This window comes from Xiphophorus couchianus, chromosome 16 (assembly GCF_001444195.1).
Source record: "Xiphophorus couchianus chromosome 16, X_couchianus-1.0, whole genome shotgun sequence".
Classification (NCBI taxonomy): Eukaryota; Metazoa; Chordata; class Actinopteri; order Cyprinodontiformes; family Poeciliidae; genus Xiphophorus; species Xiphophorus couchianus.
Genome location: NC_040243.1, coordinates 12,713,864 through 13,226,563, shown reverse-complemented (window position 1 = coordinate 13,226,563; position 512,700 = coordinate 12,713,864). Strand labels below are relative to the sequence as shown.

Below are 512,700 nucleotides of genomic sequence, written 5' to 3'. Positions count from 1 at the left end.
ATTTTGACTAATGTGTCAGAAAGCTTGGACACCACTGCCACAATGGCCATTTGCAAAAATACAGTATATAAAGAAGTCAGGAGTTTAGCAAGTGCTACATTTTACTAAATACTTTATTTGGATTAAAAAAAATAATAATTTCGGCACTGAAGGTAACAACTGAAAGAGTATCAGAAGCATTTTCTGGGAACAATTGGAACCATAGTTTTCTAATAAATACTGGCTCTTCAAATGAAGACATCTTGTAAAACCAGCTTTAATCAGCTTCCATCACCGGTAACTAAAAGCACCACATGTAAGTACTGATGTTCTTTTAGTTCATCCTTAGGCTCATAAAAACGAGTGAACTTGTGCATTTATTTGCATGTGTGTTGTGTGCATCTAGGATCATTGACTCCAGCCTAATCCCTTCCTGATGGCTTTTTCTTTAGACACAGATGGCGACTGGAGGCTCTTGACCTCTGACCTGTATCACTAAATCACATCAGTCGTTGGCTGCGACGGCCGCAGGGCCCCACGACTCCAGCAGGCAGATGGGCTGCTGCCGACATGCATGCACTTATCTGACACTCACAACCAGACAGAGACATAAACACTGCTGAACAATGTTCTTTTATGTGCCTGATTGTTCTCTGTGATTTTAGCTCTTTTACTCAGTCCACATCAGTCACAGTCTGCAGCTCTGCTCTGTTTTAACTCTTCTCTTTAAGCATTTTGCGGTCCTGTTTTGTGTCCTTTCTTGTCTCTGCTAAATAAAGCACAGACAATGAATGAAGGGAAACTGAAAAGTCCTAAGGAGGTAATTGCTGATTGAGAGGAAGAGTTCAAAATGATGAAGAGTGGAGGAATATGTTTCTCTCCCTAAACATTCCAGGATTTACATGAAAGATTGAATCAATATATAGGTTCTGCAGAAAATACTATCTATTTTCTTTAATTTTTATGAACATAAAGTACATAGAGGGTTGTGCTGTAAAAGCACATGCAACATGGAAAAGCTCTATTAATGTTTTCCAGTTTAAATAGCTTAAAACCAAAACCACATGTCATGACTGGTCATTTTTTCTTCATTCTTCTAAACCTTTTCTTTGTTCTTCAGTTGAGCACTTGAACAATAACAGACTTGCTTTAAATCAACCATGAGAACAAATCTGTTGAAAATGTTAAATGAGCAAATCATAAACGTTTGTTATTTATTTTCACACAAAACACTCACAGTCATAAATCAGTCAAACTGCTGGTGAAACAAACTTCTATTTTCCTTTATGTGTAATTATGGACTGAATATTATTTTTATGTTAATTTGATCACATTTGCAACACTTTAGGATTTTCTGGCAATCTTTTCATTATGCATTGTAGTTTCATTGTATTGTGAATCACATAGTGAATGTCTTATAGAATTGTATGATTTTCTCCCTTTTTAAATAACTTATATTGTAGTCTATGTAGGACGTCCAAACCCACAGATCTCTGCTATGGAATATTGTTCTGTAAAGTAAAATATATCATGTTTATCTATAAGAGAACAATTAAGATGTTTGATTTGCAATTATATTCATTAGATCCTTATTGGGAACATCTCAGATCTACGTTATCTGAGGTGAGAAGGTAAACAATACATGTTTCCAATTACCCTGGCCATTGCCTTCCTATGCAATTCTGCAAAAAAGGAAAAAGAAATTCTAATTTCTAGCAGTCTGGGCTTTCTTGCATTGACTTGGATTGTTTCAATCAGGTCAGTAAATGAACAGAAGTTGTGAACGAATTAGAATTGTAGTCTGCCTGTAGTTTTAACATTGCAAGTGGAGGAAATAAGCTAAGCTGTTCAGTCTGTGTTTGCCACACTTCAAAACTAACATTAACAGCTGCCTCGTTCGGATCAGCTCTTCCGAACGCTGATCCGAGGAGGATGAGGATGGTTGTTTACAGCACAAGCTTCTTAGCATTGAAGTGGTGCATTACATACATCATAGGCAAACATTAGCAATTGTGTAAAATTTAAAACTTCAACAGATTCTACGCCTCCATGAAGCAATCGTTTCTCAGCAGCTGAGAGCCCAGACCCTCTGTACGAAGGCAAACAGAGTAGGACAAGGGTCTGGTTTTTACCAGACTAATTTTCAATAGTCCCAGTGGAAATTTTCTCCATAATCTGATCGCTCTTAAACCTTGAAGCGGAATGCTCTTCTTCTTTTCTGCTCTGTGTTACCACCTGTTAACAGCAACACATTACAGCCAGTTTAACCCGAATAAGTCAAGATGACTTTTCCGTCTCCATAGTCCTTGAAAACATGCTTCGTCTTTATGTCGCATGACAGAAGGGCGCAGCTATGCAAAGCTGAATTGGACTTAACTTGTGATCTTTCCAGCATCACCTGCTGTCTCATAAATGCTGTCAAAGGTGCCACCTGGTGCATATTAATATTATAGCGGTCATAAATAAATGCCAACAGACGTTTAATAGGCATCAATTGGCGATTAAAAGGTATAATTCCACCAGATGTTTATGAAACACCTGGTGGCGTTAAACAAAGGCCAGGCGACATTTATTAGTAACTCCACCCTCTGATATTTGACAACCAGTGGTTTTGAATTGTTCTTATCCAATCAGTAGCGAGTTGAGCTGAAATCTTTCAAACCAAGCACTGAGTCTCACTATTATTCCAGCAAATCTTTACCTGAATTTTGCACATTTTTTGAGGTACAACTAATTTTGTGTCTATTAAGATAACCTGACCTTCAGTTATTGGGGTTTATTTGATAAGTCATGGTAATTTCATCATATTTATTTGATAAATTATTTGTTAACCAGCAGCATGTTTTAACCCTTGATATTTAACAACCCATAATTAAAGGTAATTTTTTTTTCTCCAGCTATTTTAAAAGCAGGCAGTAAAGAACAGGATGTTTATGTGCAGTTTAAGTCCCGCTATCAAATGATATCTTGCAACCTCGAAAAAAAAAAAAAAGAAAAGCCGCGAGCCGAAGTTGTTCACTCGGCTTAGAACAACTTGTTCACATGAGTAGCAGCTGAGCAGAGCAGGAACGTGGGCTCGGTTTCCTCACACCGACGTGCTGCCTGCCCACACTGCTCGGCTTTGGAAGTCCGCACTTTGTTGTCCTCTCAGCAGGCACCTGCATTCTTTGCATAGCTGTCTCAAAAGTTTCAAGAGCGGCTCACTATCTCTCTCTGTCTGCCGGCCTCCGTCTCTCTGCGGGTCTCCCTCTGCGCTTGGACCGCCGTTGCCTCGTTGCTAAGAGATGAAAAGGGCCAAGAACTGGGAAGATGGAGAGAGAAGAAGAGGCGGCCATACAAGAGGAGGATGAAAGAGGAGCGAGATCAGAGGGGAGGACAGGCCAGCAGGGGGGCAATGAAGTTTATTTGGCATACTTTGGATTTTTAAGGCTATTGTGTGATGCCAATATCCGCTCTTTGCTTTCTAGCTCTCAGTTCTAGGAAAAGAACTAAATCCTGCATCAAAAGAAAATCCTTCAAGGAGCCGGTAATTAATACTCTTGTCGTTTCAGCGCTAACTTTGTTGATCACATTTTTTATATAATGTAAACAAAATGATCAATTTGTATGAGTCTTAGTAAGAAAACATAACAGGATGTCTCGACCAGAACTTTTTGCCCCAGATTCTCATCCAAGCCTATTCTGATCATTCTCTTTCTAATCTGATGCATCTATAATAAAGTAAAAATAAATCTGTGCCACCAGCCTATTTAAATAAAACTTAGTAGGTTTGAAATGCAGAGAATTAACACACTACATCTACAGCTGGCAGTGTTTGAATACTGAACTGTTGTTTTTTTTTTTTTTTTGAAGGGCAAGGCTAAAACTAGCATGCCTGCTCTTTGTTTTGATAGGACTCGTCATTGATTAATCTAGTTATTCTTTTATGGAATAAAATGTGCGTGAAGTTCTCCTGTCTCAGAAGGACTTTGATTTTAAAAATGTTTTATCTGCACTTTTTGATGCAGCTACTAGGAGTTTAGTTTGCACCAACACATGTTTTGCAAAAGAAAGATTACTTTTTTGCGTTTACACCTTCCATTCACATGCAGGTGGATTCTTTGGGAGAATATCTACGCTTCTAGGAGCGATTTCTTTCAAGAATTTATTTCAGAAAATTATATTTCTCTTTCGGTTTCACAAACACCTCATGACTGAATAACCTGACCGATTCCCAAAACACTGCATGCAGTAATACACCACATAATAAACAGAACTTCTGCTGTATTTGTGTATTTTCTCTCCAACCTGCAGAATGCGCCGCGTGATGAGGAACATATTCTGTCTCTAGAGGAGAACAGATGTCATAGGCTGTCATTTTGAGAACAAATCCATAACAAACCACTACACCATGTTCCAGGTTTACAAAACACAAACACACACATATGAAATATATGAAATTTTAGCATTCCCACTTCTGTGTTTCTCTGTTTGCAGCCATTGTGTCTTGTTTATCTTTCCCTAATATCTCAAACATAGGAAAGCTCCACACATTGCTCTGATTTTATGTACAAAACAACCCTCATGACCCCAAGTGCTCTCCGTCTGTTTCCCCTCTGCTTTGCTTCAATTTCTCTCAAACCTTTTTTTTTTTTTTTTATTTAGATCCTTCGTGCTTTTGGCCAGTAAATGAACTCAGTTAAACATCCTGCGCCTTCATGTCATTGACTATGGCATCAGAGCAAAGAGATTTACTCGAAAGAGGCATTTGCTGTGTGTGGTTTTTTTTGTGCACTCCTTTATTCGGCCAATTTCATCCATCTGTGCAGCTGAGGAATATTCCCACAAAAACATCTTATTTGAGCAATGATGTCACTGCTGCTGGGTCAATTAAAGGATCAGTTAAACAGCGGCAAAATCTGTTTGAATATTAAAAATATAAAGGACAATAAGCAGAACCATAAACCAGATTTCTTTCAAATCAAGCACACAAATAAAGCTAGAGCTATGATATCCTTCAGATTATACCCCACTTCGCCTGATGAGGTCATTGCTAATCCAAAAGATAAAAGCGAAGCAGCGTGCGCTGCCCTGACTGGAGCACTTTTAAGTAAATCTCCAGAGCAATGTGGAGCAGGCACAGTAGACGCCCATGTTCAGATCCCAGTCCCTGATAAAGAGCCGACTGTATCAGCGGCGTGCCCACCCTGAATAAAGCCTCCATTGTTTCCTGCAGGTGTGTGTTTGTGCGTATCAGGGGCGCCTGGCAGGGAGGCAGGGAGCAAAGCAAGGAGGGTAAGTGAACACCTTGAGTCAGCATTTGGAGGGCAGGGGTCAGGACGACAGGTACGGCTGACTGGGGTGGGGCTGGAGGGATGGGGGGGCTTCAGGAAGCAGATGGAGATAATGGGAAGACATAGACAAATGCATTTTACTGGAATGTAAAGGTGGGTAGGATTTAAAAATTAATGAAATCATTGGAGCAAGACTTGAAATGATGTTTGGGATATTTTCCTGCTGGTAAAATCTGTTGTGGTCTTTGGGATTGTGCTTTTAATTAATTATATAGATAGCTACAATAGATTGTAGTTCAGAAAAGTCTAAACTATATGAACTGTAAGACAGTAAACTGGAACACACTACATCTGGATATTAATTTCCACTCTTACACTTTTTCACATTTTTAAGTAACTCCTTAGGAAATGAATTATTAAAAGCTCAAATTCTCAGCAGAGCCATAATCTCTTCCATCTTAGTTACCTCCACCTGAGTCTTTATGTGCCAAAACAAATATTAACACATTAGCTTGTCCAAATAATCTCACAAAGTTGTTTCTGTTTATGCCCAATTCCAAGGCAAAAACTGGTGAACCTATTTTGGCCTACTTCACTTTTAGTAATTTTTATTTGTCAAACTTTAATTTCCCAAATCATCAAGCTAATTTTTACTACTAAACAAAAATAACCAGAGTAAACACAAACTGCAGTTTTCAGGCAAATATTTAATCTCTCACTGTGCCACCTTTAGCAACTGCAAATCCAAAGCAATTTGGATTTTGCAACCACATTATGGCTGCAAAACCCTCTGAAAACCCTCCAATGTGGTTCAACTAATACATTTCTTCAAAGAATAGAGGGTCAAAAGTAACTTTGAGATCTTTTTGCTGCACTTTTTGTTACATTTTAATAATCTTTGTTGGGTTCTCCTGTAAAAAAATGTTTGGGATGTATTTAGGATCAGTCAGTCAGGTTTCTTCTACTCACATACAGCGCAAAAATATAAGAAATATTACGTACAAAAAGTAAAAATAAACATTTCTTATAGCGGTTGGAGAAGCACGCGCTTCTGGATTCCAAAAACAGACTGCAGGAAGCAAAAGGATGAAGAGGATATGTTTACAATTCCAGAGAGAAAATGAGGACCAAATATGTCTGTGTAAGCTACACCAAAATGTGCTGAAAGCTGGGTTGCTGAAACTCAGTAAGGGCTGGCTCATAATAGGAGCTGGTGGAAAGCAATGAGGGAGACTAATTTGAGAAGATGTGGGTAACGGTTATCCTACCCGGTCAAACAGGTCCGGCACACACGCAGGTGCTCGGATAAACGGACATGAAGCAGTGCACACACAGCTCATTATCATGTTTAGTGACATGGTAAAGCTTTCTTTGGCATCTCAGAAATAAATACAATTGGTTTTTTTGTTTTTTTTGCCCCCAATTCTGGGACTTTTAGTCTTCATCAAGTTTGAAGGTTTTTCTTCTGCATACATCCATTTGACCTCTAATGGCCATCTTTAAAATTTAAAGTGCAGTGTTTCCTCAAAGGATTGGCAGATTAAAGAAAAAGAAATTGGAAGTTGTGCCAAGCTCCAGTCACAGACAGGCCCTCGAGCTGCTGCGTTCTCACATTTCAGCGAGCAGGAATGGGCAAAGGTGAGACAAGAGGTAGATTCTCTACAAAGAGTTGTGTGTGTGCGCGTCTGTTCATTTAGTAATATAAGCCTTCCCTTCCACATAGCTCCAGGGAAAAGGACATTCTCTCTTGTTGTTTCCATTCCCCTGCATTCCTGCCTCCCCTTGACATGTGGCTCCAGAAGGGTGCAGCCGGAGACGAAGGGAGGAAGAGATGTGGCGGATCGGTCCATCCAGACTGAATACCTCGGCGTTGCCTTCTAGTAACTAATCCCATTGACAGAGACAGACACCTGCTCTCATATAAAGCCCTTCTACTCTTTTACATTTATGTAAAAGGTCCTTTATTATGGCGCCCCTGGAATGCCGGCACCCCGTAACATTTGCCTATGCTGCCAATGCCACAGGTAGGCCCTGCATGATCAACCCACACAAAGTTGTGAAGTGGAAGGACAATAAAACAGTTTTTAAAATCGCTCAAGAATAATAATCTAAAAAAGTGCTGCATGGTTATACTGTATATTAATCCATTTTAAATCAATTCTTTGTAAAAACATTTCTAAAAAACAACATGAAGTGTGTTGGTGTTGGAGGTGCATGCTGGTCTGAGTTGGCTGTCACCTTCCCGCCACGCAGTTCTGCTGTCAAGACTGAGAGCAAACTCTGGCTCCAGGAGAGAGAACAGCTCCTCACTACACTGTACGGTGACAAGGCACAGTAGCTTTCAGCCAACAGTTCGAGGTTGGAGGAGCTAAAAATATACAATAACAACAACAAAAAAAAGTCAAAAGTGACACATTGCTCAGGTGTTGTGAGTTAAGCCTTCTGGTGTGTGCAACCGATTCAGAAGTTTGAACGGAGCTCCTGAGGGAAGCTCGACATCAGCCCACATGTTCTGAATTACAATTTCACTCAAAGTATGTAGATACAGTAGAATTACAAATATATTCAAGTCACACTCTGTGCAGGCAGCGCATTTCTATAAAAGGGAAAGTCCGCTGTGATTGCTAAACACCGTGTTGAAATATTAAAAACACAACATGGCGAAAGCTTTTTGAAAACACTTGGTCATTTTGAATTTGATTCAAGCAGCACATGTGAAGAAGAAATATTGGAACTTGGAGATGTTTACAACCGAGTTGCATCATTTTCTTTCTTTTCATTTTTCTTACAACACACTCCGTTAGCAAACTGTAGAGACCAGAGGTTATGCTGTTGAAAGGGAAATGTTTCCACTTATTCCACTGCAAATGTTTTCAGAGGGGGTAAACCTCAGTCTCTTTTACTCCAGTGTAATACTAATGGCTAATTTCAGAAATGATGCAGCCTGTTTGATTATAGATACCATTATATATCGGTTTTCAGCACCGTTTATCGCACACATGCAGATAAAAGAAAGGGGGCTGAGTTAAATAAGTCTGTACTGCTTCCCACCTCAATTTCAAATAAATTATCTAAATATATATCATTTGTTTTGAATTGCAAATGTGAATAATAAATAAATAAAATACAACTAAAATGTTCATGATCTGAGCCAAAGATATTGGTTCCCAGACTCCTTATGAGAAACATTAAGTACATGAAAGTGGTAATTCTCTGTTTAGTTAGAGCAGAACAAACTATGTGTGATTCGTCTGCTTGCTGTTCTCATCTTTGCAAGCATTAATAAAGCACCTTTTTAATGAAAATCGCCAGTCTCTGCTTGGTAACTAAGAGTCGCAGTTAATTAGGGAAAATTTTTCTCAATTTACAACAAATGGACCAAAAAGTTAAGTTCTCTCCATTTATTTGACATCTGAAGCCAGTTGGTAACACTGTATTTTATTTAAAGGCATCAAAGTAAAGTGAACTGATCATAACCTGATGCTAGATTTTCCAGATTATCTGTTGTAATCTGGTTGTAACATGACAAAATAACTCCAGTCTAGTTCATATATTCTTTGAAAATGTTTTTATTTTTAAAATAAAAAAAAGTACATGAACCATTGCTTTTTCGCTTATTAGGAAAATCTACCATGAATATGTATAGTGGAGCATCTCGATCAACAGCAAAACATCATTAAACATCAGCAAGTTACCTAAAAACACTGAATGCTACTAAGGCATCTCCTTTAAATAGAAAATATTCATGAGGTAATACATTCAAAGGAGCATTTTAACACCAAAACAAAACATTTCCCTGCAGCATTACTATGCTTCACATGACACAAAGACAGCTCAGCTCAGATCAGCTCTTCTTTTAAAAGCTTTCCATTAACTGGTTCAGAACCTTATTGTGGCCAGAAGCTTCCAGGATTCTACAACTTTTCTCTCAAACACACATCAGAGTGTGACCACTTCCACTAAGCATTTAATCACACACACTTCAGGCAGCTTGGCGATCTGACAGCCCCATCAAGTCTTTCAAGAAGTAAGAGGATTGTTATTTGTGTGGTTTTTAACTTGCTTGTTGTGCCTTTGTGGGTGCGGTGGATTTGTGTGTGTCTGTAGCGTTGGCTAATTAAAACAGGACAAGTTGGACCTGAGTGAGGCGTCCCCGACATGATTAATTGTGACTGTCAGGGCCCTCAGCTGGGTGTCTCCCTGCTCAGGACCCAGACAAAGGATTACACAGACCTTCTGTAACCTCGGCTGGCTATTTTGTGTCCCTGGGTCTTGCATCAAAGCCCCAATGGGAGACATTAGCATTTTTAATGAGCGGGCCGCTCCCTGTGCTGACACATTAAGTCGGATCGCTTTCATTTGGGCCACAATAGAGACTGGAGAATGGAGGGGAGGCACTTCTGGAGAGGAGAGAGACATACAGGCGCATAAAACCAAACAACATCTTATGGCCTGAACAGTACAGAGTCCATGCATAAGCGCTAAAGAGTTTCCAAAGATACAGGAGAAATTCTGACTAATAGCAAATCATGGTCTAACACACAAGCATGAATTAAACATTGGTTGTTCATTTCAGCCCAGTTTTACTCATCAGACCAATACTGTCGTGTTAAAAATGACAAAAATCAGTTGATTGTTTCATTGAAGTGTTTTAGTAACCAGTATTCCCTTTGTCATAAAATCAAAATATGGTCACCGTACCATATGCACGTTCTAATTTGAACATTACTTCAGGAAATCTTAAACCAGCAACAATGCTGCCTATGCCATCAGATAAACACATTAAATGTTCGTCACATAAAAAAACTGACTTTATTGGCCACGTTTGTTTGAACTCAATAACAAGAAAAATCAGAGGAGGAAAACAACTGAACGCGAAGAAAGAAAGTAGGATAGAGGCAGCAGGTTCAGAGCTGAATCCAGTTTTGGAGCTTGATGATGCCGTTTTGCTTAGTGTGGTTCACATCAGAGAATCCTTGACTGCGTTGATTTAACCCAAAACTGCAGTTTTAAAGTTTGTGGTGCAGATTCACACCAAGAGACAGGATGACAGGATACCGTCTGTCTTGCAAGGTTTAATATCCCTTCAGAAGTTCATTATCTCGGTCAGACAGTTTGCATCTGCCCCAAACACAGGCCGCTCTATGAGCACTTGCCACATCTGGGACCTTTGAACCTTATCAACAGCTGAGTCCAGTAGAACAAGGACACCGTTTATTTGGATCTTTGTGAGCTTGCTCCGCTTCTCTTTGCTCGGTGTGTATCTGTCACACACACACACACACGTCCCCACGCACGAATACATCCCCCAGTTTTGCCTTTGAGGACGACGCACAGATAGGAACTTGTTTTGATGTGACCCATCAAAGCGGAGATCGGGGTGTGACAGGGGCATCCCCTGATGTTTCCTGTGCTCTCCCGCTGTCCGCCGAACAGACGCGCGGTCGGGAGCCGGGAGTGAGCCGCTGGAAATTTTTTACTCCACCGCCTGATGAGCACATCCAGGAGTTTTAAAACACAAATCAGGGAGATTGGATAAAATCTCAGTGCTTCACACAGGTGCAAAACAAAGCAAGCGTGTGTCAGATGTTTGTGTGTATGTGGTGGCCTTTCCAAAAACATTTGCACTTTTTTCTCTTGAAAGGAGATCGAATGAACCAAAGAGGCTGGAAATCATGTCAAACTCGTCCAACCTGCAAATGACAGATGAGATTAAGGAATGTCAAGAGGCCGCCAGCTGTTAGAGGTCAGAGTTTGTGTGGATTTTATTAAAATTTAATTATAAATCTAAGTTCAGACCACTTTTAGACCAGACAGCTTTGGTTGGTCTAAACCAAGATGAATATAAAAAGCAGACATTTTTTTGTAGAAAAAAGCTTTTAACTCAGTGTTTATTTTGCATCACCGTGTTTTTAAGCACTTTACACAGCACTGAGAGGTGGTATATTATATCAATAAAGTTTACTTGGATATACTGCACTTGTGTAAATCAGGATTGCGTATCGACTTAGCATTGACTCGTGTAACCGCGTTTGTTTTATTTTTATCACAAATGTAAAAGTAAATATTAAGTGGTAACAGTCTGGAGCTTGTTGTTGTCTGTAAGGAGTCAGACTACCAGTAGTTGGGTAACGCCAATATGGTGGCCAATCTGATTTCAGCACTGCTCACTGCCTCTTGGCCCCACCTCTCCATTTACAGGAATGTGCATCTGTACGTTCAAGACCTTAGCACCACTTATCCACCTTTAATATTTAATACTTTTCTCCATCTTGCCATTTTAAGGAGTCTGTTTTACTGTGGAAGATTTGAGTCACTGTCTTTCTTTGGCCTGATGGTTTATAGTCATCCTGCATGGACTTTATGTAATCAATGTGCAAACGTTCTTCCATCATCAAATTGAATATCCTCATGTGGTGCAATTTGATTTGCAGTCAGCAACAGAAATGTGTCACTGCTATACAACTTAAACCTTTGCTTATTATACATTTCCTCCAAGACTAATAAGGAAGAGGTTTTTATTTGCCAAAGGTCAAAGTTGAAAAACAGTTTGGACTAGAATTCAATAGTTATTTAATTTAGTTTCTTAGTTAAAAACATCAAAATGAGCAGCTATGGTTTGCTATGGCAGCAGTGGTAATGGGCAGCATAATGGGAACTTTAACTATTCGAGCTAAAGTGGTGAAATAACTGCAGAGTCCACAGCTGCAGTTCAAAGCCTATCAGTGTTTGAATCTTAACAAGAAGGGAGGAGGGGGGCAAGAGACCCCTGTGCATAGGGAGAGAGGGCAGAGCCAGGCTTAGATCTTCAACCTCTGCACACACAAACACGCATAAATTCACATTCACAGACATCAAAAACACAAACATTAAAGGGCACGCAGACAATCACATCAAGACACACAGAGAGGAGAGCCACAAGAGTGCCTGCACACAAACATTCAAAAAGCAAACAAGCTCATGTGCAGACATCAAGAAACCACCAAACACACACACACACACACACACACACACGCCCGCACGCACACACAGAGGCACGGTGTGAGTCCTGTGTCCCCGGCTGGCCAGCTGTGGGAGGTCACACAGACGTGACAGTTCTGCTATCAGGCCAGCATTAAGGCCTGCCGCTTTAAACACAGCCTTTTGAAGTCACACCAAAGTCAGACACTAGGATCTCTCATCTCCCATCTCCCTTTTAACACCGCAGTGCCGACATTTCATTCTGCCCTCCTTTTCATGCTGCCAGCTTTGAATTCTGCCTTTTAAAATACTAATTTTAACTTCTTCAAGGTTGGAAAAAACAGGCAGAGGCACACTGTTAAGATTCTTCTTCTTTTTTTTTTTCTTCAGATGAGTAACGAGCAATCAAAGGTAGTCAAGGTTCACCAAAGTAACGCCGAGTCTGTGATGCTGGATGTCAGGAGGCTGATAAATGGAGTGTCGTGTTCCTCTAGCTTTGATCTGCAGCTTATTCTGATGTTTGAATTGTTGAACGAAATGATTGAGGTGCACCTTGATTTGTTCGTTCAGCTTCTCGCTGGCTAAAATATGAGGAGAATAAAAATCTAATCTTACATGCAGCTACAGGTACAAGCATCAAAATTCCTGTCAACATGGAGATTTTCTTCTACTTCATTTACAAATCTGCATCTTTTTGGATGTTTTCTATAAATAGATATTTTTGAAATCTTGTTTTGGTGTGTTCATGTCCTTTGCACTCACTCACCCTCTGTTCCTATATCTGTTGACTATGCAGCGTTTCCCCTTTGTTACCATTCCTGGCACGGTTCTCTTTAAACTCGGGTTGTGTGTTGAAAAAGTTAGGACGTAAAATAAATCCTAAAATTATTTCAAAGAAAAAGAACATGCTAAATTTAGCCAAATCGCAAATTATTAGTTCACGTTCATTTGTAATCAAATTTTTATCTTGGCATGCAAAATTTGCTCAAAATTTATAATTAAATCAAGGTTCAAATATAAAAATGGATGGATGGAATTTTTTTTATCCATTGAAAGTATTTTTCACCAAATTGTCTATGAACAGAAACTTTTCCCAGGCACTGTGATGCCAAACATTTAGTAGTCTTGTTTCTAGTTTTATTTCTAACTTTTTTTGTTTGTGAACTTCTGTTCAGTCAGTTTAATAATCCAGAAGAGCAGTCCAGACCCTCCTTAACCAACCAGCTGATGTTACAGCTGCAGACTAACTTAATTAGAAACGCTGTTTTCCGATTTGCTGCTGAAATATAAAAAATTACAAGTAAATGTTCCAAGACAAGACAAAAACATGCAGCTTTTTCAGCAGGGGACATCCACTACAATCATATAATATGTCGGACTTGAATATCTTGCATCAAAGAACAGGATCTGAGTTTCATTTTGGAGCATTTCAACATAACTCAAAGCTAAGTGATGACGTGCCAAGATTGGGGTGCTAAGAAACAGGTTTTTTGGGGGGTTTTGGACCAGGCAACTTTTTATGAGGTGTAGTTACTAAACACTCACACTCCTCACAGCTCCGTCCTCTGTAGCTGACCGAGCCTTATTTTTCTGTTTACTCCGCTCAGTGTTTCGTAGTTGAGCAGATCAAACGCGGTGCTAAGCTGCGGGTTTGTTTACTCCGGCTCTGATCCACACCCAGCCACAGACGCACACACAAGCACTACAGCTCATTTTCCACATTTGGAGATTTTCTTTTTCATCTGGATCACAGATTTCTCCTCTCTCTTCCCTCTTAATCAATCTGACATTAGGTCACTCCTCCTGGCCTGTTTGCCTTGAAAAACATTTTATCCAAAAGATTTTCTTAGGATTTTTTTGTAAATTAATTTCATTCCTTTTCTTCTGCATCTGTTCGCTATTAGGTGTACTCCTGATGACTTATTTTCAATGCAATTCTCACATGTTGCATCAGATTCTCTCTAAATCTCTGTTTTGCAACATATTTACGACCCCCTGGAAGTGTCACGCAGAGAAATCTTCAGTGGTTCACACTTTTTCTTTTTTCAAGGAGAATCCAGATAGGCACGTCCTTACAGTTCATGTTTTGTAACCATCAATGTCCAGTGGGTAGTGGTGTCACAGTACAAATATTTGAGTGAAAAATATCCGGTACAACAGTAACAGTTCGGTGTGCGAATGTACCAAACAAATGCAGCAGTCTTTTATGTGCGACACAAGCAGAATTATGCATTTGTGTGGCAGCTTTAAATCAGAGGACCAAAACAGAGGAGACTCCATTAAACTCTGCAATTTGGGTACATTAAGGTTTTCCATGCAGCTACAGCAGGGAACTAAAGGTGGACCAAACCAAAACATCATATCAACATCTGCGTCTTTCAGCATCAACAAGGTATATGTACTGTAGCTCCCTCTGCACTCGACTAGAATTAATCAGCACCAAGCAACATCACCCTAAACATAAACATCAATGGTGCTGGAGAAAAAGAAAAAAAAAATTTGCTGAAGTCCAAATCCAGCTGAATGCAGCATCTGCTGGTTCAAAACGCTGCACAGTTTAAGAGATGAAGAAATACTCTGGTACTGTCATGACAAGCCCTGCTGACCAGAAGGGATTTCCCAACAACTGCACTTCTGTGGTGCATTCCAGTACATCATGTACACTGAAGTGCCTAACTATAAAAACAACACCAAAGTGATTTCAACCTTTATTGTTGTCAAATGTCTGCAAAGTTTTACTTTAAAAAAAACCAACACATTTTCCAACCATTTTCAAGTCATATTTTCCATCCATCATAAAGAATGGATGCTCCAAAGGATAGAAAACAGTAACTTTGAACAAAACTCTGAAGAATCAACATGACCAACACCTGCTGAAGTTTTGCTCTCTATTGACGCAGCCTGGATAATTGATCACCAAGCCTCTGTAGAAAGTACACTTTGCTTTTATGTATCTTTTTTTGCTTCATCCGACTTTATTTTTATACAAAAAAAAACTTCCTCCCATCATAGCCAAAACTGCCAGCATAATGTATAAATCTGGATTATCTTGTAACTTCTCCATTTTGTAAACCATCACTATCTAAAAACCTGAAACACATTTTTTACATTTTATTCTTGATTGTGCTGAAGTTGTTGTTTATACGATTCACTGCACATATTGTGAATTCATAGAGCCCAGAGGAATCATGTTAATATGCTCGCACACAGCTGCAACCAACATGAAACCTCATCTTGGATCATATGCATATCTTGGATATACATACAGACAAAAGATAAAGTAAAGACGTGAAAAAAAAAAAAGACCTATGCTTCCAACAGTTTAGTTCCTGCAGAAGAGCACGCAGCTAATGTGTGTTTATCTGTTTCTGGTTCACATCGAGGGAGCATTGAGGGCATCCATATAGGTTAATAATCATCGGGGTGTTTAGGTTGCGAATGCAAGTCAGAGCAAAGAGAAACCAGACCTACCATCGCTGCACGCTGAGCCCCAAACAAGAACCACATGTCCCCCCCCGTTTGGGCTTTTCCTCTCTCTCTACCCGTATTATTCACAAACCCTTCACCCTGGGAAAAAAACATGGAAGCTCAGAGATTGAAAAACACATGTGGTTAACCATAAAACTTCACATGCACTCTATATACCCCAACACCCAAACCCTCCCACCCCCGCCCCATATTTGCTCTAACGCACAAACATCGAGAAGAGAAGTCATACTTAAGAGGAGACACTGAAACAATGGGACAAGAGGAAGGAACATCAGGCAGCAATCTAAGCCGTTTGAGGCCAGGAGTAAAAACAAAGATCATGGGGGGTCTGTGGAAGGGCAGTGGCGGCGGTAAGAAAGAAGGTGACTGCAGACTCCCAGAACAATGCCAGCCCATCCTGTGGCTGAGAGGGGCTGCCCCAGGCACAAAGCAAAATTTAAGCCAAGAGTAAACGACAAAGTAGGACAATGACGTGCCCTCGATTTTTTACTAAAGATGTTTTTCCTTCACTTGCGTGTACGCATAGTTCCCCAGCAAACATCACACTTCCTATCTAATTCTCTTCCTATATCTGGGAAGATTAGGATGTTTAGGTGAGGTTTTCTGGAGGCACAGACAGATCAGTCCAAAAATATCAATACCACGTCGATATTGTCAGATTGATACTTTAGTTTCAAATTCCATCTTGAAATTTTAGTTTATTTTTGTAATGTCCTCTCAACTCTACCTTAAAAAGGCTTTGCTTTGATTTGCTCTCAAATGATACGTTTTTTGCACTTTGTTCATCTAGAAAGTAATGCACACAAATTTGTTACATCTCTCTGTAATTTCGATTAAGATCTTAATATGGTATGAAAGTATTTTGTAGATTCTTATAAACTTCATCCAAATCCTGTCATAGGTTTTTACAAAAATAATTCCACCACAAAATCACCAAAAAGTCAGAGGTTTGATGATATATAAAGTAGCGGTGGGGCTTGATTAAAAATTTTAATTGAGTTATAATGATCGTTATTAATGAACTAATAGCAATTTTAAAAAAACTGTGTATTGGCAAAATAAGCAATTTTTTTGATTCAAAACCCCTTTGTGCTTTTAATTTATTTAATAAACAGAGATAATATACATATATTAATTGTTTTACTATTGTGTTATGACATTTAGGTTGTTCGGCTTTAAAATTATGTTTTCGCTACATTTCAGCTTTATTGCATTTTACACAGTTAACCCGATAGGAAATGTTTTACACGGTCTATCTTCAGCACGAGTTTCACACAGGACGATCATTGTTGGCGCACAGCCTCTAACCTCCATTTCCTGTGTAAATAATCTTTGGTTTCTGTGTGAATAACCTCCCAAAGGGAGTGTGAGAACGGTTTAAAAGTTCATAAAGTCTCTTTCTCTGAACTACTATGGCGTTTTTTTTTTCTGTTTCGCAGTTGTTTCAAGACAGCCGAAGCCTGATTTGATCTCGTCTTCTCTGGGATTAGCCGTTAGCTTCAGCCTCAGGGAAAGGCTAATCTGGATTTTTGCTAAATAACGATGCCAAGGGAGTTATATGCTGCAGGTACATGCTAAAGAGCTCAGCTACCAAACCAAGAAAAGTTAAATCCAGCAACCTCCAATACCTCGCCTCCTCTTCCTCTCGCAAACGGCAAGAAATAAGACAGAATTTAATAAAATCAACTCATTACAGACTTACCTTGCATCTCCACTGACTTTCCTTTCCTCTGCTGCAGAACAATCCCAAGAGTGACAACTGTGTGGACCCTGCAAAACTCCCACCACCGTGAATAAAGACTATTTAGAGTACTATCTTTAAATTTGTGTTTGGTAAGCAAAAAACAATTTTTAAACTCTAATCCCTTTTTAAATTTTGTTCTAATAAACCAAATATTATGTAACTGGACGCATTGTCAACCGACACTTGCAGCTTTTTAATGTGGCCTCATCTTAAACTTCTTCTTCTTCTTCTTTAGATTTTAACGGCAGCTTGCATCCAATTATGTTGCACTACTGCCCTCTATTGACTCCTACTACCTACTCCTCAAAGACTCTTAAAAATCCCAGTGTCTTTTAAAAAACGAAAAATCTTCTTTTTCCCCTCAATATTATTCAGCTGATCGATCACCTTGTCAAATTTCAATTCCCTACTAACACCTAGTTCTGTTTTTAATAATCTTCTGTGACTTTCGTATTTCCTACATTTAATCAAAACATGTTCCACTGTTTCTACTTCATCACACCATCTACATAAACCAGTAAGGTGTTTCCCCATCTTAAAAAGAGTTCCGTTTAGGAAACTATGCCCAGTTCGTATTCTATTTATAATTATCTCTTCCCTCCTGTTTAATCCTCTGATCCTTTCTACATCGACTGTTTTTTGTATTCTAAATAAATGTCTTCCTTTAATTTCATTTACCCACCTATCTTCCCATATCTTCTTGCATTCTTTCCAAATTATACTTTTGCCTTCAGATTTAGATAACTTTATTTGCATAACAATATCATCTTGTTTAATTGTCTCCTTCGCCAGCTTGTCTGCTCTTTCATTCCCCATAATACCTACATGAGCAGGAGTCCAGAATAATACAACATTTTTATTTTGTTCACAGATCCTATGATGAACCGCCATAATCTCATATAAAATATTTTGATGATTTTTTGTACGTCCCTTTCCGATACTCGTCAACGCAGATAGAGAGTCACTACAAACTATTATTTTATTCCTATTAGTTTCCTCCACCCATTCTAAAGCTACTAAAATAGCACCTAGTTCTACCGCAAACACACTCAAATAATCAGATGTTCTTTTTGAAATACTAATCTTTAATTCAGGAATCACTATGGCTATACTGGTTGCTTCACTTTTAGGGTCTTTCGACCCATCCGTATAAATTTGCAAATATTCAATATATTTATTCTGCATGTGATTATAAAATTCTTGGCAAGTATCTAATGTTTTCCTTTTCCTAATATTTGTTAGAGTTCTGTCTACATTAATATATTTCCAAGTCCATGTCGGTCTCAAAGGCCACAATACAGTTGGACTAAATTCCTTATAATATACATTAAAAATTTTCGCTCTATTATCCCCAACCCACCCAAAACTATCCATTTGTTTCTTTCCTCTTTCCCAACACTCTCCTAATAATTTCTTAACCGGGTGATCTGCATTATGTCCCTTTAAACTTATCCAATAATTTACCATTAGCTGCTGTCTTCTAATGCATAATGGCATTTCTCCCGACTCTACTTGTAATGCACATATAGGTGTTGATTTAACTGCCCCTAAACATATTCTCAGTGCTCGGGCTTGAATAACATCTAACTTTTTTAACCTAGTTTTAGCTGCTGATCCATACACCACACTCCCATAATCTATTCTTGATCTAATTAGAGACACATATATATTTCTAAGGGAATCGAAATTCGCACCCCATGTCAACCCAGCTAAACACCTCATAATGTTTAGAACCTTTTTAGTCTTCTCCATAATATGTTCTATGTGATTTCCCCAAGTTAGTTTCTTATCAAAAACTACTCCCAAAAAACGAAACCAATCAACCCTTTCTAACTCTTTCCCATATAAACACAACTTCTTATCAACCCCTATTTTTTTATTTGTGAAAAACATTACTTTTGTCTTTTCAATTGAAAATTTAAAGCCCCACTCTACTCCCCACTTACTCACTTTATCTATACCTTCCTGTATTTTAACAATAAGATGGTCCACATTTCTTCCCTTTTTCCATAATGCTCCATCATCAGCAAAAAGTGACTTACCAAAACCAATGGATATTTCTTTAAAAATATCGTTGATCATAACTGAAAATAATGTCGGACTTACCACACTTCCTTGAGGGGTTCCATTTTCTATTTTACATATTTCCGAAAACTGACATCCTATTTTAACTTGAATATTTCTATCCCTTAAAAAATCCCATAACCAATTAAACATATTACCTCCTATACCTATCTGATGTAATTTAATCATTAACCCTTCCCTCCATAACATATCATATGCTTTCTCCACATCAAAAAACACAGCAACAACAGTTTCTTTATTAATCTGAGCTTTTCTAATAACATCCTCTAAACATAAAATAGGATCCATTGTTCCTCTCCCTCTACGAAAACCACTCTGATACGGAGCAATTAAATGGTTTGACTCCAAATAATGTGTCAATCTCTCATTCACCATCCTTTCCATCAGTTTACACAGATTAGATGTTAAAGCTATTGGTCTGTAATTTACAGGGTTACTCTGATCTTTCCCAGGTTTCTTCAACGGAATAATAATAGCTTCTTTCCACTTACAAGGCAGTCTCCCCTCCTTCCAAATCTTATTGAATAAAATTAATAATTTATTTAAAACTTCCTCACTTACATGTTTTAACATAATATAACACACCTCATCCTTACCTGGAGCACTATTCCTAGTTCTATCCAAAGCTCTTTTTAGCTCTCCAATAGAGAAAGGATAATTCATCAGATCATTATTATTCTTCTTTCTTCTTAAGATTCCATCGTATTCCTTTTTAGTTCTCTCCCTTCCCTCCATTTCATTACCTAATAAATTTCTACCACTATGTATCTCCACAAATGTTCTCACTAACATATCAGCCTTTTCCTTGTCAGTTACAGCTACTATATCATTTTTATTTAGTATAGGATAACTCCATTCCCTTCTATCTCCTCCCATTTTTTTGATCATCCCCCAAACATCCCCTAGTTTTGTACTACTGCCAATTGTGTCACAGAAACCTCTCCAGTATTCTCTTTTTGTGCTCCTTATTGTTCTCCTGACTTTAGCTTGTGACTTTTTATATTCAATTAAATGTTGAAAATTATGAGACCTTTTAACCAATTTAAATGCTTTATTTCTTTCTCTAACTGCTTTCCTACACTCTTCATTCCACCATGGAACCAACTTTCTCCTATTTTTCCCTGATGTTTTTGGAATAGCCTCCTCTGCAGCAACTAAAATACCCTGACTAATCACTCGGTTCATACTTTCAATACTGTGATCATTTTGAACATTTAAAATTTTCCTATCACATAGGTTATAAAATACCTCCCAATTTGCTTTCTCAAATATCCACTTCCCTCCTATCATTTCAGGCCTATGCACCTGGCCCATCCTTATTTTGCTGATTATAATGTAGTGATCACTACCAAATGACTTATTTTTAACTTGCCAATCACATAGTGGAGCTAAACAGCTAGAAACAAATGTCAGATCTAGTACAGATTCCTTACCTGAATTTATATCAATTCTTGTCTTCTTTCCATTATTCAAGCAAACCAAATTATTACTATCTAGAAATTCTTCTAAAATGTTCCCATTATAATCTACTTTTCCACTACCCCATAATGAATGATATGCATTAAAATCTCCACACCAAATAACATTTCCTTTCATATCCATCTCTTCAAGTTTACTTACCTCAAGCTTTTTACAAGGATTGTAAAAATTTAAAACCAACAGTACCTTCTCTTCCACCCATATTTCAGTTGCAACATACTCCAAATCTCCTTTTCTTCCAATAACTTTATACGGAATACCTTCTTTAATCAGAGAAAGACACCCTCCCCCATTTCCTTCTTCTCTATCATATCTAACTGCAATATATCCATCCAATTTGAAATCCAAAAAAGGCCTCAGCCAAGTTTCCTGTATACAAATTACATCAGGTTTTTCTTTTAATTCGTAAACAAACTGTTTAAAATCTTGCCCATTTGACAGAAGACTCCTCGCATTCCATTGCAATATTGAGACTATCCTTCTTGACTTGCCTGACTACACAGTTCTCCCCTTATGTCCTCCCACCGAATATTCTTTAAGTCTAAACTATGGCATGCTGCCTTTACAATAATCTGAATCCTTTCCGTTTTTGATTTCACATCCGATGTTGCATTTATAACTCCTGCAATAAAAGTCACCATTTTCTTTTTTTCCTCTTCAATTTTCTTTTCAACCATTATCATAATTTTTGAAATTACTTGCTTTTCTCCTGATAGAGATTTCTCAGTTTGTTTCTCTTTCTCAACTACTTTACACGCTTCTGCATATGTTACTTTCTGCGTAACTTTTGTTTTCTGTATCACTGATTGTCGTTTCATTACCTCGCATCCCCAAAAAGCGACACTATGCTCTCCTCCACAACTACAGCACTTTGGTTTAACTCCAACTCCACATTTACCATAGTCATGGTCTCCAGAACAACGGGCACATCTCTTTTTACCTTTACATATTTTTGCAATATGGCCAAATTCCTGACAGTTGAAGCACCTCACTGGTTTGGGCACATATTCCCTGACACTAAATCTTATCAAGCCAAAGAAAACCTCCCTTGGCATTTCTTTTGTTTCAAACTCCAGCAACACAGTTTCTGTTTCAATCTTCTCTGTACCCCTTTTCATTCTCCGTGCTCCTTTTACTTCCTTGTTTCTTTCTTTCAGATTCTCAATTAATTCCTTCATATCAACACTTAACGGCACTCCTGTTATGATTCCTTTGCTTTCATTATTTCTTTTTTCACCCACTTTAACAACTGCTCTAATTTTGACTTTACATACCCATCCAAGCTTTTTTGCCTTTTCAACCTGACCTTCAGAATTACAGCCAATCAAAAGATTTCCGTCTCTCAGTACTTTAGCATGTTTAATTTCCCCAACATGTGTCTTAAGTGCTTTTGTTAGTTTAAGTGGATCAATCTTCTTGACTCCTTCTCCTTCATCAAATCTTATTATAATGTTCAGATTTTGTCTTTTTTGTGCTTCTTTTCCTTCCTCAATTCCTTCATTATCAGTGTCTTCAGTGCTGTCCTCATTTCCTTTTTTTCTCTTTCTTTCAGCAGCTCGCTGCTTCTTTCCACCCTTTCCCACCAATTCCCACTCTTTATCTTCATTCCGACCACTCCTTCCTTCCTCGTCACTGCACTCCATACTATTACAGTCACTTCTTTCCAAATCCAACGTCGTCATGTTCCGAATTAAGTCGCATTTCCCTCATCTTAAACATCTGAACTATCCCTTTAAAATCACAGCTGCACCGCATGAAGACCATTAGATTTCTGACCCTGAAACCTTCATTGTGTTCATTTCTCAAAGTGACAGAAAGATAGAAATCTCCACGAAGGTTTGTGATTGTGAATTAAAGTACAAGGCTTGTATCTGACAGAAGCTCTTTGAGGAAAAACTAATTATCTGGAAGGTTAATTTACAGATTTTGTCACATGTATCAGTAATATCTGACCAGCTGTTTGTCTGCTCTAAATATGACTGATTCAACGCTTGGATCTGAGCTAAATGACTTTTACAGCCTCTTGAAAAGTGAACTTTTTAACATTTGGTCACCAGCATCTGTGGATTTTAAAGTGAAGTTGATAGAGAACCAATCTGGTCTTTTTTTTTTTTTGAGTCCTTATATTACCTGTCTTATTCTAGGAGCAGGTCTCTTTATGTCCCTGCCAGCTTCGCACATCTATGACTGAAGTTTTTGTCTATTCATCTATGCAAAGCAGCTCCAACTCTTCACTTTCCTTGTTACAACTCCTCAATTTGATTTTGGTTTGGACTTTGAGCCATTGTCTCTGCGGCTGCAGCCTCCCACAGCTTTTCTTCCAGGATTGTCCTGTATTTAGCTCCATCCATCAACTCAGACCAAATTCTCTTTGGCTACAGAAGAAAAGCATCCCCTTAGCATGATGATGCCAGCACCATGTTTCAATGTGAAGGTCGAGTGTCCAGGGTGATTTAGAGAGTTTGTTTTTTTGTTGTTTTTTTTTCCAACAAATACCTCTTTGGGCAAAAAGTTACATTTTCTACTCATTTCTTTTCCACATTTCCTGTGTGTGTGCTATTTGTTCACTAATGTTTAGATGTTATCCAATTACACTTGGAGAACTGTTTTAATAATTAGGTAAGCCCTGCAGGTGTTAGATTTTATTTAGGTGTACTAGATAAAGGTGGCTGATTTGAAGTTGTAAAGACATGAAAATATTACTTGTTCCTTCCACTTTGTGTGAAAAATCCCAATAAAAGACATTGACCCTACAGATGTAACATGACGCTTCCTATCGGTCTGTAAAAACCTCCAGCTCTAATGTACAGCAGATTTTTATATATATATATATATATATATATATATATATATATATATACATATATATTCTGGTTTATCTGCGAATGTTTAACCTTGGAGTTTGCCGTCGATTAGAGTGCGGTATCGAACTGAAATCACGTGACCTGGTCATATGGCGCTGCTGGAACCAGCTTCGTCAGTGGCGCCTGACCAGGATCCAGTCGAGGCCCCCTGGTTGACCACAGTCCTGCGGCTGTCTGGGTCGGTGCCTCGTGTGGAACAACTTGCACTGTCGGTCCAGGTTCTAAATGAAGGGCTGCGGGACCCAAAATTGGGGGTCTCGCTTTCTCATATCCATCCATAGTGGGATGGCTGAAGTGCATTTAAATGAACCTGAGGTTTGTGGTGGCAGACAGTGAGCAGATTTTTCCCAGGGTCTCTGTACTCAGCTGTTCTTTGACTTATTTAGAAATTTTCTGGTTTTTTTTGCAAGGTTTCACAACATTTGCCCCAAATCTTAACAAATGTGGGAAATGAAAAGCACATGGATATGAACAAGGTCCATTCAGCCCTCCACTTTTGTTTTATGCTTCGTTTTTCATTTCCTTTATCTGGGTTGATTTGGGAAGAGGGGCAGGCGGCGGGGTGTGGGGGCTTTGGATAAGATCAGAAGAAGTTGATTTACGAGTTTGGATCGCAGATGTCCAGGAAACCTGTGAATATTTAGACACACTGCGTCCATGCCAATACTGATAAGTTTGACTGTGGCGTAACAGTTGAAAGGATCTGGATCATTCAGCTTACAGAAATAATCTGGTAAAGTTCATGATCAAACCTTTAAGTGCCCTTAAATCTTCATACCTCTCTCTCTCTCTCTCTCTCTATATATATATATATAAATAGCGGCGTAAAGTTTACCTAACCCTGGGCTTTCTTCAAAAAGATGACCCCATCTAAAATAGCTCTCTGCACAAAAATGGGTTCAAAAGGCCCCTGACAGCGGCGCGCTGCTGAATGAGAGCTTCTAAAGATGATAAAGGATGGCCTTCAAGTGTATGCACTGACCTTTCCTGATGAAAGGAGTCCAAAATGCTATTTTAACAATATCATGATGCCCTTTCAATATGAAAGGCAGCATAAGCAACTCTCTCAACCAATGAAAGTTGAAAGGACGCCCAGCGACGGCGGAACGAGGTGTGCAAGAGGTGTGTGAAGATAAGAGACAGCAGGTGTGTGAACCTATAAAGCCCAACTTATGAATGACTGTGTAAAGTTTTTTTTAGAGGACGTAGCTTCTGCTTGATTCACGTCAGTCCTAAGTGAATGATTTGAAATTCATCAGCCTCAATTGAAAGAGGTTCCAGAAACGGAACGTCCAGTTCAGAGATTTTTGGTGTTGCTGTTCCTGGGAAAAGTCAACTAGTTTACAAGTTTTCATGGGTTTTCTGGGATGTATTTACACTTTTTAAAATAGTATTTCTTTTTATTTATGATAGAATGAATGAAGAAGAGTTTTTCTTAGGGCAGGTTGCATGTCTTCAATTGCTGTAAATTGGCCAGTGACTGAAATTGGTCAGTTCTTCAACTGGTTTTTTAAAACTATTATAAATAGTAGTATTAGTATTGTAATTTACACCTTCGACATTATGCGTTTCTTCTGGATGCCGTATGAGGTGAATGTGCACCTGGAAAACTTTCTGAAACAGGTAAAGACTCCGGATGTATCGCTTAAACCTTGGAAAACATCCAGATGTCTATTTGATAAATTTGCCACTTCTTCTGTCACTTTTTTGCAAATGTCTGATTTTACAATTTCAATAAACTTCTGATTTTTTTTTTCTGCAAATTTCAAAATTTTCAGAAATATCTTCATTTTACTATAAATTTACAACTTAATCATGAAAAACTAAGTTAATTCAAATTTAAAATCTGGAAAGACAAAATTCTAGTTTTTCCCTGTAAATGAGAGATTCTCTATTTGAAATTTACATCCTTTTTTCTTCTTTCTACACGGGCGCTAATACTCAGAATAAACATTTATTACTTTCACGTGTTTGACTAAAAACTTCTACCGATGTCAAGATGCCTTTGGCACATTTTGTTCTTTTATTGTCGTTTGTTACACTTTTCTGTTTCGTTAAAACAAGATGACATTTTATAAAATCCACATTTCCAAGCTTAGTAGATTAAACCAAAAATTGGTATTGGCCGTCTAAAGTGCAATCGGTGCATTTATTTCTAAATGCCTCCTGGGAAGATTTCTATTGTTATTAGAAACCCAGTGAAACCACTTTTCACATTTCTATCTTAGACTTTCACAGAACGGCTGGACTAAACTGCCACCAGACTATTTACTATTTAAATCACTTCTTTGGTATGACGAATTTTATTTTGGAGCACCGCCGCAAAGGGGGTAGATCTAAAAAGGCACTAAATGCAATCGACATCACAACTAATTTCGTTTTGTTTATCTTATAAAATTTTAAGTTTGTTGTAATGTGAAAGAAATCAAGGAGCATGGGGATTTTAACAAGACACTGCAGTGGACGCCATGTTGCTGATAAAAAAGGTTCATTCCTTCTTTTACTTTTTGTTTTTTTAAACCAAGTAAACCCAACATTCCTACACCTACAGGTGATCCATGTAATCTTAATACCTGTGTCTTCTCCTCTCCTATTGGCTCCTTTTACATCCTTAAACTGAGTGTACCAAGCCGTCTCTGATGAAGTAACGTCTGCTGGATGTTTTCCTCCGTTTCCCCTCCGTTACACTGACCTGTTAATGTCAAAACCAAGACGCCGCATTTATTCTTCAACCATCCCTAATCGCTACGCTGCTGATTGTTTTAGGGGGAAGAAGAAAAAAAGTTAAAGTGGATTAAAAACAACGTCTGTATTGAAACATAAAATGTTGAGTTCATCAAACAGCAGACTGACTTTATTACCCATTTACCCAACAAGGGTCTGGGAAAGAAAATTGAGTTAAATCCCCTTCCTTCATGGTACATAAAGAGCCACAGGAGGCCGAACGTTTAACCATGTAAATAGCCGAGTGAAATGTACTCATGACAAACTGTATAATTACCAAACGTCTCATTAACACACACTTAACTCCCTCCACCCCTTTCCTCGCACCATAAAAACACACAGAGGCTCTAGTGGCCAAATTAATGCTGCATGTTTTAATTTCCAGCAGAGAGCGCGTTAAGAGCTGATAATGGATGTAAATCTATCGGAAATTTCTCACAGGACGAGACGAGTTGCACTCTGCGCGGCGGGTGCGCAAGGAAACACAAACACACAGGAGGCAGCTTGCTAATTTGAAAAATAGAGCATTTTAATAAAGGCTACATCTCTTTATAATTACAATAATTAAAGTACCGAGGCATCTTTTTAAACGGTAGCTTTATGGAACGCATAATTTACAGTTTACACGTGGAGCTGGAGAAGCCATGGAAAATATCAGAAAACACAGGACGTCGGGATGAAACGGGGGTACTAAAAATAAAAACGGCATAAAAAATATCTTTTTCTCCAAACATGAAAGGCCCCTTGTAAAAACCAAGGGAGTAAACGGACCCTGAAAACTGGGTAAAAACATGGCAACAACCCATGTATGCACAGTTACTGTACACTCGATGAAAACAGCATGAACATCATCTTCATCTGCAGCTCAAAGTGCAGAACACACACACACGCACGCCCACACACACACTGAGATAACATTGATAACATTGGTGTAAACACATTTTCAGGGGGGAGCTCGAGGACCCGTTTCCTCTACATATGTAGGCTGTCTGTGCGATGCCTGCGCCACGGAAACAAAAGGCACTAAGACGTGACTGATCAAGGCGAGCTGGGCAGAGTCCCAAAGCAGGGAATTAAACATTAATAGCATCTTTGCTTTTTTTTCGTGTGTTTTTTTTCCATATAGGAGCCCTTCAGAGCAGATGGGGAACACATCCACAAATAGCACTGCAGCAGTAAATATGTGATCAAACTCTGAGTCGACGCTCCGGCAGAAAAAAAAAAAAAAAAATTAAACAAAATGACAAAAGGAAGAGAAAGCTTTCCTTTTGCTCTGAAGGGAGGAATCTTGGAGTTTTCCAATCCAAGCGATTTGTCTCTGGGATATTTGCAATAAATAGTAATAGATATCTATACAATGTACAATGTATATCTGCAGATACATACTAGTAATGTGCTAGTGAGTGCTTGTGGTCAGCACAGGCGGGGTTCCAGGTGGGCTCTCAGTCTCACGGTAAACCCACCGGCCCACGTCGCTGACAAGTGGTCGTTCTCCTCCAGTCTCTAGAAACTTCAGCAACACACAGTCCAGGTTCCCCCTCCGTCCCAGCCGGGTCCTTTAATTGTCCCGTAACATCCGTGTCTTCTTCTCTGGCCTTTCGCCAGCCCTCCTTCCATCACCCCACCTCCGTTCCTTCAGTCTCAGCTTAGTGACGGGTCAGTAATCCCCGGCGGTTCCGAGTCAGTCCATCCGCTCCACCTTCCCCAGGATCTTCCCCTCGTACGTGGGCAGCAAGAAGCCGTCATCCGACACTTCCTCGAACACGGCGCCGCACTCAAACTCGTCGCTGGCTTTTTTGAAGTAGTACCTGCAGAAGCAGAACAACACAGAGCTCAGCTATTGTTCATATTTTTACCATTGAATGTCAATTTTTGAACCATAATTCGATCTGGACCTGCCTCGACTCAAACGTAAAGTACCAACTATCCTTGAGCCTCGTCACATTTCGATGTAAAGAGTTTTCAGGATGTTTTCAACCAGACTAAAGTTGCAACATTTGTTACATTTTCACCCGGTGCGGTTCACTTTCACACTGCACCGTGTCAGATGAACCAAAACCTGTGCACCCACTTCGCCTGTGGTGGCGCTACACCAAGAACCATTGAAGGAAACAACACAAAAACCTCTGAACATGACATTCGCAAAACTTCCTTCTTCAAAAAATATAAACAAGAATGGAGTGACATCTCATTGTAGGATTTCTCATTTTCTCTTTGACAAAACACCATGACTCATTTCTCCCTCGCGACACTTGTGCTTGTTTTGGTTATATTTACCCAGAATGCCTTGCACTACAGTACATTTCCCACTTTTGGAGCGGTCTACGGTCTGCTTGTCGTTCACAAGCGCACTCAAACCACACAAGGGTCGACTACAACCAAACCGAGACCGAGGTTTTTAGCCGCTTTTTTTGGTCCGCAGCGTTCGACTGCGCATTCACACCTCGACCCTCCTCAAACAAACCAGAGTCCATGCTGGTTTTTTAATATACATATTAAAAAGAAGTTTGTTAAATCTGTCACCATGTTGTGACACTATTTACTATGGCCGATAATCAGTGAAAATAAAGGAGCTTCTTCTTGTGGTCCTATTGCTCAGTCAGAAACAACCAATCAGGAAACAGATTGGAGTTTAATGCAGATGTTTCTGTTCCTCCATCACACAGTATCATAAGTCTGTGGCTGCAACCAGACAAAATGAGAGGACTGCTGTCCCCTCCTCCTTCTCCTGCCCGGTTTATTCCCACAGCGATAAAAAGATTTTTAATAAAAGTGAACCAGGATGACATGTTGATGTCTCAGCTGGCAACTTTATGAATGCAAGTAAAAGAAAGAAAGAAAAATAAAAACACAAGCAAGGAGGAGCTTCTCTTCAGCCATGACTTCACCACAGGATAATGACGCAACACACACCCCCCCCCACCAAAAAAAACACACACACACCTCCCAAGCCCTTATTTAAGAGGAAGAGAGAACAGCAGGGGTGGGTTGGTTGGAGGGATATGGGAATCCACTCATTAACTATGTAATGGAAAAACAGCTCAATTTGCCCCATATGTGGGGGTCTCTGGAATGTACGCGAGGTTTAGGAACATGCGATGCGTACAGGAGAGCGGGAGCCCACGTGGTGCAATTAGCACGAGGGTGGTCGCTAATACATTTTTTTTTTTTTTTTAAAGTAGTTCAGGAAGACTTGAAGCAAATGAAGAAGGAAAAGAGAAGAAGCAAAACCACGCCGACCGTTTTGGAGAAGTCTACGGCGATTCCTCCCGCTCTTTAAATACAAGAAGTCTTCAAAAGAGCTGTGATGTTTTTTCGCTAGGAGAGACAGAATTTCCACTGGAACATGTTTTATGTGGCTAGATCCGCGCCGCCTGCACCCCCCCCCCCCCCTCTCTCTTTCCAGTTTGCTCTGACATCTGGCACCAATATCGTCTGGCAGGGCCAAGCAGTACTGTTCTTTGTTGAACCGCTGCCATGTTGAAATGACCCAACTCCACACATTCTCTGGCTGCTGTTAAAGCACCGCGCAGCTCGCCTTCCAAAAAATGAAGAAGAAGAAAGGGGGGTTAGAGGGGAAAGTAAAAAAAAAGGTGGATGGTATGACACAGGAACTGAGACGGCGAGCCAAAGAGGAAAAGAAGACGAGCGAAGGAGCCGACAGATGTGAAGAGCCGGGAGTTTGTCACATCTGTTGATCCAAAAAAAAAAAGGAGAACGGAACGCCGTTCACATCTGGACAGGAAGAACTTTCTTTCCTCTCGGTTTCATACCTGTAATTACAAACACAACACCGTGGCCGTGCCTATCCTCAGCACCGTTAATGGTCTAAACACTAAAATGTTTGATCTTTTTTCCCTTTAATAATCGCTGGATAAAACCAATCAAAGTTTTAAAAAACTAAATAAAAATCTCTTTCTGAAAGTGCACGGTGAGGCGGTGGGCACTCGACGGGGCCTTGTGAAGCGAGCGGACCTGGCATTTAACTATCTGCCTCGCCAAAATATCCATAAAATGATTACAACATGTGTAAACACCGTGTGCATTCAACCCAGCACACACACACACACACACACACACACACACACACACACACACACACACACACACACACACACACACACCCACACACGGGCAGCGGGAGGAGGGGAGAAAAAGGAAAAAGAAAGAGAGGCCCTGATAGCATCAGTGAAGAATTTGCACACTGGCCATTTGTGTGAGTCTTTGTTGGTTGAAATGAAAGAGGCCGAGGCTTCAAAGCCGTGTGTATTAAGTGTGCCTTAGCATGGAAATCAATACCAGATGGGACCCAAATCGCTGCAGTTCAAACTCTCCCACTAACCCCTGCGCCGCCCGCCCGCTTGTCTTTCCCTTTTCTGTTGCTCAAAAAGCCAGCCACACACACACACAACACACAAACACAGAAACAAAAACACAGACAGCAGGACTCATCACAGAAATATATTCAGATATTTAGAGGTTAGCTGCTTTATCCAACAGGGTGCAGCTTAATGGAAAAACAGTCATTCCTCTGAACCTTTTTCGCATTTTGACGTTTTTAAACCACAAACCTCAGGGCTCTTTCAAAGGGGTTTTTTGTAACAGAGCAACATACGAAGTGCTACGACCCGCCATCCCAGTACTGAGACACGGTGGCGGCAGCATTAAGCTATGGGGATGCTTTTCTTCAGCAGGGACAGAGAAGTTCAAGAAGATGGAAGGAGAGAAAACTGGGGACAAAAACTGTTCTATATTATTTCTTTTTATATTTTCTAACAACCGAGTGAACCAGCGATGCTAACAGACGTCGAGGTTGCTGCGAGGATCCTCAACACCATTTTTCTTTTGAATTTCACAAACTTCTCTGTCTCTTCTCAGCTTTGTACAACAGTGAAGGCGACTTTTTCTACTGGGACTAACAGCAGACCGTTGACTGCTGCCACCTAGTAACTGGAGGCTTGTTTAATAATGCTAAGGTCCTTCAGACACCTCACCGCAATATTTGAGAACTGTGTTAGAGGCTCAAAATAAAGAAGAAAAGGAAACCCTTCCACCAGAACAAGAAGCTAAAATGGTGGTAGCAACATCATGCTGTGGGAATTAATTGCTTCTGAGACCTACAATGGTAGTTTAGAAGAAAGTAACCTTTTAGACTGGCATATTCAAAGTTCAGACCTAAATCCAAATGAGAATCTGTGATAATAAGCGATATATTCAGGCAGTAAAACACCCTGAAGTTTGTGGCTTTAACATGAAACTAATCTGAAAAAGCTCGGCGGTGTGAATACTTTTGCTTCTAACTCTTTAACTCTCTAACGCCGGCTTTGGTTTGTTGCGTCTCCAGCTCACCTGTAGTTGCCCTTTTTACGGAGCTGCTCCTTGAAGTGACCCAGGGTGAGGCTGTGGCTCTTCATGGTGCGGCGGTACGGGATCTCCTCGCCGCAGAAGAAGTACGTCACCACCATCTCCCCGCTGCATGCCGCGTGGCCGCCCAAGACCTTCTTACATCTGCCGGGACACAAAAACGGAGACGGAGAGCGTGAGAGAGACGACACGGAGACAGGTGGTACAGTAACACCACGACAAAACTCATCCAGATGCTGACTATGCAAGCCTGGAAATATGAGGGATGCCAGCGAGTGTGGGAGTCAGAGTCATATGTGTGTGTGTTATCAATTCTCCTTCAGCTGGGTCCAAGGCTTTGTAGGCAGACTTCAGAGAAGCTCTCTCTGAACTACACCAGCTCACTGAAGGACAGCCAATAATAACGATACGAATAGATCTCCATGAAGAGGAAGAGCCAGTCCGGTGGTACCGTGGCAACAGCCTCCAGCACACACATGACACTGATGTACACATTAAGACTGAAAATGTGTGTGTGTGTTGTTCTGTTTATGGTGCGGGTGTCAAGTAGGAAAAGTTAAAAGGGTTTATGTACGCTGGAAGTTGGATGTTAAAGCTCAGAGCAGGAGGAAGAGGAGGAGGAAGAGGAGCAGAGAGGAGGAGAGGAGAGTGAGGCCTCGTACTCTTCTGATTGGAGGAGACCCGGGCAGGTGGAGATGAGGCCAGGGGGACCGAGAGGGGCAGGACTGGGGAGGGCTGACCCCCCTGCGTGGACTGTGACTTGGTGGGTCTTCTCTCGTTGAAGGCTGGCCAAAGAATGCCTGAATAAAAAAGAAAAAATAAGTATTGGTGGTGAGAAAATGTCTTGTTAAAAGTGAAATAATGTGCCTTTTTAAATTTTATTTATTTATTTTTTATTTTGTTTAAGTAGAACCAGAACCTTTTTTAATCAAAACAAAAAATCTTGCTGAAAAGTTACTTGTACGTTAGCTTTGTCATATTTCAAGTGCAGTAAGATATTTAGAGTAAAAACTAGACCAAACATAGTTGGTAAGGTGTTTTTGTGGGGCAGAGCAGCTCCTCTGGGGTCCGTACCTCTGTTTGGGGGTCTTGGTGGAAACCTCCTCCAGTCTGCGGCAGGCCTCCTCCAGCTGGGACAGGGTGTTGGGAGGGGGTAGGGGCGGCATAGCAGGGTCTTGGATGAAGGGCTGAGCCGGTTGGTGGCTTCGCAGGTGGCCGCAGCTTCCTCCGCCGCCCCAGGTGTGCGTCTGTGTTGATGAGCCTCCAAATTTCTTGGCGCTCTGGTTACTGCAGGACAGAGAGGGAAATGTTTACCGACCGAACAACGAAAAACGACGTGCTTTCAGACTTGCTACGCCTGCTCACCTGTGTCGGCTCTGCCGTTTGCTCTCCAGGATCCACTGGCGAATGTTCTCGGTGGGGTCGGTTGTGTCTGTGGGCAGCTGTGAGATCCCACAGTCGTCCATGCAGCCGTCTGTGACCCCCTCTTCGGCCCCCGAGCGACACACGCGTCTCGATAGGGAGCTGGAGCGCCTGGGAGACGGAAAGATTCCAGTCAGATCTTAAGCTAGCTACATTTCCATTGAGCATAAAACTGCGCAAATTGGAATTACAAAAATAAATTTGCTTAATAGAAGCACAAGATTTTTTTAAAAAACATACGCTTTTGATAAAAAGTTTTTCGGCTATATTGAAATTTTTTGCAAAACCGCAATGGAAACACTTTTATAACATAATGAGAAAAATGACATCTTGTAGTAACAACAACAACTGAATGTTACTACTGGTGGAAAAGCCAAAGAAGATGACAGGAAGTGGTAGGAGGATCACAGAAGAGAATGGTTTTTAATGACTTATTGCTTGAACAAACTTATTCACATGTGATAACTGAATTTAACAGAAACACTGCAATTACAAAACTGTTTTTGACATTAGCGGAATATGAAAGTTTTTCATCACATTTGTAATGGATTCACAGCTAGAGAAAATCTAAGATAATCAGACTGCAATAGCATTGGAGAGAAAGATTTTGAGAAGGTAATAAGAAGGTTGAGCAATTTAATCATGCTCAGACTCACCCCATGCTGCTATCGGTGGAGACGGAGCCACACATCTCTCTGCCCAGACTGCGGCTGCGTGGGTAAGCCTGGCAGGACTGACAGCGGCCGGCGGCAGAGCAGACGCCCTGCACCCTGAGGGCCGCCTCCCGTTCAATCTGCTCCTTGGACTTTGGACTGGCGTGGTGATGGATGTAGTGGTGGTGGATGTGCTTGGTGCTCTGCCTACTCAACAGGGTTCTGCTGGAGCCCAGGCTCAGAGCGAAAGCCCCTGAGTCCGGACTCGACACAGGAGAAGCGGACGACCCGGCCCTGGGTTTGCCTCCGCAGGTGTACGGTCGGTTCTCCGGGGAGCTGGAGCGAGGCGAGTGCTGGACGACGGTGGGCGACTGGCAGCCGGGGGTCTTGAGGACCCGAGACAAGTGCTCATCCAGAATGGCCTGGGGGTCTTCGTCGGAGGAGCCTGACAGGAGGGCCAGAGGATGCGGAGAGAGCTGCGGAGCGCTAACAGAGATCTCTGAATCCTCTCTTTCCTCCTCCTGGGAGACAAAAGCAAGAAAAAGATGAATTCACAGAAACACGAAAGGGGAAAAAAATGAAGTCCAGAAAGGAGAAGTCAAACCTCCTGAATCTGCTGCAGCCGCTCCTCCAGAGAGTTGAAGGTGTCCTGCTTCCTCTTCAAGTTCTCCAGGCGGGAGATCAGCTGGGCTGCGAACTGCGCCGGCTCCAGGGGCACCACCTCCTTTGGAGGACGGGTCGTACGCTTTAGGGGAAAGAAAGTGGATACATTAGCTTGTGTTTGATTCCCAATCAAGGTAACCTAACTCCACAGCTTCCACATCGTAAAGCAGGTAACTGAATATTTCAGTAAAAACATTCACAATATTTCCTTTAAGAACGGTGAGCAGCTGAAAATTTAAAGATGATCATCAAGAAAATTTTTGTTTTGCATTAAATTGTCAATATCCCCAATGCATCCTTTTGGTGTCAGATCACACATAATTGGACAAAAAGTAATTGTATTTGCTGACAATGTTTTCATTTTTCATCATGGTTGTCATGGAAAATTTATTTGAATGTTTTTGGTGTCAAATCACATCCTACATATTTTGAACCATAGAAATCACTGTAATTTTGTTCATCTTCTGTTTCCCCTTCCTGGAGATTTTTCAAAATGGCCACCAGAGTTATAAAGGTGAAAATATATTTGCACTAAAATCAGCAGCAGCTTTTGCCAGAGATGGCCACAGCTAACCAAAACATTAAATTCACTAACCACTAATTCGCTAAACAAGAATCGTAACTAAGCTAATGCTAAACTTTTATACCCATTAAAAATTAGCAGAAGCTAACGCTAAACAGTTTATATGAGAAACAGAACCTGTAGGGTTGAGCATCCAAATCTTTATGCTTGTATCCACACTTTAAATATTCTTACAGTAATATGCTGCACTAACACTCAATTTAAACAACCAGCGTTAATAACCAGCCTGCTAACTGGCCCCCAAGGCTTATTTTAGAGGGCGGCGGAACCCGGCCTCAGCTGGTTCCCTCTGTCATCATCAGCAGGCCTCCAAAGTCAGCTCACTTCAAAGACTTCCTCGTCAAATATCAAACACTCAGTAGGGGTGGTGGAAGGACGGATGGAGGAATAGACTGATGGGAAGCAGTGGCTTTACATCTAGGAATAAAAGCCATGCATCAACAGGGGGTGAAAGAGAACTCCGGGGAGGATAGGATGAGGGATGGGAAAAAAAAGGAGTAATGGGAGAAGTTGGGATGCAGATATGTGCGCTTTCAGGTTCAAATAAAAAAAGACAGAAGAACTGAGAGGAAGAGATAAAGGTACTAAAACACGGGGTGGGAGATCAGAAAGGTTGAGGAAATTTATTCCCCCACCTCGTCACACACTGGGCACCTTTGAGCTACGGTGTTGTGACAGTGAGCAGCTGAACACATCTTACAATATTTGCATTTTTTTCTTTCTGCATCGAGGCTTTCTTGATTGTTCCTCCATATTTTTATACTTTTCCTATCTCTTTGTAGTCAGAATAAACAGGGACGGGGGGCTGACTGATGGTGCTGGGAGCTGATGCATTATGGGAATGGCAACCATCTAAAAAAAATAAAGAGGAAGTCAGATGGGAAACAAAAATAAGAACAAAGGCAAGAAGAGCAGCCCCATCTAATCTGTGCAGCTTTTTTTTTTTTTTAAAAAAACCCCTCAAACTTCCTGCTTCTTTCTTTTTTATAGATCATAAGTTTATGGTCACGTTTAGAGTACCTTACAAAAGTATTCACACCCTTTAACCTTTATCACAACATAATTACCAGATTTAAACACATTTTATTTAGGATTTACAACCTATATCTAAACTGATGATAAGAAAACCAGCTCAAAGGTGAAATGTGACTCTGGAGGAGAAGCGGAGATCCAGAGCTCAGGTGGGACAATCAGCTGACAGACACTCCACAATGATGGGCAGCTAATGCAGAAAGGAAACCATAAGAAGAAATTTGGAGCCAACTGAAGTAAGAAAACCTGCAAAACACTTCTGACTGTCCATCGTCCAGCTGGACAAGGACCCTAAGAGATACAACGGAAGGGTACCTCATAATTCAACGTTATTTTGTGTTGGTCTATCATGTTAAATCCAAATAAAACATGTTTTAAGTTTGCGTTTTTAAAGTGACAAAGTTTCAGGAATACTTCTGCAAGGTATTGCTTTTATCAAGTTTGGTTAAACCTGCTCCCCTCCAGCCTCCTATTCTTTTCTCTTCCCAAAAACCTTAAGCTAGCATCTCTCCCCTGACCTGCTGAGAGCTCACATGACGTGCTCAGACTCTTCCCTCAGATCCTTCACTTTTATGTGAGATGGGGGTGTGTGTGGGGGGAGGTTTAGGGTCTGTTTGTGCTTGGATGGGGAAGGAAAAGGGGGCCATCTCAGTTGGAAGTTGTCACTTCCCCGTGCGTTTGCTTCATTCATCTGCAGATCAAAGCGCCGCGTTCGTGCGCGTCACTGCGAGCGTGCTTGTGTTTTTGTTGGGGAACCGGGCTGATTCCAGGGCCCCTGGGATAAGGCGGCAGAGATCTTCCTCATCTCTTCCTTATTCTCCATATTTACAGCATCGGCGGGGAAGAAGAAGAGGTAGAAGGGAAAAAAAGCGAGCGCTGGGGCGATAAACAGCTTAGAGACCTCCTTCCTTCCCCCTACAGACTTCAAGGTACCCTAATGGGGGGTGTAGGTGACACCAAAGGTAGGCAGAGGGCTTGTGTTTGGATGTGTGTGTGTGAGTGGGAGGCAGGGTCTTTGACGCCACTTCTTCAGATCTTTGCTGGTGTTGTTGAATCGAGAATGCCAAATACAGTTTGCACAGCACTATTCATAGAAGCGAGAGAGACCCGGAACGGAGGGTGGTATGGAAATTACACTGTGGGACCCGGGCTCAAAAAGACTTCAGAGTGTGTGTGTGTGTGCTTGTGTACTTACAGGGAAAGCAGGCAGAGAGACTTGGCTGTTCATCCTCATGTTTCGTTGCATCTCTCTCTGTAGCTGCTTCTTGGAGCCCAGTTTATATGGAGGGATGCCATCTCTGAGGGGGGAGGAGGGAGGAGACATCACAAAGGTCAATTACCCAATCAGATACATCATTAAAGACCGCTTGTTAGCCAAAAGGACGGATCAAATGAACTTCAAGGAAAAAAAAAATTCTAATTTATTAATTCCTCTTTCAGGCTTAATCCAAGGTTAACCGAGTCAGTGTTCTGGTCTATATGTGTGGGTGTTTGTTGGAGGCGTGTGGGTTTCATCTTCAAACTGAGATAGTACCAGGGACGTTTTATTTGCCCCAGAAATGACACTCATTGTCCCCAAAACATTTTTCAAGACCAAACTCCATCCTTTTCCAGACTCTAATGAACAGGAATCCCCCGTCCATTTTTAAGCTATAAATATGAATGAATGAATGTTCACCAACTTTTTACTACAGTTATTTCTTTACACTAGAAGAGCCACAGACAAGAAGGAGTGAAACAGAAAGAAAGAGCTGGATGGATTGATCCAGTTCTTGGACAATGAAACAGGAAATAAAGTCTGAAGTTACGTTCAATTCAATGTTTCCATTTTGTTGTTCCATGTTTATCTAGTCTGTAGAGTGATATTGTGTTCTGACACTTTGTAAATGTTTCTTCCCCAGTAACTGAAGTAAAGTCAAGGTTACAGCTGCTTTTCCCGACTCCTTACACCTTTCACAGAGTTAGCAGATACAGGTTGAATCTGAATTTCTGCCTGGTACAGAGCTGACTTTAGCTCAGTACGCCTGTGTTAAACAACAGCTCCCCAACCAATCTGAGTAGCACTTTTCTACTCTCGCTTTAAAACACCACATTCATGCGCATGAGCAAACCCCCCCACTTCCCTCCTCCACCCCAACCCCGTCTCCAAACACACTCCCAATCTTCATTTGGCAAGCTTTGCCGCAGCCAGCCTCTGATCTCGGCACATCAAAAGGCTGGTTTGTAAGATAAGGTAATGTTTGAAGTCTGCGCAGCTGCATTCCCCAGCGTCCAAGCAAATCCATAAATAAGATATAAGCAAAAAAAAAAAATCCAACCCCCCTCCTTCTCGCTCTATCACCGCGCACTTTCTCTTCCCAACCGAGCGCCTCCTCCCCCGTTACCATTTTTCCTCATTTTCTATTTGTCCCCGCTGCCTTTATCTGTAAATGCGATTCAAATGTTTATGGGTCTTTATAGCTGTGACCTACTGAGAGGCAGATATTGTGATCAAGGCCAGAGTGGGCAGGAAATGAGACGGGGAAGTTGGTGTCCCCGCGGCTCGGCCTTTCAAACTGTGCTGGGCAAAGTACAGCAGAGCAGGACCGTATGTCCCTCTGACTGCTGTAAAAAAAAAAAAAAAGGCTTTACAGCTGCCGCCTTTCTGCTCCAGCCAACCCCAGGGTTTGAACTGAGTATCAGCGCTTTAAGCTCATCAGTATCTTTAGCTTCGTCATGGTTGATCTGGACGTTTCACCAGCATCATCCTGGCAGATATGAACTAAGGGTGAACTCTGGACAGAGATTCTTCGACTTTCTGTCCCAAAGAAAGACGAGCCCCTCGTCAGGTGAAGGTCATGTGATCACGCTGTGTAAACGAGGCCCACGGCACGTAGCTGGATGAGTTCATACGACATGCGGGCAGCCACGTTCATGAATGATTACCGATTAGCCACTTTTTGGATCAGAGAACCCAAAGAAGGCTGATGATTAACGAGGTTGGAAATAGGGCTGGGCATTTATCGCATCGTTTGTCATTTATCGTGATAAATTCCTCGCCATGATAAGAATTTTGATTTATTGTTGTCATAATGGATTCCAATTAAGGAAGGTGTTTAAAAACCACCAAAAACGTCCGAATTGTCTAGATGGTTAATTTTTGTGTTTTCTCCACATATATATTGCAAATACGAAAATATGATTAAATGCAGTTAATATGAGAACCTTAGTGATACAAATCACACTTTTTTATGTGATCCATATCCTACAGAAGCTTATTAGAAGCTCCACAAACACTCAAGAGCAGTGTTTGTGGCGCTATGATACCTTCAGTTGCCTAAAGAAATAGTAGCAAATAGTTCTTATCATCAGTTATTATCACAATAGTATCACAAAATATTGTGATAAAACTTGAAGTCCACATCGATTCAGATCTTTGAACAAACATTACAAATTGGCTGGTGAACAGAATCTGTTTCAGCTTGAAAACACTCTATGGCGTGAATGTAAGTGAGGGAAGAAGACTTATCGTTAGCTATTTTTAGTATCTGTGAGGTGTTTCAAAATGAAGGCAGAGAAAAGCACAGAGATGACTGCAGATATTTAAAAGGAAGCTATATTTCCTACAGAGGGAGAGAATAAAGCAGGATAACAACAGGAAGGCCACTGGCGTCTAGCAAATTACGTCTGGAACAAGCTGGGTTTGGAAATGTTTGCGATCTCAACATCTCTGGGACAACCTGCTACATCATGCTAACAGCACTAATTACTAATATCAGATGCTGTCTTTTAATACAGCAGCTCTTGAAGATGAATCGATTTTTTCAAATCTGTTTTGAACCTTTACAAAAAACTGGTGATCGAAAAGCTAACTGACCTGTGACCTGAGTCATTTCTACACTGAAACAGCTGAGAAGCATCAACAACTTAAGCTCCGATAGACATTTGAGGATATTTTGAACAACACCAAACATAAGAAACATAAGAAAACACCAAACACAAGATTTTAGCAGGAAATACAGATAAATTAGTCAGAATATATATTTATATTAAGCAACACAATGGAGATATTTCTGAAATGCTTTACTAATCAACAGGTGTTGAAAACTTTAGTTTAGGAATTTTTTAGGACCTTGCTGTAACTGGACTCTAGTAACCGACCTATTCCTGTTTGTCAGAGATGTTTCTTGCACTACTGGTGAATTTGGGATCCAGAACAACTCGATGAGGATCATTATCGACCCAAATTAACTCCTGTGTTTTATCAGGTGTTTCCCTACAACTAACTTGTCCAGTTTGGTTCTCAGCAGGTTGCTTGACCAGGGTTTCTGCAGAGTTCAAACTCAAATTTAAGTCCTCTTAAAACCTTGGTAAGACCATTGTGAATGAAATTACCCCCTTGTAGTAGTCCCAAGCTTTTTTGCACAAAATGAGCATTATGGTTTGGCAAAAGATGTGAACTAGTGGCAAAGACCAACCTTGTCCATCCAATTAGCTAGCTAGCTAGCTATTAGGGCTATATTAGCAGCTATATTAGCCGCCTCAAGTCAGAAAACAGAATGAAAACTCAAATGTTTGCTTCACAGAAACGTTCTATGAGAAAGAAAAAAAAACTACATAGATCAAATAGCCCTGAGAAAATGTAAGACCTGTGGTTAGCTTACCTAATGCCAACTTACATTATTATAAATGAATTTAAGGCATTATAAGGCCTTCATTTTAGATACAAGTATTTAAAGGTTTTTATGGATGCGCGGACACCCTGTTGACATACGAGTCATTTGATGTGTTCTGGACACACATGTGTGTGCACGTATGTATGTCTGATTAACATTCACTCACACACTGCCGTCAGTCACAGACATGGCGTCGTCAGTCAAGGCGTCGCTGGAAACCTCGCTGTCGTTGGTGCTGCTGACAGGGGCGAAGGCGCCTGCATGGTAGGGGTTGATCTGCTCACCTCTCTTGTAGGATCTGGGCAACAACAGATTAATATTAATATCACTCCAACAGGCTGACTGAGGTTCTTAAATCAAAAGAGGCTGGGTCTTTTTTTTTTTTGTAGGAGAGCTGAAATAAACGCATGGATATAAGAGCGGCAAACATAACGAACAGATGTGACAGGCCAGTGTGGGGCCTGGCAAACTTTGTGGGAAAACTTCTTAAATGTCCCACAGTTTCTATTTCCACTCCGCTCATCCACCCTCACTCTTTCCCCCAGCGTGCATGCCCCGCTGTGTTTGCATTCTTGCCATGGTACAGGAGAAGGAAAGCGGGTTGGAGGGGGGAGCAGATGGGGAGTAGCACAAAATGTTTCGGCTGGAAGCATGGGAGTGTGTCACAGAAGGAAAGAAAGGGGAGAAAAGGGAAGAAGGGGAGGGTCTCGGTGCGGAGGCAAAGAGACACAGCATGACTAAAGCTGCAGCCCCCCCACCCACCTCCCTCCAGCTCCAGACTGACCTTCAGAGGGGCTCGCAAAGAGTCAGGTATTTAGCACAGCTGGCCCAGCATTCTTCCCTCCCTGCCTCTCTTTCACCCCCTCATTTATCCTTTCTCCTCCCCCCCTTTCATGAGCTGCAACCGTCCTCCCTCTCTCCTCCTCCCTCCCTCCATCCTTCCTTTCCGCTCCAAAAGCAGGCCTTGTAGTCCCCGTCCCTTGGTTTTCAAAAGGAAGAAAAGATAAAAGTAAAGAAGGCCGAGGGAGTGGAGGAGGAGGGGGTGAACGGCAGCAAAGGAGGGAATCTGAGGAGAACTGACACAAACAAGAAGAGGGGGAGCAAAAGTGACGGAGGGGAGGAGGAGGAGGTCTTGAATCTGTACTGTAGCTGCTGCCATTAAGGGTTTGTTTTCGCTTTTAAGAGAACTTGAGTCGGAAGAGACGAGGAGAAAAAGGGCGGCGCAGGTTCTGGCTCCATTCGCTGGTTAGGCGCAGCCCAGGTACTGAAATCAAGCTACACAAAAGTTCTCCCAGCTGTGCGGAGCTTAAACTGAAGCTGAGCACTGCTAGTTAGCTGGCTGCAATATAGCAGCTACACTTTTTTTGTTTAGAGAGTCACATTTGACCTTTAGCAGCTAGCTTGTCTATTTAACCACTCAATGTGAGACTTGTATTAGCCTATATACAACAGAATACGTTACCAATATTGCCATAAATTTAAATTGATTATAATTATGTAGCGTTCCCACCTGTTGCTGCACACTCTGTCAGCCATTGCAGCTTCATTTTGCTGTTAAGACAAATTCAGCAGTTTTGAAATCTTTCCAGCCACAAATCAAATGATAGTCATGATGTTGAAACTTAAAGGAGTACCATTCATCCTTGTTATTAAAGAAATACTGTTTTAAAACTACAGTTTGAATGAGATGAGTGATTTATCTGTTAGGCAGCAGACTGCAGGCTAGTCACATTCCCGCTCTGCTTGTCTGCAGCAGATTTGATGAAAGAAAGTCGCTAGATTCCTTTAATACACACATTGTTTTAGTAGCTGGGAGGCTAAGGCTCATAGGGAGTGGTAGAGACAATATGTGGTGGTAAGGAGAAAGGATACTGTCTGGAAAATGACAGTTAATTATGTTATTACATTTAATAACAATGGTATGAAACCTGAATACTTTCCTGAAGCTGCACACCTTAATCAAAATAAGACCTAGAAAAAACAATCATAACTATAACAACAAACATTAGAAATACTTTCAAGTCTGACCTGCTGATTACAATTTTATACGGTCTGTAGCACATGAAAAAAAACTTTGACTCAACTAAAGTGAATCAAAGATGGTCACTGAAGCTATAGACTGATGACGGTGAAACGTCTGAGTTTCGATGCATCAGTGAATAAGAAAAACAATATTTTGAGATTTCACCAATCTGACTCTCAATCAGAGCAAAGTAATGAGAACATGGTTGATTCTCATCTCCACACGATTGTTTGGTGGAATAGTTTTCATTTTCCGTTTGAAATAATAGCAATTAAATTGACTCATTAAGTTTTCGTGTTACTGGTATTGGTGAAACAATAACTGAATTCAGCAACAGACCAGGATATTGGAAATACTTGCAAACACCCTGCAGTTTTTTTTCCTCCCAGGCCCTAACTTAAAACAAACAGAGTAGGATAGAGCAAAGAAAACACATAAATGAAACTACCCTCACATCAAAGTGACATCTGAAGAGCCGCCGTAGATTTTTTATCTCCGCCTGAAGGCTTTTGACAGAGGTGGTACAAGAGGAGACATAGCACAGCAATGTCATCATCTATTATTTGCTGGCTGGGGCCAGAGCCAGCCCCTGCTCTGTGAACTTTTCCTCTGGAAGACGATCCGTCACTCTGCGGAACCATTTCAAAGCTCCGGAAATCCAGGCGAGCGCCAGCAGAGGGCTGCTGCTGGAGACTTTTGGAAAGGGGGGGAAGATGGGCAGAGAGTTTTCTGCAAACTTAGGAGGAGGGGAAAAGCTGTGTTGTACCTCTCTTAGAGTAAACCTTTGCTCTAGAGTGTGAAAACAGGATGCAAAAGGGAAAAAAATGGTGCAGCAGACATACCTGTACCCCTTCTCCATCATCTCCTCTGCTCTCTGCGTAATGGGGACCCTCTGCCCCTTCAGTCCCAGCAGGGCTTTGGCTCTTAAGTCACAGCTCCACTCCTCTTCCTCGTTGAGCGTGGGCAGGTATCCACATACAACTTTCAGGCTGCCCAAAGAGCCTGGGCTGACGTGGCTCGGGTTCTCCCCGCCGGTCCGAACATACTCTAGATAAATGTCAGAGGTCAGGAACATCTGGTAAGCGTTCTCCTCCATGTCGATCTGGATCTCCGTCTGCGCCTGGTCGAACATGGCAGAGTCGATATGCTGCCTCTTGATGTTATCCCGAATGAAGGTTTTGGTGGGCGGCTTCAGCTGCTTGGCCACCACGCTGTTGTTCTCGATGTAGCGCTTGTAGATCGCCTTGGCGACCCGCTGCGTTTTGGTGTCCTTCAGGTCCATCTGCCGGAAGCCGTTGCAGGCGAACCAGAAGTCCAAGGCGTCCGCGCTCTTCTCCCGCTCCAGGAACGTCCGGAACAGAACGGCGCCATCCTGGTCTCCGAGCAGGGAGTGCAGGGACTTCGTCCAGCGGGAGAGCGGCGAGTCCGGCGAGGCGCTGCCCTCCGGCTCTCCGAGACCATCCTCGTTCCTCCGCGCCGAGGAGCCCGGAGAGCCGGCGAGCAGAGCGGATTTGGGGGCTTCGAGGGGTTTCATCACTGCGGCTTTGCTGGGGTAGCGTGGAGCATCGCCCTCCTCCCCTGGCACCGGGGGTCGAGGGGCATCTTCGCGGAAACTACTACTGGCGATATGGTCCATAAGCGGCCGGCTCATGTCTCCGAAAGCAGCAGGAGATAGAGCAAGAGAGAGCGCTGATCGCCTCCTCTGAGCTCCTACTGTAATCTCCTCACTCTCTTGTGTCAGCGGGGGGGGCTTCTCTCAGGCTGCCCGTCTTCTTTCTGAAACACAAAGTATTGATCTAATCACAACCAGATCCGCCCCGACTTCAAAGAGACAGAGGAACGCAGGATTTTGCTGGATTTTACAGGGGGAAAAAAAGAAGAAGAAAAAAGAAGGGGAAAAAAACCGCTGCAGCAGCATTACATAAAGCGGAGTTTCTCTCATCTAACCCGAAAGCAATGGGACTTCCACAGAAATAGAAGAAATAAGGAATCGAGTGATTTAAAGAATGCACTGGATTCACTTCAACGAGACCTTCAAATGGGCAAGCGCTACGCACAGACGTGTCTTCTTGCCCTCCCTGTCACTTTCTAGTTTCTCATTCCCAGGACTCTCCCCATCTCATCTGGGGCGACCAAAATGAAGCCTCCCTCTCTCCAGTACCTGTAGGACATCGATCAACCCAAAGAGATGAGAAAACGTGACCAAAATAGTGAACTGGGAGTTCAACTCCCCCTGGCTTTAGGGCGAAAACACTCAAATATTACTTACACCTGAGATTCCTGACCACTCTGTGGTAAATCATTTGAGTTACTTTAATCCGAACATTAAAAAAAACAAAACACCCTTTCAGTTTCTCTAATGGAGAAAATTACAGAAAAGTCCCAAGAACATCAAAGTCTCTGATCTTGTGGGGGAGGAATTACTCAACAAGACTCGGGTCGGCTACTTCTTAAGAAATCTTCTCACGAATATTTAAGTCTTAAACCAAGCCTTTTCGAAAATAGAGGAAAGCGAGTGGCACAGACGCGAACCTGCGCATCGTTTGAGTGTCTAAACTGGGGGAAAGTGGCCAATTTCCCCCCTGAACGTTACTTCAAAGGCACATCAAAGGGAACTCCAATGGGGGCGAGTTTGAGGAGGCACGCAGTCCTCCAACTTACCATCGATCCACGAGTTCGTTTCCCCCTCAAATTAAACTCCACAAAAAGCGCTTATAATCCACATTGCTGGCGTCCAAACACGGTTAGGAACATAGAAGTGCAGTAAAAAAAAGGGGGGGGGAAACATATGTTTTTCTCTATTCCTTCTTTCTTCTTTTCCTCCTCCCTGGCGCCTTCAGGTTGCCATGCCGCACCGTAGGTCTCTCCTGTAGGCGACTCCAACACCAACTGAACCGAGAGGCTGGAGCAGCGCACTTCAAAGTGAGGAACCGACTGCCTGGTCCTGGCAGCTGCATAAAAAACAATCGCAGCTTTCTTCCTCCGGAATAAAAAAAGCAAAGGCAAATATCCAACACTCTTAGGTATATCTCACTCATGCGATGTGAGGGATACTTTAACGATTGTTCGGGTTATTTGGTGAGGCGTAAACTCTTTTTTTACAATATCTTCCCAGATCGCGAAGTTGCAGCTCCAGCAGAGGACCTTATCAAAGACAAGCAATCTTGAGCCAACTCCCTGAGGGCTTGGAGCGTCAGAAGTAACTGATCTGCCGCCTCAACAGCATTGTCGTTACAATCCCTCTATTGCCACATATACTTTAAAGACACTGAGTTTGTTTCTTCAGAAACTCTCACAGATCTTATGAAATTCAAATAAACCCCACGTACAGTCGTGGAGGTGAGTATTAATACAGAGGTCAGGGTTCCTGAACAGCCAAGTTAGGTCTTCTTTATTCATTTCGGGTATGTAATGAAAAAGTAGCAATCCAAGATTAAATTAAAAAAATACATTTTAATCTGCTTGCGACATTCTTTTGACAAGACAGAATCACATTAGTGTCCTTGCAGCGAGAATAAAAGATCTACTCATCATTTCAAATGTTCTCTGTAATCAAGCTGAAAAAACATTGTGATAATAATAAATGGCATGATCACTTTACATCTCATTCATTATCCAGGTTATTGAGCAGCATGCTGAATAACCATAACAGCAAGAGCGGTTATTACTCCACAGCTCCCACCAGTGGCAGCATGCAGACACGGCAGATGAGACATCTGCTCAGCAAAGGAAAAGTTTTCAGAACGCAGGGCCGCAACTACATATTTTTGAGGTGGATGCGAACATCATCATTGTAGGCTAGCTTAAGCTAACCTGAATATTTACAACTCTCTTGCTGATACACGGACATTTCTTACCTTCTGTCTTTGAACCACTTTGAAAAGCTTTTCTTCGTCTCTCCAACATCTTTATCCTTCCCCCTCTTCCGTTTTCTGTTTTGGGCCCCGGAGTTTTTTCTGCGCCCCATCTTTAGCTCCCTGTTGTTGAGGCATTACTACAAATTTAAAAGAAAACAAAACGCGCCTCAGCCGCTGCCCAAGCTGCCTGTATGGGAGGGGGGCGCCTAATCAGTGCTGTTCCTCTGTTATTGATCATTTCATACACAAACAGCTGTTAAGTACATAAAATGCTGACTATATAAAAAATAAATTCCCCACATCGTTTTTGCGCCCCCTCTAGTGCAGCGCCCCTATGCGTTGCATACACTGCATAGCCACCTTTTGCGCCACTGTCAGAACGCTATGGCAAGCTGTTTTAACATTTATTCAATTCCTCTGTAAAGTGAAAGTTTCTTAAAGTAATACATTTTTTTGTGACACTAGTTGAACAGACACCAACTCGAGATACTTTTGTCAAGTAACATCTCTGGAAAGTTTTCAAAATAGATACAGCAATGTTTTTGCTTTTTTCCACTCACATTTAAATGCTTAGACCACCAAACAAATTGTCACATGGAACAAATACAACTAGAGTAAATACAAAATGCAATTCGGAAATAATTATTTAACTGATTAAGATAAAAACATTTTCCAAATCAACCTGGTCCTAAGTGATAAAGTAATTATTCCCTCTTGCTAAATTGTGAATTACCCACATTTCTGGAATGCTAAGTAAAATTTCCACTAGACACATACAGTCCTGATCAATGCCTGAACCACAGAATCAATGCATTTATTCAACAGAAGGTGTCTGACAACATGAAGTAGTGTAAAAACTCTCAAAAACCAACTAATCTTTCCTCAAGCAAATGAAACTCAAAAACACATGTGAAATAAAGTTCACCACATCATAAAGGGTTACAAAGCCATTTCTAAGGCAAACAAACTTGAAACAGAGAGCCAGCATTCACAACTGAAGACGTCATGAAACAGTGGTGAACCTTTCCAGGAGGTCAAAGTTACTCCAACACGCATCAACGACTTATCCTGGAGTTCACAAAATACCCATTTAAAAATGAGACCGAACCAAAAAACCATTGATGGGAGAGTTACAAAATGAAAAACACTTGACAGTCTCACATTTATCAAAAAGCGTCTTGGTGATCACCAAACAGCTGAGAAATTATTCAGTGGACTGATGAGATGAAACTGAAACCTTTTGGCAGGTCGGCATTGAGTTCCAAAAGCAACAATATAATTCTGACATTCAAACACGATGGTGGTAATGTGATGATCTGAGGTTGCTTTGCTACTTCATGCCTAAAAACAAAATTCTGAATTTCTTGTGAAAGCAAAATTACGGTTTTGGAATGATCTAATCAAAGCCTGAACTTAAATATGATTAGCATTCTATGGGACGATCTAAACAGGCCATTAAAGCTGGAAATCTCTTCGATGCGGCAGAATCAAAACAAAGTTCCCAAAGAGAAGTTCACTAAAGTGATTTAAAAGACTCCTTTCTACAGTAATACTGATCCAGTCAAAGTCATGCTAGTGGGTTAAAAATGAAAGCAGCTGGAGTTTTAGAGGAACAAGTACAAAAACTTTGATTGCTGAGTACATCTTGGGTTTCTTTCATATACAACAGCCAAAAAAACTCATATGCCCCACAAATTTTCCAACTATAAAAATTAAAGCTTTCCACCCTCATATTTTGTTTTTAGTCAGTTATTCATTTGAGCATCTGGATCAGCAAAGATGATCTCTGTTTCAAACCTCTAATACTCTGAGACTTGTCAAATATAGATTGGATTTTTCTGCATGAAATACAGAATATTTGAAGGTGAGCTTGGAACCTGCTACTACTTTAGTTTCTTAGTAATCAAAAGAATAAAGAAGGGTCAGCACTTTGTTTGGCATCTCATTTGTCAGTTTAAATATTACAAATTAGACCCATAAAACATAAACTTTTCCAAAATGTCTTCAGAAGGAGACAGTAGTGAGACAGTGTGGTCTGTATCCTGTACCAAGTATTATTTCTTCTAGTGTCCTGGATCTGTTTCTTATAAATCACAAGGCCTACTTTATAATGTGTTTGCTTTAGCTCTCATCTGTTTGCTCCTGAATATAAAAAAATAAACATAAAGTATTAAAAAGTGTTGGGTTGGATTGGAGGTTCCAACCCAGTTCAACTTAGAACCACATGGTCTTTTATCTTCATAAAAACAAACTTGTAGAGGAAAATCTCAATATTGAAGGTATAGACTAAATGCTCAAATGATTGCCATACAAATGGTATTTCATCTAAGCAGCACATGATTCACTCCTCTCAGTAGCTCTGATCTGTTCATAACTTCAACTGCTGATAATATTGAAAGAGAAAAATCTCTCAATGGTCTCAGGGATCCCACAAACATCCACTAAGTGACCACTAACTAACACACACTAAGGATGTGTGTTATCAATGATAGTGGCATTTATTGACCAGCATCAACAGCGTTTTGGTTGGATCTGTGCAGCTTTTAAAGGGCCACCACAGGGGAGCCTTTGTTTCGCCATGACTGGATACATTCTTAAAAGAGCGTCAGTAGGTGCTTCTGGTCCTTTCTAGTCTCAGTAGACACAGATCCGAATACTACAGTACAAAGACAGCAAACGCTTTGATCAACCCATTTGTTAAAGGTGCTGTGAAACTTTCTCCCTTGATGCCTACCTTCCCATCAAGGATAATAAAAGGGAAATTTCTCTTGCAGAGGGCAACGGTGATGCTGGGATTACTCATCGTTCAAAGGGCACTTCATTGCCTTCAAACTCTCTCTGTTCTCATTCTGAACAAAAAATAAAAAAGCCAAACATCAAACTTACTGTCCCAAGTTAAAGAGCAACAGCTTGTGGTATTTGAGCTTCAGCAGGCGCTTCCACCGACCATCAAGAGTTTGTAGAAAAGCTTGTCTGATCAGAAAATATAAAACATCAGTCTGGCGTGGAATAAAAGAAGAGCTGTGTGACCCGCAGATGAGAGAAACTAGCCTACACAAACTAAGTTTATCTCATAAAAACTATCTGCACATCCAGCTAATATTCGGAGTCCTGTTCAGACAATGTCAGCCTTTGTTAACTTTGAAGGGCCCAGGCTGACCTCTGACAGTAAACACACCAGGGTGAAAACCATCTCCATGGTGATGGCGGGGACCCCCTGCCAGTACCTGGGGCCAGTCGGGCCCTCATGTCCTGCCTTGTCAGCTCCCCGCACGGTTCCTGGGAGGTCCCCACGGGTCAGGTCCTCCCTGCTGCCCCTCAGGAGCTGACCCCAGGTCTGTGCCCGGCCTGGGACCTGGGTTGTCCTTGGTTTCTTCCCCTATAAAAAGACGTTTGAAAAGAGTGCTTCAAGGAGAGAGGTTATGGGATGTTACTCTCCGTTTATAGGGAGATTTTATTACAGGGACAGGTCAAGCTCTGACTTCCTACAAATAGACAGAGAAGGGGACATATAAATCACAAGTAGGCGAGTCTTTTCTTGTGTGCATCAAAGAGTGCCTTGTAAAAACATTCATCCTCCCTCAACATTTTCACATTTTATCACATTACAAATACAGAGTTTAATGTAAGGTTTTAGGATCAAAGAAAGTAGTGCATAACTGAGAAGTGAAAGTTTGTTCTTACAAAAAAAGTCTGAAAAATGTATGAAATGCTTCATAGAAAGACCTTCTGACAAGGGCCGGATCTACAAGGATGTGGATCCCTGGGCTGCAGGCAGTTTTGGTGCCCTATACACTGAGGAAAATTATTTTACTAATGAAAATTACAGTACATTAATAGCAATCTTATATATCAGCAGGCATGAATTGATGCATGCTAGCAATGAATTGATGCATGCTAGGTTTAGTTTGTCCCTTAGCCAATAACTCCATCTTTCCCAAAAAAATCAACCACAATGTTATAATTTTTCAAATACTTGAATATTTTATATATTCATAAAAATCCCAAAACATTAATAAATCTCACTTAATTTGGGCCTATTAGTTTTATATGAAGTGCAATTTTTACAAAACATCCCTTCATTAAAAAAACAAAGCAAAAAAAAAAACACCTTTGGGACCCCAAAAGCTTAGGGTGCAGTTAACCCTTTCTAAAGTCTGACCCAGCTTCTGAGCACAGCTACGGGCTTTTGGGACCTATCTAAAGCAATTCAAGGGCTGACATGTGTGTTTTATTTGGAAAACAGCTCTAGATCGGGCCACAAAATCCTGGTTAGTTTTAGATCTGGACTTTGACTGGGTCATTCTAACACATGAATTTGCTCATAGTCACCCTTCCAGATAGAGTGAGTGACTATGAGCCTCCTGACTGATTCTCTGTTCAATGCCCTCCTAAGAGTAAGGTGGATACCATGACTTGATAGATGTGCTGTTGTTCCACACTAGTTTGTTTTGTAGATAATGGATTGAGCAGATCTCTGTGAAATGTAAAAAAATTGGAATATTGCTTTATATTCTGCATTAAACTTCTCCACAACTTCCTCTCTGGCCCGTTGGCTGTGTTCCTTGGTCTTCACGATAGTGGCTACTTAATTTTTTCCAGGAGCATCTACTAATATATCACATAAAATACATGACCGTGAGTCACAAGTGGCCTACACCTTCACTGAAAGACATATCAGATTACAAACAATCAGATAGCTTTGACGGGCGGAGGTTTTTACAACTAAGTAGCCTCCAACCTGTCGCTAGTGCTGCCGGCCGCCTCAGCGGTAGCCATAAACACTCCCCTCGGCATGCCGTCCTCTCTGTGCTGCAGCTCTGTGATCAGTAACTCGCTCTCAATTACAGTATTGTGTGCTGTTCCTTTTCGGCTTGGGGGTTAAACTCTTCGCAGCAACCCCTTTGAAGTGCTCATCCCTTTATCTCGAGCCAGCGCCAAGAATTTGGGGGAGGACAATGGAAAATGAAACCAAGAGGGAAGCTTATGGCAATTATCAACCAGAGCCATGAGGAGGAAGTCAGCTTGCTCATAGAGAAGATAAAGAAAGAGTAGGAGTCTGCCAGTGCAGGACAGGGGGTTACTGTTTCAAGTTTGTTTGGTGTGTACACACCCCGGGAGACAATCGACTGCTGAGAGAGAGGAAATGGAAGACTACCTCTTCAAAGTGAGTAACAACAGGGGGGACAAAAGGCTCTAAAGCTGATGAGAGGAGCTGTGATGGTGATGGTGATGGTGGTAGTGATGGCGCAATGGGTCGACTTAAGCCAGGACCAAACGTTGGCATGAGAAATATGGGGCGAGAAGAGAGGGAGAAGTGCTGTTGTCAGCAGAATCAAATAGTACGCAGCGGGTTGGGGAAGATACAATTAAAGTGTGGAGTTAAGACAGGCTTTGAAGTCGGACATGGTGCATAATAGCCTTAAAAGTTAAGGAAGGGCAACAATTCGCAAGTATGTTATGGGGGCTGTTTTGAAATAGGAAGAAGTGGGGAATAAAAGCCAGTGGTGCAGGGGGTTTGTTTTCGAAAGGGTTCAGTTTGAGGGGAATGAAGTTGGATTTCAGGCGCCAATTGGCCCCAGAAGAATGTTTTCTCTTTCTTTTTTTGGTCAAACATGAAAGCAGTGAGAGCGAGCAGCAGCCGGCGCCTCACCTGTAAATTCTGATAATGGGGGATGAGAGTGTGAAAGATGGAAGAAGACGAAGATAAACGTGTCAAAGAGAGTGGAATTGGAAGGGAGACAGGTGAAAGAGAATGAGACATGAAAAAGGAAAGGAATTGGTAGGGAAATAAGGCAGAGAAGAAATACAAGGCAGCAGCAGAAGAAGGGGGGGGGTGGTGGTGGGGTGTTGGTGGGTGTTGAAGGTTATTTATTGGTTTTTTCCCCTTGTTTTAATCCTATTTTGCGCTTGACTTTTAAGTCTACCAATGTATAGAAACAATGTCGGATGCACTGTTTAATCCCGTTTGGGCCATGAAGCTCACTCCACACTGACAGTAATGACTTTTATTTCCTCTGCCGCTCGCAGTCAAGCACCATGCAGGCACTTCACAGGCCAGACGCCCCAGTTCTGCCATGATTGACAGGACGGCAATTTGTCTCTGAATCAGTCTTAACCTGGACTCCTTCACTCATCCTTAATCTATCACCGTAACCCCGTTGGCCTTCTTCCTAACCCCCTCGTTCCAACTAGGAAAGGTGATTAACTCGCTTGCCCACACATCAGAGGCCAGATTTGTATCTTTTTTTATACTTCCTGTTGCCCCATGCACTTAACAAGTCTGGCCTTTAAAGAAGAAAGACAGAAGAAGTCCCATGTAAAGTTACACATAGAGAAGATAAAGACGATACCTTTGAGGAAGGAGACACAGGAAACATGCAGAAGAGTGTTTTCAGGTCCAATGAGAACAAATCATTTTGGGCTGGATGCTATGTGTTGAGGGGAAACGTAGCACTGCAACACATCATGGAAGGATCGGAAGCAAAAGAAGTATTTATCTTAGGAGTGCCCAGATTGTGGCTCTAGGGAACCATTTGTGACCCTTGAAAGAATTTTGCGAAACTCTTAATTGAAAAATGGACCAAATTTGGCCCAATAGCACAGCCGATAGTCCGGTAGACTCGGTTCAATTGGGGACCAACATGTATACCTCTGAAGAACAAATGAGCGCAACATCCTTCTTCACAAAATGTGAACAAAATGGAGTGGTGTGAGATCTTAGCAGTTGTAGGATTTCTTTTTTGTCTTTGGTAAAAGAAAACAAGCTATTTCTCCCTCATCTTGTATGTTATTGCTGTGTAGGTAAAAAGAAAATTGAAAAAAAAAAACTGCATTAAAAAAAATTATATAACTTTTTGTTGCCTACAAGATAAAATCCCCAGTTATATAACTTTATTAAATGAGCAATACTGCATCCAGCATCAAAGTAGGCAGGCAGGAAAAAACAAAATAGACCAAACCAATCATGAAGGATCTGATTGTTTCGGCATCCACTACAAAAACTTTGGACAGCACTGATGTACATATTTTTCCATGTTATATGTTAGCCTATAACATAAGACACCAATACAAGTAATTGCAATATGATAAAAAAGAATTTGACCATACTTTTGCGAGATCTTGTGCAAACACTTTCCCTAAATATCTTCATCGTGTCACTGACCTCATGTCGAAAATCAGCAGACATTTTTCACTTGTTTACATAACTTATGCTGTATTTGCATTTTAAACTGAAAGCAAGCTTCTCTTCAATCTAAATGCAAAACAGCAAGACTATGTGGGAGTCCACAGCATCGGCAATGGACACATTTGGTGGCTCAGCGCGGCTCGGTGAGGTGGCACTGAAGGTGTCTGATCAAACTGAGGTTTCAGAGAGGCCGAGGTTAACTGCATCAGCTTTAAAGGTCTGGCTAAGAACAGACAGACAGAAGCATTTTCAGCTTTCATTAAGATGGATGGATGGATGGATGTCCCTGTGGTCTGCGTATCCACAGCCACATTAAAAGCAGACACTGAGTAAGATAAATAAAAAAGACATAGACAGAGGGTCAGAGATGCAGACAAACCTCCCACACTGTCTTAAACGCCTCTGTCCCTCTGCTCAGCCCACATCATCTGATGGCGGATTTCTGCCACAATCACAAAAACACAACCTGCTGCGCCTTCTTCACAGAGTCTGTATAGCCTCTAACCCACTTGTCCTCAGATCACTCAAAGCCATTGCTGTTTCATAGCCCCTGTTGTGTTTGAGTGACAGCACTGGGAAAAGAGAGAGAGGGGAAAAGAACGCCTCATAAATACCATGTCAACAAAGAGAGAGACAACACAGAAACGGAGAAAGCGTGAAGGAAGACGACACAAACACAGGAATGTGTAGCGGGTGCTGTGTGTGAAGTGTTGGCAATAAACAGGTTTTAAATATGCAAGCAGTGTTGCTGCAGCCAAGCACGGGCTTCCTGGGGTCTGACTCAGAACAAAAGCTCTATAAAAAGATCCAGCGGCACGCAAGCTCGAGCAAACGATGACTTTGTCAATCATCTGCTGATGTACAGTCAATCCCAGGAGCCTGTCACGGGACTGAGGTGCACATATCCACACGTCACATGTTTAAACCTTACAAGAGGAGCGGAGAAGCAGCAGAGATTGCTCTAAAAAAAAAAAGAAAAGAAACTCGCCATGCTCTGCATATTCATGTATTTCCTCAAATAATCTCTACGAGAAAGACAATCAATGAAACTCTGGTTTAAATGTTTCAGAAAAACGTCATCTATCATCCAAACACACTTACGACTCAAATTCATGCATGACTTTAAATTTTCTGAAATAAAAAATGATCCAGCACCACAACTTGAAACTAACCTCTAGAGCTTTGCAGAATTATCCCTTAAACTTTTGTTGTGCTAAAACCACAAACCTTAGTGAGCTAAGAACAAGAAAAATGCGATGTGGATTTGTATTCCGCTCCCTGTGTTCTGAAACCCCCAAATAAAATCCATGGTAACCAGTGCCCACATGTATTTAAAGGAGTTAATCTGCGTGTAATTTATTCTCAACATAAATCCAGCTGTTCCAGAGAATACCAGAGAACAAGAAGCATCATAAAATCTAAGGAACTCAATAGATAGGTCAGGGACAAAACTATGGAGAAATTTAAAGAAAGTTTAGGACATTAAACATTGTTCCAAGCATCAAAGATCTCACTAAGAACTTTTTAAACTAAATACATGGCAATCCCAGAAGAAAACCAGTTAGAGGCTGAAAAAAATTCACAAACATACAAACAGAGCTGCTAGACAATGATCTGGATCAAAGGATATGTCTTTTTCAGAACGGCCCAGTCAATGTCCGGGCCTAAATCCAATTCAGAATTTGAAACTAGAAGAGCCAAGTACGAATATTTACACAGTTACATTTACTTAAGTAACTTTTTGTAAAAAAAAACAACAAAAAACTTTTAGGAGTAGTTTTAATCCACCATACATTTTACTTTTACTTGAGTAAAATGTCACGAGTAGCTACACTGAACGAAGAACAAGCTTATTTTAAACAAAAACTACATGAGACACAAACTCTTGCCTACAGTTTATGTCAAAGTGAGCCCTCTTGTTCATGAAACAGCTTTGCTCTTTTAATGTTATTTTCTATCTGCTAGACATTTTGTGCCGTTAGGAGACCAAGAAGATGATGCATTTATACCTTACTTAAGAATGGGTTTCATAAAAATTATTTGGAAGAATGTTTCTTCAGTCTGTGTTTGTTACTTACATATTATTACATTATTTTGGTCTTTAAATTCACATAAATCTATATTTTTGTATATCAGATCACATCATTTTCAAATAATAAATCAGATCTTAAGATGAGTTAATTAGTACTTGCGTATCATTTTTTACCAAAAACTGTTCACTTCTTATTTCTTGAACGGTCTCTTGGACATGTTAAAGTAGTGCTACTCTTTCTTGAGTCCATGGTTTGAGTTCTCTGCAGATACAGATCAACCTGAATCTTCATAGATGCCATCCATCTAATCTAGCTGAGCTTGAAAGAAGATTGGGCAAAATTTCTGTCTCCCAGATGTGGCAGCCGGCAGAGATGTACCACATGTACCTTTTGTTTTTTGATCCATCACATAAAATACCAATACAGTACATTACGGTTGTAGCTGTAATGTAACACCATGTGAAAAAGTTTCGACAGGCGCCGTTAAATTTTGGCACCATGAAAAGTGAGAGAACAGTAGATGAGTGTAGACCTTTGGACCTCGCTGACGGCCTTTGGACAACAGTCCGCTGTCTGATGTGGAGATAACAGAGAGGAAGCGAAGGCTTTGATCCTTAATGGGGCCGTGGCGGCTCCGTGGAAATGACATTCAAGGCTTGTATTTACACAAGCACAATTATGTTGGTAATTTTGGCAGTAGACAATCAATTAGAGTGAAACTATGTCACAGATTAAAGGAGAGGTTATGACTGAATCCTGTTTGGGTGTCAATGAGCAAAGCAGGAGTCTGCCTAATAAGCCAAAGAAAACAGTTTTAGATCTCCGGTACCAGCAGCTGTAAACCTTTCATGGATCTGAAAGTTTGTAACAAAGTGTTCGTCTCGTCTGCTGATGGCGCAGTAGACAGGCAGTTAGCACAAGGCGCTCTTTACTACTGAGCCACACTAGTTTTGATTAAAAATGGGAAGTCTTTTCAAATATTTGATTTCTCAGACCACATCTTTACTTAAACTCAGTGATCTTTGACATTTAAACCCTTATAATATTTCTGATTTAACTCTCTTGACCTTATGGTGTTACTACCATTAAGGAATAACCTTTTCCAAACGTTCTGGTGCATAGAGCCCAGAGGACAAATCTGCTGCCGTTGATACTGAAGATCATATTTATTTTTCGGCATCAAAGGCAACGTTTTATCAAGAACTAGGGCCTTTTTTGTTTATTTGTGGGTCAATTCAGATTATTTTGGTAAATTTTAACTTAAGAAAAAACCATGATGATCAAACTCTATCTGCCTCCTTTCAAAAATCTTTGGGACACACTGCATGGTTTAGTAAAAAAAGAAAAAGAAAACTTTTCTACATTTTGTCATGTTAAAGCTACAAACATTTTAGACTTATAAAGTGACACAGAGCAGCACAGGTGAAAGAATGTGTTCATGTCAATTGAACCCAAAATTAAGCTATTTTGGTCATGATGCACATCTCTGGTGGGGGTGGGGAGGCTACCACTGGAGATATAATTGAACACAGTGTGGGCAGCATTATGCTGTGGGCATGCTTTTATTTAGCAGAGATAAGGAAACTGGACAGAGTTGATGGAATTTACAATGTCTTGGCAATCTGGCAGGAAACCACGCTAGTAGCTTCAGTGCAAAGCGATTAGAGACCAACACTGATGACTGTGGCTGCAGCACAGCAAAATGAGAAAAAGTTCAAGTGGAATGAATAACGCTGCACGACACTGTACCTGTGCAAAAGGACAGCCCCCATATTTTTGTGTCTCTGATCAAAATCTGGACAAAGGGAAGAAGAGTTAATGATGCATCCCATTCCTCCCTTCTTCAGACAAAGTCCACAGCAGAACCTCTCTGGTTTTGCAACTTGTTAAAACAACCAGGTGTGATTGAGGCTTTTACTCGCAGCACAGCACGGACAAAAGGCGGTACATATAAGAAAACATTGCATGCATGCCATTAGATGTATATAAATGAGCATGCAGCTTGGATGTAACGCTGCAATAGTAATGACTCCTCTGCACCTTCTGCAGAAACAACAGAGTCTACAAAGCCTTTGCCCTGAATGACTAAACTCCAGCTTCTCAGATGTTGGTCTGACAGACTTCTCTCTCTCTCTCTTCGTCTCTCTTTCTGTGCTTTTCTTCTATTCTTCTTCTCTCTGCATGGGCAGCAGAAATCAGCACATCAAATAAATACGGAGAGGGGAAACATGTTTGCTTTGGAGACGGCAGAGCAGGTCACGGACAATGGGAACACGTAAAGTGTGGGCGTGAAAAGAAAGCAATTCCAATGCAAATAAGTGTGGAGGCCTCTGAAATCAAAACTGATCCAGGGATGTAATAACATCTTTAAATTTTATTCAAGGGAGGGAAAATAAATATTGGGATGCTTCGAAAATGATCAGTATTCAAGCCCCTGCATTCCTTGTCGACATTATCCACAACCTGATAGGAGATTATTATAATGCTCCATCATATGCGCCTGTTATTAAAAACCTATAAATTCCTGGCGCTTCTGGAGGAGGCTGAGAGATTTAACGTGTGAATCTCTGAGTGGGATGGCGGATAAAACACAAAGCGTTGGCTGAAACAGAAACATCAAGGCCTGTGGCTGCAGCCTTAACCTGAGGTCCAAACAATCTACTTACAGCGCACGTTATCCGAACCGACCACAAACCCCTGGCTGCTCTCCGCTCTCCAAACCAGGGTTTGGCCAGAGACACGGTGTCAAATAATGACGGAGGGGGGCGATGGGAATTCAAGGACTCTTGCTCTAGCCTAATCTTGGTTAAAGTACACACTGTGGTCAATGAGAACAGCAAAACTTACTCGGATGGAGGGACTGATTAAAGACGACGAAAAAAACCACCAAGGAATGGGGCAAAGACAGTCAAAATAAAACAAAACAAGGAGAGACAAAGTCTTTTATTACAAATGATGAATTTATAAAAATATGAACATTTTCATGAGAAAGTCAGGCAACTGATAAAAAGACACAGAAATGAACACTTTAGCTGGATGAGGACATCAAAATGCTACATTTAATCAATGTTAAACTAAAATGAGGTAAACAAACTTCAGAATGACCGGTCCGGTGGAGTGAAGGATGAGAGGGAACTACAATGCTCACTTCTGTTGGCCGGCATCGTCCTTCATGTCCTGGAGTGTCTGAGCTTCATGCTGTTACCTGTGAAAAAAAGAGAATATAAAAGAAGCATTACTGCTGAAGAAGATGATGAATGATGATGATGAATTTATAAAATATAAAAGAAGCATTACTGCTGAAGAAGATCAAAATGGAAACAAATGCCTCAGAATTAGCAAAGTAACACGTTTTCTTCTTCTTACTTTGACAGCACACACCCAAACGAACCGAAAGAACACAATGACTTGCAAAAGGATTTGAACAACTTGAAATGTTTTTGCCTTTTATCATGTTACAACCACAAACTTCAGTGCGATTGATTTGTTTTATTTCTTTTGCGACAGAGGAGCACATAATTATGAAGTGGGGAGGGAAATGAAGCCTGGTGTTTTACAAATGGCCAAAGACTGTTCGGGTCAGATGAGACCAACATGGAAGTTTTCAATGCCAGTCACAATGAGTGGCACAAAACCAACAGTGGATATCTCTCTCATTATGAGCGAAGCAGCATCATGCTGTGGGGATGATTTCATTTGTTAAAATCCGTGTGACCTGTGTGCCGCCATAAAAGAAAAGTACTCAGGTTTAAAAGGTGGTGCCAAAAACAATTCTTATGTTCCCTATTTGGAAAAGTAATTAACGAAACCTTTAGGATATCAGATGCATTTTTTTGGCTAGTGTTAATACAATTGAATTTTTTTTCTGTTTTCTTCTTTTATGAACATACTGGTATCATCTCCTCTTATGATGCTGTGGTGAAGTACAGCGTGTGTTCAGCAAGATCCAGCTAGCAAGGCGACTTTGGCAAGATGGTGTGTATCCTCATATTAGACCTTCTTACCTCTTAGATGCATCATCAGGAAACAAAGTCCTTCTTATAGAAAAGAGTGAAACACAGAATAATCTAAGATACTTTACAAATCTATACACAAAGCTGTAAACAAGCACTCTATACCTCCTGTTGCGGCAGGCATCCAGGTCTTCCTGCAGCAAAGTGGCCGTCTTCTGGAGAAAGCCGACCTACAGCACACACACACACACACACACACACACACACACACACACGATGTAAAACATGGTGCAGCGAAATGGTGCTGGAAATAACTGTGGGTGTAAACAGAAAGGAGGAAGCAGGAGACCGGTTGGTGTGAGCTAGGTTGTGCTTTTGGCTGGTGTTGGGTAGCGCAACAGAGGAGAGTGAAAGAAAAGGCTGCTTGTTAAGTCCAAGGGTCAAGACAGCCGGGGCCGAGGGGTCAGGAGATCAGGGCAGCAGGGTTAAGGCACACTGGGACAACAGGGCACATTATGGGCCAGAGTTTGGACGCTGTGAGTGGAGGCAGTGCAGCTCTTTTGTTTGGCTACAAATTGTAAGTTTATTTATGAAGTGCTGCTTTTGGCTGGAGTGAAAATAAACCCCCATCTACATTTACTTGGCATCCAGCGCCTGGCAGAATAATCACAGCTCCAGAAGAATCCGTATTGTTCTGGGACTAGCGTACTGGAGCCGAGGGTGCATTCCTTTCTGTGGGGGAGACCTCAGCTCCAATTCTAGCGTTTCATTTAAAATATATGCAAAACTCTACCAAAATGTGGTTTCAATCCTCATGAGGCACAAAAAAAAAAAACCTCTCCGTACCTGTTTTTTTTTTCTCCCTCTATTCAAAAACAATCCATGTTAATGTGTAAGAACCCGAAACGCTGTCAATGAGACGAGAGGCCGCTCTGGTCACGGATTACATTTTATAAACATTTCTGATCACAGTGCTGTGGTCTGTGTGCTGAAATGAGATCCAGGGAGATGTATTTAAACAAGGGAGGGTTGAACATGAGCCCTTTTTACCCTGAAAGCTCTTATTAACAAAATTATTTACAGTGTAAACACCGAGAAGGGGTCCGCAGGTTAAACTAGCTCAGTGCTCTAAAAAAAATAACTATAGAAAAGGGCGAGATTTCACTTCATTTATAGCTCTGTGCAAATACTTGGGTTATCTCCAAATCCCTCTATGTGATAAAAAAAAAATATTCAGGTAGTTTTATTCCCAGTTTATCTCTCCATTACATACAAAGTGTTAACTATTTGGTCCCAACATTCCTCCATTTTGGACCAATAACCATTGCCATAGCTTAATTCCTCATGCTGGTCTAATGTTTTGTTGAATTGTTTTGATTAATGATCACAATAACATGAAATAAATTAAACTATCATCAGATACATTTATATTACACCTACATTTTAATTAATTGTGGTTCAAATCCATATTTTTTCAGTCAACCTACAGAAAAACTTACGTCACACTCTAAACACATCATGGAGTAAATGTTTGATTCTCTATTCATAGATGATTATGATGCGGTTTGAAAACAAAAGTTAAATTGTTTATGTCAGCATCACTGCGAACTTTGTAAACGCTTTTTACCATTTTTTATTTTTAAAATGTAGTGTGAATGAACACTTCACAGTCCTTTCTAGCTGATCTCTGATCTGTACAAGCGGTGCTGCAGAGTTTATAGAGGGATTTCATAACTCTACCTGATGACATTAAAACACCAGCAGTGTTTAAGAACTGAGCTGGAGCTTGTGTTAAAGTATTCAGCAGACAATTGCAGCTTTATACGACACATTTACCTACTTTACTACCCACTGACTGGTGATGAAATAAACAGCAGGGAGACAAGAGATGGTGAGCTTGAGTTAATCTGACTTTATTTTTTTTACAGATTTTTGTCTGTAAGACAAATTTTAGACAGATTTCTTTAGGCATTGCATGTCTCATATTTGACTTTATTGAACAGTAGTTTGACAGGACAGAGGAGAGAGGAGGACATGATGCGCCTGCTCAGCGAACGGAGCCACTCAGCGCTTCAACTCTGGAGTTTTAAACTTGACAGAAGGACGACATTAAACTGAATCTTTAGCGACTAGAAAACATTTAACAAAACTCATTTTGTTCTCACTTCTTTAGTTTAATCTAACTCATATTGTTATAGAAGCAACATATAGAAGCACCGGGTCAAGAAGAGAGCTGGATCCATAGCGATGGATTCCAGCCACCCGGGCCACAGACTGTTTGTGCCGCTGCCATCAGGCAAGCGGTACAGGAATATACGGACTACAACAAATAGACTGAGAAACAGTTTCTTCCCCACAGCCGTCAGAGCCATTACTCCCTGCCGCCCCCCCCTCCCACACATATCATAACCTCGCAGTCACACATACATATCCCCCACCCCCACACAGCCATATTGTTCTGCACTTTGCACTGTCACATTATCTGTACTTTGCCATAATTGGACCTGCTGCTACTTCTTTGGTGTGGTTGAGTGCCTTTAGTTAATTTAGTTGTATATATTGTTATTATTATTATTGTGTGTTTTCTTATTTATACTGTATATATTTGACCTTTTGCACGGGAGCTGCAATGGAAATTTTGTTGAATTCTGTTCAATGACAATAAATGCTATCTATCTATCTAAGCCGTTGTCATCAAGAGGGCGGGGGAGTCCACACAAGTGGCCAAATATTTGATTAGAGATATTTCCTGCCAAGTTCGTGCTGGATTTTCGCCCCCCTTTTTTCTTAAAATGATTCTGCTAAACTGTTATAAGTGAACTTTTAGGGGCCAGACACATATTCCTTAATCCTCACATATCTACAATCCTGATTTATTAAAGCCCACACTAACCAAACAATATGATGAGAGAAAAATAACCGAAAGGGCTTCCAGAAAGCCTGGAGATCAAGACTATCTTAAATAACTACAAGAAACTGTAGTGCACTGGCAAACAAGAAAATAAAAGTTGCAGAGCTTAAAACTTCAGCACAGTACTTTACGTTTCATAAATTTATAATGTATGAATTTATTAGACAGACAAATTATTTTGCAGACAAATCCAGTTTCCAGCAAAGAAAGAACATACTGCTAACACAAATAACAGGATGTACTGATAGGTAAAGTTTTCTTTTAAACACCATTAAAGAACATCTTTAAAAATATGGGAAAAACAACAAGCTATAAATTAGGGCACGCTGTGCACATATAATGATTCTGTAATCAAGCAGAAATAGAAAAAAACATGGACCTGTCACCCAGTGAAAATATTTAGGGAATAAAAACTAGAGAAACAAAGGCTTCAAGATATTGAGGGGCTAAACTTCTAAAATAAAAAAAGTAGAATAAATGAATAAAAACTTTTAAACTTAAAGCAACTGATCTCCACCAAAGTGCTGTTGCTAGAGAAAGTGATGCAATGTGTGAAAGCAGACATTAAAAAAGCAGAATGCCCATTAAAATAATAATAATAATAAAAAAAAAATCATTCCTGTATTTTAACTTCTATTTATTTTCACCAAAAGTTCTCACCTGAGCTTTCAGGGAGGTGATGGTGTCCTCCAGCTCCTTCCTGAGATCCGCCGGCATCAGACCTTTGATCTTCTCCTCATACTGTTGATGCACCATTGTCACCTGGGAAGACAGATCCTGTTAGATCAAACGCCTTCAAATCCAAGACCAACACGATCACAGGGTGATCGACAGATGCAGCCGAACAAGGGCATCTCAGTAACTTAGAATATCCCTGAAAAGTTCAGTCATCTCAGCAATTCAGTTCCTAAAGTGAAGCTCAGATTTTATAGATTTATCACACATTGACTGATGTGTCAATGTGTGACACATCAGTCAATTCATTAAAAAAATGGATGCTTTTTTTAAGCATTAATTTTGGTAAAATTATATGATTATGGTTTACAGCTCATGGAGACATCATAATAATATATAAAAATAAATAAAAATGGTTTTCAATTCAACATGTCAGCCTACTGAAAGATATGTCAGTATGCTGTGCAGTGTACACACAATTCTTGATTGGGGGTTTGAATGGATTTGCTTTGTAATCCTCTTAATTCTCTGTTTTGAATTTCAGTTTTTCCTTCCACTTAACCTTCCATTAGTATGCTGGTAAAAGCCTACTTTGTGTTCTGTAGGAAAAACATTTTCGTGGACTGTTTGCAGGACAACTACAAGGTCAGTAATCTCCTTTGTGATTGTGCGGAACATAATACTGGCATGTCATAGCATTTCTGCTTTTAAAACAAAAAACAAATTAATCAGTCTTAAGGAATATAAACATTTTTCAAAAACGATTACGTTTGTCTTTGCTGCAAAACATAATCCTTAAAATTTGCAGAAATAAACAGATTATACATTTATCATTGCGTGTCATATCTATAAAAGTCTCCGTTTTTGAACCGAATCCCTGAAGCACAAAACATTTTGACGATATTCTACTTTACGGAGATGCATCTGTACATCATTAATCTGAGAATGTACCTGCTGAGTAAGTGTTTCTGCATGTCTTTGACTCTGAGGCACTGTAAGCCAAGTAGCAGCTGACACACACACACACACACACACATACACACACGCACACGCACACTGTGTGAGGGTATCCCCTCTTTATTCATGCCTCAGAGTTCCCTCGCTTTTCACAGCTCCTTCACATCTCCACAGGGGGTCCAGGGGCGTTGTTGGCATGACTTGGCTCTGCACGACACCCCCTTACTGGTTGTTGGCCACTACAGCTGTATCCGACACAAAGCACTGACGGGGGTTTGGAAGAGGATGGATCGCATTAAACACAGCAGCAGCTCAATAGCCAGTGAGATATCTCCACTGGGGAGGACGGGAGGAAGTCTGTCTGGGGCTAAATTACACTCTGCTAAACCAGAGTCTGATTATAGAAGTTGAAAAGGGTTTGGTTAGTGCAACCCCCACTTTTTACCCGCAAACACACATGAATGGAAGCGCTCGTATACGCGCTGCAGACATGCGAGCACAAACTGAGCTTTTTACGGTACTGTAAAAAGAGTTTATGGCATTCAGAAGAGCCGCTGAATCAATTAATTCAGAGCTCGATGAGCGCTTTAGCAGAGCTCAAAGCGTCAACGGGAGTGGGGACGCAACAGTTTTCATCCGCATATTTCAAGGTGTAACCAGGGGGAGAGTCTGTGTGTGGCAGAGTCAGAGTCCAGCCAAAGTCCAATCTGCTCTTTCAAGTGAAGAGAGCGTGAACGAAGTGATGGGGGAGGGTTTAAAGACGAAGAGGAAGAAAAAGAAAAAAAGATCTGCTCCCCTAAAATAATCTTCCTGTTGTGGATTTAACTGATTGTTCTGGCGTTGGCTAATTAATCTTCCTGGGCACAATGAAAAGGATTGGGGAAGCACTTCAAAGCAACCCTCAGCATAAATGATCCCTACATGCGGCAGCTCACTTTGTCTCGGCACAGTGTGCAGCAGATTAGTCTGGCACAACTTCGCCAATTTCTCCAGCCTCCTTCCAAACCTATTCATTTGAAAGTGTTGGAGCAATTACAGTGGGTTAGGAATCCATCAGTTTAGAAAAATATGTTATTTTCCCCCTGTTGTGTGAGAATGGGGTTGAGGACAGTTTAAGAAGTGACCTTTTTAAACAGGTTGCAAAAAGCCCCACAAAAACAGAACAGGTTGTAGAAGCTTTAATTTCAATGTCCTGAAGACGTCTATCTCTATCTATAGCAGCTTCTGTAGTCATAACAGAACGGGAGGCCAAGACAAAACACACTTCGCTGCTTCAGACTGAAGCAATAAACAATGGTTGAATAAACACATCCCTTACCAACCGCTCGGAATACAAGTCTCAGATTCTTCAAAAGCCAAGCTCCTTAGTTTTGCATTCTTGATTCGTGTATGGTGGTGCCGCCGCCGCGGCAATGAGAGGTCCGCTCGAGCTAAATTATAAGCTCTCTTGTGGCAACGCTGTCTCCATCGTCTGTCCCATACATACGTTGGAAGGGGAGAGCCTACAGGAGCATATTCTGAAAAACGTCAACAGAGCTGCAGGGGAAACTGGTAACCTTGTATTACCTTGCAAATATATTCGGACACCTTGTTTTCTCTCCTTTTCTCACTTTACGACAACTGTGTTTAATGTATTTTACTAGCACATAAAGGATTTCTAAAGGATGCATAGTTTTATAAAAAAAATAAAAAAAAGTAACTCCAACATCAATATGCTTTGGTCTAAACCATTCCATTAAAGCTCAGGCTGTATATTTAGGGCTGTTGTCCTGCTAGAAGCTGAACCTCCAACAGCTTTTCTTCCTGTTCTTGTTGCCTTCATTTTTCCATCAGCTCTGACTAGCTTGCCTGTTCCTGCAGAAGAAATATCCCTACAGCATGATGGTTACACTTCCATGTTTCACATGTTTCACTACAAAGTACAGTGTTAGGTAACCTAGAGTTTTCTACATAGGTGAAGAGAGGAATTTAGGTCTTCCTCTATACTACCCCTGCATGGCTTGTTTTTTTTCTTGTCACTTTTGCCTCCTTCAGAGTTACTATGGTTCTGTTGGTTACTTCTCTGATTAAAGTCCTTGTTCACAGTCAGCTTAGGTGAGTGCCCAGGTCTTCGTAGGTGTGTAGTTGGGTCATACTAGGCAGGTTACAATTTGACAAATTGATCAATATTCACGATGCTGTTTGTTGTTTATTACTGCTAAAATCCTGAGGCAGACAGCTCTATTGAAATTAAATGTTTTTAGTTTTTATTTAGGGGAATCAAAGTGAACAGAGTTGAGTATAAATGCACACCACATTAAGATTAAAAAATAAATAAATAGAAATAAAACAAGGAAAATTGAGCATCCTTTTACTTCTTTCTGTTAGTCAATCACATAAAATCTCAATAAAACACATTAAAGGTTTGCCAAGACCTCTCACATGTTTGGTTATTGACAAAGTCCATCTATCTCAGAGTGTGTGGATGGAAGCAGCAGTCTTTATCATAACAATATCTCTGTTGTTTAAACCTGACTGTAGCTAACACACACAGAGACTTCGCCGTTTCTCTCGGTGGAGTTAGAAATGCAAAACAGAAGCATCCGACTCCCCAAAAGACGACAGACTTGTTTTCTTAAAGACATTGTTCCTCCAGCTTTGGATTCTGTTCCAAGGGTCCTCCCTCTGCATCTTTCCTCTTCTTTCATGAAAACACACAGTTTTTTTCTCCCCTCTCCCTTTCAACTTCTTCTTCTTTTTTTTTTTTTTACAGCAAAGGCATGTTTGTTTTCCCGACAGGCAGAAAGAGACATGTGATGACATCTGAGGGGGGGGGGAAAGGCTTCTCACCAATTGGAGAAAAAGTGAGATGTCTTTGAACAACGCTGCTGATCAAACCCGTCACTAGGACTTGGTCACTGACAGACTCCAGATGTGAGCAGAAAGGAAAGAAAGGAGAAAAGGACAAGGGAGGGAGACACTGCAAACAACAAAAAAAAGTGTGCCACTATTTCAGCTTGTAATGAAAGACGACTTTGAATTTCTAAAGACACATCAGGTTTGATCTGTTCAGATCCCTTTTTAAAAATGGGGTGCTGTTTGTTCCTGATGAGGTGCCGATTTGAATACTGCGAGGAGCGGCAGTCATTTCCCCCTCCCAGTCATCTTAAAATGACAACATTTCATCTATATATAGTCCTCAGATTGTGGTTTTGACTTTCTCTCATGTTTAGCGCCGTCACATGGCATGGCTTCTGACAGCTGCCAGCAGAAAGGAACAAGCCCTAAACACTTTCAACATTCAAATGAAGTTTGTCACATCGCTGAAGAGGCTTGATGAATGCTAATGAAGCTGGTGTGTGTGCATGAAACAAATAGTGTGTGTGTGTGTAAGGTGTAGAGGGGGGGGGGGGGGGGGATTTTTTTTTATATCATCTATTGTTCCCAGGTGACAAAACCCTTGTCAGGAACAAGAGGATACATCAAAAATGCCAATGTTCGCAAAGTTTGCACCTCCACATCCAGAGTTGGAAGTCAGTGAGTTCATGAAAGAGCGATTTGGAATCAAAAACGCTTTGTTACGAGATGAAGGGGGGGAAACTGCTTTGAATGAACCAGAAATCTCTGTGGAGTTTATTGAAGCTACAGTAAGACAGGGATCCTACTCATTATGAAGGCAAAAATTCCTGACTTTTCCAGACTCAACTTCCCAGAGTTCCCAGTGGTTTACATTCATCTTAAAGTATTAAATACAAAAATCCACTTTCGAATTATGTCTGGTACTCATACAGGCAGCAGGCTTAAATATGGAAAGTGGACAAGGAGGAACAAGGGTAGAAATAAGGAAACAAGGAAATATTAAGGTAGGACAAAAGAAAGAAAGGACACAAGGAAGGAAATAAAGGTAAGAAAAAAAGAAAGGGCATAAAAAAGGACACAAGAAATGAAGGAACAAAGAACAGATTGAAGGAGGTTAGGATACAATAAAGGAAAGAAAGAGGACAGGACACAAGCAAGAAAAGGAGAAAAAGAAAAAGAAGGAACAAAGGAAATAGATTGTGAAGCTTTGAGACATGTGAGGGAAGGAAGAAGGGAAGGAAGAAGGCAACACTAAGACAACAGAACAGAGAAGAAAATATCCAAATCCAGACCTTTCCAGACTGTAGCTAGAAACTAACTGATGGCAAGTGATGTGATAGTCAATTATTTGTATATTTACTAAAAACTACATGACTTTACATTTTCAACCACCTAATTGTCATGATGACCTCATGAACCCATTGACTTACATGTAAATACTTTAAGGGTGACAGTTCAGGGGTTTAATCAAAGTAAGCAAATGTGGTGGAAACCAGTGCTAAACTTTTACAGTTTGCTGTGTCTAGCCTGTCATTCATAGGAAGAGCTGCTCTCTACAGGCCACCATCTTGAAGGAGAGCAGAACCACGCATTGAGCTGATGAGATGCCGTTTTGGAGGCGAGGGCCCCTGTGAGTGCGCGGCCAGCAACATCTGTGTGAAGTCTGGGCAGGAAAGCTGCTTCAGCATGTGAGAGATCGGATTACAAAAGATACAAGAAACATCTTGGCAGATAAACAAGAGCAACATGTGAGTGAGGAGGAAAAGGCGAATCGGTGTGGCCTCAACTATTAATGTGCATGAACCGCAGAGGGCACAACTACCAACTGAGAAACATATACAGTAAGAGAGATTAGCACCAAACACACACCAAGCAATGTGATTCAGACGTGCTTGCTCAAAGCCTTTTCTCCATTTATCTCTTAGCAGAATGTCAGGGGGAGAAAATCTGTTCAACGTGTTCAAGTCTGTGAATCATGAGCTGCTGAGAACCTAAAATGGGAACCAAAAGGCTTTGTCATATTCATCGTGTTGTTTACTCTTCCTCTGCTTCAACATGCTTTTAACATACAGGTGTTAGCACCAAAATGAAAGAAAAACAAGAAATTCCCGTCTCCTGTATTTTACCCGACTCAATTTGTTGAAGGGGCAGTATTATGTAAAGTCGACTTTTTTGAGTCAACTTTTTTTATATTGATGTTATAATGTTATTCCCTCATCAAAAACATACCTGGAGTGTTACCTTGATTATTTCAGACATGTTTGAGAAAACCTTTAATCTCCCATGGCAACCATTCAGCTCTGTTAAATGCCTGGGTGGACCAAGCCCCGCCTTTGAGGCGCAGCTCCTCCTTGGAGCTGCAGTATCAGAGTTTCCACCTTACAGAGCAGACATCACCCACAACTCCCTCACTCAGTTCCTTCAGACTAGCCAGTAGCAATTAGCAAACACCTGGTGGAACTGCAAATCCGCTGAGCTCATTATATGAGCTACTTCTCAGTGCAATGTTGATACAAATGTATTAAAAAGTTAATAGAGAGACAAGGTTGCTGAAATGTGCAAGAACAATAAACCTGATTGATTTATTGATGTTGTGTTGACTTCCTGAAGACAGAGTATTGGAAAAAGCAAAAGTCAAATTCCTTTTAAGTGACATATGCAGCATTTTTATAACAATTGAAAGTCCATGATTGTGCTATAAAACCCTTCTATATGGCTGGAAAACACATATTACTGTTCCTTTAAAAAAATTAAAAAACAACTCTTTAGACTGCAATCTGGATTTGTGATAGGCTGAAAAGAACTTACAGAACTTAATCATACTTCATCATTTCAGGCTTGGTCCAATATGGCTGATTTTGTTTAATTTCTCTCCAATAACAATAATAAAAAACAATCAGATTAACAAAAAAAGGATGAGTTAAAGAACATCTTAAGCCCATTGCATGTGAAATATGTTAAAAATAATGTGAATTTCTTATTCATAACGCACTACCTTGTGTGTCACATAAAATTGTATGAAATTATACTAGATTACACTGTTTTAAAAAGTTTAAAAGAAGGTACTAATTGCTTTGCGAGGCACTGTATGCAATAATTTAATTAAAATAAGACCACCTTGCAATAAAGAGCAAGCAGAATCCCCTGCAGCGCAGCAAGGTGTGGATCAGTGACAAGTGGCTCCTGAAAACCGGTGACCCCCATCGACTCAATTTATGACGGCCCGACGGGGAGACGTGTGACGAGTGTGTGAAGTGTGTGCAAGGGTCAGTGGGCGGATCAGACGGAACACAGGAGAACGAATGCCTTTGGTGTACATACCGCGGTACAAAGACCAACCTCCTGCGTGAGCACAGTCATTAGTTCTTTCTTCTCTGTGTGTGTCAAGGTCAAAACATAGTCTGATTACAGGGCATTCTCCACAGCCACGGGGTGTGTGCGCGTGTGTGTGCGCACCAGAGCTTCCCTTTTGAACACAGGCAGCGGTGGCCCTAGGCGCTGACTCTGGAGGCCAGATCTCAAGGAATTTGGGAAATGTGCAAGGGAGCATATCACTGACTCTGAACAGGAGAAGGAGAGACGGTAGGTGGAAGGGGGCAGAGGAGGAAAGGAGGCCAAGAACATTTTGTGTTTATTTTGCAACCCCCTGGAGGAGGACTGAGTCAGAATAGTAAATCAGAAAGGAGGAGATTGCAACATGAAGTGATAAAGCAGCAAAAGTAGGTGTTGTGGGACAGGATTTCACGAAGGCATGATCAAGAAGAACATAATGGTTGTGATGCAAAAGGCTGAAGGTGAAGTTGGAAAAAAAAGTGATGCAATGATGACAGGAAGCTGCAAATTGTGCAGCAGAAAACAATGGGAAAGAAGAGATTGAGGGAAAAGGACAAACAAGTTCATTACCCTCTCTTCTGTCTCCAGCTCCTTGTTGAGCAGCTTCTTCTCGGCACTGTGCAGCTGTCTCCGCAGAGTCTCCAGCTTTTCCTGCAGAGCCTGGGGACAATAAGGGGCGTTCAAGTCGGCTGACAGACGCAAACCGATAAACAGTTCTGCCTGGTTTAACATGTAAGTGACGCAAACTGGTAGACAGTTTGATTTGAGCTGAGAGGAGAAGGCACGATGCAGCTAAATGAGAGGCCACAAGAGAATCACAAAATATGCAGATGAGACAGAAAACCAGAGCAGGAACAGGGGATGCAGAATTTCTGTTTTTGCATGTGAAGTGAGAAAGCCGTGACATCAATCACGGAAGAACTTTTTCCACAAAGTAGGAGCATGGGATAAAATGCTTCGCACAGAAAATGGTCAGATTGTCATACGTAGAAGATTTTGACAAAATAAAAACAAGCTCAGAGCGCATTTTCAAACAGGTCAGCTCTGATATTAAGGAGTGGTTTCTGAGTGCAACACCGAACCAGATCTTTTCAGCACACTTCATCTTTGATTACCGGTAGTCTGCATGGAAAACGGAGGGAGTGACGCAGGTGTGAACGCATGCAGAACAGCACAGCAGAGAGTTTACACTTCCACACAAACACAGACCTCCGTCAAGTGTGTGAGGCTCTGGCAACAATCAATATCCGAGGCGTCACCCCCACCGGAGCTGAGTGAGTGAGCCAGGTGTTGGCTTGTTGACTCTCTGAGCAGGAGGAAACACAGTCCAGGTGATAGGCATGACCACCTGATCTGCGGCCCACTCAACTGACATAAATCACACAGACTACAAAGCTTTAGGGCAAGAATGAGAATCTGAGTAGCACCTCCGAGATGCACTGAGAGGTAAACAGCTGAAACTTTAGTCAGGCGTGTTATTATATGCAGTCAAACAAACAGGAGCTGAGTCTGGTGGAAAAATTCCCCTGACCTATTTACTCAGTATTTGTCAGATGTAAGGACAAAATATATCAATTTATCTAGATATCAAATTGTTCATTTTACAAGGTTTTTGGGGGGCAAACATAAAGTCTATACCTCCATAACATCAAGTTATGACAGGATTCGATTCTTACCTTAATAAACCATTATGTCTACAATGTGAAATTGTGCTCCTATTTAAAACAGAGGCTCCTGAAAAACATTCAGTCCCAATTTCGATCATTATTTAGTTTTCTGAACCTTGACCTCTTAAGTGGTTTAGCTGTAATGTTGATCTGGGGTAAGAAACATCTTAAAGGGGCAGTATTATATATTTTCCAGGCTTAGAGTGCCATTTTGTATCGCAAACAAGTAACTATGTTACATTCAGTCATTACAAAAATACTGTACTTATCAAACATAACTTAAAAAGAAAAATGACTTCACAGTTTGATGAATTAAATCTGGTCACTGTCTCTTTAAGAAGCTCTGACTCTTTCCAAGTAAACATGGAAAAGGCGGTGCTCAGTGAGAGCAAGTGTTTAAGCATCCCCGAATGGCTGCCATGGGACACTCAAGGATTTCTCAAGTATAGATGAAACTCCAAGTATATTGTCGTGGAAAAAAAACTATTTCTAAGCACTGTTCAGGTAAAATCACTCAATCAGGTTTATTCATGTGTAACACTTAGTACTTATCTGGTAAGGCACCTGTAACAAAGGAATCGGTGACTATGAATCTTTACAATTAAATAGCGCATCAGAACTAGGTTCAACTCAGGAGGAGCGAGGGAAACAATGTGTTGAACAAAACACATTTATTACACATTTTGACAATAATGAAACAGAACAAAATAGTCAATGTTTCCTTTTGGTAGTCCTAAGTCAAGTCAGTCGAGTTCAAAAGTTTTTCCTTTCTTTTTTTTTAGTTCAATTCAGTTTTCAGATCTGAATGTTATATGGTAGCTACCCGGGTAGCGTTAGTATGTGCAATCCCACCGATCAAGTGGAACAGAAGAAGGTTCTTCTTTGACGTTGTAGTGGACAAAATCTCAATCTGCTCTTTTGGATCCTGGCTCGCCGTTCTTCACACGATGTCTCTCAACACAAAAAAAACAACCTGCATATAGCAGAAATGTATTTTACTATTTTGTGATACACCATTCTAAGTCATTTCAGTGAAAGTTTATCTTTCACTCCATGTAAATAAAATAATTTACAGCTGCGATAACCAATTTTGTCTTTTAGCTCAACAAAACATCACAACATAATATTCACTGAATTGACATATCTTTTTCTAGCATTCTTCAATTCCGTACAGTGGAATAAATAACTCACTGTCACTAGATACCTCATCAGTATCAGTATTCCAAGAAGAAAAAAAAAGGCGCAATATTAACAGAATAGCCTTTCAGAGTTAGCCGTAAGCATTGCTAATTTTCATACAAAACATACATTCTTAATCATAAACAAGTATCTCCGATTGTTTTTTTTTCCTTTCAACATTGAACTGTAAAATGAAATCACAATATAACTTTTAATACATAACAGCAAAATATTAGCTTGTGGCTAATCGATAGCTAACGAAGAAAATTATAGCACAGAACTCACCGGAGATTCGCATCAAAAAACAAATAAATGTAATATCAAAAACAAAGTTCTCCCGGGTCCGGTTACACAAGAATCGAAAAATCAACCATAGATGAAAACTAGCTCTTGAAAATATTGAAAATAACACAGAGTTTTGTCAATAAAATGACCACAAAACGTTTCTTCCAGTTTCTTCTTCTGGTTATTCTAGTCCATATTCTGCGGCATATCAATGTAGTTTTAGACTACTTGAAACCATTTACTGCCACCTATCGACAATGTAGTGTACTACAGGCTATAATTCATATTTGTTAAATTAACATGGGTTACATCCCTCCCTCCCTGACATGGCATGCATCCTCGCATGACAGGAATCTATTCAAATGGCAGTCAGATCTCCGAAAACTGGGGGAGTAACTGAATCTAATGCTTGAGTGACAATCATGTCAAGACTGCTTAGAATAGAATGCATCACTAGGGATAGTGGATTTCCTAGAGTCTTGTACATCAATCGGCTTGGTTCTAACCTATTTCTCTCTGATCGTCTTACTTCGGACATAACGTTCTCTCCCTCTTTCTCTTCAAGGTTCATTTTTTGCATTCTTGCTTCATCGTCAACATCAACATTGTCATTTTCCTCCACATCCACCTTTTCAGTGTTCATTTGCACATCCAGTGCTGTATCCCTACTCTGAACTTCAATCTCAGAATGTGGATTGTCATTTACAGGTTGAATGTTAGCTTCCAAATCCTGCTTTCCTTCAAGTGGGTGAATTTCAGCCTCAGGACAGTCATTCATTTGATCCGCGGCAGTTTCCTCAAGTTGTAACCCAACAGGTTCAGCTGGAGTTTGCCCTTTCCTTGATTCAGCTTGTACTGGTGCGAAAACATCTGCGTAAGGATTCAAACTCGAGCAGCCAAGTTTGGGATTGTGGTCTGCTGAACCCTGATTATTGGAGATGGGAACTTCATGCACCGTAGTGAAAGGCGAGTAAGTGACTTCTTCGTGAATCACTGGCCAAAAATCACGACATGAACCATCATCACCATCTGCCAGGTGTATTTCTCCATCTTCTGACAATGATGGACCCTGAATTGGAGCTAACCTGAGCTTGTCCACATCATCTTGAGACGAGGAATCTCCCAGTACAGAGGATGACAGAAACCCACAAGGCAAAAGCATGTCTCGATGGAGAGTTTTCTCAGGACCATCAGAGTTGAGGGGAACAACAACATACACAGGTGAGTCATTGACATGCTTCACAATTTTGTATATAGCTTGGCTCCACTTATCAGCAAGTTTGTGCTTTCCATGGATCCCTACATTTTGTATAAGCACACGATCCCCTTCTTCCAAAATGGACTCTCTAACTTTGAGGTCATATCTGACCTTATTGCGCTGAGCAGTTTTGTGACTGTGCTCCACAGCAAGTTTGTAACTTTCTTGTAGAGTTTCTTTAAGTCTCGTCACATATTCATTGTGAGTGACTGTGTCTTTTCCTTGACGAATTAATCCAAATGCCACATCGATCGGTAGGTTGGGCTGCCTCCCGAACATAAGCTGATAAGGAGAATACCCAGTTGTGTCGTTTTTAGTGCAATTGTAAGCATGGACTAATGGCTGCACATGTTCACGCCATTTGACCTTGTCATCTTCTTGAAGAGTCCCCAGCATCCCTAGTAGAGTGCGGTTGAACCTCTCTACGGGGTTTCCACGTGGGTGGTATGGGGTTGTTCTCGTCTTTTTTATGCCCAACATCTGGCACAGACTTTTAATGACCGCTGATTCAAAATTGCGACCTTGGTCACTATGCAGTCGTTCTGGTAGACCATAATATACAATGAACTTGTCCCACAAAGCTTTTGCTATGGTTTTCTCTTTCTGATCAGGAGTAGGCACTGCAACAGAGAACTTTGTGAAATGGTCTGTGATTACTAGTATGCTCTTTGTCCCTCGACTATCAGGTTCAAGAGACAGGTAGTCCATACACACTAGCTCAAGTGGCCTGCTTGTTTTGATGTTAACAAGCTGTGCTGTTTTCTCAGCTCTGGCTTTGCGGCGCACACATCTTTCACACTGTCTGATCTTCTGTTCAACATCTAGCCACATTCTTGGCCAATAGAACCGGGATTGCAAGAGATCCATAGTCCTTTCAATTCCCAAATGACCAACATCATTGTGGAGACTTTCAAATGCAGTCTGTCTGTATCTCTCAGGGAGAACCAGCTGGAAAATGGATTGACCCTGATACATGCGCTTCCGGTACAGAACATTGTCAATTAAGGACAACTGATCTTGAACTTTCAGCATTAGCTGGACTTGCCTTTCTTCTTTCTGTCTCAGTCTGTAGGAGAGACGTTTTCCTGTACTGACAAGATCTATGACTCTGCTGATAGCAAAATCTTCTCTCTGCTCTGCTGCCCAGTCTTGCTGTGACATCTTTGGAAGAGTACTAGATCCTGTGATATCAGCATCAATGAATTCAGCTGGAATTGCATGTGCATCAATTGCTAAACACTCCACCGTAACAGGTAAGTTGCTGTTCACTTGATGTTTCTCACATACAGCCTGCACAGCCTCTACAGGAAAGGATATGATGTCTTCATCTCTTCTAAACTTGTCAATGAACTGCTTAATCCTTTCGTCTTCAGCAGCTGCACTGTCATCAACTTCTTTAAGGACATGTGGACGCCTTGATAGTCCATCAGCATCCTGATTTCTTCTACCAGCACGGTACTGAAGGTTGAAAGTGAAGTTGGATAAGGCAGCAAGCCACCGATGCCCTGTTGCATCAAGTTTTGCAGATGTCAAAACATAAGTCAACGGGTTGTTGTCCGTCATGACAGTGAAGTCAACACCGTGTAAATAATCAGCAAACTTGTCAGTAATTGCCCACTTTAATGCTAGAAACTCTAGTTTGTGGGTGGGGTACCTTCTTTCACAGTTTGACAGCCCTCTGCTGGCATATGCGATGACCCTCAACCGACCTCCATCTTCTTGATACAAAGCAGCACCAAGGCCATGTAAACTAGCATCTGTGTGTAGAATATATGGCTTACATGGATTAGCAAATCCAAGTATTGGTGCAGTTGTTAGCTTTTGTATTAGGGTGTCAAATGCCTCATCACATAGAGAGGTCCACTTTTCATTAAAGGGTCGGTTCCAGCCACAGTCTGACTTTAGTCTGTTATGTTTTGGTTTTCTAACAGGACCTACGCCAGCTGTTAAGTCATTTAGAGGTTTTGCAATCTTTGCATAATCCTTAATGAATCTACAGTAGTACCCTGTAAACCCCAGAAAAGATTTTAGCTCAGATATGTTGAGGGGTTTGGGCCACGTAATGAGTGCCGAAATCTTATCAGGGTCAGTTTGTACTCCCTCTTCTGACACTATATGCCCTAAATATCTCACTGACTTTTGGAAAAAATGACATTTCTCTGGAGACAGTTTGAGGCTAAACTCCTTCAGCCTATTCAAGACTTTCAAAAGTCTTTGCTCATGCTCCTCAAGGCTATCAGAGAAGACTATGAGATCATCCAAAAAAACTAAGACCTCTTTGAGGTTCATGGAGGCCATACATTTCTCCATCAGGCGTTGAAATGTACTTGGAGCATTAGTCACTCCTTGTGGCATCCTGTTGAACTCCCAAAAACCCATAGGTGTGACAAAGGCAGTCTTATGTTTATCATCCTCATCAACTTCCACTTGGTAGTAGCCTGACTTTAAATCCATTACAGAAAACCACTTGGATCCTGTGAGTGTAGCAAATGCCTCTTCTATGTTTGGCAGGGCATAGGCATCCTTAATAGTTTGGCTGTTCAACTTCCTATAGTCCACACAAAGGCGGATCTGTCCATTTTTTTTCTTCACGACCACAATTGGTGAAGCAAATGGGCTTTCAGACTCCCTGATAATGTTGCTGTCGTACAGTTGTTTTAAATGGAGGCGCACAGCTTCATAATCAGATGGATGAATGGGTCGTGGTCTGTGCTTAAAAGGTGTTGGATCAGAAAGTCGAATCTTATGTTTCACTGCAGTTGTGTGTCCAAAATCAAGTTCTCCTCTGGCAAAAACTTCAGGGATGGAATTAAGAGTATTTGAAATTCTAGTTTTCCATTCCTCGGAGAGTGGAGAATCAGCAAAGTCAAACTGAATGTGTTCACTTTGAGTCACTTCATAAGCAGTACAACATGTGGCAATACTGCCTATTTGTCCTTCAGGTTCTTCTTCCCCTTTATTGTTAGAGGTAGGAACAGGAGAGGAGACTGACAAAGGGAAAGAGACTTTTGCCAAGACTTGATGAGCGGGAACAACTATGTCATGGTTAGTCTCATTTTTCAGAAGGATGGGGACTTTAAATGAAGTCTGTCGTGGACTTGACATGATGTAACTGCAGAGTATCACACCGCTTGGTAAACCTCGTTGGCTGACTGGCTCTACTAAGAGTATAGCGCCTTGCTCTGCAGGGACATTTCTCACACGACCATCTAATGTAAGTTTTTTTCCTGCTGGGAGGATGATCTTATTTTTTCCTTGTGTCTTGACAGACCTCACATAGTTTTTCTGTCTTGTCTTTTTCTTGTAGATGGCATGAAGTTGCCTAATGAGGGGAACATGAGTACAGTCCTCAGGGATATTCATATGCTCACTGAAGTCTTCATACAAAATATCCAGAGCATTTGTTCCAATCAGGACTGGAATTTCTGAATTGGCTCTGTTGTCCGGAACAATTAGAGCTAGGACTTTGACCAGTTTCTCCTCACCTGTGAAACTCTGAGGGAAAGTGATGTCGATCTCAATATACCCCAGATAAGGAACAATTTGACCCGCAGCTCCTTCTACTTCGAGGAGGTTATCCAAGGAGAAGAGGGGATATGAAGACAAGTGAGTCTCCTGGAAGGATTTGGAGATGGTGGTAACTTGCGACCCAGAATCAATAAGGCAGGTGTGCTTTATTTCTCCAATCGATAAATCCACAGCAGCTCTTGAGCCAACTAATCCACCTGGCAGCTGGGCTTGGCGGTTCCCACCATGTTGACAGTTATTTTGACAATGTTCTTTGGGGGTGGGACTCTTTGGAATATTTCTGGTTCCAGTATGTCCCATTACTGGAACCTGTTCCAGTTTAACGACTGACTGGTGTGCTTACTCTTCCATTCTTATTGTTTAGCCTTCAGTTCTTTGTATTTCTGATCAACAGCAGCTTTGTTAATGGGGTTTTCACAGTTCCTTGCTATGTGCCCATCTTCGCCACACCTAAAACAGAACCAAGCTTTAGGCTGAGGTCTTTCTGAAAACTGCCGTGCAACTTGCTGAACTTGGCTTTCTGCTGTTGGCAGTTCGTGGTTTTCTTCAGCAGCCTTCTGGTTTTTTTTTTTCTGCTTTTTGGAGGGTTTTGTGGAGAGCTGTAATTGCAACCCAACCACCTGTTTCCTCAACTTCTCAGTCTCAGAGATGTATGTCTGTAAAACTTCAGAACCGGGTTCAGGACAAGGAGGTGTCAGGTCATGAAGTGAGTTGACATTTGCAATGGGCTTTGCCTTGGAAGACCCAAAATGGCGATGCATTCTGTCGAGCTTAGAGGATCGCTTATCTTCTTCGGTGCGTATCTGCAACAGGAGTTCAGCAAAGTCATGCATAGCTTCTTTGTTTATTTCTAATTGCAAGATCAAATTGGGATCCCAACATCCTCTTTTAAATTGTTTCAAGAGGTGACGATTTGCATCTGCTGCATTCACACCATTTCTTTTAATAGCAGTGCTTAAAAGACCCTGTAGCCTCTGTAGATATTCAGATGCCTTCTCACCTGGATTTTGGTTTGTGCTCAGGAACTTAGCAAATATTTCCTCACCATCCTCCACAAGGCCGTAAGCAGCATCAAGCAGTTTTACATATTCTCTTGGGTGCGCTGAGTAACCAAGTTGTTTCACGACGTCAGATGCTGGGGGGAGCAAACTTTCCAGTATTTTTCTCCGGGTCACATCGTCTGAAGTGCCATCATTAAACAGTAGCTCAACATGCAGGCCCCATGTTTCATAATCTGCTTCGCCTGGAGGTTTTGGTACTCTTCCTGAGAATGGCCGTAGCCATTTTGACTGGCTCTGAGAGGGGGCAGCGTCATTCCTTATAACATGTTCCACCACAATTCGCTGAATTTCAGGTGGGTTAGTTACATCGCTGGTCAGTTTTGGAGGTTTTGTCTCAACCCTTTTTTTAGCCACGTCAGTCTGAAAACTGTTTGATTTAGGGGGTGGAGGAGAAGGGCAGTTTTCATTGAGCACAAGAATGGGCTTTGTGCGTTTTATTAGAGGAGTGGCACTGTGATCAGAAGAACTGTCATCTGTGTCGTCACTCGACTCGTTCAGAGGTAGATCATGGCTCAAATTCTGATCGGATTCAGTTATGCTAAGGCAAGTTGCATACCACTTCACATCTGGGTCGGCAACATTCTCTACTTCGCCTGGGAAATGTGACCCAATATTAGTCAGGGATGTTTGTGAGCCAAACTCTACAATGACAGATTCTCCCCCTTCCCCTTCTGTGTTCTGCACTCTGAGGATTCTGGCTACTGCTCCATATTTTCTGAAGGAAGCCCTAATGTCACGGTTAGAATCTGTTTCAGTGACACCATTTACACTGATGGCTCTCGTTACATCAATCCCATAATACTGGACCAGATCCATTTTTTGGGGGGTATTTTAGACTTACAAAAATATGGTTTCGATAGTAATTTACATCTGACAAAACAAAACACCTAAAAGTACTTCACATTACATAGTATCTTCCCTTTTCAACTGCTCCTCCTGGCTGGGCTCGCCACTTTGTAACACTTAGTACTTATCTGGTAAGGCACCTGTAACAAAGGAATCGGTGACTATGAATCTTTACAATTAAATAGCGCATCAGAACTAGGTTCAACTCAGGAGGAGCGAGGGAAACAATGTGTTGAACAAAACACATTTATTACACATTTTGACAATAATGAAACAGAACAAAATAGTCAATGTTTCCTTTTGGTAGTCCTAAGTCAAGTCAGTCGAGTTCAAAAGTTTTTCCTTTCTTTTTTTTTAGTTCAATTCAGTTTTCAGATCTGAATGTTATATGGTAGCTACCCGGGTAGCGTTAGTATGTGCAATCCCACCGATCAAGTGGAACAGAAGAAGGTTCTTCTTTGACGTTGTAGTGGACAAAATCTCAATCTGCTCTTTTGGATCCTGGCTCGCCGTTCTTCACACGATGTCTCTCAACACAAAAAAAAACAACCTGCATATAGCAGAAATGTATTTTACTATTTTGTGATACACCATTCTAAGTCATTTCAGTGAAAGTTTATCTTTCACTCCATGTAAATAAAATAATTTACAGCTGCGATAACCAATTTTGTCTTTTAGCTCAACAAAACATCACAACATAATATTCACTGAATTGACATATCTTTTTCTAGCATTCTTCAATTCCGTACAGTGGAATAAATAACTCACTGTCACTAGATACCTCATCAGTATCAGTATTCCAAGAAGAAAAAAAAAGGCGCAATATTAACAGAATAGCCTTTCAGAGTTAGCCGTAAGCATTGCTAATTTTCATACAAAACATACATTCTTAATCATAAACAAGTATCTCCGATTGTTTTTTTTTCCTTTCAACATTGAACTGTAAAATGAAATCACAATATAACTTTTAATACATAACAGCAAAATATTAGCTTGTGGCTAATCGATAGCTAACGAAGAAAATTATAGCACAGAACTCACCGGAGATTCGCATCAAAAAACAAATAAAAAAATATTGAAAATAACACAGAGTTTTGTCAATAAAATGACCACAAAACGTTTCTTCCAGTTTCTTCTTCTGGTTATTCTAGTCCATATTCTGCGGCATATCAATGTAGTTTTAGACTACTTGAAACCATTTACTGCCACCTATCGACAATGTAGTGTACTACAGGCTATAATTCATATTTGTTAAATTAACATGGGTTACACATGAATTGAGCACAACTCAGAGAGCTTGTAGGACAATCAATAATGAAGCAAGTCTAGAACGGAAAGCTCTGCCAGGCAGAGACAATACATAAGTTTTGTCTCTGTGTTGTTATCCCTTCATACAAAAGGGATAACGGATCCAAAGCATGGGAAACGACTGGTTCCCATGCAGCTAGGACAAACAACGTCCAACCTTGTACATGTAACCCAAATAGCTTATCTTGGTGGGACAGGAACTTAGAATAAACATACAACAATACAACTAGCAGGTGTGACCTTATTGTAATTTTTCCACATCATATATTTATGAAGAGGGAATAGCAAAATAAGATGATATAAAGCCCAAGTCCACCCATTTACTAGAAGATTATTGGTTTGACATGGAAGTACAGAGTTGCAGGTGAACTGACCCGAGTAGACCCCTGTGTTTTTATTAAAATACTGTATTGTCTTGAAATAAGTTTTGTTTTTGAGCAATGCAAAAGTTAAATTGTGTAAGAAAACTAATTTATTCTGTAGGCAGTGTTTATAAGCGATGAAGATGACAAAAATCAACCCTCCCCCCCTTTCTGAACCCACGCCTGATTTCCCGCACCGTGACGCAGGATGTCTGGTCCACTTCTTCTGGGAAGGATGGCTAAACAGAGGGCTTCACATGTGATGTACGCTTTCTTGTGGCATCTGAATAAGACGTGCTCAGAACACATCGGAGTTCACAAGTTCAACATTTCTCACATCATTAGCAGTATCATATGGGACGATTCTGCTGAACAACAGCAGCGCTTTGTGACTCAGAAGAAAAAAAGCGGCTTTGGAGTTATTTAGTCATTACTGGTGTCAGACAGGATGGAGGGATGATGTTACACACTGCCAACAACAGGCAGCTCACTGAGTTTAATAGACATAGGCAGCATTACAGGAAAACAACACATTTCTGAAGTCACAAACATCTGCCCTGAGTTTGACTTTAATCAAGAAGAATCACTCTGCCACACATCTAAAGCGACATGACAGTGGGTTAACAAATTAAGGCTTCGATGAGTTTAATTCATGAGTTTCGATTTTGCTGGAGACTAATAAGGGGTGAAAACATACAGGTTCATACAACTGTTAATTCAAAAGGAAACAGGATCAGCATATTTTGAGTGATTTCGCACCACAAACTCAACTCAGTTTCTTTGTTCTTGTAGGCCTTTAAGGGAAAAATTGTCTGTATGTTGATAACAGTGAAACTTTTCACAAGATATTTTGCTCAAATAAAACCACTCTTGGTTTTACACCTTCGATCGAGTCCTCAAGGACGCGTGTAGACTGGTACAAATAATAACGTTTACGTTTACAAGACTTTGCGTTAAAAGTTAGCTTTGAGTGTAGGTGAGAAGCTTATATACACTCATCCTAAGAACATATGAATATCCTAAGGGCAGGAGAAAACGGCAACAAGTAGCTTTCTCTTCTGATCTAGCATGTGTTGTGCTGTAAAGGTGAAGAGGGAATAGCAAAATAAGATGATATAAAGCCCAAGCCCACCCACTTACTAGAAGATTATTGGTTTGATATGGAAGTAAAGAGTGGCAGGTGAACTGCCACTCGGCTTCTTGTGTGTTGGACAAGTAGCCGATCAGCAATCTGGCATTTATTAACCATAGAGAAAAGGATGATTGTAAGCAAGCCAGGAAGAGGAGTAAATTGTTTTCTTTATGAAGGGACGAAGGCAGAAGACGTGTGACAGGAATGAAAAACAGATTAAGGCATGGCAGAGAAAGTTATATGGAAGTCTGAAATTACAAAACAAGCCGTAGGAAAATAAAGAGACATGTGACTGAATCAGAAGGGGAACGAAAGTTTAGAAAGGTGAAAATGAGAAGCATCAAGAATTTGAGGAGAGAAAAAAATAGCGGGAGACGAAGGGGAAAGAGAAAAAGCATGTGGCTGGCTTGCAGAGGTTGGGTCAGCGGCGTACTCCTGCCTTGCAGTTTCACAGTCGGGAGGCTTGAAGGTCTCGCTCTCTTTCTCTCTCCCCTGCCTCTCCATCAACAATTGGGCCTCAGCCTCTCTTTCATTCCAAACTTTCACCTCAAAAGGAGCAGCGGGGCACACGTGCACACAAGCACTGACAAACACTGCTTAGAGGGATTCATGCAGGTATAGGCACGCATCAATATTAACAGCACAAGTTCTAAAAATGCGAGCGCCGCGCTCAGTCAAATCAGTGCATGGTTATTGTGCGGCGTGCGCACACACACACGCACACAGACGCAGCAATGCCTGAGTCATTCTTTCCTGGGTGGTCCTCCTGCACAGATAAGGCAAGCATGTTTCCCCAGGGTGAATCGAAAGCAACAGAGGGCAGGAGAAAACGGCAAAAGAAGAAAGAAGGGAGGGAACGATGGGAGGAGGAAAAAAGGCCAGGGGCCTCTTTAAACTTGCTGTTTTGTTAGGAGCCGAGCTGCTCTTCATGTGCGGCGGGGGCCTTTCTATTTGCAGCGTGCTGTCAGAGGTTTCTCCCAAAGTCTGGATTAAAGAGATCCTCTAATGACACTGAGGCTGGACGACTTCAGACAGCAGCAAAAACCTCACATTGCACCGCCTCCAGCCAAGGACACACACGTACACACACACAGAAAAGCAAAGGATGAGGCAGATACACACAGACATACATATACAAAGCTGAAGAGCCCACACAGACACCAGCTTCAGTAGAACAAGGCTTTGTGTGCACATATGGCTACTGATCTAATAGTAAATAATAAAAGAGGTGCTAACCTCAAGGAGAGATGGATGGTCAGAGAGATGAGCACAGTCTCTCTTTTATCCGCACTTTTATCAAAGGATTGTGGGGAAAGGTAAAGAAGAAAGAAGCAGTAGGAGGAGGAGGTGGAAGAGAAAGAGTAGGAGGAGGAGGAGAGGTCTCCCTCATGAGGTGTTTGAGAAGAGAAACTTTTGCTTTTGCTTTGCTGTCTTGTCTGCCTGTGTGTAGTAATAAAAACATGTAGTTTAGCAAGTCGACCAGGACAGCCCCTCTGAAATGTAACTCAGATATTGGTGTGAATTGACTTGCCTTTGCAGCTCTTTGATGCTTTACAGCAGTTTTCCTGCTCACGAGTCGAGTGAGAAGGTACGCTGCGACGGCACCTGGAACCTTCCCGAACCGCGAAACGCCAAACACACGCATGGCACAGCTACGGAGGCGTCTTTGGGAGTGCTGATGAAAGTGCTGAGACAAATGCGGCGCTAATGAAGACATGCTGCAAATGAGTTATGCCCACAGGGGGAACATTCTGTACTCTAACTTTCAGCTGCTGCGAGCTACGGTAGAAAGAGAATAGGAAACAACTAGAAAATATGTGCCATATGCCTGTTGTGTTTTCCTGCTTATTTGTGTGTCGGCACTTATGAATATATTCTGTTTATCAAATGGTATAATGCTAAACAACTGTTAAGTTCAGCTCAAGTTTCAAACATAACTGCATGTTTAAAAACTCCAGGTTGGTGACTAATTCCTGTTTTTTGTTCGCCAGAAGATGAAGGCCTCCATGAGCTGTTCCACTTCCCACGTTCCCTTGTAGCGTCCTGGAATGTAATCCCTCCCTTATTTCCTCCCTCTCTGATATGAGGATCAAACACTCCACAGAGCCGGAAAAGTAATCAATCAGCTGACGATACAATGCACACGTGTTGAGTTGCACGCACATGCAAAACATTTGCAGAGAATAATTTTGCATATGGGAAAAATGGACTGAGATTAGGGATACTGATTAAATATCTATTGGCTGATTGATCAGTTCAACTAAATTATTCAAAGTAAGTGAGCATGACTAAATGTTTTCAGTTCTCTATACTTCAAAATCTAGTCCAGAGAGAGAAAGAGGCCACATTGCGCAGCTCTGCAGATAAACAAAAATGAATATAGAAGTGGCGTAGCATGATGAGCCTGGTTATTACAGTTGGAGTTAGATCCTTACCTAATAAGCTATTTCCACAACTTCATAAAATTCAATAAGTTTTACTACAGATAGAAAACGTTAGGTGCTGTAATACATTCACCTTCCTGTTAATCTTTCCTGCAATAAATGTGTGAGAAATTTCTAGAAGTTTCTCACACCTCATTTGTTTGAGTCTTTTCTTCTTTGTAGCGACTTTCACAGTAAAGAGAGGTTTTGTCAGGAGAAGACTGTATTAATTATTTATGACAAATTTTTGTTTTCAAACAGCTGATCGTCGATCTGGAAGATCAAGTTTAAAATCGTCCAATTCTAATCACCGCTAGGTTTGTTCATCGCTCTGTTGTATTCACATTTTGCTTTCATTACAGTGTTCAATTTTTCGAGATGCCAAATTTGATCAATTTGCTGCAGTTTCACAAAAAAAAAAAAGCATGTTACCTGAATATTGAAAACCATATTTCAGGAGTTAGGTGGTCATTGTTGTGTCTGACTCTCCACTTTTCAAGATGCAGCCAACATTTTCAACAAATCTGTACTGCAGGCAGTCCCAGCTGAACAACATGTACTCTGTGTCTGTAAGGCTACAATGAACCTGTAAGTGATGCGGGATGAGGTTGTCTGCTGAAATAACCAAGCACCTCTTGGGAGTAGACATTACCTTGGGTGATGTGTCTTCAAAATATCAACACATGGCTCCGATGTACCTTCTTACCATCACAGAAGCTGACTTTTACACCTTTCACTGTCTCAACTTTTGCACATGCAAACTGATGAGCAGTTTCTCTAAAGCACCCTGGACTGATTTTTTTCCGAAAACAAAACATGCTTTTTTTCTGTCCATTCTAGAAGAAGACACACCAAAAGAGCATTGTAAAGTTTCTGTACATGTTCAGGTTACAGATCTGGATGAACTGCTGTGAACCACAAGAAATTTCCAAAGTAGCTCCGGCCATGTGGTTTTAATGATCACAGAAAGATAACATTGTATGTCTTCTGCAATATTGCCTTGGGAATAAATTATGCTAATTAATACCTTTTATTAAAGAGGGAGGCTCCACCTTGGAGCTGCAGTCTGGTCACTTTATTGCCCTTAAATCATCACAATGAATTGAACCACATGCATCTTCATATCCTCTATAATACATAAAGTACTGTTTTGATATCATATTTTGCAAGGTCATGATATATATGTAGACAAAATCTGTCAAACGCAGGGTAAACATGTGCAAAACCACTAACCTCTCTAGCATTTTCTGCTGTAGTCCACATTAAATGAAGGACATTTTCCATGACATACAAACACACAAGGCTTCACTAATATGGTGAAGTTCGCATAACAGCACTAAATATAAATTCACACTGTCACACATTTGTGCTCATTCACAAAAGCAAAACAAGAACAAAGCCACAGAAACACAGATGGCTGAGAAACTTTAGTAAACAAGCGCTCGGCTCAAGGTTGACGCAAAGATCTGGCGGTTGTTTTGAAGGACGTGGATGCACACTGGAACGGTGGGGGGAGCGGACAAATGAACGCTTGCGTACACAAAATGTTTGAAGCAGCTCTTTGCCTCTGCAGCAGGGAGGATCCAGCACACCTGTTCTTGATCCAGTGCTGCCATTCCTTCCCACAGGCAAAGTCATCCTTTCAACCCTCTCAGAAACTAATGCATATATAACTACACAACTACAGACGAACTGCAGCTGCTACAACTAGCCACTGCTAAAGTGCGCATGTTTGTGTGGCTCAATGTGTGCGCACAGGACCTCCTGTTAATATTACGCATGCACAAAAGCCCAGCAACTAGTTCACAAAGACTACATCGACTGAGTTTGACAAAGACCACACTGTGTAGTGCACAAGCAACAGCACACCTTATATATTCCCTCTCATCCTCAAACACAGGGAGACAATGGTCACTGTTGCATTATGTAACGTGTCTACTGTCATTTCACCCAGAGGACCAGGACCTTCTCTTTGACTCGTTGCAGAAGTTGCTGCTGGATGTGCTGGGATCAAAAGTCTGTCTTCCTATGTGGGTGTGTGACACAGACTGTGTGAAGGTGTATGCTCAAGAATGCAACAGTGCCCAGAAAAGGGCACTAACTCAAAGGCCTGTTGTGTGAAAGACATAGACAGATAAAGACTTGAGGACCTGAGTTAGGAGAAAACTGGGGAGGCTGCATGTGGGCCCACAAAGACTGGGCTATAGGTGGGAGCGTGTGAATATGTTTGCGTGCGTGCATGGAAAAGATTCAGCAGGTAGAAAGACAGGAAGCACTGCTGTGGGGAGCAGGAACAGCAGTGCTGATCAAAGCCCAGGCGGGTGACACTATGGGTGGAGTGCCATTGTTTATTCACCAGCCACCTCTTCCTTTTGGCAGGGCGAGGTGAGTGCGTGTGCTTGTGAATGTGAGTGCAGAAACAGAGTTTGAGACAGAAAGAGTTCGGAGATACAGAGTTGGAAAGATAGGGTGTGCCAGAGAAAAGACACAAGGTGTTTGTGTGTGTACCTTACTCTTGGCAGGCTAATGTCAGCTTCAGTTCAGTGAGGTATGGCGTATGCACACTCATACTCTATATGCATGAATAAGTAGAAAGGCTATCTGTGAAGATAGTCATTAAAACCTGAAACATGTTATCAAAGAACCAGCATATAAACTTTTTCTTTATCAGATGAAGAGAAAAAAACATGTGGGGACACCAGTTACTGAAATCAGACAACAATTAAAACTGCCAACCAAACAGGATGTATCTTGTTGAGTACACTTTACAATCTAGGCAGCATCTACTACATGGGCCAAAACACATTATCAGGGAGGGTATTTATCCCACATAATGGCCCTAGTAAAGAAATGGTACTTTGGTTTTAATAGATGGAGAGTGCTTAGCATTTTGGATTCATTTGTTTCAGCAGGATAATGATCAGTCATTTTGTGTTTATTTCAACGCTTTCTGTCGCAGGACACCGTGTATAAATGTTGTATTTGCAATTAAGAAAAAGGATTCCAGCTGCACACAACTGAAAGTTAACATGTTGACAGGACAGACGTCAATTGTGGATGCTGTGTTTTTGTCTTTCTCACGTGAATAAAAACACGGTTTAAGATTACGGATATACACAAAATGTGCCCTTTTGATGGCCCCACCAAAACATTGACTTTGTTGTCCTTTTGCCAACAAAGCCAACACTGGATTTGGCAGACCAATCTGCACCCAAGCTTTAACATTATGATCCAGATCTAGCATCTGGAAATTGTTCCCATGGATGAATCAGACTTGTGCAGCTCCACAATTCTCTTCTTGAGATCTTGGCTGATTTCTTTTGCCTTTCCAATTGTGTTAAACAGCAGTGTGTTTGAGGTGTGGCCTTAAAATACATCCACAGGTGTGCCTCTAATTCAAATGTGTCAGTTAACCAATCAGAGGTTTCACATGAAAAGCCTTCACTTGATCAGCTGAGCTCTCCCTCCTTGTTAAAAGAGAAAGTAATCATTTTATATGGAAACTTTTGAATTCACAGAAAAAAATGTTTTCACTAGGTTTCCTGGGGTTTAACATATGGAAATAATTTAGGTAATTCTAACTAACCTAGAACAAGATAAGTTTGGTCTCATTTAACTTCAGAGAGAGAGAAAAAAAGATGCATGTGCCTTTTTATTTGGTGTATGTAAATATCTAGTTTCAACTGTATGTGCATATTTTTGTTACTGTATTCCCAACAGAATTCCAGAGGAATATTCTATATGATCATAATACTTATGAATGAACAGACCATTCAAAAATGTAATAGACTGTAAGACAAGAAAACCGTTGCAATAACTATAAAAATAAATGTGTTCCTCCTGTAATAACATTACGCATACAAAAAACTAAGATAATGAGCATACTTAACTTTACTGCCGATTAACTAAAAAGGGCTTTAATGATGCGCAAAGGTCTGTGCAGCTAACACCCACATTTAGGAGGTCCAGGAGCAGCAGAGCCACAGAAGGAGCTAAATTCAGGCTAGAAACGACAGAATGGGGCTGCTAAAGAGAGGGGGAAAAAAGGACATCTGATCCAGTGCAGCATGCATTCAGAGCAACTGTTTCGGGATTATCCCAATTCAAATGTGCGGCTAACTTTGATGTTATTTTCTTCCCCTGCTATTGTCTGAAGCCCCTCGCTCTCTTCATAATCCGAGGCCTTTGAAGTGAGCAGCGTGGAAACAATGTCAGCAGGCGACACACTAACTCCGATGGCCCACTGACAGCTCTCCGCCGCTCCTTTCTTTCCCCACCTTTTGTCTCAACTTCTACACTTCCTCTATCCTTTCATTGCTCTTTCCCCCCTGTCTTTAGTCTCAAACGCTGTTTGTCACCTCGCCTCTTTCCTTTAGCTCTTGATGCTTTAAATCTTTCTGTAACTTCCTTATTTTCTCTCTTTATTACCTGTTAGGTTATATCAACCCCCTCTCTCCCACCACACATATGTCTGGGCTTCACTAAATTATTCAAGCATTAATTGGAATCTCATTAGCTGGTGTTTAACACAAGGGGATCGTTATAATGAAGACACAGATAATGAAAGCTGTTGTCTGCTCACAACACTGATGCCAAGAGAAATGTAACAGCTCATGACAGAAAGGACAAAATGTGTGTGTTGCGTCAGTGTAGACTATAAGCAATAAGAGTGTGAACTAGAAAATTTCTGAAGAAATTTAGCCGGGGCCTGCCAAGGCGTGCCCGTCGGTTTGGGCCCGGCGTTGTCATGCTAGAAATTAGCATCGATGCTAAAGAACGCTGCAATGTAATCAGTAGCATGTGGAGAATCACAAGAACGTTAAGTAAGGTGGACGTGTACCATTCAGTATGATTTAAAATTTTTGTCAAGGCTTTTATTTTGAAATTTTTGTAAAACTTCATTTCAAAGGGCCAAACTAATACCATGTGTAACATTGCTTTGGCTGAAAAAGTCAAATAAAGCCAAAAAGAGCAACTACATGATGTAAAAATATTCAAGGCTTTTATTTTGAAATTTTTAGTTAAGCTTCATTTCAAAGGTCCAAACTAATCCCATGTATAACAGTCATTGGGTTAAATCAGTTATATAATGCTCAACAGAGCAATTACCTGATGTAAAAATATTCAAGGCTTTTATTTTGAAATTATTATTATGCTATATTTTAAAGTTCCGAACTAATCCCATGTGTAATAGTGCTTTGGATGAAAAAGTCAAATAAAGCCAAAAAGAGCAATTACATAATGTAAAAATATTCAAAGCTTTTATTTTGAAATTTTTGTTAAGCTTCATTTCAAAGGGCCAACCTAATCCCATGTATAACAGTCATTGGATAAAATCAGTTATACAATGCTCAAAAGAGCAATAATCTCATGTAAAAATTCTCAAGGCTTTTATTTTGAAATTTTCATTATGCTTCATTTCAAAGGGCCAAACTAATACCATGTGTAACAGTGCTTTGGATGAAAAAGGTTCCTGCCATTGCTTTGCATGGCAGGCCCCAACAATGACGTTGATTTTCTGTGCTGTTTTAGAATTGTAGTCTGCATGTAATTCCTGCAATGGCAGTGGAGGAAGTGAAAAAAGCTGTTCAGTGTACGTTGGTCAAGCTTCCAAATACTGAACTAACATCAACTGCCATCTTGTTTGGCTCAGCACTTCTCTTTTCAAATTGGAGGATGCTAGCTTACAGAGCAGACAATTTCAGGTAAGCTTCATAGCGTCGAACTGGCGCACTACATATGTCATGGCCAAATGTTAGCAATTGCATAAAATTTTAAACTTCCACTATTTCAGCAAGTAATCGTTTCTCAATAGCTAGACTCAAATGATCAAGTTATTTGCAGGACACTGGAGAAGTTGTCTACATACTATAGAGATAATTTAGTCATTTGGTGTATTTAGAAGGACGTGGGACAAATCTAAAAGTGCCTTCAAGGACTAGAGTTGCCCACCTCTACCATAAGGGTTTTTTTTAAATGGAGAAAAAACTTATTAGGATGTTCAAAACCTAAGACCACCTGGACCTCAATATACTGACACACCACAATGCTTTTGTTTGCTGATATTTTCCAGTGAATTCCAATTTGGTAAAGTTTGCATCAGTCTGCACAGATAGGGGTCAGCCAGCCTACCTAGTTAGCCCTGGTGTGAAGGATAAAGAAAAATATCTGCAAATATGAGAAAAAGCAATAAAACTGACCTTAGTGAGCAGTCTACCAAACACAATGGGAGTTGATTAGTGATACAATTGCAAGCATGTGTTACAGCCAATAAAAATCAGGGTAGAAGACAGAAATATCAAAAGACGAAAACAACATCGGCAGCCAGCTGACTGTCATCTACATTTTTCTTACCTTTTCCTCCTCATCCTTTTTTCCTCTCAACATTTTCACAATAAATCGGTGGATTACTGCCATCAACTGGTATGTCTGGTAATCCCTTCAAGTGTCAGAATCACAAGAATTTGCTCAACAGTACAATGTGTTCAGTTGGCCTTAGTTGGCGTGGCAAACAATGTAACTCGTGCAACCGCTCATCTCATTTCCCAAGTGTGTAATCCTCAATCTAAGTATTGCAACACAAACATCTGCTGAAAGTGTCAAGCATGGTGATGGCAGAAAACTAAGAGTTTTGCAGCCGGAGGTACTGGTACATAGTATAAAGTGGGTGCAATGATAAAAACTGTGAGTTACAGACCAAAACGAGTATGTGCTGAGTGTTATGCAGGAAACTGGTGAACCCAATATGCCCCAGCAGAATTTAATTGAGCATAATGGAAAGGCTTTCAAACTAACAGTATGATAGGAATATATATCTTGATGATGTACCCCGGCTTGGGTTTGGCTCACTGCAAAGTAAAATCACTGTTGCCTGGCAAATAAAATACTGATAAATTGGTTTCTAACTGCATAGCAACAATGCTGCAACTGGCTCAAAAGCATCTTACCTCCAAATACCTCATCTTTAAATAATAAAAAAAAAGCCATATGGCTGAAATTTGAACCCAAGTTTACAAATGTTTCAGAACACACAAATCAAAACAGGCTTCTGGAATGGCATCGATCTGAATGTTTTCCAAAAAGCCAGGGAAGCCAGAGGTCTCTATAGTTATTGGCATTTATGTTTATGATGAGGCCATGTAAACGTCTGACCAGAACAGCTGTTTGTAATTTTAAAAAAAACTGAATAGGGTGTCTATATAGTTTTTTGACTGTCATCAATTAAATAAAGTTACAGAAGCTACACTAATTACATCTAAACAAATTTTTTAATTTGAAAATCTGTCAAATTTGTGATTTTATACTTCAACACGCAATTGCCTCTGGCTGTCACAGAATAATGCTTTTCTGATGAATCCTTTGCATTTATACATACTTAGATTAAAACAGAAGCTTTCCCTATGTGTGGTATATGGTAGTTACTTTCTGTTATGGAGTAAAATGAAAGGTTGTGGAAAAAAAGTAAACTCTGGACAAGGAGCAAAGATTTAAGAGTCGGCTCACAAACCTGCCTTCTTCCTGTACAAGGCAGCTGCGGCCACAAACAGACTAAGTTGTGTTTGGAAACATGTACTGATCCCAGACCAGACACAACAACTCTTTATTTAGGGAGCCACACCCAATCAACTGCCAGTGCAACTGTCTTCCAGCCTGCTTTATGCACAATAAAGGACCTTATGTCCAAAAACTAATTTGGTTGCTGCTTTGTCTATACATTTTAAAAGGTGAATTAGGTTGTATTTTAAGACATAAACAATCACAGCCTATAAGACTGAAGTCCGACTGTGAAGTTAAACTGTAAAACAGAGTGACAATGATGATCAAAGCATGGCATGCAGCAGGGGGATATATAACGTTCACTCAGACACTTAAAGACACTCTGGAGTTTGAAACTAGCCATAAAAATGACAAAGCACATGCAAACAGTGAGTGGGCTTTAACAAAAGAACAGCGACCCGTGTCTACTCTATTAAAGTCAAACCCAGACAGGACTTTTTTCTTACAGAATGAAGTTTGCAGACAACCCCCTACTTGACACAGTTGAGGGTAAATGTCCACAGCTGTATATATGAAAACACAAGAAACAACACCTAGAAGGTGTCAACTTGGGTTACGAGAAAGCTGACTTGCAGAACTATTCAGATTTATGTTAATGAAACCATTCACACAATGATAATATATTCTTTTAAAAGATTATGGACGTTTCTGATGAGCTGATAAATTTATTTAGCTTAAAACAACAAAGAGAAGAAGCACACAGCTACACTTTGCACTTTTTATTTGATAAATTTAGGGATGCTCTGATGCAACCCTAAACCCAAACAGAACAAATATCAGTATTACTTGATGAAATTCCAACCCCAATACCTGCTGTTGCACAATTAGCTAGCCATGAAGTCAGTTGCATTTTGCATGTGTCTGGCTTGAAAAGCTGCATTTCACATTATTTTTCTGCTTAAAAACCTGTTTCGCAAAAATATTGTTTTGTCTAACAATAGCTTTTTTTTTTCAAAATTCACAATTATTTTCACAGTTAGGGAAATATAGAAAAAGCTACAGACCGAAAAATGAGGAAGAACATGATGACAAGAAGGAAGGACATGATGAAGGAAGGAATCGAGTAAGGGATTAAGACACAGAAACAAAGTGAGAAAGAAGAGACGGGAGAAAAGAAGAATACAATAAAGGACAAAAACAGGGAAGAGAAAAATGGCATAAGAAATTAGAAAATGAAGATGAAAGGAGAAAAAGAAATGAGGAAAGAAAGAAACAAAACTACAAAAAAGAGAAGGATACAAGAAAGGAAAGACACATGAAGGATGCATTGAAGTACAGAAGAAAGAAAGGACACTATGGAGGACAGAAGAAAAGAAAGAAAGGCATGAGAAAGAGAAAAAGAGATGAAAAATCAAGTAAAAGTCAGAAGGGAAAGAAGGAAGGAAGGGCACAGGGAATAAATAAATGAAGCGAGATACATGAAGGACAACTCAGAAATGACAAAGATAGAGAAAATGAGTGAAAAATTCAGGAAAGAAAGAAAGAAAGGAAAAGAAAGGCATATGGGATAAAACAAAGAGTTCAGTAAAAAATGAAGACAGGCAGAAAGAGGAGAAAGGAAAAGGTAGACACAGGAAAGGATTTAAGGAAGGATACAAACAAGAAACGGTGGAGGGAATGTCATGAATTTAATTAATTAATGTAGTATCAGATTAGGGCTCAGTCTCTGCAAATGTCCAAAAATGGTACTTAATCCGTATTATGTCATGCTGCCCCAGGGCAGTTGTGAATATAATCCAGTAACTTGCATCATCAGTATGAGAATGTGTGTGGCAATGGAAATGACTGATTTTATTGTAAAGCATCTTTGTTTTGAGAGTTGAAAAGCACTATCTAAATCTGATGTCATTTCATTTCATTAGTAAGAAAATATCCTGATTGAGATATCTCAAGTTCAGACACTACTGCGAAGAAGTTACCAGCACAAACCTTGTTGGCCTGCTCGGCATCGTGGGTAATTGCCTGTCTCTCTTCGTCCCACCGAGCATTGACCTCCTTCAGCTGCTTCTCCATCGCCTGCTTCAGGCGAACAGCCTCTTCTTTAGAGTCACATACCGACGTCTGCAGCTCTGCAATCAGCTGGCAAAAAAGGGGGAGAACAAAAAAACGTCATGATTTTACTTGGGACTCCACAAACCTGAACGAAGGAGTCAACGTTGAACTAGTCAGGCAGCTCTCATAACAAACATTTCACTTTAAAAACAGAATCTGAATGGCGAGCAGTCACCTTGAAAGGCAGCTTTTTTCTTACCGATTTCATGTCTTTTTAGAGACAAGACAGGAGACAAAGAATAGAAAGAGAAAAGGGGAAAGAGAGTTAAAAAAACAACAACTTCCTTCTCGTAAGAGCTCGTCGACTTTGTGTTGGTGAACTTGTGGTGCACGCTAAGATGAAAAGGAAGTGGCTCGTCTTTGAAAATCTCCCGTCCAAATTAACATTCTATTTAAGCCGCAGTTCGGGAGAAGATGAGGAAAGACAAGAGTGGGTGAAAGAAAGAGGAGAATGGGGGAAGAGGAGGGGAACTCTGCGGTGGTTCTGGAGCTAGCTCTGGGCTAGACGGATAATTGTTTACCATGTTCACACATCGGGGGACTAGGCCTGCTGGAATCTGTTGGCTGTGTGGGAGTATGGCAGGTAAGCCTCTACAGGTCACTCACAGAGAGATGGAGATGATGAGGGTGGAGCAACGGTGAAATGTAAATTAATATTACTGTATGAAACCACATTAAAGCAACAAATAGCACAATATAATGGTAGCAACATTTCTCGACTCAGGAATTATTATTAGTATAATTATTATCATCCTTGCGGCTGTGGGTCTTCCAATCCCAGGCACAAGTGGCCCTCTTAACAGAGCCCCAGTAAACTCAAGAAATACAAAAATTTGTTATAGAATTAGCTCACAGATACTAATATTGTTAAAGACCTTGCATTGTTCTTCAAAAATAAAAAATAAAAATAATTAGCTATATTTGCACATGAATTTTCAGCTCTCGTCCACTGGGCCCCCCTCCAACTCCCTCTGTGGACGGTCAGGGATAAAGTAATGGTCTCTCATCCAATACCACCCACTATAACCTCATCATTAAGCAGCGAGAAAGAGTGCAGCCCTGTTTAGTTCACAGGTCACCCAGGAGGAGCACTCTCAGTGAGGTGCTTAACACACACGGCTGAATCTGAGAGACGTTAATTAGGTAAGTCTGTGTGTGTGTACGAATGAGCAAAAAGGGGAGACAAAAGTGAAAAGACAAAATATGCATGAGAGATGGTTGTGTGCGCTCAAGCACGTAACATATACTGCTGTATCTACTGTGTCTTTATTCCCCCTAGGATAATGTACGGTATGGTATGCTTTTAATTGGGCTATTAGCCATGCAGCTGAGCTCATGAGCAATGCCCCCCTGTCAGTCACTATGGGGTTAACAACTGGGGTTATCCTTTGAGTTTCAAAGACGTCTTGTTTACATTTGACTGAGTTGTCCCAAGGGGAGGGCTGAAAAACCTCAAGGCTCCACCTTTACATTTTAAAACAAAGCTGATGAAGCGCTAAAAAACACTCTGAATTAATCAAGCGTCTTAGTATTATTGCAAAAACCATGCGTCTTATCACTATTCTCTTCACAGCATGCTTCAAATCTTTCACACAAAGACTTTTCTTTAATATCACAGCGTGTTTGTTAAACATGTGCCAGCTTTTTGCTCCCAAAACAGAGGATTAATCACTTATTGCTCGTCTGCGGTGGCACACTTCGTCACCGAAGCGGCCAAACATGACTGAACTTTCACACAGCATTCGACTTCTTTTGAAGTCGAGCATTGTGTAACTTAATAAGCTACCGTTCTTTCACAACATCTGCTTGTCAACCTGGCTTTCAACTTGGAGCTTTTGCCAGCCAACCCAAAATGTGTGTGCGTGTTTGTGTGTACAGGTAGGGGAGTAGAGGAGGGATTTACAGGTGGGAAGAAAAAAAAAAAAACAACAACACCCACCCCCTTTGAATCCTCTCTTTGAGGAACAAGGTGCAATTATGGTCAAATGATTGTAATATTTTACCTCGACATAATCAAGACGAAAACCTTTTTCTTCTGTTGTGTAAACAGTACTTAAGGGTGTTTTAGATCTTTAAGCTGGCGAAGGGAAAAGTGCTTGAACTTCCCAAAGCATTTTTGCTGAATGGAAAATTTTTTAAAGGAAGCAATAGTTCTCCTTGGAGAGAAGAATTACCCTGAACTTAAATGGGCTGAGGTGACATGTCCTAATGGCAAACACATGGCTCCAAAAAACAAGTGCAGGTTCGGGTCGACAGGAGGGGAATAAAGGTGAAGGAGATGCAGTAAACGGGGATCAGAGGACAAGGAACACTATAAAAATATAAGAAAGAGAGAAAAAGACTTAAACAGATGTTTGGGGTGATCAAGTATGGAGGCTCTGGCGATATAAAGAAAGCACTGCAAAATGTTGCAGGAATAAGGCGGCTACAGCAACCTGAGCCACCACAGCCCTGGGCTAGAACGTGGAGAACTGGGATGCTCTTGTTTTCTCCAATGTGGTTTCAATAATATCAGAGGCTGAAGGTAGTAAAGGATTCAAATGGTCAAGTTTTTGTGAGTTTTGGATACAGTTTTTCTACTGCTTTCTTTCACCAACACACAAAACACTACATGACACAAACTGGGATGCATACATCTTTTACACTTGGAGAAGTCATCTACTGGTGACTAGAACTGGATGATTTTCAACTTCATCTGCCCTGACTGACAGTGTGGATGTTACTGAAGAAAGAAGATGTTTTTTTTTTCTCAGCAAAGTGTTTAAAAATAACAGAAACACAAAAAACTGTAAGTAGCTTTTTAAAAGATCACTGTAATTTCTATATTTTCATCTCAGTTGAGCTGGTAATCTAGATTCTTGAGGGCATCCACACGGAAAATGATGTCATGCTAGCTAGCAATGCTAACCACACAGTGACATTGGTGCCCTCATGCTTCCCTGTAAAAAAGTTCAACCCATATATGTTTTTTGTGCACAGTCTTTTCCATTCAATAAGTTTATCCATTATTGTTTGCCTTTTGATCATGCTAGACAAAAAGAGCAGAAACCTTTTATTTGACCTCTCAACTGGTCATATAGCAACTGAGTGGATATGAGGTCTTGTCTGATGCTAAATTGGTCAAATCAAATTTGGATTCTGTGAGTGAATTCTGTTGGTCAGAAATTAGCATTGCAGATAGAACTCAGATAGGGTCTACGTAGATCAGAACACATAAAACGTATAAATGAGCATCTCAATGAATGAGTAATTTCTCAGACACAAAATTAGCTACAACCACAATCAGAGCCAAGCAACACTCATTGAGTCATTTAGGATAAAAGGGTCTCCATCATCAAGTGAGCTACACCAAAAACCCCGTCTTAGCTAGCAGTATGAGAGAACAAATGGGCTGTACCTGTTCTGATGAATCTTCCAGGAGTAAAATTCACTTGCAAATAAAGTTAAATTATATCCTGAAACATTGTGTAGCTCACTTTAGCCTGTTGAATTCCCAGGTATCCTGAAGTGTGGATACTTTAAATAAAGCAACTTGGAAGAATATTTGAAATATATCATCATCACTGTTTAGGTCTAGGCAGTAACAATGCCACAAAGGAATGTTTGCAGAGAAATATTTGTTAGTCGTTCCAAGTGTCAGGAATTCATTCTTTGCATGCCAAGAGTATATTTAGCCCGTTGGATGAGGCCTCACTGCACTTCATTCTAGCAGCGTTAATAGTGTGCAAGATGCTAATGGTCACAGAGAGACTATGAACTATCGTCATGACAGACGAGAAACAAAGGAGTGAGGAAAATCGGGCCTACATAGTGCTATATTTACCAAGAAAATCTCCATTATGTGAATTTCTGATAGTCTGCCCCCTGCTTGTAAGAAGATGAATAAACTGAAAACCAACAATTTATTTACCCATTAATGTGTGTAAAGAATAATTATATTTATGAAAAAATATCTCAGTTTTCTACTTAATTCTTTAATGAAAATTTGCTATAACTTAAGCTACTTTTGTAGGTGTGTGGATCTTTTTTTTTTTTTTTAACTTTTGAACATTTTGCTTTTTCTTGAGGCCAGAGGGGAAAATGCTGCAGGTAAAAATTCCTCACCTTTCTCCCCCCTGCCCCCTATCAGTGAGTTCTGTGACAAAGTTGGGTGGAAAAGGGAAATATTAAATGAAAGAAGGGGCAGAATAAGGCGGGAGAAAAGAAACTGATTACCTGGGCAGACTTGGCAAGCTTTTGACTGTACTCCTTCTCAATCTGCTTCAACCTGCTGTTGGTCTGCAACAAGAAAGAAGAGAGAGACGGGTGTGAGAAAGAGATATGCAGACAGGTGGATGGAGGGACACAAAGAGACACAACTGAGAGGTGAAATTCAATCTTCTGTTAGGAAGTGCACAGAGGCACGTCACCCTCCCAACCAACCCTCTCTCTCACATACACACACACACGCACGCGCGCGCGCGCACACACACACACACACACACACACACACACACACACACACACACACACACACACACACACACACACACACACACACACACACACACACACAGTAGTGTTGACCTCTGTCTGTTGGCAGTGTGTCCCTGTGGCCCCTTGGCAGTGCTCCAGCCTTAACGCCTATGTGTGCCAGAAGGTAGTGATGGTCATGGTGCCCAGAGGGCACCAGTCCCTTTTGATCTCCAACCAACAATCCATCACTTAACAAGAAAGAGGGTGTTGGAGGGGTGAATTAAATGTTGCTGCCAATTAACCACTGAGGAGAAAAAGAAAGGGATGATCGAGAAAAGCTTCAGGACTCAACACAGTGAATTGATGTTAAGCGAGTGCTGATCTTCTGCCAACCATCAAGTTGTTTACAATGATCTAAGAAAAGAAGGTGTATCAATGTAGAATTGAGATTTACAACTCTTATTTAAAAGGGCAGACTTCATTACTGTCCTATTTCCTTTGCTTGTAGTTCATGTTAAGAGTAGATATTTCAATGTCCAAAATCAAGAAGAAAAAAAAAAAACGCATGAAAGAAACAAACAAGGCAGTAGGGAAAGTAGATAAGCTGCAGAAAAGGAATGTTATGCTTGGACCTCTAAATTAAAACGTCTAGGTGTAACACAACAGCAAAGCAAGAAGAAACAAGCAATAGGAAAGTCTTCAGTTTGAACTCGAGTTCATAAAGTGCAGAATGTCAGTCACTGAGACAATCCGTGAACAACAGTTTTGTAAAGACAGGACAGTCATAAAAAGTAAAAACCATGACCTTCTTTCTGAAACTTTATGCAAAAAAACCAAACACCTGTGGCCACTTCAGTTTGCCCTAGGTTGGTACATCCCCTAAAGCCACATTTATAATTGTTTCAAAAAGGACTCCAATGTTTTTTACACAATGAGATATTTAAGGTAAGAGTACTCACTTTGTCCATTTTTTATGTTTCTAATCAAGGCCATATACTGATACGATATATTCATGTTTTGTTAGAGAAACAATCAAATTGTTTTCATTTATAATATGTTATGCCTATAGATGGTGCATCAAAGGCTCTTTTTATACCAGTAAGATGTGTAATAAAACGGCTTATTATCAGCATTGAAAAACAAAGGCAAATACATCTTTTGATTTAGTTGTTAAATTATATAAAAAAGTTAACATTTCTTTAAATCACTAATAATTTATGGCTTTTTTCAATTTTAAGACAAACACTCTTTGTCATATCCTGAGAGTCCCTGACAGACAATTCATGAGCAAACACTGCTCCATTGAACACACCCCTCACAGCCATCAACACCTAAGCTGCGTTCGGCCTCTGCACCCAATCCAAACACTTCCTGACAAACACCGCCGTCCGCTCTGAACGGACACACCTGTCACCACGGATACACAGAGCCGTCACCAAGGACACGGACCTGTCTTCCTGCGCCAGGATTCTTTGAGTGGCGGCCCCGCTTGTCCCCAGAGGCCCTGCTGCACCTGATGAGAGCGGGGAGGACAAAGAAGGGTGTAGAAAAGAGGAGAAAAGGAACTGTGCATGTGGGAAAGAGGAGGTGCAAATGGGGCTCTTATTCCTTACATCTAATGTATTTGTTGTCTTCTTTGACTGTGGCAGCACTACAGCTTTACTGAATAAAATCAGGGTTGTCAGTTTGTAAGACAATTTTGCAGGACAATATTTCTTAACCGTTTCACTCAGACAGTAGCTTTGTTGTCTCGTTTACAGCAAAAAATAAGGCATAATGTGGATGAGGAGTCAAAGTTGTACCTCATCATCACCGCAGTTGGTTGTGAATTAATAAGATGTTTGCTGTACTGTAAATGACTTGGCTTCACATCTAAACACATTCACAGACACACTGCCATACTGACACGCAAACAGTCTCAGATGTTTCATAAAAACATAAAGAGGCAGCTACTAAACTATTCCCTTTACTTACAGACACCCAAGGGAAGGCAGCAGAAAGCACTGTACAACATCAAGCATTATAGAGCCGAGCCTTGAAATACACATTAAGAAATGGCTGAAAGTAGACTGAGATGTAGATGGAACATGTGAGGAAAATAAAAAAGGCCCCGCTGGACTGCGAAAAACAAAGCTAAATTAAAAGTCCAGCCATATGTGGTCTGTAAGAATTTTCAAAGAGTCTACCTGTGCCCTGCCAAAGGCATTTTTGTGCTGAAGGCACTTTGAGGCTGTATCAGGCTCTTCAATCGCCTCTTAATCCTAGCGGTGTGGAGTGCAGCTGCTTTGAAGTATGAGTGTGTGTACAGATACCTTGTGGATGTGTGTGCGTGTTAAAGAGAGTGGAAGTAGATCTGAAGGCAAGGCATGCACCGCTTACCAGAACTTAATTAATAATCTGCAGTGGGAGCCAGGCCAAACACACACACACGCACCCCCCGACAAAAGGACACTCAACACAAAGACTGGGACAGGAGTGGCAGAAGGCAGAGTGACAACTTTCTCTAACACGCTTAAAGACACACAAGTCACAGTTGCTCAAACACAGATAATGGACAAACAGAAAGCCTGACTTTGATCTATAGCCATTTAGAAATACATGCTTGCTCAAGGTGTGCATTCCAGGAACACTCCATTGAATCGCTGCTAAAAGCAGGGAAGAATTTTTCTGTAGTGTTGACTCTGGTGGTTGACTTCATGAAAAAACACATAGGCCTACACACACAAAAAAGTATATCTAGAAGAACTTTGCTTATACTTGGCTTTTTTTTTTTTTTTGCCAAATGTGTCTAATCTTTAATTTCTAATTGATTAGTTTTTACTGTGACTTAAAGATAAACTCTAAAAACATAAGAGGGTTATTTTCTTTAGTACAGAAAATTGTACTAAAGACCCCACACAGAGAGAATGTACGTGATGTGATCTCATTACAATCATTATGTGTGCAAGTCACTCCCAGAAAGTCTCCTTCACAATGATTATCTATATTGCGAGTATTAAATCACTAAAAAAAAAAGAGGTAAGGGAAACAAAAGTGCTGGCAGAGCAAAAGTTAATTTTTTCACACTTGTTCAAAAATGTAAGAAACTCAACCCTAAACTTAATCAGCATCCAAATTTTTTACATTTATTCATACATCCTTTATTGCTTTTTTACAATATGAAAGTGAGTTACAGATTAAAAAGACTTTTTGTATCAGGTCCAGAGGAAACCTGACATTAGCAGACATTCTGGCATGTAAACTATAAGGATGTCTCAGTCCAATCTCAGACACCTACAAACAATCAGAGCTCTAGATCAAACTCAACTAACAATCCGTCTTATTGGTCTACTGTCTGTCATTTTGGTTCCTCTGTACTTACAGCCATTTTTTTTTTTAGAAATTGTTAATTGTCTGGAAATTTTTATGTGTGCCACTTGCAAAATGGTATTCCAGGCAAGACATGGAATACAATACATCAAAATAAACTAAAAATAATTAAGCTGGCAGTTCAACAAACTGAATAAAAGTCAACAGGGGCAAAACATGACCCATATGTCAAGTAGGAGACACTGAAAACAAAGATAAAGTTATACTCGCTCTAGGTGACAAAAGCAGCTTTTTAATTGAGCTTATCTTGTGCTAGAACTGCAGAACCTATAAAGACTGGTTTTAAAGATTAACTCCATAATTACAACATTTTTATTGAACTGTGTGACCAGGAATTTGTACCAGTTTTCTGATCCTGTAAAGGTATTGAAATTTGATTTTTTTAAAAACGTTTGACAGATACATTATGCTTACTTATTATTGTTTATGTATTTCAAAAGGGACATTGCACATTAAAAATGTGTCACTGTTAATTATAAAGGCTATTTTTCATCTGTAGCCTCTCAAGGAAACATCAATATTAATACAATATTTTGAGTACGTCTTCATTTTTGCAATCTTTGTGACATATACAGAACAATTAACATTAACCATGTACAACATGGCATATTGAAGAATCACATGTGACTCAGTCACATGTGACTCAAACAGTCACTGTTGCACTCTTCAACATGGCATATTGAAGAACGCAACAGTATGAGGATGGAAAAAAAATATCTTGCTAACTCAAACTAGCTTCCACCTCCTTTCCAAAGGAGGTGGAAAGGATCTAAACTTCTAAGCAATCAACTCAAACAGTCACATATGTTAAATCCCTGTTGAGAACTAAAAGATAGAGACTTTTTCTGCAAAGATTTTGCTCTGCAGGTTTACAATCATGTAGCTACGCAGCATTCTGGAGCAGAGAACAGGCAAAACTGGTTCAATATTGTTCCTTGACATGTTATTATCAAGTGTGCCAATACCTGGGGCATTGTCTTAAGATAACAATAATACTAATTACTACAAGTTCAGATTGCTGATTAATAGGTTTCACTCTGTCAGTAATAAAACTATAGCTCAGGATCAATGCAATTTACTCTCCAGGAAACATGTTATCTTTTAACATGATCAAATTCAAAAAAGGGTGACGACTTTTTTGTGATATTAATAGTGTGAATCCATCAAATACATCTGTGCTTTTGTTACTGCATAAAGATCTAAAGCCAGCTAAATCCCGTTTCTCCAGGAAACGTTTAGTGGATTCCAGTATGTGAACATATTCGGCTGGGATTGTAAAAGGCTGACCCCTGTCACGAAACACCGATGGGTTATATGTATACACACCTGCATAATATACAAAGCTGATCACCAAGGTTAAAGGTCATTTTCACACCTGGAAACTCATGCTTCAATGCTGAATTTCTGCCAAACTATAAAATGTCTGCATATTCGTACATAATCCTTCCAATAACTCATAGAAATGTACCTTAAAAGTTCTTGATCGTTGCAGCTTTGCTGCCAAAGGTTCCGTAATTTCATTCGGTTTTATTTACAACCCAGTTTTATTCACAAAGTCAAAAAGGCCACAATGTGTCATAAAACGCACTCTTAATTGGTGTTGTTTCACCCTGGTTACAACAAGCTGCATGTTGTATACTAGAGATTTGATTTATGTTGTTAGTCTTTGTAAAACCATAAAAAAGTCAGGCTAAAAAAGGTAATTTTCTGTGCTCCACCAAACGTTTCCAGTGGCAGCTGTGTTTGTAAGCGCTGAAAATGGCTCTCTGTTCACCGCACACGTCTCTCGTAACGATTTGAGTTCAATCTGCTTGCGAGGAAGAGCTGGGGAGATGTTATTTACTCGTTTGTCTGTAATCATCGCCGTCTTTGCCCGTGCATCTTTCAGACTCTGTGCAAGTGAGGGGAGTTGGTGCTGTAATGACAAGAGGCTTTATTTTGCATTTCACAGTTTGCCATCAATGCCTGTCAGTAGTGATTTGCTTCATGCATGCTGCTCAGTGTCAGTGCTTCATCGTGAGTACAGAAATAATGCATCACGAACACAAGCAGGAGTACACGGATAAACATACATCAAATGCTCCAACACATAGCAAATGTTCAGTGATTATACAGTGATTTCCATCAGAGTGAAAGGAAGTGAAATCTAACCTGCACTACAAGGTCAAGGGAGAAAGTATGATAGATGCATTAAATGCTGCTGAATCAGATGTTTAAACACAAGCAGGTGGTCAGACATTTAAAAATATGTCACAGTCAGGCTTTCTGGTAAACCATATGCAGTATTTTTATTCAAACAGCCAATGAATGATGACTTGAGCCTGATGATATTCAGGGTATCTGGTTTTCAGAGCAGGTCGACCTCACTTTCTATCCATTTATATCCCCATCCCGGCTTTGATCAGTAACAGTCCTGATGTTCAGATGCAGGCTGCATTTGAGAGGAATTTGGAAGTCAACGCAAAAAAAAACAAAAAAAAAAAGCATCATGTCCCAGTTAAAACTCCACTTCAAACCAAAGTGTAATCTGTAGCGTGCAACATGATGGGAGCTGCCTGACGCCATGTCTTAATGCGATTGAGAAAGTGTGTCGCTTCCCTCCCTCCTCTTGGATGACTTCAAAAAGTGAGCAAGGGAGCTGTAATGTTTTTTTTTTTTGGGACAGCAGAGCTTTTACTCTGACTCTTTCATCTGCTGGCTGACTCACTCTCTACTTCTCCCTTTCTTTTTCTCTGCCATTGGGCTGTATTGGCGTGCCGAACAGACAAATAGGCTGACGTAGGTCTGAGCATGCGTACATGTACAAAAATGCACAACACAACATACATTTAGACATAAAGACCTAATAATATACATTTACGCCCCAAAATCAGATTCTGCGCTTTGCCTCCTCTGTTTTATTGTCTCACAGTAAGTCTGTCAGGGTAAGCTGAATGTGGGCCCTCTTTGATCATCCCCCAGCCAGTGTTTTTCTCCTCTTCGTCTAATCCATGACCGACTGAATAATATGATTTGGTGTATCTCCAAATGGCAGGGGACCAAACTATTAAGTCAGCTGTGGCAAAGACATACCTATGACGACAATGACAACAACCTCGTACCACCACCTTCTGGCTGAAGGAGTGAATGTCTCAGGGGGGTCAGGATCAAAGCTGAATGGATTAATTTGGATGTTAATGACATAAACATCACTTTAGTTTAAGATTCTGGATCCTGACTTGTCACTACAAAGACATGTTAGCATTTAAGACAATAAACTGTGTGACACAGATATATGTAAATGGGGTAGGCACAGTTTTAGAGACTTTGTGAGAAAGTCCATAGAAAGAGCTCTAGGAAACTTTTAGGTTTCTACATCACAAACCCTTTTTCAGTAAGTATGAGTTTTCTGGGGCCATAATGAAAATATTGTCAACACTTGTCAGTTTACACTTTTATAGGGAGTTTGGAGTAATTTTACAAATGTGTAAGAGTACCCACTGTAAACAATTATTGGTTATATTTTAATTCACTCAAGAGAAGCCAGGTTCTCACAGTTCTGTATGGCAGTAAAAACACAAGATCAAGAGTTCAGGCTAATTGTGTTCTGCAGGGATAAAGGTTCAGTGTAACATAATGCAATCAACTCTTAACGGTCCTGACCTTTATGTTTGATCCAGACCAAGTTACAGAGTATAAAACCAAAAGAAGCAAACAAAAGGAGGCTCTACTTCACAATAATGCCCACATTTGTGTTGTGTTTGTCAGATCAAAGTGAAATGAGCTGCTGGAGGCTCATAATGAGCAGGATTTACTTATAAAAATGCAAACACTTCTTTTGAGTGATGGCATAAAAATATGGGTGTATCATCTTTCAAGACTTTGTTGTGCCAAGCCGTATTTATTATTACAGTAATATCTTTGAGAATGAAATTTTATTTTTTAATTTATTCAGCACTGAATGAAGTGTGGTGAACATCATGTCCATGTTGGTCTTAAGATAAAGCTGGCATAAGGACACAAAGCCTTAAGATGTTGATGGCAATATAAAAATCCATTGAATTTTTTTTTAAGTGGAAGAATTTGGTTCGAATTCAGGATTTGGTGATACATTAGGTGTTCTACAACATTATCATAAAGCAAAGTGATATCAATCATCACATTACTGTGAAAGACAACAAACAAAAGAGGCAGTGATGAGCAAAGTTGTACCAAATATTTATTACATTTGGAGGAGAAAGTCACAGATTCCAACATCTTAATAGAACTGTTTGTTCTCATCTGAAAATCAGTACTCAAACTGTCTTGGGTGGTCTGATCAAACGTGTGCCGGTTTAAATATGCACAAAAACCCAAAATGGTCAAAGCACATTAAAATCCAATCTGTCAAACCGCATTAAAAGAAAGTGTCAGTGAGCTGTGGATGCACTCATGGAAAACTGTGTGAAAGCTGAGGCATCTCAGGTCACTTAGAACAAAAGTCATAAACAAACGGTTTCCCTGAAGCAAACAGCCAACAGGATGTTTTAAAATCTCTGTCCAAGTCGATAAACCAAGAGCTTGCTGCAATCCGCTCATCCAGCTTTTTATGGTTAAAAACTTTGTTCTTAGAAGTCAAATTCTAAAACAAATTTTTAGATATACGTCTTCCATACATATAACCTAAAAACAACTAGGTATTATGAACAGAAGACACACATGATTTAATCTAATGTTGAAACACACATTTAATCTGAAATAGATGTAAAAGTTTTATGTCTGCAGGAAGTTAACGGTAGAACAAAATCAAAATCACAAGCGGTGGTGAAAGTTTGTCAAATTTCTTAAAAAGCCCTCCCTGCCTGAAACTCAAAGCTCTTGTTCCACATATAGGATATGGTAACATGTGGAAGAAAACAAATCAGCTTCAAGGATGAAGCTTTTAAACTTTTCCTATTTAGAGTAAAAATGGTATGGGCCATGTCACAATGAGACTAAATTCTTCTTTCACATGAAAATGTTCCGAAGGGATACATCACAAAGGACACTAGTAAGCATTAAAGAGTTAAGGTCAAACTATACCACGGTTTTTTAAAAAAAAAGATGGCAACAGAACTGCTGTAATTCTGAGATGGCATCTCATTAGTGAGATTTAGCAACAGTAAGAACGGCTGGTTCTTCTCTGTTTTACATCAATTAGATCCAGTGTGAAACCAGAGTGTTATTACTCAAGGTTTTCATACCATTAAAATTTCATACCTGCCACAAGCCAACACATGTGAGACTGAGAAAGGAAGATTTGGTTACTCAAAGCCAAAAAAACAGCTTTGTCACTTGCTGACGTTTTGCCACCAGGTTTTTTTTTTTGTGAAATTCCCACAACGCCCTTGATCTCAAGTAAAATTAGGCACAGGCACATTTTCTCACATTTCAGGATAAATCAGAAACTGCTCTCGTGATTATTTCTGTCATCTGTCACTGAGCGCAATACTTACAAATATACAAGGCGACGTATAAGCAATTAAATTCCATGAAAATTGGGGGTCTTTTTAGGTAACTATTAGTGCGACACATGCACTCGATGAATACTCACAAGCACGCGGGCTTGCATTGACACGAACACACACAAAGTCATACGCAAACATCTCAGATTTTTTTTTCTTCCATATAATCTCCTCTGGCAGTTCAAAGAGCCATCCTCTCCAGACTAAAAGTAAATATGAACTCACGGTTCCAGACGTTATTCATTTCCTCAAACCTGAAGCCTCTTGATCTTTTGTCTCACATTATCTCACCTCTCCAGCGTGAACACAAATTGTACTGCTGTGTTGCACAAGGAAGTTTTAGGCTACCAGCAAAACTCTGAGACACTTACTGCAAACATCTACTCTCCTTAATATGCCACGGAAAGTATGCAAAGTGTGAATTTATACATTTATACAAGATGAGAATTGCTTCCAAACTGCCTAGCTCAGATTTGTGGTGAAGACCAGCTTCTGACAACCACCTGATGTTCTGAGCTTTGCCACAACTAAAAGAAGGTGGTGAGGATATAGGGGAAGACATAAAGATGAAGGGTGGAGGTGTGGAGCAGAGAAAGAAAGTTAGATAAGGAGGTGGTGTGGGTGAAAGGCAAGATTCTTGCTCACTGTAGCCTAGAGATGAGGCGTTTTTATCAGGCACAGAGGCAGTCTCACAGTCCCCTCATTGCAGTATGGGTGATTGAGAGGTCTGAGGTTGTGTGTACTCATTCTCACCCCAGAACATATGCGCACACACACTCGGATACACACCAACAAAGATAAACTTCAATAGTGTCGCAACTTTCCCTCAGCCTGCCTCCATCAGTTTTCCCTCTCTGCTTTCTTTCCGGCGCAGATCAAATGTGCAGGACTATCTCTCAGTCTGGTCTTATTTCCTCTGATTCTTCTGGTTCTCATTATTTCATTCCAGCAGCTTTGACAGTATACTCCCAATAAGATCCACCACAACATCCAGCCCTTTTCTCTCCACTGCCTATCCCTTAAACTTGCACGTCTTTGATGAGAATCCATTCATGGATTTAATGGATTTCTCTTGCTTTTTTTCCATCAAAATTTTGAAGATGTGTTTAGGAAAAAAGGAGGTGGGGGAAAGCTGCCCTGCTTCTACTTCTAAGAGGAAAGTGGACTGCATAGGACAGCATTTCTGTTGGCATCAAAAGACTGAGAAATTTTTAGCTTACAAAACAGGGCGTTCGAGTCAATATGGATCTGAGGCCCAACTGACTTCAGTCCTATGGGTGCAACGACAAAGTGAAATTTTTTCTTCGTTCATCTGAAGTCAAACTTGGAGAAAGATTAGAAAGTACAAAAGGCGGGGGGAATAAGATGGTCAAACCTTTGCAGAGGATTTTTTTTAGAAGCATCCTCTTTTAGTTGCCAAAAAAGGAGGGAGAACTCATTAATCTCACTTATAAAAAGTGAAACTAGCACACAGTTGGTAGCGGTATCAGTCAGAGTTCAACACACGCCTGCACTGCTTTGAATCCTCTCCAGATTGCTCGACAACTGTGGCTTGTTTTTCCTTACGCACACAAAAAGATGTAAGAGAAGGAGATAAACTGAGTGTTTGCAACAAAACAGCTTTCAAGCACCTAAAGAAGAAAAGCTGGAGGCACTGTTTTTAGGATTTCTACCACATCAGTACTCTCGGTTCTGTGTGCCATATGGAGCCAAAATGGCGCCTCAGTGTTTTGGAGGTGCATGCATTCCGGAGCTAATGCTGTGCAGCTGATGTGGGATGGTGTCTAATGAAAAACGCTCTCTTTGAGGGGCCCTGTGGAAGGATTAGGTTCTGATCAGCATTACCTTAGGTCAGTTCCTGCTGGACTAGCAAAAGATTACGAGTGATTTTGCAATGTGGGTTGAGTTACGAAGGTGGAAAGAGGAATAATAAAAAACAAAAAGAAAGAAAGATCTGAAGATATAGAATGGCTGGTTTAAGTGTCCACACCCTTTGTATTATTTCATATTTTATCTGGTAGCAACCATAAAGTTCAATGTTTTTATGAGTGAAACAAAAGAAAAACAATCCATGCTTTTCAATACTTTTAACTAATAAAAAAATCTATCTTCATATATCTTCATCTATCTTATAATGGTCCAAAATGAAATCCACTGCAACCAAGTCTCAACTCCTGTGTTTAATTTATTCTCAGGATGAATAAAGCTGTTCTTTCAAGACCCAGCTGAAAAGCAAAGAGCATCAGGGAGAGCAAAGATGCCCACCAGGCAGGTCAGGGATAAAGATAAGACGTTTAAAGCAGGATGGGTTTACACCAATAACCCCAGTTTTGGGAATCCCAAAGAGAACTGATCAATCCAAAAATAAATAGAAATGGACACAGGCAGCCACCTGAACTGACTGGCCAGGTAGAAAGAGCATTACAAAAACAAAGGTCACAGTTTGGACAAGTACGTGTGCAAGCCAGCGTAATAAAAGTACTTACAAGATTTCCAAAATTCTATAAAGCTAGTTTTCAGCTTGTGCAAATGTAAATGCAAACTGAAGAAGCATCAATAACAAATACAACAGTTGCAAAAAAAAGTCTATTAGTAATTAAGAATTTTTTTTTTCTTTTCATTTGATTTAAACATCTAAATAAGGTATATCATCGACACATTTTTTTCCTGAAAGCCTGTTGGAGGCACATCTTTCAGGAGAAGGTTGCATTCTGTCAACTCACCAGAAGGGGGGGACTAGTCTGGTTGCATAAAATATCATGTGGTGTTGCAGAAAATTAACTCAACAACTTTAATCTGTAGTTTTGAAGTAGAATGATTTACGATCATTTTACTTTTTTGGATCGACTAAATTGATCGAAAAAAAAAAAAAAAATCAACTTTAGCAGTGTGCCGTAATTGTTACCTCAATTGTTCATATGCACACAACAGACAAAGATTGGGAATTGTTGCATTGAGATTACTTGAAATGTACAGATTGGCCTTGTACACAGCTATAGAAGAAGTCTTGTGAAATGTCTGGTGCACATGCAACATAATTTTGCAGATGAGTGTGAATGGATGAACTTGCAAAACAGAATGTAAAATTACACACTTAGAGCATGTAGATAAAAATACTGTTAGCTACAGCTCAAAACAAACACACACACACACACATTTAAAAAAACAACATTTGCAATCACAAAGATCCACACTGTGTTGCTAGCTGTGTTGTAAATATTACATTTAAAACCTTTGATTTCTGAAACTTTGACTGAGAACAAGCTTAAAGTTGGGGAAATAGACTGAAAGAAGGACAAACATTTGCATAATGCACAGACATTAACACATGTAAACAATAATGTATAGAATCAAAGAGTAAGGTTTAGCACTTGAAGTGCAACATAGACATGGGATATTTCTACATGCTATGTCGTAGTGAAGGCAATCGTTTTGGGTTAAAGCTGTTGATCTCCCAGGTTCCTGCTGCAGTAGCAGAGTGATGTTAGAGGAAAATCTTAGTAGAATTTATCATATCTCCAGAATAGGACATCTTAATTTAGTCACATTCAATTGTTTTTTTCTGCTTAGTTGCCGTCTCTAGCTCCTTCAGATTCACATCAACCCTGACCAGTTTCTGTCTCTGCTGAAGAATCAAAACCCACAGCATGATGATACCAACATCATGCCTCTTCACCAAAGGATGGTGGGTTCAGAATTTTATAGGTTAGCCAAAACCTTTTATTTTTGACCTCATTTCAATAGAGTAACTTTCTCCACAATTTTGCCATGTCCCTTGCTTGGCTTTTGATAAACATCAAACAATATTTATTATGTTTTTCATAGCGGCAACAAATGACTAATAGGTAACCCTGTTGACAGGATTTTCAAACTGAGCTATGAATCCCTGCAGCTCCACCAAACTTACAATGGGCCACCTGTCTTCTTCTCTATTGGATGTTCCTCTTGACAAGTCTGTCACTTTAGCTGTAAAGACATTCTGTGGTAGGTTTGAATTTGTCCCACAGTCCTCTCATTTTCAGATGCTGGATTGAACATGAGATCTTCAAAACTTGGGATATAGTTTTATAACCTAAATCTGCCTAACCTAAAGTGTTTCTGCAACTAACTCCCTGATCTGTCTACTGTGTTTCTATGTCTTCATGACCCAATTTGTTCCCTAATGTTCTTCAACAAACCTCTAAAGCAAAGGTGGGTAACTCCAGTTTTCAAGGGCCAGTATCATTGAACTCCTCAATGTGTACTTGGTCAAACACACCTAATTAAAGTCGCAGAATAATCTGAGAATATAATCCTGTTATTATTTGATTCTGGTGTGTTGGAGCATGACCATATCTAAAAGTTGCAGGACAGTGGCAAGTTGCCATCCCATTTTCTAAAGCCTTTATTGAACAGCTGGATCTACACTGAGATTAAATCACACACAGGTGAACTCTATTGACCAATCAGACGTCTTGATAAGGAAACTGACTTCAATGAATTTTATTTGAGGACATGACCCCCAAAGCGGTTGAGCACAAATGAGTGACACCTCATTTTGTAAAAAAAAAAAAGAAAAAATCGACAATTTCCCTTACACTCCACAAACTACTTCCAATAAAACATACTGAGAACTTACAACAGAATTCACCCATATCTCATCCCCTATTTACCTTCTCCAGATTGGCGTCCATCTCCTGTTGGTGGCTCTTCTTCAGATCGTTGGCCATCCGTTCCATGTCGGAGCGCAGCTGCTGCATCGCCGCCTCCTTAGCGTGGGTCGCTTTTTGCCTCTCCTCCTCCTGAAGCAGCACCATCTCGGCCAGCTTTTGCTTGTGCTGCTCATGGGCCTGCTGGAGCTCATCATGTAGAGTTGACACTTGGGCCTCCAAATCAGAAACTGTCTGTAGATTGACATAAAAATGCATTGGGAGGAGGAAAAGTTATTAGACTTTGTATATTTTTTTCTACTCAGTAGGTTAGGAATGAAAATGCATAAAAGTTCTTAAATTTTTATGCATTTTGCAAGGTAGAAAGTCTTTCTGAACATTTAGTTGGTTTATTGATTTAAATGAAAGGGTAATGTCTAAGAATAGAGGTGGGCTGATGGAAAGAGATAATTGGATACAGTATCAGAGAGAAGGAGTCTCTGTGGAAATTCAAGCTTTTGTATTGTACTATGCATGGATGTGGGTGGTGGCCTCTGCAATGAACTCCTCACTTTAACTCCCCCCTTTCAAACCTCTCAGCTTTGACTTTTCTCAGTAGAGCACGTTTAATAGTGTTGCCAGTGAGAGTTAACATAACATAGCGGAAATGCTAATAAGCACAAGTGAGTGCAAAGACTGCAAAAATAAACTGCTCAAACGTGTGCAGCGGGAGCCAGATCTTTGCAGTTTGGAAAATGTCAAAAATAAAGATAAAAAAACCCCCAAAACATCATATGATTAGGAGGATGGAGACTGACTGTTTTGAAGGTGATGTGGCAGAGAAAACATTTGCAATGACAATATTTGTTCTTATAAGGAACATGGACCCTTAATATTTAGCTAGAGTATGTACTCAAAGTAATTGTACTACATCAGCGTAAATGTAGGATTCAGCAAGTCAAATTTAAGACTTTTTAAGGACTTTTAATGTCACCTTGAATGAAATTTAAGACAGAAAAATCTAAAAATAAATGTACAGGAAGGTTGGGCGATTCTGCTGTATTACAATCAGATATTTTTTCACAGAATGCACCTCGTATGGGTTGACAATAGAAATGAGTCATTGGTGAAAACAAACGTACAGCGAACTTGCTTATGTTATGATAGATATAGAAAAGCTAGCTAGCTAACAAGCAAGGGTTTACTAGCAGCTGGTTACTGGTAGTTGCAACCGCCTCGAGTCACAGAAAGCAATGAAGATGTCTGCGGATGACTTAAACTTTGGCCCGACAGTCCCGGGAACCCCCCCAAAAAACAACACATACAAGATTAAATAGTTCTGCCATGACCAAATCTAAGACTACCGAGCAACATATTTAGGGCAAAATTATATATTTCTAACAGATTTAAGACATTTCAAGGCCTTAATTTTAGATGCATAAATTTAAGGATGCACAGACAATCTGTGAAAATAGGCGCCTGGTCCTTAAAGGCATTCTAGGATGACTCCACCAATTAGAAGCAATAAGCAATAACTATTACAGTGACGTTTTGAGAGGTCTAAGATGAAGGACACTGTTTCACTCCAACATACCTGTATTGCACCTATTCCCCAGTTATTGCACATCCTCATTACTTTCCTTTGTTTCAGCATGTGCTCTGGCCTGCTGCCCGGTCCCCAGCCGCCAGAAAGGCCCGAGCATCCCAGGACAACACCGCGTTAAGGCTATCAGACAGCGTGTGTCTGAAGTGCTTTTTATTTAGGGGGCACTGAGGAGAAGCAAAAGGGACTTAAAAGGAGCGCCACATAAACAAGCAGAAGCTGTGGCTACCAGCTACACTCTTGTCTACACTGGTTCACGCACACAGATCTCCCCGCGTGTTCGTGGGCGTGCACATAAAGACGAATAGTCTCGAGCTGTCACACACACTCAGAATAACAAGCAGCAAATTCAAAGAAAACAAACATGAAATCGTGTCCCCTAAATTCTGTCTGATCGTTCGCAATTTTCTCTGCTCCGCTTTTGCAATCAAGGGCAAGAAGCAATACCATGTGAGCCCTGGGGTGCTTTTAATGCATAATTCTCTGTTTGACTAAAGTTGATACTATTTTTTTTTAAGTCTGTTAATAACTAAGTATATAATCATCCAGAGCAGTAATCTCAGCATTGACATATAGCAAACACATGAAAGACTTTGCTCTGGGTACAACAGCAATTTATAATAAATGCATTTATTTAGATTAAAAATATCACGTCATTGTCCAACCACGGACTTTAAAATGTTTTATTTAGATTCTATGGTGCAGACCAGCACGAAGTACTGTAATTATGATGGCTATACTAATAAAAATCTGAAAATGGTGGTGAGCATTTGTCTTCAGGAGGCCCTGAGTGAGTAGCCCCCAACAGATCAATCTTTTGTTCCATGGTCTACACGAGGTTAAAACTCTTCTCCATACCCCAAAGGAACAGGAAAGTCAACCGATTTGTAAAAACAACTCTTGCTGTAATTAAAATTTGCATCAACCTGTTTTGCACATCAACAAACTGAACGTTTTGCTAATTCGTCTTTGCAAAATAGCTCAGGCTCGGGTAGATTGGATGAAAAATGTTTTCAAATGTACATTTTCTAATCTTGGTACAGATCTGAACTTTTAATTTAGGTCTGGACTTTGACTGGGCCATTCTAACACATGGAAATGCTTTGATCTAAACCGTTCCTTATGTTTAGGTCATCCTAAGCAGCCTCAACTCTTTTGCAGTCTCTAGCAGGATTGTCCTGTATTTACTTAGCTTTTAACCCTGAATTGAGGAGAGCTCTGTGAGATGTTCAGGGTTCAAGACGTTTTCTAACCTAATAATTGTTTTAAACTTCTTCACAACATTATCACAGACCTGTTTGGTGTGTTCTTCATATTCATGATGACTTTTGTTCACTAATGTTCTCTGTGAAACGTCTGTACCCTTCAACCCTTTTTATTTGTTATATGAAAGCAAGTTGAAACACATCAGAGCACCAGCGTTCACTGAAGACTTCAGCTGTGATCAGAACTGGGACGATGGGGGAGAAACTGAAACAGAAGTCATCTGAACTCAAATATGAATTAACTTTTCTAAAGAAAGACATTGATAAACACCACAGACAAGTAGACTGAAAGAGCCTAACACAGGAAGCTTAATATTTATAAGACATTGCAGAGCGAGACCCAGCAACTTTAAATATGCCGTGTAGTCAGAACACATGACCTTCTGCATATGTGAAATAGTAAATTGTTACCAAGTAACAAAACAATTTCTATGCAAGAATGACAACACATCAGAGACCATTCCAGCCTAGGCTGTCCTTTTTATCTCAGCTTTGACACAGTCTGTCATCATCCTTTTCATTCGATGCGGTTTAATCGCGTCTCGGGATTGTAAACCTTGAAAAAAAAAAGAAAAGAAAGCAACAACAAGGGAAAAAAAACGTCATAATTTAGTTCAACACGACTGAGGCAAAAGAACTCAAATAAGTTCCTACTTTCTCCTCTGCTATTGAAGTCCAGATGGTGTGTATGATCCTTCAGAAGAGAAATAATTACTGGAGAAAATAACAGCCACCCAAGAGATTGAGGGGAAACGGGTGGGAAATAATATTAATGATAAGCTATGAATTCGAAAGAAAGAAGTTTCTGCAAGTTTCGATGATTTTTACTTAAAAACTTATTGTGACCTTCATGATCCTTAGGATTTGAATGCGACATATACATAAATTAATTTAAAATGCATTACATGTAAAGTAATAAGTTAAGTCTGTGCTCATCAGATCCAGCAGATGCATTCATTGATTTTTCATCGATGTTACCTACTGTAGCTGCAGTACCGTTGCAGGGCGAACACACCTTCTGCTTGGCACAGTGCTTTTTTTTTTTTTAGAAGATATAATTCTTTTAATAGGAGCTGGGGGGAGGAAAAGAAGGCTGATTGGCACATTGTGGACTGCTGGATGGTGGCCAGACGGCACTGGTTTGGGTAGTAATAATTTAAATGAATTATTATGCATGTGTTTTTGACTACTTCACATGCCACCGAAGTGTTACAGTTACTGACAACAAGTTTAATACTTTATTTTCTGAATTAAATCCTTTTCGAAAACCAATTATATTGTAAATATAACCAGGATTTCAGTAATAATCATTGCTACCTTTTTGGCTAACTAGTACGATTTAATCGAACGTCTTAATATTATGATACTGAAATCCGGTAAAAATCAACTGACACACAATTGTATCAAATGATATACATATTTTTTTTCAATAAAACATTGCATGTTTTATGCAAGCATTTAAAAAAAAAATCCATAATCAATGAAAGCTCTGCATCTTCATACTTGTGCGTAGTCATATTTAACTTTGATCTTCCACCGGAGGGCAGTCGACAAGAGAAGGGGTCGACACAAACAAGCTTTTCGGGGAAAGTAACAATTTTGCTTAAGATGTAAAAGTCATAGAAATAAGCATGTTAAAAATAATAAAGTTGGCATCATATGGCTAGAGTCCTATTATCAAGCCTAATCATGTTGCATAAAGTTTTCTGTGATAACTGAGCTGGTAAAGGATCAGTCCATTTTTATTCCCTAAACAAACTGCACAAGTGTCCAAACCCTGTGGGAAAGACATTGGAATTGCTTAAAAAAGGAACCACAACCAATGCTGCCAGTGCCTCCAGTGACATTTTGGAACAAGCAAATGAAGAAACATACAAATTATGAATGTAACCAACTGTAAATGTTGACCAAGAAGAGAAAACCTGGATGTATTTCAGACTTTTTATGAGTTTGTGAAAACCCCAGGAGGAGGTTGTCTCTCTTTTTTTTGAAGTAGAAATCATTTTTAATTTTAATTTGAAAAAGCTTTATGAATAAGCCAACTTATTGTTTGGGTGTTTGCCCTAACTGAAAAAACAAAAACAAAAACACAACAAAAAAACATGGAAAATATGAAATGGATTGGGGTTAAAATCAGGAGTCAGGAATGCATGCTGGTGTTGGATCACTGAAACAAATTAAGGCACCACTTCATCCTCTGGGGGGCATTAATCAGCTAACAGAAACACACATAGCTGGCTGCAGGCGGCGAGATATTGTATCATTACGGACTAATGACTGAAATCTCCTCATCACACTTTAGAAAAGTTTAAAACAAGGTGTTTACCACTGTTAGAGTCCATGTGGATACAAACTTAATTTTCTGAGCTAAGAAGAGGTCAATGACCATCAAAATTATAAACCGGAACCCTAAATTAAGTTCTGGACAATAAATAAGTAAGGATATATTTGTGTGTATTTAGCAGCATGCTAAATGATGTAGAAACCCCAAGCGAGCAACAGATGGGTGATGCAGCCTTTCTAATGAGTTGCAGCACAGTTTGCTGACTGACGCAGTCTGGTGGGATGAAGTCGTGTCCCTGTTCAAATTTTTTAGCTCTTCCCTCCAGCTGCTGCGACGACACATCCGCTCTTCTGCTCAAACACAAGCCGGGAGCCAGGAATGCTGTTCATTAGAGTCTTGCCACAACCAGGAGATGAGCAGCTATTACTCATCCTGGGAGAGAGTCACTGAAGTTGGCTGTTCTCCTTCTTTGCCAAGTTTAGACTTATTAAGCATGAAGACAAGCTGAGACTACAGCTTTGTCTATCTGAACCAGGGTAAAAATGATGCGAAACAACCCTTGCAATGTTTTAACTGGCTGAAAAACGCTCTGCATGCAAACACACTAAAAAATGTCTCCACCCAATCTGTAGTTGTCAGTGTCAGAGAAATTGCCATAGTATATTCCTTCTTTTCATGGCCTGAAACGTTGATTTTGACGCTCTGATTTTGACATTAGACAGCCGTCATATTGCTTCTTTAAACTGCTGAATGGGCGAACAACAGGAACTGAGAATATGAAATGAGGATTGGGGGAACTTTGTTTTCAGTCCACCATCCTCTCCAGCGTCGTCAGATGCCAAGATCTGTCAAGCCGTACGTCACTTTGACATGAGCGGAGCTGTGCGTTGTGAGCAGTCATGTCCTGTGGTGACGGCATCTCCAGAAATCACATTCTCACAAATGGGTCCTACTTTTACATGCTGTGAAAACAAAGCTTCTCAAGACTATCAGGTCATGAAACAAAACAATAATATTTTTTTAAATTACATTTTCAGAACGTCTATAGAAATATATTACTTTGGCACTTCTGGATGGCTTTTACCTATAAATTTGTTTGTTAATGCTTAGGTGTGTCAATCAGTTGTAGACGAATAGGGAGCGGCAAAGTATTTAATGCTTAAATGTTTTTTTCTGTTAAGGAATAATTTCTTGAAAAAAAAATTTTAAAAAATATAAAAATTTAATAAAAATTGTTTTTCTGTTTAACTCTTTTTTTTTACTTTCATCTAAAAAAGTGCAAACTAACTAATTATGAGCAATTTTAGCCAAAAGTGTCATCCCAAGTGGTTTTTCAAATTACTGTCTTCTAGCCAACGTCCAATAAATAAAAATTTTCCATGATGACAAATTTCATTTATCCACGAAGCCTGACGAGTCAAAAAACAATCCCAGTTGGGGGCTGGTTTATCAAATAGCTTCCTACAGAGCTCCAATCTATTCCCCAGGCTGGAGAGCGCCCAAAACCCAGTGGAGGGGTTTAGGCTGAAGACCTGCTGTTTTGGGGGTAAATCGTAAAAGAATAGCCCCCTCAATGTCTGATACGTCCATTGATTCAGACCAAGAATTCATACAGGTCATTGTGCAAGAAAATGCTGTAATAAGAGAATAAACTGCGCTTTCCGGAGAGAGACGACTTCCAGCGGTGAGAGGACAAAGCCCTGTAAAATAGATACACTTCACCTGCAGATCGGAAAGCTCACCAGGGCGTCTAAAAGTGTGGATTTAAAAATAAAAACACAATAAAGCTGGGTTGTATACATAACTGATAACTTTAATGTTTTAAATGTTCATAGTGGCTTCTAGAAACTTGCTTTGGTAATTAAACAATTAGAAACTAACATCAAAACTTAGATTTCTTGCGTTTCCTTAGTTTTGCCTCGTTTCCTTTAGTTTTCTCTGTATTTTTACCAAAGCTCGCCATCATTTATAAGTATTTTTCTGTTGGCACATCCATATTTAAAATTTGCGCATGAAATACGCAGCAATCAGAAAAATTATTCACACCCAGAGTAAGAACGTGCCTTGCTTCAAGTTAAAAAGTGTCTCAACCCGCTGTGCTTTTGAAACCCTAGGACAACGTCAATGGGCGAAAAGCGAAACGGTTATCCACGGGAGAGCGGCGGGTCAGCATGTGTTGATGTGTGTGTGTGTCTGCATCTGTGAAGGTTGATCTGTCGAGACCCCCTACCTGGGCATCATGCTTCCTCCACTCCTGGGCGTGCTGCTGGTGCTGTTGCAGGGTGGCCCTGGCCTGCCTCTCCAGGCTGCTCGCCTCCCGCTGGTGCTCCTGGACCAGGTTGTCCTTTTCCGCGCTGTGTTGCTGCTGTAGCCGCGTCCTCTCCTGCTCGTGCTGTGCGTGCTGCTCAGCCATCTGATTGGACAAGCAGGCAAAAAGAGACTTCATCAGCCAACACATGCGCTCCAAACCTTGTCGTCATGACAACTTGTCCATGTACGTTTTTCTTTATCTTCATCGTCCCGTTTCCACCAACACTTTCATCCAACCAGAGTGCCGGGCTAATTAAGCAAGATTAGAAGGGACGTGGTAGAAAAAAATTTTTTTTAAAAGAAAGCGGAAAGTTTTTGTGCATCCTCACATCGCCAGACACGAAAACATAATGTGACGAGGGTTGGGGGTCTGCTCCCCACACCCCCAACCCTCAAACCTCCCACTGCTAATTGTAGGGACTGGCCCTTAATGTCCAAGTCTCTCCCTTGTGGCTGGTCTCATTCGTCTCATTCTGAGGTCGGCATATGAAAGGGTCGCCGGTTTCTGCTATGTAAGAAAGCTGGTAGGGGTTAGCCATCTGGTGGCAGTAACCACCATGCCCCATGCTATGCGCTTGACAGAATGTGAAAATCGGCTTAGGCGAAGAATATGATGATTATTATAATCCGAAAAAGTACGAAAGTTTGAGAGGAAGACGCTTAATGATTCTTGACAGTCCCTCTGTGACAGTTTCAATTTCAAAGTTTAAAAGATAATATTTGTGTGGATATTTAAAGTTTATCCACCTTGAGGGTGAAATCCAACATTCAAGAGAAAATATTTATGAAAATATTATAAATGGAATAAATGGAATAGTTTAAACATAAATATCCCAAACATTTAAGTCTGGTAAAAATTTCAATCCATAACATCACAGTGTCATAGAGGAAAATGCTTCTAATGGGACCAAAAGCTTTAATTTTTCAGGGTTTAATCATCCTGTCAGTTGAAGCAAGTCCGTTTTCTAGCTGAGCTGTAAGAGGAGTCACCTGCTGGGATGTGAAGGCCGGGCCGGTGAAGCTCCCAAGCCTTTCCCAGACTCTGTTCCCACTCCCCTGTGGTGGAGTGAGGGAGAAGCAACCCCCACATCGTCCTGCCGCTCTGGTCCAGCCTGAGCCCTGAAAGGACAGCAGGGGCCCGTGGCCCACTAGCCTCCCTGCTTTGAAGCTAATCCGCACACATTGTGCATGACGGCACCCTACCTGGCCAACCAGAGGAGCAAAGATCGACAGTCTCTGTGCCCGATGTCTGCTCTGTACATGGCACTGGCTGTGAACACCAAGCACTACTCAGAGTGGGCGATGAATGAGGAAATATCTCCAGGAAGCTGGATTCCAACTTTAAAAAGTAGGGATGGCCATATAAATGCTCATTTAGGCGTCCAAAGATTTATTCTTCTGGTTTTGCTGCACAACGACTGTCAGAGGTTTGCATTCAATCATCTCAAAATTCTTTGCCCAAAATTGACAACTTAATAATCTCAAACACACACAGCAAAAAAATATTGAGCTTCTGGAGTGGCCCAGAATTCAGCCCTGTAGAAAATGTGTGGACTTTTGCTGAAAAGGAAGAGTCTGTGCCAGCGTACTAATTTAAATGGATTCTACCATTTTTGGCAACAAGGACTAGAATATTCAGCCAGAACTACACTAGAAGTAGAAACTTGTGCACTCAATTCTTTCTTTTTTGAAATCACCCAAGTTGACTTGTAAATCATAATGTCAATCGACCAAAAAAAGAACAGTTAAGACAAACAGCTAAAAACCAAAAACATTCAACTCATTACCCCAAAAAGGATTTTTATGCATTTTAGATTACCATTTCAAAACTCTATACAAACATTCATAATAAATTAATGTCAGACATGTGTTGTTGGCAGTGTTAGCACATAATACCTGCAGGATCAGAAATGAAAGAAAAAAGAAAGACAGGGCAGTGGGTAGAAGTGCACAGTTCGAAGGGAAGTACAACACACAGAAGGAACAAAAGGATCTAAAAAATTATGGAAAAAACAGAAGGAAGAAAAAAAAGAAAATAAATCAGGACAAGAAAGGAAACAGATAAGGAGGAGGTAGGGCACAAAATGAAGGGAGGGAAAGAGGAAGACGTAAAGAAGAAATTACAAATGATGCAATAAATTAACAAATGCAGGACACCAAGAAGATACGAAGGATAGAAGGAAGAGAAGACAAAAAGAGGGATAGAAGTCATAGCAAAAGGAAGAGCGGAAGTAAAGAAAAGGAGCATTAAAGAGTGAGGACAAAATTAAAGACAAATGCTCATAAATACTCAAAGAAGAAAAGAAGGAAGGAGAACATTTAGACAAAAAACATGAAATTAAGTCTGGAAATGCAAACGTTTTTCCTTACTTATCGTGACACAAAAAAAGGTGAAATCCAATTCCGGACTCTTCCAGAAAACAGCGACCCAGCCATGATGAGTTCACATAAACTTCTGAATGGCACTCTAGTTTTGCCAAACGTCCTGAGAGAAAGGTCAATACTAAGAGGTTTATTCCTTCAAATAAAATAAACACTATTAAAACATATATTATGCTTCGGAATTTTTTAAATCCAAAACTGGCTTAAAAATGAAGAAATAACAATGAAGCTAAAATATGAAGATGATCTTTTTTATGGTGCTACTGGTAATGTTGATACTATAGAAAACCCAACAGATAAAATGTATCACCTCTACTAACAACCCATTCAGACATGAAACACCTCCAAATCCATGCAGAATATGCTGCCTCACAGAAATCATTAGATTTATGTTGGAGGAACTCTATCAAACAATCTTTATCAATTGACAGAGATTGATAGACTTCATAACATGGGTGTTCTGGATAACAGAAATGGGCAACATTGATATAATGTGAAATCAACAATTAGAGGAGAGAAGCAAACAGAGAGCATTCCCTAAAAGGAGCCTGGATGTGACATTACGCATGAGATGCATGCAGTACAGGATGCTGCGGTTCTTAAAGGGACCAGCGTGGCAGTTTTCTAGGAAACAGTGAGTCAGTTAGGGCACAATTTGGAGCTCCAGAGAATTATGTGGTCCAAATTGAGATTGGACAGTGAGGTAAAAGGGCTACTTCTGCTCTGAAGAGGACAGACAAGACTGGTCTCGAGTGGAAAAATGGCTGGAGCTAAATTCTGAAATGGAAAAAAGGCAACCGTCTTCTCTTCATTGTAGGGTTTTTGATGGACAGAGAGTTCCAGAGAGAGTGAATAGAGACATGCTCTGTCTACTTATATACTTATACGTCTATAAACTAGATTTCTTCTTCATTTAATGCGCTAGTCTGACACATGAAGAGTAAAGCTGTAAAGCATTTCCCTTAAGTGTTAAGCTCTCGACTCCAAACCAGCTATAAGACCGCTCTGAATTTAAGCTAGATCTAGAAACCGTGCCTGACAGCGTGGAGGGTCAGCTGGCCAACAGCTCCCCTCTGATCTATTTCTCCACTTGCAAGTATCACTAAAGCCGCCCTGGAGGGAATTTGCTTCTCCGAACGGACTCCAACACCATGACCCCTTCAATCTTGTGACACCAATCTTTCTAGAGCGGAAGCAACAACACACACATGCAGGCCTGAGAGACTGGGAGCTCACAAAGAAAGTGTCAAAAATTGAACATGAAATAGCATCCATAAATAATAAAACAGTCTTCCTGTCCATTCAAACGCATTTCCATTGACTGATGTGAAAAACCTCTCATCAGACAGCTAAATCAATCGTCTGTGTTTTTATCTTATAGAGAAAAGCGTTCCAGATCACCACGTTTTGGCCATCCCAGCTTCACCTCCTCAGCAGACGATGATCATCATATAAATACAACTTGAAAATCATTACTTTGTTGCAGCAAATCAGAGTTTGGGGGAAACAATATTTACTTGTAGGCAACTTAACCTGCATTGTTTGATATCAGTTAAAATATGTTTATTTTCCACCAACTCTCCAGTGTTAAAAGATTATTGTTTTCTTCTTTTTCTAAGAAATGGTTAACGCAATTCAACACAGCTGTTCAGCCGTGGTGCATGTTAGTAAGGAAATGGTTTCCCCTCTCCTTGGAAGTAACACTGGCCTCATACCCCTTCATTCACATCAATCTACCGCAAATTACACGCAGCGTAAACTCCATCTAGCCAAAAAATGAGTTAGCATGCTTATTAACGCACAGGTTTGGTGCCAGTTTGGTGCTTGGGAAGCAATCACGCTCTGGATACGGAAGGGAAATGGAGACGTTACAGCAGTTAATGGCGCACCCTTATGGTGTGTCACATGTACATGTCAACATGGGGCAATGCAAGCCCATTATTATTGTTTCTTTTTAAACTTAACAATAATTGTGTTATGGAATGAGACAAGCAAATTCAAATGCAGCACTCTGTGCCGTTTATTGCAATTGCATAATCTCACATTCAAAAATTGAAACTTTAATTTGAGTCCATTTATTTAGTAATGAGAAAAAAACATGCAACAATTAACATTTTTCATGACAATGTAATAAAGGTGATTACTGAATCAGATGAACCGTTCCCATGTTAATTTGACACATTAACAAGCTGAAAAATCAAATGTTCTGGCAGAGATCTTCAGAATTTTAAAGTAAACTCTAATGGCATCTTTAAGAGTTCATGATGCTATCATCATTAGGGGCCGTTAGGAGAGATACAGGCCCACAGCATCACAGATCTTCCACTGTACTCAACAGCACACGTGGGGTTATTTTCCACACTTTTATTCTCTGTTTCACATCAAACCAGCCAGAACTATTTGTCTAATAAAAAAAATCTCTATTTGTGCTTCTATTTTTGTTTTGTTTTTCTTATTTCCCCTACCATCCCCTGCACTGAATGTGGAGGCAAGACAAACTCTAATCCTTATCCAGACATGTTCGTCAAGCCCCAATTTTTTCTGGCATTTTCAGCATGTACGTGAAAATGTCAAATCAGTCTCAAGTGTTCTTCATGGCTTAAATAATTAATTCAGCTCTGTGAAATAACATTCAATCCTATGGTTTAATTAAATATAATGTTTCTCCATCAGCCAGTGTGTTTTAAAATGTTATCTTGACTCTAAACTGAAAACGACCCAAAGAGATAAAATGACAAATGAACCATGCAGCCCGCATTAGTGTTCAAAAGGCCATGATAAAAATATTTTTTGGGTTGGAATCAAAGAGTAATGTAAAGCGTGTCCTTTAACATGAGAAATATCCGGCAGAACAGATAGGAAAGAGCAAAGTATTCCTAATAGATGTCAGCTCTGACGGGCTAAGCTTTCACTCACAACACGTTACTATTTGGAACAAAAGCAGGAAGAACACAGAGTTCCAGCCTCATACAAACCTGCTGCTCATATTTCTGTCTCAGTGCATCAAGCTGTAGAGAGAACTCCTTGGCCTGGCTCTCCCTTAGGGTTTTGGAGCGGATCAAGTCCTCCTCTACCTTCTCCATCTGGTGGTGAAACAAGAAGAAACAACAAGATGACAAACTTCAAGATTTTTTAAACCTGTGAGGATGAAATCCTCTACAATTCACAATATTGCAAAACATGTGACATTCACTTTGACTAATATGTAGCAGAGTTAAATAACATTTAAGTTCATTAATATTCATAAATTGCTTAATCTCATAACTCCATAAAAAATCTATGTGAATATTGAATCCTAACATTTCCTTATCCAGTCTGCATGTCACTCAAAAGATGAAGTTCTAAATCTTATTTCTTCAGACGTACTGAGAAAAAATGAAAAAAATTTTTTTTATAAAATGTCAACAACTAATCAACAACAGAATCAAGAATCTTAGTTATTGTTTTCTCAACTTGATTTAACACAAAAGAAACAAAAAAACTTAAAGATTAATAAAGAAAAACAAACTTGAACTAATTTGTACACCTATTATAAAATAGGGATGTTTTTAATAGAAAATATTCAGAAGACTACTATCTAAACAAATTAACAAGCTAAAAACGGCCAGGAGTCTCGATTTGGATCTAGCTAAACCTGCTGAGGAAGTTGTCAGGTTATTCTGAAGTTGAAAATCTTCAGAATGTTTCTGAAGCCTGAAAGCATTTTCTTTCCTAAATGTACCCTTAAAGTTTAAAGTTGGATATAAGAACTAGAATTAGGTCACAGAATCTCTCTTTTCAGTAACTGAGAAAATCAGCAAGCCTCTGATAGTTTTTAGGTTTCTATGCTTGGTGTTGTATTTTTGTTTAAAACTGTTTTTACTCAGTTTTAGATAACTGCTAGTGATTATTGATTCTATTGGTTCTGTTTATATGAAAACATATAAAGTTTTAATATGTTTAAATAAAAAAGGCGGCTCTGAAGACTTAAAACATCTTGTTACTTAGAACCATATAAGCTAATAATAGATCCTAGATTTTTAAAGCTTATTCCTTTTTAAAGTTTCGATAGTAATATTTAGATATGATTTTCATTTTCAATTTATTAAATTTTCACCTTTTTCTATAAAGTTAAGATTTGTTTCTGTTTTCTTAATCTTTTTTTCTATTTTTTAAGATATTAGCTAACTGTAGATCAGATTCATAATTTCACTGAGGTTCTCCATCAATCTGTACATCTTTTCAGTGAAATATTATTTTTTGCACTGTTTCTCAATGAATTCTAAATCATACTTCTTTCTAAAATGTAATAGTAATGTAGTATGTAGTAGTAAGGTTAAATGTTAAGGAGTAATCAGAGTGATTTATGAATAGTAATCTAGTTAAATGCAGTTTAATCCTGCTACAAATAATATTAACATATTCATTCAATGTGAAACAAATATAAGCTAATCCAAATATACTGTCAGATTGCAATCTTTGTGTATGAGGAGATATTAAACACAATCATCTCCTTTTTTCTTACCGTCCTCACAGCCAACTATTTTCGTTCTTTGTACAAGTGATGAAAAATAAAAACAGAAGCTGTAATTTACAGAAACATCTCAACGGTGCTGCTTGTAAGACCAACGAAATCCTGAATGTGTTCTTTATTAATCTGTTTAGAATCCTAAAACCTCTTTGAACTCTCCACGCAACACAGATTTCATTCTATACAGCAATGCTGCTGCTTCTTCTTCTTTTCAAACCAAAATAGGGCAGGATCTTCGCTTTAACTGCAGTCTGAATGGAAGAAGCTGATTTTTTTAAATAGAGAAAGAAAGGAGTGACGCAGATAATCCATTTAGATATCACACCATCTGTAAAAAGAGAAACGGCGAAAGACGATGAAAGGAATGACGAGAGGATGAGAAAATAGTAAAAAACTTCTTTTGAAGTACTTTCCACAACATTAAAGCCTTAGCAGGAAGATGCACAAGCAGGGAGGGGAGGCGGAAGAGGAGGAAAGAGCGAAAGGGGGAGAGAAGATGACAGGGATGCAGAGGAGACTGCTCTACGCTCCCACGGCTTTGATGTGGGCTGAGGATAAAGTCAGATTGAAGATCGGGATGCCAGGGGCTCAATGGGAAAAGAAGGAGCAAGCGTGAGGATGGAAGGATGAGAGCAGCAGAAGCAGGAGGAAGAAGGAAAAGTACTGCATTCAAGAGGAGAGGAAACCAAGACTCCCAGTTCAAATATTTAAAAATACTCATGTTGAGGCAATCCTATTGGGGAAAAAAAACTCCATCCAATAATATTTGTACCTAAAGTGGGGCAGGATTTTACAAAATAAGAGGAAAATAAAAGATGACATAATTAATTTCTTTAAATTAAGTCTCGGGGAAACAAAGGTTGTTTCATGTGCCAAGAAATTTCCGAGCATAAACTCGACTCCCACACAGTCTCTCATATTCCTACGCCCAGAGTGCCCCCAAACGCAACGATTAAGTGAAAAACTTCCCTAATCGGCAACTAAAACTTGCAAATCTCTTTAACACGGAACATTTAAAACATTTAGGACCGCACAAGAAATAGCGCGACTTGTTCAACAACAAGAACAACAAAAAAATGCCTATAGCAGTAGACAGCATCAGCAGTTGTACACTGAGTGCATATTGATTGGGAAACTTTTCCAATAAACAGCAGCCCACGCAACACCGACCTCTGATGGGAAGGCATCAGCCTGACTAATTAGCGTAACTGCTTATTGTGCGTGGTCCATTCCCTACTGGAACCCGAACACCCGGTGTCCTGCCCACTTCCAACCTGGGAGGTCATTAAGTGTTAGTGGAAAAATTCAAGTTTAATGAGAAGAATTTTATTTGATTTTATTTGTACAAGTTCACCAAACAAGAGCGAATGGCCCGAGGGTGATTATGTTTTGGCTCTTACATATAGATTGTTTGAGCGTAAAGCAGTTAAAAGGTGAAGAGAGTTTAATGATTTTACTGCAGAAATTTTTTTATATATAAACGCACAGAATGAAATAATTAAGCCAAAAAGAAGACTAAAAAAAATTCACTGGCTCAACTAGTGATGATGTGTGAAAACCCTTAAAATATATTCCGTTTTTATTGTATTAGCAATCCTAAAATTCCTAATCAGGTTAATTGCACGGTTTGTTCATTTTAATCAAAAACCATGTGGTTTTAACAAGCAGTGGGCTCAATTCAAAAACTGTTTTGGCAGCTAAATTATTGAATAATTATTGAATAATAATGAATAAGCTCTTCCATGTGAGCTCAGCAACAAAGACATACACACACACATACTGTATATTTATATATGCATATATACTGTATATACATACAGTATATATATAGTAAGATTGGTGACGTTAACTTTGGGGACGTCTGTGTTTGCTGCTGTTTGATGATGTTTTATACTGAGATGATATTTTAGGCTTGAATAGGTTAAAACAGGCGTTTTTCCACAATTTGCACAGAACAATAGTCTTTTCCTGCATCCAATCAGATTGGATTTTGAAGCAAAAATGAATCCCCTGTGGGAAAAGAGAAGCAGCTTTGTTGTCCATCTCTGTTGTCACGTGTGCGTCAGATTTATCGGCATATCAGAAACAAGTGAATACAAATGTTCTGCTCTGAACTTTTATATACAAAAAAAAGCAATTAATTTCATAAAAAATTTCTACGTAATTAATTAATCAAACTTAATGAATTTATTTTCATTCTTAAATCCAGAGATTAAGAAAATCTAAGTTTCCACAACCATTGATATCTTTCTGCATGCGTTTTAATGTGTTAAATGCTGTTTTGGCCTACTGGGCAGTACTTAGTTTCCTAAAGAGAGAAGAAAAGTGCTCTCTAGATTTTCCAAAGATTTGGGTTCTGTCATAGTGTGTCCTCTTCTCAACTCACCTCACTTACTTTCAATCCGAGTTGGTATGAGGATTGATTCAGCCACAAAGGTTAATTTTCTGTGTTACGATTTTTAGGTTTACTCTGTGCTTTTGATTACTCTTCTGGCAAAAGACCAACAGTTCATTATGCAATGCACATACTGTGACTGTTTCTGCTTATAAAACAGAAACAGTCCCACATCCTGCACTGTAAGCGGTTGATTTCCCATGTATTCATCCTTCGTTGTTCCAAACATTCCTGGCGAAAAGCCCACACCTAATCACATCTGAACAAATCCGAGTTATATTCGAGGGTGAGGATTATATTTATGTGTCCGACCTGGAGTTTCATGTCAGTGTAGACCTTCTCAGAGCTGAGCTCCACCTGCTTCTTGAACTGCTCCAGTGCCAAATCGGCCTGCTGGATCTGCTGTCTTTGGCTCTGTTTCGCCCTGTCCAGCTGGCTCTCCATCTCTCTTCAAAGCAAGCACAAGAACAAAGGAATGAATACACTTCACCCAGGCAAAGAATATCAGCTGCAGAAAAGAGGAGAGAGAAATGGTAAACTGAAGAATAGGCCGACTCCAGATCTCAAAAGTGTACAATCAATTATCATACATTTGAATGTGTTCCAATCGGCTGTTGTCTTTGCAGAGGGTAGCATCCACTTCTCATGTTAAGGAACTCTGAAAAAAACCTTAATTATGCAGTTAAATATGTAGAACGGGAGATTATTATTAATTTTTGATGGGCAATATAGTAATTAAATGTGTTAATATAAAACATCAAAGTGATGCGTTTTAGGAAATTTAGAGGCCATGATCACACTAAACATACACTGACTTTTTAGGTTTTTATGATAAGCTTTTACATAACATTCTGAAGAGGAAATCTCTTATCTAAACATAATCCCAATTACTGGCTCAACCTGCTTCCACTTCAGTACTTAGTCAATCCTGTTTAGGAAAACAGTCTATCATGACTCCCCTCTATCGTCTGGCATCGGGGAGAAATCTTACAGTCCATTTAGAACATAAAATCCTGAAGTTTCTTTCTTCTGTAAAGAGGAAAATGTTTTAATAATTTGTTTTCTCTAATAGAAATCTGAAAAGTGCTTCTGCATTAAACCCATTTGAGTCAACGCTCTGTAAAACCACCTGATGTTGAGTTTACAGCGGCAAGTCTTTTTGGAGCCCGTCTCCACCAGCTTTACACATCTAAAGACTGAAAATTGATATGATTTACCAAACTGGTGGAACTGAATTTAATTTAGTGGTGTCAAAATAAAAATTTCAAAGCTAAAAAGTCAAATTCCTTGTTGCACACAATCTTAACTGTAAATTTTCTTTATTTACATTATTTGTTTAATTTGAAGTTTTACATAAATTCAATGTAAACTTAACAGGCAATAAATGGATTCTAAATTATCTTACAATTCTGCGCTATAAATTTGTGTGTGTCCTCCATGCTGGTTCGTGATCATGGCTGCCAAATGTCAGGTCACAGAGGAGCAAGTAGAAGAGGATTGACAGGCATACTGAGGGGGACAGCACCGTACCAAGACCTGTCAGAGTGCAGCCAGCATGCCCAGCCTCGACATCATATACAGAAGCAACTGAACAGCTGTCAAGCTTAACAACACAGGAGTGTGTGTGTGGAGGACAGGGCGGATGTCGAGGCGGATGGATGACAGAGGTAGATATGAAGGTTGAAGGTAGATATGAAGGGGTTTATTTCTGTATCCATTCAAACAAACCCACCCTCCCTCCCACCACGGGTCGCGCAAGGCGAGTTTTTACTCTACCCCAGCTGACATCGGGGCAAATGGCAGAGTGCACCCTTGACTGATCAGTCAGTCACAGAGCTGAAATACTCACATCTAGACCTATAGGCAATTCCAGCCCTTCAATTAACCTAAATTTCTTCAAATATTGAACCTTTCTGCTGTGCTCCCAAAGTGCGGCTCCTTGCAAATTCATGCAAAGTGAAATGCATCAAATTAATGGTGGCGAAACATTTTTAGAAACCTGTAATCAACACGAACATCAAACAGTTTATGACTGTCACACATAAAGTGCAGGGTGAACTTGTGCATTCAGTCACACTTGGACAGTAAAAAAAAACACATCTACTGGATCATGCATGTCAGAAAATTATGCGTGGCCGATTAATTGGCCTACTTTGTATTTGAGATGTCCGCCACACCACTCCTGGAAAAACTTGCAAGCAAGCCTATTCAATCCAGTTTTACTAAAATAAAGCAACAGATATGATGCACGACCGGCTCCCTGGAGTTACAATCCTACAGATCCTCATTCTGATGCAAAAATATGTCAGCGTTACAGATAACACTGCATGACCAGTTTTGCATTCTTCCTTGTCTTTGTTTCATAGTGTGAAATAAAGAACAGGACCTAACATATGCTGGTTGTGTGTCGGTGCACTTTCTTCCCTATTCTTGTAAGTGAGGGCTCTAAAAAGGTGTGGATAATTATTCCCCCCTGGACAGTTGAACAACCGGGGAAGGAATCCTGACCAGTGGGGGATCCATTTAAACCCTTTAGAAGAACAGCTATTACAAAGGCAGGGTACGAAATTTCAAGTGTGTGTGTGTATTTTCATGGAATGTGTAAGGTACAGAGTGTATTCATATCCCTTAAATTTGTTCACTTTTTCAACATGTTATTGGGTTTTTAAATAATTTGTAATATATCAACAAAACGTAAATCAGAATCATAAAGTGAAAGGAAAATGTTAGACGGTTTTAACTTTTTTTCCCACTGTATGGAATCCAGTGCAAGGAATTCCAAACCTGATTGATTTAGAAAATTCAAAATTCCTCATGTGTGGTGGAGAAGTAACACTGCACATCAACCTGAACACACTGCCTCTACAGTGAAACATGGCAGTGGCAGCATCATGCTGTATGGACACTTTTCATCCACTAGGTGACCATCAATCCAAAAATGGATGGAGTTAAAAATAGAAGTACATTTCTTTGAAGCTGCAAAAGGTTTAAAATCAAAGATGAGGTTCATCTTCCAGCAGGACAGCCCTAAACATAAAGCCGAGGCTACAAGGGAATGGTTCAACCAAAGAATAGTGAACCCAGACCTGAAAGCCATTAAGAATTTGCAGAAAGACTTAAAAATTCATCCTCACTGCCACTCTCCATCCAATCTGACAGAGCTTGAGCTATTTTTGAACATACCCCAAGAGACTTGCAGTTGTAATTGTTGTGAAAGATGCGTCTTCAAAGGATTGACTTGAGGGGGCTGAAACCTTTAGAAGACTATATTGTAAAGTAAGACTGTGATTGTGATGGGAAAACATAGAAGACTTTAACGGGTGTGGATACTTTTGCAAGGTCCTGGAACATTCAAACTATGTAGGGACATGCAACGCTTTAGCTTTTATGTGTGCATAACCATTTGCAAATTTTCAGTTTTTAAAGAGAAGAATGTTTCCCAAAATTAAAAGCAATAAAGAAAACTAGAAGAGCAACAGCAGAATGCAAAGAACAAAACAGCCCAAGAACAAAAGCAGCGGATACAGAAAGGAATGTGCAGGGTTTCTCTCCTCTTTAAAGTGTTCTGTCTCCTAGTAATTTTGGTTTCTCTCATGTTGGACATCAAACAACAAAGAGGCTTTTTTTTTTTCCCGTTCCCAATTCTGTGTACTCTGTAATTATTAATCAAACTTGCTGCATGACTGCCTCTCGGACTCAGTCGAACACAAGAATTTGTGGAAAGAAGCTAAGAAGGAATAAGAAAGGAGAACAGAAAACGGAGAGCATGTCACAGAAATAGCTAACTTCCAAAGAAGAGCAAAAGGAAAAAAGGATTTGAACGTATGCTTCACTTGAGAGAGGAGAGAGAATTCATGAGGGTGTACGGGTGTGTGCATGTAGGCATGCACGGGCCTTTGTTCATGAGGCACGGTCCCAAACTCTCTCTGCGACTGACAATGCAACTCAAAGAAAGCACTACGGCTGTGTTGGAACTAGCTGCTGGGCTTACACCTCCAAGGATACAAGAGGAAAAAAGGAGGGAAAAATCCACCAGAGCTAACTTTTAAATGAAACTAACTGTATGAGGATGTAAAGGAGGTCAAGAATAACTGTGTGTGAGAATGTGTGTGGTCACTAGAGTGGCAGACAGCGTGTCACCATCAATAACAGAGCAGAGAGATGAGAAGAAGGAGGGAAAAAAAGGGAGTCAGGGTGGCCTGGCAAGGAGAAGTGGAGAAGCAAAGGAAAAGCAAAGGAGAGGGATGCCAGCGCCAGGGCGGCCTGTCGGCTTTAAATGGATATCTGGTCAGAAAAGTGGAAGGAGAAGAGGCTCAAATTAAAGATGTGCCTTCTCTAAAGAGGAAGTCTTCTCATCCCTCAATCCTCAGCGGCTGTTTTAAAGAAGGGGGGGAACGCAAGCGGTGGGAGGGGAGGACCGGGGGAGGGTTAGTAGTTTCTGCCATTCAGTCGCCCAGCCGACAGGGATGTGGTCGTTTTCCAGGCTGCTCTAACCACACAATGCCACATGCTGCCTTTGTTATTGTATGACACGTGGTTGATACACAGGGAAGTTATGCACACAGTCAGCAACAAACAAATACTTGTTTCCTATATGTTTTCACTTAAAATATCTAATAAGAACAAATGTCAAGAGTTCCCAGATCTTCATGGCTCTTTTAAAATAATAAAGACAAATGTTCACTATGGATTTATGGTACACATTTATACAGAATGTAGGATGTAGATATGAAAACTGTGAAAACTAGAAGTACTAAGTGAGGACAAAAAGAATAAATAAGGAATGTAAGAGATGGAAGAAGTGGACAAAGAAAGAAAAGAACTGTGTAATGAAGGAAGGACACAAGAATCAAGGTCAGACTGCAGGAACGAAAGGTTACAGGGAAGGAAAAACTTATTGACAAACAAAAGCAAAGGAAAGATAAGTAAAACAGAGGAAAATGTAGGAGAAAACTAAAGAAGGACACAAGAGAAGATGGAATACAATCAAGAATGGAACAAATGAAACATGGAAGAATGCAAGAACAAATAGGAGACAGAAAAGGGAAACATAGAAGGACACAAAAGAGGAAGGAAGGACAACACAAAGGGACTCATGGAAAAATATAATGAAAGACAAAAAAAACAGTCATAGGACATAAGAGAAGAGGGAAATATGGAGTAAAGGACATAAGGATGGAAGGAGGCTGTGAAGAGCAGATAAAAAGGTGGAGAAAGGAAACAGGGAGTTAGGATACTAGGAGGGAAGGAAATATTGAAAAAAGACAGAAGTAATGAGGAAAAACACTAGAAAGGATCTAACACATGGCACATTCAAGGCAAAGAAGGAGACAGGAAAGAAAAGGGTGAAAGGAAAGCATGAAGAAATGAAGGAAGCATGAGAAAAGAATAAAGGACACAAGAAATAAAGATGCAAAGAAGGTTGGAAGGACACAAAGGAAGAACACAAAACAGGCAGAGGAAAGGAGGGGAAGAAAGAATAGACAGAAGGAAATAAATAAATGGAAAGGGCTGACGGACAAACAGGCACACACAAGAAAGTATAGAGCAAAGCACACATTGAAAGAAAGAATGAAAGAGCCAAGGAGAAAAAGGAGGTAGGACACAAGTAATGCAGGAAATATGGATGGAATTGAACAAGAAATGAAGGAAGGACATATTTAGGAATGCTACAAAGGACATGTGGAGGGAAATTCAGGGACATAAAAAAAAGGAGAATGTATTGGAGACAAGAAATAAATGAAATATTGAAGGTAGAATAATAAGGAAGGACACAAGAAAAAATGAAGTAGGACAAAGAAAGGAAATAATTAAACAAAGAAATGGATGGAATCAGCATAAAGGGAAAGTGGTAAGATAAATGAGAGGAAGGAGGGACAGAAGGAAAAATGGAAGTACTGAGATGAAAACAAAGAACAAAGGAAGGGGATGCAAAAGGAAGGAAGGGAAAAAAGGACATAAGCAAAAAAGGTTAAGAAAGGAGAGCATGATATTAAAACAATAAAGTTTAGAAATGCAAATATTATCCAAATTCCGATTCTTTTTTCCTTTACAGACCGGGAAGATAGTGAAAAATGACTCCGTACCTTTACAATATTTACAGGAACCCCATAGATATGCAATTATTACATGAGTACACAATGAAGAACCTCATAGCTTATGCAAATGTTCTTTCTTTCCCATCTGAGCTGAGCGTTTAGGAATTGTATGGAGTAATGTGGGTGGAGCAGCACATGGAAACAACTGGCAAACAGACCTGTATGTAAGCTTCCATATGGACGCCTCTGGTCTGTAGAATCAAAAGAGCCAGAGTGCGTGCATACATTGAATGTGTGCGTGTGTGAATGTGTGTGTAAGTGCATGCAAGAGCCCCGCATCTGCGTTTGTGAGCTCATCCACACGGAATGATAACGAATCCACAGACACATCAAAGAGGCCCTGAAAAAAGAGGGAGAACATAAAAAGAGAGAAAATGCAAAACTGAAATATTCAGCGCCCTCTGAAGAAAAAATAAAACAGGCTTCGTTTTCATCCACATCCCCAGAGAAACAGAGAGAGGGAAAGACAGAGAGAGGGGGAGAGGAGGAAGAAAAAAAAGAGACTGAAACAAGCAGAGAATGAGAGACAGACCACAAATAAGTGAACACAAAAGAGAGACAACGCAAGGGCGAGAAAATATTAAAGGCAGAACGAGTTGAAAAGGCAGCGCAGAAAAGGAGAGCATCATTGAGCTGGATGGCTTTAAAGCTGCCAACAAATGTGGCCGGTTTGTTGAAAGCAGAGCACTGAAATAAAATGACTACAATGTGTAAGAAGAATGAGGTTCTTATTATCCTTCATCAAGAGAAATATCAGTGGGCACAAGTTGTCATCTGTGTGCTTGAATGGAGCGGTTTGCTAGTGTTCCTGCCAGGATTTCTTAAACTTAGTTTAAGCTATTTTTTAAGAACCATTCACGCTGAAAGCTAAAGTAAATAACAGCGAATTAAAAGAAACTGATACAAAATGTATTTTATTTTTCATAAGTCCCATGTTGAAGACTAACTTGGTGTGTTTTTTGTTTCCCTGTCTTGTCTGACAGCAAACTGACACGTGCAGACATCGCGTTAACTTCTGGGCACCTGACGTTTTATATATCAAACCTTTCTCCATCTACGAGCGCAGATATATTTAAGACCCAAGAAAATATGGTTTCAGACTGGATTCAAATGCAGGTCAAAAATAGCACATGTTGAAATCTGGGGGAGTTGCAGAGGGAGAAGGGGCTTTACTCAAACACTGGCGGATGTGACAGATGACATTTCAATTCATCTTTGGAAAGCGTCTCTTTAGGATCCGGCGCTCTGCCACAGAGACTGAAAATGAAACCAGTGTTTTACATTGTGAATGTTACCCAAAAAGGAGGGGGGAATAAGAGGAATCTTGACTACTTTATGCTGAATTCCTCCATCTTTCGGAAAGTCAAATTCAAGCACTTTTCATCCATTTTTAAGGTCACTTTTTGAAAGATTTTCCAGTGAAATTTTCAATTGATGATTTCAATTGCTAGTATCAAAACATAGTTCACGTTGGCATACAGTTAATTTATTTTAAACATTCAACCACAAACTTAAATTCTCACAATATAATGATTCACTACACATGGAGTGATGTAAGTTAAGCATTTGTCTCTGTCATTTTTGATAATTATATCTTGAATCTCATAAAAATGCAAAATTATGTTTTACTACTGAAACAAAAAGAGAAATAAAGGTTTTCCAATACGATACAATCTTGTATTGTTGGGGCTGTTATCTCTGGCAAAGACGCTTTTAGTGTTGTATGAAATCCTGCAACAGCAACAGAATACTGCAGTGACGATATCAGCAGCAGTAACTCATCATATTCCTCACTCCTCTCTCCCTCATCTGTCATTACAATGCTTCAGCCACTCTCTGTGACCTTCAGCAGCTTGGCTACTGCCATCTCTACCAGGATGAATCCATTGTTGGCATGCAGACGGGGAATTTGTGGGTCTTTTTATACTGCAGATGTCAGAATACATAGCATGCATTTATATTCAAGTGTATTTAATTCTATATACGCTTACATACAGAACAAGTAGAAATAGTCTACGTGTTTAAATATCATTGACACATAGCTGAACAGACATGCTTATGTAACAGTTATGGGTTTGATTATGTTTATGTTTAAATGGAATTCAGGTTTTTATTGGAAACACAGTTCCCAAGAAATATTACCAGGGGGACAGAAACCTATACTAAAACTTTCCCTCTTTTCTGTATTAAACCGTACATAATTGCCTTTTGTGACCATTTTTAGAAATATATATCATGAGCTGTTGGGAGATGAACAAGATAAATAAGAGTAGAAATATAAATGTCTGCCTTTACTGTCTTTTTTCCGTAATTATGTGGAAAATACCACATGCAAGACACAATCCTTTTTGCACTGAGTAGGATGAGCAGGAAACCTTTAAATGCCTGATTGGGTGTAATTAAGTAGACAAAGATCTACAATAAGGGAGCAACAATAAGATTTCCATTCCCAGAAAAAACAACTTTTAGAAGAAAGACTGAAATGTAAAATGCGTTAAAGTTAAGCTACGAGTTCCGTTATCATAAACAGGTATACGGATCACTGATAATTGTCATTTATTCATCAAAAATATCGCTGATAAAGGAGACTTTTCCCACCATAAAGCCCAGTGAAGGAACTCAGAAATTTCCTTTAGCAGTTTTCTGGTATTGAACTGATGTTTAACCCATCCCCAAAATCTCTTTTTATGCAGTTGCCAAGGGAAAAACTATTGAGCTCTGGATAACCTTTTTATTATTCAGGATCCATACCTCCACCTGCACCCGCACATGAACATTAACTGGGGTTGCTTAGATACTTCTGATCCCTGGCTGGACCAGAGCTTTGCTCGATTCTTGTTGGCATGCTGAGAACAATGAGTCCACTTCAAAGAGAAACACACACACATACACCCACCCACACAATCACAGGTGCATGATAAGTTTGCAAGTGGAAGATAATTGTTTTTCTTTATATGTGTTTTTTAAGAATTCTCAGTTCCTTCTGCCCATTTTAAAACAAACAGAAAATATTTCTATGAATAAGTATAAGGAAATAAGGACCCCAAGAATTAAGGAAGGAATTGAAGACAAGGAGGGAAGATGAACTTCCTGCTGAACTGACAGTTGTTCACACCACTCACCAGGAGGGAAGCAAAAAAGGACAAGGCTAAAACAGCTTCTTGTTCACAGATAGCTGAATCCCAGCCTATTAAAGGAAAGTTGATTGGAAGAAAAAAGGGTGCACAACCACTTTATAGAGATGCTGATATTTTCCCAGCAGGACTTGGCGCCTTACCTTCTATACCAAGTATCAGTACCTGGTTTAACGGTATGACTGAACTTGACTGAATTTACTTTAAGCGCAAAGAGAATCTACTGGTTATTTTCATCAGAACCAACAATGCAAACAAGCTGAATGCTGCTATTAAAATAACTTGGGATTTCCTTAATAATTCAGCAAAGAAACAGGTTAATTATCTCTATGTCATACTGTAATCATGTACAAACTTATAAAAGTGGCCATACTGAGTGCATATACTGTACACAAACATAGTCCTTAGTTGGTCAACATTTCTGTATTAAATGTCCTTTTTTGGTCCCATTCGAATTTCCGGGTTTTGAGATTTGCCTAGATGAAGGATTACACTTGGTAGACACAGTTTTGGATGAGGCCAACCTGGTGCCAAGTTGAAGGAAGGAAAATATGAAACATGAAAACAATGGAGAATTTGAAGAAGAATGGAACTAAAATGAATGCAGCTGTCATTCCCTATTTTTACCAGACAGGTGGCTTTCCGGAGTTGTGAAAACTGGGATTTTGAGGTCATTGTTGCAAAAAGTGGCAAGCTGCTCTCCCTCTTTATACACGACCTTCCCTCTCTCTGTGGTGCACCTCTCCATCTCTATGCTAATGCCCTGTAATGATCTAAGGCGCACCGAGGTGAAGGAAGTGGAGAAACTTCTTTGTTGTTGTTGTTGCCATAGTAACAAAGACTTGGCATAAATCTGATGCAGCAGTGCTTATTTGCACTGCAAGACAAGGTGCTGTTCTCGTCATAATAATGACATATATACATATAAAAAAACAGTGAACTGGTTGTGTTTATGAATTCAACAGCAGCATAGATGCAAGAGAAAACACATGCCACACAGTACCTGGCAGATAGAAAGCGTCTTGAGCGGCTCAATTTAATTTTATCATCCATCCTCATACTCACACACACCCGCACTAACATGCTCACACACACCTGCGTGCAGTCTTGCTTTGACTTTGAAGTTCCTCTGGATCGCCTTTAAAGGCCTTCAGTGTTGCCAGGGCAGCAGGCAGGTAGAAGACATCAGACTGCTTGGTGTGTGTGAGCGTGTGTGGGGGTGCGCGCGTGTCTCTGTGGAGGCCGAGTACTTAATTAGCAAAGAGCCCGGCGGGCCGGTTGCCGTTTCTCAGTGTTTAGCTCTAAACGAGGAAATGACTGGCTCGTTACTGATGCTAACAACGGGAGTAATTTATGCACCAACCGATCTGTCTGCTGTATTAAAGCTTTTTTTTTCTACTTTGCCTGTCGGCTTGACGGCGACAGGCAAACAATAGGCAGGCACAGCGACTAATGTCCTCTTGTTTTGTTCCTGCTGTATTCTAAATACAACAGCGCTAAAAAGTCATTCGTTAAACAGTGACGGAAACCCACAGAAACAGTGAAATTAGGTATCCCTTAAACCAACAGGTAATTTCATCACAAACAACAAGAAAGTGCTCAATTTATTAAGACATCGCAACTAAAACCTTCCTACGGTGGATGACGGTACGGTGCAGCACAGGCTGCACCGTGGGTTGAGCTGTTGTTGTGTTCAATTGTGCAGAACATATTCTAAGTTTGGCAGGGGAAGCGTAATCTGCTGCTGACAGAGGTACATAATTCTGAAGGGGTGAGGAGGATGTTCTGATTGGTTGGGAAGTTTAGTCTTTAGGCAAAGGGTTCATACAGTGCTAAGAAAAGTATTTGCACCCCTTTGAACTTGAATGACTATAGCCCAATTCTTAAATTGAAATACATTTTTTATGTATTTCAAAAGTGTGGAGCCCCTTTGAATTTGATATCCCTCAAAAATGTAAATGAAATTCCTTTGAAAAGTCAGCTAAATAATTCAATATTAGTGTAAATCCTGCTGTTCTGAGGAGGTTTGTTAGAGAACATTAATGAGCAAACAGCTAAGCATATATTGCAAAGAATGGGCAAATATTTCATGAGCAAAACTAAAGGAGGGATTTAGGTAAAGGTAATTTCATATTTATAGCACATTTTCAGCAACAAGGCAATACAAAGTGCTTTACAGGTATTAAAAGAAATTACAAACAAATTAACAAACCAAGATCATGGTATTTAAACTGTTCATTGTTTAACACAACTCATCATAAATGGCCTTGAATTAACTAATAGGAAAAAGGGTGATTTTATAATGCTACAGCGTTCTGTATATTAAAAAGCCTCGCTGCTCATCATGCACTCCAATGGCATTTTTAAGAATAATGACACTTCAGTGAAAATATGACACATAGTATAAAAACACAACAGCATCCAAATCCCAGATATTCTCTTTGAGGTAGTCACAAGAACTCACAGTTTTAAATGTGGTGGTTTAGCGTTCAGTAAAGGTTTCAAAAGACAAAAAAAGAAAAAAAAAGATAAGAAAGAAGAGACAGATTTGAATAGGGTAGGTCGCTAGTCCAACACTGGGACGTGCAGAACAAACAACCATACACACACAAATGCACACGCAAGAGGGCTGTAGCTTACCAGGTAACAAGAAGAAGCTGCATTTGACTCTCTTTATATTTCTATAACTTAAAACATAAGAAGCTATAAATGAAACAACTCTATCATTATAACCATAAACAAGTTTGCCTTGTATTTATTTCAAATGATAGCAATACAGCTAGGATTACTAGCTGGGTTTAATACAATCACTCATAAGTAAAGGTCTGATGTGAAACACTTTCAAAGCCCTCAGAAGTAGCAGTTCAACTCTGTTATATAAAAAGATCAAAGGATTGGCTTGTTAAAGCCATACTCCACCTTAAATCAAAATTCATACCCACTGTTCTCATGATCAAAGACTCAAGTCAAGAGATATAAACAACTCTCTAATAAAGGCAGAATTCAGAAAGTTAAGGCTAAAGTGTGTGATGTAACTCTGAAATAAATAGCATACTTCATGGACTTTATGCATGTTTCAGAAAACTTAACATGCTTTGGTGATGTTGGATTATGATACTAATGGTTAAATATCGCATTGGGCACACCCACAAACACACGCCCACATGCACATTAGCCAACTACTGTATTTCTCTGACTGCTTTGATTTCTGTCAGTCTATTGCTTAACGGTGTTCATGTTTTGACCACCCCAGTACATCAAAAATTCTTGTAAAACTTTTTTTTTGTTTTTAAGCATATTCGAATGCTGCAAATGCATCCCAATAAATATTACTAAAAAGTATAGTTATTTTGATTAGATCATTCAAAAAGTTAAACTCATACACATTCTCCCCACACAGAGTAATATATTTCTAATTTTGATTGGTTTAAATTCATTTTACTGATTTTGTTTGGTAAAAGAGTATTGTCTCCAAGCATTTGAAACAAAAATTAGGTGGAAGGAAAATGTGTGGTAGAACAAGATACACATTCAGGTCAACAGCCAGTACTACAGTGACGTGGGTTTCATTAACTCCAAAGCAGACTGACTGCCTCTGTACCACACTATATTGATAGATAATTGGTCCAAAAGGAAGTCCTACAAAGTATTGGTACAAGTTATGCTTCTGTGTTATATATCCTTCTTTTATTGGTCTTAGTATAATTAAAAATTTTTGAGAAAGTGAATTTAGGGTTTTAATTTACTGCGAGTCAGAATCATCTAAATGAACCAAAAAAAAAACATCTGAAATGAATCTTTTTTTTCTGGTAACATTCTTATTTATTAAGATGAACCTAAATTTTGCTAAAGTTTAGCATCGACTGTGTTACTTCCAAACATTTTTTTTTAATATAAGCAACAAATAACACTTTTTTTTTTTTTGCTGTACCTTAGTGCATCTTCTAGTTTGGCTATCTTCCTCTTGGCCTCAATTTTCTCCCTCTCAGCCTCACTGTGAACTGCCAACACCTGAAAGACAGAGAGAAAAAGTGGGACAGCGATAGAGGTTCAAACAAGTGCAAAAGCAAGACACCATCAAACATCACTCAGGAAATCCTCTGCTGCCTATGTGACCCTCTGCATAAGCTCTCGTCTCTTCTCCCTATCACCCCATCAAAAGTACCGTCTGGCTGCTCACAGCGTCTCACACTTTGGATCTATGGCAGCCATATGGGCTGTTCTAATAGCCAGATACTGAATCATGACAGCCCACACAGCACTCCAAAGAAGCTCAAATAAGAATCTTTACAGAAGAAACCAAAAAAAGTAAAATAAACTATTCTGTAACACTTTCCAAGTCGGAGTCCTGCAACCTGAGACAAGTTACAGGAAAGGCAGAAGAAATGCCGTCTGATTAAAGGAAAAGAATACGAAGCAGACATCAAAAACTAAACTTCTGAGAGGCCTAATTAAATATCTCCCTGACCCTGAATAAAGAGTACAAAGGCCTGCTAAGTTTTTGCAGGTGTATCAGTCAAAGGGCCCCACATATGCTGGTCTGCCACCAATACAAACTTTTCAGAAATGGCACTTTGAAGATGACCCAGGTGCAGCACAGACTTTAACCAAGAAGTCTGGCCTCCACTGGTCTGGTCCAGCTCAGAGTAATTAACAATGATCCACGGACTCCGCGCTTTATGGCTGCACTCTGACATTGAAGTGGGCTTCAAAAGTAGAAAGCACGGGCAATTAGGTGTAGGTCTGGGCACACTTAAGGGACAGTTTATCCCTCAGAAAATGCTGCATGTCGTTTTTTGCAATGCAATCTTTAAGACTTTACTTCCAATTTCGAACTATTTTATACTATACTTCGAACACTACTTGTAAATATAACCTCTATGCATATTCCTGTTTATCACAAAGCAGAGTGTATTCCTCCAGCTGAAGCCCCAGAAGAATTCAACAAACCCTTCATGTTTATAATTGTGACTGCAGAAGTGGAATTATAGCTGATCCCTCTTTAAAAACACTTACTGCCTATTTTATTAGCTCAAACACCAAATATATATAAAACCCCTTGCCTGTGATCAGTATTCAAGCATTATTTTCATACGATGACACTAAAGCAGTAGAGTGCAGTGAGGAAGATGGCCCAACCTTTTTCTCACAGCAAGCCTGCAGATCATCTTTCTCTTGCTGGAACTTCATCTCTTGATCCTGAAGGGAAGGCAAGTTTTAAATAACATGGTGCAACAGATAATCCAACATTAATGCTACACAGACAAAAGAAAAACTGTGTTGTGTTAAAGTTGATATTAAGCCCTCTAAAACCCTCGTTAAGCTTACTCTGACTTGTTGTTGTCTTCTATACTCGCTTTCCTGAAGCTGCTGCTTGAACTGAGCCACTGTTGTCTCCAAGATCTCTATCATCTCTGAAGCCTGCAAGACATGTTCTTTTTTTATGACAATGATCAGTGAGCCCTACATTTATAGAGAGGACATGCTGTGGTAATATAAACCTTAGCGGCAGACAGAGCGTGTTCCTGATGTAGGTGGCTCATGTCTGTCTCGTGTTTGGCCAGGAGATTCATCACTTTCTCCTCTTGTTGCTCGCTCTGCTGTTCTTTCTCCTTCTGCAGCATCATCATCCTGCACACATTCAAAAGCTTGGTTAAAACAACCTTGGCGAGTTATTTTTTAAAACATCAATTTGCTCCTTTTCAAAGAGTGAAACTAAACAGTGAGATGAGTCATTAACAACCCACTCTACTGCATTCTCCCTGAGAAAATCTGAATATGACTGAAGAAGACTTTCAAATAGAATATTTTATTAATACTGTTATAGAAAGCCTCATTAAAGCCATTAGTACTGCCGCCACAGTACCATGAGTTTATCCATACTACTTTATTTTATTGTGATTTTACAAGTTAGAAAAACACAAAGTTGTGCATAACTGTGAAGGTAAAGGAAAATGATACCAGACATAAACATACAGCCAGAGCAACAATGGTCATGTGTTAGAATGTCCTAGTCCAAATAAAAGCCAAAATCCAAATGGGAGTCTGTGAAAAATCTAAAAACTGCTGCACGAATGCTCCCCAGCCAATCCAATCAAGCTTGAGAAAAGTTGGAAAGAAGAACGTGAAAAAATTTCAGTCTCTAGATTCTAGATGTTTAAAACCTATAGAAGGTGGTTCTACATACCATGGTTATTTGCATTCACAAGTATTTACTGAAAGGGGCTGACTACAAAGGAGATTTTCAACAATTTTACACATCTTAAAAATCCCAATAAAACGCACAGAATTTTGGCGTGATGTTGCAAAATACCGTTTGTTTGTCTCTTGCAATTCAGCACCAAGCGACGCGATGTGGATCTCCAGCCGGGCCTTCTCCTGCGTCACCTTTCTGCGCAAGTCGTTGGCCTTCTCCAACTCCACTGACTGTTGCTTCACACGCAGCTCCAGCTCATGCATTATTTTTTCCTGGCCCACAAACATGCAAAAAAATCGAGTCAAGTCAAATATCACTTCAGCCAACAAGGGTGGCAGCATGAGATAATATGGAGATAAAGACGATCAGTCCACTCCCCAAATCAAACAGAAATCCAAACTCCTCCACTCTAAAGAAGGAATATTCCTCTTCCAAGAACCCTAAAAAAGTGATTAATATCATAAATTAAATTACTCATTTCTACATTAAGGGTTTTTTCCAGTCTTGATTAGGATTTAAATAAAGTCAGTCTTATGTAGCTGTTTCCAATAAAAAGAACTACTGTCCTTCAGCTTGCACGTGTGTTTCTACATACAGGTATGTAACAACATGGAATGTGGCGTGAGCCTGGCTGACAAAGGCGATGATGGGGCGCGGATAAGAGATGGAGCGTGCTAGCTGATCTACACGCTGACAGGGGCCGGCGATGACAGGAGGAGGGGCCGGCAGTGCCCCTCATAGGTTGGTGACAGAGATTCTTTTCTTTGTGTCAGTGCAGACGGGTGTTAAAAAGAGGAACAAGGGGCCTGTGTTGTGCTTTGGCCGCGTGCTGACACTTAGCTCCCTGGCAGTAGATGAGAGGAAGGCGCGTCTGCACACCGAGGCTTGACTGGGCGCACCTGGACACACTCGGCGAGAGCAAATTAAGTTCAGTAATTAGGTGTTTTAGAAGGAGAATTACTTGGTGTGAAGTGCAGGCCATGTAAGCTGCTTCAATCGCTCCCGCTGCCTTTCACAGATTTAGTGATACGGTCTTTGAAGTTTCAACAGAAAAAGCCATTTATAGTGATGGACATACCCTCACAGTTTTTGTATCAGAACTGAGGCCAACAACTGGAAGGCAGCCTGCATCAACAGTCATCTCCAGAGGTTTATCAGGCTGTGTGCATGAATGTATAATGCGGATCAAACTCCAGTGTCCAAGTAGGAGAAACAAACCAAAGGACCGCAGAGTACTGAAAAATAACAGCAGGTGTGAAACTACTGCTTAAAGTTGATTTCTGATGCAGGAATTAGCTGTAATACAGACTTTCAGAATGAATTCTGCTTAAAGGAAGAGGCACAGAAAACCTGCAGTGAATCTAGCAAAGAGAAAAGTATTGCTTTATATGGTCAGAGTCGACCAGCACAACACGCCTGCAAAGTTTTATTCAGCTTATTATATTAGGTGCTGTATTCATACATGTAGAACCTTTTCATATTTTACAATTTACAGCCACAATTTACAACTTCAATTCATATTTTTGGCCCTTTACTTGTAAAGTATAAGAAAAGAAAATAGGACAAAATATCTGAAAAGTGTGGCATGTCTGTATTTAGGTCCCCTCAGAATACTTTGTTTGTAGACCCATGTGTCGCTGCAGTTACAGACTCAGGTTTTTTGGAATATGTCTCAACTTGCTTTGTATATCTAGAAACCTTTATCCTTCTGCTCAAGGTCAGTTGGATTGGACAGAACGTATCTGTAAATAATCCTTTTGACGTCTTGCCTTATATACAACATATTCTAAATTAGATTTAGATCTGGGCTCTGATTGGATCATTCTAAAACCTGAATATGTTTTTGTCTAACTCACTCCACTATAGATCTGGCTGGATGTTTGATATGTTTTGTCCCATTAGAAGGTGAAACTCTGTCCACAGCATGAGCCAGATATCACTGTATTGCACTATGGGAATGCTGTATTCAAAATGACATGCAGTGTTTGTTTTCTGCCTATTAATTAATTTTGGCCACATTTGACCAGGAGAGAGAATCGGTTGACAGGACAACGGTTATCTTGCGCTGTATAAATCTGACCTTGTTGAAAGTGGAGCAAGAATAAAGCCAATATTGAAAGAAAGTCATAAAAAGTCCTGTTTGCGATTAGCCGCAAGCTAAGTAGGTGACACAGCAAACATGTGAAGGATGATGTTTTAACCTCCCACCCAAAGACAAACAGATCTGTTTGTCCTACATGCAAAATGCTATTTGTGTGGGGAAACGAACAGAGCAAATCACCCTGTACACCCCTCAAGAATAATGTGCAAAAATATCAGTCAAAAAATGTGCTGAATACAATATTTTATGCAGTTGGCACAAAGTATTGCTTCATTGGAGCCGCAATAAGGATGTAGCTTTTTATTCAAACATGTTGTAAACCATGCATCATTTTCCTTCCACTTCACCATATTTCCTGATGGTCTGTGACTTTAAATCCACACCGAATGCTTGTGGTTGCAATGTGACGAAATATGAAAAACTCCAATGAGTAAGAATAATCCTGCAAGGCGCTGTGTTTAGAAAGCTGTTCATCTCAAGAGTTGGATTAATATTGACTGTTTTGGTCATCATTAGTCATTACGTCTGAGAATTACAGCGGGTTTGAAGTTTCATCCACTAAACTGTTCCCTCTCGGAGACATCTAAATGGCCACCAGACGCCTAATTGTCCCGGACGCTAAAATCTGCCCCTAGGAGGGGCTGCAGCGAGTCAAAGTCCACTTTAATAATGCCATCCTCACTATGTCTGAAGATCAAGCCAACCACATGGCAGGAAGGCAACTAATTTTCAGTGACAAAGAGCTCTTTTTATTCTCTTGGATCTTGTCTGTCCTTAATTATTAAAAAAAGTGCCTTACCATGGGCTCCATCTAGTGTTTGATGCCTCTGAAATGTCGGCCTGTTGATAGATTAAGGCCAGAAGCGATGCATGTGCATGGCTGATATGTAAAGAAATCCCAGAATGCTGATAATATATATAACATGAAAAAGCGCTACAAAATACTTTTTAACAGCAGCTCAATTAACTGTCTTCCTGTGTTGATGAGCCCTACTAATAAAATGTGCACAATCCCATTTGACACCACAGTCTTTTTTATAACATCAAAGACCCAGCAGCTTTGGAAGGTGTGTGTGAATGTGAGTGCGCACATCTTTGAGGACGATCTTAGCACTGAGTAAGATTTAATATGGACTAAGATCAAAGACATTTAAAGAGATGACAGACATGCAATATTGCAGTCACTCCCACCCAGATGTTAAAGGATGCCTCCTTTCATTCAAGGCTTGGAATGAAGAAGCTGGATGTTTTATTATTAGATTTGTGACTGATGTATACATGTACAGCTAAACAAAGCCTGGGATTTAACCACTAATACTAAATCCTTGTCCTGTTCCTGTAGAAGTTGGGGTATTTAGTCTGAGAACAACTGTAGCTTTAAAAAACCTACATTCATAATTTTTGTGTCAGCTAAAAATAATGTCGATGGGTTACTGTAGTCAACTTCATGATCTCTGCAGTACTAAGCTAATACAGAGAAAATACATACCTCAGTAATAGTCATTTTATTCAAGTACCTCCTTTGGAGGTTTTCTGCTGTATATAATTTTAAGTGCAGCATTACCTCTGTTTAACAAAAAATACAAATAAAGGGCTATTTTTAATAAGAAAAGAACAAATATAAACTTCAGAAGATCAGGAGAGATGAGCTATAGTAATTCATCTTATCTACTGGTTAAATTTAATGGAACATTGCTGATTTAAAGTCGCCTAAGGTCATTTGAATGTGATCAAGAGTGCAAGAAAACGCATTGCATGTATGCTCTGTGGTGAAATTCCTATGCCACTTATTGACCTGCTGTTTGTATATTGCAGCCTTCAAATTCCTGTAGGCTGATTAACAAATAAATCAACAAAGCTGGCCTGCAGTGAGAAGCTGCTTTAGAAAACTTTGCCCCCTTTATAAATTAAGTCATCATTTGAAAGTTATTTTTATATGTATTCATATAAATTGTCTCTATGTGATACATTTTTATAGTCTTAAAGAGTTGAATGTGACCAAAGAGGCAAAATTAGAACTAATCTTCAACAGGACACGGACGCCTCAATGCACACTACATAGTTCTTACATTTAAAACCTTATAATATTCTATCGCTTCATTAAACATGTCTTTTATAATACGTACATTGGCCTGAGAACGAGTGTTGTGCTCGGACTCCATCTTAGCCAGCCTACGGTTGGTGTCGTCCAGCAGCTCCTGGATGTTTTCGGTGTGTTTCCTCTGCATTTCAAACTTCTCCTGCTCCATCTCTGCTACAGTTGCATGTAACTGAAAAGGCAGAGAAAAGCTACAGATTAGACAGTGATCTATTTTATTGGCACTGAGTTTAGATCAGTTGCCCCTGCAGACATAACTTATCCCAGAGAGACAATAAGGAACCGTTTGTTCCCACTATGGAGGGACTGCAAAGTATCTGTGAAAGTTCTCTGAAACTGGCACTGTTTTTCCTCCGACAATAATGAACACATTTAATATAATTTAATTCTGTGCCATGTAGTGTCACATCACATACATGAAATTGTATAAGTATTTGCTTCAGTATTGAAAAAACAGCAAGAGTGCCCTAAGGACATTCATACATATATACTGTATGTACATGCATACATGCATACATACATACATACATACAGTGTATATATATATATATATATATATATATATATATATATATATATATATTCCAGCAGAATTAATCTGAATGAAGATGGAGCCACATAATATGCAATCCTGGAAGGTTTGGAAAGACTTGAAATGTAAACAATGGCTGAAGTTCCACAAAAACCTACATCCTAAACATGAAAGTAGAACTATAATAGAATGGTTCAGATCAAAGCACATTCATGTGCTACTGTGGTCCAGTGAAATTAAGGTAAATCCAATGTAAAATCTGTGGCAAGACTTGAACATTGTTCAAGCGTATGCATCAGTATGAAGGAAAGTTTGACAGGGTTATATTGTGAATAAGAATGGAAAAAAACTGAAATGTGCAAAGCTGGTACAATTGTAATCCAAAAGACTGGCAGCTGTAATTGCATTGAAAGTACTGACTCAAAGGGACACATTAAAAACCTCTAATACTGTGAACTACTTTTCTCCTACTTCACAAATATTTGTGTTGTTCCAACACATGCAATCCCTTTAGATTACAAAATGTGAAAAGCTTAAGGGGATAAAGAAAATGGTAAATACTTCAGATAAAACTGCTGGAAGATTACCAAAAAGTATTATTCCTAATTATTCTTAACATTCTGCATATTTAAAGACAGTCAGCAACTCCGAAGAAATTAGTGAATCAACACTCTGACTGGACCTCTAAGCCTTCACTGAAAGCCCAAAGGAAGATAATCAGAAAGAAATGAATCTGTTTTCTCAACCAGTACAGCCTGGCTCCTTGCAGAGAGGTCTCCCGCTAACCCATAGTTTCCCTCTGGCTTGAGGCGGCTTATGCAGCGCAGGACTGCAGAGTATCCCACCTTCTTCTCCCACTCATTTTTTATAGAGTCAGCACTCTGATCGGAGAGCTTCTTCAGCTCCGCTATCTGCTTCTCTTTGCTCTCACAGATGATCTGGGATTCACGCAGAACACTTTGAACTGTGGGAGAGTTTGGACACAAACACACAAAAAGGGAATCAGGTCTTTCCTCTAAGGGATGAACGAGGGGGGGAGAAATCAAGGATGTAAACAGAAATCTACCTGAATGCATTGATTGTGTCAGTACATGAAATTAAATCAAATGTTTTTAGTTAACAGAAAACACAAAGGAAACAAAAGTAAGAAATGATAGCTAAACTATTGGTGAAAAAAGGCAAAAATGATTTGCTTAAACTGCACAGACTGAGCAGCACAGCTGGAGAACATCACTCTGCACCAGCATGATCTCCTGTGGGATAGTACCTTCCTAGGCTTTTTACTCTGAGTGTTCAGAGACACTACTGTAAACATCCTTCCAGTTAGCCCTGCAATCATGTCACCTCTCACCTTTCTTTTCAAGCTTACGGCTCATCTCCTCAGATTCCTTCTGCTTAACTCTGTACACACTCTTTATCTCTTCAATCTCCAGATTTTTGCGGTCCAGAATCTAAAGAGTGTGAGAAGAAAAGGACTGATATCAGCACCATACAGATACTGCTAGGATGAAAGTGTGTTTTTTTTTTTCTGTATACTATGTCATGGCCATATTGAAGTATGTTAAATCTTATAAGAGTTAAGACACATTAACTGACATCTTTGCAATGCAAAACTAAGAAATAATAATAATTATAATCCTTAAACAGAATATTCAGTATGTCAGTACCCAAACAGAGTTTTTGGCAAAACATTGCAACATATAAGAGAGATTTGGAACTGCTCAAATCAACATTTTCCATCTATTTTAGCCATTTACAAAGTCATGAATCTCTGGAAGACTTTCTAAATCTATAAATGCATGTCTTAGTGCAAACTGAAGTAAAGATAGAGAAAGCATTCATAATGATTCATCCCAAGTGATTAGCCACCTTGCATAAAAGAGACGGGGACAATTAAATGTAGGGTAACTTTCTCTAAATGCATGCATAATGCCGCTTTTAAATGTGGGAAAACTGGATCAGAAGAAAGAGGGACTATTTAAAAACGCATACATGCATTTGCATATGGTCTGGAAATTAGAATTACCCAACCAAACACTGACAAGAGTTGGGATGCCATCTCATAGGTTCACAAAGCAAATTGAGGTTTTTGACAATGAGTGCACATAGAGAAGTAAACCAAAGTATCTTAAAACTTTAAGATCAGACACACAAGTAAAGAGACTGTGCTTGTATTCTTGGCAATCAATAAATAGAAATACAGAAATTTCCTAAAATATAGAACCTTTTTTATTATTATTTGAAACTGAGCCACTTTTAAGAGAATACATATGGATATGAACTGTATAATCGGAAAATACTATATGAATTTCAATTCCTTAGGAGACCAAAGACAAACTGAGTAAAATAGCAGCTGAATGAACCACCTGCACCGAGGTGATGAGGTAAGTGCATCTGCTTGCTGCTGCCATCTGGGTGTCATTAGTTAAATCAGGCAATGAAGAGCTGCAGCTCCAGTAATGGAAATAAAGCAGAAAACTTTCCAAGCACTTATGCTCAGTTGCATTGCTTGTGCGTAGATATGCAAAGAAAAAAAGGCTTTCCCTTAACTTGTGCAATAATTTAGGGCTGGAATTCAAGTCTTTGGGAACTGTGGAATATTAAAATGACTTTTTAACAGCACAGATTAAATCCAAAAACAGGCTCCTCTTGCTGGGAATGGCAGAAAACCATAGGAGATGTTATTTTTGTCTGACTCTAGAAGCCCGTGACGCTCCTTATTAGCCAAGCCTGTCATCATCCCGGTGTGAATGGGATGGAGGAGATGAAAGGACGATTGGGTGCCTGGAGCAAAGTTCACCCAACATTTAGGGATAGCCAATTTTTTCCATTTCACCACCCCAAGAGATTTTTGTTTTTCTTTTTAGGGTGTAGAACAGAAGGCGGAGGCACAGGGTCAGGTTGAGGCAGAGTGCATTATTACCCTTTTTTGAGGTCTTTGGAAGACATCCTAATTCAAAGAGAATCCAATGAATTAAAGAGAGGACAGAGAACAGCAGAAGAAGAGAACAAATTTAGGATTACCAACTAAACTACAATGATCTGCCACAATATTATGATCAGAGCTGAGCTCAAACCTAAAAAAAGTCTAACTCAACCCAAACTCATAGACAGTGTGTCCGAGCCCAATTCAACCCAACTAATTAACTTTAATTAGAGGCCTGAGTCCGAAATAAACTTGACATATTATTTTAAACTGCTACCAGATTAAAAGACTTCCAGACCTCTGACTTTGAACTTTTCTGACTTGGTAGTGTAGCATTCCCTATTCTTTGCTTTTTGTTAATATCTTCCTGCTCCATTTTATCACTTGCTGTTCCGCAGAATGAGTCAAGTGCAAATCTTTTGGATGGCTGTCAAAGGAGGCATATTTAATAATCTGCAGAAGGAATCTTTGAAACACAGATACCCCCAAAAGAGACGCTGTCTCAATTTCTGTCTGTGAACCGACGGTGCTGCCCCACAGTCGGCCTCTAGCTGCTAGCAGAGCAGCTAACCGTTCCCTCGATGCTGCTGCCACAGCCACATGCTAACTATGGCTTCATAAATGCTGCAAAGGCTCAGCTTTTTCCATCCACTGGCCCCCTTCCTTTGGTAATTTGTTTGCAAATGTTTGTCCATTTGAGAGCATCTTGGTTCTTAAGCACTGCTCAAGTAAGGGTTGTGACTGGTTACAGATATACGAGTTAGAATTTTAAAAAATGTTTCTGAGTGTGTATTACATTGTGCTTTTTGCATTGTTTATGGTTAAAACTGTTCCAAATGGAGCAGGCCTAGAGCAAGCCAGAGCTGAGGCAATCAAAGCAAACTTTATTTCAATAAGCGGTTTGATCAACAATAGTCCAGTAACGTGAGCTGGTGCCAAATAAATAAATAAATAAATAAATGTTATACTTTTTATTCATTCAACCTTTTTCTCTAATCCAACATAATCTGTTTGAAAATGTTGGCAGGCTTTGGAAAATCTCAGGTAAGGCGAGATTCCACATTTTCTATGAAACACCCTTGGCGACAGATGTCTTAGGACTATTAGCTACACCAATCACAAATATAAGTTATAAAAACTTTTTTATAAGTTTTTATAAAACTTATAAAAAAGTTTTATATAGGACATCACTCTGTGACACACAGAGTGTGTGACACACAGAGTGATGTCACATCTCCCCATCTTATGCATAATTAATGGCCACTTCCACAGAAGAAATTAGAAAAAAAATTGTGCTGTTCTTCTTAAGTTGTGATTCTCAAAAAGGAATAGCATAAAATCCAAAAAGCTAAATAAGACTATACCATGGAGGTCAGCAGCCATAAAATTTCGATCAGAACATTTCTACCAGCAGTCCTTTGAATACTGAAAAAATAACCACCAATAAAAATGAGTACTCCTCACTTTCTATTGGACTTAAAGGTACTACTTAATCATCGTTGAACCAATATATGTAACAATCAATTTAAGATAACTTTCGGTCTACATTTACATAGGTAGAAAGCTCATCACAGAGTGTGGTGCCATACTGCTTATTGTGAAACATCTTATCGTCTTAAGTGAATGGTAAACTGTCTCCTTAAAAGCCTCAATGGCAGCAAAGGAAAGTCATGTAAGGACGAGATGTTAAATAATGTTAAATAAACCAGCTTTAGTGCTGCTTTCAACATCTGACAAGAAGCTTTGAAGAGATGAGACCAGTGAGATGATCAGAGAAGCATTCCTTTACTTTTGACTTGCCTTCTAATGGCTTTATGATGGCAACTGCAGATTAAAAGGTTGCACAGAAGATTTGCCTATCATGTTCAGATTCCAAACAGAAACTAAGGTTCTCAGTTTCCTCCGTTACAAAATTCTCTTGCAGATTTTGACTTGATTTAATAAACACTAAAACTGTGGGCAAATATAAACTATATTAAATTCAATGTTCCTTTCATTTAATATTAAAAGTAAAGCCTTTCATTTAAAAAATCCAAGATAAATATTAAAAAGAAACTGGTGACATAAACAGAAGTAAAGTTAGTTTGTCATGAGTTCGTGTTTTTCATTCTTGCCTTCTCAACATCTGCATCATGTCTCTGTTGCATTTTCAGTTTCTCCTCCTGGTGCTTGGCCTCCAACAGTTTGATCTTCATCTCAGTCTGAGAACAGATGAAACATCATGTCATGCAAAAGAAAACAACCCTCTCGTCACACCACGTCTGCTACTCTATAATTTAGCTGTAGTTTCCAAAAACTGAACGTGAAAACCACTGCAAATTGATCTATTCTCTGGCACTGGTTTGTTTTTGCAGAGACACTATAAGAGAGGCCAAAAAAGATACAATTATCATGAACCATCTTCCAAACATGAAACAATTCCCATTAAATTTGTGGAAATCATTCCAAAAATATTTACAAATACTTTAAATTTGCACATGTGCATCTCTAAATTGAAAATAAGCAAAACAACAAAAAACAAAAAGACAACTGTAATTAAGATGTTGGGTGACTGAAACTTAATAGCACAAAATGGCTGCGAAATATTAGCATAGCAGCCAAACTGATGACCGTTTTTATTCAAATGCACCATTTTAAGAAGGGATCAGCTTCAACATTGTGTTAGGAAATTTTAGACCATATCTTCAAGAACTAAGGAAGCACCTTGATTTAAAACCACGTATACCCTACGAACCAATCATAGATCACTAAGTAAAAGCCTTTTTCTCATATCATTTATTCATGGTATATAAAGAGGATTTAATCATTAATATTTACCTCAGGCATGTCCTGAGGGCCTTCGCTGTACACAACTTGAATCCAACTTGGGAAAGACTGACTTGAAAAAGTACCCCATAATCTTTGAACTGTATAAACTTCATAAAAACTTGTGTCAGAGAAGAAAACATGCATTAAACATAAAAACAAAGCATATCTAAGTGATCGTATTGTGTTAATTTAAAGGTTGTTCATTTTCTCTGTTGTGGTCTGTGGTCAGGGAGGCACTGAGTGAAATCTTGCCAAATTGAAATAAAAAAACGTCAAAGATCAACGCCTCTATTTGAAGCATGAAGGACAGTCTTTTGCAATAAAAATAATGATTTCTTGTGCGGACTAAAGTCAGATCTGAGAATGCTGTTGCATCAAACTCATGCTGCACCGCATTTTACACCCTTAAGTCAGAATTTCCAAGTTTCAAGCTTTGCACATGTGCTACTTACAGCTGCAGCAATAAAACAGTTTTATGCACTTCTGACAACTTGAATTTGTGTTAAACCAGTCACACACACAGTAATATAAGTCAACAAGAGAATATGTTCTTGAATTAGCAATGATAATAAGTTAGGTTAACTGCTACAGTTAGTAAATCCACTGGTTGTCCATCTTGAAGATATGGACATTTATCAGGTGTTCCTGTCATTACAGTACACCTGATAAAGATGGACATATATAAATTTATTCTGGAATTACAAGTAATTGTCCATACTTCATTTTCTTTATCCATTCATATCTAAAATTTAGGGGGGCACCGATTTATCGCCCGGCCAATTTATGGGCCAGCTGATTTATCGGTGCCAATTTCCTTAATTTTGGGAGATCAGTGATCGGTGGATTTTTATATGTGAAGCTGATCTTATCCACCGATCTTTGCAAACGTCTAAGAATCAACCACTGTCCTCTTTTGCTCTCTGTTGAAAAAGGTTTAACTGTTAGACCGGCCCACCAAGTTATGTCTACATGTTTACAATTAACAATAGTTACCCCACTATTGCCAACTCAACAATTTTCTTGCTATATTGAGCAACATTTCAGACAAAAATAAAATAGTATCGGCCAAAATTGATATCGGCAAGTTAAGCTCTTTAAAAGATCGGTAATCTGTGATCGGCCAAAAAACTGCAATCGGTGCACCCCAACTGAAATTGATACAGTTGCAATCAAATTTTATATATTTGAAGTTTCCAGGCTTAGCACGATCCCTGGTAACATATTTGTTTCCAAATCAGCAATAATGCATTTCAACTCTGAAGCAACACAATCACTAACAGATGCTAACAATACTAACAGAACTATGGGTGTTTTAATGAAACCATGACAATGTTTTTATTACCACAGCAAACTTATACGACCATTCAGCCTTTCTTGGATTTATTCTGAGTGGGAGCAAAACAATTTAGCAACTGAACATTTTCTTCAGTAAAAATGATTTAACTGCAATATTGTTTATGTGTCTATATATATATATATATATATATATAAACCTCTGCCAACCCCACTTGTAATATGACGAGGCTACAGTCTTAGATGCAAATATCCTGGGTTTGATTTCCGACCTTGAGACATTTACTGCATGTTTTCCTCTTACTTGACCCAACTTCCTGTCCAGCTACTTATCAATAAAGACAAAAAGTGTTAAAAGAAATTAAATAAAAGTAAAAGCCATTTGTGTTTACAAATGGAACACTCCATAACTTAGCAGACTGTTCATCTACAAAACAAATGACCAAATAAGAAGGCTTGTAAAGATTTACATTACATCTTTTTCTACCATTTGTATTATGTTCAACATTATCCGTTTATAATAAACTCTGGTACCTCACTAACTTACATACTTTTATTTGATCATTGAAAATCTTAGTTTTCCTCTTTTTTTGAACCTGCTGTCTTTAATTAGAGGATGTTTCTCTGCACAAACACACAGCACATGGAGGCACAAAAGAAACCTTTGACAGAAAAACTGTCTGGCTGTTTGCTTTGATGTCACCACTCATGTATAGTCTGTGTATCTTCTGGTACGTTAATCAAACCTGCAGCAGGGTGACAATGTTGCTCCTTTGAAAATGTGCTTGGGAGTGTGTGTGCGTGTGCGGGCGTGCGGGTGTGTGTGAGCGAGTCAGTGGTTAAAAACATCCCGAGGCTAAATCTTGTTTGTTCTAGTCATCAAAACCATTAAGCTGAAAAATTCCCAAAATGTCACTTGGCACAGGGAAAGCTCATTAGACCTTGTCTCTAAGATAAATATCAAAAGAAAACAACATGATTTAACTGCGGTATTGTTTATGTGTGTAAATAATGACAGAACACAATGAAGACATCAACAGCACACAACTAAATGTAGTCATGCTTCAGGACTAAAACAGTGGAACAAAACTAAAGAGCTCAGGTTTTCACTCTGAAGTCAGCAATTCCCTTCTCGTTTAGCGCTCTTTTAAAAATAAAAGTCCAACTAAAATGCAGAAATTGCCTTCTGGATGCCGCTCCTCATTATAGCACTTGAGCTACATTCACACTGCATCCTTGACAGAGCTCGTTTAAGTATTCTGTTCTTTCTTCTCCATCATTTTTCTTCATTTAATGCTATTTCTTGTGCAATTGAGAGGACCACAGGAGACTTGTCAGAGTAGAAAGAAAGAAGTCAAAAAGAAGTAAGAGAAAGACAGAGGAGCAGAAGGAGGGGGAGAGGGAGAGAGAGAGAGGAGTTGACTGAAAAGCACAATGTAAGGCAGAGACCTGATTCTAACGGTGCCTGAACAAAAAAAAAAAAAGGCTCATGTGGGGGTGTCACTTTCTTATCCTCTCTTCAAATGCTCTTTGGAGAAAGTTTGTCAAACTAGATCAGTGGTGTTTGAAACTTGTTTATAAAAGCGTCGGTGAAGGGAGGAGGAGGAGGAATGTCGTACACCTAAGGCTTCTGAGATGTCTTCAATCAACCCCGACTGGGTGGTACAGCTCCTTCCCTTTTCTCTTCTTCTGAGTTGAAGCGAGCGCTGTAAGATGCCATGTTTTTTGACACTTTGCTTTTGAGAGGATGAAAGCTAGGGAGGGAAGAAGAAGGGGTGAATGGGGGATCTGAGAGCGGGACTGCGAGCAGAAGACGGAATCGGTTTCTTTTTCCGTTCAATATCAGAATGCCAGGGGGCCGGGGGGTCAAGGCCTTTATTTCTAAAGTGGGGATACATTCACAAAATCATCTTCTGCTTATGGCTCACTAGGCCTTTTCTATAAAAAGTAAGGAATTTGGTTGAAGTATTTCTATGGATAGCCAAATGTTTCTTTCCACACTTTTTCCCCCTAACCCATAAAAATATGGACAAAAATGTTATCCATCTGTACGCGTTCCTCCAGTTTTCCTTTATTTATCTATTAATAATTCAACCATTATTCATCCCTTTGTCCTTCCATCCATTCATGTAACCTTTTACATCTATCTATTCATCCTTCTTTTCCTCTATCAGTCCATATCTGCTATTTTGAAACCATCAAGTCAACCATCCATCCTTGCAATTTCATATTAAAAGCTTGACCCATCTAGCTTTTATGGACTGAACTCTAGAAATTTGGGTTGTGAAAAGCATGAATTGATGACATGAAGAAAGCATAGCAACAGCTACGGACCATTTCCTAACCCTAACAGGATGTTATTTTATACCTTTCTGACCAAGTAAAAAGGCTGGACAAAGATTGTGGCTAAAATTTGTTCTCCTATAGTTTTTGACAAGAAGCATTCTGAACAAAAACAAGAATGCGCGTATGAAACCGAGAGACTTCCATTCCAATTCTCTAAACCCATAAAGTACTAAGGTAACAAGAACAGAGGAGATATGTTTGAAATAGTAACTTTATTATTATGAAATAGTAAATCCCTCATGGCTCCATGCCTCAAGCAGGATCTTGAAAGCCAGCTGCAGAACTAGTCCCCGCTAAAACTACTGAGACTCACAAGGTTACCCTTTTTTAGCTTTCAAAAGCGATCAGATAAGACAGGCCATGGCCCTCTAAATCACAGGCACAGAACTCAAGCTTCATCCCAGAAGACCCTTAGATTAGAGAGACTGCATCATTATGGCATCAGAAAGCAATCCCCAGTTGGGGGCTTGCGACCATTAGACCATGACTGCTTGACACACATCTACCAGGCTGTTGCCAACTTTCCCTGAGGTCAGGTGCCGAGGGAAAAGCTTCAAGATGGCATGTACACAGAAAGTCTAAAAGAAAGGCTGTGTGATTTAATCATTCTGTCAGTATCTTCTGTAATCTCTAGCCTTAGGCCTGCGCTGAGCTAAAACTGACTCATCAGTCACAGTTTAATTGAATTTCCAAATAAAGGCCCGGCCCTCTTAACACTAAGCACTTTCAGAGTGTGCTGTAGGATTAACGGGACTTTGGCGCTCCTGCAATACATCCTCCACAACTCACCTATAAGCTGTCACATATGTGTAAGAAAAGCTTACGGGGAAATGCTCTACCTCAAGGCATGTCTTGCACACATAGCCTCCCTCTAAAGGGCATAAACAGCAGTCAAGCTGTATCAACACTGAAGGTGTTTTAGTTCTCTTATTTTATTGAATCAAGCTGTTCATATCTAGCGGCTAAAGCTCCTACTCATGCTGTGGCCACTGACCACAATCTGATGCAGACGTTACAAAAAATAAAAAATAAATGTGTCAAACATCTCCCAACCTAAAAGGTTATTCACATCAGTAGAAAGTGTCATCATGTTGTTCTGTTTTTTAGTAGTATTCACCTCCTTGGATGTATTACCCTTGTATTGCTTTTACAAATCAAAGTTTGGCATTCTTGACAAAATCCAAAAAACATTTTTAATGTCAAAGTGAAAAGGGATTTCTACAAAATAATGACATAATGTTTAACATAAATTGAATGGTTGCATAAACATTCACCCCCTTTAAACTGACTGACCACATTCAACAGAGGTCTAGTCAAAAAGTAAGACTACAGTGTAGGAGACTGGAGAAGTGATATTATCACAATAGTTTATCAATTTAACAATGATTAGGCAAGAGGAATAAACTGAAACACAATGATGTTAAAAGAAATAGGTTTGTAATTGTTTGTTTATGGTTATGACATGAGGACAAAAACTCACAATGTGTGAGTGTGAAATGCAGGTACAAATAGGCAGACGGATAAGTCACCTCAAAATACCTCCATACACATAACTTCCTCTGTTCCAAATCTTCCCCTAAAAGGCACTGATTTAAGTTGATGAATATAATCTCTACAAGCATTAAAAGAGAAACAAAATCTCTCAAGCTTAAACATCACAAATCTGAACATCAAAGGGAAAAGGTCTGCCCTGTTTCTGCCTCATTCCCTCCCATTTCCAGTGTGTTCATCCTGATGTTTTTCATTAGCTCTTTGGAAAAGCTTGAAATTTTGGTTGCATTTTGCATCAATAGAAGTGAAACACCAGTTTCTACTTGAAAACGGTGGTCTGCTTGTATTGAAGGCTTTATCACACCAGTCCCATATTTTAGCTCTTTTGGAACCATAAAGAAGGGGTGTCCAAAGTGCAGTCCATGGACCAATTGCGGCTCAATGATTTTATCCAAAGCCCCAAACATAATTCTGTTATGGGACAAATCTGATCAGTAATCAATTTTTGTACTTTGTAGGATGAAATTTTTAGTCAGATAAAAAAAAAAAAAAACGTTGCTTGTTACAATGTTAGTGACACAACGAAATAATCTATGACATGCTACAGGAAAGCCAGGAACAAGTCACCAGAGCAGAAAGAGAGAAAAAAACCTCATACATTTCTGAGAAAATTGTGATTTTTTTTTTTTTTTTGCTAAATATACCAGCTGTTGTCATACTGAAACCACTTTGTGCTTTAAAAAGTAGTTTCTGAAGTTGTAAAATGGAAAAGATTGTATTTGAATACAGCTTGTTTACAGAGTAAATCTGAGCTGTTCCTCAACTCATGGTTGAGTAACATAGCTGTCTTTATTTTGGATATTCACATGTTTTTACTACTGGTTTCGGCAAACAGGATGAAAGTGTGAAAACAAGACACAGCTCATTTGCATCAGTAACACGTCACCCTATTCCACACTGGTAACGGGTCCTTGGAAAAACAAACCCTGGCCCAAGTTCGTTTACGGGTTCAGGCCAAATGCTCATCGAAATTTTTCCAAGAACTGCCGAACATAACCTTTGCTGTCAGAGTAAATGCAAAACCGCCAGCAAAATTAACAAGCTCACTTTTGTCTGCACACTATCCCAACTTATACCTGTTTAAGGTCAAGGCTGGGGGGTTTGGTTATTAAAAAGTAATTTAAATACACATATTCAAGTTATTACTGAGAAGATCAAATCAAAAAGTCGCCAGAAATTAAGTGATGTTTACTTTATAATTTTGGCCCTCATGGAAACATTTTGGACACCACTCACTCAAAGCATCATGACCCAAAACTTTTATAAAGGGCATGAAAGCAGTTCATAAGCTTCACAGCCAATTTGCAAAAGGATTGAAATACTGAATAGAATTACATTACACAGGTGTAAACCCACAAGTGTTGCATGCAATCAGTGTAAGGTAAACATTCCCATTACATTCATCAATATTGAGCCACTCAGGCAGTCTAAGATACAATCAAATGGCAGAAGTTGCTCTAATTTTTTTGTTTTCCAGTGGCTAAGATGCATCAGTGTACAGACACCATGCCTTGCTGTTCTAGGTTAAAGCACACACCGTGAACAATGCTCTGGGATGTAATGAACACCTCTTAACAATGTCCTGTGTGTCTATATATCCACGAACCCCTCCCCACACCTGCATCCATCAGAGTAGTCAAAGCGCCTGCAGCAGCCACTAAAAACCATAATGGTTACATACAAGTCATGCTCAGTTTTATATTTAACGCTGCGTTTAAGGTGCTTGGTAGAAGGAATGACTGGAGGTTTGGGAGAGTTGGGGAGGGTCAGACGGGACTTCAAAGCAAGCTTTCAGAATAGGATTTTCTGCTTAAATCCACATACGGAAAGAAAGAGAGTCATCAGAGGAAGCTGGCAATATTTCTGTCTTCTTAGGGAATTGGCCATTCCACCAGTATAAGCCATGTATTTTGGGTGTTTATAAATGACTGGGGTATCTTACACCTTAAAGCAGGCAGGTTTGGGTTTGACTTGTCAATGTGTTATTCTTGTTTCTATATAATCATATAAATATAAAGCATGCTACATAGAAAAAGGCAATGGAAGGAAATGTACAGAACCTTAACATATTTTGTCACATCTCTACCACATATTTTTCATTCATTCAAGTTTATTTGGTCACGGAAAACACTCTGGGCTATGCAATACTGTAACCACTGCTCTGAAAACTGATTCTAGCTATCAACTAAATTGAATACAAGTCTCTCTTTAGGCCTTCCTAATAAGTGCAGTGACCCTCACTTCTAAGATATCAATCAAAGGCAAGACAATAAAAACAAGTAACCAAAACTAAAAGAGCAGGGAGTCACAAACTTAAAATAATATTAAGCAAAAGACATTAAAGAAAAAACAACTCACCAACTTTCAACAAATGTCACAAATGGATGACAGACATATTAAAAGAAAAATGCTAAATGTACTTTGTTAGAGATTCAAAATTGTGAATTAAAAGGAAAACCATGTATAAAGTATTTTTATTCACCCTTCAGTCAACACTTTGTAGAACTCTGCAGCAATTACAGCTAAAAGTGTTTCGGGGTATGGCTTTACCAGATTTGCACATCTAAAAAGGGAAATGTTTTGCCTATTCTTCTTTAGAAAATTGGACAAAAACAGTCAGATTGGCTGAAGACAATCTGAGAACATCTATTTTATGGTCTTGCCTCATATTCTCATTTGATTTTCAGCGTGACCTAATGCCTTTAATACATGAATACATCTGTGTTTGGGGCTGTTGTCTGGAAAGTGGACCTCCACACCTCAGTCTTAAGTCTTTTGCAAACCTTAACAAGTCTTCTTTCAGGATATCCATCCCTGCTGAGGAAAAGTACATGACGATGCCGCCATGATGTACGTTAATACTTATTTGACACACCTAAGGCTTTTCTTTTCATTTCACTATATTTAAATCTATCCATCTTCTCAATAACTTTGACCAGGTTCCTTGCTCCTATTTCAGAAAAGCTTCTCTATAAAACATGACGCAGGCACCACATTTTACAGGGATATTCTGTTCAGAGAAATGTGTTGTAGTTTAACACAAAGCTCGGTTTCGTCCAGATGGCCAGAAAAGAGAAAGAAAGTTAATGTTTGGCTTCATCTCAACAGAGCACAACCTCCACATATTTACTTTTACCAAATAGAATTTATTTGGGCAACAATGACCTCTCTTTGCCACTCTTTCATAAAGAACAGATTATAAAAGTAGATTTTTAAATGGAGAGCTAATTCTTGAGGTTTGAGGTCATAATGTGACAAAACAAGAAAAAGTTGGGTTGGGCATTTTTCAGGTTTAACTATATTCAGCTGCGTACCTCTTTGCTTTGTAGACCATGATCAATGGCAAAGGTGCTATTCGTCTCAATGGTTGACTTTAAAATCTACAGAGACAAAAGGGAGAACACTGAGGTGATGAAAAGATAGAAGAGCTCAAAGACAACATTTAATTTTCCCCAAGCAACAAATAAACAACAAAGGACCCTTGACAACTTACTGGTGACAAGGGGCTGGGCTTCTCTCTCAAATACCTGGGGTTTTCAATCTGAAAAAGCAAACAGAAACACATTCAGAGTTCTCTTTCTCCTAAGCCTCTCCTAACAAAGCCCTAAAACGACCAGAATCTATCCCTGGCAGTGAGTTTGCCATAAACAATGTGGAAAGCACATCAAAGCCCAGTTTTGTGGCTGAAGTCTCTTCCGTCAACTCCTGTCTGTTTAGAGAGACAGAACCGTCGTGCAACTTCAAGGCTTTGTGTGTGTGGCCAGCTCTGTTTCCGCTCTCAGCTCCCCTTCTGCTGTCCCTTTTGTCAACACTGAAGACCGCTAATCTGTAAGCTATTCCCACTCTGTTTACCATCACATGGAGGCCAATGTGTATACATCCCTGCCAAACACTGACTCGGCATGCTCTTTGCTTACAGTATGAAGCAGAGAGGACTGAAAAGTGTAAGCAGGTTAACCACCTGAAAGTAAGCGGGTCACAGTCCATGTGACATTAGTGGCTTTACATCAATAAGGTTCGCTAACTGTGACACAAGCTGCAAAAATATCATCATACAGATATTCTTTCTGATGCTTTAGGGCCATCTGTGGGGGCTCACATCTAACATGGACATCACAGCCTTTCAAAGTAAGAACCTAAATCTCAAAATGACGGCAATGACTTCCAAGGCTAATCTCCAAAACAAAAAGACAGAGTGGGAACAGGAGAAAATAATGGGATTCAATTCAATGTTGTAAAAAAGGGGAATCGATGCATTAAGATGGCGCTACCCACACAAAGCTAATCCTGAATGAATGGGAGATGAGGGAACATGACCTGAGAGAATTTAGGGACTTGGGAGTTTAAAAAGCTGCAGCTATAGTGCCAGGATAAAGTCACAATCTGTTGCTTCAGGGTGAGAGATTCACAATAAAAGGAAAGCAGCTCTGCCTCACTGACATCTACTCAGCTTAAACCGGAACCATTTGGTTAAAATTATTACGGCCATACATGCACAAGATCTGCAAACAGCTCCACTGTGCGTGTTGTAAACAGTCAAACGCAGCTGGATCAGGCATGATGAAGGAAAAAAATATGTATTTTTACAAACTGATGCGTAGCATGAAACCTAAAATGGGGTTTCTTTTTATACCCACAAACAGCCAGTCATCAGGTTTGATTGAGCACGGGCCACAGGGCAAAGAGGACATGCAGACTAAATCATGTGGTGTTGTCTTGGCACAGTGTCACCCTAAACTTGGACTTCTTGTATACGTATGCCTCTGAATGTTTGTAAGGAAACAGACAGGGAATAATCACAAGGACTCAACATTGAAGCACATCTGCTGATATCAAACTAATTTCACCCTAAACTAAAGGAGATGCATAAAAAAAATACATTCTTTTTATATTTCTTTTAAACAGAACACTGATTTCACAGCTGTACGAGCTAACTCCTGTTTGAGATTAAATGATGCTCCAACAAAGAAACTAAACTGAAATTTGAAAGGGCAACTATGGTTCAGACATAAAAAATTAAAAACACTAAAAAGTACAAAATAAAAATAAATCAGTCTATTGTTTTTCCAAGCAAAAAATACCTTTTTAGATCCACTTTTGGAGCCAAACCTCTTCAAAATATAAAGGCACTACACTATGTATGGTTATTTGTGAGCATAATACAATAATAAAATAAAACTATCTATTTTTTTAAATTGGTAAGAAAATGTATTGTTTTGTTATGTTTTTTGCTTCTTATGTGTCCTTTGTCAGTGTGAAATGTCTCTTAATACAGTATCATCAGGCTGCTTCAAGAAATAAATCAAGAAACTCTCCAAAGTTTCCTCCTGAATTTGTACTTACAAAACTTACATACAACTGCAGCTTTTTTTCTCTGTCTAAAACAACATTTCAGACTTCCTTTTTTAACCACCACATATGCAGAATTAGCTTAAAGAGAAAACAACATGTCATTCTTTGAATGAAACATTCAGAGAGACATAAATTTATATATTTGAGGGGTATGACAGACAATGTTTCCAGGTTAATCTATTTTTTTAAGTAAAAACAGAGTGATTGTGTTGAAAAATTAGACTTCCGTCAATTTCTATTTACTGCAGCAATGCTTGAATTCAAGCTCACATACACTCAGGCACATAAGAGTAGCAATGCCAGTCAGAACAGGAGTACAAATTCCGTCATCTAATTCCATCATTTAACAGAAGTACAATTTTTGTCACAAGTAGCAATCTACTTATGACAAAAAACAAACTTTTATCACATATAGTCTCCAAGCAACTTCCTTTTGACCTCATTCTGACTTGATAAATCAACATAAACTTTTTGCTACGTTAAAGTTGGAGACTATCACTATTTCCATTTTGAGTGGCTTACATGTCACGCATTAAGAGTTTGATGTTTTGTTGTATGTAATGTCACAGTCTTCTACAACTTTTGCATATGGTTTCCATGATACACTAAACTGACTATATTCCATTAAAGTGGAAATGAATGGCAAACCAATATAGCCTGCTTCAGAACATCTAAATGAAAGTGAAAGATGTTCCAGATAGAGCGATGCTTGGCTCTGCTGAAATTTCGTAGGAGATGAGCACTTTGAAGCCGTGCATCCATAAAACTTGAGCAGGGTTTGTGCGTGTGTGTTTGTGTGTGAAGGAACATCTGTTGATTTGAAAGATGCAGGCTTGGGGGAGTGTTGCCAAGCAATGCTTCTTATCAGTGTTTCAACACAGTGGAAAGCAGAGCGGTGCAGTGAGCGGCTTCACGTCTGCAGACAGATCCCTGAGATTACCTCAGGACTGGATAGGGAGGAGAGGGGGGACTATAGAGTCCGAGATTCACGGACAGACAGACAAGAAGAGATCAGATAGAAACTGAGAAGGACTACAAAAAGTAGAGCTGTGGGGGTTCTGCAAAAATATCTGTGTGTAGGCAATGTAGGAGAAAGTTTGAGGCAACAGGAAGGCACAAAATGAGAGAAAAAGGGAGTTGGAGTCATGCAGGTGAGGAGAAGGAAAAATAAAACATATGAGGGCAGATTGCTTATCAAGCCCTGACCTAGAGCTCTGCAGACGGCAGAGATAAAACAGGTGCACTCATCTTCCACTGCACAGTTTACACAACCCTCACAACCTACAATAGCAGTGAAATGCCAAAAGGAGGAGACTTCAAGAGGACTCAAGTAAAAGGCTCTTTTCATTATTTACTCAAAAGCGTCCAGGCAGCAAGGCTAACTCAATATCACTGCACTACTGCGGTTAAGAGTGCTTCAGTCAGTCAGTGCTCTGCAGGCTGATAACGTACTGCTGAAAGCACTCAGTCAATAGCAATTACAGGGTCTGTATGATGGCCTCCACTTATTATGAAAGTGATCTGGCAAAATATACTTTATACTAAATGTGTTGCCTCGTGTATTTTATTGACCAAAAACAAATGTAAATAAACAAATATAAAATAAAATAAAAACTTACAATAAATTTTGATGAGTCTGGACGAGGATAATCATTTGAAAAACAACAAGAGGGCTGAAAGAAACAAAAGTAAAAGAAAAACTGAGGGTTGTCAGATAAGCAACTATCAGGACATCAACAGGTCTGATGAATGCTTCACAGCTACATTCAGTTCCTAACGCTGCAAACATTACTTCAGCTGAAATTAACCCAAGTCATGTTTTTGTACAGTTATTTGGAAAAAAAAGAGAAAACTGTAGAAAGCTTAATTATGGAACTTACCAATAAAAGTATGAGAAAACTAAAAGAGTGTAACTAAAATGTGTTATTTACAGAGTTCAATGTCAGCACACTGATAGAGATTTTAACTGCAGGTGCACCACCTCCATAAAACACCTTGTGATATGCCTGCAGCAGTCAGTTGAGATTTTATTGAGGAGACGGGGCTGGGTAAAAAGCTTATATTCACACATTGAAATGCACCATCAGCAGTGGGTTTAATCAGCTCCTATAACAAACTACACAAGGGAAAATTATGACATACATCGCTTGGTAATCCTCTGATCAATAAAATAATCTTGACGCAGAAAGTCCTTCTTCATTGAAGAGAATTCCAACAAGCTCCAATGAGTTTACTAAAACTTCTAACAAAAACGAATCTTATGTGGAACATGTCCTCAGATACCTAATTGATAAAGGGCTCATGAACAGTTTAAAATTGTAATAATGGTGTGCAGAATTACAGATTTTCTTTAACTGGACATCGAATGTGAACTTGTAGATAAGCTCAGTTTATTAGATTAGTTTTATTAGAACAGACTAGTCCAAGCTCTGTATCTTAAAAAAAAAATTCATGGGGGGAAAAAACTGTTTTAATTAATCTGTTCATTGATAGGATCTGGAATTTAATGTGAATTAAACCCCAGATCTGAAACTGGCATCGACATTGGCCTATTTGTCACTAGTACGCATAATGAACAAAAAGTAATTCTGATGAAAATAAAGGACAAAAATCTTTTTTGATTCCTAACAAAACTAGACATCTTTACTGACTTTCAGATGCTGGCACCATTAGCACTAACTGCAGGAGAATAAAATTAAATGTACTGGTTGAGTCTTGTACATCTTTTGAGTTTTTCTGAACCTCTGTCCCTGCAGTGAGCCCCAATAATCAAAATGCTGACGGCATGCCCAAGGACTCACCCCGAGGTTCCAGCTGTTAAGGCGAGTCTCCAACTCACTGTCGCCAGCAGACACATTTGCTTTTAGCATCCCATCCACCTGAGAAGAAAGAGACGGGGTAAATGATGGCAGGATCTTGATGGAAGTAAATAGTAGGGATTTAAACTAGAGGATGTTATTGAAACTACTTTGATTGGCATTTTAGCCTGAAGAAGCAAAAAGCACTGATGGAGCTTGTCACAGCCTGCTGACTTGATATAATGCCTCTAAAAAACAAATGGTTTTTATTCAAGTTTATAGGTTGATGGTAGAGTCTTGTGCTTTCCTTAAATACCAACAACACTGTATTTGTCTTATCTTTTCTGCTCAATCTATTCATTCTAACATCCAGTTCTCCAGATGTGCAGCAGCTCTACATAATATCTGTTCAACAATACATTCCAAGAGCTAAACTATCTTACATTGAAGATTTTTTCTGTCTTTTGTTACAGCTGGATTCCGGATCTCTATTATGCACTATAATTCAAATGGTTCCAGGGCTTTTGTTGATACAAGATCGGTTTACTCAAGTCAAGCTTGGGCAGCAGAAGTAGGAAGACGGGAAATATCTTATAAAACTGAAGGAGCAATAGGAAACTGAGAGATGTTGTTGAATGTGATTAGGATCTGATGGAGTGTGGACCTTGGGAGGACCTCTGCGGGACAGTGCTGGCGCAAAGAAACAGATGAATGGAATAGCTAAGGATTATGTGCCTCTTTTGATTGGAATGGCAATCCGACTTCCAAGCCTCAACCTCGGACAAACAGGATAAATGTTTCATTTCAACATATAGGAATGCTGGGAATGCAGTTCACTGGCTATTTAAACCAAAGTGTCCTAATCTGCGTAGGGCACAAGAAATTTAAAACATACATTTAAGAAGTTCCTAAACAATTTCTGGCTGCAGATATTAGACAATCACATCACTGACTTGGTCATGCATTTGTTAACAGTTCATTTTAAGAACAATACAGAATACATGCAAAGACATCAGAGCAACACTGAACTAATCAACAACAATAATGGTTTTTTAGGCTAGTTTACTCAACTCCCTGGTAATTGTGTTGATTAAAAAAAGTTCTAATATACTATTCTTATTAGGAGGCGCTCAGAGAGCATTGAAATTTAACTGCCAGAAAATCAGCTAATTCTTGAATGTAAAAAATACAAAAGAATTCAAGATTGTCACAGAAAAATTAACTTAGCTCATCCTAAACTTGCATAATACTGTCAATCCACACACTTGATCCCAATATACATGCACTATTCAGAATGGGAATGAATGAAAAGTGGTAAATATACTTAAGACACCTGATGGAACCTGAGAGCTAAATCTTCTTCGTCCCCTCACGTTAAAACCTACTAATGTATTCTATTCAAAGCAATTTTACAGCAAGGTACGCATCAAATAACACATTTTTTTAATGATAATTTGCATCTGGGAAAGTGATTATAAACTAACCATTCTTGAGTCTCGTCTTGGACTCAGCTTGAATGAACTAGAGGACATGGGTTCAGGAAGGACCTTTTCCTCGTACAGTCTCCTCCTGAAAGAGAAACATTAGAGGAATGCATGTGAAAAGAAAATAACCTACAGTCTGTGAGTGTATAGTCCTGCGGTCTGTTCCCCTTTGTATATGAATGGGCTTGCATCGGCAGCCTCCTTTGACATATGCGCACATCAACATCTGGCACTGGTTGCATGGTTTGTGGTCTGCAATCCATCCCATCTGAACAATAAATGTCCACACCATTCTTCACTCAGTTTCCATGCACAACACATGGTGAGCATGGCTAAGACTTAAACCATCCCCTTACAATCAGACACGTCAATGACTGTCTCTCATCATGTCTGTCATGTGTAAAAAAAAAAAAAAAAGTAAGCATCTTTACAGGAAATCTATGCTGATACACACACACCCACCCCCACACGCCTACCTACCCACACACGCGCTCACTCCCTTATATTACACAGACCCACATACTCTTACAAACCATCAGGGGCATAACTATGCTAACAATCTTATTAGACGCAGGCACATGAGATGTTATTAGTCCACTAACAATAACTGAGTGAATGAATGCGGATGCGGAGCCACAGTAAAAGAAAATTAAATAAAGATATTCTGTCATCTTATAAAGACATGGCTTCACTTTTTGTGGGTCAGAGAGAGATTGATTAGAACTCTATTAGAAGATCATTGGCTTTTCCTTCCTTGTATAGCCTATGTACATTTTTTAGTACAAGGACCACTGAATCTCATTATCAAACAAAAGAGTTGACCTGTGAGGGCACTTACTGTGAGGATTATACAAAACAAGACTTACATCTTAGAAGAGCTAATATTGATTAATATCATAATGCTTTAATTCATCCTCCATCTGTGGTAGTATGTTCACTATTAGACCTTGTGATCTAATAATGTACTACTAGACATGCTTTAAGCAAATTAAGAGCTAGTAGTAGTGCCTTGCAAAAGTATCTCTACTCCTCAAACCTTTTTAATTTGTTTAGCATGCAGATGTACTACACCTCTAAATAACTTGTGCCTTCCTGTTCCCTAAATATCTTAGAATAAATATGAAGTAATTCAAAGGACTGATAAAGAAAATTAGAGAATAAATACCATCATGTTGTAGAGATAATGAAAGCTTCAATCTGTAGATGTAAACGTCTAGTACAAAAAAACTTTCCAGGCCCAACTGCAAGGGGATACATACAAACACGCACCACACTTGTTATATTTTCATTTATATGAATTTTGAAAACTATGCATCCATTTCCTTACACTTCTCAACTACAAAATACCTCTGTTGGATTTCTTATAAAATCACAGAAAGAATAAAGGCTAGAATAAAGGTTTCTAGCTGTAATGTGACAAAATGTGGAAAGTTTCACATAGTGTATTTTTGAATGGTAATGTAAATACATGGACAGTGATGTTAGTGTAATAATTACATTATAGGCTTCTAGCAGTGCTGCATGGTGTGACCTAATTATCTGTTGTGCTACAACTTGTCAAAGGAACTCATAAAAAGCTAAAGTCATGCATATTTAGAAGACGCATTTCTAAAATAGCATCTCCTTTTATCTTGGTACATTAGGTTCTCCTTAACGTGTTATAATATAAATATTTATGTACATTGCAAATGTCTTTTTATTGTTCGTTTTGGCAAACGAGCCATTAAACAACTACTAAATATATCTACAGCTGTCTTAATATTAAAAAGATACATAAGGTGTAAGTCTTAATTTGCAACTTTTTGAAACATTTGTGGTGAAAGATATTCTGATATGTAATTGTAGATGAACAGCTTGGTACTTTGTAATCTATTTCTTTACATGTCCCAGATACAAATGACACCTCAAGAAACAAATTTATGTGGGTTTATAGGTGCAAATCATCAAACACTATGAAATGATTGTTTGAAATTGCCAGTTTTGCCTACGTTTTGGGAAAATATACATTTAAAGGAATATACATCAAAATATGAACTCACTAAAAATTCAGGAAGTAAACATTTCTGAATTTTTAATGATTTCACAAATTAGAAATTTTACACGTCAGGACATGATGAAAATGATTCATTGTTTTCCAGATTTACCAAGCGTTAAAAATAGATTCCGAACTTTCATTTTTCACTTCATAAAAATAAAGTCAAAATGGAGAAGCAGTGGTTGACAAACTTAGTACACCCTCACTGTGATAACAGAAAACCAGGGAGAAAAGCAACTCTTGCTGACCAGCAATCTGGAAAGAGGTTTATGGTCATTAATATAAAAAAAATAAAGTCCATTACAGTGAAGTTTATTCACGAATGGAAAACTGAGCATCTGAGAACAAGGTTTAAATGCTCTACTGGTTCTCCCAGTAGTCTGATAATGGAAAACCAAATTAGTCAGAAAATAAGTCAATTTCAATTTTAGTTTCAAGCATGTATGATGCCAAAGTGGGAAAAGTATTTGCACAGCACACAATGCAAATACTGCTGCAGTACTTGAAATGCCATTGTGTAAATTCTCTTGCACGGCCTCACGTCTCTGGATTAGTTATGAATAGTCATGAATGATCACCGCCATTTATTTTATATTGAGTTTGATGGCTTTGAATAGATATTTTTAAAATTAATAACCTAAATAAAAACTTGTTTGAGCCCCTGCTGTCATATGAACCACATATCTTCCCTCTGATCTCTGCTGTCTGACATTTGGCCTAATTATTTTAATATGAAGGACTCAAACTGGACCATGACACCTTATTGCCAACTTTGTAAGAACATGAGTTCAAATGAATAAGGTTTGCAGAGAGAAAAAAAAAAAAAATCAACAATGTAATTGTTGAAAACTAAACATCACATTTGCCAGCTTCCCTCTCTAGCTATTACATTTCACATCTGGCAAGTGTTCAAAGTGACTGGCAGAACATATCATGATTTATTATTTGAGAATTATGTGTATAAAAACTTTAGAGCGCAAAACCAATTTGGTTCAATGAGGAATATTAAATAAAACAGGCAAGGTACTGAGTGCTCACACAGTCTGTTTATCTCTCTGCATGTGCACACGTTCACACTCACACACATGAAGCTATGAAATTTGGATGGGGGGCCAAGCTTCACAATTTTAGGCCTCTAAGTCAACAGGTGGATGAGGATAATTGAATCAGATATGTCTGGAGTCTGAGGCCCACAGATCAAAGCAGTGGCAAGTCAGGCCAGAGCAACACACACACACACACAAGAGCATCCACCACCTAAACCCTGAGAAGCTGCAGCTTGGTTGATTAAAGCAACCTGACATCCAAGCCCCAGCCTGACCTCCAGGTGCAGAGCCAGCGGGCCCAGGGCTCAGCCTCAAGCACCCCCAGGAAAAGTCTGACCTTGGGATACAAACATCCCAATGTCCCAGCACACCCTCCTCTACAAACTAACACCGGGAAAGATCAGAGGAAGGACCGAAAGAGAGCAATGAGAGACTCTTATACCAAATTAAAAAACTAACTGCAAATAAAATGTAACTGTCAAAGTTATATAGAGAAAATAAAAGCTGAGGAGAATGAAGGGGGCAATAGGGCTGCCTAAGAGCTTTCTTATGTGGATGGAAAGCACACAGATGGAAGACAGACGTCAAGGAGAGAAAAAGAGAAAAACAAGAAAATGAAATGTGCATGGAAGCTCTAAAACAGAAACCACAGCAAATATGAAGTAATATTAAAATTTGACTTTTAATTTGACTTTTTCTCAAATTAAGAACAGAGTTTATATTTGACTGATCACAACAAGCACGAGAAGTTGGAGTGAATAAAATCATGAGGAAATCTTCTCAACCTGAGAACTTTTCTTCCAGATTCTTCTGAATGAAAGTGTGCTATGCACAATGAAATACCACCATCTTGTGGTTATATTTAGAGTAGCTTTAATAAAGTAATCCCTATGGTTTACACAAAATTCACACATTACAGCAGACCTAATTCTGAGAACCATGGAGTAACACCTGAAAACGTCCTAAAAGTTTAACTTTAAAAGACGGTTAAAATGAATCAAGCTGAAAAGTAGGTCTATCTCACAACTGACAGCTGGGGAGATCAAACATTGCCACATCATAGGGACACACTGTCATACCAGTCCATTGAGATCAATCATATCTAAATAGGACAAAAACATAAAAGGGCTCTTGGTGCTGTTAATTTTCTTTATCTGGATGTTTGTCTGTGATCTGAGAGTCTTTCATCGTCTTATCTCAACACTGTGGGACTCAGCAAACAGAAAAACAGGAAGAAGAATCTCAATGTCTCACCACAGATTTCGAAATAGCACCAATCTATTTTAGTCCACATGCCAAAACAAAATAAACACAGGCCCACATAAACCCCAGAAACTTTTCTGAATCGTGCTGGATCATAATTTTTAGAGCCTATATGTATTATGGCCTCATTAAGTATTCAAGCTGTTCAAGTCTATTTTTATTTTAAATTTTTTTTATGTAAAATATGTTATGAAAAGTTTGAAAATTAATCTTGAAAATTGTGGAATTTCAACATTAAAATGTGTGGGAACTCTGGTTGTCAGTGCAATCTTACAGGGCTTAGACGCCTCCACTCACCTGGAGAAAAAAAACTGATTCTGGTTACCACCCATTTCTCTGTGCATCATTACGTTCTAGTTATAAAAACGTTTAGATGAAAACATAAGAACATAAAACAATGCAAACAAAGTAATATAAAATAAAGCAAGTAGAATTTGAACATTTATGTAAAAACCTATTAAAGATTCATTTCTGTCTCTCTCTAAAGTCAAGTCGTTCCACAAGGAAACCTGTTTTAGCCACTGGCTTCATCTGGAATCTGGTTCTTTCAGTTCTTATCCATATCTCGTCCCTCGGGCTTAGGAGTAAGAGTTATGTCCAAAAATCAAGAAGAGAAATTTAGCATTTTCCATACGTGAGAAAAATCATCTTTGCAACCTGCTAAAGGTTTATTCAAATCCAGGAATGATGGACAACAAGCAGTAAAAAAGTTCAATCACAGGGCTGTTAGTACTTGGTAAGTTAACTCTAACATGTCTTTAGACTGTGAGAAAAAATGTTTAAATGCCACACAGTGAGGCCCCAGCAGGCCTTTTTATTGTCTATATCCATCTTCCTAAGAGGTGACAGCACTAAGTGCTGCTGCGCCTAATCGTAACGACATAATTCCACAGCCTCAACAGAAAACTTTGGATTAAATACGGCAGTGGTGGGCTTGTACTCCCTCTTATGTAGCGCCCTGGTGTATAATAATCTCTGCCTACTACAGTGCTCTCTTTTTATGATGCTAATGAGTATACGAAGCCACTGGGCCCCGATTTGCCTCTCCTTCCTAATTAAATTTGAAAAACCAAGAGCCATTGCTAACATCGCTTTGTGGAGCCCCTGGACTGCCTGCAGTCAGAGGAAATATCCCCGAGCATGTTAGCATGACTGATGACAAGTAAAGTAAGCTGCCTCACATCCAACACATTTAGTTTTAGACAGTAATCAATGAGACAAGCAAATTGAATTGAATTACTTAATTATTGGCATAGAACAAATACATGTTTTTAACATTTTAGATGTTAAAAGATAAATCACAGAAAAGATACTAAATATTAAACATCCTGATGATGTATTAAGCTTTATTCTTTGCCTTTTCTGCACTGTGGGGTTATAGCTCATGTTCAGCTGGTGGAGAAAAGCAACAGAACGATGGGTAGATTATATGAGAAGTTCCTTATTCTCTCATGCCGTTTTGAAGTGTTTTTCTTTGAAAATTCAGAATGGACAGCTCAAGCGGCCTGATGCAAGCACTTGGCAATGTCTTTAGCTTTTTAGATAGTGCTCCTGAGCAAAGACGACAGGCAATCAATCAGAAAAGCTATTTGTGTCTGTAGCTTCACAGCGCAGTTCAATGTCTTTAGACTGGTAGGAGAAGTTTTGAGTGGAAAGTTCCGACAGATGCCTTATCCATTAACGTAAATTTCTCCTGTGCCTGTCTCCCTAACAGACAAATAAAGCAGGTTTCCCTTCAACACCCTTTTAAACATTAACCTAATACTTTTCACAGCAGGGCTAAGGTATGTCTTAAAATACAAAATAAATACTACAGAGGACATAACAGTTGTAGTGCATAAACATTTTGAAAATTGATTTGCAAAGTAAACAGAAATTACAATTTCAAAATTTTGACTTCTATTATTCTGGCCAGCTTCTTAAGTAGCCAGTCCTTACACTTCCAGGATCAAAAGAGGGTAAAGTGCTGTTCACATCAGCTCTTTCCCACCACTGAGGCAGGTAATGATTTGTGTCTTATTCTTATGGTTATTTTATTGATTGGTATAAATTTTGTTAAACAGGATCTTGCAAGTAAACTAATCGTAGGAGAAAAAGGGTCTGCAACCTGTGACTCCGGAGCCTTAAGTTACTCTTTGGACCTCGTCATTTGTGTCCTTGGGCGAGAAACGTCACCCGCCTTGCCTGTTGGTGTTGCCCAGAAGAGCCAAAAGCACAAAATGGCAGCCTCACTTTTCTCAGACTGTCCCAGAGGAGCATCATTTCTCTACAGAATAATTAACATAGGCCAATAAGTCTAACTATATTATTAATAGATATTAGTTCTTGGTTTCTAAATGTTATCCACAGAAATTTTGCATGTTATTTGCATTTGAAGGTTTTCATCAACAGATTATGTTGGATTCTGGGAGTAAATCATTTGCGCTATTTTATTGGATTGTATTAATTGGAGATTTGTGGATGTAAAAAAAAAGTTGTTTGTTTTAAATGGCTTCATTCTGTTAATAACATAAGGTTTCACATGGTGAGTTAACCATTATTTTACATTTTCAAGTGGTTTGATAAAAGCATTTAGTGCATCTACATTCCAATACATCATTCCAAACTCAACAATGTTAGCTTTCCAATTATGTATAAGTATATGTACATAGAAAGGATGTCACAAAAATACAATACATTGTTATGTCACACCCATGGGACAAAACTGAACTAATATGGAGCTCCTTAAGAATATTTCCCCAGCAAATAATATGTTATGTTATTGTTCTGTCGTAAAACCAATATATCCCCAGCTACAACTGTATTTGAAATTGTATTTGATACAAGGCAATGCTTAAGTAAATAAATAAATAACCAGAGAGGACAAACAACAACATAGTGGCCAGCAGGCTGGCTGTGTGGCTCATGTAAAGAGCAGTTAGCTTCTAACTGACATATAAAGGTTTGTTTCAGACCTGTGACACTTTTATTGTCAGGCAAGACGCAGATTCCCATGATTGCTTCTGATTTGATTATCACAATCTAACAGAGTGAAAACCACTGCATAAAGAATTAATAGGAATGTGTGTGTTTGAATGAGAAACATCTTACAAAAGCGATTTGGGGCGGCATTATAATTCCAAAATGAATAATCATTGCTATATCAAGAAGAGCAGTAGCTCTATAACAAAGAACCTCTTGGCTTATGGTCAATGATAGTTTAAAGTAATTCCAAGTCCCATTTATTTACTCTTTGCATAAAAACAACATATTTGGCCAATCAGATGGACTAATTTTTTCACATGGTGTCTGAGAGGACAAAACTCATGGAGAGAATTGTGATGCAGACGGGAATATAAGCCATTTCTTTATTGCAAAACCCTTATGGCAATATTTCGCAATGATATTGCATAATGTTTCCCATTCATACAACTCTAGAATAAAATAGAATAGATAAGGTTATAAGGCTTTATATTAGGGAGAGAGTGTTTACTGTTTCAGAGATTAATAACTAAATCTGACTGACTCAAATTAATAAATATGGTTTAGTAAGATTTTAAAATAAAAAATATATAAAGCATTATATTGGTTTGATTTCTATTGTCTTTGCACATATCACAATTTCATTTCTATTGATCAAAGTATTCTAGTTTCTTGACACATGGCTGGCTTATTTGAGACTCAAACTCATCACTAAGTCTGACGCATTAATAACTTCAAACACAAAAGGCAGTCATTAATACCATATAATCCCACAACATACAGTATGTGCTATTGCTAATTTAAAATATCTGTTGGGGTTTTCTATAAAACATATAACTCAATTAAGAATAAAACTGGCACAAATTAAACACAATGGACAACAATGGAAGAGGTGAGGCACTTACTTCAACAGCCATCAAAGTGATACAAAAATCACCCAAACAAAAATTTTTCCTTACACGCTATCAAATGCATTTTGTGTGGTTCTCACAGAAACTATGTTCAATGCCTTTATCTTTCATTTAGATTTCACCACACAATACGTCTATCAAAGTTACTATAAAATAATACTACAAAGAAGAGGAATGTGCATGTTTTAAGTGGGCTTGGGACAAATTATTTTAATATTTTCATTTGGTCGTTGACAAATATTGTTTCCATGTCCAAATTTTCAAGATCTAAAGTGCCTGTTCAAATTCAGTTTGCATGCTAGGGTTCCATTGTATTTCCAAGAAATTTATGCATATCTTTGCACTTAACAGATTCAAAGGAACTGACAAAAGGCAGACTCTGCTGCTGAATGCCATAATATTTGCTTTGGTATTTAACTTTAAATTGTAAACTCATCATGAAGCACTTGTGCTCCATGATGAGCACAGGTTCTAATAATACCTGTATCAAGACAAGAGGTCTGTAAACAAAAACTACAAATATACGTAATTATAGTTGTGACCCACCTGTGATGAGCAGTAATGGGTGTAGAACCGGATCGGTCCTTCAGAAGATCCATGGCCAAACTTTCATCAGCGCAACCACTCAGCTCTCCTGTGACCCAGTCAGGAAGACCTCTGTTGCTCTGCTCAGCCGATCGACCACTCAGAGGTTCATCAAAATAAATGGACTAAAAATTCAAATTAGACAGCAGAGTATTAGATTACCTGGAAATGTGTTGATGCAATCAATTTTGATGGTTAAAACATTTTAAATCACAAAAACAAAAAAAAATAAGTCAAGAGTAGACCATGTTTCATACCATGTAGGTAGGAAGTGTCTTGAGCTTTCCGGGTTCTGGTTTGGCAGTAAAAGGGCCCTCCAGGATGCCCCTTTTGAGCATAGAAAGCAGCAAATGGGCATACATGTTGCGGTTCTTTCGATCCATCACACCCGAACCACAAGTTGTCGGGTCACACAGCTTCTTTATCCATATGGCACAATGCTGACGCTCTGGCATGAGATGAGAAAAAAGAAAATCTGTAACTGCATTTGAACTATGTGCTAAAATAGTATAACAGAAGAGGTCTACATCCCAGTTATTTGCATTAGAATACATGTGGAATACACTTCCTCTTACATATCCCAGTAACAAAAACGTAAACATGTTATAACTTATAAATGCTACATCGCTTCACAATCTACTTGTAGGTCACGTTATGTCTGTGTTTTTAAGTTTAACAGTTATTAATTTTCAAGACAGACATGAATATGATCTAAATATTAGGATTTGGAAAGAGTGTGTGACTAACAGTAGTCCTGTCAATTGATTCTGCCATCTATAGCTCTGTGAAGATCTCCACACTTCTTCCAGAGTTACCCTAATCCTGTAGACGGCTTCTCTGATAAAAAGATCCCCTTACCTGGCCTGCTATGTTGTGCTGTCCTAAATAAAGAACACCGACTGAGGTTTGCAGCCGTTATGTGACAAAATGCAAACACTGAAATATTTTTACCAGACATTGTGAGTGCACTATGAAGTGCTTTCTTCTGTTGCATCTCTACAGTATTGGTGCTGCTGTGATGAAATCTCACCTGTTTTGCTGGGATGCCTGAGAACATACGGTTTCATGTCTAGCAGAATGTGGTCAAACTCGGAGTCTAGCTTCTCCCACAACTCTTCTTGTTTGCTCATAGTGACCTGAAAGGATTAGTTTGAGTAACCAGAAAACGAAATTACAGAACATTAGACAGATTCACATCCCTGTTGAAAACCTGTCTCCACGATAAACATCCACCTGAAGCTCGGGTTTGGCAATTTACTTATCTTCAAAGCAAACGGTCTGCGTGTGAGACATGGGAACGTATTGTGTTGCCATGACAACTCAATACAGCATGAGCAACTATGATCTGTTTAGAGGTATTAGCTTTAATGTTAGCCGAGCTAAAGCCTAGCACCCTTGCTAGTCTTCACTCCTTATTGTAACGATTGGCCTCTCGCTTTCTATGGCAACCTAATGAGGTTTTGAAACGTACTACAACGTGTACGAAAACGTAACCTCTTACTTTAAAGGGAGATTACCTTGAATGCGATTTTCGCCGCTCAAACGGCTTCAAACGCCCAACCTCACTTTACGACACATCCGTTTCCGCGGAGACGACTTCTCCCCCTTTCCAATAGAGGTCCCCGTCCTGCAGCAGTGTAATGTCTGACTAATTTTCCCTTAACTTTTGTTAATTCAGATTTAAAGTTGGCAGACCATGTTTAATACATATGATATGGAACCCCGTTTCCGCCACTCTGATAAAAAATAATGAATTATCATAAGATAGTTATCTCAATATAATGAGATACTATCATATTGTATCTCAATAAGTTTATTTATTGAGATAATCATGCTACTTTTAATCAGAGTGGCAGAAACCTTTTTAACTTTTTTAGTTCTAGCGTGTGTAAATTAGCATTCTGTGTGTGTGGTTGAAATGTTTGCTACCTTGTGGTTGTGTCTTTTGTGTCAGCCATATTGTGTTCCTGCTAAAGAGGAGGCCCACCTCAAGTCCAACTTTTTTTATAGAAAGTGCAGTGATAAGAACTGGAGTTTGATTGGTGGAAGATTAAAGTAATTAAAATACAATGACTTGTAAATTGTGCATTTTTCCATACCTAACATATCTACTTCCTATTTTGATAAATTGCTGGTGTTTACATTGTGTATGAGGCTCAAGTCATCCATTGGCCAATGACACTACAAGTCAAAGGCTTCCAAGGCCTGGTGGTAAACTACTCAATTTGAATAGAGGACTCAAAAGTGACCTCCCGCAAATAGACAAGTAGTGTTGTCAAAGCAAGGTAGAAATCTTTCCAACTACACACCTATTGTAGCTGACCAAACAGAGGAATTGAGAAATTGAAAAGTAAAGAAATCTTTTTGTGGCAAACAAACACACATTAAGGATCCCTTATGTTCACAATTATAAACAAGATCTCAAATACCCACAGCAACAAAACATACCACAAAGGTTTAGAAGCCATAGATTTTGACTGAAAAGCAGCTTCCCTTGCTTCTCAGATGCTAGACAACGCAAGTAGAGAAAGAGTCCAGAATAACCTCTGCTGCTCTGCTTTGCTTAATATACCCTTTGATTCCTACAAAGACCAACTAGTGTGGTCTTTGTAGTGAGCAATTAGTGTGATTGTTTAACACCATTTAAAATGATCTACTGTTTCTACCAATTTATGTTACTGGTGACTCTTCCATCAAGCCATTTCAATAAAAAAAACAATTTCATTTTATTTTTATTTTTTTTACCAAATGCCAACAAAAATGAATACCAGTCACAATGACGGAAGAGAAATTTACAAAAAGATCAAGTAATTTGATTTAAAAAAATAAAACCCAATATGGTTGAATGACAGAATGATTCATAGAAGATGTGAAAGAAAGCTCAGGCTTTTTAGTTGCATTTAATTCAAAAGTACTTATCAATCCCACACGTAAACCCACCGTAGCATAACAATGGCCATACTTTGCTTACGTTTTGAATTGACTTTAAAGTACATTTTACTTTTTGAAAATTAATTGAATTAATGTACATTTATTTGGAAGCTGTAGTTTTTCATCATGTCCACACGAAGGCGCACAACAACTGTAGGTTAAATCAGAGTTGTTCTGATATGGGGAGGCGTCGCCTTTAAGAGCAAGTCGTATTTTAACTCTTAAACGTCCCTCCGAAGTGATTTCTAGTTATTTTAAACTGTACAATGTCGTCAGGCAAATGACAAATTGAGCTCAGTTAAAATCTGAAAAACAAAAATATACACAGCAAAAATAAACCGAATTTATGAACATGTGGTAAATTTTTAACACAAACTTGCTGAAAAACATTAAATGCTTTTGTATTATGCAGACCTTAATTGCTTTACTCATCCGGATGTGTCACTACTTTACACAAAAGGCGTTCCTCCCATTACAATAGGCAAAAGCTCCATTGATGCGGCTTTCACGTTTCATACAGTGCATGCATTTTCATGAGTAAACGTGAAATATTCTCACGCACGCTACGTAAACGCAGGCTGCTCCTCTCCAGCGTCACTTTGAATGAAAAGGAGCGCTCAGCTGAAGCGCAGTCAGAGGAGAGCGCCACACGTCAGGAGCATCACCGACAGCCGTCGGTACTAGTAAAGTTGTGGCTTTTTAAACTTTATTCACTCCCCCGCAATGGCAGAGCATCTTCTACATTACAATGACTCGGCGGGGGTTGGGAACAGATTCGCCCGTAAAGGAGCCTTGCGACAGAAAAATGTGCATGAAGTGAAGAACCACAAGTTTACTGCGAGATTTTTCAAGCAACCAACGTTCTGCAGTCACTGCACAGATTTCATATGGTGAGTTTTTTTTGTTTTGTTCTTTTTTTTTTAATACGAGTCATTACATAGTCAAACCTATGTGAATTTAAAGCTTATCATTTTAGTTTAACCAGTGCAAGTTCATCTTAAAGCGTTGTAAATATTCAACAACCTTATTTTGTCTCGTTGCAGGGGATTTGGGAAACAAGGATTCCAATGCCAAGGTAGGGCATTTTTGTAAAATTTTCCTCTTTGTGGGTTTTTAAATAGCCCCTCTGTGCCATTGATACATTCCTGAAAGGGGACTGAAGTGGCTAAAAGTTTTCTTTTTCCCCTTCAAATGAAGACTCCTCAAAGGCAGGCCAGTCTGGAGAGAAAAAAAACCCAGACATTAGTTCACTTGTGAAATGCTGTACAGTTACAGTAACACTAGAACACAAGTACTCTCTCACTTAGATTTTGCGAGATTTTATGCACCGTTCCCCTCAAGACCTTCACACTCTTGCCATATTTCCCCTTTGGGACCTTGTAGTCTGGTGTTTAGTTAGTTTTGGATTCAAGAAGACTTCGGCGCTGGTAGGCATTTTTGGACTGAATGATGAAGCTTTTACGATGTGGCAGAGGTCTGGGTGGCTCAGGAGCTTTTGGGAGAGATCCAACTCTAGGAGCCACATAGTTGTATGTGAAGTCAGGCTGGAAGCCTCTTGAAGCGACGTACGGTTTTGGAAACCAGGTATCAGTATGAGGAAAGACAAGCCAGTTTGGGAGAGCAGAGTTAAATGAAATATCAATTCCATTACCATGGCCAAACCACTCTGGTGTACTGCCAGATAAACTTTGAGGTTTTGGAATTTCAGGTTCATATTGCTGAGATGGTTGTCTATGACTGGGGATATAGCTAGGTGAAACCTCTACCATATTTAAACCCTGGTAGGAAGAAGCGGTATGTAGAAATCCAGGATCTATCTAATCTAGGAACTCTTGGTGATGAGAACCAGTTACCGGTTCACCCACTCCTTCTCTGCTGGGAGACAGTTGCTGCAAAGACTCAGAAGTTGTAGTCTCACCAAGACTGGGAGGGGCAGGCTTTCTGCTTTCATGGACAGCTAGAGGTGTTGACTGAGATTCATAATCAAGGATGGGCTGAGTTTGATCTACCAGCTGGCTGCCAGATTGCAGAGGAAATATGATTGGCTCAAAGACATTTGACTCCCATTGTCTAGAAGCGCCATTAACAATTCTCTCCATATTAGCATGCGATTTCACAACCATATTTTGGTTGACTGAAAACAATTTCAAGGGCTGTGCTGCTGGAGATGTCTTGTATTCTTCGTTTACAATTCTGGGCAACTCGTTACTCAACAGCTCTCCTTCCCCTTCATTCAAGGACAGAGAGTCTGAGAAGTCATTTACATCCACAAGGTTTATCTTGTCATGAGTTTTGGCCCCTAAAATAAAAATATATACACACAAAGTGCAATACATTGTACATGCAAGAGTTTTAACAAGGTTGAGTAAAGGCTTGCCTTGCCTTTTAGTAAAGACACTGCTAACTAACAGCAAAGAAATCCAGGCAACCTTGCAACAGGAAAACAGTAAGCTAAGGAAATTGTCACTGATACAAACACTGAACATAATTGGTAAAGAAATATACCACAAAAATAGTCCAAGAGCCATGGCTTCTGATTGAGAACAGCACCAAAGACTTTACAGGTGCTGGCAACAAGCCGACTGGAACTGGACCTGAGAGAACTCACTGTCCTGTAGCTTACAACTTCCTGTCTACATTTTTATTTTGCTGGTAATGGCCACTTCCAGCTGCAACTCATTGAGCAATTAGTGCTTATTGTTCAGAGGTGTGGCAGCTGAGCACCGCCACCCTCTGACTCAATGTGAAAGCTGTTACACGTGACCTCATGCTGATACCATAAGTATACAATAATTTGATACTTTGACTGGCAAAAAGGCTTTTCACTCAATAGATGATAGATCTTATCCTTTACTTGCAACATGCTCCCACATATCTGTCCTGTTATATTTGCAACAAAGCAACCAGTCTTCTACTGCATTGAACAATCATACTGCAGCAAGAAGTCATGGCTTTACCACTGCACACTGAATTTCTTTCTTCCAGACAGATCTTCTTGTTTTATTTTTATGGTTTAACATTATGTTGTGACAATATATTTAAAGCCTTCATTGATATTACAAAAGGTTGGTGTTGAAGTGTTCATGCAAAAGTAACTCCATTAAACCATGATGTATTTTGAGCTCTGGAAGTTTTTTTCTTGTTCTTATAGACTGCATGCATAAAAGATCATTTGTAGTAAGAACACATAGTAAGTGCATGATATTCTCTAATCTGCCATAACAAGTTCTGTATTTGTTGGCAAACTCCACAGAACCATTAAGAGGCAAGAGACAATATTTTTATAGAGTATTAGAATACACATTTGAGAGATTTGTTTGTTTGTGTATCTCATTAAATTTGAATATCATCAAAAATAATTTATTGCAGTATTTCAGTTCAAAACTGAAACTTATGTTAATTTATGTTCCTGCCTTTTTTGATACATAAATGGCAGCCTACTGAAAAGTACGTACATGTACTGGATATTATATGGTCTCAATATTTGTTTAGGGATTCTTTTGCATGAATTACTGCATCAATGCAAAGTGGCAGGCCAATGCATGGACTTTGGTCTTAAAAATAAAACTTGAACCAACACCAGCATCCCTCATCAAATCATCATTGACTGTGGAAATTTCACACTATACCTCAAGCAGCTTGAATTACATACCTCTCCACTCTTCCACAAAACTCTGGGACATTGATTTCAAAATGAAATCCAAAATTTACTTTTATCTGAAAAGAGGGTTTTGGATCACTGAGTGACAACCCAGTTCTTGTTAGCCCAAATAAGACATGTCTGACAATTGTGTCTGGTTTGGGAGTGGGTGTGGTGGGTCTTGTGAATCTCAAGTAAACTCTCAAACTCGTTTTGATTTAAAATCTTCTAAAGGCATAAGAAGATTTTATCTCTGTTGTTCAAGAACCATTTTCTACTGCAGTTTTTCCTTCTTCTCAACTTTCTATGAATATTTTTGGGTACAACTCTTGTTGAACAGGGAGCATCTTTAGGTTTGAGCTTTTAAAAAAAAAACCTATGTACTGTATATGATATTGTTCCGCTTTTTTGAGTTGAGTTAGTGAAATATGTTTTGCTTTTGGTAATATTTAATTCTTTGTAGATGCACCTGCAAATTTTCACATCTGACTCTATGTTAATGCTTACTGAAACTAGTTGACTTATATTGCAACAAATTCTTATATGGAACAATGTAAAGTTAAATACTTATGTTTCAGCAACATCGGTTGTGATAGTGATTCTAGGGACCATGTTGTAGTGGTTGACAATGTGCGAGACTCGGCTCCTATGCTGATTATTTAAGAGTTTTGTAGGCAGAGGAAGACGTTCTGCCTCTGGCTTCCTGCTGTGCATTGAAAGCTTGACATCACCTTTACTGCTCAGCTATGAGTTCCAGATCAATGTTTAAGTAGAACTAAGTTGCAGGAATGTTTTTTTATTATAATTATTAACAAAGGGAATTGTGTGGGTGGAGGACAGAGCTCCTGCAGTCTGGTCTGTCTTCTTGTTTTTGAACACATCTTTATCTTTATTTAGAATAGATTACAAACAAATAAATATTTTTGAAAGATTGTGAGGCACGTATTTTTGATGAAGAATCCTACATTTAGTTGTTTTTCTTTAATTATCTGGAATATGTATTCATATTGTACAGGACCTTGGTATACAGTCGCTTTTTGGCTGTGGTATGATCTGCTGTGGAGAGTCAGCATCAGTGACACATCCTGTCATATGGACATGCTGAGTTATATACTACAAACTAATATTATTTAGACGTCACCACTTTCCTTTATGCTGTGCCCACAAGATTTTGATTTCTACCTTGTTTCTTTATTCTAGATTTTTTTTTTAGCTTTATGGTTAATAAATGTGTTGATGTATATTGTTTGGAAAAATAAAAAAATATTATAGCTATAAAAGAGAGATTGTCATTCCATCTTGCTCGATCTAGCACTGTTTAAAAATGAAAAATAACAGTTTTGCTTGTAAAAACCATTGCCCATTCGAACACCTAATTTAAAATCTGAGACATTTTGATCATTATTATTGTTCCAAAGCAGCCTGGATTATATCAGCATGTACAAAAAGTATACATCCTCCTCCTACTTCATGTCAGGTCACTCAAAGAGATTGAATGACTGTGTCTCAGAGTTAGATCACTTGGCTCCTTCCCCCTTGCCTCCTCCTCCTGCTCCTTCCCAGTCTTTGAAGTTGTGTTTCTGTGGAAAATGACTGTGCCATCTGGAGAGTTGAGAACCCATTGCTGCGAGGAGAGTCCCGTGTCTGGACACAAGAAAGTCAAGAGACGGTGGTGATAGAAGCGGTTGGAAGAAGAAAAGGATGAAGGAATAATAATATAGAGACTGTGGAAAGAAGAAAGGAGGAAAGGAGATGTGAAGGCATAGGTGTGAGACTAAACACTGGTGGATTTTGCAGTTGTATGGGTGGAAGTGTGAGGGTGAAGAGATTATGATGTCAAAAAATGGGCTTTTACACATTTTGGCTACTTGATGCCAAGCTTTGGCAGAGATGAAGCAAACAGTGTAACTACTCAGAGCAGTGAGAAGAGAACTGAATGAAACTGGTTAATAGTTTGTCTGGCCAGTTAAGTGTGACTTCTTTACTTTACTTTCACACTGTGCTTTGCTGCAGATGGACTATAATTTGTAAACAAAGTCATGTGGGTGACAATCATTGCTGCAATTGATAGGGTTGGAAAAGAACATCTTTGGAAGTCCTGCTGCTGCATTTCTGTTGTGCACATTTGCACGAGTGTTATTGGAATCAGTTTTAATATTAAAGAACAGCTCATTCAGCGCAGGTTTCGGAATGGGCTATTTTTAATTTTGAAATAGTGTTGGCAAAAATGTGCCTCAACCCGAATGAGACAAGACACTCTGCATGGCCTGAGCCACAACATAATTGCAGCAGCATGCTAAGCAGAAAATGCCAGATCTGGTACTATTTTATCAAAATCACTATGCAGTAGTAACAATAGCATTACCATTAATACCTAAGAATACATTTTTACCATGATGCCCAGCGATGATGGCTTACAAAGTCCTGGAATTGGTTCGGATAGAGGCAGGTCTGTATTCACACCACCAGCAAACCGCACCAGAGTTTGTTTGGTCCAGTTATTTGGTCCGCACCAGAGTTTACTTTAGTATATTCAAACCTGTACAAAAAGGTCAGAACCATCTGGGGAAATTAACTGTGATCAGTTTAGGGACGACCAAATGTGTCAGGTGTTAATATACCCTTAGATACACAGACTAAACTACAAACAGGTGGATTTTGGTTGCCAACATAGGAAACATAGGTGAGAGTTGTTTTTACTGAATATTAATCAGGGTTATCAAAGAGGTTTAATACAAATACATAACACATTTTTCAGATTTGAATTTGTCAAAAAAGAAAAGTAGGTACAACTCTAATAAAATTTCTGAGGATTGTGGTTGCAATGTGGAAAAATATGGAACCTTTTTAACTGATGCAGTTAACACAAACAGATTTACTAACGGGCATTGGACAAGCATAGATAATTTAATGATTGGAGACCAGTCCTTTTCCTTCCTTCTATTGTTTTCGGTCTCCATGCAGCTCTGTGCTTCCATGGAGACACCTGGTGCTACAATCAGACCCATTTTTGCTGCGTTGTCTGAAAACCATTCACATACCTACTCTTGTTTCCAATCTAGTGCCTTTATCAGCTCATCATTAGATGTTAATTATTGTGTATTTATCACTTGCACAGATGAGCAATGAAGTGTATGTTACTCTATTTCAACTCGGGGCATTTATCAACACTGTGGGCGATATTAGCTTGCATGTGTGCTGACGTGTCTGTGGTGAAAACTGTCACCGAACCTTAATGGCAGCGTGGGTGTGGAGCCAATCACTCAGGAAAAGATCAGTGCACCTCATTAACCAATCAAAGAACAGAAACAGTTGAAACAGGGCGAGAGCTGAGCAACTCCTGGAAGGGAGTCCCAAACAATCAAAGTCTTACTACATTAGGAGCTGGTGCTCACTTGGGCTGTTGTAGTGATTTGAAGGGCCCTCCTGCTGTGCTCTAATACAGGTGTAAAGATGTCTTAATGAGTAGGGCCTTTTTCATGGAGATATGATTTAACATAAATATTATCTTTTTTCTGAAGGTAAGTTGATTCAGAATTAGTTAGGAATTGACAAAAAAAAACCAACATTGTCTCAGCATTCAAGTAGTTAAAATCTATTATCCCAGAGTGTTTTTAATGCCTCAGGGTGAACAAAAAAAAGATATAAAAATACCTCTTAAGTCTTGTCAGGTACTCTTTCAATATTGAGTAAAATCAACAGCCTTCTTCTTCCTCAAAATAGAGGAGAAGTAAATTTAACCGTTTAACTGGTATAAATTGGTGTAAGACGGCTTTTCCTCAGTAAATGTGTCTTTCTGGCTTGTCCCCACCCCTTCTCCTCTTTTCTCCCCACTTTCAGTCCCCCAGCCTTTCCTTTCCTTTTACTCCTTGCTTGGCTACTGTAGCAACAAAGTGGGCCATTTCCATTTTGTTATCATGGCAACAGTTAATCTGGGCTGTGTCAGGTTGTGTTTTATGAGATCTATTCCACTCCCTTTGGTTACCCTGTGGTGGTCTTCATCTCTCTTAATTATACTGCATCTCCACCCAGTTAATGCTACAGTAGGCAACTTTTATATAAATATATTTTTTGCATATTTATTAAAACTGTTACTATGTCCAGACAGTGTAAAATAAGACTGATCATCTAAGAAGAAAACCATCCCTCTGATCCTATTAGCATATTCAGAAAACACATCTCTTGGTCAGAAACAACCAATCAGAGGCAGGAGGAGAGTCTTAGCAGTGTCAGTCACGCTTGTGTAAGTACTGCTCACACCCAACCCTCACACAGCACATACAAGCTATGATAATGGTGGATAAACAACCAAAATAAAAGATAACAGAAAAATTATATGCCATTATTGGCCATTCTTACTAGTCTGCACATTTAAGGCAGGCTCCACTGTGAGGAAAAAGCTAAGTATTTCATCCAGATATATTAATATTTTACTTGTTTATTTAAGTAATTTCATGTAAAAAGTGAAAATCTTCTGTTATAGAGATTGATTATAAAGTCATAAATGTCAAGTATTTATACATGCAAACTTTGTTTCTTATGGTATACTGCTAGTAAAAAAATCTATTACTTCAATAGGAACATTTAATTTAATTAAGGAATGTCAGGCTGTACATTCAATACTGGAGTAAGGCCACTTTTGCATGAATTACTGTATCAGTTCATGTAGGGGCGATTAGCTTGTGGCTCTGCTGAGTTGTTAAACACAGATGCCATAATGTGACATTTTTCTGTGTAGTTTGACTGTGAGATAAACTGTTTGGAAAAAAATGTAAATAAAAACCAAAGCTGTTACATCAATCTGATACAAGATGTATCAGATTGTGAAGACTTGTTTTGTCTGCACCATTCTTTGGGAACCCCACAGATTGTTTTGTCACAATTAGTTCTAAAAGTTGAAGTTCTTCCCATCAAGTCATTCTTGTTGAGCTTGAAACTTAATACTGATTAATAAAATCCTTCCTCATTTCATCTTTCTTGGATTGACTGAAGTCTTGGTACCTCAAAGTGCATAATGATGTGGAATAATTTTGCACTCCCCTCTTGAGTGCAAACCTTTGTTTTCAAACAAAACCTTTGTTTTGTGGGATAATTTTGATCCTTTGTAACCGCTCTGCAACATACTACTGTAGCTAAAGGATGTAAATGGCATTAAAAAAAGGATGGATGAAGTTTATTTTAAGTTCATCTGATTCTCTATAATTAATATCAAGTGTGAACTCAAGAAGACTGAGTGCTAAAATTCAACCAAAAAGTGCTTCAACAACATATTAGTTGCATGTTGTACTCGCTTGCAACTTGTGTGTGTGCATTTTGAGAGACTTTGCACTTAATATTGAAATTGTTGTAGAAACTAAATTTGTAGTTTGACTTAGCTACAATATATAATTATTAAAATGAACAGAAATAAACAGCTCTCCTAAATTAGGTAATCAGTCAAACAATAATGTATTTATCAAGTATTGTGCTTAGTTTTCATTCTTTGCCGTTTTCTTGTTTTTTAGAAGTTTATTTCTTAGCAACTTCAATTCCAGCCTCAAATTGCATGATGATGTCATGGTTGCGTAGAAGAAGAAGAAAATTGCTAAAAGAAACCCCAAACAAAATCTAAAGTAAAACGTAAAAAACAGTTTGCAGAAAGCATTGAGATCTATCTTTTAAATGAATACAAGGAAGTAGATGAACATATAAATAAACTAAGGGGTAGTTTGAAAAGTTTTAAGCAATATTTTAAAAGCATTGCGCTTCTCTGTCTCTTAATCATTTATTGTCTTTGTCCATCAGAATTCTAAATGTTGATGTTTGTGACGACCTGCATAATATTCCTTTTCCCATCATCAGCAGCTACTGTTAACTTTCCTTTCGCCAGATTTGCCTCTGCGGTGTGCCATTGTTACCATGGTGACATTCCCCGGCCCTCACTCTGCCAAATATTTGCCAGCAACAGCCCCAGGCAAACACTCCTCCTTTAAGAACCGCTTCCTCTGAGTAATCCCCAAATGATGATCCAACATGGGAGCGTGGCATCCCATCCTCAGCTTCCATTTACACAAAATGCTCCTCAATAGCTGTGACAATGCTATTGTTAGCCTGTCTGGGTGGATGTGTTCTGCTCCCTTAAGACAACGACAGTCAAGCCCTGAACGAGGCAGACCTGCAGCACTTGCAGATCACACCCCAGACACAAAGAAACCCCACAGCCAATGCATTTTCAGCTCATTTTGAAACCAGTTCATCCTTGAATCGCTTCGGCGCTGACTATTGAAAGTGCACAATATTTTTCTTTCAGCAGACTGTCTCAGCAGACCAAGTCACAGTGTTGCGCTTGTGTAACGCAGTGTCATCTGGTGACATTAAAAAGGGGTCTCTTTGGAGGCTCGGCGGCATTACTCAGCCGAGAGTGGGTAGTTAATTGTCAGGGAGCTGCCTGTGTGTTTTTGCTGAGACACAATGCCGTGTAATGTGATGACACATTCTGTTCCCTCGTAATCTCTGTTTTAAAAACACAAAGGCAAAAGAGCAGTTGTTGGAGGCCCCTGAAAGAGCAGTCTCAGAGGAGGCCGATTTTAAACACATTTTGAGGAAATCTGTCAAAAATAAATAAATATACAAAATTTTTAAAAAACTGTGCATGTGTTGTGTGCAAAATTTATATCACAGTATGAGAATGATAAAAGAGTATTTTACTTTTTTGTTTCCAAAAATGGCTCAAAGTGGCATAGTAGAAATATGACACGTTGCCTCTAAGCCTGACACAAATTGAACCTTTTTCTGAAGGATTGTATTTTTAGATGCGAACAGTGCTGTGATTTTTGCTCCCTTATGGGATTCTCCTGTTTTTGCTTTTTTTTTTTTTTTTTGCCACATTTAATTTTCAGATCTTAAAAGAAATGTAAGTTTTTGACAAACATAAAAAGAGATGCATTTAGGTCAGGGGTGTCAAACTCCAGTCTATCAAGGGCTGGTGTCCTGCAACTTTTAGATGTGCCTCTGCTGCACCACACCTGAATAGAATAATTAGGTCATTAGCAGGACTCTGGAGAACTTATCTACACAAAGAGGAGGTAATTAAGCCATTTCATTCCAGTGTTTCGTACCTGTGGCACATCTAAAAACTGCAGGACACCGGCCCTTAATGCCTGGAGTTTGACACCGGTGATTTAGGTGATAATTTATTAAAGAAAAAACCTGACTTCATATGTCCACTGCTTTAGAATTGCTTTAGTTCTGCCAAATTGGAGGTTTTTCAACCATGGATGCTCTATTTAAGTGCATGACCCAAAGTGACCTTGAGCTAAAGGTCATGAATTGTTAAGAGATAAATGTGTGTCTCCTTCAAATACAGCAAGTTGTCCAAGTCTTGGCGCAACAAAACAAGCCCAGACTATAGCACTACTATTTCTATACCCACTGTATATTTTATGTTCTTTCTTTTTTTTTCAAATGCTGTGTTACATTTAAGTCAGATATAATGGGACACACCTGCCACTGATCTACTTTTTACTTGGGGACCATCAAGATGACTTGGGGCAATGTGAGATGGACCTTTGTGGCCTATCTGGTCAGCATTAACGAATGTCATTATCCCTTCCTTTCTTGTTGAATCACGAACACTGACCTTAATGTAGGCAGGCAAACTCTGCTGTGTTTTTGTGATCTCCTGGATGACGCGATCTCACCCAACCTACTCTCGGAGTAATTCTACGTTTGGTTGGGCTTGATTTGTGTGTGTGTTTTTTTTAAGATATTGCAGCTTTCTTCATGCTGTCAGGCAAGTTCTATTGAAGTTATTTATTGATTCTACGGGTCTGGTAGTAATCAGGCCTCGGCCTGGTTGATTGGTTTGGAAATCTTTTTAACTTTAATACTTAAAAAGATTATTTGAATTGACTCAGCTTGTCTTTGATAGTAAAATTAGTTTGATTTTAGCCATTAAATGTGATAAAACACTGAAAAATGTCTGTGGGATCAAATACTTCTTCATTGCGCTGTATGGTATAAGCTATTCTGCTGCTGATTTTGTTTTTTAGTATAATCTAACCAACATTCCGACTAACTTAGTCTGAGCATGCACTCCGATTCGCCTTTTCTGAAGACGACAGCATGCTGAACCCGCCTTCATCCATAATAGATTAACACCAATGATTTATATAAAGGACACAATTAGAACATAACAGATGACCTATATTCCCGCCCCATTCGATGGTCGTGTAAATCTATAACGGTGTCACTCGGTCTCAGGCTTTAAGTGAGCAGATCAATACATCTAGTGTGTATTTAAGAGCAACATGCAGCTCTCAGCTGTCTTTTTCTAGACACAAAGACTCCTCCCAGGGGAATTATGCACAGCCGTGTTCACTTCCACTCGTCGGGCCGCTCCAGCTGTGCTTAATGAATTTGGTGGTGATTACACCCACAGCTATTTCGGGAAAGGTTTAAGTCTGAACCATCAGTCTTGACCCACATAAGGTGAGCACAATGTGCATGCAGGAGGATTTCAGCCTCACTGGAATCTAGCAGTCTTTATGATTTGAAGGTGTTCAGGTGGGAAGCTTCACATGCTCTGGAAAAAAATTAATCTAAAAAGATGTGCCCCTACCTTTTAATAGTAAAGATCTTTGCTGAGTATTCAAGGAAAGAAAAATGATACCCCTGTGTTCAATAATAAGGAGGCAAACCTATTAATCATTTCTAAATGTTAAATAGGATGAATTTATGATGATCTTTCAAGAAAACCTTTGTTATGACATATTGTTGCCACTATAGATACAGCACCTGGCAAAAATATTCCTTCTCCTTTGAACCTCATTGTTTAATATAATCACAAACTTCAGTAAATTTCCCCATTCTCTTGTACAAAACGGATAAAGCTGAGTAGACTGTGTGAAGCGCATTTGTGAACATAAACTTTAACTTTATAAATTCTCAAACTGATTCAAGCCTGTACGTTGACTGGGCCATTCTACCATATAAATGTGAAATCTGTTCCTTTGTACCTCAGGCTGTGTGTCTAAGGTTCTTATTATGGTGGAAGATGAACCTTCACAGAGATTTACATGTATTTAGCTCCGTACATCTTCTCTTCATCTCTGACCAGCTTCCCCAACTTTTGCTGAAGAACAGTACCCCTCAACATTATTCTGCCACTGCCATGTTTCTTTATGGGGTTAGTGTGTTCAGATGGATTATCATCAGTAAAGCCAAACCTAATGCTTTGCATGTTGTTTTATCGTCTTACTAGATCACATTCTTCCAGATGTTGTATCCACTTTCTGTCTTGCACATAATACTTTCTATAGTGTTGCTGCAACATTTGAGTTCTGCTTGCAGTTCATCCATACAGGTCAGATTTATGAATTGCCAAACTAATTGTCCTTTCAACAGATCATCCAACTGAGCAACAGCAACATCCAACAGGATCTTTTGGCTACTTCTGATAAATTGTCTTTGATTTCGCCAGTCAGTGTTGAGCCATATCCATGTGGTTTCCATTTATTAGATAATGCATTGATCTGTGCTCTTCAAAATTTGGGATATTGTTTTTTCTCCTAACATTTCACCAAACTCTACAGCTTAATCTCTGACCTGTCTAGTGTGTTCCTTACTCTTTAGTATGCTGTTAATTAACGAATGTTCTCCAGCCAAACTCGGTCACTTTCACAGCACCTTTTGATTTAGTGTCAGCATTCAGCCTCCTTAAGTTAACATTTGCTATTGAGTCCAGGGAATCTGATTAATCAGAAATAAAGTTCAGCCATCTTGGCACCATAAGTATTATTTCCTGCTAAATATTGCATTAAAACAGCCCTTTGTGATTGTGAAATTGCACATATTGACATTGCAATGACAATTTTATACATTGCACTGTGCTAATTATGCTCTTACGTTTTTACATCAGAAGAACCTGGCACTTTAGGTGCAGTCAATAACCAAATTTTAAGGTGTAGAGGAGGTTCAATCTGAGAAAGGAGGTCTGAATAAGGTGCAAATTAAACGTGGAAAAGAGGAAAAAGCAGCAGCGTATGTCTAAGGTGGACACATGGGACTTTCCCATCTTTTTGCTATTTTTGTGCAAGGACAAAGATGCATGGAGACAGAGCAGCAGGGAAGAGCGAGGGAGAGGCTGAGGATGAGGGAATGTGTGTTCCAGTTTTCTGAGGCGTGTGCACCTCCTTCCTGCTCCCACTGCGTGACGGTGTGTGTGTGTGTGTGTGTGTGTGTGTCTTAATGTGTATGTGTGTTGTTCAGTTTGAGGGTCACCTGGTATGAGGCTGCAGCACAGCTCTTAGTCATCCTCTCACCTCGGTCTGTTTTTACCTGACGCCCCATCTGTCAACATATTTAACCCCAGGGCACAGATTACTGACTGTAAACAAATTGAAGAATGCACATCTTTATTTTGCAGTAGAAATATTGGAGCTGCAGTAGAAACATTGGTTGGATAGACCTAGGTGCAGCAAAAAGGAACTTATGTTCATTTTTGGATTTATTTTTATCTACTTACACTGGTTTTATGAAGCTTTTTGTTGTCTATGTTTGTTTCTTCAAATTTACAGAGGAGAAACGACTTTTATACTGTGTCACCATGCAGACAACTACCAAATTGATGAATGAAGTTTATCTTGGTTTCATCTGTACTTTTGAAATTAATTTGTGGACAGTTTAGTTTATTGCAATAGCCAACTGGACAATTCTCCAAACGATTCAGTCTTGTGATCTGGCAAACAGTTCGCTAGCCTTCCCATGATCTTCTCTCTGTCATCAGGGCCGCTCGAATACTGATAAATCATATTCCTTTTTAGTACGGTAAATGCATCAAAAGGAAAAAAATCTTCTTTTTGTCAGTCTGTCAGCAGGTTATTTGTTGCACTTTTTTTTAGCTTTGTAGAAATTAGCTAATTGTTATGCCCTTTAAATTTAAATGTGACTAATTTTGCATTCTTTTAATTTTCTGTCAGATTCAAAGCTTCTGTCTCTATCGAAGAACTCACAGGACATTTTGTTTTTTACATGTTATATGTAAATGTTGAATTAAAACTAAGTTTACGCAAATTGAGGTTGTATGTATTATTATTGTGTGTACTAAATCAGAATTGGCAGCTTGGACCTCAAAGAGAATCACATTAGCCTATGAAAGCCCAACTTTGATTCAGTCCGACACAGTCACATTCAGCAGGTCTTTATATCTTTATCAGGCCATTTGTACACCCACTCTGATGAATTAACTCATCCTAAACAAGCTTGGGGTGAAAATGGAGAGGAATCACTTCCTTTTAACGGCAAGAGAACCAGACTTGGTATCAGTAGCCATTAGCCTCAACCAGTTGAGACACAGACAAACCCAGGAGAGCCTCATTTGAAAAATGAAAAAGAACATGAACCTGTTAGCAGAAGAAGGACACTGCATCTGTTAAAAAACCTTTTTCATTACTTTTATCTCTTTTATTTAAACTATTAAGTAATTGTCTTAATGGTTTAAATTTATGCAGCACTTTGGAACAGGATGTTTTTAATTTTGTTCATATTTTGCAGGCGGAAAAAAGCCTGTGAAAATAAATTTTTTAAGTGGATTTAAAGTTCCTTCCAAATAGTCATCACATATAGCATTTATAATATATATATATATATATATATATATATATATATATATATATATATATATATGATAGTATAGTATATATTCTATGCATGAATATAATAGCACAGACTGACAATAACATAATTTGAAAAAACAATTCTATATAAAAACAACATACATATATATTTTTCTCACAAAGTGGAAATCCCATGAGACCTATTCTCACCTGGCGGTTTCTTGCTGCAGCGGGTGTGAGGGAGGAGACGTACTGTAAACCATGGCTCCTAATTGAGGAGAGGTCAGAGTGGCGTCTCCTCCTCGTCTTTCCCAGCCTCGCTGCTCGTCTTGGGGCAAATATAGCAACAGGCACCACAGGGGAGACTTAGCCTCTTGCAACCATGTTTTTTCAGGCTGCACGCCTGCTATGCGAAAGGATTTTATTCTTTGATCTGCAGCTTCGGAAACCCTCATGTCTGAGATGGACAATATGTAAAATTATTCATTTTATTTAGTACTTTCGATATATAAAATATATTTGTATTCTGTAGTTGTATTTTCTAACTTCTCAGATTTCTCTTAAAAAAAAAAAGAGTACTTTTATTAATAAACAAATCTACAGTAAAATGAAAAATTGTTCACAGTGGAACTAGATTTAGTTTTAAATTAATGTTTTAACTTGACAGCACATTTCTTCTAATTGAAAAGGATATGTATAAGGATCAAAATATGACACTACAAGTGCGTCTCTAAAAATTTGAATATCATGAGAAGCTTAATATTAATTTGTCATCCATTTCTAATGGGAAACGTATACAGTATATAGCCATATACAAACTAGTACACATTAAGACAGAAGGCAAATCCAACCTAAATCCGATTTGTATGCCCATATGTGATCCACATCCAGCTTTTATATGGCAGTCTGAACGGTCCAGTTCTGATCTTTTCATATCTTTTCATATATGGTACTAAATAGGATACATATCTGATTGTATTCAAAATGTCTGAAGTCTGAACAGTGATGTTGCATTTTACCCGGCTTGTACGTCATTGATGTGAGACATGCATCCTAATTTATCACCAGACGATGCCAGATGCCTGTAAATTCTGATGTAAACAATGACTGAAAATTATGAAAGAAGTCTGACAGTGAAGTGCATCCCATCACAATCCCACCACTTCTGGTTCTGACTACGTATCCAAACAGTCTTCTCTACAATAGCTGAAGTCAATTCTCCACACAGTTAGTAGTGATTTATTTTCTCTTGCCTTCCTTCCTTCATGATCTTGTGACAATACTGTCAAACAGTTAAAGCGCATGACAAAGATGAACACTCAGTGGTTCCTGGAGATAGTCATCAGCCTCCTCATAACCTTACAAGAGTAAACAGATACAGACAATGGAAAGCGAGGAATGCATTTTATAGAATTTATATTTATCTTTTTAGCAAGGATAATGGCGATTTTATGGAGCTAGACCATTTTATTTAGACGGTGTTCTGCTTTTAAGAATGTAAAGGTCCTTGACCACTGATCTTGGTGGTTAAAAATTTTATTGTTTTTAAAATATTTATTGTATGACCATATGTATCCAAATACACATTTGTATGAATGTTCACATGTTCTACAGAAGCTGTTGATGGTGAAAATGTTCCAGCTCTGCTCTCAGTAGAGCAGAAGCAAACATCATACATCATGCCCACCCCACATGGCACCAGTCAGCGGTGCAGCTTACAGCTACTCACATATTATAGACAGACATCTAGTAGAGTGCCTCTGTGTCTTTTTTTTAACTCCCAGCATAGTTTTTTTTCCATCCAGCAGATGTTACTAAAGCAGATCATTGCCACAGAGCTCTTTGCAGGCTCTGTAGTACAAACTCAGTGTCAGGCAGACACGGTAGCCTTGACGAGTCAGCTCAGAGTGTGTCAACAACTCTTTGATCCTCACCAGCTGCATGGACAGTTCAGATCTCCCTGGAACAGAGTGATGGTGGGAGCTGTAGAGAGACAAAATTAGACCTTCATCTGTAAGAGCAACTCTTCACCTACAGCAAGGACAGGGAGGGAGAGGGAAGAACACAGTAGCAAAGAGAGAAGAGCAGGAAAGGAGGGACTTAAATATATCTAAAAGTGAGGTTAAATCTATATAACATTTCCAGTATCCTGATAAACCTGTTTATTGAAGATCTTAAGTGTGATGGATCAAGCAGTAAAACAGTCAGGCACAGGTCCTAAAAGTTGTTTTTTATCTAACCCAAATTTGGGTAAATAATAGAATATGACAATACTAGGCCCATAAAAGATGTAAAAGTAACTGAATTATACTCAAACTGACAAAAAAAAAAAACCTTAAAGAAACATACCTACCTAAATGAAACAAAGAGGAAACTTAAATACTGGCTGATCAGCCCACAAAATACAGAAAGGGGAGAATATACAAAAACCTAACTAAAAATAACAAAGGAAATCCCATTTCCCCCCTATAGTTCTGGGTTGTGGTATGAACCAATCTGCAGGTCTCCATATGCTTGCTCTGCCCCTTTTCCACCTCTTTGTTCCCCTGAAGGACTGCAGAAGCTGGCACTGAGGTAACTCAAAAAACAGACAGATTAAATCAAGTAAAACACATAACAGTATATTGTAAACTGTGCACACTTCTTTTAGAATACAGTGTCATGATTATGTAAAATTTTAAATAAACAATTGTTAGTATGTTAATAAAATCCTATATTTAAAAAAAACTAAAAATTGACAATGATGTATTGTAGCAGTGATTAAACATTACCCCATTTGTGTGGCTGTAACATTAGTTATCAAAGTAAGTAAAAACAATATTCACTGCTAGATTCAAATACTTTCAGAAATGTGTTCTATAGATGAACACTGAATACAGCTTTTAGCAAGCTAAAATTGGCTAATGTTACAAGGCTGAGCGGTAAGTCACCCACTGAGGAACACCGGCTCATTGTAATGAATATACTGTGGTTTTATTCTATCTTAAATGGCAACTTTGTGCTTTTCCAGCCTTTTGACATCTACTCCTATCTGCACAGTAAAGGTCATGATTTATTCATTGGCACAGAGTGGTAAAGAAGTTGAACTCAGCAGTTGCATGAAAATGGTAAAGGTTGTGCCATTTGCTTAGTTTTTGTCATCTTTATCCATTCACATTTAGAGGTAGATACAGTATCTTTGTTAAATGATATTAAACCCCTGCTAATGTGTGTTTATCAGAATGATCTGGTTTCCCCAGCAGTTCAGATACCTAGCCCAGATAAGTCACTGTTGTTCAAACTAAATTAAGTAGTTTATAGACAACACAGTACATTAGAAATTTGGAGGATTTGGTGAAGGTAGCAGGGTTTAATTGAAAGCATACTGCAAAAATCCCACAATGCCTTTCCTCCACAGCTGCTGCCTTTCGGGTTTCCTTCCCCTTTCTCAGCTCCAAATGTTATGTGAGCCATACACTCGTAAGGCTGACTAACCGCTCTACCCGGGGATGGATGCAGGCGCGTGGATTAACTAGGCCAATTAGCCAAACGCTGAAATGCCCAGTAATGATAAGAGTCATGCCCCTCACTGTTCCCTCTCCCCAGCCAAGTGCCATTAATCAGCAATAAGGGGGCTGAAGCAACACTACAGTGTACAGGCTGCTTCAGTGGCCAGGATTTCTGACTTGAACCTCTTGACCTCAATACCAAATGAGTGTCTTTATGTGAGCTTCTGCAGCTTTTGTGTGATTGAGATACGCTTCACACTGAGAAGCGTAGGCTGAGGTGTGCCTTAGAAAGCTATTAAATGTTCAGATCATCAATTTTTTTTTTCAAGATCAGATTAAGACAACATAAAACAAAACTCAGTTTTCTCTTGCATCAGTTTTTGTTTAATATTCAAGATTCAACAATAAGAAAGAGACAGAAAAAATTGCCTTCCTACCTTCTGTTGCCATTCAGTTTGTAGCTTTAACAGTGTATCTTTTCTAAAAAACACACCAAATCTCTTATCAGTTCCATGGTAACCACTGACATTGTACTGAACAGGAATTTTAAAGCCGAAGTATGTAGTTTCTGTGTAGTGTTACACCCTGGCAATTACTTTTTCACACTGGTTTATAAATTTTTTATCTATTATATGTACGGTATGTATTCAGATGATTTTTGTTAGGCATGTCCTGATCCAGTATTGATATATGATTTCGCTCCGATATCTGTCAAAAATTAGTATCAGATAATATCGGCCTGCATTTAAAATCTCAGATAAAAGGACACCGATAGAAGCACCCTGTTCCAGCATTTAGTCTGCCCCAGCATAAATCTCCACCAGTGCATGTTTCCCTCATGCAGACTCATTGATTAATAATAAATGGGTCAGTTGTTCTCATTCGTATTGTTGTCCATATCACTTGATCAAGCCATTTCTAATGTTCCACACTGCAACGTAAGTAACAAAAGTATGTTTGATTTTTATTGATATCGCATCGGGTCAATATCAATATCGGCCAATACTCAAAGTTCAAATATCGGAAGTGAAAAGCTGCATAGAAACACCATTGATCTTTGTCTGATATTGAATTTTTTTGATAATATGAAATAAAAGTGTGACAAAAAAAAATGTCAAGAAATTTACAAAGAGACAAGTACATTTTCCCACCACTGTATGTGTGTAAGTGAGAAATATTTTTTGATGTCTGCACCTTCAGACATCAAAGAGTCTGTGCATGTGTAAGTGTCCATCTGTCAGATAATCCAAGGTTTTCACATCTGGGCTGTTTACATTTATCTGCTGACGTACTTTTCATGTATAAATTCATGCTGGGGTGTGTGTGCGTGTGTGAGCTGCAGCAGACTCATGACCGCAGACCTCACAGAGAGAACTGTCCACTCTGCTCTTGTCTTCTTTGCTGACCCCAGCTGACTCAAAGGCGGCTCATCAGCTCAGTAAAACAAGACAAAAATGGAAGCCCCTAAATGTTCTGTGCTTCAGTAGCTTTTATCTTATCTTCCTTTTTGTATGTTTTCCCTCCTCTCTGCCCTTTTCTCTTGACTTTCAGTTTAATTTAACTTTTAAATGCAAATGAACAATTCCTTAAGCCGTAGAGTTTTGTCTTAAACTGAAATGTATCTATTGCCTCTGCACATATAAGCTGAGATGCAGTCAAATAAATTGACATTCAAAGCTTTTCTCCAACCTGCTGTTTAATATTCACAGAAGCCCAGCAATCCTGAGCTTAATTTCTATGACTCTCCCATCACAGTAGGGAGAGAAATAATTTATGCATATTTAACTTCACCATGATTAATGCTTCTTAACCAAAGCTATGGGGAGTTGCACTCAAAGGTTGTGCTAAAGCTAGTCTTCTGCCATTTTGCTACCTGGAGAATATATTTTGAGTTGCCATGTCATCATGCGTTTGTCACTGATGCCAATTTGACAGTCCGTGAACAACAGGGAATCTTTGATGCTTTTTATAGAGAAGGAAAGGTTGTTAGCTGTGATGCTCATGGTGAGGTTAAAATTGAACAGAAAAGAATAGAGCAAGGATTTGATATTATTAAAAGCCTAAATTATAATTTAAGCTTTAGCTAATGTCTCTCCCTCCTTATAGCACTGCCATAAGCATCAGCTATATAAAAAAATAATAAGAACTCAAGTTTTAAATGAGAGAAAGGTTGATTTTTAAACTTATTTTATCCCCAGGAAATACTCCACATCATTTTCTGTCGGAAACAACCTCTGCACATATGCATTACTTTGCATTTTTTAAAATGAAATCCGTTCTATATTTTCTGATGTTATAATTGCACATTTCAAAATCTTGCCTGTATTTGTATTTACACACACCATGTAGGGAATACATAAACATATAAACAGATTTGCAGCTGTAATTGCAGCAAAATCTGGTTCTATAGAGTATTGACCAAGCAGAGGTGAACCAAAACGTTCACCACCTTTATTTATTTATAAAAAAACATTGAAACCATCTGTACGTTTTCTTTCATTTTACAATTTTGCATTGTATTGTGTCAATCTATGTCCTAAAATCCCAGTAAAATACACTGATGGTTGTGGTTATAACATACATTTGTAGACCTCTGTAAATACCTTCAACACAGGATTTATAGAGATTTTGTTTTGGTAACATTTCCAAGAAAGCAGCATGACATGAATGGACATGTTTTGGGTCATTTCACTCCATCCAGTCTCTCTTTTTACATTCTTGAATATCAAAGAGATTTGTTGCTTTAATATGTTTACTTTAATTAGCACTTCATTTGACCCGCCATTAAAAGAACCACATCTCAGTTCCAGCCCTTGTTCTTTTGGCATGATGCATTATTTTCCAAAATGTTATATCTAATTTTGTAAATGGTAGTCCACTATGTAAGGTTAAAGAAAAATAAGCCGCTACATATCAGCATAATCACGCCAACCTGCTTAGTTGCCGCATTTTGCTCGATGCTCCAGCTGGCTCTGCAGCCTGCAGCATCTGTAGCTTCACCAAATCAATCGCCAGCAGGGATATATACAGTCCAGTTGTTTCTATCTTACATAACAGTGTTTTATTTCCCTAAAGTATAATCAGTTACTGTTGCTGTTTCAGTTGTTATATTTTCTTTTGCAAATACTTTAACTTTTAATTTTAATTTTAAAAAAACAGTAATTTTTTAATGGAAAGAAGTGATACAAGGTGAATATTTTACCTTGGTTTCAGTGGTTCTACACAAATGAGTCTAGGACTAACATTGCTGCAGGAGTAGAAGATATTCTGATGCTGATGTGCAGTTCCAGCCCTTCCCCAGGCAGCAGACTCGAGGTTTGTCATGACCTTTGCCTTTTGCCTGATCGCCCCATCTGTGTGTAGGCTGTGCAAAAAGAAGTCGTCGTAAAGAAATCTCCGACCTCTGGCAGTAGATAGTGTGAAAGTGTGCGTGTGCATACACATGCTCACACCACCCACTCATAGTCAGTCTGTTGTAAAGTCTACTTTGGTCCTGTCAGTGTACAGCAGTGTCAACCACAAACTTCTGGACAGACTGCAGTTAGACAGACTCATTACATTACTACGATTCTGACACTTGATACATGGACAGAGGAGGATCTGAGGCAGACCATTACAGGTGATTCATCATTGGCTGGATGCATGTGTGTGTGTGTGTGTGTGCGTGTGTATTTATATGTTTCGCAGAACGTCTCTGTGTGTGTAACTGAGAAGATGAGACGAGAGACCCAGACGAAGTTGGTGTGTTTGCTGGCTGGTCTTAGCATCATCTGACAGTGAAAAAGCAGGAGGGCTCGGGTAGTACTGAGTGTGCTTATGTGCACGCTATTGCAGGCCTGCCTGTGAAAAATGAATGAGCTTTGGCATCTGTGTGCATCTATGTGCATATGTCAGTGTGCAAGCTCTAAATCTGTGGCAAGGTGGGTTCACATATGTGTTTATGTGTGTGCATAAACAAACGTGGTGTGTGTGTGGGTTTGCGCGCGCGCGCGTGCTACGAATCATATTTAATTCATGAAGGAGTATCACTATTTCCCCTGTGTGACTCAGAGATGCCTGGCAGTCAAAATCTCCCACCTGTATATTGGAATAATTGATCCTGTCCCACCTGTGGCCATTTCCTATTACAAATACCATTAATGCCACAGGAGGCATGGCTCAGTGTCAGTACAACTGTCTGTCTTTCATTTTACCTTGATAGTAAGTCAGATTGTGTGTTTGCCCAGACAGTAGCCTATTTGAATCTGAATACGTGCCTTTTAGTTTTCTAAGAACTTTGCCCAGTTTTTGGAAAACTGTAAAGTGTCAGCGAACAACTACATACCTCCTAAGTCGTGTCACAGATTCTAAGATGGATTTAGATGTTGACTTTGATTGTGTCATTCTAACATGAATAGCTCTATGTCTAGGATATGTCTAGGATTGTCAAAAGTTCAAATTTGTACTCATCTGACAAGACGACCTTCTTCCACATGTTAACTGTATTCCCTACTTGTCTAGCAAACTAGCAAACTTTCAATTGGATTTCTCACTGTGTTTTGTCAACACCGGGAATCCTTCTTGTCACTCTTCCATTAAAGTCAGATTTGTTGAGTACCTATCAAATTGTCTTCCTTTCGGGAGATTCTCTCAACTGAGTTGTGGATATCTGCAGCTCTTCCTGAATTACAATAGGGATCTTGGCTACATATGATTAATGCGTTCGTTAATTCACAGTTTAGCTGAATGACCTTGTCTTTGTAGGTTTACAGGTATTCCATACAATTTTTATTTCCAGCTGATTGGTTGGTCATTGCTCCATGGCATAATTTCTAAGAAGCTTTTGTGGCATTCATAGTAACAAATCAATGAACTACTCTAGGCAATTGTGTACACTAGATTTTATAGGAGTACTGGAGTTAAAGAAGCTATTTGTAATGATAGCTTGCACACCATAATTTACAAACCTGTATTAACGAAGACAATGTGTTAACCAATAAAATAGATGTTAAATGAATGCATGTAAAAATTCAAAGAATGGAATTATATTTGCAAGACAAATCACAGCGCCTTATGCTTTATCCTGTATTTAATCCAAACCATCTTCTAGAAATCAGCAAAGACTTTTTTTCCTGAAAATAAATGTCAAGACAAATACAAAGTAAGGGAGGATTGATTGCAATATTTGGGCTATTTAGGCCTACTAACATTTTACATGTTGTTTTAAACCAGAAGGGAACAATTTGGGGGAAGATAATCATCACTTACAAGCCTTACAAGTGACACACTACACATTTTGCATGTCTGCTGCTGTGAAGTGTTTGGTGTGAAAGTGAGAGATGTAAGTAATAATATGTGAAACAGAGATAAACTCTTCCCCCGGGGACCGCATCGTCGCTGTCTGTGTTTGCTGTAGCGAGCCATTCAGACATGTATAATCAAACAGAGATCTGAGGAGGCTCTGAGCCAAAGGGATATCTGCCATCACCTGTCATCCCACAGAGCTGTGTGAATAGGGACGGGCTGGGTCCACCTGGCACTGAGATCAAACATCACAAGGCCAAACTCACCTTGGACTCCATTTAAACTCAACTCGTATATTCATCCCTACTGAGATATGAAATCTTCCATATAAAATGAGCATAAAGCAGGTGTGTGCACCGGTTTGAGGAGCTGTTTTGCTGCTCTGTGTTGAACAATTGTGATTGTTGAGACATTTCACTTATGTGTCACAAAAAGAGAAAGAAATGCGCTCTGACTGTTGCTTATCAAATCTCACTTCTTTGTGTTTCTGCTTTAAATCTCTACTCTTGTTTTTTTTTCTTAAAGTTGACATCTTTGGGCTTCACAAATGGCTTGATTGTTGCTATCAAGGTTGCACATTCACTGCTTCAAGTCTTTGTGTCCTTATGGCCCCATTTCTGTCCTTTATGTGCCTACAACATGCATAATTGAATGTATGAGGTGAAATCGAATTTCCAGCCCCTTTGTTGTAGCTGCAACTCCCTTCATTTCCTCCCTCTTGCTTGCCAATATGCCACACATGCACTTCAGCTCCCAAAGGTGGTGGGAAGAGGACAGACACTCTCTGGATATTGGGCTACGTCAAAGCAGCTTGCTCTGCTTTTGTGTGGCCACAGCTTTTAGACACCAATGCTTGATCTTTTTATTTTTTTTCTTGAGGAAGGATTTGAAGGTGAACTGACTTTGCTTTCAGATTAGTTGATGTATTTTTATGTTTATGGTATAAAAGGCAGCTAAAGAGGAATTTATTTTGACTGAATTAAATGACCTTTCTTGGTAAAACTAATATGAAACTGGAGTCAAAACAAAGACAAAAACAAATTGTGATAATAGTAGGAGTTATTGCATAAAATGTTACCATATTTTTCTCTTTTGTGACAGAACATAATATATCACATACTTCACCTCATTATTATGAGATTAAGCTAAATTGTGATGGCATGCATGACAGTTACTATGTTTCAGCAACTGTAGAGGCAATTAAATGAGTTTGCCATCATTCTAGAGAAAGCTTGATCTATTCGACCCTCACAAAAAAAGCTGTACTTGCTCATTATATTCTAAGTTTACGGATATGAACATTCACTTGTAGCTGCTAACTGAGACCCGATTTGAAGCTCTGAGGATTTCACAGTCCATTTGTGGGAAGATTATGAGCTTGTGGTTTCCAATGGCAAATAATCTTTTTAGTGTAGTATATTAGCCAAAACATTTTCGAAGAAAACTTTATAATTGTTCCAGGATGAATAAATTAAGCCACTGCTGATGACTTTGCGTCTTGGTGTTGGATAAATATACACCTCCAGACCTCTTTCTCCTGCTATTATAGAGCAGTGCTGTGATAACAGCACATGGCTGCAACTTTCCTACTATAATCCTGTGCAAACAGCCTTGGTGTACATTATCCCTAGACTATCTTTATATGGAATATTACAGATCAGTGAATACAAATTTTAGAATAAAAAAAATTGTTTTTGGCTCTCCTGGAGTTGCACTTTCCTGTAATGTTTAATGTTTTCTCTGCACAGTTTTAAACTGCTCTGTGCAGTGCACATAGGGGATAAAACAACTTGATGTGAAAATACTACTTGACTTTCCATCATTATCTGCTGAGCTGGGATGACTACTCTGCTTAAGGGCTGCTTAATGTGTTGAGTGTTGTAAACAGTGGAGTAGGATTCACTTTAATGGAAGTGATTTTGAATCACTCACAGATTCAGTTTCTGCATTTTACTCAGCAAAACAAGAACATCAATCTAAAAAACTTCTGCATATTTCCTAATTAATAAACTTGGTACATTGGAATACAAATTAACATTCTCTGAGCATTTAGTTGAAAATGTATGTAAAGGAAATTATTCCAATACTGCTTTCTCCCAAAACTCACAATTACCATCAATCTAAGTTTAGTAGACAGATTATTATCGAAACAATTAAAAAAGACACAGACCGCAATATGGGACTCCTACCTGCTTGATCTAAACTAATGGATTCAGTGGAAGAGGCACTGGGTTACGTTGTCTCATGGGAAACAAATTCCTCGCATCAGGACTTCAGATAAGTCATTGCAGGGTGCTCTCTATCATAGAGCCACAATGCTGAAATGTTAGTTTTACACACAATGTAACTGAAGTATTTTAAAAAGTTTCACTTTTGCCACTTCAATCTAAAAAATATTTTACCGTTTTTTTTTTTTTCAACCTTTGTGTTCTTTTAGTCACCAGTACTTTTGGTTGTGTGCTTCCATGGATGCTGTTTTCTTCCAGTCTCCTTTTTCTTATTTAATGTTGAACACTGACCTTAACTGAGGCAACCGAGGTCTGCTGTGCTTTATGTTCTTTTGTGATCTCTTGGAGAAGTTATCAATTTTCTTTTGGAGCAATTGTGTTTGGCTACCCAGGAAGATTTTCCACCATTCCGTGTTTTCTCCATTTGTAGATAATGCCTCTAATTTGAGGTGTGTGGAGGCCCTTTCAAGACTGAGTTATGTCAGTAACTTTGTTTCTAATCTGTTCTTAAAGTTCCTCGGATTAGGGGTTGCTATGATTTTGATTGTTTAACCTATTTTATGCTGTCAGATTGGTCTTTTGTAAGTGATTTGTTGATTCAACAAATCTGGGTGTGGCTAATAAAATTGCACAAAAAATTATTATGATTAACGGAGATTGCAATTATAATTCCATACAGTTCTAGGTTGGTTTGAATAGCATTTTCCTTAACAAATTAAATTATATTTCTGTTATGCTTCATATTAACTTTGCCTTGGCTGATTATCTCAAATATTTAAATATGACAAAACACAAAAATAATTTTTTTCCCCCCCTAGCACTGGGGTACACATAAATAAAAGGTCATCCATCTTGACACATTTTGGCACATGTAAAAAGTTAAAAACTTTGGCACTGGGAACTTTACAAAAGGTAGAAAGCGTGTGCATTGTTTATTGTGCCAAGGAGATACTCTGCTATACACCTGATCCTAGAATAGAGATAAAGAAGTGAAACAAGGCTTATCTGTAAAAGACGACGAACCAGCTTTTCGAGTTAAGATTAAATAAGAGCAGAAGGCTTGTAGAAAAGATTAGGATTGTATACCAGACATGGATGTAGTTTCTTTAAGACCTTCAAACTCTGTCAAAATAGTTCAAGAACTTAACATATACAGGAGACTGCACCTGTATTGTTCTTTCCACGGCTACTTTGCCATGTTTCCATTAGTTTGTTTCCGAACGGATACAGGCTGATGGCAGAAATGGTTTCCATTCATCATCCATCGCTCTTTCCCATGTATGCCGGCTTCAGACGTGTTGTCCTGTTTGCACAGCGTATGTTGCCTGTGTATTTTTAGTGTCCACTGGCAAGGTGTAGAGAGGAAATGTCTTCCCTCACATCTCCACAACGCCGGGGTTCAGTACACTCTGTTCCAGCCCCGGCCAGAATTGAGCCTAAAAATAACCAAGAGAGGACAATGCACCTCTCTCACCGCTCCCCTCCCCTTCTTCTCTGCCATTTTTCTGTGCTTTAAATGACAGAAAATCTACATCAAAAAGACCAAAAGGGTAGCTGCTGGCAGGGGGTAGAACATTTTTCCAAAATCACCTGACTTCTTGGGGGGGGGAGAAGGAAGCTTTTCTTTGTGGTTGAATGAACATCCAAAAGAGCACAGAAACAGCAGTGGTAAAAACCTGTCACCCAACTTCTGCCCAACAACTCTTTATGAAGCATTCTTCTCGAGACTAACCCTGCAGCCCTCTCTGCAAAATAATCTGTCAAGATTTTACTTCCTTTGCTCCATCTTCTTCCCATGAATCTCAGATCAAAGCCATCCTCTTTGTATGTTTGGAGGCACTCTGGGAGATCCAAATCGACCAAGGTTCTGTCTCAAGTTGTTTTGCTGAATCCCCAGCGCAACGCGGCTCTATTAATAGAGACTCTGTTGATTACTAGATAAAATGGTCTAAATACACTCTCTGGGGAAGTAATATGACCACATTTGTAAGAGTACGTGTGAAACATTCTCCAGTTGAAATGTTATTATGAGCTTACCATGGTCCACCACACAGCAGTGTACTTGTGGTGTAAGCTGCTTTATAATGTCAAAGCTCCTTATCTGTGTGGTTGTGTAATTAAGCAGGCGAAACAAAGAACATAGTAATTAATCATAATATCCCCAGAGAATGTGTCTCTGTGTCATTGGATTGCCAGTGCTCTGTCGCTCAGCACAACTGGATCCTCTGCAGAGGCTGAAGGTACTGCTAAGTGTCACATTCTGGAAGAAAAATAGGACAAAAAAAGTATTAACAAAGCAACTTTTTGTGAGATGCAAAGGTTTGGAAGGTTTTATCTAACAGGTTTTAAATAGTTTTAGATCTTTTTCTGAATTCTGAAATAAGAAATGTGTCTTAAAATTCTAGAGTCAAACAGTGTTGAAGCTTCAGTTTAATCGACTATTTTAGCAAGCCCTTTCTACAGTTCTGTGCAATTTTCTTTTTTGCATCTTTTATTTGTTAGTGTGTTAAAGTTATGACAGAAATCATTCTCTAATTTTGGGTAAAGTCTGGAGAACAATTCATCATTCTAAAGGAGCTTTGAGAAAGTGTGAAGTATAAACTTATTTTTACACCCAAATCTTATATTTATTGCATCATCCAATAAATTACTATTACTTTTCCTTCATATTTGTAGAAAAGTTGAATTTTGGCTGATTTCATCTACAACTTCTATATTTTTGACCCCTGCCAGTGTGGATCAGAATAAAATACTGGTCAGAAATGGGAATAATTTCACTATGGATACTTCTAGGAATTGTGCTGTTGAATCATAGTGTTTGTCACAGGAAGCCAAACAAATCTGTACTGAATTACAAGAAGACTGGACTCTCCATTGAATCCATTTATGCCCAGGGGAAGGTACAAATTTGTTCTTCCAGCTGCCCCATTAAAATTACAGATCCCCTTACTTCTTTCTACTCATTGGATAAAGTACCTTTTTTTCCCATAACTGTTGTGTTATGTGTTGATGACATATTTCAGTGGTCCAAACATCCTATCTATCTTCAGCAATTCTTGGCTGTGCATCAGCTGGATTGGGCTTGTTTTCTTTTTTCTCACATTTTAATTTCTTGACTATGGACATGGAAATCAGCAAAACTAATGAGAACTACAAGCCTGAACTGAAGTTCCAAAAATATTTTTTAAATTGTATTTGTTCACAATACCACAAATAAAACTCAACCTATTTTTTATTTATTTATTTTTTTATGGGGGTGGAGTTCCATGATTGTGACCAAACATGAGTTTGCAGAGTCTCTTCTGTTCAGTCATTGAACTACATTGACTCTTACGTTCTTAACACTGCTTTTAGATTTATGTACGATTCATTGGGCATGCATGCAGTCAAAAGTCGACGCCAGGGATTTTAGCCACAGGGAGATATCGTCTCTGTCTTGGATAAGCTTCACTAACACGCACACTGACTCTGACAGAAACACGCACTGCCTGAAGCTAGATTTATCCTTTCCAGTGTGTGCCGCTTACTGACCCCTTCATATCTCTGAACTGAGATTAGTGTCAAGTCATTCCATTTAATTCATTGGGAGAATCAAACAGGTCTGAGACCAACACCAAGCAATAGCAAGGATGTGTGAGTGAACTGTGAGCAACGCCAATAAATTGAGGTTAAAATGAAGTATAATAAAACCGTCATTACACTCATGATTCACATACTGTAAATAGGCTGCAGCAAGGACGACCCAATGGTCGCAGTCCCACATCCACATGTGATTGTACCAAGAGGTTATTGCAATGCAAAATGTTTTTGGTATTTTCATTTTACATACTGTAATATTTCAATAATGATAAATTTGATGATATATTGAGAACTCCTGCGACAGACTGGTGACCTGTCCAGGGTGTACCCCGCCTCTCGCCCGGAACGTTAGCTTGAGATAGGCACCAGCACCCCTCCTGACCCCTCTAAGGGACAAGGGTGCACAGAAAATGGATGGATGGATTGAGAACTCCTAATGTGAATCCATTCTTCCAATCATATATCCGTCCATCAGTCGGTTCGCTGCTTCCCAGAGTCGGTGAAATCCCGCACTGTTCCTTAGACTTCTGTGTAAACCACTTTCTGTTGTTTCATCTGCACCCGTCAGATTGTCTGGCAACAGCGACTAAGCTGGCACTGGGAAACACAGAAACCACACGTATTCTGTGGTGAGACATCACAAAAGCACACATGAACAGGCAGGCAGCTTGACAAAGAGCACAGCAGACAGATCGTGTGAGAATATAAAAAAAGACAAAAAGAATAGCAAATTTCAGATAATGACGGAGAAAAATACAGTCAGCTTGTGTGCAAGCTGTCACAGATGTCCACGGGTTTTTTCCTCTTCCCTCTGGATCTGCGGCGAGGTCCCAATGTAAATGCCACCATTGCTGACACTGAGACGCACAGATGTATCAGATGTATCCGAGTCCAGTGGAAGACAATAACACCATTTCCATCAACTCCATCAGATTACAAGTAGCCAATATCTGTAGAACACTGAATATTATGTGCCATTTTTTTCAATGTGGGTGTGAGTGTGGGTGTACACATGCATTTGTTTGTCTTTGTGGTTTTTCTTCGTTGTGCTCATATAACTCAGTTTTAGGTTGATTGATAATAATTTTCTTGCACAATCAGTCCCTTACCGCCATTCCTTAAGTGTTTATCTCTCCTGTCGAAACTGTTTGCTAAATAGTTTACATAAAACAGAACAAGGATAAAGTACTTTGTGTTTGTTTGTCCTCTGGTATTTTCCACTTCAGACGACTATCTGAAGATTATGTTATGATTATAGAAGAGAACGATGACAGAAACACAATTTTGTTTCACAAATTATGATTACTAAACACCTATTTTTTTTCTTCTACTTCTCTTTTTCAGTTTGTTGTTTTGTGGTCCACAAACGGTGCCATGAGTTTGTCAGCTTCTCCTGTCCTGGTGCCGATAAGGGTCCTGACACAGATGTAAGTTTATGGTTTGTGTTTATTTATTCAGCTGTTGCAATTAATGTCAGAATTCTCATTGAAAAAAAAATAATTTACATAAAATATATGTCAAACTGACAAATACAGTGCTTCATTTATTTCACATTTTTCCACCTTGCAAACAATGAACCCACCTTGCCAACTATTGTGCAATCTGGGGTTAATTGCTGCAAAAGTCACAAAAGTGTTTGCTTTTTACTTGTTCTTGTCTTTCAATCACATTTCTAACTAAATTGATTGAAGTTTCTTTGTCCCTGAAACAAATAAGATAACTCAATCAAGAATAAATACAAAATGACTTTCATGTTTTTTTTCCTGCCAGCCACTTGTTGCATAGAACCATCACAATTTTATTAACTGGCAGTCATTACAGGTTATAATTTAATTGTCTTCTGTTGCTGTTAAATCATAGCAGGAAGATGAGCGCAAATGGTTTAAGAAAATATAAGATTTAGGGTGAGAAATGTGGCTTCAGTGGTATTTTTATTCCTATGTTTAAATATAGAATGGAGCAAATAATTATACTGATCATTCAAAGCGATCAATACTACAATAAATAAGCCGAGGTGAATTTAAAGTTATCTATATTAATTGTGAGAGTTTGATATAAGTATTTAGAGGTTTTATTGATTAAATATGTCAGTTCTGCTTTTGACAATGTCAGATATTTTTTGAAGGCTGCTTTCCAGAAAAGCCAAATGTTGGAAAGGATAAAGATACATGTTTATATGTGTGTGTATTTGGATAGATGGATATGTGGGCATGCAGGTAGGCAGGCTGGCAGTTTGTATTTTAATGTATTATTTTTGGCATCAATGCAGATCTCTGACTAGTATGAAAAAACACCCTTAGTCTGCAACCAGCTGGATAAATGGATTCATTGCATATATGGGTATTTTCACATTGGGTCTGTTAATTGAAAATTGTAACTGTCGTGGTTTTTGATAAGATTCTGGCCCACATGCAAGATTACTCCCAGAAGAACAATAAAACTTTTAAAATAGTTTATTTTACAAGAATAAGAATAGTGAGACAGTTTTGGTCCAGAGTAACATCTTGTTGGCACGGGGAATCGGGAGCAGGGTGGAAGAAATGTCTGCCAGGGAATGAGTAGAGACCGGGTGGTTGGCTTGTTTGGAGGTTTGAACGAAGAACCGATGAGGCTCCAAGATGTTGGACCAGAGGGAGAGCAGAAGGCTTGGAGCAGATGATGTGGGAAGAACATTGGAGGTTTGCAGCAGACTGAGCAGGAAGAGCTCAGAGGCTTAAAGCAGGTAAGTGTTTTGGAGAGAAGCAGCAAGTTGAGCAGAGAGAAGGCCTGGAGCAGGTAAGTGATCGAGAGATCATCGTAGAAGGCAGCAGGTTAAGTGGTGAGAGTGTTGAAGGGCAGACGGGTAGTGCGAAGGATGAAGGTGGAGATGACGAGGAGCCTTGAGGTTGCCAGCCAGGAAACAGTGATCCAGACGGAGAACCAGGAAACTTCTCAGACAAACAAATCCAGATTTTAGTCCTCTTTTAGTATGTTGTGCTAAAAGAGGAGAACAAACAGATCATTAGTTTTGGCAGGGAACATATAGAAAACACAAGAGAAAACACAGAGAGCTTGGTGTTACCACGAAGGTTAACAGTCAGGCACACTGGCAGCCAGCTCCTCTCACCCTCCAGCCGATGAATGGATGAATTGCATTTTGGTGGACGCCTGCTAGTAGCTACCTCAGCCAGAAATATAAAAAAATGACCTTGCAAACACAACACCCCAGATTCCTGATGGTAAAGACATGCTTTACCATCAGCATGGTAAAGCATGCTGATGCTAAAAGACATAGCTTTTGTAAGCTATGTCTCAATTTATAGTGGAATATTTCAACCTCTACACCACATGACAAACAAGAGGCATGGGGATAGAATAAGGAAATAAAATTGACCTTTACTTGTACATTCAAAATATCTTATTGTGTTTAGTAATGAAAAAGGAGGCAGGAGAGAAAGGATACATGAATGCAGCTTCTCTTAGAATTAATGATGTCTTTAGAGATTCATAGATCAGAATTTTGCAGCTTATTTCATATCTTTTTTTGTGAAACTTTGACCAGCTTTTACTCATTGTGGACTATTTCAATTTCTCTTGAGAACCTATAAGACATATTAGTAACTTTTAAAATAGATCATTTTCTAGCATTTCTTATCCATCTTTGTTTTAAAAAGCAATGTCACAACAAGTGTTTGCGAGAGTAGAGGCTGTAAAGCAGGATTTTGCAAAAAGTAAAATTTTACATCTGAAGTTGTCTTCAGGATTCTATTTGGGAACAGAAATGTACAAATATTTGTCTTGGAGAATAGAACAGAATTGTTCAGGATGAATAGATCCTGAAAGTTCAAAAACATTAAACATAGTAACTTTTCTAGTTGGGTGCTCAGAGCAGCTCGCAATGCTGCAGAAGACACTTTCAGATGCATCCACTCATGCCACTGATTAGCTCATTAATCTCTTAATAGTGTTTTCCTCTAAAAAGCAACAATGGTACTGGTGGAGTCACAGAAACCTCTGCTGCGGAGATATTCTGCAGATCATGAGGAAACATCCTATTGCAGATGTGATACCAACAGTCGTGACATTGCATGAGGATTGTTAAGAAATCAGCAGGGAGCTGCATATACACAGTTTGCTCAATTTCCGGCGTTGAACTGGAAACATGTTTTGAAAATGTGCCACAATCCAGCATTTGAGGTCACCTTAATTCTGGAGGAAGGGGACATTAACAGTGAAAATACACTGTGTAACACATGCTCTAATTAGAAGAGTTTTGTTCATCTCCGCTCCATGGCGCAAAACAGAAAAAGCCAATTAAGTCTCTGGTGGTCCCTCTCTTCAGCTTCACCAGGCTGAAAATGCTGTTAATGAATTTTGCATGGATAAGCCAATTGAAGGATGTACATTCACAATAATAGTGCATTCAGAAAACAAATCGAAAACTGCATTCATAATAAGTGCATTGTTTTAAGTTCATGATTAATTACATACTCTGTATGTAATGTTAGTTTCACACCTCCTACTGGTTTTCTTTGCTTAACTTCCTCTCCTTAAATAAAACCCAAAATAGTTTTAATGGTTAGAAGTGAGAGTACTTTATTAAAGCTATCACATATAAGGCAACTATAAAAGCATGCAATTTTAATGCTTTTTGTTTATCTACTTTTTTTGCCTTGTCTTCTCATTCGCGCTTGCCCTTCATCCCTTATCATTTATAATACTTCTGGGCCCACTCTTGTCATTCAGAAGCATAGCTCTGTCTTTAAGCCCACTTAACTACGTCTCTCTTTCATCTCTCTCTCTAGTGCTCACACACCTACATCGATGGTTTAGACTTCCCATTGTGAATCTTTGCATGCCTGTTATTATGCCTATTATCTTTCAAACTGCTTCAGCTCAGAGTCAGTAAGGAGGTCTCTGAAGGATGAAACGCTTTGAATGCTAAATGAAGATATGGGATTCACCAGCAGCTCTTTAAAGATACAAAACACTTGATCTCATTTAAGCTTTCTCAGGATTTGACACTTTAGTCAATCAAAGCACGCAAAGTTTGAAATAATAATTGAAAAAACATCAAACTTTGCATTCCAATCTCCTTCAGGTCCAGCATCTCAGGAGGCTCAAAATCTCCGAGTAAAACTAATTAACTCCTTTAACATATTAAACAATTTGCCAAATTTTTTGACTCAGACAATATGAAATTATTTCATGGAATCAAAATGAGCAACTCTTTTTATGTGTAATCCAGAAATGGATTACACGTTTTGGAGCTATGAATCAAAGGTTTAAAAGATTTGTTGCACAATATCTTGAGATCTGATTTACTTTATTTTTAAATAGAATTTTTTAAATTGCATTTACAAATTGTTGAAACCTGAATGAAAAATACTGCTTTATGATAATTTGCAGTTTCTTGTTTTAAGAGGAACAAGAATCAGGTGAATTATTAAGAAATGTTTCCTTAAAAGATGTCCATTTTTTTCTTTTCTTTCTTTTTCCCCATAACATCTGGCAGAAAGCTGACTGAGCATTTCAGAAAAGAAAACGTCTAACCTACAGTGAAACATGGTGGTGGTATTGTGGTGGTCTGGGGATGAAACTTCCCGAAACTAGATTAGGGATGAATTTCACACTCTGGACTTAAATCTGATTGAGACTCTATGGCATGATCTAACGAACACAAGCTGAATTTGCTGAGTTGAAGTAATTCTGCAAAAAAAGACCAGGATTCCTCCACAGTGATGCAGACAACTCTGTGTCAGATATCACAAACACTTACTGGCAGCTGTCGCTGCTAAGGGTGGCATAAGTGATTAGGTATAAAGGGCAATTACTTTTTCAAATGTTGGTTTCGTGAACCAAATTCACAGAATGCCATTGAAGGATGAATGTGTTTAAAAATGTGGACAACTACTCTGAAAAGTTGACTTCTGCCCCGTGGCATCTCTTATTGAAGTACACAGTACACAAACATTTACATACAGAAAATAACTAAATAAATAGAAAAAAATGACCAAAAGATGTTGTTTGAAAGATGACAAGCAATATATAAAGTGAGTTTCATTAATCTTTCTGTAAAGTCTGAGTAGTATTTTTGAAAAATAAGCTTTCACCCTTAAAACCATATGTCCAACTGACTCTTGGACGTTTATTTCCATCTCTCTGATATGTTCGCCGTGACAGAAATGATGATCTGATCTCTGCATACTGATGTACACATTTAGCTGCCATACACCAGTGCATTAATATGCAGCTCTGTGTAGAAGTGGGACTTCTTGTGGTTCTCTGTCCTCAGAGTGAGATGATGATTCACTGAAGCCTACCAATCCCTCCTTCTCTCCACCCTCCTTTTCTGCCTCAAAGCTTTCTGAATCAGTATGTGTGTGGTGTCATGACTCTGAATCTGGCTTTGGGCTTGGAAACACACACACAATGTCACTTTTTCTCTTGCACACATGTACACTGCCCCTTTGCTCTGTGGGCGGAGAGTGACCCTGGTGTCAGCCTCAATCTGTGAATGGCGTCATCTGTCCGACAGACGCTCGGATCCGCTCGCTCAACGACACGGAGAAGATGGAGAGATGTTTGCATTACCATCACAGGGAAAAGTCCTCTCTCCTCCTCTCTTCTAGCTTTTGTGTTTTTCATTCAACATGTTGGAGCGTTGGCGGTAGACAGCACTGTATTTCGAGTCAAGGATCTCTCTAGAACCTGTGAATGAAAGAGAGTCATCCATAGATGAACAATTTGACACTCACAACAAACTCACATCTTCTTAACTGACCTACAGATCAAATTATAATTACAAGCCAAGATGTCTCCAACTTTAATACAGCGCAGGTGGTTCTCTAAGTTACCGTATTTTCCGCACTATAAGGCGCACCTAAAAACCTTCAATTTTCTCAAAAGCCGAGAGTGCGCCTTATAATCTGGTGCGCCTTATATATATAAAAAAAGTTTTAAAATATGCCATTCATTGAAGGTGCGCCTTATAATGTGGTGCGCCTTATAGTGCGGAAAATACGGTATGTTATTTGATAGCACTGCTGCGCTTGTTTATTTTAGCCTTTTTCTCCTGCAACTTTTAGATGTCTCTCTGCTTCAGCACACCTGGTTCCAGTATTAGTTTATCATCAGAGCAGCTATGTAGAATTTGACCGCATGCTGGTGCGGCAGTTTAGCCATTCATTTCAAGCGTGGGACACATCTAAAAGTTGCAGGACTCTGGCTCTCAAGGATTGCAGGTTGTGACCACAGATCTGGATGATCTTGATTGGCTACTGTTAATAGTTGCATATGCTGTTTTTTAAAAAACACCTCTGACCATAAACTTTTTCTGTTTGAGGTTTGTTAAAATTACAAACATTAGTTCTATTTGCTAAACACCTGAAAATGAGAGATTGTTTTCCCTTACTTTCTTCAAATTCAGAAGTTAGCACATTCTCACTAATGGTAGAATTCTCCTTTAAACTCTATGATTTGTCATAGTTGTCCACAAACATTGGCTTCCTGTATGACATTTGGATATGGTGTTTTAATATTTACATTATTTTTCACATCTATTTTGTGAAGTACACCAGTTTTTCTAACAGCGAAGCTCATGAGGCAACAGGATGTTGCTACTGCTGTACTTGATCACAGGCGTTCAAGCTTCCCCCTTTTTCCTCCTAATGTGTTAGCAGTCATTATGGTGAAACACTTAGTTTTAATTTCATCAGGCCACAGAAAGGTTTTTGCCTCTATGCATTTATAAAACTGTAATTTTGCTTTCTATGTCACTTTTGTAGGAAAGCTTCTTCCACTCTCAGTGGACTTTCAGTTGTTGCTGGTACAGCTCTTGTTTCACTGTGGATAATGATGCCATCTCAGCAGATTTACCCTGAATATTCACAAAATCTGTTGTTGTTCTGGGGTCAAAACACATGTTCTGTAACATTTTATCTCTGGCAGATCAGGAAATTTTGTCGTTTTTGTTGATATTCTTGTCCTGTGTCTGGATATTATACTCAAAGATTGACCAAATTAACAGTTCTCCACCTAAAATCTTATCTAATTTCTTTTGATTTTTGAATTATGTCACAAAAATATGCATTTGAAGTTTGTCTTCCAATGCATCCACAAGTGTGCTGCCATATAACTCAAATGTTGTGAATCAATCTATCCCATCAGTAGATTAACTCATTAACTCACCTATTGATAGTCATCTTCCACATGAACAAGATCTCATCTTCATCTGTACTTCCCCAAATTATGTAAAGGCATCTTAATGTATCTAAACATATGACTTTGCAGAAAATACCAAAGAAAGATTTCTTATTCTTACATTTTGCAAATAAAAAATATTTTTATAATCTTGTTCTATAATAAGAATCTTTTTGTCAATGTCTGATTCTGAGAAACAAAAGCTGATACAGTGTATATAAATATCTCCTTTCATCGGTAGAAGTTGAAAGGAGTTTATCTGTTTATCTTTGATACAGTTAGTGGTGCCACAAATTTAATACTTGAACAAGTACACTTAGTCACCCTCCACCAGTTTCCATTATCTCATCAGGTCAGGCCTGAACATTTTACCCAAAGATAACAGTAACAATATGTTGTTTAGCTGCCATTTAGCCTGTACTACTTAATCACCATGGCTGTATGCTGCTCAGTCAGAAGTGCATTCAGTCATTCAGCTTCACAGTCATAATGTATGTCGCTACCTTTTCCATTAATTCTGCACTGACATGATATAACTGAGCAACACACTGACACACTTGTGCAGGTGAGGCATCTAAACTCCTCATTAAGCAAGCATTTATATAAACTGGTGCGACTCCATTCTGCCCTCTGTTCCCCATTAGAGCAGTCATCAGTGGTCGGGCCTGTTGACATTCGGACTTTGCTGAAACCTACTCACTCTGCTCAGCTGCTCTGATCAGCAGTGAGAGGCACCTTTAGCTTTTAGCTTTGATGAAAATGAGAATATTGGTGAGAAAATGAGAGGGGTGCAAAAGCTGGCATGTTCTTAGATGTTTCATGACTCCTGTATCTTTACTGAAAGATTGTCTCCTTTATAGAACCTTTGTTACTTGGCCAGCACATTGGAAACTTTGCAGCTTCAGTTTCAGTGCTAATAGTCACTGAAACTATTAGTGACTAAAAGACTAAAAAAGACATTTTTTTGGTCTTTTTTAAGACTAAAAAAAGACTAATGTGCAGGGAGATTGCATATTAAGTCATTACTGTTTAGTCACATCATAAAGAAAGTGTAAATTACAACTGCAATCAAAAAGCAAACAGGTGGATTGCTACATTAACCCCAAAGAAACCTGTGGCACTATCAATTCTCTAAATCCAAATAAGATCTCATGTTGAGAAATTGCTGTTAATTATATAGCAAAAATGTCCATCTAGACATTTGTGTCCTTATGCAAAAGGTTAAAAGAAATGTGACTTAGCCCATTAATTAGTAACTGTGTCAGTATAGTTGTGTTGCTTATTTTGGCAATGTGACTAGCAAGTGGCAGTAAAACCTGATGATATATCAACATCAGGATCTGATCTTGAAAATTAACTGAGAAGCTAATGCTAATTTCAGCTGCCAAATTTTAGCTAATTTCAGTGATCAAAGTGTTGTGTATACTGTATAAAACACAATTTCTGAACAGACAAACTTATTAATAGAAATAATATTTAGTGACTAAATGAAATCACTCAGACCATTCATAAATGATTAAATCTATGATCCAGAGCTTTTATGTGGTTCTACACAATAAATGAGAACAAGACAAGTGAACATTTTCTACAGTGCAACAGTAATAGCTTATAATAATAGAGCAACATTAGTAATAACTATGGACAAATGAAGGCTGATACACTATATGTGTATCAATCTTTACTATGAGACCACCGAGAAGATACAGCAACATCAATCATCATCCACAAACCAGGGTGAAGATTTAGAAAAATATTAATTGGATATTTGCAACAAGACACTGAACAGAAGGGTCAGTGCATTACTGTAGTTCAGAGTGTGCATTTTCATGTACCAATCTGCAAAGATGGTCTGAGAGCTTTGTGTTGTCCAACTATTCATTCCTGCAGATAATCAAGATCAAAATGCGAGGCAGATCCATGGTTCATGATATTGTTCACGGTATTTAAATAATTGGTGAATACTTTTATATGTGGCTTACTTTTTTAATATTCTGTATCTTCAGTTCTAGAATCCTCATTGAATGAATATTTTATTGAAAATCTTTCTGGCCTTCTTGTCTTTCTTTATTCCAGCAAGAAGTAGGAATGAAAACAAGCTCTCTGCAATTGATGACCACAGGCATCCAAATCAATGCTTTAAATGATTTATGTTTTAGGTTAGTGGTGCTGCTGCAAGCAATTTTTGTTTGGCTAGGTTGTTGCATAGATTGGTGTTTTTTGTTACTTGGTGGTATAGTTTGTTTTTTGAATAATTTTGGTGGTTTATTGGTTGTAGTCAGATGGATAATTGTCTGGCTTGTTCATCAGGTATTTGCTTTGTTATTTGGTTGAATTGTTGGAGGGATAGCTATTTGGCTGGTAGGCTGGGATGTTGGTTCGTTTATTGAAAATGGTGTGAAAAGGATTTCTAATTAAATTCTTAATGGTGCATGAAGTACATTTAATCACTAGAATAATTACTGGACATAATGTGAGCTGAATTAGTAAATTTTACAGTATCTGCATACCTAAAATAAAAATAAAAAAAATTAAAATAAATGGTTCTTAAATTAATTCTAAACCATCTCATTGAGACTCTTCTGACCTTCTCGTCTTTGCACTTAAAGGAATCATTTTATGACCATGGTTGTTCATTTATACTTAATTCCAACAAAAAGTTTGATTTACCTGCCAGTGGTTTATTTCACATAGACAATCTCTACCATACATGTTATTAATGTTGCAGCTAACTGTGCAGAAAACCAATGTGGCTTCCATTTCCTATGGTGTACAATAACTGTTAGCTATTCTTCACTCTCTGTCCGTCTACGCAGATAGAAGGATCTAGTGACTAGGCAAGGTATCACAATACGTCAGTGGGATTTTGAATACGTCAGCGTTGAATTTCTGCCTGGCGCTGCCTCAGTTTAACACACTGACAGTTGTTGAGCTGAAACATGGCAAATCCCTTGTTCCTTCCTTCTTCTTCTGCTCCTGCTGGCAGCTGTGACAGCTGGCTGATTCTTGTTGTTTTCTAGTTCTGAAAGGTTACAGTCTCTGTCCTCATACAGTTACTGTGGGAGTATTAACAGACAGTTAAGCATTTTTTTCTGCAGCTGATTTACTTTTTTATGCTTGAGTACAAAACTTAACTCTCTCTCACAGTCATTTTCAGGTGATTTCAGGTCTTCATCTCTTTGCACACACATCAGGGATTTACGTAAGGATCTTGGTAGCCGTAGACCCGCCTGTTGTGGAGTATAGTTGCCTATATCTTAGCTGTTTTGTGGACAATTTGCTTTCCTTCCTTTCTTTATCTTCTTTGCCACTCAGCTCTGACTTCTAGCAGCAGAAATGAGAGCTAAATAACATTTCTATACTGAGTAGATATTACACAATGTCAAATTCCTCTTGGTTTTAATGCTGAAGTGCACAGAAAGCGGATTACCGCTTTGAGAGTCGAGCCTCTCACTGCACATCAACACAAGCTCTGCTGACAAGAAGGAATTCAATACAAACCAGCCAATATGTATGCGAGGCAGGTCAATTAAAGATGGACTTCTGTCTGCGTGAAGATTATCCAGAGGAACAGATCGAGTCTTTAGATTGCAGACGTTTTGATTATGCAAGACCAAAACACAGAGGGACTGCGGGCACAAGGCTGCTCTTTAGTCAGAATTCACAGCATGTCTGTATTCTAAGCAGTAAGCATCATTACTTTAGGCTGACCAGATGTCCCATACCAACGTACCGAGTTGTAATTCCTCACAGATTACTGTCAGTGAGAGAGTTGTCGTGGAAACTCTACTTTACAGTAATACACTAACAGCTACTCTTTTTAAAAACACTTTTCAAGCATTATTTAAAAGTTTTTAAATACCCCTCAAAACAAACTTTCAAATAAATTATTTTTAAAAATATTTGTTAATCATATTGTTAATTAGTTCAATTGGTTAGAGGGTGTGCTGATCGGATAGTTGGTTGGTTGGCTAGTTAGTTTCTTAACCAGACTTATAAGACTTGATGGTGTTTGGCTAATATGTTGGTTGGACAGCTATTTTGTTGATTGGTGGGTTTGTTGGTTGAAGAGGTAGTTAGCTGGACAATGAACCAGGTATTTCTGATTATAATATTGCACACACTGTTATTATAGATAGAGTTGTAAATAAATATGTTGGCGCATTAGCCATATAGTTGTTTTTTTATTTGGTTGGACCGCCCATCAGTTTTTTTTCCAACTGCAATATTGTGATGTTGGGCCATAAGTATTTACCAGATAGATGCTTGGTTGGTTGCTTGAATTGTTGGTTGGATATCTGGCTGGTTGGGTGCTTGATTGGACCACCCAACAGTGTGCAACACTGATTCTACTACTGCAACATACTCTTTTATCAATCATTACCATGTCCCCTCCGCTTTACTTGAGTCTTAGCATCTTGTCACTGACCACTATATCAGGTGTGAACATAAAAAACAATGACAACTAGTCTGTATAAAAGGCCAAATATTAATAGAAAGAAAGTTTGAATGCATCTTATGTGGAGTATGAAAGTATAAACGTTTTTTTATCAAAGTCGACTTTTGTAATTGCAATATTACAAACGATGAGATAGTGATGATGAATATTATTCACTATGTTGTTCTGATTTTCCCTGGTTCTTGCTGGGTTGGTTTTCCAGTCTAGGATTCCGGCATTTGTTCTCTTATCTGATTTGAAGCTGAGCTTCTCCCTGTTGGTCTCAAACCACTTAACGTAGAAATTGAAAATACTCTAAAACACTTAAAACACCTAAAATTGCTGTTCTTGGTCCGTGAGAATCCAGTTGATTTTCAGGTTAAGATGTAGAAAGGAGACAGCATCCATGCAAAGCAAATGAGCAGTTTACAATTTTCTGTTTCTTAAAATGCTGTGAAGTTGATATATTTTGCACAAATCCCCATGCTTGTATTATTAAAAAGTAATTGGATTTAGATGCCTGAACAACTGGAAAATGTGTGCGGCTTCATGTGCTGTTGATTTAATTACAGATAAAAAATAGCGTTCTGTATTTATGGGTTGCACACCTCATTACACACCCATATGTGTTAGTTAGTTAAGGGAAATTCCTCTGTTGTACACCAGCTGTCCAAAGCCAGAGAAACTAATAAAGACTTGGAAACTCGATATTAGGAGATTATTAGTTGAGTGCACGCATAAGCTATATGATGTCTTGTTACTTAGGATGTGCAAATCTAATCCTCACACAGCAACCTAGATACAATAGATATAAATCTGACAAACACTGCTTTACACAGAAGTGACTTGATAATGCATGCAGTCTGTCTCTCCTCATGTCGGGCCTCTGTGTTAATGTTGTCCACCATCCTGCTTACGTCTCTAAAAAATGGCCTCTTTACCAGAACACCCCCAATGAGACGCCTGTCCTGTTGAGCAGCTACCAGCTGACTTTTGCAAACGCCTGTCTGTGTTGTAGCAGCATGGGTCTCTGCACAGCGGTGGGTGGAGACCAATTTAAACAGGCCTGAGCTAGTGGGCCAATAAAGCAGCTATTTGCTTCTCGCAGCAAGCGTTTTGTTTTATGAACTGTTTTATAATGCTTGCATCTGGGTCTGCTGCTAATGGATTTTTTGTATTATTATTATTATTATTATTAACAATCTGCCAGTGATATTGATTATTCAATTACTCCCATCCTTTACTCATTCTTTGAAATGAGCCAAACCTGCACAGAAGTAATTACCAAGACTTGTCGGAACGTATGGCGTTTGGATATTCCTTTGGCTTTTCCACAACAAACTAACTGCATGACAATCTGACAAGATATGAACCATCTGTTAGGTGCCTGATCTAAAAACTGATTGATTCACTTCAACAAACAAAGGTTTATTTCATCAACTGAAGGACATAAGTGGAGCGTAGATTATTAGCACTTTATTAGCACTTGGTGAAAATATCACCAAACTACAATTTACAAAATTTCTTGTATCACAAATTTAGTAAAAGAAAGAAATGAAAATAGGAAAAAAACACTTTCTCCTTCAAACTAAACCTGGGAAACCTGCTTGCCACTGTGAATATGTAATACAACCGTTTGTGTTTCTCCACTGATGTTAATTTTGTCTGTATATTTGAAGGTAGTACGCTTATCAACAGATTCACCATTAAAATCTATTTGTACAGAAAGTAAGGGAACAAGAAATTTAAAAATAACCAGAAATCAAAGTGCAATGAAAACAACTCAAAAATCCAATTGTACTTACATCAGTTTAAACAGCTGAAATGCTTAAATTAAGAATGAAAGGTAATAATCAAATATGAAAATATTTGCCAGAGAAAAATACTGGGAGTATTTGAGACAAAGGAAAAAAATATCAATGTATTGTGCTTCACCTGCATAATTATGCCCACACATAAATTTTATATTGTTGACATGGAAATTTTTTTCCTTATAGGGAAAAACATTAATAAATTCACATTTTTGGAGAGACCACCTGCTCTTATACTTTTGCATTTTTAAAGAAGAGTCACCACGTTTATTATAATTTGACAATGCGACCCTGCAACATTTACGAGTATCTGAACTTTTCCAGTTTGAGGTACTCCATAAAATTACTGAGAAACATACAGGAAGAGTTTGAATTAGATTCAATGGCATAAAAAATGATAAATGGACAGATTGCTGTAATTTATTTGAAAGGCATATTCTTAAAAAAAGATATCTCCAAAAAATGTACAATCTGAAAAAAATATATAGAATTTTCATAAACACAGGCAAATTTTTTAAAAAAGGGATAGAGATGTTCATCTTGCTCAGCAGTGTACCTTGCATGCTTTGTTTAACCTATAAAATGTAATTGGAAGCAGATCTGTTATTGTTGAAATGTTAGTACCACCTTTTAATGAGTGGGAAAAACAGATCTCAAAGTGCTTCTTTTGACATTTGAGAGTAATTACGTTTGGTTCCAAAAAAACGCTGCAGAAAAGATTGAAAAAGTCCATTAAAGATATCAAAGTGCTCAAATATTAGAGGAACGATTGAGACATCAAGAATTATCAGGTAAAATATGTACATGTGGAAGCAGCAAGATCCTGTCAGGCGTTTATTAGATTAGCCTGAATTTAGGGAGATTTTATACCAGGGGAAGCATCAGAGTTTCTTCATCTTCTCCTTTAAAGAAGCAGGGAATGTAGCAGAAGAGGATAATGAGGGACAGGCAGAGGAAACGGAGTGTTCCAGGAGAGGCAATGAATAATGTGGGGTAGCACATAGAGGTCAAGCAAAAAGAGAAAAGCTGCAGTGTGTCATCTCATAAAAACCGAGGAAAGAATTGAAGTATTAGGAGTTGAAGCTAAAGGGGCTGAGCTTGGTAAAAAGCTTTGAGAAGATGAGAAAAAGGGATTGAGAAATTGGGGAACCTTCATTCAGGTCACTTAGAACTGCAGTGTAATTAACTTCAGACCTCACAAGGAGTCCAAATGGTGCGAAGATCCATGCATACTGTGCGCAGACCCCATACTGGAGAGCTGTTACGACAAATTCGTGCTTCGGTTCAGTCCACGATGACACATGCACATGTGACTGGCATGTGTTGCTGCCAGTGTCGGTGTGTTCCTCCTGTTGGGCCATGTGCGTGCCTGAAAGTGTGTGGGCACCCGGTCCTTCTGGGAAAATTTTGAATCAAACTCAGAGTTTATTGCTTGGTCTATTGTTACACCGACTTTTTCTTTTTACTTGGTTTGAATGTCCATCCATCCATCCATTTTCTGTTCACCCTTGTCCCTAATGGGGTCGGGAGGGTTGCTGGTGCCTATCTCCAGCTACGTTCCGGGCGAGAGGCGGGGTTCACCCTGGACAGGTCGCCAGTCTGTCGCAGTGGTTTGAATGTTTTCTTTTCATTTTTAACATCTGTGCAAAAGGTTTCAAAGATGGAAAACAGTAGAGGAAAAATAAGTATTTAGACGCACAAGGTTCAAAACTGAGTGCAGGGACTTGAAAATATGCAAAAGATTACAAAAGCTAATTTATGAAGTCCAGTTTCTCAGATGTGTTAAACAGTTCAGCTCCAGCTGGGAAGAAACTGTTCCTGTGCTATAAGGTTTTTGTTCTTACAGACTGCAGCCTCCTCCGAAAGAGAAATGACTCAAACGACATTATCAAGCTATTTCTGAGTGAATGAAATATGTACACTTATATTTTCTGGGCAAGCTTTATGCGCTCTCAGTAGAAAATAGTCCAGACATTTCTGCAGTTTGCCCATTGTTGCGGTTCAGGTTGTTTTTGAGACGTTTTTGTTCTGTTGTTATTGGATATAGCCTGCTGCTGCTAGGGAGTGTCTCCATCTGTGCAAATTTGGATAACAGAGGTGAGCTGAGGTACGAAACTGCAGATTTATGCATCCAGTCACTTCTAACTTTGCTCTCTGAGGACTCTAGAGAGAGAAACATCCAAATAGTACAGATGTTATCTATAATTTATGTGACAGGCTTGAGCAGAAGGAGGAACATATTTGTAATGGGCCAAATTAAAAGACGGTGTATGTAAACAAACAGGAGAGAATTATAAAGATAAATTGCAAATGCGGTGAAGTGGTATGATAAGTATTCTTATTGAGACTGGATGCTATGACATAAATCTTTAAACCTTTGCCTTATTTAAAAAAAAAATAGATGAATGAATAAGGACTTTTTAGAAACATTAATTCTGAACATAAGTTGAATCATTTCTTAATTTAGTTTTGATTTAGGTCTTGATGAGGCTGAGGCTTGGTTAGAGTGGAGTAGTAGTTCATGAGTTGATTCGGCAGATCATCCCTCAGTAGAGATGTAGAAATTCAAACAATATGAAGAGAAGTTCAGCTGAGCCAGATTTCCATCATGTTGGTAGAATATGGTGTTTGGACAACTGATAAGGGTTCCTCTCTATAAAGAATGAGGATCCTGATGCAGACTCTAAACTTGATGATGTGCTGGCGGTAAGCTAAGCTGCTTGAAAAAGAAAATTAAGCAAAGCTAATTAGTTTCAAATAGGTGCTGCTGAACATCAGTTATCGTGAACATTTGGGTGCACTGCTACTAAAGTTTACTAATTTTGTTCTGTCCCTAATGCATTTTTATCTAGAGGTAGTCCATTTCTCTGTCAGGGACAAACACACCGGCACACACACGCACACACACCCATCTGCCCCAGAAATGTCAGTCTGAGCTTGCTTGTTGCTTTGTTGCTCCTGAAAAAGGAGTTGCACAGAAAGGTGGACTGTCAAGGAGTTTAGCCTATCTGACATGTTTACGTCTCTGAGGTTAACGTTGTGACCCACTGTGCTCTTACCACTGACCCAATTTGATCTCTTTTAGTAGAACTTCCACTTTCCCTGGAAGCCATTTCAGGTTCTACTTGTGTGAAGAGGCGGGTTCCGTCCTGGGCTTTCAAAATTAAGCATTTAACACCACATGTTTTGATTATATCACAGAAAGTCTCTAACTGTGCTCTCTCTTTGTCAAAAAAAAAAAGAAGAAATCATCAGTGAAACATGACGAATTGTGTAATCTTGATCAGCTTCGCTCAGACAGCAGCGGAGTCTTTTGTCTTCTGCTCTTCATGTCCAAGGCATTGATTTTGGCTTTAATTATTCCACATACACAAACACTCGTAGACGGTTGCGAGTGCATTATGAATGGGAGCTCATTTATTGGAGACAGACTAATGATGCTGCCAGATCCTGCTCCCCGCTGAGAAGAGCGTTGCAAGATAAATTGTCATTAAAACCTGCGTTCTCAGCAGAGAGGTGCTGTTTGAAAGTGTTACAGATGAAAAATGTGCAGCTCAGTGCAAAACTTGATTTAACAGCTTAATGCTTGTGTATAACTACACTGTTTTAAATCCCATTTTAATATAGTGTGTCTAGGCATTGTGATGTCTCTTTGAAAGCTGGTTTCACAGCTCACTGTTAATTCTGATGTCTAGATTTAGTCCTGATTTGCTTATAATAATGGCAGACTGAACTTTTCACATGTATTTTAATGAAATCCTGTAACGTTTCCATCATTTCAGTGAATTCCCTGATGAGTGCTGAATCTCCCTTGTAACCCATCCCCTTTGAGCTATTTTCACATTTCTCTATGTCTGTAGTTTTCTCTTTTGCAATGTTGCCTTTAGGACTGACCAGAGAAATTACACTTGCTTTGCTGTTGTAAATTCAGTTGTCAACACACATTTTAATATGCACGCTCACATAATATGAGGTGTCATAATTTCTCTCAGCCTCTAACCTGCACTGTCTTGTCAGCAGTAGCAAATATGGCTCTGCATTCAGCAAAAGACTAAAGCATTTTTGAAGTACCAGCTAGAGATTGTGATATCCTATTACATAAATATTAAGGTCATCCAAATAAAAATGACTAAAGAAGCGCTTCCAACTTGGACTTTAGGCTAATTTTACTTCTGTGTTTGTGCATTTAAACATCTTATATTCTACAATTTCCAAGTGTATGACAACTAAACTGAAATTTTGACAATGAACATCACAAACTTTTAGTCTGTGCCACAAATTGAATGTAGCAGTGTCACCAAAATTAAACAATTTTTTTAGTCCACCGTTTTTTTTATTCTCTAATGTATAATGAGCCGATTCTATCTTATCTTCACACACCGCAGATTTTCACAGACACAGGCCTCATTTTGTACACTTAGTGGTTGTAATCTGTTCTTTCATCTTGGCTACTTCTCTGGGATTTAAATTAAGAAACAAGATTTAGAGAGTTAGAAGCTACTAATTAAAGCTATTTGATTAACTGATAATGAGCAAACGTGACCACATGTCTAGAAATGTGGTCTGGTTTCTGGTTTGGAGGAAATAGATATGTGTTTACACAATACCAAGAAAGAAATACATTTGCAAAAACATTGCAGATACAATTGTTTCAATATAAGAAGATTTAAAAAGCCATTTAAAAAATGTAAAGTAAAAGTATTTCTAAAATTCCAGTATAATACTTGTTAGATTAAGTCATGTATACAAACACCTTAATTTATGGGTGTTAATGTGCCTCTGTAAGCTTTTGAATATCCACTGATTATAGCTTTGCCCTATAGAAATATTATTTTTCCTATGGATCAGGCATCTGTAAGGAGTGATTTGGAAGACCAGGAATAGTAGGATACAAACACCCCAGCACTTCAAATGTATGTGTCTGGATTAGAGATGATATAAGTTCAGAAATGTTGCATGAAATCCGAACCGCTCAAATGTTTTAAATCACATACTCAGTGAATACATCTAAAGAGAGGTTTGCACAACTGACTGCATTCATTTACTTGTTTTACTGAGATTTTACACCTTCCCTACACTAAAGACTAAAGAAAGTAGCTTCTGTCTTTTTTCAGCACTAGAGGCTTTTATTGACAGTCACCAGACAGGAAATGAGCAGAGAGAGAAAGGGAAGACATGCAGCAAAGGTCTCAGGAAAGGTTGGGAACCAAACCCAGGCTTGCTGCATTGAGATCTCTAACCTCTGTATATGGGGCAATTGCCTTTTGACTCTGTATGGTCTGCAGTGTCGTGTTATAATGTCTTACAGTGTCTGCACACTGCTTATACCAATGCAGCAGTTTTCTAATTTTGAATGCATGACTGTTAGTTGGCTATTCTAAATCTCCCAAAGTATTGTGTGTGAGATTGTGATGAATTTTTCTGTTTTTCTAGAGACGGCTAAAAGAGTGATTGGATGTGGAGAATCTCCGACAGCATCAGTAAAAACTAACACATCAGAAAAAGATATTCAAATATGATGAGGGCAAAAATAATGAAAACTTTATGCAGTTTGCTCTTTGAAGCCACCGAACAAACATTCATCATTAAAAAGGCCACTGCTGATGTCGGCTGTCTCATTAGCTGCTCAGCTGCAACACCCTGCAAAACCTGCTGCTCTTCCCCGCAAGCAATGCTTCATCCTTCAGAACCATTTTCTAAAAAAACACGTTGACAAATAAAGAGTCTGAGGATTATTTCAGTCATTGTTCTTCTTCCTGTCCATCAGTAACGAAAAACATGCTGGCTGGGAAAAGAGAAAATTTATTGCTTTCTGTCTTTCATCATTTGGACATGAGATTTATGTGGTAAAATACTGACATCAAAACAACCGTAACTGATTTGAACTTTTGTTTGTTTACTAATGTCACTTAAAAACTAACTTTATTCATTTACTTGTTTAGTGCTAAATTTTTAAATCCAGGGTTATTTTGCTCTTAGAGGTAACAAAATTACTCAACAATTTTTCATTTCAGGCTGTTATGAATAATTCATGCTTCTGCAATTTACGAGGTGTGGGCATAAGCACATACATGTGTGTAGCTTCTCACAGGCGTACTCCTGATTTGCGTGTGTGTGTGCGAGTGCATTTGTAAACTGTGTGTATTTGCTGGCAGACGGCAGCCAGGGAGCTGACCTATTCTTTAGTCCGGAGGCGGAGGCAGCCCGGTGTTTAATGTCACCATTAGGGTGGGACTGCAGGAGACACAGGCAGTTGCTGAAGAGGGAGCTGGCTAGAGAAAGGTGGGATAGCAGGATTTTCATTTCAGTTTAAATATTTAAATTCCTCTCCCTCATATGTATTGGTATTCGATCTGGCAGAAATGCGCTCTATCAAGTTTGCTGGCATCGAAGTTAGACACAACCTGACTGTTTACTTGTTTGCGGTGATTTTTATTGAAGCATCTCTCACTTAGACTTACTCTTTACAGCTTGTTCACGCTGTATTCTCCTACGGTATAGATGTAGATAGGTCTTAAATTATTTTTGCTCTTTGTAAACTGAAAATAGAGATGTGAGAAAGTGCCACTTAAGCTTGTGAGCAGCTTGAGCATCTTCAGCATTCTTGCTGCTCACATATTATTTTCTGGATGAAGTGCCTTGCAAGTTGTCTGCTGTTCCACACCAACTGATATCTCAAGTTATGCTCACTTGCCTCACTTATTGCATCTCTTTTGTGTAAGTATGGGTGCCTGAAATAGTTTAATATCATCAAAAGTAAAAAACAAAACAAACCAGAGTCACCACACATCAAGAGGAGTCGGCTGAGGTGTCTTGGGAATCTGCCTAGGATGCCTCCTGGTGAGGTACTTTGGCCACATCACTGTGGGAGGAGACCCAGAGGAAAACACAGGACAAACTGGAGGAACTATGTTTCTTGGCTGGCCTGGAAACGCCTTGGGATTCCCCCAAAGAGCTGGTCCGTGTGCTGGGGAAAAAACACTAGATCTGTCTGCTTAGGCCACCGCGCTTACTAGCCAACCCCAGATGAGGCATAAGATGATGTGGATGAGAAATTATTTGCTCTTTTTTTTCTTTCTTTTATTTGTCCCCATTTACTGGTTAACTCCTAAATAATATCCACTAAAGAAATTGCTTCCCGAAATCTTAAGTAAGTTAGAACATAGTCCCTCTTTGTGTAATTTAATCTCAGTATAAAGCCAGCCGTTCTGTGAAAGACCCAGAGATTTGTCAGAGAACATTAGTGAAAAAACATCATCATGAAGACCAAGGAGCACAGCAGACAGAGGAAAAGTTAGGCTCTGGAACAATATCGCAATATTGGCCTCACACACTATAGACTCTTTAAGAGTACTGTTCAATCAAAACTGGACAGACTGAAAACCAATTGCAAACCTTTTGTGTCAATGTTGTCCACCTAAACTAAAAGGCAAGAAGAGGATTAATTAAAGAAGCAGGTTCCATGGTATTGCTGGATGAACTGCAGAGATCCACCGCACAGGGAAGACAAAAAGTATTAGTATTAACTGTATTTGTTGAAAAATTTGAAAACTATACTTTGTTTTCCCTTGTACTTAACAATTATTTGGAATTTTGTGTTGCATTTAATCTTATGGTTGCAGCTTTGTAAAAAAAAAAAAAAAGTACTTTTACAGCAATATTTATTAGGCTGAACTGTTACAATTAGAGCCTTTCCATCTTCCAATATTTCATAAAAATGCTGAATGTTGAGATAAGTATATAAGTTTTTGCCACAATTTTTTTTGTTGGGGTTTTAGCAACCAGATAATGAGTAGTCTATCCAGCTACTGGAAAAAAATGCAATATTTCTACCTCAGCAAATAGGTTTCATTGAAAAGGGGGAACTTTGTGATTTTAGCACTTTCCCAGCTTTTTGCCATCTAAAACATTTTATGCTGCATTAAACAAGCATCACCAGATATATTGCAAACACAGAGAGCCAGAATGCATGGTATTAAAATAATTACACAACACTAAAGGTAGTTTTATCAGTTATGTATGTTGTTTCTGGTGGTATTATTTACTTTGTAAAGGCATTTGAGCCAAAGGGATGCCCTTCCTGAATCTTATTTTGGTGGAGATTTATTTCTTTTAAAAGAAATAATTCCCATAAGTGTTCATTAGATCTGCAAATGTAGCTCTGAAATTGATATTACTGCCAGAAATCTTCAGCAATTTCAATTACACAATTGTAAACATTGTGTAACCAGATGCCAAATTTAAGCTCATATTTCTCCATCCTAATCCCATGAGATTTCCTTATGCTATCAGCTCCTAGTAGCGTTCTATGTCTATGTCAAAATTTATAATCTGTGCAATGACAAGTGGTCTTTATCTTGTACATTTATTAGCCCTAGTGAAGCCATTGCCTCGGGTAACTGTACAGCTGAAACCGGGCAATCAATTTTCTCTGTGAGGCGCCAGGGGTACGAAGCCATGCTGAGAGCCGTGTCTGCCTCCATCTCTCCAACAAAGCCACAGCGGTTTGTGCTGCTTCACTGGCGCTGTTACCTTACAGGTCCTCTCTCGTCTTCCCTCATCACTGTTTCCTTTCCTCTGTCCCCACATGGCTCATCAAACACATGAAACAGGGCTGGAGTAGAAAAAGGTAGCTTATAATTGAGAGATTATGAGGGTGTCTGTGTGCGATTTAGTCCTGTGTGCGTCACCAGGAGATATTAGGTCATTTTTGGAGGGGTGGTTACATGACTCCTACTATCTTTAAGGGGAGTATGTGTTATCAACATCCTACTTTACAATCTGTAGACTTAGGGAGTTACACCATTCCCACCCTCACCTGATCTCATTTGGTTTCAGTGTGCTCCTGTACCTCTCCAGAAGATTAGATTTCAGCTCTGCCACAAAATGTGTGAATAGATAGGGAAATACTCCCAGACGATGTTACAGGCTCAGGCAGATCTATGTTAATCTTTTCTCTGTTCTCCTGATAATTGTCTAACAACTGGCATTACTGCTGAGATCTATTTTTACATTTTTGACTCTTATTTTCAAGTTTTATGGCCCTGGAGCAAGGCTAGTTTATGTGCACATAGCACTATAAGACACTAAAAGTGCTTTACATTAAATCAAAATAAGGAAAACCTTTAAGCTTTGATAACATTGCAAAAAGCCCTTGTTCAGTTACTCTATGATCAGGCTAACAGTTCATTATGGAGACTGATTTAAAAAATCTGCAGAAAGAACCAGTTTTTAGTTCTCATTTAAACATAGAAAGAGTACTTTCACATCTCAGATTTTCAGGGAATTAATTTCCAAACCCTTTGCTAAAATCACTTGATCCAAAACACTGCAGTAGAAATCTCATTTGTCTTGTTTTTGCAGCTCTTCATTAACTCCCTGAATGATCTACATATCTATACTAAGCTCTAAGAAGTCCAAATCTATCTTATATTAAGGATTTGATTGTTCCATATGTTCCCAACAGAACAGTTCACTTTGAGACTGCCGTTTTACTTCTGCTTCCTATATTTTTTGAAAAGTACTGTAGGTTCAGTCATACTAGAATTTCACCTAATTTAGCATGTTGGCTTTTTATGTGCCACCAACAAAGGTCCAACCTGCTAAAGTTTATATTCTCATTTTTCGCTTTCCTTTTTTACTCACTTCCTTTTCTTTTTCCTCTTTTATTGGCCCGTGTGTCTGTGTGCAAACATGCTGATGCAGACCTTTCCCCAATAGTACTCCCATGTTCAGCAGCAGTGACAGTAGTGACGGCCCATCTTAACGATTACTGGGGGTGACTCATCTAACACCAACACAGAGAGCAGAGGAGGATAAGAATAAGAGGCAAAAAAGAAAATAAAAAAAATTTCCCACTTGAGTTGTCACTTTTTGATAATTAAAGGCCCTGAGTTGTTGGGAATGCTCCTCAGCCACACACAGTGAATCCCTTGTGTGTCAGGAGTGGGTGGACGTTAGTGGGAAACCTTATGCCATAAATCTATTTTAACTGCATGGACTATACTTTCTAATTTATCTGTCTCCAGCCTGTTTCTGTGCTTTGTCTTCTCCTCTATGTCTGCTTCTCTTCTTCCCCTGCTTTATAGCAGAACTGCGGTCTCTGCTCATTTTGCCTCCCAACCCTGACATTCTTCCTCTTTAGCCTGCTGCTAGAAGCATGGAAGCGCTGTGACTTCATTAAGATGTCACTGATCTCTCCAGCCTCAGCTGGGCCTACCGGGTCATTAGTCAGCCATGTTGGAGAAATATAGTCTCTATGAAATAGATTAGACTAAACCTCCAAATCTTTAATATTTTCCTAATCCCTGTATTGTAGTGGATTCTGTGTGAACTCAACCTGTTTTCAAATCAGTTTTAGGTTTTTTGTAATTTTTAGTCTTTAATGAAAATATTGTTTGCTTTTCCTCTAACTTGCCGCAAGATGTTAGAGTAATAATAGTAATATTAATCTCATCATTATTGGAATTTCTCTGTGGTTTTTATTAGAGACTTTCTTATTTCCATTCCCCGGATTTTTATTCATTTTCAATTAAAAATACAGTTTTTGCTTTACTCTTTACAAATTTATTATGATTTTGTCAAGGTTATGTTATTTTATATATTTCTGTATCAGAAACCACGTATGAATGTCTGAGTTTCCCAGCACTTTATTCTTCACTTTATTGGTCACATGTACAGTACCAGATGGTCTCATCGCAATTAAAGCTTATATGTTTTCTGTTGGCCACTGTCAGCGGCGATTGGTGTGGCCAGCAGCCCATTTTACCAAACCTAAACCTGTTTTATCTCAGCCTTGTCAGCCATGTGGCCTTGTCCAGTCATGAGAGTCGTACATATGGATAAGCCAGCTGAGGATGTTCCCATATCGCTACCACCCGCTGGATTAGCAGCCCGCTGACAGGCCAGCTGTTGAACTTTTGCCCCGATCTTACGGCCGCTTATTTCTCAGATAATGTGAAAGCAGTCAATCATCAAGAACTGTGTAAGCTGGATGTAGCAGTGTTCCCAGGAAAGCTGGGTTTTCACCGAAAATAAAGAAACCAACATTAGCTATGAGAGAAATAGTGTCAGACAGGCTTTCATATCCACGTGCACAGAAATTATGGAGGTGTGGAGCTGTAATCTGATGATTTTTTTTTCTTCTTCTTTTTGGATGCCGAGCAGAAACATCAGGGGCTGGAGTGGTGTCTGTGCCAGCTAGAGAGCATCTGACATAATCCATAGCCGCTCATACTGGTGCATGCAGGATCTTTGCAATCACACCCTGGATATCAGAGGGTTTTAGGACAAATGGCATTACACCAAACACAGAGAGATGCAGGAGGATGAAAAACAGCAAAGCATCTGTTTACGTAATGCGACGCGAGTTTTTTACTTAAGAAAACATTTGATATGAAAACATTTCATAGCATTTATGTCTTATATTTAAGTATTTCTCTAAACTATTGAAGTATTACGTTGTTAAAGCTCTCTTTTTAATTTTTTTTCTGCTCTACATCTTAATTTTTAGTGTATTTGACAGAAAATATAAAATACAACTGAGCACATGTTCACTGTTTGCAAGCCATTTTTAGCTATTAAAAAAACAGATTTTGCTGAATTTGGATTATTTTTTGTACGTTACTGGCTTGCTAAAATAAGAACAAGTGTCTTTCAAATATATTTTTTGCTCCAGGTTGTCTCTGAGGATCACCAGCTCTTTAGTGTTTTTACTTGCAACTCGTATGTGCAACTGTAGGTGGGATTATTACATTCTGGGATTTGTTTGTTGAGGTGCAGCTGTGCATCTCATACTCATCACTGCAGCAGATATAGGATTTAGGAAAGGCTTAAAGATTAAATCTGTTGGGAATGATGAGCTTTGTGCTATTGAAACAACCTTTGGGTTGTGCCTTTTTCAGTTGAAATTTGCTTTTGGTCCAATTACTGTGTATATTGGTAGTAAGAACTATTAAGAAACAGGTTATTATGTGAGAAGATTGAAATAATCATAATAACTATTTGATTTAACACAATAACTTTAAGTTGTTAAGGCCATTTTGTACATGCAAAAGTGGATCATGATGTAAAGGACTGACTGACAACCAAGCTCTACAGAGAAACTCAATATCACATACTTAACATCAACTCAGATGACTAGAACATTAAGAATATTTTATTAATTAAATGAAACACAGTTGCACAAATAAACTGGAGTTCATTTTGCTGGATGGATGAACTTTTTGCCAGTCCCCAAAACCTCAGCTGTTAAAAAAAGACAAATGATGTTGTCTGCACACATCGAACTGTACAACCTCCTACGTGTCAATGTCAACAGACAGTGTAGAGGACAGATCAGGAAGACCTCTCGGCTCGGACACTTGGTATCGTAAAGGTGAACTGCAGCATCAATAAATTGTGCACTTGTGGAAGTAGGATTATTGTCCAATGGATGGTGTCATGCAGAGTAACCAGATATGCATGTAAAGTGTTGAAGTCAAAATTTTTTCTTAAAAATGGGGAGGGGAATGTAGAGCAAGCAGAATATCCAGAGTTTGCTGATAAATTAAAGTGTCTGTGTTTTATCATTTAGCAAAAATAACTTGATGTTAATTGGCACACATTGATTTGTGTGTGAGACTTGAATCATGTCACATGACAGCAGTGGCCAATAAATTAGTATTTTTTTTGAAGCTTGTCATAGCTTTTTAAGGCTGTTGAGCTGCAGGGGAATATTCAGAGATAAGATATTTTTTGTAGTATTTTTGTAAAAACTATGAATCCCCATTTGTTATTTTCACGAGAGTTTTGATAGAATGCTGTCAGAGCACTTTTACAGAAATCTTTGGCATCATATTTGATGTTGGATCATACGCGTGTTACTTTGTTCACACTTGTTACCCTTTATGAATGTTCACATCCTACTTTCAGGGTTTAAACTATGCGTCGCTTAAATATAGTTTCCACCTGAGAAGGCCTCATGGGACTTGTCCTCATTGAATTCTGTACCCATTTCACAGTGATTAGCACACAGGTACATCAACAGCCACTCGTCCACTTCTCTTGGACTTAATAAATACACTGAAGAAACTGGGTTAAAAAAGAGCTGCTGAGGAAAACAGGTGATAGATGAGCCTAGAAGTTTGCTTACTTTCTTTTTTTTTCTCAAACTTTTATGATGGCTTGCATTTTTTAATTTGTTAGCTTCTGTTCTTGTAAAATGGAGACTGCGGTTCCAGTAACACAGTGTGTTTAGATATTAAGTGCTGGACTGAGATGGGCGTAAAAGCAGCAAAAAGTGAGCAATTATTTCATGGATATTCTTAGCCAACAATTATTCTCTGCATGTGTGCTACTGGACTCATTATTTTCAGCTCCACCTGCACAGTAAATGCTGTCTTGGTTTGCTTTCTGTTCTTCAGTTTTGTGGTGTTTTCTTTCAGTTGTCTAATTATCTTTAAGGATGTTTTTGTAGCTAATATTAGGATTTTCTTTTTAGTGACACCCCAGGAGTGACATATAAATGCAGAGCTACCTGGTGTAAATGATTTTAACCAGTAGAGGAAAACATTGGATTCTTCTCGTCTGGAATTTCCTAAAAGATGGGTGTAGAAGGTCTGGATTAATTTTGTTCCTTTTAGCTCTGATAATAACTTTTGAGTTTGAAACAAAAAAATGGTGCACGTGTTTGTGAAAGAAGTGAGTCTATCCTGGAAAATTGAAATGTTATTTCAGCCAGTGGTCGTTATGTTACAGGTTAAAAATCAACTAGTAGAGACTTCTAGCATGACCCCATCATTTGTTTATGTAATCATCAGCTGATGGGTATAAACAGGCACAATAAGCCTACCTTTAAACTCTTGATTTGCTTGCTCAGGAGAAAGTTCATGGTTACATCAGTGACTATGTGATTATTGGCTCTCATGACAGTACTCTGAAATAATGTGCCAGTTCCACTTCTGTCTTTTTTATTGGCTTCAATTTGATGAGAAATACTGTTATACTCCTACTACTAGTCAAATAAATGTCACCGTTTTCTGCCTGAGAAGTGAAATATTAACATGAACGCTGGAGAAGTGTTTTGTCCTTTCACAGAAAGCTAAAATGTTGCTTTTAGAAGGTGAACATATCAGTCATATTTGAGATTGAACTATTTTTATTGACTCCAACTGTGCAGCATACTTGTTCCTAGTGTGATAATGAAATTTGCAGAGTGTGCTAGCAAAGAAAAAATACTTCTATAACAGAGTTCTCGTCTGATCCTGATAGATTCAAACTTCACTCTCAACAATTACCTCAGAGCAAAGCGGCAGCCATCATCAGACCCCTACTTTCAGGGTGGGGTAAACAGGAAGTGATCACACTCTCACAAGTTAAAGACCCCTGCTTGGCCTTTGTATTAATAAATCCGACAAAGGCCACCAGACATCGAAGCACTTGCATATAAAAGCAGACCTCATATCTCAGTCAGGCTAATTAAAGGCTGTGTTTGATCATGAAAGCGGGGTTGCGATGAAAGGGTGTGTTCAGAGGTGCAGTCTGAATGCATCCCAACTCTAGATCTCTCCTCGACTCCTAATTAGAGCACAACGGGGAGGGATTAACAGCTCGACACCTGCATCTGCTCAGTTTAATATCCCTTTATATGTATCAGTAATCTTAACTTAAGTTTAGTTTTATGGTTATTTTAGCTTTTTTTCTCCACTTTGACATCCTTCATCTCCAAACTGATGGCAGTAACATGAAGTGTGGGCAGAGGGAGAGATAAGCATCATTTACTATCATAAGTGTGTGATGGGTCTGCTGTTAATGAGGAAAAGATTGGGTGTAAAGAGGTAGATGAGCATGTGGGATTCCAGCAGGCGAGGACATATTACCTCCTTCTGTGATGATACGGAGCTGACTGAAATCTCTAATCAACAACAGGAGGACGAGACGGAGGGTTAGTCTAAGCTGCTCGCAAACCAGGGGATTCCTGCACTTCCTATTTTTAATGAGTCCTAAAAACAATCTTTTGAGACAACCACACTGTTGTGTAATAGTTTATTTCAAACGTCATACACCATTATGTACATTTGCAAAACTATTTCTGTGAAAAGGAGGTAGGCAGAAGTATAAACTTTTTTCAAACCGTAACGTTTTAATAAAATACAAAGATTGTCTTTTTTTTCCTGGCAATGAATGACATGAGTGCATAGTGTTTATGAGTTAAGCAGCAGCATTAAAAAGTGGATAACAAAATAAAAATAACTTGATCATATGTTATAATAATATCTTAACTTAAAACCATAAGGAGGCTATTCTTTAGCAGCTTTGTGAATGTGTTTGATGTGCTAATATTAGTTGCAAGTCTTCTGGTGCCTGTCAGATATTAATTTTTTGACTATTTTGGAAACTACCAACAATCTGCAAGCTATATCTTATTTATCTGTCTTTCCATCTACTCATGTAGAGTAGATAGAAAGGTGCATCTTGTATTTTAAATCTGTTTTAAAATACTTCATAGATATTTTATCCTCTTATATTTTGCAGCAACTTATTGTGGGTGCGCCTCAGTATTCTTAAAAACTTTGCACACAACCAAGAAAAAAAAGTTCATGCAATCCTGCTCCCTCCAACTTATAAACAGGCCTTACATCACATGCTTACTGCTTGTGCACTTTTTTCTACCTCGTATTTTTTCTTCTGCTCAATTTTCCAAAAATGTCTTTGGATAAAGACATTATAAAGATACTTGGTGGGGACCCAGCTTCTTTAGTAATTGTCTTTTGTAGTTTAAACTTCTCATGGATGGTGTTTGTGACTTTCTGCTTGATAGCTACCAGGTCATTTTTGTATTAAAAAACATTTTTATTTGTCTTTTGATAGTTTTAATTTGCTGAGATTTTGTGTTCTTAAAAGCTGTGCGACATAATCAATAACAGTATTATCTTATTGAGTAACAACTCACAAGTATCTCTTTATGAATTAAATTAAAATGAAGTTAACTTGTTTGTTTAAAAATAGGAAGAGCTTTTTTGTGATATCCTGCATGACTAGGTCACATAGAGGAAACGTTTCCTGAGCATTATTGTATATTGTAAAAAAAAATGAAAAGTGCACATTACAATGATTATGAATAATGTTAATTCAGAAAAAAGGAAATATATCATATTATCTGTTCATGTACAAGAAATTCTGTCATGATCTGTTGATCTTTTGGACAGTGTTTTCCCATGTTTAACATTCTTGTGGCTATTTTAGTGCCTCCTCCTTTCCACAGTGCTTCAGTTGTCTTCATGATCCTTCATCTCTGTATCTGGGTTCACTGCAACTACCGCACAGGGCACTTTCAGCTGCACGTCCATGTTATATTCCTGTAAAATAGACTGTGAATGATCTAACAAAAATGAAAAGCTCCTGCGGCTGCAGTTCTCCACATTATGACTGTCATTAGTCAGGTTTACACCTGTCCAGCAGCTGTCTGCCATCCTGCTGGCTGAAGGGGTTTGGTGTTTGTTCATGACAGGGGAGACTGATTAGAGCTGTCACATCATGTGTGAGAATGTTGTTCAGAGTGATAGCAAGGGTGTTAATCAGACAATAACGGCAATCAACAGAAGGTTCTTCTCAATAATTAGCAGTTAAATGACACTTTACCTGTAATTGAGGAGAGGCCAAGTTCAGTCCATGAGAGCTAACACCTTACAAATTTTAGATGCCTGCTTTCTCCACCACACCTAAACAAAATAAACGCCTCCTTACCAGGCCTTCTGTCATCCACAGTAACATGTTGGATTCAAATCCAGAATGCAGTTAATAAAATGCAATGAGCTTTAACTATAGAATTTATTGTTATGTAAAAGCATCTCTGCATTTCCTTCTATTGTTTTTGTAATAATAACATTCTAAAGATATTTTTTAATCAATCCCTGCACTGCTTTGTGTTCATTTATATTCTGTTTTGGTCTGCTCACATGCATTAGGAGACACATTTGCATGCATGTCAGTGCCATGTTTGATATCGTAATGCATTTTGATGTTTAATTCACTAATGAGACTGGAAAGGCATGGAATCAGAAAGGGCACAAAACGAATGACAGACGAAAGGAACCCACATTCACCGCCAGGAGGACATACAGGCCATGGGCGGAAACACACAAGCATACCATCACTTCAAATAACATCAGCGAGGTTAGAAACGGCACAATATTAAAACATGGAGGCTCTCTGTGCATGAAAACAAGCTCGTCAGCTCGAGTGTTTCCATTGCTTAGATCTGCCTTTAATTGAATGGCTTTAGATGGATGATGTGAAGGAGGCTTCAGGTGGTGAGGGACAGAGAAAGAGATGTCATCTTGCTTACTAAATCAGTGATGAATTGTCAGTTCAAGTGTCCTTACAGCCATTGTTTGAGAGCTTAGATGAATCTAGTTACGGTAAACGCAGTCGCAGTCGTCGCCGTTAAAGTCTTTTCTGATGTGAGGAACGGCCAGGCTGCTTTTAACTTACAGGCATTTCAAAGCTTCCATAATTTCTGCAAAGCTCTCACTGAATGTATTCCTTATTTGTACTGTATTATAATATTTAATGTCAGTTCTCCCATCTTTGTTTGATGTTGACTAAAAAAAGAGAGACAACTGATTTCCAACTACAAGCAAAGCATGTAATGGGTGGAAACAAAACTCCCCCGTGGGCTCAGGTGGTTGTGTACAGTAATCTGGGTTTGAATCACCTGCTGGGTGTGTGCAGACATGTTTGCATGTGAAAAGGGATGACAGATGTGTCATGGTGAGTTAAGGTTGTGTGATCCCATTTGACATTAAACACTTTGAGCTGTAACATTGCAAATCAAGCTAGATGATGAGTCGAATGTACAGTTTCTTACAGAAGTAAATTTTCCCTTTAAATTCTTCATTTTTTCTCATGTTAGAAGCTTATCTTCAAAGTATTTTTAGTGAGGATTTAACACTGTTGTTGAAAGGTAGCTAGAAGAAGTTCTGTCTAAAGCTTGTCACATGTAGAGAACACAACAAACCTGTGGAAGAAAGTGGTGAAAGCTGATTTCACAGTGCAACAGTATTTACATTGTCTGAACTTTTTCACAGTTTACAACCAAAAACGTCAATGTTTGGCCTATATGCTAAACCTTAGAAACTACGTGGAGGAAAATTAACGCTGCACATCACCATGAACACCATGTCACAAGTGACACATGGTGGTGGCACCGTCATGCTGTGGGGATGTGTTTCTTCTGCAGGGACTTGGTTGTTAGTCAGAAGTGAAGAAAAGGTGGGAATATACAGCTTTAGCTAGATTGGAATAGTTAAAATCAAAGCATGTTGAAGTACCGGAATGACTAATATGAAGCCCAAATGAAATTCAAATGAGAATCTCTTAACACGACTGGAAAACTGCTTTTCACAGAAACTTTCCAATCTGGGAAGAACAGGAAAAAATGTTAGTCTCTAGAAATTGAAAGCTGCTACATTAACAAAAAGACTTGTTGCTACAACTTCTATTGTGTTAGATTGGCAACAATCTTTGATTTAAAGCTTTTTGAAATGGTCACCAGAACCTCTTTTGATTGGAATGAATCAAAAACGCCTTCTTCTCTCAGCTACACTGTGGGTTTGTTTACTGAGGACCACAATGGCTAGCTGAAAGAGTGTCAACTCTTGGGTTGTAGATTTGACGCCACCTGTAGTTATCCACCCACATACACACATTCACACACACACACATCCTCATCCCTGAGATCCATCTTCCTCATTTTCCCCTGTTTCCAGCTCTTTGACTCTGCTTTCTTCATTTTTATCTGTTAAATTGAGGCCATTGGTCTTTCTTTTTTCACATCACTCTCTTTCAGCATCTCTGGCAGTTTATGTGTAACAAGCCTCTCACTTTTTTAAAAAATATTTTTCTCCTTCAAAGTAAAGTTGATGTAAATATAAAACATCCAGGCAAACTGCTTTGCGTCTTTTTGCTCACTGAGTGCATTAGACAGTTTGTGCCCTTCACCATCAGACTTTTGGCGACTAAGTTGAGGCTGAAGGGTGAGCCTGACTGCATTTGGTTGTTTTGGGTCGGCGCTACCAGCAGAGAATTTCTGAGGATCCTCTCGGCTAAAAACAACCCCTTTTGGTCATTTCATTCAGCCGAACAGCTGACCTTCAGCCTATAGGGAAGGGAGCATTTCATTACATGTATCAAGTTCTCAGTCTGATCTTCATTCCTCTCTTCCTTTCCTTTTATCATCTCACTTATAAATGTGGCTCTCTTATTGTCTTATAACTGCTGGTCTGTAGACTTGTGCACATGATGCTATAAAGCCACTCAGTGATTTTCCTCTTGTTCTCACAGTTTCCTTTTTCTCCAGTGACTCTCAATCTATTGCTACATTTTCTCTAACCCATTATCTCCATGGCAACTATTCAGTTGTTCACTTTGCTCCCCAAAGGGCTTTTTTCTGATACAAATACACAGTCACACCATGATCCTCATCTTTTAATTAATTAATGAATTTGTTTTTTGTTAATCTGTTTCTTTTTTTATTTAACACCTCCGCATAATATTTAGCAAACATTTATTTATCGCAAAGTGACTTGATTGTGAAATGCACATAGTGCTTTGCAACAGTATTTACATTGTCTGAACTTTTTAAGAAAAACATAAATGTATTTTACTGGGATCTGGGGCGATATATCAGCATAGTGAAGTGGAAGAAAATGGAAAAAAATGTTTGGCAAATAAAAATTTGAAAAGCTTCTTCAGCCCACCTGACTAAGTTCTCTTTGACACCGCCTTTTACCAGTGCCCTTACTTTTTTGACCATTCTGCATTTCCAAAACAACTTAAGCTCAGTCAGATTGGATGCAGAGCTTCTGTGAACATCAGTTTTCATGTCGTGCAAATATTCTCTGTTAGATTAAGGAACGGACATTGACCGGGCCATTCTAACACACTCTAACAGCGAAAACGTTTGGCTAACAACAGCAGCTGCACCTCAAGAATTTTGTGCAAACTCGCGGCTGAATCTGATGAGGTGATTTGGACAACGGCTCAGAGTGGCTTCACATATAATTAAGCCCAGAAATGTTCATGTGCATGTCAGATTTAAGTTTAATGTGAATTTTACCTTAAGTTTTGCATTAACTGTAAATAACATTTTGAAGTGACCCAGTTTGAGTCCCCAATTTGTGTGAGCAAAAGATTACGGTGTTGAATTTACACCAAAGATAAATGATTAAAATATTAGTGGAAACATGTAAAAGTTGGATGGATGGATGTTTTTTTTTTTTCAGAACAATGTAAAAAAAAAAAAACAAATTTTAAATGTTAGAGCACAATTACAATCAGGTTCAACTCAGAGTGTTTGGTTGTTTTCCCATTTGTCTTGCTCAGCAAACTATTTGGTCATTAAATTACTTGATTGCTTCAGCTTTATTGCAAATAGACAATGCTAAGAGTTTTATTTATATTTAAAGATTAAATTAGAAAGAGAAGTCACAGCTGAATGTTAAAATCAGACCTAACTGAGTAGCATAAAAAGGTACAGTAGTTTAAAGCACTTTTTTAATTTTGTCGCCTGATGAAAGTTTTGTCTATTAAAAGAAGCTAAATCTCAATTGTCCCTCTTTCTAATTTCCCTCTACTTTCTAATTTCACTTAACTAATTTCCAAATGAGACTAGATGTGCACTTGAGGAAGGCAGCACAGATTTCATTGACCTGTGAAATAGTTGTATTCAAATTGCCTTTCTTATACGTGTGCTAAGCTCATGTGCACTGCAGAGCAGGTGAGAGTATTCTGTGCTGATTTCGCTCCATTACTGCTATCTTCAGGCTTCGACCCACAATTGTTTATATGATTAAAGGTGAAAATCTTATAGAGATCTGTTGTTTGTCAAATTAGCAGCTAAGAAGAGCTGAAAAGCAGAAATGGAGCAGCTTCAGTTTAAAGGTATTCTCCAAACATCAGTCATAGCTGTCAGGGCACACTGCTGGCTCAGTGCATGCACATACTGTATTTTTTTGTTCTAAAATTTCCAAAGAGGAGGAAAATGGTGAGCACAGCAGTCTTCACATGCAGTTCATTTAATTTCCAATGGGCTGCCTTTGATTGGGGAGTGTTTTTGTTTTCTTTTTCTTTTCTTTTTGTTGCAAAAGCACTTTTTGAAATCTCAGTTGTACTCATTGGAAGCATACCCTCCTGCTGCCAGTGTTTTACATTTATCGGTAAAGAGTTTTTGTTAAGGAAGGAAATAGTTTTCATGTGATGTTAGACTTCAAGCATTCACAGACTGGATAGATCTAGAAAAGGCAATCAGAAAAAAAGTATCTACAGTTTTTCCGTCCACTCATCCATCCATGAAGCAGATGTTAAGTCAGCTTTAGATAATATCTCCTCATTAAGACATGAATCACAGAAATCTTTAACTTGCCTCTTTATGCTAATAATGTCTAATTATTAGGCACTGACAGATAATAGTACATTGGCACATCTGTAGACGCCTGAGTAAAATTAGCCTGAATAATGTTTGAGTCAGTGTGCTCGACTTCTTCCTCGTTCTTCTGCATGATGTGGCCCTTGTTTCACTCACATGGCTCATCATCTCACCTCAGTGCAAACAGTGTCACAGGTTTGTCTGCTAGCATCTTACCCGCACAGCATGATGCCCTGTGTTTGAGTCATTGAAAGGATGTTTCAGGTGAAGTTGTTTTTAATGTGATTCAGCAGCAGTTTGCAGGCATGTATTTGTAGTTTGCATTGTCACTGTATTCATACTCATGATTAGGTGGTATAAACATTCAATAACTCTTGCAGATAAACAAACAATAATAGTGGTGTGTGTAAATTGGCACTACAGCAGAAGCAAATTTCTTCCAGTCTTCTTATCCTTTCAGTCCCTGTAGCATTTTTTCCACTGATGGATGACTGAACTCTTACAAAATGCCTCTTCGAAGCAAACTATGTGGTTAAAGCTGTGTTCTGAGCATGTGTGTTCATACAGTTCAACAGTTTCAAAAGAACAACAAAAGTGATATATTCAATAAAGTGGCATGAATAAGAAGGCATTATTACATTTGTTTAATGGTAGCCTGGGAAAAACCACCCCCTGGTTCTGGACCCTCACCTATTGCGAAATGATCGCTCAGACTCTGCTGAAGTTTCAAATGATCTGAATTGATTTTATCCAATCACTAAAGTTTGGCTGTGAGGTATTTAATGCACCAGCTCCATCATAAAAGAAACTATGCTATGAAGCTTACCAGAAATCACCTGTTCTGTGAACAATCATTCCCACACTGCAATGAGGTAGGTGCAGAGCCAAAAGAGATGGTTTTAATGCCTTAAACATTTCTGTTGCTCTGACTTTGATTACTCAATATTTTAGAAGAGAAATCCATCTTAATGGGACAAATCCCAGACACAACACTGGAGGTAGATGAGAATCAAGTGGAGTGGCGTAAGGTAATATCCAGGTTAGTTTCTCTGAAGATCTAGTGTAATTTACTGAATGTTGTCAAACTAAAATATTAAAATGTACCACTAAGCCAAACAAACATACTTAAGATAAAAATGTCATTCAGTTGCTGTGTTTGACACAAATATATGAATTCACAAAGCATCTGCATAAATAGGAAGGTAAATGGATAATTTTGTTGAATAATCATGTTTACTGTCTCTTTATTTGCTTAAACCTGAACTGTGTTTGTTTTGTTTTCACCATACACTCCCTGTTTTATGTGCATTGCACAGAAGAAGTGTTCCCATTTGTGTAAAACTGTAGATTAGTTTTTATGGGTAGGCTGCTGGCACTGTGGTCCACTTACACAACTCGCAGTGTGTTATTGAGTGTGTCATGAGCACTGTGCTTATTCACAAATTATATCCATTAACAGATTCATTGTTTTATTTTATTGGCTATTGCTATAGGGGTTTCATGCTTTTATATTCTAAAACCACATGTGTTTTAGGTTACTAGTGAAATATGTGTTCATAAAGCCACGAGGGAGCTTGTATGCAAACACTTGATAAACAGGGATTTGCAACCGTTTAATAGCTGTCAATTTCCTCGAAGGAAGCCGAGTTTAACCTCAAAAATGTTTCAGAAAATCAATTATGAACCACCAGTTAGTTGTAAAATTACTTTTCTAAATTTTTATGTTTATATTTATTTGTATATTTAGTTGTATATGTGATTTGTTAGTCATAGACATACTACAGTTAAAAGCTTTGCGTGAATATTTTTACAAAATATTTGCCTTTTTCACTGTAATATCTAAATAACATACAGATCATTTGGCATTTTCTAAATGTCTTCCCAAACATAAAAGCTCCAGCACAAATTCTGAAGAAAATGCATGTTGGCATGCACACTCTAACACATGCTGAAGCCCTGGGTTCTGCAAAGATTGTACCTCAAAATGCATTTTTCTCCTGTCAAAGACTCACAACTAACTCCTCATTGTTCATTTTATCCAAGACCAAAAGCAGAAAAAGAGACACTTACTTTATGTGAAGGGAATATAACATTGCAATTAACAGTGCAATAAACGTTTCTAGGTCCTCACGGTTATTTAGAAAAGAGAGTGGAGAAATGTACTAACACAGACCAAAAGAAGACTCTGTCCTCTGCTCCTCAGGTCCCCACTGGACACTTCACTCATCAAATTTCATTTAAACGAAAGTCAGCGTTCCCAAAATTAAATACTTGTTTAATCAATCAATCAATCAATCAAATTTTATTTGTATAGCACATTTCAGCAGCAAGACATTTCAAAGTGCTTTAATACGATTCATGAGGGAAAACTGTGGTCGAAGGAGCATGACCACAATGATCACTTAAAAGCAAATACTGGGGGAATAGAGTAAAAAATAGATGTTCCCAAATAGAGTATGTTAATAAAATTTTTCAGAGAGCCTCATGCTCTTGACTCATACCCCTATCTGTCAAAATGTAGTACTCAGAAGTCCTTTCTCTATAAAATGCCGACATTCCCTCAACGTCTCCTCCTCTACCATCCCTCTATCCCACTCTCTGACATCATGTTGTTTACCTAATGCAGTCGGCTTGTGGAAAAAAGGCCCTTTTCAACAATGTAGGCTTTCTTACTCAGTCGGTGGCCTGTATAATTACACATACAGCCGTTCTGACACAGTTCAGCATGATGGAGGCGACGCTGATGGGGGTTTATCCACCCTCATTTGCAGGGCTTTAATTAGAGCCATGTTTGTTTTGCAGTGATTGCAGAAATTAGCTAACCTCAGCTAACACAATGCAGGCAGAAAAATGTATGAATCAGTCCACAGCAAATGAGACTAAGCCATGCTGATCAACGGATTTTATAGCAAATGTTTCTGAAACATTGAAGATTTGTATTTGTGTAGCCGAATGAAGCTTTTTTTCTTTCTTTAGGCCGTAATCCTTATTGCTTATCGCACTGAAATTCCATTGGCTTAAATAGTTGCATTAGTTTTCCTCTTTCTTTATTTTTGTTTTTGTTCCTCTTGTTTCTTTTTAACTTGCGGTCATTTGACTTGAGTGACAAATTTAAGGACTTTAGACTCGACTTGATAAAATCACAAGGGACTTAGGACTTGGACAGTCATAGCAATGACTCACATAGCCAATTTATGCACTTGGTTAAAATATGTTGTTTTGTTATTCCAATGATCCGATTTTACTCAAGTAGTGCAAAATATTCCTCTTGCAAGTAAATTTCTCTTACAGATTGTTCTGGCAACAAAAAATACCTTGTACATTTGAGGAAAATCTGAAATATTAGTAGCTCATAAATTACATATTAAGTAACATTTGTCCACATCACCATATTTTCCCTATTATATATATAGTTTTTGTTACTTATTTCTATCTGATGTGTTCAGAGACCACATCATAAAATACACAGAACCACGATGCTGGCTATTTTTTACGAGTCACATGATGCGTTTGTATTTCCCAAACTCTTTTAATTTTCTGAAGATTTCTTTAGCGTATATGTTCTCTTCAATGGTTCCTGTTTTTCAGTCAGGATAAGTGTGGACCAAAAAAAGTTACAACAGAACTGTATATTTTCATATAGGCTTTAAACTTCCTCAAAAACACAGGCTTGCTTTTAAATCTAAAGCTGCAGTTGCTGTATCACACTCTGTCTCCACTCCTGAAGCTGCTCCCCTCCCCATCTGAGGGGAAACTGTCACAGGTGGTAAATATAAAATGCATCGCTGCTGGTGCACCACTCTGGGAATGTCATCACAAAAACAGATTAGAAATTCTGGCAAGCTGGTGCCGATAGGCTTCCTCAGGCTCGTGTGTTGAGAAGCTGAATGTAAGTGGAGCTCATTTATATGTAAAAGTCCCTCAATTCAGTTTTAACTTTCCCTGTTATCCTTGTGGGAGTCTCCTTTTACGTCATGCTCACCGTGTGGTTTCAGGGATGAAAACAACTCTCTCTGCGAGTCTTTTGAGACTTTATTTGAACCCTCATTCAGGTTTATAATATCTTGTTCAATTGTTCTTTTTGTCTCGTGTAATTTCCCAGGACCCCAGAAGCAAGCATAAGTTCAAGATCCACACATACGGCAGCCCCACGTTCTGTGACCACTGTGGATCACTGCTGTACGGACTCATCCACCAAGGGATGAAATGTGACAGTGAGTATTACTCCATCTGTGTGTCTGTTAGTGTGTGTGGGTGCACCTGTGTTGAATATGCTGCACTGCTTTTCCTTGAGCCAGTCCTAATGAGAACAGATGGGAATAGCCTGGTCCTGAAGCCCACAAAGAATTCACCGCTCTGCCCCACAGAGACCTTTCTGTGATCCCATTCTTCCCACACACTCTCCACTTTTGACTTTTCTCCCCTGTCTTCGGCAATATGAAACTATCTGAACATCCTCAATTCTTGAACTGAAGTCATGGTTTTGCCCATTTATTCCCTGTTCTTTATTTTTAAGCTGATCAAGCCGATACAAAATCCTGAAATATCTTTAATGAACAGGTGACAGGTGTTCCACAAGGACCTTTTGTTGGACTTTTGTTGTTTACACTTTCTATAAACAATGTCCCTTATGTACAGCTATGTGAAAAAGTACTGTATCACCACAGATTTCTTCTCTAATAATGAAATGCATCTTACTATCAGAGAAAGATAATCCTCATAAATAGAAAAATCAATTTTTATTCGTCCATTTGCAAAAAAAGCTTTCAAAACCAGCCTGTGTCTGTGAGAAAATGTAATTGGTGCCCTTTGTATTTGGTACTCCAGTATATATTGTTATTATTCCCAGAAGTGACTGGCACAACAGAACAACATCTAAAACACTGTCAACCTCAGTTAAGGTTAGTGCTCACAATTGAACAAGAGTAAAAAATGACATCCATGGGAGTGTTTCAAGGCCAAAATCTATGAAAAAAAAACCACCCCGAGACCCATCTAACACTAAAACACATCTTGATAACCTTCAAGGTCAAGGTCAAAAAAAAAAAAGCATTTCAGGAAAATGACCAGCAGATCTCATGGGCGTCGTTCTCAGATGTCATGGTTGATTTGCTTCTTCGGGATTTTGAGGTACAATGTCCTTCAGCTTGTAACCTTAAACTCAAGCACACTTTAGTTATTCAGCATAATACAAAACACACCAACAAATCCACCTTCGACCTCTCCGATAGTGATGCTGTGATATTATGATAAACAGGCTTATGTTCTTCCTTGATTTCATATGTTGTTTTCCTACCTTCTTTTCTTCCTTGTAAAATATAACTTATTTGTCAGCTGCATCCTTTATTCTGTTTGAAAACCTAACTCCCTGAACTTCTAGAAAGAGTCTGGAGTTTTCACACGAATACTCTGTGGGAACCTTGTATGCTAAATCTGCATCACTCTCTCATTTTCCTCTCACTTTCTGTCCCTCACTGTACCTCTTCTCTCATGTCCTCTCATCTGTTGCAGCTCCATCCTCATCTATCACCCTGCCTCCCTTTCTCCTCCTCATACGCGGTACATCCATCTGTGGGCTTCCAGTGGCGCCGTAATCGTATATGGTGATTAGAGCACATTGGAAGAAATGAATCTGAGGAGACCATGGCTATTACAATCTTCTTCAACACATTCTGTCTCACCTTTTCTATTCCGAACACGTCAGGCAGATGGATACACATAGAAATGTGATCAGGATAAGATGTAAATACTGTAGATGAGTTTTAAATGAGAAATAAAGTTATTTACATTGCAATATTTGCTGTGTCAAACCGAAACAAGTAAAAATGGCAACAATTACCCGAGTCTGTGCTGGAAAACCTCCCAGGGAAGATTGCCTGCACCTGTGCATTTCTAGTGTGCAAATATTGACTAATGTTGAGAACAACAACAATTTTCCCCAACAGTCAGCAGATTTGATGTGCAGCAGCAGAGATGATTGCATCACAGTGCCTCATAATGCAGAACGTGTGGGAATAACTTCCAGCTGTACCATGAGGAAGGATGAAACATTTACGAGTTTGGGAATATTTTGATTTGATAAACTTTTGCAGTCATGTACAATGGGGTTTGTTTTTAAGTTTGCTCCCTTACAAAAGGAATGTACTCTCTCAATTTTTTATTATACTTTAATTTTACCATAGAGAGATTGCAAAAAACAAACACACACAGCGCATTAAAATTAAACATCTAATTTCATTAATTTCATTGTGTGAAATGAGTATTTGATTTAACTGTTACACAGCAATTTCTTTATTATTTTAGCAGACATTTATTTTTTAGATTTGTATGTTTTACATATTTATCAATATACAAAAGTTGACCTATCACTAATATTACATTCACATGCACTGTCAATGGTGCAGTCTTTTAAAATTACCCAGATAAAAGATTTCTTATTGGCCTTGAAGTTAAATTTGTACAAACCGAAGTACGAAACAAAGTTTGATGTTTGCCAGACTACAGGTTTATGTTTTATTAAGGCTAAAATTCTTTGTTATGGTTCCTAAACTACTTTGGTTTAGCTTCCTAGTTCATTTCTTTCTCATAACATCAACCCCTCAAACATTTTTGTACTTCCTCCTAAGAGGCAGAGAGTTCGTTTTTTTTATTAAGAGATCACACATGCAGGAATCATGTTATCGCACTCACCTGTAAGCTGAGTTGTTTGTTTTTGTCTTTTGTATTCCTGCAGCCTGTGACATGAACGTGCACAAGCAGTGTGTGGTCAATGTGCCGAGCCTGTGCGGGACAGACCACACTGAGCGTCGAGGCCGCATTTTCCTCAAGATCGATGTCAGCGGGGACAGGCTACACGTCACAGGTTGGTTTTAATCTCTACCATTAACTAAGTCTGCAAAAACAAAACAACAAAGAAAACCAGCTGACTCTTAATGTGACATTAGCCATTAACTTCAAGTTGGGTTTGTAAGATGCTGGACAAAATGCTCTTATTTGTGAACAATCCAAATATCAATGGATCAACTGTATTTGAAAGCCCTGCCTCATACCAAGGTCTGCAGCAAAGTGCTTCTCTTATGTGAATAAACAGCAAAGTACCACTACTGCAACTTTTTGAACATTACAGTAAAATTAATATGCATACAAATTGTTGCTGTAAGGAGGTTTACCATAGTGTTTATTGATTGCTATTATTAAAGTAAATTTTGTAGTAGCGTAAATAAAATTATAGGAAATATAAAAATTATTACCTGAGAACTTCTGGAAACACCTAAGACCAGTATTTCCATTTTGTCCAACGTGTAAATGTGTCAGAGCACCATGGATGATGTGTTGATGCCAATGTGGCAGAGAGTCAATGTGTTCATTGCTACTGACATCAATATATCCTGATTTGTAACTCCTTCATTGCATTACCTAAGAAAATTATTATTGTCACTTGGCAATTATCTTGAAATAATAACTCATGTAGATTTGAAACTGTTTTCTAACGTCTTGTTGCAACTAGCTGTGCTGAATGCTAAACAGCTCATTTTGACAAAGACAGAAATAGTCCACCAGAAATTGCACAAAAAAACACACAGTCACAACAAACCAGCTGATTGGCAGAAGTCTGTAGCTTACAAACAACGCAGTTGAAGATATAGATAGTAACTCAGTTATTAGGTATATGAGTTTTTGCTCAGATCCAGTAATGCTGTTCAGGTGTTTAATATGCCACTACCTTCACAGTTCTATCGGGCTTCAGTAGATGAGTTTTGGTATCGTTTTCTTATAAATAGTGATTAAAGCCTAGCATGCTCTTAAATAAATCAAAGGTAACTCTAATTATGTGGACAGCTGTTGTTCAAAGTGTAAATATCATACAGGTCACGACCCTGATGAGTCAAAGACACTCAGTAAGATTAAAGGTTGAAGATGTGGACAGTAGTAACCCAGCAACTGATTCTAAAGAGCTCATTAAAACAAAAAAGTAAGTAGAAATAAAAGGGCGAAATCAGAAAGGCTTTGGCTTGGTGCTTTAATTTCTCTGAAAGGACAAGTAAACACATGTTGTAAAACAGGTGTCTCTGAGGTGAATCAGCAAAGAAGAAGTTAGCTGTTCCCACTCTTGCAATCCACAGGGCAGCCTCTTCAGCACAAAATAAAACATTAGCTTTCATGCTGGTTAGCGCAGAAGCTGTTTGAACTAAATAACTTCTAATGTAATGCTAAGCAAAACAGAACTTAGTCATCCTTTTTATTTCTATGTATTATTGTTGATCTCTTAATATGAAAGCAGTTTCTGTACAAAGGGTTTAGAAACTCCTTGTCATTGATTTCAAAACATGTATGTAAATGCCTTTTCCATTGATAAGGTTGTTAAGAAGTTGTTAGCAAAAGAAAAACTTGTTAATTGGTACAAAAAAAGTACAACAAACTTGTGGGACAGCATGAAATAAAAATCAGGGTGGCTTTTCCGGTCTTCAAAGCACGAATGTGTGCCTGTGTGTGTTTCAGCACTTCTAAATTATCCTGTCAGTCAAGAGCAGCACCTGCAGTGGAGAACTCTCCAGTGTTAAAACCCCTTTTGGCAGAGAGGAAAATGACTGCTGGGTCACTTCCACCACTGCTTTCCCCGTCACACTCATAAACTCACATTTTCACATAACAGCTTGGCGAGACAGTGGTGGACAGGGAAATTTATATCAGAAACCAATAAATAGAATAACTCCACACAAAGCACGGGAAAGGAAAAATCTCCAGCTGCTGCAGGAGGAGAGTGACAAGTGTGCTTGAAATTCAAGTCTGTTGACTTCATAAAAATTTGCTTGCTGTTGGAAAAGTGACAAAGCACAGGGTTTATGCTGATTACACAGTAGCTTTTTAACTGCTGTTCGGTGAAATCATTTTATCGGTGTGACTGCTAAAGATGCTTTGATCATTTTCTATTGAAAGTTACATTTGTGGCACACAAATGTGAAAATAATTTGTCTAAAAGCATAAAAACAGTGAAATGTATTCCTAAAATCTTCAGCTTTATACATCTGGAACATGTAAAATAATGTAATCTAAATGCACAAAAGCCTGTGGGAAAATGGCTGTAAACATGGCAGATGAACAGTTTGAGTATTATTTTTTAATTATTTTGCTCATCTAGAACTTTTTCCACATTTTTATCTATTTTCTCTTCATCATTTGTCCTGACAATGATGAGGAGAAAATCCTTGACTGTTAGCTCAAGGATGACAGCAAGTGGTGTTGTTGACATAATTATTAGGCCTGTCAAGATAACAAATTTTGCTAGATGATAAATTGTGCCAGAATTGATTGCCATAAACAATAATATTGTTGTTTTGAGACCATTTTCAAGTAATATAATAGCAATAATGGCACAACAATGCAAGTACACATTCTCAAAGATCAATGAACTTTAAATTCTAATGAACATTTAAAGACTGGAACTGGAAGACATTTAAAATGTCCTAAACAAATAAAGAAAACAACAGAAATGACAAATAAAATGATAATTGTTATCTTTCCAAAAAGGGCTAGCTGAGACCAAAACACCAGACTGAATACTTTTATCATTCAGTTTTTGGTAAAAAAGAGAGTGAGTTTTTATAGCAAAAACTATAAATCAAGCAATTGAAGTTTGAGTTTCTTTTAATTTATCATGCGATTAATTGATTTATTGTTTATTGTGACAGGCCTAATGATTACCCAAGTCACGTTTGATGAAACAAGTCCAAAGTAAAACTAAACTGACTCACACATACATGTTTTAGATCTTTTCTTTATTGAAACACAAAGCAAACTACGTTGTTTGTAAAATGTTGGTGCTTCATTTCATTGTGTTGGCTTCAGCAGGACATTAAATTGACATGTGTGTTGTGAAGTTGAGAAAAATTAGTTGGAGAAATTGTGTTATGTAGGCATTATGTAGTTGGAGACATTAATGAACATTTCGTTAGATTTGTTACCAACTAAGTGCCTCGTCAAAACAAAGCGTAAGCTCCTCAAAGTGTATCAAATTCAAAAACAGAGCAATGCCAAATACAAAAGTACGTTTTTTAAATTTATTTATTTATTACAGGGACAATGCATATTATTAAATAAGAAGGCCAATTTGTTCACTTACAGTTCCTAGACAGATGGTAAAAGACATGAATAAAAGTAAAAATGGTGAATTTTTTTGAACACCATAACAAATACAATACTAGAATAGATTATGAAGCTGAAATGCACATTACTACCCTGACCTTACAACCTTTGTTCTATGTTTCAGTGGCAGTACATGAGATCAAGTAGAACTTGTTGACATGCTTGATGTTTTTGAACCAAAAATGTGAAATCAGTAACTGTACAAAATTATAACATTTGTTACAAAAGTAAGATTTAATATGCTATAAACATTAGCAATTCATCACAGAAGACCAGAATAACAAGCTGCACAAAGCACAATCCTTTAGTTTTTAACATCACCACAACTGTGAGGCCACAGTGAACAACCTTCCTCAAATCTTTTAGTAAAATGAGCTTTTGAACATTTGAATGAATCTGTTAGCTGCAACTCTACCAAATGGGATTCAATAAAAAATAAAATGCTAATTTTTTTATGAGCTGAATGAGCAGAATTTAAAACTCACCTGCATCTTTAGAAGAGAATAAGCTAACTTGAACCAACAAATATTTTCATTATTGTCATCAATAAGTCTCTTACTATAAAAAATATATACAGTTTAATTAATAAATCTAAGCAAGAAGAGAAAAGAAATGCTAACAGAGCTGCAGAGGCAATCATTGGGGCATGATGGACAGTTTTCTATTGGAGGGAGGAAAGATCAATACCGAGTACAGTGCTAGTGGGAACAAATGCAACAAAAACATATGTTCTGAAGTGTTTTCTTTTATTTTTTTCCTCTTTTGTAATGGCATTGATCTGAACAGTGAGGCCACATCTTGTTCTCCAGCTCCCCTCTGGCTCACACGCGCAAGTGGCAGGCCTCTGTGGTTCACTGCACCAACATGAACTTGATTAAATCTTTCCGGCCAAGAAAACAGACACATCTCCTCAGGCTCACTCCTCCTAAACAGCTTCTCTTCCTCCTCTTGTTCTTACTTCTTTCTTCTTCTGTTCTTCCCTTCATTTGTCCCTTCCATCCTTTTCTTCCTTAATTCACTTTTTCTTATCCCACCTTTTCTTTTGAGACACTCAGACTCACTCATCCCTGTCATCACCCGTTTTTTCTTGATACCCGCTGAGCTCCTGTCTGTTACCTCGGATTATGCTTTATTCTTCCTTTTTCAGTATGACATCAGTTCTTTTTTTAGTCAAGAGACTGTTTCTTTCTGTCTTGGATTTAATGCTTTATTGTCTTCTACACTGTGGTCTTCCTGATCCTTCCCTTCATAGTTAAGAGTCGATTTCTCATTTAATCCCTTCTTTCTCCCTCATTCTGATCACCACCTTTATCCCAATCTTTATTTTTCCTCACAAAAGGCGGTATGTGAAAGCCGATGGGCTTCAGCAGACATTTCTCCTGGCTCTTTGATGACAGAGTTGTGACGAAACGTCCCTGGATGACCTGCCCACACACACAAACACAAAGCTTCTGACGATGGAGGTTTACGCAGCAGTTTGCTCAGGATGAGATTCCCCAATGCTGACATGCTTGCCTCCGCTTTGAAGCTCGAGTTAAACTGAAATATATTTATTGTCGGAAACAACGGGACGTTTCATTGAACTAAACCCTTCTTTGCTCAAAGATCTGCCATATTATTTTACTTCTCTATAATGTAATTGTTGCATGAAACATGAATGCAGATCAAATGTGGGGAAAAATGAGGTCAGACTTATTTGTGATTCTTGCAGTATTCTTGTGTTTAGATGTCTCAATCTAAGTAGGCATGCGACTAAAAAACGTTCATTTTAGTAGGAAAAATAGCTTTTATTTTGAATGGAATATCACAATAACATTACAAGGACCATGTGGAATGCAATATTTGTTAGTTACTTCTCATTGCCGTGAATGCAACCTTGTATAGCAATAGGATATTAAGACTGTTGGATGGAGTTTGACCACAATTGATGCCTTCACCTGACTCAGATGATAGTAAATAGGAGGATGAAGGTCACGGAGATTGTTGGAAACGAAAATATCACGATCCAATTTTCTTATATTGTGCACATCTACTTTTATTTACTCAAGGGAAAGGGAAAGGGGGATCTGTTTGTGGAAGGTTACAGCTAAAATCAATGTTATTAGTTTCAAAATACTGGAAAATATAAAAATTTGCAGGCTTCTCTTTTCTAGGGATTTAAAAAAAATATTCGTAACATAATATAAATTTTCAGCTGACAGTATTTCCTGTTGCACTTTATTCTTCAGTTTTAATAGCTATTGCTGTTAGCAGCTAAGACATATCCCATTATCACATTAAAACAATGGAAATGGTTCTCTCTGTGGTTCACTGGAGGTCAAAGCTCTAGATGTTAAAGACTTTGTCTCGCCTCTATGCTTGGATTTCTCTAGATCAGAGAAATATTGAGATCTTGAGGCGCGCTCCATGTTGCCAGGCAGGTTCTCATTTCCACAGTTTTGACAGTAGTCAGACCTGAGTGGTACATTTGCTAATTTTTTTAGTTCTCAAGAGGGAAATTATGTTTTCATAGGGAGAGTTTGGAGGTTGTTTTTCCTTTATAAAATGAAATGCAACAATCATTTGGAAAATGTATTTTGTTTTTACCCAGGTTATCTTTGTCTGATACCTACATTTTGTTTGATGGAAAAAATAAAAAATAAAGCAGGAGAAATTTACATCAGAGAATAGTAAATAGATATAGCATAATATGAATTAAGTTTACATTTTTTATCTTTTAAAATGTGTAAGGAAATTTAAATAACTGGGGTAGAATGGTCTTCAGCAGTTTATTTGCTTTTGGCTTCATTTTTATTTTTATTTTTTATAATTCCCTTAAAGTGTTTTTCCTAATCTGAAATGGACCAATCGTGTCGCCACAATATTTTTGATGCCCCAGAAACAGGAATCATAAATTCCCTCTGATTCCTCCTTCTGCCTCCACTGAGTGTATGACGTCTCCGTTTGGATCCCTGACACAGCTCAGCAGGGATCCATTCAATTCCCATTTGGCTGTGCAGTCTTCCCCCCTCCAAGATTATCAGGCACTCATTGGCTGCACATGGCATTGTTATGCAACAACACATTTAAAACGCAAAGCCTTCTTTCTTTATGAGATTATGCAGTCAGCCCACCACAGCTCTGTTTGTATTCGCCCCTTCAGCCAGATGACATGTGTTTTTTTTATTATTATATTTGCTATCTGATATGAAAAATGTGTTTATGTACCCAGGGAAATTATTGCTGCAATATTTTGGGAGGGGGAATGACTTGAAACTTAAGGTGCATCAGATAAGATAGCAGTAGTTTTGAAGAAATAAACTGTGAGCAATTAGAGAGGGAAAATCAATATTAACACAGCATTTATTATTTTATTTGCTCTTGCTAAAGTCTTTCATCCACATCACATTAATAAAAACATAACATGTCTCTGCTGTGTACGTATCGTGGCTGCTTCAGCCCAAAGCAAATAGTAAAAACTAGAAATGCACACAAACCGGGTAATTTTATTAACAACTACCTCATAAGGAGAACACAGGACACAGACAGCAAGCAGCTCTTGTTGTATCTAAGCAACAACTGACACCAGAGATGGTCCTTGATGATGATCTTTTATTTTGTGTATGTATCCCTGTGTTTGTACGTGTGTGAGAGAGAAAGGCAGTGGCAGAATCAAGGAGACAAGGAATTGTTCTTGCATAAACACACACAGAGAACAGAGACCGTAGCGTCCTTTCTCATCTGTGTGTGCGAGTGTGTTTGCCTCATTAGTGTTTTTACAGGATTGTAGAAGTTTCTTTGGTTTTGTCTGATGCCGGTGTTGCCATGGAAGTGAGTGATGCTTGCGAACGGCGCCACAGCCAGCAGAAGGGAAGGCTTCAGAGAACATGGGACGAGATTTTTCGTCTGCTCGACATACTTCGTTGTGTGTGGGCTTTCAGGAGAGCGAGAGGGATGGGAGAATAAGGAAAGGTGACGAGTTGAGAATTACCTTTAAACAAGTATCTAACTATGTAATTAAAACACCACATTCATAAATATTGGGGAAAACGTCTTACTGACACAGGGAGACCTACACTGCCCTCTGCTGCGTGAACCTGGAGAAGCACAAAGAAGCATCAAAGATGTCCACAAACAATCTTATGGATAATTATTTAAAGTATGTTTCCTCATGGTTTTTGTGGGAAATGTATTCAAGTATTCATTTTGAAGGGATTTTTGGTGACTTATAACACAGCAAACTAACCTTTTTTGTCATGTGAAATAAATGTAGTGTGTTGTATTGATCCTTTGAATAATTTAACCTCATGAGTCTTTTCTTCTGTGTTATTTTTATCAATCAGTGAAGGGCTGCATTAAAGATTAAAAATGTATTTTCTAGAATTTGAATTGGTCCTCCTGACATAAAGGGGTCATATATTTTATGTGTGTGCCTTTCATCCTCATTCACTGTATAATTTAAGGTATTTGCATGCAAAGAGCATCGCTTTTACAAGCCAAAAATGCTGCTTTGACAGTCCTCACTCAAAGAAGGGCAGACTTTCATTTATGGGCAGGTAAATTAAAGCAGACTCATTTTACATGCAGCTGATCTAAAAGGACACATTTCAGGGGGGAAACACAAAGTGGTGCCGCAGCAAATTACAACTAGAAGTAAAACTGCAAATCATTTATTGTGTGATTCACATGATAAACATATTGGTTTATTTATACTTCACATTCTGATCCTCTCTTGTTTGTGGATGTAATCCATCTGCAGCCTTTCTACCCTTTCGATGGGAGATTGTAGACGGCAGAGATCAGTACTCCTTCTGTAGAAAGGAAATTGATCCAGACACAAACTGCCCTGCACGTTTACAGTTCCTGGCACGTGTATTCTTACCGTGAAACATTCCCACCTGTTTTTACAACACAAACTTCAGAGTATTTTGTTGGGATTTTATGTGCCTGAAATAATTCAGTTAAAATGTATTTGTTTATTCTTGATTTTGGTGTGATGTAGTTGTCTGCATTTATATATGCAGAGAATGTCTGCTGAGAAACATAGAGATGATTCACTTTAAGCTCTTAGATTTGTTGAAGCTTTTAATATCCTCTCTCTTCTGGTTATGATTGCTTAGATTCTTTATGTGATATTGTTCTGTATTACTTTCCTAGAATGACATTTGTTTGTTTATTAACATAATGTTAGTGTTGAAGAGTCACAAAGAATGATGGCTTCCTCTCATTTCCTCATCCTATTACCGTACTATTCTTGGCTTTTTGTTGGTTGCTGTTCCATTTACTCCATTTGTGACAATAGAATGTCAACTTATACTATTCTATTTAACTTGTAAAGCTCCGGTGCACAAATGACTCTCTCTTTCACTTGTTTTTTCTAGCTAGAGTGTAATTTTGTCTTCACCTGTTGTGACAGGATACGTGAGGCACACTTTAAGATAATGTTTTGCCTTCTGCTTTCTTGATTTACATGAGCCCGTGCTCTTACACCCACCCGGATTACTCCGCTGTTAGTGTTGTTTCACACTTAGCTAAGGGAATTTTAACCATATGCATTGCTTCACAACTCATGTTATCAGCGTATGTGTCTCTTGTGATTGAATCTATGCAGAGAAATCACTAAGCAATACAGAGTCTGTCATACCCAGCTTGTAAAGTTGTGATGAAATTTTTACTTTGAATCAGTTATTAAACAAAAACGAAGCTGAAATGAAAAACTTTCTGATCCTAAAACTAGAAATATTTCATACTTTTTTTCTGCCTCGTGTTTCAGTGTCACACTAAGATAAGCTGCCTTAGGTAAATAATGATCCAGCATCTCCTTCTTTCCAATGCCATATTTGATCACCAGATAAGTCATAAGGCCACATTTTTTGTACTGCAGCTCTCTATTCCTATCTAATGACCTACAAACCATAGACATAAAAACATCTAGAGCTTTTTGCTCAGTCATTTAGTCATATTGTCTGTAAATCTGCTTCAAACACTTTGACATTTTCTTTTATTATTCCTTCCAGTGGGTGAAGCCAGGAACCTGATTCCCATGGATCCCAATGGTTTATCAGACCCATATGTCAAACTCAAGCTCATCCCAGACCCAAAGAATGAGACCAAACAGAAGACCAGGACCATCCGTTCCTCTCTCAATCCCTGCTGGAACGAGTCGTTCACTTTGTAAGTACAGTTTCTTTTTTAGCAAATAATTTTCACATTTTCTGTAAACCAACAGTTTAAACAGTTTTTCCATTGTGTGTTTCTGTGCAGTAAGCTTAAAGCGTCAGATAAGGACCGGCGTTTGTCCATTGAGGTTTGGGACTGGGACAGAACCACCCGGAACGACTTCATGGGCTCCATGTCATTTGGTGTGTCTGAGCTCATCAAGGCTCCTCACTGTGGATGGTCAGTTTTCTTGTTGTTATCCTAACCTTGTGTTTCATCAATGTCAAAGCAAATTTGCTTTACAGAGCAAAAACAAAGCTAATGTAAAAACTGAAACTCAACACTCTTTACGAACAGTGGTTTCATCATTTTTGTCAGGCATTTTTGTAGCTGCCAAAGAGAAGCTGTTCAATGTAGCAATCTGGGTGTGAATTTCAAAATGTATGGAATGTGGTGCAATCTGGTGTTGGTAAATCTGGGGCTGCAAACAATCTTCATTCCAATACCGCACCCTTTAGAGACATTTGCAAAATGGAGGAAGAAAAAACAGTCAAATAGACAGATTTCTGTCTATTTTTGTAAAGTGGCATCATAACAGCACCTGGATAATTGTTGATAATGATCATTTGTTGATCACACATCTTTTCAGTTATGAAAAAGACTGTCTGCCACTGCATACTTCAAGGCCACCAGTGGGTGTTTCATACCTACTATGATGAACATGATTTAAAATGAATTTCTATGAGTTTGCCAAGTTTCTTAAAGGTAGACAATTGTTAGAAGTACAACAACCATTTATAAAATGTGTAGCTTATTCACAGTTGTTGAAAAATATTTCATTTTTTCACAAGGTAAAGGTTTATTTTATATCGACTACACTGACAAATAACTAAGGATGTATACATTTTGTTCATCTTTTATATTTTTTAAAGACATTCTTGGTAATATAAATAATATAAACACTAAAGCCTCTAGGGCAAATGCACAAAAACAAAGAGCCACCCTCTTAGTACCCATTAATATTTAGGCTACTGAAACAACATATTTTTGTGCCATTTATGCAACATTGATCAAATCAGCCTCTGCAATCTTTAGTAAACTAATAAAAAAAAGTAGAGAGTGACGATTTCCTTTGCTGCAACAGAATCCCACCCTGACATTTAGTCAAACATGACCAGAGGCCTGGTCGTGTCTGACTCCCACTGTTATCTGCAGTCAAGTCCAGCTATCAAAAAAAGCACCTGTTGGAGCCAATGGCTTCTCTCTGTGGATCTGTGAAACTCATTGTTTCTCAGTAGAGCCAACTTCTGCTCCAAAAGGAAATCAGGGAAATTCCGGCGTGTGAAATGTTGCCAGCCAACTTGGAAATTACTCCCGTCTGTGTGTTTGGCTGCAGTTTTTACTATAAATTACAGTTCATTAGACATTAAAGAAGAAGCAGAGTCAAGCTGGCAAGAGAATGCAGCCCTGAAAACATGCAGAAAATAGAAATCAAGTACTTTTAATTAAAGAGCTCAGAAATATGAAGACTTATATACGTATGTGGGTGGATAGAGGGAGGAATCCAAAGAAGATTATTTAGCAAATAATAGTGTATTCAGTTATGCAACATCAATGCAAGAGAAATTACCTTCGTGCTTTGTTATTTTCTTAGGTACAAACTACTGAACCAGGAGGAAGGAGAATACTACAATGTCCCCATTCCAGAAGTAGACGATGTCAATCTGGAGCTTCGACAAAAGTTTGAGGTGGGCAGCAGTGTCAAGGCAGTGTTGTTGTATTTTTTTAATGGAAAAAAATATATATTTACAAATGTCTTTTGTAGCTGATTCCATAGACGATAGCATACGACATCCTTTTCTTTTTTGTCGCTATGGAAACTTCATGCTGTTCCCACATTTTCTTTTATCTATGGTTACAGAGATGGAGATGAAAATGAATGAAATTAACTTGAAAGTATTACCTGGAACAGAAGGTGTTACTCAAATGATCCATTTGATGTTTTTATTTTATTCATGCGCTTTGCATTGCAGTGTCACTTTGAACAAAAAGGACCTGCAAGAAATGTCTCAACTTCTTCCTTTCTTTGCAAACACAGAGTTGATGTTGGCACCGCGTGAATATTACTGCAGGCTGTCTGGATGAGACCTCATCATATTCGCATTTTTATAGTTTCACTTCAACCTGCATGTAGCAAGAGGCATCATTCTATACCTTTATGTTATTGTCTCAACAGCTACTCATATGTGTTTATTATACAATGATGTCAACAGATGCTTAAATAGAACTGTGGCTTTTCCTAAGATGATAACAGAAAAACAAAAATGCAACAGCACAACATGTTTATCACTGCAGGATGACATGATTTATTGAACTTTGAGTGCTTGAAACATTTGTCACAAGGCTGTCAAGAGTGCCTGTGTGATCATTATTCATCCTGATCATAATCCTGTCCTACTACACAGACATACACAACATTACAATGAATAAAACAATATTCATTCCAATTATAAAAATGGGATGTGAACGGGGAGCTTTACAGCGTCCATTATTGCTGCAGTTCCCACACATTTGTTGCTCATGCAACAACACAAGGGTCTCTATTTTCAAACAAATGCACTGCCATTGCTGATGAAGATCAACCAGTCAATAATCTTTATCCATAAATACTTTTCATATGCAGTAAAGGCAACACAAAGTGTGTTACAAAAGATAACACACTTTCTGAGCAAAAAAAGAAATAGAAAACAAAATGACGTAAACGAGCACGAAAAAAGTACACAACTGTTTAGTTTATTGAGGGAGGTGACGTAGGTTACTGCATGAAATGTAGCCTTGCAGTCCTTTTGATAATTTTAATAATTATAACATGACACTGGGGCTGAATTCTTATAGTATGTGGCTTCTAGGCTGGAGAAAGACTCAAATTTAAACAGCATCTCATTCTCACTGCTAAGTACAGTGGTGGAGTGGTGATACTGTGGGCTAATTTCTCTCCCAAAACACTTGGGACTCTTGTCTGATCATCTGATAGATTCTACTAGTACTCTCGTATATTTACTGTTAGCAGTAAATTGATGCAAGAAATATGACTTAATTGTCAAGTTGTAAAAACTTTATGCATTTCTTAAGATGTAATTAGCTTATTCTTCACAAGGTAATTTAATCAAAGCAGATGAGGATGGAGACACATGATCAGACAAGGTCCAGTTCCAGGAAGAAAAAAATGACAAATTGAAAGTCAAAGTCAGTTTTGTTCAATACCGTCAACAAGATTACGGCTGTTGGTTAATGCATGAGGGGATATTAACTACTTTTTCTGTCCTATATAAGCGCATTATTGTTGCTTTACACAATTATCAATTAAAATGATCTGGAAGCTGTTCTGAACAGTTCTGTTAGCACTGAAAAAATTTTCTGAAGTTGTAAGTTGTTTTTTTTCTGCTCTGAGGTTATGCACCTGGAGGGCAGCATTAAATGTGGCAGGCTCTGCATGCTTGGAAACACAGATTACAAAGGTATAGAAAACTAAAAATGTCTAGACAATACTAAAGTGGCTCCTTCTCTGGGAGCCAGAATCATTCCTTATAATGCTTTTGCAAGTTTGACCCAGTTCCCATACTTTGTTCATAACACTTCCCACAACATTTGGAGACCCTCCTCCTGCTTTCCTGTAATCACTCTTTGCATTTCTTCTCGACAGATGAAAATCAGAGTGAAGTTATTATATTGACTTGATGTTTGCTGTAAAGTCGTTTTCCTGAATTGTTCCCATGATTTTTTTGTCAATATAAACAAACCTGCAGATCTTATCAAATCTAAAGACACAAACTGCAGCCAGTTATTGCTCTCTAGTGGTTGCTTTGCTAATTGCAGATGTCGGTGAGGTTCAACATGCAACCTTAATTAAACTCATATCCTCTCCAGAGATGGATACATAGATGTATCATGTTCTGAGAAGTGCAAAACTGGTTGGAACTTATAAAAGAAAGAGGGTAGCTTTAATAAACTCCAGCTTTTAGTGTGTAAGTGTGTGGCCTTGTATTTGATACGTTGCAATCCCCACATTAGGAAAAAGTGCTGCTTTGTATTAAGGGTTAGGTTTAAGACTAAGGTATGATTAAGTTTAGGTTAGGTTTACAGTAAGGAGCGAGGTTTAGGCTGCAGAAATTAATAAAAGTCAATGGAAATGAATGCAAAGTCCTTGTGAAGACAGAAAGACAACTGTGTGCATCTTTAAGTGTGTGTGTAGGCGTGTGCGGGTGTGTGTGAGGGCACACAGGGTTTACTGAGCTTAAATGTCTTCTCCTCACTGCACTCCCTGAGGAACTGAGTTTTAATTTTCCTCTTTTCTTCATACTGTACGAACCGACCGACCTTGGCTTCTTCTCTGTCGCTGACGTCTTCACACAACCGCTGGTTGCCATGGAAACTAGGGCGGGATGCAAAAGATGTGAATGTTTTTCTTTTTATGCTTTAATATTTTCCAGTCGTGATTTTGATCTTTTTTTTTTTTTTTTTGGAGTTCACAGATAAGTGGTCGTCAGAGTAATCACTCTCCATGTTTTTGCCCACATGTGTGTCAGCCAGGTTTGCACACTTTATTTAATCACTGAGCCCACTAATGAGTGAGTTTCTTCTCTTTTCTAGGCCTGCCAGTTAAATATCCACTATCTCAAGGTAGCTCCCCTGCCTGCTTCTTCTGTTTCTCTTATGTTTTTGGCTTACATCTCACTTATTCACTTGCTGAACTGGGATTGTTTGTGAATCTCTGCTGGGACTTCACAAATTAATCTGATTTACTAACAAAGGCCTTCTGCATAATACACTTGTTCCCATTTTATTTGTTTTTTTATTCTTGTCACAGATTAATCCACTAGATAGAAAACTACCTAGTGTTATTAAACTTTAATGAAATAAACAATCCAGTCCTATTATGTAGAGAAATTGTTTCTAGGAGAGTCTTATTGAAAGCAAAAGTTTATATTTGTACCAGATTTGACAAAAATAGTTATACTTTTTTTTTTAGCTATTTCCTCAAGGTTAAAATGTTTAAACTTTTATGAGATCCATATGTGTTAGCTGAAAGGGCACATCTCATTTATTTTAACAACTTTTCCTTTAGGTTGTACTTGGGTTTAATACTTAAAAATATGTCTAAAAAAAACAGCATTTGGAAATGGTGACAGCGTTTTGGAAGTCTGAGATCAACACAATAGCAACCCAAGCTTTCAGCTTCCAGATATGGCTCCTAAACAATATTTGGCCTTTAGGTCAGATTTGAAGGACTAGAAATTTTTTTATTCAAGAACCATGAAGAAAACAGGCTCAAAATATAAAAATTATACTAAATCATATAAAATAATTACTATTTCTAATAGTTTCAGTTTTAGCTGTTAATACACACAGACTACTTATCAAACACACATAAACCAAACAGCATTGTTGTTAGTAAATTTGTGAAGCTTGCTGCCGTCTGGTTTCGGGGCATTTTCTTTACCTTCCAATGCTGCCGCTGGCCAGCAGGGCTTCACTCCCACTCCTAACTGGGTGATTACCGTCAACCTTCTACTAGTCTGAGCATGACTATAGAAGGCTGTGTGAACATTAAGCATGGAAATACACTAATTATTCTAACTGTTTGACTGGATACTCACAGCCTCTTATTCTCTGTTGTGTGTGCAGTATATGTGTGTGCGTGGGGGTGTGCGTGTGTGTGCCTGATGTTTCCACACAGTGGCACTGTTATATTTCTTATAAGACTCATGTTTGGCTGCACTGCATCTGGTGAAATGAAACTACTGAAGTATTTGCTTGTAGTAGAACTATAGATGTTAGTTGTGTTAAAAGTTGTCAGTTTTTGTATTTGAGAAAATGTCCCTGCATTTTTCTGTTTTGTTTCAAAAGCGACTACTTGGATCTCAAATATGACGGGGTAATAATGAGTAATAACAGGAAGCTAAAGAGAGACAATAATGAGCAAAACTGAAATGGAAATACATCTTGTGAATTTTTGGTATAAGCAACAGACATTTTACTGAATATTCAGACTTTGTCAGAGATTTCTAGTGCAGAATGTTTGGGTAAGATTCATTTAGTGGTGCTCAAACTGTTTTATTTGAGAGATTTGTTTTAGTATTTTTGATTTCATAATGCAAAAAATGCCTGCTCTTAATATTTAAACAATAAGTAATCTGAACAGTCATCCTAAATATGCAGCTTTGAAGATGTTTCCACATATCTAATGAGGTGGACAATGCAAATGAAGTAAGGAGGGAGAGCTGGAAAGTTTAGAAGTGGGACATTTAAAATATTAAGGTCAATGCTTATGATAAGGACACAAGATGAAATGTGGGCATAGTGCGACAATATTGGACGTAAAGTATGATTTGCATTTATGCAGGAGAAGTAAGTGGGGTTATTTCCCAGTACTACAAGGGCAATTTGCAAGAAAAATAATTTTAGGATCATATTTTTGTTCACAAATAGGCCTATTTTGAAAACAATACTTTTGACCATTGGATTTTGTAAGTTCTGTGTGTGTGTTTGTATTTTATTAACAATTATTTCATGGTTTAATGGGAATGTCAATAAATGTAAGAATTTTTATTCATTTGTAACTATAATGTTTTTGCATTATTTTCAGTTGTTAATTTATTTCAGGCAAAATTTAGTTTAATGTAGTTTTAAAAATAATAATCTTATCAGATCATGAACATTTTTTAGTTACTGAATAAATGTAAGTATTGTTTTTATCACTAATGGACAGCTGTGTAACAACTTTATCTGACTTATTCCTTGATATGCATGCGTCCCGCACCAACTGTTTGTCACTCACAAAAGTGTGGAAACTCAGCGTTATCGTCTTATTTCTTCTAGAAAGTGATAATATATTCGATTAAAGCATCCACATTTTAGGGAACTTTATGAAAATTATTTTGTGTGGGTGTGTGTGTTCATTGTACATAACAGAAAGCCAAGTTGGGCCACGGTAAGAAAGTGATCACACCAACAGACCACCGGCGGTTCAGTCTGCCCTCAGGTAACATGGACCGGGTCCGGCTCAGCGACTTCAACTTTCTGGCTCTCCTGGGAAAAGGCAGCTTCGGAAAGGTGTGACTTTATACATTTCATTTAAAAAGCAACAGCAACACTTTGAATAAAGCAACCAAAGTAAAGTTTAGCTTTTTTTCTTAACCTCTTAAGTGTGACATCTCTGTCGAATGCAGGTAATGTTGGCAGAGATGAAATCAACAGAGGAGCTGTACGCCATAAAGATCCTAAAGAAAGACGTCGTGATCCAGGATGACGACGTTGAATGTACGATGGTGGAGAAGAGGGTGTTAGCGCTAAGAGACAAACCCCCCTTCCTCACGCATCTCCACTCTTGCTTTCAGACTGTGGTGAGTACAAAAAAAACCCCTGCAGCTTTCTGCTGTCGTCATAGTTAATAATGCCCACTTTATGCACTGACGGCTTGTTCATACAGACAAAATAAGCTCCTTATTTAAAGGGGACCATTGTTCTTCCAAAGCAATTTCATTTCCACTGAGTGTAACTGTTATTACTTTTGTATTTGTGCTAACATTTCAGGGATGCCAATTTCTTTGCTGAGCATCCCTGCAGGGAAAATTGAGAGTGAAAAAGTAGTGACGTCTGTGCAGACGCAGCCTCACTCTAAGCTTTTTAAATAAAAACTGGAGTCATAAAATGTTGCTTTACAAGGAGGATATGACATATTTCTTAAGCTTAGGTGACATTATCTACTGCATATCTGTCCATCTGCACTCTGGACAATAACCTGCTGTTTTTATTACAGGACCGACTCTACTTTGTGATGGAATACATTAATGGAGGGGATCTCATGTATCATATCCAGCGTATGGGAAAGTTTAAGGAGCCTCAGGCAGTGTAAGGACTCACTCTGACATATGCACATGGTTTGAAAATGGAGATACTATTTTACAGGCAGCTTCAATATGTAATGTCAACACCTCAGACTGGTGCTGGTTAAACTCAAACATTGAAACCCTCATTATTTCTTTGTATGAAAGAAATAATACAAATAATTCATTTCTTTAAATGAAGAAATAGAAAAACAATTATCTTCTAGACATGCTGTTGGTATCAAAGTTCAAAAATGTGCAAATTAAATTACATTCACTACTAATTTATCCTTTGATTTATTCATTGAGTTTGGAAGCCTGAATGATTTATTGCAATAAAACTTCCTCCCAAAGTGGTTGGTTACTGGATCTAAAATTAATTAAGAGGTTTTAAAATCCCAGTAGCTTTCAAAGACATACTGGGAAATATATATAAAGAAATATTAAGAACTCTTTGAAAATTAACTGAGAGACTGAGGGAACAAAATAGATAGAAAAGAAAAATATTTACATAAGTAACATAGTAATAGCAGGAAGATTAAAAGAAACAAGGATGGATGCCAAGTTCTGAATTTGCTACCAATGTTTCACTAAAATCACAGAATTTTGCTTATAAACATTGATACCTGTTTCTTTATTAGATTCAGCTGAACTACTTCCTTAGCATATTAAGATTATCAGCAAATATGCTAAAATGTCTGTTACAATTTGTATTATTATTTTGCAGATTTTATGCAGCTGAGATAGCAGTCGGCTTGTTTTTCTTGCATCGAAAGGGAATCATTTACAGGTGGGTTTCTGGATGTTTCATGCAGCTGTGGTTATTCAGACTGAATTAAAGGACCTCTTACATTAATCATAGCTTGAAAGACTGAATATAGGAAAACAAGACTTTAAAGGAAAGGCAACAAGACAAAGAAAGTAAAAAGAAATGTGTAAATCCAACCAGTAAATCCATGAAGTGATGGCTGAAAAAAAATACACAGCTGCATTCACTTCAGGGCAAATCCAACATGTCTGCAGTTGCACCTCTAACTTAATATTTTATATACGATGCAGATTGTTGTGTTTTTTACTTCAGGTAAAAAAAGGGGGTGGTAGGAAGTAACCAGGGGAGTGATTTGAATTCTCACAAAGCTGTGTGTGCTGCAGGGATCTGAAGTTGGACAATGTGATGCTGGACTGCGAAGGCCACATCAAGATAGCGGACTTTGGCATGTGCAAAGAGAACATGTATGAAGGGATGTCAACACGCACCTTCTGTGGCACCCCGGACTACATTGCACCTGAGGTGAGACGTCTGATGAGAAAAACAAAGATTAAATAACCAAGCTGTGTTTTATTTTAACGCTCTCAGTTGTGATTTGAAAAATGTGTCTAATAAACACCAGAAACTCTTTTTACTGCAGTCAAAAGAAAGTTAATAAATAATTGCAATTATGCGATCTTGTGCTGTTGAAATGACTTTCTATCAAATAAATGATTTTTTTTTAAATAATTGAACCATTTTGTGTTGCATACATAATTTACCTGGCTGCATCAAATGGTTGCAAATTTATTTACAAAAACGACATTAATTTTACATGCACATCAGGAATGGATTTTTATCATATTATTTCTTATGATGTAAGCACTTTGAAATGCCTTGCTACTGAAATGTGCTATACAAATAAAATTTGATTGATTGATTGATTGATGTGATTATTTTTTTTGTCATACTTCTAAAATCAGTTGGGTTGTTTGACAACCCCAAAGGTTTGCAGTAGCGAGATTGTTGCTTTTCCTGTTTAAGCTAGTTTTTCTGATTTTAATTCCCAGAGACCATCAATTAAAAGCAATAAATTTGAAAATATGTTTGAATCCAATTATTCTGTCCTCTTTAGTAGTATGACAACTAATGAATGTTACTAGAGTCAGTTTTAATTTAGAAAAGCTTTCGTGTTTGTGGGACTCTGACTTCTTGCAGTGAAAGCTGTTTACCCAACAGGATGTGAGGATTTTTTTCCACACTGTTTTTCATCATAATTGCAAGGAATACTTTGTGATAATGATGTTTAAATCCTCCATCTCTTAAACACATAGTGAAGTGTTTGTATGTTGCAGCCTCAGTTGCTTCATTAAGGTTTTTCTGTACTGGATTTTTCAAGCCCACCTGCACACTTATTTACATTGTTTTTTCACACATTCATGGTGATATAAAACTGTACATATCTTCCATAAATTTTATCCCGTGATATAGCCGAATGCACAGCCATAGTTCAGCCATAGTGCACAGGAAGCTTTTTTTTTCAAAAGCTTCCTGTGCACAAAAATAATTTATAATTTATGAACCATTTGGAAGCTGTTAAAAATGCTGCATTTGTGCATTTAAATGAAACACAGCTGTGATTAAGCTCTTTGCTTGTGCAACTGTGCCATTATTATGTCTGTGTGTGGGAGGGAGGCGTGGTGGGATGGCAAATTGGATGTTAGGAGAAAGGGCCTTTGTCGTGGCAGCTTAAAATATCTGGCTGGGTTTAATGGGGGCTGATTTAGTTTGGTGAGATTGGGGGTAATGAAAATGGCTTTTGTTCATTTTTTCTTCAGTAACTTTAGTGCAGATCTCATAGACTGTATCCAACTCTACTCTTTACTTGCTTTCAGCAAAGTAAGGATGAAGAAATACATTATTGTATTTGTAAATAAATTAATGTTTTGTCTCTTTTTGTCTTAGATAATAGCTTACCAGCCTTATGGAAAATCGGTGGACTGGTGGGCTTATGGAGTTCTCCTGTATGAGATGTTGGCAGGGCAGGTAACACATTGTTTCACTCTTCACTGCCTCTTTGCAAAGGATTTGCATCAAGATCTTAAAACTTGGTAAATAACCACAATGAAATAATCAAAGCATTTCCCTTTAGTTTTTCTTATTTTTTGATTTAAAAATCTGTAAATGTTATCTATTGATCAGATTTCTGAAGTCAAAAGACACAATTTGAAACTGCTCCTCTGCGCTCTAAAAAAGTATATTTTCACAGAATTTTAGATTATACAATAGATATGTTCATTTTTAATTGGCACTGTTTGTGTTGTTCTCCTTTCTGCCACCAGAGGCACTGAAGAGAACTAATACATCAAAGCTGTCCTGGGATAGAAAAAGTTTTTTTTCTTTAATAAATGGGAAAAGGGTAAATTTATTCAGACTTAGATAACTGCTTCCTTTGAAATTATCTATATTTTAATTTATCCAGACTTTCCTAACTTTACTAAAATAATATACAAATCAAAAATAGTATAAAATATCAAAATAAAATATCCCTTTATCCCTTTAATTATCCCTTTATTATCCGCACATAAGTAATTGAAGTCTTTCAAAAAATTGACTTGCAAAGAAAGCAAGTTATATTTCAGGATTAAAAATAAACTGACACTCATTTAAATCTGTTATGTTATTTTATCATCACAGTAATAGAAAAATAAGCTTCTGCACTGTTTAATATCTGAAATGGGAGATACTTTCATAAATACAGTGTTAATAGTTTGAAGCAACAAAATATGACAGATATTCTTATTTACATAACTATCCATCTAAAATCAGTAGTGACATAATTTCCTGTTCCCTTTTATTTTCAAGATAGGCTAAAAATGTCACTGTTCTCTGCAGACCTTCAGACACTTTGACAGCAGTGTCACCTTCATCTGCAGACGTTGTCACCTCGGAGTGATGCACATGACGAGCCGTAAATTGTCGTCATTGCAGCTTCTGCCTGAGCTCTCTAACACTTCTGCTTCTGTACATTTCTAGCCACCGTTTGATGGTGAAGACGAGGACGAGCTCTTCCAGTCCATCATGGAGCACAACGTGTCCTACCCAAAGTCCATGTCTAAAGAAGCAGTGTCCATCTGCAAAGGGGTAAGGAGAGAAAATAAATCCAGTGAGAAGGAAGATGTGCAGTTTTCCAAAAATGTTAAAGGTGCAACTTTGTTTAATCTGATAAAAAAAAAAAAACAGACAGCAATTTTAAATCCAATTATCCGCCTCCCCTGAATGTGCCACACTGTCACCTTGAAAAAGTGGCAGTAGGTTGTGATTGTTTCAAGGTCTTGTCCTGTGGCAGTTCAGAAAGGCTTGTGTTTTAATCGTTTGATGACAACAGCAGAGTTGGGTCTGCTTGAAAACAGTTTTGACATTCAAGAGTGAGGAGCTCTGTTGTTGCTGTTCATCATACATCTGGAAGTCATAGAAACTGAGAACATAACAACAGAAGCTTTGCAGCTTCTTGCACGAGCCGGTTTTCTGTGCGACAGCGGACATTTTGCTTTGACAGGTCATTTTCAGCACCAACCTGAAAACGGCTGGCTTGGGAGAAGTTACGTAATGATCAGGGGGATTCACACATCCATACATTTTTCATTGGCTGCGGAACAAAATTCTGCTCAAAACACAAGAATAACCACAAATGCTGTATCATCTTTTTTTAATTACTGTATATGCATTGTCTAATTAAAAAAAGATGATGCAGCATTTATATTATAAATATAAGACATCTTTTCTTATATTTGTTTTATAAATATAAGATAATGACTCAAGGTAAATACCAAGTATTCTTGCATTTCACTCCATTTTGGCTAAATTTGAGAGGGAAATTAGAAATTAGAAAATAAAGCAGAGGTATAGGGTTAGGGTAATATTACTTCAGCAGAAATGTATCCATCCTCATGGCTCTGCTCCTTACATCAACTCTTTCTGTTGTCATCTTTCAGTGGATTCACACATTCATATTTTGTCTGTCTTCATCAATCATAGCAGGACTTTAGGTGCTGGTCTACATGTCCTTATCAGTCACTTTAATAGACATTAAAATACTTTTTTGATTAAAAAAAAAGCAGCCATTGCAAATCTGTGTCTCAGTGGAAACACAGATTTATAAGGTTGCAATACGTAGAAGATTTTGCAATAGATCTGCTTGCTGATCTAAAAAGGTATTTCTTTATTTGACTTGCCATACAGCCATTGAGACACAATCTACTCGTGCTCAACCTTTTATTTTTATTTTTTTTGTTCTCTTCCTTTAGAAACTACATTTTAGACTACAAAAGTCTCCAAAGTTAAAAACCAGAAAGAAACTATTTCTTTAATCAAACTAAAACTGATTTGATCATTCACTCTACATGAAAAAGGAAACAAAAACTACACTTGTCAGTATGTTAATGACGGCTTAGTGCTGAAGGTTATAGTATATTAATATTATCTAATATCTTTTTTGTGTGGCTCAGAAGTTGGCCCTCTCACAGGAAGTTGTTTTACACTGTTGGTGCTACTGAGTCACAAATTTCCAAGGCATTCAAAAATATCCCTGTATTTATATGTTCACCTTACATCTGGGTCGTGCTTTCATTTCAGTGCCACACAGCAGCTGTGTGGTGTTGATATATGTCTTATGGTTATTTACTGACAAGGAAATTAGCTTTTAGAGTTCATTTACAAACTAGAGAGTGTTTATAACATTTGGCTGCAGACTGATAGCATTTTCTATTAATGCATCACAGCCTCATTTATTATGTTTTTATATCCTCAAGCCTGTCACACAAAATATGTTTCATAATGTGAGAACAGGTGACAAAACAGATTTCTCTCCTGCTATTGTGCGATTCCCTATTCATTAACAAAGAATCATCCATGGTTGAAATTGAAGGTGACTAAATCTCCTTTGTGTAATAATAAATTTGCTGTCAGTTTTGCTAAAATAGCTTGGTTCACGCTCCTTTTTTTCTTCAGCTTTGTCATTTAGTTTATTTTTTAAATCACCAAGCTGGAATTGTCTCAGCTGCCATTTCTCATTCGGTTTGTCCTCAGCTGATGACGAAGCATCCATCAAAGCGTCTCGGCTGCAGCATGGAGGGCGAGCGGGACATCAGAGAGCAAGCCTTCTTCAGACGTATCGACTGGGAACGCCTCGCAAACCGAGAGATCCAGCCGCCTTTTAAACCCAAAGTGGTGAGTAAAGTGGATATTTGTTTGAGCAGAAGATCACATGCCAGTAATCCCAAGAACATACTTCAAAGTCTAGTGGCAGCATTTCTTTGACGCCTCCAACGCCATGCTTTATTATCTGATATTAAAAACATGTTGGTGGCCCATTTTTTGTTTACACTGTAAACCCATACGACAGCACTTAGTTTTGTCCTGTAACATTCCTCAAGGATGGAGCATACAGAGAAAGGGACTTTTTACAATTTCCCATTTAATAATTTTTTAGATCATCCAGAGTTCAAGGTCCTCTCATCTCTTCCAACAAGTTTTCAATAAGATTTAGATCTACAGACTGAAATAGTGATGGAAGAAGATAAAGTTTTCTGTGACTGGTTTACAGTTTAGGAAACTAAAAACTTTGTAAAGGTAGAAAAACATTTCTGGCACCACCTCAAAACAACCAGTTGGCATTTAGATGCCATCTATTCGTTGTTATGGAGACTTTAGGAAACAAAATACCACCTTTAGCTGCAGTCCAGCCCCGACACCATTGTAATAGAGAAATAGCTAGAAGTGTTAATAATTGTGTTCAGTTTGACATTATGCTGCTCCAGTTTGATGAATATATTGTAAGGCATTTTACACATCTACCAGCAATGCCAACAAAGTACTATAAATATAAATAGATATAGATAGATATTTCCTCACAGTGATCAAAAACTTTCCCTTTGACTTCCTTTTCCATACGAGTGTTTTTGGATTATTGAATGTCTTAATCCAAAACGTAGTTTAATTTTCCTAGACTGTGTTGTGTTAGCGTTTTGTCTAATGCTATTATCTTGAGCAGGATATTTATTTGGAGTTTTTCAGACATTGCATTCACCACTTCAGTTGCTCTTAATTGTTATATTCTGATTACGTTAGGAAATGAGAAAATGACTCAGAAAGCACTCCATCATCTCCTTTGAGCCCTCTAATGTAAATTATTCACAATTTCAGCATTCCAGGCAGCTGCATAGAGGAATTTGTAGAGGCTGAGATGATTGGATATTTCAAATTTGGATCAGCTGGACTTTCCTCATAGTTTTTTTTTTTGTATCAACACAAAGTCAGTAAAGCTAAATTCTTATCGACCACCATGTTTTTACTGCCTAATTTCATACAATCAAAATAATTCTTGGATAAATTTCTGATCCCTTGATTTGAAAGCAATCAGGTTTTCACTACATCCTTATGAGCAGGAATGTCAGTCTCTAACTATTCAAATACAAATTGTAATTTTTGTTTCACTGGTTCCTGAAAAAGATGTTGGAGGTCGAAAAATGTGCAGAAAACTTCCTGCGTAGCGATTTTCTGCCACATACAGAGTGTGATGTATGTCATTTTAAATCGCTGTTGAATAATTTAAATAATTTCCTGGAGGAAACTGCTTCTTGCAAACACAGCTCCTTAGTGAGAATGCAGGAATCTGAATGTATATTATGTTTTTTTATGCATTTATTTGTTTTTCTTGCTAAACTGTAATATTTTATATTCACCCAGAGAAGCTGAAGGTTGAAAATTCAGCAGTTGTACTTCTGCTTGTACTTCCTAAACCACATCTTGTGATAAAAATTTCTAATTTTCTGCCTGCTGACCGCACCATCCTTTATCCCCTCAGCGCCCAAGAAGTCTGAAGTGTTGCCACTGATGGTTAAAAATAGCAGAGTTGTCCTTTACTTCCACACCAAATGAATGCAAAATTGTACACTGGATGTCACACATAAGGACTGGAAAACACTTCTAAAAGCAGGTGGTTCTATTAGAACTGCGCTGTGTGGCTTATTACATTTGTGAGATTGTATGCTGTGACATAAATTGGTCTGAAGTTACAGCAAACTGATCCGTCTGCGCTTTTATGGCTCTGCTTGTGTTAAATTATGGAGCAGCTGAAAATATCTGGAATGCCAATGTATCTCCTGAGTAGATGCATTGCAAAGAAGAAGTGCTGAAATTCAATATGACAAATTATTGGGTTTTGCTGTGTGTAACATCTGTATTTCAGTGTATAAAAGAGCATACAATGCTTTGCAAAAAGTGGTCAGGCCCATTTGAACTTTTTTATATTTTGTTATACTACCACCTTCATTGTGTTTTATAGGGTTTCCATGTGATTGCCCAATAAAAAATATTGTGCAATTGTGAGGTAGTTTTCCAGAAATCATTTTTTAAAAGTAATATCTGTGTGTGTGTATAAGTGTGTGTGCATTTGCAATCAGCCTCCCATTGAGTAAATGCGTTGTAATTACACCTGCATTTTTTTTTTCTACACTGACTTGAACTTAGACAAACTTTATTGTCATTCAGAATACGGAAAGTGTACAGAATAAAAAATATATATTGGAAGTACATTCTGACAGGGTGGCAATATTATGTTGAGTTAAAAACTGTATATATTACTCATAATATGTAGTATTTAAAAAGATGTAGAAGCATAAAATAAATAGTGCCTGTTAAATAATGTCCGTTGTTGGGACATTATTTAACAGGCAGCTTTTGACTGCAGCTTTTCACTGGTTACAATTTGAAATTTCACCCTCCCTGTGGGTCCCTGTGGGTTGAGAATCCCTCTAAAACATTAGGATGTTTGACATAACCCTCTCTCTCTCTCTTCTTTCTTCTCATCTCTTACAGTGTGGAAAGGGAGCAGAAAACTTTGACAAGTTCTTCACGCGCACGCAGCCCGTACTGACCCCTCCAGACCAGCTGGTCATCGCCAACATCGACCAGGGCGAGTTCGCTGGCTTCTCCTTCATCAACCCTCAGTTTATCCATCCATCTCTGCACAGCGTGGTATGAGGAGGAAACATTCAAAACGTCCCATGACCAACAGACTCAGTTTGTTCTCTAGTTTCTGCATCTGAGAATCATGCAATTTAAGGGAACTGGCACTGATTTCCAACTCTTATCCTGTGGTGCATTATTTAGTCCAACTCCGTGTTTCCAGACTCCCAGCTGTGGTTTTCTGCAGACCTACAGCCTTTTATCTTGTGAATGAATGTGTCTCGGTATCAGTTACTATCTCTTTTGGTGTTAAAGGTACAATCCGGTTTTCCCTCACGTCACCGCAATGCACAAAAAGACAGAAGCATTTCCCCCCTACCCCCCTTGTTCTGCCTGAACTTTATCTACATGTTTGTTACATTTCTACACTGAGAAAAGAGTTAGTACACTGTTACACGAGTGCCAAAGTAGAGATGAAAATACATTTCTATTGCTTTTTTTTTCCACCTTTGGCCTTTCCTTATCCTGTCAACTCACTAAAACGTCTCAACAAGAGGCCGTTTGTATTTGTCGTTTCGTAGAGCGTGTTACTACAGTATATCAGACGCGATTTGGACAGACTGTGTTAATGTTGCAATTCATCCTGGTCTTTTCAGCACAGCAGATGTTAGCTGCAGTGGACAAGTGTCGTTCAGAAAAAATCTGAGTTAGCAAGATGCTATTTTCATATGCACAAAGCAGATCTCTGTCGCATGCTTATTTTCTGACTCTGTATGAGCTGTAGGGTCTAGGATGCAGTACACGTCTTGTATGACTATAAAGTTTAGTATACTGATATAAAATTCAACGATATACATGTTTACTCGGATTAAAAGTTTCTTACTGGGATAAAGGTTTTGTATTTGACTTTTACGTTCAGAGAGGTCCAACCCCAATGTTATTTTTTGTTGTTGTTTTTTTTGTGTAAATATGTTCAAGAAGAGATGTTACTTGCCAATTTTATACAACAAAATGAATGTGCTTTTACTACCATAGACGGTTTGAACATTTCTATGTTTAGATTAGTCCTGAAAACAGATCTATATGAATTTTGGCTGATTCTTTGGTAGCTTTGGTATCAGCAAACCCTGTCTTACATGTACGTATACCAAGTATTTATCTGCTGTTTTCTACTACTCAGTGTCACATAGAGAATATGCAGCACTACCTGTGCGTGGAGCGATCGAATGCCCCTCTTGCCTTGGTCCCGACAGGGTCGACTCCCTCTGTAGACAAACTGAATCCCAAACCGAACCGTAACGGTCCAACGATTCTGCAGCGCCCTGTGGCCGAAACGTGTCATGTCTTTATATTTATATCGTGTGCATGCGTGAGGCGAGGCCTGATCCGAGCATGAAAAAAGGCCCCTGCATGATGTAGAGACCGTGATGTCGTGCAGAATGAGAAAACCAGCCAGCAATGTGTACATTTTTTTTGTTGTTTTTTTTTCCTTTTACGTCTTTCTTCTTTCTCTGTCATGTAGCCTAATCTGTTTGGCTAAAATAGCGCCATTGTAAGCAGTGTAAGAAATGTGAATTGTTTGACATGGCTATTTGTATTCTCTGGTGCCAAGCACATTTTCATGTATTCAACACACTTAATTTATCCTTTTTGCTACTGAGAGATATTAACTTCTAATGGAAAATCTTCAAAAAGCTGCCACTTTTAGATTCTCGCACAACTCAAAACCCATGAATTAAATCTAAACATGCTGTCTGAGTTTGGACTTCTTAAAGTGACGTGTAATCATACACCTTGACGTTTTTCCACATTTTATTTCCATACAACAAGCAAACTTCAATTTATTTCACTGAGATTTTATATGGCAGAGTAACACACACTGATCCATAACTGTAATGTAAAAATGATGCATTGTTAGATCTTTTCAGGGTGTTTGTCTACCAGCTTTGCTCACGCTTCGTTAGATTAGATTGGAATCACCTTTTAACATCCAAATTGTCTTGCTGAGGACTCTGAGTTGGATTTACCCCTTGACTTTGACTGGGTCATGTCTTGTTGGAAAGTCATTCTCTGTGTCACGGTTGAGTCTTTTGAAGTCTCTAACAGGTTTATACCCAGTTACTTTGTATTTAGTTATATTCACCTGCACATCAACTTTGACCTGCCTTCCAGTTTCTGCCAAAGAAAACTATCTCCATGTCATGATGCTGCCACCTCCATGGGTTAGCCTGTGTTTACGGTGCCCAGCATGAGTCCTGTTTGTGTAATAATCTTTAAATGGGACTTCCAAAGGCTTTCTTTCAACAACAACTTATTTCTTGTCACTTTCCTTTAAAGGCAGAGTGTAGAGTGGCTGTCAGATTTTTTCCACCTGAGCTATGTAACTCTGCGGCTCCTCCAGTGTCTGATAAAGGTTTTCCTTGCCTGGTATTTCCTTTCACTTCACTATTTTACACACTATGTTATGTTGGTCTGTCACGGACATGTTAGATCCTCAAGAGTTTCTGTTCTGTAACTTTCAGATGCATCTTTGCTCCAACACATCTGAATCAAACAAACTTCTCAGAACTAGATGGTATCCTGAACAGGAAATTCAACCATTTCTTTCAGTTGTGTTAAAGCTATAATATGTAAATATTATTTTAAAAATTAGTTTTTTACATATTTGTTAACACTGCCTCTATGTTGTGACAGTATCATATGAGACAGATAATCTTTGAAAAAAAAAATCAAGATTCTCTGCCTTCTTCCTGAGCTACTACAGTGATCTACAAAAATGAGTCAACCTCATGTACGTTGTTTTTAACCGAGCGATATATTTCTGAAGGTGGTAGAAGAGCTTAATTTTTTTTTTTTTTCCACAGATTATCTGTCTTAAACTATACTCTGACGACAAAGTGTCGGTTTTAATAAATGTGCAAAAAAAAAAACATTTTCATAAACGTTACAAACTGGAGCTTCAAACCAAGGATGCAACTAAAAGCTGCAAGACAATAGCTTTTGAGAACATGAGTTGATGACCTTGGTCTTTATATGAAATCACAATGTAATAAATTGAAGTTTGGGGTTGCGAAGCAACAAACATTCAATGGGTATGAATACTGTTTCAAGGCACTGTATGTATCAGGACCAAAATTAAATCTTTTAAAAGAAACTGAATGTTTACATGTCTCATATTGAGAAACTATGTTGGATGGAAGATTGGAGAAAAACTTTTTTCAATCTGTTATGTGGGTAAAGAATTACTACAGGTTACATTTAGAGCTGCAGAGCAGTTTGTACGTCTCCCCTCAATGTTCCTGCTTTGTAACCTGATTCTTCTTGTCCCTCTGTTCTTTGTGGTATGACGGATACTGTGTATAAATAAAGTATGAAATATATATATAGAAATATATATAGAAATATACATCACAATGTCTTATTGGTTGTTTTCCTGCTCAAATGTATTTGATTCTCTACCAGTTCAGCAAAACAGCAAACAGAACCAGCTTTCAAAATTTTTGCTGATCTTAAAATAACAAGATATTTCCAGATATTTTATGAGTTGGGTGGTTATGTTGCTGTGAAAAAATAAAATGGCATAAAGTCCATCTTTAGGTTTTGACATCAGCCTGGAAGCTCAGGTGAGCTGATCTTCATGCTGCATTTACAGTCATTTTTCATAATTTAATCAAGATTCATTTGGAGTCAGGTAATCTTTACATAAAACAAAGCCTTTACCTAAAATCTAGGAATTCCTTTAGTAATTTGCTAGTAATTCTCAGTTATTTGAAGTTGCAGCTGCTGAGTTGCTCTCTCTCTTTCTGTGTGTGAGTATTTGCAAAATGAGCAACAGAAATCAGACAGCAGAGCAGGACCAAGTAGCTCTCCTCTCTCTCTCTCTCTCTCTCTCCATCTTTCTCTTTCTCTCTGCTTTTCTCCCTCTCTCTCTGTCTCTCCCTCACCCGTTTTACTGTAGCATCGACACACTGCTTCATCTTCTCCGTCAACTCACTGTTCTCCAGAGGATTTTATTCATCACTGGTGAATTTACCTCATTATTCTTCCATCAGGACTTTTTATTTTTAACCGTGAACTGCAAGATTTTGTGGTTAACACTTTACAAACAGGTAGGAGAAGACTGAACACAATAGTCATTGTAAAAAAACGTCACATGCTTTTGGACGTATTCGGGATTTTAACGGTTTTCACCTTGAACTTGTCAGACGATCTTGTTGAGTGAGCTGTTTCATTCCGTTGTACTGTTCCAGCCTCTTGGACCTTAATTTCAAGTAACTAATTTAGAAATTTGTTTCTAAAGCTTCTTCAGAAAGAATAAATTTAAACACTTGCAAAGAAAAAAAAATCAATAATACAGTTGAACCAGAAGTTTACATACACCTTTTTTTCTCACTGTCTGAAGTTAAATCTAAACAAACTTCTATCATTTTAGATCTTCTAGAAGTACCACATTTATTTCTATTTGCCAAGTGCCACAATAATCAGCAAAAGAATATGTCATGGATTTTTTTTTTTACATTTCAGTGCTGTAACATCATCTCTCTGAGATTCATGTAATCACCCTTTTAATATAAAGACATTTGGGGAAATTTCTGCCTCATTTGGTCATTTTAGCTCATTATGCTATTGAATCATCTAATGATCCATTTTTAGTTAATAGCAAGAACTTACTTGATTACTATTTAGTATTTCAAAATTATTGAATACATTTTTATGAATTACAGGTATGAGAAACAGGCCCACAGTATCACACATCCTCCACCATACTTAATCCATTTGGAAACAAGCTCAGTGTTTTTTTGTTTTTCAAATCCAGCTGAAATATATGTGGCCAAAAAACTTCAATCCAAGTCCCAACTGACCAAAAGACACCGTTTTAGATAAACACAATTTATTTTAGCTAACTCCACACGCTCATGTTCCTGATGGCTGAACAGAGAGACTTTTTCTTGGCATTCCTCATATCTTTTTAACTTGTAATTAACATCTAATGGTGGATACTAAGACTTTTTTTACCTTCCATTTCATCCTGCTTTGTGTGTGTGCTATCAAGATAAAGATGAATCCTCGTCCATCCTTTTGTGTCCTTTAGTTGTGTTTTTTAAACTTTTTAATTATCACTATGTCTGCAGATATAAACAAGTTTGTGCAAGTACACATTTTCCTGTTGCAATTTCCTAGGACAGGATGTTAGTTATAATATACAACTATTTCATATAATGAATGTTTCAGTCACATTTAACTTACCAGAACTGTTAAAGGTGCTAGTAAGTGTGACAGCAATAGTTTTTTTTCTTAATATAAACAATTATTTCTTAGTCGGAGATGTGTTATGTTAAAAAAAAAAAAACTCTTATTATGAAAACACTCTTAATGTAAAACAAATTTAGGCTCACAGTTTTTTAATATTGAATTTTCTGCAGCCTCTGATATTCTGTGCCTTAGTAAATCAGCCCACATTCATATGTGTCCCAGTGGGAGGTCTAAATTACCACTTTTCCTCTTCAGATACGTCTTACTGTGTGATTCTTCACCCATATCTGCAGACTGATTGTGTCTGTGAGTGACTAGCTTCTACTCACTGGCTGAAAATGTCAAAAACAAGGAGTGGATTTTAAACAATGTGAGCATTTGTATTCATAGTATTCTGTCACGTATTTCAGGTCTTTTAGTCTGGAGGCTCAAAAGGCTTCATAAATGGTTTCCATTTTATTCTTTCTTTCATGGCGGGTTGCCTGGAGTTAGACAGGACATGAAGAGAATTTCAAAAAGGAGACTAGATATGGCAGAGGCTTGCTCTCTGGCACATGACTGAAAATACATCTAAAATAAACATTAAAGGTATTATTGATTTAGCCCTGCATTGTTTCAATGAGATTGCTTTGTAAGAATGCCCTGAAATGTCTTGTGGGTAACTGAAAGGCGTGGCACTCATAGAGATTTTTATCTTCATTTATAAGTCAGTTGTCTGTCATCTTTCCTGCTCCAAATTTTCTTACATTCACTGGTTTTTGCTCAGATGAGTTTACAGAGCTCAACACTTCCAGAAACATCTAAAACTCTGAATGAATGAGATTGCGTAATCTTCTTTGAATACATGTGTATTTTTTTCATGTCTAAAAACAAGTATTTTATTTATTGTATGTACTTATATGACCAATATTAAATTATTTGGTATTTATTATAAAAAAAAGTTACATTTAGATTCCCACTGATGCATTTTTAATTTTCCACATCTTTCTAACATTCAGTCTCTCGTCACTTAAAAGCCTTCTTTGCTTCCTTCTCTCCAGCGTATTGTTCCAGGACCCAGTTTTTTTATTTTATTTTATTTTATTTATTATAACAACAACCATCTTTTGGAAACCATGAGTGCGTGGAGCAGGAAGGCTCTGACTTTACTCAGCAGTGTCTTTGCAATCAGTGGCCTGGGGCTGCTGGGAGTGGCGGTGAGCACAGATTACTGGCTCTACCTGGAGGAGGGAGTCATCATGCCTCTGAACCAGACGGCTGACATCAAGACGTCACTGCACTCAGGTCTCTGGAGGGTCTGCTTTCTGGCTGGTTGGTAACATTAACATGCTTTAAGGAGTGATGCAGAAATTTGTGATGAATTTTGACAGTGAGCCATCTGCTAGTCAGGGTTGGTGAAAATGGATTTCACACTCTCACTTTGAAAGATGTTCATCTTGTAACTGGGGAGAACTGATCGTGTCGTCACTCCACTGCAGCTTTGACATTTGTTTAATTGACATTCACAGCGGCTATAAGTAAGTGTGGAACAGGAGCGTTTCAGTCACACGCTGTAATAGGAGGCGATTTCAGTGATGCACCATACTACACATAAACAACGAGCTTCATGAGAGCGATGCCACCCCACTGTGCCACAGACAGAATAATTCCAGCTGGACTCTGTATTACATCGACTGAGTTGCATCACATCCTCTCTCCACAGCATGCCGTGTAATCCACACTTCTGTAAAAATAAAAATACACTGAAGACAAACTGATAATCAATTTCTTATCAACAGCTAAAGGAGAGCTTTACAGTAACTGAGAGCAGATGGAGGATATTTTATTATTTGTAAAAAAAAAAAAAAACTACACTTTTATAAGTGTAGTTACTCTTATTATAAGAAATAAGTGTAATGTACAAAGTGAAAACATTCAGCTAAATATTATTCAGGTTGAATGCAGGTACTTGAAACTGTGAAAATCTATCATAAATTCATATTTTTGAGCAATATTATTGATTGCACCCCTCCCGACCCCACTAGGGACAAGGGTGTTAGAAAATGGATGGATGGATGGATTATTGATCGTGCAAGTCGCTGAAGTTGTGAGAATTGTAATTGTGAGATCATTCCACACTGGAAAAGCAGTGGTTCAACCATTAGAAAACCTAATTCATAAATAAAATAAATAAATTCACTATAAAGACAATGAAAATTGTTGCGTCATCTAATTAGTGACGCGCATGAATGGATGAACGAGATTCCCACTGTCCCTAACTCCCATCCAGCGAAACCACAGCCAGGGAACTGACTTGGCAGAATCAGCGGGGAAAGAAGACCCTGTTGAGCTTTTCCTCATTTTCCTGCACCATTTTAACATTTTCCTGTTTTAAATATAAAACTGCCTTACTTGATTTTAAGATTTCTAGAGAAGCAGGGCATATGAGAGCTCATCATCTTCTTTCTACTTTGCTTACCATTTTCTTTTCTCAGGTGAGGAATCCGGCCGCTGCTCCACCATCGAGTACATGATGCCAACGAGTCTCCAGCTGACGTCAGAGTCCACAGGAAATGTACTCAGTGAGTAAAAAAAGAAAACCTACTCTTTAGGCAAATGCATCCTTCTGGTGTTGTTCAAGGTGACCAGCTGGAGTATTGTTCTGTGATAAGAGCTTGTTGTTTTCTAATGCATGTCCTTTCAGAAATGCCTGATCTGAAAAGCATCCTGACAAATGAGGCATTCTGACAAATGAGTCATCAGAAACCTCAAGTTCCTGCCTGTTTCTCTCCAGAATACTTATCACATCCAATCAACATCACGAGTCCTTCAGTGCAGCTGAGGACAAAATGTCTTAAAAAATGTTTACAAGTTAAATCCAATAAAGGAGTAACTTATCTTCACATCAACATGAATGAAAACAATGCCCTGCAACTTGTTTTCTCTACTTCATCTTCTCAGAGATGATCCGCTCATCGACCCCATTCCCTCTGGTCAGCCTCTTCTTCATGTTCATCGGTTTTGTCCTCAACAACATCGGACACGTCCGTCCTCACTGCACCATCCTGGCGTTTGTTTCAGGAATCTTCTTTATCCTTTCTGGTACACAGATCTGATTATTTGTCTTAAGTTTCTGAAGTATTTTTTTTCTTACTTCCTCACCATGTTCACGAAACGAGTATCTACTGTATGTTTCAGGGCTGGCTCTAGTGGTGGGTCTGGTATTGTACATCTCCAGCATAAATGATGAGATGCTGAACAGAACAAAGAGCAGTGAGGTCTACTTCTCCTACAAATATGGCTGGTCTTTTGCCTTCGCTGCCCTCTCCTTCCTGCTCACTGAGGTACAAAAATGACTGCAAAATCTTTGCTTTGCACCATTTTAGCTGTGGTAAAAGTAACATGCTACTGGTTCCTTGTACTGCTATATTAACTGCAGACATTATTTCCACATTTTGATTAATTATATTTGAAAATATAATTGAAATTTTTATTTTTCCAATGGATGTATTTCCCATATTAAAATATAACATACTTGACTTGTTGACCTATTTATTTCATTGTGCCTATTTTGGCACTTTATAAATATTCAATAAGTTAATTACTCAGGAAAATGTACTGGACCATTCAAATAGTTACATTTTATCCGTTTTTTCGGTCTTAATCTTCTCTCTCCATCACTTTAAAACAACTCCTGCTAAAAAAAAGGCTATGGAACCAGATGTGGTCAATGGGGAGAGTGACCTCTGCTGGTCACAACGAGGAACTGTAGTGCTACAGTGTTTCCCTGCCCTGGTTCAAGTTTTAAATACCTCCACGCTTTAAATTGACTGGATTTATATAGTATTTACGCTACAGACGCTTGGCCCACATTATCACACTTCTCCACAAGCTATTTCAAATAATTTCTTCTCTCCCACTGCAGAGTGCGGGAGTCATGTCTGTCTACCTGTTCATGAACCGCTACACAGCAGAGGAGATCTACCAGGCTCGCCGCCCCAATTTCCACCGGCCTCGGCTCAGCAACTGCTCTGACCACTCCGGTCAGTTCCTCCACCCAGAGTCCTGGTCGCGTGGACGAAGCCCCTCTGACATTTCAAGTGAAGCGTCACTGCAGATGAGCGCCAGCTACCCCGCTCTCCTCAAATGTCCCGACTATGACCAGGTGTCATCTTCACCTTGCTGAGTCATCAGAGGTCGCTAAAAGGTCACTGAGCAATCTCTTAAAGAGTCAAATATCAAAGTGAAACAAATAAGTTTCATTGTATTGAAAAGAGACCAGCCAAATAAGTGAGTGCTATTGGTCAGAAGACTTGAGTTGAGTTAATTCCTATCGGGAAAAAAAAGGATTTCTTTGTAAATACAGTACGTTTCCAGCTTGAATGCGTATGCTGAAAAGTTTTAATTTTGTTAGGATCTTATATGACAGACCAGTGTTTTCAATCCAAAGAGCCATTTTTACATTCAGTCATGCTAATTAAAATTTATTTTGATCCACAAATGTTACTGAATATAGTAAATTAATCTAAAGAGCCACAATTTTATTTCTATTTTTAGGTTTTACAGTTAGGAAAAACATAACTTTCCAACTTTAATGAAGTGTTGACATTTGCGGAAAATGAATTAGAAAAAAAGCACATAGTTTCCAACTTAATGACAAGAGAAATTAAATCTAAATATATCATTACTAGAACTTTTAGTTTCAGTCTGTTGTGACCAATGTTGAGGGCAACTAGATAAGAAGAAAACCAGATGACTCTTCTCTCTTGGCTTTTCAAACACCACTGAGAATCTAAGGTGTCTGAGAACCATATTTTTCCTTCCACTTCAAAAAAGGACTTTCTTTGGCCTACAATGCAAAACTCAATAAAACATAATAAAGCTTGAGATTGGAAGGTGACAAAATATGAAAAGGTTTGAGAGTTAATTACTTTTTAAAGTACAGTACATAGTCCTTTGATTGCATTTTAGAACGCTATTGTTGAAGGAGTTAGCTTCGGTTAGCTATGTCTAAAAATATATATCACGATACCATGGCATCCAGTTAGTGCAGAATATTAGCATTTATTTTACTTTTTTTCCGTTAGGGAAAATTATCTTTGTCCTGGAGACGTGTATGTCCTGACACTTGTGTTAAATTTGATCGTTCTAGTTTCTGTCACATCTGTTGATTTTATTTGATTCTGCAATCAAATTACATTCTGTATCAGAAATATGTGTGGTATATTAACATAAATTACTAGGTTTTTTGTGTGGTGTTATTGGCAAGGTCAAGTATTCCCCATTTCAAACAGGAAACAACGATATGTTGGCAAACATTTCCGTCCTGGCAAATTATAGAAGTCTGTTCTGTATAGATTAAGCATTTTAATAACAGATGTTGGAAATCAGAACAAGAATAGATGTTAATTACTGAGTATTGTCCATGGTATAACTATTTTTGTGATAAAAGTGTGTAGCACACTAAATCACCTGGGTAATAAATGATTTCAGCACAACAGCATACAGTAGTTTATATTCTTGAGAATTAACAGGTGTAATTTACACTTCAGCCACTAGGTTACACATTTGACATTATTTTAGAGTGAGTACTCGTTTCAATGCCATGAACGCTTAGTTAACATTTTTGGCAAAAAAGGGGGGGAAAGTCCTATAAATTAGTTTTTATCACAGACCTAAACTTCAACTCTAAAATGGTTTGATTAGTGAATCATTCAAGATATCTGACGGCGGCATCTGTGATCTTCTACAATTCACATTTTTATTGCTCTGCACTAAGAAATTATCATAAGAATGACAGAAATTGTGAAAAATATAACTTTTTGCATAATCATGCTATAGTTTTTGCAAGAGACAGAAATTATCATCTTAAAAGGTTAAATTGTGATTTGGGTTGAATCTGATTGTTTTCTGTGTGCCTGTTTTTCTTTGTTCTCAGTCCTTTCCAGTCAATTGGGGGGGGAAAAAATTCTTTTTTTACAACAGTGAGCCTTTAACAAAAATAACAGAAAATGATGGATGGATAGATGTGCTAATCTATCAAATTTAATTCAGTTTATTTCTATGGATGGATAATCAGCGGATTTGTGCACCATTTCAGTGAAATGGACACAGGATAGTTAGTTTAGACACAGACATGTCCTTTCTCCAGATATCACACCTTTTCCAGACAATGAACAAAACTCCAATAGTTGAAGTCACGAAAGGGTCTGTTTTTGTTTGATTGGGAAGCTAAATTTATATCAGAGACAATATGAATAGCTTCCATTGTGATCTTTTATTCTATATTGTAAAAGAACAAGATATGTTGTATTTTAAAAATACTCTGCATAGCAAAGTAAACTTTATGCAACACTGTAAGTTGATCATTCTTTGATAATTTAACTGAACAGTTTTCAAATTGTAATTTTAAGGAAAGCGCCTGTAGGGGGCACCAGTGTTCCATGTCCTGCCCAATAAGTGTTTTTGCAGAAACCCAACCGGTTTTTCCGAACATATCCTGTTCGGCTTCCTGTTTGCTTACCTTGGTTGCTTTTAGTCAGCCACGTAGCAAAACAGTCTTTCTCTACACTGGAAAAGTAATAAATATCTTTCTGCAACGTGACTTAAAGCTCATTTATGCAAAGAAGTAGGTCAAGACGAGCGTCAATAATGAATATCCCAAGCTTTATGTATACTTTATGTAGATACATGTAATGTACAACGTGACCAAACAGCTCTTACAGAGATTATAAAAATTAATGCGACCACATGCCCACATAGGGCAGCAGAAGATAAAATTATGCCCTTATTTCACAAGGCCTACATTTTTATTTTACAATCACATACAAAACTATTTGTGTTTTTTGACATCTTTATCAACTATATAATCATCATCCATAACATGAAACATCATATTCACTATAATCTTTTCCATTTTTATAAATATAACAATCTTTTTCTCATTAGTCATGGCTTTTAAACAGCTTTGTCACAGTTGACCTAGATTTTCTTCATTACTTCTATCATTTTTTTAAAATCAAATGATTGTTTAAGGCTTTTGCCAAGAAGATCCCAAACTTTAGCAAGATGCAAAAATGTTAGTGCGCATACTACAACAAAGACACTAAAACCTATACAATATATGTACACATACATAACTTAGGCATACGTTATTTAAGATTTACAGGAAGTAATAATAAAATCATTTCACGAATAAAAATAAATACAAAAAAATGATAGCTGATTTTTAAGTAGAAAATCTTAAAGCAACACAAAAGCAAGCAAGGATCAAATGCAAACAGGATCACAACAATACACTAACCTTCACCAACATAAGCAGTAGAGAAAAAAAAAACTGGAAAGAGCTTAATTGGACTGGTACCAACTGGGCTGCTGCAGAGAGAAAAACAAACCCTTCTTTTAGACCGAAATGGCTTTCTGAAAATGAAAGCGCTTTTGAAATCACAACCTTTAAGATACCCCAGAAATCAGATCTCTTGATATATTTTAGCACCAGCTATTGCCAGGTATTGTTGATTATAATTTGTCTTCAAAGCATGAGCCAGGTAAGTTAAATGCAAGTTTTCGGTGCTGCAATCGAGTGAAGCAATAGGTGTTTCTAAAGTGGCAGGTCTATGATACTTTCCTAGGATCTCATTATAAAGCTTGTAGACTACAGGGACAGTGTAAAAGAAGGTTGTAACAGTTTTGAAACCAATCATTTAATGCTACTTTTGCACTATTTCAGATCTTGGCATGATGTAATCTATCATTTTTTAAACCTGGGGATCAACTATGCAAGATTTTGTATATCTTTGTATATCCCTATTGTACCTTCGAGGTATCTGTGCTTATTTTTGACGGACTCTTGTTTTATGTTGTGTGAAAACCAACAACAGTAGAAACATCACTTCTCCCTGAAGTCACCATCCTGGCTATAATTAGTTGAATTAACCAGACAGATTAAATTCCTAAGTTTCTCTTTCATTCTAAAACCTTCAAGATCTTCAGAAGGTCATCCTGCTACATAATGTAACATGAGTATGTGCAATGTCATTATTAGGTCATTGAATCACAGTTGATCTGAATCTACAAAGGTGCCTTTTACATGACATGTGAGAGCTGAAGAGCCTGTATTTTCAAAAATGTTCAAAATATCTGACAGCCTGGCTTATGTTGAGATCAAATTATGTATCTATAGTGATAAATGTGTTTGAAGGCAATGTGGGAACGTAGTGCATCACGTTTTCCAATGATATTAAAACAAAAAGCTGGTGTCCAAAAGTCTGATTGGGGAATAAGGATTACAACTTCAGATCTGAAAGGGCTACGTTTTGAAGTCTCATATAAAAGCACCATTACTAAATCAAAATATAACAAAGTATGCACATTTCAAGTCTCTGCTCCCAAAGAAAAGAACACAGTCTATACTTTGACACCTTTTTTGAGGCTTCTCTGAGCAGGGCACCAGGAGAGACGAGCTCAGCACCAGAATGAGATGACGCCGCGGTCCAGCTGTGGTATGACTGAACCACAACCACCATCCCTTAAAAGCGTCCATCTGTTTCCTCCTCCTGTCTATTCTTCTAACCTCGGTGTTGATGGCCATCCACCTGAACTCTGGTTTTTAGCTTCAACAACTTTTTTTTTAAAGCACAGTGGAGGAAATACTTTCACACTGTATGCAAACAAACTTAACATGCACACTGCTGCACACACATACAAAACACATACATAGTTCTTTATAATAAGCCACATACATGCATGTGCACCTGAAACATGGCAGTTGTGCTTTAGGGGGCAACTAAAACATGTTTTGATATGAGTAGGGGGCGGTAAATGAGATGAAGAGGACGCAAACAGGCTGGTTCAACTGGTTTCTACATTACAGTAGAGATTTATATGTAGAGATTTATATGTTCCCCTCACTTATAGAGTGTCCAGGTTTGTCTTCAGGTCTTCAGTTTCACAAGTGAACCAACTTAGCGCCATGCCATTTGTGTCTTCATGAACCAAAAGAGAGGAACATGGAGCACTTTGGAGCTTGACTTGATTGTCTCTCTTCACTTCTTGTTGGCGATGCGCCTCTTCCTGGTGGCCAGCATGTCGTAGAAGGGGTCCCTGCTAATGCTTGCCCTGGAGAAGCCAATCAAAGGACAGCAATCAAACAAACAACGCCACATGATAGAAGGGTCTCAAACATCTTTGATATGGAAATGGGACACATTTATGCAGACCCCTGCCTTAACCAGATCATAAAAAGGGGGGGGGGGGGGGGGGGGGGGGAGTTTGCGCAGTGACCTAGTTAGGTTTCCATGGTTTCAGAAGATGAGCTCCCTCCCCATCCAGAGTTATTTTTTTTCTTCTTACTCCAATTTGGAAGAACCTCTTAAGAGTTCCCTGTTCCAGAACTCTGCCAGGAACGCAGTAAAGCATAGAATCCCACACATTCCCTCTTGCTCCCCCACAGGTTTTTTGGCCTCATTGGAGGGCAAACAATTGTGCTCAAGATTACTGAGTTTTTTCTTTCTTTCATAAAGAGCGATGACGGAAAGGCAACGTCAAACAAGAGTGAGTCAGGAAGCCAGTTGGGCTCTGTTCAGGAGCCCAGTTTCACGGCTGCTAAATCCTGTTAGCACCAGCAGCAAGAAGAGGCTAAACCCCCCATTGAGCTTATCGCTGATAGCCTTTGTAACTCCACAACACCAACAAGTAGGCTGCAAACCATGACCATGCCCCGGATTCATAAAGCTTATTGTCATTTCTAATGAAACAATTACTCCACTGTGGAGTGATCAAGAACATGCAAGGCAACCCTGACCAACTGTCACCCTCCACCCCACAACACCCATTTGTGTCCTTGGAAACCCAATGCATCTAAAGAAATGTCAAAGCTGAAGAAATTGACTATTTGTTTCAACATAATCTGGATCTAAATGCTTGTGACTCAGTACAAGCAGAGTGTGCTTCCTTGGCAATCACATCTTCTTAGAAAACTGGCAGGAAAAAATTAATGATGATTTCTATAAAAAGCCTTTCATCTCCCCAGGACCAGAGTCTTGTGTACCCCTCTGGTGAAGATGTGGTTCGTTACCCTCAGAGGCTGCGAATGCATCAAACCCATTTCGGAGCTGCTTTGCTGGCTCCCCCCTATGTGCCATACAAAGTCACTTATCCCTTCATCATTTCCAGAGTGAATAGGCTGTAATGGTATGTACACGGTGGATGAGGAATTGCAGAATATTACAGCACAAAAGGTGCTCTGTTCAGCTGAGCAAACTGCTTTTGACTTCACCATCTTCAGTAGAAGCAATTACACAGCAGTCAGTATTTAGGTCAATGACTGCCTGTCTAAACTGTGGAAGGAATACAATGCAAAAGCATTAATATTCCTTGAATCCTCCTTTCTTGATCCCACCTAGTGCTAGATGAAATGGCTGAAAAATGCATCAAATGCAAACCATTCTCAGAGAAATTAACCATTCATAAAACAAGATAAGGATTTTGTAGCAGAAACTCAGAAAAAGGTCAAACCTGAAAATTAAATTGAAATGTCTATCACATATGAAACCATAAAAACATTGACACATATCTTATCTCTCTTTAAAGTATGATATTTCTGACAGAAAACGTTGTTTATTCAGTCGAGTAAACCCAATAACCACAGTGGCCTGGGCCGATGAAATCAACATTTATTGGTGTAAAGACCAAATATGTTTTCATGGTAGATTATCCCAATATTATCGGAAAGAAACTTACTTGATGGATTTAATCCACTCCTCCTTCTCCTCAGGCGTGGGTGCTGATATCCTGTATACCACATGGTTGCCCTCGACAACACGTCCGTCTGCCTCAGTCTTGCAAGCTTTGATCACCTGGCCTTTGTGATTAGGGTTGTATAACTCAAAGCAGTTCTGGTGGAACAGAAAAGAGCAAATGATTAGCTTTTTGCCTAGTAATATTTTCGTGTACCACTGTGAGACAGACATGCAAACACAGATTGTGGTCTCTACTGAGGAAAGACTCACAGGTTTTCTGGGCTCTTCCACTTCCCTGATGCTGAGGTTCTCCAGTGGGATGATCCCACGAGGCTCTTTGTCCTTTAGGAGGGCAAAAGCGAGACAAGATTAAACAAACAATTGAATAGCAAGTAAAATTTATGAAGAATCAGTAGTCAAAGTTCACAAACTGAAAAGGGGGAAAAAGAAAGGGCACACATAATTTTGTAAAAATCACATTAAAAATCAAGAGGGTTAGAAGAAATTCAGTTTGACATGGTCCATTAGCTTTGAAATCCACCTCATGTTCTGTCCTCCACGTGTCCTCACGGCTCAGATGTTGAAGCGGATAATGCGTATTTCCAGCAGTCAGACAGAGGACAGGATATAATGATAGTATGCTGAAGGATAATACCGGAGTACGGAGAGGACATTGCTGATGCTGCACATACAGCCGCTTATAAAAATTTTTGTTGGTACAGTAGGGTGATATCAAGCAATTAATGAGTGAGCAAAATTATATTAGCAATAATTACTAAGATTTAAACCTGGAATTTCCTCTACATTATGTTGTTCAGGGAAAAGAATCCTTATTTTCCATAAAAAGTAAAACTCTAGTCCTTTAAAGCCAACAGCCTACAAATTATGAACGAGTCCCTGCTGTAACACACCTTAATGAAACAAGTGAACTACCTACTTTTTGGTTCTGGAGAAGTCTGGTAATGCATGTAAGAGCATGCATTGTTAAGAAAGAAATTTTATGAGGTGCATCAACATTTCATTTCCCTTTGGGATTAATTAAGTATCTCTGAAATTAACTGAAAATGTGGTTATCACGTGACAGTACAAAGACGTTAAATACTTTGGCAACAAACTGTAAGTGGAAAATTGTAATTCAGTTACTTGTTCTGCTTCTTCTAACAGGAAATGATTGAACTCCCTTTAATAAATAACGTTCTTGGAGGAAGACTCACTGTTGTGTATTCGAAGTAGTAGAGGCAGTTGTCCGTCAGGATGAACCACCTTCTCTTCCAGGTTTTCACTCTCCCCCCTGACAGGAAGAGACAGAGGAAACGGGAAGTGACACAATGGTACTAGTGACAGACTGGCTGTCTCCCCGTCAGGACAAAGAGCAGAATATGTGGCGCTCTAATGATCTACACCCCCACAGCTTCTCCTATTCTTTCTTATAATTATATTAATACTAAAAATGAGTTAATTTCTTTAATGGAAGATTCTCCTTTCAGTGTTATAAATATATAATATGCCACATAAACATCTAGAAGTCATGTCCCCTTATGTATGGAGAATAAGAATTGATGTCTTTGAAACTAAATTAAAGATTTGTGCTCAGGAAAGTTGCTAATAACTCCAGGCTAAAATCAGATATAATCATCAATAAGGTTGATAATTATTTACTACCTATAAACAACAAACAAAGCTATTTTTGTTAGAGGTTTAGAGTTGTGTCTATCAGTGTGTCAGTGAGGTGATAAGTTTAACTATCACTATGGAATAGAAACTGAACTGTTATCCAATGATAAGAAGAAAGTTCACTTTGACTTTCAGAAGATTTTATGCTGGCTTGTTTATTTTACGATTACAATCTACAACCGTGTTCTCTCCGAGCTTCAAGCTTAGTCAAACAATGACTCACACACCTGTTAAATTGTTACTGACTTTGCGTATTTGTTACTTGTTTTTCTTTCTTGAGGGATCGCAAGAGGTTGATGCGGACCCAACCTGGCGTTAGGAAAAATCCCCTTGAGGTTCAAACCCCAACACAAACACATCAGCAAAAGCAACCAAAACCCCAGAGCAAGTTTGCCACTTCATGTGTTAATTTTCAGCAGGAAAAAAAAAAAGACACAAAAGAAGAGTAAAAATAAATGTAGGTTTACAAGCAAGTTAAGCCTCTAGCAGCAGCTGTAGAAACTTAAAGTAGGAGCAAAAAGGAATCTCTAATACCAGAATTCTAGTGTCTTCTCAGTTCATGTATAATTGCGCCTTTTGCATGAAACACAAATCACGGTTTTGGGCCTCCTTTAACTGCCTAAACTTTCTAGATTTCACTGCAGCATCCTGGTAGTCTCCGCAGGGCTACACATAATTACAAAACCTCTCCACTCCCTTACATATCAATAGACTCTGGCTGTTGAATTAGCATGGACAAATTTCCGCTCTGCACTGAGATATACTTAGGAAAAAAAATAAAGGCATTTATTCCTCTGCATCCTCCAGGGTTTATTTTTAGACAGTTAAATTAGAAGTATCATTATCAAAGCTGGCACAGGGAAAAGGCTCCAGGGGGGAGCCGTACCATAATGTAATCATGTTATGCCTATGAGCCACACTGGGACACTACGAATTCGCACTCACCAGCTAGATGAGACCACTGAGACGTTACACAGAGTTAGAGGAATGTGCAGGTCGAAGCCAGGTGTGTGAATGGGGTCATAAACCAAACCACCTGCAGTGAATCTGCTCCTTAGCCCATGAGAAAACTGCATGCTGGCCATTAAACATTCTTTATATTTGGTTATAAAACTCGGTGTTAAATAACAGATATATAATTAGTTATGTAATTTAAGAATGTAGTAACCCCTGGGGTTACCATTCGGTGATGAAGTGAACTCTAAATTAGAAACACATGAAGCTATAAAGCAGGAAATGGCAAAAGGGCACATGGAATAAGGGTTCCTTTACACACAAAATCTCAATTATCTTCCTTAAAGGCATTAGGATGCCTTCAAAAGCAACACAATTGTTAAATGATGTGACACCAATAACAATATACCACTAGTAAGGTAGTAAATAGGTTCCAAAGAACTCATTATTTAGTAGGATGATGGACAAGCGGGAGGAACGTTAAGAATGTTGTTTAGATGTTACTTAAAATCATGATTTTACTCTGACTACATGCAATAGGTGCCTCAACATACTTCCTCATGTCCGCTTAAGCAAGCTGTTGGGCCTTTGCTGTTTTGCACACTTATGTTTTCACACCATTTATGGGTCAGTTAAACCAAAAATAGATCCTCAGGTCTATAGCTTTCACTGTTACTGCAGAGGGTGATGATGCACAGGTTTCTCAGTCTTTATCACAAAGGAAGAACATTTTGTATGTTGATATAGAAGGAGAAATACCAACTTTCTGTCATGGGATTTCTTCAAAGCAAGAAACCTGTTTTTTCCCCTCTTGATCTACAGTACCTGTTGTCATTTTTATGTGTTAAGCAGCACCTTTTAAATGATACTTTATTGTCTCTTTAGGCACCGACAGACATCAGGTTTCCAAAAATCTTTATGGTACATGGGTGTACACAAAGGAAACTGGCAGACCCTTGTGATCAGATACAGATGTTACCTAATTATTTGCGCATAAATAAATCAGTGTGGTGTCCCTGAGTGAACTCAACTCTCAGTTTCTGTTTCTGCAGTTGTTGTTATAATTTTCTGGGAATTATTCATTTGAAAATGAGTTCACCTTCTGTGGCACTCCTGACCCAATTGTAAAGAAAGCAGCCCAGTCTTTTCGTTTCCTGGCCTACAATAAATCCAGCTTCCAGTAGAAGAAATGTTTTTTTCTGGATAATCTATGTCAAACACGCAGCTCTTTGCTTTAGGGAAGACTGTAGTTGACAAAAATACTCTAATGTCTTAAATACAGGATGTACAGGATGTTTTTTCCAAATTAAGGTTAACTGTGTCTTCACAGAGAGACTGCGTTTACTCACCGAAACTATTTAAGAAGCATTTTGTTTCAGAATTAGAAAAATGCTCATGTTTAAGTAGCCCCACAAATACTTTGGTAAATTTGACCTTACATGCTTTTTGACCTTTGCAATGCCTTTCAATTTGAAGAAAACTGAAAGGCATTGCAAAGGTATTGGGGAAAGCATAGCTGAAACCCTACCCATTAAATTTATGATGTTCAAAGCAAAACATCACATTTATGAAACTTTTTCTTTTAGCTTCACAAACACAGGATCAAGTGGAACTAGTGAGAGGCAATAAAAATAGAGAAAATAACACTAGTAAGTGTATACTGGTAGGTCTTTATCATCTTGTAGAAATGCTTGAATAATTGGGCCCCAACATACTGCCTTTGAGCCATGAGTGTTGGTTTTATCCATTTTATCCATTACTGAATTTTAAAACTTTTTTTGTCTCCATAAAATAAATATTTTATTGCCCAGTGCTCATAATAACATGAAACCTTTATAAGGTTCCCATTTCTGTTTCAGTCTTAGTATTATTCTGATTGTTTACCCTTCAGAGGACATTTACTAAAAAAAAGAAGCTCTTGCTACTATTTGGTCTGTGTACCGAAACACTTCACTTCCACCTTGCGTGACAACACTTTGCAGTTTAAGCTTTTGTCAGGAAAAAAAATCCCCAGCTGTAAGGCAAATAAAAATGCAAGAGTAAACACGTTAATTCATCCAGGATGTCTTACACTCTCCCCACAGCTGAACAGAGGGAGACTCACACTAACCTAATTTAAGCAGCCATCCTTCTCTGTCTGGGTTGAAGAACGTGTGCGTCAGGTCGTTCCCATCATCCTCTGGAATCTTAAAGGGTTCACTCTTAATGCTGTCGTAGAGATTCTAGAAAAGAAAAGGGAAAACATATTTTACATCAGATTTAGCTTATTAAAACACAACTCTGACAACCTAGGTTAATGATGAAAATGAAGTTTTTAAAAAACATCTTTAACACTTTTAATCCACTATCTTCAACAAAACAATTGAATGAAACAAGTGGATTAAGTTTAACCTAAAATGAATTGTTGACAAGAGTCAATTCTTTCTGTTGCTTTTCATAAATTCTATATTTAAAAACAAACAATTAAAGAAAGATAAAGAAAAACAAAGAGTAACACTTCTTGCAGTCACCAGCGCAGTGATTTGCAGTGCAGGGCTCAATCTTTCCAGACATTCAAACTAAATAAGTCACCATTCTTACCCTGAGTAGCTCCTCAGGGAGATCTCCTCCCTCATTGATCCCCCTGTTCATGGAAATGAAGCGCTCCACCGGGGGCTTGTCTCGGACGTTGGGATTGTGAAGGCTGGTGTTCAGCATAATAATGGCAAATGAGAGGACGTAGCAAGTGTCTGTGGAGGAAATTGGACAGTTTGACACATTTGTCCTGCCTTTGGACGGGGTTACTCTTGACATAATACATACTAATTCCCAGCATATGATGTTACTTAAGTACATGTTCATGATGGCAGACTCCTTTTGCAAAGTAGTCAAGGCTGCAGGACTTTTCATCGCTTCAAAACATCAATAGCAAAAACTACTAAGCTAATTTATTACAATAACTGTCTGTTTAAATGTTTGCCAAATGACAATTATCAATATATATAGTTTTAGATTTAGGTTTTGGAATTTTTTCTAACTTCCTGTAGCAGTTAGATGAGCTGCAATGCTAACAATAGATTGGAGGTAAACTCAAACAGCTAAAAGAGATTCAGTTACAGTTGTGTTTATTTCATTCCTGTCCCTGATTTTGCATCAGTACAGCTACTAACAGCTTAGTAAATGTGGTTCTTGCTGATACTTGAGTCAGTTCTGTCCATTTAAACACCACAAGGGGGCTAGCAGCCCCTTCAGTAGCTAATGAATCATCCTAGACATACTGTGTCTATATTACTGTGCAAATTGTATGCTTTTTTTATATTGCTAAATTACAGCAGCATAGTTAAGATGAAAATGAAGAGGCAGATGTACCTCATTTGCACAGTCCACTCTGTCAAATCAAGCAACTGTTTTAAACAAGAACCAGAGTGACCTGACTGAGATTTGTGAGTAAAACCTACAACTAACCTTTTTTTAAATAATTGATTGGGAGATATGTGAAATAAAAATCGAAGTATAATCAGCAAAAAGAGCTTAGTTTTGTTGACACAACTTTCCCTCCAATCTTTTTTGCACAAACACACACATATCCACGATCATAACTCCTACTCACCATCCTGGACCTCATACATCCACACACTACCAGCCCCAGTCAACATCCTCTCCACTTTGATTTATAACACTGCACAACCCGTTCTCAGGAAATGGCCAATAACTTAGTCAGGGTGTGTTGCTGCTTCAATAGTGATGACCTGAGCTGCCACCTGAACACAGGAGGCTCCATACAGGACGCAACGAGACAAGACTGTAATAATGACCGCCACTGAGCAGAGATCAATATCGCTATAACCGCTGGAGACACAGATGCTGATTACACCGAGGACAGGGGGAAATTTCAACATGTTAACTTTAGCTGAAATTTTGAGAAGTGTAAATTTATGCCTGAGGAAGTGAACTTTATATAGAGACTGAAATACTAATCTTCTTTTCTGAGAGTGAACGTTTATCTTTGTGAAAAAATTAAAGATTTGCTTCGGCCACAGTAAAATTTAAACTTCAGATCCAGGTCTGGCAGTTTACTGGGAGCAAAACAGTCAAAATAATTGATTTGAGTTTGCAGAGGTCTTTCTGGCTCAAGTAATCCATCCAGATTGAGTCATGACAATGCTGCTGTGTGTGTGGAGGTGCGGGTGTGTGTGTGTGTGTGTACCTGTGGACTGGAAGACACCAGGATTGCACTGGCAGTACCTGGAGGCAAACGCCTCCATCATGCGATCGATCTTCTGGGCTTCACCAGGAAGTCTGAAACTCCACAGAAACTGCCTGCAACAGCAGAAAACAGAAACATGATGATCTCATCACATAGTTTTGATGCAAAATTTATATTGGATTTTTAGCTCAAATCTGGTACCAGCCAGCACAGGATTTGGTCTAATTATTAGACCTTCTCCTATTAGACTCTAATAGGAGAAGAAGAGAAGAATAAGAAGGTAAGGTAACAATGCTGTTGTGAATGTTTAAAAAGCTACTCAGGATTTTTGGCAGGAATGTTAAGAAATTCAACACCATTGCTATGGTAAAATATGATGATGATGATAATGATGGAAACATTGATGTACTTAAACTGTGTATTTTCCAGTAAGAAAACTGATTAGAGCTTGCCAAAGACTTGAGCCTCCAGGCGTAAATTCAATTAAAAAGTTTGTGGCAAGACTTAAAAATTCTCTAAAAAGCTTCATCTTTTTATTTTGATCTTTTTCAAATTATCTGTCTTTATACTTTATGTTATTGCTTCACTATTAGCAGAATGATGTTCCTAGTCCCAGACGGTACAACATTTGTGTATGAAAACATGTGGAGATTTTATACATGTGTACCATCATCCCACCAGCGCTGTCCCCAAAAAGCAATATTTACAAATAATCCACAAGTTGTAGTAATAAAAATGACACCTTTTTATCCAGGAGTAAATACTAAGGTTGTGAATATAGTTATAAGGTTTGACAGTATTAAACTGCTGTACTGATAACTTCTACTGGTAAAGGATGCTACATTATATGCTGAGATCTGGCACATAATAGAAAGACCAAATTAAAGTGAGACCCAGTGTTTTTTAGTATTGTATATCTCACCTTAAGGCTTGAACAAGGTTGAGGTCTGCAAATTCATGAAGCTCCACAAATGCCTGAAGGACCTTGATATTAAAGTCATCCCTGTAAAAAAGAAAAAGAAAGCTATATTTACTCTTTAAACTGCTAGGGAAAATTGAGATAAACACTAGTAGTGCATTTTGTGGTGCATTTTGGGACTCTTAGAGGAAAGTCGAATGCGGCAGCCAGGATGCAGCACCTATTTTAGCTCCAAAACTGTTGAGCTGTCTAACCGAGACACTATTGCATCTGTATTTTGACAGCTCTACCCCGGCCCCAACATCTTTCAGATAAAAACCACATGTCCGCCCAGATTTTTTCTCTCTCTCTTTTTTTTTTTTTTTAGTTGCACTGCCTCCTGTCACAGCTCTGCTTCATAAATTCAGGCTACTGACTTCCAGGAGATTTCTGGTTGGGTCAGAGCACAGGCAAGCAGAGCTCACAGAAAGACAGGAAGAGAGAAAAGGAAAATAAAAAGAAAGCAGAGGGAAAACTGGAGAGGTTACCGTTCTCCTAAGTAGTCCCCAATGACTGTTTTGTTGAGCCCTTCGCCTTTGTAGAGGAACTGTGCGATGTCCTCAGGGGTGTTCTGGAGAAGATCATTTTCCAAAAGAAACTGGATTCCCTGTTAAGATATTACTCTTCAGTTCAGTAGTTTTAAGAAATGTGATAAATCATTTTAGCATAATATAAATCACTTCATACAAATAAAATTCAAAAGCAAAGGTTATATTGATTCTGAAGTCTCAGTCGAAGCTTAGAAACCTGCCTGACCTTCTTAGGATCCATGTTGAATTTCTTCCTTCCCATGGCAATCTGTTTGTTTCTTTGTGAGGTTTTGCTGCAACAATAATAATAAAAAACTATTAGATATGAGATACACTTAGAAATTAGCTAGTGACCAGAATTAGATGATTTTCAGCTTGATTGACCCTGACTGTCATTTGTGAAAATTGTTCTACTGCTGTCTTTTCATATTGCAGACCTTTTGAAAACCTCTGAACCATCTAAAATCTGTATGCCACAGAGGAAAAACTGTATCTATAAAGAAAAAAACCCATCAAAAATCATCCACAAAATTCTGAATAGTGCAGTTATCTCATGTCAGGTTGTCTCACGCTGCTGTGTTTGCTCTGTTGGTCAATTCTGTTTTCTAGGTTTTACTGCTCAGTCAAATATTGAATCTACAGATACCAAAATAGATAGTAGACACCACAAAGTGACAGCTGCAGCACTACATCTCAATAAATCAGCTCAACCCTTTCTACAACAGTTTCAGAAGAATATTATTTAGTATTTCAATGCCTTAATCCTTTGAAAACACACAGAATGTACACTCCATGGAAATCTGCACCTTTATGTTTCAGTGGATGCTCTCAGTGCTCCCTTGTGCCCAAAATAACCCGAGCCAAGTTTTACCAGCTGCACCTGAGACACACACAGCCTGACACATGGCCTCACTCCATCTCAGCCAATCACAGGAAAGCATCCACACAAAGACTGTTTGACTAATGTTTAGATAAAAGCCATTTTTTACTTCACTAATCAAACAAAAGAGGATTAAACTGTTCACATAAAACATAAAATGACAGGTGTAATGCTGGGAGTAAAATTAACAATCTCTCAAAAAAAACAAAAAGGAACTAGTTCCTGAAGTAAACAGATCCTGAACAGATCCTGAAGTAAAGTTTAAAAAAAAAAAAAAAAAAAGATCAAATGAAAGCTGCTCCAAGTTTCACCTAATTTTAAGCTGAAAATCCTCTTGTGTCACAGGATTTGATGGACAAAATTAAAATTGCAAACCTTTCTTTACGGATTCTGGAAAACACTGTCGGCCCTCATAATTCTCTCACATTTTAATGAGGAAAGTATCACCCAAAAAATAATATATGTAACCCAATTCATTAGAATTAACATAATCCCTACTATCAGACTCATAGGAATTCAGTTTGCTATACAGTTCAGATGTACAGTATGCACTAAAATAAACCCAAACTCACCTCTCCCCAACACAGGTAAGCTGTTCAATCTCATTCATTACTTCAGCGATTTCAAATTTCAGCCGCTGCAATGAAAAAACAGAAGAAAGGATTCAGTTGACAATTTCATATACATATGTACGTATTTGATCCATGCTAAAACAATATTCTAAGAGACAACTAAGAGACTACATGTGATATGATAGACGTGTGTCTGCATGCAAATAGAAGTGGAGAAGCTGCATGCAGGGTTTAATGCATTGCATTATCATCTAGCATAACATCAAAAGAGTTGAAAAATTTTCATCCAATCCAAACCTTCAGCTCTCAAATGCAGCTAAATGAAAGAAATTTTGTCACTTACTTCGATATCATCAAGAAGCTCTTTTTTTCTGCGTCGTATGTTCGAAAGCTCATCTCTCTCTTCCAAAGACAAGTCCTCGGGCACTGGAAGAAAAAAAAAAGTGGGGAAAAATGAAACAGCATTTGAGTCAGAGAGAGAGAGAGGGGCTGGGTTATGACGATGGATTAAATTAATTCATTTTCTGAACAGCCAGTCAGAGTCATGGGGATTAAGCTCGCCAGTGCATACCTGGTCAGGGAATCCGTCTAAAAGACATTACACATGACCTACATTAGCATGCCAACGAATGGAGGTGCCATTCAATTTAGAAAACATAGATTAAAGGCTGCAAACAGACTGGAAAGCAGGCAGCTGTGGGGCACCATGCTGTTTCTGCAAATTTTATCTAACCCAGCAGGTGGTTGCTCTGTTCAGGGCAACACATCCTGGCTTTTGAGCTAACAAGCTAGAAGTACAGTCATACTAACTATAGCCATGCCTTGCACAAGTATCAATACACAACTGAACTTGACATAGCTTTCCAAATAATCCCCACAGGGTGATGCTGTCACTACCATGACCTCTGTGGGAATGGTTTATTAAGTTTGATGTTTATGGTTAGTTTTAAGCTACACATTTAGTTTAACTTTAATAATTAGAGCACCTTTTTTTAAAATCTTTGCTCTGTTTGCCTGAATGACTTTTTGCAAACTCTAAAAAGAATTTCTTGTGGCTTTCTTCCAGCTATATCTGAGATTTCATGATCAAATATTTGAGTCTGCAGTGTAATAAGCTGTTTTATGAAATATTATGATCAAGAGTGACAGAAAGCTTAGAAAACTGCATATGGACTTGAACAAGTGGACTCATATCCCATCCCTTTGAAAGTCTTAAAGGTCTCTATCATAAAAGCACTGCGAAATAAGATGCTCCTGATTGGTTCTGCCACCTCCCCTTTCCTAAATAAATCCTCTTGTTTACAAAAGATATTTATTAGAGCTTTGAGAGGTTCATTAAAATATTATTCCAATTTGAGAGTTCTAGAAGGATGAAAACATTAACATTTAATCATAAAAGGCAAATGAACAATGACCACAGTATTACATAATTTCATCTACTGATCAGTAATCATGATTTGACAGTCAGGAGTCAGATTCTTTCAGAACTGGATCTAATCGTTGTCACTTGAGGCATCAAAGTTAAAAAGACAAATCCATAACATGGACGAGTGATCGTACCTAATGAAATAATAATGACTTTATTTGATCTACTTCATATGTCAAAGGAGAATTTGCAAGGGTTTCACTTTTTGTCTGTACTGACTACTAAAACAGTAGTCAGTACAGACTACTGTGTTCCTTACACACGAACACATTAATTTGTGAAGCGACTATCAGAGCTGCAGCCCCCTTTTGATGGCTGAAGAATATTACAACTCAGGAGAGATTACCTCAAGCAGCAGTGAAACCATAACATTTATTCAATAAAAGCAAAGATGACAAACAAAATGTAAAATGTATGGTATGTGTCAATATGATCCCCCTTTGGAAAGTAACAATATAAATTAGCCCTCAAACTTTATCAACTACAGAGATTGGTATATATAGGTGAACATGTTTTAACTAGAGGTGCAGGTTTGTTTTAAACTCCACAGTTTTATTTTTACAGTTCCTTATTACTGTACATTTTTCAATTACAGAGCAAGTATTAATGGCAAACAACATAAAAATATATTTGAGGTACATGTTTCCTTTGAAGCATTTTTTAACCACAAAAAACACTTGCAGAGGTACTCTGCAGTGGGTTATAAAAACATCTATAACCCTTAGACTTTTTGACATTTCATCAAATTATAGCCACAAAATTGAATATGGTTTACTGGGATTTTATGCTACAGAACAAGACAAATTAGTACATAATTGTTAAGCTTGTCCACCCCTACATAAACCCTCACCAATTCTGTTGTCCCTGCTGAACAACAACTTCCCACATCATGATGCTGCCACTATCAGGTGCTTGGACAATAGTGTGTTTTATTTGGATTTAATGTTTAAGACTAACCTAAAACGGTGCATCAAATTAGAAATGCCCTGTATTTAGCTCCATTCATTTTTCAATCCTTGGTCTCAGCTGAAGAAAAACAACCACACAGCATGATACTCCCACCACCATCTTTCACAGTATTGCTGGTCTGTTAGGGTGATGTACTCAAAACACACCACAAAGTGTTTTGTGTGTGGACTAACAGGTTGGGCGTGTTGGCTGTGTCCCCTGCAAGGCTTACAGGGTAAATTTGAGGCATTGTATTTACACTCAACTGGCGGACATCTGGCAAGGCTGGCTCTCTCAAATATTGGCTTACTGAGAAGTCAGCTGTCATCAACCCCTCTTTTAGGGTAATTAAGGCCACAGAGAGCATCTCACCATGCAACCCGCCTGCTTTACTGCATGTGCTCACATACAGCGTTAAGTGCACCTTACATATACAGTGCATGCAGAATTTACATTTCACACACATTACATTAATTTCACTCCACACAGAACGTCCCAGAGGCCACCTACTTATCCCTCATTTTGCCATGCCACATCAGCCTCTCCCCCCACAGACCCCTCGGAGGACCTCCACTCTTCTGCACATCAGAAAACAGCATTCGGTTTGAGAGCGAGCTAACAGGAAGTAGGTCATTTTCACATGGAGCCAAACCAGATTGCACTTCTCCTACGCTGTTTCCCACTATCACACACATGCACACACTCCCCCTCCATCTCACTTTCTTTGTCCGCCTCCACCCGGGTGCTTGAAGTGGGGGTGAGCACAGATTCAAATCCCCCAGCTAAATCATACCACTAAGCAGCTTTACAATCCAGGCGCACACCCCCATGACTGTAAATAATGGTGGAAAACAAGGACAGTTATTTCCATCCCTCTGTATCTCTCTATTGCATCTCCTTTTCACGTCTTTTGACTCAATCCCCCTTCTTTGTCTTGCGCTGTGAGAAAAAAGTGACAGAAGTAGCAAGGACTATTAGGTTATTGTGTTCGAAGGGCATGAATCTTGTGTTATCAGAGGGGAACAGTTGGCCATGACAGCAGGAAACCTTGATGGATCCAGACACTGTAGACAGTCACTCTCAAACTAACCAATGCTCAAAGTACTGACAACTTAGGAAAGAGAGAGAGCAGAAGTAAAGCAGTTATTTTAAATATCTGTATAAAAAAAATTCACAGAGAAAAGCAACTTTTCCGTTAGGTTATCTGTGCAATAAATGTAAAGTAGGCCAAGAGTTAATGGCTTATAAATGCCAAGTCTAATAAGCAATGCAAGGCTGATGACTCACTCTTCACATGTAAAGATGTCAAAGGAGCTTTTTAAACGGCTTGGCTGCACTGAAGAAAATCTTATTTCACGTTGAAAGCCGTGACAGGCTTTAAGAGTGTCCTCTTTTCACTGTTTTTATTGACAAAGAATACATCTTTATTAAATAAAAGACCGATAAATATATTGCTACATGTGGATTACTATGCACAGTTTAAAGTGATTCACCAGATTATTTGATGGACTGGGTTTCTGTGCTGATGCGTTTGCTCCAGAGGTTTTCTAAATCCCTTATCTTCGTCCATATAGTTTTATTGTGCTCATATATCATGCTTTTTGTCATGATCTACATCTCATGACCATACATAAAAGATGGAAAGCAAACAAGACGGAGAGTTTTGAATTTCGGTTCAGCTGCAACTGCAATACAGCAGACTGGAGCTGCACCTGAAAAACGCCATAAAGACCTCAATCTGTTTGCCCATCACTCATGAAGACGACACCAAGATACTTCACCTCTTCCACTTGAGTCTAGGTTTCTGTCATAAACCTATTGCCCTCAGAATCTTGTTCAAATCTGCTATACTTTTAGACTTCTTCCCATTTCCATTTTTTTAAAGCTAGATTATGTGGATTTATAACTCCAACATCCTTTAAAATGCATATCTGATATGTTTCCGCTGCTGGTTGGTTTGTTCTTCCTGATGTGAAATGGACTTTTTTGGAGAAAGATTTTGTTTTTGCTGATGACCAAGAAACAGGTCGTTAAAGGTCAAGTCTTCAACACGACATGTTACCTGTGGGACTTCTGATCAGTTGCTCTCGTTCAGTCGTTAAGAGAATCTGCTGTTAGTGTGTCTGCTTTCGATTTCTGTCATCCTGATGAGAGAGTTTCTGTGTTATGCTTTTCTATATGGGGAGATTTCACCAAAACAATTCCCGCTTTCACTCATCCACGTAACAGGTGAAGAGTCTCCTGAAGCCACAGTCACCTGTACTGAAAGCAGGAGAAAATATGACTGACCTTCAGTCAAGAGATACGCCACAAAGGAATTACATGATGTGGCACTAATATTTCACAGTTTTAATAGATGGAGGTGAGGTGTTGCAGTGCACTGGCAGGCTGTGACTCCTAGTTAGAGGAGAGACTGATGTCCTCAGCCACACACGTGGGATTGCTTAGATTTATTAGGTATAGTAAGATTAATAGACAAATAAGTCTACTGGGTTGTAGCTGTAGCCATTGTTCCTTCTTGCCACCAGGTTGACTCCTGGTCTTTTTTTATTATACATTTCAACGTTCATATCGGATTGATCACTACATTAATTAATAATGAAATGCAGGAGACTGATTTACTCAAACTTCCATGTGATTTAACACTAGCAGTAATATACAGAGCATCCAATTAAAATCCTCAAAAACCAAACCTGCAAAAAAAATAAATAATTAGACTCAGTTTGCAATTTCATATTGGCAACTGAAAACATGTTTGGAAAATAAAATGCCACCTTTTATGCATTGGATGTTCCTATGCCAAAGTGCAAAGAAAAGCAAAGAGTGACATGGGAACAAATTCGAGCCCACTGGGCATCTTCACACTCTTTGAATCTGTTTGTCTTGTTTGTTGGCTTCAGTTAAGTTGCTTCATAATGCAGCAACTGTAAAGAAAGGAGACCCTGCAGGCCACCTACGTCTGTAATGCGCACAGTCCTTCAGCCCTCCTACTCTGACTGGAAGCCCCCAGCTGGACTAGAAAAGGAGACAAACTGTTTGAGGAAACACAAACTGATTTTATTGTGAGGGAAACTATAACCCACAACACACATCTGATGCATCATTCATGAAAGCCTGGGAATCTCAGAGTATATGTTAATGTCTTTATATTTCCACAGAGAGAGGACCTTCAACAAAAAAAAAAATCCATATTAGGTCATATACAAACACTCTAAAATTAACCCCAAGCACATCTACATAAATTTTCTAGGCCTGACTGCTCAGCCGTTTCATACAGTGACATATGGAGCTGCTGTTCTGGTATAATCAATACATCATCATAATATTTCAAAGATGCACACTTAGCCTCTTTCCCCTTTTCATGGTGGCCAATCATTTATGCACGAAGAAATGCCAGGCAGTTGATCTTCTTCATTATAGACAGGCAAAAAGTTGGGGTTTTTTTTGGCTATGCTCACAGTTTTTATATTTGGTCAGTTATTGGTCATTTAAAGTGTCTAAATATAATTGGGTTATCAGGAATTACTTACGATGTCTTATGACCCAACTTTAACCAGAATGAGTGACCTATCCTGCTCTAAATTTTAACAGAGGTTGTAAAGAGGAAGAGAGATCACATGCAAATTATTCAAGTCAGAGTTAAAAGAAGCTGCATTTCAGTCTGCTAATCATGCACTCCTACACGTTTATATCCTCAAAGAGATTCTTTGTTCAAATTTCAACTGTCTTTAGTTATTAGCAAAATTAATGACTGTCTTGTTATTCAGCTAGGTAATTTTTGCAGAAGTGGTCAATGTAGATGCACAGCAAAATGGACTGGTTATCAGTCAATTTGAACTTCAAAAATCTATTTTCTTATTGGTGAATGTAACGTACTATAGTCATATTGGCAGCAACGCTAGTGTAGGGTGACACTGCTGGACATTAAAGAAGATTACCATATGCCGCATTGATGAGGTCTTCAAAATAAAGTCAGATGAAGCAAAGAAATGTTACAGTATATTTAAAAATATATATTTAGACTGGTTTGCAGTTAATTTAGCCTGAAAATAGATGAAGGAAAAGCAAAACTTTCATTAGAAATTAGGAAGGCTGAACAGAGTACAGCAAAGTTCATCTTATTATCTTAAACTTTAACATAATGCTGTGGAACATGGTGAATTTGGAAATATTATAGTTGAAGTAAAATTCTCAAAGGCATACAGGAAGTAAATTTTATTTTTGTCATGCTAATTGTGCAAATTTGCTAATGTTTCAACCTATAGATAGTTTATAATATCAGCTCCATAGTTACCTTGTCTTTGTTTTAAAATAAAAGTAAAATCTGTACTTTCTGCTCCTAGATCATTAATTAAATAATTAATGACCACTCACAGAAGAAACAAACCCCTGCTCTGTTTAGTGTTGATTATAACAATGACTGAGGACAACAGCTAAGTAAGCATTTGCCAGACTTTCAATAGTATGGTAGAAAGGTTGCATGTATAAATTGTGGCTTTTAATCATGACACAAATTAACAATGAGACCAGACACAGTGTGGCATGAATTGAGGATAATACAAAACAGTTTAAAAACCTCTACGCACACATCCAAGTCTGATAGATTTACTGAACATGGATTTTTGTTGACATCCTCAAACAAGGAAGACATGCCAGTTCTCCTGTTGCTTCTAAGATCTCCACTTTTAATCTACAAATTAAATTGTTGCCTATTCCATTTAGATAAATGCTTCCACCCTTTTAGCCATACTATAAGATTATATTACAGCTACACTAGCTTTAACAGCTTGACACAACTGCAGCAGCTTGCAGTTATGTTTGGTAAGTGTGCAATAATTGTTTCCCCCCCTCTGTGTTACACCTACTCATAGCTCTCAAAACACTCCCATAGAAAGCACTTATACACACACATGCTGACAGCCTTTTTGCAGGCTCCTGCTTCTTGACAGATGACAGTAGTGGTATGAAAATAGCCAACATTCCTGCAACTACAGACGCCCCGTCTGGTTCAACCGGTTAGTTGTGCTCACTTTGTATCCATCCTCTCATTTGTTTAATGTATACACTTGAGTTTTGTTTCAAACATTATGTCTACAGAATGTTTTAAAGATAAATCCACAGCTGCTGCTTCAGCTCTAATATAGATGTATGATTATTTGTGAAACACAGACTTGTAGTTTGTTAGAGTCAGGTCATCAGTGAGGTTAGGTAAAGCAGATGTTGCATTTTAATTTTCAGCATTATTTCCAAAGCCGCTGACACTTCAAGACCGGTTTTACAGAAATCTTTTTCACTTCAGATAAAACTCAAGTCCAATAACCTGTCGACTCTCGTCTAATCTTCCTGCACCCTTTTCTTTGAATACTGGAAACCCTGCAGTAGACTCATGCATACCCTGGGAGCTCTTTGTGAAACTCCTGGAGGAAGAACAAGAAAGCAGAAATATGTTGGACTTCAACTTCAGATAAATAATGAAGATGGAAGGATTATCATGCCATATTCTTACAGGAAGATGCTCAAACATCTCAGAAAGAAAGCCGTTTTAATCACACACTTGAAACATCTAGCCCAGGAAGCAACTCAACTTCCCTTGATCTTGGATTAGATTTATTCAAAATCAGGTCCAACTATAATCTTGTTTCGATACAGAAGTGAATAAATGTTTCCAACCCTGCAACTATCACTTGCTGTTAGCCCATCTTAGAGCACACACAAACAACATTTCCTTCATGAAAATTAGATTACAAAGCAAAATCAGAGGGAACATCAAACACAATGTGGCCTTTTTGATTCTTCAAAGACTTGGAGACTCTATAACACAATCCCCACGAAGAAGCACCGTCTCATCACAGAACCCACTAGTTTCAGTCACTTATTTATGAACATGTCTTACATATGTCATGCTCCACTCTAAAGCTTCCTCTCTCCTTTGAATGAGAGAATCCTCCAGTGATTGGTTTGTTTCTGGGTCATCATGCCAAAGGATTATACTGCTGTTTTACTAATTACCAACTGCAACTGCAGAGGCATTTTTCAGATAATCCTTGATCTAGCTTCACTTTTCTTTGTGCATCTTTTATTGCACTTAATGCTCTGTGCAATCTTACACCCTGTCTAGACAAGAACTTTCCTAATTGACCATGGATTTGACGGTTACTCAACAATACCCACCTAATTTAAAAAGCATGCCTGCGGTCGGGCCAAACTAAGCCCTGAAGAATTAGATGTTTGGAGGTGAGATTACAGGTCCCCTCTCTGAAAATCATCACCTCCCACACAACGCTGCTGTTGCCATTCTGAAAATCTTTTTTTTTTCTAACACTGGTTTCTGAAGTACAATCGAGGGCATCACCACAGCAGTCTGCTTCAATAAAGTTAACACTGTTACAAAAACCTGTCAGGAAAAGCAAGCAATGCTGAAACAGCTATTTACTCAACCTTTTCTTTAAATGCTAACTGTCCAATCCACCTAGGTTTAGCGAATTTAACTTGGTCAAAAAAATAAAAAAAGACTTTTTGATTACCAGAGGATTACTCCAGTTTTGGGAAAGGGTTTATCGACGCTTAGTAGTGTAAAATTGAGCTCATAAGATGTTCCTTTATTTTCTTTTCAGACTTAGAAAATAGATACTGTACAAGATCTAACTCATAAGATTTCTGCAAAGATCTTGACAATGTTTACGATTTAGGAAATAAACTCAGACAAGCAACACAGCATGAATATCAACAACAGGCATGTGCACAACTGGAAAAGAAGGGTGCAAATTGTTGACTGGATCTGAGTCTAAAATCTGAAAAACTCCCCAGTACACAGATATCTAAGAAGGGGGAAAAAAGTAATAAAAAATGAAGAAATTCTTCAGCTATGAAGCAAAAATCAATGTCCATTTTCATCTTTTCCAGACAGCAGGAAGAAGAAAAAGGAGAAGAAATTGAAAAAAGAGAGGAAAGAAAAACAGAACCGGTTCAAAATCTAAGCCAAGACTTTCATGAGACAAAATATGTGGGTGGATCGGATCACTCTGTCCCAGGTTCAGGAAAAAGGAACTTTCCAGATTCTTAAATTCTGGGAAGGCCTTACTGTTTTATTCTGACTTGGATACTGGATAACATAACATCCATTAAAATTTTCCACAGATTAATGATAAAACTAAACCTTCTGATTTTTGAAGGTCATAGACATATAAACATGCAAGCTTTAACTTGAACCTTAATAATTATATTTTTAGAGTTGCTAAATGTATTTACAGCTGTGTTAGGAGAGTAGTTTGCTTTATTATCTTATCTGTACTTGCGTTATCTATTTTTTTCCAGATGTTAATGCTAAGTTTGAACCAAGTAAATTAAAATTATCCAGTTTGTATTACTAACAGCAGTTCATCATAATAATCAGTAAATTGATTTCAATGTAAATGAAAGGCAGCATAAGCACATGTCTGTCCAGTTGATAAGTTATAAAGGGTTTAATGTAGCATTAAAGAGAGTATCAATATTTTTCATGAACCATTAAAAGGTAATGAGACTCAAAAAGCAGATTAACCATGTTAGACATGTTAAAGAACTTCAGCTCCAAAGGGAGAGGGTACAGAGGAAACTAATGTCTCAGGGATTTGTAAATGATGACAGAGCAGACAGGATGGGACTGGCTGGAATACAGGACTACAAACATTCACTTCCTCTTCAAATGCAATTGCAGAAAATAAAAAAAATATACTGACAAAATTGTCATAATATCTACTGTTCCCATCTAACCAAACGCCAGCACATTTATTTCCTCCTTTTTTGTTTAAACTAGGCATTTGTGCTGCCTCCTGATAGCTTGCAGGCATAACAACTGCATCTCCAGGGATTGCTATGCTGTTTTCAGTAACCCCTACATATTCTGCCCTGTGGGAATCGCAATAGTTAGCAAGCTAGAGACCACTGACGACAAGTTATCAGGAGATTAATGATGAAGCAGTTGCATCATGTATATAAAATAACCAAAGTAAAAAAGTTTTTAAAATATTTATAGCACCCATGGTCACTGATGGTGATGCAACTCTAGCATGACAGATGTCAGCAAAAAGATTAAACGCATGCATCAGGAGACCTGTGTCCAGGAGCTACAGTAGATCACTCACCCTGTTGATAACGCTCAGCGGCACTTTACAGCGGCACACATGCGTATGCGTGAGTTTTTTACCCACTGGAATCTGCAGCAGATTATCAGTCACATCAAATCCTCAACTCTGACACTGATTTATGTTCTCTATGTGCTACGACTGTGAAAATGTGCACAGGAAGAGAGAATTTACACATTCTGAAGAGCAAAGGAAAGGATAAGGGCTCCTCAACAGGGGTCATGAGTTTAGCTGCTATCGTCCTGCTGGAAACAAGTGTTTATCAGAGCTCGTCCAGGTTCTTGAGCCCCTCACCTTTAAGGCTATTAATTTAATAAATTGCACTCGTCAGAGCACCAACAATGGTCATCTTTCTTTGAAAGATATAAGGGTATTGAGAGGGTTGTTAAAAGTAACCCTCTAAATTGTTAAAATTATAACAACGGATCATAAATCACACAAAAAACTGAAAACACAGGGAAAGTATTGATCTTTTTTCTCTGTTTTTTTGTGAGCATATACAGTAACCACAACACTTGGTGGCATTCCAAGTGTTGAGGAAAGCCACCATTTTTTGTGTATTTTTTAAACACAAAAATGTTTTAAAAATATCCCTGTGGAATAAATGAATGGTTTATCGTATAATACCACAGAAAAAAAATAAAATGAAAACTTGTCTTTTAAGTACTTTTGGGAATTTCCTTTTATGTTAACCAATAATTTATCATAAAATGAGTGATGAAATACATTTTGGAACTAACAATTCTCAGAATATTTTTTTCTTTGACATACTAGGACATTTTAAATAAAGACCTGGTGGAATCTTCTAGTTTCAAGACTTGAATCATTTCAAACTATGAAAAATCCCTTTCTCTTTATGCCCCAACCTTATGAAATTTTATAGGAACAAAGTAAGTGTTCCATCAGCAAAAGGCGATTGTAAAACTCTTTATAGATCAAAACATGGAAAATCCAAGAATTCATAATGGGTTCCTGTTCTTTAAACAATGACTGCATGTATTCATATGTGTGTATGTAAAAGTCCCAAGAAGGTCTCCAGTCCTTGACCTATAATCCACCGCCATCCGTAGCTTTCCCTACTTGATCTTCTACATTTGTTTAATCCTCTAAAGAGGAAGGTGCGCACACAAGATAAATGCATGTGAAAACACTGACAGCCATGCATATACATTTAGTTTTGCATACAAGCTCATATAAATAATAAGAAGAGTAAAACAGGACATGCACAGCCAGGATGAGCCTTGTACTACTAACCCACTTTAGGGATCTGACTGCAGCTGTCAGTGGCACTTTTAAACTGTTCCACTTCTTCATCTCCCTCCACTGGGCATATATAAACTGTCTCAAGGTATGAACAGAACATTGCAAACACACACAAGCAGAAATGCACAGTAACAGGTTGCTCAAGAGTCTGTGCTCCTCGGTTAGAGACCTGATGCCTTTCTCGGTTGCACGGTGTCATTGATGAGACACGACGACACGACTGCAACGTCGTCAGATCTTTTCACTGCACCAGCAATGCAATTACACCCATTGTGAAAGCAATAAGAGTTTAAGATCTAACAGCAAACAAGACATGAGAGGCAGGATATTAAGTCTGGACCATTGCACAAGCTATGGGAGTTTTGTTACAGTTTACTGACACATTAAGCATGTTTGTAATTCACTGAGCGTTACTAATGTCTTTTGAGAAGCTGCTAGTCCAGCTTCTCAAAAGCTGGACTAGCAGATGGGTTTACCAGGCTTTAGAAGTTGGAGGGTGAGTGGGAGATGAGAGCCTCTTCAAATATATAAACTAGATGTCCAAGAGTTGAATGGATACATAGAAAGGTGAACTGGAATATCAGACTTTGCTTTAGTAAAACTGAGATGAAGGATCAGTCTGTGTTTTGGCAGCCTGTGTCCCCATATGAAGGAGCCTGAGCTCCCATAAAGCATTAAATCCATACATACAATAGTTAATACATACAATTAATTCTTTTGAATTAAATGGTATAAACAAGTATATGATTCACATTTTAATCAGAACAGAACCGCAGTGTTTTTCTCCTATTTGTGATCTAAATGCAGCAGCCCACAGATTTGGGGTTTTTGGACAGAATCTGACAAGTTTGGCCATACAGTCCGATAGAGCCGGTCATAGGTGCAGCATATGGTTATGGAGAAGTTTTTCTGTGCGGCTTGCTGCTTTATAGATCAACAAAAAAACAGCAGATAAGAATAAAGTGTAAAATAATTGATAAATGGTTTTATTTTTTTTCCAAACATGAGTCTGGATATCAAGTGAACCTTTATTTTTAGTTCACTTAACAATGTCACATCTAAATATCATAATTGATGGTAAAGTTGAATGCAGTTAATTCAGAACAATTCTGGCATGGAAACCTGACTCCAACTCCAGTCTTCTAGAACCACTGTCCTGTTCAAAGAGCATAATCACGGTCCTGTATAGACGCAAAATATCAGTTAATTTATGACCAGCTTTGATTTTTTCCCCCCCAAATTAGGCTCCCAAAAATCCAGCTGTCGGTGAAGGTCAGGGTCTACTATCGACATCTTAATAATGCGTTGCATTTGCAGAGTGCAAAGTCCTGAATCCACAAACACTCTCAAAGAAATACATCTTTTCCTGTAGGTTAAACAATCTTTGTGCTCTTACATAACTGTTCCAGCACTCCTTTTCCTGCCACCTCTGCTCTGCTTCTCTTTCCTTTTTTCAATAAACCTAAACTACTTTTCCTACATACACGTTTAACACACTCTTTATTGGAAGCCATGAACCCAGACATTCCATAAGGGTCCATCAAATAGAGGAGGATACTACTTGTCCAAGTTTTATTTCTGTGCATGACTTTTGGGAGTTTTCACAGGCACTGCTTACACTTTCCACTGAGAAAATTAACCCTGTTTGCATCCCATCTATGAGCCCCTTGATAGACTTAAAATTACAAAGAATCTAGTGTGCGTGTACAAAGAATCCAACTCATATGTTGAGTTGTAGATCCTTACTGCACAGCTAACTCATGAAGGGGAAACTGAAACTCATTTGAAAACTACTATGTTTTTTTCCCTCTCCAATTCTTCACATAAACATTGGGTCTAGCTATTGGCTACATGTTAAGTGATTTAAGCAGAACTGAGCTTCAGAATTTACAGTGGCCTCATGTTCACCTGAAACATTTGCACAGAAGCGTGCAAACTCAAATCTGATTTCCATATGGGTCTGTCTGCTGCAAAGGTCTGCAGAGTCCCATGTAAGCCAATCAGGCAATGTCATGGGTAATTGTCACGTGCGATCAGATATCTTTTTGAAAGCAAAGCTCAACAATGGGCTCTTTGTGGTAACTGGCCTTTTCATTAGAGATGAAACGCAAACACTTTTGTGCCGAACTTCCAATCAAGCCAAGACGTCTTTAACCTCTCAACATACATCTAGGTATCGACTGAGCCGTGGTGAGTCAGACTGCTGGTATATGGCCACCAAGAGGAAAGATGAGCAAGAGAAAATAGCTGTCAAAACAGTGGATGAGACAAACTGTTAAACAGAGATGAATCATACTTTAGGGGTTCAAAATGCAGCCATCCCCCAGGAACCTCTAAAGCAGATGCTGGTTTATTTTGCACAGGTAAAAGGATAGTTTTTGGGAAGAACTGGCAGAAGAGTAGACTGAGAGAAAACACATTTTGGTTCAGTAATACGAGTCTACATACTGAGATGACAGAGAATTTTGGATTGACTGTGGTAGGAAGATGAAAAATTTCTATAAGTTTTGGAGCCAGAATTTTTAAAATGCCTTGACACCAGAAACTGACCAAGGCCCAAATAAATTTTATTGGCAATTTTAACAGAGTGCATGAGTTTGCATATTATTTGGTACAGCCAAATGTGCAAATCTCAGAAGCAAGAATAAATTTAGCGGTTTAAAGAGCAAATGTTCAGTTTAGGGAAATAAATAATTTTCATGCTGTCTTTTCAAGTAAATCGGAGACAAATACTATTCACTAAATCTTTGGGTCTCAAGTAATGATTCATAGTAGTACTGTATCACACTTGTTGAAATGGTGAAGGTCAGAATTCAAACCAGGTCAAATACCCACAGCTGATTGTAGTGAGTGAAAGGGACTAAAAATGTGTCTCAGTGAGGGCCCCCTGTGTTTTGTGCACGACTTTAGAGAAACCCTCAGCTGAACTACATGCTCCACTGCTGCTCCCTGACATCCTGCAGGGCTCTCGTGCATTTCCACAGACTCTGTCTGCATGCTTCTTTCTATCAGCTTCCTCAAACCAGCAGTTCTTTTGGAGCAGACACACCAGGTGAAAGCCTCCTAAAGAGTCTAATGTGGACAAAGATAGAAAACAGGCTAGAAATTTATATGAAAGCATACTTTAATAGCAGGCTACTTGGATTGCTTCAGGGTGTCCCTCTGTTTATTACTGCACAAAACTAGTTTTTTTTTTCCATGAAGCAAGAAGCTGCTGGCTTGTTCCTACAGCTGGCAAATGAATGATTGAGATCTTAATGCCAAGCTCATAACAGCCTGAGTTCGCCTGTATGTGTCATAAAACCCTACAAACCACACACTGTAACGCACTGAAAGCTGCAAATTTTAAATGTCTGGTTCCACAGGGTGTAAACAGAGTGGTCTGCTGCCAGAATCAGAGTAGAGAAGCAAGGCTTTATCATAAAAACCCAGAGAATTGTTCAGAATTGCTTCCACAACTCAACGGGTAATTAAAAGTGGACACTGAAGCAGCAGGAGCAGAGTGTGTGTGTGTGCATTTGATGGACTATCACAGTTGATCACGCAAAACCAACATGTTTTGCAGGATGCTATTTTTTGCTTGATTTGTCTGACTTTAACAAAACTTTGTTGACTTTTGTTTGTCTGTAGAGCATTCATGGACAAGAAAAGCATAAGTAAAATAAGCCATTGTGTTGCTGAAAGTTGCACGTGTCAAACCAAAAACTTTAGAGCTTGTTTCGTGTAACTGTTCAGTTTTGTTTATACCATGACCAGCCACAAAATTATGCAGCAAGACCATGTGTTGTGTTTTTAACCCTTTTTCATTTCGGTAAATAATTTCAGATGCATATACTTAATCATTCCGGAACAGTTTATATCTCTTTATTCTGATGAATTATGGAGATAAATATTCATGAACATGGCCAGCTCGCTCAAAGTTGGCTCATTTTTGCATCAGTAAATCATTTAATAATGAAGTCAGAGGTGGCAGCAAGACTGTAAAGAACATATTTAGAAAGAGGCATTTTTTCTGCTTCATGCCAAGACAAGTCCACAGTTAGCCATTCTGTTATCTGCTCTAAATCTTACTCTCTCTTGCTGCCTGAATGAAGTTGCTCTGTTCGAGCTTTGAGCTTTCAAATTCTATCTATTTTGGAACATGCTTTCAGAAATGTTAGAAGTCTTTTGAAAATTTCAGCGTTAAGGGAAAGATCTTTAGTATCTTTAGTAGAGAAGTTTGAAATGACAAAGCATTTACATGACAAACACCTGATGGATAGTAGAAAATGAAAGAAACACAGGGAAAACCTTTTTTTTTTGTATTAGTGGAACAAAACTACACTTGCCGTTTTTTAGGATAAATCATACCAAAGGACACTTGGACATGTGGACAGATGACGATGGGAACCTAATTACAAACCATCTTTTTTTGGATGAACTACTTTTATACAGGAGAGTAAAATAAAACAAAAAAATAAACAATAGTAGTAACAATAGAGTAAAAATAAACAAAAAACTTGATGACAGTCCATTCTACATAACTAGAACAACCTAAAGACATTGCAGCTCTGTTACTTGAATAGTTAAAAAGAGAAGATTGGTTTCACAAATCATTTTTCAAAGCAAATATTTCAGGCTTAAGTAGAATTCATAAAGGGAGAAATTGAAAAAGAAATGAATCCCTGTTGAAAGCCTGACCTGGTTTGAGAGATGGTCATGGATGGCCACTTGCTGTTCGCCAAGTTAATTATGACAGAGCAGACGGACTTTTACTGACAGAAACTCTGCAGAATTGGTTCAGTCAGAATATCCAGTCCACTCAATCTTTGCCTCACCGCCTTTCCCTGGCATTGCTCCATACTTCATCGGCAATTCTCCATGTTGGTTCTAGCACTTCATCCCGCCTCCTCCTCACAAAGAAAAACACATCTCACCACTCAAGTTACAACTACACTTCACCCTGTGTGGTAGCACGCGTTTCCCATCTTCACCCTCGTCTCCCTTTGACACACAGTACCTCACTATGTCTGTCACTTTTTGTTCCCAAATTGTGGCCTGGAGAAGTGTAAGCCACATTGGTAGTGACGACAGTCACATACTGAACCTTGTCGACCATAAGGCCACCAACATTAAGCATCACCCTGTACGGATTCAGCACCTGTAATCGTACCCAGCATGACTCCCCATTCAATGCTCCTTCACAGCTCCCTGTTCTGCTGGTGACTCTGGTGTAGGCATGTTTGATAAGAGCTTGTTTGAATTGAGAGAACAAATTAAAGCATTTGTAGGCCAAAAAACATATGTATCTATATAGATTTTTGCAGCATGTGGTAGATTATATATTCTACCTAACACTTCTGCAAAGACATTCATGGTCACTCTCCTTGTGATTCACATATCAGTCTCCAGAGCAAAATACCACTTGTGTGCTTTATCCTGTGGCTCTGAATATGTGACAATGTGTTTACATGCTCCGGGCTATTGTCAGCACTTCCTGTTCATCATCACAGCAGCATACGTCTCTCTGAGGGGGCCACGCTTATGTGCAACACCAATGAAAGTCAGGCAGACTGAACACAGCACAATCCAAGCGTTACGTCCAGGTGCAACTTATGCATCACTCCTGCAATTAGTCATACCCTGCAACTTTGCACGGAGTGAACATGTGGTGCGGAACAACCTTTGATGAATAAAGGAGAGATGACTGGAGTAAGTGTGTCTCACCTGGAGATTATGACTAGGTGTTGATAACAGAGCTATATAGAGTTTGCTAAATTAGGAGCAGGACCAGTTAAGTGGGACAGGATCCCCTTTAGGTGAAATTGCTTGTTATTGGTAGGAGTACAAAATTTTATAGCAAAAGCATTCATACTGCATTAACTTTTATTCACATTAAAGCTACAGATGTTAATGAATTTTATAGGGTTTTAAGTGACATGAAGTAGCTCATTACTGTGAAGTAAGAGAGAATAGTAAGGTGGTTTTCTAATTTCTCAACTAAAAAGCGTGGTGTGCTGTTGTATTCAGATCCCCATTCATAGTACTACCTTTCATTACAGCTGTAAGTCTTTGAGGATACATCTATCAGCTTTTCATATTAAGAGACTGAAATTTCCTCAGATAGGACAAATAACTTCTTTCAACAGTCTGGACGTTCACTGGGTCCATGTTTTAAGCTAAACCATCTTATTTCGGACTAAAGTGTTGTTGTTTAGGATTGTTGTCCTGCTGGAAGGTGAACCTTGAGTCTCAATGTCTTAATGTATAAGATGTTTGCTTCCATTAGTGTTCTGTATTTAGTCATTCACCTTCTTATCAGATCTGCTCAGTTTTCCAATTCCTACTAAAGAAAAGCAGCCACACAGCATGATGGTGCCACCATCATGTTTCACAATGGGAATGTTTTTGTTTATTGTGAATTCTTTAATGCAATCTGTTGTGCATGTTGGCCATAAAGTATAATTTTGGTCTCTTCTGACCTGAGCACCTTCTTCCATGTTTTTTACATTCCATACATGGAATGTGTATGACAAACTTTAAACAAAACCTGTTTTAATTTTACTTTATAGTTGCCATCAAAATTATTGTCCTGTCAACAGTCTTACACTTGAACAACTATTAATCTCTGAAGCCACCTTCGAGTTGCCATTGGCCTCTTGTCAGCTTGTGTGATTAATATTCTCTTACATTTTACTTGTCAGTTAAAGATTATGCCCAACATTTGGTATGTTTGTATTTGTGCCATACACTTTACATTTTCAGACAATGGATAAAGCAATGTGCCAAGAGATGCCTGGGACTTTAGCTTACATGTGTGAAACATCTCTAAGACTTTCTCCCTGACCTGTCTGATGTGTTTCTTGGTCTTCAGGATTATGCTAGTTGACTAATGTTCTCTGACAAACCTTCAAAGGCTAAAACACAGTTTATGTACCCGGTCTATATTTAGATTAAATTACTCACAGGTGGACACAATTTTGTGACTTGTGAAGAGAGTTTGTTGGATCAGATTTTATTTAGGGGTATCGGATAGAAGGGGTCAAAATGAATGCTGCACTTTTCGTATGTTTCTTTGATTAAAAAAAAGATGTTTGAAAACCATATATCATTGTCCTTCAAGATTAAGTCAAACTTTGTACTGGAAACAATGAGGCACATTGAAGTTTGTGACAAATTGTGTAAAAGTACAAGGGGTCTGAATACGTTTGCAAGGCACTGCTCCTTTATGCAAAACCTCAACAAAAAAAAAAAGAAGGCTCTGCAAAATCTGTTTATTAAATATTTAAATTTTGGACTCTAGCCTGTGCCGAATCAGTTTAGGGGGAATTCCTACTTACTAAGCTGGCCATGACTGAAAGATATTTAGAGATGCAGCACAAATATTTATGGATCTAGTTTCATTGCATACTGTTTAGTCAGAGGGCTGGAGCTTGCACATCTGCGTTTACTTTAAAAGTGTGCTACACGTCCAAAAATTGCCCTGTATAGTCTACAAAAACACGAACATTTTCCAGGCAAATCTTTGGGATGCCTCCTCTTGAAGATCTTAACACTTTTTTTATTCAGTCAGTATGAATCCACCATATTTGCTTCAGTGCCCATAAAAACATAAAGGAGACCTGTTGGCACAGCTGGCAAGGCGCAGAGAAACACCTCCATTCACTTCAGCGCAGTCTTCAGTAATGACAGTGACGCCCTGTCAATCACGCATACTTATCCATTCACACCGGATGGCCTTGCTGAGTCTTAATCATCACCTGTCAAGTCCGGGTCAGCCTTTCTGCCCTAATTAAACCTGTCCAGCACACATGGAGCGAGCCCGTCAAAGTGAACCTGAAACCATCTCACGGTGAAAATACCATTTCCATTCGGGACGTCAGTCCTAGAAAATACTATTAGTGTTGTGATGCTGCATGTGCTAATGACTAATAACAGCAATAATGTTGATGGAAATAGGTCGAAACAGAAATATATCAGAGGTGTGAATTGCGTGGAATAATTGAGTCTACCTTGATTATCCTCGTCCATGTCTGCAACGGGCAAAAATCTAAATCTCCCGAAAAATCGTACAGAGAAACTTCCGATGCGTCTAATTTACTCCTGGGTGAACGTCCTATTTTCCAGGACGCATTTGGCGTTCAGGTAGTCTCATAGGCAGGAGTGTCTCCTCTCAGGAGATATTGTGGCCATTTACCCCTCTCACACAGTCCCAGGTCCCGTCCTCCGGGGCCCGTGTGTCCGTCCGGTACTGAACGACGGGTCTCTGCAGCGGCGGCAGATTGTCTTTAAGCTCACAGTGGCGCTCGTTATCCCTCTAAATACGCCTTCACTCCACTAGTATAGGCAGAGCGCTGCAGTAAAGCTGTTCACGCTCTGAAAGGAAATAGAGCCCGCTGTTGAGTCTGTTTGCATCAGAATAAAGTCGCATATTCATCACTATAGAATATGCGACGGAGTCTTAAAACTGCGGCTTTTACTTTGAAGTTTTCCCCAGGAAACCAGTTTCTGATTGTTTTTGTGAGTATTACGTGTTAATCCAATCCCAGCTATGCTGCACAGCTCGAGCTGCGCGTCAGCGTTGATCAGCCGTCACGTGACTCAAAGCGGCATTCACCCTAATAAATACTGTAAACTCGTTATATTTTAGGCAATGTATGGTTTGATTTTTTTTTAAATATATATGCTTAATTTCAGAACTTTGAAATTAGTCATTTATATTTACCAGATATATTACTAATAAAAACAAATATTGTGCTCAAAAGACTGGATCTTTTTGTTTTTAGTAAAAATAAATAAATAAATAAATAAAATTCCAGTCCAAAATAAGCAAATGGTCATGAAAATGACCAAGGACATACCAGGTAGTAGATGGAGGGAAACAAAGTATAAAATGGCTTCATTTTAGATGGAAATTTGAATAAAGTCAAAATTGGTCAAGTTTGGTCTTCATTCCCACCATCCTTCACAAACTGATAAACATTTTGTTGTTAAAGTTTCAAAAACTTTACGGGTTTTTTATGAATAAGGAGACGTGAGTTGACTCACTGGACATTTATTGGGAACATCAGGGTAAAGGGAACACATGCAGCCACCGGCAGTCTCAGTCTGGAAAAACAATGTTTTCTAATTAGATACCTCTCTAAATCATAACATAATCCATGACACGGTGGATGTCCTAAGTAGATACTCCAGTGATGCACTTCATTATCAATATACGGTACATCGTCTGGGCACTGTTCAGAACAATATGCACTTGGGGAGTCATCGTCTCTCTGTGTGCCTGTTGGCATTATCTGCTCTAGTCCTGTCCAGTCTGACCCAGCTGGTTGTATTTATCTAAACCACTGAGTCTCAGCTGATTTTCCACATATTCCTTTCCAATTAAGCTGGCACTTAGAAACGTATTCATGCCCATCTATAGATATCTCTGGACCCCCTCTCAATAATGCTTTTTCTACCTCAACACTATTGATAAGTAAATTTATTAATTTATTCGTTTTCTATATAACAATAGAGCACAACACATTTGTGGGTTCTGAATGCAAGGAAAACCAACAACTGTGCACTAGGTAAAATATTAAATGCGACATAGCAAGGACATATGCTAAAGAAGTATGTGAATACTATACTAGGTGAATCTTTGGGGATCAAAAATCAGGTTTATTATGGTGCAATGTATCAAGATGAAGAACAGCTCTGTATTTTATATTCCTCTGTATTATAATTTTAAACCTGTGAAAACATTAAGTGCTCCAAAACAAAGTACTCTTACATTTATATGCTGTGGCAGGTTTTAGCTGATTAATTATGACAACATGTACATAATTGTTTGTTTTTTTTTTATTAGAATTAAATCTCATTAAATTAACAATTCAGTGGTTAAATAGCTTTGTAAAATATCTTATATGCAAGTAAATGTACTAGACATTTAACATCAAAACTTGTAATAAAGAGTTCAATTGATATTTCAGTCCAAAAATGAGCTCTGGTGTTTAAATATGCAACACATTTCAAATCCACCATGGATTGATTTTTGAGGATGCTGTGAGGCACTGGTGCCCAGAAATGTCTCCAAAAGTGATTCATCAAATTAATTTAACTACTCAGCTGCACACATTGCTGCTAGCCATCATGTACCACGGAGACACACAAATAGGTCACAGCCCAGAGTATGAAAGAATATTTCCAGTCTGGATTTTGGGCACTTCTGGATGACATCCACACTCAGAGATATTTTCAGAAGTTGTTTCTTTGACACATGTGGTTTCAATTATAGCATTCCTTCCTCCACAGGCAAGGAGGGGGTCTCACTTCCTGTGCACATTACTCCAGTGGTCAAGCATGAACAGATGTTGTAATTTATTCATTCGTTTATTCATAGGTGTCACTTTGAGAAAAATGTCTCCGCCTCAGTCTAAACAAAAAATATATTATCCAGCCAAACATAAGCAGTCCGTCTGACGTTATTTCATCTACAGGAAGGATTGCTTGTCTCCGTTTTAGAGGAAACATATTTTTCTTCTGCTTCAGATATGATCAGACCGAGATTCCCAATCTTTGATGCAAATGTCAACAGTCTTCTTCACCTTAACCTTTAGCTTCAGTTTTGTTTTTTTGTTTTTTGCTAATGCAGAAAAGAACTGAGCAGATACAGAACAACTCAAACTATTTACTTTCAGCAAGTCCGAATAATTAGACAATGCATGTTGGGTCCAGTTAAATCACCCCTGATTTATACTGGATAACCCAAATCCAGATCCTAAAAATTAGATTTGGATGAGGGTCATGCATGAACAATGGAATATTTGAGGGAAAAAAGGCATCAAGGAAAAAAAGCATTTCCACTTAACCATGCAAGGAATGGGACAGAAAAATATAGAAATATATGTACCAGAGGAAAGGCTAGGCTCTATTAGTTTGGGACTGACGAACAGTTTCTATATTGGATGAAGATTTATTGCACAAATTTTTATCTAATATTGTTACACAGCTGGCATGGTCATTAACCAGATGAGTTAGTTAATTGCACTGGTTTTCCAATTTGCAGCAACAACACAGATAAGTTGGCTTGCAAGTGATTGAACTCAGCATAAAAAGCTGCCATCACTGTTGTCCACTTTGACTCACACTGGGAGCTCTCTAAATAACCTCAAATTCTCTTTTGAGTATGTCTGAACCAAAGATTAATAGGCTTCAATAATGTTTTGTCTGTTGGTTCTGATTAGCTCTACATGAATTTTTCTGTTACATTGTTTAATGTTGATTCCAACATTTCTAAGGATAGTTAAAAGACCACTAGGACTTGTGTCACAGTTGGAGAATAATGAGGTTACATATTTTACAGCCCACTTCCCTCACAAAGAGCATGCTTCTTCAATTACAAATAAAAAAAACAATAATATTTCTGGAGCTTTCACACAATGTTGATGTGTTAATGACTTATAATTAAAATATCTGTCTGGCCCAAATCTCCTCTGCAGTGAACAAACGTCAACAGATACAGAATTTAATAATAAAAACAATAAATTCTCATTGTGTAAAGTCTACGAGGTTGTGTTGAGATTTTTCAAACAGAAGCCCTAAGGTGACCCTGGTTCAAGGGGCTTGAAGTGAACATGTGTGGGGATGCGTCGCGTCCTGCAGAGGGTGCGTACCCTGAGGGAGGAGCATGTCTGGCAGATTAGGCCAGCCATCATGGGAAACGTCTGCTCTGCTCCTGACCGATTTCACGTGACCTGATTGAGCAGTCAAAGCACTTCATATGCTCCAATCACCACAGAAATTCCCAGAGGCTGATCACCTCTTGCATTTAGAGCCTCTTGCCCCTCATGTTAGTAATTACTCATACAATCAGCCTCCTGACAACTCTACCATAAATCGCAGAGATGTTTTCCGTCTATGCTGAAATGTATTTTAGCATATTAAGTCTTTCAATAAATGCCTGTAATTTGAAGCTTATTGTAAAACTCTAGCAAGCCCTAATGTAAATACACTTATGCACTTCACACACTCTTCCTTGACTTTTCAACTACTTTAATTGCTTTTCTGCAGGTCAGTTCTAAATGTCCTCGCTGCACTACAAGATTGAGTCAAAATAAAACTCTTTTCCTGCAAGTGGTTTACGGTAATTCAAAATATGACAAATACACAATCTTGATTTTTGTTTGAAAGCCGCTAAAAGATGGTAAAAGTTTCTCCTAGCCATACAAAGAATCTTTTAACCTTATGTCATCAAATTTTGTTAACATGAAACCCCATGCAGTCTTTAAATATTTCATGACTAACTATTAAATTTGTCTGCATTATTATTGATTTATTAATCTTTAGATGTGAAGATGTTTTTGTTTTTTTTTCATGAAATGATTACATGTTTTAGGAAATTAGTCATTCAAAAACCGCCCCTACTTTGAGGTGATATGTCTGAATATCAGATATGGCCATACGGTCCCCCTGCTTAAATAATTTGGTTTTGACAAAAATGTTAAAAAATCTATTTCTTTATGACTGTTTGATATTTGCTTCTGTTGTTATTTTATTTCTTTTTGTTTTCTTCAGAAATCTCCTCGTGCTTCATTTATTTAATCAAGATCACTCAATGGAAACTTTGGGAACTTTTCTTTTTGATTGATTTGAAGATTATAATACTGATTGATTTTGGATAAATTGTATAATTTAACATTGCCTTATCAGTCTACACATGTAGCCAAACCAAAGGATGTGACCGGGTCAGGCATGTCCTTCCCGCGGTGACCATTGATCAGAGTGGACTTTTAGGGTGAGGCCGTGTGTTTTTTTTTGAGTGTCAAAGGTCACAGGACGCTCAGAGTGGCAGGATTTCCTCTTTCAGTCTCCACATTTTAAAGCCCAGCTCTGCACTCTTGACCATGCCTTTCCTGCCACCATCTGACTGAAGGAGAATGTTGAGTTGATTTTCTTGCGTCCAAGGCACATATGAGTGGAGTCTTTATTTGGGCTCACAAAGGCAGCAGTGTTTGTCTGAGACCTTGAACGTAAAGCTGGGAGTGAGCTCCTATATCTGAAGAATATTTCAGATCCTTCCTCAACTACAAAACAAACTATATAGTCAATACTAATCATATATTTCAGTCTTTACAGGTTTACATATGCTGTATTCTGAATGGTAAAACTATAAAAAGAATAAATATGTACATATTATTGAATACACTTTACATTACAGACCTTGAGAGCATGTCAGCAAGAAGCAATGCCTACATAAAGGTCCTAAATGAAGACAGATTTCTGAAAACATTTAAAGTATTAATGTACAATCACATTAAAAAAAAAGAAACACAAACTGGATTATAGCTGTCCAGCTTTTTCTAATTACAAACAAGAAAGTTCAAGTATGAGTAATACAAAATGTCACACTGACACCTACCAAAATAAACCCATATTTGCATTCTCTTTTTTTTCCTGACCTATTTCAAGCCTGCAAAGTGACTGCTGCAAATAAATAAAAAAATACCCCACCTCCCTCTTTCACATTTCCTTTTGCTTCCTTCTCTTCTAGTCCTTCAGCTCTTTGATTTCATTTTTAGGTCAACTTTGAATATCATAACGCCTGATATTCCTTTGATTATGCATCGTCTGCCATGTCCATTGAAATTATTGATGTTTATTGAATTTATCAAATACATCACAACCTGGTGATTTTGTCAGCTCGGGTATTTATATTCTCAGAAGAGATTATTTTAATAGACAAAACTGACATACAGTTTTTAACATAACAAGAAAACATGTTTTTGGGAAGTGGCGACACTTATATATGGGTAATACTTGGTTCTGAAACATTATCTTTGGTAGTTGTAACATCTCAAGGGAGAAAAGGCAACAGGTTTTGCCATTTTGTGAAAAAGGTAACTTGATAAGCATGTATGATGATCTACATTAAACAAATAAGCAAATATTATTTTGAAAAGATTTATATCAATACCACAATTATCAACACAAAAATAAAGATCGGATTTGTAAAATTGTCTTGGTATTTTGTATAATTAACCAACTTTGAGTAGAAATTGATTTGTAAGTAGTTTTAAAAGAAGAATTTTCTTTGTAAACACTGTTTTATAATTGAATAGGGCATATGCATTGGGAATAAGGTTGTGAAATTCACAATGTCCAGCTGTGCCAGATCTCCTGTACATAACATACTGTAAGGAATATGGGGATTCAATTTCAAAGCTCTATTACAGTCCCAGAGTTATCATATAGCTCAGTCAATCAGAAAATAGATCATGACGTCAGTTCCACTTCCAGTATGAAGCATCCAGTGTGAAGCATGCAGCATGCTGAGGTGAGGGAATCTCCACAAATGCAAACAGAGATATCTTGGTTTTTCATTAAATTCACTAATTCTATTATTGAAACATTCTTTTGATTTTTCACAGTTGTGAAAACTCTTGAACACATGCAAATGATAAAGTGACTAAATTTACATATAATTTTTCTTTGTCAATAAACTGAACTGAATGTATTTAAACAATATTTAAAACACACTTTAAAACCCTGGAATTAACATAGAGTGTACTTTATTTTTGCCATGACTGCATGTGATAACTGAGTCATAAAAACATGGGTTTTTTTTAACTGTAGCTATGTGTTGACAGTACAGCTTACACAGAGATGACTTGTTTCCATATATCATACTAAAAAGGTCTTAGAATCAGTGAATAGATACATATGTCACACAACAAATAATTCACATCTGCATTGCAATTGTAACTGAACCCCTGCCATTTCCTTTTGTAGCTTTATCACTCTATAATACTCCATTAAATAAAACATGCAAGCTGCTTCAGATGCTAAAAATGCTAAAGGCTTTTTTCTAAGAGTATGGTGGCTGGCAAAAACTAGGATAAAGACAAAACAACGTTTCTAGAGCTATTCTTTCATCTATCCTCTTTGATAACCCTATTAAAATTCCCCCCACCAAATTTCTGAGAAATAAATTCTGTTTCTAACAGAAAAAAATAAAGATAGGCATGCTGGATAGTGTGCTGCAAGGTCTGGTCGCCAATCAGACCGAGATAGACAGTTGCCGGCCGATGATGGGTTTTATGCTGCTGTCTGCCGTCAGAGCGAATAATTTAATAACTTTACAGAGGACATTTTGGCAACTATGAGGGAGTGAGTAGTTATTAAATCGACTTAAATTGGAAGCTTGTTCAGATAGGGCCTAATGATTTAGTTAAGTATGGGAAACAGTTTTAGTTAGGCTTTAAATAGGAAAATTTATTATATTCTAATTCTTTTAATTTTAGCTTCAGGAACACTTCACACACAAAAATGTTAAAAGATGGTAAACGGGACTCTTATTGTGACTAGCTGCTTCTCTCTGGTGGTCAGCTGATGTCACTACATCACGTCTGAAAAGCATATCTGATTAAACTGGCTCGCAGCATAACTTCATAAATGTTAATGAAGGAAAATGTTTCCCATTTTAAATTCACTTTTGTTCATTCGTAAATTAATGTTGTGAGATATTACTATGAAAAACAAACATGTAAAAATACATAATAAATCGTTAATGAAAAAAAAAATTGCTGTTTAAAAAGTAGCACAAGTCTAACAAGGTATTAACTGCTTTATTAGTCAGGTTATCTGCTCCGGAAGCCAGCTTGCAGTCAACTGATTAACAAGAAAGAAACTTTCCAACTTTTTATCATATGTGGAAAAAAAAGTATGTTTTTTTTTCCACGCATTCTATCTCAACATTACAACTGACTATCTTTAAAAACATTATGTTGTATTAGTTAAACATTGTTTTTCCAGACGTGTACCTTTTTCCTTTAAAGATTTCTAAAAATAACAATTATTAAAAATGAACAGTCAAATATATCAGACAGTTGTGATTTTACAAATTTATTTCTTCCAGTTTGATCATTCTCACAATCAGTTCTGACAGTACAAATCTCCAGACCGACTCGCTCAAATAAATCTGCAGCATCAAAATGTTTCGCATTATTTTAATTTTTTTTTTTTTTTTTTACTAACGTGTCCCCTTTTGGGCTACTGGTTTGCAAAAACAGTAACCGTGACGACCTGCAAGTGCAATCGCCAGTGCAAGACATGGAGCATCGTCTGCGTGAGAGAGAGAACATGTACCGTTTGTTCAGCTGAAGCCAACCTCAGTGTCACGAAGACAAATTAAACATGCTTGTTCATGTCATGCTGAGATGTTTCTGTTGTAAAGTAAACTGAACTGTGTTCAGGTTTTAATTTTGAGATGCAACACTACTGATAAACAAACATGACTGAAACACACTAAAAAGGGTAAGCTACAAAGTTTCACAGCCACAATCGTCTTATTTCATGTTTAAGTCCCCACGAACAGCTCGTGGTTCAGCAGCTGCAAGGCCTCTTTTCCCTCCACGTGTCGCTCGTCAACTTGTCTCACATTGACAAACATCCATTCTGTCCTTCTTCTGCAAAGGCACCGAGCTCGTACGACAACTGCTGAAAACAAGCAACCGCCTCACTGTATTGCATTGTCACACCAGCTTGCAGGATCGGGTGTCCTCTCCTTCGACGTCGCTGTTCAGATTTGTCGCTTGCACATCTTTTGATGGCTGTAGCATGGCAGTTCTTGCTTTTCACAGATTTAAGGTTTTTTTTTTTTTTTTAAAAAGTAGGTGTTGAGTTTTCAGTGGATTTCAATATGAACCTGTGAAGAGATAAAGTCTTTGTTTATATTTAATTTTGGAAGTTATTTGCAGGTTATTTGTCAAAAAGACAGTATGACAAAATTTTGCAAGCCAACTTCATGCGAATCCATAATGTTTAAGTGTTTTTAAGTTTTAAAATTTCAGTCATTGTTAATTATTTATTTTTCCAAAACAACAACACAAACAAATGTAATAAATTAAATGAATACCAGTAAGTTTTTGTTTACTTTTAATTAATTTTTTTGGTAACCTTTTTTTTTTTTCAAAATGCAAGCATAATATAACAGCCAACTACAATGATCTTTAAAACCATGAAATGAATGGACACTTTTCCTCATCTCTAATCCAAACAGAATCAGAATTATATATACAGACATCCACGCTTATATTTAGCTAAAATCTTTTTTTTTTATTATTATTTGAAAAGTTAATTCAAAATGTTTTAAAACATAGTCCTTAAATTTTTCCATGAGGCTAAGGTGGGGCTGTGGAGGGCCATTCCAGAAGCATGATTAATCCATTCCAAAACCAGTTCTGATGTTTGTACTCGCTGCCAAACAACAGCTGAGTTTTAACTAATTGGAAATGGGTTAAAACATTCAGGACTACAGAAGTACCAGCCAGCCTAAAGAAGGGTATGAAATTAAAAAAAAAACTGCTGAAACCCCAGTGTGACTATCCAATTAAAGTCTTAAATAGGACTGAAATAGAGTAAAGGAAGAAAGAAACCCTTTCTCTAAAACTGGTACATTCAAGCTTTACTGAAGTTTGCGACTACACATGGACAAACCAAATGCCTTCTGAAGAAAAGTTTTGGCCACCACTTTTAGAGAAGCTAAAGTGAAGCTCTCAGTTCAGAATATTGTTTCAACGGTCAAGTGTGGTGTTGGCAGCATCATGCTGAGGGTCATGTCCTGATAACACATTCCAAGCATCGGATGAAATCCTGAAACTCATTAGCTTCCCCTCAGGTCTACAACTAGATGACGAAAAGTTAGAGATGACTGGATGTTAAAACACCACAATGATACTAAAACACAGAACAAAGGTGGTTTGGGAAAGGATGGAGCAGGCTAATGTTAGGCTTCTGAAATGGTCCCAACATCAGAACCAATAAAAATTTGCAGACTCTACTTAAAAACCAGGATTACAGAAAATCTGCAGTAAATTGAAGCTTAATTTAATTCTTAAAATTAAATGATACGTTCTTTCATTAATGAACCCCCAAAACACTGTTAAAAAACATTCAAATTAATTTATAACTTACATTTATAACCAATAATTTGGTTCAGTGTAAAAAGATAAGTAAAATATATCTTAGAATTAAGCATATCACTAAACAGAACAAAGGAAATATCTTAAATGTCATATTGTAAAAATTTGGTGTTTGGCAATTACATTCAATATACGAGTTAGTTTTGCTACGTTAAATATCCTTACATGTTTATAACAAGAAATTGAATTAAAAAATGGGCAAATCTTCATTAGCAGAAATTAAAACAAAGAGTGTAGATTAATTAAACTACAGCCAGAACTTAAAGTAAATCCAACTTTAACTTCAACTAATCTAAGATGAATTGAAAGTTTAACTTCAAAAGGAGACACTTCTTTAAAAGCTCAGCAGACATTTAGTCAGCAACCACAACGACAACACAAATTCAACACTAAGGCCTTTTTAACAGCTGTTGGCATGGTGACGAGCAAAGCAGGACTGTCAAACCAGAAGTTTTGGTATACAAGAAAGTAAGAGACTACTTACTTGAAGTCTTACATTAAACACCATAGAAGCGACGAGGTATATATAAGGAAATCTGATTCTCAGCCGCCATGCCAGATCAAAAAATATCAACAAAGTCCTCGTCAAGCCTTTGCAAAACACTCCGTACGTCCGACCAGCGGAGCCCGAGAACCGGAGCACTAGGTACGACAGACCCGCCATAAAGGATCAGTCTGCCCGGCGCTACGTTGGCTTATTAAGTCAACTGACAAGGCGATGCGATATAAGCGGCAAATGGTGTGAAATTCTTCATTATTTCTTATCACTGACTGACACCGAGCTCCATTTTTAAACATTAGCTGCTGGCAGGGCTGCTCCACCCCGAAAAGCTTCTCCGAGGAGGAGAGAAGAGGGTGCGACACACGGAAGAGAACAGGGAATTGGGTTAATACGCCCCGAGTTTAGACTCACAGGCACGTCCAAAAGCCCGTACACGAAATTGATTGACAATGCTAAGACCCGCCTCCTGGCCCTGATTGGTGTATTTCTGCAAACGACTGTAGGATCAAGGGAGGAGACAGAGGAGCTAGATTTTTTTCTCTCATATTATTCTGTCAGGAGGACACAGTGACAGTTTTAGTTAATATGTTAAAAATACATTTTTATAAAAGTTACCTACTGCAGCTTTATAGGTAATTTCTTTTAACAACTATACTGATGATAATAATCAGAGGTGTGACCAAGTCATTGTGTTGCAAGTCTCAAGTAAGTCTCAAGTCTCTGTCCTCAAGTCCGAGTCAAGTCTCAAGTAAAGACAGGCAAAAGTCGAGTCAAGTCTCAAGTCAGGAACCTTTAATTTCAAGTCATTTCGAGTCGTTTTTATTTATTTATTTTTAATAATTTGCAATTATACATAAAATTCAAATAATAGACCATTTGTTCGTTTAAAAATATGTATTTGAGGTTCATTTGTGATCCTCTTATTCATCTGGTATTCTTCAAATCTGTCAGAAGTAAACAGATGTCAGAAAATAAATTACCGCCTTTCATGAATTACATTTGACTTTAGTTTACTCCTTCTATTCATAAATAAACATCAACACTACAACAATCATAGTTTTCAAAAAATGAAATAAGTATAAATGAAGTTATCACAAGTAAACTCAGGAAGGTCTGGTGCATTTATTTTTCTGCTTTTATTTCTAAGTATGTTAGTTTCAGTCCTCCGTAAATATGGGACAGATATTCTAAACACAAAATTTATTTGGGACAGTCACTGTATTTGGTCTTTTTTTTTTTTTTTTCCCAGCAAAGCTATACTACTTGGAAATGGGTTCTGTGCGACATGTGACAGTCACGCCGGTCAGTGCATTAATTCAAAAACAGTTGACTTAATGCACTGACTGCAGTAAACAATATATTGTCAATATAATTTCCCAACGTAGATGTCTTCAAATACACCAACCATCCTTAGATGATACTAGACCCGGCTCATCATCATGATGGGACAGAGAGACTCTGTTCCCTGTGTTCAGGTCCAGAATCTGCTTTCTGTTCCGGAGCCCCGCTCACTATCCACCGGCTTCCTGAGCTAACACGGTGCACATTATTTGTGGAGGCATTTGAAGGACCGGATTTATGGTAAATAATCACCAATTTAACCCGGAGTACACATGCTAACACGAAGTTAGCTAAAGTCAGCTATCTTACAGCAAAAGAAAAGCGCCACCTACCCATCTTTGTGAAGCTTCAAATGCCGGACAAAGTTGGACGTCGTGGCATCTCCATCCGATATTCTCTTCTTGCATGTTTTACAAGTTGCAGTTCGGTTTTTAGTCGAAAGTTCATAACCTACGTAGCCAAAAGAAATTACTCGCGGAAGCATATTCGAGCGGTTATTTCGTATTTCGTTCCCTGAGCTCTGCAGCTTTGCCGCGTTTTTTTAAACGTCCAAATCCTGTTAATTTGATTGGTTGTGCTGCAGCTACGTACACATACATACATAAGGAGAGAGGAAAACCATAGTGACGGTCTGCGCATATTGATACGGAATGAGGGACATTAATTAATGACGCCACTTTATAAATAATGTGTTTTAAATTTTAAGACTTTGAGTAAAAAATATCAAGTCTTTTCAAGTAAACAACTTCAAGTCGAGTCAAGTCCCAAGTCAATGGCATGAAAGTCAAAGTCAAGTCCGAGTCTTTGAGCATTTTTTCAAGTCAAGTCTCAAGTCGTGATTTTAACGACTCGAGTCTGACTCGAGTCCAAGTCATGTGACTCGAGTCCCCACCTCTGATAATAATGCTATTATTTCCCCAGTGTTACTGACAATCCATTTGTAATTCGTTTTCCTTGTTTTATCTGAACAATAAGAGGTATTCCTATCTTCCAATTTCAATTTTTTGATGCATCTGTGTAAATCTGCCTATTTTTATAAAATTCTTGCCCAATTCTATGTTGTAGATTTCTCTTTGATAAAAAGTTCTTTATCCAGTAAAATATTTCCCAGTAATACCCAATTTATATATTTAATTAACAAGTGATCTATGCACAACCAGTCACATGCTTTATCTGCATAATATTTGAATTAGTAATCTATATGTTTTTTTCCATTATTTTACAAATATCATAAGTTAATGCAATATTTTAGGGGGTTTTGTAGTTTCACCAGCAAATTTGATATTTGCATGTGCAGGTTTTTTTTTTTTTTTATTGCCGTTTTAAGCACCTTTAAGACACAACTCAGGAAATACCCAACTGAACGAATTCCATTGTAATTGGTAAAGAACGTCACTTCCTTCCCCCGTGTTACACCCTAAGTCATCCGTCTTTTTGTGTTTTAGATTTCTTTACAAATGACAAGTTTAAGCGTTTTATTTTTATTTTAATCAATAAAAAAACATTTTATTTAGCATGCACGTTTTCGTAAAAAACGAAAAAAGTGTATTTCTGGGTGTATTTCTTGTGAGCTTGCAGTGAGTTGGAGTGTCTGAGGGCGTTATCAGGCCGGTGTACCGGATGCTCCATCTGCTGGTGGCTGACTTCATTTTTTTTTTCTCAGGGGTGGTGGCCGCTGTTTTGCTCCATAGCTCCCATAGCGAACCCACGAAAGCATGGGAATGTTGCGAGGAGATTTCTGAGGAAACTTGAGATAAAGTGTGTAATAAGTTAGTGTAAGTTGCTCAGACGCTGTTTTAACATCAGAGGAGCTCAGCGGTAAACACCGGAGGCCGTCAGCGGGAGCCTGTTGGGACGTTTCTCCAGCGAGCAGTTCCGGACAAAGGAAAAGAAACCTGAGCTAAAGCTAGCTGGCTCTCTTAAGCAATGCAGGCCATTAAGTGTGTCGTTGTAGGGGACGGGTAAGTGAACATAGTCGGGGTTTCTAAAAAAGTTTGTTTCTACCATTTTCTATTTGAAAGGTAACGTTTAATATTAGCTTAAATGTTGTCACCAGACTGGCTAACGTTAAATCACTTTGCTTCCCAGTTTTTCATACGGATAAAGTTAGCTTCCAAGCTGTAACTACCTGTTAATCTGTACCACTTGAATATTGCAGTTCACTCAAACTTTTTTATTTCTTATTTTGACTTACTTGACATTCGAGTTTGTATATTCTGTGTTGGCATAGAAGAAGATGGCTCATTATTTCCTTTGGGTTTCCACATACTTGGTGAATCAGTCACATTTAATAGCGTAGTTTGTTTATTCAACCTAAACCCGTTTTTTTTCTTCTTCTTCTATTGTCTTGGTTCATGAGAAACCCAAGAAGCTGGGATTCAGTTGTATTGTTGTCTTCTTCACACTTAGGCTAACTTGGGGCGTGCTTTCGTTTTCCTAATAATAAATGAGGGTTCGGCTGCACCATTTTAAAGTAGAGGATTGGCCAAGACTGCCAGTCAGAAGTGTAATAGTATGTGAGGTAAACATGCGCATACAACCTCTTGATCAGGGTGTGGTGGAAACCACACAGCAGTCATTCCAGGGACCTTTGATTGAGGAGCTTTTTTCGGTTCAGATTAAAGGGGAAGCTCAAGTTTTGTGATTGGGAAATATCTGTTCCCCTGGGAGCTGCGAATATCTTACAGGAACTGACCCCTGTCTGGTTTGCCTTGCCAGTTTTCCTGAGATCAGGGCTCATTTCTGCTTTTAATCTTCTTTTTTTTTTCAGTCGATTATGAATTGAAATCGTGTTTTTGTTATTTCAGTTAAATTAGTCATAAAAATCAAATTTGGTCATGTGAACAATTAGATTATTTTCATGACTAAGGTGTCCATAATATAATAATCTATATTGATTTAGTGCCATGTTTTCTCTTGTTTATTATCCTTAACTGTGCTATTAATTTTGCTTAACTACGTTTTTTAAAAAAAATCAATGACAATTTTATTTGTAAATTAAAGGTTTTTCCCCACTAACTTAAACTACAGCATCTTCTTTTAGCAATTTCCAGGTTTGGACAAATAGTGGAGACTGAAACTTGATTCTGTAAACATTTTGAAGTTTCCAGATTTTTTTAAATTTTTTTTTACATATCTAAATGCATTTCTGATTTGCCAAGAAAGGCAAATCTGGTGTGATCTATGATCAATAAGCCAGGTTTTAAAAAAATGTATTCAATGAACCTCAACTATTTTATATAAACGTGTATTTCGATGCATCTTTTTGAGTTTAATACATATATTACAGGCTTGGGACATGTGTTTTGATTTAAATCATATCATTCCTTGCTTTTTAATTGGATTTAAAACATTTTCCCCCATTTAAGTTAATAAGACCTGGGTTCTTTTTTGTGTGCTGTATTCCTTAGACAAAAATAAAACTACTTCTACCTGACTTTAAAGAAAATAAGGCATGTATCAGTTAGGAATTGCATGTTGGGTCAATACATCAATATTTGAGTTAAACCCATTGACTGTTTTGACTTTCCTTTTGTTACTGACTCAATGCTAAATGATAAATGCAACTTGCACTTTGTAGAATGTGAAAGTCTCTAAGTTACTGAGTTTAAAAGTTGACCTATGGTTTAGAAACTGAATCTGGTGTAGACCCCAAGGAAGGCACTGAAACCACTACTTGATAAATATTCTTAATAAAAATCAATGTCTAAAGTTAAAAAATAAAAATGTGTATAGATCAAGTAAGTTAGGAAAAGTACATAATTTTATAATTTGAAATTTACAGAAATTTGTGAACTTTATGTTAAATAATTTTAGATGTTTGGGTTTAAAAAAACCCAACTTTTTTACATTTTTCTTTTTAAAAAGAAAATATAGAGAAAAGCAAAGGGGGGGAAAAAAGCCAGTTGGTTTAAGATTTAAGGCTCTAAAATATTTAGATTAGTTGGTAATGCAGAACTGCTCTGACCAGTCACTTTAAAGCAGGATTTCTTTTCTTGTTGTTTTCCCTAATCATTGATCAAGTCTCTTCTCATTTCCAGTGCTGTGGGTAAGACATGTCTGCTCATCAGCTACACCACCAATGCCTTTCCTGGAGAATACATCCCCACAGTGTGAGTGTCAGAGACTGCAGTGCAGTTTCTGTTTATTTATTTATGACAAACCTTGCTGTCCATCATGTTTCTCCACCCTTTGTCTCTAATGCGGCCCGTGTATCAATGAGACAACTTCTTTATTCCGCTGTTGTTTTTCTAACTAAAAGTTGTCTTGGTTCTACTGTATGCTTGAGGTAATGATCAAAGTGGCAGACTGTAACCAAGATTGAAGAGAGCAGACATTGCTGGCAGTAATGATGAAATTCTGCTCCTTATCTGATCAAATGTACGTTTTTTTGTTTGTTTGTTTTTTTTTTACCATTGGTTTCTAGAGAAGTCGATGAGGTACTTTATATTCAGGCTCTTTTTCTATCAGAAAAAAATCTAAAATGTAGTGCATGATTTTCTCTGGAAAAGAATTTATGTTGATCTATTCATATTTCAATGTATGGTTTTTGTTTATTTGCACATCATCGTTTTCCCCAGGTTTGACAACTACTCCGCCAATGTTATGGTGGATGGGAAACCAGTCAACCTGGGCCTTTGGGATACAGCTGGACAAGAAGACTACGACAGACTCCGCCCACTCTCCTACCCCCAGACGGTACAAAAAGGACATAACACAATATTATAATTCACTTATTAACCTTTGTGAATAATCCACTTGGAACATTCGGGTGAAGACAGCGAACAAGGAAGTTTGGAAGAAAGAAAAACACACATTGATAAGAATAAGACTTTACGGTAAATTAAAATCTCAGGCTTTGATTGCTTTGCTTCCTTTGTCTTATCAGGATGTGTTCCTTATCTGCTTTTCACTCGTGAGTCCTGCCTCGTTTGAAAACGTCCGTGCCAAGGTGAGAAGTGCCCGTGTGAACAACATGGAAGGTTTTTACAGTGTCTTACTACAGTAATACTTTATCAACTTTAAAAAAAATCTTTTACTTCATGTTGGAACTTCAGTTTACATGTTTTTATTGGGATTTAATATACAGAACAATACACAATAATGGGAGGAGATTGAAAGTGGTTTTCAAAATTTAATACAACTAATGTGAAAAGAGTGATATCTATTAGTATTAGCCTCCTGCAATTAACATATATATTATTAAAGAGTTTGTTTCCATTTTGCAAGGCACCATAGCACATGTGCATGTAGCAAGTTTTAGGAGAAGAGAAGCATTAGGACAGTTTGCATCATAACATAACTGTAGGATCAGTTAGTGGGTCTGATCCTGCAGAGAATGACTTACTATGCATCTTTGTTGCCTGACTAATCATTTTCAAGTTCTTTTAGATAGGAACAGAATCTTACATGCACAAAACCTTTCAAACTGGTGCTTTTTGTTGTTCTATACTGTGAATTATCAGGCAATTAAAGCAAGAAAATACAACATAATTGAGGTTGCTCCCTGATGCCCCTATGCAGCAATTACAGAAAGCACTTGTATATGTTTGCTTCAAGTCCATAAAGTATTGGATAGTTGTTATACTCAATTTAGTTTTTTTATGTAAGGCTAAATAACAAAAATTTATTTGAAAGTCAAAAGTTCAATTTCATTCAATCTAGGTCATTTCTATATAGTCGTGTCTAAAGTAGCTATAAGCTCTGATGTTTATCGATGTTTCTTTCATGCCCTGGAGTGAAGAGGGTAAACAAACACTCACTGACTCTTAACAAAATGAAATGTTTATTGTTTATACATAATATACAAATGTTATTTATAACAACTAAAAGTTACCTAGTACCGTACTAATTTTCAGCTACCGTTCTAACTTTTGAATAGGTATTTTTTGTTTTTTATACTTTGAATTTTGCTTAACTAGAACTTTGTGTTAGTCCTCAAACTAACTGTTAACATTTAAAAAATCTTGTGCACTCACACAGTAATAATCTTTTTACTGGATAAAAGTCAACAGAGGCTTTATATTGTTGTAAGAAAAGCAAATATATCATCACTTATTAATTCAGGACACTTGAACTGAGCCAAATAATTGAATTGTTAAAAATATTTCTTCCATCTTGGTTACATTTTCAAAACCAAGTTCTTAAACAAGTCAGGTTTGTGTTTTTACAGTAAATGTTTTTCTACCAAATAGAATGGTATAGTTGAATCTTCCAGACATTGACATTGTGTCGTAGGGATCTTTATTGTACTTCATCACAGTACTTTGGACAGACGCATGCTTGCAGACGTGGATCACATGATAGCTTGTAAGCAAAGGGAGTTTCTCTTGGTGATAAACACTCAGGAAATTATTATCTGCCCCTGCAGTTCCTCCTCAGCTGTACAAGAAGGGAACCAACATTTGTTTTCTTTTTCCATCTCACCACTATACCACTGTTTTTCTGTTACTGGCTTAATTCTAATGATTAGAATTGTATTTATCTACTTGCTTACAATTTGAATGTTATGTATGCCCATAATTTGCAGCTATAACAGCCTAAGTCAGGCATGTTTATGGACATTTATGACCATCCTTTCAGATGCACATTTGTGGGGTCTGATGTTGATCGAGAAGGTCTGACTCATAATCTCCATTGTAATTCATCCCAAACCTGCTCTGTATTTTTGAGGTCAGGACTCTGTGAGGTCAGTCAAGTTCTTCCACAACAAGCAGACTCATCTGTCTCTTTATGAATCTTGCTTTGTGCACTCATGCTTAGTCATGTTGGAACATGAAGGGTCCATCCCCAAACTGTTCACACAAAGTTGAGTGAAGGAAATAGTCTGAAATGTCTGGGTATGCGGAAGCATTAATGGTTCTTTTAAGTTAAACTAACATAATAACCACCTCATCATAACCCTCCCTTTACCAAACTTTACACTTGGCACATTGCAGCCAGGCCAATGTGGTTCTCCTAGCAGCTGCCAACTCTAGACTTGTTCATTGGATCTGCAGCCAGAGAGGCAGAATTCAACTCTCCAGAGAAAATGTTTCCACTGCTCTAGAGTCTAGTGGCGGCTAGAAATTTTGTGGTTTGACTCTGCAGAAATTGATGGCCTCTTTGTATTATATGCCTCAACATTCAAGGCACAGTACTTTCTGCCTGTGTAGCTTTATTATAATTCTACTACTCACTGACTGTGGAATAATTAGTGGTGAGTAAATTTTCAGATTTCAAGATTTACTTCATACTACAAATGTTTCTAGAAGGAGTCTATACGTTTACATGCTGGATTTTATCAACCTGTGGTCAGGGAGGTAATTCAAACTCATAAATTCAATAATTTGTAGGGTTGAAGAAAGACTTTTGGCAATGTGAAAAGTGACGTACGCAAAATTAGACGTAAATCTGAATGAGCTTGAAAGGTGGTTGGTTTTTGTCAAACAAGATAACCAGGTCCGCTTTAATTAAACTTCAGTTGGTTTACCTAGAAAGTCTGGTTCTTTTGGGGAGGTGTGATGGGCTATCGAACTCTAATGCAGACCAAAAAGCAAACTCCCAGCTCTCGGTTCAATTGAAGTGAACAGGTTTTGGTTTGTTTGACACAGTGCAGTGTGAAAATGTAACAAGTGTTGCAACTTTGGTCTCCAATCGAAAAGTGAAGTTTTCAATACTTTTTAGTGGACTACATGAAGACAGAGAAGCTTAAATATGTATAGAAAAGGCACCGTTATTTGTATTGTAGTCACAGCCATAAAGTTTGATACAAAAATAATAAGGAGCCCTGTTTATAATGAAATGCATCACATAAAAAGTTAAAGCTGTACCTTTCTGTTCTGTAGTGGTACCCTGAGGTCAGACACCACTGTCCCAACACTCCCATCATCCTGGTGGGCACCAAGTTGGATCTGAGGGACGACAAGGACACCATGGAGAAGCTGAAGGAGAAGAAACTCTCCCCCATCACTTATCCTCAAGGGTTGGCCATGGCCAAAGAGATTGGTAAAAACGTCATTGAGCTCTTTCTGACCAACTTAGATCTTATGTATTTTTATTTTTTTTTTATAATTCACAACAAACAGAAGTAAATAAATTGCTGCTCTCTGTTTGCGTTCATTAGGCTCCGTCAAGTACCTGGAGTGCTCAGCCCTGACTCAGCGTGGCCTTAAAACTGTGTTCGACGAGGCCATCCGGGCCGTTCTGTGCCCCCCACCCGTCAAGAAGAAGGGCAAGAAATGCTCTCTCCTCTAAGGCCGCCTGCAGTTTGAACGGTTACAGGGGAACATGAACGCTAGCAGTGAGAGGGTGGCTAAAGGCACAGGAGAAACACACCAGTATACACTCACAATCAATGTACTTCAGATTCTGTCCTTAAGTGTAGCTCAAGCAGTTTTCATGGAAATAAATCAGATCCAGGTTTAGGCGAAGGGTTTGGGCGATTAACAGTCCTAATAACTCTTTACTGTATAGACAAGACTATGAACTTTTTGAGGCCTTCTAAAATCGATTGGATGTTTTTCTAAAAATGGACTGCAGGTTGTCTTTAATTTCCTCTTCCACTTGTTGTCCACGTTTTTTTTGTTGTTTACAGTCGGGTTGATTGTTGTAAATGGAAATAATATTGCCAAATACATTCTGCACACATGCTGGTTTTTAGCCGAAAATGAGAGTCTAGATCTGCCGATTCAGATCTGTAACGTTTGCTGTTCATTCAGCTCCTCCATCAATGGCATTTTTAACTCACAAGTTCACTTCGTCCTTGACAACAAGGAGTATGAAGAAACCTGGAGGATCTGTACAGTTTCAAATGAGTCCTTGAGTAACATAACCTCCTTACTTACCATCAGTCTGTCAACCCTAGAATGATTAATGACGCCTAAAACAAAACGGGGAGAAGATCAGATACCAACAGTGCTGTAACTCCCCGAAAAATGTAATGAATCCAGTATTTTCTACATTTCATCTAATTAAATTTGTAATTTTCTTTCTGCTTTCCCTAAATGCGTCTCAACCGAGCGGCTGCCTGTGAGTGCAAAAGCTGAAAACATGATTACATATTGGAACAGAAATGTTCAGATGTCTTGGTGATGGGGGGAACAAGAGCACATCTTTTAATGCTCTGTGGGCATTTACCGAATACCTTTTGTGCAACACTTTTGATTTATTTTCTTTACGCATCACTACTGGCTAAGCAATGTCACAATGAAGAGCATATATGCCTGCTAATAACAGTAACACAAAGCTACTGTCGGTTATGGTGTCGTAGACAGTGTAATCATCTTTTTGTTATAATCGTGATTTGACTATTTTGTATCTTTCTTCATACGTTACACACTCACTGTATTGTTTAACTAACACTATGAATATCTTTTTTTTTATTACCTCTACGGTTAACGCTACCTTAATCTCCCTTCAAGCCTAGCTTTTCGTAATTAATGCTGATAGCATGTCTGTGCATCATATACTGAAAACTAAGATTAGAATTGCTACAGTTATATATATTTTTTGCCTATTTACAAAATGTATTTGAACTACTAGATCAGGGGTTAAGTACACGTTGCTCATCGGTATTCAGAAATCAAGCTGTGCTTTTATCCAAGCCAATGTTGTGACTCTCTTAGTTTTGAGGATTAAAAACTATTGTCACTTTTTGAAAAAGCCAATAAATTCCTGTAAAAACACTTCCTCTGTTGTAAACATCCATTGTTTACCACTCTTGTGCTTTAAATTAGTGTTGAGTAATTATTTGACAATATAAGTTAGAACATCTGTCTGAATTGCTAACTCTTTTTTTTTTTTTACCTTAAACAATTATAACTATTAACCAACATATTCTATATTTTGTTTCTAAAAATAAACTCTTCTAGAGCAAAGAAATTACAAATAAAATAAAATGCCTTTAAACTGGTTTCCTTTTACAAGGCAAATATGTGAGATGCTATTTATGTTTTGACTTTACAAAGATTTACAGATTTTCTACAACATTCTGACTTGCTTTTATTATTAAAATACAGCCAGTTTAGGCTTTTGATAAGATAGGAACACACCATTTCCAAAATTTTTAACTAAAAATATTTTACATTTTCGTGACTGAGTACTTTCAGCTGTATAGCTTTGGCCCAGCAGATTAAAGGTTTGGACACCAATGATTCATTTCTTTTCTTTTTTCCTTTGTTTTTTTAATGGGATGATTATTTAGCATTTTTAATTTTTAAAACATTGCTGCACAAATTTTATTTTATTTTTTGATTCCTTGGCACATATTTACATTTTAGACAATTACGCTTAAGCTTATGTGGCTTATAACATGGAGGACGTCAATAACTGTCAAGTCAGCCGTTTATTCACCCACACATTTCATACTGACTGATTCTAAAGGGAAGTCATTTAACTCATAAGACTTTTTAAACTGAAGGCAGTTAAAATGTCTTGGATGAATACATATGCATTTGGCACCACATACCAGTTATTCAACTCTTTCAGCTTGGAATTAATCTTGCATCTCAGAGAAATGTCTACAGTAATTTTTTATTACAAGAATACACAACATTTAACAATCTCATGTCAATAAAATGTACAATTCATTGACCCACACAGGGTTGATAATACATGTGGCACAAACTTTACATCTTAAAAGTGAAAAGATTATTTACTTAGTGACATCCCAAAGGTTTCAGCCTTTCGATGTTTTTCATATTTCTCATCTTCAGAAACTCTCCAGCTGCTCCGTAGCAGCTCAGGAATCTGCAGATCGTAACAAAGTCCCCGAAGTTGTAGGTATGCTGACGAGATGAAAGACAAACTGTTAGAAAATCTGAATATACTCTCTCCGGAAATAATCTCAATAACTCATAAAAGTTCAGCAGAAAAGAATAGACTGGATTTTGTATATGTACAATTACACAGAACCCACAAGCATTATCAATTGATTGGAAAGGAACAGACTAAATCGTACCTTTCTACCAATTCTGCCCCAACAATATCATGGACATGATATTTCATAGGAAATTTCACGTGTGAGGTTGTTCGTCGTTCCTCTAGATCGACTCGTAAGACTTCGTTATATTTAGACTTCTTCACCATGCCAAGCACTGCTTTACGTCCTGGAAAAAAATGTGTTGGATGATATCAAACAAACCTCTAAAGGGTTAAATGTAGAGAATGCCAAAATCTTACAGGAGTTAGATACATTTATGGTGAAGGTGCAATAATTATCCTAAAATACCAACCTTGAATAAAATACTTTGTGAATTTGCCAGAATTGGGAATGGAAAGCCACCAGCTGCCAGCATCCCTCACAGTCAGGACCCCGGACTTCACCAGCTGCCTTGGTGGTGAGAAAATTAACAATGTGCTCATGTCTGACAGAATTATATGCAGATGAAAAACAAAAATAAATTTTTTCCAGTGTTGAGAATCTTAAACAAGATTCAATAGTGCGTCGCAGTCGGAGTTCCTCATACGTTATCTCAGAGTCTGTGAAGAGAAACTCTCTCAGCATCTTGTCTTTGCTGAAGCTCAGATCTGTGCAGGAGGACACCACTTTCTCCAGGAACTTTTCAACAGTTGCTTGTGTTGCTTTCCCCTCTTCGCCAGCCAGTACTTTGGTCTTGTAGTCTGACGCAAACACCAGCCCGAATGCTTCAGAGTCAAACCCGAGCTGGAACATCAGCAGCTCTCCACTCTCCTGGAGTTTATTCTGCTCAGACAAAAGCATGGCAGTCAGAACTTCAAAAATAGTTCAAATCCTTTTTTACATTTGGTCACCTTTTAATAACAAGATCTACTGGATTTGATGTGCTACACTAAGACAAAGTATTCTATGCTTGTGATGTAGAAGGTATTGACGTTTTTTAGTTTTGCTTTTTATTATCTGTTTAACGTTATCATGTGTTGTCTGCAACATAAAATCCCAATAAAATGAGTTGAAATTTGTGGCTGTGGTATGACAAAAATATAAACCTATTAACAATCAAAGAGCTGGCTCACCACTTCCTTATCCACCAGGGTCTTGTCATTGTGTACACTGTACAACTGATGCTTCAGTACAATAGGAGGCAATGCGTCATTAAAGAGCTTTCTGGGAAATAGAGTCATGAGGTTCTCCAAGGTGGATTTCATGTCAGCTGGTTCTTTAAGAGGAAACATGGACGTTTGTACTTGTGGCATCATTTTTGTTTCAATAAAAGTACAAACCACTTTTCAAAGACACTCACCACCACCATCGTCACCAGCCCCAAACCGTTCTGTGTCATTTCTCCTTTTCTTCGCTTTGAAAGCGTCGGAAACCAGAGCCCGTTTTCTATTCATACCTGTAACAAAAATAATGTGGAAATTGTCCATTCATCAAGATGACTGGATAGTATTTTCATTTAAAGTCTAGGTATCGTCTTACCCGAGGTACGACCTACTAGATGTTCTTGTAAGAACCAACGTGTCTCATAGAAAAAACCTTTTTCGTTGTCTTGTTCTTTTCAAAGTTTATAGTTGGCCAAGCTAACAACCTTAGCGGTGCTAATTTACGTCTAACGTTTTGCATAGATACCTAAAACAGTTACCTTTTCATTACTGTGTAGATTGAACGCCGTTTCTTGTCATTTATTGAATTAAACAACCTATTGGTTCGTCATAAATGTTCTCATTTAACAACAAAATGTAACGCTTCCTCTTTTCACTGTCATGTTGGTTCTATTTAGATAAAATTTCGCTGCTGCCACCTAGTGGATGGGTTTGGAATAGTAACACCGGAAGTTGCTTAAAGTTTGTTTGTAGCATGTAAGGCTAGTTAGCAGCCCCGCAAATTTAAAAACACGTTAACTTTATTTAATGGTTCAATTCTGAACAAATATTATATAGTTAAATACATCCATTTTATTATTTTATAGGTGATAGATGAGCAGTTTGTGTTGTGTTCTTTGATCAGAAGGTAGGTTTTCATTTATTCGTCAGGTTGCTCAGATGCGTCTATAATGAAATTAAATGAAAATATTAAAAATATAAAATTGTTAATATAAAAAATATATGCATATGCAGGTGGTGCAGTGGAAGTAAGCATCCGACGCCACATTTTTATCACACAATTACGAGGTGTATATATTGCATATGCATAAGCTATTAGTTCCGCACACATTATCAATGCATGATTACAACTTAAAAGTTTTGAACTACAGAGATAATCGGGGTATGCACTCACATAAATTGAGAGTAGGTGAATCGTTATGGAGTAATCTTGCAAATCGTTTATATATCACAAATACTTTATTTGTGATTTTATGTAGAAATGCACTTATCGGGGTTTTCCTAGCTGATATATTTTCTGTGAAATTTAGCCTTCTGATTTTTTTAGTTTTGAAAAATCTGATCATCTGTGTCTAACTCGCCAATTGCAAGTCAACACCAAACAGTCAAGAAATAAAGGGGCAGATTGTGATAGGTAGCCGATTCATTTTTGTTTGTTTAATTTTACAATTATGGATCTGCAAATTGTATCTTATGCTTTCTGAGTTACTCTCTTGTAAAAGACTTTTGTGTGTACTTTTGTTTTAATTGTGTATTTCCCACTTTGCATCACTGTGTATGTATTTGGTGTTGGATCTTACTTTGTTGTTTGCATTTCTTGGATCTGTTTTGTTTTTAGTTGTGTTTTAGATCAATCTTTCGATCCATGGTCAGTATGTCTCATAGGTCAAGTTCTTTTCTGCATTAAGAATGGACAGGCACAGATCCCGCAGCCCTACTACCAGCTCCCACCACCACTATTCACCAAACAGACGAGGAGGAGATAACGGAAGACGAAACCACTGTGACGGTGCACAGTTCAGACCCTCAAATCACCACCTGCATCAGTCCAGTTCAACTCCAAGGCAAACCCCACCAAGGTCCCAGACCTTAAGCACAAGAAGGGAAGTGTATGAGAGAGACTTTCCATTGTACAAGCAGCCTGTGGAAGTGGGCTGTTTCTCCCTAGACTCTCAGCGTAGGTTTTTCAACGACAGCAGGCAGATGAGATACTACGTGGAACCTGAGCGAAGTCCCAGTTTTGATCTGAGGGATGGCTACAGGGAACGATATGTGAAGAGGGATGAAAATGTCAAGGAGAAGCTGGATCACATTCTGCGGTGGATTGTAGCCAACAGGTCAAAGCTGAAATCCAAGCTGACCACAAATGCCTCATGGTGAGTTTATGCATAGAATATAGAATAAACACTTTTAATTTGAGAGGAAAATTGGTTAAATATTAGCGTTTCTTAGATGACAGAGGAATAATATAAGAAACATTAATAAACTGTGACACCAGGCCGAAAAGTGATCCACAACTTTTACTTGACCCACCTCTGCTCCTCGCAGCCCTTTAGACTTTGACTTTGTGACCTGGCGGGGCCACCTGACCAAGCTGCTCACTACGCCATACGAGACCAGAGAGGGCTGGTTGCTGGCGGTGACCAGGTTTAACGGCACGCTCTACATCAGCGAGGTGGAGACCGAAGCTGCTTGCAGGGAACGAGAAAACCGCCCAGAGAGGAACAAGGAGATGATGTACTGGGGATACAAGTTTGAACAATACATGTGTGCAGGTGAGGGGCTGTTTACTTTGCTTTTATGTAAGTCGATGAGCGTTACGAGCTTCCTTATTACATAGATTCAGCTGTGTTGTAGTTTGTAAATACTTCTGATTCCATCTGTTATTTTCAGGAAAAGAAAATAAGTGGGATGAGGTGACGCTTCAGAAATATATTCAGATGTCAATTAAATATTTAAAAACAAACAAGAAAGAAACACAAAGGAATCAGACGTGGAGTAAATAAAGCTGGTTCAAAGATGGATCCTTGAGGAACACCAAAATGTAAAGCATCTTAGTGAGAGAGAATTTTCCCAATTTAACACATAAATATCTCTTTTAAAAAATACACAAATTATTAGAAGAACGTACTAATTTCACTTTAGAAGCAATTGTAAATTAATGTTTCACCAAATCAAAGGTATGTTCTTAAAACGACTAAAATCAAAGCCTTGTTTTTTGCGAGATCATTTGTCTTAGTTAAAAATAAGAACAGTTCCAGTATATTAGAATCAAATTTAGAAGTACGAGCTAATGCTTCAGATCAGTTTATTTTTTAATAGATACATTATATTATAAACACATTGGAACTCTTATGCTGGACCATTAATTCGTGGTAAACATTTGTGTTTTTGTTTGTTTTAAAAGGAGTTTGGACATTCACAAGAAAAATGTGTAGAACTGTCTGACTGGACTCTGAAGTGATCACTCTTCTGCTTTGTCCTCTCCTGCAGACAGTACAAACAGTACGCCTGACCCCAGCGGAGTGGTCAACACCAACGAGGCCTTCTGCACCGTGGTCCAGACCCGGCTCACAGATCACAAGCTTCTGTTCTCTGGTGAGGTGGATTGTCGGGACAGAGATCCTGGTGCTCCACCTCCTCCTGCCTGCTACGTGGAGCTGAAGACCTCTGCAGAGATCTGCACTCCCAAGCAGCGCAGCAACTTCCATAGGTCAGAGAGACGATTTGAATTACCTGATCAATAGTCTTGATTTGCTTACACAGACATTTATGATGCCTTTTATTATTTTGGTATCTGCTTCAGGTTTAAACTGTTGAAATGGTGGGCCCAGTCTTTCCTCCCTGGCGTCCCTCGGGTGGTTGCAGGTTTCAGGGATCATGACGGGACCGTCGTTTCTGTGGAGACTTTTCAGATCTCCAAGATTTCACAAGTCATCAAGGTATGAAAAGCTTTAAAACGTTTTTCTTTTCTTTTCAGACAGCAATGACATTAGTCACCTCCAGCTGCAGATCTGAGTACTTGAACAGTCTTGTCTTTTTCCAGAACGAATATAACTGCTGGAAGCCAACAGTGTGCATGAACTTCTGCTGTGACTTCCTGTCTTTTGTGAAGCGTGAAGCTACTGAGGACAATCCTAGGTGAGTTTATATGAAAACATATTTTTGTTCACAGTTATGTGGCAGAATAACAGACAGAAATTGAAGCTGATGTCCCAGCTGAATAGGTTTTCGTTTGGATGAGGATTATTTGTTCAGTGTCCATTTGAAACATGCCTGACTGGACTGTTTTGGTCCAGTCTGGCAAAACTGCAACATTTTATCATCTACATTAATGGATGTTAGCTACCAACATGGCTAACATTACTATTTCTGAATGGTTAGGTCTGATGTTTGTAAAATATTTCTGTTTCAGTGTGGTGTACTTATTTTCCTGGGAGCCACACAACGATGTGACCTACTCAGTCCACCGGGACTCCCAGTATTCCTTCCTGCCCGACTGGTATATTAAGGAAATTACCAGGTCTCCAGAATAACAACAGCCATCCGCTTTCAGGATTCCTACAATGTTGGAACATTATGGAATTTATTGAAGTAATTTCCAGATCTGGAAGTTTTTGAACTTGCATATTCTACTCCCTGTTCACTCTGTCCGAAAGTTGCATCCTTTTAATTATTGTTAGTAATTGCTTGAGGGTTTTAGAACTAAAACCTGAGTGTGGAAAACGAAAGTTTTGTAATTATATTTCTGAAAATATATAAAAATGAAAAAAAAAGAAATTGTAAGTCTGGGAAAATACATTTTGATATTAATACCTTATAGGAGCCCTGAATTCTAAAATTTTCCTCGACACAAAAAGTTCAACAAATGTAAGCATCTGTCGCTTCACCGTCTTCTGGGAAGATTTTTTTTAATAATAAACATTGTTCTTTGTTTTGTGCATGGTAATTAAAAATAAAACAATCTGTAATATTTTCATGATTATTTTATTGTTTCCTTGTTTTAACAGTCATTTTGATCCAGAAACCATCAAGTTAAGTAAAACAAAAAAAGAAATCTTTTAACAATTGAAATGAAAAAAAAAAGTCAAATCACATTTTATTTCTTTAACAGTATTTCATGTAAATCTACATTATTTTTTTCTTAATAAAATAAGTAAGACAGTAACTGACACATGTGATTTAATGTAATAATTATCCAAACGTGTTCTTTTGTCTTGTTTGGATTTATGTATTTCTATTAGGCTCTGTACAAAGAAACATCATGAAACGAGTATTACAGTCAGAGAGCGAGAGCACATTGTGATACATGCGACTGTAGCACCAGGAAAACTTAAATAATGGAAGACAAAATGCTCAGAGGATAGAAAACCATTTCCATGGTAACCCCGCATACTTCCAAAGCTCCAAGGCACTTGAGTACAATTAGCTCTGACCTCCACGTCTGTAAATATTAGCTTTAAATACTTGCACTGTTAAAGAAAAAATGAAGTGATTTCTGTCAAAACTGCTGATCTGGCAAAGTGCATTGAACCATTAATTTAGTTAAAAACCATCACAGATATCAAAGCTAATTCATGACATTGACATCCACACTGCATCTATTATTTTTAGCAGTATTTTTCTAAGCAGAAAATGTAAACTGGATAGTTTCACATCTTGAAGCGCAAGTTAAGAAAAAATTCAGTGCCTTAAAATAAGACCACAAATAATTATTACTCCCTTAAATTACCTCTTATAATACAGACATTAATTATAGGTCTTTAAATATATCAAAAACAGCAAGACTGGCCCTTTTCAGATTAAACAGAATTGGTCCTCGCCTAGTACTAACTAGTAATAGTTAGTTGTTTTTTCTTGAGGAAGGCTTGTAAACAGTATTTGATTTTCTTTTTTCGATAAGTACGTATCTAGTAGTTGGTTTTATTTAGTTAATACTCACTTGTATTAACTATTACAAAACAGTAATATAGCAGATGTTTAGGAAGGTTCTACTGTGAAAGCAAAATAAAAAAGTAATCTGCATAGATGGAAGTTGTCATAAAGTTAAAGCCCAGATGCCATTGTGTGTTAGAAAGCCACCAGTGGTTTGGATAAATATGTTATGAATGCCCAGAGGTCAGTCAAGTCCAACTCCAGTTAGGTAAGACAATAACACACATCCAAGCGTTAATATAAATCAGTAGCAGGCACCGATTAAATCTGTACATTCAAGCAGAACCTCTCAGTGCTTCAGCTTTTTACTCAGGCCCATGAGTCTGAAGGTAGCCGCTGTGATCTTCTCATAAACCACAAACATCAGGGCAGCCGTCAGCACCGTCTGCAGCAGCTTGGCCTCCAAGCCTTTGTATAACCCAAGAAAGCCGTGCTTCCTGCAAGAACACAGAACCATCAGCGACCGACGGCTCATCTGTCCGTTTTCTGAGCCCATTTATCGTTGAACTCACTTGATCCGGTCCATGAACAGGAAGAAAATGTTAGAGATGCTCCCCATCAGGCCTCCTTTACCGTCGCCTCTATACTGACCAAACTGATGAAGAGAAAAGCTGAGGTTATTTTTCTGAAGCTAATGAATTACTGTTTCCAGTTAGCATTTGTGACTTTTGCAAAATCGGGAACCCGAGCTAATGTGTCAGAGAAGAAGTATTTACCCTCAGAATGGCCTGGATGGTTTGGAGTGGGTACGTTGCTGTGGTAGCGATTGCCTTGGCGATTGCTCCAATGAGAAAGATCTTTGCTGAGGATATCTGTGCCAGGAAACAAAGATTTAATAGAGTTCTCAGTGACTGCAAGACTACAACAAAACTGAAATCACACAAATGATCCTGAAGTATTGAGGTTCATATTATATGTGAAAAATATAATTCAGTATTCTTTCACCTTTTGGCCGCCCTTACCCGCCTTCCTCTTCATGGCTTCATAAATCATGAACTGCACAGCCGGGTTGAGGACGAGAATCAGAGAGGGCAGAGTGCCGTTCCACAGTGTTCCCACTCCCTCGTTGGCAATGATCTGCGAGAAAGCATCTACAAGAAAGAAAGCCAAAATGTTGGACAGCTCGGTGTCACATAAAAAGCACATCTGACGGGTTTTAATTGAAATACAGAGATTGACACACACCAAATATGCCTCTGTAATGGGTTTGGTGGAGGTCTTCGTTTCTGAATCTCACTCCCTGCAGCTTCAGCCGGGTGTTGACGACCCACATGGGAGTAGTCAGGATCACATTCACCACGCCTGCATGAACACATGACAGTCAGATGGCACATGTCCCAAAATCATAGTACGGTGGTGGCAGCATCATGCTTTTCTCCACACAGCAGAAATGTGGCAGGAGGTGCTCAGGTTCAAAAGTTAACACTTTTGGTCTGCATGCTATAAGTGGAAGCAAATTAACACTTGACAATCCCCTAAACACACAATCTCCAAATGGAAACTTGGTAGTGGCACATCATGCTATGGTGGTTACTTTTTCTTCAAATTTTATACTGGAAATGAAGAGCTTAACCAACCCACGTTGTGAATTAAAATGGTTCAAATTCATTCTGTGGAAAAACCTAATTAACAACCCCGGATATTTGGATTAGAAAAAAATAAAGAAAAAGAATCTATGCATGGATTAATTGGACTATGAATACTTTTTCAAGGCAAGGTAAACCAACAATAAGATAAGAGCAAAAAAGGCAAAAAGTTCACAAATTACCTTTAATACTACAGCATGCTTGATTGATTAAAGTGAAAAAGAGCATCACTATATCATATTTACCTGCTACCATCCCCATCAGCAGGTCTTTACTAGGTCTGGGCTTGCCTGGTCCAGATGCAGCCACTTTCTTCAGTGCATTGAAAGTGTAGAAGTAGACAAAGTTGGAGCAGCAAAGGCTGGAGATAACTGGAAACCAGCCTCTGTACAGAGCCAAACTGAGAGAAGTGGTGGAGAACTTAAGGCATATACCTCTACACATGTTTTACAGGAATCACAGAAAGTTAAGTGATATAAGATCCTAGTTTAACTTACAAGCCCTCTTCTTTTGCAATTTCAGCCAAAATGACAGGAGTGGACTGGGCTTTTCTTTTATCATCCACTGAGAGGAAAACATGAAAATATCATGATTCAAGTCCAACAAACTACAAGAATGTTAAAAAGCAACAATTGCAGACATATCAGCTTACTACATCAGGTCATCTCTACTTGTAATTTGTAACAGATGCTCAATAGCCTATGGGTATTGAGTCTGTACAACAACATTTTTTTATACTTTGCCTATTTTATTAACATATCAATCAAAAGAAAATCATGCTAAAAATTTTATTTGTGTATTATTAATTTACATGTTCAGACTTATAGTGATGGTAAAAAGAAAGTCCATCCTCGTTCAGTTTGAGAGTTTTGCATATGAAGACATAATAAAATAATCTGGTCTTTACAAGGTTCTTAATTGAACCTTTCCCTGTGTGTAAAAAAAAAATACAAAGAAATATTAATCATTTATTAACAATAAAGGGAGGTGAAGTTAACAAAAGATGTTTGCTGAGACTTCATAACATTTTGGAGGTAAAGTAGGATCCAGATTATGCTAATTTAAGGGTTTGATCTATAGATCACAATCAGTTTGATGATTTGTACAACACCAGAATTTTAAAGTTTGCTTGTCTGGGGCTCGATGTTAACCCAATGCCAGAAAGCAAAGATAACAGCAATGATTCTCAGGACGAGTCTCATAACTCGTCCTGTTACTGCACAGGAAGAGTTATGAGACAGTGTAGAAACAATTTCAGGAGTGGAAGTTAATCTCAAAGCATCAACAGAGGCTCAGACCTAAACTTGAATAAAATCCTGTGATGGAACTTTATCAGGGCTTTACTGAGATATATATGTCTGTAAAGAATGATTAATTAAAGCAGTGTTGTGAAGAATAGTGCACAAAAAATCATCCACAATAATGTCAGAGACTGCATTAAATGACTACTTAGTTATTGCTGCTAAAGGTGGTTTTACCAAGCTATAAAATGATGGAGTGTATCTAATTATTGACACACAACTTCTTCACTTTGGCATTATTTTATTTGAATAAATAATGACAACATGAACCATGTTTTAATAAAGGGACAGTTGGAATGGGAATATTTATCATTTTTAAATCCTCATAAATACAAATCTAAACTGTATGATTACATAATAACAACTCAAACTCACTCTGCAATCTGCTTTTAGCTGTATCCAAAGGGAAGAAGACTGTCATGGCTGTCACACTCCCCTGGAAGATAAGACATTGCAACATCAACACCTGAACAGGCATCCACCACTGCTCCGTCTGTCACTCCATGTTTTCATTTCATTCCTTATTCTTCCTCAAATGAAGAAGCTACTAAAGTTTTAAATATTAGGAGAAGTTTTAAAACTCACCGTTGCACCTGCCACCGCATGGACCAGCGTCTCGTAGGACAGGAGGCCGACAACAGAGCCACCATTGTGGGACATCTCTGCAGGATGTTATCGGGGAGAGCTCAACAATTAAAAAGCCGGGCGAAGTAGCCAGGAAGAGACCCGGAGAGGACAGACGGACGTCGACCTGGTTCTGGCGCGGTGAGAGCGGACGGTTCTTACTGCTATAACTGCATGATGTTGTTGCGAAAGGTGAAAATAGGGAAGAGAAGGAGTGAAGACAGTGCTGAACGGTGGATCCAATTGACAGATTCGTCTTCTGTATTAATCAGAAAATCACAAAATAATGTGTTGCGCCACCTGCTGGACAGGAGGGTTATCACAACACCTACAAAGCTATTGACTACAGTAAAACAAAACAGTTTTTCCTAAAACTGGTGGATTACAGATCCCTACAATGAAACATGGTAGTGGCACCAGGGGCGCCGTGTAGGGGGTTATGACAATTCTAAGGGCCCCTGACCAACCCTCCACAATTTATTTATTTATTTATTGTTCATAGAAATGTAAAAAATAAATAAATAAATTGGGGCCTTGTCAATTACAAAATTAATCATATTGCATTTTCGAAGATTGTTTTTAGCAGTAAATATTTTATGTTGTTAAATTATAATCATTATTGTGAGGCAGGGTTTAGTTCTGCTTTAGATTTTTTTAACTATATCATTTTTTACTGACTTTCTGACATTTTCCTTAAGTGCAACGTGATATAATGGTGTTGCATGGTGGAGATCCCCAAACGATGAACAAGGGACTTTATTCCAGAAGTGGTATTTGTCTATGATCTTTCTGGCAAACTTCAGTCTGGTCTTCATGTCTTCAGAGAGCAAAGGTTTCCTTTTTACACACCTCTCATGAAAGTTAAAACTTATGCAATCTGTTTGTGATTACACAGACAATTTCATAGAAAGAATAGCTAACCTGCTGCGGCTTTTGCAATAAAATATAAGACCTTTTAGAGACTTCTTTCAGCATTTTGCAGTCTGGTGAAGTTGCAGGGATGGCCTGAGCTGTGCATGTTGGCAGTTGTTTTGAGTCTTCTTTTCTTACAGACGATTTTTTTCCCCCAGTAAAATGTCTGATTTCAAATCATTTTAATATCTCTTTATACCCTTTTCACACTTAAAAACTGTGAAAATTTTCTCTGTGGGCCTCTCAGACAGTTTTTTGATCTCAATAGGAAGTTTACTCTCTCTTGAACAGTCAGAAACACACTAGTGTCAATTCACTAAATTCAAATGTCTGACTTTTTAAAGAAACCTCCTTGAAAATGCATGGTAATCGTATTGTTATCCTGTTGATGGAAAGCATTTGTGTGTTTTTTTAGTAATTTTAATGGTAAATAAATGTATGGGCATAATAATTTAATCTTCAGAGATTGCATTTAAAAACATTTCACAGAAAGTTCAAAAAGGTGTTTTCTGCATTTTTGCATTGTTTTATATATTACTTAAATTTCTCAAATGTCTGTTTTAGATAGATTACAAATTGCAATTAGTTCAAGAACAGTGATTTTGCACTAATATTTTTTTTTAATCCTATTAAAATTTTTGGATTTGCTGAACAGAACTCATTCTAATAATGTTCTTTTAAGATATGAATTAAATGTAGCGATGATGAAGCAGCGGAGCATGTTGTGTTCAAATGCTTAAGATCTCATTGTGAGTTCAGGGTAAGCTGCGTTGATAAATGGGGCAGGAAGTGATGCAGCTGACAGCAGGGAGCTGGACTTTGCTTTTGTTTTATTGCTGGGCAGCTCACACACCCAGCGATCATTTGGCTTGTTCGGGTCCACAGTTTCTCATCTGACACAAGTGAAGAGCAGAAGGAGGAGAAATACCAGGATTTTAAAACATTTTTGAAGATGTCTCGGTACCACAAGGCAGCAGCTGATGGCAACGTAGATCTGTTGAAGGAGGCCACAAGGAAGCACCTGAACACGGCTGATGACGATGGCATGACTCCCACCCTGCTGGCTGCTTTTCACGGACACGTCGATGCTCTTCAACTCATATGCAGCAGAGAGTAAGCATAATTGAACTTCTCTATTTCACACACCTTTGTCAGTCAAAGTCCTTCTCATAAATTTAGATGTTGAAATTCTCACAATTTAAACAAATCCTTAAAGCTCGAAATGGCTTCTAAAGATCAAAGATCACCTAAGAGAAAGCAGATTCTACTAAAATGTTAACTTTTGATGGTTTATTTTGGCAGTTGTTATTCACTACAGTGTCATGAAGAAAACCTTAATTTTGTACACTGGACTCCTCTCTCATCAGCTGACCTAAAAGTTTAGTCATCCAAATCCATCCTGTTAAACAATAAAGCTCTTTATCTTTGCATGCCCACCACCCCATCCCACTGTCAGGACAACAAAAGATGAACAAAAACACTCAGAGTTGATGTGTTTGAGAAATTTAACTGGAAGTAACCTGCTTATAATAGAGGATGTGGTCAAAAACATTTTCACAATTACAGCCAGAACTGAAATTTATGATAAAAAGAACCAGTAAATGTATCAATAACGTCTAGATAAATGTGACAAAAGTACAAAAGAATTAAAATTTCTAATAGCTCATTGAGTATCTTCAACCTCACTCAGTTTTTAGAATATTGGTATTTTTACTAACATATTACTTAACATTTTTAGATTTCTGTTTGTATTCTTGGCAAGAAAGGTGGGAGGCTCATTGACAGCAAGGTGAGATCAGGAAGTGATAAGGCCTTACAGAATGTAGAAACAGATATGAGCAGGTTATGTATTGTTTTATGGAAACAGACTCCAACCAGCAGCACATTTATAGCTCTGCTCCAGTGGTTGTAATAAAACTTTATTGGCTGACAAGGTACACACTGAAGGTTGCCAGAGAAACATTTAAACTTGTCATATTCAGTCATGTAAAACTGTAAGAAAAGTCTTTAAGAAATATTAGTGTACTCTGAAACTTGTTCCCCACATCTTTTGTATCTGATCACCTTAAAAAATAGATATGAACAAACATTTAGAACCATAAATGTGCATGTTCTACTTGTCTTGGTATTTCTTAATTTTTTTTTTTTTTTTTTAAACAACAGGCAATTTTCAATATTTTGAGTTCAATAGGAGCATTAAGTTTATATACTTTGATATTAAATTTCTTTTCATTTTGGACAACTATCCAACTGCACCAAATTAAAGCTCAACAAGTACGGTAATCTCATTAACAGTGCCCTCAAGCATTCATACTCCTTTGATGCTTCCACTTTTTGTGACATATGAACCACAAGTTTTAATGCATATTTGGGGTCACCTAATGTGAAAGACCAAAACAAACCAAAACAAACTAGTGAAAAGTTGTCAACTGGAGGGATGTGAATAAATTGTTTTATCTTTTTTTTAGCATAGAAATCTGAAAAGTGTGTCATAGATTTTTAGTCTTTCCCCTTTACACTGACACATCTAGATACAATCCAGGGCAAATAAATGCTTCTATAAGTAACATAATTACTGTAGTGTAAATACAGTGTGTATTTTAAAACCTCAAGTCTTAAATTGCTGCAAAATGTACCTTTAGTTTTACTCAAATTCTATTTTAGGTTTGCTGCTTGTAGGAAAATGTAATAAAACAATGACTTATTTTCCTTTCACATCACTATTGTGTCCTAATGTGTATTGGTCTATCATATACAAGACCATTAAATAAAATACACAAACGTTTGATAGTTATAACCTGATATAAAAAGGCTCAAAGGGTTCGAATACTCTGTCTGGGTTATCACACTAACATTCTTTTACTGTGTAAATTATGTTCTTCATTCCAGAGCATTTACTGCTAAAACAGCACATTCTAACTTTGGGTGTAACCTCATGATGTAGGCAATAAGGGTATCTGATTTATGGTACTTATAGTATAAGTACCATAAATCAGCATATTAGCAATATTAATTACCTTAAGTCACAGTTTGTCTACCACGTGAACTAGTATTTTTCTTGTTTTGCTTTATCAAGCAAACTGCTTTCAGGTTTAGGAAATTTTCAGCAATTTAAACCACAAATTCAGATTTGATTTCCCTCTCTCTTTGTGTTTCACAGAGGAGATCCCAACAAGAGTGACATATGGGGAAATACGCCGCTACACCACGCATCTGCTAACGGCCACATGCACATCATCAGCTTTCTGGTGAACTTTGGAGCCAATCTTTTTGCCCTGGACAATGATTTCCACACACCTATGGACGTTGCTGCGTCTCGAGGCCATATGGACTGTGTGCGATTTCTGGATGACGCCGCCTCACAACAAACCAACCAAAACCCTAAAAAGGTCGCCAACGTCAAGAAGGAAGCCCAGAAAGAGGCAGAGAGACGAGTGAAACTGTATGAGAAGGTGAAGAAAAAGCACCAAAACAAGATGGATAGAATGAGCCGCGGAGGAAGCGTGAATGGGTCGGTTTCTGAGGCGAGCATGGGATCAGGTTTCTCAGATGATGGCACAATGAGAAGTGAGCAATTCTCCAAGCTTATTGCTGCAGACAAATCAGGCTCTGTTACAGCTAGAGTTAAAGGCACTCTCCAGAAGATGGGAAAGAAAGAGAAGGGTACACTGCAGAGATCAGGAGGAGATGGGAATGTTATCTTCCGTAGGCAGGAGAATGAATCCTCTGACAAACCAGAGTTTCTGGATGTCTTTGAAGAACAAGATGAGAGTGATCCAGTCAGCGGAGCGATGGAGGGATATGAAGATGATGACTCCAGAGACGAGCCAAGCGAAGTCAAACAATCCATCTTTAACCGACCTGGCTTTGGAGGCCTGATTTTTATGAAGAAGATGAACATGGAGACAGAAGATGTTGTTCCCACAGGGAATAATGAAAGTCTTGGTTACCTCGTTGAGAACCAGTTGTTTGAGGCAGATGAGGACGCAGCTGGCTTTGAGGAGGCTGGTGATGGTGACCTTCCTTGGGATCAAGAAGATCTGGGACTGGATGATGACGAAGATGAGGAAATGTCTCCTTTGGCGGTCTTCTTGTCTACCATCTCCTTGCCAGAATTTGCCCCCGCTTTCAAAAGAGAGCACTTGGACTTGGAGGCGCTCATTCTTTGCTCTGATGATGACCTGAAAGGCATTCGCATCCAGTTGGGACCCAGGAAGAAGATCTTGGAAGCTGTTGCTCGCAGAACAAAGGCAATGGAAAACCCTGGCGCCATAAAGGACAGCAGCTTGTGATCTACATATCCATCATATTAAAATTGTGTTGTTGCAGATTAAAATGAAACTGAACATTTTGTAGAGTTTGATTTTCTGTATTGTACTGAAGATGATTCTTTAAACTCTTCCCATAAACACTTTTTATTTTGAAAGCTATGAAGCATAGTGTACAGTCTACATTTATACATAACAACCAGTGTGAGTCTTAGTTAAATTCTCTATAGACAAAAATGTATTTTGATGAGTAGCAGGACATTGCAGATTCATAGATGAGATGTACTAATTCAGAATTGCCAGGGATTTAACTTAAATGTTTGAGGTGCACTCAGTAATAAATCATTTGACTATTTTGATCATTTTATCAATAAACTACATGTATATTCAAACAATATGTCTCATTGTTATATTTAAAGCTTGGCCACAGAAAGACTGAAGATTAAGCTTCACTGGTTAAATGTACCTGGGCCCAAATCGAGCAGGTTGAAATGCAAGAGCATCATACATTTTGAAGGTTTGATTTCCAAGTTAATAATTATATATATATACTGTATGTGTGTGTGTGGATGTGTGGGTGTGTGTGTGTGTGTGTGATAAAATAGGCATAAAATATGTCTTTGATTCAAACTCTGGATAAAAAAAACCCCATATCAACACAAAATAAGGCCTGAGTAAATCAGCAACTTCTTCAATACAAAAAACATTTTTTTTCTTGGTCCTACAAAATAAAATCTAAATACCACTACAAAGCCTTCTTCAAACATTTAAACAGATATTGAATTAAAATACAAGTTAAAAATGGAGGGAAAAGCTTAATGCCAAAACTGAATAAAAAATTTGTTCAAGAAATTATCAGCATGTGGGTGTGCACACAGTGCAAGCAGGTTATTTCACTGTTTTAGTTTTTTAAACCCAGTTTTGTTCCTTCTTACAGATTTATTTGCTGTTTGTGGTTATTGTACAGCAGCCGAGCTTGCTGTCTCTTGATAATTGTCACAGTAGATAAAGCTTTGAAATGATTTATCTAAGCCATTATACAGGAATGTCTACACCTTTGAGCCTCTGTACATACAGTAAATATTAAAAAGTTGCATTTTATGTATTGCAATGCCCCGGCTATTTTTGGTAACTGTTACTAAGAGCCGCGGATCAGTGGATCGTGAGCCGGAGGCTGCAGAACCCTACAATAAACGAATAGCTAATTATGAACCGTAAGCATCTATTCTTCCAAAGGATACTTTGAACCAGGGAGCCGAGCTCAAAGAGCTAATGACATTTTGCCAGAACACTGGGTATAATTTAAAGGGACGATGCCAAACAGGAAATACTTCAAGGTGAATCGTCTTGACTAAGCAAAGGCCTCTCGAAATATGATTGGTGGTTAGTTTCTGACGACCTCAGTGATTGGTCATCACTGTCACAGGGATGTAACCTCAGCTGATCCAATCACCGAGCAGCTTGGCGTTTATAGTGGAGATGGGCGAGGCTTCAGTTGAGAGGCGTAGCTGAAACTGGTTTGTCTTGTATGTGGGAGAGTATTCCTTCTGTTCCTGTCACGACTATGTTTTTCAGGTGTTTTATGTGAGTATTTAAATTTCAGCGTATTTAATAGCTTATGTTTGTTCATGTTATGCGTGGTCTCCAACACCAGGAGAGGTTTAGGTCGACCTAAAGTCGCTTCTTTTCCCTGGTGAATCTGAGCTAAGCCTAATTAGTGAGATTGCCTTTGGGCTTCTGTACGTTCAACGTTCATGTTTATTTAGATTTAATTCTAGTTTATGCTAACTTTTAAGGGTGATACTTCAAAAGTTTTTTTTTTATAAATCATGGTGTAAGCTGTAGTTTAAGTCAAACATAACTGTATTTTACCTCAGGAGTGCCTAACACAGTCACAAATGGCTGAAGTAATACCCGTCGGCTCCCCCTTGCTCTTGCCATCCGTCATGAACGCCATCTTCCAGGCTCCGGAGGACTCAGGCACCGCCGCTGCTAGCCCTCCCGCGGACCCTCAGAGCGGGGAGGACTACTTGTTTCTGGAAACCACGCATCCCAACACAGTCCTGCGGGGCCTGAACAGCATGCGGCTTAACAAAGCCTTCTGTGATGTGACTCTGTGCTGTGGAGGACAGGAGTTCCCTTGCCATCGCATTGTACTTGCATCCTTTAGCTCCTACTTCCAGGTGGACATCTCTTAGGGTCACAAATTGCACGTGATGTACTATAAAATACTGAATTTTGAGCTTTTCGTTCTCCCTCTCTGCAGGCAATGTTTTCAGCTGACTTGCTGGAGTCCAAGCAGGAACGTGTTGCCATTAATGGAGTTGAGCCCCAGATGATTGGCAAGCTGGTGACCTATGCCTACACATCTCAGATCTTCATCACTAAAGCAAACGTACAAGTAAGCGATCCCTCTTTTTTTGTTGCCTTTTTCCAACCAGAATCACTTCTGACGACGGATTTTGCTCCTGTGTAGGCGCTTCTGGCAGCGGCCAATTTATTGGATGTGATGGCTGTTCGAGAGGCTTGCTGTCACTTTATGGAGCGTCACATGGACGAGACAAACTGTGTGGGAATTCACTGCTTTGCCGAGGCCCATTCCTGTAAGTTGCTGGAGAAACGTAGTATGGAGTACATTCTGGAGAACTTCAGCACTGTTTATCAACAGGTGATGACATACAATTTTGCCAATTCCTTTCTTTGTCGGATTTGATTTAAAAAATAAAAATGTGCTAATTGCTGTGATCCTTTGTGTATTCTTCTCTCTCCAGGAAGAGTTTTTATCTCTCTGTGTGGACAAACTTACAGAAATCATCTCTAGCGACCTTCTCGATGTTCCTAAAGAGGAGATGGTGTTTGAGGCCGTCATGTTGTGGTTGAATAAATGTCCTTCTCGCAAGCAGGGGTTTGAAAAGGTATTGTTTCTTTGAGATTTGGTGACGTTTGAGTTTTTATTGTGTTTTCCATAAAATTAAATTGTTGTGATTACACCCGTTTCATTTGGCAATATGGACAAATGCAGTGTTTTGAGGAGAATACGTGTTATATATGCCTGCCCTTAAGGTGTCATCTGAAGGCTTATTTGCTCCCGTTGGAGCTTTTCACAGAATTTTCCCCATATCACAAATATGAAAGGATGTAAAACTGTACAAGTTTACAGGTGGTATTCATAATTTTTTTCTTTTTTTAGTATATAAAACTGATTTGGACGTCTACCTTTTTGTATGAAGATTTGTAGTGGTTTCAAGATAAAAGGAAACACTCAATTAAAAACATAATGTATTGTCTAATAAAAGATGTCCCTCCTTTTGTTTGTTCCTCTAAGGTGCTCGAGCACATCCGCCTGCCTCTCATCAGCCCTTACTACCTCCATGACCTAATTGAGTCTTTAGATGTCGTAAAAGAGAACCAGGCTTGTCAGAAGCTCATTTCTGAGGCCAAGGACTACCTGCTGCTGAAGGATCGCCGAGGAGAGCTCTACAGCTCCCGAGCAAGGCCACGTAGATCCACAGGTACAGGTAGCTGCATCTGTAACTCGGGCTCCTAAAGGAATGAGATCTATCTGTAAAATCTGAATTGCCAGAAGACATTCTAAAGTAAGGTGCCCAGGGGAGGTGTCTTCTGGGTGTAGTTTTAGTTTTGTGTTTGTTTTTTTGTTTTTTTTCTTCAAAATGTTAAACATTATTCCTATCAGAGCAACTTCGTTGATGCGTCAACCACTTGACTTGCGGTAGACAATGTGCTTCTGTACAGATGGCACTTCAACCTTTCTTTCAACAAAGGCTTTCTGCCTTTAAATGGTTGTGCTGATGATGGATTTTCCAATCTGAGGTTATGGATGTCTGCTACTACTGCGGCATTACCCTAAGCCTACCATGTGCTCCTCTGGTTACTGCTCCCTTCCCCTCCTTGGTCAGTTTATGTTGACCACCATGCCTTGATAGATGTTACAATTACTTTTTTCAAATTATTTTAGGTGGCTGAAAATGTTTCTGTTATTGTTTGAAGCAGTAAATTGTCTCCCATGGACAGAAGTTTGGGACCACCACAAAATGAAAGATGGAAAACATTTTCTTTACAGTTTCCTCAAGAAGAAAGTTGGAAGGAGTTGGTGATGCAATAAAAAAAAAAATCTGACATTTGTAAAACTGGTTAGAAAAAGGCATCGTTACCCATTTAGTTACACTGTAAGGTTTAAAATGATATGCACAGATGGCACTGGCTTTTAATCTTCAGATCTAATTGATAAACTTTAAATATGTTTATTAAAAATACTTAAATACATTTTTATATTGGCATTAGCAGAGAAAGGGAAATTACTGCAAGCTATCACATTTTAAATTCAACCAAGGAAGAAAAAAAAAAAACAAACCAAGCATATGTTGGGAATTAATTTTTGAAATGGAAACTGTTTTGTGAATATGTCATTGAATTAATAATCACACAGGCCTTTTACTTGACAAGCATTATATTTTTAGACGTCGGCACATCCTAAAGCCATATCCTCTTGTACTTGTTGCCGTGCCAACAGGAACTGTTGCGGTAATAGTAACTGTTGGCGGGGAAGACGACAAGGTGGTGCTGCGCAGTGTCGAGAGTTTTGATCCCACGACCAACATTTGGAAGAACCTAGCATGCCTTCCTTTCGCAGTCAGCAAACATGGGCTTGTCGTCTCAGGTGAGTTGCAGACTCATTTATCCATTATTAAATAAGATACTGCACTGAATCCTCTCCAGAATTGTTTGTTTTCATGTTCCTCTTCCATCCTTTTGCAGACTCGACTCTGTATTTGGCAGGGGGAGAGTTTCCTGATGGCTCAGCAAGCAGAGAGATGTGGCGTTATGACCCCTGCTTCGACTCCTGGATGGAGATGGCTCCCATGAATGTAGCTCGTTCCGAGTTGGGTAGGAAAACCTCAGAATGATGCATTATATTCTACCGTGTTCTAACAACTTACCCATAACAAGTTAGCGTAATACAAATCAGTTGATTTGTATTAAAGCACAATTTATTCCATCAAAGAAATTTCAGAAACTGCAACCTAAAGAGCAGATTTATAATAAGTAGGTATTTTTATGGGGTTAGAAAAACTTTTAAGGCAAAGCAGTCAGATTTACCAGACTTTACAGTGATTATCTCTAAGATTACACAAAAGCCTATATGAAAAATTACTTAAAGATAAATGTATTAAATCAAACGCAAATAAACAGAAGTTGCTGAAATTACAAGAAGAGGATTGCGATCTCTAAAATTGATGCTGCTTCTTTCGCCTGAGTTATTCTGACCATGTTTGTGTGGTGCAGTTATAATAAAAGCTTATTAACAGTGCAGAAACCTGTTTCAGGTCTGGTCATGCTGGATGGCTTTGTTTATGCCGTCGGCGGATGGGAGGGCCGAGGTCGTCTGGACTCGGTGGAGTGCTACAATCCCCACACAAACTCCTGGCAGTTCACGCCGTCAGTAAAAATGGCCGTTACCAGTCCTGCAGTGGTGGCCCTGGATGGTCTGCTATATGTTACTGGTAGGAAACTGGTGCATGTGCTTCTTAATGAATATTTAATTATAAAAATACGTGTATAAAAATTTTCTGTTGATGCTGGTAGGCGGTGCAGTTCTTGAGGATGGAGACGGCACCGACCTTGCCCAAGTTTACAACCCAAAAACCACAGTGTGGACTGAGGTCGCTCCAATGCAGATTGCACGCTCGGGTTCAGCTGCTTGTACGCTCAAAGGAAAGCTGTACGTTATAGGTAATAATCATTCCTCTATCTTTGAAGGTTTGTTGTTTTTTTTTTCCAGATTGGAGTCGTTTTTGATTAATTGATTACTTTTCAGGTGGATGGCATGCCTCTACAGAGAACACAGATAAAGTCGAGTGTTTCAACCCAAAGACCAACCAGTGGACTATGTGCGCGCCAATGAAGGAACGCCGCTACCGGCCAGGGGCGGCTGTAGTAGACGGAAAGATTTATGTCTTAGGAGGCGAAGAGGGTTGGGACAGGTAAGCTGATTTATTTATTTTTTTTCAGTTTTATATTTTAATCACAGTTCTTAGAAGCTACATGTGAGTGCACTTTTTTGCTGTTTTGTTTAATGCTATTAATTTTTTGTACAGATATCATGACACTATTGAGCGGTACTGTGAAGAAACTGATACTTGGGAGATTGTTGGGGAGATGCCTACCAGTCGCAGCTGGCTCAGCTGTGCATCTCTCCAGCTGAGGAAGAATGTCCACATATGCAGCCGTCCTGGTACACCAAGCGAAAATTAAATCAGGACAATGAAGGGAGACCCTGCTGTGGTTTTTAATCTTTTGCACACTGAATGTCAGCAGTGTCCCATCATGCTTGAAAGGTGTTGAGGCTTCTCAACCAAGAAGCCTGAAGGACTTGGCAAAATAGTGAATTTTCGTGTGGGATCTAGACAAAAATGCCTTATGGAGTTAGCCTGGGACACTTGGGTTACTCCAGGATACTTTCATACAGGATCTCAAGTTACTGCGACCCACAGTCTAGTCTGCAGTTGGAACTTGTGCTCTGTTCAATGTTGATGTGTTTAAGGAACCCTTGTTATGTCTGGGCACCTCATACTGAAGATGTTCCTGCCCAACATAGTGTATTTTTCTATTGTAATGTATTTTGGAGATTACCAGTCTAAAGATGGTTGACTTCTGTGGGATCTATTATATTGTGAATATTTTTAAAGCTTGCCTGTGGGAGAAAAAAATAACCTGTGAGCAGTCTTTTGAAATTGAACTTTGTACTTTTAAATGATTGTCTTTTTAACCTGTGATGTGTAGAATATATTTTTGTAATGTTGTGAGTCCTTCATGTTGGTGAATTTATGTAGAGTTCATTTACAGTAAATAAATAGCTTTATTATAAATGGGTGGGGTTTCTTTTGTGTTTTATATTTGACTCTGAATATTACCTATTAAAGTTTGCGGATTTTGGTGAGCAAACTGAAAGAAAACACTACAACTCAAATGATCTTTTTTCAATATATAGTATTACCCGAAAAAGAATTGAAATTATAACTTGCAATTGGTTGCACTGGATTTGATTCAAGTGTGAGAGTAAATGGGGTCGAATGCAAAAACACAATTTGGCTTTCAGATTTATATTTGTAGGAAAATATTGAAAATCACACAGCATGTTCCTTTTACTTAACAATTAGCACTTTCTATTGTCATATTCACTGAAGCTGTTGGTTATAATGAAACAGTATGTGGAAGAGTGAGTTAACTTAGTTTCTTGGAGGGGGCAAGAACGTTTCTCATACAAATTTACCCTTTCCCAAACAACTTAACCAAAAACATGTTACAGTATGAGATGGGGGAGATAAAGATTTTTATAGGCAAGTAATAAAACTCTTTCTTATTAGACATCTACATTTTGAAAACTTTATTAAAACAAATTAAAGCGTGCTTGTGACATTTGGATGTTTTCAAATCATTAAGGGATAACCATAATTAATTTTTAGGTCACTTTTTTCCTTATTTACCATATCAAAAATGCAAAATATTTGTCTTGGAGAAATACCTTTTTTATTATTTCTTTAGTAAAATAGAAATAAATTGTGCCTCTAGGAGTCGCTGTTCCTTCTGCACATCTTGGCTTCTCTAAAACAGGAATGTGAGATTAGAGCTGGTTTAAATAAAAGTAAATACAGTAAAGTGCTTGTCAGTTCACCGTATCCAGAAACACAAATCAGCCAGGCTTTCAGTGTGCAGACTGTATGCAAAAATATATTTGACTGCAAAAAACAACTTTAACAATATTTTCAACAAAATATTTGCTGTTTTTCATCTGTATTTCCTGTGATGTCCCACACGGACCATGCAGCCACATATCATAAGCATGTTACTTCTGGCTTGTAGAGAAGTCTTTAAAAAATTTCATTAAAAAAATAAAAATAAATAAACTGGCATTTTATTTTGAAAAACCGAGGGGGTCAGAGGGCGCAGTGCATTGTGGGCCAGGCCGCCGCCATATGTGTCTTTCTGCCGGCTGAAGGAGAGAGCTGGGAGTCATGAAAGGAGTCCGCTCACTGAATAATTTCTCGGTCAGTTGTGTGTCTTTTACTCTATGAACAACATAATAATTCAGGTTTACATGCATTTCGTTCTTTTTCTCAACCTGCTTATGAGCTGACACAGCATTTAGCTACTCTCTGTTAGCACGCTGGCTAATTAGCTTCCCTAATGTTTAGATAAACCAGGATATACTTGGTCTCTGTAACTAGATAATTTAAACACAAGATCATTCACAAAATACGAGTGGTCGTTCATGAAATCCATATCAAATCCCGTAAAGTACATTTAGAAAACTGATAGAGGGAGTTCAACTTGGTTTTGTTTCTTTTGCTCAGCTGGATGCAACCTGAAGGTCATCTCTGAGCTGGTTTCCCTGTGAAAGATTATCAGAGTGAAATATTCAGATTACAATATTTTGACTTCAACTAAGTGATACCCTGACAGTTATCTTAGGTTATGTTTACAGAAGAGATGTTGTTATTGTCCAGAAAAGGCTGTGAGGGATTTTCAGGTGAAGAACATTCAGTATTACCACCTGCTATGGCTTCAATGTAAAAAAACAAACAAAAAACAGATCTGTGGATTTTACTCTCTTTGACACGGACAGCTGAATTTATTGCTTTATGTAGAAAATATTTACAAAAGAAAAATAGTAAATATTAATTCATGTTAATTTATCTATCAAATCATATGTAAAATTATTTGCATGCCTTAAACTGTCAACTTTATATTTGGCTTTAAAAAATAGGCCAAAACGAGTTAGTTCATAATTATGATGTGGAGGGACAATTATTGTTTTTAATTTTTTTTTTTTATGAATAAAAGTAAAAAATAAAAGGAGTGGCGTGCATTTGTATTCTGTCCCCTTGTGTCAAGCTTTTGCATTATCATTTTGCACTGTAGTTTCAGTCTTTTGGGACATGTCTCGACCAGTCTACACACTGAGTATTTGCTCACTCTTTTCTGAAAACCATCTCACCCTCATCCAGATTGAATGGAAGTGTTAAAGCTTAGCCACAGATTTTCAATTGGATTAAGATTTTGGCTTTGCCTTTGGAAGCAGAGATTTAATGCTTGAAATATTACAGCTAGCAAAAGGTTGCATACAGGCACTCTTATAGTTTTAATATTGCTATGACTATAATTAGCCATTAGAAAAGTCATAACATATTTTAATTAGCTACATTTTGGGTTTTCATTAGCTGTTAAAAATAAAAACTTAAATTTTACTAGTGGGATTAAATGTATTTGATTTATGGATTGTGAATTTAACACATATTTAGGGTTCTCTGTTCATATTTCTCACAGAAACGCTGCTACGCCTCTGCCAGGCGGGGCCAGACTCTAACTGAACCCTTTTCAAATGTGAAACCTGCCCAAGCTGCACCTTTTTCTCCTCAAGATGTGCAAGTATGTGCTGCTCTCTTAAATGTTTGAGTATTTTTATGTGTTTTAATGGGAAGTGTAGTTTGCCAATCAGTGACATTGGAAATTAGCAATTGATTATAGGCTCCCAATAAAAAAAAATAATTCTGCTTCCTCAGGTGTCGAAACTCCCAAATGGGCTGGTGATAGCGTCGGTGGAAAACTACTCCCCTTTGTCAAGAGTCGGGGTGTTTATAAGAGCTGGGAGTCGCCATGAGAATTCGGAGAACCTGGGAGTCTCTCATGTGCTTCGGCTTGCTGCTAACCTGGTAATACATACAGGAGTTAGTGAGTGATACTCCAAACGTATCACTGTTTAGGTCTATTATTTAATCTGAAGCAAATTATTTAGTCCAAATTAATCCAATCCCTTACAAAGTAGGTTTAGGTGCAGTACTGCTTTTATATTTTCACAGGTCATTGAAGTTTTATCATTGAATCATTGAAGCTGAAAGTGTCCTTTTTTTTGGGTAGACCACAAAGGGAGCATCTGCTTTCAAGATCTGTCACGGTGTGGAGGCTCTGGGAGGAAGCCTGAGGTAAATATGGTCTCTCTACACGCAGTTTCTTCTCTTATTAAAATAAAGCATGACAATTTGACTTAACTGTGCTCTCATTTGTTTACACCCAGTGTCACAGGGTCGAGAGAAAATATAATCTACTCTGCAGACTGCCTGAGAGATGACCTGTATGTTGCTTTGCTTCTGTTTTTTGACATACTATGCGTAGCTTACTAAAAGGTTCTCAAAACTACAGTTATTGATTTGTGTTTGACCTGTATCATAGAGGTTCGTTGCTGGACTTTCTGGGCAACGTGACTACAGCTCAGGAGTTTCGGCCGTGGGAGGTGGACGAGCTGACATCCAGGGTGAAGATTGACAGGGCTCTGGCTCAGCAGTGTCCACAGATAAGTGCGTATCAACCATCCAACTCCTACAAGTTCCACTGTATCCTGTTGACATTTAAAAGTTTATTTTTCGTTTAATAAAACCTTGCAGTATGTCTTGCAAATATATTCATACCCCTTTTCACATTTTGCCACAACCACATAATTGAGAAGTTGAAGGAAACTTATTGGTTTCGGGAACATTTTGGAAGTCTTTTGGGACATGTCTCTACCAGCTTTACTCATCAAGGGTTTTTCCCAATTCGTCTTCCTAAAAAGCTCCATCAGATTGGATGCAGTTGTCAGGTTTTTCCACAGATGTAGGTATGATCTTTGACTAGGTCATTCTAACATGTCCTGCTGGGAACTGACCTTCCCAGCAGGACATGTTAAATAGATTTGAGACTGCCACAGTCTCAAATCTATGGCAGCCTCAAACAGCTTTTCAGCCAGGATTGCCTGGTATTTAGCTCCATTCAAATTGCCCATCAGCATGATGCTGCCACCACCATGTTTTACCATGGTGGTTGTAATTCAGTGACATCATGCACAGTTTGTAATGAAAGTTCAATCTCCAGTTAAGGTACCTCCTTCCAGATGTTTCCTGTGTTGAGGCAACCATATAACAGGAATTATTACACCCTTCTTTCAACAATGGCTTTCTCCTCCAGAGTTGCTTGGATATCCTATCCTCTTTTCCTAAAAGTTGCTTCTCTGTTTTCCTTTGAAGGTGTAATTGAGAAGTTGCATGAAGCAGCATATAAGAATGCCTTGTCCAACTCTCTGTACTGCCCTGACTTCATGGTTGGTCGTATCTCCTCTGAACAGGTTTGGATCTGTTTTATTTTGTTTAAACTAAATTGTGATTTACACCATTCTATGCCACTTTGTAAACAAATGATTAATATGAATGTCTGTGCCTGGTGAAATGGTGAAAAAGCAGTGCTTGGTAGTTGATGTGTGGCTCTCACACACTTTTCCTGCCCTTTCTCCTCCCCTGTAGCTCCACTCCTTTGTTAAGGATAATTTCACCACTGGCAGAATGGCCCTTGTAGGAGTAGGTAAGTGTTGTCTTGTCTGTGCTGCTTTACTCACCTCACTCTACTCTAGCTTCCTAACAAGTTTTCAGCTTTGCTGATGTGTGCGTTTGACTTATTTGGTTTCTGTCTAATAATGCACAAAGGCATTCCAGAGTCTAAACCTGGACGTCTGTCTAATTCATGTGTCCAGGTGTCAATCACTCTGTCCTGAAGCAGGTGGGTGAGGGTCTTCTGAGCACTCGCAGTGGAGCCGGAGCACCTGTTGCTAAAGCAGCTTACCATGGAGGTAAAAGCTTGTATAAAGCAGGAAAGAAAAAGACATATATTTACTGCAGTTTTCTTTAATGAACCTCTAATTACGCAGCCATATTCACAGATATTCAGATTTTCCTTTTTTGAGTGGAAGCATACAACTTTAACTATTAATTAATTAATTAACTGACTGCATGAGTTAGAATTTATTGTGACTTTTCTCCAATCCATAGAGGACCAGATTTAAACATATAGATGCATCACCCCTAATGTTTTGTTTAATGTCCCTAAGCAAGTTGGAGAGAAAATTCATGGGGTTTTTTTGTACAGTGAAGAGGTGGGCCACAAAATATTGTTACTTCCTATTAGAGGAAGCAAGTTTGTAAAATTTAAAAATTCATTTGAAATTAAAACTTGCGGGGGTTATTAATCATTTTGGGATGAACTGAAAATTTTTAGCATGTGCATGTATAATTTTGATCCATGAGAGAAAATCCATGATTACACCTAGCTTTGGTTCTTGAAATTAATTGGTTGCAAAATCATTTCATCCTGGAAAAAGGCAGCTTTAGCTTTCAATACTTGGATTTAATTGGTCTGGACATAATCGGATTGATTTCTTTTTTTAAATGAGTTGAATTGGTTTGTTGTGAATTGCTGCTATATAAACAAACTATTTTAAATAAATTGATATTTATTAGCAGCTGTGCCATAACGTCTAAGCCAGATCTGAGATGAAAACTGGCCAATTTTAGCCTCCAGCTAAGCAGTTGGCGCCGATATGCAACAAATGTTCTCTTCTAAGTTTCATTTACAGTTACATTCTGTGTGAAGGTGAACTGCGCGTGCAGAATAGAGATGACCTAGTCCACGCGCTGGTCGTTAGCGAGGGTGGTGTAATGGGCACAGCCGAAACCAATGCCTTCACCGTTCTGCAAAGGATTCTGGGAGCCAGCCTTCATGTGAAGCGGGGCTCCAGCATCACCAGTAAACTGAGCCAGGGGATTGCCAAAGCTACCGCTCAGCCATTTGATGTAAGCTGAAGAATAGCGATACTGTGCTGGCATCCTGTGAAACTGAACAACGCTCCTTTGTTTTCTGAGAAATGTGTGGTCAGCAGTTTTTTCTTTTTTCATGCAGCATGCTTTCTAATGATTGTGCCCTCTGGTTGTCTTCAGGCCACTGCTTTCAATGCCTCATACTCTGACTCTGGACTGTTTGGTGTCTATACCATTGCACAAGCTAACTCTGCCAGAGAGGTAAACAGCTAATTTCATCTCAGATAATCACAAAAGGCCAGGATGTCATTTGAACATACCTGATCCTTGATGAATTTTTTTATTCAGGTAATCAGAGCTGCCATTGCTCAGGTGAGAGGTGTTGCAGAGGGAAACGTAACAGAGGCAGACATCATCAGGGCAAAGTGAGCTCACTCAGAAAATGGAGTAATCATTCAGATGCAGACTTTGTAGCTGTTCTTAACCGTGTCTTTGTCTGCTGGAGCACAGAAACCAGGTGAAAGCAGAGTATTTGATGTCCATAGAGAGCTCTGAGGGCCTGCTGGAGGAGATCGGGGCTCAGGCTCTAAACACTGCAGCCTACCAGGCTCCTGAATCCGTCCTCCATGCTATCGATGCCATCACCAGGGCTGACGTAGTTAAGGTAAGAGTTCAGAGAGCAAGGTATCATCCTCTACTTCAGTGATTCTTATTCTTTCCTTGTTTTATTCACTTAATGTGTCCAACGGAAGGTTGTTTTCAAACCACTGAGAAACAACATTTAGACAAACATTTCATAACTGACGTTTTGTTTATGTGCAACGCCTCCGCTTCCTCATTTAACCTCAGGTTTGTTGTCATGGTAACAGCACTGTAATGTGCTTCTCTTCTGAAAAGGCAGTTCATGTCCTTACCTTTTATCATCAGCTCTTAAATTTCTCTTCTTGAAATCTCTTTGTTTTGAAAAAGAAAATAATATATTTGTGGGAGACAATATTCAGTTAAATTTAACAAGTTTTTCCTTCTTTTTTTTTAAACAAAGTGCATCTATAGATGTGGATAGCTTATTCAGATAGACTATTGAAAGCCTGATTTCTTAACCAACTTCACAAGTATTAAATGCTTAATATTTTTTTGAGATGTTTCAAAATGATTGTGAAATATATCAATTAAATCATATCCCTAATGGTTCTTTCTTATCTTTGTAGGCTGCCAGAAAATTTGTTGATGGCAAGAAGACCATGGCCGCAAGTGGACATCTTGTTAACACACCATTTGTAGATGAATTATGAAAAAGAAAATCATGTGAAGACCATTTATATCGCCAGTGCTGGTGCACTGGCATAAATAAGAGAAAACAAAGCGAGCTGCAGAATCATAAAGCATTTTATCTGTTTATCAGTGTAAATTAAAGTACAGGCAATTAAACAGCTGTTTGTCGGATAAAGTCTGCATCTTGATCTGAAATTGATCATATTCTTATGTGATGGAGGTATGATGGATAAGACAACTACTCTTCTTTAAATAAAAATATTCCATGCCAGCTTCTCACATGACATCAACACTTTGCAGACACGGGAAGTGGAAGCATTTTTGCTTTTATTCAGCATAAACTTTCAGCATGGAAATGTACTGTTTTGATCCTCGACCAGTGGAGGGACCCAAAAGCAAGCACAAGGATCAGCTCAGGTGTGAGAATGAGGGACGGTTAATCCAAATTTTTGCACCACGTTTGGTTGTTCTTTCTTCAGGTTTCACACCGGTCATATGGTCTCTGACATTTATTAGTTCAGAGTGTCATCATTGTCAAAATGTACATAAAGAAAATAAAATCATTATAGATTCATTTTACTTTTGTGTTTTTACTTCTGTTTTTACATTTTTATGGTTGTTTGCTAAAAGTTCTTAGATTTTATTTATTCTACATCTAATTTTCTGTTCTGAAAAACATGAAATACAATGAAATGAAAAAACATATTTTCATAAGAAATCGCTTAGAAAACCAAGGCAGCATTGAAAAACTAAAAGCCCATAGCAAGCTTTACAAAAATGCTCTACAAAAGTATTCCTGACCCATTCACATACAAACTTGCATAGAATATTTTATTTGGATTTTATAAGGTATACCAGTTCAAAAATAATGCATAGCTGTAGTGTGGAAAGAAAATATGTTTTTCTTTCACAAAAATATCCAAATATTAAGAATGAGTGTGTTTTTAGTCTCTCCTCTGCTACCCCTAAATATAATTTCATAGAACCTTACTGCTGTTAAGTGAAGACTTCAGATGTGTCTTGAAGAACATTGCTGGTTTAAATCAGGGATAAATTACACAACAATATGCAAAGAGTATTTTTCAATCCACCATCTGAAAATGAATTGCAAACCACCAAGACGTGACTGCCCACCTAAGCTAATTGGGTGACTGGATAGAGCATTAATAGGAGTCATGGTTAATAAGCCCTTGATAACTGAAGGACTTGCAGACATCCGCCCTTCAAGTGAAAGAAATCATTAAAGTGAGATGTGTTAATTGTGCATTCAACAAATATGGCCTTCATGCACTATAAATAGAAACCTACAAGGATAAAATCCTGTTTTTATCTTGCTTCAGGTCAGGTGGGGGACATGGTAAATGTGTTAGTGCTCTATTCATAAGACTGAAATGAAATCTGTAAACATGCAAACACATGTGGAGATGAAAATTAACACATCGCCCTGAACTATCTATTAAACAAGACGTCTTTCTTCAGGAGAAGGAAAAACACACAAAACAGAAGAAGAAGAAAGAGAGTTGATGAGAAGATGAACTGAGCAAAAACAAACCACAATACCCAAAAGAAGAGCACAGAGGCTAGAAAACACAGATTAAGACTGTGGTGGCTCATCTTCCAGCATGACAAATACAGCACATGCTCAGCTACAGTGGTCAGGTCAAAGCATATTCATGTGTTATAATTGTCTAGTCAAAGATCACACCTTAGTCCTGTTTAGTCTGTGGCCAATACATATATATTATTTTCCCAACATTACCCTTTTTGTGCATGGAATGCACATCAGTGAGAAGCCTGTAACATCACAGATTCATCCTGCTTGGTTTTTATGTGTTGCAGCTTAATTTGTGCTGCTTCAATTATGTTTTTAAGTCATGCCTTACTGGTTCCACTTTGAATATCTGGTATCATTGTTATTATTTTGTGTTTTGCACACCACTTGCTTGTGCTTTCTTAAATAGCCCTGTAAACTACGTTGCTTTCTTTTATTACTTGTTTTTCTGTTTTTTTTTTTTAACGTGAATGCTTTGAGACACTATTGTGTTTTGCACCATGGGGCTACTGTACATCATGAATAATTGCCTCAAACCTGACCACTCATGAAAACACAACCCCCCATTCTTCCAGAGTATCGCGAGAAGAGAGCCGCAGCCCCCCTCTGAACGCTCTGTGTGTGTGTGTTTGAGGCTGTGTAGGGGGGGGGGTCCGCCTGATGTCATTTGGCAGAAGGGGAGGCACAGCTAGTGGTGGGCACACGGGTGGAAAGCATAACAATAACGGCACCGATTCATCGTTCATGTTGGGGCGTTTAAACTCGCAGTGTTTTTAAAGCGTCTGGCTGTGGTCCGGAGCGAGAGAAGAGGAGGGCAGCTGGCTGGCTAATGGGCTGAAAGTACCAGATGCTATTCCAGCAGAGAAGGAGAAGAGACTCTCTTCAGCGAGACAGGGTGATGGGTTCTCGTTTTCCTGACGGGTAACCGTGAACCGACGCTCGAAACGCGGATATTTCGGACAGTGGGAACTCGCTCCGCATCCCCTGGACTTCAGTAGGTGTGACATTGAGTGCGAAATGCCGTCGAGCAGCCTCTGGGCCGCAGCTCGGCTCATCGAGCCCGAGTCTGGGAAATAGCTAGCTAGCTGTCTGCTAGCAGCAGCTGTACCCGATGCTGCTGCTGCTGCAGCGGCTGCTCCTAAGCGGTTCCGTGCCACAACACAACCAGTCCGGGGCCTCAGCGCAGAGTGAGCCTTTGTTTTACATTACTGGACTTCAGCGGGGCTTTTGAGATGTGATGCTTTTGTGCGTCACGTCAGAGCCTTTTGTAGCTGGAGGCTCTCGCTTGCTTGACGCGAAGGGGCTAACATTGCTGCAAAATGCACAGCGGACCCTCAACAGCAGGCTCCTGTTGAAGGGGGCGAGGTTGGACAGATAACAGCCCACCCCGAGTCTCTCTGAACAGCCGGAGGGGGGTCCCGTTTGGACAACCACTACCACATTTCCCCCCGCGCCGAAACTCGCCGCTTCTTCTCCAGGCGACATGGATAAACTGACGATTATTTCAGGATGCCTGTTTCTGGCTGCAGATATCTTTGCAATAGCCAGCATTGCAAACCCAGACTGGATCAACACTGGTGAATCAACAGGTAAACCAACAGCCTTCTAAGTTCTTTCGATCAACAATATTCTGTGCAACTTAATTTTAGTTGGAGAAAATTGTTGGAATGAATATATATGAGATATGAACTGCAATAAATATAGCTTCACTAAATAAGTACCATGGATTCATGGTCGCTGTATCAGTAAAATATTTGGTGATTGCTAGTTCATTGCCAAAGTTGCAGTTGTTGCCTGAAACTACATGTTTAATTGAACCATGTAGTTTGTGCTGGTAGTAGCATTTCTTTCTTCATAATAACTAGATGGACTTCTCGCTAACCTAACCTGGGGTCTATGTTAAATTTGAACCCAAAGCAGAAAGACATTAAGTTGTTAAGTATTTCTTTATTAAAAGGCCCAGTAGTTCTCAAGTGTGTATTGCAAAACATTTGCAAAAGTTGAGCCAGTATTATCAAGTTAAGCTGGCAACCAGACTTCTTAACATACCCTGCTGCAGATGTAAAAGGATATTTTAACAAGAGTGATGTGTGATGCTCTGTTGGTATCTTGACTAAACTAAAAATGCACCACATGATCTGTCAGAGGCTGACGAAAGATGAAAAATCAGAAATCATCCAATCGTACTTAAATGCATCAAATCTTAAAGCCTCAGTTTTTCGGTCTGTAAACCAATCAACAAATGGCATGCATTATTGATGCATTTTAAGCTTAGTTTAATCAGCTAATGATCAAAGAAGTATGCTCTAATAATGCACAAGTGGGTATAATATTGTAATTCTTTTAAGTTTATTGTTTCATTCAAAACTGCTACCTCTATCGGAGAATATACAGCTACTTTTTTCCTCTTACCATCCAATAGTCCTCAGAACAGTGAGTAAATTCTGCTTATATAGCCAAGTGTTGCTCAAAGTGCTTTGTCATGAATGTGACCTGATAAAATCATAGCGAGTTAAAATCATGATACTGAAAGCACTGAAAAAATAAAACAAAATCAAATGAAACATTAATTATAATACAAATACAGTTTAAGTGATTTGCACTTGTCTCCATGTTCACTCTTAGCTGTTTTTTTTTTTTTTTTTTGAAGAACAACCAGTTGTAAAAACAATCAATATTCAAGCCCTTTCATCTCTTGAGCTGTTTATCGATAAAACCCCTTTTTACAAAGCCATCTTCATTCCTATGATATGTAATGATCTCTTGACATTTGAAGTGACCTTCGAGTGATCAGTTGAATCTGCGAACGTGTAATCAGTCAAATCAGACCTGCTGGTGCTGACGGCGAGTGTGAGCACGTGTGGCTTGTTTTAAATGCGCCGTTCCTGAAAACACATCCAGCCTATTGGCGGACAGCTGCTACTCTTTGTTCTCTTTGTAGAATGACAGCTTAATATGTGTGTCAGGGAGGATGCTCCATCCACCAGTCAGCATATGACTGTAACTCGGTGACATGAGTAATCTGTGCAGAAGCAATAATGGGATTTAATGAAATAGGCACATTGTCCACAATGCGGCTCGTTTGATTCTGTTGTGTAATGGGCCTCTTATTGTCCACTTCTTCAAATCCCCAGAGCTGCACTGGCTTTATACAGAAAATTGAACCTTTGCTATTTTAAACTGCAGTGTTGTGGTTTATGTGGGTGTTCTTATTGGAGTGGAAGTTGTCCAGCTAACAACTTCCAACTCGCTGTCACTCTTCTCACTTCCTCTCACAGAGGCTGCCTTTCTCTTATTTGTCCTGTCTTCAATGGTCTTATCACATGTGTGGGTGATAAAGCACTGAGATTCATCTTCACATCTCGTTTTTTTTCTTTGATGGCTTTAATAATGTTCCCGCTTCTGTCTAAAATGTGCAATTTCCATGCAAACAGAATCAAATGTTCTTTGTTCTCTGACAGTGCTTTTATTGTAATGTAAATGTGTTTTTATTTTAGATTAATTGCTTTGGGTACTGTGTTTCTATATAAAGCCTGAAAAAGATCTTAGTTGTGTAACGGCATATTTATAGGAAAGCAAGATATTGCACATTTATATTGAAATGCATTCCTTACTAACGCAGCTCGTTTCGTGGGTACGAACAAGTTATGCTGAATTAAAAAAAGCTATTGGCTTTGGGAACACTGAAAAGTAAAATATAATAACCATTGGTGCATGGGTCATTATGGTATTTTCACCATATGATAACCTTACTGTGGGTAAGGTAATACTGTGGGTAAAGTACCTCAGTATTAATCATTTAAAAAAATCATATATAGAATAATTGGACTGTGATGGACACTGGAGATAGGTATAGCTTGCCCTTGACCCTGCAAGGATAAGTAGGCATAGGTGAAGGATGGATGATGTAATAGCTTTTAAAACAAAAAGCAACAGTTTCTAGATTTCTGCCACTGAAATAATATGGATTATTATAGGTATAATGTTTGTCTTTTAGATTTATTATTGAGAACTTGGACGAACTTGTTGACATTCAGTTGCTTCATATATACATGACAATGAAGTCAAAAGTTTATATTTATGTATTTGGCAGACACCTTTATTCGAAGTGACTAACAATGCAGTTAATATCAAAGCTACTAATAACCAACTTACAAGAAGGAACCCTAGCAGGGTAGACATGGTGCAGGCATGGAGGGAAGTGAAGAAAGACACGGTGCAGCAGAGGTGTAACGAAATACAGTGTTGCACTGAAAAGTTATGTCTTTTGTCTAAAGAAAGTGTGTATCTCCTAAAATCTGTTTTGTTTCATTACCTATACAAATTTACTCATATGTTACATTTAGTGTACTGTTATTATTTCTATAACTTTTTTATAATTATTAAATTAGAAAGTTTTCAACATTTCAAACATGAAAATAGAGTTTATATTCAGATATTGTTGAATAATCTCTAAATCTCTCTCTCTCATCGCAGGCTAATTTTTATGCAGTTTTCAGTTTAAACAAAAAGGTTGACACCAATCCGCTGAGTTCAGCACCTGTTGTGTTATTGGAGGTTTTAGTCTGACATGCTTTTTATCTGACTGACTTTGTTCTCATATTATTGAGAAAACAGTCGACTTTGATAAAATCCGTCTTTGCTTCAGGTTTTTCCCACTGTTTTTAAATCTGTTTTTTTTTTAAATTTTGTAATAAAGAGTAAGCTAACCATTGATAAAGCCTGATTCAAAAATGGCTATAGCTATTTTTTTCCTATACTGTAACGCCACTTAAAAACTCTGCATTTTACAGTGCAGACAGAATTCAGATGCATAGCATAATCTCCACGAAAGCTGCACATTTCTGCCGTTACCATCTAAAGCCAACCTCCTGCAGAGCTTCGAAGCAGAGCCATTGTCACAGCAGTGTCAGACATAAACTGCGATTTTCTGCTGCTCAGAGTCTACGACTGTGTGGTGCACATTTATGTCCTTGTGGTGGATTTAATGGTTCTGAACATAAATGATAAGTAATGTTATTACATTTGCACCACCAGGATTATTTGTAGCCATTAATCAAAGTCGACTCTTAAAAGTCTCCAGAACATTTTGAAAATTGTATAGCCCTAGTTTTCGCTTTTTGATGATTTTTTTTAATGAATAAAATGTACAGTATTATTCAACCTTACCGTTTCATTCTTACCACATTATTATTATAGATTGTTAATATTGCCTCCATTTGAAGTTTTCCTTCAGATAGAAAAACCCTGATCTTCTCCATGTGCTTCTTGTTCATATGTGTAATAATGTGGAAACATGTTTTGACCCCTATGTTATAGGAACAATAACAATAACAACTTCAGCTCCATGTTGGATGTGGTTTGACAGTCATGTCAGTAACTTGGGCTATGAAAACATGCCCCCTTTTACAGACTTTTTGTCAAATAAATGCAAAATAATGAAACTTGATTTATATGCCATTTTCCCCTTGATAAATTATCTTTTGCAGACAGTTTTTGTATTGACTTAAGTTATCTTTGACATTAAACTTTGCTTGCTTTGAGACATTTGTGTGAGAAAAAAAAAAGAAGCAAAAACACAAATCTGTAAGAGGGTGAAATAAACATTCACACAAACTGCAACTTGTTCTAACTGGTCCACAGTTAGTGTGACGGTGATTTAGCCGAAAATAGATGAAATGGGACACAATTAAATTGTCTTATTTTAAGTATCACTTTTCAAAGCACAAGGGCACAGTGTTATTACTACAGAGCAGCTGAAACCAGGCCAGCCATTATCGTCCAGTTACAGCTCTGCTGTGCCAGCAGTTCTCACCTGCAGTTTGCCCAAAATTGAGAGAGTTTGACAGGCAAGGACAGAGACCGCAAACTGAGCTGCCATTGACTTGAACATTTTATTGGCCTCAGGTGAAGAAAGTACCATTTTGAAATGTGAAATATCTTTCATCTGTTGACTGTAAAAACCTGGATGCTGTGCAGCTCCAGCTGAAACATTTAGCCTGCAGGTGATGGAAATGATCTATGAAAAGAAATGATTTATTTCTTGTGTTGCAGGTGGAAAATCTAAACTATATTCTAATGTTTCGCAGGGCCTGAGGGTTATTATTTTATTTCTAAACTGTCATCTATAAGTTGTGCTTCATCCTAAAATAGAATAGATACCTTTTTATATAAGATGAAAGAACTACTGATTGAAGGCAGGAATCAGATTTTTTTTATTTAATCAAGGTTGATGGATGAACCTTTAACAATTAATCTGATGGTTTGTATCTGATGATATTCAAGAGAAGGTAATTAGGACATGATTAATGAAGATATCCATGAAGACATTCATTCATTGATGCTATTTTAAACACTGTATTTATATCTAATGTTGTTGAATTGTCCTCATTTCAGTGTAGTTTAGAGAGAGACTGCACAACTTTTCAGCAAAAACGTGCTGCTTCAGTGCTGTGTTTGATAATCACAGCTGAAAACGCATCTTGCGACATTATGATAATGATCCCTAGTATTTGGCATGCAGATTTATTCTTTTGTTTAAGGTGTTATTTTGACATCAGATCTGCCTAATTCAATAATGCTTCATTCTATGCGAGAGGCATTCTTAAAAATGTGTTTAGGTTATTTTGTGATGACAAATTCATGCTATGCCTCCATAAAGATACTTTCTATTTATTTAGGTGTTTTCGCAGTTAAAATATATTGACATGTTTTTTATTATAAGCACATGCACTGAAAATTATATTTTAACATCATATATGAGTGGATTTTCTGTGTTTAATAAAAAGCAATCCTGTAAAAATCAACACTTATTCAGACCTTCTTCCAGAGAATATTTTTGCTGTTCAACAAATAAGAAAAACCATCAGGGATGTTTTTTCTTTTCTTTTCTTTTCTTTTCATATTGCTTCACACGTAGTGCAGAGGGTCTCCATGTTTACAGTAGTCTTGTATTTGCCCTAACCAGTTGGTTTTATACCGTTTCTCTTACCATGCAGTTTGTAAATATGCAATGTCTATTGTTTGTCAGTCTTTAAGGATTTTTAGACTTATTTAAAGTGTGAGCATAGACTTATCACAGTCTGTGCTCTTGGGTAGAGCTACTTCAAAATTTGAATGACCAGATATCACTGCTTTTCAGATTGTTTGACCCTGACTGGTGACTGACTTGTTGTAAACTCAAATCCGGTCATTTCCCAATTGGTGAAGTCACCGTTGTTGGCTTTTTTTCTCCCCTCAGCATTCATGATTTTATGTACTGTGTTTAGTGTGTGAATTTTGGTTCTGCACAGCTGCGCGTCAGTGCCCCAATAATAAAAGCGGGCAACGTTAAAAAGCCTCCAGCTGCAGAAAAAGGCAGCTGTCTTGTGCGTTAGCTTACCTCTGTGCCGCCCACCACAGTTCAGAGACCATTTGGACTCATCCCTCCTGAGCCTGCAAACAGCAGCACCCCTGGTGCTTCACTAATGACAGCATCATCATCTTGCAGTTGAGCAGACGCTGCGCTCGTTTCCTCTCATTTGGGCCAAGATATGGTGAGAGGAGTGTTTTGATCATTGTGAGTGCAGAGCTGACGGCAGGGTAGCAGGGCATGATGGGGGCGTGAAAAAGAGCAGGGCCTCAAAATCGTAAATTGGCCCATTATTTTCTGTAAGTAATAGTGAGCACTACAGCGTGAGCGAGATTTGTAGACTATACATATTATTTTTTAGATTATTATTTTTTTATTTCTAGCCAAAAGGCACAATCATGCTGCACTCATGATTATTTGTTCTACCTTGCATTAATTTCAATTGTAGCGTTTCATTTCTGAATCCAAACATTCCTGTTTCTATTTAGGTTTATCACATGTAGGTTTAAAGGGACATGTGCCCAATCAGATCAAATACAAGCTGCTGCTGCCTTGTACACATTTAGATTGCTTGTCTGCGCATTTATTACCAACGCCTCAGTTGGAACATTACATCCGTTTTCAGTGCAGAGTGAAATGAGGGCTAACTGGATGTTTTTCAGCACCTGCAGGTTGTTCAATTCGCTTCATTAACTCTACATCGTGTCTGCGCCACAGCATCCTGTCATCCCCGAATAAAATCAAATCACTGTTGTCTTTTTCCATTGTCTCTGATGATGTACCAGAAGCAGATTAAATTTTTGAAACATCTCTTTATAAGGGGCACTGTGTCTTACCACTGAACTATCTGACATCATCAGCGTTTGGAAATTTGCAGCGTCATGGAAAATGGGAAGTTTTTAGTCATTGCTGTCTGCTATTTCTATACTATGCGAGTAAAGTCAAATTTATATCATGTAAATTACAGGATGATGGGAATGTCCTATACATAAGGTTACAATGTAGTTCTAAATTTGCACAATTTTTGACCGAGTTGAAAGAAAATCTTAGCATTGCTTTTATATGATATTTTTGCCTTTGGAGAGTTGGTCTTTTCATGCCCTACTATTTTAGGTTCAAAAAGAGTCGGAACATTTTATACAGACCAGACATCAAGTTATGCTTATCCTGTGAATCCTTCATATCTGCTCTGACAACAGATAATTTACTGTAATTACATATATTCTACTTATAGTTTGCCTTAAAGGAAAACTATAAAGCAACTAAATCCTGCTGTGACTCCAGCAGGAGTTTGCTCATAGTTATTATGGTTTGATCAATGGTCTTAATCTGTTATATTGCATGAGTCAACTTCCCCAAAACCGAGAGCAGAACCACAATGAAGGAAATGTGAGTAATACAAAATATTTTAGAAAATGTTACTCATTTAATTGTACGTGAGATTTGTTATTGTTTCTGTACTTTGTATAAATAGAACAAAGAAAAAAACTTGATGCATGATGGTTAATTACAAAAATGTACTAATTACAAGAGTTTAAACCCTATAGAGTTACTATTGACAGCTAGTTGAATTTGTCTGATGCATTCACAGTCTGGAAAAATAGAATATATTCTTAGTTCCCGACTAATCCTCTGTCTGTACTGGTCATACTTAAAGTTAATGACTTTTGGTCACCGGCTTTTCATCTGTGGTTCTCTACATTAAATGAACCATTTATACCGCTATGATCTCTTAAGAGAGTTATTGATTACTTGTCATGTAAATGAAATAATTTTTCAGTGTTTTTTATTTTTGTCATGCAACATTTGATGACGCCAGAACTAACAGGATTGTGTTCTTTAACTATACCCTTTGACATAGTGAATGAACAAGATGTCACGAAGACAGTTTTGTTGTTATGTTGTGTGACGTTTGTGGTTTAACACCTGGAATTGCAGTGTGAGCTCAGCTGTCCCTCTGACTTGTAGAAAACACCTAACAGAGCTTCTGTCAGTGTTTTTACACTAAGGAGGCGTGAATGTTCCTGTTTTGTTTTGGGTAAAAGTGATCATCCCAGGAGGAATTTGTGGATAAAGCCTGAATCTGCTGTGTAAAACCAGGATTACTTTATTTAGAGCAACCATTCAGCTTGTTTTTGTCTTCTTTTACTGTTTCATTGGCATTATTGAATTGAAAGCAGTAAAAGGATCCTCTTTTGAGTGTTTGTTTTTAAGTGTGACCAGACAAAGGGGGGAAAATGGCTAAATGCGTCATTGTCTGTGCGTCCTGGCAGTGCTCATTACCTCCGTTTCTTTATAGAATTACCCAAGATGCCTGTGAATGCCAGGTGTGAGCAGGGCATGTGTTAGTGATTGTCTGTAAGCTCAATCCAGGCCTTACTCTTCATGACAGTGAAGTGGATGTTTTAACCCTTCCAGTTTGATAGAAAAGTACATTTATCTGACAAATTATTGTGGCTACGTAAAATTCAGCAGTTAATATTTTTATGAAATGTTTTGTTTTTGGGTCATATTTTGTGTGACTGTCTGATTAGAGAAAAGTATGCATTAAAAATACACCTTTGTTTGACTAATACTGATATTTAAACAGGAACAGTTTGTGTTTGTTGCTGCTGGCTGAATTGTTTACCTGCGTTCATTTAGCATAGCGTGCCTGCCTGTTGTATGGCAGGAATCCCACTGAGTGCTGGTAAAACAGCAGGAGGTCAGGGGATGCAGGGAAAACAGTCGTAAACCCTTCTATTACCCGCAGCAATCAAACTTTTGTCTAATTCCCCTTCAACTTGTCCCTGCCACTTTCTGCCTTGTTTCTTCAACGTTGTTCTGTAACACCAAAATGACTTTAGAAAAGTGTTGTTGAGTAAACTAAGCCTGTCATGTACCAGTTTAGTAGGGGGTGTTTAACATTTAGTTACCGCATAAGTGAAAACTACATTAGCATCACAGAGTTAGTGAAAACATCTATTAAGTTGCCACCTTTTGTGCTAAATTCGAAGGTTTTTCATTGTAAGCTCATGTAGATGTAAAGTTTGCTGTTCCTGCAGTTCATCAGAGCCATTGTAGACATTTACACCATTTTCTTTTAAACCACAGGCATTGTTTTTTCTGAGCTAGCCGAGCTGGGGAAGCTGGTTGCTATACTATAAAAGCATGTTTTCTCTGGGCGGTATAAAAGGGACAGGATTTCCTCTGTGGAGTCTGCATAACCCTCAGCACTCACAGGCCTGAGAGAGCACACAGACTTCGGTTGTTTATTGCGGTTAAATTGATTTTTGATTCATATTCATTAAACACAAAGTTTAAAACTAACGAGGAATAAGTTGTTCATACATTTGCCAGACAAAGACTGAACCTGAAACTTCAGCTTGCATATTTGTCCCATTCTACCTTCCACCCACCTACTGAGCCTCTGAACTTTTATGATACTGCCTACAAAGGCCCACCTCTTCAGTGAAGGGGTTATTTTGTGTTTTTATTGCTCATTTAAGAACAAATGTGTTCTGGGGGAAAACGTTTTTAAAACAGGTAAGGATCACTCTCTCTGACTCAGATATTCATTCTGTGTACCTGTTTGACAATGAAATTAAGTTGTCACATATATTTTGATAAACTCCCATAGGACTCGAGAATTTAGACATATTATTTTGTTATTTTAATGAAGTTTGCCATACTACCTTACAAACTAAACCATAGAATACAGAAAGGCATGATTAGAAAAAAAGGCAAGGTAATTTTATGTATTTATATGGTACAAGAAGGCAATTCGAAGTGCTTTACATGATTAGAAGAAAGAACAAAAAACGACAAACAAGCAGGTGCCAGAGTGATTTAAAAAAAGTCACTTGAGACTATTTCTAGTTTAATAGAAAACTCAAATTACACTCACTCAATACATTTCTTTAACTGAAAATCAGATTTCCGCTCAACAAAAGTCTACTTAAACCTGTTTTAATTACACATTCATACAATAAAAGAGAGACTGTGTTGAATGGTGCAGTTTCCTTTCTATCTGCTGTGTCCTTATATCCATGTTTAGGGGAGGGCAGGTGAAACGGTGATTAGGTTTTCCAGAGTCAAATACTTCTTTGTTGAGCTGTAGGTTGTTACTTTAATGCTGGCTATGAGATGCTGATGTAAAGTAGTGAGCTTTTTCCTGCACTTTAAGGCTACTGATATGAACTGTTGGGACAGCATTAGGCATTATATTAAACAACTCTAATCGGTATCTGGGACATCTGGATCTGAAAGTCCCCAGTAGCTAATGAAGCATTAAGTTGCATGACAGCCTGACAAACCTTATTATCCACTGTCCAGTAATAGAAGAAATCAGTCTTACTTGACGCTTTGTTTTTCAAGTGAGTACTTCTTGCCTTGTGCCGTATCCTAGAGGGCCCACCTTTTATTTAAAGAGACCTGTGGTCAGCAGAGAGGTAAACAAAGTGAAGCTGTTCTGCTTACTCAGGTAGAAAATCCCCTTGAGGTTTTGCTTTTAATTGAACAAGATGCCTTTAGAGAAGCATGGGTCTGCTTTTAGCACCAGCCTTTACACTCTGTCAGAGCTTGTCTCATGACTCGGTTTGATGCTCGCATCCATTAAACTTCTTGTCTTGATTAATCATAGATAAGTACAGTGGAGCATTTTGATCGCAGATGTGTGCTTGCATTTTCCATGATCTTTAACCGAGATCTTGGGAGATAAAGTCAGATAGTTTGAGCTGAATTTGGACAGCTTGCACATTCATATTTACTGAACCTTTTAAAACTGCGGCAGCTCTGTCCAACATGACTTGAAATGTCACAGCTGTGTGGGATGCACTAACTGGCAGGATAGATCTCATCTTCGCCCTCGCTGCAAGCGTGGAAAACATTTTTCGCTGTCATAATGGTTGAAATGGTGACAATTCAAAATATCCTTTTTCCCCATTCCTCCTCCTTCTCTTTGTTCATGCTCCTTTTCTTTCATACGAGACAATTCCTGTCTGTCTGTCTCAGACCTCACTATATCCTGTGAGGTCTGAGATTCTGATTAGATCAGGTATGCAGGTAGTGGCGTTGACTTTATTTAGAAAATTTTAATGGTGTTGGGTACAAAATCAGTCAGTCGTTTTTTGGCAATAAGTTAGTTTATTGGTTTCTGGAAAATGGGATGTTTCAAAAACTTCCAGATTGTTAAGAAACAATAAATGGGCACTGCAGCGTTAGTCCAGCTTGTCATCTAGCAACCCAAGCTGAACTCCAGCACATTTGGTCAACTGGTTTTCCCTGTATGTGCTGTACAATTGTTCATGGAAAAGACAAGTATTTTGTTCTTGACTTACCATTCAGAAACTACTTTCTGCATTCATGTTGGTTTTACAGAAGGCTCCACTTCTGCTTTTCAAAGATGTATAGTAATTGTGTATCTGTTTGCAGCCATTTTCATGTGTCAGTGTATATGATGAGTGTGGATTTAAAGTGACAAGACGCTCTAAATCAGCTTATTCTGCAAGAAACTTAACTGACTAGATTCAAATCTCATTATCTAAGAATTATTTGTGCAAAAAATGTAATGGACATGCTTCATATAGCCTTGTAACATGTTTAAGAAACCATAATAGAACCCTTTATTATGTGGCTGTTACGTAATAAAACATAAAAATGTAACGCTATGTTTCTGCTTTATCTGGTAATACTACGAGTAAATTAAAGCAAACCTTTTCATGTGTTCCTCTCCTCTGCAGGCGCCCTTACGGTCGGTCTTGTCCGGCAGTGTCAGACCATACACGGACGAGAGCGGACCTGTATCCCGCCACGACTGCCCCCTGAGTGGGTCACTACGCTCTTCTTCATCATCATGGGCATCATATCCCTCACAGTCACCTGCGGACTGCTAGTTGCATCGCATTGGCGCAGAGAAGCCACCAAATATGCCCGCTGGATTGCCTTCACTGGCAGTAAGTGAAGAAAATTATATTCAAAGATTTTCCTGAGAAATTATGTTTCTCAGGAAACTAAAGTTGAATTACTTGAGAAAATATAAATGTATATAGTCCTCTTGATTTTTTTGACAAACATAGAGGACTGCGGCTGGTTTGGTGCATGTGTAGGTGGACAATATAACCGCAGCTCCTCTTCTTTCCCTTAAACTGTAAAGTTTTTTTTTTTTTCTCCACACAATATTTCTGTATAGATGCACTTGCAGCACTCCACAATAACTCTTCCATCTCACGCATTGTGCCTGGGCTGGTTTTACAAAGCTCTGTGGGTTGGTGGAATTCGATTGGTCAGTCAGTTCAGGGAAGCGGCAGCTTCGAGCACTCTCACACTGATGGAGCAGTGGTATGTGAAGCCACAATGGCTCGCATTATTGTCTGAAAGCTGGAGGCATTTTTTTTAAATGGCTCAGACACAAAAAGGAAAAACACCCTGAGGATTTGCAAAAAGAAAACATTAAGATGAATACTTGTTCCCTGCCAGGTCTTGTGCAATTTTTTTTTTTTTTTTTTTTTTTTTTTTTTGCTTTGGGGTCAGACCACCCACAGAGATTTCTTGTTTATTTGTTTATCAGGAGAACATACATTGATATTACATACATTTTGCACAGCTTACATGACTTCTCCGATTTTTTTTTTTTTTAACACACAACGAACATAAATCCCCGTACTGACATAACAAAAACGAGACCAAATAAGTAAAATTACATAAAAATTAAAAATAAAATAAAAAAAGGGGGGGGCAGGGGGGATGAGGGGGTTGGACGGCATTGAGAGCCTAAAAGGCAACAGCACCTTACTCAATTGTTCTGTAAATTTTAGTACCATGACATGATGGGTCAGTCACATCAAGATATGCATTATAAAGGCAGAGATTTTAAGTATGTCACAAAAGGTGCCCACTTGTGAGTAAATTTTGCTGAACTACCTTTCACTGTTAATAAAATCTTTTCTATCCTTAAGCATGATCTTACAGTATTAAGCCATTGTGAAGTAGATGGAGATATAGGAGATTTCCAGCAGAGTAAAATGCAGCGTCTGGCAAGGAGAGAACAGAAAGCCAAGACCTCCCCCTGCAGGGGCGACAGATTAAGTGAGGTCCCTGGAACTCCAAAAATGGCAATTAGTGGATCGCTTCGGATCTGGATTCCAAAAACCCCTGAGAGTATGGAAAAGACATAGTTCCAAAATTTTTGTAAGCTCGGGCAAAAGAAAAACATATGACTTAAGTTGCAGGGAGAGGTCTGGCATCTGTCACACTGGTCTAAAATCGAAGGAAAAATTGTAGATAGACGGGATTTTGAGAAATGGACTCTGTTTATCACTTGAAACTGTACAAGCTGTAATCTGGCACATGGTGTGCTTTGACGTATACTGAGAATAACTTTATCCCACCATGAATCAGACAGTTTAACGCCCAATTCACGTTCCCATAGAGTTCTGGTTTTACCCGATGAATCGGGCTCAATTCCCATAAGCTTGCCATATATATTAGAAAGGGGTGATTTCAGATTGGGTGTCAAAACTAGAAGGTCGACCCATGGTGGATCAACAGGAAGAGTTGGGAAATTTGGGAACAACGAAGAAACACAATGTCTAATTTGGAAATAGAGAAACAGATGAGAAGTAGGTAGGTTAAATTTCGAGGACAACTCCGAAAAACCAAGAAATAGACCATCTTTGTAGAGATCTCTCATTGTACAAATGCCTCTCTCATGCCAAACTCTGTAGCCAACATTAGTGGTCGCAGGAGAAAATAAAGGATTTTTTAATAACGGCATTTTAATAGAGGGAGACATAAATTTAAAATGAGACCTAAATTGTGACCAGATCTTAAGTGTAGAGAGCACTATAGGATTTGTAATAACAGAGGATAGTTTAATTGGTAGTGATGAATAGATAATTGAGGCAGGTGACAAAGATGTAGAAATCGATTGAATTTCAAGTTTACACCAGATCAGATTAGGTGAATTTAGCCAATAAATCAATTTATGAATATGTGAAGACCAGTAATACATTGCAAAATTGGGTAAGGAAAGACCACCACTCGTGGTGAACTGCTGCAAGAGAGAAAGCCTCAATCTGGGGGCCTTATTGTTCCACAAAAATGAAGAAACCATCTGATCGAGGGACTTGAAGAATTGTCTAGGCAAGAATAGAGGGATACATTGAAATAAAAAAAGAAGTCTAGGTAGAACATTCATTTTAATAACATTAATCTTGCCAATTAGTGAAAGAGGGAGAGAGTTCCAACTCTTAAAATCTGATGCAATTTGAGAGACTAGGGGGGCAAAATTCTGAGAAAACATTGAGGGCAGAGTACGTGTAATATTAATTCCCAAGTACCTAAACCCTGAGGGGCTGAGTCTAAAAGGAATGTCAGGAAGCCCAAGTTCCAATGCCAATGAGTTTACTGGGTAGCATTCACTTTTAAGCAAGTTAATTTTGTAGCCGGAGAAAGATCCAAATTTTTCAAGAATATCCAAAATTGGAGGAAGACTATGTAAAGGATCTGAAACATACAAGAGAAGGTCGTCTGCATATAAGGACAGTTTAAGTTCAACACCAGAGCGGATAATTCCATGAAAAGAAGAGAGGGATCTTAGCGCAGCAGAAAGAGGTTCAATGGCTAACGCAAACAAGAGAGGAGAAAGAGGACAACCCTGTCTCGTACCGCGTCCCAACGGAAAATAATCAGATTGGACGGAGTTGGTGACAATACAAGCCTGAGGAGATGAATAAAGTAGCTTGATCCAGGCCAAAAACCTCCCCCCAAAACCAAACCTTTTGAGAACGGCAAAGAGGTACTCCCATTCTACTCGATCAAAGGCTTTCTCGGCGTCAAGAGAAATGATCACCTCCGGAGACGTGGAGGAATGAGCTGAAAAAATTGCATTCAATAGTGTACGAATATTAAAGAACAAATGACGACCTTTGATGAATCCATTCTGTTCATGCGAAATAATCTGAGGAAGCACCATCTCAAGCCGAGTTGCGAGTATTTTAGCTAAAATTTTAAAATCCACATTCAAGAGCGACAGGGGCCTATAAGACTCGCAAGCAGTAGGATCTTTACCCCTCTTCAACAGGAGAGAAATTGAAGCCTGAGCCAACGTGGGGGGCAACAGGCCACGCCCCAGGGACTCATTATAGACCTCGAGAAGAAGAGGGGCCATCTTGTCTTTAAATTTCTTAAAAAATTCGGCAGAAAATCCGTCCGAGCCGGGAGCCTTACCACTCTGCATATTATTGATTGATGTAAAAATTTCTTCCAATTTGATGGGAGCATCAAGTTGATCAGAAACCAATTTACTTAACCTAGGGACGTCAATATTCTGAAGAAAGGCAAATAACTCATCTGAGCCCGATTGCAGTTCAGATTTATACAGATTACAATAAAATTTCTTAAAAATGTCACTGATAGAAACAGGATCGGAAACGAGATTGCCCAACTGATCCTTGATTTGAGATATTGTGCGAGAGCTAGCTTTGCGTTTCAGTTGGTGTGCCAGGAGCCTACTTGGTTTTTCTCCATGCTCATAATAAGAGGCTCGAGATCGAATCAAGAGACGCTCCGCATCAGAAGTTGTTAGGAGATCAAGTTCAGTTTGAAGATCCAGTCGTTGCTTCAGTAAAGCGAATGACGGATTAGTGGCATTTTGCCTGTCGATTTCCTGAATTTTTGTTGATATTTCTGATATTTTAGTACGGATATTTTTATTAGCATTAGCTGAAAAAGAAATAATCTGACCCCGAAGATAGGCTTTTAATGTTTCCCATAATAATGAGAAAGAAACTGTGTCGCTCTTGTTAAACGTAAGGAAATCATCAATTGTTGATAGGATAAATTTATTGAATGCTTCATCTGATAACAGGAGACTATTAAATCTCCAACAAGGGCAAGAACGGGGTTTATTCATGAAGTTTATATCAAGGCTTAAAGGGGAATGATCAGAAATAATAATCGGATAGTATTCAGAAGATGTGGCTCTATGCATTAAAGAGCCATCAATAAAAAAATAATCTATACGGGAATAGGACTGGTGTACCTGAGAGAAAAAAGAATACGTCTTAGTTAGCGGATTACGTGCCCTCCATGGATCTACATACCCATTTTGGGTCATAAAGTCCGAAATTGATTTAGACATATTTGACTGCGTAGAGGCCCGAGATGAGGAGCGATCTAATGCTAGGTTCATTACACAGTTCAAGTCCCCAGCTAGAATCAACAAATGAGTGTCAAGAAAAGGAAGTGTGCTAAATAGATTATTTATAAAATCAGGATTATCAAAGTTTGGTGCATAAATGTTCACTAATAAGACAGGGGTATGGAACAGACTACCTGCAATTATAAGAAATCTGCCATTTGTGTCTCGCATTATTTTTGATGCTGTGAAATGAACCTTCTTATTAAATAATATGGCTACTCCTCTAGCTTTCGAGTTGAAGCCCGAGTGGTAAATCTCTCCAACCCATGAATATTTGAGCCTGGACCAATTTGCATTCTGCAGATGTGTTTCCTGTAGAAATACTACATCAGGGTTTAGGCGCTTCAGATGAGAGTTTATTTTAGATCTCTTCACTGGACTATTAAGACCTTTAACATTCCAACTTAGGAATCTAACAGATGCTTTCAAATCAACAGACATGTGACCAGTTGTTTATAACAGAAGTTGAAAGATATCGCCACCCCCTCCATCCCCAAGAAGGGAAAAAAAAAAAAAATCACAAAAAACAAAAGAAAACATATACAAACATTTTCCCCCCCACCCCTTACTTGCACTCTGCCCTTCCCCAAATGAAGGGACCGTGCAGACTCCAACAGGAGCCACTTTAAACTTATCCTTACAGCCAAACAGCGCAACAACAACAAAAAAGCTCCCTTTAATACTAGGCGACTCCTGCAGAATCAGCAGAATAGAGAGAAAATTTAAATATACAATAGGCACTATTCTAGGAAATCAACAACACCTGCAGAAAACATCCATCATTTGAATTACACAAGTAAGCCCCAACTATTTCGAAACAGTCCGTTTTTTCTTTTTTCCTTTCTTCCCATTTCTCCTTAATGTGAAAATATTACTTAACCAGACAAAACAAAGTCCCCAGAATGTGAAACAAATCCTTATGATTATAGCTCTCACTTGGTAATGGACTCGATGTAGATATTAGCCTCCTCAGGAGAGGTGAAAACTCGCGTAGTTCCACCATGGGTAATCCGCAACCGGGCCGGATGGAGCAAGCCGAACCGGACCCCCTCAATGCCACGGAGTCGGCGACGGCAATCTGTAAAGGCAGCCCGTGCTCGGGCCGTCCTAACAGTATAATCGGGGAAAACGAAGATGGTCGTACCGTTCATCTTAATCCGCTGCAGTTCCCTTGCCTTCGACAGGATTTTCACACAGTCAGAGTAGTAATGTAGCTTAGCTACGATGGGGCGAGGGCGCTCACCTGCCTTGGGTTTCGGGATCGGGATACGGTGAGCGCGGTCGAGCAACGGTTCCTCCGCGAAACCGAAGGCTTCCTTTAGCAACCGAGAGACCGCAGCCGTCGAAGCCGATAAAGGGTCGTCCTCCGGGACACCAATGATGCGGATGTTCTGACGCCGGGACCGGGACTCCAAGTCATCACATTTGTCCTCCAACTGTGCCACAGTTTTAGTAAGGCTGTCCACTGTCTTCCGGAGGCCAACGATGTCATCAGTGCAGGTGGATAGGGATTTCTCCATCTCAGCAACCGTTACGTTTAGCCCCGTAAAACTCTCCTGCACCGCAGTGAGGCCAGAGGACAATTCCTTCTTGAAGGACAGCAGCTCGGACTTAATCGAAGAAAGACTTTCACCAAGAACAGCATGAAACTCTGCTTTAAGTATAGCAGTAAAGTCATCCCGGAGAGCCGCAAGCAGCTCCTGTTTAAGACTGCTGACATCGCTAATTGCAGCGGCTCGGGCCGCCGCCTCCGACACAAGAGTTGACTCAGCACAGGCCGAGGACTCACCACGAGGGGCAGGCCGCAAGTGGGACTGAATCGAATTTCCTCCTTTAACCGGCTTTGGTGGCATTTTAGTGTCCAAAAAAAAAGGATAGTGTTCAATGTATTGGTTAGTTATCGTTTGAAGTCGAAGTTGAGAAAATGTGCCAGGTAATAACCGAAAAAAAAAACAGCTAACCCGCAGGAGCACGCCAAGACACGACTTACTCCACCGCCATTCAGCCGGAAGTCGGTCTTGTGCAATTTTATATATTTTTTCAAACACTTCCTAATCACCTGGTAAACTAGCATTCTTTTATATCCCAAGTTAAAGTGTCGTGTAATAAATGTCTTAGAAGCACAGAGAACACCCGAAGAAACTCAGGAAGAAAGAAAAAATGTGCAAGATGAATTTGACAATGAAGAGTAGTTTCAACCTGTTCCCATCTCACCTAATTCTGCTCGGATGCAACAGAATTAGATTAGATTGAGCATCTGTAGTAGTGGTACCCAGCTACAGTGTGGCAAAGTTGTCCCTGTCCAACTCACCACATTTAAATGGTTGAATTTGCATAATTGTCATTTCTCTGTTCTCCTTGCATATCACTTCCATTAAACAAACCTTTTTAAATTATTATCTTCAACTCATGGTCATATTTGTCTTTTTTGCCTGTTGCTACCACATTTTCACAACATATGTGCGGTCAATAAGGAATTGACAGATATCCCTAAAACATATTATCCTGCTTTATGAAACTATTAGACTATTGTTACTCTGATATAGAAATTACTTTGAGCTTAGCAACACAAACAAAGATTAGAGTAAACAACTGGTAACTTACTTCAAGTCAGACTGAAGTGGTAATTGTTACTTTTGTATTAGCTGTTAAGCTGCCTAATAAGCCTTGTGTGGAAAAAAGCAGTTTCATAGTGCTACGGTATTAAAACTAAATAAAAAATAAACTAAGATTTATAAAATGATATAAATGTTTTAATTTCAGACAGAATAGTAACAGTTATTCCTGTTGTCAAAAGATAGCATGTTGATTATTGAGAACATTTTAATTATATGTAATATTTATGTTATTTTGAATTTGATTCATGGACTTGAGCAAAAATATGGATTAATTAATCACTAAACTAGTTACTTATTGAGCAGAAAAGAAAATAAAAATTCTTTTTTACAGTTCTGCACTCTTTAAAATGACACAAGTTTAAAAAGCTTTCAGTAGCTCGATAACTAGTAGGGCTATGTGCTCATGTAGCTGCCATGCAAATGACTGCTTCACTAACTATTTTATCTAAACAACAGTGATTGTTGGTCCTCCTTCAGTTTATATGTCATTAAAATATTTCAAAACAGCCACATTTGTCTTTGAAAGTCACAGAAAAGTGCGGCAGCCTTTTTTCAGTCAGCTGGCCAGCAGCGCTCTGCTGCAATTGGGGGTTCTGCATGACTCTTGCACTCTGCTCTAAACAGCAGCAGAAACTTCTGGTTGTTGTATAATGAAAAGTTTTACAGTTCTGAAATGTAACGTTTGAAATGATTCAGTCCTGGCCTCTGTTGACATTGCACAGCAATTTAAAAAACCCTTTTAGCTGTGATGATTTTCAATTTGCTATCTATATCTTTCTTCTGCAAATGTATTCAAGTGCAAAAAAGTGGAGGCGACATCACATTCAGATGATTGTTTTTTTGAATATACCTTATTTTCATGATGAAACGAGTTTAATTTTTTCATGCTTGATTTGCTTTGTTTGCTGGCCAAAATTCTGCAATTAGAAAAGCATCAGTAACATGGAAAATCAGATGTTCTGAGCTAAAATGATATTTACTTTATAGCCAGATTATGCAATCAATTGTTAGACAAGGGTGGTATTTTGTAGATGTATACCCTGTACTATAAACCATCATGCTGATTAGGACCCTCAGGGTTGTTTGGTGGGTAAAATATGAGCTGAACACAATATTTTTTAGTACCCTACTTTGTAGTGGTGAAACTATTTCTAAATTACATCAGGCTTGTCTTTCACATTTATTTATTTACTATTTGACAGATTTATAACACATAGCGCCGTCCGCAGAGATGATTGCTGTTAAGAGACGCATTGTCGTGAACCGCACACTAACAAGTAACGTAGCTGTCACGGCTCCTATTAGCAGAACCGCTGCTTATTTAGGCATGTTTTAAGTCATATTTTCTGCATCACTTTATTAAAGATAGGACAGTTTTTACTGCATTTCAAGAACTAACCCTTTAATTTGTAACAGTCTTTAAACAATATACTAATCTTTAGCTGCTAGATTTTATGTGCACCAGATGAGCTGTCTTGCCTCAGAAAACATACAGTTAGGCTCTCCTGAGTTTTTCTGACATTCTGAATTGTTGTCATCCTGAAAGCCATCTGCAGAAACTAAAACTTTTTTATTGAGCTTTATTTGGTTGGAAAATATCTTCAGGCTTGAAAGAGACAAAGGCCAAATTCAAAGCATCAAATTGTGAAATCAAATTTCTTTTAAGTTATGTTTGATACAACATTAGTATAACAAATGAATGTACCATAGTAATGTGATTGTGCTATAAAATGCCACTATGTGCCTGGAAAACATGTATTACACCACCTTTAAATTTTTATAGTTGATAACTGTATTGATATGGGACAATATTGATCTGTTATTAACTACTGTTAAACGTGGTTGAGTTTTGAATATTACAGTGAAGCTGTTACAACATTTTATGTTTTCTGGGGATGTTTTTTTTACTCCAGTAGATGAAATGGAAACAAAGGGGGCCTGGACCCAGAAAATTAACCTTGCTCCTGCAAAAGGTCTCTGAAGTGGAAATATGCCTTCTGTGTGTAAAATCCATCTAATCTGAAGGATGACTGGGCAACAACAACATGAGCTGAGAAACTGTACTGTAGATTAACCAGCAGCAAGTGCGCAAATTACCATGTGTCACCAGTTGGGGCTTTTAAGATGTCCAGTAGATCACAAAAAGTGCACTTAAATTAAACCTGAGCAGAAGCTGAAGTTGTATTTTCCTAACTATTGGCTTGTTTTTTTTTTCTCTCATCCACAATCAATGTCTCCCTTATTGTTAATAATTTTTTTCATTTCCAGAGTGATGACAACTAAAGAAATGAATATAAATGTATTTCCTTCTAATGTCTGTGTTGCTTCTCATGATGTAACATGAGAAACAATGTTTTTCTTTTTTACAATATTTTTTACAACATGTAAAAAATATTACGTTACAACATGTAAAAAATATTACATGAAATGGATTTTATTTTAATGATGTTGTAAAATGTATTCAGAATAAAGTGCATTGTTAATACAAGTTCATACTTCTAAATATTTTAATTTGCAGAATGAAAATATTTCGGGGGGATTTTTAGGACATGTTTTTTAACAAAAATAAATCAAAGAGTGTACAGAATATACACACAATCTTTGCATGACATTAGAAATTTTTATAATGGTAATAATGCTGACAGATATTGAGATATTTGAGTATTTTTCTCTTTCCTCTTTTTGTCATCTGTGCTTCCATCATGCTGTCATCTTTAGCATGTATCATTTGTGTCCTGTGTGAGTCTGGATGGATGAAATTCCCACTTGATTAAACCTGCTTGGATAATATTTCTTTAACAAATCAGATAGAAAAAGTTAGAATTTTAACTGTGCTTTCAGTTCTCAAAAGTCTGTTTTCTGGTTAATTTGAGCTTTTTGTCTTAGAGAGAGAAAAGTTATTCATGTAAAAATAGATTTCTTCTGCTTTTTCATTCTCAGCTTCTCTCTACATCTATTCGCATAAAGATTTTGCTCAATAATGAGACTTTCATTAAGAATTAATGCCTCATACTGGTTAAAATGTCAAGGTTCAGCCTCATGAAAGCATTTCCCGCCTGCATTGACTTTGGTATGAGTTTAAATAAAGCAGTGTGGCTGTGAGGCAGAGCAGACGGTGAAAAGCTGTTCAGACATCATCTATTTATTTTTAATTTAATGATGGTATGTTGTACGATAAAACCCAGTTGATTCACATAATGGCTTAATTTGCTGCATAATTGACTTGTGAAATCAGGAGTAAACATTCTCAAATATTGCTGTGGCTTTATTAATGTAAAGATTCAAATAGAAAAGACATTTAGCTGAAACTGAGAAATCACTGTAGCCGAATATACTTTGTCCTCACAAATGAACACATTAATGATTTGTAGAATAAATATCACAGTAATGTGTATTTTGTCAATGGGCTTTTGAGTTTTGTGAGTAACAGTTTATTTTCTGTAAAATCTATTTGAGGCAATTATATTTTTCCTAATTTCATACTCCAATTATGGAAAGCTGCTTTTTCATAAATGTTTAGATTTGATTGAAGCAGCTCTTCAGTGATTTGTAAACCCTATCAAGGATTTGCAGTTTTTATTTCTCTTCATGGTCTTCCCTTGCGAGCTTCTTCATGAGATTTGATTCATTTTTGCTGCTATTAATGAAGCTTCATGCATCACCAAGGGTTCTTTTCACAAAAATTAGATGAGGCATAGATGCAACATGGTTTCACGTGAAGTCTGTGTAGGCGAATTTGTAACATTTTGAAGAAGCTTGGTTGGGATTTAACATTACATTACTGACACTTCTTTCTTTTACTTTAGCTGAGTTGTTTTCTTGTAAAACCTGACATGCTGGCCAGTGCTAGACGGCTTCTGGAAGCTGTTTTGTGGTAAAACATTTATCTCAATCACTTCTGAAGTCAAAGGTGTGGAAAAAATGAAATTACTTTTGAACTTGGGAGTGTAATTTGTTGATTTTGTGTGAATTTCCACAATAATTCTCAAGAAACTGGAGGGACTGATTGATATAAGTTGGCAGTAAACAGATAAAAACTGCATTGAATTGATTGATAACATAATATATAAGCACACTTGGTGTTTAGTCTAGATTGTAGAGGGGCACATAAAAATGTAAGGCGGGCCGGATTTGGCCTACAGGCCTTCAGTTTGACACGTGCACTAGAATGTGTCTTAGTAAATTGTACACCAACCTTACACACTTCTTTGTAGACTCCAACAAATTTTACTTAACTTACACTTGACCAAGTTTACCAGCCTCCATAAATTTTCATTTTAGTCAAAAAAGAAAGAAAATGTTTAGTAATAATTCCTGGAGATGTGGTGATTTGTTTTCATCATCACTTCCACCACTGACCCCAAAACAGCATGATGCTGCCACCACCATGTTTGTGAGTTGGTACTGAGCTTCTGGGGTTGAAATCCTTGTCTTCACTCTACTGCAAAGCTTGACTCAAGTAACTCTGCCAATTCTGCTGAGAAATATTTTGAAGTTGTTTCTATTTGAATGAATCTAAACTTAAAAATCAACCATTTAAATGCATCTTAATGTCCAATGTGTACAAATTTTATATAATTATCAATTTGTTTTGCTAAATACAGCCAATGATTGCATGCATGCAGTGCAGAACCCTCTGTGTTGTTTTTAGCTTATCTCCATAGGGTTCATTGCAGACTCCCACAGCAAACACTGGGAATGCTGCTTTCAGAGTGCAAGCTCTCTTCATTTGGAGACATTAATCTTTAATAGATTTTTACATAATGAATCATTCCTTGAACTAAGAATCCACGTCATTCTACCGTCTCTATTTTCAGCTTTCGGTTCAACTCTAATTGAACTAAAACCTTGTTTAATGTGAAAAACCTATAGAAAATTACAGTATCTTTGAGAATATCTAAAGAGTTTATTGACACTATGTTTTCTACAGACTCTGCATGAAGGTTAAATCTCTCCTGATTCAGTTTTGATTGAGCACAAAGCAAGTTTTATGCTGTATCTGTTACAGACACATTCAGTTTTTATTCTGTGCCATATTTCTGATTTATTGAATACCTCAGCTATACGATATTCGCAAAGTAGGGTGTCGATTTTCCCATCTAAAATATTATCAGCAAAAGAGTGAAGGATGCTTGTTAGAGCTCTTTGAAATCTCTCACTCTAAGCCGTCCTTCACATCCAGTATCAGTGAGTACACTGAACTCCCAAGTTAAAAAGAGCTCATCTTTTTAAAGTCCTCCTACAGACAACTGCTGTGTAAATGATCTCTTGGTGAAATATGAAATGAGCAGCGATGTTGAGACACACAATCAGTTTTGAACAACTTAAATTACATGAATGCCAATTTAATCTCTCCTAGTCTTCCATGTATTCAGGAAGGATTAATCATTTTTAATTTAGCTAAATTTGTATCTACAGTCTAAATCTCAACCTGGAAATTGAGATACCTTTTTGAACAAACTTTTATCTGAGTACATTTATTCAGCAGGAGAGAAAAAAAATTATGTTAGAATATATTTATCTTTAATAAAAATCACTGTTGGCATAATACTTTGTCTCCTCTTGTAATACATTACAAAGTAGGAGCAGACAGAGAGACGGATCTTTGATCATTTCTCTTTTATTTATTTATTTTTATCTTCCTTACCGACATTCTCACTTTTAAAATATTAAAATGGGGGTCCTTGTCGAGCCGGTAAATAAAAGAATTAGACTTTGTTTAATATTTTAGTTATATTCCAGGAAAACAGAAACTCATAAGAAGTTCCAAGTAACTCTGATAAACCAAAATAACAAGGTGCAAACAAACAATGACTTACATTTTTAGTGTTGGTTAATAGTCATAGCATGTTCAATCATTTTATTTTATAGCTTTTTACACATCTTTTCTAACTCTGACAGTAAATGTTGCCTGCACTTGGAGTATTTGAACTTGGAGAGCGGAGTCTGGTCAGATTCTTATTACATGATCTGAACTGTTTAGCGAAACAAAAGGATGTAGGGAAATAAAATGATATTTCATATAACACAACCAATTAATGTTTTTAGTTGCACATTTTTGGGATTTGAGGATCTTGGTAATGTTACTGCTCAAGACTTTTTCCAATTGAAACCAGATCTTTACTTTTAAGATGAACTACTGATTACTCACTTTTTTGTTTTAGGTTAGTTAGCATGATCAGAATCATACTTTCTAAATTAGAAAGTTTTAAGAGTTTTAGTAGAACTTCAAAGTGTTTATATAAAGCTTTTTTAATCATTATAACATTTATTTAGTAAAGTCCACCAGTCACCAGAAGCAAAATAGCCACACAACATGATTCAGCGACCACTGTACTTCACTGTTGGATTGGAGGTCTTAGGCTTGGAGGCTTCTTTCTTTTTCCTCCAAAATGAAGAACACACTGGCCATTATGGCCAAGCACTTCAATTTTAATTTCATCACACCACAGGAAATGTATTTGTCTTCCACTATATTTCAAATGTTTTCTGGCTTTATGTTGCTTTTGGAGTAATGGCTTCTCCATCGCCGAGTGGCCTTTCAGACCATGTTCATACAGAAGTAATTTAAACAGTTTTTGAGTTTTGATAAGGGGAAGGAGATGGTTGAGGTTCATAACTGTCTTCCCGTTATCATGGATGATTTCTTTTGTTTTTTCCATGATGGTTGTCCATAGGTTGTCCATGAGACTATTTAACTCAAACCCCTTTCCTGCATTCATAAAATATAAATAATTGTGACCTAAAACAGGAAATGTTTTGTCTGATGTAAATGTCTGAGGGAAAAAAAGGTCATGTGTGTTTTTAATACAGCGCAAGTAAACATCTGGGTTTAACTGAAAAGAGAGCTTCGTAATGTTCTTTTTAATAAATGATTCAGTTTAATAATTGCATCCTTGTTCTCTCCCCTGCAGTGATTCTGTTCTGCATGGCAGCGCTCATCTTCCCAATAGGCTTCTACATCAACGAGGTGGGAGGTCAGCCATATAAGCTGCCCAACAACACGGTGGTGGGCTCCTCGTACGTGCTGTTTGTCCTCTCCATCTTCTTCACCATAGTGGGACTGCTGTTTGCAGGAAAAGTTTGCCTCCCAGGCTGAGAACTCCTCCACCCTGGCCTCGGGACTGACTCTGGAGGCTCTGAAAGTATTATGGGAATTCCAAAACTACAGACTGAAAATCAAAAAACGACAAACTTTTGCCCTCAAAACCCGAGACGGGGAAGGCGATGCTTACGTTTCAAGGGACCGCAGCTCCACAGAGAACTACTTAGAGATGAATAAATGAACAAAACACTAAAAGGGGACATGAGCACAACAGGGTGGAGGCTGTCGCAGTTCCCTGCAGTTCACTGCTGATTTTAGATACAGCCGATTCTCTTTCTCCCTCTGTGTTGTCGCTCTGATAGAACGGGTGCTTAATGTGCCACTGTCATGGCAGCCACAGTAACAACGATGACACACATCTCCGAAGGACCACTACAACCACTCCTCAACTTGATTTCCAACCGCCCGTCAGCACACATTTGCTTTGTCATGGCCGCTTCTGTTGCTATTTATAGCTTCTCTGTGCTATTTTCAGTTTTCTGTTTTTTTTCTGTACAATTTCTTCTTCTTTCCTTCTTCCAGGTCCCACCACTCTCCACTGAGGCAGTGTTATTGAGGTTATTCAGGTTTACTGAACTGAATCCTTTAAACAGAATCGGGTGAAGTGTCTTTGTCTGCCATATTTCACGGTCCCAGGTGTGTAGCCGAGGAGAGCTGCTGTTACGGCACACACTTTCAGCCTGCTGTGGATGAGACATAGATGCAGGTGTGCTTCCTCTTCATCTTATCCAGCCTGGTAGGCTACCAGAAGAGAAGGTCAAGCATCATAAAGGAGAATGCCACTCAATCTAAGACCATGCATAATGTTATTTCTGCAGGCAGCAAAGTAATAGTTAGACATCTCAATTAAACTGGTCATTCTCTTGCACAGCTTCAACTATCAGCCGTTTGAACATGAACTCACCTCTTATATTTATGGCAACATTTACAGCGAACAAAATCTTCTCTAAGGTTGTAAATCTCTGCAGCACTGAGATGGACCCCCATAATCTTGACAGTACGGATTTATTTTTTTTTTCAATAAAAGATTATGAAAACATGTAAAAGCTGATATTAAGTGGTATTCTCCTTTAACTTTTGATGATGGATAAAACGTGAGCCAGGGAAGGTTTTTCTGATCTTGTTTTGTATGACAGTGAAGGCACTGGGACTGCAGGTCAGATCCATGCATGGCGCTGTGCCTCTTAGTGCTGCTCGGCAGGTCTGTGAACGCAACACACACAAACACACCTTCACGCTGTCCGCACTGAAGCTGCAACAGTTGGTTTGCTTCCATTACAACCCAAAAAAAATTAGTTTTCAAAAAATGCTTAAGAAGATTCTACTTTTTCCTGTTTTTTTACAAAAGAATTCACGCCTCTAGAAACTTCAGTGTTGTGTTGGGGAGACTTTATGTGAAAGACGAACACACACAGGCATAGTGGTGAAGTAGAAGGTTCAGCTTTAATGTCCCTGCTGATTAAAAGCTTCTCACCATAACAATACTGCCACTGCCATGTCTTACAGTGGTTGTGGATGAGTATTAAGGCTTGATGTCATGCTGTCCTGTGAACGTCTACTCAGGTCACTTGTCTTTTGCACCCTCTAAGTGACTTCCCTCTTGATTTTTCTTTATTTAGTCTGTCTTCCCATCATCTATCACCTACTTCCATGTCCCAGCTGAAGAAAAGCTTCCCCCTTGTTATCATTGGGGTGGTGTGTTCAGGGTGTTGGTTTTCCACAACGACCAATGTTTCCATGTAGCCTGAAAAAAATACATTTTGATCTCATTCAACCGGAATTCCTTGCTGCAAGTGTTTGCTAACTGGAGACGATTTTAAAAAAAAGTTCAAGGGATAAGAATACCTTTGCAAAACGTGTGTTCTTCTCCTCCTAGTAGGTTTTAAATGATTAAGTCCAACTTTATCCTTTTGTTACATTTTATGTGTCTTTAGTTATTAAATTGAAAACAGAAAATTTCTCAACTTGGTTTCTTATAAAATACTTTCACACCGCAGCCTGAAACTTTCTAGGCATCTGTCAAGAATTGCATGTGAGATAACACGTCTCCGTTCGCCGCAACAGCTTTTTTTGTCAGCAGTGTTCAAACGTGTGAATATAACAAGCTATTATTGAGAGAGAAAAAAAGCGGCGCGAGCGTGGATATTAATCAATATTAATATTTGATTCTAATGCAAAAATCGTATATATATCACGTTCAGTTTTATTGTTGGACTTTCTGCTTCCACTACCTTTCCTCAGCTTAAGTTTATTCTGGGCTTCCATTTGAGTATTTTACTAAACTTGGAGTGTCTGTCAGGAAGAGCCATTGCAGTTGAACTCGAGTCGTACTACATCCTTAGACTAATGCAAACACATAATTTCTCACCTCATGTGGCTTTTATTTATTGATCTGTGTCGCATTAAAAACATTAAACTCCGAGTAGTCGTTAGGTTAAATAATGTAGAGTAGATTAACAGCTGATATCTGTTGAGACGGGTTCAGGATGTGGTAGGACTGATCAAGTACAGAATTACAAATAGACATAAAATTACTCAAATTAACAACAAACCACTATAACTCTCATTATTTTTCCATGTTCTGCTTAGGTAAATACAGATACAAGTTTGTTTTCTGCACCTGGAATGTAATAAAAGCTTTTTAAAATGGGAGCCTATAAAAATAGCGTGTCCCTAAAACCAAACAAAAAAGTTTCTCCGTTCTTTACAGTGAAGTTCACAGTGAAATAAGACGAGGAGGAATGTATTTGTTGACGCAGCTTTCTGCCTGTGTGATGCAACACCTTTTAGGCTGTTTTCCTTGAAATCTAGCAATATTTTCCTGTTGGTTTCTTGGAGATTATATACAGCTATTTACAGCCAACTATATTTTTACCCCTGTCAGATTTAGATTTATGTTCTTTCTTGTTGCTCGATTCCACTTCTTATTTTGGGCCATTCATCTTTGGTGATGAGTGCCAAGTGTTTGACATTAGAAGGCCTCTTTATCAGCACCCTAATTTTTAGCGTCCTCCACAGATTCTCTATTGGAGAGAAACATGCTCATATTTCTTACAATCAGAAGAAACATTAGACAAATAAAAACAACAGAAAAACTTAAAGCCCAAATCTTCTATTTAATTGGAAGCAAATTAACTACATTTTAGAGTTGCGCTGTATATTAAACTATAGTCACCAATGCAATAGCAATGTGTGCATTGTTGTAGTTACAAAGGACAGCCTGTATGCAGAATTTGGTAGGAAAAGCTATTTAAAGACCCGTGTCTGAAGTTTATGTTTACCAAAAAAAAAAAAATCGGTTGGGCTGCTGGGAATACTTTTACTACCATTGATGCTCAGACTGAGATGTTAAAGGTTACAAAGAAAGACAGAAAATGTGGGCTAATCATCATTTATATTGTCAACACAATATTTAGCACTAGATTCTCAGGCGTATTTAAATGTAAAAAAAATCATTTTTAGGGGGGAAAAAAACCCCCAAAATGCCCTTTTCAGTGCAAAAAAGCCCTTCCTGTTTCTAAACTTCAGGATAAATCAGGATGGGTTGTTATAATTTCAGCTGTAAGCAAAACAAACTAGACTATGAGTTATTTTCTGTAATCAACAACCCTAATAACAGGACAGCAGGTGCATATTTCTACATTCGCCGACTTTTCAAGTGATTAATACGTTCATTTTATCCTGTTAAAGTTTTTCTTATGTGCTCATTAATTATTGCATTTACAAACCTTTGCTCTGTCTTGCCTAAACATGCTTGCCCATGTTTCTATCTCAGACATTGGAGTGATTTCTATACGTTTCAAACTGAAGCTTCTTCCTCATCCAGACGCTGATCATCTACCATCAAATCACTGTTTGGATAGTAGATGGCTTCCTCCTCACTAAAGTTGTTTATTTCTCTTCCATTATGTTTAAATACCCTAAATCTGGCATCATATAAGCTACTGAGACACAGATCTTTCATTCACCGTGTGTGTTTGTGTGTGTTGAAGCAGTCACAGCCGCTCTGTTTGCTAAGTCTTAGGTATTTGTTTTCTATTTCTGTTTCCTGCTCGGCTTCTCTGACTCTTGGTCTGATGATGTGTACTGCTAAACTATACACTCTGCCTCTGGTTGGTCTAGTATTGTGCCATGACCTGTTTCTGTTTAATAATGTACAAACACAAAAAAGGCAAGATTTCTGTATTAGGAAGCACTGTGCGTTCAACAGTATAGGTAACAGACATAGAAGCACCACAAATGTATAAAAAAAAGAGAACTTCTTACCTCATTGTTTTTTTGTTTCTGCTATTATTTTCTAATGGTGGCAACGTGTGTGCCCTCTAATTTGTCTCTTGCCTTGATCGGATGTCTACACATAAAGCCTATGTTGATAGGAAATTATTTATCACTGAATAAAAAGAGAAAAATGGGTGTGTGTGACTCTGACACAGTCTGTTTTGTGCTCATTTGAAGTGTTAATCTGAATGTCTTTTTTTAGCCCATTTAAATAGAATCCCATCAAGAAGTTGTACATTATTGTGAAGTTGAAGGAAAGCTATGCATGGGCAGTCATATTCTTCACAAATTAAAATATGAAAACTGATTTTTATTCAGATACTAGACCTAATTCTTCTGTCTCATAAAAACAAATTGAAATTTGTGTTTGGAAGACACTATAAATGTGAAACATCCCCTCAGACACTAAATCTTCACTGCAGTTAAAACATAAATACTGTTTAAATCCATAAATCTATATTAATATCTGAGCACTAATTAAATCAGGCATCTTACATAAATCTTATCTGGATGTATTTATTCATTCCTATAAATCGAGCTCCACCATTCTGGTCACAGCAGCTGGATAACAGTTTCTTTGGCAGATTTTCTTTTTCTTTTCAGGAAAAAACATACATTTTTTTTGGCTGCCTTATCTCTGACAAACTGGCCCATTCACCGTTGCACCACGTTATTGCTTCTGGCAGCAGTCACTGTTTCAGCACTATAAGCGTCAATACTGCTGTACAGAAACTGAAAGAAAATGTCTAAATTATAGCATTTTCTGAAAATGATCAAAACTCAGATATTTATTCTACCTCATTATTCCTCAGCCATAATTGCAAACTTATTCATTCTTAAGAAACTTTAGAAATATGCCTATTAGGAAAATGTCTACTGTTTCAGTTCATTTCTTTGCAAAGAAGTTTTCCTGTTTTTTATTTGTATAGTTTAATGGATCTGACTTGGTAGTAAATCAGCAGGGAATGGTTTTACCTGCTTGTTCTCTACCTGTATGTGTGGAGCTGATGCCCAGTGCACCTCCATTAGCCTCGTGAGTCACCTGAACCTACAGCTTAGGCTTTCGTGGCGTGTGCATTAAGTTTAATTTAATTCATTTATTTATTTTATCGCAGTAATCAGCTCCATTCACTGCAAACTATTGCAAGCGGTTACCGGTGACGTCTCTCACAGCTGCGCTTCAATCCAGGGATTTAGATGTTTTCCTGGTTGATGGAGCCAACTGCTGATGGTGTTCCTAAAAACAGTAAACACATCAGGAGCCAAACTCTCAGAAATCTATAGTAATTAGTGATGCCATCTGCTGCTGCTGCAGTTAAAACTCGAGGCTGGGATCTCCTCAACGTTTGTATAATCCTGAGCACCAATTATTTCTCAACACATGATGCCCCCTTCACTGGAGAAATCAAATTAAGGAAAGTTTTTCACAAAAATTGTTGTGTTGAGTTTATTTATGTTATATAAGACTAATTACATAAATCTTATCAAACCCAGCTGTACCCTGAATCAACGACCGGCATTGACTGACATTTTAAAATTACCCAAGGTAAATTTATCTGCAGATCATTATTCATGCACAGGGTAATTTAAAGTATTTTAGATTACAAAAAAGGTGTATAAAAAGAAAAAAGAACATCTAAAGAATTCTCTAAAAATTTAAAATACAGCTTTATTATCTGTTGTATAAATATATATATATATATATATATATAGTCAGACAATAATACAGAGATAAGATGACTCTCAGACCTCCCTCAGGTTTGATTCAGGCTGTTATCAGTTTTCGAGGATTAATAGTCTGAAGTAGCCATTGACTTTGCAGTGCATCATGATGGATCACTGCAATATGACTGGGACAATTATGATCCCCCCTGTAAAAACATTAAACCTTCTGCTGAGAGCTTCGGGTTTATAATGAGACATAAATCTTTTACTGCTGCTTTTGCTCAGTCATCTGCTGAGCTAAAGCCTCATTTCTGGCTTGTTTTGACCACTACTAACATCCTTTCAGCTCCATAAAGCAGAGGAAATGTTGCTTTCTCTTCAGTCCGCTGAAGACCTTCCTATCAGGTGCCTCAACGTGACGTAGGAATGGAAGGTGTGTGGGTGGAGGCAGAGGCAAGAAATTTCTGTGTGCATTGGATGCGTGTATTACATAACCTCTCTGAATATGTATATATACCATATATGTTGTTTTCATGAGTTAGAATTTGTTGTAGTTTTTGTCAGTTTGATTAATGACAGTGTCAGTACTCTGCCAGGTGCAGTTAGATGGAAATATGGCTGCCATCTGTTAGTGAGAGGCAGCACAAAGCAGGCCTGAAGTGGAGGTCAACTCTTGTGACGATGGCATAATCTCGCAGTCTGAATAGGTCCAATTTTCATTGAAATGCAAGTGCAGATACAGAAGAAGAGGAAAACATCTACAAGACTCCTTTTGCAATCTAATTCTTTATCTGATGTTTTAATTTCAGTGGTTTGAAGAGGCTTTTCACAAATTTATATACAAAGTTTTAAAAGTTTGCTAATTGGGTTTTTAAATTCATGCCCAGACCCATTCTCAAGGCCTATTTTGGCATTAATCTCCATTTATCTCCATCTATCTTCCCATCACCTCTGAACCATGTCTTAATTTTGTCAGAAGGTTTCATCATAGTTTTTGTCAAATACATTTTTTTTTGATAAACACTAGATAAAAACAGCACAAGATCAACAATTAGCCAATGATACCTAACATTTTTGACCTGAAAGTGAATGATGTGATAACAACAAAGTACTTAAAAGGAATATTTCAGGTGTACACTGTTCAGGTTCTGCAAGCATCAATCTGCAGATGCAAATTGATGCACTATCGGCACATGGTTTATAATTTAATGAAGAATATTTTATGCAGTTTGAATCTTTTTATGAATATTTTCTCTTGAACATTCTTTTGGTAAAAATCAGTAGAAACTATCAATAAACTGATGTCTCTGTGAAATTTCTTTCCATCCAAAGATAAAGGAATCAGTGTAAAGAAATAATTTTTCTGAAGGATACATTCAAAATGCATTCCTCTCTGACATTATATTTCATCCATCCTTTAATTTTTACTACAAGGCTACTATGCCACTGTGCAGCCAACTTTGTTTCTGATGACTACATTTAATCAGTAAGCGAACATTAAAATGTGCCATCAAAATTAACACTGCTTGAACCAACTTCACCGTTGCACCACTTTTGGTCTGATCTAAATACAGGTGTCTTTTCCCCCTTGTTTGCTGTGTTTCCTACAAGCCTTTGGACAAACTTTAAACTTGCTCTCAACAATGGCTTTCTTCTTGTCATTCTTCCATTTGTAAATAATTGATAGTCATCCTCAGAAAAGATTCGCTCACTTGAGCTTTTGATCTGCAACTGTTTGCACTGGATTTTATGTAGGTGTGGAAGAGTAAATGGGGCGGACTCACTTTTCAACTTTTTATTTGTTATAGATTTTCCCACTTCATGAATATACACCACTTGCTATCTTTTTTTTAAAGCTAGTTTTATGCTCTATCGAATAAAAATGTGAAAAAGTTTAAGTGTCACTGTATAGTGACGTCTCATGGACAGGCGAAAATTATGCAAATAACCTTTTTCATGTTTTGATTCAAGCATGTTTTTTGAAACTCAAACCCCATATTATTTCCTGGTGTTTGTAGACCTGGAACATTATTTTCAGTACTCTGCATATAGTCTTTCACTAAAAAGAAAAGATCTTGCTGAATTGAAAAACTCATTAAATAGATAAGTTTTAATCTCCCTTGATACCAGCTAAGCCAGGAAAATGTTTAAGATTTCTCTCTGTCTTTTAAACAAACTCTTCAAAAATCGTTTAGATATAAAGGTGTGAAAGAAAAACTATGAATGTTTATCATTTGAAGAGGCACCACGTTGCTGTGTTTATTTATACAATATACCAAAGGGCCTGAATCCCATCAGTTTCATTGCTCCATTAATCTTAATACCATTAAAAAGCCTCAGTAAGTACTTTAAGTGCAGTTTACACTCAAATTCAGAGCAAAGCACATTATTTGAAGCCTTGGGGAGGCTTTGATGTTGCTAACTTTAGCTGCCCTCAGTACTGATTGATCTTAAAGTGGGCGATAGATGCAGTGATGTTCCCTCCCGGCCGGACGTCTGTCAGCTATGTACGTCAGCATGGACCTTAAAGCAAATCTGCTGCCTAGGCAAGAAAAACAAAAAGCTGGGAGGAAAGGGCTGTTAGTGGAATGACCACAATGTTTGCAGAGATTTATCATTTCACCTTTAAAAGCTGCAAAAGATTTTGTTTTTTGAAAACCCGCTCCTACATAATTTCATATTTAATTAAAAGAATGAGAATAATTGTAATGCTCTTTTAGATTTTGGATTATGCCATTCTGCCACAAGAATATACTCTGATTTAACCTGTTACACTGTAGCGCTGACTGTACCTTTAACATTGTTTTCCTGCTGAAATAAAAACTTCTGCTATAGCCTCAGGTCTTTTGTACCTTTTTGATTTTTTTCCAGGACCTCCCTGTAGTTAGCTCCTTCCTTCTTCTCTTTATCTATCAGCTTCCATAATGAAAAAAGCTTCTCCGCAGCTCAATGCTGCCACGTTTTAGCATAAGAATAATGTATTTATTTGTGAAACCGTTTACTTTTCCTTCCACTTTGCTATTATGTGTTAGCTTGTGTTGGTCTTTCACATAAAACTCCAATATATACCGCGATGTTTTTGATTGAAGCATGACATACTAATTGAAGACACTGCTTATCTTCAATTGTTTCCTTGACCAAACTGTACTAAACGTTTTGTCAGTGTGCAGAGCCCAGTTGTATGGAATGACAATGTTGCAGCACTAATTTATAACGTCTGATCTACTGTACATCTGCAGCTTTGACAGATGCAACATTCTCATATGGCTAATTTGTTTATGACAGCTGTGGGCAGAGAGCTGACTCCTGCTGAGAGCATCAGAAGGATGCACGAAGATACAGTCTGCTGTTGTATGGAGTCATCACTGCAGTAACAGCATGTAACAGCATGATCTGACTGAAAAATATTTAAGTCAAAAAATATTTTTTAAGTTAAAAAATATTTAACAGGAAGAACCGTTAGACCGCGGCTTCAGGTTTTCTTAAACCAAACTTCACATCTATGTGGATTTATATGTTGGAAATATTGAAGTTTTTGCTTAAAATAGGGTGAAAATCTGATTTTAAAAAGCACATTTCTTGAATTACAAGTTACTCGTCAGTATTTCCCAGCAAAATCACAACTTTTCTATGCTGAAGTTTCATCTGAGACTGACAAAGTTCACTGCAGATCGGTGTTATAGAGTTTGGTTGCAAAGGTTATGATGGATCGTTCTTTCAGACTTTAAAATAATCTGTCCGTCCATCCATGACTTTTGTGCCAACAGCGTTTTTCTTGTGTAATGGACCAAATGTTTTTAGAATCTCTAACATTCACAGTTGCACTATTGTCTGTCTTAACATAAGAAGGCAATCTTTCTCAGACCACGGAAGTTGGATGTTTTTCAGAGCTTTTGCTGAACAAAAACAGTGATTGACAAACACAATATATCATCAACTTCTAGCAAATTTTGTTTTGAGGTTTTAAGATGTATTTATGGTAAATCTATCAAAGTACAAATGATGCAGAAATTTTGTTAATGCAGCGTTATAATATGTAGATATTAATATATTATCTTAGATATAATATGCCCCAGAGCTCAGCTTTGATTTTAACCTCCTAAATGATAATAAAATACATTGTTGTCTACACACAAATAATTAGATTACATAAGGATTTACAATAAAAAGGCCTGTAAGTCAATAGTCCATTTTAATGCTATGAAAACATTTGACAATCACATTTGTGGTTTTTATTCAAATTAAAATTAAAATTCTGTTTTTGAAGCATAATTTGGTGAGTTTTATAGTAACTCAGGCTTGTGCTCAGAAAAGCAAAAAGCAAGGTCAAAATTTTATTTTCTGATCCCTTTTACCCACAGAGTGCTCTTGGTAATTTTGAAGAAGATTCTTGCAGATGACTGCTGGTCAGTATTTGCCACACATGTTGTGGTTCCTAATATAATATCTCATTTAAATGTCCAGTCAGTTAAAGGTGCGCTTCTCTGCAGCTTTTCTTTTTTTAGCTTCCCCAGTAGCTGCTTTACCTTTAGCCCAGAATAATCCAACCTTTCACCGCTCTCCTGCTGCTGATCCACATGTCTCCAATGGTTCTGCTGACACATATCCTTCCCATTATTAACAAAACCTTGTTTTATCCTCTAAAGCTGCTCAGTTCCTTAAGCCAGCTGAGCCGGTGCCTGTGTGTTTGGCATGTTATTTTAACAGTGGGAGCTGCACTCTCATGGCCCTCAGGACCAAGCCTGTCGACCGGGGTTTATTTCTGCAGGGCCTCCCTGTTTATTTTCAAGAGGGTATTAATTTCTATTTTGATTTGCCTCTTGTGTTATTTTAGATGAGTCATTTGGGAATGTGTGGGCACATGTGAGAACAGTCTGTGCCTCGGCGAGAACGGCAAAACGGACACACAACAGGGACGACTGTGAATGTGTTTGTTTGCTCCAAAACATGCATATGATAATTTTATGTATCCTGCTGCGAAGAAGAGACTTTTGTTTTTCATCTGAAGTCAACAGACAGAGCAGATTGCTTGAGTTCATTTTGTACCAAGACTTAAGAAACTGAGCTTTGCAACTATTACATAATAAATTTACTTAGAGGATATTTTAAATACTTTGTTTTCTATGAAACATACCATAATTTCTCCAAGCCAAATAAACATCATTACCCTCAAGATAGGATTAAACAGAAGAGTCCCAGAGGGAAGGGGGAAAAAATGTTTTAATACCTTATAATCTGCAGTGGAGTTAGCCTAGTACTGAGTAAATTAATTTTCTTACCAAACTAGAATTAAATCATAAACTGTGCAGTGGTGTTTAATTCACCTTCCAGTTGGAAAACAACACAAATATTTGCAATTTTCTGGGGTGTTATTATAGTTTTATAATAAAAAACAACATAAAGTAGATCATGATTTTGACTGGGCTATCTGCATGAAAGAGCTCAGCTTTTATTTTAACCTCCTAAATGGTTATAAAATACATTGAGGTGAATGATTGTAGTTTGACAAAATTAAAATCTGTTGTTTAGATAATGTGATTTTAAAAAAAAGAAATCTGTTTGGCATTGATCAAAACAAACAGGATCACAACAACACCCATTTAGTGGAGACGCGTGACCACACCTCATTTTCACCTTTCTTTTATTCTCATCACCTTTTCCAGTGATTCTTTCCTTTTATTTCGCCTTCAGTGGCGCTCCACACACTGAACTCGCGCTGGACCAGTGCATGCTGGGACAGCAGCAGCAGCAGCTATAATTAACAGACCTCTGTGTCACAAACGATAAGAGATTGATGTTCACAAAATTCATGTTTTTTCCCACTAATAGATGTGAAACATCATTATGTCCTCTGTTTCCCAACAAAGTGAAATTATCTCATTTAGTTTAAGATACAAAGAGCCTCAATCACAGGATGTTTGATCTACTGTGTCATTTGTGTGTGTGTGCGTGTGGGCGTGTGTGTGTGTGTGTGTGTGCATCATGGAGAGAGATCGGATCTGAGCCAAGCTGATGGTGTCTGTCAGGGACGCCTGGAGGACGCCGCAGTCATTATGATAGTAGACGACCATAATCCTTTTTGTCCTCTCGTCTTGTCTTTTATGCAGACTCAAAGCGCTTCCGTTCTCTCGTTCTTTGTTTGTGTTTACGTGTCCCTTTCTTTCAGCAGTAGATAAATCAGACAAATGCAGCATTCAGGCTGAGGGCTGTGCACTTCCATCAGCTACATCAGGGCCGCTCTTCGGCTGGTTGGCTGCTGGAACGGTGGACTGAAAGTTACCTCGCCAAATATCGATTACCTGCAAGCCTGTGACTTCAGCAACAGCAGAGATGGAGTAAAACCTGTCGAAGTTTGCCAGGATGAAGGCAGTACTGATTTTCAGCCCCCTGTCAGTTGGATGAAAATATTTTCCCTTAAAAGCATAAAATGAGGGGGGAAATACTCTGCTTGTCAAATTCTTTGCTTCTAACACATTTAGGAGCTTTTTTTATTGTCTTTAGGTCTAAAGCGAAACTGGCTCTTAAAGAAAATGTCATTTAGTTCCTCGAGCGGATCTCTTTCTGGCCTTTTCATCTGTCCTTGAAGCCAGCTAGCTGCCATTATCATCATAGTCCCCAGACTCCAGTTCTTTCCGCTAAGGAATAATGTGCGAGCCTGCCATCAATTTAATATCTATCCTCTGTGTCTGTGAAAGAAAAATGACACGTGTTCAAAATAGATGTTGAACTCTAAAATCTACTGCAGCAAATTTCCTTTCCATTTTGCAGCTATTTTTTTCTGTTGGAAGAGTAGCACTGCAAACACCTTGAAGACACACTCCCAACAGAGAAATACAGCGGCGGCAGCTTCATGTTGGGATGCGTTTTGTTCAGTAGAGCTTAGGATGCAGAACATCCTTCATTATGTGTTTTTGTATTATTTGGAGAGACGTCAGTATTGTTTTATTAATGTTAAAGGTTTTTTCTGGTGATCTTTTCGTTGGATATGAGAAATAATCATGCCTTCTAGAAAACTCTGACAAGAAAAGAAAACATTAGTTATCCAAGAGGTCACTCAGACCAGGTTCAAGGTAGAAGCGAATACTTGCTGCTTTCAAACAACCCCAGAAAAACAATCATCACTGTTGTATGTGAAAATGCACATTTTCATTATATTATTATTGACTTAAGGCCCTGTAATTTTTAAAACCTCTAGTGTAGAGATGCCAGAAGATGCCAACAGAATGGTCGAGTTGAGGTCATTTTTTTATGTTTGCTTCCAATGAAATGTGAGTATTTCAATGTTGTGATCGACTATGATAAACAATGTTAAAATAAATTAAACAATAAAATAAAATGTGCTTATGTAGCACATTTAAAAATACATATGTTGATTAAAGTGCTGTACATTTGAAATATAAATAATGGTAACACTTTATTTGACTGGTTGTGAATAAGACTGTCATGACACCGTCATAAACATGACATAACATCTGTCATGAACATGAGTAGGTCTTCATGAATATTTATGACTGTTTAAATAAAGTGTCATTCGGTAAATCATGACACTTTTAATACAAAGTTGACATTATTCAAAATGTCTTTGTTATGACAACTTAACATTAACGAAGAAATCATGATCTGACATAAATTTGTTATAAAAGTATTACTGATTAAACTTTAGCTTTAATAACATGAAGCTGCATAATTTTTAAAGTTTAATATAAAATATTCATTGAGCAGCCACAATCTAGTCTAAACTCACTATTTGGCATGTTATAGAGATCCGCTGTGTTATTACATTGTTACCCTGGTTTATAATTAGCCTATCTTCATCAAACAACAGCTGTTAACACTTCCTTGTATTTGTTTTCCTTCACGTCACGCATAGTTTTCTGCTGTTTGACTTCCAGCACAGTGTTTTTTAAATACTACCACTTAAATACTATCCTCTTCTAATATAGTTTTTTTTTCCAGGTATGGTCAAGATGAACAGCTAGATAATGTCTGACAAATGAATTATAATGAAAATAAGTTGCATTTTTCATGTTTGGATACAATAAGAAGCAGTAGAGAGCGCTGGAAAATTAGGTTTGATTTCACTAACAAGTATTGCTGCTGGCTCATTGTAATTTCCTTCTGAGTCAGAATGAGGGTCAACGAGGATCACTTCCTCCTTCCTATCTGTCCTCGATCCTCTCCCATCTCATTTATTCAGCTGCAGAGTCCGCAGCTTTTCCCCTCCTGCTTTAAGCTACTGGATCAAAAGAGGGAAGAGTTTGAATTATCACAGAATTAAAGCCAAAATCCTATCCTCACGTGTCACATCTCTCACATATTTCTCTTTTTTTTTTTACTCATATATTTTCTGTATTGCAGAACCCTTTTGAACCAGCTTTTCTCATCGTTTCTACCAGACCTCACATCAGGGTCAAGGCTTTAGTTGGTGCAGCTGGTTTTCCTTTCCCACCATCAACTATTCACTGAGCTGCCTTGAACTTTGCTGCAGACATAATCAGTCTCCCTCAGGGTACATCGGACCAACCCTTCATGACTTTTTAATCTGACATCATCACGAGTCAGATCCTGTCGTTTTTGTTTCCACTGATCCCAAATAAACACAGTTAATCGGAGACTGAAATCTTATTGGCTTATTAAAGATGTCAAACCTGATCTCAGGTATCTATAAATACAATTCCTCTGCTTCTTTTGGCCAACCTGTTGTATTTTACTCAAGTGAACTGGTTTATTTTAAAAATAGAGTTTTCAAGGTTTTGAAGTTTGCCTTATAAACTTGTTGCCTCCACTGTTTTCTCTTCTAAAATGAGCCTGAAGTAAATTTGCTGCTGACATTATAAGGATGGATAACAAAGTTAATGATTTCAATGCATTTAAAAAAAAAACAGTAATTAAGTTTATTTTATTATTTATTTATTTTATTCTGCTCTCTTCTCTGAGAGAAGAGAGCAATATATACATCTCAATATATGTACATATTGAGAAGCTGAGTTGAAGCATCGTACCTATTGTCAAGCACAGTGGTGGCAACATCATGCATATGTTTTTGTTACGGGAATAACATTATAACATGATAGAAATCTAAAAAAAGATTTTACATGATACCCTCATCCTTCCAATGAAATTTCTAGAATGTGCTTAAAAGCAGAGTCCATGGTAGGAAACAACTAGTTTGAATTAAAGGTTAAACCTTGACAGTTCTGCCAAAAATAGTCATCAGATATCCAGCAAGGATAGAACCAGAACCTTTTGAACAAAAACATCTAGTTAACCTGAAACTGATAGAAGAGGCGTTTAACTGAACATTAATGAGGGTATATGTTTGAGTCTGTATGTAGCCCACAACAATTTTAAACTTGTGCACCCAGTTAATGAAAAATAAAAATTTGGTAACACTTTATTTGAAGGGATGTGCATAAGACTGACACGAGACTGTCATCAACATAAACATGAACGACTCTTCATAAATGACTACGACTGCTGTCATGAAGTGTCATTCTGTAAATAATGACACTTGTAATGAAAAGGTGCTATAAAAGTTGCATTAAGAGGTCATTAAAAGTGTCAACTTTGTATTATTCAGTAAATAATGACACGTATAATGCAAAGTTCCATTTAATCTTGCATCAAAAGTTATTTAAAACTTTGTATTAAAAGTGTCATTATTTACCGAATGACACTTTATGACAAGTCATAAGCATTCGTGAAGACTCTGTCATATTCATGACAGATGTTATGTCATACTTACAACAGTCTTATGCAGTCTTAAATAAAGTCTTACCAAAAAAATTATCTACAGTTATTCTGCACTGAAAAAGGCCTAACAACATATTTTTGTTTGAATTGTCTGTAAACTTCTGACCAGAACAGAAATACCTCTGGTATTTGATAAAAAGCTACAACAGGCGGTCGTCATAAAGTGGATCATATGTTAGAAATACATCCTTTAACGACTTTCATGCTTTTAGGGTTTCATTTTGGCTCATCTTTCCCCTGACTGGTCATAGTCCAACATTAAATTAAGAGGAAAAATGGTGAATCCTTCTCTTCAGGAAACTTTTATGACTTTTTCATCGAGTGGGAATGTTTCGTGACTGAGCATCTGTTTTGAGATGCTCTGTCAGACTGTGACAGCTCTTTGTTGCTAGTGCTCTCCTTGGCCATCTCAGCAGCAGAGCTGCGCTGCTGTCAAAAACCTGCTTTGTGCACCTCTTGGAAAAAAATATTTCATTTGCAGAAGATTCACACTGAAAGTTTTTACTGAATTTTGTCAGTGTTCAGCATCTGACTTGCAGGTTTCAGGGCTTATGAAAGTAGATTTCAATCAGCAGCACAATGCCATCATTATGTTTTGTCTGTCACTGCACATGCAGCTCAGTCTTAGTCTTAGAAAACGGTAGACACTAATCAGAGGTCTGAAGTAACATATAATAATAATAAAAACAACAACAACAACAACAACAACAACAATAATAATAATAATAATAATAATAATAATAATAATAATAATAATAATAATAATAAATAAAACATGAAATCAAACTATAAAGTGGACTATTTATGGATGTACAGTAAACGTTGTTGCTTAGCGCCCTCTGCTGGTTAAAGTATCTGAAAGAACTCTGGATGTGGACAGAACTGCTTTCTTGTGTGTCAATCATAAAAACATAATGCTTTTCTGAGGATGATTTCAGTGATGCAAAAATGTGTAATTGATCTGGAAAAGCTACACCAGCTTTACCATTTATTCAGTTCTTGACCCTTAATAATAACAATAACACCGTATTTATTTTCAAATACTCATTTTGTTTACCAGATCAGCTCTGCCTGCAGGGTGTTGGAGCCAAATCCATCAGCCTTAGGACAGGAGACTGGCTACACTCTGGACAGTGAAGACCAGAAGGAGATTTTCACATTTACTTAACCTTCAGTAAAAAATACAATTATTTCTTGACACCACGGTAAATAAAGAAACGTAGATCAGAAATATGTGATCGGTTGTGTTGTATTTAATAGAGAGGTAACAATTACTTCTACTACTGCAACGTTGTTGATTTTACGTCGATACACTGACTTGAAATGTATGAGTAGTTTTCAAGTAAACATCCCTGTTTGGCATTCCCATCCTTAAAACAAGTACAGCTGCAACTAAAGTAATTCAACGCCCACGGCTCGTTTATAAATTTGAATTCAAATTAATAAAGCAGCATTAGATAGTTAAATAAAACAAATGCTACAAGAAGACTATCCAAATATAGCACTAAATCCTACCTCCAGGCATTCAATGAATTATTCAGTCTCCTGAACAGACATCCTAATTAGCTGTGGTCACAGACAACACCTAAAGTAACCGATCAATGGTTTCATTGGTTGCATCAGGAGTGCTTTGTATTGAACATCTGAAGTGCCTGAATAAATCCCATTTTTTCTGAGAACCAATGCTATTGCCCCTAAATTAGTTGGCCTTTAGGGAAGAGGGGGTTAAGTCCAGTAAGTTATCACTGTCCTTGCACAAACAATATGCAAAAGCTAACAATAAAAGTTCCTGTAGATACAGCTGGAAGCATAATTTGCAAGTTTAATGATAAAGGAACAGTGGATACACCACGACAGAAAAAAGCTGCCATCAATTGCTGCCGCCAGATTTTTGAGTACTCGTGGTCAAAAACCCCTAAACCATTTCCTGACTAAAACTGCACAAACAACATAGTTATTCTTCTTCAATATTAGCTATGAAAATGGTTGGATTATCTGCTGAGTAGCTATCTACCAGTTAACTGCTTAACAGAGCTTAAGATGATAGCTTTACAACTGTAGATTTATAAAAAGCATGACCCAAATACCAGTGATGGGGAGTGATTATTTGATTTCTTTCCATGAGAGTCCTAAACAGCCAAAATGACCTATTCTGTAATAAATTACAAATATTACCATTACATCAAGGTGGATCGTGGTCAGCTTCAAAATACAAGAACATCTAAATTAGAGGTCTATTCAGCCAATCATACTCTCATTTATACACCAATTGCTGGCCAACTTGGAGATGTGACAACAGGAAGCTGTTCTTTATACATCTCTTATGTCCTCTGTGGTTTCACCCTCCACTCTTTACTTGAATTTCAGATTTATCGCTCCCTTAGAGCTCCGGCTGTACCTGAGCACAGCTCCCAGTGAGCAGGTCAGCCGGGGTGACGGTGAATCAAGGCAGTGCAGAACGTTTAATGAGGAAGTAACTCAACTCCACCATTGTCACACCGAGTGCTGAGGTAACAAACGACGAACAGCAGACAGATGGTACATATCTGATGGCCAGAAGGAATGGTATATAGTAATTTAATGGTGTTAAAAATACAATCTTCTCTCCTGGGATGTGTAGGTGTAGCAACATACCATGATTTAAAACAATGTTTTGAAAAGGGCACAAAGGACCAAATGGTCTCTTCTGTGTTTGTATGTCAATAAATGTGGTTGGGATTAATGTGACAAACCAACGCAAATAGGTTAGAATTCAATAAAGTCAGATTTTGGCACCATTTGTTTCTCTTTCTACTCCTAAATAAAATCCAGTCCAACCATTTGCCTTCAAAAGTCAACTCCTTCGCAAATAAGGTCCACATGTGTACAATTTAACCTCAAATCAAATCAAGGTGTTTTGTGCAGGCCTCACATGTTTGTTAGAGAACATTGGTGATCACACAGCATCATGAAAACAAAGGAGCAGAACAGAGTTAGGTTTTAAAACAACATTCTAGTTTGTGAACCTCTCAAAGAGCATTGTTTCATACAACGTCTGATCACAGACATAACTTGTAGATGCAGTTACAGCTGAACATCAGTTTTCAAGTCACAAATTCTCATGATGTTTTGCTAGACAAAGAACCGCCGCTCTACTCATAACGGTATTGCATCACTAATTAATGAGGACATACCAATAAAAAGGGTTTTTTAGAACCTTAAGTGTTGTTACATCTACAAACTGCATCAGATCTCTGCAGCTTAAAGCATTTTCCTCTCCTCTCTTTAACTACTCGCAGTGTATTCAGCCGTCATCTCAGGTTCAGCTGCTTGTCGGCTGCCAGTTAAATAAAACATTAAGCCTCTATTTCTGTTGTCCCCAAAACCACTGGGCTCAGGAAGTGACTGCAGCTGATGATTTGGCCTTGGTCGAGTTACTTGCCCTCCAAATGATACGGCTTTATTCTGTTGTCTTATGTTTTCCTTTCCATCTCGTCACTGTTTCTATCATTTTTCTTTACTATCATCATGTTTCTCAGCAGATAATGGAGGCAGAGTTACATGATGACTTTTTGCTATCTAAATGATTACAGCAGCAAATGGTTTGTTATCGTCTTAACACCGATCAATCTCATGAACATTTTTGACAAATTTGATTTTTCCCTCGGTTTTTATTCTTTATTAATCAAGTGTTTGGAGATTCATAACAAAACCGCATGCTGTAATGATATTTAGCTTGTAAATGTTCAGCATTTCAGTCAAAATGACGTGATTAAAAGGAGTTGTCCTGTCATTTGCATCTATGAATAAAAAGGGACTAAATTCCCAGTTAAAGTTTAAAGCCTTAAAGCATATTACGCTGTGTGAAATATGTGAACTGAAACCTGAAGAGGTTTTCTTTGCTTGCCATATTTTTTATTTTTCCAAATGTAGATACTCTATACCATTGTCTACTCTATGGTAGATAAAGTTAACACAAGCCCTTTAAATCATCACAGTTTCTTTTGGCTTTTTTAAGGGCACTTGATCATCGTGCATTGTAAAATTATGAATAGCCCTTGCATTTTTTCACCAAACCCTGATTTATTTTAATGTATTTTTTGTAATAGACTGACAAAAAGTGGTACATATTTGTAACTTCAAAGGAAAATCATACAAGATTTTTTAAATTTATCACAGTTTCCTGCAGTTTGAGCCGCAGATCTTCTGGCACATGTCTGCACCAGCTTTCCTGTGAAGGAGCTTTCTTTTGACAAAGGTAAGAAACCTTTGACAAAAGAAGAACTTGTGAAATAGAGCGAAACTTTTATGTTTGGACATGTCCTCTTTAACCCTTTAGGTAAAAGGAGGAAAAGATTTCTGAGCTCAAAATAGAAAAATCTCTGAATTTTCGATGACTCTAATAAGAATAAAAAATTATTAGCAGTCCATTTAAAGCATTATATCAGCTGTTTTGTCTCAGTAGTGCATGTCACATTTTTAATCAGTTCCTCTTCGTTTCAGAGAATGTCAGTTCTGATACAAAAGCCGTAAAGTTATAATGAGAGTTAAAGTGACTTTTACAGAACATCGGCAGGCTTTTCCAGCTGGCCTCCTATTTGATGTTCTGAAATTATGATACCGTATTTTTCGGACTATAAGCCGGCACTTTTCCCCCCACGCTTTGAACCATGCGGCTTATAGCCCGGTGCGGCTTTTCTGTGGATTTTTCTTCAACCACCAAAGGGCTCTTTAGCAGGAAGTGAATCATTGGAAGTCAAAATTGGATATATTTTAAGAAAGCGCTAATTTTCATTTAGAACAAGCACATGGTAGCAGCAGGCGCGACGGAGAAATTTTTTGAAACTCATACTCCCTCATCATGGAAACCACACGAAGAAAAAGATGCCGCTTTTAAATTGAAGGCTATCGGTCTGGCAGTACAGGAGGGAGCTCGGCGTGAACGAGCCCATGGTTCGGCGTTGGAGACGCAAGGCTGTATCCTTAATAGCAGATTTATTGAAAACCGAGCGGCGGAGATATCAGCAATTTATATGTATGCTTCCAATTTCTTTAAAAAAATTTGTAGGTGTGGCTTATATTGAGGTACACTCTATAGTCCGGAATATACGGTAATTACTGACAATGTCGCTTAGACGATAAACAAGTTTGTTATCAGAGCTCTTGGTGCTCCCTTTAAGAAGACACACTTTTAATTGCACTTTATAAAGCCAACTCCAGAGTTTTACTCAAAATTTGATATGAATCGGGAAAAAAAAGTTATGCACACAAAATCCTTTTTTCTGTTATTTAACAAACATCAAACATCTAATATATGACATTCTATTGAAATGTTGGCCCGTGTTATTAAATGAAGGAAGAGGCACTGCTTTTACAGCAAGGATTCTCCCTGCACGCTACATCCAGACATTACGGTAGGAGATGCTTCAGGTGGCTGATGGGCGGGCTGAAGGGTGGAGTGTTTGGAGGGCCCACAGATACGGCAGAGCTGGAATTTCTTCATAAGACAGCTGACAGGCACAGGTATGGATGTGAGGCGAGGAGGAACGCAATAAGGTGAGTCAATTCATGAGAAAAGTTTCCCAGCAGCTTAAGATAATTTTTTGGGAAAAAGTAGCAGACATTTGGAGTAATTTAACAGGAGACGTTCTTGTAAAATGTTCATTATTATGTGGAAATTTAAGCTTTTTGTATTTACTTTAAAATTAATGATATACAAAGCATCTAATAATAACGTATGTGTGAAACAGCTAGGGCAGTTTAAACTTGTCACATTCAGCTAACTGAAGATACATTTCAAACAAATAACTCAAAGATTTGGCTACCCCTCAGTACTTTCCCTGTTCCCTCCATCAGGATGTCTATTGACCTGTACAGCCCCAGCATGGGTGACAGTGGGGCCTCCATGTGCCAGATGAAGCAGCTGCCCTGCCACGGCGCCCCGCTGCTTCGCCTGCAGGCCTGTGGGCATCACACACTCAACCACTCAAACCTCCCTCACAAGCCGTGCTTGAGCGATCCATCCTTGGTTACTTCCTCTGGGGCCGCGCCGGCCCTCCGCCACAGGGTCAGCGGGGCCACAGCAGGCACCTGCAACAGCCTTAACTGTGCTGCTTCAAGACTGACACAGGAGGTGGGAACAGCAGCCTGGGACAGCTGCAAAGGGAAGGTGTTGGTGACAGGAGGAGGGGGATATTTCGGCTTCAGGCTGGGGAAAGAGCTGGCCAGTGAGGGGATGACTGTGATCCTTCTGGATGTCAACAAGCCTCTCTGGGATATTCCTGATGGAGCAATCTTCCTTCAGGTGATTCTCACCGGGGAAGAAACCCCAATCCTTCTGTTTTTTCCCCACTATCATGCATTTCTTCTTACAGGTTTTCCACCAATAGAAATATTCTGCACTTATAGTGTTAATTAAATTGTATTTTTTGGCTCTCATTAATGTGCTGTACGGGGAAATATGACTTTTTTGGAGTGGTGAACCAGGGGAGGCTGGTGTTTCTTATGCACTATCATCACCTAATATAATGAATGATTAATTTATTACCCTCAAGTTGAATGTTTTCATCACTAATGTAATTCAATAAAGGTCCATATCCATATATATATTTATATATACATATATATATATATATATATATATATAAAATAGTTTATTAATTTGTTATTTTTTCTTACATTCAAACATAGAATATAATTTTTATTTAGTTTTTTTGTTTATTCAGTTTATTATTTATTTATTTATATAGTGTGCATTGTTCTTCCTAATTAATTTTTTTCTTCATTATTGTTATTACTTTGCAAGGAAATTTTTTCTTGAATTAATTAATTTATTCGCTGAGATGATTTAGTTTGGTTCGTATTCGGTTTGTAGTATTTGCTCTCTTGCAGCCAAACAGTACAGCTCACTCAGCTGTTAGCTGTGAAGTTGAGCTCTAGTGTAACTGTGTGTGCGTCAGGTCAGTGTGCTGGCTGGAGACGCAGGTGAGCGATCTGTTTCAGAGCACCAGCTGTCTGCTGGGTCACAGAGGGAGGAGACATGAATCAGGTTTCACCTGTGCACCGCTGTTCGCAGGTTTTCGCTTGGCAAAAAAATATTTTTAAATGTTTGTTGTTGTTGGGGTTTTTTTAATTACACATGCAGCAGACACTACCCCCTTTTTGCAAAAAAAATAACCTCAACCTTTTTCGCTGTTTCTTTCAGAGCGACATTCGAGACTATTCCTCCCTACACAAAGTGTGTGAAGGAGTGGACTGCATATTTCACACAGCATCTTATGGCATGTCTGGACCAGAGCAGGTGATCTTCCTCTTCCCTATTTAAATATGAGCTAGAGTTGGCCATACTGAATGTCCCTGAAACCCACAGCAGCCAGACAAGCCTCTAAATTGTTAACACGTTCTCCTTGCACTGAAAAAGTCCTCCAACCTGAATGACAGGGTGTTTGCCTCTGTACCTGTCAGTATATATTGCTACGATGCTCTCGGTGGATTAGTCATAAAACGACTTCTTAAACAATAAAATTGTTCAGCTGAGTGAAGCCTTTGGGAGTTAAAAGCTAAGGTCACTGTGAAGTATTAATAATTAAAAGGACTGATGATTTTGGTTTAAAAACTCACAAGGAAGTCTTGATTTGAGTCCATCATAAAAAACAAAACACTGCTCTTACAGTAAAGTATGCGGTCTGAATTCCTGTTGGAGTCATTGTGAAGTGATGTGTCAAGTGCGACTTGCGATACTTGAAGAACACGTGAGTTCATTCCTCACTGAAAAGTTATCTGTTTGTGATTGAATACATCCATTTCAAGATGCTCACAAGCCTTGAACTTTATTACTTTCTCAGTTTGTTTTGTTGGAATGTGATGTGACAGACCAACACAAAGTGCAAAACTGAGAATTGAAAGCAAATTATTAAGTCATGGTTTTTGACAATTATTATGGATAAAATCTTAAAAATGTAGCATTTGTTATTAGTCCCTGTAATCCGACATCCCCAAATAAAATTCTGTGATTTTGAAGAAATCACCTGATTGGTAAATGGAGCCTAACTGTGTGTAGTTTCACCTCAGTAGAAAAGCAGCTATACTGTGGCAGCATCAGAGGTTTATCAGCTGGCAAAATGTAACAAAAATGTAAACTCTGGTGGAACTACAGCGTTCCAAACCTCGGGTGGAAGAATTTGTTGATAAGACTTTGTTGATAGGACAACTCTTCCAAAATATGGAAGAGTTGCAATTGACCTTGTTGAAAGAAAACCATAAAAAAACAAACTGGAGAAACAACAAACAAGTGGAAAAGGTTGCTCTGATTAGATGAGATCAAATTGACCTTCTTGGCTCAATTTAAAAACCCAATGTAAATCCCAATATCAGCACTCCTCATGAAGTGGCAGCATTATGGTGTTGGGACAGGAAAGCTCATCAGAGTAGATGGAAAGATGAATGGAATAAATACAGGGGAATGTAAAAGCATCAGCACATACCAGACTGCATAAACCATGCAGTTATGTAATTCTTTGTTTTGGTTTGTCACATAATATTCTAACATAATTCACTGACGTTTGTGCTTTGGAGACTTTTGCAAGAGACAAAGTCTATTCAGATGAACTTCATTTGGAATTAAAATACTCTGGTACTTCTTGAATTCAAAAATTTTTCTACAAAGTACACCTCTAGTTTTGCACCATGTTCTTAAATTCATTAAATTTGCAATAGATTTGTTTAACGTTTCTCTTTGTTACATTCTTTCATGAGAAAGCTTGCAATGCCACACAATCCGATCACCATATAGTTTCTGATCTGGACTAGAATCAGAGGCCTTTAAACAGGTTATGTTTATTATGTCAGTGTAACGTACATAAACTTGATGTGTTCCTTTAGCAGAGCCCTTTTAATGTACCAACTCAACATTTTAATCAAGTTGAGATCTGTATTTTAAATGGTTTATTGACCCACCTTGATTCTATTGTTTTTTTTAAACCACTTTAAAGGAGATTTGTTGCTGTGTTTGAGATCGTGTTCATGCTGCCTGAGATATGGCCTGAGATTTGACTATGATAGTGTAATTTTTAAGGTCAACTCTATGACTAAGTTAGGATCCTGTAGCTGTGCAAGAAGCCCAAATCATCATCTCACCTCCACCTTGGTTAATAGCTACTATTATGTATTTTATGCTCAGCTTGGAAGTGTAACTTTTTAAACGTATTCTTTTTAGAACATGACAAACCTCTCAACAAATCATTACCTTTTCATTTTTTACAAACTTAATATGGTGAGTGGGACCTGCAGTATTTGACTTGTGACTCATAGTTCACTTTTAACTTTGTTGTGATTTGCTGAAACCTCGACCCCTTGTAAAGATTACCAGAAAGGTTTCTCATCTTTGAATAGATGTAGAATAAAATACTTCAATTAATTTAAGAATTACCTTTTCCAGATTGATTTAAAGCAATAATTACTTCTTTAAAGTTGTTGCTGATGCTTTTCCATCTTTGTATTGTGTTAACACTCGCCTATATGCATACTTTTAATACTGCTCCTATGAGTATCAGTTAATCAGATTTGCAGCTTAAGACAACTACTTTCCCATTCAAATCTTATAGAAGCAGTAAGAGTGTACTTAGCTTTTTCACACAACCTCTTTTAAGAAACGTGACATAGTTTTTTTTTGTTTTTTTTTTACTGTTTCTCTGAAACCTAGCTGAGGAAGGAGCAGGTGGAATCAGTCAACGTTGGAGGAACCAATAATGTCATAAATGGTGAGATATTGTTCCTCGACGACAAGTGCTGCACTAACTTCTGTCTCATGCTTAAAATATGTGCTAGTGTTTCCTACAACCGGTGTCTACATAGTTGAGTGTAATTTTGCACTGTCGTGTGAAGAAGTAACCTTTACCAACTGTCATTTGTCACAGGTGTATAACTTTGCTTTGTGCTGTGATCTGCTTTATGTCAGTGTGTAAAGAGAGAGGAATCCCCAGACTGGTCTACACCAGCACCATCAACGTGGTGTTTGCTGGGAAACCAATTGTGGATGGGGATGAGGCTTCAGTGCCATATGTGCCCGGTGATTTGGTAAACAGTAGTCAAACACATCTTTAATCTTGCACATATACTGTATTTTTAGACACCAGGACATGTAAGGAATCTGTGTGTTTTTTTTCCCAGCACATCGACCACTACTCCAGAACTAAAGCAGTGGCAGAGCGGATGGTCCTCTCGGCCAATGGGTCCTCTGTGAAAGGTGCAGAAATATCAGTGAGAGAACTGACAACCTGAGCGCAGATTTATAGAAACAGGTTGCACCTATGGGAGAATGCAAACAGTCTTGTATGATCGGGTGTCAGAACTGAGAGGGAAGTTCAACTCATTGTGTGCAGAAGCAGCCACTTGATGCCAATCTCTTAAGACTTTTCCAGTCATTTGTAAAATGTATTTATCTGAACATTTTATGAATTTGCAACAAATTTGAAATTGTTCTTTGATCCTATGTGTTAGACCAACACAAAATGGTGCATAATCATGAAGTGGAGAAATTATATAAAAGAAAAAACTTGCCATTTTCAAATAATGCTCTAGATGTCCGGTGCTTGATATATTATTTTATGAAGTAATCCTACTTTAAACCTCTCTACAACTTTCCTGCAGTTTTTCTGTGAAACTCCTGAGTTCTTCAAAGAACGGCTGTATTTACAATGACTGACAGGTGGATTATGCTCACTGATGATGTGACTTGTAAAGGCAATTGGCTGTACTGGATATTTTTTTACGCAGGAAACTAATGAAAAGGTGTTGAATATATATGCATACTATACTTTGGGCTGGTCTATCACTAAAAACTAAAGTAAAATGAATTAAAGTTTGTTTTACTTTAGTTTGTCGAGGAAACTCGAAAAAGTTTCCTCTAAACTTTTGTGAGGAATTGTGCCTTATATGTATGCTATATAGATTCTTATTCCATTTCTCAGTTTAAGCCAACTCACTATGACTGATCATTTTCCCATACATTTAATTAAGCATAAAGCATGCAGGTGTCACGTTATATACTGCAGCTTAATGTGCGTGTATCTGCTATCAGAGGACGTTTTTTCCACTGGCATTAAGTCACCTCAGCAGCAGGGGGATGTAACAAAGCACATTTACATTCTTACCTCACTGTAGCTGCTTTGCTCTCACGCTTTCACGCTATAGTGTTGTTCTTGTAGATGTTACGCTTATTTGACTTTCAGAATGATACCTTGCATAAAAACCTGCCTCAGCCCTAAGCCCTTTTTTTGTTTGTATGTTTTGTGTTATTTGCATGAGTCTCGACAATCCATCATTGCAGAGCAGTCAAATGATTGAAACCAAGTCTTTGTTGACATATTTCCTTACATTGGATGTATGAGTTTTGTTTAGTTTGATCCCCCCAAAAAACTTGCATATTCATTCCTGCTCTTATTTCCAAAGGTGGAGGGAAACTGGAGACCTGCGTCCTGCGGCCGTGTGGCATCTATGGACCTGGAGAAAGGAGACATCTTCACAGAGTGATGGTGAGCAAACAGCCATATCTGAGGGCCGCCGTGGCAGCACACACTCCTGTTAGAAGAGTTTACATTATTGATGGAGCTCTCCAGGCATCCAGTTACGGTGCCTTTTCTTCTAGTTTCTTTCCCCCCTGCATGGTAGCAGTCGTTGGAGGTTTGGATGTAGTAAGGGATTTAGTGTTTGGCCGAGATCACAACTTTTAATTTTCTGCAAGTGATGTATAATTGTAGCAACCTTGGCAAAGAATTTGTGCTATACAGAGTTAAATCTGCTAGAACTTAGCCAATAAAGTTGTTGTGCAGTTTGGTTTTCTTTTTTAAAAATCTAATCTAAGAGTGAAACAGCATAAAGTTAGATAGCTTCTGTACCTTTGGTTTGCTATATATATATATATTTTAAATGTAGCAAAATGTATAAACGTTGAAGTCTGTTGTGGTCAAAAACGAAAAGAAATTGTGATTCAAGGCAAAAATTTGTTGCTGAAATTAGGTTCGTTTTAATAGAAAATACAAGGTTGTAAATTGTGAGATTTCTTTTCTGGCATACCTAAATTACATCCACAATAATTATGTGTTCTTGATTTTGTCTTGCTTTTAAAAATCTAATTGATTTGAATTAAACACTGGTTGGCACATTTTATAACTTGTACTATGTCACATGTATCTGGTGAAAACTGGATCTTAAGCTGCCTATTTCTTGTTCTTTGTGTCAGATGAACGTAGAGCGGCGCTTGTTCAGCTTCAGGTTTGGAGACCCAGCAGCCAGGATGAACTGGGTCCACGTAGATAATCTGGTCCTGGCCCACAAGCTTGCAGCTGAGGCTCTCACAAAGAAGAAAGGCTGCATCGCTGTGAGTAGTAAAGACACAGTTCCACACATACTTTCATCTCTGCCTCAGTTTGAGTTACTTACATGTCCTTTTAAACATGTTTCTGCCATTTTGCAGAGCGGGCAGGCATATTTTATTAATGATGGTCTTTCAGTCAATCTGTTTGAGTGGCTGACACCTTTGGTGAGTCAAAATCTGTGGGTTAACTTTATCCATTATTGTGAAGTGAACCTAAAAGGACTTGCGATTTATCTCGCAATTTATTTGAGAGTTTAGTCTAAGGTGATTTTTTTTATTTTTTAATCTTCACAGTTTGAAAAACTGGGCTACAGCAGACCATCAATAACCCTCCCAGTTTCTCTTGTCTATTCAGCGGGTAGCTCACCACTTTTTTTTTTTTCTTTTTTTTGTTTAGATATTTTCATTCGAATGTGAAGATTTACCTCTGACTCTCTGATTGTCCTCTTTTCAAGCGATTCTGGTGGAGTATTTACATGTGATTCTGAGTCCGGTGATCCAGGTGCCTCTGCTTTTTACCAGGAGTGAGGTAAGCCCACTTCTTTCTATTTTTTCTGCTTTTCTAGGGTTTCTATTTGGCTTAGGAGGAGTCAGAGAGAAGTAAAGGCTGTGCTTCTAGTCCTAAATACAAAAAATGCTAGTAGAAAAAATTGGCTGAGAAATGGACGTCACAGTCATTTAAATAAAATGCTGAGACTCCTGTAGTAAGATCACACACTAATTGACTCACTATCAAGACGTAGCAAAGCCAGTTTTTATCTGGTTGTGATTTCTTTCCTCCCACGTAAGAAATATTTCCTGTCGTTGTAATGCTTGAGGAAATAACATTCCAACCTAAATATTATCGTGACAACTGCAGAAATGCTTGTAAGGCGAGATGAAAACCTATTTAATTTATATATCTGTATTCACATGAACTTAGTTTTCAGACATTAATCCTCCAGAATGAAGAGTAAGAACAATTGTAAATGCCAAAACCTGATCTAACGTGTCCTGAGGGCTGATGCCACTGCATGCAGTAAAGAATAAAAGGTTTCTTTGCTCAGAGTCCAGATTTATGGCTGTCTTCTCTCTCAGAAAAAATATTCATATCTCCAACTGTTTTATTTTTTTCCACATTACAAAATTTCTATTAATTATTTTTATAATTTAATTTGATGGGACAACAGGGAAGGGATACATAAAAATCTGAAGAGCTTGGTGTGCATCTTTACTCTTATATCTCTAAATGAAGTTTGGCTAACTGCTTTCGAAATGCTAAATGCTATTATTGATCCTGGTGAAAATGTCATCTTTGCATTGAGGCATGGCAGGGCAGCATCATGCTGAGGGAAAGCTTTCCCTCAGAAAGCTAGGAAGTTGGTGAAAGCTGATTTTATTGTGTCATAAATCTGAACTATGGAGTTTAGAAATAACATGGATTGTGTCATTGTCTATTTAATCTAATCTGAGATGCAACCAGTTGACTGTATTGATTATTTTTTAAACTAAGCAGCACTTTTGTCTAATATCGCTAAGTAATAATAGTGAGTCCTCCATGGGACTCACTGTAAAGTCCTCCTGTGGCTGCTGTAAGGCTGAATAATCGTCTGGAGGCCTTCACTGTGAGTCCTGAAGATTCTTGGTTGCTGGCCCGTCGGGTCTTCGTAAATGTGTCATGAAGCCGAAATCAAAGCTGAACTTTACCTGGCGCTCATTCTGTCAGACTGCGGCTGCAGGCCACTCGGATCGATGGTTGCCCCGTGAATAAAACATAAAGTGCTGTGAGGTCAAAGCAGGAAGTTTTGACATGCTGATAACAGGAAGTGACATCAGTGGAGTGGCTGTTGCCATGGTGCCATGTGGAGTTTTATATTTAAATTTTTTTGTGTCTGTAATTCTTTAATCACATGAAGAAATTTCACATGCCAAATCAAAGTATTTGTAGGAAGTCTGTGTTGATCCAGACTCTGTAGTCCTTTACTACTTGGCTGTACTATGTCTTATACAAGATCACATGGATTAACTGTGCATGAGTCATACAGACAAAGCCTTATGTTGACATTCTGTAAAGGTTATGAGCTTTTGAGAATGGAAAAAAGCCAGTTATGAAGACGCAAAACTAGAAAAACTCCCCTTCTCTGTCTGGACTTCACACGGATGACATGATAGTGGCAGCATAATTCTGCGGGTTACTTTTCTTCAACATGAGGGGATCAGGTTATCAGAGTTAGAAATTAGAATGAGATTACTTTTACCTGCAAATGCTTCAGGAGATTCTTGAAATGATTTCTGAGGGTTCCATCTTCTCTTGCAGGTCCGAAACATCACAGTGAGCCACACCTTCAAAATCGACAAGGCCCGTCAAGAACTGGGTTACTGCCCACAGCCGTACAGCCTGGCGGACTCCGTGGAGCATTACCTCAAGATCCGACAAAGTCGTGACACCCCAATTTCTTTATCCCTCCCCTCCGTCAGGCAGTTGGCTGAAAGAGGCATTCTGCTGCTGCTGATGGGACTCGGCCTGGTGCTACTCATAATCTATGGCATCCTCAGTTAGAGTTAAATAGTTGTTGCAATGTCGGATGGAGAGGCTTTCAAAACTAGTTGTTGCAACAAATTTCAACTCTTCTCTCACTTGTGCAGAGCTCAAATCATCAAGAGTCCTTTTTTCTTTTTCTCCTCTTCAAATAAGACTTAATTTGTTGAATGTAGGTTTAGAAAAATTTCCTTTTCTTTTAAAATTATGTAAACTTGAAAGTGTTAAAGGAGATTTATATTTATGAATTTAATAGCTTAGTTTAATTTTTGGTCTATGTGATTAATTGTCATTTATTGAAGCATGCTTCCAGTTTGTATGATAACATTCTTTCGTGACTGCTATTTACTACAGAGGTTGTTATTTTGTACGCTTTTAGAAATAAAGTAATTATAATGAATGAAATGTTTAATGGATGTTAAAATCAAACATTTTCTGTTACTAATAAAAGTAATGAAGATATTTACAATTTAAATAATTTATTTCTATTTAAAGAAAAAAATCTTAACTCTTGGGCTTGCTTGCATTTTTTGCTACACCTCCCAAAGACACCCTTTTAAAGATTGTCATAGAAACATATATTTTATTTCCCAGTTCTTTCGTGATTATCCTTTCAAAATTCAGTTCTCACCATGTAGAAAATAGCTGTGAACATTCTGTAATTATGTTTTAAATTCTATATTTAGTGAATAAAATGCCTCCATATTTTCCCCTCTTTCTGCTTTATTTTGTAAAAAAAATACAAATGTTTCCCCCCCCTAAATGCATAAGCATTAAAGCAACTTTAGCAAATTAGTAATTATGCTAAATATTAAGGTAACCTTTAAAACTGACTACAAAGAAACCTACTGAAAGCTAGCTATAAAATAAGACATGAAAAAGCACAAACATGCATACAATTGAATCAAAAGTAGAAAAAAATGCAAGCAAATTGGATTAGATTGAAAACAATAAAAAACATTAGCATAAAATGTAAATTCTGAAAGGGTTTCAACAAAAGGGAATGAAAAGAACAATCAAAATCAAATTAAAATAATAGCTTATTTATGTATTTTGAATTGGAGTTAATACCACAATAAATAACTGACAGAGATTGCCATTTTTAGTTCAAACATGGTTTACAGAAGACTTTAAATTAAAATAATGAAGAAAATATTACCAAAGTACACAGTCTTGTCAAATCGTCTGCTATATGCATCTACGCAGCCAAAGTTGTTTAAAAGCATAAAAGAAATATTCATTGACTCAGAAGAGGTCTTTAAAATTTCTACTGCTATTCTAAATATACCCACCAGAGAGCGCTGATGCACTTCTAATCATTTTAATAGCCAATATACTGTAGCTAATAATAAGGAATTTATCGAAGTCAGCAGAGCTTTTATGCTTAACATGCTTAATAGACATCATCGTACTAGTTATAGTTACACTTTCAAGTAAAATGGATATTAATGGGGAAAAAAAGCTTCTTGGCAGCGGTGGGATTCGAACCCACGCCATCGAAATGACTGGAGCCTAAATCCAGCGCCTTAGACCACTCGGCCACGCTACCTTGACTGCTCGAGCTGTGAAAACCATCTTAGATAACTAACAGTAGAAAGGGCAGAACCTTGTTGAGTCCAGTGCAGGGAGGTTCTCATTTTTGACTAAAGTTACATAAACTTACATAGTACGGTTTAATTAAAATGGTTTAATTAAAATGGATGTTAGCTTACTTTACTTCCTTTTAAGGCGGTGTACACAAGCTCTTTTTGTTCATAAGGAACTAAGGTCCAGGAAATTCAAGGATGAGGAATCTGCGCTGAGTTGGAGTAACAAATATATCATCAGGCGTGCAGAAATGTGGTTGATTCAGCGTAGGGTGGCACAATAATGTAGAAACAGTAGTTACTTTCTGTCACCCATCTTTGCTAAGCTAAAGGGATAACTACAGCTCTACAGTTTAATTTTCAAAACAGTTCTACATCAAAACGGCTTCCATACTTCCATACAAAACAAACGATTTAATCTGAAAAAACAGATATTTCAAATGATGACTACTTTGACATATAGCTTAATTACTACTTAAAATATTTCACCTTCTAGTCGCATGCTAATTTTGGCAACTGAACAATAAGCACATAAAGCAAAAACATTAAACGACTACCAAGCAGATCTAAAAAAATCTATATTTTTCAAATTAACAGACAGATCCAATTTCATAAATTTTCTTTTTTAGAAACACTAACCAGATACTGGAATATGTGTCCTTTTTTAATCATTAATTAACAGTCATTAAGCACATTTTTAGTTGTTTGAGTAACCACGCCCATGTCTGCCTGAAAAATCAAGAAATCAACCACATGAAGCAGAAACAGAGTCATTTATTTGTCTGGAAAGGGTTATGCAGCCATTTCTAAGGCTTTGGGACTCCAGCAAACCACAGCGAGAGCGGCTGTCCACTAATGGAGAAAACATGGAACAGTTCTGATAGAAACGCCCCATGAACAGTTAACCAAACAGAATTAGTCTAAAGGCACCCAGATGACTCATATAGGAGGCCATAAAAGAACCAAAATCAACAGCTACAGCACTGGCTTCACTTGCCTTAGTTAACGTCAGCTTTTTTGACTCAAAAAGAAAGAGACTGGGCAAAAGTTTCTCAAAATCTCATATTTTTCAAACACCTTGATAATTCCCAAGATTTTTGGGAGAAATATCCCAAAGCAATCAAGCAAGCATTCCTCTTAATTAAGGCTTTTGACTGGCCTAGTTAAAGCCTGAATTTAAACTTGAGATAGATACTCTGGTATATTGTTAAAGCGTACCGCCTCAGTTACTGCTAAAGGTGGCACAACCAGTAACTGCTTTTTCTCCTTCATAAATAAAACCATTGTATGAAATCTGCTATTATGTATTTCCTCATGTTAGCTGTGCCTTATTGAAATTTGTTTCATTATTTTAAAAAATTGAGAAATGATTAATAGAAAACAGTTTTTTGTGCCACTTACCAACTAAGAATACCACAGTACATGTTGTACGTGAAATAAAAATCTTGCACAAATTTAAAGCTACAACATGCTCTATCTGATGTCTGCTCTTTTGTTGTGACTTTATCCCTCCTGATTGTTTTGTGATCTGAGCCTACATGCTCAGCTTTTGCAAAGACTTGTCTGTCTCTGTGAGCTTGGTATGCAATCCTCTTGTTAGAAAGGTTTAGTGGATTTGGAGGCTGATAAAAAGTAGGGTAGGATGTTGAAATCACTTTTATGAAAACACTTCATTCCCAAAACAGGTCAAATGATGATTTTTGTTTGTTGGTAAAGTAAAGGTCTTGTGGTATGACGACAGCTCATGCAGACTAAAAGGACTTAATTTCCACTGCTTTCCTCTCATGATTACCTGGCAGGAATATATGCAGGAAGGAGAACTCAAACTATGACCCCAAAACCCAAAAACCCAGATACACATGATGCTACATGCCAAATAGTTTTATTTTCGAACAAAACACATAACAAGAGGGCAAAAACATTAACTATGTGACATAATTGTTCTGATTTCAGTTTTTCAACAGCTGAGGTTCTGAACATTTATAATTCATCTATTTTTGTTAGAAACGTCGTAAAGATTAGAACAAAATCAGCTTATATTTTTTAAATAACATACATTTACAACACAGTGCTGCTACGCTGACTTGTTTAATTAGTTACATACAAAGAAAATACATTTGGTAATAAATAAACAGAAGTTGTGCAAAGCTTTTGCATCTTGTAGTTGAGCAGAAATGTTGCTACTGATATGAAATGAACAAAAAAGAGATTTCGCTCCAAATGCTTTATATTAACACCCCAAGAAAGGTTTAGAAAACAAACCATCACCGACTTTCGTAAAACCAGCCAGTATTTCAACTTTTAGAAACCTCTGATTACATTTCTACACTTTTCCGTCCTTATGCAACACATCTACTTACACATTGCCTCCATAAGCTGTAGCAACACGTAAACCTTTCTACTCCAAACACCAAAAAGATCAAGTGAGTTTATATTACATAAATACAGCAGAAAATAATAATACTTCTGGACTGTTGCAATGAAATGTAGTTTTAAATTTATCCACAAACATAATTTCATTATATACCATGTTCTTGTATATTGTTTTCAGTTTTGTATAAAACATAACCATTAGATTTTTTTTTTTTTTTAAACCAATCATTTTTTCCCTATCGAGACAGAATAAAATAAACTGTGCAAACTAACAAAAGTGTAAAACATGTAGCTTGTGCACCCTCTGTAAAGCTTTACAGAAAAGCAGCCTCAGTGCATCTCCTGAACAGAAATCAAAGCAAATCCAGGGAAGATGGATGCATGAAGTTCATTCTGCAGAATCATTGTTGCGTGCTGGGTGCCTGTCATCGCTGAGGTCCTCTTTAGTCTTTTGGATGCGGGTGAAGATCTCCTTGAACAGAACCTTGTACTCGGGCTGGTGGCCGTCTTCAGGAAGAACCTTTAGATCAGATGTTGCAGCTGAGCCGGAGAGGCGGCGGCGCACCCAGGCGGTGGCAAAGGAACCGCTGGAGGACTGGACAGCATTGTGGATCAGTCCATCTGTTAGATTATGGTAACGCTGCAGCAGCTCCTCATATTTTACCTGGAAAACACCAACACATTCATAATAATTCTGCAAGAGTCCTGCCTAATACTGTATGTAACTTGGAGGATTCACACCATGTCTGCTTCTCCCACCTGGAGGGCACTGTACTGTGCATCCACCTCATTGAGCAGAGAGATGCCTCTCTGTTTCACTGCTTCTGTCCGCCTGATGCACAGCTGCTCATGACCGCGACGGAGCTCATCCGTGTTCGTGGCCTTTAAAACGCCGTCGCTGTGACACCTCTGTCGGCTTCGCCTTGTCTGCTCCTCTTCCTTCTCCGATGTCTCGTCTGCCTTACTCTGTCTCTCTTCAGAGGCAAAAAACACAGTTTCGGGCAACAGCAGCTGGCTCGGCCTCCTCGCACTGCTGAGAGCAAAAAGAAACGGAAACATAATCAAACAAGATGAATTCACAGTTCCTTGTTATCCAGTTAACTTTTTAATATTTGGTCCTCTTACAGGATGAACATTGATGACGGCATTTGACAGAATGTGTTTATTGCTTGTTTCATACTTGGTTATTGTATTATGCTTTAATGGTGTGAAGCATTTGGACTGCTTTGTTGCTGAAATGTGAAAAATAAAATAAACAAGTTTGACCTACAACCCTGCTACCCCAGCGACCCGACCCCAGGTAAAGTGGAAAAAAATGGATGGATGGATGGATGGATGGATGGATGGATGACCTACAACCATAAACTGTACTGTATTTTATTGGAAATTTACATCATAGACCAACTTAAGTACAAAAACAGAAAAGCAATAAGGATTTAATATTTTTTTTACAAATCAGAATCTAAAAAGTGCAACATACAATTGTGTTCAAAACCCTTTACTCTGACACTTCTAAATAAAATCCAGTGCAAATAATTAGCTTCAGAAAGTACACAATAAACATTGGCTTACATGCAAAATGCTGTGAGCGACTTTTATCCCTTAAATCACCATCCCTAATGTAAAGCATGGTAGGGGAAACATCATGCTATGGAGCTGCTTTTCATTAGCAGAGACAAGAAAGCTGCTGAGTTGATTAGAAGATGGACAACTCTAGATAAAGGGCAATCCTGGAAAAATAGGATGAAAAACCTAAAGCCTCACTAGAAAGAGATGTTAAAACTTTTTGGTTTGAATCAAAGAATATTTATACGTTAGAAGGGTCTAGTTAAAACCCAGATCAGGGGTATTTTGCAAAGCAGAACAGGCAACAAATCCAATCTCTAAATGTGCGAAGCTGGTAGCGAGGTGAAGCTGTAATTGCAGCAATCTCTGGTTCTACAGCAGTACACATTCATCACGGCTGAACAGGAACACAGCAGCTCTAACCTGTTGGCTCGCCACAGAAGCCGCAGCTGCTCCACTTCCTCCACCAGCTCAGTCTGCCGGGTCCAGCAGCCCTCCAGCTCGGCCAGTCGCTGCTCCAGGCCTCTGTTCTCCCTGGATGTGAACTCGATCTCTCGCTCCACAGCCTCCCTTCGGCTCTGCTCGGTGGCGATCTGCCTCTGGAGGGTTTGGATGGAACGCTGCAGAGCTTGGTTCTCCTCCTCCGGGTCCAGACATCTGTCTCTGTCACAGAGGAAGCTCTGAGGCGACCACAGTCCATCGCTCTGAGTCAGATACCTGGAACAGAAATGTTTGTTTATTGCATGTTTACAGTGACAAATAAGGTCTTTATGTAGAGTGAAATAAAACTGTCACTGATATTAAAACATTTACTATTCTTAAGTTTACTTTAGGTGAAGAGAATATAATCTGTGAACTATAGGTGACCTCTTATGCTTCTTTGAACAGGTTAGGAAAAGTCTATGGTTTATACAAAACATGTTCATTACATGTTTTGCACAAAGTCATTCTTAGATCATGATAATTTAGTCTGCTCAGTTCTGCCTATTTTGAGCTCTTTTCAGAATGGGGCCTCTTGTTTCTTTAAATCCAAATAAGCTGCAGCTGGCCACGCTCCTCCAACTCAACGTTTCTGTTGTTGGTGCTTTCTGGTTGAGAAGTCAACAACAAAACACTTGTCTTTTCCAGCAGCCATTGTACAGAGCATACAGCATTAAAAATAGCTGACCAAATGTGCTGGAGCTCCGCTTGGGTTGAAAGGTGATGGACTGGGCTCGGCTAGGGCTGCTAGGTAGCGGCAAATTGTGACTTTATATTCAGGAGGTTATTGACTTGAAAACACTTGAAAACTAAAATTATTTGACATCACATGGTCTGTTACAAGTCCCAAGAGCAAAGTATGGAAACAGTACTTTTGCAGTGCACGCTTAGTGGTTTCCTAAAGTAGCAGCTGTATGTCTGAATGTATTTACACAGTGCTGACAATAGGCAAGGATTAACTTTCCTGTCCTGCAGATTAGCTCTGAGGTAATGGCTCTGCTCTGGGTGACCTACAGATGTCAATTCAGCATTCAAAGGCTGAGAGTATTGCGGATCACAGAACAGGCCTTAGCACCATGTTGCAGTTATATTACGCTCTTACGGACAGAGTTGGGTATAGAAAGACGCCTCAGCTGATTGATGTTTCTGTATTTTACACAACACCAATAAACTTATGAACAGAGCTTCTATGACACAGCATTTTTGCTTCAGTCTACCACACATCTTCCTCTTTGAGAAGAGTTCCTCTGTCACAGCTTGAGGCTCCCCCTCCATTAGCGTAGGGTGTAATGAAGCTCTCTCTTGAGTATTACCTGTCCCGCTGGAGGTCATACAGCTCCTTGAGACAGGACACACTCTGTGCACTGAAACCACGCCGCTGCTCTGCCAGCTCTCTCTTGTTTCGCTCTGCCTGAGCCGCCTTTAGCTCGTCCATCTGGGTCTGCAGGTCCTCTAGGAGGGTCTGAAGGGCTTCGATCGTATCCGTTAAACTGGTGTAAGAGAGAACAATTAACCGTAAGGATAGATAATGAAAAAATAACATAAGGTTTGTTGACTGGTTGGTGAAGCAACCTGTTGATCTTGGTTTGGGCCAGGCGGTTGTCCTGCACCAGCCTGTGATTGCTTTCCTCCACGTCCCTGGCGGCCATGTCCAGCTGCTCATACAGTTTGGCGTGTTGATCATTCATCTGACGTAGCAGCTCCACCTGTTTGGTCAGGTACTAATGCACAAAAAAATATATATATATTGATATTCTATTAATCAAACAGCAGGTAAATGTTTAGATTCACATTTTAAAATGATCCCAGCATAATCTCCATTTTTACTCGAATTAAAGAAAGAAAGAAAGAAAAAAAAACAACCTAAAGTTTCCATTTCAAAATAATTATTTGATTTACTATGGGGATTTTGCCTTTTAAATACAGAGTACAACAGCAAATATACAGGAGGTTAATTCAAATTTATTTTATGCTTTAAATAAAATTGAATAACATCTAACATTTGGCTTTAGAATCAAGATCAATCCAATTGATCACAATAAGGCTGAATCAAACAAAAAATGCTAAACAATAACCTTCACCAGGGAGCTGAAAAAAAAAAAGGGACAGTAACATAAGTTGGTGGTTTGTATTTTTCTCAAAATATACATATTTACAGTTGTTTCCAAGATTAACTTTTAACCGGAAATAAGTTCATGCTTGCTCTCCAGATCTGATAATCATAGTTTGGGAAATTCACACTAACATCAGCCTGGACATCTGTCTCTAAGCAAACATCAGGTGCTGCACAACTGGTTTTAGTCAAACAGAAACTCGCTCTTGCTCCACAGAGCCCCACTCACGTGTTCTCACAGCTTTGTGGTATTTCCAGTGCCAGATTACACATTAGTACGAGGGTCACAGAGAAGTATTGGGATTAGCATATCAACTTCAATAAATCCTCAGACCACAGCTCTCTCTATGCCGTAAACACATTAAGACTCTTACGTTTGCTGACCCACTGAGTGGCGTGTTCTCCAGCTTGTACAGAGCAGTGCTGTGTGGACATGCTGAGACGTCTTGGCAGTGAAATATAAAACCTAATTTTGGCCTTTTTGCAAAAATAACACTATTCAGCTAGAAAACTGTCTGACTTTACTAACTGTTATATCCAGTAAATTACATAAATTAAAATATTGCATATCAATGGATGCAAAGAGGTGGCAAGTGATCTACAAAAACTTTCATACATAATTAGGTCAACTAAGATTTTGCCAAATGGTTCATTAGGTCAGACTGGATTAGATTTTACTTGACCCTATTTTTCTCCTTTTTTGTTGATGTAAACTCCTCTCGATCCCATTGCTGCAAATTGCATCATGCTCACTAATGCAATTCTATCACAACTGGAGGGTCAAAGCAGCTGTTGTTTTCCTTTCTCCAAACATTCCTGACCTCGATTTCCTGCAGCTGATCCTGGTTGGTAGAATACATCTGCTGCAGGGCCTGCTCCAGGTCATGGTTCCTGTCCAGGAGAGTTTTGCCCAGCTCTGCTGCCAGATGGAGATCTAAACAAAGCAGAAACAAATTCCCAACCATATCCTTTACAATGGAAACTGACCAGTATAGGCTTATATAAGGAATACACACAACAAACACATAACTTATTATACACTATAAATATTCTGCACTCGTGGAGTACTCCTTGGAATGCCTTTGTCTGCTTCATTCCCACCAGCTCTGGACCTTGTTAGCTGTCAGTGTTTCCTGCAGATCTGCAATGAAGCAGGTCTTACACAAACATATCGGCATATTTTCAGTACAGCTGAATTTCCTTTCATTCTCATGTTTACACAAGACATTGTCTAATTGTATAGGGGGGGGGAAGTATCTTTAAAACAAGGGTTAATCATAGTCAATATAATTTTTTGCAGTTTTCAGCATTAGTATCACAAATATTTTTATGAAATTATGCAGACCTATTCAGAACAACTACTATGCTCTAAAATGTTTAACCTAAACCTGTCGTGTCTATATAATCTTGAGGTCTGCCCTGGTGCCAGCAGGTGGATGGTTCAGTGCTAAATTAATTATGAACATCTCAGTGACTTTTTACTAATTACTCTCTCCAAACTCTGAACCCATCAAGGTTCATTCAGCGTCCAAAAGTAGCTGCACTCCTGAAAAAGCACGACCATAAACATTTTATGATTGTTTATAATAATAATCATCAAAATAATGTACTGATACATGTTGCTGAACAGACAGAGCAGGCTTTTGTTGTTGATCTGGTAAAATTCTCATTTCAAAATATTCAGTATGTTATTTTTACTATTATTACACCAATCATCATTATAAGACCCAGAGGCTGTAAAAAAGTGTACACATACCGCACAAATGCTACGTTTTTTCTGATTATTGTCAGTTCAGGTAAAAAAACAACAACAAATCTATAAGAGGAAAATGTGCAAAATAAAAAGCTGCAATCACCTGGCTGCATAAGGGAATAGCCCTGCCTTTAATTATATTAAACCTGATTAACTAAATTGTTCTAGTAAGAATTTCAGGGAATTTTCTCATTTGCATCCAAATGTCTAAGTCCATAAGTTAGCAGACATGACCAGATGGACTTTATTGTGCAAAGCTATCAGTCTGGAGAAAATCCACAGTTTTACATCATAACACAGTGGAAGCAATAATCAGTCATTGGAGAAAATATGGGCAACACTAAGATGCCAAAAACTAGATTCTTCTTAAAAGCTGAAGAAAAGACAATACAGAAACTGGTCAGCAAAGCTGCCAACGAGCCAACAACCATACTGAAGTAGCTGCAGGAATTTTCAACAAGTGTTGTTTATGTTTCACATGCAATTACGATCTTCTATGTTCTCCATTTGTCTAGATTAAGGATTAAGGTTGAGAAACACAATTACTGAAGAAAACTTACAAGTCTGGCTACAATCTCTGATTAATTTTCTGATTATAATTGGCATAAAAACAACACTGTAAATTATTGAAGAAAAAAAAAAAAAAACAACCTCCATGCAACAATTTAGTAGATTTGGAAGACATAGTGAAATAAAATAGTTGCATACTGACTGTTAATATGACATTTGCTCTAAATTGGTGCTACATAAAATTTTCTATTTAATTTACATGAATTCCAAGTAAGACTGAGTGTTGAAGTTGAATCAAAAACATTAGTTTTAAGGATGCACACACTTATTCAACAGATTTAATGCATCCCCCCCCCCTAAAACTTTAGGTCTGTTTACTGTTTATTGGAATGTCAAATATACACGTTTTTTATATGGAAAAAGTTCGGAAAATATTTATGATGGCGTCAACAAATGCATAAAAATGTATACTATTTGGAGTTTTAACAATGTAGCCTAGTTATTTCTTTCATTTCCGTCTTCCATTCAACATTTATTCCTTATATTTAGAAAACAACGAACACAGGATGTGACAGCCTGAGGAAATCCTGAGCCTTCCCATCTAATTATCAAGACAGATGATCACAAGAGTCCATAATTTTCTACATGGAGACATACGTTATACTTTTTCTTGTGTTGGAAGACGATGATGACTACTTTCTTTTGTGATCAATAACAGCTTAGTTTATACTATAAAAGCTTGTACTGATGTTCTCCACTGGTTATCATATACAACACTTGACTCACATAGACTCAATCAGACGCGGGTTTTAGGGCGCGTCCTTACCGTCCTCAAGGTCCTGCTGGTTGTACCAGGAATCCCCCTTCTTCTCAAACTCTTCCTCCAAAATCATGTCTGTCAACATCTTTCAGCCTGAAGAATCTCCTCCTCACAGAAAGCGGGAACTCAAAACGGGAACTCAAAACAGCTCAGAGTCGCCCTGTGTCCTCCACCGGCTGTAGACTGACTGCATCCTCTACGAGTCTGAGAGAGGCTTTAACTTCTGTTGTCCACGGCAACGTGGCAAAATCCTTTACACACACCCGGCATCCAGTAGGAGGCAGAAGAGAGACACACACAAAAAAAGTGCAATTATTTTATAAGAAACATTTTAAAGTTGCTCTTATCTTATTTCGCCTCATTTAAATTTATTCTCAATGAGTTCATGTCAAACTGTCTAAAATGTTAAAACGGTTTTCGTTTTCGCAACTTCCTGCCTTCCTTGAGAGGCATTAGAGGGCGCCAACTAGCGGATAGAAATGAAAAAACGTCAACGTCGCCGCCATATTGTAAAGGGCAAGTAATAAATAATTCATGGTCAGAACAAACAACTCAATTTTATCACTGAGGGGTCTTTTATTAAGTTTTGTTAGATTTATTTAAATAATAGCAACAGTCAGTTTTTACAGAAATGTGTAACACTGGTGATTTTGCTTTTATTTTTTGCAAGAATATCTGAAATAAAGCGGAAGTAAGAAAGTAATAATTATCTTTTTTCAAAACAGGTTTTGACAGACATTGTTAATGTATAAATACCAGTTTATGATGAAACAAAATAGCTAACCAATTATTAAGTAGATCAACTGCATTGTTTATGACTTAATGTCAAGAGGTAGATTATGGTATATTTAAGTGCATTATCGATCATATATACAGTTATGTTCAATAAATTTCAATGTGCCATCTGAGAAGGCTCGTTTTTTTCTATTTTAAAAATAACAACATAGAAGCATACTTTTCATTAAGTCGAAGAAAAACGACTAAATAGGAAGAAATAAAAGCTTGAAAACATCCACGCGTGTAATTTCAATGCAAAATGTTTTTCACGTTCTTAAGTGAGTTACTGAAAAATAATTAACTTTTCCATTAATATCCTAAATTTATTGAATAGGGTATGATTTCCACGGGAACGGGCTGCTCCCATTATGGCGGACAAGCTGCGTCTTCAGTGTTACGGGATTGGCCTGTCTTTCATCCAATCACAGAGCACTTCGTGCAAGTAGTTTCTGCAGCCAATCAACTGTTTGTTTATTATGACGAAGGTCCAGTCAGACATCGAGTTAGACAGGATCGCGGAAATCATGCAGTTTGTGAAGATTTTTCCTGTCAAACAGGCTTTCAGTTGTGGCGTTGACTGGAACAGACGCACGAAAAAGAGAAAACTACGAAAACTACTCAGGGCGTGCTTTCCTCCATAAGATCAACTAACTTCACATTTTGAGAATGCTTTTTTGCAATACATGACGTGTATTTCGTCGCCCATGATACATAAGAGAGACCTCAGTTTCCGCTGGGTGCCTTCGAGGAATAACCAGCAGGATGGCCCGACAATGGATGAACTGTGGGATCAACCATGCTTCATTTGCATATGCCATGACTACACTGGGGTCATCCATGATCAACAATATTTTTAGCTTCTACTATGTCAAACTCTTTTTGAACAAGTACAATATATCTGAAGCAGCTTTCCACCAATCACAAGTGAGTATGTAAAAGTATTCATCTGTTTAAATGGACTCGTGTTTGCAAAAACTGCTTCCTGTTTTTGCACACTTAAAAGTTCTGTTATAGATTATATCGTATACGTTGCTCTTTCTTAAACCGGTTATTTATACAATTAATCTTTTACAGTCAGGTATTCTATTAATTAGATAGTTTTTCCAAAGATTATCATTTAATTTAGAATTTATTACAAAAGTCTTGCTGTCTGATTTGACCATTTCCACAGATTTTTATCATTATAACTAGGTTTACGTGCAGAAATTACATAACTTCTATATTTTATTAGAATTCCACATAATAGATTAACAAGGAAATGAGCTACAATGATCTTTCTGTGAACTCAGACTGTAGTAAAAATATCTACATTTTGCATTTATAATAAAAACATATTTGTCTGTAAATATGTTTTACCCGAATCTTCTCAGTTTTAACTTCACCCAGTTCAAATTCACTAAAGAAATGCTGTTATTGCATTTTGAGTGCATTATTATGTTATATATTACTTGAAAATGGTCTCAAAACATTGTTTATCATATTACTGTGCCAGTAATATGATAAACAACGCCAGACTATGGTGAGTAGGCAGCAGGGAGGTGTCCAGTTGCTGTGAAAACAGAATCTTTGCTGGCCGGTGGAAACTGGTTCAGAACTCAAATGTTGGTAGCACAATGGATTAATTTCAGGTTTATCAACCCAAGAAATATACAGGGGTCAGAGGTCAGGGAGCCAAAGGTGACTAAGAAATGTTAGTTTTGTATGCTTGTGGTGACTTTAAATGGAACTTCCTACTCTTAACATCAATGGATGAAAAATCAGGTGACAAATCATGACCTAAGTGTGTTTTCTTCATGTTATTGAAGGGGATTTCTGAAGCGTTTGTAATAACAAAATAATAGTTGCTTTTGAAGGAACAGAGCAGCCATGTGTCCTTTAAACGTGTTCTTGGAAAATTTTACCTGATGACCTGAATAAATTCTGCCTTACCTGTTTAAAATAATATGTGCCCACAGGTGGTGTACATGGTGTGGAATGCTGTCAATGACCCTCTGTTTGGTTACCTGCAAGATAACTCCAGGGTGCCTTGCTGCTCTCAGCGACGTCTCTCCATCCTTTATGGCGCTCCTCTCTACTCGCTGTCCTTTCTCATTGCCTGGTTCCCATGGAGCACCTACTCTAGTGGTGACTGGTTGAGTGGTCTACACCTGACAGTGGCGCTGTGTGCCTTTGACGCGCTGTTGACTTTCGTGCTGCTCGCACAGTGTGCCTTATTTGCAGAGATTTCAAGCAACCATCATAATCGTTTAAGACTTATAAAATACAACCAGGTAAGCCCACTGTCTCTTCCCTAAACTCTTTAAAGTTAAAACACTACATCCTACTTATGCCTCTTTTTGTCCTTTCCTCAGCTGGCTTCTCTCATTGGGTCCTCTAGCGTTCTTTTCTGTGGCATGGTGTCGACAAACATGGAAAACTTCAAAGCTTTCCAGGCATTCACGGTGCTCATTGCTATAATTAGCTGCATCTGCATGATGTACACTGGGATTTACAGTAAAAGCCGCTTTGATAGTAAAATATATGAGTTAATTGATCAAGAGTGTGCTGACAAGGGGGCAAGTAAAACGGCATGCTCCCTCTCCATGTTGAAGGCGCTGACATGGCAGATTCTCACCAACAGGGACCTCCAACTGTTTGTGGTCATGAACTTCTTCCAGGTGTTCATTTTGGCTTTCTTTAATAACTTCACCATGATATTCACTGAGCACCTGATTCCCCCAGATGCGCTTCCATCGCTAGCCAAGAGTTTCATGTATGGAGCAGGATTCATCTTGCCACAGGTAAATTTTCTAAGATGCTTCAAGCTTTTGCATAAAAGGATCAATTAGAACCTAAATAAGCAAGTTTGATTGGTTAAAACACATTTTTATGTGTTTTTTTTAATGTCCATCTGTCAAATTTCTACATATTTAAAAAAATATATATATTTATGATTTTAATCCCTTGTTCCCTCTGTAGCTTTTGGTTTTGAGCAGTCAGAGTCTACTGCAAAGTCTTGGCTACTACAAGATCATCCTCTTCACATTTATTTTGGAGGCTGGGATGGCAGTCCTCATGTTTATGTTTGGTCCTCAACGTTACTACTTCTTGGCCTTTTTCCTCACTATAAATATGTAAGAAGCTTTAGATTTGATTGCACTGTAGACTGTCCTCTTTATAAGCTTATTTTGTGGTCTGATTCATTTATGCAGGATTATAATACAAGCAGCCTTCAGTCTCTTTGGCTTGCCTTTGGCGGACATTATTGACATGGATATGCAGAAATACAAACGCAGGTAAGAAAACACACAAGTACACATGCATTTATTCTAAGGCATGTGTGAACATTTGGTTTACAGTATTTCCCAGATTTCTTGAAAATACCTTTATAGGTGTCCTTTTTTGACGACAAATGTTCCAACCATTTTCATGCGGCTTCCTTTGGAAAATTTCAGAAAATTGCACGACTTAGCTTTTTATATGCCTGGTATCAAAAACAAATTCACTGTAGTTTGTTTTTATTTACTTTTAACGAGCTGTGGTCCTAATATATCTAAAAATCCAATTAAATTCCTGTATTGGGCATCAAATCAGCATTGTCTTGATTTGGTATGGAAGAAGACGTTGTAGAAAAATTATGCAAAATATAATCTCATTTTTGCAAATGAAAAATTTAAGTAGTAGTAAAAAACAGAGCATATGTGCAGTCTATTTGCCATTTATACTTACAATCCATATTTCCAATCAAACTCTTAACCTAAAAGTTTAAAAAGAAAATTGAAATGTGACAAATATTCTTGTATATAGACTGATATTTATCTTCCACCATGCTTAGTGAAGAGGATGTTAAAGGATGTAAATAAATATCTCCACAGCCCACTTCAGTGAAGAATGGTATTTTTAGCTCACTGAGTTTCCATAACAACCATTTATTTTAGAAAAGCTTTTCACTGGCTTCCAATAAAGGTGGACTATCATTCAAATTATTATAACTGTTGTTGTTCTTTGTGTGTTTTTTTAGCTCCCCTCTCTCCTCCATGGTGTTTGGAACAAATGCTCTGTTCACCAAACCAGCTCAGTCTCTGGCTCCCATGATAGTCCTTAATATCATGAACCACTTTGGATATGAGAAGCTGAAAGATGTGGGCCAGGAGTCTAATCAAAGGTAGACAATTCATTGCACCGACAATTATTTATTTTATAAATAGTAAAAACTTTTACTGAGCAGTAAAAGTACAGAATTGATTTCTTTTGTGAATAATTACTGCCATATATGATTTTTTGTTTTGAAACTTAAATTGTTTAGAAGGAAAACTAGTTGATCATCTAGTAAAATCAACTTCTGTCACAGTTCCAAAAATTAGAAAATATTTCACAAAATACTCAATTAATCATTTTGATTGTGTTTAAATAATTAAAAATACTGAATTTAACCCCTTAACTGTTAACCCAAAAACACATATTTGCAAGTAAACCATCGTCCTTGTGACAATTAAGACGTTTTAAATTTGAATTTGTTAAATAATTTCTAAGTTTATTTCCTTCTTAATTAAGTAAATTTTCTAAACTATTTTTAAATGTAAATGTTACTGTGTTTTCTTGTGTTTTAATGATTAAAAACTGTTATGTTAAGCATATTGTTCAAATCCTACAATTGATCAATATGCTTTAAAATGTGAAATTTGTGGAAATACATTCTGGCAACTGAACCAAGCACTGCTCCACTTCCTTTCATAGTTTTATCTTCAACTGAGTCACAGTTAATGATCTACAGATTGTGTCCTACTTCTTTCAGTTCAAAGGTCGCTGGTAATATAATAATTTAGACCTATGGCAATATTTACTTTGGAGTTAAATATAATTAATGTATATACAAGAAATGGCACAATATTAATGTACTATTATTATAAGAAACAAATGTTTTTGAAACCTTTTTTTAAGAGTTTGCTGGTAAACCAGGTTGAAGGGAGGACCAGCTGCAAATGAAAGTAACCTATGACTGTTTTGTATCTCCCTGTTTCTAGTGCTTTGGAAAGTCTCCACAGTGTTATGTTCTACTTGGTCTGTCTGATACCCATGTGTGTCGCCATTCTGCAAGTTCTGGCTTGGAGGCCATTTTCCATCCGCAACAGTCACACAGTTGATTCCAAGTACATTGACACCTAATATCAGTATCCTCAAAGTGTTAAAGATAAGCTTTCACTGGATGGTTTCTTTTTGTGACTGCTGGAGATGGGCACCAGACCCCTCACAACCCTGGAAGGATAAACGTGTTAGATAATGGATGAATAGATGGTTTCTTTTTGTTGGTGTTCGGGGGCCTCCTTCATCAATCTTGTTAAAATGTATGTATTTTTAATGTGATAGGTGATGAGGGAAACATGGAAAAAGTGCATTTTTTTAAAGACATAATAAAGTAATAATTTGACCTTTACAAGTTTGTAAAGTCTAATGACAGATGCTGGTCACACTTGCTGTTGATCAGTTAGTTGCTACTTTCCCTGTTGAATCTTACAAAAGCTGAAAGGGTTTATGCAGGCTTCCATTTTGGTGTTGCTTTTCTTAAAACCTGGAGTCTGATGTATGTTTTGTACACTTTAGATTATATGTAAATAACGTTAGGGGCTGATGAAGACCAGATCAGGCTGATCCACAAAGTCTTGACCTCAAACAGGGTGTACTTTCTTTCCCTGTGATTATAACAGTTGAAATAATATTGAGTTATATAGAAATCAAACTTTTCTTAATATTTGACTTATTTTAAAAATACCAAAAAAATAAAGAAATCTATCAAAGAAGAGCAACCTCCACTCGTGATTTCCAACATCCACAGTGTCGGGTTTCTTCCAGCTGTGGTGTAAAAATAAGATGTGTGTTAACAAACTGTGACTTTAAATGATCTGTCTGACAAACCCAGTCATGATTCTATGTCTATGCTAGTGCTGTTCTCTGTACAACATCTGTTAAGAAAAAAAATTCACAACCAGGTACTGCACTCACACTTTTTAAGGAAAGTATCACTTTTTATTTTAGTCTGAGAAAAGGGTCCAATGCATTAAGTCGACAGAGCAAAATAACTCAACAGAACAACTGTATAAATCAAACTTATTTTGTTGCAAAAGAAATGCATCTTGAAATGTTTTTGAGTTTACAACCCATGACTCCTTAGAACTAATGCTTGTCTAATGTTTTACCTTCACATTTTTACAGTCACATTCCAGGTTTCTTTGAAAGCTATGCATTCATAAAATGGAAAATGAGTAGGATTTTTTTTTACTTATGTGGGCTCTGATAGCTATTTTTTTGTTGTTGAAGAAAATGCATAAAAACAATGCAAGTTATTTTTTTATAATAAATGACAGTGAGCTCAGTTGCATGTAATATTGACAACAAACTCCAGCATGTATGTAAAAATAGGTTGATCTTTATTTACCTTGAAGAAATGGAATAAAAATGTAAAAAAGAAAACATGAAAGATGAGGACCTTTATGAATATAACTTACAAGTGAAATCATGCAGTACATGGTTTCACAGGAAAAAAGAAATGTCACAGTGATTAAAAATCAATTGCAGAAATAAAAATTAAATACCAGATTTAATTAGAAAATGGATTAGAACCATTCTTTTGTAGGAGATGTATGTGTCAAATGAAATTTATGCGGAATGAATCTGTGTTGTGTATGCATATGGAACTTTAAAAGTACACTGGACTGGAGGCTTCACAGCTGAATTGTTATCAGAGTGGAGTTTTACCTAATATAAACTGATATAATAAAGATGATATTTGCTTATTTTGTAATGCCAATATCAACCTGTTCTGCTTTTATTTGTTCAAATCATTGTGAGGTATTATAAAGAGATTTTAAACATATTTCTAATTTTAAACATGATTCTTAAAGTAACAAGCAAAATTCCCCAAGGTAATCTTTATTTTTCTGTTGTTTTACCTACAAGGAGCCAGACTTCCTGGTGTGTCTCTATAGGCAACAGCTCTTCTGACTGTTATGCATACAGCATATGAAGGATAGGTTCAGAACCTAACAACGTTTGATGCTAGCAACCTGATTTTGAACACCAAAATAGACAAATTATTGTCATAGTCCAGCATTATGTAACACAGAGGGAACATGGAGTGTGACCAGTTTTAAGTTATCAAAGAGGAAGTTAAAGAAACTCCACCTTCTACTGAAACTGCTGATCAGTTATCACAAATGCACAACAGAAAGCATTTTAAAGAACAGCATGAAATCTCTGTATTGCAGCAGCACCAGACTATAAAAGGAAAAAAAGTGCAACACTTTATTTAACTGGTTGTGAACAAGACTGTCATGACACCATCATAAACAAAACACCTGTCATGAACATGAGTAAATCTTCATGAATATTTATGATTGTTGTAAAGTATCATTCGGTAAATCATGACACTTTTAATACAAAGTTGACATTATTCAAAATGTCTTCGTTATGACAACTTGACATTAACCAAGACATTGTGATCTGACATAAATTTGCTATAAAAGTATTACTGATTAAACTTTAGCTTTAATAACATAAAGCTACATCATTTTTTAAAGTTTAATCAGTAATACTTTTATAACAAATTTATTTTCCCTGACTACTTTAAAGTTTGGTGAAGAAGGGATATTAGTTCAACTGAAAGAAGATCCACATACCAAGACAATGTCTGCCTCTGTAGGAACAATTTTGGGATGTTCACTTGTGTGATTGGGCACCAAACCATAAACCAAAATCCATAAAGTGATGGATAATCTTGTCTGGTGTGAAAGAACTTGGCTGCCCTGCACAGATTACTGACCTCAGCCCGACAGAACACCTTTAAGACGAATGAGACTGTAACTAAAGTCGTCCAACATCAGTGTCTGAACTCATTAATGCACTTCTGGAATAATGGTTACAATTTTTTTTCATGAACAAACTCCTAAATCCGCAATTAAAATGGGACATCATCAAAGTTCATATCAAAAGCAAGTGACCAAAACTTTTGTGTGTCAATCATTTACAGAGCGTGACAGGACTTTAAGATTCACAAATTGAATGAAAAAAAAAAGAAAAAATCAACCTTACAACAAAATCTGAGACTTGCATAGGATCTTTGCACAGCACTGTTAAAATGTTTTATTTTACTAATGTTTCTATTTAAAACCACCTATTGCTTAAAACAACAATTTCTCATTTAATCCTCCGTTCTGCGCTGCATAAATGCCTCCAATTACAGCTCAAGAATAAACTTGCATGGACGAGTTCATCTGAGCAGAAAGTTTGAACAAAACTATGGAAAGAGACAGTCAATGTGACGCTGCTGAAAACACTGAGTCAGCATCATTACTGTGCAGTAAATGTCTCATATCATTGGTAAACTTGAGCAAAGGGTCAACCAGTCTCCTGACTCATTTGTCCTTCCATTTGCAACAGAACAATCACCTCAGACACATGTTTCATATCTTTGTAACATCCTCCTGCAGCTGTTATTTAACAGGGTGAGATGACCATTAGACATTTTGGTAGATGTCGTCGGTAGAGATGTTGCCGTTCCCACTTACTGCCTGGAAAGACATTAACACATTTTTTTTTTTACTGTTTAAACAGTAGATGTTATTGCAGTGTTTCTGTTGAGTAATTTTGACACGAATGTGCTGCAACATAATTTACCCCAACTTGACAACCATTTCCTCTTGTGTTTTGTTTCCTTTTGTTCACCATCGACTTGCTGTGGAGTTCTTGCAGTACATCTCTGAACTGTGTTTTCTTCCTTACGCTATTCGGCTGGAAAATGTTTCAAATGATCAATAAAACATATGAGGAGGTTTCATTTTTTTCCGTGTATTATACGTCGAGTGTTGCAGTCGTGGTGTTTCTAGAGCCTTTTCTGTCAGGGACTTACTGCGCCTTCGATTTTGTTCCTCTTTTTACGCATGGGCTTTTCCCCCCATTTAGAAAACAGTTTACACAATAGAAACGCAATTAAAAAAAGAGACACTTCAATTACCGTTTCGGTTTTAGAGCTCTTTTTGCTGATGGTCAAGTTATAGTCATGCTGAAAACAGAAAAATAAAAATGTATTGCAAGCTTTCAGATTTAGTTTTGTATGCGTCATTGTTGACATAAGAGAAATTCATGATTTACCTTCCTTACTATGATGAGCGTAACCAAAGCCAAGCTGTAGATGGCTAAGAGGGTAAATAACACCCACACAAGAATCCTCCACCGCATTACCTTAGGTCTTCCTGAAACATAAAAGAAGAAATTAGTTATCTGATTCACGTCAACAAAGCATCGATAAGCTATATTTTTTCCAATGCTATGGTCTTCTTACCTCCCACTACAAGAAGTGTCCCATTTGCTACAAAGGGTTGGCAGCATTCTGCCTCTTTTGCAGCACAGAGGTAAAGCCCAGTGTCATTGCCATTAACAGAATCGATGTTTAAAAGATTTTCATGTATGTTATACCTATGGGTCTGCATAAGACGCTTATGGGAATCCTTTTTAACGAGAAACCATTCAAACTCCAGGTCTCCAGCTGAACAGTGTGGATTAATGCTGCAATTTAGAACAGCTTTTTCACCTATATTTTTCCACATCAACTGTTGCTGCTGAAACAAGCATCTCTCTGATTTTTGTGCGTGTCCTGGAATATAGAGCAACAAATAACCTTTGATTAACTTCCATCTTTAAAGTCTTTTACAATAGCAGGTTTTCTGTCAAATCAAACTAGCTTTCAAGGATTTACATTTTACTAATGTGAAACTAGGGAATCAATAGGTATGTAATTCACCAAAGATATGTTAATTTCTTACCCGTCTCGGCCAGGTGCATAAGCAGGAAAGGCAGCCAAAGCATTCGCTTCATGTCTGTAGCTTGACAGCTTGTGAGTGATCTTATGATTTCCTGAATGAGGTGATGAGAAATGACTTCAACATGGGAAGAAGGTTGTACTAAACTTCCTATTTTCTAACTTCCTTATTTAACTCTGCTAAGCAAATTACAGCTACAACATTTTGAGTTTAATATATTTCTAAGCTTATTACAATATCACAAAAGTATTCACAGCCGCTTAACTTTTTCACATTTTGTAATTTTACAAAATTTCAATGTATTTATTAGGATTTTATGGGATATATATATATATATTTGACATTTCCAAAATTTCTCAATTCCAGTCAAATTGGATGGAGAAAGTCTATGAACCACAATTTTTAATGATTGCAACAGGTTTCCTGTTGCATTAAGGCCTGTGTTTTGCCTGGATTTGCACATGGATTTACTTTGGCCAGGACCTTTTCATTATAGCTCCAGATGTTTGTATAAGGGTTGTTATTCTGCAGGTTTCTTCCAGAATTGTCCTTTATTTATAGCCATTTTCCATTAAGCCTGTCCTTCTTCTTACTTCCCTATTCCCTGCTGAAGAGTCTCTATGTGAAAATAGTTTGCTTAGAGTAATCTGCAGTGATAATTTTGTTCCACCTTGTATTATAAGCCAGAAGGTTTAATTGCAGATATTCTTCCCCTTGTCTGTATACCATAACTCTGTGGCTTTCCTGTGTAGAAAAACATTTTCACATCATGATGTCGCCACCCTAATGTTTCTAGATATTCACTGTGAATGGTTTGTAATAAACCTTTTTTTTTTTTTTTTTTAACTATGGCTTATTGACACTTTTCCATAAGGATCAGATCTGTGATCTACACTGCACATAGTTGTCCTGTAGGTTTTGGGATACCTCTTCATCGATGCTCTCCTTGAACCTCATGCTCTTTGCTGTGCCACGCAGTCATGTGCAGGTACACAGTTTTCTCTATAATTGCCTTTTTTAAACAACTGCTTGCACTGGATTTTAATTTGGACTATAAGAGTAAAAGGAGATGAATACAAATGATTACTACACTTTTCACATCATCATTTGTTTAAAAAAACACATATTAATGGATTCTTCTTCACTATTGTACTCTACTTTGTGCTAATAAGAATAAAAAGACATAGAGCTTAATCTGAAAATATGTAAAATTATCAAAAATATGAATTCACCCTGCAAAGGAGCCATCATTAGTACTCTCAGAGCTGACATATTGGCTTGTAATGCGTCATAACCTGCCGTGGAAAGCTCCTTTATCAGCTTTCATCCATCCATCCATTTTCTTTTCTTACACCCTTGTCCCTAGTAGGGTTGGGAGGTGCTTATCAATTTTCAAGGTAGTGCAATTGTAGAGCTCTGTTTAGAAAAGTGCTTTGCTGCTCTTGCATTGTGTGATGGAGAGGGTATAAAACAGTCTGTTTCACAGAATAACTACTGTATATTGTGAGCGATGTTACTACTACTGCTTCTCCTGCTCTTTATATTACCATTACTACTAACAATGACAATAATAAATATAATAATGATTTGCTGTAAATTGATGCATTTACTTAAAAAAATCGTATTATTATTTTAACTTAACATTATTTTCTTTTTATTATTTTAATATTACTTTCATTTTATTTCTATTTTTATTATCATTTAAAGAAAATTTACCCAGCTATATCTCTGTGTATACTAATTCTTACTACCATGCAAATTATGAAAAAATAAAAAATAAATTAACTAAATAACACCGTGATGTTCCCTCTTCTGGACAGTTCAATTTCTGTAGGCGGGGCCATGTGTGCTGTCAGTCACGTTTTCGTCCAATCAGAGATGGTCTTTGTGTTATCAGCCCGCCCCCTTCCACGTCGACCTGCACCTTCGCCATATTTTCAACCCTGTGGATCCCGCAGATTTGTGTCCCCCTCTAAGTTACTAAGAGAAAGACTTATAGGGCAGCAGAACGCGTCAGTTTGAGTCGGAGTAAATAGTGACACCTGAATCTTCCCAGCTCTGTCCGCCTGTATTCCGCCACAATGAACATCTTCAGACTGACAGGAGACCTCTCTCATCTGGCTGCTATCATCATCCTGTTGCTGAAAATATGGAAAAGCAGATCTTGTGCAGGTGAGCTTCGACTTTAGTGTTGTCGTATTATCACATGCTACAACGTGGCGTTCCTGATTACATTTGTTAAGCTTGACCTGTGTCTTCAACTAGAATGTGTGTTATGAGTCTTGATCAGTAGCCTTTCTGCCAGCTAGCTTCACATGCTAATGGTACTGGTCATTCATTTGAGCCAAGGGCTAACGGCTAAAAGTAGAGCTAACTGCTGTTTGTAATTTCACACATCCACAAAACAGCCCACCTAATGCAATGATTTCTGTTAATTTGAAGACAAATATTGTCGCTTGGGGGAATGTCTGCTGTTGTAACCTTATATCGATGATCTTTGCTGAGTAACTGTGGTTTGATTTGCTGCGAGCTGCATTCCGTTGTATTTGTGCTGCTTAGTAGAGAGAAGTATTATTATTATTATTACTATTCATGATTAGGTTAAGTTAATCTTTTAAATATAAACTACTGAAGTCACACTGGGTGGGTTTGCCAGCTCTGCACCCCCAGTGATCCTGCTTTGAGGTTTGGGGATTGACTTTTTTGGTCTGCTCTCTGACGTGGCGCTCCAGGAGAAACTACGGAAGTTAGCAACATGCTAAAGCTTTCTCTTTTAAATTAGGGCGAGATGGATACTGTAACAATCCAAGGAGGGAATTAGTTTTTGTCACTGTAGTTTATAACACCATTTGTTGCAAAGAACATGATGTAAAAAGTTTAAAATGTCACAATATCATACAATATCCAGCATCGGTGACCAACAGCAGAGATGGTATGAAACGATGCAGTCCAGAGAACATCACTATGTACTGGACTTTGATTCAGATTGTTGAAAATTTCTGATTAACAGATGGTTTGTATACAAAACAAGGTTTTCAAATGCCCTCGTATTTTCACTTGTTAGATTACAGATATAGGGTCAATACTTTATAAGAATGTTAAAGTTGAGAAAACTGATTTATAGCCTTTTGAGTATTTGCTTTTGACATGTTTAAAACAATTCTTTGTTAACTAATTTCTGTAGTAGCAAATATTGAGACTGTGATTTCAGAATTATAGCTGCCTATTTTGTACATCAGCTCCTCCCATCAGACCATACACCTCTATTGCTTCATGTAGAAATATTTACACTTGTATTTATCCACCCAAGCCTACCAGATATGAATTTTAGCAAATTCCTGTTGTTTGCACACAGTGAACATATCCATATTATAATTTGATATCTATTTCTGCATTCCTGTGGTTAACAAAGTTGGGTCTTATTGTTTTATCCGATTACCCGAAAAGAGATGGATTCTTTGTTTCCAAATAAATAAAAGTGTTTGTGAGTTATTGTGTTCAAACACCCACAATTTGATATGTGAGCATATGGTCAGTTAACCTGATTAAGGCCCAGTTTCCAATAAAAAAAGCTAGAAGTATTTTTTCTTAAATAGCTTTACACAAGTTTCAAAGTTCAAAGTAAATTGAGGATCATATTCACGGGCTTTGATATTATAAAAAACATATATTTTTGGGATGGTTTGAAGTAATTTCCAGTAGATGTCAGTATGCTACAATGAAAAGCCTGAGTTGTGTGTTATCCAGACTGTTTTCCAGCCCATAGCTTACTTTAACTAAAACATTGTATCTGCTGATATTTTCCTGTTAAAGGCATCTCTGGGAAGAGCCAAATTCTCTTTGCCCTGGTGTTCACCACACGCTACTTGGATCTCCTCACCTCTTTCATCTCGCTGTACAACACATTCATGAAGGTGTGGCAACTGTTAACCAAACATACAAGTGCTGTTTCTTTGTGCGTCGCCACTGATGAGCGCTTCTTTTTCTGCTCGCCAGGTAGTATACATCGGCTGTTCGTACGCCACCGTTTACCTGATCTACATGAAGTTCAGGGCCACCTACGATGGAAACCATGACAGTTTCAGGGTGGAGTTCCTGATTGTTCCTGTTGGGGGTCTCTCTGTTCTCATCAACCATGACTTCTCTCCCCTTGAGGTGCGTTTAAACTGCTGTGGGGTGTACAGACTAGCTTGTTTAGGTTATATACGGCTATTCATAAAGAGAATATATTGAGTTTGTGGTCAAGCACGGCAGAGGATCAATGATGGTGGGGGGACTTGGGTTTTCCTCCCACAGGAGATTTTAAATATAAAAGTGGTGGATTAACAATATTGACTTTGTCAATAATAATTATTCATAACATATTGCTGACTTGCTTTCTGTGGTGTTTTTATTTAAAATCTTTTTGTTTGCAGATCCTTTGGACATTCTCCATCTACCTGGAGTCTGTGGCAATCCTGCCACAGCTCTTCATGATCAGCAAGACTGGAGAGGCTGAAACCATCACCACCCACTACCTGTTCTGCCTGGGCCTGTATCGGGCCCTCTACCTATTCAACTGGATTTGGCGTTACTACTTCGAGGGTTTCTTCGACATGATTGCTATTGTGGCTGGAGTGGTCCAGACTGTCCTCTACTGTGACTTCTTCTACCTTTATGTTACCAAAGGTGGGTCATGTTCTCAATTTCTACCTGGAGATTGTATGAACACGTGCCAAATACGATGGCTCAAAGCATTAAAATAGAGGATGAAAATCTGTATTATTGTTTATAGATAAATTGAAAGTGAATTCTTGGTCACTTGTTGGGATAATTTGTTACTTCTCATTTGATGGATGGTTTCTGGAATGTCTTTTCCTAGTATAAGATTCATTCATGAGAAAGGTTATCTTCTTTGCTTGTTCCCTGAAAAACCTCACTGGAAAGTTCCTTAGCTGATCGGAGGTTTCAGTCATCTAAAATTCCTGAAAGGAGCAATTATTTTTTTTCCAAAGTCTCGAGTCATATTTGCCGATTATGACCCTGTCATTCTGCAATGAACCAGAGGATAAATAGTCCCAGTTCCTTACAGAAGAATAGTTGTGCTGAAACACTTGGCATGCTCTGGTAATTTCCTCTCATATGCCTGAGATGTAGCTAAAATAATTTGCCTCAGTTCAAGATCTTTTCAAGGTATTGACATCACAACTATTCACTGGATACCACAGCCAGAACTTAGAAACATGCTGTATATTCTAACATTTTTGGGTTTTCATTTACTTTTCCAGTTTGTGACTTACTATAGACAATATTTTCAGTAGAGACATTTCAGAACCCTTTACTTATTCATAAGTTTGCCTGCAGGTTTTGAAGAAGGTCCAGGTGTCAAATAAAACTGGGAAATAGCCCTTAACCAAACCGTCAAATCAAAATGCACTATCAATATTGTGTTGTTTTTAAGATGCAGATAATAAAACACAACTAGGCCAATATTTAATAGTCAATTGTGCTCAATTCATATTTAAATTGCCACAAAAAATGTGAAATTTGATGCTGGGATTTTGAAATAAGAAATATTAGTAAACCTGTGCTGCGTTTTTAGTTGTCAGAGGTGATTGTACATTGCACAAAGTAGGATAGTGAAAGAAGGGCTACCTAAAACAAAATCATGTAGATGGTTAAAACTTGGACACTGTTGGGTGTTCCTAAATTATAATAAACCTAGATGCACAACTAAAGTGGCTAATATATATAAGCTTCAAGAATAATCATATTGGAAATTTATGAACTATTCTTAAAAACTGAATCCATGCCTTAAAACTAATTTAAAGCTTCTTAAAGGGCCAAAATAATGACCAAAATGTCTGTGGTTGCACTGCAAAAACAACCCACTTCTTATAAAAACAGTCAGTTCCATTACTGCTTAACTTTTTTGAATCTTATGTTTCCTTTTCATGTTCAGCACTTTGCTTCAGTTTGTGGTTTTAAATAATCTGACAATGATTTATGAAAAGGACATCTTCTAAACCTAGACAGTTCTAGTTATGGTTTCTAAGTGACGTCTATATTTTTTTGTTTTCCTCCCTGCAGTGTTGAAAGGTAAGAAGTTGAGCCTGCCGGCATAAAGACAGGCTGGAGGAGACGGCAGTCCCAGCAGACTCAGGGGGTGCAGAGATGACGTTGTGGAGTCTCATGAACGACAGCAACAGACGCCTGAAACAGCCAACTATTGGGGGGAATAAAAACACTAGTCGTCTCGATGATTGCTCATGGAACTGGTAAATGCCAACAAAACACCGGCGCTGAACAAAGATCATCAACTTTTGGATTTCTGTGTTCAGCATCTTGCCTTAAAACTTCTTTTCATTGCTGTTCAAAATAGGATACATTGCTCCTTTCTTTTTTTTTTTTTTACGTGTGAGGTGTATACCCTTGTTTTCTATTATTACGTCACACAAAAGGTAGACTCTGAGTACCTTGTTTGACTTTAACTTGAGAAAGTAAAAAAAATGTACAGTCTTATTAAAGAGTGAGATAAAGCATAATGTATCAGAGTGCCTGATGAGGATTATGTCCATTTTCTCAGTGTTTTTGTTCATTTATCTAAAAATCTTTTGATTATTTGTGTGGATATAAGCAAATATGCTTTGAGGAAAAAACATCCAACGAAGCCAATATTAGAAGTGCATTTTTTTTGTAAATTTTGCTTTAGTAAGATGAAACTAAACATTTTAACAGGTTATACTTGTTTAAAAATCACAGATTTTTACGGGGAACTCATAGAGGGATTTTGACTATAAGATGTAATGTATAGACTGGATGATCTAAGTACCAGCAATTATTTTGGCACATCAGTATTTTCAAATGGTGCTCATTTTGTTTAAACTTCCATTTCAGATAGATGTGTTCACTAGTCTTTATCACTTATATGTAGACTTCAATAAAATCTTAAAACGATGCATTGTCACATTTTTGGGGCAGATGGAGCCTCAGGCCTGGTTTTAGCTGTTATTGCACTCCTGAACCAAACTCATGAACACCTTCCAGTAGTTTCTCCATAGCTTTTCCAAACCTGAAACTGGGGTAAAAAAGAAAAACTTGCCATGTTTCTTAGAAAAATCCTCTGGCATATTGACTAACTTTTGTATCTCAGCTGATTGGTTTCTGTTCCAAATGAGCTTTTGAGCACAGCTCTGCCTTTTTTTGTTGCTTTCTAGCTGAGTAGGTGTGATGTTGTTCAAAGAGTGCATTTCTGCTAAAAGGCCCCGTCGACTTTATCTAAGTAGGCATTCCTATAGGGTTTTTCCACATTTTGTCAAATTTTTCTTTTTCTTTTTGCATGATATCACCTCCATTAAAGATTTTATTATAATCAAACTTAAGTGGCTTGGTTTGATTACTGCAAAAAAACCACTGGAAGTTCACTGCATATAATTGTACACTTCCTTATGAAAAATATTCGTGCTCTTTTTAAAATTATCTATTTTGTCACACGACCACTGATCTTGAGGGATTTTATTAGAATTTGATGTTTGACAAATGGTGTATAATTATTTTTCTCACCATTTTTTTATGCATTTTTGTTTATTACAATACAATTTTTAATCTGGTGCAACCAGTTGCCTTCAGAAATCATGTATACAGTCTTGTATTATAATTTAAGCTCCGTAGAAATCCAACCGTTCGATGAAGACTTTAATGGTTTGACAGAAAACATTAGTGAACCAACAGCTACAAGAAGACCAAGAAACACAGCAGACCTAATTATGTTTAACCTAAGTGAAACATAAGGTTAGGTTAATTAGAGTATGAGAGATAAAAAGTACCTTTTTAAAATTCACCATCAGGTCCCACCTCAGGTTTTATCATTTGGCTCAAACTTCAAATACTTGCAGAGCAAGCAAGCAATAAAAACTTCAAACTAGCTGCAGCAAATTCATGCTAAGGCTCATTCGTGGAAAGAGGCAAACATTAAGGAGAACCAAAGCATTTACATGGATATGGGGTTGGATGATGACGCAAAACCAGAGATGAAGACATGGAGGAATGTTCTTAAATGACTGAATCACTCAGCTGACCTCGACAGAAGAGAGGATGCTTTTGACAAATTTAAGAGAGGAAATCACTGAAGTTGGCTGCTGGAAAATCACAAATACGTTCATTGATTTTGATGTATGTTTTACCTTTTCTAATTCTGGTCTCTGCTTAATTAAAGTTTAAAGTCTACATTTTAAGCAAAATTTAGGTGATGGGAACATTACCGTTTCATATGCAAAAATTCCAACTTTGACTTCTAGACTAAGAAGCTCGTAAAAATGACAAAAACGTCTAAGAATGTGCAGCACAGATCGAGCAAATTGTATTTTGGCCACTCCACGAATCCACCGATAGTTTTTTCACAGTAAAGCCACAAACTTTGATGTATTTCCCTGGTGTGTCATGTGACAAACACAAGGAGTGCATAATTGGGAGGAGGAAGGAAAATTACATTGTTTCAAAATTTTTCACAAATAAAAATCTGAGAAGTGTGGCATGGAATTGTCTCTATAATTGTTCGAATACTTTTACCTGCAATCACATCTGCAAGTATTTGGGGATATATCTTTACCTGCAGTTTTTTACAGGTAGTCAAAATGTTATATTTTTGGTTTGATCTAACAGGAACACGCTTCCTCTGTCCCGTCCTTGTGTTGTGGCAGACTGGAAACAGGACTTGTGGCTTTTTTTGCCCCTTTATAATACAGACCAAATTTGTGGCCAGCAAAACACATTTTTCCTGTCAAGCAATTCTCAAGCCTTGATTCTCTGCAGCTGCTCCTCTTGACCCATTCTCTTCATATGTTGTCTTTTTCTAGACTATCATGGAACATTTATAGTTTTTTTTGTAAAAACTTATTAAAACCATATACAATTTTCCTTTCTCTGAAGTATTTACTACTTTGTGTTTGTGTATTGTATAAGACCACCTCAAAATCAATAAATCATTGTGCTGTATGAGTGCAGTTGCAAAGTACTGTATATGAAGGGCCATTTTAAACAAAATCCATTTATTTCTTTCCAATATGTGGAAAACTCAAATGAAGAAAGAAAGCAAAATATGTTAATTATGCACAAAATGTCTTAAAGCAGATTTTACAAAACTGTACTTCAAAACATGACAACCAGTGTTTTAGAACAAACCTTTAGAAAAAGCAGCTTAGTCTGAAGTTCATGATAATAATCTAAATGAGGAACACAGAATTCAATGAACGTGCTAATAGAGATTGAAATCGGAGAATAATTTTTTCGTCAGTTTTCAAATGCTCATTCACATGATCAAACTTGTCAATATATTCATGATAATTGAAGATATGTTAAAGCAACTTTCTGCTGGAAAATTTTGGCTTTTGTCCCACACAATGCTGGAAACAAACACCTCATGTACATTGCAGGCAGTCTGAATGTTTTGACACTTCAAGTACAAATGATACAATAAGAAAAAAATAAAACTCTTTAATCGTCAGCATTAAGTGTTTTGGATTGGTTCCCTGAAGGACTACAATAAACACATTACTTCTAAAAACTGAGCTGTTATTGTCAGAAAACAGTTTTTCCACATGTGCATTTTATTGAAAAACCTATGCAATTATGAATGAAAGACTGCAAGATAAAAATACTTTTACTTCATTGATTGATGTGTTAGTATTAATGCATTGAGAGCAAAATTAAAACTTGGATGATAAATATGATGCAAAATAACAAACAAACAAACAAAATAACTGAAACAATTCTTAACATAAATGTAGAAATTTTGGCAGGAGATGGCACATGAAACATAAAATCTGGGTTACAATCTCTCCTCCTCCAGGCCAGAGAGCATCAAACATCAGCTCACATGAGGATGACCAAATGTTTAATGCTCTGATTAGTTTAAGTATGGTCTCAGGTCTTAGTACCACTACATTTGCCCCTAGGATTTCTTGTAAGAAAAAGGAATACTAGATTCCTAGAAATTATTAAAATTACCATAAAACAGCTTTATATCCTTAAAAATAGGACACTAGTGATCTGATATGCTTTTCACTGTGTAAAATTATTATTTAACAAACTATATAAATATTATACATACTTTTTGTAACTAAAAATGGACCTAGAACAGATTTGGAGAAAATATGCTGCTGTAGCTGCATCACTGTCCTGAAACAGGATGAAGATTTGACCTGTTCAACAGAGATCAGTTCTTAAGCCCAAACTGGAGAAGTGAGCAGTATAAAAACCTCATACATATTGCACTGGAAACAAATAAAACTTCACACTCCTTTCACTACAGCAGCAAGGACACTTGCTGCTTCATAAAGAAACGACCTTGGCAGAGATTTTGAGCTTAGTGGCTCAGATCCTGACCATCTTCTGTTGAGAGGCGTAAAAACTCCAGTCACAGAGAAGACAGAGGCATTTCCCTACTGCTGCTTCAGTCCTGGAGTCTCTTCTTCACTCTTCTTCCTCTGGTTCAGGAGAAAAGGAAAAAAATGACAGTCAAAAGTAAATAAAAGAGGCCACTATTAATACAAACTGTAGATTTTACAATACATTTTTATTCTGGCCGCTTTTCACTGCTGAAGGGTGTAAACTACACTTTTTTACTGTAGGTCTGGCTGCATCTTCAGGGACAGAGCAAGGAGACCCTCCACTCCAGTTTCTAATCTTTTGCATCTTCTCGGATTTTTCTGCATTTACTTTAAGAGATCTTACCGCAGCATGTTTCACCATGGGGATAGCACATGCAGAGTTATGTGCAGAGTGAGTTTTCTGCTGGATGGTGTGTGCATGCCTGCAGAAAAGTTCACCTTTGGTCTCATCTGATCAGAACCCTCATGGTTTCTACACGTCTTGGGCCAAAATGCAAACATGACTACTTATAGCTTCCTTTCAACAATTACTTTCTTCATATTTCCAATAAAATAAGGACATTTCTGGTTAAAATGTTAAAAAGAGGCACTCTACAACTGTATGAGGTTGTTCCCTTTACCTTTGTCACATGAGGGTAGTAACGCTTCAGCAGATTGGGAATGGTGACGAACACACCGGTAACGATGACCGAGACCACCAGGGAGAAGAGGGCGATGCCGGAGAGCACAGACAGCAGAGTCATTCCTCCAATAAACAGCAGAAACACTAAACAGAAGAATTAAAATCAGCTTGAAGTAGGAAGAAAAAAAACCCCACATTGTTGAGTTTGAGATGTGCAACATACCCTCAAAGAAAACAAATCCCACAACTGACATAACTATCGTAATGAGGGCAAACAGGAGGAAGACCCCAACAGGTAGAGCAGCCATGGCGCTGAACAGCAGCAGGGCAAGAGCTAAGAAAGGCCGACTGCGGAGGTACTGCCCAACCTTTGTACTTATCACCTGTGCAATCTGTAGGAGAGGAAACAACACACCTGGAAGCTCCAATTTGCCAAATAAATAGAGAAAACACAATGGATGACAGAGGAATATCAGTCAATACAGGTGGGACATTTGGGCTTACCTTGGGATCCTCTTGAAGGCGGTTCATCAAGGTCAGCCATCTTTCGCCGAGCTGCTGAGTCAAGCTGCTGTTGCTGCTGTTACGCTGCATCTCAACACACCTGAGAAAACAAAATCAGCCACAAAAATCTCTCAGAGAGATTCATAGTTCTTAACCTGACTGTGCCTCTGAATTCTTGTACAAAACTTTGAATTTACAAGTTTTTTTTCTTTATCTGACTGTCCAATGACACCAGCTGCACCTTCTTGTACACACAACTCAACCTTGATGCAGATGGGGAGACAAAAGTGTAAAAATTGTATTTTGCAATTGAATTGTAATTAAAAAAGTAAAATTCTTAAGTAGATTATTTACACACAAAGGGTTATATTTCAGTTCATTTTGATGAATAGGGTTTACAGTTTATAAAAACTCAAAAATCGGTTTCTCAGAAAATTTGAATCTCCATTAGGTCAATGAAAAGAGATTTTTCTTTTTAACGACGACTGACTATGGAAAACTATACTTATGTCATGTACTGTTGCGTGGTCCTTTTATATGAATTACTCCATCACTGCACTAGAGCATGGTGCTGCTTAAGTGTTGCATTAAAAGCAACCTTCATTTTGTCTGCACCGTTTGCTGAGGCACCTCATCTTTCTCTTGATAACATTCACATAATCTTTGTCAAGTTAGGTCAGACTGTTGTTATTAAAGCAAGCATTGGTACTTTTGGCATTGAGAGCAGAAACCAAGTTTTGCTGAAAAATTAAATTAGCTTCTATACAAAGCCTACGAGCAGAAAAGGGTATTAAGTTTTAAGATTGCTTCCCTGACTTTGGACTTGATAAAAAAATAAATAAATAAATAAAAACATTTTTAAATTTCACGACAGAAATGAATTATTTGCTCCTGTGTATTCTTTTGACAAATTCAACTGTGCAGTTTCGTTTTTAAGATGCTTAGTCACATATTTAAAAAGCAAAAAGAGGAATAAACGTTTTCTGATTTAAATATTGAAAATGTTTGTTTCTTTCCACCTTAAATGAAAATGAGAAACCTAACTTTATATCTAAGAAAATATCCTTAGATTTGCTTTCAGCTAATTCAGAAATTCCTCACAACAAAGATTTCAAGGTGGCGGATAGTGTTGGATCTTTCAAACGATTCACTATATAAGACAGATCTTAACTTGATTGAGGTTTACTAATACATCTTTCGGTCATAATAGACTACAATAAATTGAGACAGGTCAGCAATAAACGACATCTCAGGACACTTTACACACCAAAAATAGGCAAATTATACCTAGAAAGAGATACTAATTGAACCCATTAAATCCGAAAACTTAGACACACTCAAAGTCTAAGGGTTAAATGCAAACATTCAAACGTTTGCAATTAAATTATTAGTACTGTAAGAGGAATGAATGAGCTGCGGAGTTGTAAAACGTAAACAAACCTAGGTGGTGAAGTGAAACGTGTTCATGTGCACGTCTGAAGCAGAAGAGCCATCAGCAGTCCATTCAACAGGTATATTACAAATAGATGCTGTCTAAATTTGAATTAGTATCTATTTAATTAAAATAATACTGAAATGAAGGCTTATGCAATCGGAAACACTTTACTGACACGTATACTATCAGTAACAGACCTAAACTTAATGTTTCTGGAGTCACGACGAAGTGCTGCTGGATCCACATACCTGGAAAAAGCGCTCACAGTGACCCTGCTTTGACCCTCAGCTCCTCGCTGCTCTCAGCATAAAACACCAAATCCTGAAGCTCCCCACCGCTCTTACAAACCATGGTGAGGAACACACCCTTTAAATACAAGCACTCCTCTTTGTTTCCTCCCCCATCTTCCTCCTCCGGCTGCGGCTGCTGGGGCTCACTGCTGCCCTCTGCTGTTGACTAAAGATACTGGAGCACAACCGGGTTTCAACAAGACAGTAATGAATCATTTAAAATCCGATTGAGAATATTTAATTTGACATAAAACAGCTAAACCGACAGGCTAGAATGTTTACCAAGCTATCGGGTATATATTTAAAATGATTATTATTACTATTATTTTTTAAAGACACAATTTACCATAAACTGGCTTGCCCAGCCCAGTGTTTAATGCTCTACTGCCACCTTGTGGTTATTTTGAGCTCATATTTTCATCAACTAGACCTACAAAGCAATCATTTCATATTAATTTATAATGACTAATTGTTTTGCTTTTTCTTTCCCACCGAAGAAAATGTTTAATTAGTAACAAAGAAATTACAGCAGCACAAGTGCCAGAAACAGATGACAAGCATAGCAAATATTATTCTATTTAATTTTTTTTTTTTTTACAATATCTTCGCTCTGGAAACTTTTGTATATATTTTACTTTTAGTATCAGGAAGATTCCGGGATGATACAGAAAAGTTGCACATTTTTAAAATGAAATGAAATTTAATTGAATTTTAATTTGGATACATGAGCACACCAAAAGTCAGCCATGTTTTTCCCCAGCTATTTCTATAAATTAATTAATTTAATCTATGCATTTGTTTATTACTAATGCTGCTTTTCGTCCTTTAGTCAATTTTTTTTTTAAATTGGTCACCCAATCAACCCAACCTCGTTTAAACCAACAAAAGACAACACTTATGGGCTACAGTTAATTATGAAGTAAGAATTATGACAAAAAATGAATATTGATTCAAAATTAAATAATTTTTCTGATGATCTTTTTATTTAATAAAAAACTAACTAACCCTTTCAAATTAGCCAAACTTGTTATAAGGATTATAGGTGTAATTAAGATAAACAATTGTGACATGAATACATTTGCAATGAAGTGGGATCTTTGCATGATAACAATGCTCAACAGTTTAAAGTTGATTGATTGAACAATACAATAACCATGAAAGTCGAATATTGCCTTTGAACCGGATCAAACATTTTTATTAGACCATTTAAATACAAAATGATAATTAAAAACACACCATCCTGTACCTGCAGCAAGGGCCGCATTTAGATATGAAGTGTTTTTCTGACCCAAACAAGAACTCGTTGCTGTGTAAAGTTCCCACTGTTAACGGCCTGTAAATTGCACAATTATTTATTTGCCCGATATTATTAATTAGAGCACGGGCAGGTTACCAATTAAGCAAATGGTTGTTTGGGATAGTTGTTATGTCCCAATCTTTCCCTTTGGATCATCACACATTTGTGATTACTTGTTTCTAAATATATTCCCACAATTTTCTGACCGTGCGAATTGTGGGCGTGGCTTCTGTCAATGTTCCGTCAGCGAGAACGCAACGAAGCAACCCGTCAACTTTATTCTATCGCTTATGACAGAATGGCATTCCATTTTCTCTTCAACACTTGCTTCAGAAGAGCCAACTTAAGACTTGCATTTTGATTTTGACATTCAACCTAGAGATAGCAAAATTAAAGAATATCATGGAAGAAGAGGTAAAGCTCAATCTCAAACTTGAGAAATATGTGGTTCTTCAAGGTAAGCTGTCAGTGTACCACACTGAAGGGTTCCTGGGTGAGGGCTCCTATGGGACAGTGGTCAAATGCACCAAGCTTGACAACGAAGAGCTTGTGGCTGTGAAGGTTTTGCGCAAAGACTGCTTCAAAGAAGGAAAAAAAGAGGCAAAAATACTGAGGAAAATCCTACAACTCGACCCTGAGAAAAACAACTTGCTGAAGTTCATTGAAAGCTTCAAATATAAAGGGTACCTCTGCTTGGCCTTTGAAATTCTGGATGTGAGTGTCTTTGACTTTATAAAGAGTAGAGGTTTCATACCGCTCAGTCTTTCTGAAATCAGAGTAATTGCTCAACAGTTGCTTGTAGCTTTGAATGCTTTGAAAAGTGCCGGTCTGGTTCATGCTGACATTAAGCCAGACAACATCATGTTTGTCAACCATAGGTCACAGCCTTTGAAAGTGAAGTTGATTGACTTTGGGTTGGCCGTGAAAGTGTCCAAATTGTGGTTTGTGGGCACTGTTCAAGCCATCGGTTACCGGGCCCCTGAAGTCATCTTGGGTCTAAAAATGGATGAAAGTGTCGACATGTGGTCTCTGGGTTGCAGTTTGGCCTACATGTACCTTGGTTACAACCTCTATCCTACACACTGTGTATATGAGGTCATTAGGGCTATCGTCCACATTCATGGTCAACCCCCAGATGATGTGCTGAAAGATGGCATGGATGTGCAACACTTCTTCACTAAACTCACTGACTCTTCTCACTGTAAGTTCAGACTGAATACACCAGCTGAATATACAAACGCAACAGGGTATGGAACGCAATTTAAAAGCGGCATTTACAACCGCCTACGCAGCCTTGATGACCTGCTGAAGACCCGCCCAAGGCCTATGAACCCAATGGAGCATGAAGATTCCCTTGGATTTATTAGCCTGCTAAAACGAATGCTGTTGGTAGATCCAGAGGTCCGAATCACCCCAGGAGACGCTCTCAGTCATCGTTTCATAACTATGAAAAATTTCTCAGGTGAGAGAAATGACTCCTGTGGAGCATCAACTTCGAAAATGGTGACTGACGGCAAAATTCATAAGTTTGCAGTAAACCATTATGTTACTTCAAGTGAAGAAGCTGGAAGAACAATGGAAGATACAGCCGAAAGACTGCCAGGTGAGGCTAGGGATTCTGTTCTCATAATTAATACAAAACTTCCATCATCAAACATCGCAACCACTTCATTCAAAGATTACAAACCCTCTTTTTCAGAAAAAGAACAGCCAAGAAGGGCCTTAATGACAGTAAGACCCCGTTTTAAAGCTCAGCAAGCAGGTGAGGACCAGACAGACACTGCAGCCGATGGAAGAAATGATGAACCCTCAGGTGAAGCATTTTAGCACTTAAAACAAAAGATGCACCAATCCACTTTTTGTAGAGTCAGACATAAATGTACTGAATTACAAACTTATTTGATAATTCTGCACCAGTACAGCATACTTACACCAATAGATTCATAATAATAAAACAATAGGTTGACTACCTTGGTCAACTGTGCAAAAATAAACTGCGACAAACCTTCTTTCAAATGATTTACAAAGTGCAATTAGAAATTCTAAGTATAATGTAAAATAAGTAATAAAGTATGACATCGCTCAGAGCACAACACATAGAATTAGACTGAATAGATCTGCCCTTACGGATTGGGCACATTGACATGAGTGAAGTTGCCCTCTCCGCCTCCCACCTTCTTAAAATCAGACAAAATTGGTATCAATTGTTTGTGCTACATTTGTGCAGCAAAAATTTTCATTTGTGCCACTATCATTTTAAAGATATTAAGAAATGTTTCCAGAGGTCATGAAAGGTCAATCAGCCCTCCCCACCTTCTTCAAATCAGACAAAACTGGTGTCTATCAAGTCGACTACGTTTGTATTGGTTAGTGCATCAGAATGTTTTGTTTGTGCTGCTTTGGCTTTGAATATATTAATGAAAGTTTAAAGGTCATAAGGTCAACCAGCCCCCCCATTTTATAAAATCAAAATGACCTTTAAACTTTCATTAATATCTTCAAAGTCAAAGCAGCACAAACAAGAATATTTGCTGCACAAATTAGCACAAACATACTTGAGTTGATTGACACCAATCTGAAGAAGGTTGGTGGGGCTGTTTGACCTTTTATGACTTGTGGAAAAATTTCTTAATATCTTTGAAATGATTGCGGCACAAAAATATTTGCTGCACAAACCAGCACAAATATAACAAAACCATTTGACACCAATTTTGTCTGATTTGAAGAAGGAAGGGAGCAACTTCACTCAGGTGGCACATTGTCACGACACAAAATCTAGACGTTTTTTTCAATGTCAGGATCAATACAGATATTATTACCGGGTAAGCGCATCTCTACCTAAAACTGTTGAGAATATATATATCTCAAACACTACCGTCACTTCCAGTAGAGATGATAAACCTTTTTTATTTCCAGAGAAGGAGCAGATGGGGAGGACCTTCATCAAAGTGAGGCCTTATTTTTTTGCTTACCAAGAATCAGCTGAAACTATCATCAAAACTTCAGGCAAGAGTAAATTTATACCCCCAAGTAAGACCTTATCTCCAAAACCCTGGAGTATGTTTTTTCTTTTGCTTCAAGTTTTAAAACAACTTCTTGCATTTCATTTGATCCAGCCTTTGGACACAGAAGTAGGCAGAAGGGGTCGGAGTCAAAAGCCTCTGGAAAAGCTCTGAACTATATAGAGTGGAAAAAAAGGACCATTATCAAAGTAAAGCCATATTCTGCTGCTGATCAAGACAGAAAAGACAGAGCTGACACGGAAGATGCTTCGTCAGAAAAAGCCAGGTTCACTGATATTGAAACTTCCAAGAAATGCTCTGCTGCAGAGAGAGAAGCCATTTTCTGCATAGAACGGAACACTTCTCATTTTGTGGAAGTTAAAACTCGCAAGACATCAGCAAAGAAGACCTGGAACTTCTTCTCTTGGCTGATCAAATTCATCTCATGCAACAGAAAATGTGATTAAAACAGTGCACAGAACTCCACAGGCTAAACCTGGGCGTTACCTAAAGACTCCAAAGATCAAGAATTGTGTATCTCTGAGCGTAATAAAACTTCTTAATTCTATTAAAAGTAGATACAAAGATGTTCCTGTGTTACCTTTATCACAGATGGTACATAAGTAAAGGTTGAACATGTTGAGTCTCTTCAACAGTGAATACAAACAGTAGTGTGAGTTTCTGACCATGTAATAGAGGTGTGCAATACTGCATATTTTGGTATTGGTCCAATACCAACACCAATACTTTTTATTTAGGTCTTAACATATCATTAAACCTCTGACCCTTAGGTGTTCTTGTAGTTTTTCCTTTGAATTATTTTAGTTCAAACATAAGACAGAATTTTAACAAAATGTATAGGTTCCTGGGGTTCATTATTGTTCCTAATTAAAGTTAAAAATAATTCACAATGATGTTAGATACTCTTGGTTAATTATAGCAAATGCTTGACACAACTAGATGCTATTACTTCATTTTTTATATATACGACAAGGTTGGTTTGGATATATTTTTCTTCTAAATAAAATAAATAATGATTTCATATGTGTAAGTGAAAATCTTAATATTTTTTCAAGTTGCATCACATCAATGATAACTGGAAAATAAATCAATCCTCTGATTTAAAACTTTATTTTTATCACGTAAAGCACTTTGAAGTGCCTCGTTGCTGAAATGTGATGTACAAAAAAACCCTGACTTGACATTTCTATTTAACTGAATATACTGCCTGATTGTCTAATGGTATGCCTCCCTCTTGTGGCTAGTTTTGGAAGCTGCAACAATACATTATGTTAGTCCAGTTGTTTTAGTTCAATCTTCTCACTGTCTTGTACTCTTTGCTGGGTTGCTGGTAATCGGTGTGATTATCATATTGTTTTACAATCAGAATAAAGCAAAACAAACACAAAAGTTGAGGATATTTTAAATGTTTTCATTTAGTGTCTTTTGCATTTTCCATGCACACTGTAATTATTTACAACTTGATCACCACTTGTTGAACCAAATGTATTGTTTTCCATAGAACAATGCTGGCATGCACCCTGTCTGCCTAACTGTGCTAAAAAACATTAATTAATGGGCACAATGACAAACTATAGGATTATTTGTGTGTGCATTACTGAAGGCAGATTGTACATTTTTCATTTATGTAATTAGGAAAATAAGTCAATTATAAATGACATTATCTTCCTTGAAACAGAAGCACATAATGTGCAAAATGCCTTAGGTTATATGTGAGGCAATATGTAGTTTCTGTGGAAAGTTTTTCATGAGGGAAATCAAAGCAGCTCTACAGGAAATTGAGAAACAGGGCTCCATTTTCACTTTGCAGTCATCAGGCTGAAACGACCGTCGGAAAAAAATTGTAGCACTGCCTTCATAAGATAACAGAGACATTTCACTATGAAGACCGTGGCTGATGAGAATCTCCAGGGACTGAACTGCGTCATGACCACTCATTACTACTTCAATCAAAGAAAGGAATTACTCCTAAATTAAGCCGAGCCCTTTGAGTTTACAGCATTAAATGTGTGCTGGTACATACCTTTAAGGTCTGAGTGAGTGAAGGGGCAGTGTGATTGGTTTTGAATCACACCAATAAACACCCTGAGGGTCCTGCAATGACAACTTGTTTGGAACCTTTACAGCTGCTGGCCTTTCTAATTAATCACAGTGTTTTGTATCGAGTAGAGGAGGGGAGGTTTTGGAGAGAGAGAAATAGGAGCGAGCAGGCATCCATCCCTCCAGACTGTTAAACCCTGTGAACTCAGTGAACCAATACTGCAGGAGTTACAGAAGAGAGGGTTGTGCAAATGTGTATGCAGTTACCAATTATTACTTTCAATATTTCTGTTGCTGTTGCCTTGACTTCCACAGTATTACTTTTATGCCTTTTTCTTTTTACATAGCGCAACGTTTCGAGAATCTGTACTGACTCTTTTATTGCCATTGGTACTTCAATAGAGAGAGATACGGCGGAGCACTTCAAAGGACATTTAAAAATATTTGTTCACAATATGTTTTTGACTTAGAGTAAGTGGTTGCATGGAGGCTGAATCAAAGCAAAAGAAACTAAGTGAACTAAAACGGTTAAATCCTTAATTATCTTGTGAATCTTTTGGGCTTTCCCCAAACTGGGTGACCTTTCAATTGTAAGGTCACCTTTCAAAGTTACCTTGTAACCTTTAAGCAAATATACATGTTAATAAAAACAACAAAAAAATACAGACAATATGTTTGCTTGATATTGTTTGAAATGAATAAACGGGAGCATTTACTTGCATTACTACAATATTTTTTCTAATACTTAGTATAGAAAGTAATATTGATCTACTATAGTTTCATCTTAAACATCTTTGTGTTATTGTTTTACATTTTCTGTGCAGGTTAAGGTGCAACCTTCTATGCTTTTGACATTAAGACACTAAATTATTTTCTAATACTAAAAAAGATGAATTACATATATCACACTAACCATTTAAGACCTATGCCTATTTTGTGGTGCTCTGTTCAAAAATTGCGTTGCCATATCAAATTGAGTATGTACCTTCAACCACAACAAGTCATATTTAAGATAACCCTTGAGAAGTTTGTTGGAAAATGTGCACATCAGTCTAAAAGTGAATGGTGTAAAAATTCATGAAGAAATCAGGTAGAACAATAAAAAGTATAAGAATACCTTCTTATACTAACACATATAAATGTGCAATTGACAGAATTTAAACATGGCATGCAGTATGTTGGAAGCATGGATGCTTGCCCCTTTAATTTGTTAACATTTTGACAAGTTACAAATTCAAAACCCAATACTTTTTATTTGAATTTAACTCATGCATCTGAATTTCTTGCCCATTACACTGTAGAACCACATTTCACAGCATTTATAGCTTCAAGTCTTTTGGGTATGTCTAAAACAAACATTTTTGCTTATTCTTCTAGAGATTGGAAAGAGAGTATATATTTCAAGTTCTAACAGATTTTAATTGGGTTTAGGTCTGAACTTTGACTTGGTCATTTTGACACATGGCTCTAAATTATTCCAGTGTGGCGCTGATTATATGTTTCAAGCTTGAAGGTAACCCTCCACCCCAATTTAAAGTCTAGTACTATTTGAAATCCACTTAGTTTAGAACACAAATATTGAAGTTTGTTTTTCTAACAAAATTAGTGCTTTTCCAAAGGAATCTGGTGATTTCTGAGACTCACAGGTATTTATTCTGTCAGATGTTACACTTATGACGTCAAGCAACAAACACTGTTGTTGTTGGGATTAATGAAAACTGAAAATATTCAACGAGTCCTACAAAGAAATGTATTCAACTGTCTGGGAGCAAATTGAGTGTGTGATATATCTGCTAGGTTGCGTTGCCCTGCTCAACAGATTGCAACCAAAACATGATGGATGGGCTGTCAGCAAATTCCAATTTGCATCCCATGATTGTAAAACCTAATTACTGCCTGGAGGAGAGGCAACGAGGAGCTGGAAATCTCCTGCAATAGCCAATCATAACCAGCTCACGTGCAACCTTACGTGTGGTTTCCAGACATGCATCCCACTGACATCTGTCCCTCGCTGACACTCTGCAGTCAAAGCTTTCTGAGCTTAATGAGAGAAATTAGGACAACCTGGTGCCTTTTCTTCTCCTCTTTGTACGTCACACTTGATACCCAAACCTCTCCATCTTGCTGTCTGTTCATACCTCCTACCTCTGCCTCTTTGCAAGTGCTCACTTTGTTCGTCTCTCTTTGTAGTTGCAAAAGGGTGTTCAGCTGACAGCTGGCCCCTCAAGAAAAACAGATCTCCTTCAGAGTCATTCCAGGATAGCTTTTATTGATAGTAGTGGTGGTGATTTTGTTAGATGATAGGGGATGATTTTGGTACCTGCATTCTGGCTGGGGAGAGTAAATGGCTTAAAGGAAACTCTCTGGAGAGTGATAAAGGGCACTTTAGGTTGAGGTCAAAGACATAATCAGCACCAGAGTGACTGAATAAATTACTTTTGAAAAGCATTTGTATTACTTGAACTTTATGTCTTCTCATATCATACACAATCATATTTTCATGGTTTTTTGTGTGTGATTTTGGTTGGTATGCTTGACAAACCAAACATAATCAAATATTTATATTTATATCAGTTTTTTAAATCTAATATTTATTATTTTTTGAGAATTCAGGTTTCACTTTGATGTTCAAGATTTTTTTATTGTTATTTTTTTTGTCGAAAATCTCTTATGTTGCAATAAAAAGGTAAAACATCAAAGGGGTTGAATACTTTTCAAGGAACAGTAAATATTAGATAGAGACCACATGGATGTAGTTTAATCTCAGTATAAATCAAGTTGTTCTGCGAAGGTCTCAGGTTTGTCAGAGGACATTAATGAACAAACAGCATCATGAAGGCCAAGGACTCTGCAGACAGGTCAGGGAGAAGGTTATAGATCTGCGTAAAGAAGGATGAGGTTATAAAACAATACCCCAAGCTTTGAGCATCTGACAGATGATTGTTCTATCCATCTCCAAGAAAATTGTATAATATGGTACAGATGCAAATATACCAAGGAAAGGTTGTCTATGTAAATGGACAGGTTATGAAAAGAGAACATTAATCAGAGAGGCAGACAAGAGGCACATGGTAGCTCTGGAGGGTCTGAGCTGATCCATATCTCAGGTGGAAGAATTTACCGACAGGATTATTAGTTGTGAACTCCATTGCCCTCCTCCTTTTTTGGAGGAGAGGCAAGATAAAAGCCATTAGAAGTCTTTTTGCGACAAGTCATGTAAGGACATAAGTAGATAAATGTGTTAGGAGATGGAAATACATAAAATATAGAAGCTGGTCGCAGTGAATGGGAAGATGAATAGAGTTAAATAGAATGCAATCCTAGAAGAAAATCTGCTGGAGGCTGCAAAGACCTTGAGACTGCATGGAGGTTTATGTACTCACAGGAACATAAACCGCTGTAATTGCAGTGAAATGTGGTTCAATAAAATATTGACTCATGGGGATGAGTTCAAATGCATGCTACAATTTTGACGTGATGTGTGATTGTTAAACAACCATCAAAATAATTTATCATTTTTGTTAAACTCACAGTCATGTTCTTTGTGTTGATCTGTCACATAAAAGCTGAATGAAGGGGTGCGAGTACTTTCCCGTATTTTGCTGCAGAGGAGGAACTTCATTTACTGCTTTAAATAATGAATACACAGTTTTGTGATTTAAGAGGTAAGGAGAGGAACTATGGAGTATGATAAAATCTACTCTAAAGCTCAGCATCACCCTAAATCCATTTTTGTGTTATCAATTTGATCTTCATGTATATTTCATGAGCAATTTCCTTCTGCAGGAGCTCTTATGGTGTGCTATGACATTTCTTTTCCAAGCATGCTCATCTGATACAGTCAGAGAAACACTTGTTAGATGCTGTGTTGAGCCAGCAGGTAATTCTTGCAGTGAGAAAATCACCCAGCATCAATGACAGCAAGATGATCAGGAAATAGGATTTTATTCCCTGTGGAAATTATAGACTGACATCCAAGTGGCATCAATCTCTTTATGAACTCCTTTCCAATTAAACATCCTTCTGCATGTATGCTTTAGGTTGCCTGTTTGCTTCCATCAGCAATCTGCGAGTCTCTTTTGCTCAACCATCCTGCTCATCAAGCTTTTTAATTAAATTTGCAATATTTAATCAGTGTTTTTCACAACATTAAATTACAACGAGTCAACACTGCCAGTGCATCCAGTCCAAAAACACTTTCATCGGTTACAAATTCAACAAGATCTGATTGAATTACAAAGCATGAGGGGAAACGCTCAAAAAGCCTGGTCATCGGGTTTAAAAAATAAAAAATAAAAGAGGCTGAAGCCGATCAGCAAAATCTTGTTGCCTGATGGTGTTGTTTCCAAGCTTCGTCCCATTTGCAGTTCGTCTCTGAGCATCTGGGACTTTGATGAATTGCTGTCTCTGCCTTGTGTTCTCACATTCTGATTTACTGCTTGAATTATGATTAAAGGGGGAGATGTTTGAAAGTCCCTGCAGGATGAGAAGCCAAACTTTAAAACATAAAGAGGGAGGAATTAAAGGTGAAAGCGGGTGTTGCAGGGGTGATGTGGCCCTTATTCACTGGGTCTTTTGTGTTTTACAATAAGGAGAACAATGATGGATCACAGTAAAGAGAGGGGAATGGATGGGGTGTCAACATCCAGTAGTTCCTGTCACTTAACCCTAACTCCCCCAGGAAGGCCTGGATGCTTCTGTGGCCATGAATCACATCTTTACTGTTAGACCGCCGGACTCACGCAATAAACCTTGACTTGATTGTTTTGAACCAACAGGCAAAAGGTTTACAGCAGATCTGTATCTTTTGTGTGGATTCGAAAAAGATTATTTTATTGTAGTTTGTAGAGTAAAATACATATTTACATACGCTGTAAGTAGACATGTTTTTCATTTAGAAGCCATGCAACAACTGAGTCAGATTTGTAGGCCGTCTTGCTCATATACACATTTTTATCTATGTCCACATATTTTTTATAGGGTCTAAAGCTTGACATTACTGCAATTAAGCCAGTTCATAAAAAAAAGATAGTATTATGTTCAAAACTATGGTTCATTTGGAAAACACTTTGGTTACAGAAGATTAAAAACACTTTAAGCATCTTGCAATGTTGCCTCAGTATTTCCACATAATGTTCTTTCCCTTTGATACCAAAAACATGACGCTGCCATCTCTATACTTCACAGTTGGGACGATGTTAACAGATTTGCAAGCTCTTCCCTTTTTCCCACAAATGTCATGACGGTCATTATAGGCAAATTAAGTCTTTTCTCATGAAAATGCAAACTGTGTTCTGGCTTTTTATATTGTTTTAGGATCAATGGCATCTTTATTGCTGAATGGTATTTCAGCACCTATTGGTATAGCATCTTCAGAAGTTTTTTTATTTCTATTGATGCCCATATTTTGTTGTGAAATATAAAAATATGCTCTTAACTGGAACACACAGCCTATTTCCTTTCTGAATGATATGATGGTTGGACATTCTGGTTATGTTACACAGAATTGGTTAAACAATTGAACTTTCAGTTATCTGAAAATTTCAACCAATGATGGATAAGACTTCTGAAGATTCATCATTGTTCTCCTGGAAACTTGGCTGATTTGTTTTGCTTTTTCTATGATGTCAAACAAGAAAACAGTGTGTTGGAGGTTTTAGGATATCTCCAAGTGGCTGTTTTTAAATATGAAATCTTGAAACTTAATGACCAGAACCACAACGTTTACAAAACCAAACATTATCGCCTCAGTTTTTTAAAGGTGTTTTAAGGCATGGTAATTGTGATGTATGTAACTTTTTCAATTTAAACAAATTAATAAAAAATATCTAAAAAGATCATGTCCCGAACATTCAGCAAATAAACATATTTTGAATCGTCTTAACCGGACATTAATTCTTAATCTGATTTAATGCCAGAACAGTTAAAAAAAAGATGGAGTTTCTTTTTATGCTGTATCCATGTGTCTGGTTTCAACTGTACTATATGACAAATAAATCAACCCACCAAGCTGCAGAGCTTCGTTGATTTCCAGTGTTTAAACAAATCCTTCATGATGCAAACAGGCTGTTCAGGTGCAAATGCTTATCATCATGTGTCTCATCTTCACATGTGATCCTTTGTTTCTGCTTAGACTTGCAGTGTGTTTGATGCTCAGACCAGCTCGAATGAAGCGCCACTCCAACATCAAGGTGATGTGGTTTGGCCGGATGAAAGGAGAGGAAACTGCATCGCTCGTAATACGCTAAACAGGCCGGCTTTCACAGTCAAAAGCAGGGCAGCTGCAGTAGGGATCTGCGTTGCATGAAAAGGAGGATTAGCATGGATTCATGATTCTCCACCGCGGTAAAAACAGAGTCATATGAAACTGGACTGTAAATGAGAGAGATGCACCAAGTTTGTTTGTAGACACAAAACACAAGTAACAGGTAAACCCTCCTGCGAGGGTAGATTAACGGAATAAACACACTCAATTTTGCAGGTTTTATTTATTAGTAGTTGGATTATAGTCTACAATAGCTTGACACGTCGCTAAACACATAGGATGGGTTTGAGTTCCCTGAATGATGCCAGGGGTGATGTTTTCTCAGGCTTTGACCCCTGGAGGGGTCTCCAGTTGCAAATTGGGCTCAGGAGAGGAGAAAGGTGAGGTGGGATTCAAAGAAGATGGCGGTAGATGATTATATTTTTTAACTTTGGGAATGACAGTGATGCACAACACATTATTCTGTCTTTCTATCTGGTCTGGAAGATCTCAAACATTTTTAAGCTATGTGAAACTTTTGTTTAAGTTACGTGGAAAAAATTAGATAAATAGAATAAACAGCCAAATCTTTGACAACTGGCATAGCGCTTTCTTATTATTAAAAGATGCATGCAGGGATACCATTTTTATTATACGTCATACGTACATATTGTACATATGTACAGAATGTACAAAATATTTTAGTTATGTTTGTTTTTGCAACAGATTTACCTCCAGCAGTGCATGCAATAAGTAAAGACAATGGTCATGAGACCATTCACACTAGCTAAATTAAATTAATACTGCTTAGAGTAGACAACCTTTTATTTTATTTCTAAATTTAAATTAGCTGCCCAAAGCCAAAACAACACTTTTAGAGCTTCCAAAAGTTTAAAAAAAAAAGTTTCGCAATAATGATGGCAGCAGATGATTAGATTGGATTAAGTGGGTTTTCAGAGAGATCTACTGTACAATGATTTCTCTGAAAGAGGTTGACGTTGAGGGATAGGTTTTGGCCTAGGAGTACTTAAAAGAATAATCTGAGTAAATGTAACTAGTTTCTGTTTATCTCAGATTATACATCAGGGATCTGATGGTTCAACCTATTCCCAACAGAGCACTTTGTTCTCAGACTACAGGTTTACTGGTGATTTCTAAAGCTTTCAAAAGAAGAATGAGGGGAGGGGGGCACATCTTTTAGTCTTCAGTCTCCTTTCCTTTTGAACCAGCTTCCAGTTTTAGTCAACGAGGCAGACACCTCTACATTTCAGACTAGCCATAAAACTTTACCTTAGCCTTTAGCTTATAGTTACAGTGGCTTGGCTAATCTGTAGCTAGGCTGCTACAAGCTAAGGTTGCTTGAGGACATCCTGGAACCAATAATGGGAACATTAAAACAATCTGTTTGGTTTTGTCTGTAAGGGCCCTTCAATTGAGAAAAACACGACTCCTTCCTGTTCTCTGAGATAATCACTTACTTTATTTCTTTCCCCAGTGAATTGTTCATGAAGCTGCCTGGAACGATACAGCATGTTTTGCCTGAGTCACTTCCTCACTGAAAGCAGAATGAACCTCTCTGAAGAGAAACATTACCCCAGATTGTCATTTTGTCGCCCTCAAAGCGTAATTTCCCACCTGCGGCAGACACAGTCAGAGGGAGGGCTCAGGTGTGACATGCAGTGACTGTAATTTTGCAGATTACTGATGTGGATGACGTGCAAGGAACTGTCTCAGAAATCTGTTTCAATATTTTGGCAACTTTCAGTAGAAAAGGAAGCGTGAGTCACATTTGCAGGTCATCGCAAGCGGAACCGCTCCGTTTTTGCATCTTATTTGATTTATAGTCATCATTCTTTTTTATATCAAACTCAAGGCCTGCACACACACAAAAAAAATCTTATGGTTATTGCTCAATAAGGAAGATTACTTGAGTATTTCAGAGAGTGAGCCTGGAGCAATCGCAGGCACAGACACCTACTGTACATCACAGACAAAATGTAATACAGTGCTTCAACATTGCTGCAATAAAGATAGCCTCTGAGAAGAAAATATTTAAAAAGAAAACATCCATGGATGCTCATAAGCTGCTCAAGATGAAATCCAAACAGAAACAGTTTTGCTGTATTTAAAACTGCATGTTCTAACATTTTTATGAGTGTCCTTGATACTCCATTAGCTAATTGTGGATCAAGCTTTTTTCTTTTTGAGGTGAGGTATTATTGAGGTTAAGTGCATGTGTTTATTCACTTTATACAAACCTGCCATCCTCCTCCTCTGAGTACTATCATGTAGTAAAAACTGCAAAAAGCAAATGACTTTGCTCAGCATATGAATAATGTTCATCAGCGCTTTAATTGAATCACTAAATCATGACAGAAATCTCTGTTGTTAGACCTCACCGTCTGCTCCTGGTGGTAAAAGTTCACTGTAAAACTTCCATTATGTACATTTCTGAGTAGAACATAGCAACTGTGACATTTGCTCAGTCCTTTGTTTTATCGATGGCATCATTTCATCTGAATTTGTCATTATCCACTTTATCATTTCTGTCAGAAGCTCTGAGGACTTCAGCATTAGGCATTAGGTGGAAAGCTTATTCTGGGCCTTAAGTCAGAGTGGTTGTCTCATTAAAATTTAACGCTCATTTTTTCATCTCGAACTGCTTAAGTTATAAATTTTTTGGGACTTTTTAAGACTTTTTTTTTTAAAGCCAGCATGTGCAAGCAGAGCGTTTCAGTCTCTGATGGAACTGAAAACCAAAAAGTCTTTTCTCCACAAGTGCAGATGTTTTTTGTTTCTTTCAAGGACTCGTTTTGGGAAAATATCAACACCCAGATGGCTGACAAGAATTCAATCAAAGATCAGCCTGAAGAACACATCACGAAACAAATCGTAAACAAAACTCTGAATGTGGAGACAGATTTTACTCCTATCATTGTATATCTTTTCCCCCTTTCACTTCAATTAATTTCAAAGTTTCATGAAAACTTGCCAGAATATTAGAAATTATGCTTACTTTGTTTCTAACTTAAAAAAAAAACCCCAACAGAAATTGATCACAGAGCTAACACAGTTTTAGAAAAATGTATATCTGACAAAACAGCATTTCTATGTGGAAGTAAAGTGCACTATTTACTTTCCATTGATCCGTGTTGCATCAGCGGGTCAAGGTGTGAGACGTGCGGTACATTCTGGACAGGACAGACCATTTGATCCCAGGGTAACACATTGATGCACCGGAACGACAACGTTCCGAAGAACACACACACTCACACCTTGGATTGGGCTGCAGGAGTACATTGGGAGCAGATCCAAACTCTATGCACAGAGACAATGACTGGATATTGTAACCTGGTCAGGAGTTACAACATGTTCTCTCTGTGCATGTGTAGACACTCAATGCAGTCTAAACTTATGCATTTTCGGTTACCCAGCTTAATAAGAATGATTCTGATGTGGAATAAGAGGATGTAGACAATGCATGGAGGACATTTTATCTGCATGTTAGGCTCGTGCTCAGCTTAAATATATCCATATTATTTCACTGAAATATTTACAGTCTTTGATTTGGATAATAACAAACAAACAGCAAACTGGTCCATGTTTCAAATGGTCTTTCCATGAGCCTGAGGTGTACAGGAATTGATGAATTAAGAAACATTTGCTCGTGCACTCACGCACGTGCACTCTCGTACATGCAATCAGCAGCAAACCCCATCACAGTGCGATCAGGCAGCCCCATCAATCTTTATTACTGCAGTTCCACACCAGACATAAAGCGCAGACACACACATGAAGCCACATATCTTTCCTCGATTTTTCCACCTCCCCCCCCATTCTCTCTTTTCTCCTTGTTTTTCTCCTTACAGAGAAGCAACAGCCTCTCCTGGTTTAGAGTCGACAGGACATTTATCAGATGAACCCATTTTATATTACCTTGAGATGAAAAGCACAGTGACCTCAGCCCATATAATCTACAATAATGTGGGTTTATTGAAAAAAAAAGGGTAGTGAAAGATTGTCTTTCTGAAACAGACAAATGTTCTTTTATTTTACTGATGGTGTTTTGTGCATAATGTTTGAAAAGAGCAGAATTTCTTCCCTTGCAAGAGGTGTTAATTGGTTTATCCTGAGATCTGTGATTAACAACTGGCTGACTGTGAACATGGTAATAAGAGAGGCTGACTCTGTGCCTGTGGATGTTGTTTTGGAAGGTGAAAAAAAATGTGTTGCTGCTTCAATTTAAATCTATGATTTTTGCCGAGTAAAGTGCTGTTTGTGTGTGCGTCATCTGATGAAGATGATTTTCTCCTTTTGCGCTCAGCTGAGTCAAAGCTGTCCAAATAATTATATTTATCACAGACAAAAATGCCTACTCTTGTTTCTAATCATCATAGTTACCTTTCCTGAAACTGAATGTAAGCTGGAGAAGTAATGGATTTATTATGTGAGTATTTGGGTTTTTGTTTCAAAAGGATGGCAAGTTCCTACCACATAGTTAAAGAAAAAATAAAGTTTATGTCCAAATCTGCCAGCTCTTTTCAATCTTTTAATAATAAAAAATAAGGAGGTGCAGGGGACAACAAAAGCCCCCAAGAGGGCAGCCATGAAGTTTAAACTTGGACCCAAGTAGGTATTTCAAATGGACAAGAGGCAGTTCTCTGATTATTATTGGATTTGGCAAACTGACTAAAAACAGTAAGAATTTAAACTGATTTAATGTCTTGCAGGGAGAAATAAATGGATTGTGTGTCTTTTTCAAACAGTAAATGTAAATATCTGGCTTCAGCTGTAAGCCACATGAATCAAAAGTAACAAGAAAACATTATTAGCTTCTGCATATTTTATGATTGCGTGTGATTAGAAAAAAAACATTTTCTATGCTTATTGTAGAATAGCTTATTGAATTGAGACAAAAAGACACATTTCACCAACAGCTCAACCTTTAGACAAATTGGTATTTATTTCTTTATTCAAAAAATTTGAGGCAATAATTCACTTCATACTCTATGCAGCACGGTAATACATTTTGATACATTCATGAGGCAGAAAATTTTTTTTAATTATGCAAGCCTGTACAGTCACATAAAACAGTTTTAAATACTGCCATGAAGAGAAATAAAAAGAAAGTACTTCTGTAGAAAATCACAATCCCATAAAACACTGAACTGAAATGCAAGAAGCTTCATTTGCACATTCAGGTATATATAATGATGACAATGTGCTGTGTGTATTTATCTTCGTCTTATATTGAAGACGTCATAGATTTTATATATTACTAGTTCTATGGCACAAACTGATTTAAAGCTTCAGTCTAAGACAAACTTTATTTGTGCGTACACTTGTTCACCCGCGCACACATTCACTTACACTCACTCCAAGGAGCTGAGCTAGAAGAGAGAGAAAGAGAGGAAACTGAGGTTGTGTAGGAGAGAAAATACAATTTACCCCTCTGATTGATCTATGCTTGGTTATCTTCTTAATATCAGGCTCCAGAAAATATAGATCCCCTATTTTTTTCCTTCATAATAGGAAATATTTCTTGGCAATGACCTCCCCTTACGCACTTGTTCCCATCCTCTATGAAAGACCTCACCTTGCAGAGTGGAGGGAACTGCTGGATGTTACACTGTTTTGGTTTCCCAGCATGTCTGCCTCCAGCATGGCATTAAGGTGCGAGTCCCTCACAAATGTCACATTAACATGAGAGAAAAGCTGGATGGAGCCGACACGGAAATGAATGTCAGCGCAATGCCGATCTGGCACCAGCTCCTCAGGGCCGAGGCAGAAACAACGTTTCCGCAATTTTACCTTCCTAATGACCACAACCTGCTCATTTAGCAGTATTGATTAAAATAAAGCACATATTTTAGCTCCATTACATTCAGTGCTGGGAAGAGTGGGGGGTAGTTAAGGAGCTCACTGAGTGATTATTGGTTATTGACCTGCTGGTCATTCATCTCCATTAAATAATGCACAACATTCACCGGCTTCCCCTCATGGTCTTCAATTATGGGCATCAATTTTCTGATGACAAAACATGGAGTAAAATCATTAGTACGCCCATAGCATGAAAGACTCCGAGGTAATCAGTGAAGGAGTAAAAGAGGACACTTGAGAAATTAACTTTGAGCAAGGGCTTTAAGGCATAACGTGCAGGAAAAAGAGGAATGAGATGGAGGAGGTGAGAAACAGATGGCAATCGCCAATCCTTCATTCAGTTCGCAGTTGTGGAGAAAATCAATTGGAGAAGAGCAAAAAAAAATTGGAAATTTACAGAAGACAAGCCAGTTTTAGGCTGTGTGAGCAGCAGAAAACGGAATATTGGATATTTTCCAAAATTAGGTAAATTAGAAAATCGGTTCCTGCAAGGTAATAGTTATTAACTTGTCTCATGTTGATCTAAAGGTGAATATAAATATTTCCTCTGTAATAATAACTTTTATTTTTTTAATAGCCTTTGTGGCATTTTGCAATGAAACTGCTAAGGATTTTCAAATCAGTTTTCTAGAAAGTTCAATGCAAAAATATCTTTAGACACAATGTTGGCAACCTGTTCTATATATATTCTGTACATCTATACCTATTATCATGGACCTTTTGACTAATTACTTCAATCTATATATATCTTAATCATTTAAGATGTTTTATCTTATGTTAGATTAATATACAAATTCTTGTTTCTCCTTTTCTAAATTTAACATGCGGAAATGTTCTTATTTTTTATTTTGATGTATAGAGACTATATTCTCATTAAAATGTCATACATTATCAAGGAATATGGTTAAATACCATAGTAAAGCCTTAAAAATCCTAATTCTCGGATCAGTTTAATTATAAACATTTTAATAACAATGTATTTCTCTGCATTTCACTAATAGAGGTTATTAGGAATGTTCCTGTCAGGAACATTTGACAACCTCAGATATTTAAAATTAGACATTTGCTAATACCGCTAGTCCCGTTCAAGTGTGCACTAATGAGATTAAATTAATGCTTTCTTTAAATTTGACAACTAACTATAAAGTACAGGAAATACCCAAAATTTCAGCAGTATTGTATGGTCAACATCAGCCCTGTTATTGTGCAAACTTCAATTACTCACCATTGATTCTCTGCACTCTAGTAGCTGTTTTCTGTACAGTAACCAATATTTGTCCTATCTGCTGTTTCTCCAGGTTTTTTATATTTATTTTTTCTCCAATATTAAAACTAGCATAATAGCCAGTTTATAACACTGTCCTGACAATGCATCACCTAAGATGGGCATAGCTTTTTGATTTGTTTGGAATCTCTCCTTCTTCTGTTTTGTGCAGCACCATTAGGCTGCTAAGCTAATGTTGGCATGATTGCTATCTGTTTTGATTGTTGATAATTTTGTTTGTAGCACTTCAGTTTGGTTACAGTAATTGTGTGAGAACACTTACAGAAAAGGGTTTTCTCCTATTTCATACATAAACTTAGCCCTTACCTTGCAACATTGTAAAATATAATTTAGTAAATTTTTTGGATGTTAATATTTGCTCAGGCAGCTGTGCCAACATAGTTGAGTTAAGTCAGTATTTTGGACACAGATGTATTGAAACTGACTTGATGTGGAACCTAAATCCAAACCTAAGATCTGACTTTCCCACAGGTTACGTTATAATACTATGTACACCGCCAAGTAGGACGGTAAAAAAATCTTAAATCCAGGAGCTTTCTTATTATTTTGTACATGAAGGAGCCATACTGCATGTTGAGTTTTGGGCTTGTGAGAAAGAGAAGTTGTAATTTAACCTCTAGGGGGCAACACACCTGATTTTTAACTCAGAAAATCAGTCTACCAATCACAAACAAAGGTATCATCATATGTTTCTCCTAAATCTTTTCTGAACATAGTGCAGTCCAACCTCTACCGGTAATCATTATGGTACTTGAATTGAAACAAATGCAAGATAATAGCAATAAAATGTAACCATGACTGATTTAGGTCTAAAGTAATATTTTAAATTCAAAGACTTGTTTCCTCTTACTGTCCAGTAGTAACATGACCATTGTGGATGGTAAGGAGTCACTGGAGCACAATACTAAAGACAGATTGTGAAAATACTAGTGGAGACATATAAAAAAAACAATCAGTAATTATATTCAGTAAATGTTTCTATTGTTTATTAAAAAATTTATTTATTCATTATTTTTACATGCTATTTTGAATAAAATGTAAAGTAAAAATGGTATTCTTTTCAAAGCCTATACAGCAGGGATCAAGATCTGGGTGTAAAGTTTTTCATAAATAAATAAATACATAAAAATGTATATTATTTAGTTTTTGCTAGTGTATATATTCTTGATCAAACAAAGCATCTCCAACTTTTAAAAATCTTTATGTAAGTTACTATGCAAACAGTCAGATTTTGGTCACTAAATCATTATGTTACTCGATTTGAAAGTCAAAATTAATCATTTGCCACAATCAATTACTCTGGCAGTGAAGCTGACCTGGTAACAGATTACATTTTCCCCTCCATCCCATATCTTCTACATACAGGATTCTAGCCTTCAAATATCTGCAGAAATGTAGAGAATTAGATTTTCATTTAAAACAAACAAAAAAAAAGAAAATAGTCTGAACATTTCTTTCAATTTTAAGACTCCGATCTCGATTCAGTGGCCTACAAAATCCATCCATCCATCCATCCATCCATCCATCCATCGCTGTATCTTCCATTTATAGAGAACTCTTGTATCTATACCTATGACTGAAAAATTAACTCTTGCAAAAATATGCATGAGAAATATGTAGGAACCCTTTAGAAGGTCTTGTTTAAAGAGGACAAACAAAAAGTGTCTCAGACATTGAAGCGCTAAATAGGAGTTTATTTGTCTCCTAAATACGCTCAAATCTGCTACAGGCTGAAAAGCTTAATGTGTCTGATCCCTCTAGACATGTTTTAGTAGAACTCTGCCTTTCAGCAAAGCTCCATTAAATAGAAGATCCCTAATAATGTGCAATGGATTGTTAAAGGATGAACGTGCACTGATCTCAGTGTGCTGTCGTTGGACCATACAGCAAAAAAAGATGGGAATGTCTTTATTTAAATGTGTTCTTTCAACAGACCAACAATGGCATGAAGTTAATGTGACTGTGGTTTGCTATAAAATGTGTAGAGAAAGCAGCAGAATGACGAGACCTGTAATGTGTCGCTTTGGCCCTGAAACCAAATTCAGTGTGGCATAATGGGACAGAAAGCTTTAGATGGGAAAAACAAACCAACAGGAAGGGAGAGCAAAATATCTAGTCCTCTCTACCTCTCTCTGTCTTGGTCTCCTGGAAAGATAAAGGGTTAAAGACATCTTCATTTGCTTTCATTATATGCAACTGGATGATGGCTAACAGTAAGTCATCAGGGACCATTAATAGTTAATAGAGGACTATCTCCTAGTTGCAGAAATTTCCTCATTCTAATAATGGAAAAGGTGATAACTAGTTTAATAATACCTCAGTGCTACACTGACACCAAGTCATATTTCTTTTCTTGTGTTTTTGCAAAGCTACAGTAACAGTCATCTCTACCATGAGTAAATATTTCACCAACAAACAGAAGAATGAAAACTCCTTCGTCCAATGATGGTGAGGGTTGAGTTCTGATGTGAGCGTTGAAATATAGGTGAACTATGAGCACAGCACAGTCAGGAGAAGAGTCAGAATGTGTTGTTCATTTCGTAAAAGCCCTATTTAAAATGTATTAGAGACTCCTCTGCATATTAAAATGGAAATGACAAGCTGTTTTACATTTCTACAGAGAGACAGTCATGACCGTGGGCAGTGGGCAGTCTGTCCGTGGTTCTGCCTGAGTGAATCACCCCTACAGGTGAGATGTGCAGGGGTCAGACCGGCAACAATTTCCCCAACAGATAAAAGACTCATCTGTAAAAAGCTCTTCCTCATTTTCTGCCATGAACATCCATGACCAAAACATATTTGATGATTCACCAAGGACTCATCATCTTGTTTTGTTATTTTATGTTTTGCAAATGGCTGCTCATTTTCACTGGTAGGTGGTGGTGATATGCTTTCATCTGTCCTAAACTTTACTCCTCAGCAGATGTGTTTTTTTGCATGAAGGGACCAAACAGCATCTAACCGATGCTGTTTGCTGCTTTATGATAACCTTGTTGATCACAAGAGGCTTTGACATTTTGCACCATGCATCTGATGTGCGTTGTTGCACCTTTCAAGCCATCTATTTTATTATCACTAACAGGGTAAACTTGTGTGACCTCAATGAGTCCCATGTGGCCAAAGTTTGCCTGAAGGATTTGAGGGACCACTGCTGGTAGTGTGGACTCAAGAGGAGATGCAGATGGGCTTTCCATTTTTGTCATACTGGTACACCAACATCTTGATGCAGTGAGAGTTGGCTGGTGAAATCCAAGGGCTGCTTGTGATGGAGAAGTTGTGACTGGCGTAAAATGGCTTCGGCTGCTTCCGGCAGTGGATGAGGGCTCGGAGCATGTTGGTCGCCATGGCCCGGAAACGCTTGCTGATGAAGCAGTACAGGAAGAAGTTGACGCCAGTGTTGAGCAACGCAAGCATGTTTGCCACGTCGGTGAGCACGTGGAGCAGGCGGCCGGCGCTTTGTGAGGTAGGTGGTGGAGAGTAGAAGTGGTAGAGGATCAATAAGGTGCGCGGAGCCCACAGAATGGCAAAAACAGAGGTGATGGCGAGGAGAATAGCGGTGGTCTTGCCGGTGGAATAGCCCCGCAACCTGAAGCAGTTGCGGCGCTTTCGCAGCTTCCGCACGATGCCGGTATTGAGCGAGAAGAAGACGGTGCAGGGAAGGAGGTAGACGGTGGTGCAGTGAGCCCAAACCAGGACATGCTCGGCCACTGTTCTTCTGCTGCTTTCTCCTCCACCTCCTCCTCCTTCATTGCTTTTGCCCACCCCAGGTAGACTGTGCCAGAACTCAGGCCACCAGTAATAGGGTGCCGCGGATAGCAAACAGCCGACGTACACTGCAAATATCACCTTGCGTGTTCGAGCGGGGTAGGACACTGTGTGGTAGCGAAGTGGGTGGCAAACAGCGATGTAGCGGTCGATGGTGAGAGGCACTGTTATCCAGATGGAGGTGTGGATTGAGGAGAACTCCAGAACCTGCACTGCGTTGTTTATGGATGGAGGGAGGAAGGAAGCCAAGATGAAATCCTCCAGGATGAAGTCAACAAACACAATGAGGAGCAGAACAAGGATGTCAGCAGCAGCCAGAGCCAGGAGATAGTTGTAGGAGGACTTCTGACGACGCAGCACCAGCTGGGACAGGATAACCACAGTCAGGATGTTAGCTAGGAGTGGTGAGTAAGAGGGTGATTGAAGGAATTGGGAAAATGGTGGTGAAGGTAGAAAAGAAATGGGCATAGGTTAGGGCAGGGAGGGAAACAGAGAGATTGATTGTTAGTGGACTCTGGTGATTGTAACAGCCAGCAGTAAACAACATAAAAATGCAGGAGCAGCTAACAGCGACAGAAATGCTGAAGACATTCATTGCAAATACTGACACTAGTTGCACAAAACAAAAGCATGCAAGCAATTTTAATTTGAACAAGATAAAAAAATATTCTGCGAAGCTAAAAGTGAGCCAACCCTATCTGTCTTTGTTCCTCCTATTTGTTTCTTCACTTCATTGACACCTGCTGGGTAATTCCAGGGGCAACTGCCTCTCCCTTTGGCCAAATTGTTATCTCCAATCAGGAGTAAAGTCACAACACAATGACAAGGGCAACATGCAGCCTCACAGTCTTGGCTCTACTGTCTGCCGTCCATTCGCCAGTGATTTAGCTTCTGAAATGAAGCTCAAAGTCTGCCTCACCTGGATGGTTTCCCCAGAAATGATCATTAAACATTCTCACTGATGTTGACAAAGATCTTTGGCCAATTTGCGTCTACCTTGCATTCATAGGTCAGAAAGTGCTGGTAAATTGAGGGTTTTTGAAATTATAATAAATGATAATGTAAAAAGAAAAATCAGAAAACACTTGGGAAGCCTTACATTTTTCATAAAATAGGATAAATAATACAATTGATCAGAGGAACACCTCCACATTTATTCACACTTAAAATGTTTAAATCCCACACAGGTATGTCATATTATGAGTGTCATTAGAGTAACCTTTACTAAGTATTTTGAAAGCAACTTATTCCTTATACTTAAATATTTTGCTTCGACAGTGTAATCCTGACTGTGGAAGTGAAAATGAACACCATTGTGACAGCAATAGAGCTGTTTGAAGCCTTACGAAAGAAAATTGTAGCAGTTTAATAGTCTATTATTAGATAAGGGACTTAAGTGGGTCTCAAAACAATTTGAAAAAATGGAGGGCATTAAAAACAATTGCCAGCATGTCCAGGGCGGGCAGTACACATGAGTTTCCCCTCAAAGCTGGCTGTAAGAAACCTCCAAGTCTGTGTAAAGAAGATCCTAAATGAAAATGTGACAACATCTGTGAAAAATTAAAGCCAAGTAGAGCTTGACCCAACAGCATAAAGATGACCAAAAACAAAGCAGTAAATCCAACAACGACAGACTGATGTACTGGGCTGAGTTTTGAGATGATCATCCTTTTGAAACAAGGTACACATGTATATCTCTTGAAAATGAGATTTAGATCTCAACGGGGTTTACCTGATTAAATAAAGGAATATATATACATATATGTACCGATGTCAGAGATTGTGAAGTCACTACAATTTCAAGGCATTAGATGTAGGTATGATGAACACTCAAATTTCTTTTAAGCCATTTTTGATTTATACAGCACTTTCATAACAACTGAGGGTAACCTAGTAATTTAATTGTGCTATAAATGGCTTATTGCCTCTTATTTAAGTGCAATTCACTTCCTTCCATAATTTTAGTGAAAGGGTATAACCATTTTGTGGGCTTTATAAAGAATTTCAAAATATTACAATTTTGGATTATTTTCTCTTCACAAACATTTACAAACAAATTAATAAATACCTCAAAAGGATAACTTGTGGTTCAGTTACCCAACTAACAAAAACACAGTACTGTACCTATCCTTTTTTCAGTGAATAAGATGAATATTTCAGTGCAACCTGTTGGCACCGTGTCAAGTCATGTCTAGTGTGTTACCTCAAACAGAGACACTTCTGACATCCTACTGCAGCTTCGGAGACATTAATCCACTTAGCAGCCATCACTGTACATGCAAGCTTGTGTGATCGTGTCCCTGTCTGCAATAATGCATCTGGGATTGGATTAAATATGGCAGCTTGGAGTCTGGGAGATCACACTTCACAGCCTCAGCCACTATCCAGTGATTACAAATTACAAAGATGGCTCTGGATAATGATTAAAGATGTGCTTGCAAGGCTGGGAGGTTGTGCAGCAGAGTGCGCACACATCAGCAAATGTTGGACTCTGAACATGTACACACAAACAAATCGTCAGAGATGAGCCAATTCATTAGGGTCTGATCTATCAATAACCATAAATGACATGCCGAAGCTGTTTGGAAGATTTAGCACACCAATACATAAAGGGCTACTCTCCAGCTTGGTTAATATCCAGAATATCCAGAAAAGGATATGGAAAATCATCTTTAGGACTGAGAGTTTTCTGGAAGACTTGAGGGTTTTTTTTCATAAATGTTGCTGTAGTCTATGATGTATACTGCTATTAAAAATAAGTATTTTGGTTATGTTTTTGTGGTTTCTAACAGATGTATTAACATGATTGCACTCCACATTTGATTTGGAAAGTAATTAGGTCTATTTCACACATAATTCTTTCACAAAAATATTGAATTAAGTTTTTGTTTGGAGATTGGCAGCTTTTATTCTGATGTTATGTCCAATACTAGTCCTTGGTCATAATTTATTTTGCAGTGGGTGCACAATTAAAGATAAAAGACATGTGAAGAACAAAAGAAGAAATGTTAAAACTTCAGTAATTATTGGAAAAGTCATATTTCCTTCAAGTCATGCTTGAGGTACTTGCTGGCTTTTTGTCATGTTTTGACTCAAGAGAAAAAAACTGAAATTCAGATGGAAGACCTCTTGTTCTCATGGGCTGTGTCTGTCCACTTTTCGTTTGCAGAACACATTTTACATATCTTCTTTCTGGTTAAGACCATTTTACAAGATTATACATCAACCGGCTCCCTCTGCATCACAACATGAATAAATTAGGTATGATTTAAACCTTTTCCACAGTTTTCTGCATTTAAAATGCCATCATCCTTTGTGACTTGACAGCACTTTGCCACAGGGACGGCAAAGCAAGAAGAAAAAAAAAAGTTTAATCATAATTGCATTGATTACTTCCTTCCTATCAGATTTGATAATAACGTCGACTCCTTTGGATGACAAAGCAAATAAAATAGTTGTTCTGATGCAACAAAGGACTCAATATGCTATATGATGGGTCATTAGGGATTTTTTAGTGTCTCATCAACATATTTGATTTTATGTAAAGAGTCATTGCTGGTTGCTGTGTAACAAAACTCAATCCAATATCCTCAAAGCTAATAGGATGACTTCATCCGTGTAATTTTGTATTAATTTTATATTAAGCGGCTTTGAACAGCTCTTGTCACATCCACACACCTCAATGTGACAGTCCAACACAAAGCAGAACATAATTGTGGAAGAAAAATGATGCATGTTTTTATTAGTTTTTAGAAATGATAAAATTATTGCTTTGTATTTGTATTCACACCCCTTTTCTCTGACAACCATCGCATAGAATTAAACAGGGCCCACGTGTGTTCGTTAGTCTCGGTGGAAATCCAACAGTTCTGGGAAGACTTCAAGGGTTTGTTTGAGAACATTAATGAACAAACAGCATTAATATCAGTAAACACAGCAGATAGAGCAAGGAGAAAGTTGTGGAGACCATAGTTACATTATAAAACAGTAACCAAAACATTCAACACCTTGGAAAACTGGTTAGTCCTTTGTCTGAAAGCAGAAAGAGAATATCAACTGCAAGCCTACATGACCATCCACCCAAACCTACAGACTGGGTGAACAAAGCATCAATCAAAACAGCTGCTAAGAGTGCCACAGGTCATTTGGGAGAATATATTGACAGGAAAACTAGGTGTGCACTCCACAAATCTGGCCTGTAGAGAGGAATGCCAAAAAGAAAGCATGTTGCTGTAAGATGTTGCATTTTCAGTTTGCCACAAGTCACAAAGAGGATGCAGCAAACATGTGGAAAAAGGTGCTCTGGTCATATGCAACCTGAAATCAAAACGCTGTGTATTTACTGAACAAACCATCTCAGTGAAACATGGTAACAGTCAGTGGTCAGGGGTAATAGGAAATGAATGGACGTAGAAATCCTGGAAGAAAACCTTTTAGTCAGTAAAGTCTTGAGATTGGAGCAGAGGACAAAGACCCTGAACATACAGCAGAGTTACAATATGATGGCGTGGGTCCAAGACTGTTCACCCATTAAAAAGTGAAAGCCCAGAAAAAAAATCCAATTAAACAGATGCCCATGGGCAATCTCCATCTCCATCCAATCTGACAGAGCTTGACATGTTTGCTCCAGATTTGCTGCTGTCATTGCAGCAAAAGCTGGTTCAATAAAGTATCGACTCTGAAGGGATGAATACCAAAACCACTCACACCTTCCAAATTTTTATTTATGTAGCTACAATTTTGTGCTAATTTGGGTTTGTTCACCATAAATTTCAAATCCTCTCTCTATAATATCTCCATCTATCAGAGCACTTGCAGTTGAAGTGACATAAAATGGGGAAATGTGAGATATTTACTGTCCCTGCCTGCAGGTTATTCTGTTTGGGCTGCAGCAGGGGCCCTCTACAGATGAACAAAAGGGATCTCTCGTGAGCTTGACATTTTCTATTTAGCTGCAGCCGCCCTGCAACGGGGTTGCCCATCCATTTCAATTGATTCTGGCCTCTTTTTTTTTTTTAACGTTGTCTTTGTGGATCTGCTTGGCATTTAGCAGGGATGTTGGCGCAGAGGCCAGGTTTGTCTCAGCGGGGAAAGCCGAGGCGCTACACACAAATCAGACTCACAGATTGATGAATCCAAAGTTTCACCTTCTTTGTTTAGTTTTAAAAAAATACAAAAAAACAAAGCATCTCCAACTGAGAGGAAAAATAAAACACAGGCTTTATCAGACCTCATTTTGCTTTTGATTGTGCATTTGTCAAGGTGGGTGTTTGTGTCTCCTCTCCCCCTGCTGCTCTATATTATAAGGACATCCACGGCCATTGACGTTGTGTATCAGAAAGAGAAAAGACACAGCGTGCTTCCTGATGCGTGTGACGAGGCTGACTCATCCCGTCATGAGAGGCGGGCTGTCGACATATGACCCTGCACCGTTTAATCCAGAAAAACCAACGTTAAAAACATGAGTGACATGAGTGACTGAGGCTTGCTCATGGGTCTCGTATCAAACACAGAAAAGAAGAAAGAAATCATTTGGAGCAATTTGCAGCTTGACAGCATGACTGGATGCTATGAAGAGCAAAGAAGGGCAAAGGAGGATGAGAAGAAAACCTTGTTCTGTTGAAGGTCGCAAAGTTAAGAAGAGAACAGGTGAAGAGGGAATGAGAGGTAGGATTATAAGTACTAAAGAAGACAAAAAGAGAGGTGGAGAGGAAAACTGTCGGGGCGAAAGAAGGGAGGCGAAAGACACAGAGAGGAGGTGAATATCAAAGCTGGCTTCAAAGGTCACAGGCACTTTGTTCCTGATGACAACCATTTCCCTTTTGTCTTCTCTTAAGTGTCAGAGCGGACATAAAGCGAGGGAATCTATTAAATCCTCAGAGCAAAACCAGGGGCAAGTCCTCAGTGCAAACCCATTGAAAAGCTTCCATTCAGTGTTTAAACTCTGATTTATATGCTTTCATCACATGCAAATGGAGTGATATCAGTGGAGAATATTTTAATCTGAAGATAAGTTTAACATGTGGGCTGAGTGGTGACGGGGTAGCACAAAAAAGGGAGGAGAAATGGGGAGCAGAGATTTGTGTTGAAGCAGGAAATTGAAGAATATTTTACAGACTGGGAGAAAAAAAAGAAGCTGCTGCATCAAAGTACTGATGCAGGATTCTGCCTGCTCACCTCAGCACCTATTCATTTAAGAACAGTCACACTTCTGGATCAAGGGGATGCTTAAGACTTGGAAACAAAAAGTGCTTGCAGGAACTGTTTAAAAATCCTGAAAACAGCAGACCTTGACTGAGACATTAAGGAATGATCCAATGCTGAATCAACAAATCAAGGGAGTACAAAAACTGCAAACGACAGTCAGATGAGAAAGTGGCTGGAGAGAAATACGGATAATTCAGAAACATTTAGAGAAATGTCACTAAAAAACAGGTTATAAATAATAAAATGGGATGTGATATTAATACTCCAACAAGGAAAAAAGAGTTAAACCAAAAGAAATGAAAATATTCAAACAAAATAAGTCTAAAAATAAGTATTGACGTGAGGTTTTTGTACAATTCTGCAAAAGATAAAATCAGAACCAACACTATTAGTATTGTTCAAACTACCTGTTTGATATGCATGGAAAGTGCCAGCTAAGTGATTTTTATGGGCTCTAAGTTCAATTTTTCAATAATTTAATCCAAACAAAAAATAAATTACAGGTGAAGCAGTGCAGATAAAGCAGAGACTCGAGGTAAAGTCAGAATTAAATAAATATAGATTGACTGAAAAGAGGAACGCGAATGACTTCATAAGCTCCAGATCTCTGTTATCATCCTCACATTGCTACTGCTGTGAAAACCAACAAACAAATACAGAGGTTTAGCTTGGTGTGTTTCCAGCAGCTGTGACAGAGTTTTCTGTGTCAGCTGGCCAAACAAAGTCGGCTCTGTCACAGCAGATCTCTGATTTATTGCCTCAAACACCTCCCTCGTCGTTTTTTTCCTCTCGCCGGCTCTCCATCCTCTCCTTGCAGTCCTATATTTTTCTAAACCACTGTTTCCAATTTCAACCTACCTAATTTATTCATTTGCAATGCTCAATCTGTTATTGCTCCCCCTTTTTATCTCGACTAGCTCAACCAATTTCAAACCCTGCTTTGAGAGTGATAGCATCTATTAACAAGACACCATCCTGCTCCAGATGCCCCATCACGGGTGCAGATTGATGGATCGATAGTTCAAACTGAAAATCGATGGAGCCCATCTCTTCATTAAGTAACGGCTGACACTTGGCCCGCACCACGGCGCGGAAGAAGAAGCGGTTGTTGGCGCTGACGACTCCCGACCTTTTCCCCTTGAACGGGTGGATAAGTGGGCGTGTGAGGAGATGTTGTCCAGATTGCTCAGACACCAGTCATCCTTTGAAAGAGTCACCAGAGCGGTGACAACTGTGCGGATCGGATCACTTTTTGTGCAATTAGCTGGAGAAATGTTCACTTTAGCAGAGCTGGTTGTTTTAACTACATTTCACAGCCTGGTTCTTTAAATTGGGGAGACACTTGCAGCTGTAAAAAGATACAAATCAGGCATGTAGGTGGCATGACTGCATGGAAGAAGCAAAGGAGACACAATTTGATTGCCTGAATGTTTCAGTGACATCAGACTTGTTTAAAGGAGTGAAGTCGTTAGGCTGCTGTGTGAAAAAGTAAACCACCTCAGCAGCAGGACACTGGAAACAGAATAATGAGCATCAAGTGTGTAATTTAAAAGAAATGAAAGAACTCAGATTTAGAAGGACAGAGCACATCTTTCAGAAACCGATTTCCTTTTTTATATTAGTCTGTCGCTCATCCAGGTTTAACACCTTCTCTCCTCCTACGTGCGGCTGTAGGAGGAGAAATAATCGCTGAAATAATCTCCCTCCACACCAGAGCACCCATGCACCTTTTAAACCTCTTTCCCTTGTCCCTTTTACGACTCTTACCCGCACTCTTCCAGAAATTATTTTACCTAATATCACAGTTTTGTTTGTTCCCTAAATTACACATTGAATGACTAGGTACATTAACACTGTCAGTTTTACAAAAAGATAGTTTTTGTAATAGTATAACAGTCAGATTTAAGACCTTTAAGTTATCGAGTGGAATACAGAAATGCACTAAAACATTGTCTGTTCATCATAACCACCTTATATTCTGCTTGATTAGTGACTGGTTCCTTAAAAATAAGAAAATACAATATTTTTCCAGTCAGTTTGATGTACTGTAAGTATGATTTCAGTAGCTGGATATTATGGTGGGTAAGCAAATCTAGTCTCTTAGGGTTAAGGGTATTTATTTAGTTCCTGATCTCTCATCATGTAATGCAGGAAGACAAACAGCATGTGTTGCTTAGCCTGTATCTTAATTAGTCAGTGCAGTAACGTCTAAACTCATATTAGAACCTGGTCTGGGTCCATTCTAACACAGACAGAACACAATACTGTGCTTGGTTGCTTCAAGCTCAGCACAGATAGAAGAACAACTTTATTGTTTTCTAAGGGAAATTTTACAACTTTGCATGCCATCGCTTCCATTTTGAATAAGGGCAGATTTATATAATTGCATGTCATGACTGGATTAATTATCATTACGGTGTTTCAAATGAAGTCAGACAAAGTCAAAAGATGTAACGAGCTATTCAAAAGGAAACTGAATTTTCTTGATGCAAATTTGGGGTTTTGCACAATAAATGCGTGAGTCTGGTGTGCTTGAATATAAAATTTCAATCATCAGTGGACAGTGTGCATGTCTCAAAGAATATTGAGTACTAGGAAGGCAGAGAAGTAGCAGTTTAATTAGCCTTCCAAGTATTTGCACATCTTAGGGTTCAGGTAAAGAACTACGTCATTAGGAATTTACAAATGGAGCCTGCTGTTTAGCGATGCTAACAGCGCTAACATAAGATGGTAAAGAAAAGGTAAAACATTTTTAGTGTCTTTTTAAAAATAAGTATTAGCCTCTCAGTCCCTCTGCTACTTCTACAAAGAATGAGAGCAAAAGAGCTAAAAATCCATTTTGAATGCTGCTCTCATATTATCTTCATAATTTAGCTCCTTAAATAATTTTACAGGTGAAAATTTTACATTCGCCTTAAAAAGTAACATTATAAATTACAAAAAGTTTCAGTTACATTTTTCATTGTGCCACTTTGACAAGAAAAAAAATCAATTTATTTTGTACATCACTCATCCCTATCAGGGGTGTTAATAAACGTTGGAGGAGTTATTATTGCTGAAACTGCCTGGCACATTTTTCATTTATTTATTTCCCTTTTTAAATGGGTTTGGCGATAAAACTTCCAGAAGCACACTGTGTGCAGAAATGTCCAACCACATACCGAGACAGGGACTTCCTCAGACTCTTTTCGTGTCCCGTAGAGTTGCTCATCAGCTAATGGTTTCCTCCTGCACACAGCGTACTTTAGCACCCAACGTTTTAAGACACGGCGTACAATCCACGGAGCAGGCCTCACATCTACAATTGCAACATGTTAACGACAGCTTCATTACGCCGTTTGTCCTGCCTGCGCATGTCTCTACTGTCTCCAGTTTCTTGGTGTGGCGTGTAGAGACACAAACAGAAAGCTCAAGTTAGCAATTAATTAAAAACGTGGCAATTAGTTTCAGTTCTGTCATCTCAGCCGCTCTCAGTGCTCTGAGGTGCTACTTCTGCTAGATCTCTCTGCCTATTAGCGCTCTGATCCCTCTACTAACACCAATGTTCTTCTCCTCTGTGCCCTTTTCTTCCCTTCTTTCCAGCCTTTAATTTTCAACATTTCCTACTTTATAATTTCCTCAGGTCGAACTGATTTATTTTGTTCCATGACTTCAGATGTATTATCCCTCTCTCATCACTTTCTTACCTCAAATCTCCACTTCTGATGTGACCCCTGCCTGCCCCGCAGCATGCAGCTTTGAGTCAGTGTTTGGATGCATAAGGGACCCCATTTAGCTGATGAAAAATCTGAATCATAGTTTCCTGTCAATAAAAAGGTTTTATTGCATGTGTGTTTGTAGGTCATGCGGCTGCTACTCGCGCATGCTGCTCCCATGAAACATTCATGATTCAGCTTGAGTGGAATAAGCTGTGTCATAATGATTGAACAAGTCACTGCTGCAAAATATCAGCTTGCTGCACTTAACTTAGCCATCAATTCAGGCACCTTATTGTTGTACTCCCTCACTCTCCCCTGGTTACTCTTACTAGGTGATTAAATAAACAGCCTTGGTTGCATTTCTAAAGGCAACCCAGCAGCGGAATCAAAAGAAATGACAGCGAGGCAAATTGCTGGCGGCTGACTTAAATAATTAGGCAGGATTTGATCAGAAAGCAAGACTTATTTTTACAAGACAGCAAATCTCTGGGGCAACTGCAGTCTTGGCTCACAAAAGCGCTGGTCTTTGCATTGCAGATTTATTTCCAACCGAAATGGCTTACGCTCGTGATAGCATCTCATTTTCAATCTTTATCAAGGGGGAAAGCAATCAGATCTAAGGGAGATTTGCTAATCTGCAGCAATGGGCTGAGAGAGACATCAAAACCTGTTGAGTAAAATTGTAAATACTGGGTAAGTTGCAGAAGTAATCAAACTCCTTGAAATGTTTGACTTTTCTCATATAACAAGAAACTGCAATACATTTCACTGGGGTTTTGTGCACAAGACCAATAAAAGCTGTTTATTGGTAATAATTGGTCATAACTGTGGCATGCATTTGTAATTTCCCTCCAACAATATCCATCCTCCCATTAACTCCGATCAGCCTCTCTGCCCCTGCTGAAGAAATGCCTCCCCAAAGCAAGATGCTCCCACCACCGTGTTTGAATATGGGGGTGGTCAATGCCAGGTGATTAGTTGGGTGAGTTTTCTGGCACACATAGGGTTTTGCATGTAGGTCAAAAAGTTGTATTTGGGTCTGATTAGAGCACCTTTGGTCACATTTCCTCCTTGGCTTCTCACAGTTTTCTTTCAACAACGTTTTCCTTCCTGCTGCTCTTAGATAATAGCTAGATGTGTAGAGTGCACAATCAATGGTTGTCGCGTTGTTAAATTCTCCCTGCTGTTCTACAGATCTATGTAGCTCCTCCAGAGTCACCACAGACCTGTTCTGTTGTTAATTTAGTCTTGACAGGTTAGCTATGCCATAATCTTTCCATTCTATCAACGCAGGTGATTGCACTGAATTTGATCTAATGTTAGAGTAAATGCAACTTGATAGAAATTCCCACCATACAAATACTTAAAAACATGCAACGTTTTCATTTTCAGTTTGTGTTGGTTGATCACATACATTCCCAATAAAATATGCATAAGTTTCTCCTAGCAGCATGAGAAGTAAATATCAGAAAGCGCTCAGGAAATAAGTTTTGTTTAATCATAAATTTCTAATGTCTTGGTGTTTTTAAGTAGACTGGATGTGTATATTGGAAGGTTTTTGACATCTAAACCCTGACCTCCAGTCAGACATCAGCAAATTTAATCTTTAGTCTGACCTCTATTTTTTTTTTTTTTGCTGTCTGTGTCCCTGTCTCTGTTTCGCACATGCACAGACGTCGTTTTGCCTCCCTGTGTGAGAGCAGGTCATTGCTCATGAATTACGCAGTGGGACAGAGGCAGTAAATGAGTCTGACAGCGATGGTGAATGGACTAATCATTCAACAGTGAGGACAGATGTGTTATCAAATCGACTCCCTGGAGAAAAAGCCATGCAGCACACACCTGTCCTGGAGGTCAAGCCAGTAAGATTACTCACAACTTCTCCAGCAACTACTTGTACCTATTTACACCTCAACTGACGTTCAGAAAAAAAAAAAAAGACAGTAGTGGTGGAATCTAAAGGGGGAGAAAAAACAACAGGCACAAGTAGAAACAAATACACATAAAGCATATGCATGCATGACAGTAACAAGGTCAGAGTGACAAATCAACAGCGTGTGTGTGCAGCGGTGCACAGCAGTCTTACTCAGTCGTGCAAACAAGTGCACAACAAATCGAAATGCAAAGCGTAACTCTGGGAGAGAGCAGCAATGCAGGCGGCAAAGCAGACTTTCTTACCAGGCAGGCCGAGACAGAGCAGGACGCTGTAGTAGATAACAGGCAGGGGTCCGAGAGGGCATCCCCCGGTGCTTCTATTGTGGTGGGACACAGGGAAGATGTGGCTGTGCTCCATGCCTTCTTTCCGTCCTTGTCCTCTTCCTCAGCTGAGCTCAGTGTCAAGAAGTCTAGCCAAAAGGATCAAACCATCGCCGGTTCAGACGAGAAGCTGTTCTGTCCTTGGGTGCCAATGAGCATGAGTGTGTGAATAGTGGGTGCAGAGTGTTGTGAGAAGGAGGAAAAACCGGCGGGAGATGGAGGAGGAGGAGTAGGAGGAGGCAGAGACGAGACTCGAGGAAGAGGCGAGAAATGATGTGTGTTAGTAGGTGATGGAGAGGAGGGCGGCAGGCAGACGGAGGCTCGAGGAGGTGAGTGTGAAGGTAGAAGAGGTGAGGGAAGGATGCTGCGTGAGTGTGAGAGCTGGAGGGGGAATGGGAGCGACAGGAGACAGCACAGCAGGAGGAGGAGAACGAGAGACGAGGAGGGAGGGAGGGAGTGAGGGATGAAAAGGGCAGAGAGGGAGAGAAAGAGAGGAGGTTGCAGGTGGGAGGAGGAGGAGAGAGACAGAGAGATAATAAAACTGACAGGAAGACAGATGTGATGGATGAAAGGAGATAAAAGGAGGGTTAAGTTGACTGTGGAAGAGGACAGAGCTGTTGGCTGTCTGTCAGTCAATCGCTTTATTGGTGGGTGAAATTCTGCAATTTTTAACAATTCAGAAACATCACAGCTTCCTTCACACATGTACATACGCCCCTTTGTTTAACATAAACATGCAGAAAACATACATGTGATCAGGGAGGTGGCTGCCATGCAATATGAACAGGCTGAACCATGAGCTGACCATGAAAATGAAACATTTTCATGGTCAGCCATGTGGGTCTTTTTTAAATCTGTGGGTCTTTTTTTTTCTTTTTGGACTCTGTAGCAGGGACAGGCAGTATGTGTTCTTACTCCCCAAACTCAACGACAGCACACTGCCATCAATATCTTCAAGAATTTTACTTAGCCGGAATCACTGGGGAATTTCACACAAAGGAGAGAAATAGCAGGCAGCACTGTTTATTCCTATTCTTCAGATAAAATAATTAAAATGTCTATCTGGAAAAAAAACAAACAAACAAACAAAAAAACCTAATACCTAAAACAGCAGGAGAGGAATTTGTATGCAGTGGCTTCCAAGACTATTCACAACCCATACATTTTTCATTTTCTGTCCCCTTGCAGCCACAAAATGCATTTTATTGGGATTTTATATGATTGCCAACAGTAAATAGTGAACGACCTCATAGCAGAAGAAAAAATATAGACTGGCTGTGTATTTTGTTTTTATAAATAAGATCTGCAAATATTGCATAAAAAGCTACTCAGGCGCCATTTTTCTGATACATCTTAGTAAAATTGAGCATGACCAGTTGCTTTCAGAGTCCAATTGTGTGCCATTTTTATTTCAATTTAAATCCAGCTGTTCTGGGAAGGCCTCGGGGGTTTGTAAAAGAACATTAGTGGACAAACTGCATCATGAAGACCGAGGAACACAGACGACAGGTCAGAGAGGAAGTAGAAGAGAAGTTCAAAGCTATAAAATTCCAAGCTTTGACCTTCTCATCAAGCAATGTGTTATCTGCATTCATGAAAGAGTGGCGAAAAAAAGAAATAGCAGTTGAATGAAGGCCATGAGAAGTCCCATTTGAAGACTGACACAACAGGTAAAATGCAGCATGTGGTGAAAAATTAAAATGGCATCCTGAATAGCTGCCATCTTTCTTTAGCAGAGACAGGGGAGCTGATCAGAGGGAACTGGAAGATGAATGGTGCTAAATACTGGTCTATACTTGAAGAAACTATGTTAAAGATGGGTTAGAACGGTGCAGTCGAAGTCCAGAGGTAAATCCAAATAAGAATCTATTGCATGATCATCTAAAAAATCTTAAGCTACTTAAGTGGGTAAGAATTTTGGTCTCCAGATAAACAAAAATGGTTCAGACATAGCCCAAATGTTTTTTTTTATTTATTTATTTTAACAAAAATTGACCACACACACTTGGCACACTTTATAAATATGTATTCATTAAAAATATTGAATATTTTTAGTTTTTTCCACTTCCACAAACATGCAAATTATTTATCACCTAAAATCCCAGACAGCTTGTGATAGCATCATGAGGAAAGTATGAAAAAGTTCAAAAGGTTTGTTTTGAAAAAGAGTGCATGTAAATAGCACAAACAATCAGCACTTAAAAAACTGCGTGACGTGAATAATTTAACATTTGGTGCCTTTACTTACCTTCTAATGAGAGAAAGCAGCAGAGCACATTCTTGAAGTTCACACCATGTAAATGCTGATTCTGAAACTGAACTACACTTTGTTAAAACAGCTAATTAAATGAAGGCATTTTTACAGATTAGAAAATTCCTTTTTTCACCATTTGGTGCTTCAACAGCTATTCTCGTTGAGATTTGAACAGACTTTTCCCTACTGCTTAGGCTACTGTATGGCCATGTAATATAATGTAACACATTTCTGTGTCAAATCAGAAAGAAACAGTGGGGACAGTAAAGGTCAAAATCCAAAGGGGCTTTTTGTTCTTGTGGTCACAGGTCTAATGTAACCTCCTACAGCAATTACAGCAAATGTGTTGCTGAATGCAATCTGTTTCACAGGCAGACAATTTACTTGTCCTGAAGAGCAATGGTCACATTTGACTGCTGCAGTAAGAATCAGTACATAATGGTCTCAGGACCGTTTTGCTGCCGTTGATGTGCCACTGTGAAGTAAAATGTGTTTTTCTTGCCCCACTTATTCCCTTTTACAGCCTACACCAGTTTCAATCATGTCGTTGTGCAGACAAGTGAAAAAGATTTCATTTTGGGGTCATACACAGTTTATTTGAACTGATCTTTATAATAGGTCACTGGGTTTGCAACTTGAAAAAGTGAGCAACACTGAGCTTTCTGCAAAATATAGTTTCTATAAGGAGAAGCAAGTGCAGCAAAAACAGTTTTATTTTAGGTTTTATTTAAAGGTTTAGATATGGCATCTCAATAGTGAGTTATTTGAAACAGTGGGGGAAATAAGTATTTAACAAACTCTCAATTTTTCATGTTTCCTCACTCCCAAACAATGAAGTGGTCTGTAGATTTCATTGTGGGTACACGTCAACTGCAAGAGACAGAATCTATTTTTTTTTTAAATCCATTAAATCAAATTGTATGATTTTTAAGAAATTGGTTTGCTGTCATGTATAAACAATTTGACCAAAATTCAGAGAAGAATTTGAGAAGTTCATGGTGAAAGGTTCAGTAAATAATAAATGAATAACAACTTATTGGTTAATGTCGAACCACTGCAAGACAAAAATGAGGAAATGACAACGAATTACAGAAGTTGTCACATAAAGAACCATTTGGAAAAAAAAGTAAACCAGAGAGTTTAAATAGTGAGAGAGGTGGAAGTAATAAAGGAAACCAGTGGAGCTAATCAGAGGAAAGTAGAAGCAGCTGAGGGAGCGCACAGGCAGAGGAATGAGATGATGGAAAACTGCTGGACAGCCTGAGCGCAGCTGAAAGATAAATTGAAGGAAGACTACTGAAACCTTAAATATAAATCTGAATGCGTAAAATAATAATAAGCCAATTAGGTAGCACACAATAAGTATGAAATTGGCCAGATTTAATTGAATAAACAATAAGGAAATTATGAAAACCAGAAACAGATGTAGCTAAATATTTAAACATCTATGGATAACGTTTTAGTCATCTATCAAACCGTAAGGATTCTGGCTTTCACAGCCCAAAATCCTCCTATCTTCCACTTATTACCTCCACTAATTGCTCCTGTTTGAACTTCTTACATGTGTGCTGTCTCTTTAAGTCCATGTGCTCTCCAAGGGGATAGAGGACTGGCTCCTTCTGTGACAACTTTCGTAGTGTTTGAGGTTAAAGGATAATCTGTCTTTTTCAGATGGAGTCTAGTGCCTGTTTAAATCTGAGAGAGAATTGAGGCTCGGTCACCTGTCCAGGCCGCTGTATTTCATTAGGGGGTTTAAAATGACCCAGT

At 38.3% G+C, this 512,700-nt stretch overlaps 22 protein-coding genes, 2 long non-coding RNA genes and 1 other non-coding gene across 42 annotated transcripts; 14 read left to right on the top strand and 11 right to left on the bottom strand.

Annotated features, from left to right (window-relative positions):
• The first annotated feature begins 5,386 nt into the window (after positions 1 to 5,386).
• Positions 5,387 to 7,345, top strand: LOC114159651 (uncharacterized). The gene is made up of 2 exons (XR_003598631.1): positions 5,387 to 6,890; positions 6,976 to 7,345. It is a non-coding gene; the product is annotated as an uncharacterized LOC114159651 (long non-coding RNA).
• Positions 7,346 to 27,105: 19,760 nt separating this feature from the next.
• Positions 27,106 to 44,643, bottom strand: axin2 (axin 2 (conductin, axil)). 2 transcript variants are annotated; one of them, XM_028042065.1, is made up of 10 exons: positions 43,835 to 44,643; positions 41,136 to 41,267; positions 37,510 to 37,612; positions 34,641 to 34,781; positions 34,040 to 34,557; positions 33,327 to 33,494; positions 33,036 to 33,248; positions 32,624 to 32,761; positions 31,947 to 32,105; positions 27,106 to 28,405 (listed from the first exon to the last, which is right to left on the bottom strand). In XM_028042065.1, exons 1-10 carry the CDS (start codon positions 44,641 to 44,643, stop codon positions 28,279 to 28,281), a joined length of 2,508 nt encoding a protein of 835 aa, XP_027897866.1. In that variant the 3' UTR covers positions 27,106 to 28,278. The 2 variants fall into 2 exon arrangements, with proteins under 2 accessions (XP_027897866.1, XP_027897867.1); XM_028042066.1 differs by lacking the exon at positions 27,106 to 28,405 and having other exon boundaries at positions 31,948 to 32,105; positions 32,536 to 32,761.
• A 12-nt stretch (positions 44,644 to 44,655) lies between these two features.
• cep112 (centrosomal protein 112) lies at positions 44,656 to 182,104 on the bottom strand. Of its 9 annotated transcripts, none has more exons than XR_003598669.1 (28): positions 181,095 to 181,265; positions 180,608 to 180,713; positions 179,835 to 180,025; positions 179,539 to 179,702; positions 170,777 to 170,861; positions 169,296 to 169,373; positions 164,636 to 164,683; positions 164,457 to 164,522; positions 155,259 to 155,345; positions 151,570 to 151,669; positions 151,064 to 151,182; positions 149,715 to 149,858; positions 145,605 to 145,759; positions 144,793 to 144,922; positions 144,620 to 144,712; positions 144,431 to 144,490; positions 143,223 to 143,302; positions 130,372 to 130,507; positions 126,130 to 126,237; positions 120,693 to 120,875; positions 113,335 to 113,565; positions 99,612 to 99,674; positions 95,274 to 95,423; positions 71,309 to 71,398; positions 63,596 to 63,697; positions 60,190 to 60,254; positions 59,220 to 59,276; positions 44,656 to 44,768 (listed from the first exon to the last, which is right to left on the bottom strand). XR_003598669.1 is itself a non-coding variant. In XM_028042060.1 (27 exons), the coding sequence occupies exons 2-27, from the start codon at positions 180,705 to 180,707 to the stop codon at positions 59,273 to 59,275; spliced, it is 2,832 nt and encodes a 943-aa protein (XP_027897861.1). In that variant the 5' UTR covers positions 180,708 to 180,713; positions 182,026 to 182,104; the 3' UTR covers positions 59,000 to 59,272. The 9 variants fall into 9 exon arrangements, 6 of the variants coding, with proteins under 6 accessions (XP_027897861.1, XP_027897860.1, XP_027897862.1 ...); XR_003598668.1 differs by lacking the exon at positions 44,656 to 44,768 and adding an exon at positions 50,077 to 50,228; XR_003598670.1 differs by lacking the exon at positions 44,656 to 44,768 and adding an exon at positions 50,235 to 54,610.
• On the top strand, positions 77,834 to 79,932 carry LOC114159854 (uncharacterized). The gene is made up of 2 exons (XR_003598671.1): positions 77,834 to 78,341; positions 78,435 to 79,932. It is a non-coding gene; the product is annotated as an uncharacterized LOC114159854 (long non-coding RNA).
• Positions 182,105 to 182,596: 492 nt separating the features above from the next.
• prkcab (protein kinase C, alpha, b) lies at positions 182,597 to 284,190 on the top strand. Of its 4 annotated transcripts, XM_028042068.1 has the most exons (18): positions 182,606 to 183,398; positions 183,552 to 183,583; positions 213,665 to 213,747; positions 252,256 to 252,367; positions 254,887 to 255,015; positions 264,293 to 264,449; positions 264,540 to 264,674; positions 266,089 to 266,182; positions 269,085 to 269,114; positions 271,407 to 271,547; positions 271,664 to 271,837; positions 272,254 to 272,345; positions 273,048 to 273,110; positions 273,473 to 273,611; positions 275,034 to 275,114; positions 276,105 to 276,212; positions 278,157 to 278,297; positions 280,947 to 284,190. In XM_028042068.1, exons 1-18 carry the CDS (start codon positions 183,232 to 183,234, stop codon positions 281,109 to 281,111), a joined length of 2,043 nt encoding a protein of 680 aa, XP_027897869.1. In that variant the 5' UTR covers positions 182,606 to 183,231; the 3' UTR covers positions 281,112 to 284,190. The 4 variants fall into 4 exon arrangements, with proteins under 4 accessions (XP_027897872.1, XP_027897870.1, XP_027897869.1 ...); XM_028042069.1 differs by lacking the exon at positions 269,085 to 269,114 and having other exon boundaries at positions 182,603 to 183,398; XM_028042070.1 differs by lacking the exon at positions 213,665 to 213,747 and having other exon boundaries at positions 183,344 to 183,398.
• A 354-nt stretch (positions 284,191 to 284,544) lies between these two features.
• cacng5b (calcium channel, voltage-dependent, gamma subunit 5b) lies at positions 284,545 to 299,474 on the top strand. The gene is made up of 7 exons (XM_028042072.1): positions 284,545 to 285,145; positions 287,330 to 287,600; positions 288,764 to 288,850; positions 289,230 to 289,370; positions 289,467 to 289,612; positions 290,194 to 290,989; positions 299,464 to 299,474. Exons 1-6 carry the CDS (start codon positions 284,861 to 284,863, stop codon positions 290,452 to 290,454), a joined length of 1,191 nt encoding a protein of 396 aa, XP_027897873.1. The 5' UTR covers positions 284,545 to 284,860; the 3' UTR covers positions 290,455 to 290,989; positions 299,464 to 299,474.
• cyth3b (cytohesin 3b) lies at positions 292,914 to 326,851 on the bottom strand. Its single transcript, XM_028042073.1, has 13 exons — positions 326,513 to 326,851; positions 307,105 to 307,187; positions 306,762 to 306,826; positions 305,536 to 305,602; positions 305,268 to 305,386; positions 304,744 to 304,824; positions 303,822 to 303,934; positions 302,216 to 302,364; positions 301,746 to 301,857; positions 298,222 to 298,298; positions 297,278 to 297,349; positions 297,009 to 297,163; positions 292,914 to 295,385 (listed from the first exon to the last, which is right to left on the bottom strand). Exons 1-13 carry the CDS (start codon positions 326,529 to 326,531, stop codon positions 295,313 to 295,315), a joined length of 1,185 nt encoding a protein of 394 aa, XP_027897874.1. The 5' UTR covers positions 326,532 to 326,851; the 3' UTR covers positions 292,914 to 295,312.
• A 7,516-nt stretch (positions 326,852 to 334,367) lies between these two features.
• Positions 334,368 to 337,345, bottom strand: smim10l3 (small integral membrane protein 10 like 3). Its single transcript, XM_028042984.1, has 2 exons — positions 336,948 to 337,345; positions 334,368 to 335,187 (listed from the first exon to the last, which is right to left on the bottom strand). The coding sequence occupies exons 1-2, from the start codon at positions 337,125 to 337,127 to the stop codon at positions 335,167 to 335,169; spliced, it is 201 nt and encodes a 66-aa protein (XP_027898785.1). The 5' UTR covers positions 337,128 to 337,345; the 3' UTR covers positions 334,368 to 335,166.
• A 2,591-nt stretch (positions 337,346 to 339,936) lies between these two features.
• LOC114160398 (ras-related C3 botulinum toxin substrate 1) lies at positions 339,937 to 347,972 on the top strand. Its single transcript, XM_028042983.1, has 6 exons — positions 339,937 to 340,267; positions 342,347 to 342,418; positions 342,887 to 343,004; positions 343,195 to 343,257; positions 346,133 to 346,292; positions 346,411 to 347,972. The coding sequence occupies exons 1-6, from the start codon at positions 340,233 to 340,235 to the stop codon at positions 346,539 to 346,541; spliced, it is 579 nt and encodes a 192-aa protein (XP_027898784.1). The 5' UTR covers positions 339,937 to 340,232; the 3' UTR covers positions 346,542 to 347,972.
• Positions 347,973 to 348,798: 826 nt separating this feature from the next.
• On the bottom strand, positions 348,799 to 350,963 carry LOC114160397 (serine/threonine-protein kinase 19). Of its 2 annotated transcripts, none has more exons than XM_028042982.1 (7): positions 350,849 to 350,963; positions 350,507 to 350,602; positions 350,280 to 350,422; positions 349,754 to 349,989; positions 349,520 to 349,617; positions 349,246 to 349,393; positions 348,799 to 349,072 (listed from the first exon to the last, which is right to left on the bottom strand). In XM_028042982.1, exons 2-7 carry the CDS (start codon positions 350,598 to 350,600, stop codon positions 349,027 to 349,029), a joined length of 765 nt encoding a protein of 254 aa, XP_027898783.1. In that variant the 5' UTR covers positions 350,601 to 350,602; positions 350,849 to 350,963; the 3' UTR covers positions 348,799 to 349,026. The 2 variants fall into 2 exon arrangements, with proteins under 2 accessions (XP_027898783.1, XP_027898782.1); XM_028042981.1 differs by having other exon boundaries at positions 350,686 to 350,962.
• A 91-nt stretch (positions 350,964 to 351,054) lies between these two features.
• dxo (decapping exoribonuclease) lies at positions 351,055 to 355,064 on the top strand. 2 transcript variants are annotated; one of them, XM_028042978.1, is made up of 7 exons: positions 351,055 to 351,216; positions 351,998 to 352,465; positions 352,638 to 352,864; positions 353,583 to 353,802; positions 353,896 to 354,031; positions 354,136 to 354,230; positions 354,505 to 355,064. In XM_028042978.1, exons 2-7 carry the CDS (start codon positions 351,999 to 352,001, stop codon positions 354,623 to 354,625), a joined length of 1,266 nt encoding a protein of 421 aa, XP_027898779.1. In that variant the 5' UTR covers positions 351,055 to 351,216; position 351,998; the 3' UTR covers positions 354,626 to 355,064. The 2 variants fall into 2 exon arrangements, with proteins under 2 accessions (XP_027898779.1, XP_027898778.1); XM_028042977.1 differs by having other exon boundaries at positions 351,055 to 352,465.
• On the bottom strand, positions 355,061 to 359,802 carry slc25a17l (solute carrier family 25 member 17-like). Its single transcript, XM_028042979.1, has 9 exons — positions 359,497 to 359,802; positions 359,287 to 359,347; positions 358,108 to 358,174; positions 357,856 to 358,010; positions 357,210 to 357,326; positions 356,970 to 357,115; positions 356,741 to 356,836; positions 356,537 to 356,619; positions 355,061 to 356,461 (listed from the first exon to the last, which is right to left on the bottom strand). Exons 1-9 carry the CDS (start codon positions 359,569 to 359,571, stop codon positions 356,314 to 356,316), a joined length of 948 nt encoding a protein of 315 aa, XP_027898780.1. The 5' UTR covers positions 359,572 to 359,802; the 3' UTR covers positions 355,061 to 356,313.
• Positions 359,803 to 361,275: 1,473 nt separating this feature from the next.
• On the top strand, positions 361,276 to 365,117 carry anks4b (ankyrin repeat and sterile alpha motif domain containing 4B). Its single transcript, XM_028041464.1, has 2 exons — positions 361,276 to 361,560; positions 363,608 to 365,117. Exons 1-2 carry the CDS (start codon positions 361,400 to 361,402, stop codon positions 364,737 to 364,739), a joined length of 1,293 nt encoding a protein of 430 aa, XP_027897265.1. The 5' UTR covers positions 361,276 to 361,399; the 3' UTR covers positions 364,740 to 365,117.
• A 1,063-nt stretch (positions 365,118 to 366,180) lies between these two features.
• Positions 366,181 to 371,606, top strand: LOC114160342 (kelch-like protein 20). Of its 3 annotated transcripts, none has more exons than XM_028042901.1 (12): positions 366,181 to 366,299; positions 366,593 to 366,898; positions 366,982 to 367,116; positions 367,192 to 367,383; positions 367,487 to 367,630; positions 368,041 to 368,233; positions 369,247 to 369,393; positions 369,492 to 369,620; positions 370,061 to 370,237; positions 370,320 to 370,466; positions 370,552 to 370,717; positions 370,832 to 371,606. In XM_028042901.1, exons 2-12 carry the CDS (start codon positions 366,614 to 366,616, stop codon positions 370,986 to 370,988), a joined length of 1,872 nt encoding a protein of 623 aa, XP_027898702.1. In that variant the 5' UTR covers positions 366,181 to 366,299; positions 366,593 to 366,613; the 3' UTR covers positions 370,989 to 371,606. The 3 variants fall into 3 exon arrangements, with proteins under 3 accessions (XP_027898702.1, XP_027898703.1, XP_027898704.1); XM_028042902.1 differs by having other exon boundaries at positions 368,041 to 368,227; positions 370,832 to 371,036; XM_028042903.1 differs by having other exon boundaries at positions 369,513 to 369,620; positions 370,832 to 371,036.
• Positions 371,607 to 372,663: 1,057 nt separating this feature from the next.
• Positions 372,664 to 379,204, top strand: uqcrc2a (ubiquinol-cytochrome c reductase core protein 2a). The gene is made up of 14 exons (XM_028042919.1): positions 372,664 to 372,781; positions 374,061 to 374,162; positions 374,297 to 374,446; positions 374,652 to 374,716; positions 374,809 to 374,865; positions 374,964 to 375,088; positions 375,794 to 375,891; positions 376,067 to 376,124; positions 376,294 to 376,389; positions 377,190 to 377,389; positions 377,534 to 377,614; positions 377,702 to 377,778; positions 377,864 to 378,017; positions 378,562 to 379,204. The coding sequence occupies exons 1-14, from the start codon at positions 372,749 to 372,751 to the stop codon at positions 378,643 to 378,645; spliced, it is 1,380 nt and encodes a 459-aa protein (XP_027898720.1). The 5' UTR covers positions 372,664 to 372,748; the 3' UTR covers positions 378,646 to 379,204.
• Positions 379,205 to 380,788: 1,584 nt separating this feature from the next.
• Positions 380,789 to 411,859, top strand: mosmoa (modulator of smoothened a). Its single transcript, XM_028042226.1, has 3 exons — positions 380,789 to 381,766; positions 393,249 to 393,461; positions 407,241 to 411,859. The coding sequence occupies exons 1-3, from the start codon at positions 381,661 to 381,663 to the stop codon at positions 407,423 to 407,425; spliced, it is 504 nt and encodes a 167-aa protein (XP_027898027.1). The 5' UTR covers positions 380,789 to 381,660; the 3' UTR covers positions 407,426 to 411,859.
• A 16,667-nt stretch (positions 411,860 to 428,526) lies between these two features.
• Positions 428,527 to 438,466, top strand: sdr42e2 (short chain dehydrogenase/reductase family 42E, member 2). Its single transcript, XM_028041403.1, has 12 exons — positions 428,527 to 428,662; positions 428,963 to 429,410; positions 430,311 to 430,406; positions 432,807 to 432,864; positions 433,062 to 433,180; positions 433,274 to 433,349; positions 434,555 to 434,637; positions 435,345 to 435,482; positions 435,579 to 435,644; positions 435,774 to 435,837; positions 435,935 to 436,008; positions 437,776 to 438,466. Exons 1-12 carry the CDS (start codon positions 428,544 to 428,546, stop codon positions 438,016 to 438,018), a joined length of 1,584 nt encoding a protein of 527 aa, XP_027897204.1. The 5' UTR covers positions 428,527 to 428,543; the 3' UTR covers positions 438,019 to 438,466.
• A 998-nt stretch (positions 438,467 to 439,464) lies between these two features.
• On the bottom strand, positions 439,465 to 439,546 carry trnal-uag (transfer RNA leucine (anticodon UAG)). Its single transcript has one exon. It is a non-coding gene; the product is annotated as a tRNA-Leu (tRNA).
• A 1,902-nt stretch (positions 439,547 to 441,448) lies between these two features.
• Positions 441,449 to 449,565, bottom strand: cdr2a (cerebellar degeneration-related protein 2a). Of its 2 annotated transcripts, none has more exons than XM_028043100.1 (7): positions 449,205 to 449,565; positions 446,937 to 447,049; positions 445,575 to 445,723; positions 445,316 to 445,492; positions 443,946 to 444,239; positions 442,716 to 442,986; positions 441,449 to 442,620 (listed from the first exon to the last, which is right to left on the bottom strand). In XM_028043100.1, exons 1-7 carry the CDS (start codon positions 449,281 to 449,283, stop codon positions 442,345 to 442,347), a joined length of 1,359 nt encoding a protein of 452 aa, XP_027898901.1. In that variant the 5' UTR covers positions 449,284 to 449,565; the 3' UTR covers positions 441,449 to 442,344. The 2 variants fall into 2 exon arrangements, with proteins under 2 accessions (XP_027898901.1, XP_027898900.1); XM_028043099.1 differs by having other exon boundaries at positions 442,716 to 442,989; positions 449,205 to 449,558.
• Positions 449,566 to 450,477: 912 nt separating this feature from the next.
• mfsd13al (major facilitator superfamily domain containing 13a-like) lies at positions 450,478 to 456,765 on the top strand. Its single transcript, XM_028042634.1, has 7 exons — positions 450,478 to 450,899; positions 451,931 to 452,245; positions 452,327 to 452,755; positions 452,934 to 453,088; positions 453,167 to 453,250; positions 453,976 to 454,119; positions 454,979 to 456,765. The coding sequence occupies exons 1-7, from the start codon at positions 450,738 to 450,740 to the stop codon at positions 455,118 to 455,120; spliced, it is 1,431 nt and encodes a 476-aa protein (XP_027898435.1). The 5' UTR covers positions 450,478 to 450,737; the 3' UTR covers positions 455,121 to 456,765.
• A 719-nt stretch (positions 456,766 to 457,484) lies between these two features.
• Positions 457,485 to 459,880, bottom strand: LOC114159372 (uncharacterized). Its single transcript, XM_028041309.1, has 6 exons — positions 459,770 to 459,880; positions 459,289 to 459,600; positions 459,099 to 459,199; positions 458,962 to 459,009; positions 458,625 to 458,738; positions 457,485 to 458,518 (listed from the first exon to the last, which is right to left on the bottom strand). Exons 1-6 carry the CDS (start codon positions 459,819 to 459,821, stop codon positions 458,465 to 458,467), a joined length of 681 nt encoding a protein of 226 aa, XP_027897110.1. The 5' UTR covers positions 459,822 to 459,880; the 3' UTR covers positions 457,485 to 458,464.
• Positions 459,881 to 461,667: 1,787 nt separating this feature from the next.
• LOC114160048 (ER lumen protein-retaining receptor 2-like) lies at positions 461,668 to 467,122 on the top strand. The gene is made up of 5 exons (XM_028042413.1): positions 461,668 to 461,938; positions 463,580 to 463,680; positions 463,763 to 463,921; positions 464,182 to 464,434; positions 465,836 to 467,122. Exons 1-5 carry the CDS (start codon positions 461,848 to 461,850, stop codon positions 465,868 to 465,870), a joined length of 639 nt encoding a protein of 212 aa, XP_027898214.1. The 5' UTR covers positions 461,668 to 461,847; the 3' UTR covers positions 465,871 to 467,122.
• A 1,650-nt stretch (positions 467,123 to 468,772) lies between these two features.
• LOC114160049 (promethin) lies at positions 468,773 to 473,105 on the bottom strand. Its single transcript, XM_028042414.1, has 5 exons — positions 472,943 to 473,105; positions 471,260 to 471,359; positions 470,979 to 471,147; positions 470,754 to 470,899; positions 468,773 to 470,229 (listed from the first exon to the last, which is right to left on the bottom strand). Exons 2-5 carry the CDS (start codon positions 471,347 to 471,349, stop codon positions 470,185 to 470,187), a joined length of 450 nt encoding a protein of 149 aa, XP_027898215.1. The 5' UTR covers positions 471,350 to 471,359; positions 472,943 to 473,105; the 3' UTR covers positions 468,773 to 470,184.
• A 1,520-nt stretch (positions 473,106 to 474,625) lies between these two features.
• Positions 474,626 to 477,870, top strand: LOC114160047 (homeodomain-interacting protein kinase 3-like). Its single transcript, XM_028042412.1, has 4 exons — positions 474,626 to 475,884; positions 475,981 to 476,094; positions 477,198 to 477,311; positions 477,398 to 477,870. The coding sequence occupies exons 1-4, from the start codon at positions 474,684 to 474,686 to the stop codon at positions 477,748 to 477,750; spliced, it is 1,782 nt and encodes a 593-aa protein (XP_027898213.1). The 5' UTR covers positions 474,626 to 474,683; the 3' UTR covers positions 477,751 to 477,870.
• A 12,656-nt stretch (positions 477,871 to 490,526) lies between these two features.
• gpr139 (G protein-coupled receptor 139) lies at positions 490,527 to 509,107 on the bottom strand. Its single transcript, XM_028043215.1, has 2 exons — positions 508,602 to 509,107; positions 490,527 to 496,913 (listed from the first exon to the last, which is right to left on the bottom strand). The coding sequence occupies exons 1-2, from the start codon at positions 508,714 to 508,716 to the stop codon at positions 495,919 to 495,921; spliced, it is 1,110 nt and encodes a 369-aa protein (XP_027899016.1). The 5' UTR covers positions 508,717 to 509,107; the 3' UTR covers positions 490,527 to 495,918.
• Positions 509,108 to 512,700: the final 3,593 nt, after the last annotated feature.

Bases quoted from the DNA above. Each gene is read 5' to 3' on its own strand.
- axin2 (XM_028042065.1), bottom strand. From the start codon at position 44,643: ATGAGCCGGCCGCTTATGGACCATATCGCCAGTAGTAGTTTCCGCGAA. The intron at 41,268-43,834 runs GTATGTCTGCTG...GTTGTTGCCCAG, and splicing joins ATGATGGAGAAGGGGTACAG to ATCCTACAAGAGAGGTGAGC. The intron at 33,495-34,039 runs GTGAGTCTGAGC...TCCGTCTCCCAG, and splicing joins TCCACCGATAGCAGCATGGG to GCGCTCCAGCTCCCTATCGA.
- cep112 (XM_028042060.1), bottom strand. From the start codon at position 180,707: ATGAGCAAACAAGAAGAGTTGTGGGAGAAGCTAGACTCCGAGTTTGAC. The intron at 145,760-149,714 runs GTACGTATTATA...TTTGTGGGCCAG, and splicing joins ACACTCGTTCTCAGGCCAAT to GAAAAAATAATGCATGAGCT. The intron at 130,508-143,222 runs GTACAGCAAAAA...CTTGCTTTGAAG, and splicing joins AAACTAGAAGATGCACTAAG to AGAGATGGAGAGCCAGCTGG.
- prkcab (XM_028042068.1), top strand. From the start codon at position 183,232: ATGGCAGAGCATCTTCTACATTACAATGACTCGGCGGGGGTTGGGAAC. The intron at 183,399-183,551 runs GTGAGTTTTTTT...GTCTCGTTGCAG, and splicing joins CACTGCACAGATTTCATATG to GGGATTTGGGAAACAAGGAT. The intron at 266,183-269,084 runs GTGGGCAGCAGT...TCTCTTTTCTAG, and splicing joins AGCTTCGACAAAAGTTTGAG to GCCTGCCAGTTAAATATCCA.
- cacng5b (XM_028042072.1), top strand. From the start codon at position 284,861: ATGAGCAACAGAAATCAGACAGCAGAGCAGGACCAAGTAGCTCTCCTC. The intron at 288,851-289,229 runs GTGAGTAAAAAA...TCATCTTCTCAG, and splicing joins GTCCACAGGAAATGTACTCA to AGATGATCCGCTCATCGACC. The intron at 289,613-290,193 runs GTACAAAAATGA...CTCCCACTGCAG, and splicing joins TCTCCTTCCTGCTCACTGAG to AGTGCGGGAGTCATGTCTGT.
- cyth3b (XM_028042073.1), bottom strand. The intron at 305,387-305,535 runs GTCAGGCAGGTT...ATATCTTAACAG, and splicing joins TCAACATGGATCCTAAGAAG to GGAATCCAGTTTCTTTTGGA. The intron at 297,164-297,277 runs GTGAGTCTTTCC...CTGTTCCACCAG, and splicing joins TGGAAGAGCCCAGAAAACCT to AACTGCTTTGAGTTATACAA.
- smim10l3 (XM_028042984.1), bottom strand. From the start codon at position 337,127: ATGGCGGGTCTGTCGTACCTAGTGCTCCGGTTCTCGGGCTCCGCTGGT. The intron at 335,188-336,947 runs GTAAGTAGTCTC...ATCTCTTCACAG, and splicing joins TGTTTAATGTAAGACTTCAA to GTTCATATTGAAATCCACTG.
- LOC114160398 (XM_028042983.1), top strand. From the start codon at position 340,233: ATGCAGGCCATTAAGTGTGTCGTTGTAGGGGACGG. The intron at 340,268-342,346 runs GTAAGTGAACAT...TCTCATTTCCAG, and splicing joins TGTGTCGTTGTAGGGGACGG to TGCTGTGGGTAAGACATGTC. The intron at 343,005-343,194 runs GTACAAAAAGGA...TTGTCTTATCAG, and splicing joins CACTCTCCTACCCCCAGACG to GATGTGTTCCTTATCTGCTT.
- LOC114160397 (XM_028042982.1), bottom strand. From the start codon at position 350,600: ATGAATAGAAAACGGGCTCTGGTTTCCGACGCTTTCAAAGCGAAGAAA. The intron at 349,990-350,279 runs GTGAGCCAGCTC...TTGTCTGAGCAG, and splicing joins CCCTGGTGGATAAGGAAGTG to AATAAACTCCAGGAGAGTGG. The intron at 349,394-349,519 runs GTTGGTATTTTA...ATTTTTTTCCAG, and splicing joins CACAAAGTATTTTATTCAAG to GACGTAAAGCAGTGCTTGGC.
- dxo (XM_028042978.1), top strand. From the start codon at position 351,999: ATGGACAGGCACAGATCCCGCAGCCCTACTACCAGCTCCCACCACCAC. The intron at 352,466-352,637 runs GTGAGTTTATGC...TGCTCCTCGCAG, and splicing joins CTGACCACAAATGCCTCATG to CCCTTTAGACTTTGACTTTG. The intron at 354,231-354,504 runs GTGAGTTTATAT...TTTCTGTTTCAG, and splicing joins GCTACTGAGGACAATCCTAG to TGTGGTGTACTTATTTTCCT.
- slc25a17l (XM_028042979.1), bottom strand. From the start codon at position 359,571: ATGTCCCACAATGGTGGCTCTGTTGTCGGCCTCCTGTCCTACGAGACG. The intron at 359,348-359,496 runs GTGAGTTTTAAA...CTTATCTTCCAG, and splicing joins ATGCGGTGGCAGGTGCAACG to GGGAGTGTGACAGCCATGAC. The intron at 357,327-357,855 runs GTAAATATGATA...GTGTTCATGCAG, and splicing joins GCTGATGGGGATGGTAGCAG to GCGTGGTGAATGTGATCCTG.
- anks4b (XM_028041464.1), top strand. From the start codon at position 361,400: ATGTCTCGGTACCACAAGGCAGCAGCTGATGGCAACGTAGATCTGTTG. The intron at 361,561-363,607 runs GTAAGCATAATT...TGTGTTTCACAG, and splicing joins CAACTCATATGCAGCAGAGA to AGGAGATCCCAACAAGAGTG.
- LOC114160342 (XM_028042901.1), top strand. From the start codon at position 366,614: ATGGCTGAAGTAATACCCGTCGGCTCCCCCTTGCTCTTGCCATCCGTC. The intron at 370,238-370,319 runs GTAGGAAACTGG...TGATGCTGGTAG, and splicing joins TGGTCTGCTATATGTTACTG to GCGGTGCAGTTCTTGAGGAT. The intron at 370,718-370,831 runs GTAAGCTGATTT...TTTTTTGTACAG, and splicing joins GGCGAAGAGGGTTGGGACAG to ATATCATGACACTATTGAGC.
- uqcrc2a (XM_028042919.1), top strand. From the start codon at position 372,749: ATGAAAGGAGTCCGCTCACTGAATAATTTCTCG. The intron at 372,782-374,060 runs GTCAGTTGTGTG...TATTTCTCACAG, and splicing joins GCTCACTGAATAATTTCTCG to AAACGCTGCTACGCCTCTGC. The intron at 374,866-374,963 runs GTATGTTGCTTT...CCTGTATCATAG, and splicing joins GACTGCCTGAGAGATGACCT to AGGTTCGTTGCTGGACTTTC.
- mosmoa (XM_028042226.1), top strand. From the start codon at position 381,661: ATGGATAAACTGACGATTATTTCAGGATGCCTGTTTCTGGCTGCAGAT. The intron at 381,767-393,248 runs GTAAACCAACAG...TCTCCTCTGCAG, and splicing joins CAACACTGGTGAATCAACAG to GCGCCCTTACGGTCGGTCTT. The intron at 393,462-407,240 runs GTAAGTGAAGAA...TCTCCCCTGCAG, and splicing joins CTGGATTGCCTTCACTGGCA to TGATTCTGTTCTGCATGGCA.
- sdr42e2 (XM_028041403.1), top strand. From the start codon at position 428,544: ATGGGCGGGCTGAAGGGTGGAGTGTTTGGAGGGCCCACAGATACGGCA. The intron at 428,663-428,962 runs GTGAGTCAATTC...TCCCTCCATCAG, and splicing joins GCGAGGAGGAACGCAATAAG to GATGTCTATTGACCTGTACA. The intron at 435,483-435,578 runs GTGAGTAGTAAA...GCCATTTTGCAG, and splicing joins AGAAGAAAGGCTGCATCGCT to AGCGGGCAGGCATATTTTAT.
- cdr2a (XM_028043099.1), bottom strand. From the start codon at position 449,283: ATGTTGACAGACATGATTTTGGAGGAAGAGTTTGAGAAGAAGGGGGAT. The intron at 445,724-446,936 runs GTCAGGAATGTT...TTTGTGCATTAG, and splicing joins ATCAGCTGCAGGAAATCGAG to TACCTGACCAAACAGGTGGA. The intron at 442,990-443,945 runs GTTAGAGCTGCT...TTTTGCTCTCAG, and splicing joins CTTCTGTGGCGAGCCAACAG to CAGTGCGAGGAGGCCGAGCC.
- mfsd13al (XM_028042634.1), top strand. From the start codon at position 450,738: ATGGCCCGACAATGGATGAACTGTGGGATCAACCATGCTTCATTTGCA. The intron at 453,089-453,166 runs GTAAGAAGCTTT...TCATTTATGCAG, and splicing joins TTTTTCCTCACTATAAATAT to GATTATAATACAAGCAGCCT. The intron at 453,251-453,975 runs GTAAGAAAACAC...GTGTTTTTTTAG, and splicing joins ATGCAGAAATACAAACGCAG to CTCCCCTCTCTCCTCCATGG.
- LOC114159372 (XM_028041309.1), bottom strand. From the start codon at position 459,821: ATGAAGCGAATGCTTTGGCTGCCTTTCCTGCTTATGCACCTGGCCGAG. The intron at 459,601-459,769 runs GTAAGAAATTAA...TCTATATTCCAG, and splicing joins TATGCACCTGGCCGAGACGG to GACACGCACAAAAATCAGAG. The intron at 459,200-459,288 runs GTAAGAAGACCA...TTTATGTTTCAG, and splicing joins GACACTTCTTGTAGTGGGAG to GAAGACCTAAGGTAATGCGG.
- LOC114160048 (XM_028042413.1), top strand. From the start codon at position 461,848: ATGAACATCTTCAGACTGACAGGAGACCTCTCTCATCTGGCTGCTATC. The intron at 463,922-464,181 runs GTGCGTTTAAAC...TTTTGTTTGCAG, and splicing joins ATGACTTCTCTCCCCTTGAG to ATCCTTTGGACATTCTCCAT. The intron at 464,435-465,835 runs GTGGGTCATGTT...TCCTCCCTGCAG, and splicing joins CTACCTTTATGTTACCAAAG to TGTTGAAAGGTAAGAAGTTG.
- LOC114160049 (XM_028042414.1), bottom strand. From the start codon at position 471,349: ATGCAGCGTAACAGCAGCAACAGCAGCTTGACTCAGCAGCTCGGCGAA. The intron at 471,148-471,259 runs GTAAGCCCAAAT...CCTCTCCTACAG, and splicing joins GCCTTCAAGAGGATCCCAAG to ATTGCACAGGTGATAAGTAC. The intron at 470,900-470,978 runs GTATGTTGCACA...TCTTCTGTTTAG, and splicing joins GGGATTTGTTTTCTTTGAGG to TGTTTCTGCTGTTTATTGGA.
- LOC114160047 (XM_028042412.1), top strand. From the start codon at position 474,684: ATGGAAGAAGAGGTAAAGCTCAATCTCAAACTTGAGAAATATGTGGTT. The intron at 475,885-475,980 runs GTGAGGCTAGGG...CCTCTTTTTCAG, and splicing joins TACAGCCGAAAGACTGCCAG to AAAAAGAACAGCCAAGAAGG. The intron at 477,312-477,397 runs GTAAGACCTTAT...CATTTGATCCAG, and splicing joins GAGTAAATTTATACCCCCAA to CCTTTGGACACAGAAGTAGG.
- gpr139 (XM_028043215.1), bottom strand. From the start codon at position 508,716: ATGGAGCACAGCCACATCTTCCCTGTGTCCCACCACAATAGAAGCACC. The intron at 496,914-508,601 runs GTAAGAAAGTCT...CACCACTCCTAG, and splicing joins GCTCTGTCTCGGCCTGCCTG to CTAACATCCTGACTGTGGTT.